The following is a 576716-nucleotide window of genomic DNA, read 5'->3' as shown; positions in this document are numbered from 1 at the left end:
AGTGGGTGTATCATATCCCCTATCATGCACCAGCCTCTGGGAAAATTGAGCGATACAATGGACTGTTAAAGACTACATTGAGAGCAATGGGGGGTGGAACCTTCAAACATTGGGATACACATTTAGCAAAAGCCACCTGGTTAGTCAACACCAGAGGATCTGCCAATCGGAGTGGCCCTGCCCAATCAGAATTTTTACATACTGTAGAAGGGGATAAAGTCCCTGTAGTGCACATGAAAAACATGTTAGGGAAAACAGTCTGGGTTACTCCTGCCTCAGGCAAAGGTAAACCCATTCGTGGGATTGCTTTTGCTCAAGGGCCTGGGTGCACTTGGTGGGTGATGCGAAAAGATGGGGAAGTCCGATGTGTGCCTCAAGGGGATTTGATTTTAGGTGAAAATAGCCAGAATTAAACTGTATGATATTAGTTGCTGTATAACCCTGCTACTGTATGTTATCATTACTATAATTGTTATATGCTATATCCATAGTACTATAGTAAGAATCACTTGGATCAAGCAAGAAAGAACTGTGATAAAACTGAGCAAAGCGCCGTAGAGGCGGAACCAGAACTGACTCCAGCATGCAACAATCCAACGGTGCACACCATCCTCCTGCTGCATCAAATGTCATCTGCTCCTCACACCGCACAGAAGCCCAATTCTGCTCTACCGACTGAGAGGACTTTGCACCATCCCTCCTGCCCAGACAGACTGGTATGACAGATGGAGCCCAGAGTCGGAAACTAAATGAACTCAAACATTTTATGAACGTAACCCATGAACTAAAGAACTGATATCTCTGTGTGTATATACTTTTATATATATATATATATATATCATTGTTCATATGTCTCAAAGGGATGGAAAGGTGGTGATGATTGATCAGAATGTAACTAAAGGTATGGGAACTGAGCATGACGTCAATGGTATAGAATAAGGGGTGGATACTGTCCTGGTTTCAGCCGGGATGGAGTTAACTGTCTTCCTAGTAGCTGGTACAGTGCTATGTTTTGAGTTCAGTATGTGAAGAATGTTGATAACACTGATGTTTTCAGTTGTTGCTCAGTAGTGTTTAGACTATAGTCAAGGATTTTCAGCTTCTCATGCCCAGCCAGGGCACCTGACCCAAACTGGCCAACGGTGTATTCCATACCATGTGACGTCCCATCTAGTTTAGGAACTGGGAAGGGGGGGGAGGCAGTTTTTTTTGGCCGCTCGGGGACTGGCTGGGTGTCGGTCGGCGGGTGGTGAGCAATTGCCCTGTGCATCATTTGTACATTTCAATCCTTTTATTACTTACTGTTGTCATTTTATTAGTGTTATCATTATCATTATTAGTTTCTTCTTTTCTGTTCTATTAAACCGTTCTTATCTCAACCCAGGAGTTTTACTTCTTTTCCTGATTTTCTCCCCCATCCCACTGGATGGGGGGGAAGTGAGTGAGTGGCTGCGTGGTGCTTAGTTGCTGGCTGGGGTTAAACCACGACACATTCCAGCATGAATGCTGTGAAAGTTGTTGTGGAGTGGTGCAGCACCGTGTGGGCTGTGTCCCAGGGGTGTGTTGGTACTCATGGGTGCTGTGAACCCATCCAGGAGAGCATGCCATATCCCCAGGCTTCCTGCAGAGAAGAAATGTGTTTTTCCTCATGTGTTATGAGACAGTCCTTTAGTTTGCAATGTCACAACACGACCAGGTCTGCTCAACTTTTGAGGCCTGAATGATCTCAGCTGAAAAAGCATCTGGGCTTTCTGATCAAAGTTTTGAAAGTCAAACCATGAATTTCCATGTATTAGAGGAGGCTGCAGCACACCACGCTATTGGTATTTATGTTTTAACAAGTGCTTCAGAGCTTCAGGCTGCTTAGTACATACTTGAAAGTATTGAGAAATAAATTCCATTCCTCAGGACCTAGAGCTGATGATGTATAAATTGCAACAGCAATGAGGTTGGTTTAACTCATGGCTCTGGCAGTGTTGGTCCAGGCTTCAGGAAACGTCATGGAAATGCAGAAAGGTGGTTTAGAACAACACTGGGTTTACTTCTGCTCTGCTGTGCCAAGCAAGGGCTGTGTACCTGAGCCTTAAATACTTTATGAGAAACCAACAAAAGCATTTGGGCCCGTAACCTGGAGCCATGATGGATCAGCTTTCACTGCCAGCTACTCTGCTCCATGTGCTCCTACTTTGAAATTATGTCGAGAGTATGAGCAGCACTATGCCAGAGCTTTTGGAGACAGTATTTTCTCAAGAAAAGTGGACTTGTTATTCAAATAACAGTTCTAACAATTATTCTGAAAAGATGCTTGAGGCTGGTTTAATATTATGATGTATCTCACCTATAGTGTTAAAGCAAGTGGAAATGCTTTCTAAAACCCTAACTTCTTCACTCTACAATTTAGACATATTGGGGAAAGGTAGGCATGTGCTATACACTTTTACCACTTCCAAGTTTAGAGCATGGAACTGTTACCAAGAAAAAGGTGGCCTAATATCAGACTCTGTCTGACTTGTGGTATCCCATAATGCCATCCTGAATTTGTGCTGCACTTATTTTCTTTTGGCATTTTAAACTTTTATATCTCATTGAATCCTTATCAGACATATAAGAATCTTTCATTTAAGGTAATTTGAGGAGTCATCCTTTAATGGAAACAATAAGCTTGAAATTGTATCCATACCCAAAATGCAGATGGATGTCTCTGGATCATTGAAATGGGAGGAAAAAAAACCCCTGCAAATAACCTCAACAGCAGTATTTGAGATGCTTGGAAGATTAGAGAAAGGGCTTTTCAGTCAGATTTGACTAAAGGATGTGTGAAAATGCAAGCAGGGCAGCTACTTCAGATGTTTTTCTGAGCTCAGAAAGCAAGACTTTGTTCATGCCAATAAAGAGGATTGCATCAAATATACTCAATTTCCTTGCAGTTTTTCTCTCTTATCTGAAATAACCTTCTAGGCCCATATTTTTTCTATTTCCTCAGATCAGAAAGGATAACAAAATGCTTCTGAAAGCATATTGTGCAATTATAAAAGCAACCATGGAAGAGCCGTTCTACATCTTAGTGCTTCTTTTCTGTGCATGAATGACATACAAAAACTCAGAACAAACAAAAAGTTTATATGAAGAGAAAGATGATTGAAAACTGGAGTCTGATATTGCTTTTGCAAATTACAAGTTCTACATATATGTATGAATTAGTATATTAGGAGAATTTCAAAAGGTTTTTTTTAAGACTGTATGTGGATAAGGTACATGTGGAAGAAAAGTCTTGGAAGCAGAATTATTATGCTCCCCCCCACCCCCCCAAGTTCTATCATCACAAAAACAAAATCTTTTAATGATACAATTTTTTGGCTTCAGAATTTTCCTTTGAGTGACTAGTTCGTGGATGACACTTCTGTATCAGTACATCTGAAAGAATTAGGACATTTGTCCTAAAAATATAATAGTGGTAAGTGGTGAAAAGAGCACCAAGTACAAAAATTGATACAGCATTGATACATTTTTACAAAAAACCCCAAATCTAAAGGAAAACTTAAAATGCAGGGAAATACAGTAACAATAATGGGTAAATAGAGGAATTGTTTGGTATATGTAAGAGAAATGGAAGTAAGATGTAGGCTTTCTTAATGAAAGACAGGCTTTGTCTAGCTCATTGGTTTAATACATAATTCAAGAATCTAATTCACAGTTGGATTAATGTTATCTTTGGGGGGACTGCTGGAAGTTAATTCTTTTAAGCCAATGTTGATAAAAGCAGCTTTAACTTGCAAGAACAGTTCTATTACATCAAAGAAATTAGAGAATTTATTCCTTGTTAAATTATTGTAAGCAATACAAAGTTCCATTAGTTTCCACAGTTAGTCCATGCTTGCAGTATTGCAATCTAGTATAGTTGCCAAGACCTATCGACAAATTGTATTATTAATCTGTGAAACTAATGTGAGATGTGACTGAGGTAAAGACTATATCAGGCTTCAGAAAAAATTAGACGTGAGGCAGGTAACACCTGCAGTTAAAACAGCTAAAAGAACAGATACTGACTTTTCAGCTGTATTAAGCTTGTGCTTTATCACTTAAGGATGCTGTGAGCAGATGTGCCAACTCTTTGCTTCCTAATTCTTGGTTCTTCCCAAGAAGAAAATCCTGGCACCAGCCAAGGTTCAAGTCTGTACCAGTTTTCTTGAATCCATTTCCACTTTATATTGGAATACTTCAGCTATGATGGGACCTAATAGAAGTACCCCAGCTTCTACTGATGCTCACTGTCTCCATGGCCTTCAGGGGATTGCTCTGAGCTATAGTAGGCTGCAGAAATGCCTAAACTGATGCTATTTGTACAAGTGGTGGAATCAATTCTCTGTTACTCTGAATTTAGCTAACATAAAATTATGTTATATTCTTTTATAACATAAATCGAGTAATTTTCCAAAATACCTAAGGTTTCTACTTAGAAGTCTGATTTCAGTTCAGTACAGTTTTATTTCTTGAAAATAAAAAGAAGGTATTTCTTTAACATTCTTATCCACTCCTTAACAAACATGTTAAGACACATGGATCACCCAAGTTTCTTTTAGCAAGGTTGATATGAAAAGGCGTGGTTCTGCCTAGCTATAGTGAGGTCCTGGTTGGCCTTTCAGCAGCCATCGCAACCTGCCTTTCTTCCTCTAGAATGAAGAGGAGAAGGAGGAAAGGTTACCTTCTGCATACAAACCTTGACTCAAATGCCTTCCTCTATCATGTCCGGATTAGATTAATGTAACACACATGCTGTGCTTTGGACTAAACCTTTTAAATAAACCTCAAGTTGATGAAAAATGACTAATACCTGTGGTGCCTGGGACCTTCCTGGATGCAGTTCAAAATGCTGGGTTTCACCTATACATCCATAAATGGTCCTGGAACTTTTTCAAATGGCAAAAGGATTTGGTTTTTCTTATCAACAATATGAAGCAGAGGCCCATAAGCTGGATCAACCTTTGTTTAACAGTGTGAGATGTTGTTAGCCCCTCTTTTGTGGGGGTAATCCTTTTTGGGTGAAGCAGGGAGAAATAGTAAGGAGAAGAGGAAGATGATACGCCATTTTGTGATGAATTATTGCTGTTTATTTCCTGGCTTTGCTGCGTGCTCTTAGCTTTTTATGTTGTAGCTTGAACGTACAGATCTGTTCCAAAGAGCAGATTAGTGCCAGACTCTACCCCTTCCATATCTCTTCTACTGCAGCACCATGTAGTGATTTGAAATAAATTGACATACCTGGAAACTGGCAGCCCACAAACACATTAAAGAAGTTCCTTTTCCTCTTTTTCTATCTTAAATTTAGGTGCTTGTTTGTAGATCTTTGCCATGTCTTAAATTCTTTAGTGGGGTTGTAAGTTACAGCAGAGGAAGAATATCTATAGTCTTGTTCCTGTTACAAGTCTAATCTGTCTATAACTTTATAGGATTATGGGTGGGATAGGAAGGAAATCCTTACAGAAACCTCGGCAACTGTGGAGGATGTAGTTAGTGCGTTTAAGCTAGTTGGGGGGAGTCAGGTGCCCTAAACAGAGTTTTTTTATGGAAGCCAGTGATCGTACTGCTCTGAACAAGTTACCAGCTGCAGGTTAATTACTGCATGTGAAGATTTGTCTGTCTTCCAAACATTTTTTAAATGGACAGAGGTGTTGCCTTGTGGTACATGAGTGGCACTGTTGCTCTGTAGATGGATGCTCCATTCTCCTCCGGAGCTCTTTCACCAGCAGTCATTTTCCTTGTTTCGTCACCCATGAAGTCTTTCATGTGGAAGAAAACACACTGAATTTAGCATTTCTAATAAAATCATTTGACAGAAGATGGTTAGTTATTAACATGGGGTTGCTGTCTTGAGCATCACGTGGTTGATGGATGGATTTAGTAGTAATATATTAGTTGGCAGAGCTGGACCACCTACTTTTGTGGATGCTGCAGAAGTTATTATTGAATGATGAACACAGTGGGTATGGAGTGCGGGGAAAGGAGAACAAAGTACTGGTGCTTCAAAATACCTTCCTCCTTCACTTTTTCCCAAAAGAAAGATGAGAGAGAAGAGTGCACGTAGAAATCCAAGGACAGGTCTCAACTAAAATTATCTGAAATGGCTAAGCATGTAATATTTGGATTTTTCCAAACACATTCCATGTTCTGTACTAAAAATGCACAGTGGTCCTACAGAAAGAAATGAACTGTATTCATGTTGCTGGTGATATTTCTTTCCTGTAAGTTTTTCCACATGTTTCTTCCTCGTATGTTGTTTCTCCAGAATATTTTTCGCATATGTGTGCACTGTAAATGTTTGCTTGAACATTTTTGTCGCAATTAATGCACTGGAACTTAAGGGATCCTTCAGCTAAGTTGAGTGCACAAACTTTTTCTGCTACAGGTTTTCTCTAAGCCTCTGCTGCCAGTCTGTTGAACATTTCAGTCACCAGTTCTAACTGAAAGGACACTTTTCTTTTTACAGAACAGATAGTAGAGCAGACACTTTGTCACTCCTGTGTTTAGGTTTACTTATCTTACTGGTTTTAAATGTGTGTTCAGGAAGCTTACTCATCCAATATCTTTCTTGCTGCCTTTGCAGAGTAAGTGACTCTCCAGCTACTCGCTCAGCATTATACCCTGAAGAATCCATCAGAGTTGTGGCAACCCTGGGTTATGCCCTGTTATACTAGCAGAAAATTAAGGTTTATAGCAGTCAAATACAAAATAAATACTTTTTCATGTATTTTCTCTTGTCTCTAGAAAACATTCACTTTCTTCAACTGTTGTCTGTATCTCTTGGTTTTGTTTTTTTTTGGTTAATTTACTCTTAAAATCATACAGCTTCCTGGGACTTATTGGGTATTTTAAAATAATGAAAAGATTTGCGTATATATCTGAATTTTTCTCCCTCAGACATGATACTGTGAGAATTGTGATTTTCATATAAACTTTGCTTGTTTCTTGTATGTCTTTTCTAGAAGTGCCTGCTGTTGCTCTGGCCTTGCAGTGGGTGCCAGATAGTTAAAGGGATGTTCTCTTTATAACTGTATGATTTTGCAGTACTCATCTAATCCATATTTAACAGGAATTTAATGCGTCCTGCAGAGGTTGACAGGACTCATCTTATATATTATTACCTTGAGATGGTGACCTTGAGGGAGGAGGAGAAGCTTAATAGGACTTTATTTGCTTCTGATTCTTGCTATGAAAATGTTAGCTCTTCCTTGTAAGTGTGAGATCCACTGCCTAATCGAGCAGCCCCTGATCGTGGCTGTGGAGGTCTCCAAAAGTACTTCAGTCATATTATCGCATACCACGAGGCTTGGTACAGGGTATGATTTAAACCTAAAGGGAAATTTGAGGCAAATCAGCAGACCTATCCTGCTTAAGGCAGAGAAGGGCAGTAGAAAGCAGATGGGGAAGGAAGGTGCTCCTCTATGGGCAGCTGCTTTTCTCTTCCCTCCTCCATCCCAAGTCTCTAAGTCTTCCTCCACAAATTAATTTTGTAACGAGCAAACATAAATTGTGGGTAATGAGGGTTTGTGTGGGAACATAAATGCACATTCATATTAGCTTTGCAAAATATACTCAAACTGTAAGTGCTCCTATGTATTCTCTATTTTTAAGAGAGATTTTGGGCAGGACACCAAAACCAATGAACATTCACTTTGAATGCTGTCCAGCAGCAGACAGTCAGAAACAGCCCATGGACTCGCTATCTTTTTTGAAGTCCAAAATGATACTAACCAGCAGAAGTGAAGATAATGAGGTGAGCAATTTGTTTTATGACAAGCAGGCAAAGAAATTTGTTTTCAATTAGCCTGCCAACATATGAGACTAAGGTTAAAGTATTTAGGGATATAACACCATTTGGGCTTTAGTGGTGTTCAAAGTGTCATTGTTTTGTACTACAAAAAAAATTAGAACTGAGTGGTTTTAGGCCGAATTTGGTAGGCAAGGTTCATTAGAACAGCTGCAGTAAAAGCACTGAGGCTAGCTGAGTTTGTCTGGGTTTATATACTGGTACATTACATGGTGTTTTTTCCATTGTCTTCTATGACTGGCAAAGTGAAGATTTCAGGTATTTTTCACATATATTGAGTATTTACTTCTAGGAAAAGATGGAATTTATTCTAAGAATTACTCCATTTCCCACTACAAAACCATATGCATGTAACTTAAACTGCATGAAAATATATGTACTTGAGTTACTGAGTTTTCATATTTTATTGCGTAGCGCATCATGAAAACTGGAAGAAATAAATTGAATAAATGTTATGCTGGCTTCTATATCTGGTGTTTCTGGAACATAACTGTCATCAGAAAATGACTATTGTTCATTGCTTTTGACTTCACCAGTATGCAGGAGAAGACATCAGTCTAAGAACTGATGAAAACATGTAAAACACAACCCTCCACCCTTTATAAGCCTGTACGCAGTAGTAAAATTTTTTGGAAATCCTCTGCACCTTTTCTTGACAGCCCATGCACACACATTCCTCTGAAACTGCCCTTTTGTTCGGTTTCCCGTTTTTTGTGGACAGTGACGCCTGTCCTACGGCACTGCACAAAGCTTGCCTGGCCTGGTAGCGTTGCATGGCCATTCTCTGGAGCAAGAGCCAAAGGTAGAGGCCTCTCTGCCCAGCTCACAGGACTGTCCTCCCCCTTGCGTACATGGTGGGGGGGGCCCTTGGTGGGCCTCCTGGGATGGACTTATAACCCTCCAACACGTTCTAGCTTGTTTGCTCTCCTTCCCCACCTCCAATCTTTCTGGCACTCCCTGCCTTTGAACTTCTCCCTCAAGCCACCTTCCCCCTTGACATTTAGGGATTGTTAAGCAGCATTGGAAAGTGCGTGTGGAGGTGTCCATGATTGTTTGATACTTGCATTTACACTTTTATTAATAAATTACTCTTATTAAGGAATGTCTGATACACTTTATACCTACACTTTTAGAAATTCAATTTATATCTTCATATCTGTGTACATATGCATAGATGACACTTTATATGTACTTATTTCGCATAAGTAGATTTATATATATATGTTTACCGATGTGTACAAATGTGTATTTATTTATAAGCACTTTCTCGTCCTAAAGAAAAAAGGACAGTATGTTTTGAGTTCACGTGGGTATGGTTTTAAAAAATGGCAACCAGACAATTGCAGAGCAGCATGAAAACACATGGTGTGGATATGTGGGGCTTCCCCTGAAAGTTAGGGCTGGGACACTGGTCACCTCCTGGCTTGGGAGGTGGTTGCCCCAGTGCTGTTGGTTGTGCCAGGGAAGCTCTGCGTGCTCCACCACTTGCTCTTGAGTGAAGTGCCTACCCTGAGGATGTGGAGAGCACATATGGTGTAGAGCTTACACACAGCCCACTCACCCCAAACAAAACTGTTGTGTTTTCCTCTTGAATTTAACTAAATAATAATAATAAAAAATTCTCGGTATTTTTGAGAAACACTAAGTAGAAGCTTCCAGTTTTGTGTACATCTCTATGCTACAGCTCTTGACCTTTTTGATGTAAGTTTCACATTGCTCAGCATGTGATATGCTGTCATGCAAAAATGCCACTGAACTGTTGACCAGTGCAGAAATCCTAAAGGCTGTGATCTTGCTACAATGACGAGTTGCTTAGTATCTTAACATGTTGGGTAAAAGTCACAAAAAATTAACTTTACCCATATGTTTAATCTAAGTATGAAGGTTTCTTTTTGACTATACTGCTATTGTGACTCCATCTTTGTTAGTCTTGAAACATTCATTTGTGGAGGGGTGCGGGAAGGCGCCAGCTGAGAAGTTACTAATTTAGCTGGGAGTGGAAATACCTCAAGTTCACTAAGAACCTGTGGAGACATGGGCAGCTCGAGAGTGTGGGAGTTTTCACCCACCATTGCCCTTTACTGTGCCAAGTGCTTTTGTAAACCTCTGGAAGAACTGGAGAGCAATACAGGTTATCTTGCTTGCCTCTTGCTTCAAGGCCAATATTATTATTTGTCACAGTCTCTCTCATGTCCTGGAGACTGCTGTTTCCAGCCTTTAACATCTCCACTTCCATTTCCATATGAAATGGTTTTCCTGCAGTGTCTTTGTAGGACTAATGAGTACCACAAACTCATTAAAGGTACCCAAAGAGTTTTCCTGCAGTTTAAATGAGTTCATGTGGAAGGAAAAAATAGCACTCCTCATGCTTGCTAAAGTTAGCTTTATCATTCTTTCATCAGAAGATCTTAAACAAATCACCTCCCTGCCACTGGTGTGTCCTGGAAAATAAGAGTCCAACTCTTTGATTGTACAAGTAGAAGCAAGATATATAAGGAGGAAAATGAAACTAAAACAGTTGTAGATGGCACTGTACAGCCAGGTTCTCCATTAGCTGAAGCAGTAGTGTGATGGGCTGTTAAGTCAGACTTCCTTCTCAGCCTGGTTTCTCACGAGGTTTCTGCTGTGCCTGCATCTGCTGAACCAAATGACTGCAACTAGCTTCTAGGTCTTCAGGAGATGTTAATAAAGCACGTAATATCTGCTCTGTCCCTCTCTGCTCCTTTTATCGTATTTTGAGCCTTCTACTGATGCAAAAATTAATGAGAATGAGATGCTCAAAACTTTGACAACACAGTTGAGAGAATGCTTTGCTATCCTTAAAGTAGGGTTGTAAATAAGCCATTTTGTGTCACTTTTTTTTTTTTTTTTTTTGCATCCTACCCTTTCCAAGGGTACATCCATCATAACTTTATAATCAGTGTTTATATTAGTAACAGAAATTGAATCCTTCTTTTATGTAAAGGTGTTTTGGACCAGTGCACTGGCTTTTCTGCTAACTTACAGGCTTAAACTGTACAAATGACTATGGTGGGGGAAGGAGTCATAGAAATAGTGTCTTCTGGAGTAGAGATAGAGGAAAATAACAGAAAATATGGTACTTTGGTCTTTTCTTTTGTATTTTATAATTGGAGAAATTTTATTCTCTGAAGCAAGTGTTACCTTGCACTGGGGTCATGGCGATCTTACAAGAGGAAAGCCATACTAAATTTCAAAAGTATATATGAAGATGTTGACCTAAGTGAATGCCACAATAGGAAAGTAATGGATTTAATAAACTTTTAAAAATAACTTGCACTGATTTTTTTTTTTTATTATGGGTGCCCTAGACTAAATCTTCTGGATGAAGTTAAATGCTTTCTTCAACAGCATTTTATCTATGTAGTGCTAAATCTTGGAAAAATAAGACATGAAACAATGAATTATGCTTGCTCTTGTCATAATTTAGTCATGCAAGATCTTGTTTTACATATATGCCTCCCAAGGTTTAGACTTGTTCCAGCATGTATCTTCTCAAAGCCATTTTAAAGAATTTTAGGTTTTTTTTATCATCTATAAAGATATGTATTTAAATAATGACACTTAGGATTTTACAATCCAATGAAGTAACATCTCTTTTCACAAATGAAAAATGTGCTGAGTGGAGGTAGCCTAATTATTCTGCCAGACAAGCACCATATGATTTCCTTCTGAGGAGCTGGGTTAATTTGTACAACTTTCAGCCCAGACTAATAAGCTACTTTTGACTGCAGGAGTCAAACTAGCCTGCTACCTGTTATGTTGTGTAGACTTGCTAATGTCTAACTCTGCCTGATGCAGCTCAGTAGGATGTAAGGTAACTGTAGTTTTGTGCCTTTTTTTTTTTTTTTTTTTTTAAGCTAGGAAGGGGTTAACTTGTAATCCTGTGTGTGTTTTCAGTATCAGTTGAATAATGAGAATGGAAGGAAAGTAATGAGAGGAAGAGTATTTTATCCTAGGTATTTTTACATATCTGAAGCACAAGCTCTCTGAATTGGGAGATGCATATGAGATGGAGGTCCCTCAGTGATAATTAGGACTCTTTCTCCAAATTAAGAATGTTTCTAGGTTAGTGATGTGTCTGCTAGCTAATGCCTAATCTCACAGTATTTTTGTCTACAGTGTTTTTGGTGTACGTTATGTAGAAACTATATTCTTCACGTCCTAGAAACACAACATTGTTTAGAGAATGTTTTTTTTTATGCACTTAAAATTCTGAGATCTCATTTATGACAGCTGATTGGAAAAGAAAGATGATGTTAGTCTGAAAACAGTCCCTAAAGACACAAAAGTAAGCTGGAAAGTCAGTAAAACTTTTAAAATAATAATAATAAATGATATATTGCTATGTAAAGAATACCACACAGTGTTGCTGTGTAATATGAGCTCAGTTACAAAATGGTTACTAGTACATCTCTTTCTTGAAATGGTGAGATTTAAGCATATAGCTGGCAAAAAGCCACTATACAGTCCATGTTCTGGATCAGAGGAAATCAACCTTTAGATTGTGTTTTCACTTGTGCATGCAAAGAAATGTTTGTGCTAGTACACAGTCACGATGGTGCAATCAGCTGCTTTTACAATGCTGGCGCTTGAGGCTGATCTTCTATTGGATTGTCCCCATTATTTTATGATAGTGTAAGCTTCTTTCAGCTTCAAAATGCTGCTCTTGTATCTTTTCTTTTCCACGTAAGCTTTGCATTCCTGAGATAATGTATATGAAACTATAGATATAAGCAAGTCCCCTGTGACTTAAGTTCTAATGCTGTGATGGGATTAGATTAACTTTGCACAGTTCTGATTCTCATTACGAACCCTGTCAGAAAGCTGGATTCATGTTGTGCCATTTTCTGTCCTCATTACCGTTTTTGTCACAAGAATGAAATTTTTCATCTGTCATCCAGGCTGGAAAAGACAGCAGCCTGCAACTGTATTACGATAACCTTTCTAGTGCTGTGCAGTTTGACAGGCTGTGCCTTTCTGCTTTGTTCTCTTTAATGGTTTCTCAACCTGTGTGAGGGAGAGAAGGGATGGATATCCATCTCAAGCTATAATATATGATTAATAGTGTTGCCTGTATTCAGAGGACTGTAACTTTCCAGACTGAGCTGGTTGCAAAAAGAATGTAAAATATTAGAAACATTGCTACTGCTAACTGGGCCTCTTTTTCATTTGCCTGTGGTCCAAGAATTGAGATGAAGCTAAAAATATTGAAGTATCTAATTCATACCTGTGTTTCCACAAATTCACAATTACTTCGCTTGCTAGTATTAGATGTCCCAAGTGATAGAGTTCCTCTGTGAAACAGATATGATCATCTGTCAGTATTTTACAATATTTAGCCTGAAATTTCCTACTCTTAATTTCTTCTCATTACCATAGTATATGCCCTGCAAATTACCCTTTTTTATCAAATTCCTATCCTTCTTTTCTGTTTATGTCAGTAGACCAAAGAAATATAGCTGTCCTTCAATTATTCCTCACACATCCTGTAATGGAAATTTTAACAAAGGGTTTTTAAATAGATATCCTTCATTTTTATATCTCATATTTGTAATATCTCCTGACCTTCTCTATTTAGAAGAGAAAATAATTCATGGTTCTGTGTCTATAACCTCCCTGTGGTGATATCCCGATCAAACTACTTGCATGATGAGTGTGTGTGGTAGTACTGCTTCTGTAAGGGCTCACTAGCAGAAAGATGCTAGGGTGCTGCACGCTGACGTTGATGAATTTTTGCCTGAGTGAGAGAGCTGCTCAAGTGCAGATGCCCAAAGGCCCTAGTTGTAACCATAAGTGTTAATACACAGCAGTGCTTTTATAAGAAGAGGGCAGGAACCACAATGTGTGCCTCTTTTGGAGACAGTATTTTGGGGAGATCTTTCGTGTGATGCATGCTTGTAAATAATAATGCCTAACTGTTTCTTGTCCATTTTTCCCTTCAGAAATGTATTGACTGACTAAATGACGCTTTCCTGAACTGCTCATCCCATCCACAGTCCACTGTAAGAATGTGCCATGTAATACAGGGCATTATGGAAAGGTTACCAGGCTTCCTAAGTTTTGTTGTTTGTCAAGCTGAATTGTGTAACTAATCTTTTGTCAACACAGAGGGTTCTTGGAAATAAACTCAGTTTTCTTGTATTTAAATGTAACAGCTGTACCTGCTTATTGAATAAATATGTCTAACAGCAATTCTACAGCAAATGTGAAAATATGGAAAAATCTCTATCGTGCTGAATTCTTTCCTGTAAGGACCTTTACAGAAACGAAGGGGTTATAAAACATGTCTCTCCCTGCTCCTAAATGTAACGGAAGTGTACCTTTACATGAAGACATCTGGAATATAAAGTTCAGCTAAATCACTAGAGATTCCATGTCATGCAATCTATTTCAATGTAACTTTACATCGGTGAGCCCTTGAACCTTGCCTGCTGGCAAGCAAGTTCCCACTCCAGCTCTCTTATCCTTTCACAGAGCTGTGTAGCTTACCCCAATACTGGTGTGTTGTGTTGGTTTTGTTGTTTGTTTTTTTTTTCTTTGGTTAATGGAATGCCATTTTCTTTTCTTAGCTACCCTGAAGGCTTGCAGCATCACTTGGTATGTCTTTGCCCTTCCTCTTCCTACACAGGAAAAATCTAGCTAACTCAAATTTTTTTCAATACTTTTCTTAATTCAGTAGATCATATTAGAGTAAATGCGGGGATACAACACCAACAAAAGGAACATCAGTTAATATTGAAATTTCACCCCAGTATTAAAACCAATTAACCTAACACCATCTACACTTAAAGAAAGCAAGCCAGACTCTACTGGTCTTGTAATATATATTATTTACTCTTTAGTGCATCCTATTTAAATCACAAAGTTGGGACAGAGCAATGTGGTTAAAATAAGTAATTATTCTGATCCATTTCATTATAAAGTATAACATCTTCTAAAAGCTTTTCTGCTTTGTTTACTTCAAAGATGCTATATGGAAAAGAGGCAGCAAAAGCTGAATGAATGAAGTCAATGAGGTTATACCAGCAATGGCTTTTGGTCCATTTTCCTTGTAGGTACTCTTGAACTTTTAAACTTTTATGTTGCTTGATTGTTCAGTAAATGAAAAGGTCTCTTGAAGGATCCTAATTCCTGCTGTGGAGTAGCTAAAATGACAAAGCAATTGTAAATGTATGCTTAAAATTAGAGAATATACAGGTGTGTAGCAGACTGGAGGCTGGGGGAAAGCAGAGAAAGGAATGGTTAGTAACAGCTTGCCCAAGTGACTTGGGGTGCTTGTACAGAGAAAACATTTTTTTAGTAACTCTCCCCCTGCAACAAAATAAAAGCTAATTGCAGTGCACAGTCTTCATGTGCATCTGAGATGCTATGTGTTTTATCTTGGACATGTCAGGACTTTAAGATTCTTTTCCTTTCCTTTTCCTGAGCTCCTTTGTCAGTCTGTAAAGTGTTGATGGAGTATTAGGAGGCACCTACAGCCTTGTTTCCCTGATAATTTCCCTTTAGGAAGGGACACATCTACTTGGAAGAGTAACAGAAATGCCATACCGAACAAAAAGGTAAAATAAAGCCAACACAGCAGAAATTAGCTAGGTGGCAAAATAAGAGGGACCTTTTATCTTCTAAGGAAGGCAAGCAGTCCCATTTTAATTTTGTTTACAGTTTATAGGGAAGATGTGTATTACTAAGAACTCAGTTACTGATCCATTGGGGAAAATGTAGAAGTACATATCATGTATGTTACTGGCCTACTATTTTTGGCCCTTGTTTCTCCAGATTTCAAAGACTGTTTCTCTCCTTTACCCTGTGGCATATTTCATGGTGGAGAGAACCCTTAGGTAAGAAGAAAATTGATCTTTGCAGCCTCAGATTTCCTGGGAGGATGAGGTTGGAGTGGGGAGTGCACCATTTTCCTCTTTTTTCCTTGTCCAACTCCTGTTTTGCTGTGAGACTGTGTAATGAAAAAGTGGTGTAGACTCGGATCTCCCTAGGTTATAAAACAAAATACAAAAAAAGCAACAAAATAGAAATCAAACCTAATTTCTAATCGGCTCTGACTAATGTGTGACTGAAGAAATACCAGCACTCTGTGCTGCTAGTCAGGCATGTTCTTGAAGTCGGCTCCTATACCTCAGGGAATCAGAATACTGTGAAAGTTCCTGCTTTTAAATCCATCCATGAAAGTCCATGGCTTGCTTTGGGAAAGCTTAGGAGCACAGTTGTGTATTCGAATATATTCTTGGTGAGTGGACATGGTACTTAACTGAAAATCAGTTTTAGAAAAGAATAATGTACGTAAATGTCTATGCATATTGAAAGTTTGTTTAAACTGTTGTATTTGGCCCTCAGAAGTAATGTTACTGCAATTAAAAAAAAAATCGCTGAACTCTTACGTTATGCAAGATTAAAAAAAGAACTGATTTTGCTTACTTGCCTCCCCTGATGAGTCATTATTTAATTGTCATGTTTCATAAATTTTGTGTCAATATTAAACCATTGCTATGTGCCCACATTACTGTTTGGTGTTGTTTGTTTTTGTTTTTTATTTGTTTGTTTGTTTTTCTGGTTTTTTTTTTTTTACTTGACTGAAATTGTAGCTACTGCATTAAGAATTGGGTTTTGCTTGTTGCATTTCTTAATTCTCAAATCCAAATATCTTTGCCTAATTCAAACTTCATGGCAAATGCTAGAGTGGAGTCAGGCCCTCTGAGCATGTACCTTCAGACTTTCTGAGATTATCCTGCATGCTATTTCACAAGTATAATGAACTCATGGTTACTTTGAGTCAGGGAATACAGAAGTCTCTTTAATTTACTAGGTATTATAAACTAGTAAAATATCTTCTAGTTTGTAAAATATGTTTAAACTGTGCAAGGCTCATGATGGTAATGATAAAAGCCTCTACTGGAACATGCATTGTCACAATTTGTGACAGTTGTTTTGGACACTACTCCCTAAAGCTCTTCAGTGATTGATACGGTGGTGGTTTCTATCTTGGTTAATTATTTGCCATCAGAGATTTCTAAGTCAGTAAAAGAAGGTGTATCCATCTAAGCCTCTTCCTATTTCTAAAAAATAGGTTTTCTAACAACCTTTTTTAGATTTTGTAGCTTTTGATTTTCTTTTTTCTTTCCTGATGAAGAGCAGAGTTTGAAAAAGTGTGTGATTTAAGTTAACAAGGACTTGTAAAAGAAATATTTTTGTAATTCCCATCCATTTAACACACAAAGGATTTGTGCTGTTTCCAACTTAGGAGAATCATTGTTTTTTCGGAGCAGGCTCCAGTTTCTCTTTCTGGTTTCACTCCATGTTCCCCAAGACATGAGCCATTTGTTTTCCCCTTTGAAATTCTTTTAGAAGAACAGAATTGGAAAATGTTTAGTTCTTTGATTTTTGGCCCTTGAAAGTGAAAATGTGATCCTGTGTTGCCAGTGTGTAGAGGACAAAACCAGCAGTGTGGAGGCAGTAAACTGCATTTAATCACATTTTTAAGTGATGCCAAACCTTGTCATGATCCCAAGTCTTTCAGAGGAAAGATGATCTATGCTTGGTGTAACATGATGGTAGTTGAGGTACTGCTAGAGAGCAATTGATGAAATCCATCATGTGAAAAAAACACTCCATAGTGTAATACTTCTGATTGTCAGAGTACATGAGCCAAGAGGTAATAATCATGGTTAAGAAATAGCCCTCATCTTCAGAGATGATGTTTTTTGAGTAGTAAAAAATAAATGATCATTTTGGACAGAGAATATTTGCAAAGGTTTTGCAAACAGTGGGTTTCACCTTTGCCAAAGGCAGGCTGGTGTGAGGTGCTGAAATGGCTGGATGGAGAGAGGAAACGCTATGAGAAGGGGGGATGGGAGGAGGTATCTGAAGAATCAGGCTGGAAGGAGGGGGCAGTTGAAGGTGAAAGCATGTTAGGCATTTGGGGGAAAAGTCTTGGTCCTGCTGCTCTTGTGGCAGTCCCTCAGTGTCAGTGGTGCCAGTTTTTCACCTTCAATATTTGAGAGATTCATACCTAAACCCTGAAGATGTGTCTTGTATTAAGTTATGCTAACATACATTGTCCCATTGGCATAAGCACTGACCAGAGTTGCAGACGTAAACCCTTAAAGATTTCAGACACTAGGAGTGACATTAAGTGTTTATTCCATCTATTTTTCTTCTCGTCTCACTGTTTTGTGACAGCTGTTACCTTGAAACAAATTTCTGATGGAACTGAGCGTTCACATGGATTCTTTTACATTGCTGGGGGTTGCAGCTGTTAATTAGCCATCTAAAAATGGCATCTGATGGTTTCCCATGAGATTTCTTTGCTATTGCTTCTTTTCAAGCAGCTACTGAGGATGTTGTGGAGCAACCCTTTAAAACATAGCTGGTATATAAACAATTGAGATATACTGAATATGTATAATTAACAGTTTAATCTTAGTATTGCTACAATGAATACAAAATGAGTAAACAATTTATTTATCCATTGTTTGCTGAATAATTTTTAAAGCTCTAATACTCCATTTAAAATATGGTCTGCTGTTTGTATTTGTGATGAGTAACTGCAGGACAGGAGAAAGGTAAAATTAGCATGGAAGTGTCAATTTTTAGAGCCCTTAACTGACTAATTCAGAGGACAATCTAAGTCAATTAAAACCAGGCCAAATCTTGTCATAACCCCAAATCTTCCGGAGGAAAGATGATCTTTGGTTGGTGTAACATGGTGGTAGTTTATATTCTGCTAGAGAGCAACTGATGAAACCCATCATGTGGAAAAAAATTCCACAGTGTAATATTTCTGATTGTCAGAGTATATGAACCAAGAGGTAATAATCACAGATAAGAAATAGCCTTTATCCTCAGAGATGATGTTGGTTTTTTTTTAAATAGTAAAAAATAAATTATCACTTTGGACAGAGAAAGCAAGTAGTTGGAGGTATTCTCTGCTGCCTCCTGGTCAACAGACATGCTGGCTTTGAATTAGATAAGTAGTGATGGTTGATTAAGACAGGTTTTTTAAAGTAGAACTCCTCTTTCAAAGTTGTTTTTAGGACCCATAGTGTTTCCAGAAATATACTGTGTATTATAGAGGATGTGACTCCAGGACAGTTTTCTTTAATTAAGCAGTGGCTTGTAATTACAAGAAGTTGATGTATATTTTGTTCATTTTTTTGTAAGAAAATGCCAAACCCCTTCATTTGACAGGTATCAAAGGGGCCTTTATGAACAATGGACAAAACAAAGTCTCATCTTTCAGTGTGTTAGAGTTGTGTTTTAAAAATGTTGGAAATGTTGGATCAATAAACATAAATCATCACCAATTCTAGTTCTTTCTCAGAGAGAAAAAGTGGGGCCAGGAATACCTAATATTGTTTTATTTCAGGTTTAAATAAAAGCCTGCAATTATGCAAGAGAATAAAACAGCTTTTTATGAATCTAGGACTATGAAATTAAGTGTAGTAACTTCTTTTTTTTTTAACTTTCTTGATATATCATGACTCCTACACTTGTACAAAGGTTTGCACACACATGCTAGAAATTAACTTGAATTAAGAAGATACAAAGTTGTTGTTGTATGATGTGGGAGAAGGATTCCTTGTCAGGAATGGGTTGGTCACGTGGCCATGGGCAAGTGCAGGATGCTCCCCGCTGCTGTATGTGCTTACTGTCAATATTCATCCACGTTGCAATTTCCATTTCAATTCCAAACCTCAAAATTGCTGTGCTCTTGTATAATACCGTCCTGGCACTAAATCATGCTACCTACTGATGTTTAGTGACCTGAATGAAATTGTTTCAATGTAATTGACTGGCATGCTTTGTGTATAGAAATAAGTCTGCTCAACAAAGGCTAAATTATGTTTTTAAGTCATAAAAAAGAGACTTGTCTATTTTAGATTTTGAAAAGCAGTGCGGGCCCATTGATTTAATCCACAACAATAGGTAAAATATATCAAAACTGTACACAACCTTAAAAGCCATTGCTCTAGAATTGCACTCTACTGGTTCACCCTATTTTCATAACATAAAGCATATATTTTCCTATCGTGATTAGACTTCTCTCATCAACACTGTGCTGCTTTTAACTGGGAATACAGCCTTAGTTCTCTTTTGGAAGTAGGTTAGGTATGGTTGCCAAAAGGAAATGCAGTATACAGCAGTAGGAACATGCAAAGTGGGCGGGCATGGGTTGAGTGGTGAGTGTGTTAAAAGCCTATACTGCATAAAAAGCTTACTGTTTAGAGGTGGAACAGTACGGTATTTAAAACTTGTTTGGTAAATTTTGTTAGATTAGATTTAAACGTGCTATGTATCTTCCTATTCTGCACCTATATTCTCAGTGCCAATGAATTCCATTGTAATTACCACAAAACGTTTTGTCTTCATGAAGAAAAATAATCAGTTGTCTGTGTTTTCTCAGCTTCAGGAGGGTATATGTATGATCCAGCCAGAGGGGAAAACACCAGAGTAAAGGAAGATGGTGAAGTTATGTCGTGATTTTTCTCAACTTACTTGGGAACTAGCTAATAGACAGTAAAGGTTGAATCCCTTTTAAATGTTTTTTCTCTAATAATAAAGAACTACTATTGCTCGCTTTCCCTCACACACTTCATCAAAGCTGGTCCTCTGATTGCTGTCATCTCATTGCTGGCTTTGAAGGATAAGGATGGAGGGAAGAGGTTGTGTGAGAGTAGGAGTCCTAGCCCCAATTCCTACTTTCATTAGATGTATTTCTGTATTTCTAATTCTGGCTATTAAAAAAACAGATTCTCTATGGCATGAGTGCTTCTTGCTGTCTGGCTTACTGAACAGGTCTCTTGTGTTACTCAGAGATACAGAAGCTTCTGGGTGATAACCAGATGTGTCTGAATGAAGGCGTAAGTCACTGTTCTTCACTAGTCACTATGATGCATTCACCTTCTGTCCTTGACAGCTGTGAAAAGTCTGGTAGCTCTCCCCTAGAGCTCTTTGGTGTAACTTATTTGCCCTCTGGAAAAGATCCCACATCTGTCCAAAATCTGCACTTTGATAATTACATCAGCTCCTGCAGAAAATCACAAAGTTTTTGCTAGGATACACTGCAGGAATTTCATTTAGCTCTTTTTGGCTACCAGTGACTCAAGAAGTCAGTCCCTACTTGCTGTGCCACCTCAGATTTTCGTCACCTCTGAGGAGCAGCTATAAACTGCTCTTGGACCTGGCTGCCCCTGCCTGGGCTCGTTGCCCATGTGGCTAAACATTAGCTCTCCCGACCTGGCCCCTTGTTCTTTATAGTATGCTGCTTAATTTCAGCAGGCAAACTTAAACAATTTGTACTATTTGACTTAGGTCAGGGACAAAATTATGTCCTCTGAAGTGACTCCCTTTCCTGACGGGACAAGTGCCGATCAGGCCTGCGTAGCTTTTGCTCACTGAATCCTCTGGACAAAGTTGCAACTTGTGTGATTTCCTTTGCCGCCTCTTTCCTTGCTACCTCTGGGTTGTTTTTATTTTGCTTTCAGGCTTTGGTTTGGCATATGGGGGGGATTTGGACAGTCAGGTGTCAAATCTGTGTCCCATAGTTGCAGGTTCAGATTTCCCCTGGTTAGCATAAGAAAGGGTAACCTTAAAGGCACTAACTTATTTTCTTTTTACCCTCCACTATCTTTGGGGCCCAACTTCAGGAAAATCTTAACAAAAGAATGCTGTGAAAAATGAGTATCAAAACCACCATGTATATGTATTTTAAAAATTCAGAAAATTATGGCTCTAAATAATTCCATTAGAGTTGTAAAGATTAATTTGTCTTGGGAGTTCCTTAGAATAGCAATGGTAACTTCATGATCCCAAACCCGTATTATTTTAAAGAAATATAAAGCTGATTAAGTATATGTTGTGTTGGGCATTTCTGCTGGCAAAGATGTGGTAAGCATCTGACTGAGGCGAATACCTGTGGATGTCCTGTGTGTGTTAAAACAAGCACAAGCATTTTGCAAAAAGCCAAGCCTTTCCCTAGATGGTGCAAGTCAAAGGCCTGACTTTCTTGTAGACTGTATGTTGTGTTTTCCTTTGAGCCGTGGCTGAGGGAAGTGACACGTTTTATCCCCTGAAGGACTCCAAAGGGAGAAATCTGGCAGGCACTCAAAGGCCCTGAGGAGTCTTTTGGGCTTCAGGTTTATAACTTCTCATGTTCACTAAACATGAATCTGCTGGAAAATACCACACATTTTGGACCTGATGCCAGCAGTGTACCATGGAGATCGCACACAGCTTTCTCCCTTATCTTGTTGGGAGAAGGGGCAGATCTGCAGCCTTGTAGATGATGTGGAGCATGTGCTATGTGGGCAGAGTTAATGGAGCAGAGCAGGAAGGAGACACAGCCCCACACTCTGCATTGCAAACCTTCCCTCGCACCTTTGTACCCCTCTCCTCTCCACCACCCTTGGTAAAGTGTTGGGGTTTTTTTGGTTTGGTTTGGGTTGGGGTTTTTTTGTGTGGTTTTTGTTGTTGTTGTTGTTTGTTTGTGTTTTTGTTTTTGTTTTTTTTGTTTTGTTTTTTTTTTTGTTGTTGTTGTTGAAGTCCTCTCCTCTGTATCCAGAATTCACTTGGAGACACCTTATGCTAAAAGAAAGCCACCAATACTGCTGGATCTGCGCGTGCTCTCCAGTGCTCTATGCTAAAGTGAGAAGTACTCCCTGCTGCAAAGAATACCGTCTCTGCTTTAGTTTATTAATGCATAGAGATATTGACTAAAATGTTGACATGTGGTATTTTAAAGCAAGCTGATTATCTGAAAGCCTTCTGAAAGATACCCTGTGTTAGATACTAATAAAACAACAATTTAAGTCGATCTGTTCACCAAGTGTTCCTTTTAATTCTCAGCGCCATCTTTCTTCTGAAGAGTGCTTACAGGTTCTACCAGTCCTTGACTGTTATTAGGTTCTTGGAAAGTAATCTCAAATATTTCTGCATGCAGTTTGTACCCATTTAAATTGTCCCCTTAACTTTTGATGTACGACTTGAATTATAGGTATATTTCTTAAAATGTAAGTAAAAGATCTGTTTTGTGTCTCCTGTCAGGTTTCTGTTTATGATTTTAATGTCACAAGTGTGCAAAAATCCAAATACAACCTTCCATAACTCAGGCAGAAAAGATTCTCCCGGCAAGATGATACGTCAGGCTATGATTAGCTGAAATGGGGCTGACTTAGAATAATTTTTTTTTCCTCCCTCCCTAAGAATAGAAGATGTGCCTGGGGCTTCCAATAACTAAATTTTTGCAGACAACGAAATAGCAAGGATATTGGGTCAATAAGCCTCTCTTTAAATATTTCATTATAGTTTACCTACTACTAAAGTTAAGGGGCTTGTTTGGTCTGTAGGTTTGTGATTGTGCAGTCTATAATTGTCTGACAGTCCCAACTGCTGCCTCTTAAATGTAACTAGAAGTCTGCATTAGTACTGTTTTCTCTGGTTACATGTTTGGCCCCTAGAATCTCTCTTCCATGACCTTTTCAGGTGATGATTTTTTGGCTTCTTTGCACATGTAAAGATGGTTTACATTCTTCAGGCACTGCATGGATTCACCTTACTATTTATACATTCCCACCCCCCAGCATTTCTGCTGCTGTGTTAATAATTGCTACTTTTTTTCTTTTCCCCCTTTAGAGACTATGCAAAAGAAAAAGGGATAAATTTTCTCCATCCCATCTTGCCTTGTCAGCTTTCACATAAGTTGTTTCGAGCTGTGTTTTTCCTAGTTTTATTAATGCTTGTTTATTAATTTAACCCTATAGTTTCTGCACCTCTTGCTCTGATTGCTTTACTGCCCCTTCACTATGGTTAAAGGTGAAAATGCAACCCTTGTATTCTTGAATGGAAAAAGCTTGTCTCCACGATTCTCTATTTCTGTCAAGTGCAAGCACACATACCACTAAGGAGTTCACATGTCCCAAGGAAAGCAGGATGCATGCCTTCTTTACCAAAGGTAGGGTTCTAGAAAAATTTAGATTCACGTGTTAGTTATTACTCAGGTAAAGCCTTTGGTCGTATGGATGTGCACAGTTCCAGTGGCTGCTTATATAAAGGTATTAACAGTTACATTTGATGTGCCCGACACCACAATAATTACATTTCTCTCACACCCCCCCCCTCCTTCTATTTCTGCCTGTCTCTCAAAGGAAAATGATTATTCTACCCTGGTAGGTCCTTTACTCTCTTTGTATTGTGTCACTTAAACACAGTAGTGGATGAACATCCTAAAACATGGTCAGTTAGCTCATGGCAAAGTCCAGCTTGCCAGAGTTAGGTACCTAACAGAATAAGTAGTTCAAAGCCTTTTTTTTCTAGCTCCCAGCTATGTTATCGTCTCTTTTGTACATCAAATCAAGTCATAAAGATGATAGATTTTGTGTATGTTATTCATGCGCATTCCACTTGTGGATGGACTTTATTGTCCAGTTGCCTGCTGACAGAAGTCAACAGGAGCCATGGAGAGGTGCCAGCTGTACAGCTTTCCTTTGTCAGAAACTTGTATTTTTCTCCTTTTGTACCTTTTACTTTTCTGGCACAAAAGCTGAGCCATAGAGACCCACTTTTGCATGCAGTTTCTAATCATATACCTGTAATAACATAAATGCTTACTTTCACCCATAAGTTGTTCTGTTAAGTTGGTTCATCAACTTCCACATGCAAGTGTGTAGGTATTGGTAAGAACCACACTGTAGACTCCCCCCCCCGCCCCCTGTTTTAGTTCACCTCTATAACTTGGATACTATTGAGAAAAATATAGAACAACTTTTGTCCTAAGAAAAATGTTTTGGAATGGAGCTTACACGTACAGGGTGTAACAGAACAGTGGAGAACCTAAAAATACGTGCTTGGGACAAACATTAAAGAGAAGTGAATAATTGTTTGAAAAGATCTTGAGGAAAGAATTTTTACAGCAAAGAACTAAATTAAACAAAGTGCCTTTATCCCTCCTTGTAAGTGGTTTTGTGTGGTGTCAAGCTCCTTTTAACGTTTAAGATGGCTTCTCTCTTTTCAAATGGAAGTGACTGAGAGGACAGAGAAAAGACTGATTATAGGCAAAATGATTTCCAAAATGTCAGACAATGAGGATCATTTCAAGGCCATAATGAATTAAAATACTTTTCCATCTCCTAACATTCTGCAGCTTAATCTGTACCTGCATTCAGTGGAAAAAAACCCCTCATAAAACGAAATACTGTGTGGTAAGAGTCATACGAAAATATGATTTATAGGAAATAGCAGCCTTCGAAGTTACTACTTAACTTCTTCCCCAAAAGCTGGGATTAAAAAGTAGGTCAACAAGCCCATTTAAATAGCTTATTCCACAGTGTGGTTTAAATTAGTGCTAGTGACGAGTGTATGAAGTGCTCTGCATTTTGTTTTTATAGCATATTGGTTAAATTTAGAATTGTTCAAAGTAGCTGTTATACACAAGCCTCCAGGCAAATCCTCAGATCTTTCAGTCAGTGGACTTTGTTGTTGTTTTTAAACACATATAACATGTTGGCATTGTATTTGTAAACCAGGTGTTTTATCTGAATGTGCAATTAGAGTAATGAGTGTTAATGTTGCTACAGTGGTGGAGCCTCTTGAATTGAGGAGCTACAACTTCAGCTCAAAGGGCAAAACATTTATGTGCTCTGAGCACGTGGCTCCTGTTCCTAGTTTTGTGCAGGAATCCCTCCAGAACAGTGATTTTAATCTAGAGATGAGCTGAAACCTTTAAGTATCACTGAACAGAACTGCCCTTGTAATGTTATTTAGTAATGATAGGTCAGGCAGCTTCGATCAGACAAATGGCCTGAGATGAAAGAGTGATTGTAGGCAAGGAAATGGCTTTTGCAGGAGCTCTGTTCTTGCTTCAAAAGCCATTCTTTGGCTTGCAGTCTCCCTCTCTGCCTCTTGGGAACTGCCAGAAACAATTCTGGCCCTGAAATTCAGAGGTACCTAGGGCCAAGGTGAGGAGAGAGGTTTCCAGCCCAGCTAGAAATCTTTCTCTGTTCCTCCTGCTTTTGTTGCTGTGCAGCAGAGGGTTCTTACCTGTGCCCTGACTGCGAACATACCAGCAGAGCTGAGTGAATAATGAGGAAACCTACTCGCTAGTGTTTTGACAATTGCTAAATAGAGTTTTGCCTAGATCATGTTTGTACTTATTTTATCTGCTGTGGAGCTTTTTGTGAAAAGCTGTGGGAGTGAAGTGTTTGCTCAAAAGAATACTTGCAGGGAACTATTTCCGGACTGTATTCATGATTAATTTAATCAAAAACCAGTTTTTCTCACTGTAAAAGTAGCTGATTAATGATTACGTCATAAGTGAGGAAACAGAAACAGAGAATAAATCAGTGTGTTAAATTCCAGCTCGTTCTTTTCCAGAGCTCTACATAATTCAGCTGCAGCAGCATGTCTTTAGTAGCTTTTTTTTGTATCCTGCTCTCCCAGTAATGATATCCTTGTCACAGCCTTCCTCCTGCTCTGCTTTCGTATGCCATTCTATTTTATGTAGGTTCTCATTTTGCTTTTGTTGTGAGGTATATGAGTACCTTGCAAGTTTATGGTACGTGAGGTGACTAGCATCTGTCATATTTGGCTCATTCCTTGCCTACATGAAGAATTAGATACTTAGTAGGAGTGCTTTGTTTTGATACGATTGTTTTCTGCTTATGGGAAGAAAGATAGACAGAAGAAGAGTGATTTGCATTTGGAGTGAGAATTGATGCCATTTGTGATAGTCCTTAATTCTGATAGGAATTTGTTTCGGAGCCTTGGCCGGCTGCTGGCAAAGCCCTGTGTTTTAAGCCCGTTAAATTATGTTACATTTTTTTACCTGCGTGCTCCAACAAAACTTTTTGTCAGGCCTCCATCCTCACCTCGCTCCTGTTTTTCCCATAATTGTTTCCTAATTGGAATAGACAACTGAGAAACTGAGGCATGAAAAGAGCTGCCAATGCAACAAAGTTCTTTTCCCCCTTGCTGCAGTTGCAGTTGTTGGAGAGGCCTCTCATTTGTGCTCTGAAAGCTGAGACACTGACAAAGATAAGTGAATAAGGAGGAAAATTACTCCTTTATTTTCAAAGTCATCTATCAAGTGTGGTTAACTATTCATTCTGAGCACTGTCCAGTCAGGACGAAATACTGAAGCTATGATAAACTTTGCTTGGTAATGACCGTGTTGCTCTTGAGTCATCCCTAAGCTTTAGCTAACAGTCTACATGTATTTGGGAAAGCACTTAAAGCACATATTTTTGTTTCTTTGCAGTGGATTGAAGCAAATGATTAAGCATACTTCTGATCAGGACTGATTTCCTGTATTGGACCTGTGTTGTAAACATATCTTGATAGAAATGTATCACATAATACTCCTTCTTCCTCCTTCTTACATGAATAGTGAGTTGAGTTAGTTACCATATGGCAGGGTTATATGATGCCACAACTAGTTACTAACATAAAAAGTCATTTCAACATATATTTTGTGGAATGAATTGATTTGGCAATTCTTCACAAATTTCTGTGAGAAACTTAAAGAACTACCTCTCTAAAGGCTAATCATAAGATATGATGCTATCTTGAAAGGTTATTTAAATTCAAAGAACCCTTTAAGTAATTAAGTTTTAGAAACTTAAGAGGTTTAAGAGCTGAAGGAATAAGCCTTTATTTGAAACAGTATCAATTCTTATTAAATTTGATGAATCTGAAGGATATTTCAGGGGTATCTCCTGTTTAGCATTGAAAGAGGAACTCTAAAGATGCTCTGAGGATTTACTGCTACAAGAATATTGACAAATTACTCTGTCTCAGCACTAACGGACTACTTATTCATGAGCTGAAGATGAATATCCTGTTTTCTTGTGCAAGGAAGCAGAAGCAGACAGGTAAGAAAGCCCAGAAAGAATAGATTCTGCAATACGGCATGAAGACTGACAACAAACCCATACCTTTTCCACACAGTGATGACCTGATCATGACTGAAATTATGAAGTTCCACCAGGAAACTGGATTAAAATTTTAAGATGGTGTGTTAAGTAAAAATTGAAACAGTAGCAAAACCTGTATAAGGTAAATCTGCTTAAAACATGGCCCTATAGAGGGTTTGTAGATCAAACTCAGATTTTGGACAAATAATAAAACTTGATTGGAGTTTAATAAGCATATTAATAGATGACTATCTCTCCCGAAAATTCAGATACACTTTTGTTTATCTGATGTCATAGCACTCAGGTACAACCACAGATACTTGCCATTTATAACTTAGTAGGTTTTCCATAGTAAATGAAGACGCCTTCCACAGATTAGTGAGATTTCATTCCCTATCTCTAAAGGTTTATTTACCTAAATTGTACCCTAAAACATGTTTCAATTTGGAGAATTAAGAACCTTGAGGCTGAGATTAACCTCATTGTTAGAGGTCCCATCTGTGACTAAAGGTTTTATCAGGAAAAAAGATGTAAATTAGGTAGCTTTTGTTTGTGTTCTATTTTTTCTTTTCTTTTCCTTAGCAGTGCCACAACAATCGCAGCTAATCACTGCTTAACTAATCATTTGGCTTCTCTTTAATTGTGAAATTTCCTGAGTTGTACAACTGAATTCCAGGATGGTCCCATCCGTGAGGTTTTTTTGAGACACAATTATTACAACTTGCCCTGCTGTGTCTTGTTTCTCTAGGTCCTTTTTGGTAATCTTCTGAATAAAATTCCTTGATGCTTAACTGTATGAAGCACCTTCTTCTGCTCCTAATATCTCATCTAGGAAACCAAATAAGTAATCTCCAGTGTAATTCCTTAGGAAAGTGTTTCTCTGTGAATGGGCTGAATGAGCAAGGCTTGAATAATCGACATTGGATTTTATAGTCCAGCTTACCTGTAATGATGTTACCATACAGGATCCATATAACTCTGAAATATTTAAATCTCTAAATTGATCTATTGTTCATTCTGCCTCTGTTACATTGCTTGATTTTTGTCTCTCACAGTGCTGTCATGGTAAAAGGAAATAAATATGCTCATGCTCTAATAAACAATTAAGCTTTTTATTATGCTGTCATTAGTCTTTCCACAAAGGTGAGGCAAACTGGGATAGGCAAACTGTTTCTTGCTACTTCCGATATGCTGAGATGGCTCTAGGTAAACTAGACATTTCTATTTTGCTTCAGGTGCTCTTGACATGTGCTGCCTTTCTTAATCTGTAGTCCTGGAAAGAGTCCAAATCACAGGGAGCTTGGCTTTGGAGAAAGGGTTATTAACAGGGTAATTTGCTAACATCTCTGCTGTTTTCAATCCTGTTACTCTGTTTTGCTAGTGGGTAGATACAACAAAATGGCACTGTGTGGTACCTGGCCAGGAAAGTCAAACAGCTAAGATTTTTGGTCATGAAGTAATTTCATTTAGATATGCATAGAGGTAGTTAATTTAAGATACATACACCTAGTACTTACATTGTCATGTTTTGTGACTCTGTAAACTTAGTACAAATAAAACTAACAGTTTTCATCTGAGCAAATGGGTTCTGTCTAACACAGTGTCGTGGTTTGCCAGCATCTAAGCACCACGCAGCCACTCACTTATTCCCCCCCACCCAGTGGGATGGGGGAACGAATTGGGGGGGGGTGAGTAAAACTTGTGGGTTGAGAGAAGAACAGTTTAATAGGACAGAAAGGAAGAAATTAATAATGATAATAACAACAATAATAATAGAAGAATTGGAATATACAAAACAGGTGCTGCATAATGCAATGGCTCACCACTCGCCAACTTATGCCCAGTCAGTTCCTGAGTGGTGATCCCTCCCAGCCCCACTGCCCACAGTTTATATACTAGACATGACATCACACTGTATGGAATACCCCTTTGGCCAGTTTGGGTCAGCTGCCCTGGCTGTGTCCCCTCCAAAGTTGTTGTGCCTCTCCAGCCTTCTCGCTGGCTGGGCATGAGAAGCTGAAAAATCCTGGACTTAGTCTAAATATTACTTAGCAACAGCTGAAGACATCAGTGTGTTATCAACATTATTCTCCTACGAAATCCAAAACATAGCACTATACCAGCTACTAGGAAGAAAATTAACTCTATCCCAGCTGAAACCAGGACACACAGAATTAACATGACATGAAATTTTGTACGAGGATTGTCCTTTTGAACTAAAACAAAAGGGTAAAATGCCAACAATTTTAGTAGCAAAGCATACAAATTAATTTCCTAGTGATTCTCCTGAGAATCTAGGTATGATTCAATTAATCTCTCATGAATTTGCATGATGATTCCCAAACTCTTATTCCCAACTGTATTTTTAAATCCTGGTGGTTTCACTCAGCATTGGCTAGAACCACCTACAGTGACCAGTCACCTATGTTTTTGTGGTGCTTTGCCAGCTGCGTTTGGAGACATTTTTTGCCTTTGCCTTTGCTCCCCTCTGTCAGAATCAAGCACAGTGCAGCTGATGTATTTAGAACTCTGGTTCCACTATAAAATTATAAGTGTTTTTCCTTGTGTAGCTAAGGCTGTGTTCCCCCAGAGGTACAGGTTTGGGCTTAATCTGACTCAACTCAGATGGCCCTGCTGTCCTAAATGGGGCTGTCCATGCACATGGGTAAGCTTATACCTAAAGACCTACAAGAGACTGGCTTGAAGTTTGACCTAAATCACCAACGATATTCTGGAGGCAACAGATTCCTTAATCATAAATTCTCTGAGGCATTAGGTTTTCCTTTATTTTTATTTATTTATTTTAAATTAAAATTGCTCTTCCTCTTAAATGTCATTGCCATGAGAAAAAAAAATTATACAAGCTGACTTGATCATAAATTCTGGGAGGCACAACTTCTGGTAAAACCTGTAAGTTGTAAAGATTACAACATTTCAAAATTCTTTTGTCAGGAACTGTCTTTATTTTAATTTCTTTTTTTCTTCCTACATTATTACTGTCCCTACAGGAATGATGGATGACAGAGAATGATGTTCCCATTAACTTAAATTGTTACCCATAACCCTCCAGAGATTTCTAATTAATATGGAAGTTTACTAGGTTGGGCTCATTGAAAGAGCCTGCTCATGGTGCTTTGTATTTTTACCAATGCAGTCCAGAAGTCCATAAATCTTCATAGCTCTGGGATTCCCAATATGTTTCATTACGATGAAAAAGTGGCATCTGATGCAGGGAGTGTAAGTACTGTATAGATGTTCAATAAAGTGTTTCATTCTTCACTGGTGAATTACAGCTTTATGGCACACAAATAAAGCAAAGCAAGGAGAACTAAAATATGAGGAACAGGTGTATATCGCCCGTGTTATCTGGAATGAAATTGTTTCTGCTGTGATGACAAATTTCTCATCTTCAATTTGCATTCACATCTTGTGTTATGCTGCTCTAAAGGCAGCTTTTTGATGTTGTTTTACATGAACTCAAACAGTTAAATAACAGATTCTGCTATCCTCCAATTTTTCATGGGAGAAATAAGTCAGACTGGGTCAGAGACCAAGGGGTTATAGTTTATCAGCCTGGTAAAGTTTGAGAAGAAACAGTATTTTTTAAGAATCAACTTTATATAGTTAAAAGAAATGAAGATTTTGGACACAGAAACTCTTTGTTGGTTGATCAGGATAAGAATCTTTCAATCACCTATGTGTTTTTATTTTGGGAGTTATTAGTTAATTTTGACCAATCTGTATTCTGGAGGATGCTCTTGCTCCTTACTGATTCATGATAAAAATACCCTCTTGAATGTAAAGATGATGGGCATAAGACTTTACCCCAGGAAGGAATTTGGCTGCCTGATAAGAAGCTGGAGATTATGGATGGTTCAGTATTCAATTCTCTGTTTAAAACAAAGCAAAAAAAACCCACAAAAGCCCTACCTGTCTGTATTAGATACAAGAAAGCTGTGGGACGTAGCACCTCTATCCAGTCATGTGGGCTTAGACTTTGGTGCGGTTTTAACTCTGAAATTGCTTTCACAGGGCCAGGTATGTTAGCTGATCAATCACGGTGATTTATTTAGCTACTTCTGAAGGTATTGTGAAATCCAAATATTCTTGGCTGCCTAGCAAGGCAGCTGGATGTCTGGGGCTTTCCGTGATTTGAGAAAGGTGTCTGTAGGAAATAATGTCTGTAAGAAGCAAGTGCCCTCAACTTTTCGTCTTGGCAAAATGATTGTCTTGGTGATGGTGGTCACAGCAACAAGGATGTTTCAAACCCCAGCACCAGTGCTCCTCTGCAGCTTAGTGACTGAAGCCCAAGCATCGCAGCTGTTGATGATGTTGGGGGGATGAAGCCAGCAGGAGTGGTAGCCATATAGCAGATGTGTGTTGCCAGGCAGCAATGATGAACGCTTTCTTCCTCATTCCATGTTGGTTCTGGGGCTGTGTGTAGTACAGCAGCTGCAAACAACTCTGGTTTCTTTCTTCTTTTCTTATCCACAACTTTCCTTTGAACCGTATGGAAAGAAACCACACTAGAAGCTATGGACTCAGGTTTGGGGATGTGGATCTTAAAAAAAACCCAACACCCCCCCCCCCCCCCCCCCAAACCAACCCCCCTGCCCCCAAACAAAACCAACCTCAAACAACAAAACAAACACCCCCAAACTCCGATGAAAAACAAACACATAAACAAAAAAGCCCCCCCTTTAAAATGGTATATAGATACTAACAAGACTTGCTTTGTTCAGTATCAGGCCATGATGGGTTTTGCTGTTGTGATATGTGAATTTTCCTAATTCAATCACTAGGGTAATCACTTAGCAAAAGAGGTGATGACAGAAGTGAAAAAGATTTCGTAGATCATCAAATCCAAGCTGCTGTGCTAAGCATATTGTCATGTCACCCTATTTATAAATGTACCAGCTCCATCAAAATAGTTTAGGATGTTTGCTTCTCTTACCTGTATGAGCAGTGTGTCTAGTCTATGCTTATTTACGGCTTGGTTATATCCATTGGGTCTTCAGTCTGCACTGCAACAGCTCTTTTCTCCCTCCAATGTTCATACCCTGGTGTGTTCATACACAGCAGTCCAAAGACTTCTCTTCGCCATTTTTCTTTTTTTCTGAATTTTGTGCCTTTTATGTAAGGTAACCTTCGTTCCTCTGATCATCTTAGCCCTTCTCTGACCTACAGTAGTCTTAATTCATCATGAAAACAGGTATCTGGATTTTGTAAGCTTAATTCTAGACGAGGTCTTACAAAGGTAACACACAGTGCTGACTTCTTATACTATGTATGATGTGTCATAAGATTGTATTTGTCTTTTTTATGTCTGTACTTATGGTTCATGGTCACTGCAATCTGAGTGACCAGGCGTTACCAGCCAGTGAACTCTGAGTTTTTAGTAGAAATTCTTGTTATGTGCTAAGACTGTGTCTGTATGATGAGACCTAATGTTGCCTTTCCTTTCGCAGCTTGAGGAAAGCGAGCCTTAATGGACAGGCAGGAAAAGATGCAGTGCACCTTGGTCATATTCTTGATTAGCAAGGGTCAAGGTTGCAGGCTGCAACCTCTGTAGGTTGCAGAGTCTGGAATGCCCATGCTTATTTTGTGAATTATTTTATCAATTTTATTGCATTTATCTTGCTTATGTTCTCTGCATTTTTTATATTGCCCTATTGTATCATCAGTACAACTTACTATATTCACAACACTAAGTGGCTTGATATGATTTAAACAGATGCTCCCATCTTCGTGGATGAGAAGTGTGTCTGAAATCTTGGGTGAGACAGTTCTCTATGTCACTGCTGGCTAAATATGAAAAAATTTCAAATTTGCCTTGGTCAGTCTGTTTTTCTTCTTTTTTTTTTTTTTCTTTGTGTTTCTGGGCTCAAATAGAGGTACAGAATACAGAAATGTTCGGGTGGCCATTTTGGCACTTTTGAGGGGGGTGTCTGTTTATGTCTGGAAAGAAGACTTAGTATTAAAATTACTTTATTTGACAAGTTGAGTTCTTCCTAGGAGAATATACTTACTCCTAGTATTTCATACATTACTGGACAGAAGAGCTCCAAATACCCAATGTGTTCGTGGTCTTGGTTAATAGGAGATACCAACTCTAGCAACTGTCTCTTCACTAAATTTACAGGTTAAATCAAGAGACACTGCATTTGGCTTACAGGCAAGATTGAGGTTCAGGGTATGTGTGCTCTGTTCTAATCCCTGCCACAGATCTGCTGGATAAGTGTGGGTCAGACTCTGCCCTTTAGTTTCTTTGTCTATAAACTTAAACATACATCATCAATTTAACAGTTCATGACACCTTACAATTTGAGTTCAGCCATGGCCTCTGCCTCAGGGGTTTCAAATCAAGTGGCATGTTAAGGTGTATTTGGCAATGTTGTAAAAATGTGGTAATGATTATATTAAGTCAGTGAAAGAAAAAAAATAGAAGAAATTAAATACATTCTGTAAGTTCCTTCAAGTTCAGCAGCTGAGAATCATTGAAAGTGGGGTTTTTAAGGTTCTTTGCAGTAAGTCATATCTTGTGGCAGATACACTGACTGTACTTGGACTCAAAGACCATAACCAGTTATCTGGGTTTTAGGAAGCAGAAGTGTTAAAAGAATGTCCATATTTAATTTTTGAGTGTCTCATTCCTTTCTTCTTTCAAGAGTTTTGTCAGCTGCTTTCTAAGACCAAGAGTTCTAATGTGCCTTCCTCCCCTCATCGCTCACTGCCAGGAGGGTAACGAGGCCTGACTTGGAAATGTTGTGTGAGTGGCAAGCATCTGAGCAGTCTGATTCAGTATATTGCCTCACACAGCACTGTAAATCTGGCAAACCTAATTATACTCGGAGGGATAATAACAACTCCATATGGAATGGAAAATTGTTTGCATGTAGATTTTGCTTCTTAACTCTTCTGGTCTTCCTGTACTTAGTAGGCAGGCACCAGCCTCCAAAGCTAACAGCAATACTACTTCTTGTCCAGCTGGCATGGAAGACTTAACTTCACATAAGCCAGCTGGCCTATCTCCTTGCCTCCTTTCACCTAAGAGACCGAAATATGTAATCCTTGAGATATGACCAGCCTCTTGGAACTTATACCTCTTTCTGGGAAACAATTAGCATTATTAGTATGCTCTATATGCTTTGCTTCAGAGATATACAGAAAATATAAATACACAACCATATGTATGTATATGCTTTATCTATCTATCTACATGCACAGAGGTTAAAACGAAAATGTATAGCAAAGAAACTTCAAGCTTACAAATAGCAATCCAGAAAAAGAACCAGGAAATGAAAAACCAAGGTACTCTATTTTCATTTTGACATGACTGTCTTACTTCCCCTACCCTGCATATGTGGTAACTTTAATTATCAGTTGGATTGTTTAAACATGCAGCTAAATTTATTCCATATACATACTCAGAGGCATTGATATTAGGAAGATCAGACTATTTTCATTTCCTGTATTTGGGGATTTAATTTATTACTCTTCAATATGGCACTAGTGGTTTTTGTACTTATTTTCCTCTCTCTAATAAATACAAATAATATGGAGAAAGATAAAAATGGCTTTTTTAATAACATTGTTTTATAAGTAGTCCTGCTAGGCTCTGAAAGTCACATCTGGAACAATGAATCGAATGGGACATTATAACATTTACTGATGCTGCAGTTTGGCTGAATCTTGATTTTGCAGAGGTGGCAATGTATCGGTCTGAGCCATGAATCTTTCCCAGGAGAATGTAGAATTTGGAGACAATTGAAAGTGATAAAGACACAGAGAATTCCACCTATTTGGGTGGAGTGCTCGGGCAATATTGGTGATGTCTTATCAAGTTACAGATGCTTCTTTTAAGGTCAATTGTTCCAGCCAATCCTGAGTAGCTCCTTTTAATAGCATGGGAATTGAATGATGTTATTTTGTATCTCCCCTTTTGGCTGCTCAAAACTTAGAAAAAGCTCAAACGAAGCAATTTTAAAATTATCCAAGCTTGCAAAAATTAAATTAAAAGCATGACATAAAAGCACTTTAAAAAGTGCTAACTGTGGATTCTTGTCTTGTATCTCATGAACAGCAGATGTGGCACAAACCTCTAGCAATAATCTGAGATGCCTGCCATGCAGAGCTTTATTAAAAGCAACGAAGAAAACCCCTTACCTCATGTAAACAACTGATGTTGTTTGTCCACTGAATGCCTACTCCTGGTGGCACCGAGTACCTTAGTTTATATTGACTAAACCAAAAAGGTCTTTATTCAAATAAACCTTTAAATAAGGCTAAATATTTGCTTTAAAAAAAAAAAAAAGTTAGAAAGTGCAACTTTCTTCCAGGGTAATGTATGATGATTGTGGCAATGAAATTGTTAGAATGCACTTACTGTTTGAAAATTAACAGTAAATGAAGGCAGGATTTAGAGTAATTACAACAGAGGGGCTACAAATTTTAGGTCATTACAGTCTAAACTAATGTAATGCTACCCATCTTGCTCCATCAGTTTCCTTAGAGCAGTGTGTACAGTGTTGTCTAATGACTGTAACTAGGTAACTAGTCTTGCCTGTTGATCAAAGCAGGGGCCTCACACAAAGGGTCTCAAAGGATATCAGATGCTGTTTGTGCCGAGGTTGCTGATCATGCACTGCTCAGTGCTCTCATCTGTTCTGAACGTTTGTCATCTGCTCTGTCATTTGAGATCTGTGATCTCCATCTTGGTGAAGAAAATAGTCCCGCAATGCTTATTGCAACTGGCATTGTGAGTAGTATATGTTTAGGATGCTGAAGATCAAGCAAAACAGATCACACGTGATATCAAGAAAAGATCTCAAAGGCCATCATATAAGACTGTTTTATAAGGTGACTTCGGAAATTTTTGTCTACATTGTCAAACTTACAGTGATAAGTTGAAATAAATAAATATGAAATAAAAATAAGGTGTTTGCTCCTGATGAAGTGGCCTACTTAAGGTCTTTGCATCTTTTGCAAGTTTTAACTGCTTCCACTGGACGCAGTTCTTACAGTTGTCTAGCACCCAAATTATTTGCAGTTGTTTTCCAGCCACAGCATCCTTCAACGGGATCTACAGAGCTATATCCAGGAATGTACCCAACCATACTGAGCACAGGAGATCTCTGATGCTAAATAAGATGTCTCATGTTTGGATTCCGTCCATAAAAAGGGATGTAGTGCAATTCCTAAGCCCTAAGACTTCTAAACCACGGATTACATTGTGAAGGTTCTTTTGAAATCTGTTGTTGGAGATGACTTCCCTGAGGATTATTAGCAAATGCATTGTATTTATGGGGGTACTCCACAATTTAGATGGCACAGATGTGGTGACTCTTTCATTCTAATTTATCCTAGTACATGGTTTATAACATCCCCCCAGATTACTTTTTGGAGTGCAATTTTTCATGCTTGTTCTTCTCTCAGAAGTGATTTTTTTTTTTTTTTTCCCCCAAGAAAATCATTTTAGCTCTGAGCAAGCAGGGTGTGAAAAGGATTGTTTTGACACACTTTTATGCTCTGGTTGCTCCAGAAACATTTAAATCTGAAAACTGCAATTGTGATGGATAAGTCTCAGCCTCTCAGATAAGGTGTCATAAGCACACAAAAAGAACATTAAAAGGACATTAATTAAGGTTGTGAAGTTAAGTACTTGCCAAAACAAGTTAGGTAATGACAGAATGAACATTGGTAGTGAATCCTTAATTCAGCCCTGCTCTGTATATATGTTATGCCAACTTTTAAGTGATAATGTACTATTTTTTTTTCATGACCTGTCTTTTTCTCACCTGGTATTGTCTTTCCTTACTGAGTTTCTTTTACAAAATTTGTCTTTCCAGATGCAGTTTTCTTGCACAGTAATTCTTTGATTTATCCATCCAGACCTCTCATTTCTACCCCATCCCTGACATTTCCTTGCCTTACATTCTTACTTTCACCTTCACTCCTGAATATCTCTGACTTTTTTTCACTCTGCTGCCTTATGTCATCTTCCTGCCGTTGGCCAAGAAGAAATGAAACTGTAAGGAACAACAACAACAAAATCCACATCATATTTCTTATGTACCTATCTTAAGGTGTAGAGAACTGATTTAGGTATGGGAATATGTCTGGGAACAAACTTTTGGAAGAGGGACGGAGGGGAACCCTTCCATACTGTGGCCACAGTCCAGCATCTCCCATACTTTTGTCCTGCAGGTCTTTTTGCTATGCTGTGTGCTTTGGGATTTCCAGTGGGGGTTCAGCTTGTTTATTTTGATTGCTGATGTACTGAGTTTTCTAAGACTGTGTTAATAGATGAAGTCAAAATGTTAGAAAGGCCTGCTGGAGGAAGCTATCTAGAAAAAAAAAAATCTGAGACAAAAAACATTGTTGATATTCTCCACATATTTGTATTTCACCAAACATATGCGAGCATGCTAATTTTCTGTGCAACTCCTCTGTGAAACCAAGCGCTCCTTTCACTCTTACCCACTTTGTGTGTTTCCCATCCTTTCCCTCTATCTTTCTATTAAACTGACTTTTTCTACGTTCTCTTAAGTTAAATTAGTTTAGGCCTATGGGGAAGGTTACTGTGTGTACGTGGCATCAACTGGAACAGCCCCCTGCAGGTTTGCGGGGCATTGCTGGTCTGTGCTCTGCACTCCTGCTATGCTTAGTGATCATTGTGCTAGGAGGTGTGAACACACTGAACAGACAAGTGAGTCCAGCTCACTGGGTGAATTTTAACCTTAATTTAATTCAGGAACTTCCAGAGCTTTCTCACTGATATGGCAAAAAGCTAACTTACATTCTTAATTTTCTACACTGTAAGTAGATCTGGCTAATTTCTTCCCCAGCTGTTTAATTTGCAAAGGGGGCTGTCATTCTGTGTTAAATAAAACTGGAAAAGAAGGAACCCAAGGAAGATCTGTGTAATGATGAAAGTTTGTTCCAGTTCAAAGCTGCTTTTGATATTTGGTGCGATCCAAAAATCTCCTGATGCCAAAGGAAACGCTTCCATTGATGTCATCAGATTTCAGATCAGGGCCAGTGTGCTCATCCCACTGCTCCTCTGGCCACTGCTCTGGTACCTGAATCTCTGGGAGGATGGGCTGTGCCAATGGCATTTAGAGAGACCCCACTCCTAATTCTCCCATACCTAGTACCACATGCAATAGATGCCCCCTCCCACTTGTATAATTATCTCTATCTGTTTCTCCCCCAAAGTATTTAATGTGAGACATTTTTGTCTTTTTTTTCAGCATAGCCTTGCTTTTCCTTCGCTTTCATGAGGCCAGATGTGCATGGCTTTGTGTAATCCACTGGTGTCATGGACTAGGTCTGGGTGGTCCTCGCTGCCTGGTGGGTAGCTGTACCCTAAATCTGAGTTTCTGGCTCATTCAGCCAGGAACTGGTTCCTGGATGATCTCTTTGGACTCATTGTCTCACCCTGGACATACTTGTTGGCCCCACCATTGACATTCTTTGTGCTTTTATGTTTAAAAAAAAAAAAGAAAAAAAAAAGAGAGAGAAAAAGTATGTTTTGAGAATTCAGGCAGTTATATAATGGATGAATTGGAGTTTCTAGCGATCTGCTCCGGTATTATTGTATGTTATATGCTCAGGCACCAAACCATGGTCTTGGCAAGCCCTACCAGAGTGTGGCAAGCCCTGGGGCTGAGAGGAGCTCCCTGGCTGAGGGTGTGAGATCGGTGGTCTCCTTTTGACTCTGCTTGTCAGGGAAATGTGCCTCATTGGACAGTATCATGGCTGAATTGATTTCTCAGTGGTCTTATGACCCATATTGCCATTTGGTGTTGCTGATCATACTGTTTTCTCTTTTGCTTCATCTGCCTGTTTTTTCCTGTCTTTTTCTGTTTTCTCTTCCAGTTTAGTGTTAGAGGGAGGGGATGGAGACCCCTGTCAGACAGTCTGTCTGCTGGTTTAAAGATGTTGTTACTGTTAGCTAGCCAATCTCTTATATAAGTTCAGTAGACAAAGACACAAGAATACTTTTCTTGCTGTCAGAGCAGAGCAAATATTTAACTCTTTCCAATACCTAAGTGTTTTCTCTGTGATTTTTAACAACTGTTGATAACAGATTAGCTGCTGTGGTAAAACTTTTTCATGGACTATGTACTATTTTGGGCTCTGTGCTGGTGGGTGAAGAGAGCTGGTATAAGTCACTTTCCTATTCTGAGTGTGTTCTCCCACATACAAAAAGAGAATAAAAATGCTGGCTGCCTTTCTGATATGCTTTGAAATCTACTGCTGAAAAAGTTACTTAAAAGTTGGACATTATCATCTATAATTATAATCAAACCCATATGAGCATTATGCATAAGAAGGCAGTCTGATAGCATATATGGCTGTAAGTGTGAAGAAATCAGGAAATTCCAACCCCTGCTGTAGATAAGTGACACTGCAGGCATTTTTAAGCACAAATATTAGCTGTTCACTCTGTCATTAAGGCAGAGAACATGGTGAGCTGCATTGCTACATGTTAAAATTCCTCCCTGTATTTAATTTCTCTGCCATGATTTTGCATTAGCATAATCCTTTGACCTAAATATGAAAGTATCAGCAAAGGACTGAAAACTGAAGTCAGGCTTAGAGTTGAATGTCCTGCTACATTTTGTGAATGACATTAGTTTGGGGGAGGAGGGGGGGGGGGAGTAGGAACTCACACCCCCAAAAATCTCGAATTGGACCACAGAACCCAACTTACTTTCTGAAGATACAGCTTCTCTTTTGATGTCTACAATTTTAACTCCTATTGTGGCACAAGACAGAATTGCACGAGCACCTTGAATGTACTTTTGGGCATGAGGTTACTTCTGGAACTTCTGTCTAAAATATCAGCTTTTTACTGGCTTACAAAAGCAAAAAAGTTTTGTTATCTCAAATAAACATCAAAAACATTATAAAAAACCCCATCAGTTACTGTTGATTTAAAAACTCTTCTTATCTTCTGAACATACCTGGAAGCATGAAGTGTCAAATGTGAATCTTGTTATTTTCTGATTTCAGATGAACTGGATAAATCAGCATGCAATTCTGTAGATGAACAAGGTTTCAGATTTACCTCCAAAACTCCAGCTGCTCCTTTTGCTAGTCTCACTTCCCTTGCTGATCTTGCCTGGACACCTCAGGACAGTCCAAAGTCATGTACAAGCTGCTATCTGATAGACCTACGTTATAAAGGTTGGTTCATCAAAACAAATGCCTTCTCCCTTATTAGATTTTTAGTTTATGATTTATTGGTTCCAGTCCCTGGCATCGGCACAGTAAACTTCATTTAATATGTATTACATAGAATATTCCTGGGATTTTTCTTTTTTTAAGAACAGAAGGAATGACTTTTTTGTAACTATACTGGCTCATGCTCTTGGTAAAGGAGCAATAAGGTTGCCGACTGCATGATTCATGAATCAGGAAATGCTTGTGCAACCCTTTTCTGTTCTCCTATTTGTCTGCATCACGATACTAGCTTATTGCATTTCCCTGCCATTTTATAAAAGCTCAGAACAAATGCTTGTTTGCAAGTGAAGCAGATTACACTCAGATGGTATAAATCAAGATAGTAAAGTGAAGTTGAGACTCTTTTTTTTTGTTGTTTTTCCTGAACTGTAAGCATTTCTTGCTGCTGTCAGTAATAATAATATAATGATGGTAGAACCAGCATCTTGAGGTCTCAAAGGGATTATGACCGTATTGCGTTACACACTTCAAATACACCTGATGAAGTGTTGTAAAGTTCTCTGAAAGGGGATTGAGTCTTGGGGGGACACAGAGCACAACCAGATTTGTTAGAACACCTTTTATAAAGTTGTTTTTTATTAATAGACTTGAGCTGTTAATAGCAGAAAACTATTGGCACTGTTTGTTCACTTACTCTTTTGCACAATTCACACACCTGCACCCAGCTGGAGCAACAGTGAGAGGCCAACCCCACTGTACATTTACTCAGAAGCGGTTGGTCATCCTGACACAACCATGGTTTCTAGACAGGTGTTCAGAAGCTCCTTTGAGGGCCCTTGTGTCAGCAGGTGTGTTATACCTCTAGTTTCTGTCTGCGTGTAGCAGCCCATTTCCTCTCTTGGCATGGTCCGAGTTAACCCACCTCTGGTTGATGGACACATTCACCAGCCTCTTGGTGTCTTCAGTTTACCAGTTTTTGGGAGACTTTCACGTGCTATCTCATGGCACATATGTTTCCACTTTTCACCCGCTGTTTTCTGGTGATAGTTACTCCATCCACATGTGTAGGTCCCTGGGGAGCCCATTCAGGCAGACTCATGCAGAAGGGTTTTCGTGGCAAAAGCAGCGTTGCTGAGACACCGAGCGTGACTGAGGGAGACTGACAACGTGCGTGGGAGAAAGGAAGAAATGACCCTGTTTTGTAGCTGGGGAACCAGGCCACAGCATTTTACTGACTTGTCTCACCCCTGGCAGGAAGCCTGTAGAAAAGCTGTGAACTGAGTCCAGGATGTCTGTGTCCTCCTCGCTCAGCTCTTTGCTCTGAAGAATAATTGTCTCTGCAGTTTTCAGCTCCTGTTGCTCTTTTTGTTCTGCTGCAAGATATGCAGTCACAGCGTACCTGCTTTCCTGGATTTACTGGCACTCTGGAAATAGGCTCCAAGATCTGAGGAAAACCTCAAAATGTCTGAGATCAGGTCTCTAGGGCTTGGTTGGCATGCTCTTACTGTGACTCAGCCTGAGCTGCTTGTTCTTCTTGATGAACTAGTGACACTTTTTCTAGTCCTGAATGCACAAAGCATGGTTAGAAAAGGAGAAGCCCAAAGAGCTGTCAGGTGTTCGAAGGGAACAATTGCTTAGAAAAGTCCATTTTCCCTATGACTTCCACCCAACACATCTAAAGTATTTAGAAGAAAAGGAAGAATAGGATACACATTTGTAAGAAATTTAATCCAAAAGGAAGACTCAAAAGGATTGAGAGAAATTATTACTGAGGCTGTGATTCAATATAATGTGTTTTGCAGGACTCACTTTGTTTTACCAACCCTTGTCCTTCCACTGTTCCCCAGCCCAAGTGCTGAAAACAACAGTTGACAAACCCTTGTTTTTATTTCACTCTAGATATTACTAATATTTCTTTAGATAACACTGACAAATGTACTTCAGGATAGTGTTTTTGACTACATTGATTTGGTGGTGATGGTGTCAGCATTAGATTCTGCTGAGGATACAAGTCATGATGAGGCCTGACATTGTAACTTCATGTTAACCTTTCCTCTAGTTCTTTTTTCCAGTCTCTGAAAGCTTATTAGGTTTTATAGAGGAAAGACTATGTGGAAATTGCTTTTATCTTTAAGTAAATTCCATTCATGTAATATGGACTGTAGTATAGAGTTTATAGCTTGACCATGAAACATATGCTGGTTTTGAAAATATCAGTGTATTTTGAATGAAAAACATCTGGACCTGGCTTCCTTTTTGAACTAGGGTCTGATGCTGAGCCATTAACACTTGCAGGATCAGGCCCTTAGTCAAAACTGTACAACTAGCAAATTGTAGAATTTGTACCAGGTCCTCAAAAGAGATGAGTAAACTCCTGCATCTTTCCTCACCCCAGTTAAAAACTAGGCATGGAATGAAATGAGATCAGTCTGTAAGATCTGTTACCTGCCCCTACAGCACCTGATGCTGCACTGCACTCTCCTGAGCCTACCCAGGCCTTGGAGAAGACCTTGGTAGTTGCAGGTGACTTCTTAGTGCACAGGTCAGGAGAGTTAGAGGCATTTGTGAAGAAAGCTGAAAAGGAAAATTTGCAAAGACTAACTTCACTCTGTGCCTTTTCTTGTATTCCACTGAGTATTGCTATTGCTTCACTGAGTCAAAAGCATAGAAATTCCTTTAAATACCTGTAACTTTAATAATTTTTAGGTATTCTTCACTGAATTTTCTTAGTTAATTAGTGTCCTATTTAAACAACATTTTGATTGAGTAAAGTGTCAGTTGTTCTTACCATTAAAATACACCTCAGTTAGAGCAGAATATTTGAAGTGGCTTGACAGTGCTGTTTTTTGAACCTAATTTATGCTGGTGGAAGGAAATTCATCTGAAGTTCCTAGTCTTAAAAGTATTTTGAGCCTCTTGCTTCCTTGTCCTGATACACACAGAAGTGATTAGAATAATAAAACAAATAAGCTTATTGTTTTAAACCATACCTGCAAGAGGACATTATGCAGAACAAGGATGGATTAGGTAATCAAACTGTATGTAATTAACTGAATTGGAACACCTCCTCGAGATATGAGGGTGGGATGACTTCTATGTTTGATAAATAAACAGCCTATTGCTGACACTGGTGGGAAGCAAATAATAAATTAGTTATAGGTATCTTTGCCTGATACTAAACTTCACATTTCACCACTGGTTGAATGTAATCTTACCGGTTTTGACTATGCCACTTGCAGCAAATTTTTCTCCTGTTTACACATGAAAAGCCACTGGACTTTCTGGGAATTTAAGGAAGGGAAAATGACACCAGAACTTTGCTTAACATAAAGTGTGCAGTAAAATTTTGGCTGTCAGATGGAACACATTTGAAAGATTTTTGAAGATGCATTTTGGGTTAGGAAAATTGGTGTCCCCTCCTAAAAAGAAAAAAGAAATATTTGAGCCTTTGCTTTTGGAGCCCAAGAATGGGAACAAACTCCAGGCTATACTGAAAGATTTAGAACAGCAAATTCATGTCAGGTCAGAAAAACAGAAAGTGATAATTACAAGAAAGCATTGTGATTATTTTTTCTCATGTAATTCAGTTGGCAGTCATCGCTCAGGAAGGGCATATGATCAATAATGTCTTGTTCTGTTTAACTATTATAGAACAACTTGACTAACATCTGAGCCAATTTCCCCACACTGCTTCAAACTTGGAATAGACAGGAGTCGAGTCTCCAGGTTGATTTAATGCATAGCTAAAGATGAGTAGCCAGAAGTGGAAGGAGAAATATGGAACAGGCAAGTATTAAACTGCTTTGAAATGTTGAGACTATTTTTAATGGTGGGACTAGGTTTGCTTAAAGGTGCATTGAAATCAGTAAGAGAAAGTGCCTTACCTCCTTAAGCATTTTTGTGAGTTGCACTGGGTTTCTGGCCAAAATGCAGGTGCTTTGCTGTCTTTGTAAATCTGTGGAAGGCTGGATTTGTGTCAGGGCCCTGAGGGCACTAACGGGCCTTAATGACCAGCCTTACCTGGGACCTCCATCAATTAGAGTCTTTAGGCCCTGCCCTGTGCTACGCTGGAGGAGCGCTGGTCTCTACTGCAGCCACAGTGATGCCCTGCCTGGCCATGGATCCCCTTGATGCAGACCTCAACCTGTGGACTGGCTTCTTGGCTTGAACTTGGACCTGCTTTATCACCATGGTATTTTCTTATGACTTGGACTCTTGGTTGGACCTGGCCACCATCTCAGGATCTGCCCTGCTCCCCAAATCAGGGTGGTGGGTGGACCCTGGCTGGTGACACCCTGCCCTGCTGGTCCCCACAGGGACCGCCTGCTGCTCCTGGCTCAACTCCCTGTAGGGAGCAGACTTGCTCTTGTTGCTTCCTGACAGGTTCTTGTGGGTTTTTTTGGTTTGGTTTGGTTTTGTCACTTTTCTTATAATAAAATAAATTGTATTCTGCGGACTTCTCTTCTAGTCCATTGGCTTCGCAAAGTTGTTTGAACTAGATCTGATACCTAACCTTTAAACAATTGGTGCTAGATGAGCAGGAGCACATCCATGGTAAAACCAGAATTTCCTCTTCATCTCTAGGATTTGACATTATTTGAGTTTTTTGACCTAATTCTCTTTCCTGAGCTTGGCTGTTTCAAAGATTTTTCTTACAGGTCTCCTCTATTATAGATCTCCATTATCCATTCCCTAAAGAGCAGATATAATCCTTTCATCTATCTTGTGTGGTTATTACTCCCTGCTGCAACAAATTAGCACAGCTTTAGCAGCTTTAGATGGGTATCTATGTAATCTCTTCATGGGCTGGCCAGCAGAATCCCACTACTCAGTGGTACAGTGATCTTTCATATTCATCATGTGAGTATTCAAGTGCTCAGATTTTACTAATGGGAGTACCCTGGAGAGAAGACAGTAAGCTTCAAGGAAGGCAAATATTAATCTTTGGTTTTGAGGTATTTGCTGAAAACATTTTAAATTGCATATCTATCTGATTTTAAAATTTACAAGTTGAACCATGTTTGGTTATTTACATTAGTTGGAGAGCATTGTCAATAAAGTAGGACTTGTGTGAGGGAACTTTCAGTGGAATTTAATTACAGGTAATCAGGGAGTAGATGAAGTATACAACAATGAATCTTAATGCCACAAAATGAGAATTTTGTCATTGATTTCACAGTGGACTAGACTTCATGAAAGATCCATCTGACATACAGAAAGGAAATTTTCCTAATGCATGCCAGTTTCATGTTAATAGCTATTTGCTGAAATAATTTCAGTAATTAAGAATGTGCAAAAAGTTAGATTTATTTGCAGATGATTCACAAATACAAAACCAAAATTGACAGAATGAATTATTTGCTTTGTTCAATTCTACTCCTTTGCCTGTAACTGCTGGCAAAAGCAGTTAGTATCACTAGCTCTCTGTGGCTGAAAATGTTAACCTGACTGAACTGATATAGTTCAGTCCAGAGCAAAATCTGCCGTCAAAAACTGATCACGAAGTTGTAGAGCGAGTCAGGGGACTGAAGAGTAAGAATACTAAGCTTGATACTTGTGAGTGGAAGAAGGATATCCAAGAGTGCCTTCTACTTAGGGAAGCAGCTGTAGATTTTGTAATGATGCTTTTCATGGTAAATGATGGTTCCAAATAAGTATACTACGAATATCAGAAGTCAATAAAATTTTAAGGTTTAATTGTTGCAAAATCGATAGAGTTGTAAAAAGAAGCACAGTCCGTTAACATTCCCAGTCTTTATTGCACAAGAGAAGTTTTTCAGGGTTTTTGAGGCTTTTGTTTTTCTGGTTTTGGTGAATTTAAGACCTTCAGATTTGTCAGAGTGCGAATCTGAGAGAACTTCATAAAGAGAAGGGATGTTACATGACCTGGGCTGCAAATGGACTTCCCCCTTTCCTTGAGTGGAAAAATCCTTGCCCTGCCTATGTCTTTGCTGAAAGAAAGAAACTAGTTCAGTTTTCATGCCTAATTTTATTGCTGTACATCATAATAAATTTAACAAAGCTTCTTGGCTCTTAACTGTGATTCTTAACCAAGGTCAGGGTTCAGAGCATGGGGTCACTGGTGGCTGTATTTAATATGGAGGTGCGCAAGGATGAACAAAGGGCTGGGCTTTGTGAGACAAATTTCCTCAGATCAGAGGAATGAGTCACCGCAGGTGGATGCAGGGCTGAAGAGGAAACATTACCCACTAGAATGGGAGAAAAGTAGTGGCTGCAAGTGGTGAGGGAGTTCCCTGGTTCTTATCACACTGGGTGGAGCTGTGAGAGGGATGGGCTCAGGAAGAAAGGCTGAGCTAAATCAAAAATACAGAGGAAAGAGAGAGAATAAAGCAAAGGTGAAAAGGATGTGAAGGAAAAGAAGGCAGACAGGCAATATGGGACAAACAGTTAATTGCTCAGGAAAATCCAATTGCTGAGGATATTTACATATATAAAGTTCAGTCTCATGGGGCTTTATTCTCATATTTCTAACACACAAGAAAAACCACTACTCCAACTGAGGAAGTTGCTCATATCCTGTGGTGGAAGAATCAGCTCCAGGCATCAGCTCTAGCAGAATTTACTTTTGCTAGACGAATAAAACCCACAGTAGCTGCTAAATAAAAATCATTATCACATGAGTTTCTATTATGTTTGCTCAGTCTCTAGTATATGGAGTAGATATTACCAACTCATTTCCCATAAACTGCCCAGCAGGTGGCTGATAATGGCTTTAGGCTGATACCAGGCAGGATCACGATGCGAAGCAGAGTCACATCTCTAGTCAGTGTATCAAGCCACTCTTGAAACCACAGCTCAAAACCACGGCTGTCATTCAGCATCCTGTCTGCAAGACATTCTTGGTACTCTGAATTCACTTACAGCAGTCTTTTCACCCTTTGAGTCTTCCTTGGGCAATTTAATTCATAAAACAGACAAACAAAACATACTGTAGGTACTGCAGGTTTTTACCAATTCTTTTCTGTGGTTTTTTGTTGTTTGGTTTTTTTTAGTTAGTCATATTTCTTTTATGTTGTATATTAGTGTCCATATAATGCCGAGCAGTACAATTGTGAGACCGGAGGGCAGTCAGAAGAAAATTTTCCCTTGTGTGCATTTGGTTTTACTTTTGCAGTTCAGATCTCTAAAAGAAAAGGTATGTTATTTGTGTTTCTCTCATCTTTAATGTTAAATGTAGTCTGCACTGCTGAGGTGGGTGCTGCTGCCTGGAGTACCCCTTCCAATTTATGTCATAACTAGTAAAAAAATGATGTAAGGATGATGATGTACTAACTACTGGAAAATGATGTAGAAAACCCCAATACTCATTCCAGAATGCGAAAAGATGCTCCTAGTACCCCTTCTCATTCATTTTAAATGGCTCCCTTATTTATCTTTGTACCAACAAGCCAAGAAATAAAGTTTAGTGCAAAGAAAGGTGTATTCTGGATACTAGCAGTGTGTCTGTGTCCCATTTCAGAGGCCGAGCAATGCTGGAGGGACCCATTTTTCTGCCTCCTTTAGCTCTCTTGTTTATTCTTTTAGCCAGATGTCAAACAGAAAACCAACAAACTTTAGATGCTCTTAAAAATGATGATAATAAGGGAAGATGATAGAACATAACTGGATTGTACTCTTTCAGCTGAATTGCTATTGATTTTAGAGAATATAGAATCTCATTGCGAGACAGCCATCTCTCTAGCCTTTGGCTACGCTCTACCACCTTGCCTGCATGGGGAAGGGTAGTACCTTGCAAATGGCTTCACTCTTTCCAAGGAGATGGCTTGTAGCATGCTGTTCTGCTTTGTACAAGCCTGGTTGCTATGATTTGTCTCTCTCATTAGTTCTTCTCCTATTGCAACCTTTAGTAGACATTATGGTGACTTCAGGTGTATAGAGCTGTGTTGTACAAGAGCAAACTGGTGATGATTTTGTATTAAATATTACACTGTAACACCTATTTTCATGGTTACAGAAGGATCTGTTGTAGAGAAAGAAGATACAGTCCCAACCCAATGAAGTGGGAACTTATTTGAGCCCAAAGTGTATTTCACAAGTAATAAGAATATAATTCAAATACTTGTATTTTAAATATGATTTTTTTTTCTTTCTTGCCTTTCACCTGCAGATTTTTTTTCAAAGGAAGTTATATTTTGCTTACCTTATTTCATTTTACACATAAGGAAAGAACATAAGACAAAATATTTGTGCCAATGTTTGCTTGTGTTTGGTATACAAAGACTTTTACAAAAAAAAAAAAAAGGAATTAATTCTTTTTCAACAAGGCACAGTATACAATCATTAATTATTGTACAGTTATTACAACTTATCTGTAATAAGTGTTCAGTCACAGCAAATAATAGTGGCAAAGCTGGATTTTGTATGGATTTATTACCATAAAGGATACAGGACAAAGGGAAATGATACTATTTCTGGTTTAACTTTTACATGTCCATGTAAAAGAAATGTATGCATTTGTAAATTGTTTCTTTATATGGGTCCCTCTTACCAGTAGATCTTTCTGCTAAAAGATAGAGTTTTGCTGGATAGCCTATAGATGTCTCACAAGCGTATTCATGTTCTTTATTCTTGAGAAAATATTTGTTCCAGGCTGTATTAACACAAATTGTTTCCTTGTGTAGTGTATATATTTGCATAATTATGGAAATATGTCACAAATAATTCTACAGGGTGTAGCTTTCATTTTCTTCTGTAGTGATATCAAACAGCAGTATAATTATGGGGAGCAATATGTAGTGAGATCTTTAACTTGCAAAGACAAGGTGTCACATCTAATATGGTACAAATCTAATAGGGTAATAAATACAGCATGACAGCAGTGAGCCCAGACTCTGCATGCTCAGGCATACATTGGGTTACATGTTGGAAGAAAGCAGGAGACAGAGTTCAGGAAGCAGAAGGCTGGTGACATTTATAACGCTAGAAGTATAGAAATTATATTCTCCTGTCCTCTGTTTTGTATGTTAGGAAAGTGCTGATGGCCCAGAATCTGGATTTTTTTCCCCAGACATCTTGCTACTTTATTATTAAACCCCATGATATTAAAAAGTAACTGGCATGCAGTTGATACTTGACTTAAACATAGATTTTTTTAATTTTTATTTTTATTGGGATTTTGTCTCCTATTTATGTAGCCAGATAGTAGATTGTGTTGACTGAACAGGTAGTAATTCACCTTACCTCTAGTTGTGTCTATTTTTGTGACATAAAGTGCAATAAACACTGAATGCATTCCAGGTTTCTTTTTCTTTTATGATTGCAAGTAGTATCACAATAAAATTATAGGAAGTATGGGTGATCTGAGTTCCAAGTATGGCTTGGACCACTCTTGGTAAGGCAGTGCATGTGATCAGCTTGAACTGCTGTCTCTGGCAGGCTCCGGGAACTCTGTTGTAGGTTCAAAAGGTTTCTGCTCCTGGGATAACCTTAATGATGCACAGCTGAAAGAATCGTTTGTATTGTTATTAACTGATATGAATGAGAGAACTTATGAATTGGGTTTTTAGGAGGACAAGAAAATCCTAAGCAACTGGATGCTTGAAGAGTTTGCTTTGCAGCGATTAAGTGCAGTGGCAGTTCACATATCTGTGTTCAATGGCCAATTTTATGCAAATAAACTTGGCAGATAAATTTGGAATAAGCTGTTTTTACACAATATATACAGCTTGTTAAGGATGAAGAAGTTTCTGATTTTTTCAGTCATGTCTCAGACAGATCTTGTCATTCAACGAAATTTTCCCTTGCTGATGATTTTTGTATCACGTTTCTAGTCAAAGCATTCAGTACTAGCAAGGCAGGGAAGGTATCCCAAACAAGGCTTGTAACAATATTTTGGGAAACCTAGCAAATGAAAGGCTGTGTGCATGAAGGCATGTTGGTAACAAGCATTGGCACAAAGGGAGCAAGGAGGCAATGTCAGCACATTAAAAGGCATATGTGCCAGTGCTTGGAAGTGGAGTTCAACTCCTCTGTAAATAAATTGTTCTTTTTTACCAGAAAAGAAGCATGGTCTCCACTGAGAGGTTTATAGGTCCTACATGCCATCTAAGGCAGGAATTCCAAGGTTTTATCAGGCAGGAGCAAATCCTAAAAGTTCATTTAGCAGAGAAGTAAAATTCCTCAATCCACTTTCATGTCCACATATCAGGTAAAGACTGCTTTTCTTTTTCTGTGAAAACTCCCTCTTTTCCAGATGACATAAGTACTCCTGGAACAGGTCAATGCAACAGCTTCTCCCCGCCAAGCAGAGTATTAGATGTAACTGGGGGAGTATACGGGATCTGGTAGTATGGCTGGGGCACAGTCCAGACTCTTGTGGGATGACTCTTCCATGGGTCACTTTGGCTGCAGACATTGCCTCCTGGAGCACTGAGATGTAAAGCTTTGTTCTAGCGTAATGGACACAGACACTGTAGTTGCTACAGCTCTGTGTCTGTCAGAAGCAGCTATGTGAAAAAGTTCCAGCATGGACTATACAGCAATGCTTTGTGGTCTGCAAACAGCCCCATAGGCTGCACTTCTGGTACCCCTGCACTGAAAAGGTTGTTTCTGCCAGAAGTTGTTGCATTCCAGAAAACTCATGTAAGTAATCCCAGTATCCGAGGCCATTTATAAACAGCAGACTGTTTCTGAAGTCCTTTTTGGTATATGCTTTCTCATTCTGTTATCTTGGCCTCTTTCCCTCCTCCTTGATTTGTCACTTGAGAATCCACATAAAATGAAGAATGTAGCACATTCAGAAGAAAGTTCCTGGAGCTGAAATGTTGCAGCTGTTCTGTCTCTGTGGTCTCTTAAATCAGAGTTGCAGTTTGTATTACTTGTGCTGAGGAGAGTTAAAAGCCTTAGAAAAAGTTGCTGTTGGCACCTGTGGCAGAGGGTACCACCACTTCACAACACAAGAGGGGATATGAGCTCTTGAGAGCTGAAAGCACTGTAGATTTTATCAGTGTGAGCAAGGATAGTGTGCGCAGCCCCGTGAAAAGGTAGCTTGAAGTCGTCAACTTAATGGCTGCTCTTAGGGCAATTAAACATGAATTTTAACATAATGAAGGCTTCTGGGCTCTGCAAGACATCAATATCCTGTCTGATTTCACTACTGGAAGCTATCTTAACTGGTAAACTCCTATCACTGATGTGTAGTTCAGAATGGTTCTTTCCTGAAACAACATTTCACATACTATGAAATATAAGTCATTAAGCATTCCTCTTGGAAATGGATGCTTTCTCCTAACTTTTACATACTGTACTTGCTACCAGGATTCTAAGAATTTTTTCTCCCATACCCACTAATTAGACACTGTAGCTGAATACAGTGTGGAGAAATGGAAAATGAAACAAATCTGGTTTAGTAGAACTGCTGTTTGTCACGAGCTCTGATGAAGATGGTTGTGGTTCTGAATATGTTTAAATATGAAAAATTGATGCACCTTTTATTCATGTTTATGTTGCTGTATGTAAGATGAAATGCATTGCCTGTGCCCTGGCCTCCTTTCCTCTGCCATCAAACCAGTTTGCAGACAGGCAGCAGTCCCAGATGTACCATCTACATCTGAGAATGTCTTTTTTTATTTTTCTTTTTTTTTTCTTTTGCCTTGTCTTTGCAGAGACAGAAGATAAAAACTGACATATCCTGGGAGCTGGACAGCCACATATCTTTAGATACTTTTGGAAGAACCTGTCTGTTTGTGGGACTGCACCTTGAAGATGGTGTTCAGCTGGCGGCAGGTTGGGTTGGAAGGTCCTCGTTAGTTGGCATCAGTTGAATTTAAAGGCCAAACCAGAAGCAAAACCCAAGTGCAGTTTGTGGTTAAGGACCCATTCAGTAAGCTAGTGTCTTTCCTTTTTTTTCTTGCACTTGTTTTTTAACTAATTACGGTTATCTTATTTGATTAATTGAACACAACTAGCTTATTTAGAACTGGAAATTTAATCTCTGCTGCATCAGACTTGACATCCACTTCAGAAACATCTCTCTATCAGGGAATGGCTTCTTAGAATCAACCTCAGGATTACATTACAGCTCCTGCCTGCACTAGAACTGCTGTGTGTCAGGAGGTCAGCATAAATAGTGAAAATCTGTAGTCTGGAATAATCCAACCTGACACAAATAACCTAAACCTACATTATAATTAGTGTGCTGAAACTTAATTCCTTGCTAAAGCATACTGCTTCTCTCACTTGGGAATGTAAAAGTGCTTATAAATCCAATTAAAATTCTTATTTGTAAAAGAGATGATCTAGGCTTGGACTCACTTGGGCATTTAACCTCTTGAATATAGAAGGATCTGTTCTTATAGGTAGGAAGATATTGATAATAGCAGATAGTATGATAACATAATCAGAAAATCAATTCATTCAATGATTTTACAAGACTATTTTTGTTTAGCTTGGCCAGCCTCAATTTTCTGACTTGAGAAATTGGTACTCTTTCAGCACTCTTTGCTGAAGGACTGTTGCTGACCCTGTCGTTTTTTATTGAACTAGCTCCCCGGCACATGGTTAGCAAAGTTATGTTTGCTTTTTACTCAGCAGAAATGTCAAAGTTTCAGCCTGTCTCTAATTCCCAAACACTTGCAAAAAAAAGCCAACCAAGGGACAACACACAGGACAAAAAACCTGTCCCAGCATGAAAAATGTTCTTGGATGCAAATACTAACAGGGCAGAAAGTGATAGTCTTCTGCAGCTCAACTTTCTTCTTCCCTTTGCATTTTTTCCTTTCCTTTTTAAGGTGTTTCCCTTTTTTTGCCTCAGCTCACTGGCATCTTACTTAAAAGGACACCTTGGAAAGGTCAGTTGATTATAGACAAAAGACAGACTTAGTCAAAGAGGAGGATTTACAATTAGCAATGGATATAAAGATATATAAAATAATGTGAAACTTTTTCTGAAGTGGTTGTAATTTATACTTGAAAGGGTCAGAATGACATTGCTTCTCTGCACTTATATTGGGTGCTTCATCTTAAGATCTCAAAGGGTTTTATGGAGTGAATTTAGTGGTAGCATAATCTCCTCCTTCACCTTTAACAGGTTGCAATGACAGAGTAGGAGAAAAGTTAGGGGTGGGTATTAACAGAATCCACAATGTCCTCTCCAATTTAGGCTGGCGTGCCGTCTCCAATAAATGACGTGCTGTCAGCTGGACCTCGCTAGACTAGCTATTGCACACAGAAGATCACAGATGCTGCCAAAACCTGATCTGGTAGAAAACATTATGCAGGACAAGGTGTAAAAGCTTCTGTCACAACCAGAGCCAGAGATGCACGACAAAGCTGGGGGCCACCGCACCTGAACTCGGATAGCTAAAACATAAGTGGCTACCTGGGATCATAATGCTGATTAGTTGTCTAGACTCCCCTGTATGTTCAAGGAATGGAACAGGCACTTCTACCACACAGTTTCTGACCTGTTTTAGATGTTCCTCTTAGCATCATTAACTAAAAAGGTCAGGTAGATGTTTAAAGTTAGGTGAAATTACCTCCCTGCCCCCTGCCAAAAGCAGGCACTTTGTGGTGTTAAGGCTGGGCTGAGAAGGGAACTTTTGCTTCAGATCTTTTGATTCCTGGGTGAAGATTTGAGTAAAAAGAGAGTACTAAAGTAATTATGATTTTAATGAAAGTTTCCCAAACTGCTGTGCTTAGTGCTGGACTGCAGGCGGTCTTTATGCAGTGGGCATGCTGTGAGTTGTCTTAAACAATTAGATCCTATGGACACCAAAGTGGAGAAATAATGTCTTTATGTCTAATGTTTGGACCACAGCAGATAAATATTCAGGTCCCTGAAGAGTCATGATGCTGAGTGCTTTATCAAAGTGTTTCCAGGACTGTGCAGTTAGGTGGTATTTTGGGTTTGTGTGGCGGGGTTTTTGGTAGTGGGAGATGGGGCCACAGGAGCGGCTCCTGTGAGAAGCTGCTGGAAGCTTCCCCGGCTCCACGTCAGACCCACCTCTGGCCCAGGCCGAGCCCATCAGTGACGGTGATAGCGCCTCTGGGAGAACAGATTTAAGAAGGGGAACCTGCAGCAGGGGAGGAGATTGGAACATGAGAGAATCCCTTGTGCAGATACTGAGGTCAGTGAGGAAGGAGGGGGAGGAGGGGATGCCCCTGCAGCCCGTGGTGAGACGGTAGGCTGTGTCCCCCAGCCCGTGGAGGGGAACAGGGGAGCAGATGCCCACCTGCAGCCTGGGAGAACCCCACGCCGGAGCAGGTGGGTGCCCCCCAAGATGGCCGTGACTCCGTGGGAAAGCCCACGCTGGAGCAGTCTGTGACTGAAGAACTGCAGCCCGTGGGAAGGAACCACGTTGGAGAAGTTCATGAGGAACCGTCTCCTGTGGGAGGGACCCCATGGTGGTGCAGGGGACGAGTGAGGAGTCCTCCCCCTGAGAAGGAAGGAGCGGCAGAGACAAGGTGTGATGAACTGACCCCAACCCCCATTCCCCGTCCCCCTGTGCCACTGGTGGGGGGAGGTAGTGAATTTGGGAGTGAAGCTGTGCCCAGGAAGGAGGGAGGGGTGAGGGGAAGGTGTTCTTAAGGTTTGGGTTTAATTCTCATTATCCTACTCTGATTTGATTGGTAACAAATTAAATTTATTTTGGTTTTCCCCCAAGTTGAGTCTGTTTTTTGCCCGTGACCATACGTGGTGAGTGATCCCTCCCTGTCCTTATCTTGACCCATGAGATTTTCTTTATATTTTCTCCTCCTCATCCCACCAGGACCAGGGTGGGAGGAGTGAGCAAGCAGCTTCGTGGTGCTTTGTTACCGTCTGGGCTTAAACTGTGACAGGTGGCCACTGGAATGGGGCTTTTTTTGGTTGCTTTGTGGACACAGAATTGCCAACAGCACTGTTTCCTGTGTCACAGAGGGAGTCTGGAGTTTTAGGTAACTTGTCCTATATGACACCAAAGGACTTTCCTGGAAATGGGGATGACAGCCTTAGCATACAGATCATGGAACGGGCTGTGTTGAGTACACTTCGTAGATCTCTCGCAGTTGGAGCAAGCATGGAACTGATCTGGTTGTCTCAGTACTTGGCATGGACCAAGTGTTAAGAGAAAATACATGGGAAACAGCCCAATCTGGTTTCCTTCAGTTAGTGAGACCTAATGAAGCCCTTTCTGGGATACTTCAGCAAGTTTGAAGCAGCTGAAGAATTACCTTATATAGAGCAGGTATTCTCTAGGAATGCCTCTTGCTTTCTCTATAGACCAGAGCTTTATGACTTTTAGAGATGGTAGAAAGTCTGCAGAACAGAAATCGAACTCAAGTTTACACTTTAGTATTCAAGTAGGCTAAAGGTGTGTTTCTTGCAACCTACTATTAAAAGCTGCTGTCCTTTCAATAACCCTTTCTGCGTTGTGTTGTGTGGGATTTTTTGTTGAGACTTCAGCCTGCACAGCTCCCTAAACTTGAAACCCTAAGCTCCTAAAACTTGAAATCTTGCAGCATTTGCAGAAGCAGCGGGTGCCGAGGAAGTGGCGGTTAGAGTGCTGCCACCAATTTCAGTGGCACAGCAGGAATGGTCTTTAAGAGTAAAGCTAGACTTACAAGCGCTCCATGTTCTTGGGGAATATTCCTTATTACAAAACAAAACTTCTTTCTTAGAAGACTTAAGGCAAAGAAATCACTCCTTGCCAAGCTAATGTCTGCTGCTCTTGATTACTGGCCTCAATAGACCTTTCAGGAAAAACCTGGTTTAGGCACAGGTGGAGTTGTGCTGTTTCAAAAGAGTATTTTATAGGGAATGACTAAGCTGTGCCACAGTCAGTTCTGATCTTGGCAACTTAAAATCTTTTGCTCAAGTGAGGCATTCAACAGCCATCTAGGTTTCTCCTCCCTTTTGTCTCCTTGTCGAAGGTCCTTTGACACATTTTGTCGTCTTAACGTCTGCAGAGAGAACTAACTTAATGTCTACCCACTATCTGCTGGGTAAATAAAAATTTATTTATTTTTTTTTATTTATATTATTTATTAAAGAAGACACTCCTTCCACCAATAAAGACCTATAGAGATTTGCCCAAAATTCAGCCAATGTTTAGAAGATTGAAGTGCTTCTGTTTAGTTCATGTTCTCCATTTTCAGTTTTCACATCTCCACAGCTTAGCCTTTTTTTCCGAAAGAAGTGTTTAAAATATTCTGGCAGAGGCTTTTTTTGTGAAGTATCTCAGATTAGAGGTAGCCAGAAGAGGTTTCTTGTGGAATTCAGGCAGCATTTACAGCCCAGTTAATGCACAAATGGCTTACTGCTTCTCAGTCTTTCTGTATTTGTATTGCAGTAACATCTAGAGATCATAGCTCTGTCAGGTTGGTATTGTACAAACGTGGGCCCTTTCCTACTGAGAAGATGCCTAGGTGCTCAAATTAGAGAGGGCTGAAATTTTATCTCTTTTCCCATTCAGAGTTTTTGTATCCCTCCCTGCCTTATTATTTTGAGAGTGGGAGAAGACTGTCTTGGTCTGGACTTGCTGTCCCTGGTCTGATGATCTTTTCCCTTTCTTCTATGGAGTGAAAGTGGAAAATTTTTCTTATTAATAACATAATCACACTAATACTTTGTGGTTTTTTTCATAGCTTCAATAACTTCATATGTTAAAAAGCAAGCGGTAAGGAGGGGTAAATGTCAGCACTGGTGGCCTGGGAGGTTGGTGAAAGCCGGTGATTGGGTTAGGGGTTTGGGGAAGTCCACATGGCTTTGACCTGGGATATCCTAAAAGTGATTAGTCCATTGAATAACAAACTCAGTCATAAAAGAAAACAAGTCAATATATATTAGAAAGTGCATTAACCACACAATATTTTTCTGGGTCATTCTGAATGACATACTTTGTGAAATCCTTCTTTGATATTTCAGAAATATTTGCTACAACCCTCTGGTTTCTTCCGGTGACTTACTGTTAATGCTTTTATCTTATGCTGTATGACTTTTTAGTAATATACTGGAATTTTTTTCTTCCATTTTATTGTTCTTCAGTTTAGACTGAACAACTCAGTGTCTGGGCTTCCCTAGAGCTTCAGCCATATTATTCTTTTGTTTTTGCTGTTCCATCTCTGCTGTAAATTGCCTTTTCTGTCTTTTTCTAGCAGTGGGATGAGCTGTTCTTGTCCCTCTTCTTCTCACCAGAAGTCTGGTTTCTTTGGTTAATTTAATACCTTTTCCACTGGAGATAGTTTATCAGTTTCTTAAGCATTCTGTTATGTTTTATTGGCCTTATTCTCTGTCTTGCTATTTAATAAGTCTGGCGCAGTGCCTTCCCAATGGATTTCCTATGCCTCCTTTCTGTACGAGTTTTTCAGCAGTTAGAATGTTTTCTTGTTGGTTTCAGTGTGTTTGGGCTGATGGGTTCTTCCCTGCTGTTTGACTGGCACATGGCGATGTCTGCTCCATCAGTTTTCTGCAGCCTGATTATCTATTTGGTTGTCATATACTTCCAGAGCTCCATTTTCTAAATTTTAGTCTTGAAGTTTTTCCACTCTCCCCATTATCTTTCTCACAGGGATGCAAAGTGATTTTTCCCAAGGGCATACTGAATTTTAAGCACTCTACCCACACTCACATATTTATTATAAAAGCCCTGTGGTGTCAAAAATGATTCAATTGGTTGTGACAGGGTGACTTCAGGAGTCTCACTGCTCTGCTGCTGTGGCTGACCAAGAAATGGGCACTGAGACAGACTGATAACTATCTTATGTATGCCTGAGAGGCTTAAATGCTGTTTTTTTTGAAGTGGCACACAGCGTGTGAGCCTCTCTAACACCTTTGTGACAGCTTACCCTAAAAGACAGTAATGGTGTATGGAAGCACAGTCTTACAGACCCACTTGGATACAGACTAGTTGTGTCCCCCACCACAAGAAAGAGCAACCAGATTCCAAGTAGTGAAAACAGAAATAATAAGCAAGAAAACAAAACCTTCCCCAGCACTGAAATATAAAGTCGTATTCCTAAAGTATTTGTATGCCTGCACTTCCCACCAGTGTGCTGTAGGGAGCAAGGTTTGGGAAGCTGAAGGACAGGCATACATGCTTGTATGTTCTTCTCTGAAATCCATAGCAGAATCGCATCTCTTGAAATGCACAGTATATGGGGTATGATTTCTATGGACCTATGGCTCAGATTTTTCTGGACTGAATCTTTCATCATTGTCATCCATGTTCTGCCACACATCATCACACTCAAATCCTTACTTTGTGAACACCTCCATGGAAGACAACAGAATAAGTCACAGGGAGCCGTGATGCTGCGTGTCTGAACTGGAGCCTGCATCAGCCTGGGCAAGTCACTAACCTTCTGCCAAGCTCATACAAGTCACCACCACTTGTGGGCTGGATGTGCTGTTTGTGCAGCGAGTTCAACTATTATAAGCTCAGCTTTGTATGTTAGGGTCAGAGCAAAGTGCTGCATGAGGAGCATCAGTCTGTAGGACAGGGAAAATCTGTAAAGGCTTCCTTCTCTGGGCTTTTTTATTAACAAGTGCATGAATGCAGCTCCTTCAATCAATTTTGGTTTTTTTTTTCCTGGGCTGGTATTTCTTCTTGAGTCTGCTGGCAACAGTCCTCCTAATGCAGCCCAGGATAGCATTAGCCTTCGTTGTGGCAAGGGCAATACATTCTTCTTACAAGACTTTGCATTTCTTGCTCTTCATTTCAGTGCCTGAACATCTCACTTTGATTTTTCCACATAAAACTCCTAGGAGGTAAGGTCGTAGCTGAAACTTGGATGGTTGAAATGACTTTAATAAGCTTCCATAAGCAGTTTGTGAGAGGACAGGGACAGAATTTAGGATTTTAGAGGCTTGGCACCAACACCATTTCCATTAGCGCTCCAGTGTTTTGGGAGGCTTTCCTTCTGGAGATTTGCCTTATCAGTCTTTCAGGAACTTGCTGTTGAGCTTGATTTAGTGCAGTCCCACAGTCCTTCTTTTAAAGATGTCTTTCAAATCAGTGTTTTTTATGAACTTGTGAGTTTAATTCCCTTATGTGATATAGGAACATCATGATTGCAGAATCACAGAAAGGTTGAGGTTTGAAGGGACCTAGGGAGGTCATCTTGCTCAATCCCCCTGCTCAGGCAGGGCCACCTAGAACCAATTCTGGTCCGTGTCCAGATGGACTTTTAGTATCTCTGCAGATAGAGACTCCACAACTTCCCCGGGCAACCAGTGCCAGTGCTCTGTCACCCTCACAGTGAAAGTGTTTCCTGATGTTCAGACAGAGCCTCCTGTGTTTCAGTTTGTGCCAGTTGCTTCACTGGGCACAACTGAAAATTTGGCTCTGTTGTCTTTGCACTCTCTCTTCAGCTATTTATACACATTGATAAGATCCTCCTGAGCTTTTTCTCCTGTAGGTTAAAAAGTCATAGCTTCTCAGCCTTTCCTCGGAGTAGAGATGCTCCAGTCCCTTCATCACGGCCCTTCACTGGACTTTCTCCAGCAGCTCTCACTTGAACTGGGGAGCCCAGACCTGGACCCAGCACTGTGGTTGTCTCACCAATGCTAAGTAGAGGGAAAGGATCACCTCCCTCAGTCTGCTGGCAACACTCCTCCTAATGCAGCCCAGGATAGCATTAGCCTTCGTTGTGGCAAGGGCAATACATTCTTCTGTTTTTAAGGAAAATTTTAGGTTTGTATCATCCCTTCTGAAATGTGAATGTTTCTAGGTCTGTGATCTTAACTAAAAGAAGAGAGCAGCTTTAGACAGAAATATTTTTCTCAAAAAATCAGTTAGTGCATTTAAAGGAGTATTAATAAAAATAATAAAACCTTTAAGGAAGTCTGACAAAAAATACTTCTGTTTCTTAATTTTTTACTTCTCTGGATTTAGTGATGCCTTAATTTCAACAGCTCTGGAGACTCCACAGTGTCTCAATTTTCAGTAGAAAAAGGGATTGGAAAAATGCTTTGAAGGCATCTGTTTAAAAATAAAAAAGACACTTTTTTTTTTTTTTTTTATTGGCTAGGCAAGCAGGAATGTTACATAGGTACAGACTGCTAATGCCACTCCCTCTATGGAGCATATGTAATAGATTTTGTCTTCTCCCTTGCTTTAGTTTATTTGGATTTCACTTTTTCCATTGCATAGTGATGTTTTTGCAAGAATAGCATGTAGCTTATCAGTGGAATTGTCCATATCTTTTGTGTGGCTGTGAAGGAGACAACAGAACAAGAAGTTTTGCTGCCAGGAACTCCCTCAACAAAGGCTGGAGCCAATATCATTCTTCAGGTTGTATGGAGTGGTATACGGAGGTCTTCAAGAAGACATCTAGATTGTATTGCTGTAGGGTGTGATAGATACATTAAAACGTGCAGGAAATGGAAGAGAGGGGATTCCTGCTAGATCACGTATCTCTAAGAATGGATCCTGCCAGCCTCGGAAATGGCATGGCTGCTTTATTTCAGTGTTCAGTCTTTATGTTTCAGTGTTCAATCTTTATGTATTGGCAGCAGGAAACACACCTATATATCTATATCAACGTAGTTAAACCTCAGTGATGTAATTCTGAGGACTGGGTCATGGTGAAGGTTCCTTATTAACCAAACACCAAGGTGAATGGCAGGCCTGAATCCCCTGTGCCTGAACTGTAAATTGAGGACATCACTGAAAATGACAAAACTGAAGGTGAAAGGCATCTTTGCAATATGCTGCAATTCTGCTTTCCGATAGTGATGCAAACAAGGATCAGAGTTGAATGTGAGGGCAGAAGAAATGAACATTTGGAGGCGAAATTTGGAAAGAAGCACTGTTCCTTAGAGACAATGGAAAATCTCTGTTGAAGGCAGGCACTGATGATCAGAAAGGGAGGACAAAGAAGCGGGATGTGACGAGAGGTAAAAGATGGTTTCTAGGTGCCACGGGGAGGTGGCACAGACAGCACTGTGCAAAGTGTTCCTGGGCAAAATCCCAGTCTGGTTTGGAAATACTCCTTGAAGTCCAATGCTACTTCAGACCTCCTTCATCTGAATAGGGAGCAGGAAACCTCTTTCTCTGCATAGGCACTTAAGCGCTTTGCAACCCAGGCCACCATGACTCCAGAAAGTCTGATAAAAGACTGAAATCAGCAGAGAATTGCTGAACTCACAGCTAAAAAGGATTTCAGTTGTGTTTTGAGTGGAAATTTCGAGATGACTTTTAGGTAGAGGCTACTTATCTGTGCATCCCTGGAGCAGCGTGTACTGTTCCACTGAGCACTGCAAGCCGAGTAGTAGAAGCAGAAGACCTGTATCCTGTTCCCAACCCAGCATCTAATTTGTTTCTAAATTTTGGGTAACTTACACAATTGCATCTCCAGAGCTTGGCTTGCTTGTCTGTATGATATATGATAGCCACTTTATAAAGCTTACTTCACAAAAGATTGTACTTGCAAAAGGATATTATTACATAGTGTGTGGTGGATGGAAATTAGGTGGCTTTAAGTAATTGACCAATTTGTATCCAAAGGATTCATATGGGAGCTATTTATACTACTAATGGTGACTAGGAGCTTCACATTGTATTGAGGTCTAGACTGATCTTTTTCTATAATTCTTTCCTTTGATTTTATTCTGTCATCAAAATCTTGACAGGCTATCAGTACAGTGTCCAGACGTCTATAACAAATGACTGTGATATACAAGCATGGAAAGCCTACTGTAAAAAGCAAACAAACACCCCCCCCCCAACAACAACAACAAAACAAACAACAAACTCTAAATCTTTTATCATGCATTATTCACTACATACATTTTAAACAAAACCACTATATATACAGCCTGTTCCTATTGCATTGGGATTTCCACCCTTGTTTTAAAATTCTACTTTGTGCTAACAGTTGCTCCTTGCCGTAATACATTTTTAATAATAATAAAAAAATTGTTATAAAGGTACAAGGAATAAAACAGCAGAGGGGTGTAGGATAATATTAACACAGTATGCTTTTCATATCGTTCGTAGGAATTGCCGCTTTTAATCATAACCATACATCTCCAAAGCCCTACTTGGTTTGAAATCATTTAGTGTTGCAAAATCAGTCATGAAAGTTCCTTGACCTGAAAGTTTGCCAGTTTAGAGAATGGAAAAACAGGCCTAGCAAACATAAGTGTATTGAAATGTTTTAGAATATAATAAATAAATTCTGTTAAACTCTCTAGGGCAGATTCAAGAATACGTAAGGTCTATTTGTACAGCTTTGACTGGATGCTTTGCACAAGACAGTTTTGAAACATAGCCTTCTGAGAGTGAATTTCAGTGATTTATTAAATTTGTTCTCATTCAGTGAGAGTGGTGAAAATTTTTATGTATCCAAATCTGGGCATTGTAAGGAGATCTTTCATGCTCTGATATTTGCAGTAGTCACAGTGTATGCCTGCAATATTAAAAAAAAGAGCTTACCTTGTACAACAAGGACTTTGCAACCTCATTTGCATAGATTTTAAAGATTCATTTTGGATTAAACATTTACTCTGCTTTAATAAAAATCATAGCCAGTAGTCACAGATATCTTCACTGCATGTTCTCCTTTTAAAAAGGAATCCCCATGTGGTACATAACATGGAACGAAACTTGAGCTGTCTAAAAGCTGACTCAGTTCAAGGCTCACAATCTGACTGCTGTGGAGAGTGAGGATTTGTATTTCTTCACAGGTGGAAGATTCTCATTTCTCAAACTTAATTTCCCGTTAAGTTTCAAATGCTGAGCAGGATTAGGGAGGGGACATGCAGTTGTCTGGATGCTTTTCAGAGGAAAAAGAATGAACTGCCCTCAGGAGCTGAAGTGTCTCACCAGTTTCCAGAATTTCCTGTTGAAGAACTGTTGAAGGTAAATTTATATCTTTAAAGCACATGAGTCAATGTCAGGCTCAAGCAGGGCAGAAGTTTGAAGGGTGATAGTTATTGACCAGTACTAGTCCTATCATCACTGTCCTATGATTACACCCTAAGGACTGACTTTGTTCTTCCCATAAATGCTCTCGGGTCTAATCTTCTCCACTGCCAGCCCAGACTGTGGAGCATTTTAGATGTGGATTTGCTTGTCTATTGGCATCACAAGAAAAAAATCCCCTGTTGCCAGATAGACTCAGGAAAAATTCAAAATGAGGATGTTCTAACACAATGAATACTTCTGGCTTCAGTTTCTAATCACGACTTGGATTTAAGTGGTGTTTGCAAGTTGCTTGCATTCACACTTGCGTGTGTGTTGCTAGAGATAGCCTGAATCATAATATGGCTTCCAGCCCCCAATTTCTCTCTCATGTCTTGTCCCTTCACTGTTTTTTGGAAACTCATTAATTTACCCTCCTTCCAGTTCTTAACTACATAAGAAGCCTTATGAAGATTTTGTATTCCAACATGGGAGCTCTGGAGCACTTATATTTTAGAACTTGTGCCATCTCTATTTTTGAATAATCTTTTTAATACTCTTGCCTTCATTTCAGCATCTGCTATCAAGGCTTGGAAGGAGACAGTGCTTGGCACTGCATTTGAAATACACAGAGTGAAAAGTGTATAAATGATCTGTCGTAGCTTGGATACTCTTGTTTAGTATTGAGGGGTAAAATATGGCTGGTTTATTGCATTTACCCATAACAAAGTTTGACAATGTACACAGGAAAAGGGCAGTTTAAAACTTGTATGCTTTAGTTACCTTTCTCCAGCCTCCTCGTTTATCATTCCACTTTAATTTTTAAATATTTCATCGCATCTTGATAATATGCTTAAAATTTAGCTTGGCATGAAATGCATAAACTGTATTATTAATATCCCGTTATTTTATGGTTATACAAGAGCAGATTTGAATTGTCACTTTAAATCAGACCATAAGTCAAAGCAAAGATCTTAATAGGCTGCTTAGATCTGTATCTTCACTGAATTAAACAGTAATTTGGCAGTCTCTTCTGCTAAATGTAGTGAGATAGTGAGTTAGTGTGATATGCCCAGGCAAATATATTGTGTTGCAATGATGGAGACAATTCCCTGTGGCAATTGCACTGGCAGTTGAGTTGATTCTTCTTGATACACTGATTCAGTGTGTTCTTAATGTTGAGGAATGAAAATGTGTTTTAGAGGCTCCTAATGTGAATTCTAGGAACTGAGCTGAATATAACTTGTCACCCAAAACAGCCTTCTCATATTCTTATGATATTCATTCTTCGTAGTCCATTAAAAGGCCTTTACTGTGGAATGTATCTAGGTGAAAATTATATCTAAATTGTACATTATTGGTGAAAATGCTTAGTATTCATAAAGAGCTGCATATACTTGATAGGGAATAGACCCTGTACTTTGTAAGGACACCTAAGCTCCATTATTTAGAACTGGTGTCTTTGACAATCAGATATTTTTCCATATGTCTTACCATCAGCACTTCAGTACATCCAGAAAACAGCTACGGTACATGTGCTGAGAAATTGAGCATACTGACTGCAGTGCATAGGGTACCTTGAGCACTCACATGAACCACATCCAAGTGGGACTTGCCTGTCTCATAATACAGAATCACTCCTGATTCTGCATCTCCAAGGCCTTTGGAGACTAAGGGACTGCAATATCTTGTAGATGCCCTTACTTTTTATTTCAAGTATTTGATTTAGATCTCTATTTTGATAGTGTCTTCCACGGAGAAAAAGTGATGCTTATAAAAATCCCTGTTATAAACAAAGTGATGGTGTTATTAATACCTTAATGTAGATACAAATGGTCAGCCCAACCCGTCTTTGTATTTTACTGAAGAGAAATGTTATTTTAGATGGTCCAATATGCTCAGACTGGAAATGGCTAAGAACTCTTTTGCCATAAGTGAGCATCATTAGGGAATGTACACATTTTTTGCAGATGAGGTAGATTTGCTTACAATAATGTTTCTTCAGATGCTACTGAATAAAGCAAAATAAACAGAAAATACAACAGATGGTCTTCTATGTTCTGCTCAAAAGAGGCTATCTTTAGTAGGACATTAGCACTTTTCCACCTCCTTTAGTTGCTGTCCATGTATGTCAAAAAACCCCACTAGGTAGTGAAAGGTGAAGACGGAAGGTGAAAAGGAAAGTGCTCTTTGTAAATATAAGCTGCATTTTTCTGACTTTTCATGTATTATTTTTTTCATTGACTTGAAGAAATATTTCTGTATTGTGTATGTTCCTGTACTGCAGTTGCTGTTTAAAATGTGTTCAATACATATTTTAAATTATATTTTATAACACAAATATAGATCTTCCAATAATATTGGAAAAAACCAAGGTGATGGTAAAAACCGAAATGACTTAAGAGTAGGCATTATAGAAGACTTGTGTCTCCTGAAAATAAAGCAGCAGCTTTTACTTTAAATTATAACTTGAATTTCACTGAAACCAAAGACTGTATTTCAAGAATTACTAATATTGGAGAGCAGATGATTAATCAATACTTAAAGCAATTATATGTGACATGAAGAAAGATCTTACAGATAAGTACACAAAAAAGAATGATTTAATGTCATGTTTCTCTTATTTCTTTACTACTTGTGCTTTCACCGAATGCTACCTCAGGTCTCCCAAACATGTTTACCATTTCAGTCTTGCTGTCAAATTAGGAGAACAGCAAGGCAGAAACAAGTATCATTAAACTTCTGCCTATTAAAAGCAGCAACAGCCACATGCTCGTACTTTAGTCTTATCTTAAGCTGTTGGCTTTGGACTTGAAAACTTTTTATACTACTTTCTTGTAGTATAAATGCATACTTTCAACCTCTTCAGACATCCTTGACTTCATTTATGGTGAAAATATTCAGCTATACAGATATGCTGTGAAACACACTCAGCAATTACGTTTCTTAATTTTTCTTTGTTAAGGATAGTAATGTCACCATTCTAACTGCCTTTGAAAGTGTGCTTAGTAGTCTCTTCTCTAGAGCAAAAGCCACATTTTGTCAGTCCTTCTGTGGGATAGCACCATTTCATAATTTTGATTTTCTACAGAAGGGACATCTCTGTGCCTTGCTTCATGGTAGCAGTCATCCAAAAAGCCACCACTTGGCTTTTTCAACAAAAAATACACTCTTTTGCCCATGGTGAAGTTGAGATGCATATCCTCGTTTCACTCTTGAGGACTTTCCCATCCTGTGCTGGTGAGCTTCTCCAGAAAGCTACATTAAAAAAGAAAGGGACAAAAGAAAAAAGGAACAATCTACCCTCATGCATTCATTGCATTCCTTTACCCTCAGTTTAAACATAGGATCTCATCCATCTCCTTAGAGGTTATGTCTCTGTTTCCTTCCACAGACTAGGCAGGATTATAGAAGAATTTATGTGTAGCTGCTTTACTGCCTGAAAACACTCCTAAAATATTCTCCCTTTGTGAAAATTTTTGTTTTCATTTCAGCTGGCAAAGCAAGTGTTTTTAAATTTGGGGATTTCCTAAGTTTTTGCCCAGGCTATCCACCCACCTACGAAATGCCACTGGTTTTGCAGTTCTGTGGCCCTGAGGGACAGAGGGAGGTGCAGCTACAGCGGCTAGCAGGAATGTCAGCTCACAGGCCTGAAGAGTATAGGGAGGGTCTTTCAGACAGCCAGTAAGAGACCCCTGCCAAGAAAACCAGAGTGTCTGTTCTTTAGCCTGATAGGATTATTTTGCACTGCTGAATAGAAACAAAGTTAATTTTAATCTGGCTAGAGCTTTCCAGTGGATGATCTCCCCTGCTCCCTCCAAAATACTGGTTCATCTGATGCTAAATGTGATCCTGATTTTCTAAAGGAAAGAACTGGGAATGTACTACAGATGAGTCAGGGCTATAGGGACCCATATAATACCTAAGTTACATTTCTATAAAAGACTGTACTGAGGGTCTATCTTTAATGTATGGGTGGACCTGGGAAATGACACTTCTCTGTAGATACCTTTCCCATCATGCAGGCATTTAATTAACAGTGTTTCTGTAACTGTAAAAATGAATGAAATCTGATTTCTTATGGGTTTGATTTTTCTGCTCGATTTTGTTGTTTAAGAAGGTGTAAACTCTGCCATGAGCTTTCCCTTGGTGGGAGCAGGTATGAGGAGTTGTCTTCTCATGTGGGCTTTTCCAGGGTTTCTCTATTTTTCATAAAGTTGCTAGGACCCAACCTATCTTTCTGATCTTGATCTTTCAAATTCAATTCAAATCAGTCAGTGGGCTAAACGTTCACTAAGGGTGACAAATATGCAGGTAGGCACAAGCAAGAAGCACTATCATAGTGGAAAAACAGACAAAAATCTAACAAGAAAGGTTTTGCAAACTGAATATTTTTTAAGTTTCAAAATGCTGAAGATTTGGACAGGGAGAGGAAGAAAGCTGCTAGCCCACTGACAAGTTGAAAATGGCATGTAGTACAATATGCCAGAGTCAGCATACTCAAGTGGATTCAGTGTCTTGTAAAGAATCTATGTGATGTGCTCCTTTCCTGCGAAACGGCACTATTTTACTTCTGGTGTTACCCTGGCTATTAGGCAAGTTCATTTAATTTATTTACACCTTATTTTACAGCATGTTAGAAGATAAGTAAATGACCTGTTGACTGCTCTGCATTTTAGCTGAGCATGTAAATCGTGCCTAATGTTGGGGTATTTTAAACATTTGAACTTTTTGTATAGGACCTGCATGTGTACTCCAACTTTGTTTTTCTGAGTTGCTTTTTAAACATTAGAGTATGTATTTTAAGTGTTTAGATATTTTTCCTAATGCAATGGAAATCAAGTGCTCATATATGTTTTTGGAATGTTGTTTCTGTTATCTTACAAATATAATCATAATTAGTAATAATTCAACAATTCTGATGACCGTCAGCCTTTTTTGAACTGCAGGTATAAGAAATATGAACAAATGTATGTTAACAGCAAAGGAGGTTTTCTTAAGCCTGTCTGTATATAATTTGTCAATGTAATAGAAAATAAAATTTAATCTACGTGTAATAAATTGAGCTGACATTCCCCAAACAAAGCTTATTACTCAAGAGTGGCAAAGCACTGGCCGTAGTAGCGACTTCAGTGCTGACTCATTACAAGAGTGGCTCGGTGCCAATTGCCAATTTTCATTTGCACCTGTTTCATTACTTGGAAGTGCCGCTGTTTTGGCCTGACTCTATTGAGTACATTTCAGGCTTGTTTCCTTCTCTTTTCTTGGCATGGTTAAAGTTTCTTCTTCATGCCCTAGGGGAACAACTTCTATGCAAAGTTAGTTTAGTTATGTTTGGAGTTTTTTTCATTTTCTCCTGTTCTCCCCCAAAACTTCCTTTAAGATCCAGAGCTGAATAACTAGTGGCTCCAGGGCCATGCTACATCGCAGCCTTGCCTTCAGATCTCCAGTGCCAAAGACTCAGTGCTGTGTCAACTTGAGTCTTGTTGGGGCAAATGTGAATTAAAGTACAAAGCTATCTCCACTATATTACGCATACAAACTGTAAAAAATCATACAAATCTGGTTTTGCCATATGTATATTAACTAAAAGGTTGCCTTGGGGCTCAGCTACAGGACTAGAAATGGCTTTTCCTCACTGTATTTTTATTACATGCTGTTTTTTTCTGCAGAAAAGTTCTTTAAGGCCAGTGTTTTAAAAACTGTTTTATTGCCTGTTATTCAGTTGTCCATCATAGGCCAGAAGTGCTCTCTAACTCTGAAAAATCAGTCCCAATTAAATGCAAATTAAAATACCAAAAATATTAGTCATAGTTGAAGTAAAGGCTTTTAACTTTTGGGGGCTCAGAGTTGAGATTCCTAACTGTTTAACATAAATAAGAATGCTTCTGTATGTCAAGTGGGTATGAGACTTCACTGATTAATTTTGTAGTAGGTTTGGAAATGCCTATGACATTGCCAGCTTGTGGGGATGCATCAAAGTCTTTTGGGAAGTCACCTCAATTCTCACAAAGTTTATGTCCTTCACCCATTGTGTTTTTTAGTCACGAGAGTCCCAGCTAATCTTGACTGACTTTTACTAAAAAAGCGTGTCAGAGGACAGAAATTTGAAAACAGCTTCTAAACCAGGAAACAAACATAATTGTACAAAAGTGGCCCACTCATGCTGCATTTTTGATCTGGTTGGGATCTGGGGGAGAATTTCTGTGTGATATTTCTGGTGGGCAATACTGACCTGGTATGATATGGGATTGCATAATGGAACTTTAAATAGCTATGGTGAATAACATGGTCAATTTTAACTTCTCTTTATAATTCTAGAATTTCTCAGGATGGTGTATAATTTTCTTAAATATACTTGTTTTTCATAGGTACTATTTGTTTTCAAGTGCTATTATTTATTCTACAGACTGAATAATAAACAAATTAAAAGTAATATTTGGAATTCTAGCCGCACTCCTCAGCCATCAGCAGAGTATGTGTTATTTTCACTCTCTGAATGAATGAGCATAACTTTTTATTACTATTTCTTTTCCACTTCCAGAGTGCTCACAGATTAAATCCACACTCACATCCTCCTTCTGATGTGTTACTTTGCTGGCCTTGAGGGGTCTGGTAAGGAATTTTGAGAATAAGGTCATCCTGTGATGAATTGTACCCTACACCATGTAAAATAATACCAAGAAAGTGAGATTTATTGGTTATAAAGCTTTCATTAGCAAAGTAAACTTTTCTGCAAGGTGCTTCAGTGCCTTGTGTGGGTGGCTCATTGTTTTCTCCTACGTGGGATTTTGGAAATGTTACCCACTTGCAGTGTGAAGCACTGTCGTATGCCAAGCCCACTGTGCTATATAATCTACTGTTATATGATTAACTGCAATTTCTTGCAAAAATACTTACCTTTACCAGTTGTACTAACATGCATAAAAAGAAAAACACGCTCTTACTTATCTCTCTGCAGGATTGAAAAACTTTACTGACAAATGCTTCTTGTCTCTGATAACATTTCCAAAATCTATCAAACAAGGTTTTAAGTTTTACGGTGCTTATATGTACATTTTAAATGAAATCAAAGCAACCTCCAAATAAAATACCAGAAAAAAAACCCCTTCTCTTTTCTTTCTTTTTCTTTTTTTCCCCTTATCACTCTTCATAATACAATGAGTTTGTCTTTAGATGGCTGTATCTTCAGGAGCACTCCTGAAATGACTTTTTGAAATATCATCCTCCATAAATACTGCACTTGTCATCACAAGCCCTTGCCTCTGAGAAAGCTCATGCAAAAAGCAGAGACTTATTGAAACACTAAGGGGAGAAAATTCAAAAAAGGTTGGGTACAATCATTGTCTCCATTGTGCAATCACTGCTAATATGAATTCAAGTTAAAATTCAAATGAACACTTGCAGAAATATTCACACATCTCACACATTTTATATAAATATGAGATACGTGTTATTTATATACATGATGTAAATAGCATCAGTTTCTTGGCTCTTTTAAAATGGCTTGAAGAAATGGAGTAATCGCTTCAGCTGATGAGGCTTTGCAACATGTAATTTACTATGGGTCCCATCACTTTTGAATGTGTTGAGATTATGTTTGATGTATTATTGAAAATGTAACTCCTTCATTTGAAATTCTTCTCAACTCTCAAACAATGAGAACAGTCACAACAAAAAAGAGAGTGGAAGAAAAAGAGAGGGAACGAACGTCTGACAAAATAGCCAGAATAGCCATCTAATAAAAACCCTGGTAAAGGAATATCTGGGTAGGCTGTTGTCCTTTCTCTTACTATAATTTTGCCTCCCTATATTTTGACCATTTTGCTTTTTGTCTTCTGCTGCATGTTCCTAGAGGTTTATAAGTATTTTTATATGTATATTACCATTAAACTACTGAAGACATTAACCTGTATGGAGAGTTATAACAGCCTTTTTTCCTCCCCATCCAGTAGCAGAGTATCCACAGTGCAGATATCCTCTAGATTTTCTCTACCACATCAATGAATGCTGGGGAAAAGGGGAGGCTTGCACAGGAGCACATGAGCTGCTTTTTTTTCCCCAAGGTGATTTAGGAGGGAAGACTAGCTTGGGTCCCTTCAAGTGATCTCCACAGGGATCGGTTTTCTTCTACTGAAAGCATGTGTTAACCTAACCATGATGAATACTTCCCTTTATCACCTTGTTGAACTGTGTCAGCGATATTAAGTTACTCCTTTGATAACAACATTAGGACAGTTGTAAGAGCTGAACTGGGATTTATATCACTGAGCAAGTTATAGTTTGTCTCATAATCTCTGTGTTAGGATTGACTGTGGATTTTGGCTGGGGAATTCCTTGCAGGATGTAAAGACGGGCACTTCTCAGCCCACTGCATCTGGCGGCAACACTGGCAAAAGCATCCCTGATCTCAGGAGCAACAGGATTTCACCCAGCAGAGTGCAAGTTACTTGCAGTTATTTTACACTTGTTTCTACTTGCCTGGTTTGTCACTATTACCCCTAACAGGTATGAAGTTCCATCTTTTCCTCTGTGCTATAATGTAATAAATAATTGTGAAAAGCTAGCAGATTTTATGCTACTGCGCTAATTTATTGCGTGCTGCTGTCATGAGCAACAGCAATGGCAAAACCTTTAAAGTAATATTTGAAAAAGAAAAGAGCACAAATGAAGGATCAGGAATAGTTTCTTAAAAGAGCGCTTGAGAAAGTGATTTCCCTACCAACATCTCCTCACTGACAGACCATTAATGGCCTAGCAATTTGTGGCAGGAGTACAGCTCTGTGAATGATTGTAGCTCTTGTTTTTTCCTTTTTATTTTGAATTTGCCTGAGGAACCAAAATAAGAATGTTAAGGGACAACCCCAAAGAAAAATTGATATTTGTTTTTCTTTTCCACAAAGCTAAACAAAACCCCAAAGCATATGTTGATTTCAGATTGAGTGGGATGTTTTGCTTTAATACACAATTAAATGCTACATTTAATTTGCAGTTGTATTTAACTGTTTTTAAGTAGGTGAAATGTCAAAGTAAAACATGTTAAGAAAATAGTGCAGCATTAAAATGCTTATCAAATCTATTTGTTGCTAGCGACAAAGAAGATAAATTCCATCCAACGTCTCAAATGCTGCTTCATGAAATTGTCTTTTCCAGCAAATGTGATCTAGTCTTAATAGACAGAGATGAAATTCTTGTCTTTTGCATTCTGCACATGCTCAGACAAAACCTTTGCTCTGCAAAGTGTATTCCCATCAGTTACCTTATTCTCTTTCCCTTCTTGGTCTCTGTTTTGTTTCACACTTCTACAGCATCTTGTCTGGAAAACCACAGTGTATATTTGTATTGCATAGAATCTAGTTAAATTGAGCCATAGTGAAGTAAATGGCTGTAATAATAAATTCCAAGTCTCTACCACTCTGGGTTTTTTTTCCTTGTATAAAATGTTGCTATTTTATACTGTACAATGTACTGGCATCCATCCCAAGTTATAATTAGCTTTAAACAAAGAGACTTTTACTGTGGGGAAAAAAAAAAAGAAACCAAGAATTAGTGCACTGTCTCACAACCAGATATTCCAGTTGCTCTTACCTATTTCTTACCTTTTGTTCTCTGGTATAAATTTAGCATACAACCATACTGTACTTCATATGTTCAAGAAGGATCTTGAGATCTTCACGTTCAGACAGTCTTGTCTGAGCTCTTGCATTTAGTCCATTTGCCTTATATTGAGTGTGGTCATTTGGGTATGACTGAAGTGTAACTGTCTGTCATCCCAACAGCAAGTTTAATTTACGTGTGTGGTTCAGAAAGTATCACATCAGAAGTTTCATTTTGTCTCATCATTCAACTGATCTGGAAATGCCGGTGGTTAGAGATAGACTCAGGGAGGCCACAGCTATATTAAAGTAATATATTGATGGTCTTTGGCATTTATGAATAGTCTTCCACCATTAAACTCTGAACTTATTCTATCTGTAGTTCACTGCTTGTATTATTTCTTTTCCACCTTCTGTCTCCCTCTGGGTTATGGTAATAAATGAAAAGGCCACATGGTTCTGCAAAATTCTCAGATCTCCCATTCTTAAGGGGCCACAAAAGATGCTTATAAAATTCCAATTTTCCTTTGTTCCTGGGAACAAACACTTTAGCTTTGTGTTCATGCTGATCGCAATCAGTAACAAGCTAAGCCTCTCTACGGAATACTTTAATTTGATCTAAATATGTCCTATATTTATTAATGTAACTGTATTTACATGGTTCTTACAGGGCAGAAGATGGAATACCTGTCGAAGTCACTGGATATAATAAGCGAGCAAGACAAAAGGGAAACCACAACTAAACAGGCTCATCTGTGCCATCACTCTGAATTCAAAGCCTACTAGGCAGCTGGATGCCCATTTTTAGAAAATCTTTTCTTCAGGCCGAAATAAACACACGCTTTCACATTGATGTTGGCAATCAATACAAAATCCATCAAAATGTGAATTTACATCAGCATCTAGAAGCTCTTTCTTTAGTCTAAGCCCATCTTGAGAAATTCATAAGAACAGACAAGTTAGTTCAGAAGGTCTTTTCTGTTTTTTCTACTCTTTAATAATTAAAATAAATATTCCTGTGGGATGGAGCAATGAGCAGCAGGAATAACTGGTAAAAAGTGAAGTGGTTGCACTACATATGGCATCCTTTCCATACCTTATTTTATTCTGCTAATCCTGCAGATGCAGTAGAGTGGATTTTTACAGGGAGAAAAGACAGTCGGGGGAATGGGCTTTCTAAAGAGGATTTGGCACCACTTTGGTACTTAGATGAAGGTTAAATGTTCAGAAGAGGCCAACATCAAGGAGCTCCAACCATGACACTTGTGTGCAGATTTTTCAAAGAAGTCAGCATCTTGTATGCAGAGCTTGTTCTGATAATCTCATTTGTTTTGGTGTCGAAGCTGAAGCTAAGCTCTTCTGAAAATCTGACTGCTGTAGCCAATTATGTTGACAGAAGCCCAGTTGATACATATTGAATTGTGATTTGGAATGGTCAGAGAAATGGAAATTTTGTGTGTGTTTCATAGATTTTGAAATGTTTAGTTTAAGAGAAAACTGAGCAGAACTAAGAGCTCATTGCAAGCCTCTCTTGTGTAGCCTTCTGGAAATCAGCTCCATAATGTTTAGTCAGTGCACTCTTTTCTTCAGATAGTGGGGAGCCAAACTGAATGGCATTTCACTGTAGGGTATAATTTTATTATTTTGAAGAATCATATATAATTAAATAAATAAATAGCCAGTATTTTAAGTCATGAGTGAAATCCAACCCCACTGATGCATTGGATATTTTACCATTAATCTCAGTAGAAACAGTCTTGACACTAATTTTACAGACACTGGCAAAATACTTGATTTAAAACAGTGGAATAAAAAGTTGGCTGCATCACCCAAACATAGTGAAGGTTGCTCCCCTGCCTTTCCAAATAAATGACGATTTCTGAAAAAAGTTAAGGATGTTATTATTTTAAAAGATACACTTGTGGTTTCTCCAACCACACTTTCATCTATATATCTTTGTGAAGAAGGCAGATATGTACTGTGACCATGGCTACTTTTTTCAATTGCGGTGTTTAAACCAAAATATTACAGAATATTGTGGTGTATGTGTATGTACTTGGCTGCAGTAATTTAAAAGGTGTGAGATAAAATTAATTCTTTCTCTGAATTCATTGAAGAACATGAGAGACATTCAATAATAACTCTCAATCCTAGGCATCTAACAAGTTTTTAAACATGACTGCCAGCCATTACTGAGATTATTTTTCACAATTATAAGGTGGTTAATATATTTTCTAATGTCAGTGTTTACAAGACCAAAGTTTCACACACACAAAAATATTTTCAGCAACTTTAAAGAAATGTTGAAATAAAAATCTATATATGGAAATATAAACACCCATGCACGCACACACACACATTCCAGAAATGTTCTTTAAAGACCTGCTGCTCATGTTACTTGCTCCATCTATTTTCTTTCCTTTGCAGCCAAGCAGAACGTTCACTGGAATGTTCGAGACTGGAATGAAGACATTGATGGGAAACTCAACAACTCCATATAGGTGATAGTATCGTCCACAACAATGACATTAAGGAGAGAAATGAATATACCTGTTATTTGTTTCATCCCTTACCCCTTATTTTTTCCTCCACGATCTTTCTGCACAAACCACAAGTTCCAGGGTATACTTCTTAACCTCACCTGGGTATGCATATGCTCATTTGCTGGAGGCAGGTTGGAGGGGATGTAACAGTATAAAAAGGTCCAACCCTTTTCTGTTGACCAGAAATAGGGCCAATACTGTCTAGGCTTTATCTGAAGTTTGTTGGGGCTTTTTGTTGTAGTGGGTTTTTTCTTTCTTTTTTTCTTTTCTTTATTACTGTTTCATTTCATAGTGTAAGATAAGTTTCTAACTACAAACTCAATTAAAGCCCTGCATATAGCACGTAAGTGGTGTGTTGGTTTCTAGATAGTATATGCTACCTCTGTGACCCATTTCCATGCAGCGAAGTCGCTGGTTTTATTTTCATTTCTAGGTGCAATGTTAAAACAGCAGCAATTTTAAACCCTGAGAAGTGTCTGTTCAGGTGAATGGATGAACTGTAGTGTGCTCCCATTTTAGCTAGTTTATCATCTGGAATGTAGCAGCAACTGGTGATGCTAAATGCACTGATATCACTTGAAGAATCCTATTAAACACAGACTGAAGGTGTAGGTGGTTCATTGCCCTAAAAACAAATGTGGGAAATTTTGCAGGCTACAGATCTTTTCTCTTACTAACTGACACCAAGCAAAGAGGCAGGAGGGATTTGGTTCTTCATGTCTGTCTTGTGTCTTTCTCAGTAGTTTCTTTTTCTCCTTGCAAATTTTGGCTCATAGCTAGCCTGCAAATATGAATTTCAACACACAGATGCTGAATATGGCTTGTATGTCCTTATGCATACCATCTGCAGCATACCGGAAAAGCTAGAAGGTGTGCTGGAAAGAGAAATTCTTAGTAAACAAACCTCTTTTTTCCTTTCCACTGCATTCACAGATTATTCCTCCTAATTTTCTCCTTTTACTGTGCAAAGTAAGCAGAAATGCTGATATCAGATGATTTGCCTGAACCTCAGCCAGTTATCTTAAGCTAATTATTATGGATTTTAGGCCTGTTTGCATCTTCACAGGCAATTAAACAGTATTAGAGAGTAGTCATTACAAAAGGGATCAGACTGAGTGTGAACTGAGGCTCCTATATTTTTCTTCATGACTAGAGCTACAGTAAAAAAGGTTCTACCTATACACACAGCACAAATATTTTGAGAACTGAGATTTTTTTTTCGCAATGCTTTCTTAATAGCAACAAAAGGAGAGAAGTTATAAACAGATAAATATGTTTGGATTGTATCTGTCCAATCAATCGTGTTCAGTGGGTTTGAAAAAAAAAAAAAAGAAATTAATCCCCTCTTCAACCACCCCCATCAACAAACAACTGGGGGCAGTCTGAAAGAACAGTCATTGGCTGTGAGTTGCATTTACATTTTCAGCAAGGACCAGAATAAATATTAAGTATGCCAATTCTTAATACGATGATAATCCTTGCTTCCCATTTACAGAAATGTATCTTTCAATTGTTTATTTTATAAGGAAACCCTTCTGGAATTGAAATATATGCTTTTTTTTTTAATTGCCCCCCCCCCCCCCTTACACTGAAATCATATTTTCCAGGTTGTCCTCATTTCCCATCTTTTTAAAAAATAATCAAATCCTGAAACTTGGGCAATATTCTGTAAACTTCAATTCCATAGTTTTCTAATAATATATAAACTCTGACTGTACATACCTTCTGACTGTTTATCATAATGCAGAAAACACTTAGCAAAGAATAAAGAGAATTTTTAGTATGAGAAGGAAAGAAGGCAGATTAAAAAGATCTTTTAGCATTTGTGTGTAAAAGATTTAACAATGGAGCTCTCCTTCAAACTCATGAAAATTATATAAAAGATTAGAGCATTTTACAAAGCCAGGGAATGAAGAATCATGAGACGCTTTTTAGATCCAGTAAGCACATTGTAAACATTCCTTGACCACTATTTATGCTGGTAGAAGGAAGAATAAACTGAAAACACTGTTTAAAATGTGAAAAGCATATATATTTAAAAACCTTTTAGAAGAACTAGCAGATGTACTATGAAGAATGATGTCTGGATCAAACTCCTTTCTTCTAAACATAACCCAGTCAAATACAGCTGGCTCTAACAAATTCTGATAAATGTTTTAATCTCAGTGAGAAAATGAATGCAGTGATGTGCAAAATGAGCATATAAGTATCAATAAGATCTTTATGTGTTAATGTTTTTTTTCTGCAGAAGATAGAGTATGGCAGACATGACAGCAAAGAGCCTGCCAGGGGTGTGTGCAGGTAAGGCATAAAAGGGCTGGTGACAAAATCAGATACTAGCGTAGATTGTGGGGAGGAAGAAGATGGGATAAATGTTGATGTAAAAACCCCAAACTTCTTTATTTGTATTTGCTTTTAGAAATGGCAGCTTGATGAGAACTAAGTGCTGAAAGGCAGTGCTGTTAAGAGGGCTGTGGAAGGACTTGAGTGGGGAGAATTGCAGCTGGACTGAAGAAGTGAAATACAGGCCTGGAGACCTTCCTGGGCTATTTTGGAAGAAATCACAAGATTTAGGTCTGACATGGATGGATGAGTCCAGAGATTATTCATAGATCCTGTTCAAAATAGGGTTGAAATGTGCAGGCTATTTTTTTTTTCTGTAACATACCACAAACTGTGAAGGCAATCTGCATTTTCAGAGCAACCAAACCAAAATCCTACTTGATTTCCCTCTCAGTTATACACATTATGTTGAATATTGAAGTGGTTTTGCATTTAATGTTATTTCACTTTGTTCACAGTGGTTAAATAAACAGGGGTTTTGTTTAGAAATATTTGCAACAGTATAATTGCAGTTTCTTTTCAATTCTTTTTAATGCTTTTGGTTTACTTACATATGAAGAACTAGATTTTTCTGCAGGTACTCCCTTTTCTACGGATTCAGCTTTTTATTTTTTAAAATGGTTTATTCAACACATTTTGACATACGTGTGAACCATTCTTTGTAATCTCTCGTATGAATATACATATTCTAAGTTACCTGAAGCCTCTCAACTTACAAATAAAATAAAAAGAAGGGATTAAGTTAGAGGACAGTCATGTAGATAAAGCAAGCTTGAATCTGAATACAAAAGAAAATCTCCAAACCCCTTCTGAAAGCTCCAGCTATAACTGAATATTTTTTGTTAAACTTTAAGTATTTTTAGACAATATTTCTATTTCTTTTCAGAATACTTATTCAATGAAACACACATATATATATATGACTGTTTAATAAATGAAAGGGTATGTAAAATATGTAAATGAGACTTTTTTTTTTTTACCATGATCTTTACTTAAACCTTTCTCTCCAAAGATAACTACTAAAATAGGTCACAGTATAAAAATAGTATAGTAAGCAACCTAAGGACTAGATTCTGTTTGCAAACTGAGTGGTATAAATCCACCCTAACTCCACTGATTTCAGTTGTTTAACTTAGATTAAATGGTGTTCATTAATGAACATGTATCTACCGCAGATTATATACTAATTCCTTCGAAGTCCTAACACCAAGGAGCAGGATTTAGCTGGCAAAAAATAAGAAAGTGGAAGGAAACGCCTACCTTCTTTCATTCCATCTGCAAATTTCTACTTGAATCCTGTATTGCAGGAGTGTCTGACCTTTCAAGCAGACGGATGCCAGGTCTCATAAGGAGGTACACAGCAGATGTGCATCTTCAGCCTTCCTCTGCCAGATAACAAAAAGTGTGCCTGTCATGGAGGTGCAGGCACCCTCTATCCCACGACTGGCACACAGCCTCCATATTCTGTTTCAATGTACGTATTCTTTTAGTTACGTGGGTGGATGAGCACTTATCACATGTTGGGGATGCCCAGATTTCTGCTGCTGTATCACATAGAAGTCTGGACAAGCTGCAGAGAGAGGGGTTCATGAGCCCTTGGGAAAGTCAATGAGTGCTAGAGCAGTTTAAATTACTTATGCCTTGCTTTTTGATTATGTCTTATGTGTCCCTGAGGACTAAGTCATGCAGTATATGAAATGATTGTACAGAAGGGATCAAATAAAAGGGCCATTTTACAAGGTAACATATTCTGACTGCGCTAGTCCAAAGGATGGTGTGCCACAGGTACTCCTTGTCCATGCTAGGCAGCTCTGCCCTGGGGCACAACCCTTCTGGAGCTCTTATTTGTTAATCAAACTCTACTCCTTCCCCAGTAGGCCAATAATGTAATAAAAAAAAAAAAATGCTTTTAATGTTTTTTTTTATTTGCAAATAATGCCTTTTTCCAGGTTCAGTGCAAGTCTGATTACTTCTTAAACCATTTATTAAATATAAGGAGCAAAAACTAAACCAAAGTTTCACTTTTAGTGATATTTGACAGCTGGAGAAACGTCAAGGCTAGCAACTTCCAAGCAGAGGCAGTTCTGAATAGAAGTTTAAAACATAAAGTTGATTTTTATCAAAAAATCTTTCATAAATCATTTGGTTTGGGGCAGCTGAAGCAAATTTTTTTTCTCCACTCAACTTTGCCAAAATATAGTCTGTTATTTAGAAATACTTTCTACTTAGAAAATTCAGATTCTTAAGAGTTTTTACATTCAGTTGACCTTGAAATTAGGAAAAGAGGTCCAGTACCTAATGAATCTAATTTCTTTAAAAACCTGCCTGGCTACAGAGCCTTATGAGCAACCTCAGAGATAACATAGGTTTTTCTCCCACCAAGAATGCATACTGCTGCAGGGTGCAGTTATTAAGCTTCATCCTCAGTGCACAGGTATTCATAATGATACAATTTTCAATCATGGTTTTACGCAATGCTACAGAATTTGACACAGCTCTGTTAATAGATAGCAGTTAAGAATCAAGCCCATCACACACCTCTTACATCCTTTAAGTATTGCCGAAGAAGCCCTCATATAGTTAGTCATTAGCAGTAGCATTAATGCAAGTGGGTAAGTTTGAATGAATAATCAAACCTTCCTGATACTAATGCCAAAGTTCATGAGGAGGTAGTCAAAGCACTAACAGGATGCATGTCAGACTAAGCAAAGCATTCAGGATATGTCTAAGCAGAAAAGAGAAATTATCATTGCACAAGAAATACCCTAATGTCTGAAAGATTTTTATGACAAGAAGGAGTACTGAAGAATGTGATAATTCATATAAGCTTTTTTGGGTTTTGGATAAAAAGAAATCTCCCTTGTATCTGCCTTCATTTATCCTTGTATTCTCCAGGTTTGTGGTTTTTTACAATCTCTTTGTTGCTGTAATGCTAGTAGATTGAAATTCTCAATTCGTGGGTCTCCTTGAACATGTTTATTCAGGGGATGGGACTTGCACAAAACGATACACTTGTATGAGGCAATGCCATCACATCAGCCTTCGTTACTGTTTTTAGATTGTCTAACTGGGATACTTGTCAGTGATTGCTGTAGTTCCCATGCTCCCAGAAAATGGCCTTGATTGTTGTGTGCCGATCTTTGATGCTCCATCAGTCTTAGCTTTACCATGATGTCTGAATTAGATGAGCATCCGATGTGCCACAACTGCAGCTTTTCTCCACTAACACAATGGGATGTTTTGAGCACAGAAGCTGAGGTCTTTCTTCATATGAGTATGTGATACAGCTGTTGTTTTTTTGTGTATTTTTTAAAAAATTAAAATACTGTCGTTACTATCTATTTCAAGCTCATAAGTTTATGCACATGACAGTTTACTGCATTGGTCTTCTTCAAAGGAGGATGCAGAGTGCCTGAGTTAGTTTCATATTTTCCACAGCTGGATGATGTGTCTCTCCATTCCCCTTTCTGCCACATCGCATGTCTTTAAATCTATCATGAGTCATTTTTCTTATGTGGAAACTAATTAACATCTTGGGAACAGATTGCTTGCATTGTCTTGATATTTTCTGAAGTAACCAGATGCTGTAATTACTGTGTATACAATCCTCTTTGCCTGTAGGTTGTCAGATAGGACCCCCCCATCACTTTAATTAACAGCATAAATTTCATTTAAATAGTAAAAGTTGAGACAAGTTTGTTCAGGAGTCTTTGAATGTTATAGGAAGAAAGATTCATCCTGAAGGTAAAAACAAAACAAACCTAATGCAAACCATTCATGCTAGAATACTTAATACCTTTCCTTTTTAGTGCTACTATTCTTTATTTGAAATTCTCCTACCTTTAATTATATTCCTTTTTTTTAATTTTTATCATGTATGTACTAGTACTCTGTGTTAGTTTACTGCAAAATAGATCTAGATCTTCAATAATTACATTCCTGGTGAAACCTCTATTTATTGGTCCTTGTTCTCTATACCACTGTCTACTTTGATGAGATCATTTCTAGTGCCTCATTTTTTTCTGATTTTTTCCCAAGAAGCTGAACAAACTGGATTGTTATTAAGAAAAAAGATAGCTCAATGTTAATTACTTTTTAGGTGACAAGAGGCAATAAGCATTCTCTGAGATCTGGTTTAAAAACACCTGTATACAGAAGCAAAGGGAAGGAGGGACAAGGCATCAAAGCATGAAGACATTTATAAGGAATAAATTAAATCAAGTGGCCTTCCTCCTAGCCATTGTTGTTTATTTTTTCATAGGCAGATTTACTTATGAATGGTGTCAGCTTGACTGTATTTTAAGTGGTCCTCTATACATTGTCTGCTATAGTGCAACACAGAACCTTTTGGATGAGAGGACCTTGTTATATCAGACTTTCATCAGAGGCTTTCTGAGATCCAAACACATTGTTTCATGTTTTAATCATCAGTCTTGGCTATAGCGTGTTCCAAACAGCTAAGACAGATTTTCTCCTGAGAGGTATTAAAGAAAGATAAGGAAGAGAGAATTCAATGGAATGTGTCATCAGGTAAAATGCCAGACACATGCACAATGAAAGTACTTGATTTGAGGATGGTACTCGCATCAAATCCAAAAATGAGAGTGGAGTCTTGCTTCATGTAAATGCAATGTTTAATTCATGACATTTGGTTACACCTTTTTTCCCTGTCATAGTCTACAACCATTCAAAATATTTTTTCCTATAACCATGTAAGTTCTTTTCAATTACATGATGTTGAATATCATAGTCTTCTGTCCTAACTTTCAGCTCAGTATGTTGTATGTTACACAGCTGTGACTGAAAGTGTAAAGTGATAGAAAACTATTATGTCTGCAAAACATATCTTGGTTTTTTTGTTGGGGTTTCTTTCTGCACTTTTAGTAGTCATGTCGGACCGTTAATAAATAAGAATAGCAATATCAGTACCTTTGAAGTCTATGTGAACTGTCTATTAGTGTCAGGGGAATGTAATAAAATGGGTATTTCCAATAGAAAATCTTGTTTTACACCTTTCTCTCCGAAATCAGGAAAAAGTGTAACATTAATGTCACACAGGAAAGAAAGAAAAAAATGGATTAGCGAGTGGAACCAACCTTGGGAGCCATTAGAAGTCCAGGTGTCATTAAGAAGACTAGGTATGTGCCAGCCAAAGAAGAGAGACCTGTGTCTTTTTTTGTGTATTTGGTTGGTTGTTTTTCTGTATTTCAGGAACCTTTTAAATAAAGAAAGTAAAAACATATTTGTTCCCCTGATATATTGTCCTTTTATGGACAGACCTGGGGTTTTGATGTACTGGCACTGTTAATGGAACAATGAGTTGTGGGGAAGCATGCGGTTCCAAAAGCACTCTCCACCTTGGGGATCAGTCAACTAAAGATGGTTAAAGGAAGCTTTTCCTTTTTTTGTGATTGCTGATGAACTTGGTTAAGTGTCAACACCAAAGGTTCCCAAACTGTGGTTGCCAGACGATGCTAGTGGTCTGTGAATTAAACAACTAGGCCACACAATGCTTAGGATGTCAGTTGCTAAGTTCGATAAGATGGTAGCATGAGGTTTGAGATAGTTTAATTGCTGACAGTGGACAAAACAAGTGTCGCCTTGTTGTATATGGGGAAAAGAAGTGGGGCAGGGCAGTCATGCAGTAGGAAATCATAGTCAAGGACAGAGCAGCCTGGGGAAGCACCTGGAACCAAGAATCAACAGGGGAATGTGAGACAGGACCAGAAACCAGGGCTTAAGGCTGGGGAGATGGGAAACAAGTCCAGGATAGGTGCAAGTTTTTCAGGCAAAAGAAGAAACCTAGTTAAGATGAATGACGAAAGGAGATGGAGGCAAAGATTGTAAACGGTTTGAGTGGGCTGCGTTGCTGAGGTGCTTGTCGTCAGGTCTCAGTACTGTTGTTCAAAGTGGGAATTACAAAGAAAAGGACCTTCATCTCAGCTTCAGGCTCATCTGTTGCTTACTCATGCTGAATCATGACCTAGCTTATTTTACCTCCTGAACTAACATAGGCTTAACAGTAATTGAAAGGCCAAATGGCTTTAATTTTAAAATATGTTGTGCTTTCAGTAACCAGAAACACCACTCTCTCCACAGAGCATTTTTATGAGGTTCAGTTTCATTAAAATTTTGATTTTTTTTCTATGAAAGAGGCAGGAGCTTTAGCTGCAGGATATGCTATCTGGAAAGCAGCCAGCTGGAGACTCTGAATTTTGCCAAATCCAAGGCATTCTGATGTGCTGCATAAGAGCTGAGCAGGGATGATGAGGGGCAAACAGGAGGTGTTTGAAATCTACCTCAGCTCTAAACAAGCTTCACAGGAATTTTTCTGTCTTTATAAAATGATTTTAACAAATTGGCAATATCCAAACAAGAATAAGCTGTCCCTCACCCCTTCAAACCACACATCAGATTTAAAAGCAGTTCTACATCCATGCAGTTTCTACTAGGCTGTAGTTGGTATCAGTCAAAATGCTACTGGGCTTAAATTCATTAGTGCCACTGCTGGCAGCCAGTACCGACTGAAGTAAAAACCCTGTAGTGCATTGCTGGAGTGTGTGTTCTAAAGATGATGAGTTTATTTATCTTCTGCTAAACTCTAACAATTTAGTTGAGTGCAGTTTGATCGATTTGGATGGTACCTCCCTCGCAACCAAAACCCAATACTTTTTATAAAACACAGCATTTGGGGTGATGACTGCCCTGTGTCTTATTCACAATATTGTATGTACTCCAGAGATTGAGACGACTGTTTTGGACAAACAGAATGAAGATGTTGTTATCTAATATTTGTGTTCTGAAAGGCAGATGGATGAATGAATGTCACTTTGGGAGCACACCTTATTTCTATGCTGGTAAAGCATAGAAATATGGAAAATCTTGTATTGCATTGCTTTTTCCAGTATTTCTTTCTTGAGTTGTAGCTTTCCCTTTTACTGTCAGATTTTCTTCAATACTGACTTCAGTTCAGTCATATTATATATATATGTGTGTATATATATATATGTATGGAAGCGTGAATTACAAAGGAATGTTTTGTAAAGTAATTAGTATTTTTGATAGTTGAGAAACTGAAAAACAAGAAGTGATTGGGAAAAGTAGAGAACATAGTTCTTTATTTGTCCATTACTGTTCTAAGAAAGCATTAGCTAGAAATACTGTTTTTCTGGGGTTTACACATTTTAAATAGAGGTAAAAGAAATGTCTCTTATTTTTTTGATTTCATGAATGGGTGGAGAAAACTGCTGTGAGCGGTAGTCAGTCACAGGAACTAACCGACCCAAATGACAACAAGAGAAGCAAGGTTAGCCATCACGCTTTTTCTCAAAACTATTCTGCTCTGTCCTGTGAGTGTGCCACAGCTAACAGTCACATTCACAGAGATTTTAAATATGTTTTGAATAGTTTTTAGAAAACAAAATGTAGCAAGGGGAACATTCACTTTGAGTTTCCTGACCCCCCATCCATTCAGTGTTATCTCTGTGATACCTGCCTGTGAATTGCCTCACCACATCTCAACTGAATGTAAGATACATTCCTCATTTTCCCAGTCTGAAGCTATCATTGTTGCTGCGCAGTCGTAAACAATTGTTTTGGTCCAGCTGAGAGGCAGCTGCTTTGAATGGTGGGTAAAAGCTTTGCTATACCAAGTTTGATTGCTCAGTGTCTAGTGGCTTCAGGACAGAAGTCTCAAAAATGACAAGAAATGCTATGTGTTGTTTAAAATAGTGCAGACTTCCCTGTGATTAACTGTACCCTGCCACTGACTCAGTGGGCTCCGATGGACTGTAGGACTGGAGTGCGGGTTACTAGGTGTCACATACAATAAAACAGTGACCTTTTAGCCTATGGACCTCTGCCACCTTCCTCTACGCTGTGCTGTGCCTTTTCTGGGTTTTAAAATGGTCTGCAGATAAGTTAATGTACCTGTCATCTTGCCCCTAGTGAGATTTGTGCCTAGTCTTTCAGCGGTCTCTCCAGTAATGCTGCTCACACTTTTATGATTTTGATTCCCTCGTATTGTAGATTTAGTTTTATTTTTCTGTAGATGTTCCCTGGAGCCAAAACAGAAGGAAGGGGAAATCTTTGCTGTAAAAGTCTTATAATTATGAGGCTTATGATGATGGGGAGGGGGAAGATCCTTAAAAAATAACTCCAGTTTTTTAAACCTTTGTTCACATTTTAAAATGATCTGTGGAACACAATCCTGTGTCTATAAAACAAACCAAAAAAACCCTTGTGTTGTTGTTATTAATAAAGCAGGCGGATCGTCGTTCAAAATCCCATTTTAGCCAGGCAGTGATTTTCAATGAAATCTGACATGTTCATTTTTGCCAGACTTAGCAGCCCCCAAGGCCTGTTGAAAGTCATCTGAAAAAAGCCTTCTTAATAGATCTGTTTTCTTTGCTGAAGCTGTAGCATCTCCTGTATTTATAGAGATTTCATTCCTTTACATTTGTATTAGTTGAGCACCAGGCTAACTCTGACAACAGATTAACAAAGTAGGCTAGTTATACAACATTGAAGAGTGATACATCCTGGAAACCATTTAGTGAGCACCTTTATATATTGGCAACTATATTTTCATTTTTCCATTTATTGTAGAGAATTAATCCTTGGGAATCTATTGATATAATTGATGTCAGCTGGGGAATTGGAGCCAGCTTTGCAAATATGTTAATTATCACTGCAAATGATAGAGAGCACTGGGACAAATCCAGATCTAGTTTGAATCCATTGACTTCTCGGAGCTCATAGAGGATTTTGCATGTTAATCACATGACTTTTGTTCAAAAATGCCTCCCAGTCTCCTGGTTCACATTTTATTAAAAAAAGATAGTCTGCTAGCTGCTCATTAAGATACTCTGCTTAACAGAGTGGATAAGCAGTCATACTTTTTGAACAAGTGTGGCTATTTACTTGTAACTATGTGAGCAGAATAATAATGAGTTAAAGAAATTTTGATGAAAGGCATTGCTTTTGCGGTCTTCCTTCCAGCATAGAATGAGAAAAGGATGTTTTTGGTTGAGCGCAGCTATGGTTTTTATCTCAATAAAATAAGCATGGATCTTTCATTGCTCTTACCTCTCCACAGTCTTGTTTCAGTGAGTGTAACTTTTTAAGAACTACACCAGCTTGCAACATCCTCATCTCCCTCTGGACTTTGAAACTTGCAGTGGCATCAAGCTTTACTCATCAAACAAGTTTTAATCATTTATCAGCCATCCTGGCTAACCAGGCAGGTCCCAGTTGACTGGAGGTTAGCAAATGTGACACCCATCTACAAGAAGGGCTGGAAGGAGGATCCAGGGAATGACAGGCCTGTCAGTCTGACCTCGGTGCCGGGGAAGGTTATGGAGCAGAAAACTACAGGCCTGTCAGTCTGACCTCGGTGCCCGGGAAGGTTATGGAGCAGATCATCATGAGTGCCATCACATGGCACATCCAGGACAACCAGGTGATCAGGCTCAGTCAGCAGGGTTTATGAAAGGCAGGTCCTGCTTGACTAACCTGATCTTCTTCTATGACAAGGTGACCTGCTCAGTGGATGAGGGAAAGGCTGTGGGTGTTGTTTACATGGACTTCAGTAAAGCCTTTGACACCATTTCCCACAGCATTCTCCTGGAGTAACTGGCTGCTCATGGCTTGGATGGGTGTACTCTTTGCTGGGTAAAAAACTGGTTGGGTGGCCAGGCCCCAAGAGCTTCATGAATGGAGTTAAAGCCAGGTGGCGGCTGGTCACCAGTGGTGTTCCCCAGGGTTCAGTACTGGGGCCAGTTCTGGTTAATATCTTTATTAATGATCTGGAGAAGGGGATCGAGGGCAGCCTCAGTAACTTTGCAGACAACACCAAGTTGGGCGGGAGTGTTGATCTGCTTGAGGGCAGAAAGGCTCTACAGAGGGATCTGGACAGGCTGGATCAATGGGACAAGGCCAGTTGTATGAGGTTCAACAAGGGCAAGTGCTGGGTCCTACAGTTGTGTCACAACAGCCCTGTGCAACACTACAGGCTGGGGGAAGAGTGGCTGGAAAGCTGTCCGATGGAAAAGGACCTGGGGGTGTTGGTCAACAGATTCCTGAATGTGAGCCAGCAGTATGCCCAGGTGGCCAAGAAGGCCAATAGCATCCTGGTTCGTATCAGAAATAGTGCAGCCAGCAGGACTAGGGAAGAGATTGTCCCCCCTGTCCTCGGCACTGGTGAGGCCGCACCTCAAATACCATGTTCAGTTTTGGCCCCCTCACTATAGGAAAGACACTGAGGTGCTGGAGTGGGTCCAAAGAAGGGCAACAAAGCCAATAAAGGATTTAGAGAGCAAGTCCTGTGAGGAGCGGCTGAGGGAACTGGGGTTGCTCAGCCTAGAGAAAAGGAGGCTCAGGGGAGACCTTATCACTCTCTACAACTACCTGAAAGGAGGCTGTAGTGAGGTGGGTGTCAGTCTCTTCTCGCAAGTAACAAGCGATAGGACAAGAGGAAATGGCCTCAAGTTGTGCCAGGGGAGGTTTAGGTTGGCTATTAGGAAAAAATTCTTCACCAAAAGTGTTATCAAGCATTGGAACGGGCTGCCCAGGGAAGTGGTTGAGTCACCATCCCTGGAGGTGTTTAAAAGACATCTAGATGTGGCACTTAGGGACATGGTTTAGTGGTGGACTTAGTGCTAGGTTAAGGGTTGGACTGGATGATCCTAAAGGTCTTTTCCTACCTAAACAATTCTATGATTCTAAGTTGGAACTCACATCTTTCCCCTACTGCTGCTGAAGCAGAAGCTGTGTGGGATGAATACAGCGCTGGTGTCAGCAGGAGCGCCTGAACTCTCCCCCTGCATCATTTCAGGTTTTGGGGACATGGGCATGGTTTGAGGGGCTAAGAGAGGTGTCACACACCTCCTTCACTCTGTAGAGCATGATAGCTCTGGCTCTCATGTTAGATGTGGCATCTGGGGTTCTTCTGAAAGCCTTGGTACTGCCAAAGTGAGCCTTTTATTTGTATCCTGGGCAGTGAGTGGGAGACAGCAATTTGCTGAAGCTCTCCTAGTCAACCTGTTACTTGTAAGAGATGCCTTCTAAGCCATAGGATGAATATTGATTGAACTTGTGAAAAGCTTCCTCAGTAGGAATCGGTCTCAATAAAAGCTGGTTAGGTGTTTGAAATGTCATGTGTTTTCCACAGAGGGCAAATAATGTTCCCTTTTCAGCTGTAAAATCAATGTCTCTGAGCTTTGCATAGTAGGAGAGGACTGAGATAAACTCCTGAGAAATCACATCTAGGACTTTCCACTTACATGACTCGTATGCTGCTTCATCAAGAATAGATCTAGAAAATTGCAGAGGCACCTATTATGTGAATTGAACATCCTAAATGGATCAAATAGCACTGATGGAGATGGCATCCTCAGGTATATGAGATAAGGAGAGAATGCAACATGAGGAACTGGAAACTAGAAAAAGTCTGGAAAGCTATATTCTGAAGGAGAAATGAGACTTGGTGTCTCTTACCACCTGCTTGAATTCACAAGTCACTTATGTATCCAATATACAGAAAAAAACCTTCAAAGTGGCACTGTTTCTGCATCTGGCTTCTGAAATTCCTCATTTTGTGTCTAAACTTGGGTACTCAGTTCAGTGAGCTTTGAGAATTTTCTCGTGTATTTGTTAGAATAATCATTATAATGAGTTTGGTAACTCTCTCTTAATGTGGCTATCATTCTTCCCTGGCTTCAACAGGAAATTATAAGTTAATTTGAGCTGATTTTTTCTATATATGTTAACATTGTATGAGGTGGTCTATCTAAGGCACACTACTTCATGCTTTGGGGAGTTTGCCCATGTTGAAGAAGGAACTACTTCATTATGGCAATATAGTGACAAAATAATTTGCTCCTGCAATTAAGATGAATTGGATTTTTATAACTTTATTTAGCTTGTGCTATGTCTGTTGGTTTCTCTGCAGATAAGTGTCGACATTTCTCTCTAATGTACAGAGGTTTTTTGGTTTGATACTTCAGGTCTGTATAAGAAACTATCTATAGAAAATATGCATTTGAACTAGCAGACATCAACACTAGGCAACTTTCTTTTTTCATATTCTGTTGTTTGTCTGTCTTGGTTTTGGTGTGGGTTTTTCTTTGGTTTGTTTGGGGTTTTTTTTATTACATGCCAGTAACTTTGTAACCTGACAGACTCTCCTCTTTCGTGTTAGTTTATATATAGTACTGAAATATTTCCCATCTACAGAGCTGTAAATTGTGAAAAAAAGCCCCTTTCTACTAGGTGTATATTTTAGGGTATCTTTAACAATAGTAGAGGTACCCTCTTCTCAGCACTAGTGAAGCCACATCTGCAGTGCTGGGTCCAGTTCTGGGCTGCCTAGTACAAGAGAGAGAGATGGAGCTGCTGGAGAAAATCCAACGAAGCATCACTAAGGTGACGAAGGGACTGGAGTTCCTCTACTATGAGGAAAAGCTTAGACAGCTGTGACTGTTCAGCCTGCAGAAGAGAAGGCTCAGGAGGATCATCTTAATGTATATAAATACCTGAAGGTAGGATGCAGGGAAGACAGAGCCAGACTCTTTTCAGTGGTGCCCAGTGACAGGACAAGAGGCAGTGGGCACAAACTGCAATACAAGAGGTTCCCTTTGAACATCAGAAAACACTTTTTCACTGTGAGGCTGACCAAGCAGTGGCACAGGTTGCCCAGGGAGGTTGTGGAGTCTTGAACCCTGGAGATACTCAAAAGCTGTCTGGACAGGGTCCTGGGCTGCCTGCTCTAGGTGGTCCTGCTTGAGCAGGGGGTTTGAGCAAGGTGACCTCCAGAGGCCCCTTCCAACCTCAGCCATTCTGTGATTCTGTGAAATGCCAGACTTCATGATTTTGGGTTGAAATCCATGTGGAATTAAAGTGCTTTGCATTTCCTTCCAAAGTCCTGAACAGATGCTGGTTTGCACTTTTTGAAGTGTAGTAGAAGCTACTGGGACCTAACACAACAGCTTTTATGCGTGTCTTTTGAAAAAAGAACTAACATCAACAGCCTGCATAACAAACTGTCAGCGTGCTTGCACTCAGGCACAGCAAAAAACCCGGTCGCTTCCACTTCATTTGAGTCTGCCTCTTCTGGAGCCGGTGCCTATCTGTTTATTTCTGAACAAAGCTGTGAATGGGTAGCCTCATCAATGATACCTGTCTTGAATAGAGGGGTTTAGTATGTCAGGCAGTTGCTATGGATTAACTTCAGGTTAAAGATGTCTTGATATAGTCTCCTAAATATAGACATCTGGTGCTGTCCTGGTTTCAGCTGGGATAGAGTTAACCGTCTTCCTAGTAGCCGGTACAGTGCTATGTTTTGGGTTCAGTATGCAAAGAATGTCGATAACACACTGATGTTTTCAGTTGTTGCCAAGTAGTGTTTAGACTAAAGTCAAGGATTTGTCAGCTTCTCATGCTCAGCCAGCGAGAAGGCTGGAGAGGCACAAGAAGTTGGCACAGGACACAGCCAGGGCAGCTGACCCAAACTGGCCAATGGGGTATTCCATACCACGGGACATCACATCTAGTATAGGAACTGGGGGGAGTGGGGGCAGGGCATCACCACTCAGGAACTAACTGGGCATCGATCAGTGGGTGGTGAGCAATTGCACCGTGTATCATTTGTATGTTCCAATCCTTTTATTATTGCTGTTGTTATTTTATTAGTGTTATCGTTATCATTATTAGTTTCTTCTGTTCTGTTCTATTAAACCGTTCTTATCTCAACCCACGAGTTTTACGTCTTTTCCCGATTTTATTCCCCATCCCACTGGGTGGTGGGGGAGTAGTGAGTGAGCGGCTGCGTGGTGCTTAGCTGCTGGCTGGGGTTAAACCACGACAGGTGCCATTTGATATGCTTTGCAGTGTCCCCTGTCCTCCAGCTTGTCCTGGGAGTGTGGACTCCCATTGGCCTTCATTCATCTCTGCCAGCACTGTGCAGATGTCTTTGATAACAGAGGTCTCAAATGGAGCTAGCTTGTGTAGGCAACTGAACTGATGCAAAAGTCTCTTCAATCTTAGAAATACAGCCATGCTGGCCATCTAATAAATTTATCATCACTGGAACATTACAGACTTTTGATGTTTCTGTTACCCTCTGGTTTCTCGGTGCATGTATGACTATCTGGTAGTAAATTCTGGATTTTTAAATAGCCTTCTTTATATTCTTGATGATCAATCCAGGAGGATACTTTCTTCCGCTGCTGCTGCTTTTCATCTAAATTAGTTTTGAGCATGATAAAGACATAGGACTCTTGGAGGTGGATGTGAATTTACTGGAAGGTCAATAGGCTACAGCCTTCCCTCTCTTGGGGTGCCACTTGATACAACACACCTTAGCCTTTATGTGGGGGCTTCTTTGCAGCTGCCAAATCCAAACTGCAGTTGAATCCTCAACTTTACTTATGTTTAACTACCTGACACCTTCTGATCCCCAAAGTGCTGTCAGACACCTAGAGCTTGCTATTTATTTATTTATTTATTTATTTAGGTTTACAGTAATTGCACAAGCAAATATAGTTCTCATGTAAGGGCTTTTGCTAATTACAAATCCTGCTTACTCACAGAAAGGTATTTTACTGCCTGCAGGGCAGGACTCAAGTATAACAGTGCTTCCTGGGTAGCTAAATGGATCATTCCATTCCAGTGCTCATTCACTTGCTGGCCTCTCTCAGACTGCTTGCAAAAGCACTTACCCTGCAAATGCTTACTCATGTAAGTAATAATACTCTAATTAGAAAGTAAGTGGAGTTTGGAGACATTAGGGTTTTTTTTAAATGAGTAAGCACTTGCAGGGCAAAACCCAAGGGCACCAGAAATGATGATAATTTTCTGCATAGTACATTGTCTATTTTTATCTTGAAGTCTGGATCTTTACATAACTTTCTATTAAACTGTTTGAGTTCTTCCCTTCCTAGACCAGTCAGGAAACCCAATGGGCAGACATTCTTATGCTTCAAAGCATTTCCTAATGACTCCCTTTTAAAATGAAATGAAACATTAGCCTGAATTATAGCTGTGATCTGCTTCTAAGTTCCTTTTTAAGCACTAAATTATATCCTTCCAGTGACTGTGTCCTTTCTTCTGTCCCTCTGAATCTCACTTCGAGCTTGCAAATAACTGCTTTAACAGAAGTTGGCATTCAGGTTCATTACTTGTCCTTTCAAAATGAGATTGTTTACAAATGTCTCCCAACACCTAACAACTTACATGAGAGTGTGCTTTTTCATCTGCAAAGGTGAAGAAGACAATGAAGATGTGTCCATGCAGGGGCAGCTTTGTCACAAAGACTGAAAGATAGTCGTCAAAGCAAAAAATTCACTAATTCGGTGAGTGGAGGACTGTGAGCTACCCAAGCAGACATTAACTGGTATGTATATGCTTGACTTGCTGCTGCTTCTATTACCACTCTTTTCAATAATACTCTGAGTGCCTTTAAAAACAAGTCCCTTGTAAGAATGCTTTCATATCTCAAACAGTTCTTGTGATTTTACTCTTCAGCTATTTTCTTCTTTCAACAGTTTATAAAGACTGTTTGACTCAAACTCCAGAAACATTAAAGCAACGGGTGATGTTTTGCCAAGCCATATGTTCTTAAATGGCGTATTTTATGCAGTTGATAATAAATACTTTAAGGCATAGTAGCTAAAAAAAAATTCCAACCTAATGTAAGCAGGCATGCTTCCAGTGATTTCAGCACTTGCATTACTTACAGGGATGAATTTAAGTGTCTGTTTTCACTCAGGACTGGGCATAGTGTTCAAACTGTGTAGGTTTCATTGACATTAGGTGTTTGGCTGGGATCTAGAATAAAATTGCTTTTTTCTAGTCTACTCAAGTTAAGAATTACTTCACTCTATTTCCAGCTTTATTGCTTTGCAGAAGTATTAAAACACTGATATAAAATGTTCACTAGGTGTAAATAACTTGCCTACTATTTGATCATTTTCCTACCTCAACAGCTTTTTAAAGACATCATTCACCTGCAAACATTTTAATCCTCTTTTACATGAATAAAAAACTTAAACCTCTAATACATGCACTATTCTACATAAAAATACCAACTGTAGGCCATAAAATGTCTGTTCAATTGAATCATAAATTGCAATGCAAGAGTTAATCTCCAAGTAAACAAAGCTTTTAGTCCTGCTTTCTTGGTATGCCAGGGAAACATAGATTACCTTACATAGCTAAAGTAGCACTGTTTCCTTTATACTTGTAGAAGTACACTGCACAGGTGTTGCTTATCTAAGGTTTGGTGAGAAGAGAACAGACATCTTAGAGTGCCAGGCTGACAGTTGGGCTCAATGCGCTGACACTCACTTTTTCTCCATCTAGAAAGGCTTTTCTGGGGGCTTCTTCTGCCTTCTCTTTTCTTAGATGTGAAACAAGAAGGGTTTTAATATTGGTGGATCCTAAGTTGTTCAAAATTTTCTTTTGTTCTTATTCCTTCATTGTATATCTCTAATTCCTCTCTCTCCTGCCCAGATTATATTCTGTCCTGTGCTCTGCTGCTTTAAATAGATATCCAAAGTGTGAGGTGATGACATGGGGGTAAAGCACACCCTTACAGATTAAATAGTCTTTTCACATTATTTGAAAATTGTTAAATTGGAATTACAATAAAAATCTCCTTATGCCAGGAAACTATAATCTCATCATAGTAGTCAGAATTGAGAGGGTATCATGGCATCTTTCTGACTTTATTTTTGGTCTTCAGATAACCAGAAATTTCTATATGAATTGTAACCTTTAAGAAAAAGTTTTAAAATCCTTGTAAAACTTAAAATTTTAATTTCTATTCTTCCTAAAGCATGTCAACATGAAACAATGAAAATGTAAGGAAATGGCTATTACGGGTATTTTGCTCTTTAAAAGAATGCTGTATTGAATGGAGTAATGTGTTAAAATGCCATAAGCAAACAAACCTAACTCATTGATCAAAGGATGCATATTAATGAGTGGAGAAGAATTTACAGCATACCTGTCATTTTAACAGCATAAAGAAAGTTTCAGGAACATGAAATCCTTAAGTGGTTTCTCTTAAAACAAACAAACAAACAATCAAACAAAAAAACCCAAACCTAATTTTTCCCCCCAGATTCTTAAAAAAGAGACAGATTCTAAACATGCCACTCACTTACTAATGAATCATCAAATGTTAAACTTTGATCATCCTCCCATGACTATATAATGCTTTGGTTTCTTGTCCCATTACTGAACGTACTTCCATGTGTTAGTCTATGCCAAGTCATTTCATGATACTATGGATTTTAATAGTGGAATTACGTTAGGTTTTTGGGAAGCAGAGATTGGCCTCAATATTACAACTGTATTTTTATTTTTCTCCAACACCTATTGAGGGATCCTTAGAAAATAGTTTTGGTCTAATTTTATCACTGGTGTAGAAATGAACAAGATATTAAGGAAATAGCCTACTGATATCTATGGACAGAAAGTACCTACAGAGGAGCTAAGAATTATAAATATTGCTTATCACAGTAGCTAACAACTACTTCCTTAAATAATCAAAAGCATTAGTGAATTCTCACATCGTTTTGACTTATTTAAATAATGTCCTAATTTCATTTTGTCTTCTGAACAGTGAAATACAGAGAGTTTTTCCTCAAAGTCATTCAGTTCTTAAATCCCCTGAACTATAAGCCTATCCATGCTCCCTGTGTGACTCCAAAATCACACTGCTAGGAGTGAGAGGGGTTGAGAAAAGAAGCTGTGTTATAAAAGAGACCAGAAAAGGTTTAGAGGGAAAAATAAATACAGAAAAATTACATTAAAATGAATTGTAGTAACACTCGCCGATAGCAAATTTTTTAAGAGTCAGAAAAGAATTCTGAAAAATGTCAGTTGCAATCAGTGCTGGCAATATCCATCCATCCAGGAAGAAAAAGAGACAGTAATTACTTGGCTTTAGTTTTGCTGATGTAAGAAATGCAACCTTGGTCCTCACTTAGTGAGTGGCAAAAGTCCTGTTGACACTGATAGGGCCGACATTTCACTCAGTGTCTTTGATGCAAGCCTGATATAAAACCCAACCAACTCACACTGCGCCCAGTAGGAGTTTTGCCACTGACTTCACTGGCAACAGCGCTGGACCTTTTGCCTTTGGGCCGTGAGGCTGAAATCAATGAGATTTCTGCTTTAAATTAGGTCATGGATTCCAAACCCAGTCCTGCAGCGGATTTTCTGTTTCATAGCCTTTTTGTTTTGTTTTGTTTTGTTATGACTACATCAGGGTCAGATCCATAATCTGGCACAGAAGTGGAACAATCAGTTTTCAGTGTACACATTAAGGTGTGCATAGATGTTGTGTTGTGTTACAGATTCGATCAATCTGAGCTCAATTCGTCTGTGATGTAATTTCCATTGGTCTCAGTGAAACAAAAGTAGAAATGAATGTGGCCCATTTTTTCTATATCAGAGCAAAAAAAGGGTTTTGCAAATTAAAAGATAAAAAAGAACATTTGCTTGATGACACTTTTCAAATTTGCTTTGAAATAGTTTAACCAATGCAGATTAGTAATCTGTAGCCAAAACTGTTAAAGTTGGACATCTTGTTTGCTGTCTTAAATATTGAAATAAAAATGCTAGAAGCTAGTGACCATCTTGTAATAATGTGTAGTTTATATGAGCGTATCAGTTTTGTTTAGAAGCGAAAACTTTGATGTAATAGAACTTCTTTTCAAAGGAAAATATAGCCTAAAGCGTATGCATCACACTTCATTTCAAAAGCCCTAGGAGAACTTCTCACTGAGATTCTTACAAATTATGCTAATTTTTTCGAATGTATCTATGGAAATGTACTAAGAGGTTGGAATGTAAGAAAAATGTCAGCATTTCTAATTGTTATTCTTCCGTGCCTGTGTATGTGTACACACAGACTCTGTGATGTCCAATAGCATATTTTTGCATAATGGAAATTCTATATATATTCATTTGTGCAGTTGCAAGTTGAGCATTCTTTATAGAAATAGGTAGCATTTTTGTATTACTGCTTTACTTTCAGTGCAATAATTGTCATTGCCATGTTATTTGAAGATACATAGTATACATTATCAAGTACTTAAGTGGTGTAATTTGGCATTGTACTCTAAGAGGATAATATTTAATCCAACTGGATAATGATGGGGGGAAAAAAAAAAAAACAGTGAACAGTAAACATCTAACTTGCAAGCAAAGACCCACTGGGAAAAGATGGACTAGATGTGGATTTTCACACAAAACTTTTAAAAAATTGCTTATTACATTTATTTAGTTTGATTAGTTTATTTATTGTGATTAAACAGACAGTGCTTGTAGATTGTTCTCCATTAGCAGGTGTAATTTTCATTTTTCTCTCTCTGCTCAACCCATTTTGCTCTAGTCCTATGTTTTGTACTGCATGTGTATGACCGCTTTCACTTTATTTTACAGGAGATTAAATTATCTCTAAGTTCTGTAAGGGTATGTCAACTCTGAGCACTGGAGCCTTGTGCAGATCTCCTTGAGTCAGTGTGGATTTGAACAGATAAAGACGTACAGTGCAGCATTTTACCAGCATACTTACTGGCACAAAAGCCGTTTGCACAGCACTGCTGTACCACTTCCAGCCGTGATCCAGCTTGCTGTGCTGCTAGGCTGGGTCCCACATTCCTTACTGCAGCTGGCTAGTGTATGTGAAGCCAGCTCAGCTCAGCTCAGCTGTAGCTCATCTACCTACACAGAATATATGTAAAAAGTAGGAAGCTACCAAAACTATATAAATTTTGTTTCTGTTGAACAAAACTATCTCTAAGATACATATTCCATATTCTACAGCAAAATTATCTTTGCAGAAGAACACCTGTACTAACTTCACTGTGCAGCTAGGGACATATAGGCCTTACATAAGCCTATGAACACTTTTAATCAGAGAGATTCCTCTAAATCTATTCATAAAAAGATTCTCTGTCTCCACCAGTGTATCACAGAGCAGGCTTCTCTTTGCTGAAAAACATGCTTTGGCTTGAAAAGAATGGCAAAGTGTGAAGTTAGCTGAGTCAAGGCTCACTAGTATTACCCATTTTAAGAATATTCCAAAAGAGCTGGGTGAGTTGTTGTTCGGATGGATGTGTCTGTACTTGCTGCTCAGCTACACAACATGGTACCCACTGAGGATTTTGGATGGACATTTCACAACCTACAGGTGAGGGTTTCTTGAATGCCTGATAAGGAAAAAACGTTCCCTGGGATCTTAGACAAAACACACTCCCAGGTGACTCAGTATTAAGTCAATGCAAAAAAAGACTGATATTTGTGAAGTAAGGGAAGTGACCCAGGCCATGCTTAGATTGTGGAAAGTGAAGAGTAGTCTGACGCAAAAGGGAATCTCAATTACTTGGCAAAAGGCACGCAGAGCTCCAGTCTGGGTCACAGAACAGTGCATTAAGCTATATACGCTGTGGAAAACTGTACAAGGTAAGATAAAAGCTAGCATAAGGGAAAGGAAAAAGGTATTGCAATGGATAATATCACTATGCAGGAATTTTAAAGATTTGCTTGACACACATCATGAACCAAAAGGATGGCAAAATCCCTAGCTCTGGGGCATAATCCCCAGAAATAATGGGGCTAATGTTGAAATTTCTGTTGGGACTAACCACCTGAAGGCAAAAGGTGCACAAGTCAGCTTTGCAACCAAAAAGTTATGTGAGAGGCACCGTGTGAAAGTAGCCTCAGTTCCACTTTGCAATGAATGTGTGTGCTTCAGTGGAATAAAACGGTACAGGATTTCTGAAAATGCGCAACAGTAGAGGGGAATTTATAAATTATTAATTTTATCTAGATTCTTTCACCAGCTCTCTGAGGATGCTGCCACAGGAATCCCAAGTGAGATTGCATGCAAATTAGAGAAAGACTTTGGGAATTGAAAGGGCTAGTAAAAGTCTGCAGTTATGAAGTACTGTGACAATGCAGAAAATGTGCACTCCTGGGTGTCTTTTGCATATTCCACATAAATGTATATATTGCAAGGACACTACTCTTATATAGGTCTTGACTGTGCATGGACATGACAAATGAAGAAGCAGAGTATATTTGTACCATACAGCTGAAAAGATGAAGCATTCATTTATTCAGCTAAGGAGGGAGTTTGTTCCCTCCATAGGGATGTCAAAGGATAATGGTTTTTTTGCAACCACATTAGGGCATGCTATCAATGGACACGAGAGGATGAGGGAAAATTTGTTTTCTTACAGGAAGCAGTAGGAATTGCTATTTCCCTGGCTGGAAAGTGCACAGTTAATGACAGGTTGGGTCTAAGACAACAAGTGCAGGAAAAAAGCCTTATGTGCCCAAGGGAAATTTATGGGGATATGTGTTAATGTAGTAATGAGATTCATCTGTAGTTGACATATCAAAGATAAATGTCAACTTATCTATTTGTTAATGGATCTATTAAAAGCTTTGTTTATACTTTCTGTCTATTTTTTTTTCTCTCAAGCACTTACACACAGATGGATTGTGCAAACAAATACTTCATTAAATGTAGGACTCGGAGCCAAGTGAACACTTTTGAGTCCAGAATCATGTCAATTAACCCAATTTAGTTGCTTTCTTGATACACCCTCCCTTTTTTAACATTCCTTTTTAGGTTTTTTGGATAAGACAAGAGGGGGACTGACTAATTCTATATGACTGAATGACTCTATACTTCCTATTTCATTAATAAAAATACAATCTGCTCTCAAAATGGCACAGTACCATGGAACAGAAAACCAACACAGACACCAAAATCCAAAAAGCTTAGTTAGAATGAGTCACTGAAGCAAAATTGGCAGGAACAGTCTAAGATTCCCAAGCTCAAGTGAGCTGGTGAGGGGAGGCAAATCCTATTTAAATATAACAACCATTTTGTTTAAAATGAGTTCTAAGACATATTTTTCCTACTGCTAAACAGCTACTTTGTCAGTATCAATAGTTCAAAGAAATTTGGCTTTAAGTTGCACTAATGATTTGTCATATGTCTAGTTGCAACATATACACCTAGGTTGGTCACTTGGACACACAAAATATTTTGATTGGTGAGAGTTCTAGAGCATATAATAAGAAATGGAGTCTTATCTGCAGCTGGCTGTATAACACAGAAGGGACTATTTTGTAATTAAATGTAACATGCAGTACAAATGAACAGCTTTGGTTTTTGGGGAAAACAAAAATTTACTTCCTTTGACCAGGAACCAATCTTCTGAAAACTGACAGCAACTGGCTCTTTTGTTATTTCTTAATGACTAAGAATAACAGTATGAATTTTCAACTTGCTCTTGTATGGTCTTTTCAATAAATGAAAAACCAGGTGGTTTAAAAAGATGCATTTCATCCTTTGAAAGCTCTATCATTAGCATATGGTCAAATGTAGGACTTCTGACTGAAATTCTGTGCAATAATTCCAAAAATTACAAGCTGGTACAACGTATAAATGTATATACATATATGTATATGTAGTATTTTCTCTTCTATTATACCTTTTCACTGGTATACATCTCATTACCTTTGGCAGGCATATGTGATATTTCTAAGTAATTAGATGAAGGACTTTTGCTATACATGGGTTTTTGGGATGCGGTAGAGGATTGATCATGTGATGCCATATTCCTTTGCAAATGGATAACTGATATTTTTTTTTCCTACTGTAAAAAAAAAAGCGGCCAAAATTTAAATAATATTTACTGAATATCAGTTACTGTATCTATGAAAATTTCATGATGACAAACATTTTTAACCATCCTTTCGGTTGTTCAAATTCTCCCAAATAACAAAGAGGATTTTTAATACTAAAAAATGAAATGTGAAGTTGTTCATATGTCAACACATAGCTTTTTCAAATTTCAACTTTCTCAGACCCTCCCCAGCTTTGTATAAATCCATGTCACTTAAGCAATTCCAATATCTGTGAAAATACAGAATTTGCAATTAAGCAAACAGAATCCTCTGCTGAAAAAAACCCATGTGATTGAGCACAATATCTTCAATGTAACTCTCCAAAGAAACATTTGATTGTTCAGTCCTTCTGAACAATGTTAAAATAATAACTTAAACTCTCATTTGGTTTTCTCATTATGCTCACTGAAGTTAATGGGACTATATGCATGCTTAAACATATACTCTAGAGATTTCTTTATAGGTTGTAGGTCAGAACGGCAGGGGGATAATATTTAATCAAGGAAGAAAGTTTTAGTTCAAACTTCCACTGCACTGTTATGTCTAATAGTGAAGGAAATAATTTAAAAACTGCTGGCACTAAGTCTGTATTCAGCATGATTTCAAAACCACAGAATGGTCTATTAAATTTTTCTGGCATGTGAAACTTGGCACCTGAAATGTTAAGGGACTGTTCCCACAAATCCCTTGCTTGCAAGAATAAGTACTTACAGGGCTGAGCTGAAAATCCTGAAGTTCTTTCTGCGTTTTCACTGGAAGCTAGGCAAAATCAGGGACTTAAGAGTGCAGGCACCCAGCTTGGCACCTGGCTCATATCTAAGCTCAGTCAGGAGCCAGATCCAGTCAGTATGTCTGCTTAAAAAACCCTGAGAAAAACAATTTAGTGGGAACTCTTAGGAGCATGCCTAATGAGTAACAGAGGTGGCTGCCCCACAAATGTAGCTTGGGCCACTATTTTAAATTTAATTTCAAATTAAAATATGGCTGAAAAAGGAAATCTTTTTAGTTGATAGCCCAGTGGCTGAAAAACTTATTTAGAAAGTGACAAATTATGGTTCAAATCCCTTTTCTGCCATTTCAGAATTAAATCTATATCTCTCTTAGGAGTGGACATTAGCCATTGGCCCTAAAGACTCTACCAAGGAAGGAGCATGTTTTCAGTGTTTCAGCTGATTGTGGCTCATAATTATTATAAGATATATAAATTCTTATATGACAAATAATTGACATATGTCATAGAAGGAACAAGAGTCAGCATCACTTTGTTAGGAAGACTTGTGGGAATTTTTTCTTCCGCTCCCTGGAGTATTTCTGTATTTTACTTTCAGCAGTCTCTAAGTAGTTTTGTGAACTGCCAGTTTTCCAATTCTCTATAGAGTTCCCTCTGAATCCACCTCTGAGGCACGTCTTCCCATAGACACATAGCACAACATTACTGATTTTCTTTTGGGAGTGAAATATTTATAATTTAGACAGTGTATTCCCTAATTTTAGGTGATTGTGCTGTGTGTTAGATATGTGCTATGTAGTAGATTGCATCCTTTGTCTTTACTGAGGCAAATTTCCCATTGACAGACCCAGGAATAGAAATTAAATAAGGTAAGCTGAGCTTTGACTGAAACTGAGTTTCTCTTCCTTTGATACTTTAATATAGAAAATATTAACCTATTCCAAAGCATGGGAACACTACTTAATATTTCATGTGCCTTGGGTTTATCAGATTTTACTAGGCTTTTTACATTTATTGTACCTATAATTTCAACCACATGTGATTTAGAAAAGGTAATTATAGTATACATTGTAGAAAAGTTCTGTTCTCTGAAACATCATTGACTTTGATTCCAGTGTTTGTAGATCAATTTGATGAACTTCCATCTTATCAGAATAAATAATACTTCTAACTATGTATTATTCAACATCTGTATATGCTTGATCCTGCAGCTCACACAGGAAGATTTACTAAAATCAGTAACATTATTTAGGATGAAATTTTTACAGAATCAGACCAGTATTTTTTGAGACTTTCATGTAATGCTGATCTAACCTCATGTCGTGGTTTAACCCTAGCCAGCAACTAAGCACCATGCAGCTGCTTGCTCACTTCCCCCCCACCCAGTGAGATGGGGGAGAAATTGGAAGGAAAAAGGTAAGACTCATGGGTTCAGATAAGAGCAGTTTAATAGAACAGAAAGGAAGAAACTAATAATGGTGATAATAACAATAATTAAATGACAATAATAATAATAATAATAAAAGAATTGGAATATACAAAACAAGTGGTGCACAATGCAATTGCTTACCACTCACCAACTGATGCCCAGTTACTTCCTGAGCCCCCCCTCGCAGGCCAACTCCCCCTCCCCCCAGTTTATATACTAGACATGACATCCCATGGTATGGAATACCCCTTTGGCCAGTTTGGGTCAGCTGCCCTGGCTGTGTCCCCTCCCAACTTCTTGTGCCCCTCCAGCCTTCTTGCTGGCTGGGCATGAGAAGCTGAAAAATCCTTGACTTTAGTCTAAACACTACTTAGCAAAAACTAAAAACTTCAATGTGTTATCAACATTCTTCTTGTACTAAATCCAAAACATAACACTATACCAGCTACCAGGAAAAAAATTAACTCTATCCCAGCTGAAACCAGGGCACCTCAGTATTATGTTGTCCAAAATATTTTTGAAAATTCTGGGTAAAGTCCCAAGCCCTTTGAAGTCAATCAACTTTATCAGGTACAGAGGTTCACGTATCTTCTTTTCTCTGTTGCAAATTAGGTAATTGTAGAGTAAATTATGATACCTTTTAGAAAAATGTTTCCTTTTGTGTAAATGAATACTTAATATTGCTGCTTAAATGTGAGTGGAAGGACTGACTGTAGTGCCAGCTGCACCTAAGTCTAAGAGGGTGTTGCATTGTTCTGTTGAACTGCTGTGGCTTTTAATGTTCAGGCTTTTTGTCTCTGGTCTCTTAGAGCAGTGCTGTGCAGAGTGCTTCTAGAAGTGAAGAGGGACTCTAGGTATGTAGACTTGAATTATCAATATTTCCTTTTTTGTGTGCAGCTGTGCTGAAATTTGTATTGAGTTTGAGTTCTGAAAACAAATGTTATAGCCTTGTATTCAGAAATAAAGCCTAGCGTATGTGCTTTACGTCTTTGGTTTTGGCAAACCTAGTTTTTTATTCCTGTGCTGTGTTTTGAAGACTGGAGTGACCTAGAATGATCTTTTGTGCCATTAAACTAAACTCCTGCCACGGTTGTCCCATGGGATAGACATACCACGTTAAGAACAACTGTCTTAGGAGTTTTAACTTTCTGATTACTGATAGGAATCATTGCTTGTTTTATATTAGTATAAGCCAATGAATGACTGAAATGGAGATGAACTACTAACTATTTAAGAAACAAGTAAGTTACACATAACGTGTATAACTATTTCTATGTAGAGAATGCCTCTGAGAGGTATAGGGTTATGAAATCCTGAAAGATCCAATGCATTCATGTTGAAAAATATGAGATGGAAATAGATACAGCAGAGGCAGATTTGAAGCAGTTTTATGTGTGTAGTGCTTTTTAGTTTTACTGTAGCCAGACAGAAAAAATAAAGACACGCATCATTATTAACAACATTATTTGTGGTTTGTCAGTTTTTAAAAGTCAGGTGGTTCCATGGTGTATATCTGATATATGTCATGTACTTCCATATCCCTTATGTCTTGCGGCTATTAAGGCTCAGCTTGAAAAAATGTATTGGAAACTCAAGAAGTGTCACATATTAAATTGCATTTTTATCTCTAGTCCATAGGAAAGGCAGTCTGGTTGTGACAGGCGGAAGCAACCCTGGAGAGGAATGCTGCTTTCCTGTGGTCAGCAACACAGCACTGGCTTCTGGGAGTGGTGTGTTATACAGCTCAGCTGTGCACTGGGTAAAATAGAAGCTGCTTCTTTTTCTCCCATCCCCGTTTCCTACATAGGACACAAATGCTGTTTTCTTTTTCCCTATTCATGCAGTACTGTGGAAATGTTTATTTTGACCAAGACTGAGAGATCACATAGGTAAGGCCAAAATGCATCTGTCAAAACTGTGCCTGGTGGTAGAGCCCTGCTGCTGCAGATGCAGCCGTGAAGAAGTGCTGACAACAACCCCCATCTTGCATTTCACGCAGTTCTGGTCTCTGCCAGCTGTGAGATGTGCCAATCAACTAGAGAGCACATGACCTGACGTGCATCATAATTGTGAGCATTACCAGCATCTGCTTCTCACTCCAGGATGAGGTTATTTTTCTGCTATGTGTATGAAGAGAAAAGTTTTCACAGAGAAAAAGGACACGTTGGTTAGGATCCTCCTGATGGTCTAAATGTCATCCTTCCATTTCTGAACCCTTTCCTCCGCAGGCCAAAAGAGCAAAATTGCAAAAATTCTATTATTCAGGGCAAACAGTTTTCAAAGAGGTTAAGTAGTGTGTGCCATTGCATTGTGATAGTTCTCTTCATAGCACATCAAAGAAAGAGGAAGCGGTGAGACAGAGGTGTCACGCAGAAATACTGCAATAACCTTGGAACCTGTCAGCATGTTCTGCTGGACGGTCAGGTCATCAGCGTCAATGCCCTGGCATTCAGCTGCTAAATGTGACAGACCTGTGGCCATACCCTCGACTCTGAATGATCCCTTAACACTGCATAGGTCCAAAATTAAAAGGAATAGAGAATAAACCCTGAACAGAAATGGTTCCATTAGGGGCCAGTGAAAGCACCAAAGAAAGTTGAGGAAGGATGAAGGCAATTGGGAATTTACAGAAATGTTGTTATAGGGTGACTAGTGGGGAACCAGCCAAAGGAAAAAGAACTAATGCTAGTAATCATGGATCTCCTGTACACCTAATTCCAAGGGAATTTCCTTATTTTGAATCCATATTCTTCATTGATGTTACATAGAAACACACAGAATTCTTTCTTAATGTTGTATCGGAGAGGTTGTTAGACACCTATTTATACTTACTTTAAATATTAATGTAGTAGTTCTTTCAATAATTAGGTGGTTATTGAAGTAGGGGGAAACACAGACCAAATTATGTAATTTTGAGATACGTGTTTGAAAGTTGCAAATCTGTCTTACTCCATGTGGCTTCACACTAGTGCATTCTCTTTACCAAAAACACCTAAAGTAACAGGTTTTGACTAAAAGCCAGGGAAAAACCATATAATGTAGTTGTAGTGTTTTTTAATGGGTGATTAGACCTCCATAACTGTATGAGTTTAGTTACATTAACATGCTACTCAGTAAGGATGTAGCCTAGTCTGTGTTTGATGTGCTTTTAGCCACTGCAGTGAGGGTCCAATCCCAGACGCTATATTCAAGCATAACTCCGGTGGAATACAGAGTGAAACCCTGAATTATAGTCACAGAAACAAAGAACAAACAAACCATTCACAGTCGCTTGTACCATAAAACCTGCATGAGGTTTTCTGCAAGTTCCTGCAACCTACCGTATGCCGGAAGGATGCTACAGATGTTGCGGCTGTTGGTGGGGAGACGCACAGTCAGGAGAGGTAATGTTTCATTCAGTACATTCCTCTTGCAGCCCCTGGCAATAGGTTTTCTGCAGTTTCCTACAGAGCTGCAAATAGAAACTAAGGCTGTGTCTGACTCACTGAACCTTTAAGAAGGTGACAGGTGAAAAAGAGCCAGCCCTTTTTTTTTTTTTTTTTTCAGGATGAGTTTCTACTGCAGGGCACTGGCTTTATTCTAGTTAGGATATGAAATGTACATTTCTGCTCACATCTGTAAGGACTAAGTTCTTAGTCCAGATTCTATTGTTAGTTATATTATGTTAAACTGAATTAAATTTATATTACTACTACTTTTTTAAAGTAAAGCATAGCAAATATGTTTCTGACACAGTGACAGGGAAACATATATATATAAAACAGGGACCAAGCTGAATGCTGAGAAAGACTGATAACCAACATAGGAAATAACGTAGGAGTTGCAGATCACACAAAATGTGTGTCAAAAAGGAAGAAATGGCAATTTTCTCTCAAACTGCTAAATTTGTTTGCTAAGGAATTCAGAAAATTCTGGGAAAATTTATTTTGTTTTAGAAAGAAGAAGAAAGAAAGATCTCTTTAAACTTTCTTACCACAGCTATTTCTTAAATTCTGTGACTGGGGTAACTATAGGCTGAATTTATCCTTTTATGACTGACCTCCTAATTCTTCTCTCAAAGATCCCTGGGTGTACTTTTGCTCTATATTTATCTAAAATCCCATTCCTCAGGGTATCCAGAGCAGAAGCGCTAGTAAATACCTGAGAGCAGTGTGCCCTCTTGGGATCCTGTCTCTTGCACATCCTAAAGATTATCTGTCTTCTGATCCAGCTCTTGAGTAGCATTTCCATTTCATTAGTTAATATGAGGGACCAAGAGGCACCCCTGCAATAATTCCATAGCTTTGAAAACAGAAATTTCTTTTACGTGAGTTTTGTTTTTCAGTCACCAAAACTTGACTGACCTGAAATAGCAGTAAACATTCAGTTTTTCTTTATACTCGCTTTTACAACTATTATTTCATTCAGAAACCTCCGTATTTATTTGTGAGCTTGGAAATACATACTTACATCTCTCTAAATGCTTGCTCGTGGGTTATTGATGTACATGCAGTTTCCTCAGCCTCCTCTAAGTTACATAGTGAAGTATTGGAATATCTCCCACATCAATACTAGGATAAATGAACCTGAGGTTACAAATCTTGTAGTTCTTCAGTATGTTGGATGAAAAGACAAAAATGTGCAGACAGCTGTGTCCCACAACAATATCTGAGAGGCAGGATTGTGATTCAAGTAGCTCCCTCTGATCAGATTTGAGTAAAAGTTTGAGTAAAATGGACTTTTGGCAGGACATTCAACATGTAATAGCATCATTTAAAATTTGAGCTTCTAGAATAGTAACTGAAGTGCTCTAAGGTCAAAGCTGTACCCTGTGGGCTTTCTAAATTTCCGTATTTATCACCTCTGGTGCATTCGCCCAGCATTCCCGACTCTTTGGGCAGACCCTCAATTGCTTTTTACAGTCAACTGGATCAAACTCTGTGTGGCATGAAAAGGGCAGGCGCAGTTTATGAATTGTGTCTTCTGTCCTACCCACTGGAAATGCATCGCTTCACTTCCACTAGCTGGAAAACAAGTTTTCTGCTGTTAGGCTAATAACTGAGGGAACAGAGGTGCATTGAAAGAAACACAGGCAAGGGCATAGAGAACAGAAATGTTGCTTTCCAGCGTGATATTGTTTCACAGTTACCTACTCTTTTCCCTAGTTTCTAGGAGTAGGAGAAACACTATTACACTTAAAAGAAAGATTCTGGGAAGTCAAGTATACCTTGAATTTTGGCAATACTTAACCTGAAAATTGAACTTTGTAGATAAAAAGATTAAGTCACTATTTTTGCTTTATTCAACATAAAATTACAGCGGCTGTCTTTTTTGTCAGACTTTCAGTACTAAGACCTGACTCCATTGCACATTCCTTTTTATGATCAATATCTAGTCCTCTAAACCTACCCCCAGGTCCGTGAAACAATTAAGAGCACAGGAAGCAAAGAATATGACTTGTTTAAGGCTGGCCTTGAAGTTTTCCTCAAACAGCCTCGGCCAGCAATTGCTCTCATGATTTTGAGCTGGTGGGGATCCCTGCTGCCCACCACGCAGGTGCAGCATCTTTGCTGGATATGGTGCCAGGGTGTGCATAGCTGCTCCTAGCACATGAAAGAATGAAGACTCGGAAAGATTATCCTGAGGATTATAAGGTTGTGGTGGGGGTGGATGCTGCTATTGCCAAGGCAAGAGCCACCACAGCCTAATTCCCGCCCTGTGCCTTGTCTTGTACCAAAGCCACCCCGTTGTTTTTTCCGATTCCTGCCAGCACAGGGAAGCATGAAAGGAGCATAGACAGGCTGACCCGAAGCAATGCATGAAGGTTGCTGTGAAAGGGCAAGCTGGGGTCCAGGTAGGTGCTAGTTTAGCTGCTTTGTCACAGCTTTGCACCTGCACAAAGCAGAGGAGGGCAGCTGCAGGCAGGTAAGTTAGCCCAGAAAGAAGATGCTTGTGGTTATTCTGCTTTTGTCTGCTTTGTACAAAATCGCTTGCGCATTTACATAATGCATTATAACCTGGAGGCACCTTCTGGAGGGGCAGAGAATCCCCTGTGGAACATGAAGTGGTGCTCTGCAAGGAATCAGTGTCATTTTGTGAACTGCTTTTCCATGCCGTCTAGGTTTCCTCTGTTTGGCCAGGTTAGGAGAAGGTGGGTATCTTCAGTACCAAAAGACACTAAGAGAAAATTCTTGTCGATGGTAAATTACAAGGATGTTGCCAGCAAGTTTTGGACTAGAAGGTGAGAAGGGGCAGAACTGCCTTGGGGCTTCTAGATTAGAGCTGGATTGCTACCATGGACTGAGCTGAAGCCTTACAAATTTGAGGTCGTGTCCTCAAATGGACTGCCTAGGCAGAAGGTACTGTGTATTCCCCCTTCCAAAGGAAGCAAGTATAATTTCAGCACTGAGAAATGGTACTATTGGAAATTCTTCCATATTATTCTTAGGTAAAACAACAGATGCCTAAGCAAAAACCAAGTATGGCAATGTTCCTATTTGTGAAGGTCTGAATAAGTCAGTTCAGTATAAGCAAAATTTAGAACACGTATTCAAATCACCAGTCTGTTTAATGTGTCTATGCAAAGAACATGTTAAACAGAGAGATATGACATCCAAATAGTCCTTCGGCAGTGGAAAACCAGCCCCAAGTTAATACACAAAAACAGTTGTACATCTTCAACATTAAATGAGCAGGAAACATAAACAAGAAGAAACAAAAATTAGCCTGCAACTTATGATGGTACAGTAAGGGAATGACAGTATGATATATAGAGGTATCGTATAACAATTCAGTATTATCTTTTTATGGTATTTGTACCTTTTCTTTTCAACAGAGGCTGCTGATATTCTCCATTACACCTTTTGTCGGCATGTGATGAATAAGTGAGATGGTCCTTTAAATCACAGGTACTACACTGTACAATAATATTTAAGAAGACCCTTGTGCCTTTCACTCCTCAAAAAAAAAAAAAAGGAAAGTTATTAAATGTTGATCATAAAAAAATCAATCTTTCAAGAAGGAGTTGCAAATATATTTTTTCAGCTGTGGAAGTTTCTGCAAAAATACCTCTTTGCACAAAGACAAATTTAAGTATGTAAGGTTGGTATAAGTCTTTTTTTGCCGTTTTCTTATTTATTAAACCTCTTCTGGAATATTAATTCTACATACAACTATGGCAGACTTTTCCTTCTCCTCACTAATTCCTTGTTTTATGTGCTATATATTTTTATGTAATTTAAAAATGTTGCTCTCTACAAAAGTTTTTTATACCCTGTTCTTAATTTGCATTCCAGCTAATTGCTGTAGGAGTTTCATATTCTTTGCAAAAAGAGGTATATCTCCAGTTGTATTTTCTTTTGTTTTTCTTTCTTCCTCCTCCCCTGTGTAAATACTACCATAGAAGTGCATTTAACAAAAGACTATTCACTATAAAAAACATCCTCATGTAGAACAGCAGTGACATGATACACCAGACACCCACTTGTGTAGTCTTTATCAATAACAACAGAAATGGGATCAAGTGACGGAAATATATGTGATTTAAATCAGTCATTTTGGGAGTGTATTTATTCAAGATCCTTCAAGCAGAGATGAATAGCAGGTTTCTAAAAGTGATATTACGAGGGTAAGCAAATGAGTCATTATTTGTATTGTAGCGCAATAGAGTTGGGCAAGAACACCACTACAAGAGGGAATAAGCAGTCATATCTAACTGTTTATTCTATTACATTCATCACCACGGGGTGTATCTGTACATGTTGGGTCAAGGTCAGTGATCCTTGTTCACATGAATCATTCTTCGTGCTAATGAAAACCACCCCTGATGCAGCATGTTCAAACACCAACAGCTTAGGCAGACGACAATGTCGGACTGACTCACTTCTGCGAGCCAGAATTCACAGGTGAGGCAGAACGGCTGGTGGGAATTCAGGGTTTAGGATGGATAATGGATTAGCAGAGGCTGGTGGAAAAGATCAGCGCTGAAAAAAAGGTGGATAATTCTTAATGCCAGGACAAAACAGTGCTGTTGCATTGTAGGCTACGGCTCCTTTACACCTTGGCTGTTTGAGTTTCAAAGCCAAACAGAGTCTCTCTAAAACAAAAATTAATTAAAAGAATGCAACTTGGTTCTGAGTTGGTTTCCAAACAATAAGTTTTATGATAACAATGAATCCTAATTATCTCTCTCCACAAGCTGCTTGAAGTCAAGGAAACAGAGATAGAATATAGTGGCACAGGAAGGAGGTTTTATTCCCCCCCCCCCCAATCACTGCAAATTCTGCATACATTTTCTTTGTATTTCAAAGTGTCCAGATAGAAAGAAGGATACGCCTGGTGGGAATGCTGATGATGTGTATATATATATATATGTGTATGAAAAATGAAAAATCAACTGTGGAATACCTTTTCAGGGCTGTTGCAGTGATTGCTATAATTTGACACACAGGTGGATTTATTATCAGGATTACAAACAAAAGTTATGCGCATTATTTGTGCCTAGGAAACATACTGCTCTGTCAAATCTTCAGGACTACAACTGCATTTCAAACTATTTTTTTTTTTGCCTGAAAACTGCTGCTATTGCATCTCTCCGTGCCCGTAACTTTTTAATCCCCGAGTCTGATTTTGAGAAGACAACAAATTTCAGAGAATATCACGTTTCTTTCGCCGCAATGATCTTTTTACAGAGATTTTGGCGGCCCCATGCCGAAGCAAGGGGAGGAAGGCGGTGGCGGGGGGGAGTCCCCGGGACTCTGGCGAGGAAGAGGGTGCTCCGCGGAGGTGAGGAGGGAGGGAGGGAGGGAGGGAGGCAGCCGTCTCACCACACATGGGCTTGTGGGAAGTGGGAATCTCAGGTTGAGTTACTCATCGTTATGGAGTCAGGAGTGTGCAGAGCCAATGATTTTGATGGCAGGAGGTAACGTACACATGTTTTTCAGTGGAGGTGCCGTAGGAGGACTTGCCGGCGGGCAGGAGGAGGTTTATGCTGAGGACTGTCATTTCCCAAGTGTGGAAGCCTTCTGGTCCCGGGAGCCCACCGCCGCCGCCTCTGACGCTCTCCCTCCCCACGGTACGAAGAGGGGGCTGCCGCCGCTCTGCCCCCCGCCCCGCAGGCGGCGGCGGCGGTGCACGGACCCGAGCGGGCACGGGGGCGGGGGGGGGGGGGCACACAAGCGCCGTCCCCCGGCGCTCCGCACGCCGCCCCGGCTGAGCGGGGCGGGGGGCGGCGCTGCCCGGGGCTCCGCGCTGATTGACACCGGGCCGGGCGGGGGCGGGCCCGCCGGGACCGCGCTGCTCCCGCCCGCCGCCGCCGCCGCCGCCGCCGGGCAGCGGGAGCCGCGCTCCATCGGCGCCCCCGCGCTCTCTCCGCCGGGCTCGGCGCGGCGGTGCGGGGCGGTGCGGGGCGGTGCGGGGCGGTGCGCGGGGCCGCCCCCGCCCGCGGCATGGCCGGCTCGCTGGGCAGGGGGGCGGCGTGCTGGCGGATGCGGAGCGCGGCGGGCGGCAGGAAGGAGAAGCCGCCGGGCGGCAAGCCCCAGCCGCGGCACGGTAAGGGGGCGGCCGCGGCGGGGCTCGGCGGGGTGGGACGGGGAGCCCCGAGGTCCGTGCGGGGCAACCCCCGAGGCCAACTTGCCTGTGACTTGTTTTACCCGCTGGGCTCCGTAGGGGCGGGGGGAGCCTCTTCTCCTCTCCCCTTCAGCGGGTGCGAAGGGAGGGAGGGAGGGAGAGGAGCTCCCCGAGCCCGAACTCCGCCGAGCCGCGCCTCGCCTCGCCTCGCCTCATGCCTTTTATTTACCGCGTACCGAGGCGAGGGCAGAGGAGTATAGGGTCCGCGCGCGGTTCGGCATCTGGCTTTGACAGCGGCTTCTCTGATTGTTGCAGGAGGCGTTTGCAACCTGGCAAACGCCAGTGAATCTGGGAAGAGTCCTCGAAATCTTTTTTGGCTTGCATCTGTCTGGTCTGAGTGCCCGGGAAGCACTGTTAAAAACACTTGCCCTGCGCTCCTGTCCCCACCTGACTTAGTTCGGGGAGATCTAGCTGCTCTCTTCCAAGGCTAAGCAGCGCGCAAACAGTTTTCCCCAAATCAGATCCCGACTTTGAAAACACAGAAGGGAATGGTGTTGCACGAACTATTGAAAACAAGCCCTCGGGTTCCTGACCCGGGGTGTGCTGAGCGGTGAGTGCGGTTACCCAGAGCCACATCTGTCATGTAGGGTTTCCTTACTGTACCACTTGGCTGTCGCCCTTGTCTGCTTTGGTGAACAAACCCAAGTGCTTGTGGATACGGTCGCAGTGTCTGGAGATCTCACTAGAATTTGTTCTAGCTGTGCATTCCCCGTAGGTTTTAAACCCGCTGTTTGGGCAAGTGGGTTTGCAGAAGCCTCTGACCTAACCCCTCAATGATAAAGTAATAGTTTAAGTTGTGTTTGAGCTCTGCTTTGATTTGTGCTTGTTTGTTGTTCGATAGGTTAGTCTCCAAGTAACTTTGTGCCTTTTCCACAGAAAATAATTTGGCTGAAGGAGTAGTTTGTACTCTTCACAAGTATACAGAGCGCTGTAGCGCACACAGTAATTTTGATGACGGAGATGTTGGGATGGAGGGGAGCCTGTTGTCTTAGGCGACGGCGTTCTGAAGAAGGTGCTTGCTATCAAAGTAATACCACCAAGTGCAGGTCTGAAATGAGAGGAAAGTAGAAGCTGCTTCTCCCGCCGACTGTCACCTGGGTATTTCTGAGCTAGAGTGCTTTTGCAGGCAGCCCTCCTTTTCTCTTTTGCTTGTTTGTGCCTCTTTCACAAAGCAAAGAGGAAACAGGCTAAAAGTCTGAGTGAAGGTCTTGTCAGTGGATATCAAAAACCCTCTAAAGTAAATGACTGTGCAGAAAAGGAAGTGTTATCCAGTTAGAGACTAAAAGTGGCTGTTTAAAAATAGTTGTAAATATTTATCCTGTTAATTCTGAGTGTAATGCTGGTAGTGGGGAATAACTCACATGAAAAAGAGAGTTGGTGGCATCCCTTTAAGTTATATACCTGTTATTCATGGGTGTTATACAGTAGCTAGGCACGTAGACCAAAATCCTAGATGCAGTGAAGTCAGTGAGAATTTTGCCACTGACCTGAGAAGCACCAGAATTGAACCCACAGACTGGTGTAAAGTGTCGGGCCAAACTGAAAACCTTTGACTGATACAGCTATGCAATTATGACAAAGTTTATAATACTGCAGTATGCTACCGTGATTAAAATATTATCAGAGTAGCTCTACTGTAAATTAACTAATTTAGGGAGATATTTTATAACTTCGTTCTAATTTAGCTTAACAAAGAAGGTGTGGTGTGCTTCAGTCTATCAGAGTTGCTTCTTATAAATGTTTTGTAAAGTATCGTATGATGCTAAATTCTCATTTAAGTAATTGCTGTAACAACATGGAACACTAAATTACACTGCAGCACATACAGTTTGCATCCCAATTAGTTTGCAACTGTACTTTAAGGATAATCACTCTTTCTGCTGTACTGTCTTTGCAAGATGCACTGGACTTATTTACCCGGTCATTTACTATCCTTTAACAGCTCCAAATGTAAAGTAAAAACAAAATTAGACCTGATTTGTATGTCCCTAATACTGATTGTGTGCTACAGAGAGACTTTTTTGGGGAGAAAAAAAGGCATGGTATTACTTTAGTATTCTTCTTCAGTTTTCAAGTTATAAAACCACTCTGTTTTCCAAGAATGGACTCTTAAGTAAATTTTGTCTTTTGTAGACAGTATTGACCACTTCATGCCGGAATGGAAAATCTACTTAAAATGTTCAAGCTAAAGCATTACAGGGGTTATAAGATAGACCTAAAAGTAAAGCTGTGGTATGTGAGCTGTCAGCAATTTTTTGACTGGCAAACAGACTTACAGGTTTGACTTATTCATACATGCATGCATGCAGTTGTCAAAGTGAAGTGAGAACTGCTCACAGGAGAACAAGGAGGTATTGAAAGTATGGTATACTTTCAATTTTGGTTAGTAATGTTGTTCTTTCCTGTTCTCTTTTTGCTGCAAAACCATTTCAAAGGGCCACCAGCCTGTGTTGGTAAACAGTGGCATAGCTCTGTGGATCTCAGTGGCACTGTTATGATTGATACCAGCTGAAGACCAAGCACAATATTTCCGTGTGTGTTTGGATTAAGATACTTTTCTTCGGGCATCACTTAAGGGTCTAAACTGTCAGGGTGCTTATTGAGTTGTGAACACCTGAGCAAACCTGCCATTTAACTGAGTCAAGTTACAAGTATTTGCCAGCTTTCATATTCTTCTCACCTTTTATATGAGCAATTATGGAGACTTTTCTATACTTTTCAAATATTTTAGAACACAAATATGAAATTTTCGCTATGATGTCATGTGCAAAAGTTCTTGTTTTACACTTTTTGCGGTTTCATACCATGTAAAGCAATGTAAAGTAGAGCTAGCATTTCCACCCATTGTGGTCTAGACAGTAAACAAAGTCTTTGTCAAGACTCCAGCAAAAAGCATGAGATCTGTTAAGATGATGAATATGAATGGTCTTGTAAAAAGCCTATTTTTAAATGATTTGATGTTGGGTTAGCATTGGCACCTTACCTGTAAAATCTTCCAAGAGCTTGAAAACCTAGATGGATGGCTACAGCCGGAATTCTATTACAGATACTCTCTAAGCAGAAGATGTTAAGGAGTAGCATAATGGAAACCACAGTGTAAATCAAATAGTATTTTACTGTATTGCTTAAGAAACCTTTGAAATACTTGTATGAAAAAATCTCCTCCCTTGAGGAGTAGATATGGAAAGTTTGTGACTAGATGTTGTGAAACAGAAAGATGTTTTAAGTTACTTGACACCACCAAAAATAACTTATGGAGAGAAAGCAATATATTATATCCCTTTTTAAAGCTATGTGAAAGTTTTGTAGTGAAAAAGTTGTTCTGCATCCTTAGTATAAAAACAATTACCAGGGGAAAATAGCACAAGTGAATAGTGCTGGATGTACGTGTAAGAGTGTGTGTGTACACATAGGTGATATTTTAGACAAAAAATTATTACGTCTTAATTTATTTTATTTATTTTTTTTTTTTAACTGCTCACAAAATGTGCCAAATGTAGGCTCGGGAGAGGAAGGCCTCTGTGCTTCAGCCAGCACAATGAAATCAGTTGGTATTGTGCCAATATGTTGGATCATGCCCAGGTAGGCTGGATAAATAAATGTGAGCTGTACCAACACAGACCTCGTTTTCACCTGGACCTGCTGACTAATTTTAGACTTCACCTGTCTAGAGCTGTCACAGAACAAGACAAAAACTGTTGTCTCCATTACTGTTTGGTGTTTATTCCATCTGAGTGTAACAGAAAGGTTGTAGTGTGGTAAGAATAGGAGTCAGCACATTATTGCTCCACAGAGATGGACTCCTCTAACTGTGGTAAACTGATGGAATAATGGGGACAGAGGGGAAAAAAACCCCTACAAACCTGTCCATTATTTTCCTCTTGTATAAGTTTAGATGCATGCACATATATATGCTAACGACTTATGGTTGCTACTGGACTGGACTAATTCCACAGCTGATGGTAGGGAAATGAAGTTGTGCTTGAGCTTTCCAGTTTCAGATGTTCTCATCTTTGCACATTTCTTCTTGAAATATTCAAGAATGTGCTTCAGTATTTTCTGTCAGCTTGTTCATTTTTTCCCTCTCTGTCTCCTGGGAAATAATGTTCTTGGTCATATTGAGGTAGTCATAACCAAATCTTCTGTTTTGCTGGAGGCATAGTTCTCTACACCTTACTTTTTACGTGTGGCTTACTGTAGTATTTGTAAAGGTAAATGTCTGAAAGTCATGTAGGCGTTTTTATATATATATATGTTTTTATATATATAAATCTGCTTAATATAACAGAATAGAAGTTCTCTTCTTGAAGCAAGTAAACTCTTTGATCTGCTGGAATAATCTGCAGGTAGACTTTAAATCTCAAAATATTTTTCTAGCCTACACATTCAGAAAGTGTGAACATTGATGTTATTTCTACTTAGGTCTACTAACACTTTGATGCCTCAGCAACTTTTTTGGTCTCACTAGTCAGTGAATGTGTGTTTGCTATGTGTAATGCAGACCTTGGTGTGAAGGCATGGCTTTCAAAACAAATGGATGGGTAAAGGGTTTGACCTGGAGAGCAAGAAGGGTTGCTTTGCCAAACAGATTTTAACTTGCTTAGCCTTTTCCTTGATGTAAGCGCCAGCTAATACCTCTTTACTTAGCTTACTCAGCCTATATACATAATCGGTACAACTTCTTAAGAACTTGTGTGATTTAGGAGTTAAGTTCCATTCTGTGTATGTTTTGTGTTATTTTTTTTGTGTGTGTGTTTGGTTTTTTTGTTTGTTTGTTTTGTTTTTCAAATTAGTTCACAATGATGTTACTTTAAAAAAGGTAACAAACCTTCATGGCCAGAAATGTGCACGATAAAACCAGTAGATACTTGTCACATGGCTGTACCTATGCCTTTTCCCCCCTAGTTCACGGAAGGGGTTATTTACGATACTGAAAAAACCTAGCATTACAACTTGCCACATTAGAAGTAAGTAATCAGAGCTGCAAATCCATGGATTATTCTAAATTAGAATTTACAATAGAATGACAAACCCACCATCTACATCTTAGAACCAGACTCCAAATACAGTTTTATGATATTCATTTAAATCTAATTTTGGCACAGAAATGTAGTTAAGAAACCAAAGGCTTCCCCTCCATTCCATAACCAGATTTATTTTTCTGACCTTTTTTTTTTTTTTTTTTTTTTGCAGAAGATTTGGAGACTTTTAATCAGATAGAGGTCACAAATCCCTTTGCTGGGAAATGGAAGGTGTCCTTTAAAAGGGGGAAAAAAATCACTTTCCTAATCATTTGGCTCTTGCTGTTTAAAATTGTGAAGCTAGGTGAAATGATTACTCTGACAGAACTATAGAAACTATCTCATTTTAGTACATTCTGAAGTACTTTATATTTTGAGTAACCCTGGCTCAGGGGCATTTTATACTCACATCTGGAAGTTTCCAGTCTTAGTATTCAGTTTAGTGTCTCTGCCTTTGTCTTTCCATTTAGCCTTGCCATGTTATAACAATGAATCATCTTGTCCATTAACTAAGGTTGGAATGTCTGTTTATGCACTGAATTTATTTCATCACGTCGCCATAATAATTGATTGGAACCGTGGCAACTCTGACTGCTTTCCCATATGTATTTGGGCTGGACTTTACCCAGTGCTGTTCTGAGCAGCAGAAGGAGAAGCCATCCCCAAACCTGGAATGTCTTTATCCTCTTAAGATTCAACCTCTCTTCCTCATGAAACTGCAGGGTAGCATTTTGCTATTCTATCTCCATGTATATGAAATAGGGTAGAGGCTGTAGTGTCTCCAATCATACGACATCATAGTGGAGTTGCAATACACATATATGTGTAACAGTTAAACAAGGAATGTTGTTATTGTGGGTTCACTTTGATATGTTCTGTTTTGTTGATGGATTTTAAATTAGTGCTGATTAAAATATTGAACCATTAAATAAAAAGTGAAACAAAACTATAGTGGCATTCTTTGATTAATTTAATAATGTTAATAGAGCAGACAAGTGACATGGTGCAAATGAATGGGCCACGTGGCAGGGAGGCTCTGCCAGCAAATGCAAATTGACATCTCTTGCTATGTGAGTGGGCTTGCAGATAGCACTCTGGTTGCTATTTAAGCAGAGTGTTTTGCAAATAAATGTCCTTTTGTTAAAAAGGTATTACACTGGCTGTACCTCAACTCATTTAATAGCATTTAGCCTTAACTTACTTTGTGTAGTATCATTGAAATAGTTTTCTTTATTTCCACGAAAAAACTAACTTTGCTGCATTTGGAAGGTAAATACTGAAGGATCTGCTGAACAAAGAAAACTGAAATGTTGTGTAAAACACATATGTAGTTTTTTTAAGATGGCTTTGTGATCTTGTCTTGTGTACTGTGAAGTCTAAGAATATTTTTGTGTCCTCTCTATGACCAATTTTCATTAAGAGTTGTTGATGCCACATTCCTGTGGAAATACTGAAAAGTGGAAATGAGGAGTAGGAATTAGTGGGTAGAACGTTCTCCTGAAGGCAGATTAAAGTAGAACTGTTCGTTTGTGATAACAAACCCAAGAGCCTGTGGAAAGAAGTGAGAAAAAAAGACTTGTTATTGTCAATGACTGCATTGAACTTTGCTGTATGAACCATTCCAGTATTTTGTTCAATACTTACCACTCTGAATCTCTGAAACTACAGAGCTGTCTAAACTGCTGGCATTTGTAGTGAGGGGGAGGAATGGGAAGTTGAGAAGAGATACTCTTTCTCCAGAAGTTGGATTGAGTAAATATGTGTAGTATAACCAGGTGTTCTCACCAGTTTGATCCTTCTGGCTGATAGTCACTGTGGTTTCATGTGGGAGGTCATGGTTGCTGCTAGACAAGAAGTGGGTGTGAGTAAAATTTTTCAGGAGGTAAGTGAGAGGAGGTTCTGTAATGAGAAGCTGTATGCAGAAAAATTAAGGGACCCTTGCAATGCATTCATATGAGCCAGGATTGCAAAACAGGTGAGATGCTGTATTCTGTGCTGGGCAGAATGTCTCTGGGCTTCTGCATCATTTTTAAATATAAGACATCCTGATAATCAAGTCTTGACATCATTAATATATGGCTTATAATGTTCAAGCTTGAATTAGAGGGATTGGGAATGCAATCTTCAATTTTTATTTAAGCTAGAGGTGTGAATTTTTGGCTGTCTAGTTATTTGGAATTCCAAGAGATATTCAGGTCTGCAAATCCCTTTAAAAACTGGAGGAAAGCAGTCTTTAGAACACAAAAAATGCTTTTAGGGAAACATGGTCTTTTCCAGCCTGGATGACGTTGGACTTCTGTAGATCCTCTACGGCAGGCTGTTCCCAGTCCAGGTATTGATTTCAGTTAACATTGAAGTAGCCTGAGGGATGGTCAGTTGTTTGTGTTAATGGTACAGCTGGGTGCAGCCTAAATTGCTTCAAGCCTTTGGCCTACCAAGGGAAGTTCTAATGAAGCAAAAAAGAACTTATCACTGGTTTTATTCATTGTGCAACAGGAGGACATCTTGTTATTTTTCACTGAGAAGTGGTAATGGTCTGATCAGAATAGGAGCGTATTTTGGATTTTTTTGTGTGTGTAGTGTTTGTTTTCTTAACGTCCAGGCTGAGAAGCTAGTCCCAGCTCGATTACTTTAATTTTTGAGAGAGGGCTGTATTACAAATATAAAGGTGGGAAAAGGATCGCCTTGCAGAAACTGCAGTGACTGGAGTGAGATTCTGATCTGGTAATGACTTGATCTTGTGGGACGTAGCCACTTGCTGTATGCACCATATCAGTCGGTGAGCTTGTTTTCTAGGCTTTGTGAATTCTTCTGTTTTACCACTTGTTCCAGGGATTGAAGCAGACAAATGATCTCACAGAAGTGATGACTGAGTGACATCTGAGAGTTTTTCAGAGTTCTTAATAGCTTTGAGCAGTTGCTCCATTGCAGGGAGGGTAAATCTGAAGATGCATCCTGGATCATGGCTAGCTTTTTTGCCGTATCTTATTCCTGTAGCACCGTGATGCCAATTTGATGGTAGCAGGATATTTTTAGCAATGGCTTTTGTATTCTGCAAACTGAAACTCTATTTTACTTCTTTCTTAGTGTAAAAAGAGGAAAGTCACAAAATTCTTTATTGCAACAATAAAGACAATGGTATATGACTTTTTTTTAAAATCAAGTTAAAATATTTAGATCCATTAAGTTCTGATCATATTCAGCATATCTAGTGGAAACCTAGGAATGCATAGGATAACTCAGGTTGGAAGGGTCCTAAGGAAGTTCTCTAGTCCAGTCTCCTGCTCTGTGTCAGCTGTGAGAGCAGATCAGGTTGCTCAGGGCTTTCTTCAGTCCAGTGTTGAAAACGTCCAAGGAAGGAGAATGCACAAAATCTGGCAACTGGTTACTTTTTCACAAGTCGAAATTAAAAATCGAGCCTGAAAACTTTGGAAAAGTGGGAGTCCTAGATAATGGCCCCATCTTCCTAGAAATCAGACCAAGAGTAAGTGGTGCTAAAATGATACCAATGATGATCTGAAGCATCACTTGCAAAACATAGTGCAAACTGCCTCATTTTAGGATGTTCTAGAACAGATATCGTGGAAAGCTAATCATTTGCTTATATGCATGGCTCTCTGAATAAAAAGAATGATAACTATTCCTAGGCTCGCAATCCCTTATCAGAGTGCACCTAGAAACATAGTAACTTTTTGAGAAATACAGAAGAATGTGCCAGGTATCTGGCCCTGCAACTATCCGTTGCATAAATCAAAAGTACAGGTAAGATTTTGTGACAAGAAGGGTCTTGGCAACCTGAGTAATTGAAATGTTCTGGTGTAATTATAGCACAGAGGTGTCTCGTCATTATGGAAAGAGTCTAAAAGATAATGCTTTGCTGTTTGTTTTATTTATTTCGTTTTTTACAGGGCTGAGGGCTTCAGTCTTCAGACCACTCTGTTTTGCTTTGCCTGTTCCTTAAATAATGCCGAGCTTGTATCCTGTATGCATTGGACTTGACTTACAAGTCCAGACTCAATATGCATTTCTACCTTTTACTCTCTTCTAGAGTAAGACCACCAGTCTCTGGTGCACCTCTCTTCAACAGTGTTTGTCCTGGTTTCAGCTGGGATACAGTTAACTGTCTTCCTAGTAGCTGGTGCAGTGCTATGTTTTGAGTTCAGTATACGAAGAATGTTGATAACACACTGATGTTTTCAGTTGTTGCTCAGTAGTGTTTAGACTGAAGTCAAGGATTTTTCAGCTTCTCATGCCCAGCCAGGGCACAAGAAGTTGGCACAGGACACAGCCAGGGCACCTGACCCAAACTGGCCAACGGTGTATTCCATACCATGGGATGTCCCATCTAGTTTAGGAACTGGAAAGGGGGGGGCAGGGATTCACCGCTCGGGGACTGGCTGGGTGTCAGTCGGCGGGTGGTGAGCAATTGCACTGCCCATCATTTGTACATTCCAATCCTTTCATTATTGCTGTTGTCATTTTATTAGTGTTATCATTATCATTATTAGTTTCTTCTTTTCTGTTCTATTAAACCGTTCTTATCTCAACCCAGGAGTTTTACTTCTTCTTTCCCGATTTTCTCCCCCAGCCCACTGGATGGGGGGGGAGTGAGTGAGCGGCTGCGTGGTGCTTAGTTGCTGGCTGGGGTTAAACCATGACAGTGTTGAAGGAAGAGAGCTAGTGTTGGATCTAGTTAAGTGTTGTCTGCCTGGATTCCTGCACCGTGCTCTGTAGCAGAGGCCATTTCACCAGGTTCCGTTAGTAGAAAGCTTGTGTGCCTCTTGGCCCTGGACTTGCTGGGCAGTTGCCCACAAATCTGTAGAATTAAATACAAGCTCAGTCTATTCCTATGTGAGTCATCCATTCCTCTAGTCCAAATAAAATTAAAAAAAAAACCAAACAAACCAAACAAAACAAAATTAAAATTGTCAATGAACCAAAGATTCTTCATTTCAGTGAATTCTAACTGCACTTCTTGAACTCTGCAGCCCAGAGCAAGGAAGCCATAACCAAATTGCAGCCGTGTAGCTACAGGCCTGATGTTCACAAATGTGTTCAGTGAACATCAGGAGCCTTTCACAGACTTTCTGGGGTCTGTCTCTGGCTTCTTTGGCAAGGAGTCTGGAACCTTGATGGTCCTGTTGGATCTGGGCTCCCAGCACTCTTTGGGTCCCAGCTTTGGGGTAGTAGCGTGGCTGCCTGCTCTGAGGCTCCACTGCCACCTTGTCAGCAGGGTGGGTGGCTTTCTCTGGCTGTCCCCTGTGTCTGGCTTGAGGAATCCGCTGAAGAAGCTGCAGCTCCATTTCATCTTTATGTCCTGGTATCTTCCTGCGTACAAGCCTATTGGTGAATTTCACTGTTTTCCAATGATGTTCCTGTGTAAGAAATTGTCACGCAACACAGCCTGCATGCAGTAGTAGATCCTTGCTGGTAATGTATTTTCCTGGTATAGAAGAGTACTGTTTTTCTTTCCAAGTAAGCACTTTAGAATTTTTGGTATTAACAGCCATTGTCTTGCATATCCTAATAGATTCAGGTATTTAATATAATTGATTTGTTAATGCTTCTGCAACCATGTAATAGGATACATTGGGCCGTGGGCACTCTCAAGGCACTCGTTAAAAGATTGTTTAGAAAATCACTTTCTTTGCTTAGTAATCTTTTACTAAGATCTTTCACTGAGTTCTGTGGCCATTAAAGTCTCAGCTTTGAAGTTTTTCTCTTGCTTGTGTTGTCCCCAACTGTTGTGTTTTTGTTTTTTTTTTTTTTTTTTTTTTTTGATCTGATAACTGATTTTATCGTTGTCCCACTGCTCTTTGCAGGTTTTGCTTTTAACAAGTAGATGGGTAAGCATTTCTGTCAGTACAGGTCTGATTGAGAAATCTTTGTTCAATGGTTTTCTTTGGGCCTTATGCTCCTAGTAATACTGCAGGTGTCAAAATTAGGGGCAACAGATGATTTAGAAACTAATTCAGTTAATTTAAGTCATTAAAGTCCCTAATGTAGGGAAAAATTAAGGACTGTCTCTGCTACCAAAGTTGTGAAAATTTGGCAGTGGCTGACTTTGTGATGCGAAGAGGCAAGACAGATTTCTCCTGTTCATAATCTTTAACGTATTTCTTGAGAATTAGCACCCGAACTTCAACAGTTGTATTTTTAAATGTGTCTATGTGTGAGAATGTGTACATGGAACCAATCCGTGTATCAGAAGGAATTATAATGAACTAATAGCTTTTTCAGGAATCTGTGTTCTCTGGTCATAACTTACTAAGTCTTGAATCTGGTGTAGAGAAATGTGCTGTACGAAGGGTGACAATGAAGTACTTTCATTGTCAGAGCAGCACTGTGTAGCACGTGTCTGTGTTACCACGTTTTGTTTGTATGTTTTTGCTACAGCAGAAGATAGCAATCACAGCAGGCACTACTGAGGAGCGTGGCTAGAACGATACTGCCATCTGAGTTAGCGCTGTCTGTTCGTGTTGTGTGCTTGTTTCCATATGTATAGTTTAGCACTTAGTCTCTACAGCCATTGGAGTAACCTATCTGAAAACAGTTGTGATAATGAAGATAATGAAAGTCGATAGCAAACAGTCATTTAAGAAGTTAATTTACTTGCTTTCAATATATATGCTCTGTGTTTTTTCTTCCCCTTTTTTTTTTTTTCTAATTCTTCTACTACTTTAGACAGATTTCATGAGATAGAGCTGCTCATTCCAAATTTGAACTCATCACTTTTGGCTTTGTACATCTTAATAACCTCCACAGCAACCACTGTGATGCCATAAACAGAGGGTTTGACTTCAGGTGAAGAATGTAGGCAGTAAAAGCTGAAAAACCCATAAAGGAAAATGTGGGAGGATGGGGAGGACAGGGAATGTGATTATTCTGGCTTTCTGTATAGCAATTATTTTTTTTTCCCCAAACTTTTTTTTATCTTTACTGATAGCTGAAGGAAAATAAATTCTTTTAAAATGTCAGAGTGGAACTTCCATTTTAGACAGTATAACTGAAAGAATGTATAAGCAGTGGGGTTTTTATTCTGCATAGGATTTCTTTTTCCTTCATTCCATTTGTTTTTAAAAAAAATAACTTTAGTAAATCCACCGTGGGAGGATAGTTTTGCTGCTGTACTTTTCCCAGGATGCAGCAAGACAAATTGCATTTGCAGTTCACAGAGAATGGAACTAAACTTGCTTTGTCCTGATGATCCACTACTCCTACACCCAGCACATTTCTGGGAGAGACTCTTGCATGCTATAGGAGGCAGTGCCCTGAATGTGCTTGCACCTGCTCTTGTGCATGAAGGAACAGGCATGGATTTGGGCCCCCATAGCTCTCAAATTAGAATTAGGTACTGTGTGGAGTGCCTCTGCATGTGTCTGCCTCCTCTTTGAGGTGTTGCTCTTGGAAGGGGAGACTTCAAATGTGTCACTTTGATTATAGAGGTTGAGACTACTTGCTGTTCTGTAATATATTTATACATGCTCAGAAAGATCATGGTTTTAGAGAGCATCAGGCAATTGAAGGATACCCATTTTCAACTTGCATTGTCTCATGTTCAAAACATAGTTGGGTGCTAAACGGTAAAATCAGTAAAAAGTAATTGGCAGATGCAAATCACATAGTGGCAACTGAAGGAGCAGACTGTCATTTATGTGTTTAGTTGTGTGGCAGCGGGAAAGGCAACTTACCCCCCCCTCCCCCCCCCCCCGTCCTTTTTCTTCTGGAGCAGTAAAATCTTGCTCTTTAATCCATTAACCATCCATCCAATAGAGATTATGTACATAAACTTTTATTTCTAGGCTTTCATACCGCTTTTACGGGTGTTCAGTTCTTTCTTTTGGGCTGTGGCTTCTCTAAAGCAGCTTCAGGTAGATAAATGCTAAAATGACCTTAGTGCTCATGTAGCACCTTAAGTACGTGCTTAACAGATCACACAGCAATAAGTACTTCCTTTTCTTACAGAATAGAAATTTAATGCATATAAAGCCTATGGAGAAAAAATTCTCCAATAAGAATAGACAAAGCCCAAGGATAAGCAAGGATCTCCATTTAATATGACGCTGATCCTGTGCTCCACAAAGCTTGTTAACGTGAGGAGACTCCCACAATATATCTAAAAAAAGTTAGCACTTTCTGTTTGACAATTCCAGCAGTTTTCATTTACATTTTAAAGCCAGAGAGAGACTGTGAGCACTCATACCTGTAATTCCAATAGTCCCCCTGTCTGGATGACTTTTTCTTTAGAACTGACACAGTATGGGCAGTTTTCATCAATTTCATTTGTTCCATCTTCTCAGATGAGCCTTTAATCTCCTGCTTGGTGATCCCTGGTTTATAATCAGATTTGACAGAGATAGGAAGGTGGTAAATATCTTGAAGTGAAGGTCTATAACAAGATAGAACGGTTGTTTCCTCACTTTTGTGGTGAAGTAAAATTTTATTTGTGAAGTGTGAATAACTTTGAAGCTTAAAGCTGCCTGGTTTCAGGCCATTTTTACATGCACCTATTTACAAGGAAACCTTCCCCCTCCCCCCTCCTCTGGAAAAGGCAAGGAAAAGGCTTATTTGTTGACTTGCTTATGAATGTTTTGGAAAGCAACTTCATGTCAACTTGATTAATTATTCTGTTCTCCCAGAGGTTGATAACATGCTGATTTCAAGTAAGACCTGAAATAATAGATATTTGACATGTGCATAATCGTTTTGATTCCTGAATAAAGCCATTCCTGAATGGCTTTAATGCTGTCAATAAAAACCTTACAGTTAAGTGAATGAAAATATGTTTAATAGCTATTTTGTATACATGCTGGGTGTACAACTTCTGCATTGATTTTTGCTTCCCATCAAATTCCCGTGGGAATTGCTTTTTAAGCCATCCTCTGCATAATCGTAAAGCTCAAGTTTTGCCATAAATTAATATAGTAAGAATATTCAAAGTATAGAAGGTTAGGGACATACACAAAGTTAAGCATATACCCAGGTTATGTTAAGTGTAACCTGTGCCTATGGAATAAAACAGTTTTGTTCGAACTGTAAGATGTTATCAGTCCTTTTCCATTTTAATAAAGTTTTTTTTTCTTGAATATTTTTACCTGTTTGTGTCTCCCCTTTACTTTTTATATTCTTATTTATAATTCTGGCATTACCCCATTGTAGCCTGTCTGCTATGAATCTTTCTGTTACCAGTCTTGGGAGGAAAAAGACTCTAAATACACTACCATATTTTCTTTCTCTCACTCTTCTTTTCATGATATACTAATTTCCATGTCTTTGCTGTTCCAAAAATTCCTCTCCGTTTTATTTAGTCCCTATAACCTCAGTTAAATCCGAGCTTCACCATCAAAGGCAAGAATTTAAATGTGGTTTCCTCTCCTGCTTAACCTCTTGCCTTTCATTTTTATGATTTGGTGTTCCTGCCACCTGCCTATTCAAATTTCCATCTGGCATACTACAGACTCTTCTATTAGATAAATATAAATTATCTGCTGCTAAGATACAGCACTTAATTTGATTTTTCTTAACAAAATTTGTGAGGCTTTTTATGTGTGTGAAATTTTTCAGGTTTTTTTCTTCACAGTTTTAACGAGAGTCAAAATTGTCAGCCCAGTGAGCCCTGAGTTCCATAGCTCCACATGCTTACCTATGTTATAGCACTGTAATTTACATTTATGTTTTCTCTGCTTCTTGTTTGTTTTATGCCAATAACTACAGGAAGATCAAACCTAGTAAACTTTCTAGGTATAACTTTACAGATAGAACAGAATTCTTCTGAGTAAAACACGGTCCTAACTATGCTTATCAAAAGCAAACTCAAATCACGAGATGTACAGACAAGTGCTAGTGATGATTGTCCTCTTTGGAAGCTGCTGTTTTCACTGATGTGGCTGTGGGAAAATGTCTCTTTGGTTGTTTTGAGTACATGTGACTTACAGGACTCTGTGGAAATTGCTGATAGAAAGGGAGGATCTGATTTGGGAGGTGCCTGTAGACTGTGCAGGGGGAGTGAAGGATTGCATTAGTGTTTGTTACTGGCAAATAGTAAAAATCCTTTTTTGTTGGGTTAGTGTTTCTGACTGTTTCATCCACCTGCCATTTGGGTTCTCAGTGGATATGTTATTACAGGACTTAGAGAAAGATACTGAAAAGTTGTAAGTAGTAAATGAGCATTACAATTTCCTTATTAATGCTACTTTTTGTTTTGGCAAGCTTTTCAACTTCAGAGAGTGTATTTCATCTCCTGCACTTTGAATTAATTTTGTATGCCTTGACAGCCAAGTTATTTGAAGTAGGTGTAAAACACTGCATATGCCAGTCATTGCTTGTGAATACTTGAACCGAGCTGGTCCTACGATAATGTCCAACTGACCAGGAGCCAGGAGGGAACCTTTGGGTAGGAGGGAACTGCAATGTGTGCAATTCTATATAATATATGATTTATTTATATTTAACATATGTTATATCAATGTATAAAATATATATTGATATGTAACAATAGAATGCCTGTTGTGGAAAACAATATGCAAAACTCCACATGAGAGGACACATCTTTGCCTGACTCTTTAAACCAGTTATAGGTGGCTTCCTGGCCATGAGTGAGGAGCTGTATTTAATTACTTGAACATATAGGGGCGTATAGGCAATGTCTGCACAGTGGCTGTTTGCATTTGAGAAACGGGAACAGGTATCCAAGAAATTTACTAAGGCAATTTAGTAGGTTTTTGAGTGTGGAGAAAGATGCATGTACTGGGAAAAGCTAGCATCTGGCCAAATCTGCATGCATAGAGCTTGAATGTTGTTGGCACTTTGCAAAATTGCTCATCAATAGCTTCTTGAGTAAACAATTTAATTTTACACAATTTAATTTTACAAGTGTGGAATATTTTTGAATGATGAAATATGAAATATTATAGCAGTGATGAGGAGGACAAAGAGCAAAGAGTATGATTAAGAAGGACACAAAATAGTTGAAGTAAGACGGCAAAGCCTCACACAGAAGGTTTTATTTCCAGATAAAGGGCATTCTACAGCTGAGCTTGCATGAAGGTGAGTATGGTGGATTTAAAGGGAGATGTGGAGAAGATGAAGTATTTAACTGGTTAAAGAAAGCAAAGAGGAGTATGATATATGGTGGTCAGCAATAAAGTTCAACAGTTGAAAAGCGTATTTGACAAATGTCCTAATCACAAACAGAATAAAACAGTAGAGATGCTGTTTTAATTTTCTCTTAACCGAAGCCAGGAAGCAAACAAGAATCCTGAACTGAAAGTCTTCTGGTATCTGTGCTCTGCCTATGGAAACCTACAGTTGTCCAAGTAGAAATACAATGATTTGTGAGGTACGTAATTCATACAGTGAAACTGTTGCAGGTTTGTATGTCTGTGGAACTTACCTGATTTCTATTTATCTGGAGGAAAACAGTGAAGGCAGCTCTCACATAAAGATCAAATCACTAGATGATGTATTAGAATAACTAGATGAGCTACTTGTTTTAGTAATGTCTAGTAAGAGGACAGAAAATCTTGGAAGACCTGCATCTTTCAATAAACCAGTTAACACAGAGCTAGTAATGAATAATAGTGACTCCCAGTTCTCATCAAAGACCGAGGATATAGCAACTGACCAGTCCAGGCTGAAAGGGCTGTGTGTGGGGGGGTGTTTTTTTTTTTTTTTTTTCTTTTCTCTTTTTCCCCTGTGAGTCCAGAAATGTGATTCTAGCACACAGATAGTTGGGCTGCACCTAGAACTTTTTGTTACCGGTCAGAAGATACCACTAAATATGAAAATGTTTTGGAGTTAGCCTGGCATTTGGGATGTTTCAGAGGAAATAGAACAAGGCACTTGGGGAATTATTAGATGTTGAAATTGTTGTTGGTCATGTTCTTGTTGCAAGGAAAGGAAAAGTCAGGGAAGAGGCAGTAGAATACTGTAATACTGGATGGTAGCAACTCTTTGGGGCATGCCAGGCAGTGCTTGTGCCTAAATTAAAGGATGAAAGGCAAGGTAGCATTTGTGGGAAGCCAAAGGAAGACCGAAGGAAATCCTAAGGGTATCAGTGGTTCTGAAACTTTGTGGAAACAGAGCAATGTCAACTACACTCTGATACGTCTGGAAATTCCCCCAAATGGGCACTGGTGTAAACACTGCACACCATGGTGTTTGCTGGCAGAGTCTTCAGAGACACAGGAAGCTACAGCACAGTAAAATTGGTAGCAGAGCTACCGAAGAGACCGATGGTCAAGGTTAAAATGGGAGATCCCTAGCTGACAGTGTGTGACTACTCGTATTACTTGAAAGCTAGATAGTAGTACAGCAGAGGGACTGGCAGTGGGTTAGAGGAACTGGATCCTTTATAGCCTGCAGTAGCCTTTTGCAGTCCATGCCACTACAATACAACTGGCAACACATGGAAGTAATTCATTTCAATCATTTATGCCTATGTCTCAGCCTCTTAGTTCTGCTTTTACTGATTCCCAGTTCCGATTTCCTTCTCCGGACAGTCCCAGGCTCCTTAACACTCTCAGTTGCCCCCTGTATTTTCTTAGCCCTCTCTGTCTTCTAAGCCATTCACATCCAGTGATCTTTTCCAAATTTAAGGGCAAAGAATGTGTTTCTCTAGCCTAATTTTCCCAAAAAGTCTTTAGCCATATCCCCCCCCAAATTCCATCTGGGACAGACATGGAGCAGTAAAAAGAAGTCCTTGCAATTAAAGTTTGGCAAAGTTCTAAGCAACTGAAAAATGAAGTCTTCCTGATAGCAAATGATGGCAGTGTTAATGTGCAGTGCTATCGGTTCTCCCTGTAATTACAAATTTTCACATATATATTGCCAAAAAAGAATTGTCAAAAGTTTGAAGGAACAAATTATGCCTAGTACTCACACCTCAGATTAATACGAGGCATTTGAAAGAAGGGGACTCATGATGATAGATGGAAATTAAAAATACAATTCTGTCTGACACTATTGCCTAATGTGCTTAGATGTAGCAGTGAAGGGTACTATGACTAAAGGAGCAAATGGATTATTTTTTGTCTTTAATGTATTGTGTGTTTGACAGTGCTTTGTGGGATTTGTGTAGATCTTGTGCAGTACTAATTTTTAAAAATTAAATTACCACATTGTGTAATTTGAAAAAAGAATGCAGATACAACACATGTACATGCATTGAATTTCTTTTTTGACCTTGAGTAAATTTAATTGCGGAGAAATTCAGCAGTGAATTGAAGAAGCCGTATTTTAGGGTTGTATTTGGACCTCTCTCTTTAACTGAATGAACTTGATTTTCTTAAGACCTTCTTTAAAAAACAGCATTTTCTCTGAATAAATTTTCATTTTAGTGTATAAGGTATTTCAATTCCATACACAATTGGACTTGAAATACATATATCTATATTTATTACATTTGCCTTTTTATTTCAAACTAATCCAGCCTGGGAGTAGAATAACTATCTTCTAGAAATAGTTCCTATTATCAGTGGAAAGTTTGTATCCACAAAAACTCTCCTACTTCAGGCAGTCTTGCTCTTCTCCCAGAATGAGATAGCTTTACACCTGAATTGGTTTGTGTGCATGCCCTTTATTTCTTCTGATGTCACTTGCCATGTCAATGCTGGTACACAGCCAGTTTTGCGCCCTTGCTGTTATAACTCATATGAAGTTAATGCAGCTGAAATCACATAGTTTTTAAATCGCCATGCTTTGTTAGTTCTGTGTTACCCAGGTTTACGTTTACAGTAGCCCAGGGGTTCTAGACTCTTTAGAGTGAGGAATGTGTCGCAGCAATGTGAATGCTGAAATGCAAAATTCCTGGCACATCTGGAAGCATGAATGGAGAAATGCAGAAAAGGAGCAGGGCTTCTTCAAAACAAGCAAGGGAGCAAGCAAAGAAAGTGTCTTGGGAGGACTGTAGAAATACAAGCTGCCTCGGTGCCTATGCTGTTTGATGAAGCGCAGGGCTGAAAGGCCGATGTGATGAATGCGCTATGCTCCCACATTGCCCTGAAACATCTGTGTGTCAGATGCAGCACATCCATTGTGTTCTAAAGGCAGATTTAGGTCAAGCATCTTCTCTTCCCATTGCCTGGTGCTAGATGTGCCCCTGGAAGGAGCTCAAACTTGCCAGTTATGCATAGTCTCTGGCACTGTTGTAAGGCATTCCCATAAAGATGGTGGCGTGAGTGGGTGTCCGTAGTCCCCAGGCGTGGAGGAGAGCAAGCTTAGAATTTGTTCCCTGTTATTTTGTTCCCTGCACTTGCATTAAAAAGTGGAGTGAAGTTTTCCAGGGATGACTGAAACAATAGCCTGGGCTGGGATAATTTACAAAGTTTGGAGCAAGTGGGAACAAAACTGAAGATGGGCACCAAGATGAGCTTGGCCAGTACTGTGACCACCCTGGCACTGGAGAACTTTCACAAAGGCTGAGTGGAGAATAGCTGAAATTGGAGATGAAGGTGCTCTCATTGGAAGTAAGGTGTCTTGTTTTTCCACTGGTCTGGCAGGATGAAATGGTTCATGCCATGGTCAGATGTGTGCCGCAGAGGGAATGGGAGTGCGTGGTTGAGAAGAAAATGCAGGACTGGCATCCAGCAGTTCAACTTGCTTGGGCTGCTTCAGGTGTACAACATTAGGTGACAAATCACTCTTCTGTAGCTGCAAACAGGGCAACAGCACTAGGCAGTGTTTATGCCATGTTTTCCTTCCCCTGCCACCATATCACTTTTTTTACTCCGTTGCAATTTTAGCCTCTTGAAGGCATGCCTCAGGGCAATATGCTGATAGTCTGTGGAGTTGTATGTTGTATTACTGACTCTATTGCTCACTCTTCTAATCCAGAATGAGTCAGTACAAGGTCTCTGTACAAAAAAGGCTTTATGATCACCTAAGTGGTAGTAAGATAAGACAAGAGTGTTGTTCTGGTACCAAAAGGGAGGAAGAATACCTGCAGAATTTATTGATGTTGTTATGGAGACTTGTACTGAAACAGTAGTTTGTGTAGAGTGTCTTTAACAGAGTTCAGGATAGCATAGCCGTTATGGAGAAAAGTCTTAAATAGCTGCTGAGGATCCAAGACATCTCTGTAAGGAGTGAACGAGGGCAGAGATGATGTGATTTTGATCTCTAGAGTAAATGCAGAGAGGAGAAGGCCAAGAAAGCAGATTAGCTGAGGGAAGCACCTGGAAAAGGCAAGGTCATGCAGGCAGGGCATCTGGACAAACACAGAAACAAACAGCTCTTCAGGAGACTGTACTGTTGGTAATGAACGTCCCTAGAAAACCAAGCACTGTGCGCTATGATGAGGACAGGCCAGCTAGAGACCACTGAACTATCACATCTGTCCTGCAGCATTTTACCACCTAGGAAGGGCAGAATTTACCTTCATGATTTATAACCTATTGACACTAATATATAAACAGTCAGAACTTCAGGCATGTTCTGCTACAGCTCTGTTGCGGTTTTACATTTTGTTGTTTATATTCAATTAATAAACAATTTTTATTGTGAAAAACATGGTAAAACCATCTCTCTGAAATGCGGCTTCCTTCTAATAACATAAATTCCTAATAACTTTTTTATGCAAAGACAGAGCATTCATTTTCTTTCTTACACTACAGAATCATTTTTCCAGCCTTCTACCCTCTAGATTTCAACTGGGAGCATATCATGCAGCTCTGACAGAGATTTACCTGCCATCTGGGCTACCTTTTAGAAACACCCTTTTTCATTGTATCATCCATAAAAGCTCTTTACCTTTGCCCCCCAATTCATTAGGGAGATCTCAGATATAACTGCACAGGTGATGAGCAAAACACAGCAGATATGTATGACAGAAACAGCTTTTGCCCACAAGCATCCAGCCTTGTCACCTCTAGTTTACTTTCAGTCTTACACATTCCATATTACTTCAGTCTTACAAGTAACTAGTTCTCTTCCATTGGAGTAAGCAGAGCTGAGTTTCCAAATAGTCTGGCCTAAATGACCTCACTGCTCTCTTCTTCCATGTTAATACATGGTATTTAGCCAGGCTGTGAAGTGCCCTGGGGAAGACCAAGACCTCATTTCTCTTGTTGGCCTCAGAAGTTCATGGAGCAGACTGATGAATGGTGTTCAAGCAAAACTGGAAATCTCAAGCAGGTGGCTGTTGCCTCTGTGAGATCGGCTATGTGAATTCACCTATCAGAACAAAACTAGTTAGCTGCATATCAGTAGGAATTGAAGTGGTGAATTTCTAGATGGCAACGACCAAACCTAGCACAAAGTTAAGAAACAGCTCTCATGTTGATAGAGTAGCACTGAAAATCGTTTCAAATGAAGACATTTTTCCCAGGAGGTTTTGTTTTAAGTTATTTTACCATGGACAGTCACAGCTTTAGAATGTTGATTTGGCCAACAAACCCTTTCTAGCTGATCAAGCCTCAAAGTATTGATGACTGATGAAGCTGGTCTAGGAAAACTTTTGGAAAATACACTTGTTGATTCTTACCTCTCATGGAGTTCCTTCTTGTTCCGATAACCATTTCCTAGTTCATAAAACACAATGCAACTGCATAACAGTGAAGAACAGGAACTGATTTACTGCCTTAATGAGGGTCAACATTGGGAGGTACGTTGGAATGGTATTGCTTTGCAAAACATTGAGAGTATTAGTTGAGTACCATGCTAAAGTCTTCAGTTTCATCCCAAGTCTCAGAACTTCAGTTGAGCACTATGCTGCTGAGTGGAAAAGGCTTTCATTTGGTATAGGCTATCTTGAAAGTTGGTGTATAGTAATCTGCTGATTTTGAAGAAATCTGTGTGGTAAGATGTTGTGGTTTAACCCCAGCCAGCAACTAAGTACCACGCAGCCGCTCACTCACTCCCCTCCATCCAGTGGGCTGGGGGAGAAAATCAGGAAAAAGAAGTAAAACTCGTGGGTTGAGATAAGAACGGTTTAATAGAACAGAAAAGAAGAATCTAATAATGATAATGATAACACTAATAAAATGACAACAGTAGTAATAAAAGGATTGGAATGTACAAATGATGCTCAGGGCAATTGCTCACCATCCGCCGACCGACACCCAGCTAGTCCCCGAGAGGCGATTCCCCGTCCCCACTTCCCAGTTCCTATACTGGATGGGATGTCCCATGGTATGGAATACCCCTGTTGGCCAGTTTGGGTCAGGTGCCCTGGTTGTGTCCTGTGCCAACTTCTTGTGCCCTGGCTGGGCATGAGAAGCTGAAAAATCCTTGACTATAGTCTAAACACTACTGAGCAACAACTGAAAACATCAGTGTTATCAACATTCTTCGTATACTGAACTCAAAACATAGCACTGTACCAGCTACTAGGAAGACAGTTAACTGTATCCCAGCTGAAACCAGGACATAAGAAAAAACAAAGTCTTTTACAGACATCTGGTGTATAACCTGTGTCACTGAATGTCTTAACACAAATTACTTATCTTATGCTCCTTTTGTATTTTGTATTTTGCCATGCACCTGAAATACATATGTATGTATGTAACTTTTAAAGTAAAATTATTCTTCTAAATTTTAAATGAACATGTGGTAACTGTCTGCTTGCTTTTTAGAAAAACTAGTGCATAGGTTTACTGTCATGAATTGTCAGAAGATTAGCACCTTTGAGTAAAAAATAGATAAAACTGAGAGGAAAATAATTTGAAAATGTATCCTTGCATATTTGCGCATTACAGCTGACTTTGCTAGTTGTAATCCTTTAGTTGTGTGTCTGATTAAGACCAGCATGGCTGGAATTATGAATTCAAGAACAAGTATTTTCCTTATAGAGTCCATAATGCAAGAATTATTTGGGGCTTTTTGTTGGTTTTGTTTGTCCGTTTGTTTCCAAAACTTCAAAATAAAAAAGCCTAATGAATGTAGTAATCTCCTTGTGGCAAAACTTGAAAATAGAAAAAAGCTAAACGACTAAACTCTTTCAGATTGTTTGACCTATTTAGGAAACTAAGAACTGCAACCTTTTGGACTTAATTCTATCAGTATTTGGTATCTACAAAGGAGTGTGCTTATTATTACCAATAAATATGAAGCATCTACGAACTAGAATGTTATTGAACAGAAACCAAAGAATTACGGATTCAGTTCACTGTCAGTTGACACATGATTTGAACCTTAAAGTAAATTTCCCACCATTGGCAGCTGCCAGGGCTTTTCAGGATCATGAGGTAGAAATCACTGTTTGCTTTCCTGTTGTAAATGACAGGATTCACACATTCATGACACAGTCTAACTGAGAGGAAAACAAAGTTAACATCTGAGACTATGTGAAATGAAATAATGTTGTGATTTGTGCCAGATGGGTGCCTGAAGTAATTACAATGTCAGTGCTTCCTAAGTAGGGTAACGATAGGGACCTAATTCTGGTCAGTCCGGAGAAATCTATTTTGATGAACTTTCTTTCAACTCTATTTAGCTCAGACATATGTTGAAAGATAACCTAACGGGATGTTACTGCAATCTGTTTGTATTTCCCCGAGCTATTGAATACGCTACTGCCATAATTATACCAATGATGGTCTGTACAAGTACTGAGGCAAAAAGGCTAAAGCCCATTATTTTTCTACTTAGTGTGAAGCCTAAAGAAATAATCTCTGAGCTTGGTATTGTGGTTTGTGATGAGCAAAGCGGTCTTGACTTGGGAATCTTTGTTGAATTTAATTTTTTACCCATTAACAGAAACTTCTGATCATGGATTTGGGTATTGAGGGGGGAACAAAAAGGAAACAACATAAACAATTAAACAAGTCAGCTCCTTTCCTTCCCCTTCCCCAGGCTCAGCTTAATCTGAATGCCTGTCCTAACCCCTTCCTAGTCTCGGCTTCCCCTATTTTCACTACAGGTTAGGTTCAGCGTGCCCCAGCTCCTTCAGTGAGGTGAAGTGCGGGAGATGGGTTCGTGGGCCGTAATGGCATATTTGTGCCCTTTCTTTTAGTGTTTTTCCTGCCATTCTCTTTCTTAAGGTCCCTGCTCTAGAGTGACACCCACAGGTGAAAGTCCCCTTGGGGGTGTCCCTCCCCTGGTGTGCGTTCCCCACAGCTGCAGTCCCCATGGGTGGGGTCTCAGTCTCTCAGGGGTGACCCTGCTCCTGGGTGGGTCCCCCCGGCCGCAGTCCCTCAGGATGCCTCCCTTTGGCATGGAGTACCTCCTGCCTGGAGCGTGTCTTCAGCTGCGGTTCCAGTGCTGTGCCTCCCACCTCTCGCGGCTGCCACTGGCTCTCTTAAACCTGCCTGAGGTTTTGGGGAGCAGTGGGCTGTTTTTGCTGGTTTCAGAGCTGGCTGGAACTGGCTATGACCGGCTCAGGGCTGCCTCCCACCTAGGGCACTGCTGCAGCCCCCTGCTACCGAAACCCTGCCGCTGGTGCCCCATATGCAGCTGTAGTGCAGATTTTTCCAATCTTGTTTTAAAATTTTATGCTGCAAAAAGCGGTGCACAGACAGACTTGAATCTGCGGTGCTGAATTTTATAAGCATTTGGAGGAAATGGTTAACTGCAAGGAAGGGCTGTTTGATGAATAGCAGATAAAGAAACAAGACTTTGTAAACAATTGTTTCTAAATCTTGGCTGTGTTCTTGTGTTTCATTGATATCGGACTCATCTTTCACCTTAAATAACAAGAGACAGCTGTATTTCCTCATGGACTCCGTCAAGATTACTTCTAGGAGGTAAACAGCATGCTCATTTACTTTAAGCTGCAGCATGCTTCATGCCCTTATTCTTCCTTTGCTGCGTTTTAATATATTATTCTCCATATTGCTGAAACAGTCATTTCGCTCACTGGGATGAAATAATTTTTCAGTGAGCAGAGGCAACAGAAAGCCTGAGCGCCTGGGAGCGGGTGCTCTCTTGCGTGTGCACTCACACCCCCAGCAGCTGACGGTCGCGTCAGCTGTAGTCTGGGATTTCAGCGAGGGTGTGTGTCCCGTTTGCTGACTCTGGATACACAGCTCTTCCTTTGTTTCCCACCCAAATCTTGACAGACGTATCACAGCCGTGTCATTTAAAGTGCTCAGGACTCAACTAGCTGATGCTGGGTTTTTTAGTGTATCTTTGTGAGCTCAGTAGTGTTGATTCAAGTTGCTATCTGAAGGCTGAGAAGTGGAATGCCCTCTTGGTTAACACTTCACGCAGGTTTAAAAAGCTTTTTGAGTTTGTTTGCTAAGCGGTCGTATTCTAAAACTTATCTTCACTTTTGTTTTGGGTTTGTGTGGTGGGGTTTTGGTGGCAGGGGAGAGGCTGCAGGAGCGGCTCCTGTGAGAAGCTGCTGGAAGCTTCCCCGGCTCCAAGTCGGACCCACCTCTGGCCTGGGCCGAGCCCGTCAGCGACGGTGGTAGCGCCTCTGGGAGAACAGGTTTAAGAAGGGGAACCTGCAGCGGGGGAGGGGATTGGAATGTGAGAGAAACCCCTGTGCAGATACCGAGGTCAGTGAGGAAGGAGGGGGAGGAGGGGATGCCCCTGCAGCCCATGGTGAGACGGCAGGCTGTGTCCCCCCAGCCCGTGGAGGGGAGTGGGGGAGCAGATGCCCACCTGCAGCCCGGGGGGGACCCCACGCCGGAGCAGGGGGTGCCCCCCAAGATGGCCGTGACTCCATGGGAGAGCCCGCACTGGAGCAGTCTGTGCCTGAAGGACTGCAGCCCTTGGGAAGGACCCACGCTGGAGAAGTTCATGAAGGTCTGCAACCCTGTGGGAGGGACCCCACGCTGGAGCAGAGGAAGAGTGAGGAGTCCTCCTCCTGAGGAGGAAGGAGCGGCAGAGACAACGTGTGATGAACTGACCCCAACCCCCATTCCCCGTCCCCCCGTGCCGCTGGGGGGAGGAGGTAGAGAAAATCGGCAGTGGAGTTGAGCTGGGAAGGAGGGGGGTTGGGGGGGAAGGTGTTTTAAGGTTTGGTTTTACTTCTCATTATCCTTGTTTTGATTTGATTGGTAGTAAATTAAATTGATTTTGTTTTTTCCCCAAGCTGAGTCTGTCTTTTTTTCGTGACAATAAGTGGTGAGTGATCCCTCCCTGTCCTTGTCTTGCCCTGTGAGCGTTTCTTTATATTTTCTCCTCCTCATCCCACAGGGGCTGGTGGGGGGAGGAGTGAACGAGTGGCTTTGTGGTGCTTTCAAGGGGAAAACTGGGATTTGCTAGGATTTGAATGTCTGTTTGGATCCCACATACTGAGTCGAATGCTTCTAGACTGCAGGTCTTCTGACCGACATATCCTATTCATCTGAAAGGAGCAACCTATTATATAAATTGTCCAAGGTCTATTTTATTCAAAATGAGCTATCATTCTGGCTTTACATAAGCTGAAGAAAATATCTTTTTGCAAGCTGACTGAAAGTCAGTAGACCAAATTGTGTAAAAAGAGTTTGGTATTTCAATTTAAAATTATATTGAGGATGGAGGAGAAAAGGAGAGACCTTTTTGTGCTGAAAGTTATGATTAGCACAAAAATAATTCTAGCACAGTGGTCTCCCTTTGGAAAATGGTGTTTCATTAAAATCAGCCTTCAGCTGAGTCTATCAGAGCTGTCAGTCACAAGAAGAGGCCATTAGGCATGAAACTCTACAGAAAGATTGTAGGTGCACAGCCTGTCTGAGTATATCTTCCATGCAATAAATACCACCAAACTTTTTGATTTGAGAAATACGAGAATAGTTTATTTAGTTGGAAATGCTGAAGCAATGAATTTCTGAGTTAAGATTCTTGCGGGGTGGAAAGTGTGCTACTTTATTCTGAATCCTGTGAAGAGCTTAGATATTATAATTTTTCTACCTTGTAACTTATCTGTAGCGTTGTTGAGTTTGGTTTTGGATGTGATGTATACGTGTGACATTGGACATTGTATAGTATTTATGTGTTTTGGAGAATCTATGACTTGGCAACACATTTGCTCTGATGAGGTTAGGAGGGTAGCTGCATGTTTTACCCCAAGAGTTTCTCAGCAATGAAACAGTGGGGTCATCTTCATGAAAATAATTAAAAAGAACTGCCAAAGCACTAGTATCTATTATTGAAGTAGTATATATCCCAAGGTGATACTTTAAAAAGAGAAATATCTTTCATATTTGTAATATTTTTGACATTAATTGAAGGACTTTATAGCACTAATTGAAAATGCCAGGAATCTAAATGATAGTATTAATGTACAATAATTATTTTTGCTGTTTTACTACTATTTCTAAATTGCTGGCTATTGTAACCATACCTTTCTGAATGAAATGCTACTGAAATTGCAAGTCCTATATAGAGGCAGAAAAAAAAATACTAGCTCAGAATATTTTTGTTTTCTGTGATGAATGCTTGACATCCAGCATTTTTTGGTATATACAAATAGGTGGCAATTGCCACTTACCCATCCGATTTTACGTGATGTGCTATCAAACTTGTTCTGGCTGCATGTAGCATAGCTTCCACAGAATGTGATGATACCTTTTGGATTTAGCTTTGAGGGCTTTTGTATCAGTTACATTTTCTGATTTATTTTAGTACACATATTCAAGCCATGAGAAAGCTAAGGCTCTCAAACTTATCTATATGTGATCTGAAGAGACATAACTCACCAGTCTAAGGATGGCCTTCAGCAAACAAAGGCTCTTTCTTCAAAAGAGTGATGTGACCAGTATATGTTCTCTGGTTACAAGAAAGAAGCAATCCAGTATGCGTAGTTGTTCTCTGTCAGTTTTTGTTTTTTTTTTTTTCTTTTCCCAGATATTGTTATATGCTGTATTGCACGCAAAATATATCATAGGCTACTTGGTCTTCTACTAAGATTGTTTCTTAAAAGAAGTTTCCCAACTTCCTTTCCTCGCTTTCCCTCACTTTTATTTCCATCAGTCTTCAGTCAGCTTCTTGTTCCCTAACATCTGCAAACTCATCCTAAGATGAAAACTGTTTTTGGACTAACAGCCATAAGACGTCTCTGCATCTGCAGTCTTGCATGGACTTCTTGGTTTTTGACAATTATATGTGTGCAAATTTCAGCATATGGTATGCTTTATCCAGTGCATTGAATGCTATTAGAGTGGGCAAAATCAAATAGTACTATATAAACCAGAATGAACTTACACAGACAATGAGTAATGGACAAAATAACTGAGAAAAGGAACACTTTCTTACAAACAACAACAAAAAAAGCCTCCCTGATTTCATAGTCTTGATCTTCAAGAGAAAATGCAAAAAAACTTTAAAAATGAATGTCAGTGCTAAGAGTAGAATCTCATTAGATACTAAGTGCAATGGAGACATTGGTTTTATGGCAGATTATCATTTTTCCTGAGTAGCTCCTAATTCCCAGCTGTTCTCTAGGTGCTAAGTATTTATTCCTCATGCTTGGGAAACATGAGCTATTGCTTCTAGCCCTGCCGAAAGTTTTTTCTGTGCTCTAGCTCCCCTTTTCTAAAGATTGTCTAATTGTTCTGGAACAAAGATATAAACCAAGTGTTTTCAAATTTTCACTTAGCTTGATGTTTGCTCTATTTTTCAAGTCTGATAAAGGCTTTGCGTGTCAAAAAGCTTTTGTTTCCTTCAGTATCTCTTTATCTGCTGATGTAAGAAAAAGATAGTATCTGCAAATGCTACTTCAGCTGTTCCTAACACACTCTTATTGCTTGTCCTTGTCTCACCTGGTCAGTAGTTGGAGGTTGTAAAGGTTTTTGAAGGTTTTAAAGACAGATGAGTTAGGGAGAGATTAATTTCATCCACACTTGTCACAGAACTTCAGTATGTGGGTCAAACTAAGCCAACTAGGCTTCTTCTGCAGTAGAGGGAAATAGGCAAGAGCAAAAGATAATTATGTTCTTTCATTACTTAGCCTATTGTAGGAAAAGAGGAACAAAATGGGGGAAGAAAAACAGCTTTAACCCTGTCAAAATCCACCTAGTTCCCATTCCCACTTTTCCCTTCAAAAATGACTGATTCTGGAGCAGTGTTTATGCCCGGATCTCCCTGTTACAGTCAGGACCTGATGGCTTAACAAAACCAAAATGGTGGGAAGGCCCATTGATTTCTGTGATAATGTTCAGGTGAGTAAATTTAAGTATTGGAAAGAGGTGACTAGAGAACTAATTACTCTCAGGGATTTAGGATTAGGATGCTGATATTTGATAATCTGTACACAGAACAAAATGCTATTAAAATAGCAATTTTACTGTCTGAATTAGTTGCACGTTCTATCTGACTCTTTAATACTCTGTTACAGTGGACTTCATATACCAATATTGTTTGCTTTATGTGGCTGATATACAATTTTGAGTGAAAAATGGTGCACTTAACCTCCCATTATTAATCTTTTGAGACTTTTGTATGCTTTCCAAAACTGAATTACGTTTGAATTTCTGTAGTGGAGTGTTTTAACTAACCTCTTCTTGGTCTGACATTTAAATGTGGCAGTTCTCTTTTTCTCTCTCTTTTTAAAAAAGACCACAACTTTTGATACTAACATTAAAATGAAGTTCAAAGAACTTTTACACAACTTGTAATATATTTTGTATTATTGTGATAGACAGATTTTTTTCAAATGCCGTACTCCAGGGTATCTCCAGTTTCTAAACTTGATTAAATGAACTAAAGCTCTGTTTTAATAGGTTTCAAAGAGAGACCTGTTCAATCCTCCCTGCATATGATGCTTTTACCTGGAACTTCAGGAAGACACTTGTGGAGATTAAAATTTGGATAAATTAATTCAAAGGCAAAGAAAGAATATACTAAAATACATGTGTTAAGATTTACTAATGGTTGCTGAACTTTATATACTGTGTATTAACATCCATTTGCAAATGCTGTGCATTTAAGCTGTGCTTTGTTGTGGAAAAAAATGTGCCTGTTGTCCTGGTTATTGTTGGAACGTACTTTCTTGTAATACAAAGGAAAAACTAAAGATGTGGTAGGTAAGTGCTATCACGGAAGGAAAGAAAGATGGGCAAGCACTAAATTGAACTAAATATTATGTTCTTTTGGAAATGTTGCAGAGATTTGAGATATTTTAGTTATAAATTATTCAATTTTTAGGCTTGCTTTCCTAATAATGCAAGTTCATCCACAGAGCAGTAGTAAGAGGCAGTACCAATTATAAGTATTTTTAGCGAATAAGTATTAGAAGTTCTAAGAGTGCCATAAAACTATTATACCTTTTCTAAACATTATATCTGAGCTACATATAATTATTAAATTGTTTTTAATACCTTTAAGTTCATACACTTTTCAAGTATAGAAATTAAATGTTTTGGCCTCCAAACTCACATCCCGTTTGTGTATGCACTGTGCAATTTGTACATAGTATGGACCTGATTAATGGTATAAGTTGATCTGCAAATTTAGTCCCAAACAGAAATCTGTATAATTTAGAGAGAAAGTTGCAAATTTTCTTGTATCCTTGGTAAGAGGTAGAAAAGATTTAACTGGTAAATTTGTGTATATGCTGTTAGCTCATAACTTTTTGGAAACTTCAGAGGTTTAATCTACCAGAGCTATTGTATTTGGAAGTTGACAGAATGCAAGATCAAAAATTCTATTTCCTGTGACTCTACGATTTAATATAGGGTTATTAACACTGTCTGTGTTCAGCATATTTTTTTCTTTGATTTACAGTAAAGTATTATTTTGTACTTGCATATTTGTCTTGGAAAACTGTTGGATTTCATTTTATATCTGATTTGGGAGATAGGAACATCTTGTCACAAAAATGCTTGTTTATCTACTTCTCTTATATGCCAGTGTAATAGGTGTTACAGTTTGAATTATTGCTATTTTATAGAAATTCTTGGGAGGGAAGGATTTAGATCTTATGGTCTCATATTCACTTTTTCACTGAAATAAAAAATAAATGGTTTAGAAAAGTAAATGGTTTAGATGGTCTATTACTAGTCATAATATTTAGATTAAATGAACTAGAAAATAATCATGCTTGAGAGGCGGTGTCCATAGACAGCATAGTGTGTGTCATTCTTTGAAACTGTCCTTCCATTTATGTTTGTCATTTATTCACCTCCTCCAGGAAGGTCAAGCAAGATGAACTATCTTTGAGTCGGTAAACACAGTGAGAAGGTAAACGCACAGTGCCTCTCTGTTCAGCATAGCTGAGTTTAATTTTATTAAAATTCCACACCGTGCATAAAAGCATTTCATCATTGCCCACGGATTTGTTTTGAAATTCAGTTAGTTCTGCAGTGACTAAGGATGCACTCAAAGATCCACAGGTAAGATTTTGCATGTGTATTCCTTGGCAGTTGGTTAGCAAAGTGAAGATAACCTAGTCCATTGGGACAACTTCAAGGCCCATGAAACTTATGGTTAAAGGCCAAGCCATTTTTTGGGCTGCACAAGTTGTTGCTTTCATTACCTCTTTGTGATCAGGGTTTTTTTTCATTACATTTGTAAATTAGTATTGTCTCCCTCCATCCTGTGAAAATAATAATTGCAAATAGCTGTATAATGATAGTATGTTAATAAATGATTAGAGAAATGATTTTCTGATTGATTGATTGCAGAAAATTAATTAAAGATGACTTGTTGGCACTGAAGTCAAGAAAAGTCAAATGATCTCTGTAGTCTTTTGATTGTGTGTGACTGAGCAGTGAAAAGTAACCAGATATAAAGATCACTGAAGTCAAAAGAAAAGTTTCCTTTGTATAATGGGCTTTGGATGAGTGCTAAATAGAGAAACCTGGAAGTAATATAGTACTTGCTCACCTCTCTTGAAATGTTTTCCAAGTCAATTAGCAGGGCAACTTGTGCTGCCCCCAATTCCAGTGTTGTGTGATGTTCTGTTGTACTCTATTTTCTACTTGCATTTTGTTAGCATTCGTGGGAAGCACAAAAATGGAAACATTTAGATAAGCACTCAAATCCATTTCACAGTTTAGATTAATTACACTCACTTACGTAATGTGGCCTTGAATTAATAAGCCAGGCTTTATTTGGGCTATTAAATCAGAGGCTTTCTTATAAAACACTTGCAAGTTTTAAAAGTTTTTTTCAAATGATGTGCAAGCTGGATGACTAATTAAAGTTGCTAATGTCCCTGTGGCAATACTATGGGCTGCAGAAGAGGAGAGAGAGATTTTCATTTCACGTTCATGCACAGAGAAAATTGCATACCTGCCGCGTTTCTACTGTAGGTAGTTGTGGACCAAATGCTTACATACAGGCTCACACACACACATGCAGAGTTTTCCCTCTCTGTGGCACATGGCCGACCATGAGTGTGTGACATGAACATCTCATGCTGCTTACTTTCTGTTGGCATAGCACTACTCTGGTCTCACCACATTCCATGTTATTTTAAAGGGATAAAGAGGTTTGCCTGGTGCCATTTCATTTATCATAACTGATAATTTAATCTCTTCATTTTCTCTTTGAACAGTGAATGTTTTTCCCAATTTTATTTTTATATACAAAGATTTCAGAGCATGTTCTCCTTTCTCTTCTGTATTTTGTCCTCATTCTGTCTCTCATCTCAGACCGGTTTAACTGGCAGCCTGCTGCAGTATAGTGATGCTGCACCATGGGTGTCCAGCTGATGCTAGCTGAGATCTTTGGAAAGTTGCAGCTCTCTGAGGCTGTCACATAGCTCTTTGTGCTACTGTGGCCCGTAGGCTTTTGCTTCTGGATGAGCTCCCTGTGTGTGTTGATGCCAGTGGGCACACGGACATCCTCTGCTACTTGGTGTCTGTTAGTGTGTGAGAGCGTACTCTACCAGAAGGTTTTGGCAGTACCATCACTCGTCAGATTGCATGAATGTATCGATGCCATTTGGGCATGACAGTTACTTTGGGAAGAAGAAAATAATAACATCTTTCCTTCTCAAATGCTTTTTTTAAATTAATAACAACTTAATAAACTTTATTTTATTCATTAGCTTGAAAACAACCAAACAAATTTCAGTAAACTTGTAGTGAAGCAGATAAACAATAAAATCTAACCATTCTCTTGGGTAATGCAAGGTGAGACCTTCACTCTCCAATTAAAACTTTAAGCTCTGTGAACAAGGCTACACTTGCAATCATGCCCAGGTGATATGGGAATCTTTAATTTACCCAAGACTTGCAGATTTCAGTGATCTTAAGAAAACATGATGAAAAATAGATTTTAAGTAAATATTAAATATTGCAGAACTTGTGGTGGAGTCAGAATTTTCGTAATTCACAGCAGTTCCGTTTCCCTTGAATGGACAGACTGATGTCTACTGTATCTTTATTTTAGAGTGTGGGGTTTTGTTTTTGTTTTGTGGTTTTGGTGTTTGTTTTGTGGTGGTTTTTTTTTGTTTGTTTGTGTTTTTTGTTTTTTTTTTAGTTTGAGTTAGTTGAATACAATAAAAAGGAATGGGGATTCTTTATGACTTATTTTTAGTCACATACACTTAATTCTATTTTGTGCCAAATTTGACGTTTTCCTTTTCTCTTAGCATAGTTGAAGCTCATTGATAAGTGGTCAGATTCAAACCTGAAATAAAGCTGGTAGATGAACAAGGGGTAGCTGCAGTTTATTCTCCCTCTGAAGTCATCTGAGCCTTTCCTCTTCCTTACTGTCTTTTCTCTCAGCCCACTGGGCTTTGGGATGAATTATTACTTCACTGTGTGACAGTCTGGGGCTAATCACACGAAGAGACTACTTGAGCTTTCTCAGTCATGAACATTGTAGTTTCAAGCTGAGTGACACTTAAGACACAATTTGAAGTTTTTTCAGTGCCAGAAAATGGTAGGTAGGCAGGTTTATTTACAATTATGCTGGTGATAAACAGGGTTATATGGACATAGAGAAGTACTACTATAACTTCTGTTGGGAGGCTTAGGAGATAAATCCTTAGGCAGATTTTGTAGTATGAGAAAATACTAATAAAACCTTAATTAGGTGTGGAGTCCGCTGTTACTCCTGTAAACACACAAATAAAGCCATATTTCTATTCTGTAGTGTATCTGTGATAATAACATATGGCCTCCAAGCTTTTAAGATTTTTTTCTGGAAACATTTATGCATCATTAATACTCAGCCCTTCTGGTAGGGAATAAAACAGCATTTAGGAGCATTCCTTTACCCATTGCCTTTTCTCTCTGTCTCAGCATGTAGGCATGTTGTTGGTCGAGGTGGGATGAAAAGCGAGCCAGAGCTATTTAGAACACCCATTTCAAATGCTGGGCATCCACCCTATTATGCATTTTTCCTAAGATAAAATGTCACTTGCAATTCAGAGGGTTTTATGATATTGTGATACAAGGTAAATGTATGAGTTTGCAAGTTACCCCAGTGCAGTGATCTTGATGTATCAATATGATTCTTTAGTATTAAACAGGGTCTGCATTTTGGAATCCTGATGCATCTAAACACATGTGTATCTGTACCTAGAGGAAAAGATACATTGTTTGAATGTGTGTAATTTTATATCTTGCACTTGCAAGTAGTATGCTTTAGAAGAAATATTTTTCAATAGAAACGCTTTGCTTGCACAGATAATTAAGGGAAAAAAAGCATAACTATTTTCTGTATCTTATTTTTTTGTCTAAAAAAGGGCTTCTTTAATCTCTGACTTTATGGCTGCAGAAACTGTGGAAGAATTTATATTTGTTCTCAGACATTCTTTTGTATTCGAGAGTCTCATTTGCTAGGCTTAATTTCACCCTGGGGAAGGGGTGTGGGTCTTGAGGGCAATTACTGCCTATGCAGGTGCATTTGGGGTCCTGGCAGTCACACCAGCAAGAGCAGACAATAGTTGACATCAGTCTGCAACATTTCATTCAGTGGAAACTCCAATTAGATCTCTCTCTTCTATCCAGGTACTAATTTTCTTGTTAAATTGTACTGAAAATAAAACAAACATTTGTTTTGATAATTCAGTTCTTGTGGTGTAGCTGAAATTTTATGAAGGGGAGCAATCTGGATCTAAGGTACATGGCAAAATTTGGTTGTGCAGTATATTGTTTGGCAGAGTGAAAATTCTGTTGCGGCAGCTTTATTTATTTATTTATTTTCAATTGTAGGCTTTTAATTAAAGAAGCAAAATGAGAATAAAGCCAGACATTAATGCTGTTACCTATTTTGATATAGAGTCCTATTTTGTGTTCCCCATTAATTTTCAGGCTTTGAGTTGTTGAAGGTTTTTCTGTTGACAATACCTGAGTGCATCCTAGATACTAACAGGAGTAAACTGGAAGCTTTTGGAAGAAAACAGTAGGGGTTTCTGCAACATAGGAAGTTTTGGAAACAGTTTGGGAGTGTTAGAATAAGCCTATTAGCTGGATATTTCTGCAGAAATAATAGGCAGTTAAAGTTAACAGTGCTGACATTTACATTGTTATCTTTAGGTGTTAGACTTTATAAGATACTGAAATGGCTGAAGCAATTTATGCCACTTTGCAGGCTGTCCCAATGTTCTGAAGACTGCATTGCCCTGTGTTGCAGTGGTTTTGCTTCCAAGCATGGGGGTTAGACACCTAGCTCTGTTTTTCTAGGAAATAAATAAATGAATGAATAAAAAGGCAGCAGAGCAGTGAGGACTGGGTAGCAAAGCAAAATCCAGCTCTGAAGGAGTGACGAGAATGATTATGGGAATGACACCTGCTTGTGTTTCTCTGAATGAAGTGAATTTCAGAGGGCAGGTCATGCAAAGAGTTAATGCTGTTTTAATCAACTTTGTTTTTGTTTTTTTTTTTTCTTTGTGTCACCTGCACCTCTTCATTAAATATTTAGGAAGATGATTTGAGGTTGTGTGGCCCATCAGAAATGTACCCTGGGGCTTGTAGGGGTATGCCCTGTAAGCTCCAGCAGGTATCCAGACTGGCTGTTTGAACTGTTGTTAAGTTTAACAACTTTTGTTTATTAGAGGAGAAAAATGAGGCCACATCTTCTCCCCACAGGTGTGTTGCTCTCTCCATTGGCAAGGAGAGAGTGGGGGAAAACAATGGTATCTTACTTAAAAAACGTGGTGTTCAAGATTACCAGGCTGAAGCTCTACAAAGTTCAAATTGCTATCAAGAGGCATGTTGATTGTCTTCTATTCTCCTATTGAAATGTTCTTGTGGTAGCATAAAATAACATAAACCAAGGCTCCTGAAAGACTTTAAAATGTGTAGTAGTAATTGTTTAAACTCTGAAAAAACAGGGGGAGGGTACAGCAAAAGCTTGCTTTTTATAGCACAGTTGGATACCAAGGCTTTACTTTTAGAAGCCTGCTCTTGTCTTTCAAGTTATTCATAGAGTTAAGGTACTTGCACAGCTGTGAAATAATTTTGAGGTGTATTTATTTAAAATCTTCTCTAAGGAGTAGCCTCCTGAGGTGGGAAACTTGTTTTCTTGAGAGCCCCAATGGGATACCAGCCATCCAGTGTTCCTTGAGCATCCTTCACCTCAACACAGTGCAGGCTATATAATACACTGAAGTCTGTTCAACAGCAAAAAAAGACACAGTTTTAAATGGGAACCACATTTGGGCTACTTTATACAGCAGGGGCAGCTGTTTTAAGGATGCTGAAGTTCACAGTTTTTAACAGGACATCTGGGAGGCACTGCATCAAAGCCAGGCCAAGTACATTAAGTGTTCGGGGAAGTATCAGTAAGTGTCTAACCTGCTGTGGACCCTCTTAGAGAGTACAACATGTTTTCTGCTCTGCGGCACTAAGTGGAGATGTCCTTGTGTTTTAGGAGTTCAGATAGATACTGAAATTCTATTTGACTGTTGTATAATAGCACAAGATGGAGAAATCTTGCATTTGCTGCTTCCTGTGAACTCTTTTAATGCCTCCAGTCAATTTGAGTTGCAATATCTCACCAACTGTTCCACTTTGCTTCAGAATTGTTATGTGCAGCACTCCCACAGCATTTTGCTTTAGGAGTGGAACAGATGCAGGCAAATTTTGGAAGCCAAAATGCAAAAGCTGCTACAGCCTGGTTATATACCATAGCAACATTTCTGATAATAACCATATTTGAAGAGTTCCAGATTTGTATCCCTGTGTAACAGTGTATTTTCTGTGACACATACATTAATTACACATACGCATTCTTGTTCTTCACTAGTGGGTGATGAGCTATTTATTCTGTCCTAGTAGTAAAGACTTCTGTATTTTGGTACAGAAAACTGGATTTTTTTTTCCTTGAGTCACTGCTCAGGCTATGTATAGCTAGCTATAGATTTTGATATCACATATGTAACATTCAAAAACTGATAGACACCATTTGGATGGCACTGTGCCCTTTTTTCTCTCCTCCCCCCCCTCCCCCCCCATCCCCCAGCAGGCTTCCAAACTTCTGTTTCTCTTTCAAAAGCAAAATGTAATAATTTGGTGTCTAGAGAAACACCCAAAGACTATATAGAGGTTTGCTTTTCTGGTAATTTGACAGTGATCTTGACTGAAATGTTTCATTTTCTTCATGTGTAAAATTGTGCATGAAACATAATTCCCAACCTTGTATATTATAGCATTTGCAAGTGTCCTGGTTTCAGCTGGGATAGAGTTAATTTTCTTCCTAGCAGCTGGTATAGTGTTATGTTTTGGGTTCAGTAGAGAAGAATGTTGATAACACACTGATGTTTTCAGTTGATGTGAAGTAGTGTTTAGATCAAGTCCAGGATTTTTCAGCTTCTCATACCCAGCCAGCAAGAAGGCTGGAGGGGCACAAGGAGTTGGGAGGGGACACAGCCAGGGCAGCTGACCCAAACTGGCCAAAGGGGTATTCCATACCATGTGATGTCATGTCCAGTATATAAACTGGGGGGAGTTGGGCTGGTGGGGGGGCTCAGGAAGTAACTGGGCATGAGTTGGTGAGTGGTAAGCAATTGCATTGTGCACCACTTGTTTTGTATATTCCAATTCTTTTATTATTATTATTATTGTCATTTTATTATTGTTATTATCACCGTTACTAGTTTCTTCCTTTCTGTTCTATTAAACTGTTCTTATCTCAACCCATGAGTTTTACCTTTTTCCTTCTGATTCTCTCCCCCATCCCACTGGGTGGGGTGGAAGTGAGTGAGCGGTTGCGTGGTGCTTAGTTGCTGGCTGGGGTTAAACCACGACAGCAAGTCAACAGATTTGAGTTCAGTTATTGATGTTATTGTCACAGTTGAATACAAATATGGTGACTTTTGTTCTGGTATTAGCTGAACACTTCCTAGTGATTTTTTTATTTTTATTTTTTTTTTTGGTCATTCAAGATGGAAAGGATTGTACCACCCCATGTAATATAGTCTAGTCAAGATATATTTTATAAAAATTTTCATGGTAATGCTTTGAGCCATTCAGAAACAAATGCACTTAACGACAGTATGGGAAAACTCATCCCATTTTAATGGTTGTGGGTTTTCCTAGCATAAAGAGAGAAGAAAGAATAGAGAGAAATTGGAAAAGGGTGTAATGGCACAGATTTTAATGTTGATGGTAACTGAAGGACAAGTTGGAGGACTAACATTTGTTTTCTTGGATAGCTCAGCTCTTTAAGTGGGACCTAAATGGATTTGTTTGGATCTCTGGCAGGAGAGATACAGCAGTTGGGCAATGGCTAATGTATTTTATCCAATACCTGATGCAGGGAATGATAAAGCTGGTTGAAATATATTTGCAGGCTGTAGGCAGAGAAGAATTAATTAAGATTTTTAATTCTCATCTGAGTGAGAATTTATACCTTGAAATTTATAGCATGGTTAAAGTTAACTATAATTTTATTTGAAAAATCATGTGACAAGCAGGAAACCATTAGAGTATGCTTACTTGGAAGCATTTAAGAAACAAAAAGCCAAAGTCTTTGTTTATAGTTTTCAGAACATTGATAGAATAAAAATACTGAAGAAATACAGAGGTTTAAGGTAGACAGATACTGACTTCTCAAGTTTAAATTAAAAAACCCCTCAAAACCAACTAGGCATACACAGTCTAGCCCTGCATTGGGATCACTCTGGATAGAATTTATTTTAAGTTTGTTATTGATAAATCTAACTTGTAAACCAGTTTGAAGTAATTCCTGGTGACTGTGATGGCTCTTTAATTATGAGGGCACAGCTAATCAACTGAAAGCTGTCCTCTTGCTGAGTTCTGCCAAGAAATTGTCTTGACACTAGCAGATGCTTTTTTTCCCCTTTTTATTTTTTTAAATATATATTTTAAGCCACTGAAAACCTTATGAACCATCTTCTGTGGAACACACTTGGTGTTGGTACGACAGCGTGACTTGTTTACACCAATACCGGTAAAACAGTCGGCAGCTGTTGGAATGGAATTTTGTAGTAGTAGGTCATCTTACAAAAGAGGGTATTAGCTAGCTGGAGGAGCAGTGAGAGAACAGTCTCTATTGAGCACAAATGTATCAGGCCTGCTTTGTTAAATACAGCATGTATTTTCAAAGATTTATTGTATAATTACCTTGATTAGATGAGAAAAAAGTGCCTGGAACTAATCAAAGAGCTACAATTCTTTGGTTTTACTAATCGTTATTTTTCCCCTTGTGAAATGCAGGTGCTTCGTTTGAGTGTGAGCATGGTGGTGCTTATCTTCCACAAGCTTTGATTAATATCTAATTCTTCGCATGATGGAAGGAGCTAATCAGATGTTCAGTTTGCTAATCAGCTTCTCAATTTGATTAGTAATATACTAATCACTTAAGAAAATCAAATGTGACATACGTTTAAGGTTTTTGACTTAAAGTTACAACAATTTTTGAGGGTGGGGAGGTAGAATGATCTGCTTACTACTACTAGTTTGATGCAGCGTTAAGTCTGAGGCAGCTGCAGCCTCTCCAAGAGTACCAGGGAGGAGAAAAAGCTCAGAAGCAGATGCTGCAGCACTTGCTGTTACAGGCTGCACTTGAACTTGTGTCCCTAGTGCCTGCTGCTTTTCCTAGTCAAGAGCTCCTTTACCTAGTCAAGAGTGAAAGTGAGAAAGCAATGTCCCCACTGCTCAGCTGATTACTTCTGTTCTCACTCTTGGGATTTCAGTGGAATTTCTCTTTTGTAGGCTTTTTTTTTTATTATTTTAAACATATCCTGACTATGGAAAATCTTATTTTTAGTATTTAGTTTTGCTTCATGATGGGTGTCACCGAGAAGGTGGCAATATGTGAAATATTGTCACCGGTGGTGCAGGGCTTTTTCTTTGCATTGTTTACAGGCACTGCTACTTGAAACAATGGGACTGTTTCTCTTGTCTTCACAGGAGAAGCCTTTACTGGCCATCTTGCGTTTCCTTTTTCTGTTGATTGTAAAATGCTGTCTCCTAATGAAGTTGTCAAAACTTGCTTCCTTTGTTGTTTTTTCTCTTCTGGTTTGTCTTTTTCCTGATGAGAAGTGGACAGTGCTTTGCCACTGCTTTTGTTATATGTAAGTTGTTTCATTTATGTTTGCTCATTTGCTAATGCTCGAGGTGCATTACTGAGCCTGGACTCTATTAAAATGGATGGCAAGAGGAGATGTACTTGGGCCCTTGTAAACATATTAAAAATTACAGTTACCTCTTATATGCAGCTTTATTCATTAGTAAGGCTTTCTGTGTGTTACAAATCTGTAGAGATATCTCTGCTAGGCCATGATGCTCTGTGTTTAAATCCAGAAAGGGAAATAAACTAGGGAGTAAGCTATGCTGTCTATATGCTTCCGATTTATAATGTATACATTAATGAAACCGAAGTCAGGTGAGATGTCTGCTGAGGACATAAGAGAGCAAGCTGCATGCCTTTGTCAGAGAATTTGTTAAAATAGGGAATTTAATGGACTTCATTACATTAATTGATTTTTGGTTCAACTTTAAAAACTTAAAATAGCATTTTAATTATTATTTAAGCAATGTTTAATTTCCACTTAAATAATTTTGTGCCTTCAGCTCTTAGATGGCTCCATCTCTTCACTTGTCCATTGCCTGGCAATATATGCAGTGGTGACTGGCTGAATATTGGTCCAAATAAGAATAAGGCATTCGTAGTTGGAGGCTGGAGGCATAATTGGGATGGCAACTATATCCAGGCCTGTGAATGTGTTCCCTTTGTATATCTTCATATAATGAGTAAGAGAATGGATGTGTCCCCATCTGCTTCAAGTAGATTTATTATCAGTAGCAGCAAAAAATGTGCTTTTAATCTGTATTTGACTAAAACTCAACACATGCTGACCACGTATTTATCAAAATAGTAAAAGCCTGGGAGCTGAATGATTGTGATTATTGGTCTTTTTATGCCACCTTCTAAAAGCCAGTATGAGTTTGGCCTGTGGATAATGGAAAAACGTCATTTTAAAGTGGAGGAACATCAATTCTGAAGGAGTGATAGTCCTCAGCTGCCTCTGCCTAAAGTAGTTCAAGTTAGATATTACAGTTTGCAGACCTTCTCTAAGGAATGGGCATGCAGAATACAACGGTACACTTTAATATTTGGCGATCATTGAACAGCCCTCAGTTTTTCCCTACCTTTTGATAGTATGTGTCTAGAAGGGTGAGTCTAAATCTTACCCTGAACTGAGATGCAAGAAGTCTGGGAGAATTTGTATTTCATTCTCTGTTTTAGTGTCAGGTGACCCTCCTAAGTTGAATAGGGCAGACGTAGAAAGGCATGACAGAGCTATTAATGAAATTTCCAGAAGGAACCTGATGTTGTTCTGCTCTGTAATTGAGGAAGACTTCGTTAAGATGGTGTTCAGATTCGTGAACTTTGATTATTTTTTGCCTCGTTGTCCATAAAGGATTACATTCTTACATTAGAGCAAAGTTTGGATGCTTTGGTTTTATGACAGTTAGGCCAAAGGGTTTTTGGGATCAGTCTATGTCAAGACAAACCTATGGAAAGAGGGGAGGGAGACTCTGGCTAAGCCAAGGCTGCATCAAGGGCTGGCTGAGTGGTGTTTTGCTTGCGGAAAAAGTATATTGCCAAGCACTGAAAGCAAACACCCCTTTGCTATGAATCTATAAGAGGATATTCTTCTGGGAGTATTTGTTTGACTTCATGAATATTTAGTCTGCAATGTGTTTTGAATGCATTGTTACAATATTTCCATCTTATATACCGCCATTAACAAAAAAAAACCCCAGAGGATGGCATCAGTTAAGACAGAGACAGGGGAGTGTGTGTCTTTATATATGCTCAATTAGCTTTAGAAACTACTAATTTATGGCCACATTGTGGCACTAATACTCACAGAAGGAGTAGGATGTTGTGGAAAGATTCTGCCCAAATGGCTGAGGCTGCAGGCATTTTCTCCTTGGAAGGAAAGATGCGGAGAGGATATTCCCAGTGTGATTTGGTAGTGCCTGCAGTGTGGCAAGTCCTGTACCTTTTAACCGCAGTATTGCTAACCATGAAAAACAAACAATCCTGTGGTTCAGTCCTGATATTTCTTCAGCCTGTTCTGCCTGTCAGTAGGAGTATAGGGTGCTGACGCTTCTGGTATCTTTCCAAAGAGCAAAACAGCTGGGATTCAGACTTGTGCAGTCTCTTGTTACTCTTTCATTGGTGTTTCTTGGGGAAAAAAAAAAAAAAAAGAATTAAAAAAACCGACAACCCTTAACACCAGATCTGGGCATGTGTCACGTGGCTCTCTGGCAAGCACTCAAAAGAGTATTCTGCTTTGTGGCGTTTCCCGCACAGTAAATATGCACAGTTGCCTACTGGTGCTTAAATAGTATGTGATAATTAATTTTCCCATAGAAATAGGAATGTCGTAGCAACCTTCTTAATAAAGGGATAGCTTTTATTAATACTAATATACTCCTGGTTATCTAGAATAAGAAAGATATTTCCTATGGTGTCATGCTCAAAGAAATGTGAGACTTTCACTAGGTTGTAAATAAATCTGCCTGCTCCTTCTAAAGAGCCAGAGACTGTGATAATGGCATTCAAAATGATGCTGACATCAGCCCAGTGGTTCTTGCCACCACTGAAAGAGCAAATAGTTGCCATTTAATTCCAATGCAGCGAGATAGCCTGGAGCTAAATAATACATTTTTGTTAGTAATTATTTAGCACAATCCCAAACTGCAAAATAAATTTACATATGACTTGTCCCTTGTTGAGTATCTTACTTAGAGGGTATATGGGAACACAGGAAGGAAAATGACTCCAAGAGGATGGTCTGTTTGCATTATTTCAACTGTTAACATTATCAGAAGCCTTTAAATAAAAATGAAATCTAAATAAGTTACCGGTTTTAAACATTAAGGACTCCTGCATGCAATATTTAACAATATTCCATCAAAGATATTACCTTTTTATGTGAAAAGGAATGTATGAATACGAAAACACTTTGCTGGGTCCTTTAGTATGGAACTCCTGTGGTTGTTTTTATTAATGCTCAAATAATTGAACATATACGGTGAAAGCTGTGTGAAATGCCTCCTCTTCTCATTCAGTAAATTGAAAAAAAATCAATTAATTACTTATAAATCTTTGTGGATTGATTTTTACATAGCTTTAAAATGCAGTGTTCCTTGTGTTGAACTGAAGGTAAGATACGGCGAAGTTTTGTTTGTAGGTGGTGACGTGAGCCCTGCTCTTTGTGCTTAGCTGTGATCTTTGAACCTGTGTGCTTCTGAATGAGCTGGACATGACCAGCAGGGCTCCTAGGGGCTCTGAGAAACCTGGCCTTATTGGGACACCCTCCCTCCTCATCTGTCCCTTTCTGGGCTGTTGAGAGCACTCCAGCCACCTTATCGTCCAGTGGAAACATGCTGGAGGGCTGTTATGCAGTGTGGCTCCAGCAAATCCTGAAAATTACTGTACTGATGAGTGAAGGACAACGTTTCTCTTTAACAAACTCCCTCAGTGGGAAGCGCTGGTCCTAATTTACACCATATTGCTCTCTTTTATTTTGTTTTTACATCTCTGTGGTTTGGTTCCTCCGAGCTGGCGCTGGTCGCACTGGAGTCACAGAGCTGCTTCTATTGTCCCAGTATCACAGTCCTGCATTGTCAAACATTGATGCCACAGTATATATTAAATGGGATAGTACGAGGTCACTTTTTTTGGGCACCCTTCTTGGACACAGGGTGTTTTACTGGCTGACAAGCATCTGTCCTATGAGGGAAGTCTGGGAGCTGGGACTGTTCAGCCTGGAGAAGAGAAGGGTCAAGGCAGGGGTCTTATCAATGTGTAAAGATACCTAAGGGGTGTAAAGAAGATGGAGCCAGGCTCTTTTCAGTGGTACCTAGTGACAGGACAAGAGGCAAAAGGCACACACTGAAACACAGGAGGTTCCCTTTGAACATCAGGAAACACTTTTTTGCTGTGAGGGTGGCCAAGCACTGGCACAGGTTGCACAGGGTGGTTGTGGAGTCTCCATCCCTGGAGGTATTCAAAAGCCGCCTGGACACGGTCCTGGGCAACTGGCTGTAGGTGGCCCTGCCTGAGCAGGGGGATTGGACCAGATGGCCTCCAGAGGCCCCTGCCAACCTCAACTATTCTGTGATTCTGTGAAATCCTCAATCTTGTGTGTTACGGCTTTTGCTTTATAATCATTTTTCATTTGTGTTTGACTTCCAGGCAAAAAAGAGAAGGAAAAAAAAAAAAGCAGCATTAAAACAAACCTAGCAGGCCTCGTATAAAGAGATGGATTGAGAAAGAAGGGAAACACAGTCCTTAGATCTACAGCTCCAGCTAACCCATAGTCCTCCGGGGGCAGGGAAGGAGTTAAAGCCAGGGCTCCCACATCAGCTCATGGCCTGGTTTGTCTGATCTAGGCGTACCCAGCAGTCACTGGGTGGTACTGGGGAGGCTGCACAGGAACCTCGGAGCGGGAATACGCCCTGCCTGATTGGGACCAAGAACTGCTGAAGCTGCTGCCCTTCCTGGGCATGTAGACTGACCGTAGATAAACCGGGGGACTAATTATGTTTTTGTAGAGAGGAGGAGCAGAACAAAAAAAAAATTCTGAGATGGTTCATCAGTGAAGAAAGATATACACGGAAAAATCTGCTAAAAATGCACCTCTCTTTCTGATACTTCAGGTTTCAGTGATTACTGGTGTTTGCAGGCTGGGATAGAAGTAGCAGGATGCTGCATGCTCAGATAAGTCCTCTCAGACTAATAGATAGGTAGCGGGGGCTCTTATTGATTTGTAAAGTGCATCTTCAACAGAGCTGCTTGAAAGTCTGGGAGTTTATTACCCAGCCCAGTCTAAAGCTGCAGCAGTTTGTGCCTGAAGCAGCTGCCAGGGATAATTTCTCTCCGGATCAAGTCCCTTCTATTTAAACAGGAATCAGACTGATAGTGGCTTTTCTGAGATTGAATTAACATGATCTTTATGGTAGTGTTATGTAGGCTACACCGTGTCCACTCAGGGTGTAGGCCCCGCCACCTCCTTCCTCACCTGCAGCCCGGCTGTCTGTTGTGGCTGAGTGGATAACTCTTGAATCTGAAGCAAGGTCTATGTGAATGTTTTGTACGCTGCTTCGTTCTAGTGCAAATGAGCTTTTTTTAAAGAGACCTTTTTTGTTCTTGCGTGCCTTAATATGCAGCATTGGTTGCTCCATTTTCCTTTGGGAGAGGTAATGAGGATGCTTTTATCTTTCTGAGGCAATCCAATGTAAAACAGATGAGAAGAATTACAGCAGTTATAAATGCTTCCTTTGATAACTATTATTTTTATTGTTGATGCTTAAAATTTACATGCGCAATAATGTTTCTGTGATTTTGTGTTAAGACTTTCAAAGTTGAGTTCCGTTCATAGGAGAATGGGGAGAAGAGCTTTTAATGTGCCTTTGCTAATTTTTAACAAACTGAACTGCAGCATTAAAATATTCTGTTTACAGTGACAAGTGAGTGCAAATCAGGTCGTAAAGGTTGCCAAGCTGAATGTTTTGGTTTTAAATATTAATTTGGAGTGGCTCATTCTGAGGCAAGTGCATATGAGGGAGATGGTAGATTCAACCACAATTTGAATCTAGCCCTGAACTGTGATTCACAGTAATCAGATTATTAACGTTTGCTATTAAAATATGTACAACTGTATTCAGCTGCATTCATCCTTAAGATGGCCCATTAGCAAGCAGGCAGACCTCAGAAGGCTCCTGGGGGTTTCTGAAAAGAGATGGCATTTTATTGTAATGCAGAGGAAAGGGGAAGCACAGCACGGTTCAGGCATCTCTATCATTGTGGCAACTGAAGCTTTCTTTTAATTGGCTAGCCTGGGATTGACTTGCTTTTCAAGAGAGTCACATTTGGGGAATAAGGGAGCTAGATCATCCGCAGACTGTGACCCTCAGCATAGAGCGAAGACCTGGAGCTGTTCTCCACTTCATGGGGACAAGGCAGCCATGTAGGGAAGAACTGGGAGAGCGTGAGGTCTGTCTCACTGTTGCTTCACCAGTCAGCCACAGTACTTGCTAGGTGTGGGGCAAGGGAATTACTTTTTTTTTTTCTTTCCCCACTAAAAACCCTAGACAACTTAATCTTCCTACAATAAAGATGAGAAACAATTCACTCTGGTTTAGTCCCCTGTAGTGAGGCTGCATATTATCACTGACTTGGAAGCGTGGACTTGCTGATGGTGTGCAATCACAGGATTGAAATATTTTGGCCTCATCAGTCTGATCTTTAGCAAAAGCCAGGAACATCTGAAAATGGTTGTTCTTTGTCATGGCTAAATTATACACTGATAAATGTTTCCTTGCACAGAATACCTGCAATTTATTGCTCTAGATATTTCAACTTCCTGAGTTGTAACCATTTAACATCCTGAATCTGTGTTTTTTCTGAGGTAGGCTTTAATTCGCGGACTAATAAACTTTTCTTTTTTAAATGGCATGTTACTGGGTTACCATCTAAGGGGTGCTTCTCAAGTCCATTATTTGTGCAGAAATATGTTGTTTCTAATCAATTACATGCCTTTCTGCATGCTAGTAATGACTTCATAATTAGAGCAAATAAAGCGCATTACATTTCAACATGTAGTGAATAGTGCTATAGCATTAATGTTGACTTACACCAAAGGTGTTAAACCCCTCTAAGGAAGTGGAATAAGGAGCTAAATTACTGAGATCTTGAGTGGCATCTAGTAACCCGAGAAACCAAATTCTGAAAATAGACCTAAGTGATAAATAGAAATATGAATTTTATCCATGATACTCTGCTAAAAGCCAAGGAGCTATCAAAAAAATTGACTTCTGTATAGTGGCCTTCTTTCAAGCTTTTCCTTTCAGTAGCTTTGGTGAGCTTTCTGTGCCTATGCTGAAGTGGAAACTAACTGTATGGAAGCCCTCAGCAGCTCACACTCACCTCTAAAGGTACAGAAAGATGGCATTATTTATCACAGGCTGTACCATGGGTAATGGCTGTATTGTATGAAGTGGTGACCAGTTGCCTTCTCTGGCTGGAGAGTATCATCTCTTCAATGTCTCTGCATGGCATACCACACAGAGCTAGGATCATCAAATTATATGCAGGTAGATTGATTTTTTAGTTACTTGACTACTAGGAAAAAACTGAAGCACTGGAATTGAGATAAATGACAGAAAGGAGATGTTACTACAAATATTAAAAGTAACTTTGCTTTTTTATACATACTGCCAAATAGTAGAAGCATGTAGAAATAGAAATGTGTTTATGCCTCTTGTAAACTTCTGCTGTTCTACATTTCTGTGCTGTCATCATTTGAAGGCTGGTGCTAAAAGATGAGGGGAATAAAATTATTTCTTAGGCTAATTTTTCTTGAACATTTTCCCCCCTCCCAAATCTACATAAAGTTTTAGCTATTGGTGCTTTGAGATAGCGCAACTGGAACCACGTCAAGACAGCATTCCTAACGTGCATGTCAAAACTCTCAACCTACCACAAGATGGACTCCTTCAAACTTCTAGGTCCAGAGCTTGGTTTCAGGTGATGTCAGAGTAATTAGGGGTATCTATATGGATTTGTATCACTGATAAATGGAGTGGATATATTTGCAACATATTTGCAAGTAATTGCATTGGAATATTCTGGCACTTCCAGGTATTTGTCTGGAAGCTCTCTTTTCTTGCCTGTGCCTGTGTGAAAACATGATCATGGTTACATGGTAGATTTACTGTTGTTTATTTAGTTCTAACTGGAAAAAATAAATGCATAGGCCTGCTACAGGACTTTCTCCCTGTGGAAGGGTGTTTTCTGGCCATGCAGCTTGCTCATGCCAAGGGATCCAGAGGTGTCCAGGGCAGCACACAAGATGATCTTGCCAATGCAGTATAATTCTTATCTTAGCTGTGTCAGACTGGGTGAGATAAGAGCTTGAAAATACAGCAACAGACCTGTCCAGTTATGTCCATGTGGGGGGACTGAATGGCTTTTCTTTCTTTCTGGGCACTGCAGTGTCCCCTTCGGAGACCCGTATCAACTTGGGGAGAGGCTGAGGGAGGTGGGTGATGCTGAAGGTTTGCATTGAGCTGCTGCCCACTTTCATGGCCATTCAGCTGTCATGTACCCTCTCCTATCCGCCTTCAGCCTATTGCCCACTGTGCCCCACTGCGGTAGGTTGTTGCAGGAGGTACATTTTAAGAAGTCAGATGAAAACTGGAGACTGAAGATGAGAAGTGACAGACGACATCTTCCGGAGTACCTTCTCTAGTTGGTGCTTGGGAATGGGAGAGTATTGCTCAAATAATGTGTTTCCTCTTGTCTGTTCAAGGGCACCCTAAAAAGGGAAAGCTGTGAGTGTTCTTGAACTATGGCTTGAAGCAGAATTATTGTGGTGAAGATGTACTCTCTTTCAATATTTCAGCTGTTGCCTGCTCCAACACCATCTCTGGGCAGCTGAGATTTCAGTCATTTTTAAATACATTTCACCAAGATGCCTTTGGGATTCCTGAGATTTCCTGGTAATTTCATTAAATAACTCTGCTGTTAGTTATCCCTAAATTTCATTTTGATTGACTTTATTAAATGGGCTTTGACTTTCTTGATATTTGAGTAGAAGCAGCTTCTTCTGGCATTTGCAAATGTTCAGGGTTTTTTTTGTTGTTTTTTTTTTTTTTTAAAGTTTGTAATCAAGTTTTACAACAAGACTTGCAGTTGTTTCTCTGCTATTTGAGTATGTGTGCCTAGAACTGTCAGTGTTTTCCTTTTTAGCTCCATTATGTTTGTTTCCATACTTAAAATTCTCTGAAAGTTTTCTCAGACATCTTGAATGCAGCTTTCTTAAGAAACTCTTTGGTTCATTTGGTAAAACTGAATTATTTTTAAAGTGCATGTATGGATTTGCATAGTCAGCTCTCTGGAAGGTGTCTAATCTTTAGTGTTGTTCCTGAACAGCACCTCATACAATTTTGCCTTCAATTCTGATTTGGGGCTTTTAGGCAAATAATTTAAATATCAGATTTACAATTATAAATTTTAAAAGTTAAGAAAATGTAAATTTTATGTGCCTGACAACAAACCTGACATTTTTGAACTCCATGTTCTCAGCAAATCCCAAATTTAGTGAGCAGCTGTGGTGAAAGTGACAAGCCATTACTAATTAAATTAAGAAAAAAATTAGCATGCTTCAGGCAAACTGATTATGTGGGCTATTTTAATGGCTATTTGATAGTAGGTATGTATTTTATTTCCCTGGCAAAATGTTGTTGTAATGGAGCCTGAAGTGTCTTTGAGTTTTACCCCCCAAAAATTATCTTATGTAGGAAAAATAAAATTAAGGAAGGTAAATATAAAGATACATAAATTTAAGAAGTCTACCTAGACAACAAGGTAGAACTTTAATTACTTTTGATGGCATATCAAATAGTAGAGAAATGTTTTTGAAATGAATCGGATGGTTACTGTTCAGACCTTTTCATCTGGAGACATTCATTTTGTTTGGGCAGCAGGCAAAATAATATATGTATGTTTTTCCCCTCTTCTCTTAGGTATTACAGTATGACCTGCTTTCCCCAGGACTGTCCCTATTCAATAAATTTTTTGTTATCTTTTTCAGTGCTACAGTCAGGAGAAATACTAGATATTAAATCAGATAAAAGGTGAGACAGTATTTTTGTCTTTGTGTTTATTTATTAAGTATAAATATCTTAATTCCATGAATAAAAGCTAGAATTGAGAATGACGCCAGAAATTTGGAGAAGGATAGCAGTGATGAGAACAGCAGTCTAGAAATAAAATTTGTTTTAGGAAGTAGGTTTGACTGTCCACAACATAGAGCTGAGCCTATATTAATTATGGGAACTTGGCACTTTTGGGTTCCTACATGGCACAGTACCACCTTGGAGTCCCTTTGTTGTCTACCCGTTGTTTTGAAGTGCTGTTGTCTTAAAACCTTGCTCTGCTGTCATCCTTACCCCATTTTTCTGTTCTTCACCCTTCTGCTGAAAACATTCCTCTGTATAGTACTAATTTAACTGTTGAGAATACGAGAAGATACAGTAAGCTACAGTGCAATATTTTTAGTATTTCAGTACTATATTATTTATATATCACTGACACAAGTAGCACATGGAACTCCCTTATTGACAGCTATGCAGCAGCATCCCTTAAGTCTTTTTACATTCATGCTTCTGGGATATTGCATGTTTAGGTAGTGTTATTGGGATGTGAATCAGAGAGATTTTATGTTGCAATGCCTTGTCCCTATGTATTTAAACTGCATGTATTTTTTGAGTCTCTGTCTGCATATTCCCCCCCCCCCCCCCCTTAAATTCTTAGAGGAAAATGTCTTCGTTATCTGTCAAATCATTAACCATTACACTTTTCAAGAAAACATCTTTGGGGTATTCTTGTATTATCTTTATACAAAACACCTCCTATAATCTGTTTGTTAGTGGTATTTACTGCATTATTCCATGAAACTCTGCCAATAAAAAGAAATTCTGCATGTCCTGATTGTGAATATCATCATAAAATTAATCAAGATTATTCATATGAATGAGAAAATGGAATATTTGACCTGTATTACTCCATAAGAAAGTGACAAACAGTCAGCTGTCAAATTTTAGTATCTTTCTCCAGAACCATGAAGGTACGTTCTTGTGGTGTTCTCTAGAGCTGCAAAGTATCATGTCCTTTTGGAGCTGAATGGCCAGTATTGTTTTTTTAAAAAAGCCGATGGAATGTTAGGCATTATTAAGAAGAAGTAGAAAATGGAATGGAACATCATTATGACACTGAGTGATTTAATGGTGTGCCTGTGTGTTCAGTATTCAGGTCAATTCTGGTCTCCATCTCTCAAAAAACATGTAGTAGAAATGGGGTAGATTCTAAAAAGGGCAGCAAGTATGAGCAATGGTATGCAATGATTTTTGTGCAAGGAGGGACTAAATTGGCTAGGACTCTTTATCCTGAAAAAAAGGGAGCTTATTTTAGAACGCTGTAAAATTGTAAGTGGCATGGAGAAAATGAATAAGGAAGAAATGTTCACTGTCTCATCTAAGAAAAGAACAAGAGGAAATAAATGAAACCAGCAAGATCTACCTTAAAGCAAACAAAAAGAACTACAGTTCAGTGCATGAACTCCTTGCTGCAGGAAGCTGTAGATAATAAAAGTTGATATGGGCTTAAGGTATGATTGGAGAGTTTCAAAGAAACGAAATCCATGAAGTACTCTTTTAAAACAAAAACAAAGCCCCCACAAAACCCCCAAACAATGAAGTGAACAAAAAAACCCCTCCAAACCACCCTCCAGCACATTGGTGTTGGAAATCCACATACTGTTGGAGACAGAGAGGTTATTCTAGGTGTACATGATAGATACTTGTGCTGTTTTGAAACTCTTCCATACCTCCAATTAACTTCTGTAGTTGTAGACGTGCTAGATGGACTTGTGTTATCTCTTATACTCCTGTGGTCTACGAGCAAATTAACAGATAGAAGAAAGTTAGTTTTCCATATGTTTTATTTTAAAATGATACTTTGTGAAGTGTTCGTGTATATACATATCTAAAGATACCTAAAAATATGTCCATCACAACCAAGTGTTATTCAGTGCAGTTCAGTTTAAAGTAGTATGCCAGGATAGGAAGCTGGTTTCCCAAATTCTGCACTTGCAGCAGTGATAAAATTCTTGCTACTCATATGAAAATATGCAGAAATCTCTTTTGGGCTTTATGGCATTTGTTTTAAGGCTTTATGGTTTAATTTTGTGTATATATATTTTGGAGTAAAACCTATAATTTTTATGGTACATAGCAAATGCATTTCAAAGAGTTTTTTGGTTTTTTTTTGAGAACACAAGTTGTTCCACCTATTCCATTTGTATAACCCCTGCTTTTAAGTAACACTTGGTGGAAGAGTTTAATAGTGTCATTTTTTTTCTTCTTTTTCTGTCATGCTCTGTCACTTTATATACTAAAGAAATCTCTTTAGTAACATTTATATTGTTACTGGGAAAAAGAAAGCCTTGTCTTTCAGTTTCTCCCAGCAAAGTCATACGGGCACGTAGCAAGGAAGCCCTAAAGATCTCATAGATGTTTTCTTAAGGGAGATGCTTAGAAAACCATTTTGGCAGTGCTGCAAATGGGCAGGTATGAGCAACACAGCTCACGGTGTTGTTGAAACTGGCCTCTTTGCAGAGCTTCAGGGCAAAGACTATTTATCTGGTAGACAGCCCAGCAGATTGTGCAAAAGACACAATCTCCCAGTCACCTTCTAGTGGTAATAAAAGGATATGAAGGCATTGTGTACTTTACCTGTGAAAAGCATTACGATACTGGATATTTATTGAAACAATTTATCTAAATCATCACTGCAAATTTTAAAAAAAGAACAGATTTTCGATTTATTTTAAGATGAAAACTTGTCAGTGGGTCCTGCTTTTCTGTTTTAGTTATTTATAGATTCCGACTGAGTGTCTTGAGCTATGCACATAGAAATCATCTTAGCTATAAAAAGGACCAACAGATTCCTTCCCAAGAGGCTTTTGCATGGTACAAAGCAAAAAAAAAAAAAAAAAAAAGTTTTCACTTATAGTGCACATCTGTGATATTGTGTAACTTAAATTTCTCCTGCTGCTTGACACTTACTTACCCAGAATGTATCTCAGAGAATGGTTTGTCATTGTGGTGACTTTTTTTTTTCCCCCAGTAAACATTAGTGTTAAATGCAAATAACTACGTTAATGTGACATTATCGCTGAAATTTACACACGTAAAGTCAGGAGATTCAGCATAATGATTCCCGCAACTACCATGACTTGTCCCTTTTATTGTGTAAGGTGTACTATCTTCTGTTACCATCCCTAAGCGCTTGTGTCTTGTTAAACACTGAATGTTGTTTCTCTGGTTGGACCACTGCCTTTCTCATATACAGCTTTGGATTTTGTTAAGGTTGTAATTGTGTTATAATTTCCTCAGCAGTAGCTTAATGTCAGTGAACTAAACATGGTGAGAAACCAATACCCTTCAGTCTGAAATCTCTCTTTCCTCAAAGATTATTTTAATCTGAATGGGGACAGTGTCAGGGACTGAAATTGTGCAGGACTGCTGGCTAAGGGAGGGCGAGTCATCAGACCTTCAGTGCAAACCAAGCAGAATGAAGCAATTGTGTTTGTTTTTCTTACCCTCAGGGCATGTTTTGACTTGACATAGTTCACCTCTATATAATTATAAAATATTTCTGCTATAGGTATTCTGTGGCTCCATAGTGTTAGGCTGTTGCAGCATATGCCAGTAATGGGTTTTCAGTTGGCACAGTGACATTATTTTCTTAGGTGAGATCAATTAACACAACATGCAAATGCTGTAGAGTTAATTTAGCTGAATCTAAATGAACATTTACGCCAGATTATCTATGTTGGCAAGAGGGTATGAATCTTGCCCTGAGAAAAGCTGTATCAGAAATCTTTTCAGCCAGCATTACTACAAAATCTTGGAAATAACAGTCTGAGTCTATACTTGGCTTGCTTGAGAGAGAACTGCAGGTGTGGGAAGGTAGGTATCAGCATATCCAAAACTTTGTTCTAAGAAAATGTGCACTCTTTGGAAATAGGATCTAATCAGCACAAAGTGAGCGAGTGCAGGAACAGCATCTTCTTTTGTTGAAGTGTAATATTTGTTTTTACTTACTTGGCTGAAGTAAAACCAAAAATGCATTAAATGCAAGAAACATGGTGTATTTGCACTCTTGGAGCTTTGTTTGCTTTATTTAATAAATAAACATCCTTCTAATTGGAAAAGGACACAGTGTGGCTCCGTAATAAGAATGTCGTTTTAAGGGCAGGCCCTACAAGACAAAAAATCCTTTAGTGCTATTATTAGCAAGTCTTTTAGCCAGTAGCAGAGGGCAGGATTGTCAGGCAGTCAGCAAATGTCTGCAGGTGAATTATTACAGTGGATACCCACAAACCTGGCATCAATTGTATAGTTTAGCCCTACACCCTGCAGTATTTAGGCTGGTCTTCCCCTTCAAGGTGGCATCTCCACGGGCTTCTCTGCAGGTCAGCTGGTGAAGAAATGTTTTTGGTTTCCTATTTGAAACTAGGCATTCCTCATTGTTCTGCTTTTTGCTCTCCCCCTCCCCCCTTTTTTTTTTAAAATATCTATAGATACTGTAGGTTTGTGTGTATGCACTTAAAGACAGTGTGCTCAATTAATCAAATGTTTTGCAAATAGGCCTGGTATTCAGTTTGGCTGAGAGCTAGCCAAAACCATTATAAAGCTTCTTGTTTCACCGTGTGTTTTTGGAGTTACCTGTGTACATAGCTTTGTAAAAAATACTCTAGTGCATGGCGAATAATGCTCTATAATGCCTTTCAGATATGTCAGAAACAAACAAAAGGAGCTTTATAAAGTGTCCTCCAAGTAAATTCAGTCTTGAGCTACGACATTTTATACTAAGAGTGATTTTCTTTTAATAATTTACCGAAGTGACTCATTTGAAAGTTCTTTTATCTTAATGACTTCTGTTGGTGGCACAAAGCTCCAGTGTCATCAGCATTCTGCACCTAAACCTGCCATCTGCTGAGGAGCTGCCAGGTACATTAACTCTTGTCAACTTAACAGAGATTTGTTGTAAGAGAAGCTGCCTTCTTCATAAGAAGTTCAGACTCAGCCTTGACACTTAATCTAAATACTGAAGCTACAGGGATTTTCCTGGAGGTAATTTTGAGTGATTATTAGTTGATTAAAGTAGTTCTCTGTGTCAGTTTCAATCATGAATTGGCCTTATATGTGTCGGAGTCAGAGTTTATCATGCTGATGGATATTGGTGTGCAACTGAGTGTTTTTCACGTAAATTGGAAAGAACAGTTTGGTAATCCCCTTTTACAAGCTGTAACAAAATCCCTCAGAGTAGCTCTGCAAACATGTCCATCTAATGCAGTTGCACTAAGCAGCTAAAAGTTAAATACCCTTTTCACCTTCTGTTTTTATAAGGTAGACTGTCATGTGTGTCAAATCTGTTGTGTGCGACACAAGCTCATTTAAATATAAATAGGCATTCTCAGATAATGAAATTTTAAATGTGTCAAAAATGTAATATGACTGAGTAGGATATTCATCCTGTTGACTATAAACAGAAGAGTTGATTGTAGCAAATACTAAGTTATTTTGAATTTACTGTACTGTTATCAGAAGCGTGTTTCATTTTTAAACCTGTAATCACAGCAATAATGAGGTCCTGTGCCATGCTGCAAGTACATTGTGCTTGGATTCGTAGCAATAGACGGGTCTGGCTATCGCTGTCTGCCAGCTTTGCCTCTTCTTGCTCTAAGCTCTTCCACTAGATCATGTGTATGGTTTACCCTGAAAGATCAGGCTTCAACCTTTCACCAAATTTGAGTGTCCTTTCTGAAAAGATAATCTATTTAACTGGGATCAAAATAAATATTTCACTATTTTAATACAGAACTAGAAAGAGGGTTTACTAGTTTGATATGAGTGCGGGAAGGTGTATTCAGTTCAGAAGTAAATAAAAATTAATTTTTTGTCCTCACTGTACTTTTGTAAAATTGGTTACATGATGAAGTAATTAATTTAAATAAAAGAAGAATCTCATTTGCAAATCATGTATGAAAATTGGTTTTAAGTTTCAGGAGTTAGCATAGAGTAGGAATTCTAATTTCCAGGTGTTTCTTTTCAGGTTTCTTTTGTGAGCCATTGCCCTTAATTTAAAATCTGGAAAAGTGACCATGTCGTTATCACACTTCCATCTGCATTAACTTTATCAACATGCTTAACTGCCAGTTCTTGTTCAGTTAGATTTATTGAGAGTTTCATATAGTTTGGTGTGGATTAGCTAACACATAATTTGGATAATTCACGAGTTTGCCTCCTTTTAATCTTGGCTGGTAATTGGAAGGGCGTGTCAGAGAAGATCTCTTTAGTATATAACTGCATGGATCTGCAACTCACAAAAACATTGAGTGAGGAGACTGCTGGGGCTGTGTGACATGACTAGGAGATCTGGCATAGGAGGGGGTCTTGTCCGTCAATCCCTGCATGAGGAAGGAGAGCCAGCAGGGCTTCCTGAGGCCAACCATCTGGCATGTTGTCCTGGTTTCAGCTGGAATAGAGGTAATTGTCTTCCTAGTAGCTGGTACAGTGCTATGGTTTGGATGCAGTATGAGAAGAATGTCGATAACACACTGATGTTTTCAGTTGTTGCCAAGTACTGTTCAGACTAAGTCCAGGATTTTTCAGCTTCTCATGCCCAGCCAGCAAGAAGGCTGGAGGGGCACAAGAAGTTGGGAGGGGACACAACCAGGGCAGCTGACCCAAACTGGCCAAAGGGGTATTCCATACCATGTGACGTCATGCCCAGTATATGAACTGGGGGGAGTTGGCCTGCAGGGGGGATGGCTGCTCGAGAACTAACTGGGCATCGGTTGGCAGGTGGTGAGCAATTGCACTGTGCATCACTTGTTTTGTATATTCCAATTCTTTTATTATTATTATTATGGTCATTTTATTATTGTTATTATTATCACTATTAGTTTCTTCCTTTCTGTTCTATTTGACTGTTCTTATCTCAACCCATGAGTTTTACCTTTTTCCTTCCGATTCTCTGCCCCATCCCACTGGGTGGGGGGGAGTGAGTGAGCGGCTGCGTGGTGCTCAGTTGCTGGCTGGGGTTAAACCATGACACATGTTGACCTGGGCCTCCAGGAAAACCATTGCTGGCTATTGCCTCCTGGAATTTCCCATTTTTTGGCTCTTTTGGGGTTGCAGTGTATGTTCTGTGTTATCAGAGTTGTGTGCAAGGTCTGATGTGTATCATATAGAATCAGGAAAGGTAGGCATCCATCCTATGCATAGTGGCCTTCATCAGGGAAGTGTTGATTTCTGTTTTTTGTTTTTTTTTTTTTTTTTTCTATTTAATACATCAACATTAATGCAGCTTTTCTATGCCCCTGTTTTTCTGTAAATTCCAGGTAATTGCAATGGTAACTCCAGACATACCTGATCAAGATTCTGCTTATCATATAAGAATAGAAAATAAAACCATTTAGTTCTTCCACTGTTCTTGTTGAGTAATGCAGAATTCTTTATTTTTATAGTGTGTTAAATGTTGTGTTAAATGTTGCATTAATTCTGTCTTTACTTTTTATTTTTTCTGTTTCTCTTCTCTGTACATTTTGTCATTTGTATTGTCTATAGCTCTTAGGATTTTTTTTTTTACCCTGAATTTCTGTAGGAGTGAGTAGCAGGAAGGTGATTCAGGTTTTTATGCTAGTGTCAGCTGAATATTGGATATTCAGTAAATTTTGATTTTCCGTTTTCATACTTTCCATTTTATTTGTTTATACATAAGTGATCTTTGCCAATTTTGATAGAAGGAAATGAAAGGTTGAAACTCTTCTGCTCAGAATTTCAGAAGTAACACTCCTGGTTTTAGATTTAAAGCTCTTCCCATGTTTCCGAGCTATTATCAAGAAGCACTAGATAGGAAGTTGGTGGGGGGGGGAGGGAGAATCTTGAGAAGGTATAAAGCCTTTTATCAGGCATTTATAACTTTTGATAGATTTTGGTACATTGCTTAGTAAAAACTGGCCAACCAGATTCATGGCATTCATGAAGGTTCTCTGTATTTTTGTGCTGTTTGTCCTCCAGCTTGTATTGTAGACCTGAATCTTCTACTGACTAAAATTGTTAATAGTTGTAACTTGTTCAGTGAATGTTGGGGAAAATTGAGATTTCTGAATGCATTGATTTATAGATATCCACACAGTGAATTTCCAAAGATTAATTTCCTTTAAAGGAGAGTTAAATATTCTGTCCTTTCTGAAATGAAGGTATTGCAATACTAGCTACCTTAGAAAATCATCTTCTTCTGTATATAATAGACAATACATGGTTTAGACAAAGGAAGGAGATGTGGGGCGCAGAGACAGGTTTACTATTTAAAATGCATAGTTGTTAAAACTGACTCACACTCTTGTTTTCTGCTTCTTCCCCTCCTCTCCCCTGCACAATCCCTGCGCTGTGAGTTTGAATACAGTGCTGTGGAGCAATACTGTTGTGTGGTTTTGGTTTCTTTTTGTTTTTCCTTTTTTTTTTTTTTGAATGAATGGTGTTTATATATAAGAAAGCAAGTAATCCTTTGCAAGTATTGGCCTTCTTTATTGGCAAATAAAGCAAGTGATGGAGACGTGTATATAGCCATATTTTAGGGGAGATGGATCTAAGGAGGTGCCTTTGAAGCAGCTGTACTTTACATCTGTGCCTGTTGAGCTTCGTGCCAGCTTTGGGGTCACTGACCACTGAAGGATGCCATAGTCATTCTGAATCTTCAAACTCATGATTATTTGAAACAGGATTAGGACGAGAAGGGTCAAATGGAAAACTGCATCAATTTCTGTAGCTTGGTTCTTAAGATAAATGAAGCATGAGAAGCATGAGATCATGTTGTGTGCAGGAGTAATATTTATCTCTTTCTGCTCTTCTGTTCTGGTGTGTTTTCCTCTCAGAGCGGTAATTTGCAGCCATTGCATGACCACACTTGGTGGTTTCTTGTGGAGAAGAGAACTGGATACAGCCCTCTGCTCAGGCATAAAGGGGATTTCAAAATTGCCTTGAAAATTCAACCAAATTGAATAAGTGATTGTATTGCTTAGACAGATAATAGTGAAGGTGCTTTAATAAACTGGCTCTTTTTTATCCCCCCCCCCCCCCCCCCCCGGATATCTTTTAGGATAAAGAGAGTAAGTGCCATTCAGTTTGTCTGGAATGGTTACTGGTGTGAGATAATATAGTTGGCTCTACAGTTTGATTGCTCAGTAAGGGAGTATTGCACTTGGAGATGTGCTTTACCTACCTGTATCCCTCAAGTGGTGTGTGAACAAAGAGGGAGGTAATTGATTTAGCAGGGATGCACTTTCAAATACAGCTATATATTTTTCGTTAACAATAAATAAATGGAAAAGGAAATTACTTTTTTTTTTGTATTGTATCATTCTCTTTAGCATTATAAGCTTAGTTTCAGGTGTTCTTTACTTCTGAATGTGCAGATTTTTCCAGCAAAACAATCTATTGGGAAGTTACTCAATTCAGATGTAACTCTAGGAAACAGGTGTTTGAGACTATTTTAAAATAAAACTTTAATGATTTTTCACCAAGATGTTAAAAGATTTGATGTGATTCAGTTTTATTTACTAGACTTATGTTTAGATGTTCTTCTCATTGTTTGCATTCTGAAACTATAGTAGTTTATCACAAAAATCTGTCTTGGTGTTCTCAATACAAGATAATCTTCCCAATTGATCTCCTGACTTGCCAGTATATGTGCAGTTCGAAAATATTTCCATACAGAATATCTGCTGCTATTGATATTTTGTAAGACAGAAAGTTTTGAGTTGTTCACCAGAGAAAGAGTAAATGCCTAACACATACTATTCTCGCAAGATTTTGCTGTGACCACTTTGCTGTACTTCCCCCCTTCCCACCCCGCAAACCCTGAAGAAATGTGCAGAAATAATTACAAAGATTAACCCTCCAAAGACTGGGCCCAATTCTTGATATACTAATGGACCTTGTTAGAATTTAATTGGTTTATTTTTGTGTGAACATAATATTAGAACAGTGTACCCTGAACATGGACAAATCTCTTGCAGAGATTATGACATTTGTCTACCAAACTGATGGGATTTGCTTCCTCTTTTTTTTTTTTTTTTTTTTGAAAAGGAAGAAAACCCTAGCCCCCCAAACCAACCCAACTCCAAATACATTGATTTTTCTTATCTCTTTATGTATACTACTTAGACTTGTAGATCTCGGGGAATTCACAAATAATTTGATCTTTTTTCTTTACTCATTGTTTCAATTTAAGATGTGTAAAACAGGATGATCCCATGCATACTAATTTGGTTTTTAGCATAAATCTGTGAAAACAGAGTAACTATTTCTTCCTAGCTCTTCTGCTATTCTAATTATGGAGATGTTTTCCAAAACCAATAGTTTATCATTCTCACTGTAGAACATCTGTCTGCCTTAAATCTACTGAACTTGCCTGTGAAAATGTCCTTGCAAATGGATTCTTGTTAATGGCTAGGATATCTGTAATTGCTGTATCTAGCTTTAATATAAATGCTTTATGTATTTCATGTGTCTTGTGCAAAGTAGTGTTATTTATTAAAATATACCGGTGTCTAAAAGCAGGTATAAAAGTACATTTTACTCCAGTTCAAAAAATATCCTATTTCCTAGTTGTCTTTAGAGTAATTTCTCTGTGGTAAGTCCTTCATAAAAACACAGTGGGAGCAGAATCAAATAGTTTTGAAACACTGCATGGGTTTCAGTTATATTGATTTAAATCTTGATAATCGAATATACTACTATTTACCTGCAAACTGTTCTGCAGTTCACAGGATGCCTGAGGCTGGAAGGCTCCCCCCACCCCACTTGGATATTTATACAAATTGTATGAGATCCCCCCTGAGCCTTCTATTCTAAGTTTACTTTGTGTTCCCCTATTTGTTCATTTGTGGCCACTTTTCTTACAGTTACATTTTGGTACTTTACAGTGGTATGTGGAGATCTCAAGGGATGTTTTTGGAAACTTTCTTATGGGTTATATCATGTAAATCTAGATCCTGAATTGACAGGTAACAACATGTTCAGTTTCCTTTAAGCATAGGTTGATGAATAGTGACAACATGGGTAAAAATGCTGAAATTGTTCTAACTGAAAAAAAAAATAAATTGAAGGAGCTGTCTAGCTGTCAGAGGTTGAGCTTTAATCCTGTAAGTCACTTCAAGAACACTAACTGTGTTTCTGGTGTATTTATATGAATGATGCTGAATGAGCCATATGATGGGGTCCCTTTAAATTACCAGATCAGTGGTAGCCCTGTCCATTTCCCATTGAGGTCCATTAAATCACTAAGTGAATTAAAAAAGGTTGAAGTGAAAAAATATGATCAATGCCTAAGAGAAAGATTTCTTACTAGTTATTTTTGAGATGATCAAATGCAATTCAGGTTTGTACTACTTCTTCATCAGAAGCCCATTCTCCCAAACTTAGGACTTGTCCATGCAGAAAGCAAAAGCAATAATAAAATGGGCATTTATTTCTTGAATGCAAAGGATGCGTATCTGCCTCCATTGCCAAGAGCACCAGGAGTAGTTTCAAGGGCCCGTCTTTAAAAATACTGGCAAATGTTGGAGAGTGAGAGGGGAAAAAGGAAAGGCATGGTACATGATGTTGTTACAAAAAGAATAGCAAACGCTAATGAGTCTGAACTCTGTAGTGTCAGAGTTGTTATTTTTGCTTCTGTTTCAGTTTCATTGGAGCTTGGTTGGAAGAGACTTCAACCTTCACCCAGTGCGCTCAAGCACGATGAGTCCTCAGCTTTTTTGCAGGCATTGTAGTTAGTCCTGCAGAAATGTATGAATATAGTTCTTGCCTTAAAGAATCTGTCAGCAACCAAAATTGTAATTATAACTGCATACTATAGCAAGTACATTATGAATGTCTAGGTAAAGCAAAATACATAACTCATATTTTAAGTTCATGCACTGCTTTAGTATTGCTTCCTTACATAAATTGATAAGACGTATATATCTGCCAACTATAATAATTTTTTCCAATAGTCTGTATTGGTTTTTTTTTTCCAAATAAATTTTCTCTCCATCAGTTGACCATTTGTCAAGGGATGCTTGTACATCACATAGCTGATCAGAATTGTTGCTGTGTAGAGAAACTCAACATGAAATACCTGTAAGAGCTGGCTTTACATGTCATCTAAGTTGAGTCCTGCTCATTGGATTCACTGCCCTGATGAGGAGTAGGTGATTTATTCGTGTGCTGTCAGATTTCCTCTGTGCTCACTGTTCTGCTGTGCAACATGTGCAAGTCCAATGCAATGTCAGCTCATAGAATTTACAGCATAGGTGCTGCAGGGCTGGTGCATTAAAGCGTCTATATAATCCAGCATGCATGTGTATTGTACGCCAGACTCTTACTAATTAATTCCTGTGAAATGTGTTTCATTTATTTTTGTATAGCTTTCCTTCTTAGATTCAGAATGTGAAATAATATTTTGAAATCTCTTTTTTTTTGTTTTTTTTTAAATGGGTTGGAAATTCCATTAGAAATATGGTCTTGGGTAAACCAAAACCCAAACTACCTTTAGTTTCCAAATTTTTTATCTTTCATGTTAACTGTATTTACAGGATTAAAACTTCTGGGCAAGTATACACATGGATATGGCCCAGAAAATCTACAAGTATGTAAAAAAAAAAAGTGTTAAATTTTAAAACAATAAACCAATAACTTAGCTATCAATTTAAACATAATCACCAGTTCTTATTTTAATGTCCTTTTGTATAGTTCAAACATGGTGCTTCTTGCACAGAGTACTGTAATGCAGAGTGGAGAAAAGGGAGTTCTCCATGGCTGATGTGCACCAGCCCACTGTACCTGTCACTCTCACATTTTGCATTGATTTTTTTCATTCATTCTTTTCTCCTCTGTTTTTCATCTCATCCTGCTGCTGGAGTTGTCATGCTGAGACTTTATGCTTTCCAATACCTTTGTCACTGCTGAATGCCTGTGTATAATTTTTGTACCCAGCTGTGGTGAAAGCATGTGCTATTAAGATACAGAAGAAAGGTGAGGCTTCCTTGCTGGGACAAACCCTTGAAAAAACAGAAACATTATACAAAAAGAAATACCTTTTTGTAGTCATTAACAACATTTAAGTGGGTGGGGGGTTTTGTGGTGTGGTTTGGTTTTTGTTTTTTTTTGTTTTGTTTTGTTTTGTTTGTTTGGTTTGGTTTGGTTTTTTTGACCTTTACTGTCAAATTTATCTTCCTACAGGAATCTGTTTCAGTGTCACAGTCCTAAGTTGGATGCAAGTGTTGGGAGAGATTTTAGTTCCATACGCTCTGTGAATGAGTTCTTGTTTTCAAAATTCTGTTTTCAGTGCAATGCTAAGCTCATTTTTCACAGAAACGGAACAAGGAAATATTAAGGATTTTCAGATAGACGATGTATATTTTTTGAGTGACTGTACGCCAAGATAAAAGGGAGGTAAATCTGTTATGCAAATCTCAAGAATGAATGCACTTTTCTAACAGTATGGCAGGAAGCATTTATAAAACCATATGTATTCAAGATACAGCCCATAATACAGCCTAGTTCTAGTGATCTCTCACAGAAGGATAGTGAAAGGACAGTTAAGTGATCCTTAGCTGGAGCAGAAATAGAAGAAAAAGGTCTTAACAGTGTGATGTGAGGAATTCCTACAAATATACTCTCTGCCTCCAGAGAAGGGCAAAAAATATTTCTTTGCAGGTGCAAAAAAACCCAAAAGTTATTTACTTGGCTATGGTTTAGCCTTTCATCTTAGAACGATAGTCTTTTAGAGAATACCATTCATTTGGCGTGCTCATTACGTGTTCGGCTTGTGATCTATTCTAATGTTAATGTTCTCTACTCTAAAACTTCAGCCTAACCAGTTTTTCCCCATCTTGTATTTGTGTGGGTGATGATTTCCATTCCTCTCTTAACAGGATCTTCTTCACAGTGCTTTTCTCCACCTTGTCAATTCAATTTTGAGTTTAATCTTTGCCTCTGATGTGCTTTCCATCTCTTCATGCTTGATGTGATCTGCCAGTTTAATAAGTATATACTGCATTCTATCATCCAGTTGTTGATGAAACTAATGAATAATATTGGACAGAGAACACATCCCAGCAGAGCCTGTTAATAAATTTATTTCTCATTTGGAGAAATCATTGACAGTTACAACTTGGTTACTGTTTTCTCATAATTTTAGCCTTAATCTCATAGAAGTTGCATTTAGAATATTTTTTTCAAAATTTACCAGGGAAAAATAATGGAAAATGGCATCAAATGACTTTAAGTCAAGAGTTAGTGTCTGCTTTTCCTCGCTTTGCAAAGCCTTTTACACTGCCAGCAGAGGAGTTCAGGTGTTTTTACATGATTGTTTTTGACACTTTCATGTTACTCAGGTTCTTGATACTTCTTACGTAAAGAGTTTGATAATTTGGTATTTTTCTGCACATTGAAATTAAACTAGATTGTCTGTAACTTAGTTTACAATCTTTTCCTCCCTCCTAGCTTTTATAGACAGACTCTGTATTTGCCTTTTTCTAGGTTTCAGATACTTTGTCTGTCCTCTTTGAATACTCAAAGAAAACTAACAACTCACTCTTTTTTGTTGTTGTTTGTTTGTTTTAACCGTTCCAGAGCTTCCTTGTCAGCAGACAATAGTCTCATGGCATTTCTACCCTAATAGTGTTGTGTATCGGTTGAATTTATCATGACTCCCAATATTTTTTTCCCCACTGTTATTGATGGACATAATAGTGAAGAATTGAAATGAAGCTGCAGACATTTATTTCCTTGTAACTGTTAAAGGAACTAGCAGTGGCAATAGAGTTAATTGAATATAGGTAAGTTTGTTTATTGGAAGAGCTCAGCCTCTGACAATTCTTTCCTAGCTTTCAGTGAGCGAAGGAGCATTTTGTTGTGCTTTCGCTAACGAGGAGTTCTCACATCAAGGAACAGACACTAGATTGTTGTAGTGTTATGAACATTACTAATTATATTTTCACTGTATTAATATTCTCTCCATCCAGACTGAGGCTGATTAAAGCTTATGTGAGCCTCCGATGTGATGGCAATGCAAATCACTATGGAGAACTCCCCACTGGCCTGTTTATTTCCTTTCAAGCCTGCCTTGGTTGTTGGTGCAGGGATGTGCTGAAGATCCTCCAGGGCAAAGTGGTGGCTTGGCTCAGCTCCACAATCCTTTCTGAGCATTGAGGGCTCAGAGCAAGTGACACGAGTGTTATGAACAGGCTAGTATCAGCATGTAAACTGATCCGAGCACCTCTGCACTGCATACCTGTAAGTTTTTGCTGTGCCTGGACTGGCTTTCTTAGCTGGAAATGAGTCCTTGCTTCAGACAGGAACCTGTTTCACAAAGCCCTGTGCCATAATAGGCTTCCTAGTCTGCTGACTGTATGCCCTGGAAACAAGCTGCTGTTTCCAAAGTCCTTGTTAGAATGTCCCACTGTAGAAAGTCCCATGTGAAATTCAGGTTGCAAAGCGTGTTAGGTTATTCCTTTCTTTCCAGTTGTTAATTTTTTTATGTGAAGTAGGTCAATTATTAAAGCAAATGAGCAGAGTGCTTTTTTAACTGGAGAGATTCGTTCAGTGTCTAGTACCATAACTCCTCGCTTCCTTTCTTGCCGTTTCTCTTTTTCAATACTGCTTAGTATTTAAATTTTTCATTGCCAAGCAAGTTCACAAGAGGCAGTTCAGTTTCTTGTGAGATACTAAGGTGATTCGAAACTCCATGATTGGTGCAATTTGTTAGGTAAACTGCACAAATTACAGGAGTGCAGGAACACACCATTGGGTAAGGCCATGGAGAAGTGTGGGCCACAGCAGCAAGCATATGAGTGTTGCTACTCCAAATATTAGCTGAATTTATGAATAGTCTGCTGAAGCAGGTGCACTACACTGCTACCTATACATAGTGACAGGTTGAATGTTGTCTATGCTGTTGAAAGTCTCCTTTGAACACCTCACTTGTCTAAAAAATACATGTATGAATGCAGTAGATCTGTAGATTACTGAAAACTCCTTTTTAATGATCAAAAAGAAACAGAATATATTAAAATCTGCCTTGTTAGAAGTTTTGTCCAAAATTATGCATTTATATGTAGTTCCTTCAAAGAAAATGATAGACATTGAAATCACCATTATGTATCCTAAATATCCACTTTCTTCTATTGGATATAATCTTTGTGATCCATTTCTTAGTAACACAAAATAACAAACCCCAGTAATAACAAAACCTTTATTATGATCATGCCTTTCATTTCCTTGTTGACAAGTGGCATGCATGAGATTGTGTATATGAATGATAACTGTTTTGTGTAAAGATGTGGATGTAACTTTTCTTTTTTTTCCTATCTTAAACCATTTATGCTGGAAAGATTAAAAAAGGATCGAGATACTGCATGAAATCTGATGTGTAAGCTGATTTGATTATAATATATTATAAGTATATAAGAAGTGTAGAAAGCTACTCCCAGACACCTGCCTGTATCTTAATACAGGCAACCACATTTTGCCTATGTAACTTCCTCTTGCAGCTTTGTTTAGAGACTGTCCACTTTCTTATTTGCATATGTAAGTTCTTGCCTTTCTATATCTCAATGGATGTGAAGACTTCTCACTGAGCTGCTTTCATTGGAATGACGACAGGGCTGCACGCTGCATGTTGAGAAATCCTTCTCCACAAATTGAAATGAAGGAAACTATGAAATTGTGGTAAATCATAATCACTTTACAATTAAGAACAGGGCTGAAAAAGAAGCTTCTTTTCCTGATGCAGGATCAGCTAACTGCCCCTTAGAGACATGAAGTTATTAACATGCTAATGATTTTTTTTTTTTTATTCTGACCAAGTTGTAGCCAGCACGAAAATTGCCAGCAGTTAACATTCAAAAATGTTTTTGAATTACTAAGTGGAAAATTGAAGAGAAATTGTTGTTTTACAGTAGAGTGAATCTTTGAATGTTACATGCAATCACTGGTTTTACCAAAAAGGTATGGAGTGTAACACACATCAGAAGGTATTGTGCTAGTACAAACATTACACGCCTTATGTGAATGTGTTTTTTGGGAACATGGCTAATATTGTACTCTCTGGGTCATTGTTGCCACTGTAATATCTCTTCAGAGTCTCTCAAAAAGAGGAAGAGCAATAAATAGTTGCCAGAAGGAGGAACAATGCAACCCAGACCTATGTCTCAAGTGACTGTATTATTTTCAGTAGAATAAGAAGGAACTTGAGGAATGAAACAACCAACCAACCAAGTTCTTGGATGCAGGAGAACTTATATCACATCTGTATCTGCAGGATTATACTGCAATGTACATTTAAATATGCCTAAAGCTTAGTAATTTTCTCTTATTTTTATAGCTTTCTTTTGTCACAGATCTGATATGGTCATCTGAATTTATGATCTGGGGGAAGAACACTTCTTAGTTTTTTGATTGTTTGGTAAATAATTAGTGGAAATGATTTCTGAAAAGGCAGAAAAGGGCCTCTTGCTCTTTGGGATGTTTTAATCTATAATGTCAAGGCAGAGGATGAAATGCCTGTCCTTGAAGCTTCCTGGTAGAATACTCTATGTGTTCAATCAGATGCATAAACCAAATGTTATGATTGCTGTTAAGTGCTGACACTGGAAAAACTGATGTTTACTGAGATATATTCGATGTCTCTAAAATTTGAATAATATTACTTAAATTTCTTTTGATCCTTTTTGTCAGCCTCTAGTGTGGATTTAATGTATTTTAAATCAAATTGCTGCATTCAGAGCAAGCTCTTTAAAGATTTTTATAATGAAATGCTAGAGCAATTGAGCTGTGTTTCAATATGAAACAAACCAAGCCCAAGTTCACCAAGGTTTGTGAACCTGGACTGAATTTAATATACTCTCCCTATATTCTTTTTTATGTTTTTGATTTGGAAAGAATTCCTAAATCAAATAAAAATTCTGAAGACATGAAACCACAGAAATTAAAGCTAAGTGTATGCTGAAGCCCAAACTCCTGAGTTTTGGTTTCTGAAGAGGGTTGGTGTTCACCAGTTCTGGGTTTTTTCCCACTGATTTGGAGACTTCCACATATTCAGTAAAATTTTATTACTGAATTCTAGGTGAAGAACCAAATAAACTTTTGGAGAGAGCGAGCTGTTACAAGAGTGCTCTTCCCCCTCAGTCCTTGTCTCTGACCTGTATTTCTGTTACAAAAAAGCAGGAGTTAGGAAGCTGGCGTGTCAGATTATTTGCTGCTGATGTCACTCCATGTTTCTCTCTTCTCACCTTTCCCCAGGAGATGTGGACTTTATGCCTGTGTTGGGAAACCTGCAGATCACCCTCTTTGTCAAGTAACCATACTTTCTTTGGTCTAGAAAGACCAAACAGTCTTTCTAGAAGCAAGCAGAGTTGCTATTTTGTAGAAGACGATGCTAAGCGCGATGGTGGTATTGATTTATGCAGAGTTCAGACAACACACACTGGAAATACTGCACACGGATACAATTAAGATGAGCCTAATTCAAATTCTTCACTAGAGTAGAAACAATAAACAATCATTTATAAAAATAACTTTATTTCTATTGAAGGCCTAATGTAATTCAGACTGGGGGAACTCCCGATTGTGGTGTTACTAGGAGGAGGGTTGTTTGCTCTACGTATGTGTGGGGGTGTGTGTTGGTCTTTGGTAGATGATATTGACAACATTGTGAGCGGAGTTTAGTGTACGATGGAAATGACTAAGAGGAGGTCAGGGAATGATTCATCTGAGGTCAGGGAATGATTCATCTGCCAACCCGTCCGCTCTTAGCTGCCTGCCCTGGGGCAGTGTGGTGCATGGCGGGTGAGGAGTGAAATGCGTGAGCACCGTAGATTGCGGCGAGTCACCTCTTTGTTCCAGCAGCAGTCCGTGCGTGCGTTGGTTTTAGTTTTCAAATGTTCTCTTCATAGGACTGCCTGAGCCTACAAAATCCTGATCTTAACTCTGGTCCATCTAAAGGCCACTTGGGTTTCCTACATTTTCTGTGCTTGCACAAGAAGGGTATAGTTGTCCCTCAGTTGGGTTGAAGCATGTTGTAAGAATTCAGAGTAGGGTCAAGTCCATTCAAAACAGCTGATACGATATTTGTCTGAATTTATCAGTGAAACAAAATCCAGCAAAACAGTGTAGAAGGAACAAATAGATTAGCTTTCTAAGTTTTCAGATTTTGGCCCATAATTCTCATGGAAAAATATTTCCTGTCAAGTACCTATACTCTCTCTACTCACCTACAACTGACTTCTGAGTCATTGGATAATCCTTAAATGTCTGAAAAGACGCATCTGCCTGTGGTCTACAAAAGTCTGCCCCACACTGTTTTGGTAACAGCACTCAGCTCTTCTGGTGAACATTACATGTTCAAAGTACTCAACAAATATTAGCTAATTAATTGATTAAATCAAAGAACAAAGTATTCTTCCAGCAATGCAGAAGAATGTGCTTAGCACACATTACAGTACCGATAAATGGATTCCAAATCTCTTTAGCAGATTTAGGAGACACTCTGTACTGTTGTCTGGTGAATACATTTGGATAAGTGTCTTAAGCCGATAACGTCACGTTTATAGTGACTCAAAACTTTATGCCACAAAATGGCTAAATACAAGATAATTTTTTTTTTAAATCTATGTGACTACAGAGAAGTATTTGCATGTTTCCCTCATGTAATGAAGTTTTTATGATTAAATAGTTTTTTAATTATTATACAGTGATTGCTTTTTAAGAAATTGGAGAAATACCCATATAAATGTCGTGGTTTAACCCCAGCCAGCAACTAAGCACCACACAGCTGCTCACTCACTCCCCCCCAGTGGGATGGGGGAGAAAATTGGGAAAAGAAGTAAAACTCGTGGGTTGAGATAAGAATGGTTTAATAGAACAGAAAAGAAGAAACTAATAACAATAATGATAACACTAATAAAATGACAGCAGTAATAATAAAAGGATTGGAATATACAAACGATGCACAGTGCAATTGCTCACCACCCGCTGATCAATGTCCAGTTAGTCCTCGAGCGGCGATTCCCCCCCACTCCCCGTCCCCTCAGTTTATATACTAGATGGGATGTCCCATGGTATGGAATACCCCTTTGGCCAGTTTGGATCAGCTGCCCTGGCTGTGTCCCCTCCCAACTTCTTGTGCCCCTCCAGCCTTCTTGCTGGCTAGGCATGAGAAGCTGAAAAATCCTTAAATTTAGACTAAACACTACTTAGCAACAACTGAAAACACCAGTGTTATCAATATTCTTCTCATACTAAACTCAAAACATAGCACTGTACCAGCTACTAGGAAGACAATTAACTCTATCCCAGCTGAAACCAGGACAATAAGTTAGACTGAAACAATCAACAGAGCATATTAATTGCAGGCTTTTTTGTTTGTTTCAGTTTTAGGTTCAGTTTGGGCATCATTTTGAAAATCTTATCCCTTAAGAAGAGACAGTACAAAAAAATACAACTATCCTGTCAAAGCTTTATTAATGGTCTAAAAAATTTCATTTCAGCAAATATAGATGCTGCGCTGAATAATATTAGTCATAGCAATTATTCAGCAGTTTCTTGGGGAAGATCACTGAAATTGAGGAATAAATAATATTTTCAGGGAGAAGAGTTTCCTCCCGTGGCGTACATTCAGTTTCTGAAATACGATATCCAAAATTCAAACATTAACCTTTAGATAAACATATGCCTTTGTGTTTGGTGCATTCCTAGGATTTGTTGTTCTTCCTAGATAGAAAGCACTAGACTACAATGATCATCAACTTACCTGCCATTTATCTGGGATATTTGTGGTATTTTTTCCTACTGAATTCCCAAGTGCCAGAAAATTAAATAGCCTTCTAATGTATTTTCTCTTTAAATAGCAAACAACAGGGAACAGGAGGCTATGAAACACACTGGTGAACTTCCCTCCATGCTAGGCATAGTATCATGCTAAAAAAAATACTCTGACATTCAAGTGAAGTTATTTGTCAGTTTTCCTTAAAAGCACAGTAATCTCTGAAAAATAAAGTTGGGTACAAAAGGAAGAGCAGCAGAGTAGAGAAGGGGGTTGGAAGGAAAGAAAAGAAATTGTCCATTAGCATTAGAAACTGCACTAAGTTAGGAGCCTAGAAAGCATGAATTCAAGTTTCACCTCCTACTGCACTTGGCAATTGCATGATTGACTGAAGTGTTTTCGTCTGGATGCAGACAGGAATTGTACAAGATTTACAGATATGGTAAAAGGCTTTCAACAAGGTTACTGCTGGCAGCACTGCGTTGTTCTGTAAGGTATTTTCTTCAAGCTCCTCCAGGTAATGAAGAAAATAGAATAGTGCATGTGTCTAATGTTCCCAACTTTGCTACTATCTCCAATGCTAAAATATTATAGTACTTCATAACATTATCTGCATCTTGGTCTTATATTATAATTACACATTTAATTTAAAGACACTTCTGCTATGTTTGTGAGTTCAGAAAGGTTTTCTCTTTGTTGTGTCTCAATAGGCACTCTCTCCAACCCATTTTCTTTTTTTAAATGGTGCATGTTTCCTTCATTATACTTTAAGAAAATAATACCTTTTGCAATGGCTATGACGGTTCTTCAGGCTTCACAATAATGCAATTCTAGATTGCGTGTTCTTTTTTCTGCTTCTAAACTGTGCCTTTCATGCTGATACTAGATTTAAAAAGTTATGAATAAGGTCCACCTTATGGTGCTCTCCTTTCTGTTTGTTCCTTGGCATAATCCTGAAGTGCAGGTCTAAGATCTGACTGTCCCACAATTTACAGAGTTACTGTAATTAAAATGGACACCAAACCTTACCAAGGTGATATCTACAATAGCAAAGTGAATTTCCTCTAGTTGCATTTCTTTATATATATATATATATATACACACACACACACACATACATCCACCCCCCTCCTTTTTTTTTCTTTGCCTTCACTGATGAACTGTTAGTAGAGTGGGTTCTTGTTCCATATGGTGAACACAGAAATTCCTTGCATGGAGGCTCAGAAATGTGACTGGTTATGGAGCTAGGTAACATTATCAAGTAGCCTCCGCTTCTTTCCTTACTCCTGCAAATCGGTGGAACCCAAAAGTTCAGATCTGAAGGATGAACTCTGCAAAGTCAGTGTGAGAGGAAGGGTCATGGATGGAATAGCTTGGTTTCTTTATGTTGTTTTATGCCAGAATTTACCATGTTTGTACATTTTGTCAAGGTTGCTGGTTTTTATCTTTAGGGTGAGCGAGACTCCTGCAGGCAGAAGTAAAAGGATCTTGGGTCATAATTTGTCAGTGCTAATCCCTTTGTTGACAAAGTGCTCTCTCAGGAGTAGAAAATCCTGTGCTATGTTCACAGGACTGCCAGAATACTGTGCCACTGTGAAACGTACTCATATTTAGGCTGTTGGCTGCTTTCTTTCATTTCGTACTTTGCCACTGGGGCACTTGTGCTTCTGGTAGGCTTGCTCTCAGAGAAAATACACTCACCTTCCGATACCACTTTTAATGCTTGAAATGGTGACAGCAGAAGAGTGGTAGCTGCTTCATCTCCTGCCTTAAACCCATAACAGTGTTGAACACCTGCTAGTAGGTGACTGTGGTACTGGCTGTACTAATCAGCTGTAGTATGAGTACATTCTTGTACAGAACAAAATTTGAAACATAGTGACTTAGCATTGCTATGGCTAGAGGACCCAGAAGCTTTTGCTCCTTTCTCATTAAAATTTAAGTTTGGGCAAGGAAAGTTGAAAAAACATTGTCACCTTGTTTGTGTGAAAAATGTTGGTTTTGGCTAAGTTCCTTGAAAGAAAATCTCCAGTGGTTTTGACCCCAAATGATTTTCTCAAATGACCCTTTCAAAAGCCTCAGATATGTATATCTGATATATATGCATTATTTATATATTTGTAAGTACATGTAATAAAGGAAACTTTCCTGTCCTTCTTGAAGTTATTTATCCCCCACAAAGGTTGAAGTTAGTTGGCAGGACAGAAAGAAGTGTGCTTTGTGGCAGAGGAAGTTTCAAAAAAAGTCCTTGTAACCTCCCGCGTGGTTGGTGGCCATTCAGAACAATTGCCTTCCTAAAGCCATGTGGCTAGTTACTTGTGTGTTATAGATCTTTGAATTCTTCAATACTGAAGAAATGAGTCTCTTATAAAATAGTAAAGATATAAATCATAGTGCACTAGAAGGGGAAAAACAGCCCCTCTTGCAGCTTACTTCTAGGTAAAGACTTCACAACTGTAATGAACAAATTATTCTTTTCTTAAATAAATGCAGATAGCTGCAAAAAGTCTTGATATAGTAAGAAGTATCCAGGGTGAGGGATCACTGCCTTGGTTTGTGTGTGAATTCTCCTTGCAATAGAAGTTTCGGAATTTGCTGAAGCAGCAGGAGAGCAGTAATGTGGAATGAGGTTCAGTCAGTGAAGAGCAGTAAGTGTAGTGATCAATAATCAAGTGATTTGTGAAAAGCAGTTGATGACCGTGTGTGTTGGTTCCAGATGTGTATGTGCTGTAGGAGCAAGGCATGCTGAAGTGGATTACACTGCTATACTGCAAGGTAAGCCATTCCCATTTGCTTCCTGGCAGTGAATGTTGATTGCAAATGACATTATTGGACTGGATTTAAATAATGCTAAGTAAAAGAATGATGATTTTGTCTAAAATAGGGAAATGAGAGGTAGGGTGAAGTAGTCTCTTGTGTGCAGTGGCTTAGGGGAAGGTCACTTGTTCAGTTGTTTGGTTTTCGGCTGTGTTTTTGATGGCTTTGCTTGCGTGCAGTGTTTACTCTTCATATGCCTCTATGACAAACAAAATGAAAATGTGACAAAGATTTCAAATGGATTGCCATCAAAATGAAACAAAAGCAAATGAATGTGTATTGAGAGGTGTATTTTTTATCTCGGTTGCCCATAGTTCAACAATTTTTCTTCTATTAAAGAAGAAATTTTTCAGGGAAGAAACAAACCTGACAATATCAAGGTTTAAAGTAGAAGTAGTAATTTGACGTCGTTTGGATTTTTATTATCTTACAGATCTTCTTAGGAAACTAAAACCAGCTGATTGGTCAGATATTCATTAAATTAATAGTGAATGTATTGCAGCCTTGTGAGTCCTACAGTCAACAAAGAAGTTTTAGCTATAGTAATCTTTATACTTTTTCATTATTAAAGGTTTCCCTTTTTTGATTAGAAAAGCTTTGCAGTCCTTCAAAGCTTTTGTCATATAAGTTCTTACTCATGCAGGTAATCCCATTAAAATTCCCTGAGACTGCTAGTGTGAATAGTCTGGTAGTCTGGGTCTAAATTAATAAAGGAGTCTCATTTCCATTCTTCTAGAGCAGAGGTATATCAAACACTGAAAGTGCTTTAAGTGTTCTTTAACCCAAGCTGTAAAAGATACCATAAATTTAAGAAGTGACAGTTTCTATAATGCATAGCAAGAACAGCAGAAATTATGGTGGCTGCTGAGATGCTGAAATCACCAGCGACTGCTGAGATGCTGAAATCACTATATGAATTTCTAGGTAGAAGGAAAATGGGGATCTGATTCTGCTTTTCTTGCACCATTTTAATGCCAGTGTAATGCCGCTGCCTTCAGTGGCTGTCATCCTGACTTGCACCTGGATAGGAATATGTTTATCTTGCCATTTCAGGAAAATGGATTCAGACAGATGTCTATTTTTTAGTGGAAGGAGCACCATATTGCAAAGGTCTGTCAGTAGCTGAAGTTCATTACTACTCTTGTATTTAACACTTCTCTAACTCCTCTGAAAAAGTTCATTTAGATTTAAGTCTTGTACATGTCCAGCAAGGTGCAATGTTTTAGATGATGAGGTTAATTAGAGAAGGTAATTCTGAGATAAAAAGCCTTGAAATATTGGGCCATTTAATATTTTGTGAAGTCTTCTAACCTTTTGTCATAAAATCATGTTTCAAAAATTCTGAAAACTTCTTATATATTTTATTCAGTAGCCTTACATGACCTTCAGTGCTAACGAATATTTTAATGCAAAGTGGAGCTGTGTTCTGAAAAACTAGGTAGTTGGGCAAGTCCCAGGGATTTTATAAACTTGTCTTGCGTTTAATAGAGTTTATAAGCTTCTTCATCTGAATCAGCATGGCTGAAGAAAGAAACTTCATAGGTCTTACAGAGCTTTAAATTCTACCGTGCATGACTTCTCAGAGGTTTTCAACAGCTTCAGCCTACCCCGACAGGTCGAGAGAGATTGCAGATGGCTGGCAGAAATATTTTACAGACTCAGCAGCAGTAGTTTTGCAGATCACAGTGGCTGAGCAAAGTGCTCAGGCTTCCCAAGAGCAGCAGTTCTGGGTCTGCACTGAAAGCATTTGCCATGAAGTGCAGTAGGAGAAGTACTGCTGTGAAGGTCTCCCAGAGAAGGCTGGAAAGCATCAGCTATTCTGCTTTCTCTGTGTGTGTGGTGTTATTCCCACACTTTACATGACTCTTTTTCAGAAACACATTTTTTTTTAAGACAAAAAATTACTTCCAATCTGTGAGGGTGTTTCAGAAATAAGCACTGCTGCCTTTTAATTATTAGCCACCCATGCTATATAAAGCCTAACAAAAAAATAAAATGGTGGTGGAATCCTGAAGGTGGTGGTCCAAGACAACTTTGCACAGAAAAAATATATAAATGTATATATATTTCTGCAAAACTGAGAAACCTTTCCTATATTAGAAGTCTATTTTGTATTTTAACAATAGTAAGGCACTGTCATTGATTAATGTGTCCAGTAAGCTCCTGGGCCTCTCTGGTAATTTTCTAGATTCTGGAATATATTACTTTAATATCTCATAAAATCAGCAATTTCAAACAGGGGCTGATTTTTACAACCAAAGTGAAGCAACAGTTCCTGTGCCAGAGGGGAGGTATGGGCTTGAAGTCTCTGGTTTGTCCATGTTTTCCTGTATTTCCATATTTTTATTATTGAGCTGTATATGTCCAAATTGTAAATAGGCAACATATTTCAGAGATCTTGGGGCAATAAAAACTTACAGAAATAATTTCAAACCCTCCCCTTGTACTTACCCTAAAAGCTATTTTCATGTGTGTAACTTATAAAAAATATAAGCAAATTCTCCCCAATGTCCCCTACCCTCATTTTCCACACGTGATTCAACAGAGGAGTGAATTACACTTGTGGGAAAGTAATGCAAGGAAAAAGTTACTGCAATAAATATCTCATTGCCCAGTAGGTCCTCTTAAGTCCTGATATTCTATGATACATTTTCCTGGATGTACACTGGGACATACACTGACCCTATGGGATTATAGCAATCATACCTTGAAAATACATTTGCATTCACTAACAGTGAATCACCTGAATTTAGCCCAAATAAAAAATAAATCATTCCAGTTTCTCTTTTCAGTAATTAGATTCCTTTTGCACATTTTTATTTTTGATGCATAAGCATTTCTATAAATGCATTACATCTGGGTACTGTGATGAAAAGGTTATTATAAATGTGACACAGACACAGAGGCTTTGTGTTAAAATAATTCCCCAGCTGCATAAGTGAAGCCCTATTTTGGCCTTGTGTGACTGTGACAGAAGACTTTAGCTGCTGCTGTAGGACACTGTGTCATCCTGGGGAAACATGAAAAGGTCCAGATCTCCCAATTTGTCTTTCAGATTTTTTACCAATACATGTCAAGGATAGCCTGGTTTGCTAGACATTTATCTCTAAATCCCTAATATTGATGAAGAGATTGAGGTAAATGTGTAGTTGTCATGAAAGAACATTATATCAGCCTTAGCTACAATAACAAAGACATTGGCTGTCAAGACATGACAGAGAATATACTTTTTAAGTTATATACAATGTGTTTATACTTCTCAACTAAAACTGCACAGTCTACCCCAAAAAACACATGCTATAAACTAGCAGAAATTATGTTCCTATTGCCATGAATGAAGTACTAAATGCATCCTCTTTGTTAAAAAGAATGCAATCCAAAGGTGCAAAAATAAGATAAATGACAATAACTTTCACATGCACTTGCAAAAACATCTGCTAACCTTTCCAAACACAACAGACTTTTACCTTGATATGTTTGCATTGCATGGAAAATGATCTGCTCTCCATTAAATTCAACGTTAAATGGCCCAGTGGGTGTAATGAAGCAATATAATAATAATAATACCCTACACTTGTAAATGCTGCCAGAGCTACCTTAATATTTTATAATGAGTAGATAATCTGAAAAAATGATTACTTCTGTGAAAGTACAAATGGTAATATTCAAATATAAGCCCTAATTCCTCAAGCTTTTTTTTAACACTGGTGTTTGTAAAAGTGCATTTACAGGGAGACAAAATGTACAATATTTCGTTTGATTTGCAGATCTCTTCCAAAGGGTAACTGAAGCACTAAAATTGCTCTTTTGCTTTTCTATGGTTCTTATTGTTTTAAAGTCCTTTTTTTTAAAAAATATCCACATAGCAACTCCCTAAAACAAAAGAGGGAGGAGACTGACTTCTAACTTTTGGATGTTTCTAGATGTGGTAAACATTGCTGTTTCTTAGGGCCTGAGAGGGTGTGAGAATTCAAATCATAGAACTTTGGCAATCTTGAGAAATTATGTTGCGAACTACAAGAAAAGAATAATTTCCAAAATTGCTTATATGAGAAAAAAGAAGTACAAAGCACAAAATTCTGACATTCCTCCTGAATTGAAAGGAAAAAAATAATTCTGAATTTTAGTAATCCCTTGCTTGTGACCTTTAATTTCCTCTTTTCTACCATGACTACATTTATTGCTGCTTTATTTTATTCAGTGTCTGATGTCTGCATTTTATATGCATAACAAATATTGTAGGGGATGAACTAGCTGTTTCAGAATTACTATTCTTTATTCAGCAGTGTTTTTGGGGGGGGTTGTGTTTTGTTTTTTTTAAGCAGAATTCCCACAGACCTCATTCATGTGACTTGTCTTTTAATTATTTTTCTGTTTCATTTTGTAGATGTATTTTCATCAGCGTATTGCCGAAATACTTAACCACAAAAGGAAGGAAAAAAAGAAAAGTGTTTCTAAAGAGATAACCTGTCAACAAACACTAACTGAAACTTAATTTTAAAAATTACCTACTTGGATACAGTGGTAGATAGTGGTTGTATTGGAGTGTTAAGAACAGAACTTACTCGTCTGCAAAAATTAGTTGCTCCTTATGCCCAAGTGATTGTTCATGCTCTCATTTTCTGCTGAAATATAGATTTGTCTGGATATTTAGGTACTAGGAAAACTAAAGATCTTTAAGGTGTAATACGGCACTTACAGGATATCTGCATGACACGTTGTAGGCTGATTTCACATCAGGGGGTTGATCCACAGAGGCTGAAAGAGGTGATTTTTATCTATGAAGTGAAAATATATAATATTCTTGTATCAGAAATAGTGTGGCCAGCAGGACTAGGGAAGTGATCATCCCCTGTAACCAGCACTGGTGAGGCCACACCTCGAATACGGTGTTCAGTTTTGGGCTCCTCACTAGAGGAAAGACATTGAGGTGCTGGAGTGTCTCCAAAGAAGAAGCAGCGAAGCCGATGAAGGATCGAGAGAACAAGTCCTGTGAGGAGCAGCTGAGGGAACTGGGGTTGTTCAGCCTGGAGAAAAGGAAGGTCAGGGGAGACCTTATCGCTCTCCTCAACTACCTGAAAGGAGGCTGTAGTGAGGTGGGTGCTGGTCTCTTCTGCCAGGTGGCTGGAGACAGGATGAGAGGAAATGGCCTCAAGTTGCAGCAGGGGAGGTTTAGATTGGATATTAGGAAAAATTTCTTCACCAAAAGCGTTATCAAGCATTGGAACAGGCTGCCCAGGGAATTGGTTGAATCACCATCCCTGGAGGTATTTAAAAGATGTGTAGGATGTGTAGATGTGGTGCTTAGGGACGTGGTTTAGTGGTGGGCTTGGTAGTGTTAGGTTAATTGTTGGACTCGATGATTTTAAAGGTCATTTCCAACGTGAATGATTCTATGATTCTAATTCCAATACCTACAAAATTTCAGTGGTTCTGTAGAAAAAGGTCAATTGTCATCTTTGCCCTTCACAAATCCTTTTTTCTTTACACCTGTCTCTGGACCCTGCTAAATGGTCTAATTTATATGTCGCTCAGAATTAATAACTTGAAAAATCTGCATTTTTTTTCCTGACCTTTAAAACCTGTACTGACTGCCTATCGTAGAAATAATGCTGAAACCAAGGTTTTGTCCAGTAGAGGCAATCTGAATTGTGATCAGACACTTCTGTCCCTTCTTTTTGAGCTCAGCCAACTCGGAGTGCTGTTGACACGAGTTTCGGGGCTGTGAGTGGAATTCCCAAATGTGGAAATCAAGACTACGGGAAAAATAATACACTTCAGGGAGCATGGCAACAACAAATTTTCTTGGTAGGCAGAGCCTTCATAGCTTTGCAGCTTTGCTAGCCATTCCTTTTGCCATTTTAACTATTGCATTCTGTACAAGGTCTGTACCACAAAACACTGGTGGTGGAGAGGGAGGTGAGGCAATGCAAACAGCTTGCTTTACCTGCATGGGAAGAGCATCCCTCAGCGCCTGGGTACCAGACACATAGCTGAACCTGTGTCTTTATTTGGCCATGGTACAGGCAGAAATCTTTGTCTTCACAGGGACCATCTCTGAAAATGGATTGAATGAAAAGCAAATGAGGGAGTTTTCATGGCTTGGGTCTGGCTGTAAGTCACCACAGTAGTGCTTCTCAGATTTTAGAAGCTGATGTTTGCAAATTAATTACTTGGCCTTTAAATAGTTCCAAACCACCCAAAGTGCTCCATTATGTTAGCACAGGCTTGAGAAATAGATATGTATTACTAGCTAATTGAATAACATATGGTGTTGATTAGTGCTTAGCTCTTTTTATAGAACTCAATTAAAAAAATGACTGCAGTATATTTTGAGACTATGAGATGTCTGTTGGTTGCTTCTGGCATGAGGGAACTGCTGAACCAAGAAACGATGAACTTTTTCTGTGTAGTTCATCTGTAAGTTCCTTTAGGAACTTGCGGTGCATGTGGCTGTCCGGGAGATAGGCTGGAGTCTGTTCATTTGCTGCAGTATTGAAATGCAGCCTTTTCCTGAAAGATTTAAGTGCTCTCCCGGCAAAACAAAACAAAAACCCAGGCTTTTATTTTCTGTGCTATTGCTCAAGGTATACGACTATACAATGAGCCTATTTCAAAGGGATAAAAATCTACTCTTACAGGGTTCAGTTTGCAGAGATGCATTTCTTGGGAGGACTCCCAGGACATAGACATTAAGTTATAAATCTCTCCAACCCCAGATAACCTCGGTCTCCTTTCACCTCATGCTTGCCTCCCACCCCAAGCAATAAACAAGTGAGGAAAACCTGCCTTTATTTCTTTCACTTGATGCAATTTTTGCTCAAGAGTTTATTTGCCTCTTAAACTTCACAAAAATCACCTGAGATGATGATGATTAAGATTTTCTTATTATTCACATGGAGGATTGAAGTCATGTAACAGCTAGCAGCAGTGGTCAGACTGGGAGGAGCTGGAAGGATTCAGAGAAACAATAAACAGGAAAAAAAATGTTTTTCTACCTGAGTTATCTTTTTTTTTTCCCTCCTAAGCTGCCTCTTCTACTGTATTTTGTGTGAATTTTTTGAAGAGAAAATTTGGTAAATAGCAGCTTCAAATGTGATGTGATGTGCGCTGTATGAGACAGACAGCAACAAGAAATACTGACTTCTATCTGCAGTTTTATCACTGACTAGTAATTTAGCTCTTGGGTGTATGACCTGACAAACTCTTCCTTGCTTTTTAGAAGTAAGTGATGGTTATTCTTGCAGTCCTAAAACTCTTAGTAGAAAAGCCGACCAACAGTGTAAAATTACTTAATGCATGTATTTTCCAGATTTTCACATCAGCTTTTGTTGTATTATATACTACTTTGTATTTAATTTTCATCTGAAAGACAGCAAAATCTGAAAGACTCAGAACAAAGGAGGTCCTGAAAAATCAATTATTTTAAAAGAAGCCTTTCCAATCCCAGTAGGTTCCCATTCCCCAGTAGCTCTTCCACTGAAATGATGTTCATTCATCCATCCAGAGAAAACAGATGAGTCCTGCAGCGTATCCTGAAGGTTACTCAGGTCATTTGGGAGGGAGCTGCATTTCAGAGATGCAGTGCTTTCACCATGAGTGCCCTTTCACCGTTTTCCCATTGTTCATCCTTCTCATTGTATGTTTGTAACTGCCACAGCAGGAATGTGTAAAATAGACCATTCATGACCTAAATCGCTCTGGGCTCAAAACCAGGAGCAGGTGCAACCCTGATCAAAACTGGAAGGCTACAGTGTTGGGACCGCATCATCCAGTGATAATGGGGGTGGAAGGAGCAAAAGCTATTTTATTTTTGTATTCCTAATTCTTCCCCCAGGCTGTCCTGCCCCCTCCATCCATGTATAAAGTAGATGGCAATATGTTCATTTTAAGCTTATCCCAGGAACAAATTTCTAGAACCAACATTTTATTCAGTGAGGCCAGTCTAGAAGTTGCAAAGGCAAGTTAGCTGTCACTGGCTTCTTGGTAAAGGCATCACAAGTACCTGATGCAGCAGGGATTTTTGTGTAAAATAATAGGTAAATAGGAAGACCTTAGCATACAGATACCGGTTTTGGAAAGGGTCCTGTCACGTATATTGGCTCACAGTGTGTAAGAGATTCTTAAAAGGCTGACACAAAGGTCACACTGCTACCATGACGGTCATCAACCAGTAATGTCCTATCACCTGAAACATATAGCATCAAGTTTATGATGTTTGAAAAGATTTGAAGGTTCCAGTTATTACCAGAGGGTTTTTTGTGTAGCATGCTGGTAACATTCCCCCAAGATGTGAAAACTGACAAGGTGATAATTAAAAAGAGGATCTTGATAAGTGGTCGATCTTTCTTTTTTTCTTTTTTCTTTTTTTCAACATTGCACTAGCAACAGTTTCTTTGAAAGCAGCTGGTATCTGTTGATATCCGTTGGTATCTGTTGATATCTGAAACCTGGGTTTTATTATTACCTGCAAATGTTCAGCCTTTTTAACATTGGAAGAGGCTATTACGGCAGGCAGAGTGAGATTCATCCCATCCCATCTAGCAAAGACATCTGCAAAAGAAGAGGAATACATGTTTCTAAAAAAAAAAAACACCTGAGTTTATAATTTTAGCCTATTTCACAGTAAGATGACTCTTTCCATAGGCACTGTTGGTGAGATTTACAGTGACTGCAGAGTCTAGGGGTGACTGAGATGCAAGCACCTGCATCTTTGATGATTGCCCCTTAAATGTCTTTCACAGTTTTGTTAGAAATGTTAGAAATCCGTGAATATTGTTATTAGTGGACTCTTTTCCTTAATGCCCTGTCTGTATTTTCTATCCTTCAGGTATTATGGGAAGGTATTTGTTGTAGCGACCTGTTGGGAAGAAGACAGGGAGATATTCTTTAAGATATTGTGTCATTCATCAGGGGCAAGTAGTCTGTATTGAATAGAACTGATTTACCTGCATAGCGGTCTCTTACTCTGGGATTCGTATACTCTGTTGGCATCTTAAATGTATGCAGCATACTTGACTATTATGTACACAGGGTCAAAGTCACAGTGACTGGGATAGTTCTATGCTGACAAGACAGTCTGGAAACAAAACAATTAGTTGTAATACAAATGAGCATAGTTTCCTTTTAGTATCCTTGAATAGAAAGCATGCTATTGTCTTGCAGTTAAGAAGGTAAGGATTGTTTCACAGGAAAGATGTAATTTCTAATCCCTTACATTGAAGCACATTTCAGACTAGAAATCCCCAGGCAGTAGCTATGTTAGCTAAGCCAGCAAACACCACAAATTGTAGTTGTGCTGGTTTTCCACATGGGACAGTTTTCTACTTCACAAAGCTGTAATGTCATGCAAAGTTCATTTTACTGGTAAGCATCATTGAGCCAAAATTGAGTTCAGAGCTCCAGGGAAAATAAATGTAAGCATTTATCCACAGTGCTATTTAAATTGGCTTGAAATTTTGAGTTCCTGGTTGCCTTGCTCATTCATTTCTTGTTCACTGAAGTCTTCATTAGGGCTCCTAAAGGTTGAGAAGCTAGCTTTCTTTTAGCGGGGGGAAAAGTTATCTGCAAAACTGATGACTTTATAAGATATGTAACCAGTACAGTCAAGATGAACCCTATAATATGATGGCAGGGAAAGAGGGTTTTCATTTAATGCCCATCCATTTCCACATAGGATCAGCAGTTCAAACCAATAAGACACTGACAGCAATTAAAAATTGCTTTTAAAATTAAGATTATATTGTTTTCTTCTAACCATATTCCATGTAATTTCCCAATAGAATAAACTAAGCATTCTTATCCTTTCCCCCACCAATCAAAATTGCTGCCTAAACGTTTCACTCTAGAAAGTAGAAGTATGCAATGATGCAGGCATGAACTGAAAGTCTGCTGCTTTGCAAGAGTTAGTCTGATCTGTGTTAGTTTAAACATTGGTGGACCTTTGTAAGATTTCACAAACTTGATTTTTTTTTTCTTTTCTTTTAAAATACTAGTTGGAGTAGTAAATTGTATTTTAAAAGTATCTCAGCAAGTTATACTCAGTTGGATATCTCCTCCTTCTTTATCCTTTGCTATCTTTATTTCCTTGTCCTTTAAGGAATATTGAGCAAGGACTCAGAATGTTTTAATCCTGAAATGCTTATGTTTTTTCAAAATTTCTTGTCTTCATGTTTGGGATTTTTTTTCTCAAAGCATTTGTGTCCAATCAACAGTACTGCTATGTAATGCTGGCTTACAGCATCAGCTCAAGTGGTTTGCACAGGTGTGTAATATTTCACCGTAGTCCTTCAGTAGTGCCATTACATATTCAGAAGTCACTGTGTATCTGTAAATGAAATGGTGGCAGACTGTAGTGTAATATGTATTCCTGAAACTTCTGGTTTCCTAATTGTCTTAAATTATCCCTTTCTTCCTCCAGATTTAAGAGAGATGTGGCAGTAGGCAAAAATGTACTGCAGCTCTAATGCCATCACAGCTTCCTAATGAAAGCACAAATCAAATGGTAGATGCTTGAATTGTTTATTTCCAAGGTGGAATTTCCCTTATTATTTTACTGTGCCTTTATCTGGTGTGCATTTTAGAATTTCTTTTTCTGGAATGAGATTAGACTGCAAGACAGAAGTATTCTATATGCCAAAAATAAGACTCATAGATTAGGCTGTGTTGACTGGAATATTAGAAGGATGTAATAACATGCTAATATACTTATTAGTGTAAATGTTTGAAAAGGAATTAGACATGTACACATAGTGCACAATGTTTGTTTAATTTACTAGATTATATTTGCTTACAAAGTTTTACATCTTGGTTAGAAGATCTGTTTTATTATAGTAATCTCATGCCTATATGACTAACACTATAGGTCTAGAGATGTATTGTAATTTTAAATTCATACTGCTCTCTAGTGGGGAGTGCTTTCAAAGCAAAAGATTATATATATTAATGCACAGCATCTGTATAAACTGGGATTTCTGAAAAGTTACTGTCATCTAGAGCAATTCAGTGAAACTAGTGCTATCACGTTAGCATTGTAATCCTTGTAACGCTTTGATTAAAGACTGACTTTTTTAATTTAAAAGTATTTTAGAAAAATATAACTCTCTTTGGAGTGAACAATAATTCCAGCAAACTCCAGAAGGCTTGAGAGGTTGATGGATTGCTGCTGCTTCCTCAGGAGAAACTTCTTCCTTCCATTAAGAGAAATATGCTATAGATCTGCTGTAGAAAAACCTCAGGTTTTCTCCTAAGCTTCCACAGTGTCATAATGTCTTATGGGATGGTTGTGATTTGTCTATAAAAAGTTCCTATCATCACTGTTGGTATAATAGGATTGATTTTAATAAATAACTAGTTTTATGCTGCTTCTTTTTCTCTTTAATTTTGCTTTGGAATGAATTGTTTAGCCTGCTTTCTCATCTCTTGCTTTAGACAGCTAAAATACTAGATAAGAGCTGACTATACACAAAAGCAGAAATAATAATACTGACTGAACTGGTTGAGTGAGGTTTTAATATGCAGCAAGTGAAGAGATCCTCTCAGAATTGGGTCTGTACTTTCTTAAATGAAATAGGGTTTAGTTAGCATAAAAGAACACAATACTAATTAGATAGCAAGCAAATCTGAAAACTGAGACTGAAACTTTTGAATATTGATAGGTTTTAGATTTGCATTTTTAGATAAATTTGTCTTTATGATTTGATTGGAAAGCGGTAAATGTGTTTAAATCCTTGGGAGGGGTGGCAAAACGTTTAGCTGATGAAATTTACAATATTTGAAGCTCTCTCAAGAATGATTTGCAGTATTTTGGTGTAATCAGACCCAAATCTGAAGGCTTGTTTAGATTTATTTTTAGATACTGAACCTTGCCTGCATCTAGGATTAAAAGCATCTGTAGCCCATTTTCTTGTGTTGCTGCAATCATCTTTTTTGTCTCTAGGTTGACTGATTTGTCATGTCAGTTAGAGATCAAATAGTACCATTGTATTTAAGGCTGCTGTAATTTTGTCACTCGAGGTACAGATTAGATTCTTTGGCTAGACCTTCATTTATTCACTAAGTCTGGGAGAACAAGCAGTTTAAAGATTTATATGCTATATAAAGATCTCATCAAGATGCTAAGTTGGTATAACATTTTGCACTCCGTGAAGAATAAATTAGGTTTGCAGTGCACAGAGCACTTCTTCACTTGTGCCATTTCTGCTCACCTTTAATCACAGAAGCTCATGTTTATATTGGTTTCACTTGAAGTTCTGCAGATGGGATTATCTTCTCATTTCTGTAGTTGTTACACATTGGTATTAGCTGAATCTAAGTTAACTATCCTTGAATTATAATCCTTGGAGGTTAAGATAAGAAACTAATAGAACATGTTTATTATTTGTCTTTGAACTATTTTGAAGCAGACAAGTTATGAAATGATTAGACTTGGGCTTGAAAGCATTCACAGGAAGTGGAGAGGGGATGACTAGAGGTTGCTAAATACCCAATTAATAAACTCAGGAGTGAGGTCTATGCATTTAAGCTTGCCTGACTAAAATATAGGGTGTTTATTTTTTCTTCTATTAATTGCAACACATCAAAATATATAAATATGGGCAACAGAGACTAACTCTCTCCCCGTCTTTTTTTTTCTCTACTTGTAAAATGCATCTTGCATTTCTAAGTGCTAAAACAGCTACATATTTGTAGTGATTAGTCAAGTGCAGTATTTGAAAGTAGGAGTGTATGTAATGGAATGTAACAATAGGTTGCCATCCATGTAGGGTTTAACTGACCTATTTATTCTACAGTTTATATGAAAAAATCAAGATGTGATATTTATGGATTTAATCATAGAGAGGATTATAAAATATTTCTGCTGTAATAACTATTTGTATTTCTGCGGTGGATTGGCCTTGGATGGCTGCCAGACCCCTACCCAGCCGCTCTCTCTCACTCCCTTTCCACACCAGGGCAGGGAGGAGGAAACAAGATGGGAAAGCTCAGGGGTTGAGGTAAAGTGAGGGAGAGCACTTACCCATTACCGTCATGGGCAAAAGAGATTCGACTTGGGGAAAATTAATTTAATTTATTGCCAATTAAAATAGAGTTGAATGGTGAGAAACAAAGACAAAACACTAAACCATTTTGCCCCTCTGCCCCCATCTTCTTCCTGGGCTTAACTTCACTCCTGACTCTTCTGCACTACTCCCCCACTCTCGAATGGTGCAGAGGGACGGGGATTCAGGGTTGTGGTCAGTCCATATCACTTCATCTCTGCTATACCTTCTTCCTCGCATTGTTCCCCTGCTCCAGCGTGGGGTCCCTCCCACAGGAGACAGTCCTTCAGGAACTGCTCCCGTGGGGGTCCTTCCCATGGGCTGCAATGCTTGAAAAACTGGTCCAGCATGGGTCATTTCTATGGGGTACAGTCCTTCAGGAAAGGACTGCTTCAGCGAGGGTCCCCCCACGGGGTCACAGGTCTTGCCAGAAAACTTGCTCCTGTGTGGGCTCCTCTCCATGGACCCCAGACCCTGCTGGGAGCCTGTTCCTGCATGGGCTCTCCATGGGCTGCAGCTTCCATCAGGGCATGTCCACCTGCTACGGCGTGGGGTCCTCCACAGGCTGCAGGTGGAGATCTGCTCCACCGTGGACCTCCCTGGGCTGCAGGGGGACAGCCTGCCTCACCAGGGTCTTCACCACAGGCTGCAGGGGAATCTCTGCTCCGGCGCCTGGAGCATCTCCTCCCCCTTCTTTTCCACTGTCTACATGGCTGTTTCTCTCACGTTTTTTCAGCTGCTGCACAGTGTCTTTACCCTTTCTTAAATAAGTTATCACAGAGGTGCCACACCTGTGGCTGATGGGCTCAGCTTTGGGCACTGGTGGGTCAGTTTTGCAGCTGCCTGGAACTGGCTGTCCCCAGCATGGGACAGCCCCTGGCCTCCTCTCAGAGAGGCCATCCTCCAGCCCCCACTGCCAACACTTGCACCCAATACAGTTTCCCACTGAAGATGACAGTTAAGGTGTCTTCGCTGAGATTTCTAACTTGGCATTTGTAAGGTTGCTTTGCATAGGATAATTCTTAAATATTTAAACTAACCAAGGAATAAGATAGAAATAATCTAAAAATAAAACAGAAAAAATCCCTGTGACAGGTTGGCTCCAGTGATAGATCTAATTGTACCCCTGAACATTTAAAGATGTTCACTTGAGTGCCTGTGAAGTTACTCAAGTTACACAGCAGAACTAAAAAACATGAAGAGAAAGCAAAATACATGAGTGGAAATGTAGTGTTAAAATATGAAAATGCAAACAATGATATTCTGCCTTTTACTGGTTTGCAGATATAGAAACCTTGTGTACGTTATTTTGTATTACTCATCAAGTTTCCCACTTATGTTTTTTCCCCCCCCCCCAGAAAATATGAAGAAGCCCTGGAGCCCTGATTTGCCAGTTGATAACCACTCATACAGTTCAGATTTCGCATCCATCCCGGACAGGGAAGGTGAGAAAGAATTAGCACCTGATGGCACTGAAGAAAAGAAGGAGAGAGAAAAGAAACACAGCAATTTCACTTTGTGTAATGTTTGTAACATTCAGCTGAACTCTGCTGCTCAGGCACAAATCCACTACAATGGTAAATCCCATCAGAAGAGGTTAAAACAGCTCAGCAATGGAAATCTCAAAAGTGATAATGGTAAGCATTAAAATATGTATACCTTTTGCCTTTGATGTGAGAATTGCAGCAATGTCCAGTAATGTCAATATACATGAGTCTAAGCATTTTTTTTTATTCAGCCAACAAATTCTTTGAAGTTAAGGCAAAGGCTCTTGGTGACTTCAGAATGCTTGGGGTCATCCCTAGCATGAACATCTGGCAAATAGCTAAAGGTATACCATCTGTGTTGTTACAAGTGTTTTCATTTTACATTTTGGGTACATGATGACGCTGATTCAGATTCTTTCTCATTCCATTTGCATTTTGATGGTTTTCAGCATAATTGGTGATATTCCATATTTCACAGTCTACTAGAGAGGTTACACTTGTTAGGGGTATGTTTGCTTTTAATATATGTAACGCAGTTGCAAAATAAATTGAAATGAATACATTACACACAACAAATACATTCCCAAACTCATTTCACTTTAGTTTGCTTATTCAGGGTTCAACCCATAGCTAGCAGAAGTCTGTTTAAAGATCATGACTGAGGTCAGAGATGGAAAAAAGGTTATTTTGATTTTAATTTATTTCATTGACAGCTTTGGGAAAGGCATTTTGTAATAGGTGGCATGTTTTCCTATCATCAGAATGAATTGTATGCCTCAAAGGAAAACATGTTTGTGGCTTTATGTACAAAAGTAGATAGATAATAGAGGCAAACGATGGTCCCCTGACAAGAAAAAACAGATTACTATGTTATAATTTTCTCAGTTTCGTAACGGGTAGTACTCAACTTTGCTGTACTATGGGTAGAGTTGTACTGCATTGTTCTATCTGCTTCTATGCACCATTTTGCAGAAGTGATGGTCTTAATATGATCTACTTAGGACTTTCAGACTTTCTTCAGACCATACACATCGCTTAATATTTTGTGCCATGAGCTGCTTCCTGCCCTGCCTGCAGAAGGGTATGCAGAACACTAATCCTTAGATAGGACTAAAGAGGTATTTTAATAATCTGTGCTTTGTCCTGTCTTTAAGAGTTGGGAATAATATGGATATGTTGCTGAAGTATGTTGGATGTGAGCGCTTTGCTATGTATGAGGTGTTGCTCATTTCCTTAAAACAAAGCAAAACAGTATAACAAAACAAAACAAAAAACCCATACACTGAACAACACAAATCATTTTGTCTTTAAGTGGCTGGACTACAGCATTTGGCACTGTTCAAAGTTCAGGCTTGGGAAGAATACCACTACCATTAGTCGGAGCTGTGAAAATGCATAAAGAAAGATTGATTTCCTAATTGACTAAGGGTCCAATATGGTTATCCACAAATGTATTCTCTCTAAAACCAAATAAACACAGTCTAATGTTATTGCTATCTTCAGTTAAGGTAAAATTGTTTTCTAGTTATTATTAGCACAACAATTTTGCTAATGATAGAAGGTGTTTTTCTGCAGTTCATTTTTCTCCTTTAATCCATGGTAATGAAAGAATTAGTAATTAAGCAATGCTGAAATTAGTGTCAAAGGGCCTCAGTCATGCTTCAACATTTATTTTCTAGAGAGGATCAACGTAGTAGTATAATGGCATGTTTCTTATTTCTTCCTTAAAAGTATCCCTATGTCATGTGTAGTTGCATCCATTTGTAGTCAGAAAATAGTCAATCAGCTATCTAGCTTTTCGTTTCAAAGTGCAGTTATTTTGGGGAGGGGGTGTGTGTGCCTGAAATTTGAGGCTTTTCAAATCTGGCAGATCTTTGAGTATCATCAAAAGTAGCAGTCCACTGAGAGAATAACATAGGGAAGAGCATAAGGAAGTGACTTTCCCATGTCACCAAACTTTGAGATGGCAAGTTTTTTAAACTGAATATTATTAATCAAATAGAGACCAATATTAAATGTTTTTTTGCTAAAAGTTATAACTGAATTAGAACTGAATGTTTGAGTAACCATCCTCCCTGCGCTTTGAACAGAGACCCTGTCTGAGATCCGTTTTCTAAGTCAAGTAGAAATAGGAACCTGACAGACCTTCCACAATAATTCAACACTAGTGTATCTGAAATATGGGCAAATGTTTTTTGAACGAATAATTGTTTTGTTGATGAGATCCCAGCAAGCTCAAGTGACATATGACCATGACTAAAAAAATTATTACTTGACCCTTTCAGTTTATCATGTGCACACAAATGACGCTTTTTGAAGGTCACTGATGTAACTGAAGTAACAGTTAAACATGCACACTACTATTTATTTCATGTATGTCAGTAGGTCGCTTTATTTATGAGAATGGTATTTCTTGTGTAGAAGTCTGATTGTCACAGAAGACAGTGGTTATGCTCAATGTCCAGGTTAATGGTCTAATCGTTCTTGAGACTAAATTCTGCTGTAAATTAAAACTAGGTAAAGGCTCTGCTTTGTAAGATTGTCTTCTAAGGCTTCGTCATCAGTAGTTATTCATTGTATCTCATGTTGAATGAGTGAAGTGCTTACACTATGGACAAGAAAACCCCATTTCCAAATACAGCGATTCATGGACTGTACTATGGGTTATATATACCTTTGTAAAGCTGTGTGCTCACTTGGAACTAGTGTATGTGGAAAGGTTGGGAAAAATAATGGAATTGTGACTTCTCCTTGTTTTGTTTCATCTCTGAATTATTCCCATGTAGCAGGACAGGTTTGTGTGTTTTATGTCACGAGAGGTAATAGAAATGGAGGATTGATTTATATGAAGCAACAGCCCATGTCTTGTTCCCAAATAATTTGCAATGGACTGCTGAACAAAGGTAGGTTCAGCTGTATTAGCGTTTGACTGTCTAATTACAGCTGTCATGCTATAGTCATCATCTTCAAACTGTGTGAAGTATTATTTATGTCCAGCAGATAAAAGCTAAAGCATGTTACTATACTTGAATATCTCTGTGTAATTTCATAAGGTAAGTTGCTTAAAAGCAGCATTTCTTTGCTGCTGTTTTGGTATCTGTACTGAATTTGGACACCTCATCAGATTTATTCTAAAAGGTTTTGCTAGTTGCTTATCTGTCAGCTTGGCAGCTTTACTGTGTGATACCCACTTGGTTACTTCCTGGGGCAGAGCAGCCTCTGAACAGCACACTGTGCAGAGTCACAAAAATGATGTGAACCCATTGTTTCTTGTGTCATTACTTGGTACAGTGATTTGTGATAACTTAACAGGACATAGTCAGACATCAAAACTTCTACTGCTGAACTGTATGTGCTTGGGAGTAACACAATTTTCTGTGTTCCTTCCTCCTAATAATTGCCTTTTATGTCACTTAAAAAGACTTCTCACACTTTCCTCATTACACTCTATAATATATTCTTCTTGCTGGTGATTTTTTTGCCTTTCTGCTCTCATACATGCAGTAGCAAGGCAACAAACAAGTCAGTGGAGATTTTGAGTAAGTTTTGGGATTAAAAGAGGGCAAAGTGCATTTCCTATCTTGTCAGCCAACATCACACCACTTCTCACAAAACCAGCCTGGATGCTGTGGGAAGAGGTGACCTCTTGTGGGAAATAGCTTATTCTGACTAGCAGTAGTAAGACTCACGTTTCTACTGACAGAATGGAAAAATAACCGTGGATGCAAATGTATAGCAGTACCAGTGAGAAAGCTGATATTTCTAGGATTTCATGTAAACTAGAATTTCCCCTGTGCTTCCTTTTGTGTAAATTGCTGAATCATCATAAGTGAATGAGGCATGGTTAGGACAAAAACTAAAACTGCTTTCCTCTGCAATACTTTCTACAATACATTAGATTACAAGGGAAAAATAATGAAGGAGATGAGAAATGCCACAAAACTCATAGAACTCCTTTAGCTTTAAAAATTGATTTCTGAAACATTATTCTTTTGAAACACAGGAGCCAGTGAGGCATTTGGCAGTAGTTTCTTTATCTAGCTCTCTGAATTCATAACCCAGACAAAAGCCTATTCAGTTTAGCAAGTTTCATTTACTTTCGTTTAAACTAAATCTGCCTACAACTTTTTTTTCCAGTGAAATTCCATGTTAGTAAAATTTTATTGTTCTCTGAACAAGGACAGTGAGTGCATGGAAGAAAAAAAGGGAGACGATCAGAATTAAATATCCTTTTTTTTTTTTTTAATCCTTTGCTAATTGCAAAAAGCAAATTTCTTAATTCAGCACTAGATATTACTTAAGAATGAATAACAGTTTGACTATTACAGTTATACTGAAATATACAGTAAAATATGAGCAAATTTTTTCACACATTTTTGTTTCAACAATGTTTTGTGATTGAATGTAGTTTCCCACAACTCCTGAGATGACAATTCCATAATATCTGTGCAGTAAACTTTTGCACACTGATCAGAGAAAATATTTAATATTTTACAACTTTTTTATTTAATCTAAATCCTGACACTTTTCAATCCTGCAAGTAGGAAATCCAGAAGCTTCACCTAAAACACTTGCAGAGTCTCCTTCCTTACACTTTTCTGTGGCCAGGTCTTTTCTAGTTCTGTGCTGCTGCTACACTTTACACCTCTGCTGTCATGTTTTTTGATCATGAAAACTGGCAGCTTTGGGGCAGACAGAATCTTACTTTAAGGCGTCAAACTACCAAGCTACAGCTTTTAGGGAAATGGTGTCACCTGCTCTTTTCATTGCATTAGTCCTTTCAGAGAAAGAGGTTTGGATAGGGCATTGAGGAATGGAAGAAATCTTCAGACAAAGTATATTCCCCTTCAGAGGAGGGATTTTCCATTAGTCTCCTGGGAAACAAGTATTGTCAGATCAGCTTGAGATGTCTCTGGAAGTCAAGTCTCTTGCAAATGTTTTCTTTTTTTAATGTCATGTTCTGATGCAGAGCCTCACGGCCAGTTAACAGTAAATCCAGTATAAGTTATCCTCTGGTTTGTGGGTCATAGATGCCAGTATTTTGTAAAGAAGCACAGCAGGTTCCTTCTGGGTATTCTGTAATACCTCCCAAATGTCAAAGCTGGAGATCTCTGGACAAGTAGGACTGGCTGAGGGCAGTGTGTTGTCACTATCACTGCTCTCAGATGTAAATCTTTCTTCTTATTCCAAAGCGCTTGTCTGTTTTCATCATGTTCCTATTCCAGTTAGTGAACTATTAACATAGTTTGTGCTTTTAAGAGGACTTTTGCAAGCAAGATATGCTTTTAAAGCACTACTTGTGTTTGCAGATTTTTTTTTTTATTATATTAGGAAATGTAATATCCACCATATATGACATCATAGTTCAGCACAAAGTTTTATCAGAAGGTAATGTGTATCACTGAGTGAATTGAGCTTAAGAAAGTGAGCTCACACCAGCCACATGCATGATATTTGTATTTCCCCTAATAAGCATAGTAGGATCCACTTGGCTTTGTGAGTATACAAAAAAATGATGGATGGATGTTAATTGTGAACAAACCCTTTACATGTGTGCAAATATCCATTGTAGACTTGCTATAGTTAGCTGACTGCTACCTATTGCAAATAAATACAAAGGAACATTACTAAATTTTAATACAGACCAATCACAGGTAAACCCCAGCATTGTAACAAGTTGTGGCGAGGCTGGGGCAAAAGTTTAGGGAGTGCACCTGGAATAACTTCAAAAATGCCAAGCAGTCACAAAGGTGACATATATTAGCAATCCTCAAAATATTCTTTTGGATTTGGGGGGGAGAGATTCATAGTAGTTAAACAATTTTTCATGTAGTATACCTGGTAATTGGTCCACTGAATAGCATGACAATGAAAAAAAAAATCATAGGAGCCTTAGAAAACTGTTTATTAATTATGATTAATTCTTCAGAAGCTGGGGAATAAGTAGAAATTTATGACTAAATACGCTTAAAGTATTTCTGAAGTTCCTTATTGCTCATCAAGTGTACTTAAGAACGTGCTTATGTCCTTTGTTGAAGTATGGTCTTGGTCTCAACTGGCAAATTCCTTCCTTTTCTACCATCTTAGGTGACAACTGAATAAAACCTGCTGTGGCAGTTTATTATGAATCAAACCGTTTAAGGTATATGAAGAGTCTCAGCCATCAAGAATATCTGCCCAGGGTCTAAACAAGCCTCTAACTGCAGGTTGAAAAAGTTACAAAGGACTTGTTTTGTTCTAGTTTTCTGCCTGAATATAAGACTGCACAGGTTCTCTTTTAATATCCCCAGCTATACAGAGTACCCTCCTTTTGGGTACCATCTCCAAAGTGAGACGCCTGAATATAGGACTGCACAGGATCTCTTCTGATACCCCCAGCTGTACAGAGTGCCCTCCTTCTGGGTACCATCTCCAAAGTGAGATGCTTAGCAAGTTGTCTCCATCCAAAGCATGTAGATGTTTGTCCATGAGAAATTCTACAGCAGTGTTGGACAGCTGAAACAAGTTCAGAAATGGGTCCTTTGCTGCCTTCTAGCAAACCTGGATAGGGTTTCTGACTGGTATGCAAAGGTAGTGGGGGCTGAGGTACTTCAAGGTGTCTTCAACAGCACACAAAGGCTGCTGTCATATGCAGGATAGAGGGTGAAAATCTTCACCCATCGTGTGCCTGCTTGCTACATTTAATCCCCTTCCATGATCACAGTTCCAAACTTTCTCACAGTTCACTTGTCCTTTTTAGACATTTATGGCGTCATGTCTTCAGGACTTTATGTTGCTCTTAGGTGTACAACACTTTTTCTTCTATGTTGAAAAATAACCGCCCTTTTAGTCCTCAATCTGGGCTTAAAATATGCTTGTGAAAAGCGGGAAAGCTAACTGTCATCCTGCTCTCTTTGCACCTCTGCTTAACATCAACATAGCCTCTTTTTAATCACTCCCCCCGTAGGGCTTCAGGCTAGAGCCTGCCGTACACCCTGTTTATCTGAACTGGTTTGTCTTTACATTTTAAAGTTAATACTGTTTTAGGTAAGCGTGGTCTTAATGTTTTATGCTGTAGCAGGAATATCAATAATCAATACTAAATTAGCTGTGTAAGGTTCAGTTACCCTGGGAGCAATCTGTGTCCATCTGTGTTGTTTCTGAACTGTGCCGAGATAGATGTTGGTCTGCCATTGTTTGCTTCTCCCTGAGTGTGGCACCAGTCTCCTTTCTGAGAACCCTGGCATTTGATCTCTACTTGCATGTACAGCTAACAAACTGTTGAAACCTGTTTTGCAGGATCTCCATTTAGTTCTGCTTATATCACTAGGTCCAATATAGATTATGATGACCATGGCTTCTTTCCAGACCTTCTCAGTAACTTGTCTTCTTTTAATATGATGGGGTTTTTTTTTGTCTGCACCAGCATCTGGTAGGGCAACAAATCTTCTATGAGTCATGACAACACACTAAGTTTATCAACATTTCCCAGTATTAATTTCCCGAGAGCTAGCTTTTCCTATATTCAGTTATTTTTCTTACTTCAAATATAGGTATGTATTCCTCAATGAGGCTGCAAAAGGATAATTTTTTACTCTCATGTGGCATTAATTTTTTTAATTTTTAGGATATCACAGATTTTAAGCAAATTTTTTGAGCTGTATCTGACTAGAAGAAAATAAAGCAGATATCATCAAATGTGATGCACATTTCAGTAATGCTGACTTTTTCTTATTTATGGCTTTTTATTCCTCTGTTCAAAATATACTGTCTTCCTGATAGTCATGTCACTGAAATCCTACTAATTTTTTTATCTTCTGACATGTTTCATAGCAGGGGGAAATAGATCTCAAGATCAGTTTTAAGACCATCTCCAATGAAATTAATTACAAACTCCTGTTGATTTCAAGAGAAGGAGGCAAGTTCCTTACTTTATTGAGGAACTTAATGTTAGCACACATTTATGCCAGTTCAGTTTACATCATCGAGGAAACACCAATTCTAATCTACAGCTCACGCTGCTACTGTGGGACTGAGTTTATCTGTATGATGTCTTCCCTTTGTTTCTCACATTAATGCTTACGGGTTAGCCTGGCTGGAGTCCCCATGCAGACAGCGTTGTAGATATATAGACATAATCAAGATTTCCCCCCTAGTTTTTTCCATATATATGAAATTAGACACCTGGAAAGAGACACTAATTGTAAGCAAAGCAGCTCACTTACTAAACTAATTCTTTGTTCTGTAATCAAAATTAAGATTCTTAAAATTCTTCTCTAGACACTTTACGTCAGGGTAATATGTCTTTAAATGCAAGCCTCCCTAGTGGGGATGGTATATAATTTATTATATACATCTGTGTGACTTTTTGAAAGTAATATTGCATGTTTCTTTTTACAGGCTTTAGCAGCATAATGACTATTAGACTAGAACCAAACCCAAGACATAGTCTCCTTCTGTGCTGGATCCTACAGTGTTGTAGAAGAAAAAAGAAAGTTAATGAAGAATAATTTTGTGATCAACATTTTGTAAGCTTTAAGCAATTTCATTCATAGCTAAGCATAGTGAAAGTAAAACTGGAAATGCCAAAATGACTCACTTTGGTATTTATGAGTGCAGTTTGTTAGCAATTTTGTCAAAGATTATTCAGAAATGGAGTATTATTAATTTTCTTCTGTTGAACCTGTTCCATTTGTAATTATTCTTGGAACGCTTAACAACTGTTCTGTCCCTTTTTTGCCAGGAGAGCCCCATCCCCTACCTTTGAGTAATTCTCATTCCATCCCGATAGAAATAGCAATATTATTAAACAGTGTATAAAAACTTCCTCCTTTCACTTCCATTCCTGTCCTCAAATTCAATAGAGGTTTGAACCTTGACAGCTTGCATTGTGAATAGATAATTTTTCCACTGGGGAGACACAGTAGGATTTTGTCTTTTTCTTGGTCCTCAGTTTAACTCTTCTGATAATATGCCCTAGTTTTTCCTAGGGTGTTGTTTCGGTGTTTCGTTGGTTTTTTTTTGTTTTTTTTTTTTTTACTATGTTTCTTTATTTGATCATCAAACTGAAGAAAACCAATGATTACATGGCCATAGTTCTGGCTGCACTTAACTCCATTTTCCTCACTTTTGATTCAGTCATGTTACTAGTCATAACACTTTTGTATAGTAAAACAGAGATGGATGCATATGCATAGCTGGTTGTTCTCAGTAAAGTTCCAATTTCAATGCTGCCTTTTTCTCCTTTTGCTGTTGAAAAAATATTATCTTTAGTGTTTCTTTTTTTCCTAGAAGAGGTAGAAAACCTCTACTAATAAAATGACAGCATTCTTCTTACCAAAGGTAGTTGAGACAAGGACCGTAGACAAAAGTAGTCGAGTTCAAACTGAAATACTACCAGGGATGTCCCTCAGCTCAGTAGTGGTATCTGATACTCTGAAGTGTCTTTGCTATGTGATGTGTTAAAAATTAGAAGTCTTTAAAAGAAGCAGTTTACCTTTTTGGAGTAGTCTCTGACCTCGCTCCCATAGGGCATTAGGGTCAAGCCTGTAGGAGTTTTTCTTGTGGAATTGTATACTGGAAAAGTCTTCAGTGGCAAGTAGGATAGTATATTTTAAAGGGATCTATGTGGGACGAATATAAAACAGTGATGCCTGGACAGAGGTAAATGTTACTCCCATCTTCAGAAAAGGCAAGAACTAGAAGCCAGGCAGTCAATTATCAGTGGCCAGGAAGTTTATAGAGCAAGTCTTTATGAAAGCCATTTGCAGGCACATGAAGTAGAGGAAGGTGATTGGGATCAGCCAGCACAGATTTATGCGCAGACTTTGTGAGGCCAACCTGATTACCTTCTGTGGTGAAATGACTGGCTCTGTGAACGTGGGGATATAATTTTCTGGCTTAAGAAAGGCTTTCATCATGGTCTCCCATAGGGTTGTTGTAGCCAAACTGGTGAGGGAAGGGACTGGATGAGTGGAGTACAAAGTAGATTAGAAGCTGCCTGAACTATCAGGTTCAAAGTGTAATGATCAACCTTTCACAGTCTAACAGGCAGGTGACTGGTTATGGCACTCCCCAAGGATTGATAGTGAAGCCAATGCTGTTTAACATCTTCATTAGTGACCCTGGTGATAGGATGGAGTACACACTTACCAAATCTGCAGATGATGCTAAACACAGTGAAATCATTAGTGTGATGGAGTACAAAGCTACCATTCATAAGAACCTCAACAAGCTGCAGGAGTGCCCCAGCAGTAACCTCATGAAGTTCAACAGATGCAGAAACATGAAGTCCTGCACCTGGAACATGCACAAGTACAGGCTGGGGACTGACTGGCTGGAGAGCAGCTTTGTGAAAAAGGACCTGGGTGTCCCTGTGTGCAACAAGTTGAACACGATTCATCACCTTTTGTAGAGATGAAGGCTTAACTGCACTCTGGGCTGCATTTGCAAAGGGATTAGTAGTAGTTCGAGGGAAGTGATTACTATCCACTCTGTGCTTTTGAGATCGTATGTGGAGTGCTGTGCCCAGTTTTGGGCCTCCAGTACAAGAGAGACATCAACAAAAGGGAGTGAATCTGGAGGAGCATCACTAAGATGGTCAGATTGCTAGAGCACGTGACTCATGAAGAGAAGTTGACAAAGATGGTTTGGTTTACTGTGAAGAAAAGAAAGGCTAATGGGGGATCCTGTTGCAGTCTTCAACTTCCTAGAGGGATTTCAGAGAGAAGATGGATGTGTACAGTGAAAGGGCAAGAGGGGATAGTCACAAGTTGCAGCGGGGGAAGGTTTGATTAGGTATATGGAAAAAAGCATTCAGAACTTCACTATAAAAACAGGTAAGCACTGGAAGAAATTGCCCAGAGAGGGTGTGGAAATTATTCTCTGGAGATTTTAAGAACTTAACCTGATCTAACCTCGAAGTTAATTCTGCTTTCAGTAGGAGGTTGGGTAAAGTGAATTCCAGAGATCCTTTTCCACCTGAATTATTCTAAGTTTCTGCAGAAAATACACTGGGAAAACTTCAGTTTCAAAGATTCAGGGGCCTACTTGCTTAATTTACATCAGGAGCAAGATATATAGAGCCAAAGGCTTGGATTTTTCTTCATAGCTCTGTGTTTAAAAAGAAAAAAACACCAAGAAAACTCCACTCTGAATGTCAAGTTGCTGATGTTATTTGACAGAAGCAAAACAAATACAATAAAATCTGTATTCTTAGAAAGACTTTGAGATGTAAAACAAAGTGTCGAAGCCTTTTTTTAGTATTTTTATTTTTTTATCAAATTGCTTGTAGCATATAGTCAGAACTGCTGTTGATGCATGTTACTGTCTATCTAGTTAAAAATTATCAAAATAAAATTCTTGTCCTCTAAAAGTGGAAATCTAGGAACAAATTTACTAGTATACATGGATCTTGTTTTTAGACCTTTCTTCTGTAGTTAGTGGTGATAGAAGAAGAGATGCTGCAAAATGCAGTAAGTAACGACAGAACCATGTAGTTCAATCATGTATTAGGATGGACTTGGTCTTCATGGCAGGCAAATATTAATAGCCATTCAAACTTATTTTTCTTAAAATACGTTAACTTTTAATGTAAACCATTGAAGATGTCAACAGTAGACCCTGCCATATAAACACTGGAGTGATCAAAGAGCTTATTTAAAAAAATATCCAATAACTGATATTGAATTTGTTTAGTTTTTGTTTTGTGTGTGTGTGGTGTTTTTTACTCACAGATCACATCTCATCATGAAATTAACATGAAATTAAATTATGATTAATTAAAAAGTAATTTTTGCATGTTGAGGGAAACCTGTATCTCTAGATTTGTCACTGCAATCTGGTATCAAAAGTACCACACATCAGTAACAGAGTGTTCCCAATGTTTTAAAATCTTGAAATGTTTAAGAAAAAAACATTGGCAATAATAATTCACTGTATTTTATTTGATTTTGTCACTGACTCTTATGATGTCACTGACCCTTGTCACAAATAGATGAAATATGCTTGAGAAAGCCAAAGAAAAGATCCTGGAACTGCCAAGCTTTGAAAAATATATATTACTCAGAATTGCAGCATTGGCATTTAAAGACTTACTACTGTGAAATAAATTGTTTCAAGAACAGTGGCAAGCCCTCTGCTCGTACGAACACTCCAAATTAAAAGATTGTGGAAACAAACAATGCTATAGCTAAAGAAAGAACAATAAGTTCATACCTGGCATAGAAGTCTCAGTACTATTCAACAAGGAAACATTTTAATTTTACCAACACCTTATTTTTTGCGGGCCAGAAGAGTTTATTTCAACAGATTGACTCTTAATTTTATCTCTGTGAGATTGGATGTATGTGTAAATAGTTATAAATTACTTTATGTCTTTTGATACAGGCTGAAAATTTGGACTGTAGGTTAGTTTAATCTGTTATATACCTGTAAATCTGCTGTAGGGAAAATAATTCGCTGCTTTTGTGATTCCTTTGATACCACACACAGCCCATCCTTCAAAATCCATTGACCACATTAATAGAGTACTGGAGGGTTGGGTTAAATTTGAATATGTGTGCTTCTGAGTACAGCGATTATATATTCATACACACTTGTACGCACACACACAAAAATCATGGCACAGTTTATTTTAAGTCTGCAGAGAGATATCTCTGGGGCTAGTTTGGAAGAAAACTCCAGTGCTGTGCTTTATAGGGAGCGTGCTTGTGCACCATGTCCCTATTTACCTAGTCAGTCCTGTATGCTAGTCAGCAGCTAGTTAGTGTTTAATCTTTGAAAATTGTAGTGGATTTTTTTTGCTGAAGAACTGCAATAATTTCTTTTTGAAAGGAATTTTCCAAACAGTATGTGTTTATTTTGCCAAATCAGAAGTCATATTGATGATGTTTTCAAATGAACATCAGTAGGAATAAAGCTTCCCAATCCTTAATGGCTCTGGAAAGCTGAGTTGCGTTTCTTCTAATTCAGTTTTATTCACTGATGCTGCAAATTTTATAGTCCAAAGAACCAGCTCTTACACAGTATTATGTAGGGTTTTTTTCCTTTCTTAAATCTTTATATTTTTCTATTCAATACACTTAAGAAAGCCTCTCATCTTGCACTTCAGTATTCATATTCCGTTATGACTGATGTAAACCAATACTTAACAAGAATAGGTGTTAATTACTTTTGACAGATCTCTGGGAGTATGTTAGTTCTTGGTAGGATTACTGAAGCATCATATCTTTATGCAAGAATTTCTTTTTCCACTGGGAATATGAAGTGGTATAGTTTCTGTTCAGTGCTATCAAGATATTCCTGGTATATTTTGGTAAAAACATGCATCCCTTCCTATATCCATTCTTTCTTAATTTCTTTGGAGAATGATCTTCATAATGTTAGTTTCTTCTTTTGCCAACTAACTGTGGATATTTTATTAAGTGTCCTCATAGAAAGCTTGAGTAATCAAGCTTAGCTGATCCCCAAAGTTACCCAGAAAGAGAGTTGTCATCATGACTTACTGTTTGTGGGTACTCAAAGGATTTCGGGTTAATATATTCGGACAGACCTTTCCATGCTCTGCAGTTCACCTGCTATAGATGTGATGCTATTAAAATGTAGTGGCTGAGGCAGCATGTGCAAACACAAAATGGCAGGACTGGTGAATTTGTAGTGCAGTTTCTGAAGACACAGCGGGGAAAAAAAATCAAATGATATCTGCTTCATCCTTTATATTCCTTTGATAATAAAGCATTGCACAACATTCCTGAGTCTAAAGCAGACAGGAATATGTACACAAAGCACAGCATGGATTTTGAAATGTGCTCAACTTGTTTATTTTGTGTGCAAAGTGAGGTGCCTAAGGCTCCTTTTCTCTTGACATTGTGTAAGGTCGAAAACCACCCACTGTGACCCAAAGAAGCCCTACGGGAAAGGCAGGATATTACCCATACTGAGGGCAGTAATCAGGCCAACAGCAGCTTCCTACTAGACCATTTTACTGTGACAATATGTGAGGTTAGACTCATACTGTTTAATCTCATGGAAAACTTTAGAAGGCCTTGGTTCCCATGGAGAAGTGCTCTCTCTGGTAGTAAAATGCCCTTTGCAGCCCCCTGTGAACAGTGGCATGAACCCATGAACAAACTTACTTTTATGCAGGATAAAAGGGGATCAATGCTGTGGCATGAGGAGACTGACTAATGAGGGGATAGTGAGATTCACATGGGGCTAGGTCAGTGCTTTTTCATGATCTGGTGGGAAAATCAGGCATAAAAATTCATTTTTTGAGGGTGGGATTAACTTAGAGGTAAATACATGTAGAAATGTAGAAATTCATTAGAATGAATAAATGAATGACTGTGGGGAGGACTATGGGATAGGGGAGGGAACTGTTTGTCTTGTATGTCAAAGTAATTGAAAACCTGACAAAACATAAAATATTTTTTGCTTCCTGATCATCTTGAAGTCATTAAGGAAATTACCATAAATTTTCAGAGAATTTATATTTCACATTCACTTGAATGCCTGGTGCATATATTTCCTACTCAGATGGTAGGCTGCTTCTGCCAGGCACCAGCAGGTTGGTGTAAATTACCCAGCAGAAGTTAGAATGTTCTTTCGTTGTAAGCTGACAAAGTGAAAGACATATGCAAAAAACCAATGCTCTCCCCAGCCCTGCCACCTTGTAATTTCTTCCTCCTCCTTCTTCAAGGAACCCTAGGAAAGGAATTCATAGTCCTTATCTGAGGAAAACTTAAGTAAAATTCTTGTCTGAGAGCTGCTTGATTTTGAGCAGGGAAAAGACTTCAGAGTTAAACTGTGGCATTTCTCAATTTTTTGAATCTACATGATACTTTGATTTTCTGCTTTGTTTTTAATCTAGACCTTAAAAATAATGTTTCCATGCTACACAAGTTAAAAACAAAAATGAAGTTCTTAGTAACTGGAATTATGTTTCAAGAAAATCCAGTTCTGCATTGTATTTTTTACCCCACATAAATACTAGCAAGAAGATACAATGCAAAAAACCCTTTCTGTCTGGCTCAGCAGAAGAAGGATTTATCGCAATTTAGGTAACATGTTATTTGAACACTGAAGTACTGAGCAATGAATCACACATTTCCTCTGAGGAATCCAGGTTTCCTTGCATGTAAAGTTGCGTGAGCCTTGGAACTTTTCTCATAGAATTATAAAACATACCTAACTCTGTACTCTTCTTGAAGAAAACTCTTTTAGAGTATGAAAAGACCCGTAGCATATTTATCATGTTGCAGTGTCATCAGTTGTTCTTCTATCACTAGTTTAATTAGATCATGATACCTGTGGAATTATTTAATACCATATGGTAATATTATATCTGCTATGTTGGCAGACTTCAGGATGGGGATTCTGTTACCCTTATCACTATGTAAGGCAGAAGGAATGTGAAGACTCTAGAGTAATACTATGAATAGCTCAAAATATTGGTAGCATTAAAATGAAGGTTTGCTGGGTTTTTTTTGGCCTAAATTCACTTTGGCAGTGTGGAAGGTGTTGTCTGGAGAAGAAAAAAAAAAGGACTGAGGAAAAGAATTATTAATTTCATTTTGTGGAAGTTAATTTAGTGCTTCATGGGAATGGCCTTGGCTTTCTCTCCCTCTTTTTCTGAAGACTGTTATGTGGAGTTCCTTGTGCTCTGGCTGTCTTTACCACGGAAGTGTCTGGGCTTTAGCAGTACTGCTGAGTATGCAGTATGGTAGTATTAAGGCTTTATTTAGGAGAATCTTTCTGTGACATTAGTAAAAAACCAGGCAGGTTCTTGGTGTTTTTTTTATTCTTCCAAAAGCACTAATTGAACTGTGAAGTGCTCATATATCTTTTGGGGATTTTAACCCATGTCTCTAAAACATCTTACTGTTTTAAACCCAAATATTAAATAGTTGCCCTGGAATGAAGAAGTGTATCAGACTTTCCTTTTTGCCTGTACAGAGCGCATGCTGCAAGTGAAAGTACACTTATATTCCGACTCTGTTCTTCCATAAACAAATAGCAATATTGTTAACTTCACTGTGTACAAAACCAATATTATGAAGGAATAAAAACCACTTATTACTTGTACTATGCAGCCATTTTTCCTCCTTGCTTTTCTTTATTGGTGGTACTTTCCATCCAGACGTTATTTTCTAAAAAATTAGATTGCAAGAAATAATTTCCTCAGAAGCACCCTTTCAGCTTCATTCCTAACTACACCTATTAATGCTGAAAGTGTTGGCAGCCACATTTTCATGATGTTTACAGGATTGCTCAGAAGTTGACAGTTTCTTTTTTGTTGTTGTTGTTGGTTTTTTTTGTTTGTTTGTGTTTTTTTTTTTCCTTTGTGAAGATCCTAACACCCTTGGCTTTTTATAATTAGAGAAAAAAAAAAAGCCTAGGTGGATATTTCATTTATCTGGCAATTTCTTGGTGTCTGAAGCCACTACTGCCAGACTCTGGAGGAGTTTGTACTGAATAAATGTTCAGGGACTTTGTGAATTTTTTTAAATGCCTTTGGGAGGTGAGATCAGATATGTAAGAACGTGACTGTGTTTGTTTTTTACATGAATCTCACTGGTAGAATCCTTAGGGTTTTGCTGTATCAAAGATATTTATGAGAGTATTGCCCTCGTCTACAGTTTGAAAGGGAGCAGTGTCGGCCAGGGACAGATGAAGGGTAGGCAAACTGGTGACTCTGGTCAGAGAATGGTGAGAGTCTCCTAGGTCTGGATACCCTTTCTGATGCATAGCACTCAAGCAAATTAGGCGAATGTGCAAAAATCTGCAGTCACGTTTCCACTTCAAAGGTTTGCTTGTGTATTACAGTTCCTGAACGTTCATAATTTCAGAAACAACAAAGCATGAGCAGGATTAGTCACGCAACGGATTAACTCGGTGTATGCTGTTGTCCGTACGTGGCGTGGGCTTATTTGGAGAGAAAGATCTTCAGGCATGTGACTACTGTATTTGGCCTTTGGTGTGAAACAGATATTTGCTGTTTGTACACGTGAATACTTATGTGTTCTTGCAATCTTCCTGGTTTAAAGGGAAGAATTGGGCAATAAGACGGTGAGTAAAATCTGACAGGTTTGTCGTAGCAGTTCCTCAGCATGTCTAGGTTTACATTTCCCATGAGTAATAGGTAGTAAAAACGATGAAGCAAGCAGAAAAAGAGGAGAGTTACCAAATCAAGTTGTATATGAAGTTTCTTTCACTGAGGCTGTATTGTTTTAGTAAGAAGGAGCTATTTGCCCTCAGTTCAGTAAGAGATCTCAAGCAATACAGAGAACTGTTGGACTTGATGATCTTAATGGTCTTTTCCAACCTAAATGATTCTGTGATTCTATGAACTAACTGAAGTGCCATTTAAAAAATTAAGATATCTAACATTCATATTAATTTTGCTGACCAGAATAGTTGCATAATCTATTAGTAATATACATCTGCTGATTTACAAAAATAAGTATATGTGTGCACATGTGCATACACAGAGAGGGCTTTTAATTAATAAGATAATGTATAAATCTCTGCCCCTTTAAATTTGCCAATTGAAAAATGAAGAATTCCTGCCCTTTAAATGTTCAGCTTTCACAGACATTACAGTAAATCTCTTAATCTCCCAAGCACTTATTCTCCTCTGGGTTTTTCACAGGCATTTATCCACAGGACATTCATTTCCAATCTGTATTTAAATCCAGCAATAACTATGTGGGCTTTGAGCTATCTGCTTTCATGCACTCCTAATGGGCTCTACCACAGGAACTCTGGATGAGCTGAAAAAAAAAATAGGTTCAAGCCCAGACATATTTGGCTTCCATTTCAGCTTAAACTGAGTCTCTATTTATTCTTGGTGAAGAAAGCATTAAAGAAAGCAATTATTTGGGGGTGAGAGGGAAGGGCAGGAAGGATCCACAATAAAGGATTTATTCTGGCTTTATAAAGAACACCAGCATATCAGATTTTCAGGCTTATAATGGGACATAGTTGAACATATCAGCAGAATGGGTGTGAGAATTTGAAACATATTCTGGATTTTTGTTAAATGCTTTCAGCACTTTTTTTTTCTTGTTCCTTACAGAAATTGTGGACCAGATTCTTAGATGTAAATGGTCATAACTTCACATTGTCCTGTAAATACACAGTAACTCACAGTATCATGCTTTCTCATTATTTAGTAGATGCTTTGCAATTAATATCCTAAATGGCCTGTTTTTGTAAGAGAAACTTAGTATTAATTTAATATTATGGTGTGAAAGAAAATGCAGAAATACAGTGTCCTTTTATGTAAATACAGTGAAGCTGCATCTTGACCTTCTGGCATTTTATGTCCTGTGCATCAAAGAATTCGTTTCAGTTTCATTAAGAGTGTACTTAGGGAAGGTAAGTGAAGGAGATTGAAAGAAACTGTACTGAGGAGACTTTTAGGTCTGAATTTCCAGCTGTAGTGGTTTAACCCCAGCCAGCAGCTAAGCACCACGCTCGCTTACTTCCCCCCACCCAGTGGGATGGGGGAGAGAATCGGGGAAAAAAAAAAGGTAAAACTCCTGGGCTGAGATAAAAACAGTTTAACAGGACAGAAAGGAAGACAATAATAATAATAATGATAATGATAATAATAATAATAGTAAAAGAATTGGAATATACAAAACAAGTGATGTACTATGCAATTGCTCACCACTTGCTGACCAATGCCCAGTTAGTTTCCGAGCAGCGATCTGCCCCCACTGTCCAACTCCCCCTAGTTTATGTACTGGACATGACATCATGTGGTATGGAATACTCCTTTGGCCAGTTTGGGTCACCTGCCCTGGCTGTGTCCCCTCCCAAGTTGTGCCCCTCCAGCCTTCTTGCTGAAAAATGCTTGACTTAGTCTGAACACTACTTAGCAACAACTGCAAACATCAGTGTGTTATCAATATTATTCTCATACTAAATCCAAAACATAACACTATACCAGCTACTAGAAAGAAAATTAACCCATCCCAGCCAAAACCAGGACACTAGGCTATGTAAAATATCCTGGATTTGAAAACAATCTTAAATTGTATCTAGAAAAATGTGTGTTATTACCAATGAACATAAATCCTTTAAACAATATATTTTTTCATTATTTTCTGTTGTTTTCTTCCCATCCTATTTTCCTCTCTGGCGTCATTCTCTTTATTATTGCTCCTCTCTGTCTCCATTCTGTGAGCCTCTCCCCAGAGTACAAATCCTTCCACTTTCTGTGCACTGTATTTTCTGACTGTTTAGTTTGCTAATTCAGCTTTACTTTCCTGTTTTGGTCTTATAATGGTACTACTTTATCAAAGACAACTAAATAGCCTTCTGTCAATAATAACAAGATGCACTACATCTTTCCTACTTATAATATTAGATGTACAATAAATACTAGTAGTATAAAGATTTGGAACAAAGTTCATTATTTTCTGGTAAATGTGCTTAACGTGAGATTTTACGTTTGAAAATAATTTTATAAGGGAGCATACAGAGTGAAGATGAATTTGTTCAGTAGAAGATAGATTTTTGTACTTCTTTCTAAATTGCATGTCTTGATCTCATGTGGAGCTATAAGTAAAAATAAATGGGCTAATTAAACTGTGATGCTTATTAAACTCTTGGCAAATTTGGTTAGACCCTCTTTCCTGGTGCTGGAAAAGTCTAACTCAAATCATTATTCATAGCATGAGTAAACTTCTGAATATATGGAAATTAGGAAGAAAATTCAGGTCAAATTTTGTGAGATGCTGCTTGCTTCTTTCAGTTTAGATTAAAGAGCTCAGGCCAAGGAGTACCTTGAGGGGAAGTGATGGACTTACGCCAGTGTCTTGGCCTCTGATGGTAGCAGAAAAAAGGGGATTGGAAAGGAGTTACTGGCTTGTACCAGCTTGAGATTTGACTTCTTAATTTACTGATAAGCATAACCTAAAGAACAGATCATAATATGATATAATTATGTGTTATCCAGCTATTTAGTAAATGTTTGCCTGAGCAAATTTACTTAAAACCCTCTGGTGCTAGGAAGAGAATAGCAATGAGCCTGAAACTTGCTTTTTATTTATGTATTTATTCTTCCTTCTTAAGGGATCAAAGCTCTGGTCAACAGTTCTAAATGTGTCTCTGACTCAGTAAATTTATATGTTGTGCGTTGTCTAACTCTGTTTTCTTACCAAGTTAAGCAAAGACTTATAAGAGAATGCACAATCTTTCTGTAACCAGGAAAGTATTACTTAAGATCAGTACACTTACTAGATGAGTTAAACAAGAAGCCGTTATATTGGCCTGTGTGCAACAACCTATCCTTGCACTGCAGATTCCTAGCTAAAATTAAAAAAAAAAAATATACAAATGTTCAAGGTGAAATAAAGAGGAAACCTGAAAAAATAATTTAAGAATTGGATAAGTTTGAAGTGGGAGTTTTCTAAATCTGGAAATCTGTTCTTTAATAAATTAGTGTTCAATGACTTCTTTTCAAAAACAATGAGTTCTTTGGTCACCCCAAGTTCTTGTTTGCTATGGATTGCTTCACATTGCTGATGAATATGCATGCTTCTTAGCAGTAACATTTCCTAGCAGAGTTGACCATAGCAATAAAGAGAAATTGTCTGCGAAAGAAACTTATTTGAAATAGCATTTAATTTGCAAGTCATAGAGGTTTATGCTGACTGATGGCACATTTAATGATCATGATCACGTGGACCAGAGTCCAGCGAATTCTCCTCAACATACTGAATTTTTCTTAGTTTCTTAGGACCCTGGATGTTACAGCCTTTCCTTTATTTTTTTATTTTTGCAAAGTAAATTTAAGCAAGTGAGGTATAGCCATGCTCTTCAGGATTTGAAACCTTCTAAAAAACGAATTCTGTCTCTCTTATTGAAAAGCTTATAGATTGAAACACAAGTTTGTCACTTAGAGATTTAAATTTTAATATTTGGCATTTGAGCTTAATTAATTTTCCCAACATTTAATAACTGCATTTAAATGAGGCCTGTCTTGATGGTTAATTACTGGGAATTTATGGCTGTCTTGACATTTCTAATACACTGATGATTACAGTGAAATAATTTACAAACTTACAGACATTTTAAGTTGTTTGCTTATGAACTGTTTATTCATCCCCTTTCATGGGAAAGCACTGTAGCAGGAGGGACTGCAGGTACTCAGTGTGCTGCTGTATGAATTAGTTTACATCAGCTTCTCATCTGGCAAATTATCTGATAGTCCAGCAGACTTTTTCACCTACTTGTAATAACGATAGGGAAATTCAGTAGCTAAATAACATTTCTCAGCCAGCCCAGATGCAGGTGTGGAATATGAGACTTGGATGTTTCCTGACTTGCTCAAACTCTTGCAGTGAGTTTCTGGCAGCCAGAACTAGAATGAAGGATATCTGATTCATGTTCCAGTTTTCATGGCTTGCCTTTCTTCTGACATTTACAGTCCAAATCTGACAGGTAATTCACTTACCAGTCTTCGTATTTCCATCAAAAACTGTGGTACATATCTTTCTTTATCTACAGCTTCCTGACCAGAATCAAATACATATTTAATTTCATATTTTTAAAAGCAAAATTGCAAAACTTATTTTGGTTCAAGGATTTTTATCCTTTAATAAGTTCCCTCTGATAATAGTTTCTGATTCTTTGGCTTGTAATACATTGTAAACTTTGCCTTCTTTGCAGACCTGCTGTCATCAAATTCTGAAGAGAACTATGCTTATATTGATATATTTCTAGGAGTGCAAATGGAATGTTCAGCTATGTTTCTTTCCCCAAACCTTGACATAGGAATGGTTTGTGAGAATACCTGCATGTCTGCTGAAGCTTACTTTTCTGTGAATTTTAGTCTGAGAATTTTCTTATCCATTTGTAATACCCCCCTCCCCCCAAAAAAAACCTCACCAAAAAAATCCAAACACAAAAAACCCAAACAAACCCCAAACTAAACTTCAGGACATTTGTTAGCTGGGAAAAATGAATCATTTCAATCCTCTTAGGACATCAGAATAACTTATGGCATAAATGGTAGTTTATGCTATGTACATTGTGTTAAGCATAATAACATAAAATAACAAGTAGCTCCACAGAGAACAAGAATGGAAATTTGCAACTACACCATTTCTCATAATGCGTAATTTATAAGATGTAAAGCTATGGTTAGGAACTGGAAGTTACACAAGTTTTCAATACCAGCCAAATTCATAAATTATTTTATTCCTCTGAAATATAGTTGAACTCATCAAACACTGAGGCGTACATGCTAAGAAATTATGGTCAAATACTCAGGCTCATGCCTGTGAGCTGCAGTTCCATTTGCTTCCATCAGCCACACAGAGCTTTTCTCTCTGAGGATCTTCTGATGTTGCACGTAGGCTTCTGTGACTGTCAGTATCTTTTTGTTTGCTCATATCATCACTTTTTCATAGCCCATTTAACTGTAATGGATGGATGGATTTAAAAACCATCTGCAGCTACTATTAATATCATTCTTCAATGTGTGTATTTCCACAAGCATTTGGTAACAGCTGTTTGAGCAAAACACTTTTTGATTTACTTCCTTTGTATCTAATTTTACAGTACCGTTTCATTTTTTGTTTGTTTTAGGTAATATTAGTTGATCAGAAAATGTCAGTGATAAAATTTTAAGAAAGTCATTTCCAAATGCCTGTGAGGTATTTGGACTTAAAAAGAAAGTATTAGTATACATTCCTTGTCAGTAATTTAAAATCAACACAGTTTATTTTAGTGGTATTTCTGGGAATAGCTTGTCAGGAGTTTGAGTGTTACTATACACTTGTTTTACTTTAATTATATGTAACTGTATTCTTCTGGCAAATCAATGAAATTATTTACTGTGAAAGTTGTACTCAGCCTATATTTATTGAAAGATTTAAAAATACTGTTGTATTTTAATGACTTCCTTCAATGGTCTTATAGTGTCCTTACTCCTTGGTTACTGCTTGATGTGCAATATTTATATCTAGGTAGTAGAAAAGCTTTCCAATTAAATAAAAGTTTATACAAACTTAAAAAATATATAGCTTTTAATGATTAGAGATTATTGCTGCAGATTATACATCCATGGAGAAGAAAAGGAAATATTTTGCCTGACATGAATTCCTCTTCTGTTTTGCAGGAAATACCTTCAGTTAAGGTTGTTAGAACTTGGGATATGAAGGAAAAATCAGTGACCTCTTTAAAAACAGTGGACTGAAAATGATGGTGCTACTTGATGCTGCTTACGTTTCAAGCAGTAAAACATATTTGCCCTTTTACATTCTAGAATGACGACTGGTAATTTTCTTTGAAATTACTGATTTTCCAGGCATTTGTGGTACAGTGGTGTCAATGAGCTTTTAGCCAGAGGTAGGAGTCCACAAGAGAAAAAACAGTTTTCATTGTAATCTTCAGAACCATAGGACACAAGGAAAGGAAACGACTCTGGAAGTTAAAATCTTTCCAGCAGCTATTTTGGTTCCACAAGTATCATTCATGTTTGACTGAAACAGGATTCCCATGCTCTAGTAGATGTAAAAGTGCTTGGTTACATTATGAGCAAGTGACAAAGATGTTTTATATTCTCTTTTACCAGGTTATATTTTTAGATAGTTTAATCAATGCATTTTCTACTTATACTGTAGTAAGGAATAATACAAAAGTTTCAGTTAAAAACCTTTCATCATTTGGTGATGATTATGCAACGTAAATTAGTCCTTGGTGTTACAAAGCAAACTGATGGTGAGCGAAGCATTTAGTAATAGGAAATAAAGTGAATCCTGTCTTTTTCTCGGCTCTGTAAGGAGGTTTGGCAGGTCTGCCAATAGGCTTATTGATCCTTCTTCCTTTGTGTCTCACCACTTGGTCAGGCTATTATTTACAGATTATCTGATGTTCATAGTATTTTTCTTTAGGCATGCAGGAATTTATAAATAGTCCACTGCTTTGAAAAGTCTTCCTCTGGAAAGGCAAGAAATGTGGCAAGATCACTTTCTCAATAGGCTTTACAAGCGTGTCTTTAGTGTAGGACTGTGCATCTTCTAGCCTGCGATCTAAGGTAAACCACGTATTTTGAGGTAAACCCTCTTTTAAGTATATGACACCTGTAATGGAGGTTCTGTTTTGAGAGCAGAATATAACACTGAGTGTGTGTTCTTTGAAAATGTATGTGATGATGGCATTGCTGGGATCATTTCCCATTATAGGCTTCTATATTATCTTGGCAGCTGGATTTTTCTTCTGCTACCTTCGGCGTGCTCACTGTGTAAGATTAATTCTATATCAATCTTAGTGATTTAGCTGTACAAATCCAAAAAACCCTCCAAACAAATAGGACATTTCTGTGACAGGTCAGGTCAGTTATTTCCAAAATTAATACTCTGGGCTGTACATTCTGGCAAGTAACTGGTTTAAATGGCAGCACTACAAACAGAGTTTGTGGAGGAAGAGAATGCTGTGTTTTACAGCCAGTTTTTGCAGGATACAGCCATGAGACTGATAGGCATTGTTACTGCTTCAGCTGAGGAAACTGCCCCTGCTGCTTCTTCCATTGCCATTGGTAATAAAGCTGTTGGATTTAGTACTTAATTTTCTTTTTTTATTACTAGTCAAAAGACAAAAGAATGCAAGTCCTTCCTCTGAAGCCATATTGTCTGTTTTCACCATGGGAGAGCTTGTTATCTCCCTGAAAACCAAACTGCTATTGTGGCAGGATACCTTGTTGAATGGACTATCAGATATTGCCACCTTTCTTGCCATAATAATCATAGCTACAGCTACTGAACACCACCACTGAAGCAAGAGTTGGTTGTTTTTCTAACTGTGACTTTATAGCATTGCTTGTATTAGAAGCTAACTTGTAGTGCTGCTTCTAGCCTGACCTGAATTTCTTGGGGATTTACAGAGGCATTATATTAAGGTACCAGCCAGACTACCTTAAAATGAAGTACAAGTCTAGCTTTTTTCTGACAGGTGAAGTGCTTAACAGTTCTATTTTCTAGTCCTATCATTTGAAAGGATCAAAAGAAGCTTGATAGTCTGAAATTTAGCACTATGTTGCTTTGAGGATAAAAAGTCATCTGTTTTCATGTCACCTAAAACCAACTAATCTATGACAAAACAAGAGAGAATAAGTCCTTTTTTTTTAATGTAGAATGTACAGAAAGGAAGAAGGATTGTCGAAATGTTATTTGAATTGAAATGTGCTTAAGTAATTGATAGCTGTTTATCAATATATATTAAACAAACAAAAAGAGAATGGAAAGTCCAATACTTGCAGCAACAGTCTAATTGTAGAAGAGGAGATGCATTTCTGGAGTAAAAGATAACAGCTTGAAAATGCTGTCTTGACTAGCTTTGACTTTAGGTAGCTAAAATGCTAAGCCCCTCCAATGACAACCTTTGATGACCCATATGCTAATACTTTCTGGCCAGCATTACTCCTGATTACAAAGGAATCTAATAACCTTCCTTGGCAGAGATTGCCATCTTCTCATGTCACCAATGGTCTCTACCAGCAGTTCTGAGTGGGTGGGTTCATGGGAGCCCCATGCATTTTTGCAGTGTTCCGCAAAGATCTGCCCCGTGTGGTTTCATTCGGAGTGTGTTTTTGTGAATACGACATTATTACTTGCCTCACCAAGTTTCAAGGATGACATAAGACTAAATATTGCAGTTGATGTGTTTTATTTTGTTCACTAGCAGTGACTTTTGTGTGACAACTGCTCTAAGTGTTGTGGAAATGGCTGCATAGACACATATGAGAATTTCTCTTTCTGTAGTCATACTTTAATCTTCTGGCAGGATTCATTCACGGTTTATAGTTTGTTGTTCCTGCTATACGCCTATAACCTCTTGTTAGCATTCATGTGTCATTGCTGTTTTAAGAAAAGGCTTTTCTGAAATGCAGGCTACATTTATGTTTTTGCTTTGCAGTGATATCCCCGCTAATACATTTGGGATCTACCTTCTCAAAAGTATGTATTCAAGAACTACTTTTTTTGTGTGTAGCTACCAGAATTGTGAATGTCAATATTCCCACAGGCAGCACTTAGTTTAAAAAACAAAAACAAAAAACCCACCCCCTGAAACCAACAAAAGCTCCTTATTTGGGGAATTTAGACTAGTTATCTGCAAACATTTCCAGAATATTTCTTCATCTACCACAGCAATCCATTTAAGACACATTACAGAAAAAGGAGCAGGCTAAAGAGTTGAACTCGGAGTTTGATTTTGAAAGGTAAGAGGAACTCCCTGCTGAACTGGCTTGCCTGGTTTGTTTTTCAGAGCATTTTCAATATAAAGAACATGTGAAGGCTAGGTCATGGTTTACAAGAAGTCACTCGATACTTTCTTTCCATGGAACACTTGAAAGCTTTTGCCAGAGTATCGCTTGCTCTGTGTACTTGAAGGTGTTTTCAAAGTTAGTCTTTATGCCACAGCATAATGTTTACCTTGAGTGCTTCCAGTAGGTGACGAAGATGTTAATTTGGGGGGAATATGTTTTTCTATGAAATTCAGTTTTGAAGGAACATCAAGGAGACATTAAGGAAATCTGTATTAAATCTGGAAAATTGTACAAATTGTTTGCAGTCTCCTGATGAGACTACTAGATATAATTTTTTGTGACCTAGAATCAAAGTCCATTTCTGTTTCTTAATTACGTTTCACACTTAAGTGCAGATTGACCAGCATTTGACGTAAATGTTACCATTCTCTTTAGCTTCATCTCCAAATTTAATTAAATGCAGGTGCAAGACTGAGTAATAACTTTAGCACTCTGTTCCCACGCAACGAACCCACATGCCACTCATAAGACATTTGATGTCTGATGATGCAGTTTCCTGTCTGTTTGTGGAAAATGTTTTCCTTAGGAATTAGCATCTTACAGAGAACCAGCTGAGCTCCAATATCTGCCGTAGGTTACAATCTGTTATCCAGCGCTAGAAATCTGATCTCTCTGTAAGTGCCACTTCTGGGTAAATACTTTAAGTGGCAGATTCTTAAAGAGCAGAATTCATACCTACTCGGGCTATAATATGTTCTTTACTCTTTCCCTTTCATAATTTTCTAGCTGTTCCCCCATAATCTGCAATCTTTCAAATCTGATAGGGTTCCTCTTGCAATTCATTGGGACTTCCTGGAATTATTTTTGAAGAGCAAATTAAAGATCCTCAGATCAAATGAATGAAGGCTCAGATAGGTACTGAGTTTTTATGTATGTGGAAATTAATTTAACCTACAGTGCTTTACATAATTTCATATGAACATTTGAAATTTTTGGTATACGAATGGGAAATCTTTGCCTAGCGTGTTTTGTCTTGGATGCATGTGTATGGCAGAGAATTGTCTTAATATTAGAAATGTGTCTACTAAACCTGGCTACCCTTAGCATACTTTTCACTAGACTAAAAAGATTTATTTGTCCTATGTGAACTTTTGCCACATTCTCTGAGGCTGTTTCCAAGAATGGTTCATTTTCATGCAAGGTAGAAAGAGAGCTTGTAATTGCAGTTGATGAGCCTGGTTTTGGCTCCTGAATATAGAATTAAATGAAAGTCTCATTTTAACTTCTTCACTACCTTTTACTTATTTTATGTTTAACTGCCTGTTGTACATTTTTTGCATCTGAATGTAGAAAACAGAAACACTGCATAGAAATACTTCAAAAAATAGTCATGCCTGAGCATTAGTTGTACTTTCCCCACCTTCACTTTGAGACAAGAAATTCTTTACTAACATTAAAATTCTTTTCTTTAGTATAGTAATACTTCAAATTGTTGCTCAGCACACTTTTTAATATGAACTCTTTACTCGAAAGTCATAGTTCTATTTCCCTGCCTCTGATGAACTTGCAGACTGTATCTTGAAAGGAAACATAACATCAAGAGCTTCTTGTCTGTGAGAAAACAGGTTTAGAGGTGAGATTTACCTCCGTGTTATTAACTGATTCTAGGAATGAAGACAATTGACCTTTTGGTCCAAACTGTGAATGTTGTATTCCTGGTTTTGACAAATTTTGCTAAATGTTGCAATATTTCACACTTCATATGCATGTACACACACACGTATATATACATACATATCTGTATAAACAGAATACATCTGTATATATGTGTTGCTATAACTGTATAATATGCCAGAACAGAACATGGAACTTAGCACATTGAATAACTGTACCTGAATTTGCATGTTTGCATGTGCAGTAGTCTAAGTTGTGATCAGAATATCCTGTACCTTTGCAGCTGTTTGTCATTTCACAGCCTGCTCAAGTGGCTTAAATTTAGTCACTCCAATCCCAGATGTTCTGTCTTTAACCAGTGGAGTAATTAGATCTATTTCTGTTATCATGTCAGAAACTTTTAATTTCCAAAAAACCCCAAAAGAGTTTAAAAAATATTTCCCATTCTGTGTATATGAGAGTTGCTTTAAAAATTTTGCATTGTAAATATGATCCAAATAGTTGACTTGTAATTGAACAGCATTCCCTTTGTTTTGCTAAATGCTTCGGTACTTTTAAGCTTTTTGTAACTAAATTTAGTTTTTTGTAGAAAGTGAGTACTTCCAAACTCCTCTGCTCCTATTCCAAACTCTTAACAAAACTGTTATTACGTCATAGCCAAAACTGCAATTAAACACTTTTAGCTGATGTTTATAAAAGGTGACCCCATTCTGTTGATATCCTGGTGGTTCGTGACAGGTACAATGTATGCAGTCCGGGGAAGAGGCCAAACCAGTGTTTGTCTGCTACTTCAAGTTTACAAGCTTTTATACAAATACAGCTTTATTGTGTTCTAGACCTACTATTAAACCTTAAATTTTATTTAAAGGCATTAGCCCTTTTACATGAATGTTTTGTCTGTGCTTGGTCATTTGTAGATTATTGCTTATTTTTCTCAAACACAGATCTAAAATATTCTACTTAATAGAATTTCTCCTCTGGATAAAATAGTATTTATGCAACTGGATCTGTTGCTTGTCCATCGTAATTGTTTGCACAGTTTTGATAAATATAATCTGTTTTCTTACTGGGTTTGTTATTCCTTTTAATACTTTGAGAAGCTGAATGTTAAAAAGAGAAACTTGTTTATTTCTCCATAGTAATTGTAGCTATATAACTTGTTGCTGGAAGAGTTACTGTAGTGTCTCCCAGCAAAGAACAGGGCCTGGATGTGCTGTGTTATGTTACACTACCTGTGAGTGTGAAATGAAGGAGACTGTGGAATAGCTGGGACTTGATTTGAAGACTCTCCTGGAAGAGGGTAGAATAGCTTGAGAAAGCTGTGCTGATGAATTTGATACTGAAATATCTGAGGGGAAGAGCTGGTCATGGATCTCTGCCCCAGAACAGTTTTCAAACCTTTACCTGAAGTCCTGTGGGTTCAGTAATGACTGTGGATGCAAAATTGAACACTCATGGTAATGAATGATCTCAGTTGGCAGTCAGCTGCTTTTATGAAATCTTCCCGTGTCGTGGCTTTTTAACTAACCTGTTAGGTCTTGGATGAAATGATGTGATCGCACAGGTTTGGTACTGTCACTCTTTCTCCTGTGAGGTGTTTAGTATCCATGAGAGGGCACTGTAGCATGCATTACAGATGTGGAGAAGAGAGGAGGGGAGAGGCTAAGAGAAGCAGCATGTCTTTAAAGACATAGGGTGAAGATAAATCTGCTAGGTATATTATGCTATTAAATTCCCAAACCAAGGCAAAACCTACTTTTATTTCTTTAGAAATATGAACAAATGTAAGTATGCAGAGACTTCACAGTAATTTAATACTAATACACACTGCACAACAATTAATAAAAGAAGATAATACAGGTTTGTAATATTGACTGTGTTGTATTGCTGGACACTGAAATTATTTAGGCACATATATTTAACTAGTTTATCTTAACATGTCAAGATAAGGAGTGGTTTACATTTGTTGGGATGAAAGTGAAATGAATGCATCAAATCCCCCCCCCCTTTTTTTTTTGCTTAGCTCACTGACAGGCAGAACAAAATAGTGATTTTCACTTTCCCTTGTTCTTTATGAATGCAGGCAAACAGTGTTAAAATGTAAGAGTTAAAAGTCTGAGACTGTAAGTTTAAATTATAGCAGCAGCTGCAGAACTAGTTTTTCTACATGGGCAAATTAAACCTAATAACATGCCCCCAACCTCTGAGGGACTGCCATAGCAGCACCAGGCACAAGCAGTTTCCATACTGTGGAGCTTGAAAGAGTTCTGCTGAGGTGCAATTGAAGCCAGTACCAGGATTTTTTCCTGGTGATTTCCTATATCAGCTCTCCAGAGAGAATGTTAAAGTGCTGAAGCTTAAAGGCATCCATGTTTTCGAGAGTTGGGAGGCTATCTAACATCAGAGTGTTACTTGTGCACCAGCTCAACTGTTTCAATTACCAATTTATCGCTGGGGAGCAGTAATGGATTTTTAAAGTTTGAAGATAGATCTGAGCTCTTACTGTCTAAAAGAAAATTCATGATTCCATTAGGAAGATAGTGTAGATGCTGAATGGTTGCAGGATTTAACCCTACTGTTTTGTGTAGCATTTATTACTGTGCTTTTATAAATCCTATTAGAGCTGCAATATTACCCATCCTGCTCTACACTGTAGTATGAAACCGAAATCTGTGTAAGAATACTGGAAATTGTGTTATTACTCCAATTAGTTTAATATAATAAAATTACCTTATCCCTACCCTCAGACTCACAGTCCTTTGGCAGACTTAGTAAACTGTCATGAAAGCCCAAGAATCACATTATCGTCTCTCAAGAGGTGAAACACAGTATCTGCATTTGCAGTGCACAGTGCCACTCTCACCCTCTTCCACAATGCGCCTAGACAGCCAGTTAATTTTCTGCATGTGCTTATATTAATTTGGGCAGAGCAGGAAGCATTTAAGGTAATTGTCTGAAAAATCTGGAATATTATGTTACTGCATATCAGTGTAATGGGATATTATTTTGGTATTTCTTTTGGTAAAATAGCTAATTTGTATTAACTGCAATTAGGAAATGTATTCTTCTAGAGCTGTTTTTCTGACCCCGAGAACTGCAAGCTCACAGCCTTTTTCGGAGGCATCTATAATATGCCGATCAGAGGAGTTTCACGCATTGTTTCGAAACTGGAATTTTATAATCCCATATGGAGTGATCGGGGCCGGATAGTTGTGTTTACACCTGGCACAGTGCGCATCTCACAGCTGGGACCCCCCTCCCCTCCAGCCCTCAGCCCAGGCTGGGGGGGTGCCCAGAAGGGTATGAGGCAGCTCCAGGTTTCCCCTGCGGGGGTGACTGGGGACCACGGCGGGAGCGGCTGGAGGAGCACGGCGCACGGAACGCCTGCCCTTCAGCCTAGGCATGCTCAGGGGTTTGTTCAGTCACCCTCTGGGGGGTTTGAACTTCTTTTTGTTTCTTCTTTCTTAATTCGAGGTGTAGTTTAGGGAGGGTTGGAGAGGTGGGTTTTCATTTATTCTGTGGGGGTTTTTTGTTTTTGTTTCCTGCAAATAGAGTCCCCATGTCAGTCTTCCTTTTGATTTCTGTGGACTGTTATTACATTGGGAATACGGAGGAACAGCTGACCGTGACTGGCTTGCTGTAAGAGCTGGATTTCTGTATAGCCTGCCATATAACTCTGTTGAGGAGGGATACCCAAGAGGTGTTTTGTTAGTGCTGCTGCAGGGCTTTTTAAATTATACGGCAGTGTTCTCAGGAATGCTGATGAATTTCAGTGGCAACTTCAGTAAATCAGACAAGACATTTTCAGCTGTTCTTTTAAGGTTGATGCCATATTCTTTGTGGGGTTTGGCCATACAAAGGACTCTTTTAAAGGGAAAGATGTGACTGCAGTTCCACAATCCACAACATTAAAAAAAATTCTGAAGGCTTTGTATCGCTGCTTAATACGTTTTAAGTACATTAGAATGGTTTATGAAGCTATTAATTCCTGCATGTCAGTAACTAAGGGAAGGGAAGTAGGATGAAATCTTCCATATGTCTCTAGTACTCATCGTGGATCACTTTGTCTAGCGTGCCATCCAGAACTTCAGCCTCAGAGCGGCCTGTTGACAGCAGTTCATGTGTAGAGCCATGTGGCTTAGCAGTACTTGCCAGAGAGGGGGGAAAAAAAAAGGTGAAGGATATTTTGTGTTTGTTTATTTTCATTTTAGGCATGAAGGGATTTAATGTCATAACTGCTTTATTCTGGTTAAAAGAAAATGGAATGAGTGGCCCTAATGGGACATTGGGAATTTATGGTATGGTGTTGAAACCAAGATCGTGACAGGCAGCACTTCACACCATGTCTGTGGAAGCAGTTATGTTTTCAAAAAGGATGTTATGCAGAAGGTCACATCTTTGCCTCCCATCAAGATTCTTGTACAATGCAGAGTGTCATTTGTATTTTTAAAATTTGTATAAACTGTTGACTGTCCGTAGAGTGTGATGGCTGCTTTAAAAATTATTACTTCAGTTCCTATTTTAGAAACAAATTTGTCCATAGTTGCAGACTCCCTGAATCATACCGCACAGATATCAAATAGTTTATGTGTATACTTCCAGCTGGTTGAGCTGGAAATACTTCATAATACTATACAACAGATTTATTTCACACAAATAATCTTGTTTACCTATTGTGGTCTGCTGTGTTTGTCCTCGTTGCAGCTGACGGTTAGGAGATATTGGTAAAATAATTTCCTGGATTCAGTATCATATCCAGTCAGTTATGCTATATAATGAATTCACTAATTTCCCCCACTTAAAGGGCTTCATAAGAATTTTGATGAAAATGAAAACAAAAAAAACCTAGGGATGAAATCGTATCTCCATTAACCAAAATTTCACTCTTGTTATTCAAGTTTGATTTCCTACACCCATGTCTAGATGGGATAAGTATGTTATTTTTACAGAGGCCAGATAAACCCCTTTGTTCTCATTGGTTTTGGGGAAGACATATGAATTCTTTGAATCTTCGAACAATAGTCCAGTTTGATTTCTATTTGTGTGAGTCTGTGGCAGAAAGGCTTTGATTCAGTGGATACGTTTCTTGCTGTCAGAAGGCTATGGAGAGCTTTCGGTTCCCGAGTCTGAATTCAGGAGACACTTTCCAACTATGACGTAATTTAGACCTACTCACTTATACCGATATGGGTTATGTAATGGACTCTGTATTACTGGAAGATTAAATGTAGCGTGGGATAGTTCTGTCCACCTTATTCACCCTTTCCTGTCCTATATGATCCTCATAATTTCTACTTTAATGTACTGCAATATATTTATGTGTGGTAGCAGTTCTCTTTCTATGTTAGATATGTAGATTCTATATTTAGAGAGGTCTTTCAGGGAGCCTACAGCACATCTGCAGTTTACATGTAGTAAACCAGCTTTTCTGAGATAACCATTTAATTAAGCTTAGGAATTTCATAGTACAACTGAGAAATATATGCACCTTTCCCTGCCTTTGTATACTAGCAAAATGATTGAGAAAATATTTTCCCACAAAAACGCTATAGAATAATTTGGTACGGGTTTCCCCATCTTTCCCTTGTCAAATTTCTTGATTTCTTAAATGTGAGGAATAATTACATGCTTATGCTAAGTATCAAAAGCCCTTTTTATTCAAGTGAAAAAAATTTCCTTTTCACTTCTGCTAGAAAGTGGAAGGAAGTTAAGTTGACAGTGATCACCATGCACTCTGACTTTATGTGTAGTTCTGTATCATGATTTGAGATTAACATGTTGATTCAGTGTGATTATAGAGTGGTGTAGGTATTTCTTGAATTTGGCTATTCCTCTGTATGCCAAGACAGTTTCATTTTTTGTTTGATCCAGTTATAGGCTATTGGATATTGTAAGATCTCTGGTTTGGTATTCTGCTAGTTGTAACTATGGTCTGCTTTTTACTTTACCACCTGATTTTATTCTGCATCCATTGCAGTGGTACTGCTGTGCTTCTGTTGTTCTGTGATGTATGTTGTGCTGGGGTGCTTATCTGAGATCACTGTTATCCCTTAGGTTTAGCACAACACCGTTATTTTCTTTAAAAAAAAAAAAAAAAAAAAAAGAAGAGAGAAAGAAGGAAAGAAAACAACCTCAGCAACTGAAGATGAGGTGAAATGGATTTTCAACGGAAATACTCCATGTCTATCAACATGTTTGAGGGCATTTTTCCTAGGTGTTCCTAGGCTCTGCATTAGTGCAGACGGTCCTGCAGGGCCCTGGGATTTAGCAGCAACAGCAAGTTGAAACTGCTGTGTATGGGCTAGCAGAAGTGAAGCCATGAGACTGCCAGTGAAGTGCGACGTGCTGTGAGTTCACAGGTCCTGCCATCGCCCAGTGGTGAGTCCAACAGCTGAAGTGATACAGAGGACAAAAGCATTACATCTCCTTGCTGTGAGAGAGTAGCTGCATTGACTTGGGTATGTTCCCAGCAGTTCACTCTTTAAAGAAAACTCCAGAGAGTGAAGATAACAAACCCAAAACCTCAAGCAAACCTTGATACAGGAGAAGACTCTGTTTACTGGCTTGTTTTTTTTTTTAAGAGAATAAACCCAAAATATTCCTTAACTGATTTTCCAGGATATAATTGCTGGTGTATTTATTTATTTATTTATTTAATACTTGGTTCTTTCTGAGTTATTTGAATCTGTTTCATGGTCTTTGCATCAACATTTGCCAAGTAGAATACAGCTGGGATGGACTGTTGAAACCAAATATCTGAGAAATAAGAATCATTTAGTGTGGAACCAAACCCTAAATTCTTACCTGTAGGCAGAAAATATTCATTCCCTTTTAATCTGGCAATGAGGGAATCTACTCTTGAGTGGGAAGGATAATACCCTGAAAAAGGGTATCTCAGTGTTTGCTTCTCTTATTGGCTTGAATGGATGAATATGAAGGATCTGTATTTTTTTTCCAGTTTGATTGCTATATGTAAGTTTCTTAGTTTGAAGCCTGCTTTTATTGCATATAATGACAAGTCAGAGTGTAACTAGCTCTCCACTTAACTGTAACACCAGAAATAATGATCAGCTTAAGTCAGACATAAATTCTGTGAGCGAAGTCTAATTTTACATTTGGTTCTAGTGTTTCTTTTTAACTCAATGTATGTCTGCCCATAAACACTAATTTCAGCTTACTAATGATGTAAAAACTTACGGAGTCAATCAATAAACATGGGGAGTTAATCGATATGAAACCATGGCAGTTGATTTGTTCTAAAAATATCTCTACAGTTATCACTTATACCTGAATTTGTGTGGGTGCTTTTTTTTTTTTGTTTTTTTTGTTTGTTTGTTTGTTTTTTTGTTTTGTTTTGTTTTGTTTTTTTCCTGGGCTAGCAGTAAAGCAGAGAAAAGGGTAGCTTACAACCAGTGCTGCAACAGTAGTAATAGCTCACTTGTACAACAAGTCTCAGCGTAGAAAAGGTACATAGATTTGGTCAAAAGAACCAAATGTGGGCGTATGCAGGATGGATAGGAAAGCCACAGGCATTCTCCAGAGTGGCTCATGCTGTTGTAGCAAGAAGTACTTGGCACTCTTTAAAGCTCTGACTGTTTCTAGGGCTTTGACGTGCTGTAAAAGAATAGATTTGTAACATGTATGCGCTCCTAGGTCAGCCTTAGAAGTTCATAAAAGCCAGCTGCTGACAACTTGTACCTTCTGCTTGTGCCTCATTGTCACGTGTTGTATGACACTAACTCTTAATTTCATGAGCCAGTGTTTTGTTTTGTTCTGTTTTTCTACAGGGCCTTTGCCTTGTTGAGTGCGTTAGGATAAATAGTGCTCAGACTTAAGAAGGAACTAAAAACTCTTACTATTTTTTGCCCTTTTTACATGAAAGTGTTTTAAAATTAACATGCTTAGCAGTATAGATCAGACTTTTTAAAGTCCAAACTTAATGACAATATCAAGATCAAAACACATCAGGTTTTTACCTTTAGCTGGTTTCAACATGTACCATAATATATTTTGTTGCATCTGGGAATTTACAGTAGAAATGAAGAAATTATCAGTTATGGGCTCAGATCATTGCATTGGCTTCTGAAAGATAAATTGCATTTCACTGTGGTCAATTTGCAGTGTAAAATCATTAAGTGGATCTTTGATGCAATGATTTTTCAGCTCTTACGACAACAAAACTATTTTAGGGTTAACTCAGACCCAGATCAGCTTAGAAATTAAAGATGTCATGAGGAGGGCATAATGGGCTTGACTGGGTCCCGGATACCCGTCTGTTGGTTTCTGTAAGCTTTGTTGCAATTTCTGCTTGCAGTTGATAAGGCAAGAGGTGATTTATGGCTGATTTTTCTTGAGGAGCAGATGGAAGGCACCAGCCGTAATCAGAACGGTTTGAGCAGAGAACATTTACACGCTGACAGTACTTCATACTGCATTTCTGTGTGGCTGTAGAGGTGGTCATAAGACCTGGAGGCTTTGACAGCTTATTCCTTCCCACATGTTTACAGCGAAGAAACCACAAGAAGCTGCTGCGAGCTGCTGCTCTTCCATGGAGAGCTGAGGACAGCTGAGGAGGTTCCAGGCATGTTTGTGTCCATTACTTGTCTCTACTGACCTCCTAGTTCAGATGCTACTTTTGGTCTACCCTCCTGCATTGATTGGCTTCAATTTCCCATGCTATTAATAGGAAACAGCCCTCTATTAGTAAACTGCAATAATCTTAAAGAAGAGGTGGCATCTTAGGGGGCATAAAGTACATTGTATTTTGGAGTTAACCTCTCCTTTGTTTCTGTTCCCTGCTGTCCTCCTCTGTCTTGTATCCCCGTGTTTTCCTTAAAGCATGACCATTCTGCTTTGTGATGCAGAAATAAGAGAAACAGACAGAAAAGAGATCAAAAATGTTAAAATCGACTGCAATATAGTTGAGGGGTTTTAAAAAATAAATCTGAAGAATTTGCAAAGAAATTAATGTTTATGTTAATTCCCATAGCTTACATTTCCACTTGGAAAGGAACGTGAAAAATAAATGTAATCTGTAGAATTAGACTGGCAGTAGTACTGTATAATAGACTGCACTTTAGGCCTGATTATTGGTGTGTCTTTAAGGTTGTTCTCATTTGGAGCTTAAGGGTTAAAATTGTAGTTTCATAACCAGCTATCTGATAACAGCTTAGCATGTGAACAACAGGAGCCAAAAATCTGGATGATTGATTTAGTACCTGATCACATTACATTTGTTACAACTTTCCTAAAAAATAAATTCCATGCTGGCAAGAGGTGCCAGATTGACAGCTCTGGAATGTTATTTATCTACCGAAAGAGAACATTTCTGACAGCAGGAGTTTGAAATCTCTCTTACTGCCCAAAAACTCAGCCTAGTAGGATTCAGTGCAGAATATAAGGATGCAATTTTGTCCTCAAACCATTTAAGACTTGGTTTCTCCGCAGAGGTTAGCGAGCTCTTGCACTGCACAGGGAAGGCACAGCTCCATGAAAGGTGCTGAAGTTGTGTGACAGGAGAGCCCCAGATTATTATTGTGCATGTGGCCACTGACCGCGGAGCAGAGTAAGAGACCGTCCAGGAGCCGTGCCTGCATCCCGGCCCATGCTGCCTTCCCCAGTCCACGCAGAAATGGACCGTTCGGCTTCTCGTTTGCAGAGGGATTCCCCAGGCGGTATTGTCGGGCTTTAGGGAGGGTGGGGGAGGACAGGTGGGGAGCAGAATAAGGGGGATGAGTCGCCTAGCCTTTTCCTGTGCTCTCTGACACTCTTGTGCTTTTATTAGTCTAGAGAAGAGGCCAAATCCTCCTGTAGATGGCTCGCTGCAACCTTTCCTGGGCTTGCCTTGGTTTTACAAATAAGCATTTGTATTCTTCCGTGTAGGTGCGAGAGAGCGTGTGTAACCTCTTTCTTAAGCTGGTGTATTTTTAACTTCATAGTTTCTTTAATGATGGAAAAGCGTTAGCAATTTTGGCCTAGAATCTTGCTTGCTTTTATGTCTTCTAGTGGCTTACTTCAGCGTTATGGTTTTTACTCAGACTCTTGAACTTCGGTTTTGTGTGATACGCTGTAAATATGAATTGTGGCGGTGCAGTCTTTGATATAGGTAGCTTCTGATCCATCAGCATTATTGTAGAAGACGACTGTTTTCAAAGAGTGCTAAGAGATTGTCTTGACTTGATGGGTGTCTGTGGAGTGCCCAGGAGTTGTGCTTTGAGCAGCCTGTGCCTCTGCATAGTCTGCTGCTGTACTTTTGGAGCTGAGGAGCGGCTTTGAGTTTTATATCCCATGCAAGCAGGATAATACAGAAAAGCCAAGAAAGGAAATAACCTTTCCACCGGTGATTTTCTCTAAGCAGCTAAAGTTTGAAAGAAGTTCAGAAGAGCCTTTAAGATTATACTTTTAACAGTGAATGACTGAGATGTGCAGATAATGTGAACTTCAGATAAAGCTCAGATGGACTGAAATGTATTTAGTTCTGTGATAATACTAGAGGAAATTGGTGGAAAATACTGTTTAGAACAGGATTAGATAAAACTCTGGAAAATATGTTAAAGCATTAGTCTTGAATTGGCAGAATGGAATAGATGGCTACTGGTGATAAGTTATTACTTATTGGATCTACATATCTAATATGTTAAGAAAGTTTTATAAAATTTAGTTTTGCATTTTCTCAGTTGGATTTTAAATGAATGCTAGTTTCTACTGGAACAGAGTCTCATCAAGCACATCCCAGCATCCTTGGCATTTCAACCTAAGCTTTAATAGCATTGCAGCAGTGCCCACGGTTGTCTGTATTAAAAACTTGGGGTTTGAGTGAATGGATAAGAACCAGCAGATTTAAATCAGAAATTAGTTTTGTAATTTGGCTCCAATCAAGAAAAAATAATCCTTTTTTTTTGTTTTTCTGAAATGCTGGCTTTTCTATAAAGACCGTCTGTTTCTCCCAGAGCTATAGCAACTTCAAAGGGTTTGTCAGCATTAGCACAGCTTGGGTAGAAACAGCCAACAGGATGTGGAATATTTGTACAGCCTTTCTAATTCCACAAGGGACTAAACACATTTGCAGTTTTATATGCAAATACAAGAGATGATGATATAAAATGAAAAGAAAGGATAACACAAATTACATTCTTCATGTGTTTTGCACTGAATATGTCAAAGCATTGCTAGTCATAATTGAATGTAAGTGCAAGACTGAATACAAGATTATTAGTTAAATTCAAAATTGAATGGAAGCCAATCAGACTGTGTTTTCAACTGTTTTTTGTAGTTATTTTTAGTTTTACGTCATAATGCAGTATGCAGTGCTGTCATAATGTAATACAGAAATTGTTAAAGATTAGTATTGCTTATATTGTATTAGAATTCTGTATATATAAATTTCAGGTTGAAATTTGTCATGTTCACTGTCTTCCTGAGGAAGAATTTCTGAGCAATTCTGGGAACAAACCAGCAGAGAAAAATAACTGTTGAGATTTTAATGGCTCTGTGGTAGCAGCATTGGGGAGTGCAAAAGTAAATTTTTCAGAGAAAGTGTCCTTGCTGAGGAGAAGCAATCTGAAGTGGTTCAATGTAGTTTTTTCATCACATTCCACTGTTAAATTGGAACAATTCTCCTTCACTGTTAACATGGTGCAACTCTCAGCACAGCACTAGCTCTTGCAGTTTCACTTTGCTATACGGAACTTTGCTTTTCCGTGAATTCTGCAAATACTTGGGAAATTCTATGAGGAAAAAAACCGGTGCAAGTATCGTGGCAGTGGAGAGTACCTCGAACTACCAACATAATCTTTAGAAAGCAAAGAAATGGCAGTTACTTTGGGGTGGTACTGGTTTGCCTAATCACTTTTCTACCCTTGTGCCAAGGGTTTATCTGTTACTTTCAATGCATTTAAAGAGGAACTCACTGTTCCAGGTAAAGGGAATTAAAACCATGAGCATCTTTAGATACTCACGCTGTTTACATTGGAGAAGGCTGTTGCATTGGAGAAGCCTGGACATTACCATTTTACTTAGAGAAGGAAATCTGAGCTCCACATGAAACTGGAACAGTAATAAGCAAAATGGAGTTCAGAAAACTCTGTAATTTTTCTCTCCCTCTTTCAGAAATAGTGGAGGAATATTTAGTTTGTATAGCATGAGGTCAAGAGTAAGATCATTCAGTGTCTGAAGAAAAAACCCCACTGTAGTCTTAACAGTTACTTAAATAGTTTTTTGAAAGGAGGAATACCAGAGCAAGAGGTTATATATATTTTTTTACTGAATTCTGCTAAAGCTCATTATAACTGGTATCCTTCTCAAATTTATGAAGAGGGAAAAAAAATGAATCACTTTTCCAAAGCAAAAAAGGGAAAGTGATTACCTCCCCCCCCCCCCGCCATTTTAAAGGGGATACCTTCACTGTGCAAAAATCTGTTGTTCGTACCAAGTAAATGGTATGAACTAAGCACTAAGTTGTTTCATTTTGGGCCAACGTTGTTAAATATTGTTTGGTTATGCTTAGGAGTGTTTTGTGTGATTTCTCCCTAGATAATGTTTTCTCTATTTGTTGAGTATGTGAAAGGAGAGAGATCTGGTTCAGCACATTAACTACTTTGTTGGGATTATCTGATGTAGTGCATCTGAGCTCCTTGCAGTCCATAAGTATTCAAACTCGCAGCATGTGAGTGAGGTAGGAAAGTGGTATCTCCTCCTTTTTACAGGTAGGGGAGTGAGGCACAAAGAAATCGAGAGCTAGCTCCTCAAAGGGATCCCATTACCCAGATCCCACTGATATCACAGGGAGATAAGCACTTAAATATCTTTCTGAAACTGGCCATCTGGCTTACAGAGGAACTCACAAGAGGTCCCTGGTAGACTACTGTTACAAACTTCAGTCTTCTGATTCTTGACCTATTTCCCTGATTGCTGCCTTGCCTTTCTTCTAGGGAAGTTTTAATGTTTTTCTTTTGTCTCATCTTTCTCAGAGACAAAGATATAAGGAAGGCTTTAGTGGTGTGTCTAGCACAAGTAGTTTAGGGGGGTATATGGGGGGAGCAGGGGGAAAGAAGCTCTTTCATATTCCCCATTTAAGTTTATTTTAATTCTGACACAGTAATCAGGCTGATAGTTTTCTGCTAAAGTGTATGCCTGAATACTGCAGATCCATCTTTGACAGAGTTCATTTGACTTAAGCAACAGGGCAATGCTTTGCCAGTGGTTAATATACTTAGTATTTCTGTGACCATGAAGCAACCTTCTATAAATATGTTACAGCAGTTGTACATGGCTGTCTGAAGAAGTCTGTCTCTAAAGATTTATTTGCAAATGTTCTTTTACACTTTTTTTAACAAGCAGCTTTCAAAGGCTGTTTATATTTTTGGCAGAGCTGTGAGCTTTCTCTCAGGGCTACTCACATTTCGAAGAACAGGTGACTTGCATACTTTTTGTTTATAAATTACAAGTCAACTACATTGTCAGTCCAATTTATATTTAGAGCAATCATAGTTGAACATATTGCTAACAATTTCCAATTCTTTTTAATGTGCTTTGAATTTCTGGTTGCTGTTCGTGGTTTTGTTTGTTTTGGTTTTTTTTGTTTTGTTTTCTTGGGATGTTTTTCTTCTCCCCACCCCCCACCCCCCTATTTGAAGACCTCAAGAGTAACCTTGGTATGTTTAAAATGTTGTTTTCAAAGAGCTTCTCTCTTTTTGCACTCGATTGTATTTCATATGTATTCCCTGAAGGGGATAGTTCTCCTATATTCACTTAAAATAATGATTGCTAATTATTCCCCGTTAGTAAAGGAGAATACTCAAAGATTTCTAACAAACGATACATGCAGGAACACACAGGAAATCACAAAGCATCTTAGCAGTCTGAGAAAATGAACTCCTCATCTCTTGACTGATTGAACACTGAAGAACTGATTATTTTTTGTTTGTTTTAAATTCTGAATTAGTTGGATAGAAACTTTTGGGAACCAGCGTAATGTTCTGCACTGTTTTGTGGCTCAGTGACAGAAAGAACTTGCCTTGTGGTGCCCATGGCTTAATTCCTTGTTGGAATCATCTGCCTGACTTTGTTGAAATTATGCCAGCGGATTGGCCCCAGGTATTCCAGGAAACAGAAAAATGGATGCTGAAACCTGCTAGTATCACTGGACTGTAACCAAATTTCCTTTACTATGGGGGTGGGGGACAACAACATTTTTTTAGGGATTGATGTGTCTAGCTCCAAGGTCGGTGTCTTTTTATATTCATGTACCAGTCAAAACTTATTTCATGAAAGAATTAAGGTTATTTGAGCACTGTGTCATTTCTATAACAGCAAGTATTAGAAATCAGAAAGCTGAATAACACAATTAAATAGAAATAAAAGAGAAGGTGCTAACACTAGAGCAAACTCAAAAAATGACACTTCATACAGTCACCTGAGAATTCAGATGCTTGCTGCAGTGTCCTCCAGCTCCAGAACTCTTGCTTTCCCCTTTCGTTGTCCAGCCGTACATTGGTTTTCTTCCTTGCTCAGCCACTGACCTCTCAGATGGTATTGGCTCCTTTCCATACTGTGATTAACTGCACTGCTTTTGATCTGATTACACACAAGTCATGTTCTACCCAGGGAATGTGGCAACGTCTGTGGGGAAAATGCCGTCTCTGTGCATGGCATGGGCGTCTAGGAGAAAGCCCTCTATAATCCCTTCCTCTTTCCAGTTATTGGGAACCCCAGGCCTGGCACGGTGGGATTCCTCATCTGCCTTACCCTTTATTGTGACAGTAACAAGAGAAGCCAAAATAGGCAGGAGCAGTCCAGGAACCTTGGCAGTTTCTTGTCTGGATGGCAGTGATCCTTCTCGGCAGATGCCTCTGCCCGAGAGGTTTCAGTCGACTCTCAAGCCTGTTTTATAGCTCTTCTCCATTTCTATGGTTTCAGAGGGTGAGAGGCAGTGAGAACACAAACTGCGTCTGAGAGTGTCACAAGGGCATAGGGTGCTCAGGCCATATAGCAGCATTCAGAAATATAATCTTAAAGCAGAAACTCACATTGGTTCTGTGTACACTAATACTAGCTGTGGTACAGTCTTGAGAGATCAGTATCGCGGAGATCCCTGGACTCTCAGTTTGTTCAGAATTGCTTTTGTTTCCTGCTCAGAGCTAGACTGCCTTATACCACGAAGATAAAAATTGTTATCCTGCTATTTACACCATAGCTGAGATACCAATGCCTAATGGAAAACAGTTAGCATGCTGGCAGCAGTAGATTTTAAGATGACTGTAAAGGAAGTTATCGATACCTTCAGAAACATGGTAGGGAAAACCCACAATTCATTCTATTAAGAAAATTTTTCATTTGTAGACTATCAAAATACGCAAAATAGCGTCAGCATTTTCAGTATTCAAGTTTAGACTACGTGTAGCAAACATATTGATGAGTGTGTTAGTAATACATAAAGAGTCCCTAAGTAGCCACTGACAATGTACATCATAATGGTTTGGGTGTTTTATAATTGTATTTTTCAATAGCACACAAATGCGTATCATAGAAAGGAATGGCCCTCAAGGGCTTTATACAGAGAAGAATGTGTTCTTAAAAGTGTGCAAATAGTGTATGGCCTGAAAATATAAACGACAGCGATGGAAAAAGTAATTTTCAAATAACTCTGGGCACAGTCTGTTTGCAATAAATAAATAAATGCGTCAAACTGGTTAATAGGTAACAAATCCCAGTGCTGGTAGACAAATCCAGGTGTCACCAAATTCTGTTTAGAACTTAGTTTTCACATGAGCAGGTCAGAGAGTTACTCATAGATACCTGCATGAACAGGTTTAGAGCAAATCAGTCAGGCTCATGTTTTGTTCTATCCCCCAAGCACATATACACCTGGTTCCTTCTATGCATTAACCTTGGAATATGCTGTCCAAGCCCCTTTGCAAGTGCTTTGCCTTTGTCTCATTGAGATTACATCCAATACTTGATTGGTGAGCAAGTGCAAAACAAGGTGTGACATGCCTTCCTGACATCATAAGCAAATCTTGCATTTCTTGCATCCATGTACCCTCATAGGATTATGGGCCTCCTCACATTATCTTGAGTCTGTAACTTATCTCCTATTTTTTCTTGCTGTCTCTCACATCTTTACAGATGTTAGATGTTGTCTCTTAGGTCAGTCATTTAGACTGTCAGTTCCTTGAAGCATACACCACCATATTTTGTTGTGTGTGTATGTATTTTTAGTGCAAAGGCACCTTGATCCAGCTGTGATCTGTAGCCTAGGTAGCTATTATGCAAATTTTAGCCTTTAATATCCTTGAAGAATTGCTTTTCAGTAATATTGATTGGCAGTAGTAATTTGTGATATAGCAGGTTTGCATCCTGAGAAAAGGAGGAGAGTAACACTTGAGAGAAATCCTTGAAAGCGACCTTTTGATTTGTGGAATACATACAAACAGCAATCCAGCATATTGCTGAAATGCAGCAACAAACATAGGCAACTTCTTTGGATGGCTTGCCATGCCTGCCCTGCTGTTTGCTTGGCCAGGGCTGGAGTTCTGAAGTGCCCTGAAGTTTGTGTGGTTATTGTTATAGGCCTTATTTTAGCCTGTAGTGTATTTATATCTTAAATGGAAGTAAAATAATATTAAAGTTTTGGTGAAGAGATCTCAAAATCTAGAGGGAAGGATCTAAGTTTAACTGGAAACTAAATATCTCTTGATTTACACAGTGCACTTCAAATCCTATAAAAGTATGTTTTCCCCTTGTACTTACTAGGGTCATCTTGCCCTGGCTGGTGCTGAGCTCTGTTACACCACTGTGCAGCTTTATATTTCAATTCTTTTTTCAAGGCTTACGTGCTGTATGACTGAGCTGTTGAAAAGAACAGAAGTGTTCTGAAACTGTTCAGGAGGTGAATCCAGACTGTGCCACTTCCCAGTGACTGCTTAGTTCAGCACAGTGTTTAACTTAGCGTCCAAGAGTTCCCCTGAGCCTCAAATCAGCATCAAACTGAAAAGCAGCATGGTCAGGATAGCACACTATGTTTCCCACAGCTTCAGAACACTTATTTTCTTTTCAACTTATCCTCCACGCAATTGAGTCTCTAAATTGGCATCACACTAGGTGACATGCTTAGGAGGCTACATCACTAATAGCACTAAATTGCTGATTTCTCTTAAAAGAAATACAAAATAAAAAGGAACTAGACAAAAATACAGAAGTTTTCTGATGTTAGTGGAGCCTACAGATGAGAATTGTGGAAGTAACTGCTTGTACCATCATTACAAGCTTTGGCTTTCTTTCAACTACCACACTTCTTTGGAAGCAGTTAAAGCTTGCGGCTTCTTGAGAAATTATTTATATTTTGTGGAAGCAAAAGGATAGAAATGGTCAGGTTGAGAGCCATTTAATGCGGTACTCCTGAACAATGCTATGAGATTCGGTTTCAGCCCCTCTCATGGCTGTAGTTTCTCATAGAGACCTCAGTCCAGCAGCAGAGGTGGACACAAGATCTTCTTTCAGAATTGTTATATGCAGAGACTGCCCTGGTCCAGATCCCAGGGACCCTATTTCATTTTCTTTTATAGAACTATCCAGTAGTTTAAGATTAGGATGTCATACTTTATTTTGGCGTATCCTCAAATCTCTCTGTTTACCTCCATTTCACCCACAGGGTCTTATTTTCCAGTTCTGTTTGCCGTTCTTGTCTTCCTGTAGGAAACAGCTTGAGGATTGGTCTCAGCTGCACTTCGGGTGTGACAAGGATAATCTAGCATTGAAAGCTGAAATGAGGAACTTTCTTTTTCTTAGAGGGTTTTTGTAGTCGAAGTGGTGGAAGAGGAATTTTAACTCACTGGAGATGGATTAAACTTGCTTGAGATAGTGTTCTTTGAAAAGAAAATTTGTCTGAAAGATAGAATACAAGAAAATTTGTTTAAATAACTTAGAAACAATGGTGACTTAATAGTGATTAAAAAATATTTCTGAAACAACTTTTTTTTTTCCCATTAGTTTTAGTGGGCTTTAGAAAAGCATCCATATGATTTAGGACCTCAGAAATTTTGGGTTCTTTACACATTTGTTCCTCATACATGTGAATCTCAACTTTTAAGAATACTCCTACTAAAACAGATATAAAATATATTTACATGTGGTCATTGTGTACTTCTGTATTATTTTTGTCAATTTTTTGTGTACTTGCCGATATCTTCTTGAGAATTACCGAACTACAAGTCTATCTGTTCAGCCTCCCATTGTGTTCCTCTATTAGATGTACACATTTTTCAGTACAGTAAAATCTTTCTGACTTTTATTTTGCTATTTTACAAATGTGATAATTTCCACTAGTTGCAACAGTTTTTGTTGAAGTCCCTTGAGTTTCAAAATGCAAGTAGCATTCATGGGGAAGTAGCAAAATACAAGTAGCAGTTTCACAGGGAAGGCCCCACAAAAAGACTAGTATAATCCCAGCTGACCTTTGCAACCTGAAAATCTATTACTTTTATACTAATGTATATGTATCTGAATCATCATTAAAATCGAACTAAAGCTGTCAAAATGAGTCATCCAAATTATGTTTTAGTATACTTTCCTTGATTTCAGGGTTGGTTTTGTTGTGGTTTTTTTCAGTGATATCTTTCATGGTTTTGGAAAACAGTTGTACAAAGGATTTTGTATTGGTATGGGTTGATAGGATTCTGCAGCTTTTTCCTGATATTCCTCTTTTTTTGTTTTTTTTCTAATACTCCTCTTTTTGTCAGTTACTTTGCTTATTTGTGTGCTGTCACAGTAAAGGTGCTCCTTGTATTTTGAGACACAACAGAAGATGCCCTGTGTGCAGACAGCTGCTTGTACTTTTGTAAACTCGATTGCAAGCATTTCACACTGTTTTTCCTGCTGTGTCCATTGCTGGCAATGAGTTCAGTGCTGAGATAAGCTAACTTCAATTGCCAAAGTGCTTAATTTTTTCTGGTATCCTAATTTTTAGTGTGTTTATTGCAGCCATGCCAGGAAATGGATGTGACAGCACTTGGATTTGTCCAAATAATAAAAAGAGTCCATAAATATTTTTATTTAGCATATAGAAATAGAACTTTAAAAGAGAAGATGCATTGTGCTGAGCAAAAAAGATTCTTAATGTATGTTAGGTATTTTGTTAATGACTTTGTACAGGAATATAGGAGTTGCTTTGGTACATGGGACTGAAGTATTCTTTGATCTGAATGAAAACAAATGCATAGGAAAACGTAGCAAGCGTATGTACTTTTCCATCCTCTAACACTTTGCAACTCAGGGACTGTTGGAGCCAGAGGTGGTTTCTGTGTGTTTAGCACCTTTCAGAGGATTATTTTTTTTCCTGTTCATCTGTTCAGTTTTTCTTTGAACCCATGTAATCCTTAAGCATCCACAACACTTCTAGGCCAGGAATTTCAACAGCTTAACTGCACGTTGTATGCGGAACCATTTTCTTTCATTCAGTCTTGCTGCTTGCTTCCTTTCAAACGTCCTAGTACTTGTTTTGGAAGAAGCAGTGAACAGTCAGACTTCTAGCACACTATTTTATGAAGCACAAGCTTTCCTCATACTGTATCATATGTTGCACCTTGGATACTTGGAATAGCAAAAGAGCTAAATATCCTAATCCTTTATAATTATAGATGTCCTTGCAATATCTCTATGATTTAGGATGCTGTTATGTAGAAGCACAGAGAGACTGTGTCTCAGCTTTTAAGATGCCTAGAGATACAGATAATAATGCAATAGGACTTCCAAAAGCACATGATTGTCTAATTCTAGCATCATCTCATTTTGGTTTTCTAAATACTGTCTGTCTTAATAGGCTCTAAAGTATCTTGCTGCAAGTTGAACAGGTATTCTGTACTGCAGCAGAAAGTGAATACCCACCTCTAGGATGTAGGAGTAGCATCCACAATAGTGGATCATCCTCTGTCCTGGATATAGAAACAGATTTTTGTTGACTTCTGTAGGAACAACACGGATCCAATTCCAGCTGGACACAGAGTCCTGCATTTGTAGCCCTCAGGACTGCTTTCTCAGGGTACCTCCAGCATACCTGAAGCAACATCTGTACCCCGCAATAGATAAGGAGCACTCACACGCAATACTTTATTGCACTTCTCTGTGCTCTTCCTCATTTGAACCATGACTTGCTCTGCACTCCCACGCAAGATGTCCTACCGGCCACTGTGAGCATGAAATAGCAAGAGGAGGAGCTGGAGATGCCCAGGCGCTCTTGACAAGGGAGGGAGGAACATGCAGTGCGTGTGCTGGGGAAAGTACCTTGGCATCACTACAGGGCCAGGGCATCACCTTGCGTCTGGGGCAACAGACTGCCTGTTCCTTGCTAGTTGTTCAGTGCAATGCCATTAGGCAGGGAGCAGTAACGGCTGGGGAACAGCAGCTGGGCCACATGCTCCTGAGATAGTTATCCTTTTCAAACTTCAAATCCCCACAAATGCACAGTGGGGAGTGGCTGTGCATATGTCATTTTCCTTCTGTCCCTGATAGGTGAGGAAGCTGCTGTTGCCGTAGTTTGATGCATCCAATTACTATAAGAATCTGTAATAAAAGGGCTATTTCCTGGTATAAGCCTGTGGCATCAAATAAAATAACACCAGGGTGAGTCAGATCTAAGCTATTGTGATCAAAAAACTTCTGTACTTAAGTTTGAATAAGATTCAATCTGGTATATGTTTTGCAGTCCCTGTGAGTTTGTTTTAAAACGACAATTCTGTCAGTCCTTTGAAGAGTTTCATTAAGAATCTGTCCAGTTCTTATAATGGTGATAATATTTTATTGCTTTAAATGAACACCAGAAAAATCTAACCCTGCGTATTACAGTGAGGCTAAAGATACCCTCTTTCTAATAGATAAAATGCTAATATATAATTGATATTCTTTTAATCTGAACCATATTCTGTGTTTAGCTCATCTTTTCCACTACTTCTATAGGGACAACTCATTTTTTTAAAATACTTTTAAAATGTCCAGGCATCTGTCCTATTTCTTAGGTAATCTGATCACTAAACGTAATTATATGCTTGTAGACCTTTTTTCCTAAGTTCACAAAGACTTAAACTCCTAAGTTACTTATGGGGCATAGAAGATATAAGCATTATACACTCAGGTCTCTTTATTGAAAATCATCGTTAAGCAGAAGCAACAGTAACTGCTGTAGTTAACATTGAATGATAGTTTTAGTTGTTTTACAGCTGCTTTTAGCTGTCTACTCCCCTTCCAGTCTGAATAGTTCTGAGTTTTGTTTCTGAAGAAAGTATTTCAAATGTTAAGTAGCTCATCTACTTTCTATTTTGATCAGAAAAGCAATAGGCTGTTTTAAAAATTCTTTCACTTTTATGGGAGTTCTAGCAGAAGCCACTGTATTTTTGACATATTAAGTTTTTATGAGGTCAGAATAGCACTTACTGAAGATACTGTCTTTGAGTGGTCTTGCCTGAATACTGGCTGTTGTATAAATGTTTTGAAAATCATGTTGTACTAAAGAAGTTTCACACGTAAGAGGCATAAAAAACTTGTTTGCGATTGCATAGGTAAATGGCTGCTCGAGGTAGAATGAATCTAGGCTTAACTTGCTCGTGCATGCAAGAATACCCTCATCATAGAAAGGAATAGGTACACTAAGAATTCACAAGGAAGGAATAATTAGGAAATGATCTACCGGGTTAGTGGGTCATATACAGAGCCTAGATTTCCTAGATTCTTAATTTTGGTACCTTAGTAAAATGCTAAATTATGTCTTCAACTTGGGTGTTTTGGTTAGGTGCTAGCTACAAATGGATTGATTCAGACCATCCTATCCAATAGAGCAGTAACTAAGAGAAATATTTCATGGGCTGAAAAATATGGAGAAAGTATGGAGAAAAGTGTTTACAAAGCACACAGAGTTCCTTGGTAGTACATGCTGGGGAAGCACACTGAAATTGTACCAAATACGCAGAAAGGAGCTTTCTTCTTCTGCTCTATTCTTCTTTCTGCAGAAGCTGTCAAATGGAAAAATGAGGGTTATGCTGGGTTAAAAGAGCAGTTCCAAGAGGGGAGGCTGGAAGATGGTGCAATGTGAGACTTAAAGAAGGAATGGTATTTGGGGCTGTTACAATTGTTAGATAGAGTAGGCTGATCTAGAAGTTTCATTAAGATGAACTTATAGTTTTCTTTTTAAAACTGCCTACCATTATATTATCAGTATCATTTTTAAATGGTACTGAAATTTCAGAAGTCTGTTCTATGTTTCTGCATCACTGCTGGTCACCGACTCCTTAAAAGAAAAACTGCAAATACATTTCCACTTCAGTCCATTGTGAAAGGACAGGCAGTATAATACACAGTGCAGTATACTGGAAGCCGAGCTCTGAAAATAAAGGAATTTCAGTATTTATCTCCCCAAAACTGACACTACAGTTTTGAGGATTGGTGAAGGATTTTGGTATGAATTTTCTAAGATTAGAAGAGACATCTCTAACTGAGAGATTAGAGGAATAATATAGTAACCAGCCCTGCAGCTACAATCCACAGCAATTTAAATTTGTAGAACAAGCACTTCCTCATGCATGTAAGGATACTCATGACATAGAAATGAAAATGTTCATGAAGAATTCCAGAGAGGGAAATAATTAGGAAATAGTCAGAGTTAATTCTTCTTAGTATATATTTTTGTGAAGAGAACAGTCACCATTTCTAATAAATGCTAAACCATTGAGAGAGACACTATTTAGCTGGATTTGAACTGTTTTAATTCTCTGTGTGTGGGGGTAGCATTAGATATTTGATCATGTCCTTGGTCTTGGGCAGTCTAAAGCCATAAAAATCAGGAGAGAGTTTTCTCTGACAACTATACCATGGACACTTTTCTTCTCTCCCTCCAAGGCATTTCAGCCTCGGTGACTGGTCTTTCAAACTCAGTTTCTGTAATTTGTCAGAGTATGCTGCTGAAAGAAAATGTCAAGCACATTCTCTACTGAGGTTCATGACTGTCATATAATATTAATTTTTCAACAGGACACTACGCTTGAATTTTAGGGATGATCATTTCAATATAACATCCTTCTGCTGTAGCCAACAAACCTTAACATGTAGAAGGTCTTTTTTACTTTCATGGCAACAAGAAATGACAATGGCTTTCTCTGGTGAACTACCACATTAAATGCAGTAGAGGTGTGGGGCAGTGTTCTAAAAGCAACTTTTGCTTTTCATAGAATCATAGAATCATTTAGGTTGGAAAAGACCTTTAAGATCATTAAGTCCAACCGTAAACCTAACACTGCCAAGTCCACCGCTAAACCATGTCCCTAAGTGTCATATTGTATTGGGTTTGTATGGCAAGGTTTTGGTAGCGGGGGATACGGGGGTGGCTTCTGTGAGAAGCTGCTAGAAGGTTCCCCTATGTGTCCAACAGTGCCAATGCCAGCCGGCTCCAAGACGGACCTGCTGCTGGCCAAGGCTGAGCTGGTAGTGCCTCTGTGATAACATATTTAAGACAGGGGAAAAAAAATGATGCTCAACAGCAGCCGGAGGGAGAGGAGTGAGAATATGTGACACGTTACTTTGAGTTTAGATGTTTCAGCCCAAACCTTTGTTCATTCCTTGAACAAAACATGAATGAGAGCTTTCAGCAGGTTTGCTAAAGTTCTGTTCATTTGAAGTTTTTTCATTTTTAAGATTCAGCAGGTTTCCAGACAGGACTACGGAACATAACACAATGTTGGCTCCTCAGGGCAAATCTTTCAACTGAAGCCTGTAACACAGTGCTTCCACTTTCAAATCCCCTAGTAAACACCTGATTAGACCTAAATCATGATTATCCTTCTCTATGGAAGGCACAAGAAAGGGTCAGGCATCTTGTGACATCCACTGAACAGCTCTTCAGCCAATCAAAGCTAGTTTTGAAGGATATCTTACCTTGCCCATGTAATACACCCCACTATGTGCTGTGTACTGTATCAAATCAGTGTGATTCTTAGTTGTACAGAGATGCTTTTGCTGACAAGCATGTTAAGTACCCATCATTTCACTGTCTTTGCTAGTATGCCTTCTGGGTGTTGGATATACACGATTCAGACAAGGTTAATTGGAGATACTTGAGCCCTGTGCTTTTTCTCATTTTCCTATGCATAGCACTAGCACAAAATGTTATACTGGCAGTCTTTAAAGTCCTTTGAAAAGCTGAAATACATATTAATGGTGAAGCCTGTTTTTTAATTTAAAACCAATTTACTAAACTTATAAGGCTTGTTTGAGCTTCATATATCCATATAAGGAGAAGAAAAAGACAGTTTGGTCTTGTAAAGTCTTAGAAGAAGATATGAAAACCAACGTTGATAGTGTTACAAATTCTAAAACTATGACTAAGGAGATAGAGAATGGTATTAGCTGTCCCATACCATTGCTCAGATGAGCTAAAATAAACTGTCGTATTATGTGACCTATAAGTGGTATTAGGCATTTTATTACCTTCTTGCTATCCACTTGAGCTCTAGACCTTTATTAAAGATTGTTCACAGAAGTTATTGAATGCCACTGGTTTTATTTTTAAAGCACTGACAGGATGGCATTAATGTCCCTAAACATAAAAGGAAGGAATGAGATAAATTTTAAGATCATGATCTAAGTGCAAGAGGAAGTAAGATAAATATAAACCAAACTTGTACATTCTTCCTTTCCAGGAGGCTCTTTATATGCCAACTCATCTGCCATTACTTTAACAGCTTCTATCAGAGTAAACTGGAAAGGAAAAACATTAACAGAGTAATTCACTGCACAAAAATGCTTCTTTAGAGTCACATTAGGCACAGCCTCTGAATACGAACTTTGCTTTCATAATGTATTTACTGTTTTGATGGATGTTAAGGTTATAAGGACGCTAAACAGGGATGGAACATTTTTGATTATGGGCATCATCAATCTTGATGAAACACTGTAGATATGACTTGGGTTTAGTGATGCAGCCCATGTTTTTGATTTCCTTGTATTGACAGCTCCTTTGTCTTCAGGGCTTCTGATTTGTCCCCTGCTCTGCTGTTAATATGAATGTGGTGACTTCCCATGAGCTACTTCACTCCCCTAAAACCTTTTTCATTACAGATTTTGAAAGGTATGTGTAAATGAGAAACAGTTTTAGTAAGCAGGAAAGGTCAGAAGCACAGAAATCTGTTTCATTTTTTTAATGGTCATTAAGAATTCATGCAGCTTTAAAGAAATACTTGCTTCCATGGCCCGTGTGTAACTTTGAAACCAACAATCTCTGTTTTCATCAGACAAATTGAAATTAAGGTGTATATCCTGGCTACTGGCCATTTGTGACCTGAATGAATTTGAGATTACCCATTTAACAATATCTAGCATTAGGTTGGTCAATTTGTAACACTATTCCTCATTAGTGAATAAAAGTAAATACTGATTTTGGTACACTTTTTGACAGGGGAGATGGGTTTGAAAGTTGTTCTTACCGATTTCAAAACAGTCCAGCTAAAAACCACATGGGATTAACAAGTGGTCCATACTCTGTCTCACCTCAAATAAATTACTGACTATATCTAGAGTCATACAAGAATAGTTTTTTAAATATAAATTCTCCTAAGATTACTGTTAACAACAGATTTTAGTCTGTTGCTAAACTGATAGGTTTTTTTGTTTTGTTTTGTTTCATAACAGCTTCAGATAAAGTGCTTCCTTGAAATTTAGTTTACTACTAGGTCATTGAATTCCTCCAAACCCCTGCAAATTAGGATATTTTCGTGTGACTTGAAGACTCTTTTAGTCTGCCTGTTGTACAGCTGCTATGAAAATACTTGCTTAATCAAAAGATTTCTGTGCCCTTGGGTACAATATGTCATGAGTTGTGTTTCATTACTAATGTACGCAGTTTCTGCTGCTGGAACATCTGCTGCTTATTTGGAAAGGTGTAGAAAAATTCACTATACAGTAATTGGATAATAAAGCTATTGAGCTTGAGATAATTGCTTGTGCTAAACTCTAAATTTCTTTTGCTGCAGGCCAAATCCTCATTCAAATCCTCGACCCATCTTTCTGATGAATTAAATCAATTTGATTTTTACCAGCACTGTTGGATGTAGTAACGGTTGCTCTTTGTTGAGAATTTTCTGATAGCTGATGGTTTGTGTTGGCCCTATTCGTTGTTATAGTTTGCTACTAAAATGTAAATCTAACTATACTTAGGTTTGTTACAAATAGCCAGTACTTACACACTTTCAGTGCATAAAGTAGTTCTGTTTGGTCTTCAGCAGTTTTCCTTCATGAATTTTGCACAGATAGATGCTAATTCTATTTATTGTTCATTAAAAAATCAGTAAATTTTCAGGAAAAAAAAAGTGAAATTAGGTTTTATTAGTAAGCTGTTTACTTTCCCTCTATACGTAAGTAAAAAATCATTTTGTTGGTCTTCTGGCAACTGAAACACTTTTGGAATAAAAAATAAAAAGTATTTAGAATCAGTGGTAAAATTTGTAGTTATTAATGCTTTGGGCTTCCTGGATATTTTCAGGAATACCAAGCAACATTATGACTGATTGTGACTGAAGAATATTGTAAACCCCTGTAGAGCAAATTCAGTTCAACAGATTGATTTTGGAGGAGGGTTTGTTAATTTTTCACTAAATGGTCTGCACTGACAATGAATATTGTAATAATAGAAGGTTTGCAAGATCAGAGTTTGTTTTAAATAGACCTCAGTGTTGATTCCTGCAGGGCTTCTGAGAAGAGGAGAAAGTGAGAGCAGAGCAATCCTGTGGGGAAGAAAAAATGTTCATTATAAAAAAGTAGGCTTTGTTAGAAAAGGACTCCTTGTAGCCCACAGCAATATTACTCATGACTTTGTTCACTGGAATATCGAATTGTTATGAGTATTTTTGTCTCTGTTTCTTCCCCAGGGTATCTAACTGACTTTTGTGCTTTCATCAGGATTGTCCATCCCTATATGCTGCAACAGTTTCACTGATGGTGACTCACTGACCCTGCTACAGATTTCCCTGCTTTATCTGCCAAGGCTGATAATTATTTTAGTAACAAGTGCTAGCTCAATAATGTTTAGTCACTCAAGCCTCCTTCCTCATTATTTTTCTTCCCTGGGGGCAACTGATCTGAAAACTATCTCTGTTCTCACCTGGGGTTTAAAGATATGAAAATTCATTCAGATCACAGTTATCTTTCCTGCTATCTTCCTTGATTAACAGTATGGTGAGCTGAACTGAAGTTTGCAAGAGCAGTTGGTATAAATGGCTTGCCCACTCGCAGCCTACTTTGAATCCAGCTTGTTATCCCAGTTGCATGAGGCAAACAGAAAAATTGAGCAGGAGTTTTAATTTCATGTACACTTCAATATCATTTTCTAACTATTGCTAGTAGCTTCATTGCTTACCTTATTCTAAGGAACATGCTGCCAGAACTGCTTGCTTCTGTCTTTTCTCAGCTCTCAGCAGGAGGCTTTCAAGCTGAGCCCAGGAGCCCTGGCGTGTAGAGGATATTCCCAGTTAGTGATTATTACTGTCGTAGCCATATGGGACCATAGCTATGGACTACCTTAGTCTTTGCCCCAAGAAACTTATGGAGAAGTGGTGAAGTTCCCTTAGAGAAGCTCATTATTAACTAAAAGCTCAAACAATAGGGAAAAGACCAGACTTCTCAAGATCTGCACTGTCACTCCTTGGGTAAACTAAATGGGCTGTTGTTCAACCATCATTCAGGGTAAAGCAGTCTGATCAGTTAGACATCGCAGAGACCCACAGTACATAACGTAGCTGATTTCAGTGGCTTATGAGGGGGACATTTTCCAATATAATTTTATAAATTAGTATTGTTATGTTTGAATGGAAAACCAGAATTTGAACAGCACTTCAACACCCCGTTCTTTGGTGTGTAGCAGATCTCTCTTGAAGTATTAGTGTCGGCAGCAGCAATATTGATACTGGATTTAGATAACTGTTGTAATGAAGTGTAGTAGATCCCACAAATAATGCATTGGACAGGAGGGAAGAATCTGTTCTGTCTGTCTCTGAAATGACAAATCCCCAGGGATAGTTTTGGTAGTACTAGCTCATGGCAGAGGGGTTGGACTCGATGACCTTTAAAGGCCCCTTCCAAACCAAATTATTCTATGATTCTAAGAAGAAAGTGTCAGAAGATGAATGGGAGTGCTATTGGTGTCAATTTGTAGTTTAACAAAGTATGCAGGTCTGACACTGCCTATTTTTTCTATAGTCATCTTAATATTTTGATAACATTTCCTAGGAGTCCTTTAGGGTGTGAAAAATGGGTGCCTTTGAAAAAATTTCTAAGAGTCTACTTCAGTGCACACCATTTAAACCTATACCTACTAAGGAGTGACTTGCTGCTGGAAACTGTTGTGTCAGGCATATGTGATGAGATTGTCCTGGCTAGATATACAGTGAAGAAATCTGTCCTTGAGCTCCATTCTCCTTTTGAAGGTGGAGCCCTGATCAGTACAGTCAGTAGAGACAAAGGTGTAATTCACCTCTTTCAAGAGACAGTGTCTAAAATGAATCAGATTAATGAGCTATGTAGATCATCCATTGGTTATGGAAGGGACCCATGGTGACAGTCATATATATACCTTTCAGATGTCTAAAGTTAATGAAACCTGCGCAAAATTAATAGTGAAAGAAAACTGTGTTCTATCCTGCTGTTTAGTAAGACAACCTTAAATCAGGGAAGAAGTAGGAAGTTAAGTAGGAAACTACAGAAATCAAACTTGCCTATTTTGCCTCAGACATCTTTTTTTTTTTTTTTGTGTCATATCATTAGCATAAACTCTTTTACTTAGCATTTGGAAGATAAAAAGGTTTCTGTTGTCAAAGGAAATGAGTGGCACAAATAATTGCTTGTCAGACCCCAGTTGGCTATGGCAGTTGAGTCATACTTGGTTTTAGCTGACCTGGGCTTCCCTATAAATAAAGATATGAGACTTCAGTGGGTTTGAAAACAAAAAAACTGCTTCCTTTATATAAGCATATTGACATGAAGTTTTTGTGGGCACCTGTTCTGTATGAAACACTGCTCCCTAGGTTTGGCAAAGATTTTGTAAGAGGTGCCAAAAGTTTCCCTGGAAATGTTGGGTTTGGGGTTTTTTTTGTTTTGTTTTTTTTGGGGGAGGGAGGGCAGTGTTAGTGCTTACTGTTATAGTATTGAAGATTGTGAACTTGAGGCTGCTTGGATATCTCTTCATAATATTGTATTAAAAATGCTTTCTTGTGAGCAAAAGAAAACTTGTGTCTGTATGCTTTTGCCATTGCAGAGAACTTTCATATTCCTGATTTTCTTTTGCTGCCATTCTCAGTCTTGCTGTAATCTACCTCTACCTTATTGTTATAATGTCTTTCTCAGGTTGAGCTCTCTCACACAGAATTCACCTCTTTATGTGTAGTTTTATCAGCATCTCTGATTCTTTTCAGAGGTCCCTAAATGTATGGCTGCACCCTTCTAATGTCTTTTCCTAGTCGAAGTATCTTTAGACCTTAAATATCTTTAGGCCTTAAACTCGTACAACCTCAGAAAAGTCTCTTGGGTTATTTTTGGCCCCAAAGTGACCATGAAAAAAATATTTTCTTCCTGTTACAGTAGAATATATAATAATGCAAGGTTTATTTTTCTAGCCGTGCAAGCCAGAAACCACGGATTACAATTTTCTAAAAAAAATGATGCATCAGCCTTCTCCCCAAAGGTGTGTGTCTTGGTAGGTGGTGAAAAATATCTGACTTTTATTATTTGGTCAGTCTTTCTACACCTCTACAGAATGAAAGGTTCTATATTTTCCCACTGTCACTGTACCTCACATATGTTGCTGCTGTTTTATGAAATCTAGAGAAATGAACATAACTTCCTATTCTTCTCTAGTTTTATATGTTGTAGGACTTGGGGCTGTCAGCTCTGTTCTCAACTAGGGACTTAATTTTGGACAAAATTGAGGCAGCACTTGTTGTGGGTTGAAAGCTGTAGAAGGAGACAGGACTCTAATTAAGACAGAAAACCCAGGTATTATAAGATTATCTCTGTGTTCTTCCTGAGATGTTTTGCTCCTTCTCTCTGATATGATATGATTTCATATGCTTTGCCTAAAAAGGGGAGACTTGCTCTCTCTGACAAGTTATGTCTTTATATTTGGTTATTTATCCAGATACTTGGTTCACCTATGCCTTTATTGGGGAAAAATTTCAATTTGCCCTTTACTACCTATAACTTTCCTTTTTTAATATTGCTGTTTACAGCATTACATTGATTCAGATATCTATGACCAAAATAAATATGAGTGCTCATTTGCTTCTAGGTTGATACCTGTCATCACAGTATTTTTCATTGTTCCTATGAAGAATTTGTTAGAGCATATGGTGGTGGTGTTGTCGTTTGTCCATAGGTTCTTAGCAGTGGATATAATTAATTTGAGTTTTTATCTCTTTTTCAAAATGTTAGGAATTGTTTTGGCTGGTCTAATTTTCCGCAGCATGAGCAACTTCGCTGAGTACCTGTCCTGTGGATCACAACTTTTAAGTTCGAGGTGACCTTTTTGCCCATCTTCCCTTTCTAGAAGTATTTTGGCCTTTATATCTGTCCTTCTCACTTCCGTATCACAGCACTGTCTACTTTCTGGCACCAGATGTTTAGTGTGGGCTATTTGACCTTCTTTGTTTGATGAGCTCTAATGACTACTTCTGGGTCTTTCGGTGATCTTTTTCTGATGTTCTATGCTTGGTATCAGTCACCATTTAGTCTATAATTAGGAACTCAGGTATGAAAAATTGCAAAATTGGATTTTCCATCATAGGTCAGGCAAAGACTAGTCTGTTTCACCTTCTTTTTTTGATTTCCACTTCAAACATATAATTTTAACACTTTTTTCATTTGTATGTGATTTTAGTGCTTCTGCATTCAAAGTACATTCTTATATTTGAGTTCACGCTTAGGTTCCTATGTCTGAGTTAGTGAAAAACTTATTTAAAACATCATTTCAAAACTAGCTGTTTGAAAGCAAGAGTACCTCTGGCTGGCTCCCACTGTTTGCCAATGTAGAGTAAATTTTGTTTCAAGTTTCTTTACTTGTCCTCCACTTCTTTGGAGCTGAGGCAATGATGGGAATTATAACAGTTTTATACATATATATGCTCTCAACTGTGTGTATGTGTATATATATATATTTAATGAAGAAAACATTCAATGTTAATTTTGGATCTTGTGTAGTACACTAGAGCATTCTGATCAAAAACATTTGACAAAAAGCAGCTGTTTTCAGCCTTCAAGTTCTGACTACTTCCATGGCCAGAGTAAGAAGGGGTCTCGGTGCACCACAGCTGGGCCCAGGGAACTCCCCCAGGACCCTCTTAACAGCATGCTACTCTACAAGCTGAGGAACAAAGGGAACATCACTAGACAATGACACAGAATCCTCCTCATAAGATAAATTTAAGGATCAGTTTGTGGCTCAGCAGGCAAGCATCCTGCCTATGATCAAGTCATTTCCAATTTTAGGTATTAAAACGAAGTTCAAGTAGGAATTTGAAAGATGAGCATATTAGGTCTGACAAAGGCGCAGGTTTCTAGTTTAAAGCAGTAGATGAAGGAAACAGGCATCACTTGGTGATGAGGAACAGGTATTTACCTTCCAGCATTGAAGGGGAAATGGACACATATGAAGAGCCATGAAGGTAAAGAAAGAAAAAGAAGTTAGCTTTTAATGTGATAGAAGAAAGGGACAAAAGAAAGGTAGATAGTGGGTCTCTGATGATCAAAAACCAGACTAAGAACTGATCTTTATGATTGTAAGAGGTAACAGCAGGGCTGCTGGAGGAAACATTGCTGCACTAATCAAGACTAGGGCTGACTACTTAATTTTTTAAACAAATAGTTTAGTTGCCAAAAGATACTGTTTCAGGTTAACTAAGTATGTTTATGAATATGGCATATACCTCTAGCTGAAAAACAGTGAACGGTTTTATTTTGTGATTTTAAATAATGTTATTGAAGCTGTAAGAGAGGACTATTTAATCAGGAAAAGAAAGCTTCCCCCCATCCCCTAAATTTAGTTACCTGAATGAAAGAGGAAAAAAAAGTTAGAATGTTTTGGTTTTGAATTGGATGAGGCATTTAATACAACCTGAAACAATTTTATGTCAACTCTTAATTTCATCCAAAAAATTGCCTATCGTACACTAACTCAGAGCAAACTTTTTTTCCTCCTGATTTTTCAGTTCAGTCTTTTGCCAACTTAACAGTAATAGATAGGTGACTTTGAAAAGCATATTTTGCTGTTAGGCTTTAAAGGATGTCTTGCAGAGAAAATCTTCAATATTTAGACATTGCTTGTTTGGGAGGGGTGTGATGGATCTTAATGTTCAAGCTGGTGGCTAGTTTTCAGCCCTGAATTATAGAAATAATCCCAACATTGGCCAGAAACTCACAAGAGCAAAACAAAAATTATTCCTGTCTCTCTGAAAAGATTTTTATTACCTTCCTGGATCTGGACCTTGAATTCTTACTCTTTCCCTGCAATAATGGTACAACGCATTTGAGTTTGATCCATCCCATGTCCCAGCAAAGCAGTTCTAGACCTGCGTTTGGTTTTTTGCGTAAATGAATACATATGCTTTTTCTTCTGTCTGCCACATAATAAGCATGTTACTTTGTGAAGTCTTTTATAATGACTTACACTATTTTTGTTACTAACAGATTGCTGCTATGTTGAAAGAGGATCCACAATAAATTAAAACTACTAATCTTATTTAACTTCTGTTTGAGATCTCAAGCATAAATTCCAGAAGTGTTTATGTTTGTTAAAAATCAGGACCCAACAGTAGAAAAATGAATTTTGGATATCAGCCAGTTAAAATGCACAAAGTCATAAATCAGATATCTCCACCTAACTCCAGAGGCTGTGCAGCCTTGTTCTGCACTGATTTCTGTCTTTCAGGAGTTGAGTACTTTTGTGGAATGGAGTGCTGAGTTCTTGTGCATTGGGTATGGGCAGACAAGCCAGATTTTTTATGGCCTGAGGAGTTTTCAATTGAGTTCTAACCAGGAACATGCTTATTTTACTCAGACTTTAGGTTGAACTTGACAGACATTACAAAGAATGAAAACGAGTGCTCTTAACTTCTGTATAGGGGTAGAAGGGTTTTTACATGTGAAAATGACTGGCCAGGATGTAAGCATTAGAATCCAAATCTAATTGATAGCTGCACTATTTTCATATATTGAAAGATGAATATATTAATTCACTTTCATATATTTAATACATTAATTCATAATCCTATAAATGAATATATGAATTCATATTCATATGCACATATGAATATATAAGTTTCTCAGGGTTCAATTCTAGAGCTGGTTCTGTTCAATGTATTTATCAACAACCTGGATGCAGGAGTTGAATGTACCATTAACAAGTTTTCTGATGATACCAAGCTGGGAGGTGCTTTTGACTCCCTCGAGGAACAAGATGTTTTGCAGAGGAATCTAGACAGATGGTAGCACTGGGCAATGATTGATGGGCTGAAATTTAACAAGTCAAAATGCCGGATTCTGCACCTGGGACAGAGTAACAGCCGGCGCAAGTACAAATTGGGAGAGGAGTGTCTGGGGAGGAGCCCTGCAGAAAGGGATCTGTGGGGCTGGTCGACAGCGGGCTCCATGGGAGTCAGCAGAGGGCAAACCGCGTCCTGGGGGGCATCGAACACAGCGAAACCAGCCGGTCAAAAGAGGGGATCATCCCGCTGTACACAGCGTTGGTGCGCCCTTACCTGGAGCGCTGCGTGCGGTCCAGGGCCCCACGATTTAAGAAGGATGTGGAGGTCCCTGAATGTGTCCAGAGGAGGGCAACAAAGCTGGTGAAGGGGCTGGAAGGACGCTGGTCCTGTGAGGAGCGGCTGAGGACACTGGGCTTGTCTAGTTTGGAGAGAGGGAGGCTGAGGGGCCACCGCATTGCTCTCTACAGCTTCCTGAGGAGGGGAAGCGGAGAGGGAGGTGCTCATCTCTTCCCCCTGGGATCCAGTGATAGAACTCGTGGGAATGGCTCAAAGCTGTGCCAGGGGAGGTTTAAACTGGACATTAGGAAGCATTTCTTTATTGAGAAGGTGGTCAAACACTGGAACAGGCTTCCTGGAGAGGTGGTTGATGGCCCAAGCCTGTCCTTCATTTTCTTTGTTTTCTTCGTTTCCTTTCCTTATATATGCTGGCTGTCATGTCTTCATATTTAATTTTTAAATGCAATAATAAGTCCAGAAGCACAGTGTTATATAGCAGGTACCTCTACAAATAAAGACCTTCAGGTTTGAAACAAATGGTTGTCAGGATTTTGGTTTCTTGGCTGAATGATGTGTTAGATGTCAAGTCATAAGTTGTTTTATTGACTTTCCCAGCAGGGAAATAAATCAGCAAGGTTTTTATAGCATTTGTAATGATTGAACTTGAGTGGCTTTCAGCAGAAGAAAATAGCAAGCAGATTGTAGAAGGATTAAGATAACCTGAAATGTTTTGATTGGACTGTTTGTAATACAGTACCACTGGGATCTCAACAATCTACTTTACAATGCAGAAAACTTGTTGGATTTACTTTGGACGTAGCTGGATCAGACATAAGCAACTAAGTAAATGTTTTCTTAGTATACAAATAATTTGTATACTGTACTATGTATATTGTGTAATTACACACACAAAAACATTTGTTTCACTGTGGATTTTATATAAGACTATATAAAAGATGCATATAACACAATGAGAACATGTTTGTCCAAGTCCAGAGCCCTGAGGAGGACACCTGCTCCGAGGTACCCTGCTTCATGGTGGTATTCAAAGATTTTTGTGATTATGACAATGCATTGGTTTATTTTATAAATCATTTGAAGCTTCATGTATTTGAAAAGATGAATCATGCCAGCAGTGTGAATAAATAAATTTTCATTTTGTTAGATCTCTGGAAATACGGTTGCTATAGTGCATTGATTTTATTTCAGTCCTTCTTGAGTATTGAATATAATGTCTTTGGAAGTGTAATCTATGTGTTGCTTTTGCATTACGGCTTGTGCCATCTTTGGCATGCAATTTATCAATGACTTGATAGAGAAATGATTGAAAATTGAGTCATAGACATGCATGTACATAATTATTTGCAATTCTGTTTCTTAACAAGTTTTTGTTAATCTTTTTACTTAAAAAGGAACTGGAATAAAAGTCGCCTATTGTCATTCTCTTCCAAGCTAGCAGCCAATGAAAAATACTGGCAAAAGGCTATACAAAGCAGTTTTCAAAGTATCTGACACAAATCTCTGACTCACTTAAAACAGTTAGGTTTTTGTTGTGGCATGAGAAAAAGCTACCTAAAATAAAAGTATGTGATCCTTTCATAGCTCTCCATTGAGGAATGGTAGAATGTGATATACAATGGTGGTCTGTTTTTCTTCTGTTGCTCCAGAGACCACACTTCCAATTGAGGCAGAACAGATTTAACTGGAGATATTGAGAGCAACCTGCCTTATATCTTTTCACAGAGGATAAGGAGATGGTTTGTCTTTCTTCTAGCAGTAATGTGAATTTATTCCTCTATTTCTTTTGCTCTTAATACAGGTGTCCAGTATGAAATGTTACATTCCAGGTCAAATAAGTAATCCGATCTGAAACACTTTTTTTCTTGCCAAAATGGAAGTAGGAAGGACTTGTGTTTTAGTTTGACATAAACTGAAGCTTTCTTATCTTTGCCAGATAACTTAAAAACCCCATACATTCTTGTCAACTCTTTATATAACAACAAACACAATTAAGGGTGCTTTTTTTCCTTATTTAGGTTAATTATTGGACTGTAATAGCACAGTGTTATCATGTTGCTGAATAAATGTATAGCAGTGCACTTGATTCTAGCTGGCCAGTGCTTACTCTGTTGTTCTGGTATGTTCTCTGTCCTGGATCACCCTATCCATTTGGAGGGTTAATGAATGAATCTTCTCCTGGGTCCTCCACTTGTTGATTTTTTTAATCTTGTTATTAGTATTGTGCTTGATTTAGTCCTTTTGTTATGCCACAGGTTTCTGTCAGAAAATAGAAAGAAAACCAAAAAAGGCTTTGATAGCAGAAATCACTCAGCTATTCAGCAATGATATTCCTCAGTCTGAGTTCAGATGTATTGCTGTAAGATTATAATGAATGTTTCTGAAGTGTTTGCTCCAAATCAGTTCTTCCAAATAAAAGGGATATGATGAATCTCACTCCCCCCCCCCCCCAAAGCAAAGACTTATTTGTTTCTAAAGTAGAAATACTGGTGTATTCTAAATAACTTTTCTGTGTAGGACTTTTGAAGATACTCCTTGTGAAATTCCTGCTAATAGGTCACTTAGAGTAAGTTCTTGGGAAAGGACAGGAGAAAGCTGACACCACGGGAAATCTTGTGTGTCTATTTGCATAATTTCTTGTTGAAAATGTGCTGTATGACAGTGCTTCAGAGGTGGTTTTATTTTCAGTGTCATAAAGTATAGCTGAACTGAAATTGTGATTAAAATCTTAAAAGCAAAGTTTAAAAAATAAATCATCAAGGAAAAATTCTTGCTTATAATAAAACAGATTATGATAATTTAAATACATGCCAATGAATTTGAAAGACCCAAGTAGGTGTGTGAGTCTATGTCTTTCCCCTGACAACATTGTCAATGATCATCTGGTACAGTATCAAAAGAAAATAAATTCTAAGAAATACAATGGAACAGGTGGAAATATAAAGCGCAACTTGTCATCTACATACGCTTTTGAAAAATACTTCTTTAGATTTTTTATGTTTTATTTATAATCAGAAGCAACATCTTTGTTTGACAAGGTACTTTCTAACGACAAAAAAGAGGCATCGGGAAAGAATGGCATATTCCATACAGCCTAACTGTTTGCTTGTGGTGGGATCTATAATCCCAGTCTTCAACATCACTAACTGATTGTACAGTGCTTGTTATAGTCTGTCAGTCTGTCTCTGGCAATGTATGTGTCAAGATGAACGGCTGAATATTAAAAACCTTTTCCTTTCTGTTCTTTTATATATGAAACATTTTAAAATATTATTTCTTTTTCAGTAAGAGAGGTACTCTGTGTGTATACAAAGTACATATCTATATTTAACGTGTGTGTATACATACTTATATATGTACAAATGAGAGCCATCCCTTATTTACAGGAGCTAGGAAAATCTTACCCATTTTTTTATGTGTTTTTCCAAATATGAACCCCATACAATGAATTTGCTGTTCTCGTGATGTTTTTCTCTTACGCAGATGGAGAGAGTTTTTATGACTCTTTTTTGCAGACTGTCAGGAAAGCTGGTTTTAAAAACCAGTCTCTCTTTCCTGAATGCCTGTTTTCCACACCAATTAGCCAAGTGAATGTTATTGTCAGAAAACTTTTTTAATTTCTTCCAGTGAAGTTGAGGAAAGAGGCAAAAGAATTGCTATCTCCTTATCTGAATTGGAGCTGACATCTATACCTGTATATCAGGTGGAGGTTCTGATCTAGCCTTTATCCTCTTGAAAATCAAAGACCACTTCTTTGCTTTAAAGTTTAAAAAAAGTGAATTTGTAGGACCGCTTTCCTTGTAGGACTTCATCTGTGAGCCATCACTGATCCACAGGATACAATGAAAAAACAGTGCTCAGACCACTGAAGACAGAGTAGGTTATCTCCCTCTGGCCTAGTGAAATCTGAGTAATTTTACAGGAGTGAAGGCAGAAAGAGGCTAGATCAATTCCAAAATGTTTCAAGCATTAAATCATGGACTTGTATCCCAGATGATTTTCCTTTTCTGACTGTCCTATTTCTCTCATCTGTCTTTCTTCTGAGATCATTGTTCCATAATGATGCAGGACACAAAGAAATGCCAAGGCTTGAACATAACCTTTCTTGATCACTTGCTTTCTGGATGGCCGATACTCAGGAAAGAAAGTATGGAGAAATGTCTTTCATCCATTAAAATTCCTTTTCCTACACTGGAGGAAGGTTTCTCTGCAGGGGACTGTCCCCTTCTTCCCCACCCCTTTGGCACTGGAACAGTAGCCAGCTGCTTTGAGCAGCTTAGTGTTGGACGTTGGGCTAACTGCAGTTTTGGATGAGGAGCTTTTGCCTTCATTGACAGATCAGCTTGTGCACTTGGATTTGTTCCTCACCTTGTGTGCAACCTCTCTGCAGCCCAGGGAGCTGGTGGAGAGGTTACATTCCCCTGCTGTTTTTCTTCCATCGTATGGTGCTGCTTTCAAGGCCTTGTACAGTTGGTTGTTCAATACCCTGGTAAGGCAGAACTGAAAGTGAACTGGCAGATGGCATTTCCTGGAGGATGTTGGAAAGAGTCTTGTATAGTAAGTAAGTAACTCTCCTGTCCTTTGGCCCTTAGCCAGGGAAAGCACTGTGCTTTTAAAGGTGTGGAACAGGCATTTGCCTAAACTCTGTGTTGATTATTAGCATTGTGTTAGCAGGTGGAATAGAGAGAGGTGGGTGTAGATGGCAACCTGTGCCGTAGTGTTCATGGCACTGTCAGGCAGTACGGGTTACAAAAGAAGGGTGAGCTGCACAGGGTGAATTGCTGTCAGACAGCTTCTCTTTCAGTCACGTGTGAAGGTGTGCTTTCACATGAAGATATGACACATGATGTTAAGGTAGAGACTTAATGCATTCATGCATTGACAGAATAAAGATGATTAATCTATATGGGGCATGAGAATGATTATACTCCTTTCATCTGAAGTTTTGTCTTGCTTTCTGTATTTCCTATCTCCCTATCCATCTTCCCGATTTAAGGAAAATACTTTAAATGGAGACATTATTTAAGATTATTCTAGTTTTCCTTTGGTAACTACTGCATTAAGGACCTCTTGTCCCACCCCATGTTGACTGACAAACTCAGTGTGTATGTGCCTTCTCCTGTGAATTGGTATTTACTCCCTTATTTGCAGCTAGTGGTTTGACTGTATTTCCCAATAAATTTTAATGTATTTCAAGATCATTTCTAAAACAGACCATGAAATTCCTCTTTTCTAAGTCTTCCTAAAGTCATTTTATACACATATATATTATAATATTCAGGAAAAGAACATTGGGGAAATACAATTGCATGTAATTTATTGAATAGATCATAGTGAAATTCTTAATTCAGACTATTACCCAGGGTGATATTGAGACTCTATAGGATACCAACCTGTAGGATACCTGACAAACTGTGATGAAAATGTGTAATTTTAATAGACATCATTCAGGAATGTATGAGTTTGCCATCTGTTTGGCTATTTACAGTATTTTTGTAGTAATTCAGGGCGTTAAACTAATAAAATGCAGATTTAAGAAGCAGCAGACTGTCTTCTCTTATTTTAGAAACTAAAATCTGTGCAACATTCTTTTGTTGAGAGACATTGACTCAAATTGTTTCCTCCCTAGGCTGCTCAATGTCAAAGCTGAGCATCACTACTGTCAAGTACTTTTTCTCTGAGCTTCCTTATTGTTACAAACATTCAGCATCAAAGCAGTCTTATTCATAGCCAAATTAAAATCTACGCAAAAAAAAGTTTTAATTAGGTCAGCTGAAGGAACAGAACTATAGGAGCCTAGACAAAGATGAACAATAGTTGTCTTTTAGAACTGAAGGATCACAGCTGTCACAAACCCTGGCTTTTCTCATTTGACTTGTGTCAGAAATGAAAAATTGAATTATGTGGGTAGTGCAGAGCTACAACAGCTCAACGAGGAACCTCCTGTTTTAAAGCTGGAGAGAGCTCAACCATGTAACTTGCAATTCCTCTGCAATGCTCACTGCAGGCTTCATTGTTTTAAAAGATTCAGTGTCTCATCTACATGAAAGCAGGCAAATCTTAAAAGTGATGGGTCCTGAAAGGATGGTATTTCTGCTGTAGTCTTTCTTGCACTGCCATTACTATTTTCTTGCTTATCTTTTACCATTGTAAACCAATTGTCAGAATTTTGGTGTTCCCACATCTGCTGTTTTTGGAAATTTCCACTACCATAAATACCAATCACCATATTTGTAGGTATGTTAGAAAAATTGATCACAAACCCTTCTCACCAAAATAATTTTTCAGTTGTTGTAATTATCCAGCTGTATTGGTTATTATGGTAACATTATTTTTATGCCACTTATTAATGTCATTTGCTGCAGCACAGCAGGATTAAAGTAGGGACCACCTTGTCATGATAAAACCATATCTCTCATTCACAGGATATAGCAGTGTGTTTTGATAATGGGTTCAAGAGAGTAAGATATTTGGGGTCTGCAAGCTCCCAGAGGATAACTAGAACAGGACACAACTCTTTTTACTGATGCCTTGTTTGAAGCAATTCAGGCTTTCAAGTTGAAGTACATTTCCACTAGCTGGTGTCACTATGACAGTAAGAAAAAAATGGAGTTGAATAGTAACTGTAATACTTACATATCTGTTTTTCTTCTTGTAATATTGTTTTATCCATACCTTCACAAAGTTTAGCCATTATAAAATAACTGCCTCTTCCAAATAGTTTTCCCACTGTGATGCTCTGTCTGGTTAGACATTTTTCTGCTTACGTGTGCTTGTTTTATAAGCATGGATAGGCAAAATGGAATCTATCATAAATTATAGCAGTTACCAATGAGAATAAATCAAATCTTGAAAAATAATTCAGTGTGCTCCTGGGAACAATTTGGATGTGATTCACTGCTGAAACCTGTGGAAAACAAAGTATCATGACTGCACTGTTGATTAAATCTTTCTTAGTATGAGCTGGGACCAGAAATATTCTATTTAACATGTTTCTGTGTCTTTTTATCTTTTATAGAGAGTTCGCCTCACCCCCCCAGATGAGTGTTTTCCTCTTTTTTAAAAAAAAAAAACCAAAAAAACAAAACCTGATTCATTGGAAATAGATGCCATATGTTAAAAAACAAGTTATTCATCTGTGGATGTCTACCTTGTTTGTATTGCATCCAGGGAACAAGTTTTTAACTTGCCCCTCCTGTGCTTGGCTGTTAATCCCACTGGGACTAGAAAGTCTTAAAGTCTTAATACAGTTTCTAACCCCCAAAGACAAAAGGTCAGATCTGGGCTGGTACATATCAATCTACCTCTCTTGGAATCAGTGGAATTAAGACAATTTGCAACTGTGCGGGATTTGGCATAAAGGATATGACACACTCATATCTATAATGAAAGAGCAGTATTGAGGTTGTGAAATGAAGCACTCAAAAGACTAGGAAATGACTGAATTAAATGGCTTTGATGCTACTGGAATGATGTTTGAATTCTTGCTTTAAGCTAAGGGATGTGTTTAAGTATGTACCTGAATAGAAAACCTTTTATCCAATTGTGAGCTTTGTATTCCTCTTCTAGAACTAGACACTAGGAAAACGTCATTAGCTGCAATTCAGAATGGTACATATGCATATTCTTAGTGCTTAGCAGCCAGTAGTACTGGAGCAGGCATTCTCAGGAAACAAAGAAAGCAAGCTAGAATATAGAGTTATGCCAGTGAGGGTACTTCTCATTCTCAAAAACTGAATAGGAAAGAGATAGAAGATACTTTTCCTCCACGCTATTAATTAATGTTCATACTGGTACTTTGGGATTCGTATTTTTACCATCATGCCTACATCAGTCAGGGCTTGTACTGAAGTATCCATAGATATTCATTTATTTCAGCTTTGTTTTTAATAAAGTTCCTGTGATTTTTCTATAAAAGTCTAAAGCAAAACCCAAACAAGTATTCCTGGGTTAAAAATTTTACTACTTTAGAACAAATACTATATTCTAGAAGTTTACTTCCCTGTTTTGCTGATACTACCTCAGAGAGGCTTTCACAGTGGTGCAGAAATAGTTGTAGATGCCCAATATAGATACACAAAGTGTCAAAAGAGTAACTCTTTCTGTAGGGCACTCTGTGTTTCTCTGGATCATATTGCTACATACATTTTAGATGTCTAACAACTAAATATATACATATAGTAACTACTAAATATCTACTTATAGTAACTACTATATGTAAATGTGTTGTGTTTGCTATAATCTTTTAATGTACTGGTGGCCCTTAAGTGTGGTGTAAATGTGGATGTCAGTACTTTATTTAAAATCTATATAATAAGATGTATGTAACATACCATATTTTTTGGCATATGCATGTGTCTTTATGTTTACACGCATGTACACATCCCATGTTTTTTGTACATATTTTGTAATGAAAATCTTGAAACTTTGTTCATGTAACATGTAATAAGGACTATTGCGATTATATTTCCAAGTTAAAAAAAAAAAAACCACAACCACCTATGTGCACTGGTTACTACGACAACCTCTTAAAAATACCTATACTGTTTTATAAAAGGACAAAGCAGTCTCCAAAAAAATGAAATTATAGTATATGATTGATGTTTTAATAAAAATGTGTTGTTTTAAATAAAGAATTGTTTGCATTATAACAACATGTCAAAATTATATGTATTTGACATGCAGGAAGCATGAGAGCCCTTGATAAACATAACATGGAGTTTTACTTGTGAGCAGTCAGGCAGGCTCATGAGAAAAAGCTCAGTGAGGTGTTTGGTGAAGTTGAATGTGCACCACAGCAGCATGGTGCTGTGGGATACAGTGCAGTCTGTGGGAGAAGGGAGGCAAAAAATACGACTGGTCCTGTGCCAGGCATCTTCCTACTCTTTAACTGAGCTTAGTTTTCTGTCCAGATCTTGTAAAGAATAGAGGATTGTCAGTAAATAAATGTGAAAACTATCAATGAGCCATGAAAGGTAGCAAGGTATTTGGTCTGAAAGCCACAAGTGATCCATGTTTAAGCAAAGCCCAAGTCTTGCTCTGGAAGTCAGTGTATTTTTGCACTGAGTTGACAGTTGGACACTTTTGGAAGTTTTTTTCATAACTTTTCACAGATGTGAAATGCTAGGGCTGTTTCCAAAAGACATGGAGCAGTGGGTGGAGTTGAATGAATGATTCAAAGACTCAGGATAACTCACATTAATCAAACTGATTTGCTGTTTGTCAAAATTGGTGTTGCTTAATAACATGATTGCAAATCGTGGGAAAAAAAATTGCTCTGTGGCTGCTGAGGTCACTGTTAGGCTTTTTATAAGTGATATTCTACCTATAAACATGATTCAGAAAAGGTTAAGAAGGCATTTTCAGGAGAAATCAATAAATTGGTATTTGAAGGTGCACCCATTGGAGCACATTAGGAAGTGATAAAAAATAAGCTCTCGCAGAAGGTAAAGACTGTAGTTTTATCCATGATGAGAAAAGATCTGAACATCCATGTTAACATGTTGCAGAAATTTTGGCCGTAGCTTTACTTTGGTTTTTCAGGTGTGTGCAATAGCATACCTTCTGATAGCTGAGCTGGATGAGCCACAAAAGCTGTACCGAGGAGCTGGATGGAGTTCTGCTTCTGGCTAGTGAATGACTTTTAAGATGAAATAATTTTGTAGGAATAACTGGGTGCTTTGTTTGCCAAAATTATTTTCTAAACTGGCTGAAATTCAGGAGTAATACTTTTTCACAGTAATTTAGAGATCATTTGTTTTCTTCCTTATACAATTTAAAATGCATAAAATAAGATTACTGTCATTATAATTCACACCAACTAAAAGATCTTTTCTTGTCATCAAATTACCACACAATTACTGTATCTCTGTACTGATTAGGAAGTGGAATACATGCCATTCGCTTTTTAAGGTGCGTAACTTAACCCCAAACCCCAGCTATGTGATGGAAAGGGAGAAATGAGTTGAGACAGTGAAGTAAATGCATTATTTATTTTTAGAAACAGTCTGAAAGAGATCCTAATTTGTCATCATGGTGTGATAAAACTCTGAAAAATGTTCAACATTTCTTTAAGCTGGTGTGCTTTTCACCTGCTTTAAGAATATCACATGCTATTTTTTTGCTCTGCCTCTTTGTTCAAGAGGTTGTGGTCTAGTCTCATTAAAATTTACAGCCTGGGTTTAGAAAATAAGGGGAAAATGTAGAAGGAAAATAGAACAAGAAGAAAACTAGAGATGAGAAATCCTTGGGAATTTCTTGTTCAGAGAGGGCTTTAGACATGAGAGAATGATTATCGGGCAAGGCCGAGAGTTTTGTTTAGCTCTGAAAAGTTACAACCTACCAAATATACAAAAGTTAAAGTAAGGCTTTCTTGTAATCATTTCCACTTTAATATACTCAGAATTGCAAATTATTTTGCATGCAATTCTTTTGAGAGGAAAATTAGTAATACAAATACATTTTTAGTAAACAAGACAGATCGGGAGTCACAATCAGCATAGTTAGGAGAATATTCCAAGAGAAAAAAGCCTCACAGAGACATGGGAAATCTGCAGATTAGATTGCATCAAACAAAAGATGTTTAAAACCATTCAGTGACATGCGTTAATGTTGTTTCACTCATGAATGCTGACAGTTTCAGATCTTATGGCAGTATAGTATTACGATGGTCATGTTGACAATTACATTGTAAAGGCAAACCTAATTATTTCCACTAAAATTATTACAGTCGTTTTTACTGTCATTTTGTGGTGGGTGAAAAATAATATTTATTGTAACTAGAATGACAGATTTAATCATGTACAAAAATCAATAGTTAATATATGCAGCAGTTTACGTCTTTCAAAGAGTGGGAAATAATTTCTTAGAAATATGGGGTTGATATATAATGTTCTTTGAAATATTTTAAAAAATTATATTGATGTTGAAGCCTTGTACAACCTCAAATCATACAGTCCATTTGAGTAATGGAAGGCAAAGGAGGTCCCCTTATGCGATCATAAAACGAAATGCACGGTGTTGTTCCTTCAAAAAAAAAAAAAAAAGAGGTACAAAGCAGCTGATAATTTAAAACCTTAAGAAGCCCATACTCAGAAATGAAATAAAATATCTGTCACTAGGAAAAAAAAGGGGGGATTTTTTTTTTTGTCAGATAAACTGCATGTTAATGCAAAAAGAAAGTAAAATTATATGATGCATTATTTCCTCAGAAGAACTTCACTATTTTTTCCTGTTTAAACTGCCTGCCTTCTTTAGTGCCTCTGGTGTAACTTACTTGCATTTTCCCCTTTCTGTTTCATATTATACTAGACATATTTTCCTGATCTCTTTTATTTTTACACTTTGTGCAGAGTAACAAATTTTGGTACTATCAAAAGTGGAAGATGCTTTGTTTTGCTATTGTAAAGAAATGAATCAGTCTTATCAAACGTGCCATATAAGTGGATCTAAATTTGGGGCATTTTTATTTTTCTTCCAATGACAATGTATTATAATTCAAGTATTACCTAAACCAAAATATTTCAGCTGCAGAACGAAGTGTTCCATGATTTTCTGTTTGTTCTGCTGTCCACCAACTACCTTGAATGAATAAGGAGGCAGTGCAAAATAGCCCATTAGTATGATACTATTTATAGCACAGTAATTGGGAATCTATGTATAAACACTCTTTCGCAAATAATTGAGTCATCCTTACAGCTGCAAGTAAGTACAAGTTTGCCAAAAAAACCCACTGAAATTCAAGAACGGCTTTTTGAAAATTTAGCCTCCTCTTTAAATAGTTTGTGCAAAGGCTGATAATTCAAACTGTAAAGGAGGCAGCTGAAATTTATGTACTGATACATGTTTCTAAAATAGTCACAGGCTAGAGACATTAATATCTTCATCCAACATAAATGACACTTGAGGATTTAATTGTAACCACAATGGTAAAAATTAAGGATGGTTAAGTCTGACTTGTGCAATGAACCACATGGAACAATTTACAGTTGTATTTACTGTCCTTTTTATACAATTATATTTATTTGCCATAGTCTTTGCCAAAACTCAGTGCTGTCATTTACAGAAGGCTGGAATCCTACATCCTACAATGTTTAATGATTTTCTTACAACTACATGAGCTCTAATAAACAGTGCACTCTCTCTCTCTAAACTTTTATTTGCCGAATAAGCTTATATGGAAAAGTCCATATCTACCCTGGACACATGTGCATAAAGCACTGAAGGACAAGAAAGTGAATCTTAGTATATTAACATATAATATAGGATGTACTTACGTTTTCATAATTACTCAGGCTTCTTTTGCACTGAATGTTTTATATTTTTAATTGAAAATTGTAATAATATAGCACTAGTGGTGTTTTAATAATTTTTGTCTGTCTTATAACTCTTGACCGTCAAATCTTTTATAGTATACCTGCTGGCCTAGACTGAGTAATTAATATACTAAACTCAGTCCAGCAAATGAAACTATTTGTTAGATGGTTTCACGTTATTGGGTATGACATACTGCTTTGAAAGGGAGGCTCAGGATTTATCTTGTATTTCTTTAAGTAAGTGGACTATTTTTCCATGGTGAAAGTTGATAAATCTCAGCTTGCTTTCTAAGCTGAGGTCACAAATATTTTAAAAATATAAACATGCACCACCCAGGAGGAGACAGATCTAAATTAATATTAAAAACAAATAGTGTTGCAGTGAGATAGAGATACTAATTGGCCTAAAAGTTACAAAGTTCTTGTTGAAAGCAAAACTTACGATAGTCAGATTAGATGCTTGGAATTTTATTATTTGCATTTGATAGTGTCCACAGTGGTCTAGCACCGCATGGTATGAAAAAGTATTCACCTTATTACAAAAACATTGCACATCCAAAAGGGGGTATAGAAGATAAAGGCTAAATCTGGTGCCCTATAGGCCCTCCGGTCCAGGGCTTTTATTGTCTCCTGAGACATTGTAGTAATGATTCATCAAGTTGGATCAGGAGAAAGGGAGCTTGGAGAGAGCTGGAAGACAAGCTCCTTTGCAGTAAGTATCCTGGGAGAAATTAGAGTCCTATGCCAAAGGCGTTGCATCCTAGGGTTGCTTAAGTAAAGATAACACTGGTACGTTTCAGGCACAAGTTAAATATGAAATTATGACATAGTTCATAAATTCATTAAAGATACATTGAATTTTTGTCCTTTTATGCTCCTTTACGCTAACTTAAGCCTAAATCGTCTGTCCAATTGAACTGCACAGTGAGAACGTACATGCTGATTGGAAGCCTCTTTTCCCCCCCAGTCATTCACTATACTACTTGCCTGTTTACCATGCGTTCTTTGAGACTATTCATCTGTATGGTTTCTGACTCTAAAGATTCTAACTCCTGGCCTTTATTTCTGTCCCTACACGTGTTCCTTATTATATTCTGATTTAGTATTGTAACCCTTTCATCGCCAGTTACAAATATTAATGCCCCTCCCTTCAACTGATGCACGTCTTCCTCTATTTTAATCATGAAACTGCTTTCCTGTTCTCATTCCTGTTCAAGCTTTTCAACTTCATTATGGAGTTTTTTAATAATTAGATATGCTTATTCTGTATCTGCTCTTGTCTGTTATTTGCCTATTCATTTGCATAAGTTCTATTTGCCTTGCATGCCTCTATCCATTTTAGACTTACATCTGCATGTTATTACATGAAGTGCTTCAGCTTGAAATCTCATCTCAGAGTTACAACATTTACTCTGTCCTCCTCCATCTCTCTCCTCAATGCCTTCTGGTGTTCTGAAAGAAGTCAACTACCAAGGCGATGTCTAAATTGAACAGCCTATTGGAGGTAGGCAGGCTTGTTTATAAGAATTTTCTTTTAAAAAGAACAGTTGAACATTCAAACAGTTTTAAGCCATCAAAATGCACATCTGTCTGTCACTATGCCATCTGAACAGAGTTAGTTTGGTTCTTACCGCTCCCGTGCTATCATACTGGTCCCCCTCCCTGTCTTGATGCTGTGTGTGAAATTATAGCATATGTTATTCAGGACAGTGACTGTCTTTATTTACACTCACTCCCAAGAGACCCGCAGCCTTGATTAAAGACATTGGATGGTACAACAATATAGATAATAATTGCAGTTAAAGTGAAGGTCCTAAAACAGCTTCTTAGAGGAAAGAATCTACAGTACAGCCAAGTCTTTTGTACTTTTCCTTTCTGCCACATTACAGATTCAATCCTGCAAGGGTATGAGCTTTCTGCAGCCTGTTAGACTCCCGACAGCACCTTGCAGAACTCTTCACCGCAACAGAGGAGAGAGGAGACTTGTTTTTATTTTCCTTTTCAGATGAACTTGCAAGTCTGAAAATCATATTCTAATAGACTTGCCATGTTGAAATAGGAGTGATTTTTGCATAAGAGGTGTTAGAATCTTTGTAGGACTGATGGAGAGGAGAATAATGCCTACCTTTAAAAAAAAAAACTCCGAGAGTAATTTTTAGATGGCATATGTGCAGAGAGAGTTACAGCACAGTGCAGAGTGGTAGATTACAGTGCATCTTGTTAACGTTTCAGTATTTAACCTCTAGGAATCATTTTAAATTAGAACTGAAAATGAAATGTAAAAATCTGAAGATACTTTCATCAGATACCTGAAAGGTCATTTGTGATGTTCTAATTAAACCATCAAACACTTTTCCTGGTATCAGTGGCAGCAAAAGGAAAAACACATTCCTGCTTAATAGTTTGACAGATTTCATCACAAGAAGTGACAAGAGCTGAGCCAGAAAAGGGAGAAACACTCATTGTTATTTAAGCAATAACAGTGAAGGCAATGTAGCATAGCTAAAACAAGGAGAGCACTTTAATTTACAATAAATTTCCAACACTAACTTCATGTCATGTTTTTGCCATCTTGGCAAAGAATATTAGACTCTCTTTTTGAAGGAAAAAATCCTCAATACTTTTGTTTCTTAAATGTTCTTTGGGATAGAATAGTTTTAAAATCTAGTAAGGCTTTGTGTTCTGACACTCAGCCACAGGATTTTCATTTTGTCTAAATAGGATTTGCATAATCATGGCAATATAAAAACATAGAAAATAGGAAATTACACCTTTTATAAATAAGCACATCTGGTGGAGCAGATAAAAATACAAGATGGCTTAATATTTCTATTAGCTTATCAAGTGCCAGAATGCTGCTAGTGTTACTGACAAAATTCATAGTTTGTTTAAAATTCAAGTCCTAGAGAGTACCTGTTCTCCAGAATACGTACACTTTTCCATTTACGTTAAAAACACAAATGTAATTTTACATGCTGTGAACTCAAGTTCACATTGAATCTGGCTGGAGGGCGCAATGAGATGAATTAGATAGACTGCCGATAACCTTATGGACCAGATGAGGTTATGAAACAGTACAGATGACCACAGATAATATAATGGGAAGGACCTCTGATGTAATTCTATGTATTGTCATTGCCATAACAGGAGGTCACCTCCTCTGCCTTGTTCCTCGTGCTTTAAAAGGAAGGAAATTGACTTTAACCATTTACTCGGGAAAAGATGAATTTTTCATACCCTATTGAGTTTTATTTGTGTTTGGCCTAAATGTTACTTGTATTCTTGTATTATGTGCTATCATATTCTGCCTTGTAAATCGGAAACTTGCCCACCTGCAGTGATTGAAAGGAAAACCATTCTATGCACTTAGATACAGAAATAAAAGTATCCCTCACCACTGGCAAAGTTGTCATGTACCATGTAGCTAGGGCATGCATTACAAAGAGCTTTACTTTTGTTTGTAAGCACCACAGAATGTAGTTTTTCATGAGTATCAGAAAAGGCCACATAAAAGTAATTGACCAGTCTAAATTTTTTTTGCTGTATGTGCAGTTTATGCACTGCAGTGTGATTCATATGCTGGTGCTGCCTTATTTTCTCTCCTTCTGTGTAGTTACAACAGCAAGTCGTAAGATTTTACCCAGAAAGATTTCAAAACTGTGAAACTTTCTCACTTCTTCCTTCTTTAAAGTGTTAATAAATATCATCTTTACAAACAGATTTTGTCTTGTTTAAGGGTTTTTAAACGTACTAGTGTGGCTCTTTAATATTTGAAACTATTTTAACTGTGATATTACTCAGTCTCTGACCCTGTATGCCAAATGGGAGTCTAATCAAACATATAAATCCTTCTTTTTCTAAGTAGTAAAGCTCAAAATTATTACATAAGGAATAATCTCTCAGTAATATGACATGTGTAGGATATCTAGTGAAAACTGGTTTGAGAGATTGGAAACATTTTCTTCTCTTTCTGCTGAACGTCAGGCAGTGATTGCTAAATCATATTTTCATGAGAAAACTAGATAAAGCTTAAGACATAAAGTCACCACCAGCAGGTTTCTTTATACTTGGAACTTAGTATGGGTTGTTGCCTTGCTGAAATTTGCTACAGTTAGAACCCTGGAGCAATTATGCTACTAACATAGGTATCTTATGCCATTTCAGAGGTGCCTTAGTTAGCTGAGATATCATCGCAGAGCTACCATATGTGGCACAGGACCTACAGGAGACCTGTGTCCCTGTGATGCAGCAAATGGTACCCTGGTGCAAAAAAATTATTCTACCTGCCTGTGTGTTCATTTAAAATAATTCCTTGTCGTTGCAAGGAGAGACTTGAAAGTGTGACATGCCTGTATTCTACAACCCCTAAAATAAAAAATTATGACCGTTACTCCAAAAGAGTTGACAGTTCATATTTTCAATTTGGAAACTTTTCTAGAAAGTTTGTAATAGAAGTATTTGGGCAGAATGTTATAGTTAAATGTAGTAGATAACTCAGGTTTGGAAAACATTTTTTTATTCGAGTCCCATCTCACATTTTTTCTCCCTGTATTTGTAAAAAGGTTTCCCTTGCTTTTTGGTTGTTTGTTTTTTTCTGGTTTTTTTGTTTGTGTTTTTTTGCCATTTGTAGTCAGTATAACTTCTATCTGCATAAACAGAAGATCTTTTTGTCTGAAATTATTTCATTTTCAGGTAGAGGGTGTTTATACCAGGACACTGGTGGTACAAGCAAAATGACACTTACTGTGCCAAAGTGTGTAAAGGCTGTGTTGTATCTTGCAGAAGCTCTGCAAAAGTGGTGTTTTAAGCATAAATAACCAGCATGGTAAATAGTTCCTTTTTTAAGAACAAGGTTGTTAGAGAAACTTAATTTATAACTGCAGCTGGTGTATAGTGAAGATGCTAAATAGATTTCCTGTAAAAAAAAAAAAAATAAATCTTTTTTTCATTTTTAATCTCAATAAGTACTTGATTATTTCAGCAAGTTAAAAATGTGAGTACTTAAATGACATGGCTGCCAGTTTAACTTGACTTTCAGACTCATCACTCTTCTGTAACGAACAGCGTTATTCTGGACAATCCCCAAGACAAGCAGAACCATGCGAGAGCTGGATGAAGAACACAAATGCTATTTCATAGAAAAAATTAGAATGTAAAGTTTTTGTTTCAAATTAGAATGAAATTAGAGTCCAAAATACATTCCATAGAAAATCAATGAGCATTACGACTCCCCTGTCATCATGAGCTTTATTAATGCTTCAGCTGGAGAAGAGATACTCACCTGTGAAATCAACACAAATAACTTTTGAATGTTCTAGCATTTCTTTTGATGGTTCTACTCTGCACATAGGTCAGAACCTTCTGCCTTCCATTTCAGTGGATGGTAGGGTATGGGATGGTTATTAAATGCTATTAATGACCTCCTTTCAAACCTGCTAAAGCTTCTTCCGAATGAAAACATCTGTAAAGTGTTGCTTTGGAATAATCAACCTATCTACATACTGATCTATCATAACATGCTGCTGGGCCTATCTCCCTCTTCTCCCGAGACAACATGTATTTTGGTTGAGATGTAATTTCTAGCTCTGCATTCATAATCAGAAAACTTTGAATTTAAGCTTAGCCCTTTCCTCTTCAACTTAGACAAGGCTGAGGGTTCTTGTTGGTATTTAACCTGGACTTAATGCTTACCATGAGTGTAAGCAGACATACTTTTTGCTGCTAGGATAGAAGTACCTGTGTATTGTGACATTAAGCTCAAAACCTCTTTCCACTTGTCAGTGTTCATGGCTCTGGGGTATAATAGATTGTGCTTGTTCTTAGTTCTGAAAGCAGAGTATCTCATAAAACTTCAGGAATATGCTTTTCATTAGTTTTGTCTTAAGAGTACTATTTTTTATATGACTCTTCAGTTTGGAAGTTCTCCCTGTGAAATAACATGGTTACCATGTGTTCGCAAACAGTTAGTACAGTACTCTAGCTTGCCACACAGTTTCAACTGTTAATGTTGTGTTCGTCATGTATATACTAGGAACTAGTTCTAAAACTCCCAGCAGGTCTGGAGTTGTTAATCCGGATGTCTTATCAGCTTATTCTCTGTCTACATCAGCACTGGTATTAATATTCAGGGTTGCCCATCTATTTCTTCCATCATTATCTCAAACAACCTGTCTAATAGTTTAAATGTATGTTTAGGATAATGCCAAATTAAACACACTATATAAATATGTGATGTTATTTGTGCTTCAATAAATTATTTGCACTCAAGATAATTTGAGATTTTAATCAAATTCATATAGTCACCCAATACCAAAATAACATTGCTTTTAACTTCCAGTTGGTATCCATGTTCATGACAATAACTGGCAGCGACTGACTGAACAGCATTAGAGATATTCTTTCTACTAGATAAAAATAACAAGTAAATTGGTACCACACAGTCTTATATATTCTGCTGAACAAGTATAGTAAGTCGACAGTTGCTTTAGGCCAGTTAGGTAGCTGATTTGCAGAGTAAAGGAAGTGAAAGAAAAGACATAATCCTCTTTCTGTGAAAGTCATTGGCAAAGCCTACACACTTTTTGGACCTGAAGGGTACCTCAGATGTTTTAAAAGTATGTTTATCTATGAACAGAGATTTTAGAATGGCATTTTCTTATTCATTAGATATGCTCCATTTGAATGTTAAGGACTCTGTTTCGGTAACAGACATGATTTAATGAATTTTTTGTTGTTGTTGCTGTTAAGAGAGTCAGCATTAGGAAGGGTTAAGCTATGTTCTGTTCACTCGTGCACTAGTGGCTGTTGTGCAGGCATCATGGTTGTTATCCTTTGTAACCCAGAGCTTGATCTTGTCCATAGATTTTTCTAATATTTTAGCATGGAAGCCCTCTTTTTATAAGTTTTGTTGTTGTTGTTGTTGTTGTTGTTGTTGTTGTTGTTGTTTTCCTGTTTATTTTCCCATTTTTCTTCTTCTAGACTTTTTACATTTTTGAGGAATAAGAAAGTTTGGATGCCACCATGGATAACAACTTTAAAATTCTGAGCAACAGGTCCAATCAGAGCCTTAGGAATATGTTTGTGAAATTTGCATAGTGGAGGAAAATTACATATTCACAGAGTAGTTACTGAAAAGTACCGCAGAGTCATTATGCAGATCCTTGCTCTTTGATTGGCTGATGATAGGTTTCAGGCAATCACAGTAAAGGGAATGACACATTATGCAGTTATTTCAAAATTAACTTGTGCAAATCAGACATCTATAGTCAATCAGAATGCAAGGAAGCAGATAAATTTTAAGGAAAGAAATAGTAGAATTATTTCAGCAAAGTAACAACCCTTGTGATCAGAAGTGATTGATGTGTCTTTTCTGAAACTTTAGAAAAAATCATCTTCCAAGAATGAGAAATCATGGAGAATATCAGTGTAAAGGTTAGGCCAAACTATACAAAGGAGTTTTAGGGATTTAGAAAAAGATATGCCATATTTGCAAGTTCTACCTATGTGGCCATTTTAACAAGAACAGGTTTTAGTTTTGCTGTTAATTCGGAGTATAAAATAGACACTTAAAGGCTTGGAGATTGCATTTTGTGGTGGGATGTTCTCATGATGAAGAAACCATTTCCCTTTGTCTCTCTGTTTCTTTGCCTGGACACCGTTTGAATTTATTTTTCCTGAAATTGTGACTGGGACAAAAAGTCCAACTAGTAACTTGAGCAGCTAGGCAATATGCAAATATTTTAAAGGTTAATTTGATATTGCTACTTTTGTTCATTAGCCTTGTGTGGATAAGATCAAGGAAATTGTGTGCCCTAACAGCTGCTTTAGAATAGTTTCAGGTTGCTAAAAACTGTGAGGACTTCATTATCTAGTCTACTGCTAGAAGGCTGTTTTTCTCAAAATCTTATAGATGAAAAAAGTTCGATTAGGAAATGGATTCCAAGAAACATATAGCAAATTTATATAATTTGAAGGTTAATACCTAGAAAGGAATTAACTAGAAACTGGTTTTATTCATATTGTGTTTGTCACATAGAAGGTGATTTAAAATTGCAAAAGGATGTAATTTGTTACTTCCTTGAAAATCTTCACTGGAGAACCAAGATTGGGTTTATCCCCAGACTTTTCTCTCTCATTTTCTTGTTTAAGACTCTTCCTTGATTTTCTTAAATAAATGCTGAAAATGAAAATACTGTTCTATGCATACAAGTGCATTTATTTAATTCATCCCCTATAAGGTTGATCTTGGAAAACAGTCTTCCAGCTCTACTTGCTGGTAAATTATTTGTATTTTTTAAGCAGGAGAGGCCTGCCTTTTAAGTCCCATCAACTTCCTATTTAGTGGTGCTGGCTATGAAGGGATTTTTTGTGTTACTTTGGATAAATGGGCTCAAAAAAGAGAATAGCAGCTTTGCTGATTTGATATTCTCCACCTATTTGAATCAATTGAACATCTGGCCCTGTTTGGCTTTCCATTTGATGATTTTGTTTAACTTTTTGTTTTTGAGATATAGGTCTACCAGAAAATTCAGCCCAAATCTGAATATATATGTAATGGGTGAATAATGGAGACCTGCTGGTATGTAGAACAAAGACATTGTTTCTCACCATGCTATTAAATGCATTATTCCAAGTATGGTTTTTGTCCTGGTTTAAGCCCCGCTGGCAACAAAGCACCATGAGGCTGCTCACTCACTCCTACCCCCTGGTGGGATGATGCAGAGAAAATATAAAGAAGTGCTTGTGGGGTGAGACAGGGACAGGGAAGGATCACTCACCACTTATGCTCATGGGCAAAAACCAGACTTGACTTGGGGAAAACCCAAAATAAATTCAATTTGTCACCAGTCAAATCAAAACAGGATAATGAGAAGTAAAACCAAGCCTTAAACACCTTCCCCAACCCCTCCCTCCTTCCTGGCTCAACTCCACTCCCAATTTTCTCTCCCTCCTCCCCCTGGCGGCACAGGAGGATGGGGAATGGGGGTTGGGGTCAGCTCGCCACACCTTGTCTCTGCCGCTCCTTCCTCCTCAGGGGCAGGATTCCTCACTCGTCCCCTGCTCCACCGTGGGGTCCCTCCCACAGGAGACAGTCCTCCATGAACTTCTCCAGTGTGAGTCCTTCCCATGGGCTGCAGTCCCTCATGGACTTCTCTGGCACGGGTCCTTTCCGCAGGCTGCAGTCCTTCAGGCACAGACTGCTCCATCACGGGCTTTCCCATGGAGTCACGGCCATTTTGGGGGGCACCCCCCTGCTCCAGCATGGGGTCCTCCCCGGCTGCAGGTGGGCATCTGCTCCCCCACTCCCCTCCACGGGCTGGGGACACAGCCTGCCGTCTCACCACGGGCTGCAGGGGCATCCCCTCCTCCCCCGCTCCTCCTCCCCTCCTTCCTCACTGACCTTGCTGTCTGCACAGGGGTTTCTCTCACTTCCCAGTCCCCCTACTCACTGCCAGTTCCCCTTCTTAAATCTGTTCTCCCAGAGGTGCTACCACTGTCGCTGATGGGCTCGGGCTTGGCCAGAGGTGGGTCCGACTTGGAGCCGGGGAAGCTTCCAGCAGCTTCTCACAGGAGCCACCCCTGCAGCCTCTCCCCTGCTACCAAAAACCCCGCCACACAAACCCAAAACAGGTTTGTACTGTGCCAAATGTAGCTGCTGGACCTGATATCCTTCCAGAGTCTTGTGTAGGACAAGACTGCTTCAATGTTTAGGCTCCAGAAATATGATTCCAATTTTAAATGTAATGCTTAAGTTGTGTTCCTCCTTAGTGTTACAGAGAGTCTATGCACTAATTATATAACTAGTCTGAAAGTTCAAAGATCTGAAAAGTAAATCTAAGCATGTGGTATCATCCTTTGGCTAGAATAATGTATTTTCCATATATGGATTTAAGGGAAATAAGTTCTGCATGTTTATACTAAAATAATGTTCATAGATGTGCAAATAAAAATTACAGGTGATGGCTAATTACCTGTAAGCCATTACCTTCAGTACACTACAGACATCTTGCAAAATGTCATGGTTTAACCCCTGCCGGCAACTAAGCACCACACAGCCATTCACTCACTCCCCCCCAGTGGGTTGGGGGAGAGAATCAGAAGGGTAAAAGTGAGAACATTCATGGGTTGAGATAAAGACAGTTTAATAGGTAAAGCAAAAGCCAAGTGCAGAAGCAAAGCAGAACAAGGAATCCATCCAGCACTTCCCACGGTCAGGCAGGTGTTCAGCCATCTCCAGGAAAGCAGGGCTCCATCACGCCTAATGGTGACTTGGGAAGACAAAGGCCATCACTCCCAACATCCCCCCCTTCCTCCTTCTTCCCCCAGCTGTATATGCTGAGCATGATGCCGTATGGTCCGGAATACCCCTGTGGTCAGTTGGGGTCAGCTGTCCCGGCTGTGTCCCCTCCCAACTCCTTGTGCCCCCCCAGCCTCCTCGCTGGTGGGGTGGGGTGAGGAGCAGAAAAGGCCTTGGCTCTGTGTGAGCCCTGCTCAGCAGCAACGAAAACATCCCTGTGTCATCAACACTCTTTTCAGCACAAATCCAAAACACGGTCCCATACTAGCTACTGTGAAGAAAATTAACCCTATCCCAGCCAAAACCAGCACAGAAAATAAGGATTCTAGATATATTGAGAATTCAGCACTGAATTTGTTGGCACAATATTTGGCACTCCAACAGAATCAGCACACGTCAAGTACGGAAGACTAGTGTCTTTTCAATACTGCTTTTCACTATTTCATCATTTTGCTGTGAGTCTCACAAAGTGTACTATGTTTGTTAAGCTCCAGGTGCTGAACTCTGTGAATGTAACCTTTGAACGACAGCTAAAATAGTACTAGAAAAGTGAATTATAGGTCTCCAGTGTGCGAAGAAAAAGTTTAAAGGATTAATACGATTTGCCAAGAAGGCAAATGGAAAACACTAACTGTTTTCTACTATTTCTTGTTCTTGGGTTTTTTTCCCTTTTTTTTTTTTTCTTCCCCCCAAGGTCCCTATGGGTCCTTTCCCAAACAGCAGAACTGTTGGAGTTTAGCACTAACGTTCACAGAAGGGTCTAAATCTTTCTGTTGCAAAGAGTTGGGGGATGTAGCATAAGTGCTAGGTACATCTTGCTCTAGATTTGGAAGAATGAGTCTTTATTGGAGTGTCACTGTACTACTTTTGGGAAGTGAGCAGCCAGAATGAATTAGCTACAGGAAGACTACACAGAAAAGCTGTATGTTAGGAAACCTGTAATTCATTGTACTTTTTTTTTTTTTTTTTTTTAAGTCCTAGTAAAAACATTCTCATTTTTCTTTCAAGCCCTGTTCCATCAGGTGGAATATTCTCAGAAGGACTCCACTGATATGTCTCATACAGCTGTTGGTTGCACTAAAAGGGAAGATTAAGATCTGAAACTTCCTTCATTTCCAAACCCAAACTGCATCCAGATTAAGTCCAGTTCAGTGGCATAAATTGGTGGCAGAACTTGTATTTTTAAATATTCTTTCTCTATATTTTAAATTGATATTTTATTCACTTAAAAACATTTGCATTACAATATGTTGTAGATTTAATTACATTTAGAATATCAGGCTAGCATGATTGACTACTTCTCTATGTTCCCCTCAACGTTTTTATTAGCACATGTCTCCAGTGAATACACGTTCTGTAGATTGTTCACCACGAGAAGAAATGTAGAAAGTAACACAAAGGGCAAATCGTGTTATTGTTGAGCCACAGAAATGACTTGCTTTGAAGGGCTTAAGTGACTGAGATAGATAGCTTAGAGTAAATTGCTATTTTAACAGTGCAAAGGTGCTGAAGTCTGCTCCCTAATATGTGATGCTGTAGTACAGCATAGTTCAACTTCCTTTGCAATGAGCTCTGCCACTCATTCTCTGCTATGAAGACAGTAAACAATGACTGAAACTTAATTACTGTTTGACAGGCATTCAAATGGCTGTGGTTTATGATGGAAGGTTTTCCTGTTTGTAGTCCATCAGTCATCATAAAATATTCTTGCACTACTTGGTATTTTGACCAATATTTGGGTAAGTATTACTGCTATTACTTGCCACAGAATTCCTGTGGGTCAGACTGGTAGTCCCCTTTTTCACCTTGGCTGGCAACTAGATAATGCCATTGCCCTTGTGTGCTGTAGAAACTCATTCCTCTCTATTTCTGAGTTTTGTCATATGTAACATAATTTACTAAAAATGAATAATTCAGGAATGACATCAAAATTTTGCAAGATACTTATTGTAAAGAACCCTACAGAGAGATCAGTGCTAAATTAGAAAACAATCCTTGCATGACCCAATTTCTGCTCCTGCTCCTTCTCTAAATATTAACCATGGTAAGACAGTGTGGCAGGTAAAGGCACAGGCTTGTTCTGTAGAAATGGCAAAGAATGAACAGAAATGGAAACTGTGAACAGTGCCATGAATATTTGCACAGACGAATTCAATTAGTATCAACAGAAAGGAATGTCAGTGTTACAGGAATAGCTGAGAGTCGTGCACAGCAGGAGAAGGGAGCATGGGTAGGAAGAGTGAGAGCCTAACACTAGGAGACTTTTTCAGTGTATTTTATGGTAAGTTGAGGGGGAAAAAATGGACTATTGTCGTCAATATCATCTATGGTTCAGATCACATCATGTTAGGCAAATTTCTGTATGCTCTGCTTACCCTGCCAGTACAAAATTGTTTGGACTAGAAAGGTTACAAATCTTTGTTGGTAAAGGATGGGTTCACAAGTTGGAATACAATCAAAATAGAAGTACTTTTAGAAAAAAAAGAAAGTGAATGAGTAAAGTGGGATTTGTTTTTAACAAGTTGAGACTTGTTAATAATACAGAGGCTGTACATTATTTCATTTTCATAGTTATTCATGCTTACTTTGTTTTTTGAGTACACAGAGCCTTTATTTCAATGAATAGTAAGTAAAGTCCTGTTATTTGTAAAGGAAGTCCTCATGTATTGAGGCTAATGTTTAAGCTTTTAAAAGAAGTTGTCATTGTGTAGTTCAAGAGAACATAAAATTCTCAATATTTCTAGGCAGTAAAATGCCAAAGATAAATGTCAATTCCTCACATCAGGGGTTTTTTTCATCAGCTATCTACAGTGAATACAAGATTATGGAAAAAAATAATAAAAGAAATACAGATTTACCACCATTTTTCTTGCTTATCTCCTAAAGTAGCCATTAAAATTGAATGTTGCCTAGTTATTGTCAGGTTCTCCCCCTACTGTTTGTGATAGCTTTAGAAGAAAATCCTCTATATTTTATCATTTAAAGTTCCTTTATATGTAAGTTTACCTGCAACAAAGGCAGGAGAGTAAATTTCATCAAGTGTGGAATATTAGATGCCAACTGCAGCTCATAATAAAGCTTGAGAAAAAACCCCACCATTTACCACATGGTTTTCTAGATGCTAAACGTGCATTTTAATGAGAAAGGGAAGAGAGCTTTCCTGTTCTTCAGTGACACTAAACCCAGGGGCTCTAGTATGCCGCAGCCGAACGCCTCATAGAATGCAACGTGAAAAGCTGCAGATTAACTGTATTTATATGCACTGGTTTGATGTAACATCAGCTTGCTTGAATTAATGTCCTGTGACAAGCCCTCCCTTGCAAACGTTTAGAAGCAAACTGTTTCTTTGTCTACAGTTTTAAGCTTGGCTACAGCCTCTGGTAGTTTCTGCATTGTTTCTCACATACTGTTTTTTGGACAAAGTCGAATCATCTTCTATGAAGAACTAACTACCCAAAGGGTATAAACCCAATTGCTAGTGGTTTATTCAGCTTTGACACTTCTCAGTGTGATCCTTACTGCCTTTTGTAAAATAAGCAGGCAAGGGAAAGGCTCCAGAGACTTTCTTCTATTCATTTCTGTAATAGTTTTCTTGCCACGGGAGGCTTAAGAAGATTTGTACTGCCTGCTTTCTTTTCATTAGCAGTGAGTGCAATGCTGTTGGGTAAGTTAATGTGTGAGACTATAAAAAGCAAAGCACAGGAATTTGAAGAAAAGGTGTATTTTCTCATTAATCCATTTTTAATGTTATTTTTCTTGATTTATTCTGTATGGGATGCAGAGAAAAATAAAGTAACATGTAACAGTTGAGATATTTTCAGTTGTTCTCAGCCAGACGGAGAATTAGAATCTAGCTGTAGTCTGTTTCTTGAATGCAATACTATGCTTCACTGTTTTTTGGCAGCAGCATGTTAAAATTCTTCTTATTAGACTGACAAAGAAACCTGATTGAATTTTCAACACAATCATACTTCCTGTCATGAAATGTAATAATATTTAAGGATTTATTTGTATTTCTGTATGCAACAAAACCTTTGAGCCTTACTTTGACCACTATATCGCACTAACCTTCTATGCTTAAATTACCATTAAATGGTTTACTCTGTATTTCATTCTGAATGTTTACTTTAATGAAAACTGAGCATGCTTGTTGAGTAAACCCCAAAGTTTGGCAAATGGATTTAAACTTTCCTTAGTACAGTAGCTATTTGCATCAGATTAAAATTTGACTCTGTACGGAAGCACTTCAACAGTCAGTTCTGTGTGTTGTGACAGTTAATGTGTAAGTCTATGCTATGTATACACAGGATAACATTTTTAAAAGTTAATACCATACCATCATCATTGTTATCATTTTCCCAAAATGATCATAAAATTTTCTCATAAAATTTGCTATGAACAATGAAGAATGGGTAATGAATATAAATTAACCTTAGAGAATAATCCTTTTAGAGGGCAAGTAATACAGTTTAGAATTGTATCTGATGGATTGATGGATGATAACTCATGCAGGACATGTATGTGTTAAGAAGAATGAACCTGATGATAAATGTTAATAGTCATTAAAGGATTACTGGATGCTACATCTCTGAACTTTTTAATCATGCTGCTCATCAGCAACAAATGTAATCTTCTTTAATATTTTTGTTGTCTGGTGTATTATGCATGCTTGTCTTTTCCTTTGTCCCTCAACACACACTTAAACTTCTCTTCTGGGATATAAGGAATACAGTAATGACTTAGGAAAAATGCTGGTAACTCAGCTGCAACAATTCTGTAGGATTTATCTTCTTTTTTTTTTTCTTTTTTCTTTTTTTTTTAAGAGGGTAAGAACAACAACTGTTTTCTGCCTGGTAGACTAGTAGTTCAAGATTTATAAAGCAATTCTTAGTGAAATGTATACAGATAGTGTGGGTTTTTTAAATGCCAAATTTTATTGGTTTTTTTTCTGGACAGTTACTAGTATAGTCTTTGACATCTTGAAATATTCAAGCAGAGGTAACTGTTGATAGATATAACTCAGCACTATTTCATATTTATAGAAATCAGATTACCTCTAGCCATACTTGTCAGCAGCTCTGCTCTTTTGATTCCCAGTTGCCCAAGAACTGTAGCTTGAAGCATTGTCAGTATGTGATATCATTAATCAAGAAACCAGTTATACTCTCTTTTATTTTTATTTGCATGCACATGACTACAAATTACCAGTCACAGTTATTCAGCCCTCAGAAGACTGTAGACAGTACCTGATGGTTTACCTGTATTCTATTTGTGTTGTTTTAATAAGACAGAGATATGATTGACTGGAAGCTAGCATAGATCATAGCCTAAAAATGGCCCTTACTCATAAGAAGTTGTATAGGGAAGTAAAGCTCATTTCTTAGAGAAGCATTTGGCTCTCAGATGGAATTTATTAAAATTTTGTAAGATGCAGTTCTTTATTTTTTTGTCCAGAAAGTATGCCTTTTCCCATAGTTACTGGTATTTTTGTTAGCTATAATAGGTCGGTAATGATTTGGAAAAGAGAGCTTCTTGCCAAATCTGAAAGTCTGCTCAGTCGTGGTCCAGGGGCAGTTACAGTTTGCTGACCAAATTCTATCAGATAACTCCAAGATCTTGTTCCCTGGCATAATAATCAGAACATCTCTGGATAGGATGTGTGAGTAGACATACATAGAAGCAACACATGAACACATTTTTTGAAATTTAATATGATTAATCTGTTGCCTTCCTTATGAAATGTGCATTAGGGCTGTCACAGCTATTGACTTTTTTTATTATTATTATTTCCTTCCATTCTGTGCATTGATTTATCTTCATTAAAAGTTTTATCCCATGGTAAGCATTCAATAAAATTATTGCATCACTGAAGTCAATATCAACATTTAGCACCTGAATAGAGTCAGTTTATCACCATATTATCTTTATGCAGTACTCCAACTGCAGTGTGGAAGGCAGAGGAAGAAGAGAGAATTGCTACAGTGATCCAAGCTTGAAGTTTTGGAGCCATACCCTGTAGAAGTGGGCAGTGACATAGAGGTGCTTATACTCGAAAAGAATTCAGCATAATTCTGACTCACTCCATCTTCCTCTACCTTTCAAATATTTTGGAAAGCATATAACTTAAAAAATGCAATGTAGTACCTTGAGAATGCCATTTGTAAACTAATAAATATGATAGGTGTATTTCTGCTGTTGCAAGCAATTATGTGGGCTTTTCTTTTTTCCTTTTAAAGGTCCTTGCTACATGCAGTTTTTTATAAGACATTTTATAATTATAGAAAAAAATCTTTTGCATAGCCTTTCAGCAGAATATAACCTGTAATAATTTTTTATAGGGACTATTTTTAACAGTCTCCAAGGACTCTGATAAGCGTTCTTTATTCACTCAAACTCCCATTGAGTTCAATAGGCCTTTTCATGATTAAAAGAACCAGTAAGGAATGGTGAATAGAGTTAGCTTATTTAAATGCAAGAAAATCTTTTAGGCTATATTTTCATAGGGGAATTAACAATCTAGTTATTACACACAGAAGAAGCCTAAGCTCTCATGCGGTATTTGGGTGCCAAAAAGATGGCATCTACTTTTTTAGAGCTATTTGTTATTTTGACAGTGTGGCTCCAGGCTACATTCCACTGGATAGACCCTTAATTTTACATAACAAATAATGAAATATTGCTGCTTCGCTGCCTCTCTTCATATGATTAAAAGAGATTAACTTTGCTTAACATCACTTTAAATTAATTCCTGATGCTATACCTGCTATTGAATCCTACTGTCGATTTTTGAAATATGTGTATGGGATTTTTCTTCTCCCTATAACATGGTCCTTGTTATAGCACAACGAACTAAGAGCTGGTCATTTTGTCATGTGGTATGACACATTTTAAGGGGAAGAATGATCAAGAAATGGGTAAGTAGCTTGAGGAAGAGTTCCTAATGTTCCTTGTGTTAATCAGGTGACTCCCAAGGGGACAGGGGGTCTGGAGAGGACAGTTAGAGGGCCACAGAAACTCCCAGAAAGGGGAATGAGGAAACCTACATTTACCACAGTATGGCTTAAGAGAGAAGGCTGAACAATTTTGAACAACATCAGAGCAGAATGGGAGACTGAAGGATACTTTGTGGGCTGGGAAGCTTGCCTGAATCCTGGCAGACATTGAAGATGGGTTGTGGAGTCCATTAATAAAAAGGAAAAGCATGTAAGATTATAGCCCAAAGGAGGAGATGGCATATGAGAAAAGCTTTCCAGAGATATGAAATGAGTGTCCCAGAGGTAAAAGGTGGCTCAAAAGAAGCTGGAGTGGAGCTAGGAATCCAAATACATTGGAGGAGAAAGAGTTTGGGTCCACTTTATAAAATCCCCAAGAAGATGTTTTGTACTGTGATTTGAAAATTCCTTGGTAAACCATAGCATCAGCTGAAGGCACGGAAGGCATCTGCGGGACCATCTATGCCATTAGGGAATATTGCAGGATACAAGGATGCAGATGGATTCCAGTTCTTTCTGCTCTCTAGGCTAACCAGAAGTGAGTTATCTTTAGTCTGAAAGTGATGTGCCTATGTTTGTGTGTGCTGTCACCAACTAACTTTTTTGTGTCGTGCCATGACAAATTGGCTACACAGGTTCCAGACTGGAGCTCTTTCGATACCAGCCAGGTTGGAGAAAAAGCAGCGGGGTAGACCTTCCTTATATTATCCAAGACATCCCCAGAGCACGCCCCTGTGCAGTGTGATGTTTCTTTGAAACAACTGCAGACAAAACTGTCTAGATTGCTGAAGTATGCAAGAGGAGCAGTCTTATTAGTGCTTTCAAAGGAGGTTCGATAAGCTTTTTTTACATAAGTGTTTAGATAAATTCTGTTTATGTAGAGAAGATATTATCATGTAAAAGTGGGCTTTTCAATTTCATATCAACACTTACCTATTGTAGGAGGAAATCGTATTTGTCTTTTATTAAAGTAAGTGGTTCACAATTAAAATAGGGACTTTACATTTTCAACTACAACATGAGCATGCTCAGATTTCAAGTCTACTTCTATCAAGAACTGTCTATCCATCTATTAGATACTCTTGCAAGAGCTGCCTTTCTTGACTTGCATGATTTAATTAGGGAATTGTCTTGTAAGGAAGAGAGGATGATAAATAGAGATCAGATTATTGCTCTGTTATAAGGAGACAATATGAGTTGCTGAAAGGTATGTAGATAGGATGCTGAGGAGGAATGCTAGTTAAGGGTACAATTTATTTGCATTGTTCAAAAACATAAAATTTGCTAGGTTAAGAAAACTTGAAAACCAGAGTTTTTAATGAATGTGATAAGATTTGTTTTTCATTGCCTTTGGAGGTGTCAAATATATGAATGGAATTTTCTATATAAAGAGAAATTTCATCGAGGAATAAATTCTCCACACCATATGAGAGTGATATAGTGGAAACCTCTATAATTAAAGGCATTACATCTGTGATGCTTGTTGAGTTGTACAGTATCAGTATTGAAGAGAAAAGAGTTCTTTCAAATGAATTAATTTACTTTGAGGCCTTTTGCCCTGTTGTGATGAGAAGAGAATTCTGCAAAAAGTGAAATTACTCTAGCTTATTATTGGGATACTAACTTCATCTTTGAGAATAAGGGAGTTTTTTGTACAACTCCTTTTTATGTAACTTCCGCTCTTCCCAATAATGGCATAATCAGCTCTTGATCTTCACTGAGACTTCTGTTTCAGAGCTCCTCCTGGCCTCCTCCTAACAGTAGTTTAAGACAAAGTATGTTTATTGCTTTTATGAACAAGCCAATGCTTTCCAGGATTTATTTTTAAGTCCAGCTGGAGACTACTCTTTCTACGCATATTCTGCTTATCTCTTTCTGTTTCTCTATCCTTCTTTCTTGATGCTTCCTCAAACATTTATTCTCCAGCCAGTTGCTCTTGTCATCTTCTGCTTCTTCTAGAGCTGCATGTAAAAGCAGTTTCTGTTGCACATTCTCCTCCTGTACTGCCATGTGCTGTGGATAGCATAAATAACTTACATAGTTTATAGACTTAACATCTGAGATTAACCTCTTCTTATATTTGCTCTGCACATGACAGAAACAGTGCAAATAAAAATGGGAATGAAAAGGATTAAAAGAGGAAATGCTAACCCGCACCAAAATCAAAGCTGAAATGCATCTGTCTCATGAACCTGAGTCCTTTACGTGCAATGAAAAGATGATATATATGTGTGTGTGTGTATATGTCATGTAAAGAATATATATATATCATAAGTTTTAGATATGTACGAAACAGGAACAATTCCTGGCTAAAAGTAACTGTTCTCACATGGATAAAGTTCCATAGAGAACTTTTCTTTGTAGAAAACCAATACAGGTAGGTCTGACAGGTCCTGATAATTGGTTTCATGAGAACTGTTGAGAACTTTAATTCAAAGCAATATTACGTTGAGCTGCATTACAGCTCTAGCTGCATTCCCAGATCAACAGACACTTCTCTCACAGGCTTACTTGAAAGATTTTAGCAAGGTGTTTATCTGTGATAAGTCTTTATTGCTCCTGATACAGGAGGCCCTTGGTGACCAGCCAGGGAATCTTTATCTAAGTCATTTGTCCTATTCACGCATCTTTCACAACTGCTCTGTTGAACTCAGCAGATTTATATTGTTCAGGCTTGATAAGTCATTCATTGATAAGTTTTCTTTCTATGAAGAGAGAATGCAATAGAATAGTATAATCTATGCTACTTTTACTTATGCTGACTGAGCGTAATGCAACGTAATGCACCTATTTTTTTGTGATGTTTCCACAGGCTAGCCCTGAAGGGGTACATTTTACAGTCCATTTGGCATGCTTTGTATATCTGTTCGTACTAGACCTGATATCCTTTTTATCAAAGTCCATCTTTCATGTCATTATGTAGAGTTTTATTTTATGGTTTTTGTAAAGCAGAGAACTGGAATGGTATCCATTAACACAAAAGTCGCTTCAGTCTCCCTGTCATTAGACTGACTTGGTTCAGCACCTCTTCGATGAAACAGCTGTATAAATCTTTAACCTCTGTAGAAGTACCCTTTAAATCAATAAGAACAAATGAAAAAGGATTAATGTGCTGGAATCACTTGAGAATGCTTCTGTTCATGAGGTTGGCAAGTGTCTGTGACCAGTCAAGCAGTTAACAAACTTCTGTGGCAATTCACATCTTTAATATACATTTACTTGGTTTTAACTAGTCTCTCTTCATTGACTTTTCAACACAAAAAGAATAAATGTTTCACTTGCTCCATGAGGTAGCACAAATTTGTTGTATTATGGTGGGTTGGCCTTTTAAAAGCCAGGTAGCTGTACCTGATCTGAAAAAGTCTATGAGGTATGGGAGATGATCGAAATTACTACCATTCTTATGTCTTAGTTATTGCTGAGCTTTAGTAAATGGTGGTGCACACGTTCTTACTTAAACTGTACACTAAATTTTAGCATCTTAAATAGCATTCGTAAATTTGGACAAGGGTGAAAGGGGTTTTTTTTCTATCTGCCACCTTAAGCACCTATCTTCCCATACGGCAGGATCTGGATTCCAGGTCAGCGTCAAGTAACTGAATCCTCTTACAGTTTACTTCTTGGCTTTGAACAGTGGCCTGTGCTAGGAAAGAATCACTTGGTTTCTGTCAAGCAATTTCACTGTGCAAGATCCTTGGGGCTACAGAGGATAAGGCTGGTAAGTTGTAGGGAAGGCTATTACCTTCTCACAGTTCTGGAATAGATAAAGCTCAGAAATATCATGCAGCTGTAACAAAGTACACCAGAAGAATTTCTTTGGATGTTCTGATATTTCTTTTAAGTTTTTCTTTGAAGAATAAAACAGTCCCCTGAAAAAATTGTATGAGAACTTTCTTGGCTGGGAGAAGAGAAGGATGACCTTTTTGTATGAGCAAGTGGTGGGCTCACTGGGGGTGGGAATGGCAGCTGGAGAATCTGCTCTGAAGAAAACTAAGACAGCAGCTAGCTTGCCATCAGGACAGGTTTCTGGCACTGTTACCACTCTTGAATGAATCTGGTTTTATTAGCTATTAGGTATATTAATTAGCATTCATATATTCTTTAATCAAGACATTTTCTTCTTGATATATCAGAATTATTTTTACTACATAGACATCTTGTTATAGTCTCCTAGCAACAGAAACTCTTCTTGAGCTGACATTTGCTGTCTCAAGAGTTCTGTGTCCAAATTACTTTGAATAGCCTTAATTGTCCACAGAGTTTCTAAAATTTAATCAATCTCATCTTTTGTTAGTTTGCTTTTCTAACAAAGGCATCTAATTAAGTTATTTCCTGAGCCTTGGTTACAGCATCATCCCAAATGTGAGTATTTTAGGCCATGGCAGAAAAAAAAAATATTTCAACCCATTCTACCTATATCTTGAATGGGATATGTTACTAAGATATATTGTTTCTCAAGCATCCTCAGAATCAGTAATCTTGAAGAGAACTTCTTCAGTTATTCTTTTAACTGACAGAGGCTCTGCAGTCACTGTTAGTCAAAGCCATTGATCATCGTTAACAAAATTTGTACCAGATGGTCTCACTGCCTGACATTTGGAAGTGGCAATGGAAACAAAGTTGAAGTGTCTGTTTGCAAACCTCTGAAAACTGTCTGTGGTCATAAGGGTGCTCTGCTTCACATCTAAATAGATAAATTCAGAGGGAAAATGTGGGAGCAGAAAAGTCACAAAGTGTTTATGCAAACCCAATGCATATCAGTGGAGAATGGCAACAGTTTACTCATCCAGATCATAAATGGGGAGACCTCTGGGTATATTGCATCAAGTGGTGCACTAAATACTCTGCAGACATATTGCCAGCTTTATTGCTCTGAGACTTGCTCCCACATACCTGCCTGGGATTACCTGAAAGTGTTGGCATCATCATTAATGTGTATGCAGCAAGTACACATACAGTATATACAGCAGAGTTCTCCAACACCCTAAGGTCCTAGTCATGTGTGCTGTGATCATGCCCAAGACTGTCATGCAGTAGCCAGATTGCAGCATCACTTTTTCAAGGACACCTGATGTTTGGAAATTATGGACAAATGTGTATTTTCAAAGTATTCTAGGGTCAGTATTTCAGGAAGAAAAGAGCTTGAGTATAGGAAAATGTAGATGCATGCTGGCCATTGGACAGCTGATCATCGGATCATGCTGATCTCTGAGTTCACCTCAATTCATTGTGATCAGTACAGCCATTGAATGACTGAACTTGTACTTACATTGCTTGTTTCTGTCTGTCCTCTAATGGTCTTTTTGCAGTTGTAAACCTTCAATTATTTCTACAAGATTTCTGGTGTGCTTACCTCTGGAACTGCCTGTGTGTTACCGAGGAGTATGCACTCCCAAAGTGCAGACTCATTAGCTCCTGTCTATCACTTTATACACATATATAAACAAGAATTTAATGTAGTACTGGATACGAAGGGGTTGCACATCTGTAAATAGGTCCATAGGTTTTCATACATTTTGTTTACCATGGTGTAGACAGGAGTGATATTATCCCCATCCCTTGTTAAATTTCTAACTCCTCAATAAACAACAAATCATTCAATTCCTGGCTCTTGAAAATTTTATCAGGAAGCAGTTGCTGGCAGTAAATTATGTATTTCCTCCTCATGGATTTTTACAAACGGTACAGGTATTTTCAGCAAGGTGTGTGGATGTAATGCATGGATTAATATGACAGTATTGGTTTTTTTCTAGTCATTCTACCTGCTTGATGTCTGGTTTGTCCTTATTTTTATCCAAGTGCCATATGGTCTACTGCTTCCCTGGGATTCTGACACCACTTTGGGACTGCCTAGTCCTGGTTATAACCCATGCAGCTCAGTTTATTTTATTTTAAGACATACTGCAATCACAGTAACAGTCTCTTAGTTATATATGTTGCATAAATACCATTTCTTTATGTATGAAAATACATGATGTTCTGCACGTAATAGGGTTGTGGTAATGTTTTGTGGCTTTCTGAATCAAAGTGTTTTGAAGTAAATTAGGAGCCAGCTATCTGTGCAGATGGGAACTTGGGAGCAACCTGGTTCTGGGAGACTCTACAGTTACTAGCTTGGGGAGACTCCTCACAAGCCTTGCACTGGGTCACTACGGAAGCATGCAAAGGAGTAAGTAATTCTATAAGAAGCCAGATGGATATCCAGTACTAATATTGTAGATGATTTTGATGCTTTTTTTTTTAGAACAATTTCATTTTAACAAATTGGAATTTATTGATCATAAGAGATTTCTATTTTGGCATCCCTTGACTTTGCCAGTATTTCTCCTGAGACTACATAAACATGCAATCTTAATTTTTATTTTTGGCTTTATGTGCTTTAAATCATGTAACATTTATTTCTGCCTTTGTAAGGGCTGATACTTTTTGCTAGTATCTCTTTGGGGTAGAGTTAGAATCACATAGGGATTAAGTGCAGTTACTGACATGTGGGAAAGCCTGCACAATTTATGTGTTCTTCTTAAGTCCTGCATTTTATAACCTTCTTGGAAGAAAAGGAGTAGAAATGGGCTGTTGTAGGCCTTATTTCTCCATGGGAGAAAGTGTCAAGAAGGAAAGGAAATGAATGAAGTTCACACTCCTGTAGAGATCAGAAGCTCCAAGTTCTTGGCACGTTCTTCTGTAGTTCAGAAGGTGTAGTTCTGTGATGCTGAAACCAGACAGCCCTGCTTAATAAATAAGTGTTTAATAAGGAGGTGGCTACTACAGATGAAAATGAAGTATTACAGCAGATTGACCCATGAACCAACTCCCTCAGGCTTGCTCCTCACTCACAGCCTTTCATTTGTCATGGTTGCCTGCAGCACCTCATCTCTCAAAAGCTTCTTTCTCTCTGACCAAATGGCTACTTCACTGCTAATTCCTTTTGAGAGAATAGCCTTAGGTTCCATCCCCATACTTACCTGGGTCCTCTTAGGACAAACTGGATCCCTGACAACTGTTTCAAATGTGTACAGGAGACTTACAGATCGTGCCTGTAGTACATAAGAGAGTAGTCCATGCTTCTGAAGCCAAATTCCTTGCCTGTCCTGACTGTGGTGCCTTTATATTGCTAAATCATGTGGCTATGACCACAATATCCTCAAGACATGCCCAGTCATCATCAGACCTCCACTTGACATATACCTCTTCAAAAATTCCTTGGCATAAGCAGGATGCTCAGTACTTATATACATGATTGCCCTGCAAAAATGCTAGACTCTTGACTTGGAAAGGGCAACATTTGCTGCCACAGCAAGATCCAGAGTCTTCCCTGTTCTGAGGGTGATGAACAGAGAGCTGCACCACTGGATGAACTAATACATTATAGTACTTGTAGTCTTGTTGTGGATGTTCAATTTTCAGAGGCCCCATGATATAGCCTCTGGAACTCTTCCTCTGGCTTTACTGGCCAAACCCACACCTGCCTAGCTGAGATTAACATTTTCCAGTCTGTGTGTCTTGTCTTTACCTGCACTGCACATCTACATAAGCCCAACTGCATTTTGCCTCTTGGTAGGTGTAAAAAAAAAATATTATGCTTGCTCCTCCCTCTAGCCAGTACAGGCAGACTTAGTGACTTGTCTTTTTTGAGAAGGCATGAGTTTAGCCCAAAGTCAGCTGTCATGAATGTCCAAGCTTCTCAGCAGAAGAAAACCAAAGTGTCCTTACGATGGCTGGAAACCTTCCTGGTTTTCTGGATAGCTTCTGTTAAAGCTCATTGGGTCAGATCTCAGGAATGATCTAACAGACCAGTGGGGACTGTATGCATTGAGAATCTCTTCAGATCCGACCCTCTCCACCTCAGAGACAGAGCTCTTCAGGTTAGAAGAATTTTTTCCCCTGAAAGTCCTGTTGTTTTTTTTCTGAAGATAGTTAATGTTATGTATGCTCTCCAACAGTATGAAAACATATTTAAATCTTTGTTTAAGGGGGGGACAAACAAGCAAACACATCCTTAGCATAAACAGTTTAGATAGCTTTCATCCTATTCTGCTTTCAGGCAAAATAGACTTCCATTCATTTCAAAATTGAAGGTTTTTCTACATCCTCAGACACCATTTGTGTGACTAGTTTGTGCCAGCATAAGTCTTGATTAAAAAAAAATCCAAAGAGGATGAAAAATAATACAAATATCACATTATACTGAGAGATCTGCCATCATTTATGGTGCTTTATGCTGTTAATGACTTTGGTGATCTTTCACCTAATGGATTAGATCTGGGAATGACAGTGTCTACTCAAGTTTAAAAAAAAATCAGAAAAACACCTCAAGCTTGTAACACAAAAAAATCTTTAGTAGTATGTCAAATAGATTCATAGGTCAACTCAATTGCAGTGGCATAATGGAACAAGTAAAACCTGTAGTATCTTTTGAATATCAAACAGCACCAAAATGGAGAATAGTAAGAACTGGTGACAGGAGACTGTAATTGAAGATGTTCTACATCATAGATACTTGCTGTATCTTGATTTTTCTAAAGTCTTTAACTCCAATTTTTGTCAACATTAATATACATACTGCATTGTATTTTGAGGACTGGTTCTTCAATGTAGAGTCATATGAAACATAACAAAGCCAATAGACTAGTGTATCAGGGCAGGTGAAAAATATTTGAGGTCCCACAAAACATTTTTAGTTACATTACTTGCAAGACACATGAATGTCCTTGGCTTCTGCTATGCACAGGGGTCAACATGTGGCTTCCCTCAGTAATTCTCCAGATGCTCCTAACATTTAGAATTTATTAAATCTCTGGGGTTGATAGGTTTCTTTTTTTGAACCCAGCAATACTAATTTGACCATTTTTCTTATGGAAAAATGATCTTTATATTATAAAACTTCAAGGTCCGTGCCTGTAGAAGTATGAGAAGAGACACAAATGGTGCTTCTATAAATTCAGGAAAAAAGTTACTGAAGTATTGACTTGTATTTAGATACTTATTTTTCCATTTTGCTGTAGAAAATAAATTAGATTGGGTTCTGATCCAGATGTGTGTTTTCTTTCTGTCTTTCTTTCTGAAGGTACACTGTATATCTTGAGTTATCCTAAGACTAGGAATTCACAAAGGGCTCTCATCATCTACGTGAGGAATAATAATGTAGTCTGAGGAGAATTCTCATTATACCCTTGCAAAGATTAGTAATTAATTTATTGAAAGATAATCTTTTTCTTGGAAATGAACCTGTGACAAACTTATCTGATGAAATCACCCATCAGTTCCTGAAATATATGGTTATCTCGTAGTGTGTGACTTCTGTTTCTGCCATGATACCTTATTTACTTTTGAAGCCACAGAAAGAAAGAAAAAAACCCAAATTTATTTCACTTTTTTTTTGAGAAGCCTAGTCTTTTTTTATTATGGATACAGCTTTAAAATATTTTTTCTGTGTCTTTTTTTCTATGCATAGCAATAATGCATCTTAGCAGTTTAAGTGTTGTTTTGGCCACAAGTATTTTCCTGTTGTTCAGTTCCAAACAGAACAGTTGGCTTTATATACCTGATCTGTTATTTACATCAGAAACTAGCTGTGAGATGGTGCTGTCAATCTGAACCTGCCTTTAGAAGTCATGGGATTCAGTCAAATATCCATGATTAGCAACTGACTCTCTTTTTAAGTACTCGCCCTAATTACTATTTGCAGTTGATATAGATTACAGATAACAATGAACTCTTAGATCATTATTTAATTATTGTTGATCTTTCTAATGATAATGGACCATAGAATAAAGTGATTTAAGGCATGGCAGTTTAATACTACTGATAATAACTAGAATCATCATTTCAGGTAATTTAAAACAGGCTTGACAATTGCAAATAGTATTTGTGATGTTGCTTTTTATATTAAAGTTGATTATAATTAATTTTACGTGATGTGTTTAGAAGCACTGCTTTAAGCTAGACTTCTAAGAACTCTAGCTTAAAGATACAAATCAGAACTCCCCCTCATCCAATATTTAAAAATTAAGGTTCTAATCCAGCAAAGGTATAAACTGAGCAGTAACTATTACTTTTGTGAGTAATCCCACTCATTTCAACAGGATGTTTCTTATAAATAAGCATATGCGTTTATAATAATCCCATATATAAGGCATGTATCCCTATATGTCATATGGGGTAAAGTAATATTTGAATCACTCTCAGTGATAAACTCTCCTAATGTTAATTGTGAGACATTATTTGGAATTCTTGAAAGCATGAACAGAATTGTGACTGTACACAAAGCATTTTAAAAAATAGTATCACGGTGTGGTTTCTGAGTGATGCAGGAGCTCACATGCCTTAAATCTTAATTTTGATAAATTGTTTTACTTAGGCTGTTAGAAGATTTTTTACTTTGGTTGGGGGGGAAGTTAATCTGTTCAGTGTGGCAGAATGTGGTATTGGTTTATACTCTTCATAGTGTGCTTGAAAGGCATATTTTTATTCCTGAAGTAAATTCTCATGCAAACACCAAAGAGTGTGACTGGTTTTGATTGATTCAGGCTTGGCACAGTCAGGGAAGCGGTAAAATGTCTTATGAAATATACCTTCTTCACAGAGTTGTTGACTGCATTCTGTGGTGCAAATTATAAAACTGTGGAAAGCAGTGACATACTTTGTTCATTTAGGACATGACATTATCAGATGCTGTTGATGAAAAGTAGCAGCCCTGATATCCTTCTTTTCACAATAGTGTAATTGATTATCAACTTGCCAAAACATGGGTAAGTCTTCTCTGAATAAATAAAATATCACTATCTTCTGAATAAAATATTTAAAAATTGAAATCCCCTTTTTGTAGCTACAGTAAAGACACTCAGACCTGGAACAGCTGTGATTTTTTTTCTTTGAAAGTGAATCACTGATTCTTATATCACTTTTTGAGTTGATCTGCTTATGTGGCCCTTTATATTAAGATCATGGCTTTCAGCTTGTAGATATTATCCTATTACTCTATTTGAGAAAAAAGGTAATAAACTGTAAATCTTAAAAATGCCAAGGAACAGTCATAAGTAAAGTTACAGAAGCTTAGGAAAATCCTCCCACAAAACAGAAGGGTGGTGTTTTTTTTGTTTTGGTTTGGTTTTTGTTTCAAATCTGTAGTTTCTTGTCTTGACTAGAAGAGCTCTGTTCAAACTTACTATGAAGAATGCCATGCCATCAAATCTTCAGTTTCCCTGGAACATGACATGAAGTGTGGACATTTCCCTGTGTCTTTTCATGAATGCATGTCGAGTCAATCACTTTGTCATTTCCTCTACTATAAAAGTATCATAGTAATTAATAATGAAGTTTATATTGGTGGAACTGTTTGTACAGTTCTTGTACCTCTGAATTTCACATCTTTAAAAAAATTATTTCACGTAAAACTTCCATGTCAACTTTATGAAACTGATCAACATTTGTGGAAGAAAAAATATTTCTAATTCAGAGGAGGTTTTGATTCAAAAAAATAGATTCTCAAAATCAAACTTCTTTACTGTGTTTTGTAAAATAGGATTTTATCGGTGCCTTAGCACTCCTAGTATTTATATCTGTAGAAACATTCTTCATGAGAGTATCACCAAAAAAGGTCAGTTTATGTACTAGAAAATTGTCTGTCTTTTAATGGAAAAAATTCATTGTGCTTCCATATTTTTATTTCATATTTGACATATGTGGTTCATATTTCTATTGTTATTAATGGTAGGTATATAGTTTGCCAATGAAATAAAAGTGTTCCTTTTACTCTTGTGATAACATAAAAAGCTTAAATAACTTTTCAAATTTGAAAGCATATGATTTGCTTTAATTTGGTGCCCTGAATTTTGTATTCTGCTGGTTAAGCAACAGACCTACAATTATTTGACAGAGGCTGCCTTCTTGACATTTTCCAGCTTATTTTTTATCCTCAAGTAGGGCTGTGTATTTTACCTAAGCTTTAGATAATCATGTAAACTAGTTGCATCACTGAAGTATTTTTATTTCAAATTCAAATACATTGAGGGTTGCATACATGAGCTTAAAATAGTTTTTGCACATCTTCTCATCTAATGTCTATCTTCATCTGATTTAAATTGTTCTTGAATCTCTTTCCCTCATCTTCCCTATCAAGGCAAAATCTATTTAAATTTAAATATACAAAATTATGTGAGCCACTTAGAATACATCTGCAGGAATTTAAGTATTGATATAGTGTATGATATTTAACCATACTTTCTTTTCTTACCTTTACCATACGTACTGCACCCTCACTCCCATGTTACGTTCAGCATTGGGTGGAAATATTGTGAACGGTTCTGCTAGGGCAAAGCAGTGGGGTTCTTCCAAACAGTTACTTATTTGTACAAGTGTTGAGAAGTTTGATGTTCTTGGTGATTAGAGCTTCTGGTACAGTTTTCTCTGAAAATGACAAGTGCGCTCTAAAATGACTTACAGTCCTTCCTAAGGGTTAATGTTAACCACTAGTGAATAACCCTTTTTCTTAAGATCCTGGTGAACAGCAAAACTGCTCTCAGTTTTCTTATAGGACTGAAATACAGATTTACTGAACTGTCAGGTACAATAAATGCTAGCTGTAGATCATACTTAATTTGTCTCAGGCCAAAGCATTTGACGTATAATATAGTGCCATAGGTTGTGCATGCACAGGACATTTTACAGACGAGTATTTGTCTCTCTCCTTCAGCTGTCAGCCCAGATACATCATCATATATCATTATCACTTCTAGCAATGGCACTGGAACGTCTTGAGCAGCAGTATACTTACTGTGCACATATAAATATAATACATGGTAGTTACCTCCCTATGGAGTGTTCCAAAGGCATAGACACCTCATTTAAGGATTAAAATAGCTTACTTCCTTCTTAAATCATAAATAATCCAAGTTTGTATTGGTGCTTAGCTTGTTCAACCCATGTACTTTCCCTGTTGTGAGAGGAGAGTACAAAGATGTCCTTACACTGCATTGAGAACTTAGGGTATCCTTTGCACGTAAATATCCTTTAGAAAAGGCTAGCTAAATTAGCAATAGGGAAAACGTACCCAGGGAATTTAAGTTCTCAGATTAGGTCAACATCATACCTTGCAAGCTGAGGAAAATAAAAAATAAACCCCACGGTTTTCTAAATTGCACACTTCTTAATTTTCTGAAAGAGTACCAGGCACTGAAACCAAGGTTTTGGAAGGTATTTGGATGCCCAAAGATCCAAACAGCTACCTTTAGGTTACAAAGGACACCTAGCTACTTTAACAGGTACAGAAGAATGAGTTGCCTTTCAGTTTCTGTTAGGCATCTAATTTAGCTCCTTTTGTTAATTATGCAAAGCATTTGTCTGCATTTTGGAGCACCTATTAAAATTAAAATGCATTTTTAAAATTTTGCTTTCAATCTCCCAATATGAAACCCCTGTCTGTCTGACCTGCTAATATGTCCGAAAATCTGGTCCCTTTTATAGTCATTGAACTATCAGGAAAATTGTATTCCATTCGCTGCAGACTCTTAAGTGTACTCCAGCATTCTCGGAGTGCGGTGTTCTCTGCATTTGAGCTGTCTTTGTGCATATGGAGGTTTGAATGAATTTTATGATTTTGAAACAATCAGTGCTAATTGTTGATACTGCAGGAGAAAGATTTTTGTAGAGCAGGTAAAGCTGTCACTAGAGGTGTGAACTATTCCGTACTCATCTCTTAATTGTTCCCAGTTACTGCTAGCTACAGGGGGTTGTGTGATTTGGTTTAGAGATAATGTGGCTGCTTGTCCAATGGATATCTAAATAAAACCCATCAAATTAATTTCCTATGAAATACTGAGCAGTGCTTAAATAGCAAAACTTTGTAATGCTAATAGTCTGTCCAACAGACTACTGTAATAGTAATTGTCATTAGTAACAAAATTACATGTAAAAATTTAGTCATACAAAATGCATGTATGTTATTTGTAGCTATTCAAATATTGATAAATGGCTGTAATCTTAATTCCTAGGTTTTTTCCATGACTGAATAAAACTTAAGTTGACAATCTGTAAACACTAGAAACCAGAAATTTTATAATTTCTAGTAAAAGATATGCTTATTTTTCCATGATATTCTTTATTATCCATACAAAAGTTCCTAGGGACTACAAGACCAGCTGAACAGGAGAGAATGAAGAGAGAAGTGCACCTTGTTGGTGTGAAAATGTAGTTCCTTAGGTCTTTGTCTCTGTTTGTTCAGTGAAAGAATAAAGAGTAGAACCAGTAAATTAGCTTTGCAAGTGTAGTTGGAAATAAAAGAAGAAAGAAGGTAAAGAAGAAATATTTGGCTTTTAAGATAGCATAGACATTACATATATTTTATATGCTTATATATAAGCATAGTAACTCTTAAAATATAATTTATTAAAAATCTAATTTCTCAGGGATTTTGTAAAAACTTTAATTGACCTTCTGAAAACTCGGATGAAATCTTTTCCCTGCTATGATGGTGGATTTTCACACCTGCATTAAATAATGCAAAATAATTGTGCAGGCTCAGGAAAAAAATGAGTCAATTCTTTCAATCATTCTCCTAAAATTATTTTTCTAATGTTGTAGTGCTCAGACTGACAAACTGATATAAATCCCGTTCTTCATCTGTTGATGTTCCTGGGGGAAGTATGCCACATCTTTGCAAACAAAAAGGGGGGAAAAAACCTTTATAGAACTAAATGGAGTGAAAAGCACCAGAACGCATGTTACGCATAATAAACTGAAGATTTAGATATTTTATTTGTTTTGACCATTGAAAATTCATCTAATTGCCTTAAAGACTTAGTAAAGCTTGGGAATTTAGGGAAACACAGTTTATTTGATGGAGCCTTGAAACAGAATCAGTAAAAATGAAGATCAAAGAAAATGCTGAGGCAATGTTTTAACAATAACATCTATTTGTTAGGTTCTCTTCCCATAGATCTATTTCAGATCCAAGGAAGACGGGAAAGGAAAATAAATATAAGTTTTGGAAAAGGAAGCTGAACAACTCCATCTTTTCATTGAAATAATTTGAAACCCCAGCTCTGCAAAGACAAAGATAAGATAGGACTGTTAACCAGGTGTCAGCTCAAGCAGGCATCAGTAACTGTTGCACTTGCAAAGGGAAAGCAGTTAATCAGCTGTTATATATGGAGATCTCTGCCCTCAGTTAGCTATTGAGTTACAAATTTGATTGATTGAAATAATTTTATTATAAATAAGTAATTATAAATCCAAATCTGAATCAGCTAACCTTTTCGTGGAAGATAGCATCCTTGGGAGAAGGATATGTTTTCTGTACTATTTAACAGATATAAAGGACAGAGATTAAAGCTCAGCTGAATGACATCTCTGTGTCCATTTTTGAAAACAAAATTCAACTTTTTGCTTTGAAATCCCTGGCTCTCTCCTAATTCAAGTTTTTAAGCAGTATAAAAGGGGGACTAAAACTAAGATTAAATGTTTTAAGTGGTTGAGATAATACTCATGTTGGCCTACTTTGAAAGGCATTTTGGTGGCTTTACTTCATTTGGTCTTTGCCTGAATAAATGCAGCAAAGTAAACTGGTAAATAACTAGTACAAACAATATCCAGCTGATCTCAGAATGGTAAGTAATGCTGCAAGGCAGCTGTACTGCAGATTGCAAGGAAATTAATCAAGAATAGGATGGAGAGCTTTATTTACTTTTCTGTGTGAGTTCTTGCTTATGGCATGTGTACCTGACCTTACTGTTATTTTGCCATGGCCACCTTGTATTTCACTGAATCCTAATGTTTAGAGACAGAAAGTGTACTCGTTTTAAGCTGTGAGAATTTCATGACAGATGGATGAATAGAGAACATCACTGCCTTGCATTCTTTGAATACATCTGGTTAGCAAATACTAGCAGGATAGAAGGAACGCGTGTTGCTTAGCTGGCCCTGTCTCTTGCCAGGAAACACATTAGACTGGCGTGGTCCAAGGACACATACATCCAGTGTTGCAGGAATGGTGAAGATCTCTATAGGTGTGAGATTCTCGCTGATCGTGAAGGCAGCTATAGGAAGATTTAACAGTCCTGCTGAAATCCTAAGCAGTTGTTGATCTCTGAAGCTGATGTATGTGGGACATGCAGAGTATGACTTCTGAATTCACCTTGCCAACACTGAGTGCATCCAGACTCTTGTTTAACTAACTTAAGGTCAATTATTTTTCTGGATTTGAAGTAGGAAGAAGGCTTTGTCTGGATTGGTAGAAGAAAAAACATGGGTTAGATGGTGTAAGTAAGCCTAAACTTTGTTCTAGGCTACTGCTGCCCTCCGCATCAGGGAGTCTTGTACCCTGACAAATTGCAACTGAAAATAAACAGAGAAAGATGTCCCTGCAGGGAGTGAAGGACGAAGCCGGCGCTCCTACTGCCCAGTTCATTCCCTGTGTTTCCCCATCCTCTTGAACCTTTTTCCAGGGGTCAAATCGGCGCAGACGCGGTGCAGCCCCCATGCAGCTGGGTGCCAGCGGCTGCCCGGCCTCACGCCGCAGCACGGACATGACCCACTGACCTACACTGATAGCACAAAGGTGGTGAAGTTGCCCTCTCTACCCATTCACCCGTAAATTCATGCCCAAAGGTGAACAAGTCTTACAAAGGGTGTACACAGAGGCTTAGTGAGAGACTAATGCCAACCTTCACTAGGTGCATTAGATTACAAAGGAAAGATGTGTCAGGTCAGCTCAAGCCAGCTATTTCATAAGAGCGTGATTTGATTAAGGCCGGGCTATGGCCTAGCTAGATGGGGCAAGAGATGGTCTGGACAGTTTTGCTGTTAATTTAAGCGGGAGCACAATCTTCTGCCAGCCTGTAATCTTTGTCATTTACTGTTTGTGGTTTCATTATTAAAGTGAGCTGCTTGCTGAAGTTCAGAGGCAGAAATTCTATCGATTATTATATAGCTAGTACTTTATCTTGGCTCCTTGTTTAAATATAAGCTTGTTTATTAGCTGTCAAGCAGCCATGCACTCAAGTGTATAAATAGCATTAGGAGAAAATGCAATTTAACTTTTAAAAATCTAAATTCACTTCCTATGTGAAAATAAATTTGCTTTGAAGGTTGTTAGTATTCAGCAGATTAAGCTGTTTCATTTTTGTCAGGCTTTCACTTTACTACCTTTTTAACAGCAAGATAAAATATCCATTGAAAGTACAATCATAATGAAATGGCACAATATAAATAGATGACTTTCATCATAATGCACTGTTTTTAGAAATGTTCATAATTTAAACAATTATGTTCCTTTACTTCTTGCCAATTAAGTTTAGTCATCTAGGGACTGTGAATTTTAATGAGAAAGCTGAATGGTCTTTTGCAGATATGATCTGTTGGCAGGAACACAATCAAACAAGGAAAGGTTTAATGTCTTCTTTTCCCCTTATTTCTTTAAGTATCATAAAAAAGATAAGAGAAAACATTTAAGTGGCAGAAGAGACAAAACTGCTGTACAGAAAATGCTTTATAGCTTTATGTAGATTGAATATATTAAAAAAATTTTTGCTTACTGCTCCTTGATATCAGTGTGATAGGCTTAAAAGATACAAGAGATGTTAAACATACCCATGAGAAAATTAAAATTAGAAGCAAACTGTAGCCAATAGCTGTTACAGTCTGATTATTCAGACAGTTCTAATGAACATTTTCACAAAAATTTTGGATCCGGAATAATAAAAAAAAAAAAGAAATAGGAGTGATATAAGATACTTCAGATGGTAAACTGTGGTCTGTGCAACTACCTTTCAATGGACAAACCAGAACCCCCCGGGGATTAGAATTAGATTAGCTAAATGCCTAACAGCTGTCTCACAGGCATGAGACTAGATAAAGCAACCAAGCTGTAAATCTGTGCAAACTGCATGAAAGGCTACATAATGCAAATTGATTAGTTTAGGACTTGCATTAATGTGGTTGTGAATAAAAATAACCCACCAACAAATCCTCTCCTAATTTTAACAGCTACGGAAGAGAAAAAAACTTAACAGATGGATCTTATAAGGTATGAGTCTACAATGAATTTACATTGTGATCAAAGAAAAAACCTGAATTACTAATTCCCATGAAGAGTTCTAATCTCTGTACAGAAAGGCAAATATTTGAGGTTTTAACTTGGAATGATAGGCAGCTTTCATGGAATACCAATGCCCTTTGCATTTTATAAAAATAAAAAATATGAACACCTGTTGATTTACATTCAAGATGGAATATGTGATGTGGGACACCTAAGTAGATAGATCATAAACTATTGAAATGTAACCTATGGTAACTATTAGGACTGATTAGTTTTCTGCAGTTTCAAGATTATAATGTTTGAAATTGAGAATGGTAGGAGCATTCACTTAATTATTTTAATTTCTTAAATGTACAGAAGCTGATGTTAAATCTGTTTCATAATATTTCTCATCTACTCAAAATTGCATGTCTTTTACGCAGTTGAATTTTATCGCAGAAAAATAAACACCATTTAGTGCGTGCTCAATTTGTAAGACATTTGTGAGCTGTAAAATTTTATGTCATAACTAGTCAAGAGATAATATGACATGATAAAAACACAGTAAGATCAGTGACCTATATTCTTTCTTTAAACTCTATCCCTTCATATCATCTTACTCTTTATTTATGGACTGCTACACTAATATTCATGTGGATTCGTTGTGTGCCATATACTGAAAGAAAGTGGTTTCATCACATTGTCAGGCTCTTAGCTCCAGTGAGACTAAAAGCAACTTCCTTGTATGAAGCGCTGAGTTCTCAAAGCTTTGGGCACCGAGTAGTATGCCTCCATGATGTTTTTGAACACAGAGAGAGAGAAAATGGTTCTGCCTGTTTTCAGAGTCAGCTGGAAGTCACATTGCCATAGTTTGCATAAAAGTAAAGCCCAAGGTAATAAGTGAGATGTACTGAATCAGGTGCTAATGCGACCACATATCTTCTAGCTGGGTAGAACACAAGCAGAATAAATTAATGTACACGTTTTCTCTACACTGTTCCCTAAGTGCCCACAGCCACAGAGCACGTAGATACTTATCTCACCTACATGCACTGAGAATTCACCATCTAAGGGTTTCTCTGCTTTTACCCCTGTGGGGCGTGGTATGATGTTTTATCTCTTTTTAATACAGGGCACTATTGTAATAGAGTGCCTGTAATCCCAGTTCTAAAGCCAGTCCACCATGTATATGATACTTAAATGCTCATTTGCCTCGAATCAGATTTCCCTCAGTGATAACAGTAATCACTGGTCTATAGAGAGTCCTGGTCTCTCTGATCCAGCAGGCATTGTATTAATACAATATTTCAGTTGTTTTAATGTGAAGAAGTACAAAATTGTATTTCAACTTTCAAAATTTTACTTGCACAACCAAAAATCAATATAGTTTGCAATACTTTGCATTTCTTTCAGTGCTTCTGTGACATAGGAATAAGTTGTTAATTTTGTATTGTAGCTCATGAATGAAAAAATCTACAACCTCCGTAATCCTTATTGAAGATGACAGTTAACATTACTGTACACCGAACCTTATTCTAACCTGTTGGTTTGAGTGTTTGTGTACTGTACTCCTGTTGAGGAGAAAATGTAGTCTGCTTCTTAGAGGAGTGCTTAAGCCATCAGTATGCTAGGTAACAGCTGGATATCTGAGTTCTTGTTCACTGTATTTTGGGGAGTAACTGAAGAAATTCAAGAATTCAATACAAATTAATGAACATACTTCATACAGGTAAAACTGAATTTTGACACAGTGTTCATCCAGGTTGGCATTCATTGCAAAAAACCCCCCCAACTCAAAGAAGAAAAAACCAAAATAATACAGGATTTGTGCAAATGAAAGAATGTATTTTGTTCTGAAGCATAGATTGTGCATTTATTACGTTATTTCAGCACATACAGCAAATAATGTTAGAAGCCATAAAGTGCTGTAGCATTTAAAATTTTACATTACTCGACTCACTGGTTTTCTGTAGCAGTGAATTACACAGGTAGATATATCTCATAGACTATTTTTTCCCCACCTTTCCTAAGAATCAGTGATTTTTTTTAATTTTTTTTTTCAGCTCACAGGAACTCACCGTTTGCTACAGCTGTATATCATCACTGTTTTCTTCCTGGTTAAGCTTTCTGATCAAGCTACAGGGAAGTAATAGAAAATTACAGGAAACATAATCCTATTGCAGCATCCCATGTCCTGAACCCATAAAGCACTAAGCATTCAGGCCATGTTACAAAGAAATTGAAAGTGGACTTACAGGAAGTTATTCCCTAAATACAACTCCCCTTTACACCAGTCCTTCTTTCAAGGGCATGTTAATGGAGTCCCAGCAGCAGACTGAGATTTAGTGATGGGTGGTATCTCACCTCTAGCAAAGGAAGCTAAGGAAACAGGGAAAACTCTGATGTTATCACCAAGTATTTCAGAACTGAATTAATGCATTTGTGCTCTTATTAAATCTTTTATTGCGCTGAAGTTTAGTGTGATTTGGTATTGGGTAATCAATCAACGTATCTTGTGGGAAGGCTGGAGCAAAATACAGACATGCGTATGCACTGCTTTTTAAAGTTCTTATTTACTTAACTCAATATTATAGCAAAAAGAGTTCTTTAATGATGACCATGGAGCTGCAGTGACAAAGTGTGGTAAATGGCAAATGAAAAAGTAGAATATGTCCTCTGCAGAAGGCGAGGGAGGACATGAACAGATAAATCAAGCATGGTGTTTTTACTGGAGGAGATAAGGTGGGAGCCATTCCTCCCTTTTTGTTCTGCTTTGTTCTTATTCTTGTACAGTCTGTGACAGTCTTATACCTTCTTGTTATTTTCACAGTGTGCGGGATATTTTACATGTCCTATACAAATTCTTTGTTCTTTCAGCGATCCATAGCAGACCATTTGTGATTTGTAGCCTAGGGGCCTCTGGTGTCATCCTGTGCCTTTATTCTCTAGGCTTCTGCCACTGTCTTGTGCTTGGTCTCTTGAGGGCCCTTCCTACACTTCAATCTCCCGTGCCTTGTCCATGATATGCAGGGGGAACATAACTGTATACCTTCTGTTAGTTCCTAGTATCAGATTTTTTCTCCCAACGCTTGCAGAAGCTTCCACCTGCTTGTTGTTCTAAGGAAAGGTGGAAAACAACCTAAGCTCCTGATAGCTTATCTCAGTCAAACTCTCAAAGTTTCTGAGGACCTTCATCATTCTACTTGATTGTGCATCACGCAGCTGGTAACTTGGAGCATTCTGTTAAAACCATTTTGAACTCTGACTTTGTATGGGAAGGGATTATTCAGCCTTTATATTTGCCACTGTTGGTGTCTGGGGTCAGCTCTGCCTTTGTGACCAAGTTTGAGAGGATGGTCCAATAAACGCCAGCTCTCGTATCTGTCTCCTTTCTTGTTAAAGTCAGTGATATTCTAGCATTGACTTCAAAGGGTGATGAGCTGGTTACTGGACATACCCTGCTGGGCAAAGACCAAGAAGAAATCCTAATGAAAGAGGGGGGCATAAAAGGGTTTCCTGCTGGTGGCTTGATACATTCATTCAATACATGTGGATAGCTTAAAACAGCTGTTTCTGTGCCTCATGCCTGTTAGCAAACTGCTAACACTCCCAAGTCACACATACCAATTTAAGGTCAATAAAACAGTGGTTACAGGGCCTTTGAGATCCCTCCCATGCATGCATGGTTTTGTGTTCTCTGTTAGGATGACCGTTAATTCGTCTCTATGACTCATCTTCTATATCTGAGTATTAAAGTAGAAAAACTTTTTGGGAGTGACGCCGAAGGTATGAAAAGTATGATCTTGTGAAAGTAACCCATAGGAATTGGGGGTTGTGAATAAATGAGCAGTTCTGTTCAACGTCAAAACATGCATCATATGCTGATAGATCAGAGAAATTAGTGTTTTAGGTTGTTTTGAAATATGACAGAATTTACATTGTTTCCTATTTATAAAATTGGGGCAACTGCACAGATAAAATGCACAATGCTTGAATTTATGATTCCTTAGATTCCAGCCAGATTAGCTCTACTTGTATCTTGCTTTACTTGCCTGTATTTAGTTTATTTTCTTCTTACTAATCTCTTCTGTAGATATTGCACGATGTCAATATGCCCTTGATTATTTTTTTTCCCCCCAAGTTGGTGGTTTGATGGGGAGAGAGAAATTGCCTTTAATTTATTTATTAATTTTTTGCAGAACAGAAGTTAAAAAAAAGTTACTGATTGTTTTTACAGGTAAAAAAACCAAACCAAAACTGTGATTAAATATAATTGCTTCTTCCACTGGGTCATTTCAGAGCTTTTTATCTTCAATGCTGATACCTGAATCAGCATTTTGCTTCATAGTAGGCATAGTATAGACTATATAAGTTGTGTGTTCAAGCTTCCCATTTCCTTGTGTAAAAAGTAAAACCTCCACATGAGGTTCTCTTGAAGGAGAGAACTACCTTGAGAGCCAACATAATTGTGACAGGCTAGCATTACTTTTTATGTCTTAATGATTTCACTTATATTGGAGTCTTACCATGAGTTTCAATGACTATCTGTTCCAGTCCTTTATTTTTATAATCATGGAATCATAGAATAGTTTGGGTAGGAAGGGACCTCTAAAGGTCATCTACTCGAACCCCTGATAATGAGGATCAAAATCTAGTATTTCTTCTGAGCAGAGGTTATCTTCAAGCAAAAAAAGTAGTTCCACAAAAGCACACTAAACAACGTGTTTAAAATTAAGTATACATATAAGTGATTTGCTAGTTTGTGGCTTAACTGCTTTGTGGTTCTAGGCAGTCAGACGTCCACCAAGATGGCTTATCTCAGTCACTCTCTTTGCTAGGTGTGCAACACGGTGTAGTATAGAGAGAACAGTAAGCAGCGTAGAATAAAATGGAAAGCAAAATGTAGGCGTGCTGCAGCGAAGCTTGTAAGCAGAAGTATTTCATAGTGAGCAAATCAGGAGGTAAAAGCAGCCATAATAAAATTAGCAGCTTTCTTGTAAGCTGCATTGTCTCTGGAATTAGACAAAGCCAAGAACACTAATGTAAATTAATCACAGTATCTTGAATTGATACGACTCTAAGAATGAAAGCATATCGTGCATTCTGGGGTGGCCAGGAACAGAGCAAATCTGTACCAAAATTGGAAGATATGTCTTCCTTTTCCCTAAATAATTAATTTTATGAATTTGTAATGCACCCTTCTGAGGTGCCAATCACACTCTGTAGGCTTTGACACTATGTAGGATTTAAAAAAAAAAAAAATGCAACTGCTGAAATATAGAGTGCATATGTTTCCCAAATAATGTGTTTTCTTCTTACAAAGGTCTAGCTTGACTTAAAAAAATAAGGTCTTTGGAGGGAATAGTTTGTTTTGAAACTTAAAATGTTCAAATGTTTCATTTGGAACCTCTAGGTTTTGTGTGGCCTTTAATAAAGTGATTAAAGATGCTGTCTATATCTGATATAATTGGAAAGATAAAACAAGTATAAATAAAAATCCCATCCCAAAAGGATTTGAACTCCCAGCATTCAATGTATGTGGCTGTTATTTTGTTTATCAGGCTATACAATTAAGCACATAAGCATGTGTGATGATTTTTGAATGTTAATTTTACCACTGGAGGGAGCCCATATTCCATAAATGCTGTAGAATAAAACGATTATAATTTTAAAAGGGGAAAAAAGTGCACTTCTAAGATATAATACATATTTCCTGTTGCTGACTTTGCACGTATGCAGAATTTCTGGTATACTTACTGTACTGTTCATTTTTATTCCTTCCACATAATGTGGAAGTTAAAGATCAGAAGTCAGAAAAGGAGAGTTGCCTGCTTGGGATATAGCTTTTTCCAAAAATAGATACTTGGTAAAAAAATAATTATTACCTTAGTTTTAACGTTGGAGTAAATAGGTATACCACTAGACAGCTAGATGAGTGTAGTTCCAGAGTTTGCAGTCTTCAACTTACTTGTTTTTTAAGTCTTTGACTATCATTAAGTTTCATTTTTCATAACAATAATAATCTTCTAATCTGGGCGGAATTCCTAGTATGATTTTTCATCTTTTGAGACCTCTGACTTTTTAAATATGATCTCAAGTTAATCTGTTCTAAAGCACAGTTCAAATGTCTAGAAAAGTTACCAGCGTAATGGTGTTTGTCATCATCTTATAATAACCAGTCGACAGGCAAGAAGCTATTAAAGCTTTCTTCTCCCTTGTGGGTTATTTGATTTGTCATCCTCCATTTTTTGCAGCTTGTGTACTCAAACCAATTTGCGATAACACAACCAGAAAGCTAAATTCAGTAAAGAGTTCATGCTGACATTGTTATTCCACACAAGAGGCCCAGCAGGGAGAGAGAATGCTATAATTCAGATAGCATGATGAAATGAGATCTTGTATCACAAAGACTTTGGTGGATGAAGAAACATAAACATCTCCTCTTTTTATATAAATTAGAAGATGTGGGGTCATACTGAAGTTGCATGTGCTATTTTTATTTAACTTTTTTACAGACAATTGAGCTGAACTGAGGCTTAGGGAAATGGTTGAATTACAAGATGTCCACTCAACACATACTTTAAGAATTTAGATTTCCTTTGGCAGGTAGTTTTTAGTTTGAATATTTGAAGCAGGTCAGAAGAAAAACGTGCAATGAGCTATATTTATCACAGCAGATACTTTAAAAACAAATTGCATAAGCCTGAAACAGTTTTAAGTTTCCATAATTAAATTAAAATATTCATCAAATCAATATCAAAGAATCATTTTTTGAGAACATGGGACAGCCCAGAATATCCTTGCTTTTAGCAGTGAGACCACAGACAGTAACAGTAGTTTATAGTGGAAAAGCTAATTTCCTACCTATTTTTTCAGCATTTTAGTTCAAAGATTTTGCATTTTCAATTAATTACATGCCATTTCTCATCTTGATATTTGAAATGGAATATTCCTACTCAGTTTGTTCTTATTCTTATATAAATGCAACGTAACCTTGCTAGAATTAGGGTTTGTGGTTTTGCATGTGTGTATTGCACACTGGTAACTGTATTTAGCTTGCATGTTATATTTTTCTGAATGTGCTTTAAGAAAACCTGTACTTACATGAAAGATAATGTAGCAAAGCAAATTCAATGAAAATGAAGGTAGAATTTAGTGTATTGAAGAGATTAAAGAGGAATTATTATCTTGTAAAGACATATTGAACTGAGGTCAGAGAGGTATGTGTTTTAGAAATTATCATTCTGAACTGTCACATCTGAGGATTTTTTTCTTGAAAAGTTTATTCTGACAAGTCATAGGAAAAATAATTTCATTTATTCTTGCTAGTTTGCTCTGAAAAACATGTAATGAGATCAATACCTGCAAATTTTGATGAAGAAAACTGGCAAAACAGCAGATAAAGAAAAATAAACTGTACCTTAACTAAAACCAAATTAACTTAGTATTGACATGGAGAGTTTCTGAATGTTCCGTTTGTTTTGAGATAAACAATGGTTTCAGAGTGTTTATTTTTTGTTTGCACAGTTAGAAGCTTTGCTGCCTGGAATGTGGTATTAAACATGAAAGAATTCCATTTTCAAACAGTTTTCCAACCTCTTCTTACTATCAGGTACATTTATCCTCAGAACAGCTATTCATTGAAATTTAAAGTGAAGTAAATAGAGTAACTGGCTTCTGTAGAGTTCTTTTGATGTAGACATTTCAAATAGTTCAACCAAAGAGTTTCTTTTCATTAGGACCAGGTAGAGAAACTAAGCTGTAAAGCTGAAGAAAGGCCAAATCAAAAGTAATATTTCCAGAATACTGGTCCAGCTTAATTCATTAGCCTGCATAGCTTGGTCACCATCTCTGCATGCTCACATAGTGTGGAAAATCACAGGTTAAACCGGCTTAATGCTGCTAGTGCTTTTTATCCCTAAAAACTGATTTCTTTTATTAAAGCAAATCTGTGTTACTTCTCCATCTCAATTATGTTGTTGGTCTTCCTTCCTTAGTGGATGTATAGAAAATCAGTATTGGCAGGTTTTTCAATATTGTTTATATCTTTGCTTTACAAGTATTTTATCAAAAAATCAGTTTCAAATAAAAAAAAATGGATAAGATCTGAAAAAGACAGTGTACCAGAAACTGTCATTTTTCAGACAGGAGATACATGAGAGGGCTCTGTGACCTTGGCCCTAAACTAGATGTTCCGGGGGGGTTCCTGATTGAGCTAATGATGGTCTCTCTCCAGAAATTTGATACAAAATTTTTTCTCTGTTTCTAGAACAACTTTTGGGGCAGAGGAAGGAAAAGAATTGCCCATGACATTTTAAAAGAAAGCTCATACCAAAAGTCTATTTCTAATGCATGGGGTATTAAAAAGACAAAACAAACCCAGCCAAACCAACCAAAAAAACCCCAAACCCCAAACCAAAATCCTTGCTCAACTCTTCATGTGATGCAAAAATGAGCTTTCATTGAGCAGAAGAAGGATAAAAGCTAAAAAAAAAAAAAAAAAAAGAGCAAGAAAATCAGATTGAATTGAAGAAAATTTCCCTAGCAGGGGAACGGGAAAGTTGTATGGGGGGACTGTATATCCCCATACCATGAAATCACAGTAGATACCTGCTAATTAATTAAGTCACTTGAACAGACTCTATCCAAATTTCTGTCCTAACCCAAAGGAACAAATTCATTTCTGTATTTGTCTTTACAGTTGATACAAACTTGAGAAATTGTGATCTCTTACATATTGCAAAAGACCAAAGAGTTTTCTTCAACGGGTTTTTATCTATCAACTATTAGTGCTTTGTTCTAGGCCCAGACATTTTTTGAAGGTAAAGGTCTAAACCGGAAAGATATCCTTCCCCTGTGCTCAAGATAGTTCTGTTTCATTTTTGTTTCTGTTGTCTCTAGTTTGCAAGTATAGTTAGAGCATTCAAAAAAACAAAGTGCTGGACACTTGTAATTAGAAACATGGGAAACTTATTTGTAGCCACAAATGTTGTTAAATAGATTAGATTAAAAAAATTACAAAGCCACCCAGATTCTCGTATTAAAACTAAGAATTTATGGATGTATCATAACAATACCTTCATTTGCACTTGGGCACAGATTAAGCAAAGTTGAGTTTGGCTGCACAAGGGAAGAGCTAAGAATGCTTTATTCAAGATTCACCCACTATTCGTGTTGCAGTGACTTTATGAACCCTAGTCATCTGCAAGTTCTAATGGTCTTCATTGCTGAGATGCAAGATGCTTCTTTTTTTTCTCATAAGATGTTGTGCCTGACACAAGATTAACAGTATACATGAAAGCTTTTGGTTCATTGTGAATTGCAACACTTTTTATGTGACATACAATTCAGACTTATACCCAGTATATTTTGGGGACTTTTTAAACATTTAGAAGAGCTAGTTACAGAAAAAATATAAATCATTTGTCCTAACTTGAACATAATGTGTATTTTAAAAAATTTGCTTAGGCCCTATACTAAGTGATGTGCTATGGCAAGCAGATCTCAAAGGGAAATTTGAAAAAGAAGAGAATGCAGTGGTTTGTTTGTGGGGACATCTAAGTGGCCTGAGATTATTAAGTAGACTATGTAAGTGGCAGGACATTTTCTTGAAATCATGATGAAAAGATTCTTTAGGTTTGTTGCTGGCTGTATCAGTGAGTCATAAACGGGCAAGTCATGGCCTCTTTGTGTCTGGGTTTTGTAAAATTATTATAAATATCTATCTAATTCACAGATTGAGCTACATTAGTGTTTGGAAATGTACTGCAGTATTTTAACTGAGCTGTTTCCAAAAATATAAACCATTAAATTATGTGAAAATGTAGCTGTTTAAAATAGTGTTGAGAATGCGTTGATTTGTTTTTTAAATTGCAAGAGGGGAAAAAAGTAAACAAATTAAAGGTTATGTAACAAAAGAACAAAATGGAAACCCAAATTATGCAGCCATCTGCAGAACATATTTTAATGACTATCACTGAACTATTTTTATGGATTTTGAATCCTTTAGAAAGCCAACTGTTATTTACAAGCTGGCTTTATTAAGTGGCAAGGAATGGCTGTGGCTTTGGTATCTAGATGATTAAACAAAACAAAACAAAGTTGATGTTGATTAGGGATTTAGGAAGTTATATGAGCTATCCTTCGTGACCATGAAGTAAGCATTGTATAAAGGAAATGAATACAGCTTTCTATTTTAAAGAAAGCAAGCAAATTAAAGAGTGAAATTAAGGTGTTAGATATCTAACTTAATGGAAATAAGCCTACTTCAAAATAGCAGTAAGATAATAAAAACTTTTAAGCACTGGGGTGCTTAAATGGGTCTTTAAAAGGACTGTGGTTTCAATGACAGCTGTAAGGCTTGCTTATTAGCAGACTAACAGAGCCTTTCCCTTCCTTCACAAATTATGTTTATTCATATCTTTGACACTGTAACTCAGATTCTTTTAAATAAAAAAAAAAATTCTGTTTCCTGAGGTCTTCATAAAAAGCACCAAAGACCACTAAAGAAACACTGAAGCTAAAGGGGGGTTTTAGTTCTCACTGAATAGCCCTGTCTCTTAGTGGTTGGGGGCACCATCTCATCCTTTCACCCACACGGGGCATTTCTGCAGCTTGCTGTAATCTGTGCCCTGTGGAAGTGATACAGAAGGATAGGGGCAGAAGTCAGTCCCAGACTTTTGTCCACAGACTCCCTCAAAATACAATTTTCATCTTAATAGTGCTTAGCTAGGTATTAGGAATATTTCATTGGAGAGTAGAAATATGTTTTGTGGCTAGAAAGTGGTGATATTGCTAATTTAGGGAGTGTGATTTAATTATGTGGCTACTATAAAGCATTTATCGTATCATACAAGGATACCAAGGATTTGGTTTTATGGCATTTTTAGAATGTCTACTCAGTTTGGAAACTTCATTTATATCACAGCATTTGCTGATCTGGGTCCCACTAGACCGTGTCCATTACACAGAGTGTGGCAAATAGTATAAGAAATAATTCTGCTATGGACATAAATGGTCCTGCCTTCCTTTTGCTTATTTATTCCCAGTAGCAGTTGTATACTAACATCAGGTTTTGTGTAGTCCTGTGGTAAGCTGAATCAGGGAACTGATTTGGTAGAAAATGAACAGATTTTTTTAAAATTTCCAGTTTTATAAATTCATTAATCCATCTTGGTGATAGATGTGATGAATGCGAGCACCAGAGCAAGGGAGGCAGTAGGAGGTTAGTACTGAGTGGGGAGGTTAAGAAATGGGGAAGTGAGAATGCCTCGTTTTACAGAAATGCGGGGTTTTGTTGGATTAAAGTGGCTGCTTTGCCTAGAACCAGAGCAGAGAGGGTAAGTACAGAAAGTTAAAGAAAGCATGCAGAGTTTCTGTGTGGAAAAACTGTTTGTTTGTTGTTTTTTTCTGAGCATTTATTTAAAAGAACTAAAGCAGTTGGTGGTAAAGTGGATTTACTTTCACTGCAATAACGGTCAATTTTTAGCAAAATTGAAAAAAGTTTTGCCAAAACTGAAACAACATTAAAACACACACATTTGAGCTTTTTTCAGTGTGAACAGTTCAAAGTGCCTTGCTTCTAAGAGTCGTGATTTATTCTGCTGGAAGGAGCAATATTGTTTTTGGTAGTTTCTCTGTATTTTTGGAATGTCCACATGGTTAAACTTTGGTGGCTTTCCTCAGAGTAAGGGTTCTTTCTCAAAATGTCCATTACTCCTTCAAACCTTCACTATTAAAAATAGATGATAGAAAGTTGGAGTGTTTTCCAGCCAGCAGTATAGTAACTCTGAGGTCCTTTGCCACCTGCTATAGGCAGGAGTTCATAGTTCCTATGCTCCTATGTGGCGTGGTGTTGGTACTGGAGTAGTTGAACCAACAGCAGCATCAATAAGAAATCTTTGAGAAAAGTCCTACTGTCTCATAGCCAGTGATTCTTGAGATATCAAGAGAATGCATTTGCTGACACATTTGGTCTCTTAGCAACACAATGAAGAAATATTACAAATGTGAGAAGAAAGAATGAAACCACAAAATATGTCATTTTTTAAAATGAAAAAAAATCTGTCTGTATTAAGAAGCATCAGAGGATTTAAAGGTAATTTAATATCTTTTCCCATAGCCCAGTCTTTGCAGTGTCATGTTGTTAAGCAATAAATAATGGAATTTTTGCAGGAAAGCCATCTTATACTTTCAAATCAGTGACATAAATCTAACCATATGGATTAGGAAGTCATCCTTATCTACTTACAGTCTAATCTGCTGAAGATGCATAGTGTGTTCTGTTGTCATTTCTTTAATATGGTAGGAGATGAAGAACCCATCAGTCATTTTCAGATTACCTTCAATAAGGTTTTCAGAATGCTCTTTTAATGATGATAATTTTTAATAGAAGATTGTGTACAACCGCCTGACACAAATGATGAAAGTCCAATGAAGAAAAAAAACCAAAGGCAACTATTGTAACAAGAGCCTACTTGCTATCTATGACTCCAGTCTTATTCCTCACGTCTAGTTCTTAGTCTTCACATGCCAGAAAAATCCATGTCTGGAATTTCTGCAGATCAAAGGAAGTGCACACATCTGAACAATAAAGAGTTATTGACAGTGGATTCAAATCTCAAATATAGGCAAATGTTCATAATAATGTATTTGAAAAATATGACTGCTTAAATGGCTTACAAGCATGACTTGTTGGCAATAAAAGCTGATAATTTGTGCATAACTTTTGGCCTTGTACAATTTCCTTTTTTATATTTTAAAGTACTTAATGCATCACATGTTGTGTGATGCCCCTTGATGTTCCTGCAGCAGTTGATTTACACTGTTTTTTACATCTTGAACGTTTTCATTGGACTACTGCCATACAGTACTTTTTTAACAGAATGAGTCAATAGTACAATATATTTGGGGAATCACTCTTTTATTACAGCTCTGAATATTATGAAAACAGACTAGAGACATGATCCGAAGAGGAAGAGGTTGTGTTCCTTTCAGTAATTCTTTTCATTTGTCACCTTTGCAGGTAAAGAATATTGGGCTTGTGAAATCCTGTTTTACCTGAGGAGTTGCATGAATAACAGTCTCTTATCAGGATTGAACACTGATCATGTCAAGGAATGGTTTATTAGGTTTGGTACTTTTTAGCAGTTGATGTGGTTGTCATGAAGTTACTTATATAAAACAAAACTTGACAAAATAGATAAGGTTTTCTTATATAAAGATGGCCTTTTTAAATTAAAGCAGTGCTGCATTACAGTCATAGCTACTGAAGTATTTTTCAACTTAAAAGGTAAAATCTGGGAGTTTTTTATATAGCCAATAAATCCTATATAATGACCACATAACATTAACTCATTAATGTAATAATGTTGTGACTAACTAGTCAAGATTCTTGAGTATTAAATAAGAATAAAAAGCAGCCCCCTCCTTTTCAACTTCGTATTATGTTGCTACATGGTTTTCAATGCGAAACAGCTATATTAACTGTGAAGACGGCAGCAGCTGCAAAGGTAGCAGAGAGCTAGCAATATAATCACAGATAGCAATAAATTGATCCCTTGTGTTTTCTCATGAGTATACATTCTGTCACTTAGATAACTCTACATTCAGTCAGGTATAATTTATGAAAATAAACTATTCAGTGTCAAGAGGACTGTATTCATTGAAGTGATAGGGCTTGGCAGACAGCAAAATGGGGTTTTTTTAATATCTCTGTGATGCTTTTTTTTTAATCTGGTAAGGAGCAAATTATCTCATCAAATGATTGATTTGTTAGTGTCACTTTTGATGAGCCAAATGTGAAGGTTTTGACATGTTTCAAAACTCTGATATATTTGTATGTAAAAGGAAAGAAAGCGGGGGGGGGGGAGAAGCATCTCCCAGACAGAATGAAAAACTGGCACCCCAAATTTCAGAGTATATTGATGACATATCTAAATGCAATTGGGAGTGATAGTAGAAATGACTGCGCAGAGGCTAACTATTTTCTTCACTTTTTATATTCAAAGGGAGACAGACAAAAGCTAGCATTTTTTGACATTGTGAGATTGGGTTTTGTGCTGTGTTTTGAAGAGTATGACGGTTACCTTGTTATACACAATATAACATGGTTTACTGTGTATTATTTTTTTTCCTAAAAAAATTAAATATAAAAATGTAGTAGGTGATTGGAAATATTCGGATCTACACATCATTAAATAGTTCTCTCTCATTTTTTATGTTGCTTTGGAAAGACAGAAAGAGGCTCACACATACTTATATCAATAAAATCTGCATCCTGGGCATATCACTTCTTTCATTTGTGTCTATTCATCTTCTGTCTGTTTACATTCATAAAAATAAATAAGTGTTGGCAAAATATAAAAAGTTTGCTAAGAGTTAGTTTCATTATTCATAATAAGCACATCTATGAATAGTGTTAGCCAGCTACAGAACCTGTATGGTCTTACTGGAAACTACTTTCTAGTGTATGTGTGTCTGATGCAATAAAAGAACCTCAGGAATTTAGCTAACCTCAAGCATGTGTCAGAAGTCTGTTTTCCAGGCTGGCCTGCAGTACTGAGAGTCCGGATTTGGAATGGACATGGGGATCGTTTAGCTTAACCCCTTGCACTCAGGCTGAAGGAAGTATAATGAGACCATCTGTCTCCGGAGCTCACTGCACTGTTCTTAAGAACCTAGGGTTGAGTAGATTCCTGTAGTTTGCCATTTTCCAGTGTTTGATTACCATAATTATTAGAAAGGTTTTCCTGATATTAACCCTAGGTCTTTTTGCCACAGACTAAAATGATGTTTCTTCTCCTGCTTCCATAGACTGACATGAGGAAACAGCTCTGACATGGGGAAAGACCTGATGACATTTCTCTTAAGATTTTATGATGTCGTGGTTTAACCTCAGCCAGCAACTAAGCACCACGCAGCCGCTCACCCACTCCCCACCCCCCACCCAGTGGGATGGGGGAGAAAATCGGGAAAAAGAAGCAAAACCCACGGGTTGAGATAAGAACGATTTAACAGAACAGAAAAGAAGAATCTAATAATGATAACACTAATAAAATGACAACAGTAGTAATAAAAGGATTGGAATGTACAAATGATGCGCAGGGCAATTGCTCACCACCCGCCGACCGACACCCAGCTAGTCCCCGAGCGGCGATTCCCTGCCCCCACTTCCCAGTTCCTAAACTAGATGGGATGTCCCATGGTATGGAATACACCGTTAGCCAGTTTGGGTCAGGTGCCCTGGCTGTGTCCTGTGCCAACTTCTTGTGCCCCTCCAGCTTTCTCGCTGGCTGGGCATGAGAAGCTGAAAAATCTTTGACTTTAGACTAAACAGTACTTAGCAACAGCTGAAAACATCAGTGTGTTATCAACATTCTTCTCATACTGAACTCAAAACATAGCACCGTACCAGCTACTAGGAAGACAGTTAACTCTATCCCAGCTGAAACCAGGACATATGAGAAGGAGAAAAATGGCCACGTCTTTCCAAAATCATTTGTTTGTTTGCAAATTATAAAAATCTTAATTCCTTGAACTTTTCCTGGGAGATCTAGATGTAGATCCCTTATTTGGATGAAGAAGCCCATCAGTAGCAAGTAATATTGACAGATTTCGTTCCAGTTGTCATGAATTGCACACCTGTTAATAAATCCAAGAATAAGGTTTGCCTTTTTTGGAGCAGAATTGCATTAATGATTTGCATGCAGATATTGCTCACAGCAAAACTGCAGTGACTAGTGAATTTTTCCCACTTGGTACTTGTGCATTTTTCTTCTCCAGAATCATTGCTCTCCTTAGCCACACTTTTTCTAAATGCTTTCTTGATTTCAGGACATGTCTTCAACTTGCCAAAATCATTTGGAATTTTGACCTTATTCTCCAGATACCTATCCTACAGGAGAGGTTGCAGTTTCTCCTGATTTGAAGCTGTCAACATTGTGAATGTACCTATTTCCTTATTCCCTTGGTGAAGTTTCCCAGTGGGAGCTGTTTTGAGACACCTTTTGTATATGACTGTCAGACACTGGTAATTAGCCTTTTGGTGCAATTTCATTTTTCAGCTTTTGCCCTTATCTCATGTAAGTAGCCTGTGAACTTAATTTCCTTAGCTTGAGTATGCTTATGGCAGAGGATACTGAAGCCTCGCTGAAGTTTCTGATCAAATGCCACAGTACACATTCAGCTGTTAGCTATTAGAGGCAGAGAAGGTGGTTTTCCCAAACTAATGCTGATCAAAGCCATTCAGTACCACTGTCTCTACCTCCCTTGTACATATCATATGTAATCTTTAGCACATCTTGCTGATGCAGTTGTCAGGCATTCTGCTGTCATGGCAGTGCTAAATGGTATTTTCACTGAATTAACATCTCACAGATCAAAGCTTTAATATTAGCAGAGGTTCTCCATAATGGGCTGCAATCACTTTATACCATCAGTAAGACATCTTGAGCTCTCTCAGGATTTGCCTTGCAGCTTTGGGTTATGAATCACATCTCACTTTCAGATGGAATTTTTTCTTTGGAGTAATGGCTAGCATGCTCGTGTCCTGCAATTTGCTTTTGGCATTGGTACGATAATTTACTGCATAAGAACTCTTTTAAGGATTCATTATAAACCTGGAGAACTAATTTTAATAGGGATCTACATGCAACTTTTATTATTTTTGTTGTCTGAGGAAGGAGCAATGACATTTAGTTAACACTTTAAGGAAAGCTGTTACTTGAACCATAGCAGTAGTTTTCATCGTGTTAGTGCCCTGAAAACATTTACTGAATTGTTGAAGTGGAACTAATGTTCCTTTTGATAGCACAATAAAGGGACCAGACTTAAAATATACATAGTTTGATATATTGGGGGTCAAGACTCAAAAGGCAGGAAAAATAATGCTGACATTTACCAAGTTGCATTCATTGGGAAGGTTTTTTAATTAAAGTGGTAGAAAGACAAAAAGTTTGAACACCATCTTGGAAGACATGTCAGAATGTTGTTGGTAATCATAAGTGAATGAGATTAGGATTTACTTACTTTATTCTCTGCAGGTTTCTTTGAGCAAGGGAGTGCAATGAAAGATGTGTTCACTCAATATTGAAAGAGGGGTATTTATTAGTTTTGCTCAGGTATTGTATATTAAGTTCTAGAATTTTTACAGTATTGAGGTATCCACAACATAGGGCAAATACTGAATCTGGATTTTTTTGTTTGTTTTGCTTTTTCTTTGCTTCTCCTTTTGGCATGTAAACATTTATTCCCCCAATATTTACCGGTTGAGGGAAAAGCTACACTGCAGTACTTTTTCATTGAAATTGCAGGAAAATGGTTTCAGCAGCTCTCTCCCTGATCCCCTGCCAGCTGGAGGCAGGCAGCTGCCAGTTCCCCACCCCTCCAGCTGCCTCTAGAGCTGTGCTGGATTTAGGAGAGGTGTGGTGCCGTGGTTGAGAGAGGCCGCGAGGATGGTTTTGCAAATGCCTTCTGCAGTTTTGGAAAGCTGCACAAGAACAGTCCTTTCCAACGCTAGCTTTTACACCTGGAAATATTCTGACTAAAAGAGAATGTTCAGCTATTATATGTTCTTTGTTATATTTATTCTTATGTTATGAATCTCATTACAAAGCTGTGTATGATATTCAGGATGCAGGAGGGAGCGTAATATTAATTAACAGTAGAGATGGCTTTGCTGCAAACAAACCTGGAGCTTTCTAAATGAGCATTTTCTGTACATAAACAACTATAAAAAGCAATCAGATCTGCAGTTGGAAGGATTGTTGGCCTTGAGTGATTATGTATTCTTTAGCAGAGAACACATATTTGGTTCTTGAGCATTTTTCTTTTCGATGGAGGTAATGACAAGCTCTATTAAAAAGGATTGCATGCCTTGTACCTTGACTGGGACTAGAAATGAGGATGTGGGATCAGTTCAAAGGTACTTGTGTGAAAGTGGTTCAGAAAATGGGAAGGTGGAAACTAAGGGTAGTTATTAGGATGTGATTTTGGTGGGGGTGGCTCTCATTTTGAAACTGGGGGTTAGCTGAGGAGCCACAGAGTTTGCTAAATGTGTCGGTGGAAGTGTTAGGCGAAGGAGAGTAAGGAAGTCAAGACTGGCACGGATTTTGCTGTTTAAGTTTGGATAATGCCTTTTTTTTTTCTTTTTTTTTCTGTAGGATGTTCTTTGTAGTTTTATTATTATAATGTCACCGTCCCTCCAATGTATCTTCTTCCTTCCGCTGCCTTCCTGGCTGTGATACAGCAGCTGCACTTCATTCCTGCATTGCTTAGACTGCCATACTGCTATTGAATTGATCTGTTCTGTGATTTTTCCAAATCTCCCTTTACCAGCAGAAAGCTCATTGTCTGGAAAAAATCCAGTCTGCTGTAGCTACCTGTGCTTCTCCTGCATGTCTCTTCCTTCATCGCCATCTTCCATTCACAGTCCCTCATTCATCTCATCTTTCCAACATCTCCTGATACAAACATTAAATGTGGAAATAAGCAAAGTCTGTAATGGGTAGAAAAGCTCTAATTAGGAAGAAAAAACTGGCAGCAGGAGATGGGTGAGAAGAAGCAGTGATTGCAGGGAATCTTCTCACAGCTCTGCTCCTTAGCAGCATTCACCCCAGCATCTTTTTAATATTCCTTTGCTGGTTCATCTGGAGAAGCACTGCTGAGATCTGGGTAAGCAGAGGACAAAAAAGTATCTAAGGTCAAAAACCCCTGGCATAAGAGGTTTGAAGCTAAGAAGGCAGCATCAAATGATGGAAATAATTGGGTAGTTTCTTCAGCTTCTCTTTAGAAGATGAAGCCTTTCTCTGTGTTTAAAATTTGCAAGAGCCCTCTGCCTGAAAATATTTGTCTGGCTGTCTGGAATTTGTAGACTGTGGTTCATTAGCTAGTGAGACAGATAAACACTGACATTTTAATGAAAATGTTTTAAAAGGTATATTTGATTTTAATGCATTTCCTAAGCATGAAAGGAAACACCTTAATAAGCAAATATTATAGAAGATCGATCTGCGTTCTGAATGTATCGTGTTAAATATTAAAACAAAATTCAGTCTCCAAAGTTTGAAAAAGAAGTATATAGGCCTGAACGTGACCTTAAATATGACACTGCCATCAGTGCCTTTATGATAAACTGCCAAAAGCAATAATCTGTATCTGTAATCAGATATGGCCACAGTATCTGTGGAGTTAGATTTCTGCTTATGCAGAGGGCTCCATTCAGTTCATCAAAAAAGTGGATTTAAAAGCAGAATGCAATCTGTTAAGATGCAAGACCTGGCAAGTTTTGTGTTTCTTCAGTAGTATAAAATCTGAACTGCTTTAGTTGATAGAATTAAACTTTTCCCTAGATGTCTGTGATATTACTGACTTTTTCAAGAGGCACTGAAAGCTGGCAAATGGATGAAAGAGGAAAATGTTTTTAAATACTTTGCTTTAAAGTACAAAGGGGGTGTGTGTGTTTGTGTTTGTGTGTGTTAAATGGATGCCTGCATATTGTTAGCTACTGGAATTGGCAAGCACTCATCTCTGTAAGTTTCATGTTTTTAACCAGGTTTTTAAGCTTATGAATTAGTTATGGAAGGAAAGAACGAGAATCTGCAGATGAAACTTCAGAGCTGTCTCTGTCTCAGTCTGGAGAGAAACCTGGGAGACATGGTTGCACCCAAGAATATTTTTGTTTGTCTAAGGAAGAAGCTGAGACAAACAGCCTGCTAAATAAATAAATACATAGTCATTGGGATGGTAAGGAGAGCAGATTTGCTATATGAATCTGGTAGAGAGTGGCATGGTTGTAAAGGTGAGTCAGGCGGGGCTGGTGAGATTTCTGGAGGTCACCCGGGCAGATCTATTATGTGGGACCAGACAAACATGAAGAAGGGTCAGCTCGAAATCTAAAAATATACATGTTTTTAATCATATGTTTCAACTTCCACTGAAGTCGGTAAAGAGGCTAATTTTCTCCTGATGTCCTTGATTGAGACAACAACTTTGCATCAGCTCCCTTAAAATGCATTAGGTCTCTCCTACACCAGATCTCTGATCTGCTTTTCTTTTACTTACTTTTTAAGAAGAAGTCATACTTTTATTGCTGCTTTGATTTGTAACAGGAACCTAATAATGGTTTGATTTTGAAGGTTTTGAACAAGTTTGTCTCAGATCACTTTTATTGCTGCTTTGATTTGTAACAGGAACCTAATAATGGTTTGATTTTGAAGGTTTTGAACAAGTTTGTCTCAGATCACACAACACTTCAGAATTTGGATTTAGTTTTTCTTAATTGCATGTTGTACAGAAAAAATATCTTTTAAAATCTTTTCAAAAAAAGGAGTGCTCTTTTCTGTTCAGCCTAGTACTTAATATTATTAATTAATTTATGAAGTACAGACTGGCACAAATCCTTATTTTCCTTTAGTTTTAACACTACCCATGATGGATAATAAAATAAACCTGTATGGCTGTTGAGCATTTTAAATGCTTCATTAAAAAAGTAGTCATCTTCCTGTTTTGAAATGGCACCATGTTTATTTTAACAATATTGATTAATTAGGTTTCTGTTTAATGATGCATATGCAAGGTGGAGGATATCTGGCTGTGTACAGTACAAAGCACTCATCGAAGTGAGGCTCGAGTTGAGTGCAGCAGATCCCTGCCTATACAGCTTGAACATGTATTTAGATCTCTGCAAGTTCAGAGCCTCATAGACAAAACACAGGTGGGAGATGGGAAATTTTTGGTGTTTTGCATGTGGAGAAATGAGAGAAAGATGGCTTTTTTAGAGGCAGGAATCATTATTTAAAAAACCAGCACCGCCAAAACCCAAAGCCAACAGAAATGAGTTAGGGTAGGTGTGTGAGATTGCTTTGAGCTTCTTGTAACTAATTCTATCTAATTCAAGAATTACTTCACGTTTTCTAAAGAAATTTGGCAAACTGTCTGAATTGGCTATCATGAACTGTAAATGATCTGCTTCTTGGGAAGGTGTGCCTACCTATTTTGTATATGTTAAAGCAATTTAGGATTTCATGGTGTGTGAAAGCATTTGTAGGAGGACCTTGCAGATAAGAAACCATGATATTCAAAAGCTATTTTGTGGTTGATATGTTTTAAATTGTTGGAACTTATTTTAGAACAGGGCTGATGAAGGCTGTCTGAAGATATCTGTGTGCATTACTATTTTTTGCACTGACCCTAGTCCCTGTAGAAATAGACTTACCCACAAACAGTGGTAGGTCTTTAAATTAAATGGGATAATCTCTTTCTGTTGCCTTAATCTTGTCCTTATGAATTTGTATAAATTTACTTCCTTCATTGTTATGCATCACACAAAAGGTACTAAAAATAACTGTTTAATTTTTTTTAGTGCATACTGAAACAGAGGTAAAAAGATAAAGTATATTTTGTTTTTATGTAACTCCTGCTGGGCTGATATTACTCCTTTTTAATGTAATTTTGTGTCAACATACCCAGCGAAAGCTGTAGGACCTTAAATACCACCCACACACATAGTCTCTGATTCCTGTAAGGAGTCATTTTCCCTAAGTGTCTATCCAACAGATGGATCACATTTTCTTTCTATGGCAGAAACAGTTAAAGTAGGTTGAAGCCACAGGAACATCATATTACAATGTAGTTTCAATTCATTTTACTTGCTATCTTCCTGTTACTTGCATAGCATCTTGAGACATTAATGATCTTCCCTTTTTAGTAGCCATAAAAATTTTCATACTGTGTTGTGTTTTCCTTTGTTTTAAAACTCTTGCCTGGCTTGGAAATTTAATATGAAGGACTTTGGTCTGACCAGCCATTCTTAAGTTCAGATAAGAATGGGAAAGAGTTCTGTTGCTGGGCTGAATCATTCTTTTGGCAAAAAGTTCATGGAAAAACAGTCATACGAGCTTCAGCTTTTAAATGCATGCAAGATGCTATGATAATAGTTCATGGAAAAATGGAGAAGAGAGTTACTGCTCTGTAACTTTGCTAGGTACATGCCTGAATAGTATTATGCCATTTTTATGGAACTTTGTTAAATAAAATTATGTTGGGTTTTTTCCCTGTCAGGATACCATATATGCAGGCTGCCTGGACTTGCTGAATTCACTTCTCTTTTCAGCCGGCAGAACTGCAAAGACCTGGTGTTGAGAATGGGTAGTGTGGTCTTAAAGACTAGATTGTGAAATAATAGTTTTTTCATGGGAGATGGGAACAAAGCTGAGGTGACAAGCATTGCATAGTAAATGTAAAGGAAGTCTTGCTTTTTAACCTGTCTCATGGCTCTGTAACTCCTCTGTTTTCTTGCCAAGATTAATTTTCTACTAATTTCACTCATCAAAAATCTTTGCAAGCTTTGGATTTTAATTTTTTTTTTCTTTTTGACAAACAAATTCCCCCCAACTTTTTGATTGCAATTATTGCCTTTGATGGATTGACAGTGTACATTCCTGCAGCTGCTTTGGGTATTTTTAATACATTTCGAGATTAGCAGCATGGAAGCAGTACACTTTAGTTTCTAATCCTCCACCATGTGTTAACTCTGTACTGTTGAAACTGGTATTAGTTAAACATAAATTAGTCTACAGCCTGCCACTGTGGGTCTTGTAAGCTAACATTTAATATACATGCTAGTTAAATAGACAGCAGTTTTCCCAAGACAGAAAGACTCTTTGTGACTAAATAATTGCCAGGACCTGATGCTTACATTATAGAATCATAGAATCATAGAACGGTTTGAGTTGGAAGGGAGCTTAAAGATCATCTAGTTCCAACCCCCTGCCACGGGCAGGGACACCTTCCACTAGCCCAGGTTGCTCAAAGCCCCATCCAGCCTGGCCTTGACCACTTCCAGGGAGGGGGCAGCCATAACTTCTCTGAGCAACCTATCCCAGTGCCTCACCACCCTCACAGTAAAGAACTTCTTCCTTACATCTAATCTAAATCTACCATCATTCCGTATACAGCCATTACCCCTTGCCCTATCGCTACACACCCTTGTAAAAAGTCCCTCCCCATCTTTCCTGTAGGCTCCCTTCAGGTACTGGAAGGCTGCTATAGGGTCTCCCCGGAGCCTTCTCTTCTCCAGGCTGAACAACCCCAACTCTCTCAGCCTGTCTTCACAGCGGAAATGTTCCAGCGCCCTGATCATCTTTGTGGCCCTCCTCTAGACCCACTCAAGCAGATCCTTGTCCTTCTCATGTTGGGGGCCCAGAGCTGGACATAGTACTCCAGGTGGGGTCTCACCAGAGTGGAGTAGAGGGGGAGAATCCCCTCCCTCAACCTGCTGGCCACACTTCTTCTGATGCAGCCCAGGATACAGTTGGCTTTCTGGGTTGCAAGCACACATTGCTGCGTCATGGTGAGCTTCTCATTAACCATATATACACTGTTGCTCCTTGAGAGATAGGCCCAAGTTCAGATCTCATTCCAGTGCGATCCAGTGATGGTACTAGTAATGTCATCTGGTGAAAATGAGAGGAGATCTGAACTCTTGATTCTTGATATGTAAAGGAGGGCAAATGACGTACTGGAGCATGCTCACCTTGTGGGGGGAAGATACAAAGGGCGGGAATGAAGTGCTTAATGACGAGTTGCATGGGATCAGAGCTGGGGCATGGCTACCTGGAGAAGAGAAAGAAAGAGGAGCGGAAAAGCAAGTGGGAAAGCTCTGAAATGCAACCATGCAGCAATAAGAATGTGGGGAAAGACTTCAGTGGAGAACAATCAAATGGCAGGTTAAATATTGTGCCATGTAACTATGTATTAATCAAAAGAGATGGAAGATCTGGAGCATGGATACCTGGGGCACACTGGGGCGTGGAATCATTGCACACTAATGAGGGATTAAGTACTGCTCCACAGTCATCTGAGGAGGGGGGGGACAACAATACTGAGAGGTGATTTTTCTATCATCTTGGTATTTCTGTCATCTTAGTATATCAGGTAAGACTAGGAGATCTGATTTTTGCTTTTTTTCCCCCAAAGCTTTTAAATCTGTGAAAACATCTGGACTTCAGTGCAATTAACAGTATCCATTTCCTATAGAAACATAGGAAAGACCATAATAACTCTGTTGCCACACTGTCTTCATTTTCAGTAATGCTTGAGGCAATATTTCCATCCGGTGAGGCTTTTTTGGAAATGTCTTTTTAATACATTTTACCTGGAAATCAGTTTGTGGAAGGAAAAAAAACATAAAGAGGAACTACTTCAGGATATGGCAAATTCATCTTCAGGAATATAATATCCTCACTTGATGTTTCCTGAAGACTAGAGAACTAGATTGAAAATCTCTTTGGTTTGTAAACATCTCCCTATCATTGGCACTGGGACACCCTAGAGCCCGTTTCTTAGTGACAAAGTACAGTCATCATGTTTTTTCTTTGCTCCTTGAAAAGCTCCTTGGGGTCTAGATCTGCTGTTGTGAGGTGTTGGCTGGCCACCACTGATGTTTATAATGTGCATTTAAACTATTTTGCGCTACCACCATCTCAGTTTCTTTTATTATTAGCTCCTCAGTTTCCCTTGGGGAAAGGCGAAAGAAGATGCAGATAAATTGAAGGTATGGATGGATTAACTGTCATTTACAAATGTCTTTCTAGAAGAATTGCATTTGCTTTTCTGTTCTGTGACACTAGATGGAATTATTCTCCCATCTTGCTAGCACATGAAGTGTGACTATGCAGTGTCCCACTGTAGTAGCCATGCATAATGCATGAGTTTTGCCTTAAAAAGTTCCCTTGCATTAGAAACAATACACAATTACACACTGCTTCAAATGGTTTAACAGGGGAATGAGGGCAAAGAAAAGAATCTATTCGGAATAACTTTGTTTCCTAAAATATTTGTTTACAGTATGAATTTCAATAATTAATGTACGGATTAAAATATTTTGCTTATCTTCTGCTTCCAGCAGTAGGGTCAGCACCTATAGTACACAGAAGGAAGCCAGAAAAGCTTCCAGACGCAAAGCTGACAAGTACAGTGCTTCAGCTGCAGCCTCAGCATATGCTGCAAAACTCCATACATTACTGTACTAATGGGAATGTGGTTGTTTTTTCTGGCCAGATCACCAGTGTGCTGTTAGGCTATCTTTTTCTCCTGAATGCCATTTTTTCCTTTTGGCATTACAGAATGTGTATGCCAAAGCCTTTATGTAGCTTTTAATGTAATAGGAATTGTTCCTGTTTCCTTTCCTGTTACAAAGCTTGTTTACCTTCAGGAGTCAGCTAAACCATTTGTGAACTAAAATCTCCTTGTTTCTCTGTAGCAAATTCCTTAGTAGCTCTGTTGTATATGTTGGTGTTGCAGTATATCAACTCGAAAACTGTGAGCTTTTAAGGCTAGAGACCTGATAGTGCTGTTGGGCTATTTTTATTGTTTACACAAATATAAGTAGAAGTTGCAGGTAGGCACAATTTTCTCTTAAAAATGTTTTTCTTAAGCCCTAGATTTTGAAAATTTTTAAATGCATGACATTTTTTCATCTTCTAGAGCAGTAAAATAGGGTAAGATTCTTAGATTAACCTCTTTTATATGTTATTGATAGGAAGAATAAAATCCAGTGCCTGTTAAAGCAAGGGAAAAACTCTTCATATGGATGAATCTTCTAAAATTTTGAATACACACAAAAAAGCAAGGAAATGCTTTGCAAGTATGGAAGTTTTAAATTTATATTACTTTGTCCTGCATTATGTACATTAATTTAAACATAAGATCATGGCAGATTTGCCATAAGTAGACTCTATCAATTTTATTTGTATGACTAAACACTGAAGTGGAATGAAAACTCCTTGGAGAAATGCAAGAAGATGATGATTAGAATAATCTATTCCCCAAGAGGAAAACATGAAAAATATTTGTGCTAAAACAGAAAGGTCTAAAGGTAATTGTGGAGATGGGGAAGAATGTGGTTATCTCGGAGGCGCCTACTCCTAAGAGAAAGATGGTTGAGAACTACCAATACTTTTAAAATTTATGAGGGCACAAAAAAAATGAGCCCCAAACTCCTGTTTCCATAAATGTATAGATAAAAACCAATTAACATGTAAGATCCACATAGTAAAGCAAAGAAATTGCACACTGCCTTGCTGTGTTGTAACTGAACCATGGTATTGGATTTATACCTGGAATTACTCAACTTCACTTGGAGCATCCCAATTTTCATTGGTACAAGGGATTAAAAAATAGGAGAGAGAGAAAAGAGAAATTCAGAAATAGATGAGGGACTCATTCATTATAAAGTATAGTTAAAACAGATAAATATAGATTTGGTGGAAATCTGATAAATTATTAAGATGAAAATATGACAAATCCAAAAGCATATAAATAATTGAGACCCAATCTACTTATTCTGTCCCAGTTGAAAGAAAATTATTTATGTTTGTGAACAGCAAGCATGTTTTTGAAAAACTACATTTAAGTGAATAGTCTTATGTCATTATTTGCGTGGACTACTGATGTGTGTATAGGCTTGTAAGATCAAGCTGTTAGTTTTGCTATGCTAATTAAATAAAGACTCATGAAACATACAGGTAAGCTGTATCTGTATCTAGCTAATAATAATAATCTGTAGTCTAGATATGGCCTTTGATATGGCTCAGTCAGTAAAGATACTTCCTAGTCAGAATTGCATTGTTACCCCCATTTTCTCTCCTAATGTAGAAGCCCTGAAATGGCACGGGGAATGAGAAAACTGTTTTCAAAAAGCACAATTTAATGCCTGCCAAATTTGTATTCTATCCTGTAGGTTTGTGCTCTTTCTGGAGGCTTAGATTTAAGTATCTCTTTAGTATGTCTGAATATTTTTATGTATTTGTACGTCTTAAGAGACAGGAAAAGGAAGGGGTTTGCAATGCTAACAATAGAATATTGCCTTTACCCAAAGAGGCATAACAGATCAAAAGATGTGTATTTCTTCCATCTGATAGACCAGCTCTTGCATCCGATTGCTTAAATGTATGCCTGTGCAAATGCAACCACTAACACAATGTACACACAACACTTCTTAACAAAAACTTTGGTGTATACAGATAGTCTAGAATTGGATAATTTATGCAAAAAATATTCTAGGCAACTGGCTTGCTTTGATTCTCTCTAGCATTTCCAAGGGATTATCTTCACTTTGGTAATGTTGTTTTCTCTTGAGGAATGCTTTTATGTCTTTCAAGCAGACATAAACTCAAATGATAATGCTTATGTTTCATTTAGGAAATTGTTTGCTGTCAGGATCTGACATGGCTTTTACTTGTGCCATAATTTCACGAATTCATTACAAGATTGTGAAATCAACAGAATTTTTGAGATTCTTAGTGTCTTGGGGCAGAGAGATGTTTGGATATATCCAGAATGAGAAATGTTCAACGAGTTTTGTATTTAGACCATACTAAACCATATTGAAATGTGGCTGGATAAAAAAATATCTATGCACATTGCACCTTCCAGAGGTCAAATATGCTACATTTCTGGTTTTAATTTTGATCTCTAAAATAAAGCTTGGGTTTTCTTTGTTTGCTAGAGGGTTTAAAGTGTGTGTGGTTATTGTTATTTTGGGGAGTTTTATCATCATTGTCTTCAGCATCAAATATATCATATAAAGATGACAATGAAATTTGTATACTAGCTACAATGTACTGTAATGTTAGAGGATTGCTTGCTTTCTTTCTTTCATTACTGTTATACATTATATTTACAGACTTCTACAGATTTATTGAAATACACTTTCTGGATGGGAAAAAACTGTCAGCCTACTGAAGCTGAGCAATTTTCAGGTGAACAGTTAAATCAGTGCATGTTTGCAGGGATAATTAGTAGTTGCAGTTGCCACTTGCACTCAGTAGAGATTTTAAGCATTGGAATAATTTAAAACACTGACTAATTAATCTCTGCCATGCTGCTATGAGGCAGATAATAAATGCCATACTGTACAACCATGGTAGAGATGATAAACTGAGGCACAAATCTGCTAAGTTTGTATTTAAGCCATGATTATCACCCAGTGGACCTGAATCCTAGTCAGTCGTGTGCTTTAACCTCTAACACTCATCTGAACTACAAGAATTAGCAAAAATTTCACATCTCAGAAAAGAAGAAAACCCCTCCTTATTATCAGAGATTTTCACATTTTTCCTGTTCAGTAACTTGATATGAGCAGGGTGTTCTGTGGCTCATGTCATTCACCTATCTTTTTAATGCATATATATGCATCAAAAGGCAGTTAGAGATAGACATAAAACTCTGATGTGGCACATGTAGTTTTGTTTATTTCATTTTATTACAATGTGATCCCAATACCGTACAAACTTACATTTGCTTAGTAAGGACCCTATCCATTAGGCAGTGGGTTTTTGAGCTGAAAGAACCGTTTTTAAAACAAAAAAGAATAAAATAATAGCCCTAGTGTTAGATACAGTGTATTTGCAGCTTTTATGTCTGAGTTCTTGACACATCAGAACAGTTACGCTTATTATTGTCCATTACACAAAGTAGTATCTTTGTGTAAAGAGACTGTCAGGCACAGCTTAAATCTCTGCACACTTATTTTTCATCACAGACAGGTAAATTCTATTTCAGCTAGAAACTTTTCCAGTCAAAGAAACCCAATACCTAGAAATTCCCCAAAGTTAACCAAACGGTAAGTGTGTAGTTGTGTTTTATTGTTCAGATCAGTGTATAGGTTGCATGTGAGTAACCTTCCTGGATTAGAGATGATTATATGCTAAGGCAAAATATTAACAAGTATAAAGAAAGATCAGAAGATATTTGATACACTTTAAGATACATTTTATTAAAAGATCATATCTTATTTAACAATTAGAGCCTTTAGGTAGATATTAGTTAAAACTTTTCAGACTTTGAACAGTCAGTTCCATGGTTATTTCAGGTTAATTATGTAATCTTTCGAAGTAAAATTACAAAAAAGAATGCAACTTTTGTTGCAAAAAGCAAATGTCTAAATGGAAGGTTTGGGATTTCTGCCTCGATATCCTCATGTATAATGTATTAAAATGAAGTTATAGAAGTCACCACAGAGTTCTGCCATGGCTTTGAAAAAAAGAAATCCTCTTTCCAACAAGGAAAATGACACTGAAGTAAGTAAGCTATTACAACTTGAAAGAGAAGACTTTATGATATTATTTTTCCTATGTACTTAATATTGGCAAAATGTACTAGCAATCAATATGCCGAACTGGTAGTGAACCTTAGTCCTGTCTAGGAGTTTGATCTTCATAGTCGAGGAAAAGAGTTTAGCTTTCAGAGCGATATAGTACTTTATTTTCCTCTGAAATTACCAACTGGGCTGGCAATTTTCATGATGCATTTTTGAGGAGTTATGTGGCCACTAATATGATATATCTCCAAGGATGAATGGACCTGAAAGTATCACTGGTCTCACATGATCTCTCTCTTCATTGTGAAAAATTATAAGGAATCCATATCTTGGAGTAAGATTCTTCTTACTTGTAGGACCTCAAATTAAATTATACTTCATAGTTATGGAATTTGTAGGGCACAACGCCTCAGATTGTACAACTGAAACATAATTTTTTGTTATTTGCTTTTCCACCCATTGTTTTTGGTATATAGATTAGAATCAATATTTAACCAATATACAGCATTCCTACCCACAGAATTTTTAGTGTAATACAAATAGTAGCGGTTGCTGACTTTCCTACATCTCATTGAAGTATTTTGAAAATATTTTGAGATTTCTGCCTCCATACCAATCTATAGTTGTACCGCTTCTATTTTTTTAAGTAGTCAGCTTGGACTTGTTTAACTGCAATAACTGGAATTTTTACTTAGGATCTTTTTTTTCAACTTATGAACAAATCTTTACCATTTTGTATGATAATATAAATCTTTGTGACTGACACAAGTGGTCAACAGCTGCTTGGTGGTACAGTAACAATCTTTTTTTGTGTGTGTGCATGCAAAATACATACAATACATACAGGCACAGCCATAGATACATATATAGAGATAATTCTTAACAGTGGTCAGGATGTCACAGAGAAATGTTTTGGTATCTAATAAAGCCTACAGGTGTTCTAGTATTAAAATACTCTAAGACATAAATCACTTAAACATGGGCGTACTGTCAAACGATTTCACGGCCATGTGAATACTTGGTCGTATCCTTCCGTTAAGCTTGCAAGGGATACTTCATTTTAGATGGGGATCAGAGTGATGTTAAGAAAAATGTGTGAGTGATGATCAGTGTTACTTCTTGGCTGGAAAAGTAATCATATTTCTCTCACATTTACATTGGAAAAGGACCCTATTCCACCTTCACCCAAAGGTGAAAGGAAAGAATTCATGCTGGGCTTGGAAAGGACTATGTTTTTTTATCCTAGCTACTTAAAACAGTAATTATATGAAAGTCTCCATGGGAAGTGCCAGCAACTGGAAAGCTTTTCCCTTAAGCATGTCCACAGTCTTGTCAAGCCAGCTATTTCCCATTCTTGTTAGCAAATTTAATCAGTCAGGTTTTGTTTCCTCTTTGAATATTAAATTTCAGATAGGGTTTCTATTCTATTGATTTTATATGTACACACACACATAAAATGTCTATATGTGTGTTTAGGGACATGTATTTAGAAAAAATTATGGGCCACAAAATATGATGTGCTGCAGTATGCAGAATAATGTAGTAATGTTTGCACTTCTCAAAATTGTTTTTAGAAAGACATAAGAAGACGCTGTGCTGAAAAGTGGAAAAGTGATTTAATGTTCCTGTTTACCTGCATCATTAAGCTCATTTGTGTATGTTTGATATATTAGTTCTTGTTACTCTTAAGTCCTTACTCCATATCCTGCCTAGTAGGACTCTCCTGGTTGGACTAAACCGGTCTTCATTTTGAAAGCTATATCTTTTGAAGATCGGTAATTTCCTTAGCAGTAAGCTTCCTTTTGTTGCATTGGGAACAGGACTGGGAGCCTCTGCTTCTCTGTCTGGAGAGCATATTTGGGAAATAAGAGGAAATAAAATCCCAGCACTAGAATAAGACCTTACCTGTAGTAATATCCAGAGCAACATACACTGAGTCCTTCCTAATGCATGTGTTTTCTTGGGAAATCTCGGTAGCAGGCCAGAAGAAAAAACTCGCAAAGCTGTGAAGAAAACCCAGCTTTACTATAGTGTGCATAAGAGATTTCCTAATGAAGCTATAGAGGAGCTGGAGAAATTATATCTTGCTGTTGTCCAGATCACTGTTCAAAGAAGAGACCAGCTTAAAATAAGTTTCTTAGCTGTTCATTTTCCTTTACTTTCTATAAAGGTCCAATTAAATTTTTTCCACACACATTTTATTTACTTCTTACTAAAGAAAGCAAACAAACAGAAGTCAGGTTCTAGCTTTTTATTTGGACAAGGAAAAAGTTCTCTTAAAATGTTTTTTTATTTAAAAAACAGTTTATGTAAATGAGCTTATATTTTTGGAAAGTGCTTTCCCTGTGTTCAGTATTGCATGCTGCAATTCAATCAAAATGGAATTGTTAAAAAGATTCAATTTTCTGCACTCTCTGCTGCTTTTTCTTTTTTTTTCTCCTGAATATGTTCTGTTAGAAAGACACAAAGACTTTGCTTTGAATATTTTCATGCATAAACATAATGGGTGATCTGGACCAGTTTTCTGCACAATAAAGAAAAAAAAGCCCCAAACCCTAGCATTAATTTCAAAAATATTAAATATTGATATAGTCAACTATTTCTGAAGAATGACATTCCTACTGTTCATTACTGTATTTTTTCAAATATGGCTTTAAAAAAAGCAGAAAACCCTCCCAATATTTCATGCCCACTTGAATTTTTTTCTTTAAAACTATACAAACTTGTTTGTATCATCAGAGTTAATCTAAGGGGACTTAACTTTGCTTAGTTATTATTTTATTAATCTGTAATACTAATCTGTAGTTAGTTAAATAAGATTTATGAGTTATTGAGGAGTTTTTTATATTAAAGGTATATTTGGTGCAGATCCTTTAAAAGTAAATGTGGATATTTTTATAACTAGCTTAGACGGAACACAGACTTTCTTTGAAGCCTGAAAGCAGAAATCCCAGAATGACAGAAGAGTCTTTAGAGGGGGGAGGAGGGTAGGGTAGGAGAGGAAATACCTTCATAAAATCTGAAAAGCACATTCCTGTTCTGTGATAATAGATGCCATACCACAATGTTTGCCAGATTTTAACTAAGCTGATAAGAACAGTGGAGTGGGGAAAAAAAGTTAGAAACTCAGGCAAATACTGACTATTAATGACTTGACTAGCACATTTATAAATGAGGAATTTTACATGTGTGAGTGAAATTCAAACAATAAAAACTAGTGAATTTTGTCTAAAAGTGGTGTAATGGCAGATCAACATAGCTGACCTGAAGGTCATTTTAACATTTGTATAGCTAATATTTTCTACTCAGGAAGGCCAGACATTTAATCCATGACAAGAACAGTGCAGATTTTGTGTGAGAAAGTGATTGCAGCACTGATTTCCAGCATTTTTCCAAGAAAATCTATTGAAAATAAATTCAGCTTTTTTACTTAGTAAAGTATACAGATTAACAGATGCAAGCTGTATTATCAGAAACAGGGAAAGAATCCTCTAGACAGTCATCACAGGCTTCTAGAGAACAAAAAAAGATATATAAATATATGCATGTCTGTACATAAATATAACATCAGTACGTACAAACACACACACAATTAGATGTGATTGCCTGTGCCTGGTACATAACTAGTAATTGGCTAATCAAAAAGATTTCTAAGTTTCCAGTTCAGTAAAGATTACCTGGATAATAATTACCATTGATTCTTTTCTTGCTTTGAACAATTTAGTTTTAAATGCAAGGGGAAAAAGGGATTATTTTTTTCATGAAAATTCCCACACTTCTTAATTTAGCTAGTATATCTTTCTCTGTCATTAACAGGTCTGGATATAGGAGAAAGGAATTAGGAAAAAAAATAGTACTTTAAAAGATAAAAACTAAAAGAACACTTAGGTACTGTGAAGATCATATTTAGGGCAGAATACCTAAAGAATTCCTAGTTTTATTTAAACCAGTTTTCTAATCCCCTGCTAGGCCAATTTGTACATAAATGGTAAAAGGACATGGGTTCTATTTTTGGGTCTGCAATCATATTTTAAATGAATCATATTATTCCCCTGTCTCATTTTCCACATTTCTAAATAGGGATAATCAGATTTATCTGCCTTGGCAGTACATTAAAGATGGTATAAAGCTCCAAATTATTAATTCTTATTAACACATGCACATGGACACCTAAGCAAAGGCGATCACATTCTGCTGATGAACCTAAAGTAGGATAAGTAGGATACTGGCCAAGTGTCACAGAAATAAAATCTTAATCTTTGTGGAGAAAATTTTAAAAGCATGGATTTGCACATATTTGCAATGTATTTGAGAGAGAGAGAAATTAATTTATTTTGAGGCAGTGTTCTGACACACTGAGGAAACAGAACACAAAGAGGGTAGTAGCATGGTCATGGAAACCCTTACATGGCAAAGCTGATGTTTTAAGCAGCCGTGTTACATGATGAGTCCAGCTGGGAAGACCTAGAAGTGCTTCCAGCTCTGTGGGCAGCAGCGGTCTCCCGACTCCTCATTTACTGTAACATGGGCACACATTAGTGTCCCCTCTATGTGCTGTGGTTCCCATGAGAAGGAAATCCAAGTATCTTACCCAGAGAGGTGCTCCAGGCATGGGCCCAATCTTGATGGTCCAGGAGCACACGCATTTACACTTGCCAGCAGTTAACAGACAGCCCAGGAAAGTACTACTTGGGTTACAATCATTTCCCATGTTTATTGTAGCGTTGAGTATAACAACTAACAGAAACAATATAATGCTGTAATATGATTATTGACAAAGAAGTGAGTATTTACAATATTAAGCAGAATAACGTCTTAGACTTATTTTATTTTATTTTTTTAATCGTAAAAGCTTACAGAAATAAGAGGGATTACTTTGAATTGCATGCATTTTTATAGTGTTTTGTAACTCAAGCATTTATATATTGTGCGAATATATGGGAGCTGGAAAATGAAAGGGAGCAAAGCCATTAATCAGCTTGCTAATGTGTTTTCCTTATCAGGCTGAAAGAAATGCTAAGAACAAGCAGGTAGCATACATTATGAAAAAGAGATGGAGTGTCAGATACAGCTTTGTGAAGTAAATCTGTGCAGTGGGAGAGATGTAACTTTTCCCTTAATATAAAATTCCCAATTCTATAAATAACATGATAGGAAAATACTTGTGTGTATAATGACCTGGTATACATTTCTGAATCTAATGCATGTTTCCCAGGTGACATTAGGCAGGTAACTGAAATCTCCTGTATCACCAGTATGTGTATACCTCAGCAGTAACCTATAATCTGTTCCCTTCTCAGCCAGTTCATTACCCATATAAAAAATACAGTATTTATCCTCCTTTGATGTGTCATGTCATCTGCTTCCAAACAATTGCAGCTGCTTGCTGTAAACTTCCAGGCAATTTTTAAAGCAATCCTGAACCTTAGCACTGTGGGATCTAGTATGAGGAACCCATTCTCTCTGTGTTTTAACCACTACCTAGTCTTGTGTGGTGTCTTCAAACGCTGCTGTAACAGAAATAACAAGAATTGTATTGGTAAAACTTGACCTTTTTATTGTAATTCCTAATGTGACCATTCTTTAGGTCAATTTAATGTTAACAGCTACTTAACTTTGATAGTTGCATAGTTTTGGGAAATGATTTTGCATCTTGTCATCTTAAGCCTTAATTTGGAGTGCAGATAAATCTCAAGGGCCAGAGGGGAATTCTGTCCCAATATAATAACATAGCTGTGATTTAACTAGTCACCTTTTATCATTTACTTTCCATGTTATGATTTGCACAGCTGTACTGTGAGAGTAGAAAAGACACCATTTGATGATGACTGGGATGCAATACATACAGTGAATGCTCAGCTGAAACTGCTTTTTTTTTGTGCCATGCATCATTAGGTATTGAATTAATTAATGATTGCACAATAGAATGACAAGTTCGCTACAGGTTTGATGTACAGCTCTCTTCAGTCTATTTGCGTAAGTTGACTTTCAGTGAATGACAGCAGCAGTGTCCCACAGGGGACTGATGAGACTCATTTCTGTTGCAACTTTGGGCCACATAGTGAGATAATCTGCTTTAGATCATATATAGGTATTATTTGCTTCATCTGCATTTTGCAGCATACTCTTTGGAAAGAAACCATCTGTGGATCTGGAGCTTTCTGTTGTGATACTGTTATTGAATTTGGTTTCACATGTAGAGTCTTCTGGTTCACCTCTGGGATATTGTTATTGACTGTGCAAACTGATCTCCTTGGGCCAGAAAATTCATCTTTATACAGCAATGCTTGAGCTGATCTCCAGAGAAGGCCTCTTGCAAAAGCAAGTGAATGAAAACAAAGTGCATACTGACAAACTCAACATACAAAATACAGGAATGGAGCCGGAGAATTTATTATAACATGTATCTTTCTTTGTCTACTTTATTTACATTTTAGACATGTTTAAAAATTGTATTTATGGTTCCTGTTATGTTAGTTTTGATCATCTTTACATAGAGGTGGTTCTACAATAGACTTCTAGATTCCATGGACTGTGAGGCCATTGTAATTGATTGTGATGGACAGACTGTCTTCTAGCATACCCATCTGACATGTAGGATATGTATGTTCTTGTATCTTATTTACCTGAAAAACATATAAATTAAAGGGATGTTCTATTAAATTTTTTTTTAAAAAGAGTTTATTAATGGGTTCCCAAGTAAGATTTAGTTCCATCAAAAGTAATAAATTAAAAGAGAGCATATAGTAAGTAAGTACCTTAAACTGGCTTGAATAAATCTGATTCACTACTTATCTTGAATTCCTAAAAGTCCATTAATTTCTTTCAAAGAAAACATATATATGAATACACAAAAGGTCTGTATAGAGAACCCAAATCACGGCCACTCTGTTGGAAACCACAGTTGTAGTAATAATTGCCTGTATAATATAAATAACCTGTATAATAATTTTAATTTTAGTGCTGTAGAAGAACTTGCTAGTCACCTTTGTTGATGCAAAAAGAGAGATACTACTTATTTTACACTGTGAGATAACCTTTGCTGGTTTGTTAGAAACAGCAAACACAATGATGATATGAAGCTCTTTGGAGATGTGAGTGTCCTTGAGCCAAATGTTTAAACTGCCCAAAGCATCAGATACGCTTGCATAAGTACCCAACTATTTCATTAAAACCCTGACGTGAGAATTTCAAATTATTTGCAATCTGCAGCTAATTTCAAGGTGATATCTTGTGAAGAGCTGGTGAAATAATAGCATTAATTACTGAATAGTATAATGGAAATCAGAATATGTAATGAATATTATTCTTACTTGTGCCCTACATCTACCAGGAACTGTTGGCAAGGATGCAGGGGAGGAACAGGTTAAAGGTATTGATTTCTTCTACCTCATATAGTTCAGAGCACACTCAGGAATGCCTTAAACTGCATTGGCTAGGTGTGGTTCCTTGGTGCTTGGCACCTGCCGTGCAGAAGAAATATGCGAGTGAATCGTAATCTGCTGGGTGCCGTTGTGGCCTGGTGGTGGGAGGAGGAACTCTGTCAGCCTTTCATGCCTGAGGAATTTCTACTTTGCTGTTGCCAAAGCTATTGATGTTATGGTTGGTGCCTTCAGCTAGAGCAAAGTAACTGTAGGCATGGCGAAAAACTTGGTCCAGTGTCCAAGCAAACAATTAGTTACAATCTCCACTCTTGAGTGCAAGCCAGGACAGGATGGTGAAGGCATGCAAGAAATGAGTCTCAGAGCTTATCCCAAGTAAGCACATGGCAGTAAGCTTCCAGGCTCCCACTGATATTAACAGTTGAGCTATAAAAATGACTTTCAGTTTAAATCCAGGCTCCCCTATTGATTTCCAGCTTGATTTTTATATGAAAGTCATATCTCTCTCTTATCAGCTTCATGCAGCTCTAGCTGGTTTGGCACTTTGTGATGTTCTTGACATTGTTCAGAGAGATGTTAAGTTAAAGATGAACAGCTTCCTTGACCTGAAATTTAAACAAGAATGTGACAGTCCTGGAATTTTACTTAAGACTCAGAAACGTGTCTTCAAAAGTACCAGAAAACTGCCTTTTAAGAAGCACTTCAGACAAGCCCATTGCTAGCAGTAACTATTTAATAATTTGGGAGCAAATATTAACTGCTCAGTATTTTGATAGACACTGTTCAACTAGAGAACAAAAATAATTTAGGAAGGAGAGTCTTATGCTAATCTGAAGTCTGTGGGAAGCTTTTCTTCCCCCACCCCACCCCAGAAGGTTTTTTCTTTTCACAGAAATACATGAGTTGATGTTGGTGCCTTTTACACATGATGGAATGAATAAACCTGTGGGTTTCACAGTCATTCTGTCTGGATTAGCATCAGCTGTGTGTTTTTGCAGTTGTTAAAAGAAACAGTGGTGATGAGGTTAGAAAAAAATACTGGATGATGAAAGTATAGTGTGGTCCCATCAAAGAAAAAGAAGGTACGTTAAGGCAAGATTATCTCCCAGAAGTTTCTGGGCAGAGATTTTGTATGGGGACTGGTAATGGTTGGGGATGTTACAAAGAACAGAAAATGAATGATAAACCTATTAGTTTTAGTCATAATTGAAGTGCTTTGCTCCAGCAAGTCACTATCCAAAGCCTGCAGTCACTATTATGAGTTTGTATCCCCATTTTGTAAAGGGTTATTGCTTGTTGTCCAACTGACAGCTAAAATCAGCCAGGAACTGAAAACTAAAAATAGGAAAATATATCAAGAAAAAGAACACATAAGCTTTTAAGACCTTTGAAATGGCAACATAAGGGAGTTTCCTGAGGAATGGGCTGGGAAAGTGACTATAGATTGGAAAGAACTGGCTTGTGTGGTAATGTCTCCTTTCTCTGTGATTATTGTTTTGAGGTGGTATTTGAATCCAGGGTTCAAAGGAATCTATAGGTGGCTTAAAGGAGTCTATAGACTCCTTTCTGGTCCTTTACTTCACAGTAACTTTGCTAGCTGGAACTTTACTGTTAGGAGAATATAAAGAGCCTTCATTGATCTACTTTCAGGTCTTGTAAATTATTGCCTTGTGATCATATTTCCTACTGAACAGGGCAGAAGGCTTTCCTATTCATGGTTGGAAGTTGTCAAATCAGATGAAGATGTATAGTAAATTTCATGGATTGTACACAATGCTTTACATATATGCAAAGACAAAACGCTCTTCTGACCTCAATGGTGATGAACAATATTTGATTTTTTTTCTTTTTTTTTTTTTCCCCAGTATTTGCCTTGGAATTTAAAAGTAGATTGCTGGGACGTGCAAAGAGGAGACAGGAATTGTACACCTGAATTAAATACATGGAGAATCTGGAAAAAAACCAACCTTATTTTGCTTTGATGAGCTAATTACTCTTAATTGGTTTGCAGAGAGCTTCTGGGGGAAGGGAGTAAGGTGTGGATAAAAATGATGTAAGGATTTCATAACTGATTACAGCAATTTCACACCTTGCTGTAATCAAATACTGACTGATACCAAGAAGTCTCATGCCCTGTTGCAATATTGCATAATTTAAAAGAAAGTCTATGAGAAAGCTACGTGCAAATGAAGTGAACTTATCACATGAAATAAATGCAAACAAATGACTGTCTGTGGAAAACAACATAATACTTCAGGGGATACAAAATGAAAGTGGTAAGATGGGGGTTTTTTTTAATTATTTGGCTTGGAATTTTTTTGTTGGTGTTGTTTGTAGTTGATAATATGGCCTCATCAACATATAGGTGTGTGTCAGTGGCTACATAGTGGCTAATACTTCATAACAAAAATGTTGTATTTTCTTTCTGTAATAGAAGCAGTTCATAGTTATACTTTGGAGATTTTTGTTTGTATCTGTTTGTCTGTTGACTTATAGATGGGCATCTTTTGTGTATATAGATAAAGTACATAATGAAGGTTAATTCAAATAATACTGGATTTAGGTGGTAGTGAGTTCTTAAGTAGCTTTTATGTCTTGTGAAAAAATTGCACGGGTCCAGCTCTTGTGGCAGTTACAGTCTCCGGGGAGTCTTTGCACAAATAAGTAGACAGAATTCTTAATTCAGTAGAGAGCAAGCACAGCAAGAGAAACACTTGGATGATCCAGTTCATTGTATCCCTGTTGCTAAGCAGACAGGCTTTTGTACCAGTTGGAACATTTTCAGGCTCTGTGGCTGCATTCCTAGATGAGCTGCAATAATTAAATGTGAAAGCAGTGATTTCCAGCATTTGCTTGCCAATTCCAGCTTTATAAAAAGGGGCAAAACCATCTGATCAGCCCTAGACAGAAACAGAAATTTGTTTGACCTATAATTATGTGCCAAACCAATAGTGGTGTGAGTTTAAAGAAACAAAAACATAAAAATCCTCCTAAGCTATGGATTGTCCTGCTATTCTGAGAGGAGATATACCTTTTTGGTAGGCAATACCCTGGAGGAGGAAATTCCCTTTAAGTGACTCTCTTTCTGCTGGTAATAGCTTTTTTTTTTTTTTTTTTTAACACCTATTTCAAGACTCCTTGAACTCCTGATTTTTCTAGGCACTGAGTAAATTCTTTTTCTGTAATGGATAAAGCTAGGTATTATCTCTAATCTGCTGGTTTTCCAGTTTGTGTTGTCTCATCAGCTTTTTCAGCCATCTCTGCTAGGGACTGAATAACAAATGAGAGAGAACTCAACTTCTTGCTGCTTCTCAGTTGACAGCTGCAGGGGCGGAGAAGTGGCAATAATAAACTTCTGGGTTTCATGTGAGTGAAAAGACCTATACAGTCGTTTTCTATCCATTTGGATGGACTTTGTGGAAGCAACATGGGGCTGTTGGTGATTCTTGTTGCTAAATGCTGTAGAAAGATCTGATAATATGAGTATTGGTGCCACTCAGAGAATGAAATAATCTCTGTTAAAAATGTGGAGGGTTTGGTTTTTTTCTTTTGCAAATTTATCAAAAAAGAATAAATATGTTTCTCCAAAATAAAAAAATTATTTAAAAAAATCAAGAATTAAAATGGACTTTTTTGGCTTACCAGGTTGGTACTGGAATTTTTATGTATTTTTAAGTTTTTGACATCTGACAGTTTCTGTATAATTTGTCCAATCTTCTGACCTGCACATAAGCTTATTTTACATGCAGTAGAAGACCAAGTGAGAAGAGAGATGGGACAGCCAGCCTCCTTATTGACTCCTGCCTCAGTTAGAGCTCTTTGCTAACTTGCCTGCAAGAGAAGACGTATTGATTTTTTTTTGCAGACTGTACAACTACTACATTGATACAAACCTCCTATCTGTGTAGGAAGTAGTTGGAATTTAAGTTTCTCCCACCATGAAATGAGACTTGTCCTTCTGAAAATGGTGGCTTTGCAGAAATGGCTTTTTTTCCACTGGAAAATAACTTTGCATTAAAACTTCCAGACAGCTTTTGTGAATATAGATACATTTTCTTCTCCTATGGATAAGACAAAAAAGATCAGAATTCAAGCTGTAATTCAGTACTGGGGCTGGAGGCTTGCCTTGAAAGATAAAAATTCTCAGTATGGAAACCATGCTTTGCTCTGTGCTTTCGGAAGAAGCTATGTAAATGTAACCTGTGAGGTCTCTAATATCCAGTAATCGTTTTCCTTTGCACAGGTCAGGCTATTTTAAGTTTTAGGGCAAATATAAAATCGTGAAGTAAGTCTAAATTTGTCCTTTTAATTTTATTTTTAGTTTTACTATTTTTACAGTTAATATCATAAGGCTCTGTCAGTTTGTCAAACTGAGTCAAGTAAAAATTGGAAGGACTTGCACCAGGCATGGTAGTCAGGGAGTAGACATTAAAACAACATGAAGTAGCTTTGATAGGCGTTATAGAAAAATGTCCTACTTATTCTTCCTTTGGTTGCAAAGAAAACTTCAGCTGCTACTTTGAATTTACCAACAGTGTTAAGTTATTTCTTCCTAATAGCTAGTTAATTTTTCACCTGATTGATTTTTTGCTGAACCATTACCCTTCACTGATAGCTGTCATTGCCACAAATTTGGCTCGTTTTAATTATGGCTTATACCAAGATTTACTTTTGTGTCTTAGTTCAAGCTGAAAGTCACATTTTGTCACGTAAACAAAACAATTAAAAATGCATGGAGAGGAATAGCTGTGAATAATGTACACATATAAATGGCTTACACAAGACAGAATGATATATAATGCTTATGGCACAAATGTGTTGTCTCCCATCTTGCTGCTATTGTATGACTTCATTGTAGATTAAATGTATAACGTGACATTAATTATTTATTTTCCTGTGCTGCTGGGTTAGCATTTCACTGTGCAATAGCTCCCCTTTTCTTCATAAAAGCTTGAATTTTTGCTCTTGGGTGAGCAGATATGAAATCCCCTTAGCATTTCAGCTGCCATATAATTATCTAACTATTAAACCAAACTCCATGAAGAATCAGAATAGATTTAACGGGTGTCAAGGAATGCAAAGTGATCAGTGCTAACAAGGAAGGATGAAAGACCAGAGTATTTCTACGAACACATCCAAAATGCTCTGTGCCTGATGGTTCCTTAAAGGAGGGTGCTTGATCATTTATCCATTGAACCTATCCCAAGACTTTTACTAGTCACGGTTATTATTTTGAGTAGAATATCACTACTTTTTATGGAGAAGACTCCAGGTAACGCACCCCCATGTGAGGATGTGGACCAAGGTCTTGCTTTGTTGAACTTCCTGAGTTGTTATATTCAGGGCTGAATTAATAAATCAACAGCCGCCCGCCTGAGCTGGAAAGAGCTGCATCTCGGCTCTGTTGGATTGCTTCAGCATCTCGTCTTTTACCTGCAGTTTAGGCCTCGGCTGTTTGACTTTGCAGTGCAAACCTACGCACAGGTGTGCGTACTCAGGTACGCCGAGAGGCTCCTTACCTGGGGGCAGGAGGGCACTGGGTGTCCCTGGGGAGGCTGCACCTCCCGGGGCGTTTTGCTCTCAGGGCCCACCGGAGGAGTGGATTGCAGCGGGAGAGAGGAGCCCTTGGGGAGCGCACAAGTTGGCACTGATGCGTAGAGAGGAGGAAGGGCCTTGTGAAACTTCAGGGATGATATGCTCTGAGGGTGCCTGCCCAGTACTGCCGCTTTAAAAGTGGGCAAACTTTAAGCTGCAGACAGGCATCCTGCATGTGGGACAGTGTTGGTGCAAAAGAGTTACTATGTGCTGAAAGGAACAACAGTATTTTGCAATAGCTCCTCTACCCAGGCTGGTCCTGCCACTGCCTTGACAAGCAGTGCGATACAAACAAGTCTTGAATCGGAGACACTGCACAACTTTAGTAGGTCGGGGGGGGGGGGGTTGAAACTCACCTTGGGAAACAAATATTTGTGAATAGTTGCTTCATAAATACATTCATGGTGAATATTCATCTGCTGTACGGAGGAGTTTCTGACTGGGATTTGGCTTGCATGCACGTACTAGGACAAATTTTCTACCACAGACAATTAGAATAATTTAAAGCAAGACATGATGAGAATAAAGAGTAGAAAGAGCAGTTGTAGCTGCTTTAATGATTCTGTTTCATCTAAAAAATGGTTCATTTAATTTCCAGGAACATCTGCCATATTTGTTTTTATTTTCTGATTTCAAGATAAATAATATAGAAGGTGATTATATTTGACTGAAAAAAAAAAATCCCAAACATTATTCATTTTTAAGGATAATTCAGGTTGGAAGGGACCTCAGGAGCTCTCTAGTCCAACCTCTGGCTGAAAGCAGGGTCAGCTGTGAAATCTGTCTGGGGTGCTCAGAGCCTTATTCCTTGAGAACCTCCAAGGATGGACACTGCGTATTTGTTTTTCTCAACTAAGGAAAACATCCAATTTTGTACTGAAACTGAATGACACATTGAAGTTATTGTGGGATGAATCTGCATGAGTTTTCAGGAGCAGGGTAGTAACTTCCAGCATGTAGTTTCACCCTGGTGTTAAGTGGGAAGCAGACTAAGTCCCAATAGAAGGGAAGTGCTCCCTTGCTGCTAATGCAGGCAAAAGTGTGAATTGTGGGCACCTGCCATCAAAAAGTAACTCATGTTGACCATAGTCTACTTTATTATGATTTGGTTGTATTTTTGTACCACTTCTCACCGGAATCTATCCTCCTACTGTCAGCAGGAGTTAAGCAGTTGAAACATACTCCAATTGTTCCTCTCAATTCAAATCTAAGTGAATTTTGATCATTCTGGAACTTCCACAAAGTGAGGTAGTGAAGGTAAAGGGTTTCTATGAAGATTTGTGGTAGTTCCTGTTGAGGCTTCCCTTTATGGCAATGTGCCTTTGACCTGATCGGTCTCACCATCGTGGTGATAAAAGGTTACTGAGGATAGATAGCTACTTAGGCCAGAATTGTGCCAAAGCTTTGCAGGAAATAGATTTGCTTAGATTAGACTTCGTGTTCTTTTTCCATCCCAGCTGCGCTTCCAGAGAAGTAATTACCCTGTTCAGCTATGACATGAACATCAGCAAAGTGAAAAGGCAATTTTTTCTGCCTTTAGCAAAACTGTAGCATAGAGTTTGCATTAACTCTCGCTTTCCTCACTTAATATTAACAGAACTAATCACCTTCCTCAAAGTCATGCCCTGTGGTGTGATTCCAGTCGTACAAAGTGGCTGTTCTGATCATCTGGTCTTACATCCACACCATAGTCACACTTAGATGCTGGGAAAGCTACAATTGTGGGAAAGGCACTTACTCTCCCTCTGCTTCCATTCCTACACAGGCATATTCTTCCCTAATTTAACTAAATGTCAGGGGAAGCTCTGGTCTGTGACATCCACAGGGATCGTTTTGAGCCTCACAAGGGTTAGAAATGTAGGAAGAAAAAGAGGCTATAGGCAAATGAATTGTTATTCCTTTTCACTTTTGAATTATGGAGCAAGAAATCTAAATTTAAATATGTGATCCTGCATGGATAACTTTTGTTGACTTAACTGAATTTGTGTATTGTCTAGAGAAAATTGGAACTTATGCCTCCTGGGCAATTAGCAAGATGTTGTGCCACCTTTTACTGCACATACATTTTTGATCTTGAATAATTCACATGCTACTTACAGTTCTAGTTTGTCACACTGTTGCTCACTGGTTACTAGTCAAGGCTTACTTCTGGGTTTATTTTTCCTTCCACATTTCAGTCACATAGATTAAAAAAGAGCAAACTGTATTGGATCTAATAGGATACACATTAATGTGACATGAATTGACCACAGGCAAAAAACCTTTGTGGTTAGATACTACTTTTTTACTCATCAATTTAAAATTATTAAACTGTGAGTAATACAAAATAAAAAGTTAGAATATTATCTACAATGGCATGAATCTCCAGCCTGTATGATATTACTTGTATTATTTCATCCTCCTATATTTGCAGATGCATTTGTCTTAGCATTATGAACAAAAGCATACAAGATTGAAGGCACAAGTGAGTTTTAAAAAGAGCTCACCTATAGTATTTGCAGGCAAGAAGATGCTAGAAGTGTGGGGTTTCCACATTGATTGTATAGCCTGCCTCTCTGTCAGGATAGCGTGTGAAGTACTAGTCAAACAGGTTTTGCTGTATTTTCTCAAAAGGGACTAAGCTTCTATTGGTAATCACTGCAATACCTGAAAGTTACAACAGCAGCTTTACTATAAAAGTGGTGTTTATACCATGTTTTGGTTCAATTTAGAGAGATCTTGAGATTTAACTAAGAGAGCAGTCTTGAGAGAGGCAGTGATATTGGCTTAACTAATCATCACCATAAGCTTAACTAATTCAACGTTAGCTTTATTTTGCCTTCATTGTTTAATGAGGTATAGAATGTAACTACCAAAGCAATACATATTTCAAAATATTATGTTTATTTCCATAAGGATAACTTTCATGAGGCATGACTGTAATTCCTTGTGTGCTTTATTTTTCTGTACTGCATATGAAGTCAAATATGTTCGCTGAGTCAAGCCAGACAGGATATATAAACAGTACGTTGTCTCTGCCAACTACACTGGTAGCTTTGAGTGCTTTGCATTATTTATTTGAAAATGTCTGTTGCTTAAACATTGCCTTTGACTGCATGCTTTTTAAGTGACAGGAAGTCTACCAGTTTGGATCCATTTAGTGAAAAGCAAAAGCTCCTTCCCATAAATTTTGAGCTGCAAGAATAGGAAACAGTGTCAGAAATGGTAGTGAATCAAGTTCTGTATGGAAGTGGTAATTGAATCTTCTAAACAAATGGTTGTGTTGCTGTCTGTGCTTCGACTTTCACTTCTCACCACTGCCATTTATACAGTGAGCGTGTAACATGATTACGCCATCCTCGGTTGTTCAGGCAATCTAAAAGACTCATAAGAAAAGGATTGACAGCTAATATTCGTAATTTAAACCACAAGATTCTCTATCCTGGATACAATAGTCTTGAACATCTAGTATAGGTTATTCTATGTGTCATTTAATCTGAGGCTCCAGCAGACCAATTGAGATCCAGATTTCAAAAGCCTTGAAGATCCTACCAGTTCATTTTAGTGGGTTTTATACTTAGTATTAAATTTCCTAAGGAACCCTGCCAGGATGCTGAGAACTGCAGAGACACAAGAAGTCTTCAGGCAGTTCCTCTCTGACTCCTGCACTGAGTTCTCCTGGTAGTAAGGGGAGTGTCTGGTGGTGGTTCCTGATTCTGCAAATCCTGCATATGGACTGCCATTCAAGCTCTACGTTAATTGGGCAATAGCTGACAGAGCCGCTACCCTAGAGTAGGAAATGTGAAATACTCCCAACAGAGGTTCACTAAAATTCCTACAGTCTGGGCTTTACTGAAATTTCATGGAGGTCGATACTTTTACAAGCATAGAGTGTAAGCATTCTTTTCCTCCCAATAAGTAAAATTTTTTACAATGGTCTCAATATTTCACTGAGGCCATCTCAGAAGAAAAGTCACGATCATACAAGATATGGACTGGAGAACCTACAAGAAAACTGGAGCACATTGTCTCTTCTAGAGGAATTTCTTAATATTAGTTTGAATCAGTAAAACAGAAAATAATGATAGGCTGAGAAAGTTAATTTAGAAGAATTGTCTTTAAAAATGCTTGGAAAGCCTTTCTAGTTGTTTCATAATGGAAAGGGTAAATATTTTGTTTTGAATGTTTCAGAATGTTTTTTAACTCAAGAGTAGTTATTTATTTTGATGTTTTTCAACCTATTTGCAGTGCTCATAAAAAGTTTGGGTTTTTTTTAATGTCATTTTGAAATGGTTTCTGTCATTCAGAAGTCATACTGTCTAGAAACTAAACTCTTAATCTTAGCAAAAGAAATATATCATTATGCTCTAGAAATAAGGTGACTTCTTCCAAAGCAGAATATTAAAAAAAGGACAAGCCTTTCAAATTGTACAAGTCTTTAGCTTTCTATATTTATTTTATGAGAGTCTATGGGATAAATATGGTTCTTCATAAAATACAACAGAATACTTCTTTACTGATACTTGTTTAAATAAAAATTAACACATGTACAAGATAAAGATAGCAATTTCAGAGTATTTCTTTATCACTTAATTGAATGGCTTTTTGATAAATAAAAATAGTAAAACAAAATTTCTAGTAATGCCAGGCTGATCACAAATGTGGGCGTGGGAGGGAAGGTGTAGGAAAAAACAATAGTATGGTAATTTAGGAGTAAATAATTTTTGAGTGCAGTATTGTTGGAAATGCTGGATTGAATGCTGTCATAGGAGTAGTAAAGCCTGAGAATGGATGAGGATGCATATCTGAGCAGGATTAAAAGTTTAGAAACTATTTTTTCTTTAAGGTTGCCCATTTGTTTTAAGTACTGTAATGTCAACCAAAGAAATCCTTATTACAGGCTTTGTACTGGAAGACTTCATTGTTATGAGAGTGCTGACCTTAGATTACTGGCAGGGTTTATAATAAGTAATGATTCAGCAATTACACTAGCTATATTTCAAATATTATTTTATCTGCAACTTTGGAAATAGGATAATGAAGACACTGTTCCAAATCCATGGTTTAGCATAATTCAAGTCAAGTAAGCTTTTCACGACGTTTTAAAACCAAGTTTCATAGTGTAAACATAATGTGCTTACAAAATGCAGGTGGAAAAAGATGTCATTGGGATGAGTCACTGTTGGGAGTGGATATTTTATTTTGGTTACATTTTGAGACATGTCCATTCACTTTTGCATTAATAACACTTTTGCTTGGTTTCTTATCTTCAATATATGTGTGTATGATATGTAATACTATTTGAAAACATACTATGTATATTTTACTACAAAAAAGGAAGACTTCACATTGATTCAATACAGAAAACACATAGAATTTAGAATCCTCCCTGGGGTCCTGTCCTATTCCCATTTAGACTGTCGGGTACCTTCCTGTCATTCTCTGTTAAAATAGGCTCAGGGTCACAGTATAAATTTGAGAGTATTAAAGTGTTTTTTCTTCTCTTTAAAATTACTTCCACAGCACCTTAAAATGTCCTTGATGTTTTAGTGGTTCTTTCCTACAGATGATGGTTGCTGCTCCTAATAGCTGATAGTTTGATAGAGAAGAGCAAGTTACAACACACCAAATAAAGGCACTTTTTTCCTATTTTTAACATTAAGAAAAATTCCATAGATGTCCAAAGGCAGGTGACAAGTTAAGGGAAGAGGAGGAATCAAATGGAAAGAAAGCTATAAACAAACTTTGGAATCTAATTAACTGTCAGGCTCCCAAACCACACACACTGATGACTATTTTATGGCCTAAATAAAAAAAAAAATAAAAAAACAACACAATTTTCCTCCCAACTGGCTAGTATAGGGAGTAATTTATGTAAGACTTGTTATTATATCTGCTTGTTGACTTTTTCTTTCTTTCTTTCTTCATTCTACTTAATGATACTTAGAGCCCTAGGGATGCTTTGAGTATTGTGTGGGAATACTGTCTCCAGCTAGTACTAAAGAAATGCACATTTAAAACTCTGCAGTTCTAGGATTAACCTAAATGAAGCTCAGACCAGGTGGTTGTCATCTTAGTTGATTCAGTGCATAAACTAAAAAACCGTCCTCATACAAACCAAATGATCAGACATTAAAATAATGAGTAGTAGCAAGATTTAAATGTCCTTTGGCCTTTTGTGAAGATGGTAATTAAAAAAAAAAAATTAAAAAATCTCATTTGACCTACTGAAAGTCAGCTTCCACCTTCTCAGTGCTGCTGTCTGGAAGTACAAATTTCTCCTCTATGAAGTGGCTAGCTGCAAACCTGAAAATGAGATGGTGTATTGGGTTTGCATGGCAAGGTTTTGGTAGCAGGGGAGCTACAGGGGTGGCTTCTGTGAGAAGCTGCTGGACACTTCCCCCATGTCTGACAAAGCCGATGCCCATCTGACTCCAGCTCCAAGATGGACCCACCGCTGGCCAAAGCCGAGCCCATCAGCGACAGTGGTAGCGCCTCTGGGACAACAGATTTAAGAAGGGGGAAGAACTGCTGTGAAAAGAGCAGCCAGAGACAGGAGTGAGATTGTGAGAGAAACAACCCTGCAGACACGGAGCTTAGTGAAGAAGGACGGCGAGGAGGTGCTGCAGGCACCGGAGCAGAGATTCCCCTGCAGCCCTTGGGGAAGACCGTGGTGAGGCAGGTTGCCCACCTGCAGCCCGTGGAGGACCCCACACAGGAGCAGGGGGGTGCCCCCCAAGATGGCCGTGACTCCGTGGGAAAGCCTGTGCTGGAGCAGTTTGTGCCTGAAGGACTGCAGCCCATGGAAGGGACCCACGCTGGAGCAGTTCATGAAGAACTGCAGCCCGTGGGAAGGACTCACGTTGGACAAGTTTGTGGAGGACTGTTTCCTGTGGGAGGGCCCCCACACTGGAGTAGAGGAAGAGTGAGGAGTCCTCCCCCTGAGGAGGAAGGAGCGGCAGAGACAAGGTGTGATGAACTGATCATAACCCCCATTCACCCCCGCAGCAGCACAGGGGGACGGGGAAGTAGTGAATTTGGGAGTGAAGCTGTGCCCAGGAAGGAGGGGAGGGGTGGGGGGAAGGTTTTTTAAGATTTGGTTTTATTTCTTGTTATCCTGCTCTGATTAGATTGGTAATTAAATTAATTTCCCCAAGTTGAGTCTTTTGCCCATGACGGTAATTGGTTGAGTGATCTCTCCCTGTCCTTATCTCGACCCACGAGCCTTTCATTATATTTTTCTCTCCCCTGTCCAGTTGAGGAGGGGGAGTGATAGAGCAACTTTGTTGGGCACCTGGCATCCAGCCAGGGTCAACCCACCAGAGAGGGTAAGTCAAGTCCCTTTCATCATGCCTTGAATCATTGTAAGTTTTTTCTGCACTCATCAAAGCTAGAGGTAGAGTCAATGCACAGCACATTCAGCGTGTTATCTCTAACGTACAGTTTAGGGAAGAGCAACAGGGGACATAAGGAGAGGTTAGCTGGGACAAGAAATACAGTATATTTATATTTGAGAAGGAACTGTAGCAAATCCTGTATCTCTTCCCTCCTGAGCAAAGAAAGTAAAGTAACAGTTACAGGTCCTCTCACTGCAAGTTTTTTTATGTGGCATGTCTGGTTCTTCTCATTTTAAAGTTATCAAAGGCACAGAGCTACACCTAGGAGGGGAGACTTTCCTCCAGGGCTTGATAAATCCATCCTCAGACTAATTCTTACAGCTTGATGGGAAGCATATTGCAGTTCCTGAGACTTTCAGACTCATTTGCAGGCTCTTGTGGGTTTGTCTGTCCACAGCACTCTGCTTCTCTGGAAAGAGTGGACCCAGTTAATGTGTTGTGTATTTATCAGCTGACCAGCATTCATTTTTCACACTAATCAAGTTTTATAGGTTAAAAAAGCATATACTGTGAATTCAGGGGAAGCAGAAGTTTATAGTCATGATTGCCAAATTTACAAAAAAGCTGTAACGTGAGGAAGTAAAATAATCTGTGTAGCCTTAGGGTTTATCGGAGGTGAAATAATTTCCTTTGCATTGCTTAGGATTGTTGAGGTAAATCTTGGCCTTAGGCCAAAGGAGGGCAATTCAGCTGGCAGACACCCCTTTGTGGGATGCTAAACCTCCCAGTGGGAGCCTGAAGCCAGTTGTGTAAGGGAGGTGCTCACCTTGTTCCAGGCTGTGCTGAGCAGCCGTCGTAGTGAGAATTTCCTGTCGGTTTATCAGGGATGGGAGTCCCCCTGCCCTCACCTTTTGGCACTTGTAACCTGTCTCATGCTGCTTATCAGAGGATGCACGGCTCTTCCCTTTCGCTGACTTCTCTCAGATTATTGCTGTGCCATTAGTCCATTTCTCAGGCTTCAGTGGCTTCCCCCTTGTCAGCTTTCCAAGACTGCTATCAGTCTTCTAAAATCAATAAGAGCATTGATTGTACAACTGTTCTCTTAATTTTACAGTTTCTACCATGTCCATAGCTTTTCATAGAAATCATGCAGGGTATGAATAATCCAGGCAGCAAACTTGGCATTAACTATAAGTTTTAACACCGTAACTTTTGTTAGTTGCATACTTGTATACATCCATATGAAACACTGATGTTTCTAACCTAAGGGGCCAGTTTCTGATGCCATTACTCACCTTGCCTTGTGTCTTTTTAATCATGAGTGCTAACACACAGTAGGTCTGTTCACGTAGTTCAAATCTGAGTAACATGGCAGAATTTAGTTTAAAAAAAAAAAAAGATAGATAGATATATATATAAGTGAGAAAATCGTCAACTTTCAGTTTTCGTAAGTGATAACATCTAAAGAAAACTCCTCCTGAATGTCTGGAATGCCGCAGTTTCAAGTGCACCTCAGGCAGTCACAACAACAACTTACCACATCTGGTGATCTGGGGATCAAAATATTCAAAATAATATTTTTCTTCAAGCTGACTCTTTCATATAGGTAGACTCCTTTAACAGTTAATTTGTTATGTATTTTCTCTCTGTTCATACGTGAAATATCTGCTCTAGTGGAGGTTGGATTGTGATCCATGTGTGCTTTATTTTCCTGTTTTATAGAGGTGTATTAAACTCATTTCTGATGTTCTTCAAGCATTGAGGTATTTTGCTGCTTTGGGCCTGTTGCTAAATGCCAGGTAGCTTGGAAAGGTAGAAGTCAAGAAAGAAATTCGTCCAAATCCTGGAGATCATAATATTTGTTATTTGAACTTAATGAACGTTTGGGTCATAACCTGTGTGTATTTGCTGAGAATAACCACTTTTTTTTTTTTCTTTAAAAAGTAATAAATGCAGAACTCAGTTAAAAGTTTTGCTTGTTGTAGATTCATGGGTAATGGTACATGGAGTTTAATTTACATTTTACAGTTGCTCTTAGCTTTAGTTTTAAAAATATAACTGAGTAAACAAAACGTCATCTGGAAAAAAGGACAAATGAGACTATTTTCTGATAATGAAAGTCAGCAAAGTATAGCCTGATTCCTTGTGATATGGATAAATGTATTTGCACTAATGTTCTTAAAATGCAACTATTAGTTTTTAATGAATGTAAGAGATTTACTTTTTTAGCAGAGCTACTAAAATAATAATCATACATAAAGGAGTACTTCACACAAACTCAGGAAATTATATTCAGAGATTTAGCTAGGGAATTTGGTTCTGGTTTGAAAGATAACGTTCATTTATATATACAAAAAATTGTTTAGTTCATTAGCATACTTTTATTCTGCAGATGCTGAAAAGCTTTAATGCCCCCAAAATTACTTGGATGTAACTTAGTTGTATGAGTTATCAAGCACTAAAGATATAAATAGCCTTATTATTCTGTTGCAGCTAGTGCAGTACTGTTCCAGCACACTGCTACTGCACAATAGGAGGCATTTTAAAGGGTGGGGTTTTTCCCCCCCACTATTGTACCAGATTAGCTTGATTCTGAGACAATATACTGACAGAGAGTGGATGTATGATTTTAAGACATGTGGTAAAGTGCAGACTTCCACATTAAAGCAGTAAAATGTGTCTAATGGGCAGACACTATGTTTTTTGAAGTGAGACTTTTGATTCATAATCTAATGCAGCACCAATGAAAGATTAATCAAGTGATTTTAATGAATAAGAAAAGTGGTCAGACCAAAATGTGCTACCTTCATGCTGGAGACAATTTTCACTTGCTCACATCTATGAATAGATGTGTATATATACGTATATGAAATTGTAGTGCTATTGGCGATGGAAACCAATGGAGTTGCATTATGAAAAACTGGAATAAAGAAGCAGACATTTGGGCTCTTACCTTAATTTGTAAGAATTCAGCTGAGTGCCACCAACAGGTATCAATAGGAGTCATCTGGCTACAAGGTGCATTGAACTTGAATTTCTCATTAATTGAAATTAATCTCTCCCTGTTCTCCAAAGAAACTCATGACGTGCTGTATGGAGATTAGTATCAGACAGCAGAGATAAATATCAATATATCAGCAGCAGCATTGATTATTAATGACTCCACAAGGAAATGCTTAAACTTGGCTGAATTACGCACTAAGAAATCGACTGTTAACTTTGTTTTAGCTCTGCCTGTCTGTTGCTTGAAACTTTATATTAATCCCTGTAAGTGTATTGGAAAAAAATGAGAAACTGGAGAAACAGTGTTGAAAATAATTGCCATTCTCTGGAAAATTGATTCAAGGGAACTTAGTGGCAACTTTATAGTTGAGGAATTTGTGCTATAAGTGATACTTTTTGTCTTTACTTAAAATAATAAAAAATCCCCCAAACCAAACTGGTACTAGAAAAATATACTCTGAAGAGCTGCTAGCTGTTAATACCCAAACTGTACTAAGTGATAAAATTCTTATGCCAGACTGATAAGCACCTGTACAAAAAATATAGATTGCCAGCTAAATTAGTCTGGTAATCCTGATAAATCCATAGTGAGGTCTATAATGTCTGCTAGGGGCAAAAATGTATTCTGTAAGACTTGCCTACAATCTATATTTTCAGTCTATGCATGTCAATCAAATTATTTCAGGAAGGGCTTTAGCTTCTCAGATAGAGAAAATGGCCTTGAAAATTTCCTTCAAATCCATGTCCCCAAATCTAACATTCAGCAGGGTGAAAGATGATGCTTCCTAGGTTAAGGCTTTAAAGCTGGCTGGGGCTTTCACGGTGGCCTTAGATTGGAAGTGAAATTTAAAAAGTGTTTGATCTAATTCTTCTTTTTCTTATTTTTCATTTCTACTGTTTCCCTCTAAAGAAAGAGCATGTTTAAAACTAATGTGGTTGTATATAAGCAGCAACAGAGAAGTTGCCAGAAATTACTGTGGCTTGTAATGCAGCAGCCACTTTGGATTATATTCTTTAATCGTTATCACATGGTTATCCTAAGGCTGCTCTAAAATGGTTTGCATAGTCTGGCTCAACAGCATCACATGCGAATTCAACGGTGAATTTTAAATTCAAGATGGGTTACAGATGGCTTAGACTTACACACAAACTGTATTTGTATTGAATTCTTGCGTGGTTTTATGAATAGAAGTAAGAGCATTACATATAAAGCTAATGAACTCTCAATGTGCAGTCATGTAGGCAGAATACAAGTGATTATATACTTACATGAGAAATTCCAGCATAGGGAAAAATTATTTCTTTTGATGGCCACATATTTTATCCTCAGTAACTTGTTCCATCTGAAGAATATGCATTAAATCTTGTTTAAGAATGTATGAGGTAGTTTATGTGTATGAGGCATCAGATGAATCTGTCAGAGAGCTGACTGTTGATAAGGTATGGCAACCAATGGCTTGGCAACTCTCTACTCGCAAACTCCTTTGCAATCAATACTGTATTAATCATTTAGTCTCTGCCAATTTAAAATGGACATTCTTTCAGGGACTGCATCCAGCACAGTGAAATGTGATGTAGCATCAGCATTACTGTTGCACTGGGAATGGGAAGTAGAACCAGGAAATTTTAAATTGGCCTCCTAGAGTGAGTGTGGCATTTGTCTATCTGAGTGCCATTTATGAACGGTAAACTAAACATACAACAGTATTTTGTGAGACACTTTTCCTGGGAGAAACCTTCCCTCAGGCAGAAAGCTAAAGGCCAGAAAAAAAAAATCATACTGATAGCAGCAAATGGCCAGTGCAGTCCTGACTGGATCCTATGAAATAGCTTGCTGTGGGAGGCAAGCATAACAGAAAGAGGCTGTTCAGTTTTCCTGTACAGTATTTACTTGCTTGTCCCCAGGCATTTGGTTTGTGGGTTTTGTTTTTATTTTGGTTTTTTTTTCACATTAACAGAAACCAAAAATTCACATAAATGAAATAGGTGAAGGAACAATGGTTACTGACCTGAAAGAGGGGAGAACGAGAATGCACTTTTCCAGTATGATTCATGTTAACAGAGCATAATTTGGGAACTGAAGTCCATTGCTTTGCAATGTATTATAAGATAAAGTATTTTATCATAGAAATGGAGGAGAGCCTTTAGGATGACAAATGTTTTCTTGTGCGTGACCTTCTCCCACATCCTTTTCTTCAAAGTTTAAAAGGCAAGAAGGTGCCAGTAGAGGTAGTAATTATTATAAAACTGGTCTCTGGAGGCTCTCTCCTATGTGCTTGTATTTAATAAATCGTTGTCTTCTCTGCCTCTTCCAAAACAATATTAAAAGTGTTTTGTGGGGGCTTTTTTTTCTTTATTTTCTTTCCTTTGATCCTATTGCGAGGCAGATCTCTGGATTGCTCTGTTGGCTCCCCAGATTCTGCATGAGAACATGAGAACAGAAGACTGTGATGGATGTTAATCCCACTCTGTGCCTACGTCAAAACAGACATGCATTGTAATTGTTGGTTTCACTGTTTGCTTTCAAGTACACTATGTTTGGATTCATATTGCACAGCTTATCACTGTAAACTTTTCCGTATCTTTTGCACAAGTAACTTGCTGGTGCTAACAGCAATTTTGTAGCTACTTGATACATGTACTACTATACCAAGCTCAAGTTAATCAACTTTGTATTTGTAGAGAATCAGTATAAAAGCCACTTATGTGAGCCTTCCTGACTTCTTTGAGCAATTACTTTTGAGAACTTTTTGACTATAGGTTATGCTCCATTCTGTTCTTTGCTACATACCTTAAGTTATTCTTTTATACCATGCTCTTGGAGAGTGCTTGTGAAGTAGACGCAGAGATCATGCAGTGGCATGGCTTCAGCTGTTCTGGAAATTTAAAAGGCCAGCAGGCCTGCCATTTCTCTCTTCACCATTGGGAGCACAATAAAAATGTATAACAATCTGCTGGTTTTTAGAGAACCTATACATCCAGTGACAGAGAAGATGAATAAACTTTGCGGTTATGGTTCCCCTTTTGATAGAGGATGGCAAAAATGTTTGTCCACAGAGAGAGATAGAGGGGGCAGACAAAAAAAAAAAATCCACTAGCAGTTGTCATAATCTGTGCATTTAAGCAAGCTTATGTGAAGGGCTTGTTTGTGTAAGTTTGGCTTGAAGGCTGATTTTCATGCACTGGTCCAATATTCACAAGGAGGGGAGAGATGATTTGTAAGGAAATTTAGGCTTCTACATTTCAGAAGTACGCCCAACCTAATTGTTTATTCTTTCTTTAACATAGGAGGGGGAACAGAATCAGACTAGACACTTCCAAGGAATGATTCATCACAGGCTGAGCTGATGGAGTTGTAGGAGTGCCTATTGTCTCTACTGGCAATAAGGGAAGTCTAGAGGGCTAGCTCAGATGCAGATGAGTACCTAAGGCTGCTCAATGGTATTCTAATGTACTCTCTGGAGTTCATGGAACCTGCAGATGCAGGCTTTCCTATGTTCACATGTAAGGTATGCTTCAGGTAGATGAAATGTTTACATTGCTTTGAAAGCAAGCTACGTGGACTCTCAACAACTCTGTCTATCCATTTTGTGGACTATTGTTTTACAGGTAACATTGAATAACAAAATAAGTATTACTGTATGAGGTGTTTGTTCCAAGTTTGGCAACTAATTTTTTTTCTTTTATTTTCCTCTGGAGAATTCCCTTTTAGTTCAAAGGAGTTTGTCAGAAGCTTTTTTTTTTTTTTTTCCCATATCCTCACTGGAGCTAATGCAGTCCACATGTCAGCCTGAGTCACCACTGTGATGGTGAGTTGTAGTACCTGACATGAGATGATTCAACAGAGGCAGCAGATGTTCTTCAGAAGGTTTTGTTTCTGATCCAGATTTATAAAGAATATTTTGCTAAAGTTATAGGAACCATACTCACATACAGAGAGTCTGGTCATGGCTGAAAATCTGTTACTCAGTGCCATGACTAGTTTCCAAATATGTGAGAAATTAAACAGAAACATGCAATTTAGATGTTACATGTCATTTTATGTTTGCCATCAGCTCTCTCTCTGTACAGATTATAAGTAAGGACTGAGGCCAACACTGCCAAAGGATTTTATGGTTATTTAGATGGCAACTATCTAGGTGCAAAGAGAGTTGCTCAGCTGATATAAGCCACCTGGGCATTTTTTTTGTGGCTGTTAACAAAAATTAAGTGGTCAAGTTCCTGAAGAAAGTGGGAGCTGGAGTCTGTCATGCCTTCATGTGCGCTTACATGTTACGTACTCTTAAAATTATATACCCCTGCTTACTGTTGGGAGCACTTTTAGACAGACAGTTGCGCAAAATCAAGCATGTAGCATATTTCTTTATAGCATATTCTGACAGCAAATGATGAAATTCTTCTGTCTTTTTTAAAGAATAGCTATTCCTGGTGCTTAGTCTATTGCATGTCTTCTGTAAGATGACCTAATACAGGAAGAAAAAAAACAACAAAAAAAACAACAAACAGAAAAAAAAACATTACAAGTACAAAACTTAAAAAAAACCAAACCAAAACAAAAAAAAACCAAAAAAAACAAAAACCAAAACCCCCCAAAAACCAAACAAACAATGCCAAGCTTATATTTATTTTTTTAAAATTGTTTTCCATGACTTTTTTTTTAATGGTGTGGATACTGAAGACAGTGGTAAGACGTCCAGTTTTCCTTTAAATTGGTTGAAACACTTCATGAAAGAACTCAAATCCCAAAAGCATATAGAATACTTGAATATCAATATTTGCAATGGGATCTGTTTATAAACATACTGATATGTTTGCTCATCTGTATACTCCACATCTGAGAAAGCTTCCAAAACTGTCTGGCCTATACTTTAACTGTTGAAAATTTAGTAGAATCCAAAATTGTGTAAAAAGTGCCCTTTTTGGCCAAACCTATATGCCTTTTTGGACACATTTGTGCCAGAGCAGATGTGGTGTGCAGCTGAACACTATTTACTGCATGGGAACATCTAGCTGATCAAAATTTCCACGCTGTGGCTGCAATAATCCTTCATTTCTGTTGTTTATCTGAGATCCACCCTACCAGTGAATCTGATTAGGGAGATTTAGCGTGGGTACTGAAGAGGAGATGTATTGTCTTTAGAAAAATAGCTGAGATATTAGCAGGATGCTATTACTTGCAATAATACACTTTTGAGCCAGACCTTTATTAGTGGTGGTGTTATTAAGGAAGACTTTTCATGGCAATGTTTTTGCTTAGATTCGCTGGAAGTTTGCAGAATGGTTGGCCATGGATATTGCATGCTGGAAACACTGTCTTACTCATTTGCTAACATCAAGCTGTGATATGAGATTTTTCACATACTGATCTGGTTTCCTAGAGTTTAAGAATTAGAAAGGATGTGAAAATCTGCACGCCTTTGTTAGATGTATATATTTTTTTCATTAGATAGATGATAAAACTCTATGTAATATTTGCTTACGATCCTCCTAATTAGAATTGGTCTTTCGTGCATTTCAAGAGCTTCATTCAGTTGCAGGTGGAAGGCAGACTTGGCTTGATTGACTGTAAAATGCTTCCACATTTAGTTGTGTTCTGTGAAATAAATATGAAGGAAAATAATATCCTTTGATTGTGTCTGAAAATGCAGTTATCACTGCCATAAGTGTGAGTGTGAGAGAGAAGGGAGAAAGATGGGAGGGGAGAAGATTTGGAAGAAGAGAGAGACATCATGAGATAAGGGACAAAAGAGAGCTCCAGAAAATCCCCTTAAAACCCCTACAAAACAAATAAAAAAAAAATCCCACAAGAACAAAATATATGCTGAATGAGTCAAATTAAGTAGTAAACAAGTCATAATATAGAAAGAAAAAAACTTCCATACACAGATAGCATGCCACATAACTATCTCTGCTGTGAAGAATTTTAACTAAGGTAATATTGTTATATTCTGGGCTGTATGCTAAAGTACTGGGTCCAGAGAAAAAAAATAACATGGGGGTGCATATCCCTATCTTATAATTGCTATGAAACAAAATATTGATGCTCTCAAAGACCTGTTCATTTATTTTTTCCTTAAATGCTGTGTAAGAATATGCTCCAGTCGAGGGTTTACGGAAAATAAATACAATGCACTATATTGAAAATGGATTCCTAAGAAAGATCAATAAATGCTGTATGCAGCAGAATGAAGTTATCAAAATGCAAATATTTTAAACAAAACAGAATTTAACAATTGCCAAGATAAGCTGTTCCCTCAAAGCACACTGAAGACATTTTCTAGTTTACATAATGTAATTAAATTCAAGCCTGAAGAATTCAAATTCATCCCAAAGACATTATTGGCAATGTGATTTAATGTGGTGATAAGGAAGAAAATGTAGCATGTTTGAAGGCCGCAAGAGTATTATAAAATTACATTTGAAAGCTGACAACAATTGTTTGCAAGCGTTTTTTTGAAAACTACTCAATAGTGACATAATGAACAGAAGACCTTTTCCATTATTAGCAGGACAGCCTCCTCCTGACACAATTTGGGTCAAGTTCACTGCAATGTAACTTCCATAGTCTCACTGAAGCTATACCAGGAGAAAATTACTCTTTTGTCTTGTGGGAAAAAAACCTCAAACCCAAAATCCCAAACGTGTAAGTGAACACAGTGTAAGCAATATGTGAGTCAGTGCTTTCTTACAACATAGTAAACCATTTTGTTTATATTCTTTCAGCAGTATGAGAAATGAGTACAGGTTTTATGTACACTGCTTTCTCACAATTGGTTTTATTGTTTACATGACGGGGGACAGTGTGAGCTGAATGCTGCCCTAGAGTCAAGAGCTCCAGGGGTTCAGCCTTTTTACTGTCTCTGACTAATCTCTCTAATTATATTTTAAAGCCACATTCCATCTGCAAAACAGGGATATACTGTTTCCCATCTTGTAAGATCAGCTAGTTGAAAATGCAACAGCTCTTGCAAAAATATTCATGTTATATAATAAATGTTGATGTCCCTTGATCCTTTTGTATTACGAGTGCCTCAAGTCCGGTAAATTAGGACTTCATCAGTCAGGGTACAGAAAGATTAATTCTGTGAAGCATATCTTGGCACTGGTGGAAGGACATCTCAAAAGGTGCCAATGTTTTGCTGTTGATGAGCGAGGTTCATTTAGCTTGCTGAGTTGAAAGGGTCTTTAACTAGAATTAAAAAGGGAGAGAACTATTTGGATAGCGATGCTTCCTACTGGAGAATCTTTACAGTCAAACTGCCCCTCTTGAAAGGATTTATTTGTTCCTTAACAACTTCATGGTATGACCCCTGACTGACAGTGAAGTGATATTTATAGTATTTAGCCAGTCATCAGAAATGACTAATCATGCCTCCCTTGGAATGTACGTGCTTTGACTCATGTAATATGCTCTCATTATCTCACAATTTGGTATCTCTGATATGTTTAAAAGTATGTACATATGTATAGTAGTGGTGTTTAACATCTGCCTTTCTTAAAGTTCCATAAATTAAATATTTTGTGATTTTCAGGTAAAAACAGTTGCACCTCCTGTTGTGTCCCCTTTCAATGTAATAGGTGTTTCTTGTTCAGTCAGTCACTCTTGCATTTGTCATTTTACAAAATCTTCTAGCAGGCTTGAATGTACGTAAGTCAAGGAAAAAGATCAAAGGCTAATCCATTAGTAGCCTCTCAGATCTGACCTTCTCTTAGAAAATATTCTATGGAAAGTTTAAAATTACTCTTTACAAAAGGCCAAGAGACTGTAGCAGAAAAACTGTGAAATACATAGTATGTGCAACAGCAGGACTAAACCAGTGGTTTATCTGCTTCTCAACTGGAAAATCAGATTACGTAGTCACATAATATGTAAAAAACAATCTGTTTCTTTAAGGCTGTTATTTGTATATTGCTAGGTATTACTTATATATAACTTTCTTCTAAAGAAACCCTGAAAGTACTCATCATAAAATACTACCTGAAAGCCTCTAAACTGTGCTCTAAGCTTTAGGCTTATCTGAATCTCTTTAATTTTGTTTAAATTAAAAATTATCTAACTCCAGTGAAAAGTCAATAAATCAATAATATTTTTTAAAAAAATGTATTTTGCCTCCCTCCATTTTTCCCAGCCTGGCACCTAACATTTTATTATTTATCAAAAAAATACCTATTAGCAGGAACCTATCCACCAATTTTTTGGTAAAGTTTCTGAGTCGGGAAAATTGTATTTTAACATGTGCTTGCATTTTTTTCAAAGGAAAAAAACCCCATAGTAGCCTAATAAGTAGCTTACCTGGATGTTGGGGACAGTTTTAATTACTTGTTTGTCCTGATTCAGACTAAGGCATTTCCCTTCAGTCTTCCCTATCCTTGGTGACCCATTGACACAAGAGCGCTATCCTGAAGGCGGTCTTTTACCATTTGTCCTAGTGGAGTCCTTATTTGTAGATCTAAACATTCATAGCATCAGACAGAAATTGATAATATCACAAGCTTATTAAAGCACTCGCCAAGTGTCTAGGAGACAGTAGTCCAAATTCTTGTAATGAATGGATGAGGATGGGTAATAGGAGGTAGAGCATTTACTGTGGAACCGTGGATATTAATCCTTGCATAAGGCAGATGAGCCTTGGGTAGCCTGAAGGACTGCTGGTTAACCTCCAGCTGGGACTAACGTGCTCATCTTTCAGGTGGCTCCAATGGACTTCTACCCAGTAGAAGACCCTCCCCGAGGACCTTGACTAAAACTGTTGTTCTTTCTTATTCTTCCCCTATGCATTGGTTGGGCTATTCAAGAAAGATAGGGAAAAAAGTTTTCTAACCTGACTAGAAGAGTTATGAGGCCCAGAAGACAGAGGTGTAACCACTTATGACAAATTTTTATGCCCTGCAGCAACGAGCAGGAACCCACTAGGACTTTACTAAGGACAATTCCTAACACTAACCATACTGTAACCTGCTAAAATTTTGACCATAAATGTCTCACAGAGAAAGCAGAGGATCTGCAGGTGAAGTGAGCATAGCAGTCCAGCATACCATCATGTATCTTCATGAAAAACTCATCTTCTGTTCTGCTATTTGCAGACCATTCCTCAGTGCTGGGCAGAGATACAGACCCCTACAACTCTACAGCCGGCTTTTCCTCCTCTAACACCCCCACACTGAGATGGCGTTGGCATAACACGGTCGTTCTGTCCAAGATGAGTTCCTCAACAGTCAGTATGCTTGGAACAGTTGTCTCGTATCTACAGGGTCCAGAGACATATGGCCGGGGCTTTCAAACCTAGCTGAAATTCTTTCAGTTGTTAATGCTTTGTAGGAGTATGAAGTTAACCTATAATGTACGCCTTCATCTGTGGTATACTGTTCGTCTATATAGTGCAGAGAAGAAAAAATTCTGTGAGGTAAGGACTTAGTCCAGTATTTTACATCCATATTTAGGCAACTGGAGTAACTAGGCTTTTTAGAGGTACTGAGTGGCAAACTGACTAAAAATCAAGTCACTGAATTATCTAAAAATAGCAACAGTACTCTATTTACGCTATCATGTTTCAAAAATATTAATTTCCTAATTATTTTGGCATAAATACAATTGCAAAGTATTTGTATTGAGACGGATTCTGAAAAGTGCATATTGGAGAGAGCTTGGCTTTGGGATACAGTGCAATTGTTCAGCTGTGGGAAACAGTCAGAATTACTTATAGGCTGCTGTTATGGCAGGGTTTTTTCAAACCAGATAATTAAATTCAGAGGTATGGCAGATCAAAAGGAAACCGTACAGGAAAAAGATGTAACAAGAAAGTCAGGAACAGATACAGACAGGAGTTTTTTGCTGTACATGTCGTTCTGAATTAGAATGGCAGGAGACTCTGTCAATAAGATCAAAAGGCGGGAACAGAGACGAAAACTCTCCTTTTGCTGTTAATTATTATAAACCAGGTAGGAATGTATTTGAACACTATTGGCAGAGTGCTAAAAAAGCAGTAACTTTCCACCACCACTCCCCGCTTCTTCTGGGAGAAGAGTACTGGAGCATTTGAAATTTAAAAGAAATCAATTGTTTCTGGGTGATTTTAACATTTTTTTTCTTTTCACTATTTACACTAAATGGCTATATCATCTACCACTCACTCTGTGACATGCTCCCATTTTTTTTTCTTAAAGGTAAGCATGATTAGCATAAATTAATCCACAGGGATTTTAGTGGAACATGGCTATTGTAGGATGCCAGCTTGGTCATTCAGGAGTGGTACTTTCCTCTGTGCCAGACATTTCTGAGACATTTTTTACTTTGGGGTTTTTTTTTGCATAGGGTGAAATATTGAGGCACTGCATGATCATTTAAGAGCCCAAGAAATTTTCTCAAGCACTGGGGAAGCTAATGTTATAGTTAATTCCTTAGGAGATAATTCAATTCTTTTTGTATAAATGTCATGCTGGTTTCACTTGCAGGTGTTCTTCATGTTCTGTTCTAAATTGCTGCACAGTGTTGCTGAGCACAGTTGGTAGTTGCTGTGATGATCCCAGATGGAGCTGAATTTCAATGGGTATGAGTGATCTGCAGGGGTCCCAGATCTTTTAAGAGGTTTGGAAGCCTTGGCTGGGATTCAGCTCGCGTTTCTCAGAGTATGTATTTTTAAGTGTGTGTGCATAGCTATCTACAAGTGAATTAGGTGTCTAAGTTCCACTTTTGATCGGTGAAATTCTAGTCAGTATAGTTAATGGAGCTTGGAGAGCTACTTGGCCAACGAAAGTTGGTGTCCACTTCCAGATGTGACAAAGAACTCTTCTGACTTTCTTGACTGTGATGGGAAATTAGACATCCAGCTCACAGGTAGGCACCCACATGTATACATAAAAACTTAGGTGTCAGTCTCCGAGTCAAATCCTACTTACAGTGAGATCTACTGTGGAAAAAATAAATATCACTGATATTTTCACTTCATGATGATTCATTTCTTACACTCTGTTGTGAAGCTTGTGTGGAACTGTAAAATGTTTACACATGGACATGCGAATCAAATTCAGCGCTAGTGTGAATAAAAACAGTATCAATTTTTTCTCATAAAAAGTTGAACACTAAGCTGTAACTTGCATCTTTTTATACATTCAAATTAGTGCCTCGTCTCCTGCCATTTTGTCCTCCTCCCCTCTTTGCATGGCCGTTTCTGATGGATTGCAGCTTACTCACCTTTGACTATCATTTCCTTTGATAGCAACGTGTTGGCCAAAATAATTTTTCCTTGGATATTAAAAAGGAATTCAAACACATCATGTATGTTTTCTATGAGATTAGTTAAACTGTTTTATAGTCATTGGAGATGAAATTTCTCCTGCCTATCTGTAACTGGCTGAAAGTTCATCATCTAACCTAAGTTAAATGTTGATAACCCTCTCCGAGTCCGTGGAATGAGAAAAGTACCTGCAGAGAGGGACTGCTCTACTTCCTCTCCGTTAACAATTTACCATGGGATGAGTTCCCCGCAGAGGCACCTGTAGCACTGGCTAGTTTAGTTGAGATGCCTCCTTTTTAGATAGTTAAAGCTGGATGTGCCCTAAGCTCCTGCCTGTTCTTAGTTCCAGATGCGGTGCTGGCACCTTGCAGACACTTTGCAGCAGCACCTGAAGCATCTCAGCTGTCCGAAGCAGGAGAGCAGTTGTAGTGCTGTGCAGCTGGCAGTGTTTGTGTCCCTGCCTGGCTGTAGGACTACGCCGCAGCCTTGCTCACTTTGACCCAGTACAAACCCCAAGCTGCTCTGCACCCACTCACGTTGGGACTGCATCTGCTGGCATTTTCCTCTTGCAGTTATTTATTGAAATCACAGCTCGGTGCCTTCATAATCACTGGGAAACCTAAAATCATACTGCATTGCTACTTTTTTTTTTCTTTTCATTTTTGAACAGCTCTGTACAGCATCAAGAAAATGAAGGAGTGTTGTTTCATGCCCGTATCTTGAAATTTTTCCATTTAGGGACATAAGAGTGTGGAAATTGATTTGATTATATTCTATAGAAGCAAACAGAATACAGATAAAATCTTTTATGTATTTTGTGTTTCAAGATGTTTTACTTCTTAAAGGAAAATTGGGAGCAAACTGTTTTGGAAGAAAACGATAGAAAGGCTTGGAAAGAAAATTGACGCTTCCTTAAATAACTAGAGCTCACCAGGTGACTAAAAAAAGTAATTTCATGTTCAGAAAATGGAAAACTTTGGCTAAAAGTCTGTTCTAATTCACCCACAAAATAAGGACAGCAACTAGAAATTAAAAAGCCGCTTGGATGAAAATGATAAAAGAGGAAGTGGATACTAATCAATATAAATGAGAAGTAAGAAGTATGGAAAAATCTATAGGGAAAGCAAAAAACAGGAAATGAAAAATCTGTGGTTGGCAAGGCAAAGGACAATAAAAAGTTTTTAGTGGATTAAGAACAAAAATCCTAATAATATAAGCCACTAGATGGAGATAGTAAGATTGTTACGAGTGATTTGAAAGAGCCACATGAGTGTTAAATAAATATTTTTATTCTGTATTTTGAAAAATGCTTGATACTGTCCTCATGTCATGAGTGTGCTGAGGCTCTTTCCAAAATGCCTGAAAGAAAGAAAGGAAGATGTCAAGCAGCAGCTACTTGGACTAAAGACTATTTAAAATCAGTAGGCCTGGATAACTTTTTCACAAGAGTTCTAAAAGATTTGTTGAGAAGATCCCCATTTCATTGATGTACCTTCTTGAAGGAAAAAAAACACAAAACCAAAACCAAATGGAAAACAAACAAAAAAAACCTCAAACAAAACACAAACAAACAACCCCCCCCTCCAAAAAAAACCCCAACCCAAACCACCCATGTGAAATCATAGGGGAGTACAGGGGTGCTAATGATTTGCTGGTATTGAAATGTAACTGATACCTATGCAATAATTGCATTGCTATCATTTCTGAGCAAAATGAAAAGGTGTCTAATTAATAATGCATTAAAATTTAGTTATTTTAGTTTAACTGAATATAAACAGGCAGTTAAAACAGGTAATATAAACAGACCATTTCACTATGTAATACCTGGTTTTGTTACTTGAGACTTGTCATTTGATTGATAAAAATGATTTTAGAAATCACAGATGTGCATAGTTTTGGCCACTGTTTTCTTTTAAACAAACGTACTATACAGCAGAAGGCATGTACACATCTGTTTAAGAAGGGGTTAATAGACAGATCCTCTACATACCAAATTTAGCCAATTCATGGTACATTTCTGACATTACAATCAGAAATGCAAAATGCAGTTTGGACTTACTAATATATTGCGTCCTGTAAATCAGAGAGGGGGGGGGGGTGTGGATCTAGAGTGCAAAAGCTGTATAGAATTTGTCAGTGCAACATCTGGATTTATAAATTTAAATTTATGTATTACAGATTTATAAATTGTGAGAATACAATGCCTAGATTTGGCGATGAATCTTAAAAGTTATGTTGCAAAATTGTAGAAAGTGTTGAAAAGATGGACAAAAAAAGTGAAATGCTGACTAGTTTTTTCACCTCACCAAGGGTAGTGATGGATTGTCTACATGTGATATACTCAAACCCCATGTTAGTTAGGCAAATTTTACTGAATGCAGTACAGAAATAAAATTACAAGGGAAAGAGAGAGAAAGGAAGGACTATGCATGTTGGAGTTGAAAACAGTTCCAGTTTTCATTCTTTGACTGAAAAAATTAATAGATTTTGTGTGTGTGTGCAAAAAATATCTTTGACATGGACTCAGACAAGCTTCTCAGTCTTGTCATCTGCTTTTAAGACCGTCTTTCACTTTAAAATTACGAATATACATAGGCCATGAAGCTTCTGCACCAGCTGTGTATTCATTCACATTCATTATCTTAAATCTTGTCACATGCTTAGGAGCAAAAGATGACAGGAGTGGGCATTTAGTAAAACAAAAAACAGCAATAGTGCTTAAAATGTCAGTTTGGTTTTATGTTGGCAGCATTCTGTTTGTTTGTTTAATAACTATCCATATCCATGGGAAGGAAATTCAGAAAAATATGACCTTTCAGTTGCCACATGTCATCTGTGTTCAAACTATCAAATACTAGAAGTACTAGCTTTAAGCTTACAAAACCACATATTGTTGCTATTTATATTTCTTAAGCCTCGTATGTAGAAAATCCCAGTTGCTTAAAAAGAACAGTGCAAGTACTGTTATTGAACTGATAAAGTCTGTATGGCAAAGATTTGTAAAGGCTCTCAGAATCAAAGGTGAGTCTTTGTTTACCTCTTGAAAACACTTTTATAGGAGGTTCTGGTTAGCCATTTCCAATGGAGAATGGAGCAGTTGATCAGATAGCAGCTAAACTAATGAAAAGCATCATGGAAGTGACAGGAAGATTAATTAAGTTCCTCCAGTTGTATTCATGTGTGGCGGTACAGAGTTCCTTTGGGTACTGCTGCAGTTAAATGGTATTCATGGTGACAAATATTGCAGATTTCCAGAAGTGACACTTCTGAGTCAAGGGTAAAAAACACATTTGGTAGTTTTAGCCAGTGGAGAACGTGCAAAACCAAAGATGAGCTTCTATGTCTAGTTAAAATATACAGACGTAACTTGCTCCTTCCTTTCTTATCCTTTAGTGTAACCTCAAGAGATTAGTAATGAATCACAAAATCTGCATTATTGTGTAGTATGTCTTAAACTACTCCAGATGGCTTAAAAACAAAAACAAACCAAATTTCTGGCCAATGTATTTAGTATATTTGACTTGAGGCACAAAAATATGTGCATTTGGAAACACTTTCAATTAATTTTGGAACCTTATGAAACTGTGGCTTGTTTGCTGTTTTTTATTTCTGCACTGTGGTTACTGTAGTACTAATAGGAATGAAATATCTGCAATACATAAATTTTCAAATTGTGTAGAAGTTCTAACCCTACTTTACCTTCAAGAGTCTTTTAGTTTTGGGGTGCTTTTGGTGAATTAGTAGGTCAAGCGTGATTTGGATTGCTTCTCTCACTTTATTTTCAGAAACGAATACAATAACAATACTTTGTTTATTCTTAATAGCTGTCTCTGTACAGTAGATAAAATTTATTTTAGGGAAATCTGGAAACTTTTCAAGTGTATGAGATCTTTTAACCTACTACACATGATGCATAAACTTAAAATGTTGTGTCACTAGTGTATTTTGTTGCCTACTATTACACTTGTGCCAGCAAAGAGTCCCTCGATATGCTTCTGTGTTTGCAAGAGAAGGTTTGTGGTCAGCCTCACTAATTGAAATTCATCAAAGCCAACTGGTAGGAGTCTGGGTATAAATCTAATATTAGTTGTCTCCTGGGAGAGTTCAAGACTGGAAGAGAGTTTTCCAGGAATCCTAGGGAATTAACTGGGTGCATTAATATTAAATATTAATTGGTCTCTGCAACAGACATGCCTGCAAGTGGTTTTAATACTTACTACGGAGGCATTGTGTAAATCGGTGTATAGATAAAAATCAGTAGAAAACGTAGATAGCGCAGCTAGTTCATGAAGTGGCCTTCTGGCTCTAGACCAAATCAGGCATGGGGGGTAACCTGTAGTTTTCCCAGCTCTGGAGAAATGTAAGGTATGTGCTCTACTTCTGGGATGTGTACTCTCAGCTTGCTTTTTGTTTATTCTAAGGAGGTAATGTCTTGTGCGGTAGTCTGCGTTTTGAAAATCTGCCCTTTTTGGCAAACCCTTTACCAAAGTGGGGTTGTCAAGGTGAGGAAAGGCAGAAGAAATCAAGGTGGAGATTCTGTTTGGAAAAAAAAGGAGGAGGTTGTTCGGAAAGAAGATTTCAGGGAGTAGAAGCTACTTCTAGTATTAGAAATAAGGGTGTAGGGTAGCTGTTTTAGCAGAAGGTGCTTTTTTCATGTTATGTTTATGCTACTGCTGAATCACGAGGGTTCTGGGGGTTTGTTTTTATAGGTGAACCATGCATGAAAATATGATAATTTTGCAGTTGACCTGCGTCTGTAGCAAAGCTAAATGCTGGTTAGCCTGTGCTGGCTTGTCGATGATTGAGAGTTTGCACCATGGGCTGACATCATGGGCTAATTTGCTCATTCATTCTGCACGATCCTGCATGCCTGGACTGGGTCTACTCAAGTCTCCAGATGCACAGAAGTGTTTGCTGCTCCTGACTGTGCTTCCCCACAGTTATGTTCAGCAGAGTCCTCAGTGCTTGAGTTAAAACACCAGCCATTTGGGATTGCAATTACTAAACTAATCCTTGCTTTCACTAACAGTGACAATATCTCACTCTGGGAATAAAAATCATTCTTTGTCCCTTGCGTCGAACTCTACTTCTTTTTGCAGTTTATTAATGTTGTATGTGTGTAAATGAAAGCAGAGTTTGGCATGGAGTACGTGAATTTGGGCTGTGAAAGCTTTCCAGGAGAGACCACCAGTGACTTTCCCTCCTACCTTGCATTTGTTCCATAGTTGAAAAGCAAAGAAATTAAAGAAAACTTCTTGTCTTAGTTCCTCTTTGGCTACTTTGATTGTATGCTTCTTGTAAGAATACAAATAAGATGCAATAAGATGGTCCTGATTGTTTTGTATCCTAAACAGCAAAACAAAATTGGAGGTAACATTCTGAACCAAGTGGTGAAGAATATGTCGGTCTATGTGGCACTTTGCTGTTTATGCTTCCTGAGGAGCTGACCTGCCACCGGGCTCCACCAGATTTGTATCATAACAGAGCAGCCAGCTCAAGAAGGGATGTTTAAAGGCAGCATGGTTGCTGCCTGACCCTTAATGGTGCTTCTACACAGACACGAGTCATCTGTACCCCGGGCTCTTGGCTGGCCAGCTGATGGCACAAATCAGCAAAGCGTATCAGCTGGGAGGAATGTCAAGAGTGGAGGTAGCCTACATCTCGCAGGGTCTGACTCCTGGCAGAATGATCCTGAGCTCTTCTGTGATAAGGTAAACACAGCCTAATAGGCAAATGCTGGGCTCGGGTGCAGACTGTCCTAAAGGACATCACGCAGCGTCTCTGCAAAAGCACTTCGGAGCTAGCAAAGGAGCTGAAGGATTTCACAGCAAATTGATTCTCTGAGCTTTTACCCTTGGTGAAGGGAGGGGAGGGAATGCTTGTGCTGCAGAAGGCTCTCATAGTAGCTTATACCTACTGCTCAGAGTGGCTCAGCTGAGGTATCTTAAACCAGCCTTTTAGGGTAGTATTTTCGGTAGTGAGGTGTCCTTCCTTGTACAGTAGAAGTGGATGAGCATTGTAATGATGAAGTAGAGGAAAGGAAGGTGCCATGAATACCCTCTGTTACTTGTTGTCCAAACCCTCTAGTTCAAATGCAGGCCATGGTTTGTAGACAGCTTCTGTTTATTCCCCAGGGGTTTTCTAGATGGTTTTTCTTCACTTTGATTTAGGATTTGTTCAACTTTAAGTTGCTGTTGGTCAGTTTGAACCACACAAGAAGTCTTGGTCTTCCTCCCTCACACACTATGGCCTCAAAGCATGCTCCTGCACTATGTGCTTTTTAGTTGTGAAGCAAAGGTTATTTGGGAGTTTATCTGTGTACTAGGTATCTCTCATTTCAGGCATGCCTCTTCCTAGGGGCAGTTGGAACAAGAAAGGGCACTGAGAAGAACGTAGAACTGTGGGACTGCCAGTGAGGGGCAGGATGGGACAGGACTTAAATTCATGCCTCAGTTCCCCCCGTCAGTGTTTAATCTCAGTGACTTGCATACAGGTAGCATGAAACCTCGTGAGAGCAATGCTGCGTAGGGCTCGTGCTGAGAGATGTGTAGCAGTGATGCACACCAAGGTTATTAACTCTTCTGCTGCAATTGGAGCGTTCCTTGGCTGCTGTGCTGGTGGGATAATTTTGCCCTAAGTGATTGGACCTCATCACTTTTTGAAGTAGAAAAGTGTGGAGCTTATACAAATAAGTGGAGCTTTAAATGAATTATACCTGTCATCCTCTTTCCTGTAGAATGAAAACATTCATCCCATTAGATCCTATTAGAAAGAAACAAACACTTCAGCATACTGCCCATTATTTTTTACCTTTATTTAGTTTATTATCAGTGATACATGCCAGACTGACAGCAAGAAACCGATACTCTCTATTGATTCATAGAACAGACCTAATACATGCACAAATACAGACTGCATAGTCTTCGCCATGCTGCCACACCAGTGTGTGTCAGATCCATGCAAAGGTACTACCTGTATGTGGTGGAGAGTATTTCAATATTTCTTTGGTCTTTCTTCCCCTGAAGTTGCTACTAGTTTGTATAGCAGCAGGGACTGTGTGGGGACCTATTTACAACAAACTTAGGGCCACTCCATTTGTCACAGAACAATAACATAGCTACCAGCTGCTAATGACTTATCAACCTGGGCCAGAAAGGAACTGGAGACCTGGAGGGTGAAAGGTTGTAAATTCCATTACAAATCCTCACTGTCATATATCTCCCATCCTAGCGATTTGTTATTCATGCGAAGAAAACGTAGTTTAAAAAATCAGTTCAGCTCTAGTGAAATTGAACTACCTATTTGCCAGTTGCTTTTTAAAAATAGAAACAGACTGAGATTTATCCAACATTTGGATTAAAAACATTTATTGAAATGGACGTATTGATTTAAAAAAAAAAAAAAAAAAGTCGTAGGGGGGACATGGTCTTGCAAAGTGCCAAGCATCTTTGTCTTCTACTGAAGTTGGGGAATCAGGGCACTCGGGGCTTCTCCTGGAGCCTGCCCTTCAAAGAAAAATACACTAACAATATACGCTTTGTCTTTCTCATTGATTATGTAATTGAGCACGTTATGTCACTGAAAGCGTTTGCTGCCAAAAAAAAAAATAGAAAAGAAAAAAAAATATGTACAATTTTAGAAGGGCTTTTTTTTTTTTTTCCAAGCCACCGTTAGGTTAACCAGCATATTAGAGCACGTCGTTGCGAGCCCGTTAAAGAAAAGATCTGTTTGTAGTACTCTTAGTCCTGATGTCACAGGCACAGCAAGGACATCAGAAGGAGGAGTCAGATTACAGTAAGAATGGGCAGTGCAGCATGCAGCCGGAGTAAACGCTAAATCAGACAGGAATTGTATCGGGGATAAGACTGCCTGCAAAGCGCTCATCCTGAGGAGGCACACTGCTCACTCACGCTTCTTGTGCTGGGAAATTTCCACATAATGTAGAATGAAAGAGCTCTGTTTTACATGTCAGCCCTGTGCGGGAGCTAATGCTGAATACACAGCGGTGGGATCCTGGCTGCATGATTAATGAGAAACATAATGTATTTTGGTAAGTGTTAACTGTGATGTAATTCTGCTTCTGCTCACATTATCAATAGGAGTGATTATTATATATTTCGGATTCAAGAACATTTCGTGCTGGCACGCACCTAAAACTGACAACTGGGGAATCCTGTCGGCTGTGCAGTTTGAAAGGATTCCATTGTCTGGGAAATTTTCTCTTTGAGTGGGCTACCGCGTAGTTTTAGCAGCTTGAAAAATAAGCTAGGTAGGATGAACTCACCCTAGGTTTGTTTTAAATGAAGTTGCATTTCATCTGCCGAGAGGGGATGAGAAATGGTTGTGAGGCATGGGAAGTTTTAGACGAACTTAATGTAATGGACGAGCTGCTACTGCACTGTCTTGTGGTGGGGAGGCACAGTAAGCCTTAGTATTTCATTCAGCTTTTAGTTTGAAGAATTCAAAGATACAAAGGCAAAACAATGCTTTATTTGCAGTGCTGTGTTTGCCAAGTACTCTGCATTATGCAGATCACCAGTGTGGGGTTGGCTCCTAGCATACCACAAAATGCATATTATTTTAAGCCTTTAGAGGTCTCGGAGCCGTTAAATATTTGTGCAGAGTTTAGTTTTGTTGCTTGATGGAAATCTTCCTTAGGCTTACAGCTGAGCTGGCTGCATACCCTAAAAACATGCTGGAGCATAGAGCTGTGTCTAAGCAATGGAGTGCTGCAGTACTGGTCTGGGATGTACAGTTGCAATATAATGCTGCAAGTTAGTGCTGCTAAATAGCAAAAAAATAAACAGAAAATTTGGTGGTGTGATGGAAAAATTCTGTTCTTGTCTACTTGAAATCTCATCTAGCCTCAGTGTTAATTTATAGCTGCATAATACTTAGAATGAACACAGAGCGGAGAGTTGGAGGATTTCTGGGACATTCAGCAGCTTTCTCAGTTTCATTAAATATTGAATCAGGAGTTCACTTCAAGCTTTAAGTGAAGAACTTTTGTAACATTCTGAGCCCTGTCACAAAAGCACTGTGCTTTATGACATGCTAAGCATTATTTTCTTATTTTCATAAAATTAAAAATATTGGGAGGGTGGTGTAGTGGTGTTGTCTTTAACAGTGAAACCCATCAATTATGAAAGCAGATTGATTTTAATGTAAACTATCCTAACAGGAAAAATATAAATTGGCTGAGTTGTCAGAACTATTCAGAGTCCCTTTCAAAGATAAATTTGCAATGTTTTCTCTTTACTACATTTTCCAAAGACTGAGGAAGAATAGGCAAGCATTATAGTTTTAGGTTTGAGTAATTTGGATTAAGACCTGTCACCATTAAAAATGTGGCATTAAGTTAAATTTTTGCTCATTTCTTTTTGGTTATTTGTCTACCTTTAATATCATTGCAAGCGCAAGATGGGTTTTCTTTTTTCACAGTCAGTTTTGCAACAATTGCCCGTGTGACTAGGATTAGAAGTTATGGCTTCCTGAAGTTATATGAGTTAGGGTTTTAGGTATATTTTAGCTGTATGGTACCTAATTTTATAATTTTTTTCTGTCTATAATTTTCAGAAACATGTAATGGCGATCAAACTTTTTTTGGTGTTACTTCTTTGAAAAAATACGAACTGCCGTTTTGCATGCTTATTTGTTTTCTGGTGCAACACAAGTTTTTAACTGGAACAAACTGGATTGTGCTTTCTCTCTGCTTTGTGGGAAATTTCACTTCTGAGAGCAGAGCTGAAAGTTTCTGCTAGGCAGGTTCTCGGTCTGTTTTGTTCAGTCTGAAACTTCCTTTAATTTTAAGTTCTAAATGAATGTTCTTGTTTCTGTTTTTTGCATAACAAAGCGTGAGCTAATGGGGATAATGTTTACCTGTTTGGGTGGGGAGTTCTGGGTGTTTTCCTCCTCTGTCTGTGAGAAGCCAGAAGGCTCCTAATCTCACCTGTCTCTGCTGTAACACTTACTGCACAAGGCAGTATTGCACAGAGCCAGATGAAAGCTTGACTGCACACATCGCGCACCTACTTTGACTTAAAATTGCTATAGCCATCACGTAGACAATATCGGAATTTCATATTTTCTGAGGAAAAAAAAATTCCTTTTAATATTAGTAAAGAATTCTGTGGTATTTTTTTCTCTGTGCATATTACTATTGGGCCACCGAAAGAATAGGAAGGAAAGAAAAAGAAAGCATTTCTGTATGTTTGTAAGCATCTTGCCTGTTTTTCTGGGCTTTCTTGTCTAATTGCTGCTGATGTAAAGTGGCATAGTGGGAACACATGTGTACAGCATTAAGGTTGAAATAAATACTGAAATAATTACCATGGAAAGTAAGACCTAACCCTTTGAAAGTATTCTTTTTATAGAGCAAGTATTAATGGGTGAAGTGAGTTTCTTAACCATCAGAGAGAAAAGTTGCTAAATTCAGGAACTGGTCATAGCGTTTCTTGCTCTCTTTAAAGCTCTAGCCTCCAAGAAGATTTTGGGCTGAGATATTCTACTATTCTACTACATTCTACTATGTAAATGCTACTATTTGAGCTGAGCCTTCAAATAATTAGACTTATTGTGACCCTTCTAATTGCATGAGCCTTTCTTTTACTTTGCACCAGAATTTTGATGGAGTGGTATCAATAACTGCTAATTTTTGCTCACCGTGCTGCGCTTTAGAGTTTGTTGTTTGGTCACCGTGGATACATTTGTTACTTACTGTATTGGTTTTGCATTCATCATTTGGAGTTGAACAGAAATATGGAATTGTAATAACAATAATAAAAATCCTACAAAATGATGTAGTGTGTTTACAGAGTAAGCCAAAAGCCAATGAAAATAATAAATCTCTGTTAAGTGTTTTAATAGGTAGGTGGATGTTTTGCACTTGAAAACATACATACCTACCTACCCCAAAGCAACTTTTGCTTGCGTTTATCATCGAGTTCATAATTTAGTGTAAGATGAAGGTCAGTTGGCAACCGTTCTCAGCAGCTTGAGAGGAGGAGGAACGGTGGGTGGCTGTCAGTGCCACAGTGCTGATGTTGCATGCTGCTAACAGGGGACCTCCTCTAGTCCTGCTCAACGCGAGGGCTCTCCCGTGGCTGGTGGTCACAGCTGGATGCCGCCGCCTTGACCTTCAAAGGTCCCGCCAGCCACTGCTGCCTTGGCTCGGCCACCTCGCCAGCGCTGCGCTTTCCTCGGCCTGGCAGCGCGGGTGGCTGGGGGGACCTGGCTCGTCCTGCGAGCTCGGTGGCCCCCGTGGCCGCCCCTCGGGCTGGGCGGACGGTCTGTTCAGGTCAGGTGGAAAGCGCTCTTCGCTGTTCGGGAGGGGAAGGGGGAAAGCTTTTGGTGTGTGCTGTGCACCGGCGGCGTACGCGACGGTCGTTGAACCAGACGAAATACTGCAGTGATATTGCAGTTATGGGACAGCGAGCACCGGTCCTGAGGGCTCGGTAAACCCTGACTGGAATTGAGAGGGAAGCCAGTAGTCCACCTCTACTGCCAAAAAATCACTCCCCTGCACACCCCCATATGTTGCCCTTACTGAACAAGCACAACCGAAAAGAGCTAGAATTAAAATTTACAAAGAAAAGGGGAAAAAAAAAAAAAAGAGAACCTTGTACCTTTCCATTTTTTTTCTTTTTTTTTTTTCTTCCCCCCCATCCCCTGTGAACCTATTACTGTTTTAAGTAACTTCTGTTCTCAATGTTTCCTTTTACATCATACAGGATATCTAATATATTGGGGTGGAAATGAATATCCTATGGGATAAAATAATAGAACTGTTAAGGGGGAAAAAACAAAGAATTTTTGCCTGAAAATGCCATCAGGTTTCTGTTTGCATGTTGGTTGTTTTCATTTTTGGTGGGTTTTTTTCAGTCCCTGTTGTAGAGTGTAGTAATTCATCTGCATACACACTACTATTCTGAGTATCACTTTTTATAACAAGAATGCTTTCTTGTAGAAGAGATTCATGCTGGATGAGTCATGGAAGAAAAAAATACCCCCCCGCCCCCCAAATCTCACCACCTCTTTAAAGAAAACACACATCGTATCAACCAACCAACCAAAAAAAACTGTTTCAGCAGTTTCAGTGAAAATATTTAGTTGTCACTGGTTTGGTTTTAGGAGGTTATATTTTCTTCTAGGTTAGACACTGCGGAGGCCTTTCATAGCATTTCTGTTCATTTAAGGCAGAATGAATTGGTGATGATTACGCTGTGCTTTTAAAATGTTTTGAGAAACACAGATACTGGATTGTTAACCGTTTTATCACCAGCCATCTGCAATAAGAAAGTGTAGTTAATATATACTGGATGCTGTACATGACAGAAGAATTCAGCTGAGCAAGCCAATGTATAGGATCTTGAAATCTGCGGGAGCCTGATGTTTATACTTGGAACATTACAGCCTCCTGGGCAGTGAAGTTCATATCTTGAAGCACTGAATAATCATTAATGCATGTATACATAATAACAATAAAAGAATCCTGTTTGAACTCACAGAAACTGCTCTGTGCTAGATTGTACCCTTTTAGATTCTGTTACAGAAACTGTTCATTTAAAATACCTTTAAATATATCCAGTATGTTGCCATAAATAAAGGGTGATTTCACCATTTCACGCACACAAGAAGTCATTCCCAGTGTTACCCTTCTTGTGGGTGGCAGAATTGCTCCAACACCAAAATCAGAATTAATGGTTTCTTGCTTCATTAGAGAAGATTAGATCACAGTTGCTTCAGCTGAAGGTCCTTTGACAGAACGTGTGTGTGTGCGCACACGCGTGCACGTGAATGTGTGTCTGTACGTATTTTAATTGGGATGACTCTGGAATCTAATCCTGCATCCCTTCTTATCAAACGCCTTGCTTCTGTTAAGAAATGAAATGTTAAGTAGAAACCAGATTTTTTAAATTTTCATTATGATGTCATGCCTCTGTGCTTTTTCATTTTTTTTTCCTAAAACACAATTCAAATAAATTATTTTTATAAATTATTTTAAAATAATGAGAGCCTTTGAGTGCAGAATTATCTCAGAGTCATATGGCTTCTACCTCTCTGAGCCTGTGTGCAAATATCCTTCTGTATTATTTTGATTTTGTTTTATAACCTGGTGGCAGTTCTAGAAATCCTTGCAATTACAAAAATGTTAATCAGGTTACAGGAATCCTTTCAAAGCTTTTGCCTCTCATTGCACTAAAGAAGATGGTGGCACTTGAAAAAGAAGAAATATATTTGGGCTTGATAAAGGAAATATTTCAATTTGGTATTAGATCATGAAAAATTCTTGAAATACAGTAGAGGTCATACAGGCTTCAGTTTTAAAAAGGGGTTATTACATGTAATATACTGCAAAGATTAGTTTTGCAGCTGAAATTGTGTAGATGATTGGTAACATTCGGAGAAAATGCAGCAAAAGAGGTTGGCTAGAAATACGAAAGCCTGAAGTGTCTGAGACTCTACTTGAATCAAATTGCTGAGGTTGAAAGTGGGAAGAAGCTTTGCTCTGTTGTAGGGCTGTCATTATATGGCAAAGCCGTGTTCTGTCAGTCAGTCTGTATTCTCAGTGATTTTTAGCAACACATTTCACCCCTAAGTAGACTTTGCAGAAAAACCTAATACATGAAGCTACATTATTGGCATGCTCATATGTTTAGACCTCCTTGCCAACTTTGTGACCACTTGTTTCAGTTCACCAGTCTGATGCTCATGAACATGTTCCCCTCAGACAAATTTTTTTGTTGTTGTTTTGTACATATGCACCATAAAGAGTTACTCCAATCATAAGCATGGTATGACAGCTTAAATAAGTTGGCAAGGGTCTGGATCAAATGTGAAACAAGAAAATGCAACTGTAATTTGAAATTGGAATTGTGAGGGAGGCTTTTATGAAAGTTCAGTTGCTATACACCCTTGTCTCTCGTTAACATCTGTGATAATACAGTTCTGTCTCTTTTGATTCTTAAAATTATATCTGTTTAAAACTTTTTTATGTTTGAAGAAAAGGTAAGACATCTTGAGTCCTTATCATCCAGAGCATTTAAGTAAAAGCACTTGTCCTTTCCCTAGGTTTTTTGTTTTGTTTTGTTTTATTTTTTTTCCCTTATTGCTGCTTTGGCAAAGGTCACAACTGTTTCAAAAGTTGGGGTTAGATCAATCTATTTCTTTTTTTTAATACCTCAGCTAGCTGGCTGAACCAGTTGTTTGGAAATCAAGGGAAATTTTTTCATCACTATGGGATCAGGTCCTGGCTCTATTACCCAGCCAACTAATTTACTCTGCTTTATAGTCCCTGCAGATTTCAAAATTTAAAACCATAATGTACCACTTGCTTTTCAAGTAAAGCTTGAAAAGCTCCTGGGGTTTGGTAATGTATAGTATCTTCATCTCCGAAGCAGTTACAGGAGATACAAAAATGAGATTGACTGGGAGTGTCTGTTAACTCTGGGTGTATGGCTGTTTGAAATTTTAGCATATACTTAGGATCTCAAAGGGCTTTGGCTCACATTGGTAATTTTTATACTGTGCATTGTTTACGTGTTCTGTTTATTACAATGCAAACTGGCAGTCTCCTCCCCAGTTCTCTCCTTCAGAAAACAAGATAGACCCTAAAAAGTGGATTTATATTAGAAAACCGTCTCTGAATATTAAAACTGCTTTCTTAAGAACAAAGGAAAAAAGCTAAGCTTAGTTTATGCTTTGATTATTACCTCACAGTGGTTCTCTTATTTATTTACTTTTATGCTTTAATTGAAAAAGCAGATGGACAGTAGAGTTCATTCAAATGAAAGCCGTGAAAATTTTCTCAGCTTCTTTTGTTCTTGTTGACCTTGTTTATTCAGTTTGTTTACTATGGAGTGTAGTAAGTTATGAAGACGGAGGGAGATAATGGCTGTGTTTTCCAATACTGTTACCCATAGTTGCGCTACGGATCAATATTGAATGCAAGAAAAAAAAAAGAAAAAAGTCAAAAAACACAGAACCTTGGCAAGATCTGCAGTTGTGAATGCACAAGGAAGGAGTAGGTGGGGAGGAAGCCAGTCTTCGCACTGCAAGCAATATCAGTGCTCTTCTTGCTAAGCCAAGTCATTTTTCAGGAGCGACCTGAGGGTCTACTGTCTCTGTAGTGCAATGTTTAGCAAATTAGTTTTTGTTTGCTGGTATTTACCTGTTATAGCAAATCCACTCACCTCCTGTCAAAATCAGCCATGTATCAGGAGCATTGAGTTTGCCAGATATGTGACAATTATACAGCAAGCACACCGCTCCTTTGTTTTTCTATTAATACTGGTAAATTGTGCTGCTGTGAGCAGCAAATTTTTCAACAGTGGAAGTTGTGTGAGTTTGTCTGCTTTTAGGTAGCACAGAAAAAACTAATATCTTTGCTTCAACCCTTCATGCAGCATTTGTTATTTTTGGTAGCCATTTTTATTTCTTCAAGAAGGAAAACCAAACAGGCATACATAAAACTTTACCTAATCTTCTATTTAACTTTGCAATTCCTGTGTTTGTAAAGGATAAATTCTAGCAAGTCAAACAGGCTATAAATGTTGTGTATGCTTATGTAAAAATACATTTAAATCCTTTCCCTTTTTGTCTCCCTCTCTGACTGAGGGCATGGCAGCCACATGAATATGGGTGCTGTAAAGCCTTTGTAGTGCCTCATTTCTAGTATCCTTACATGTTTTTAGTGCTCAAGACATGATCTAATCATTTACAAACATTTGTCTCGCCAGTCCTGACCACAGTCTGTCTACCTTGTAAAACTGGTTGTTTAGTCCTCCTCTCCACATGCAGTGCTAGGGCAGTTGCACTAACCTCCTAATAACACATTTAGTTTCTGTTGGCTTAAAGCTTAGTAGCACTGGGTACTTGGAAATTGCATTGGTCTGCATGGTATGATTTTTCTCTCCCCTTTCTTTCTTTATTAAAAAAGCTTCCGAATTAGCTCCTTTTCTTTTCAATTGGGTTGAAGTAAAAATTTTTAATAAATTTATAGATTCCCAGTGGTTTTCCCTTTCTTCTTTCTTTCTTTTTCTTTTTTCTTTTTTTAAATCCTTTGCAGTATTTTTATAGAACATAAAAGATACTTTCTTACACAGGTCCAGCTGACAAACCTACTCAATGCTAATTAGCAGCCCACCATTTGGGTTCTTATGGGTTCAGTAGCAGCTGGACATCTGACATATCTTTGGATATGCTGTATAGAAAGTACAGTGCCTTGCACAAATACATATCTATGGTCAGATCCACGTATATGAGGCGAGTGTCCTTCATATTAGCATTTAGCTCTACACACTCTTAACAGTGCATGCAATAGATTACCCTCCCAATACATGCAGGTTTTCAAGGTAAAAAGAATCAGTGGCCTTAAAGAGGGACATTGCTACACATAAATAGCCAACACAGATACACTCCTTTGCATGAATGAACTTACAGAATGTAATAAGTAAACACTGAAAGGCTGAAAACACATTAAAAAAAACCATCAAAGCAACCCTTGAAATCTCTCTAACAATATAGATACAAACAAAATGTGATTGTGGAAAGTCTTAGGATGTGTGAAATGTATATAAACTCTGTTGGCAGAGAAAGGCAGGCAGACAGCAGGTAAAGTGCTGTGGCATGCTGGTGCTGCAGCAAAATGGTACTGGCAGCACCACCCTGCACAAGCACCCCAAGATGACCGAACAAAACTGCTCTGTTTTGCCCATAGTGACTAACTGGAGGCAAATTTGTCATCACATGCTATCATCAGCACAGGGAAGAAAATTTATTTAAAGAGCCTGAAATTAACCTTGTGAAGGCAATGAACAATGATGCTACACATCACTGTGGGCACCCAGACAACTCTACAGATTTTAGGAAGATAATACAGATGTGTAGAACATTAATTTATTTTTATTGCTTATTCTTCTATGCCTTGATTTTTTTTTTTTTGTAAGTTAAATATATCCAAAAAAATCAATGCAGTGAGGAAAAGCAGCACAGAACTATCTCAGGTAGACAGTCTTTGATGATACTTAGCATCGAAAGAACTTTAGCAATTAATACCCCTAAAATATCTCTCAGTTTATTCTAGCAATGTTCATGTAATTTGTATAAGCTTTGTGTCCATTTCTAGTAAGAAGATTTCTTCACGGGAATATTCACAAAGATAACAATTGTATGATACTTTATTGTAATTTATTAAAGGAGTTTTTATGTTAAAAGCTATGCCAGCACATTTTCAGCAACTCAAAGCTCACTTCAGATTCATCTGGAAACAGTAATAGTGCCATCTGACCTCAGTATATAATCAAATGAATTGTGAATGTTTTATATCAAATATCTGTTTGAGAGACCCCAGCTGAGCTAATATCTTCCAATCACAAAGATAACAAGAAATAATGTTCATTCTGAATTCTTATCCCTTTCTAGGAAGCTCACAGTAATAGATGGCTAATGTTGTTAGAGAATGTTTAAAATAATAGATAAGAAATCTTTCCAAGGTGCCTGTGATAGGCAGATCCCCAGTTTTGCAGGTTCTTCTATCTATATAGCCAACTTCAGTTCTAGTAAATAATGTAGGGAGCTGATTTTGATTGTATGTTGGTTGAGGTAATACTGACAGTTTGTCTGAAAGACGTTGGGCGGGTTTTGAAATCTGTTGATATAATGTATGTATGGCAACTGCTAGCAGGTACAAAAAAACCCAACTCTTGCAAGTTCAAGAATCTTTCAGCAAAAATTGAGCTTTCCGCACCCATATTGTTTTTACTGAGTCAGATCTGTTCTTCATAGGGAAGGAGGAAATTTTCAGAAAGTAATTATTATTTGTAATGAACTGTGGAAAGTGTTGAACTGTGTTAATAGATTTGCTTGAACTCAATTTCATTTACTGGACCTAACATGCTGAGAAACTTCCATGGCCCCCAGTAAAGTAAGAGTTTCAACTGTGCTAGAAATATTAAATCAGACCTAGTCTAATTAAGGTAACTGTCAAATAATTTGTAACAGTTGTGTTTAATATCTCCAATAATTTCAAATGTGAATTAAATGCTCTTTAAAATCTTAAATTGATCATCAGCAGCATAATCAAACTTTGGCAGCCACTTGGGCAGCAGGTCTGGTGGTGGAGGACGCCGGCATGCCCAGCAGCATGGCCTCCATGCGTTTGCTTCTTCCTCACCCACCACCAGCCTGGAAGTACAGGAAGAAGGATTTATCTGTTTGGGTTGTAGTTCCTGCTCAAAGAGTTGTTCCCTGTCTCTTTGCCAGAAGAGGCACTGGATGTGATGGAAACATGAGCTTGGGCAGTTGGATAATTTGAATTGCATTGGCCTTGCATGTGGAGCCCCGCTTATGGGAAGATGCACCTGCCAGAGGGAACATGCTGCTAGAGTAGCTCTGCATAACCTGTGGAGACTCCACCAGTTCCCTTGTCCACCTGAGCTTTGATGGTTTCCATAGAAAGGCTCAGGAATTAACAGGCAATGAAAACTATGCTGATTTTTTGTTTTTCAGGAAGTGGTTTAAAACCACCAACCTCTTTTCTAGAAGCTAGCAAGCAGCTCTCAGCTGCAAACAAAATATAATCATTATTGCTCTTATTAATTTCCATCACCAAGTCATCAATGCCAATAATGATAATATGAAATTCTTAAGTCAGCTGAACTTTTTGGTTCTATACATCCCTAAGTTCATATCAATTCCTATTCTTATTTAAAAAAAACAACAACAAACAACAAAACCACCCCCACCCCCCCCCCAAAAAAAAAAAAAAATCAAAAAACTTCAAGCTACCATGACTGTCCTTTTTAGGTTTACATTTGCAAGTTCATCTGTGTGGATAGGATGGGGGCTTGCAAACTTCCCTGATTCTGTACAAGTTATGTAGAGTATCTCTTAATTCACAGTAGTCCTATTTAAATTCTATTCAGTTTCAAGGGGGCAACCTCTCAAGTGATTTGTTGAACTGGCATGCCTTTTTTGTCTCATTAAGGCACATTATTGGCAATATCATTAAAGAGATCAGGACAATTCAATGAATAGTTTAGTAGTCTATGGTGATTCTCCTCCAGTTAACAGACTCTACAATAGTTAAGCAGAACAGCAGTGGTAAGGAAAAGCTGAGGTTCATTCTCTACAGACACCCCCAAGCAGAGGAGGCTTAACATTTTTCTTAGAGCATCATCTCATACAGCTCTCTTGAAGTTTATGACCACAAATCATACCAAGCTATCATTTCTGTGGGTTTGTAGCTCAGCCAGAAAAAGCTGCATGTGGGAGAAGCTCATTTCTAGTCTGGAAGTTTTTAACATTTGCAGTTGTGTGCCTGGAGCTGGTGAACGGACATGTATTAAAATTGTATATGGGTAAGAATTTCTAGTGACAAGGAAACTTTAATTTGTAATTAGAATGTCAGTTTGACTTTTGAATGTGCCATTTTGGAAAGGCCAAATAACATTATACTGTTATAATAAATAGCAAATTTGAAATTTATAGTGAATTTTAGGGAGAAAGAGATAAAATCTTATACTAAATCATCTCTAGTAAGAGGTCATTGCCCATGCAGTTAAAGCAAGAGCAATAACTTAAGAAAATATTCTCAAAAATAGATTTCCATGCAGAAAATATTGAAAGGTTTCTAGTCCCCTTAGGTGTGTATGTGCATCCACTGCCTTACCTGTTTTTTTCAGTGTCCGGTAGCCCTCTGAGAAACAGCTCATGCCACCTTTTCCTAGCTTTCAATGAGGAGAAAGAATCCTGAAATCATGTGAGGTGGCAAACTTAAGACCAAGGGGCTTTCTAGGAGTAGTCTTTTAGGCTTTTTTTTTTTTTTTTTTTAAAATTGGGCTAAAACTAGCTTGCTTACATCTGCAGAGGAAGTTCGAGGAAAACACCGAAGGCTCTTATTGATGCAAGAAAGATGTTCTGGTGGGAACCAAATTCTCAGCTTATACTTGCAAAAGCAAGTGGCCTATTCTCTTCAAACTATCAGACACTGAATTAGGCTGACTTTCTCGGTCTCTTTTCACTGTTCTTGGGTCTCCACCAGCCTTGGTAGTCTGAGTCTACCAATTTAGTAGCATGACCAGACTTGGCCTTGGTAATGCTCTACAAAAATCAGTGTCAAACAGCGCACAGTGCGGCAACCTAAACATGAACTCTGCATTGCTTTCTTTCGTCTCTCTGCTGCAATGTTATTTTACATGCAACTTTAAGCACTTCATAACAGTTCTGTTAATACGATTAATGCTTGACCTCAGACACAGAGATCCATTTTACTTTTACCACTTCTGGAACTGCAAATACTCATGTAGCTGAACACCTGAGTCATTTAATGCTTTCTGTGAACTTAAATGGTAGGTTAAGTGAGAAATAAAATGTGGATTTTTTTTTCATATGTGGTAACAATAGAATCTACCTAGCAACACCAAGGAGCTGTGCGTGTTCTAGATCTTCTTAACCCATTTTAAGTATAATTTAGTTGTCTGAAGAGTGTAATAAAGAAGTCCTAACACTCCCCATTTAAATTCTATCTTTATCCGGACAAGATTACCACATATACTCCCAAATCCAAGTGAAACAGTATAGCCAGAAATACAGGTTTACAGAGTCTTTTCTCAGATGCTAAATCAAATCTTTCTGTAATGCAGAAACGAAGGCAACAGATCTATGAAGCTACAGATACCCAGCATCTGAGTTAGAAAAGCAGAAAGTGTAAGGTCCCAGCCTAATGTAAATACTTAGACACGAGAACTGTGCCAGCATTGGTGGTTTGTGGCTGAAGAAGGGTGCGCAAATCTTAACTTAAATTTTGTCATGGCTTGGCCTATACCTGCTGAAATTTTCTCAGCGTTCCAGATTAACACACCCAAAACACTTTGCTGTGAATCAGGTGATTTATGTTTAGTTGCAACTCCAGATCTGTAAAACTGGCTTGAGTGTAGGCTTTGGAATGCAACCCTTATACAGGCAAGCTGTGTTTGGTTTCAGGTTTCTTAGGGGCTTGCATGCAAAATTGTCTCATTGCTTGAATTGATACCTCTAATTAAACAGATTGAGTGTGCTGCAATAGCAGTCCTTTAGTATTACAGCTCAAACTAATACCTAGCGTAATGCTCCTTAAGTTACTGAAATTATAGAGAGATGGGAGAGATAGGCCTCTTTTTCTCAACACGCTGTCTTTTTCAGTAAGTTTATGGGGTTTTTTTAATGCTATTTCTAGATCCAAGAATTATGTTCTTGTCTCTGGGATAATCCTATTCTTTTTTAAAGATGTGATGTCAGAAAAGATGGAAATCTTAGTGAGTCTTTGGCAGTATGCTTAGAGTTTCATCTTATGTTTACAGTTTCATGATGCATTTCTCTTCTTATGTGGTGCATCTTGGTGTTTTGTGGGTTTGTTTTGTTTTTAAAGAAAGTAGTGCCAAATTCTGGATTATGCAAACAAATTCTCTCCTGTATATGGTGATGCAGGTCAAGTATTCAGGGTTTTGATTCATCCTTCAAATTGAGCACCCTTGGTAAAATTTTAATTCCTTTTTAGTAGAATAGCAATTCTCTTTGTTTAAAACTCATTGTTATGGAACATTTTGAATGTTTAGTCGGATGGAGTCATGCAAATAAGAGATAGACCTTACTTCTGCATGCATGAATTAAAACAGAATTAACTTTTCTGATGTCATTCCACTGATGGGAAGGATTGGAATAGTTAAATATATGCAGAAGTATTTGCAGGATTGAGGTTTGTCTGTGGCTTAGCAAATCCTTGCATTTCTATATCAGTCTGACAATTGGTTGGCTCACTTCACTGGTTTAATATAATTTCATTTGCTTGGAAACATATTGTAAGATTACCTCCTATGGAAAGCAAAGATGATTAAAGTATGTGAGGCTTCCTCCACTCCTTAGCAGTAGAGTGGGAGGATAGGGAGAGGGATCCAACTTGTCAACACACAGTTCCATTGAAGTCTCTTCATGCTTGCCCTGTGCTCTTAGCTTCCCAGATATTGTAAGGTTTTTCTGATCAGATTAATATACCAGATTTATTGAAATTCAAAGGTGGTAATGTTTCGAGGGGAGTGACTTGTTCATCTCCAGTAATAAAAACATATTGAGAAATCATTTGAAGTATTTGATATACAATTCAATTAAATAAATATGTTGCCTAAATTGAGTGGATTACTTTTCTATTTAATGCGAAAAAGTAATAAAAGTATTAGGAACATGTAAAATGATGTGATGCAAAGAAGTCAGATGATGATTATAACTTCACTCCAAATAGTCAAAGTAAAGCAATGCAATGACTTAAAAGGATCAGAGCAAATACCTCCTTCTTTAACATAATAACATCTGGAATTATAATAGCTAGACTTAACGTTATGAACCTGCATGACTCTGATCCTTCAGATCTACATGGATTATCAGAAAAGTCTGCACAAGAATTTTTCTCCTCTTGATACTGTATTCTATTTTATCATGGTTGTAAGGCCTGGTAGCAATGCCTTTCAAAAACCACATTTGCTTTAGTATCTCTCAAATAACTGTGTTACATAGCAGAACCAAAATTAATTCTTCTGTTTTGTTTTGTCTTTCTAGCAGAGAGACACTTAAAAATAAAATAAAACATGTCAACTGAGACTTGTTTGTTTGGGTTGTTGTTTTTTTTTCCTGTGGAGTGACAGTTTCAGTGTGTTATGCCCAAGGCTTGATTTTTTTTCAAGCACCTTAGTAACAGGGTAGATGAAAGATAGTCTTTGAATGGAATGAACTAAAATGTTTGAGGTGGGTTGTTTTTATACTAGGCCTGTTTCTAGATGTATTTACAGTTCAAGAAATGCTGAATCCTAGACCATGAATAACTGAAGGCAAAATTGTTGAATGTCTAACCTGAGTTTGTGACGCACACAAAGTGAAATTTGAATAGCTATGTAGGGCTATAAGTAAATATTCTGAGCAGGGTGATTGCATGAGCAAGAAGGGAGCTCCCTAAAAAGCTATTTAAATGTTTTATATTTCTCTCCTATGTTTAGTTCCTGGAACAGGGACTATAACATTTTAAGATGCCTTGACAGAGGACCAGAACATACCTAGGCTGACTGAAGAGCAGGCCAGGAAAGGTATTATTACTTCAGCTCTTACCATATTCCTTTTTCTTTAAAAGTTTCAGTAGCTAGCAGTGAAATCTGCACATGAGTATGCAGATCATTCCTTGCCACCTTTTATAGCACTGTTTTTCTTTTTTTTTCTTCTCTCTTTGTTCCTTCTTTGTTCCTTCTTTGTTCCTTCTTTGTTCCTTCTTTGTTCCTTCTTTGTTCCTTCTTTTATTTTTCTTTTATTTTCTTCTTTTATTTTCTTCTTTTATTTTCTTCTTTTATTTTCTTCTTTTATTTTCTTCTTTTATTTTTCTTTTATTTTTCTTTTATTTTTCTTTTATTTTTCTTTTATTTTTCTTTTATTTTCTTCTTTTATTTTTCTTTTATTTTCTTCTTTTATTTTCTTCTTTTAGAAATTCACCCATATAAAATGGTAACTAAAGATACACAACATACTGTCATGCAGCCTTTTGTTTACAGCTACAAGCCACGTGGTTGACTCGTGAAACCTTATGACAAAATCTCTGTCAGAACCTATAAAAATGTCTTCGCTTTTTGGGTGATGAAGAAGTTCTGAATGGAGTGAATAATAACATGTGATTTATCATGGAATAATTTTATGCCACATGATAGTAAAATGCTCTTAAGAAACATCTGGATAGGATACAGAAAAGCTAAAAAATAATAACTAATTTCATATAGCTTAAAGAATTATGAACATATTGTTGGATTAGGTTTGTATCTTTTGGCCAATAGTTTATGCTACTTTACTCAAAACTCTTATGTGTACATGTGTAAATGTAACTGGATTGTAATCAATAGAATTACCCACCAAAAGCACAACTTATATTAGCCAGAGGCAGGGATTCCCATTCATTAAGTCTGTGGAGGACATGCCTTTATCTATTTCCGTGGATGCAGCCTGGAGCACCCAACATGTCATGGATTAGATAAATTGGGCCTGACATGCCTATGTTTCTGGAAAATAGGACAACATTTTTTTTTGTCCTTTGTGTCTTGTCTGCAAAAGCGGTGGTACTTTCCCCCCCACCTATAGAGAATGACAGGAGATAATTTTCCTTGCTTGAAAAACTTTTTGAAAATTATAGGCATGTTTTACATACAGATATAAAAAATGGACCTGCCAGCATTTTCATAAGCATCAAGAGAAGGACAGTCAACCTACTAACTGCCACGTATTCCAGCTCTCAAAGCATTTGCCTAAATCAGCTCCATCAGGTATAGGCTTGCCAAAATTGAAGTTTCCATAGCCCTTCTTTATAAATAGCCATTTTGTTACAACTTCTCCACTGAAAAAGAATGTATTCACTTTCCCAGAAAGACACTAGTCCTGTGGTCAAGGGATTTTTGTAGGCTGCTGGAAACCCAAGCTAAATTCTTTCATGAAGTGAATACACATTTACACAAATCTAAACCACCCCCAAAAAAGATTATTGTGCAAGTATCCCCAGTTAGTCAACAGCCCAACTACTGGGACTTTTCCCTGAGGCACTGGGGACTTACAGAGCAGGCTTCAATATGGGCCTTTGATTAAAATACAGGCCTTAATTTCTTTCAGTTTTTGAATCTTTTGTAAGGGTTTGCTTCCATGAGAGTGTTACTTATGTATAGATCTATAGAGAAGACACATTCTGTCAGAACTTTACAACACAGAAAAAAGTTAAGTTTTACAGTTTTCTCTCCCTCTCCTATTCACAAGCCATGGCATCTTGGAGCAAAGCATCAGCCAGAATGCCATAGAAGAATGGTTATGATTAGCTGTCTGTAACTTTGTGATTGCAGGGCATGTGCAACACCAAAGCCTGATTCAAGGGAGGTGGGATTCTTATTTCTTACTGGCATAAAACATGGTTTCAAACTGGTTCTCTATGACAGAGAACAAAAAGACAGCTTTATAAAAATGAATTAAAGATAGTCTGATTTGTCGTGTTTTTCTCTGCTGCAGAAGGGTCATGGCTGGGTTCCGTTGGTGAGAATGAAGGTAGCCTGCTTGTGCAGTGGAGCATTTAAGTGTTCAGAGGGTTAGTCAAACTCTGTTATTTCAAGCCCTTGTGCCTTCAGAATTTGTACTTTCCCCCTCTCCCCCCACCCCCTTTTTTTTTTTTTTTTTTTTTTAGCTCAAAGTGTTACTCAAATGTGAATTTTCATGGAGTCTTACCAAGAACCAGATTTTGATGGCTCTGAGCTCTGATGCTTGAGTTTGCCACCATAGGCACTGGGAGGAACTCATTGTGGCATAAAACATTTACAGGACCACCTTTCATTGATCTTTAACAGTCTTCCCTGCTCTGATTTGTAGGTAGTTGGATTCAACTCTGACTCCACAGCATTAGTATATATGGGCTGGTGCTCTTACAGAACACTATATAAAATATGTTCATGTGATCTTTGTCATAGATGGGAAAACCAATGTTTTCTTCACTAGTCCTAATAAACTTTCTCATACATTTTATCTGTTATATTGCATCATGATGTGGTTTTTTTGCTTATGCTTTTTTAATATGGAGACTTACCGGTTTATGGAGTAGCTATTTTCTTGATTGTAACGGTGTCTATGGAAGCACAATCCCACAGTTTTTTGGAAGGAAATAAAAACATTTATTCATCAGGATATATTGTGAATTAAAACCCAGGAACTGTTTTCCAACATATCATATGACATATTTATATCTGTTTATTTTTCGCTCTCTCTTTTTTTTTCTTTTTTTCTTTTTAATTTGACTTGCTTAAGAGCAGTGTGTGATTGCAATAAATAGTTTTTGGCAAGGATGTTAGTATTTTCTAGATACAATACAGTTACACAACTATTACTTTTTAAGTATGTTATAACATGTCCTATTTAAACTTTATTAAAACTAAATCCATGACTGGATATAGAATTTCCATAAAACATCTGTTTAATTGATTCTGGCCAAGGTTCAAATTTCTCCCATTGATTTGCAACATCCCATTCTTTTATTTCCGTTCCTGTTCTGCCTGCTGCCTTCTTACTTCCCCTTTGCTTCCCTTTCTTTCCTCTCGACTTTTCCCCCTCCCAAACTTAATGCAAACTCCTTGCCGTTAACATTATCTTGAGGATTTTATGCTTTATCAGCACCTGCTGTCCTTTCATGGTTGACTCCTTGCTGAACTCAAAACTCTGTACTGCAGTCCAGAACTGCTAATCATTCACATCCCTAGTCTTTGCCAGATAAATGAAGAATGGCCGATGTGTTGATTGGTATAACAAAGCAAAGGTTCTAAGGAAGTTGGTGACAATCTGCAAATTTCTGGTGAATTAAATGACTCGTCTTCATGCTGGAAGGCTGCTATCTTGTTAGTGTGCATATCTTTTTGTCTTATGTGCGTGCCCAACTTGCTGTATTGCAGTCACTGTAGTTAACCTTCAATTTTGGGCAGTGGGGCAACAAAGCAACATCTGATTTCACATCTCCGTAAAACAGTCTGATGTAAGCTGACCTCAACTGCTTAATGCTGAACGGAATGACTCTAATCTGAACTTCAAGCATTCAGGTGGCACTTAACAGGAGATAGGAAGATTTTTTTTTTTCTCCCCAGTGTGCAAACAGCTTTTTTTTTTTTGCCTCTTTTTTTTTTCTTGTTTAATTGCCTGCTGATGAAAATCTAGAGATTAGAGAGATTAGTCATTGCTAGACACAGTGCATGTGTGCTTTGAGGTGGCATAAAATTCTGTTCTAGTAAGGCTCAAACTTAACTAAACGTTTTATCCCTCTCTTCCCCTGTCTCTGTGGGGACAGCAGACTGCCAAGAACTGCCTGTTTTTTCTTTGCTTCTCAATACAAAGCATGGGCTGCCTGCTAGAATAACTTCAATTTTTCATCAGCTCCTTTTTCCAGAAAGTCTTGGTCACAGATAGAGCCTCAGGCTCTTGGTTTTTTGCACAAACAGCTCTATCTCATGAGGGCTGAACTGGTTTAGTTTCATTAAAGTGTAGTAGAAGTTTTATGAAAAGTAATGGATTGGGGTTTAGAGGCAATCAGGCCACGTGATCTAATCGTTTTTTCTGTTTTTACACCCTGAGAAAGAATAGTATGAAAGATATTCATATTTGCTGGTTTGATTTACTTTTCTTTAAGAACTTCAGATATTTCATTTAGAGTGAGAAATCTGGTATTTCATTGGTGGAAAAATTTCCTGAGTCAAATAACTTTTAAGTACCTTTAATTTAGAAATGCATATAGGAAAAATGATGATATGACGTATAATTTATCTTAACCAGTATCTTTCAAGCCACAATGAACTGAAAAGTGCTTAATGTCTAGGAGCCTGTCCTTTAAAACTCACTTCTGTCTAATGTGTCTGTGGCTGCTCTCATTATCCATTTGTAAATCCTGTGCTTTTGGTTCCACTCTGCTTTTTTCTCCCCATTAATGTTCAGTAGGAAATGATACCACTTAGTCTTTTGCCTACCTGTGAAAGATCATAAACCTAATATTTTTAAACATATATGTGAACGGGTTTTTGTGAATCAAAATTCTGAGACTGTAATAGTTTCTGATTTATTGTGTAAGCATTTATGTCTTTATGCATGGGAAAGAAAAATGAAAAATACTGTTTTATTTCAAGTAGTATGCATTTTTGTTATGCACACATGCATAAGCTCTCCTGTGTATGCAAAAACTGAGAGGTTAATTCAGGGGGGAGTCTTGCCCCAGTCTGTGCAACACTGGCATACCTTCATGGAGGTATTTTCATGTGCATTGTTGCGTGCTACCTGTAAGACCAAGAGCCAAGTGGATCTACATAACCAGAGACTTGCCATCTCTCTTTTCGCTATGCAGCTCTCTCCATCCTTCCCTTCCTCTCTTTCTCTAGAGCCAGCTTTGACCTGGGCAGACTTTGCTCTTTTGACTTGGATTCTGCCACCCTTCTAACTCGCTCCCTTCCCAAGTCAATCTACCTGCTATTCAGTAAAGCAGCAGAGGTTTGACAGCTAGCAGAAGGGCAAAGTGGTGCTCTGGAAACATGCAAAAACTCTTGGCATTAAGTTCCACTTACTCTTGCACCATGCAGTTAAAAATGTGTAAAAAATATTTCCAGTGCATTATTAATACAACTTGGTGAAGTTGAGCTTTCCCAGTGCTAAATGGAAGAGGCATTGCTGCACAGCACTATCTTCATAGAGTTTACTACTGGAGTGTGTCCATTTCATGGTATTAGTTATATATTTGTCTCAGTTGTATGCTTGTTTCATTTAAAGTAAAGACATCAGAAGTTAATCGTTATTTCTTTCCCAAGCATGCTTTTGAAAAACGGCACTTTTAAAATTGCTAATATATTCATCATAAAAATGAAAAATTCTTTGAAAATCTGTTTGCAATACAGTGTTGTTCTGATTAATAACCCTTGGAAATCTGTGCTCATTATACCATAAACATGACCTTTATAAAAACATCAGAAAAATCCAACTGCAGAATATGCCAGGTCAAAGATTTTTTTTAAATGTCAAAAAGTATAAAGCTTTAAAATTAATGTGACTTTTATAATACTTGGCTGATGCTTGTATTTTTGCTTTATTTTATTTATTTATGGTGGGGTTTTTTAAGTCTTTGTGGTTAGGATCCTTTGGGAGACTGTGATCCCAGGTGAGCACTTTTGGGGATAATTCTTCATGCCTTCTAGCAGCTTCCTCCCTGTCATTCAATACTTAGATTCACTTAGTTTGTAACAACATTTTTGCTGGGCCTGTAGCGGGTTAGATCTGGTAAAGTCTGGTTGCTCTCTAGTAGAGGCTACTAACCACATACTTTGACCTGCTGGTTAGGACACATACATGATGCACTAGTCAATAATGGTGCAGTCTAGCACTGTCAGAAAACGTCTTTATGTGCTGAAAGGTGTAGAGAAACACTGTACATGCAGTATTGCGGAAATCTACATTTGTAACACTGTGCCCTTCCTCTGACTTCATCAGTTTGCAGTGTTCCTTTGAAAACACCCATGCTTCCCACATAGCTCACCATGCACCTTAGCTTTAGTCTGGGTGTAAACCTTTCAGATGCATGCTGGAAATCATACTGTGGGTAGCTGCTTTACTGTGGGAATAGCTAGTCAAGATGAAGACCTTCTGGTCATGCGAAGAAAAGAGAAAGCTGTTTTTCCTTTGATATCTGGACAAAATTTTCCAACCTGGCATTGCTGCTTGGTGGTAGGAATGTCAGGATACTACTACATATTTCTATCTCACTCTAGGCAAGGCAAGCTTTTCACTTCCTTGCTTCACTTTCTTACTAAAGAAAGCAGAAAGTTGTATAAAACATGAGCAGCAGGGGAAGGAACTGCAGAATAGGGCTGGGAATACATAGTTTAGCAAAGTAAAGAGAATTATTAGTGCAGATGTGGACTCATCGGTCCACTCATCTTCCCTCTAGCATTTATGGCTGGGAAGCAAGAACAGGTTTTGACATTGTCTTTGCTGTCATGAGATCACTCAAGTCTGAGTGAAAGTGCCTTCAGTTCACTACTAGACTAAAACCAGGGAAGGATGTTGCAGTGCTTAGAGTACTACGTTTAGTGACCTAGGGCTCAATTCCTTGACCTGCCACAGATTCCTGTGTGAGCTGTGAGCACGTGACTTATGCTGCCTGCCCTAGGTTCCTAGCTGGAAAATGGGGATAATCTCTTGACATGTAGAAATGTCCTGAGAATTAATACCAGAATTGCATGGAGAAAAATAAGGCTGCTGAGTATTTAACATTTGATTTTGTTTTGTAAGGCAAATGGAAATGCAAAGCTTCTCCATTCTCAAGAGAGAGGAGAGCTAAGGTTCATGGGCATTTTGCTTGTTTGTCTACTCTGAGGCCGTGACGCTGGCAGTCTTGGCCTTCTGATTCTCTGGTAGCTGGCAAGGCTCATACGGCTGATACTTGGTATGGACAGCTGGTAATAAGCAAGGTGGCCAAATCAGACAATTTCTTGTTGTTTCCTTCTACTAGAAACAGCCAGAACTTCACAGAAAGTGGAACATTCATTTTGGATCATTTAATTTTCAGTGATCCAACAGCTTCCAATAGGGAAAAAAAATCATCCAAATTTGTCTAACCAACTGGAATAAAACCTCAAAGGATTCCGAAGAGCTCAATTAGGTAGGTCATGTTGCTAAAATAAAAAGCTTAGTTGCTGCCCTTGTGCAGTGTATAATCCATAGAATATGTTGCCCATAGTGAGTTAGTGGAATTCGTTGCTAGACAGTGTTAAGTACTGAAGTTCAGATCGTGGTTTTTCAGTAGATTTTATTTAATAAAAAAAAGTATTTTAGTTGGTAAAGTGTTTCCTGTGCGCCATAGCATATTCTAGATATGGGAGGAAAAGGGTGATACTTTCAGGCTCTGACATTAGCGTCCTTGTGGCCTGAGGTGGGTAAGGTTTGCACAGTGCTGTGCACTTTGATCCTATTCAGACAAACTGGACTTTACTGTCTGTAACCTGGGCCCACCTGTCTGTTAATGCAGATGGACAAGGGCAGAGGAACAAGAGGAATGAAGGTAGGAAAAAGCGAGCAGGAACCTGAGCTTGTTTACTAAAAGTAAGGACAATAATGAGATAATGGATATCAGAGTACTCATGCAAATTTGTCTCTGCATTCTCCTAGTCCAGCATCATAACAGTAGTTTCACGGGATTCTACACAACAAAAAGAGAAATATATTCCTTTAGGTGTACAGAGGGGTACATTTTTCAATCAAAATTCTTGTATCAGGGTATATGATTTTTTGTTTTTCAAAATGATTGTAAGTGTGAAAGAAAGACTTTAAAAAAAACCAGCATGATGCATAGCTGCAGGCTTCTAAAAGTAATAATGATAATAAAAAGAATTATTTTTCTAAACTAGCTCACTTTGCAGGAATTACAGAATAAATATTGTCTCTAGACAAAATAATACTTTGAATAGCAGTAAGTGACCAGAGCTGATTCAAACCTTCCAGGTGAATAGTGTATGTGCTGAAAAATGCACTCAATGAATAAATAGTGCGTACTGATTTGTGCCAGACTGAAAGAGTCTTACCTTTTTTTTTAAAAAGGAAGGGAGGAAGAGAGGGAAAGAGATTAGAAAATATTTGAAAATATTTTTGTAATGACTAGTTTTGAATTGTTTGGGTTTGGGTGTTTGAAATTTGCCAATATTTAAATAATAGAAATGGTTAAGTATCCAAGTACAAACTATAGAATTTCATTTAGGGTTAAAGAAATGTTTCTGCTGACACAACATATTCCCCCCCCCCCCCCCCCCCCAATTGTCTTTATTTTTTGGTTTGGCCAGTGAACTGAAAAATCAATTACTTGCAGATCTCCACAGCTGAGACAGTGTTGCATTCATCCTCTTCAAAGTGACTAGCCACTGTTAACATCACTAACAGCAAAACCTATGAAAGGAAAGCTTGTATTGCCACACAGTGTACTTGGTCCTCAAGCTGTCTCAGGAGAGTCAGCGCGACAGAGGCTCCTGTGGTTGGAGTCCCATTCTGAGGGTTCTTTTCTAGTGAATGTCAAATATTTAATACACTTGGTATTTTCCTTTCTTTTCTGAAACTAAGAGGGATTATATGAAACCATATTGTGTTTAAATGTGGATATCCTCATTTTTTAAATATTTTTGAGATTATTATATAAAGAAAGCACTCTCCAAAAAAAGTCTGTTAACAATGCAGGAGTCAAAAGCACTTTGTTTTAAGGTCCTTATTTTCCCTGCTAAAAAAAAAAAAAAAGAAAGAAACAAACAAACCACACACACACACACACACCAACAAAAAAAACATTACAAGGAACTGAGTTCTAACACTATAAATGGTCAGAAAATAGATTTTCTGAGCAATAAATTCTCAACAGGCATCACATTACTTGTTCACACGTAACCTCCTTTCAGTCCATATGTAATAATATGTAGCCTGTTAAATATTTAAAATCAAAAGTGTATCCGTTTATGCATATAAAAGGTTGCATGTTAGCTAACTTTCTGTATTCTGAGTTCATATTTTAGTCACTTAAGCAGTAGAATAACTACTAATAAGTAGTCTGGTGATTAGGTGAAGCCTATTTTGTCATGTCAGGTTAGATCACTGGTACTACTTATTATGGAACTGAACTTACCTTTAAAGTGACAATACAGCAGTTTTTAAGAAAAGTATTTGTTCCAAAAATGAAGACTATCATACAGTGAGAAAAGGGAGTACCCTAGTGACTATAGGTCATGACAAATTGCTTTAAGCTAACACCTAAAAGCCAGATCTACAATTCACATCGCACTGTCTCTGTTATATCCCAGAGGTTATTCTTTTGTCTTTGGACATATTTAAATTTCCTATTTTACCAGATTCTCTGAAGACCTAAATGTGATACCTAACATTTTAGATAAAGGAAGTTCATTATTAATCATGGCTAGCCTACTGTTACTAATTGCTTATGTCTTTACTGTCTTTTTGAAGAAAATCCTTTCAAATACACCTTTTCTTTGGCCCACTGGCAAACTAAATTCATAATGAATTAAAAGTTCTAGCTGATATTGAGTTATCCAGATGTAAGTTTCTTAGCATTTGCAAGATATAATATGAGCTTCCCACATATCCCTTCATTTTTATACTTTAAAATAGCCTGAATTAGTTTTCTTGAAAATTTCCTACGAAAAAAAAATCCTCTTTTGGCTCAGGCTCTCTAGGATATATTGTAATGCTTAGTGTGTGTGAACTATCAGATATTAGGATCCTAAATGAAAAATATTAATGATAGTTTTTGAAGTTACCCTGTTAAGTTACCTAGAAGTGAACTTTTAAGTTGGAAACCATTGGCGCATTCCCAGCTACTCCACTGAGTCATACCAGCTGAAAGGTTCTCTGAGGTTCTGCCAAGGCAGAATGGGTGTATTGTTTTGACCTTAAATATGCTGTCATGGAAATATTGGGCGAGGCATGAGATGGGGTGGAAAACTTGTGAATATCCATATCTTGGAGAAACCAAACTATGATACTGAAACCAAACTCAGACTCCAGGATGGAAGGGAAATTGAACATTAGTTTAGGGCATCTCTGATGTATTGAAAATGGCTGTACACATGGCCAGAAGGAAAAAACTGCATAGTAATGAAGGAATGAAAATGGTATTCTGCAGAGATTTGCTTCTTTACTTGGTGTTTATGGTGGTAATAGCTAGTGATGGAAGAACTGCAAAAGATTTAGATTAATGGGGTATTAGTTTAGAGTTCCTGCCCAGCCTCCAAGATCCAAATGTATTGCAAAAATTTATCTACATTATTTGTGTCTGCAAAATTTGGGCTGGATATCTCCTTAAGAGAGGTTATTTGATAATAGATCTGGTGATTCTTTTTCTGGAAACTAAACCTGCAGTTCAGTTTAAAGGATTAGGAATGAAAGAGTGCATGAGGAAAGGCTATGCAGGGGAAGCTGTAGCACAGCTTTCTCTGTAGCCAAGTCACAAAATATAGCACTATGCAGTTGCCAAATTGTTGAGCTGTTTTTCAGGGGACCTGAGGGACAGGGTCTTGACCTCCTCCAGAAACGTTAAGGAAACTTGTTATTTTTCATCCTGTATATAGAAAACACCCTGCTCTATCATTTCTGTTTACTCTAAGACTATTTTCTTTTGTTTCCTTTGTGCATATTCAGTCTTTGTGCTTCTCTTAATCCAGATTTTAGGGACAGTACTTACAGCTGTTTATATTCTTTACTTAGCACTGATCTGAGGGATATTTGAGGTGAACTGGGCACAAAAACTTGCATGTGAGATGTTCTTATCAGAAAATGCTATTTCATTGAAAGCAAAAATTTCCCCCGGAAGTTGTTAAATTTTTTGTAAAGAATTGTGACAAAAACTGTCTTTAAGAAAAGGTCAAAACTTTAGTATATTTAAAGAAATCTAGTTTCTTCTTTGTGGAATGACTTCTCATTTTAAAATCTATTTTCAATTCAGTGGTGAAACATGGTCTCTAAAGTCAAAACTTTAGGGGCGGGGGGGGGAAGAACTGTATTCACATTCCAACTCAAAACAAATAAAATGTGACAGTGCCTTTTGGAATGGACAGTTTGTGGTTGAATGTGCAGGAATCATTTCCTCATCTGTTGTCTTCCCATACAGGCAAGAAAGGTGTTGTAGTGATGAAGTTCATATCACCAGTGTTTTCTGAAGGAGAACCGCTTGAGTAGGCTATGCCACAAAGAGCATGAACCTCATGTTGCACACACAGCTTTGTACCCCTTAGGGTGGCTGTGTTCAGAGCATAATGCTGTATCACAAAACAGATTACCTAGTGGTAGGGCAAAATGTCCCAACTGGAGACGTGAAAGTGCATCCCTGTATAAAAAAGCACAGTTTGATTGATACCGCGGGAGTTCTCAAAAGCCATCTCAATCAGATATAGGAAGGGGCAAAAGTTTGTGGCAAGCTTTTCTTCGAATTTGTTTGCTCACACTTACCTTGGATGTATGACTAGTGCCTCTGGCCGAGAGATTATCTTGTCTTTGTTTTAAGTTGCCTGAAAATTGAAGAAACAAATGATTACTTCAATCTTGGTTAAAATGCTGAGCTAATTAAGCTTCTAAGTTGTATAATTCCTGTGCTTCCTACAAAGAAAATTGAGGTAAAAACACTGACATGAATTTCCCAAATGCCTGGAACACTTGTCTCCCATTTAGGATCTGAATGGGCTGGAAAGACTCCTGCTCTTTAGAAAGACATTAGACCATAACATCACTAACTTGTAACACTGGAATTAATAAACACATTAGCATCCTCCTATTTTAAGAAATTGTAGCACGCTACTTATAAAATGTGACTTTAGACCTGTACTGCCTTACATGTTGGGGGGACTGTTATGTCTCTTAAGTCAGGCCATGCATGCACCTAGTTTTTGGCAAGGATGTCTATGTGAACTTCAGGTAATAATACAGACCATCAAGCACAGGCTGTGGACAAACCCTGTCAGTGGTGTGGGATGTTATCCTAGCTTTATTGGTCAAAGTGAAACTCCAAAACTTGCTGGTAGGAAGTCTGTAAAAAGGCTGACATTGAGCCTTCCTTGTGTGTTGATCAGCAGTGTTGTATCTGCACAGGGAAAGCTATGGAGGTCTTTCTGTAGAAGCTTATCATACAGAACACCAAACCAGTCATAAGCAATCTTTATGGTTCTTCACCTTGATCCAGTGTTCGGTGACACTGGATAACTAAAAAGGACCTATACCTCACTCTAATAATTTTCTAAGTGTGCTCTTGTCACACATATCATCACTTATATACAAAGTAAATTTACTTTATGAGTTTTAATGCACCTCTTTCTTTACCTTCAGTTTGGCTTACTTGGTTCTCATGCTTTTCTTCTGTCATCATTTCTACCCTTGATATTGCCTTCTTTACAGTAAGAATGTATCTACGTGTACTCTTCAAAAACTCTTCCCAGTGGTCTTCTACCCCTCTGCATCCCTCTGTTAATGGATTATATGGGAAATGGTTAACATTGACATTCCCAAATGTTGTCCAAAGGTTTTTCAGTTAAGCTGAGTCACAAAAATGATTGCCATTGTTTCAGGTTTTCTGTTGCTGATTCTAGACTACAACTCTGCGCACGTTAAATGGAAAGAGAAGCTAATGTTTGCAGCCATAAACATTACAGCATTTCTTTCAAGCCAAAGCTCAAATTTCATGATACCTATCACATGCTCCATCATTAAGGGACATGTCTGACACTATTGCAAAAACAGACAGCAGCTGTGCTCCTGAACATACTCATTTTCTGTGCCACTGTAGCCAGGACTGTGGTAGATTTTAAACTCTGTTCCAGAAGCTCTGAGTCCCAGCCAAGGTCCTGCAGAGCTGGCTGAATTTTTCCTTTTAAAGCATGTTCTTGTCCCCAGATGTCTTTATGCAGCACTGTCTGGAAGCGGCAGGTGGGTGACTGCCTAGTCATGTCACAGGGAAGGATCACAATAGAAATATTTCATCCTTCATTGCATGGTATCCTAGAAGAGTATGGGATAGCAATGCTGTTGCCCTAGGTAATCTGAACCTGCGAGGCTCTCCTCCATAGCACTGAGATAATACACTCAACGAGCTGGGTCCCCAAGCATAGGTGATATTTCTCAGTCCAGTTTGCATTTGCATCTGTGAGTTGTAGGATGTTTAATCAGCTTCAAATTCTTTGCTATTGCCAGGCAAATGCTCACCTTGGCCTTTCTGTGTGATTCTGTGCAATCTCATGTGCAATGTGGAGACTTCTTAGTTTGGTTTTTATTAGTAGGAGTGACGTCTTCCCTTCGTGGTCTGTGAAAGCTTTAAGTGAGAAAAATTAAGTATTTCCAGCATCTAAAAAAATATCTTTATGGGTCTTTCCTATTCAGAGAGGGTAAGATTGGCCTGTTCAACACTACCTTATTGTCATTCTGACCTGTTAAATTTATTTTTACACTGTTTTTTGTAATAATGCCATGAGAATGTAGCAATTGCCAAGCCAATGGCAATCATGAAATACTTGATGATTCTATGCTGATGAGCTATGGAAAGCAAAGGCTGCTTGCCTTCTGCTTTTCTGTTGCTCATATCCTTAGCTGCTGCACTCAAAGAGTGATTTGGTACACACTTACATTGAGGTAAATGTAGAAAATACTCCAGAAATGGCAGTTAATCTAGGGTAAAAACTAGCATGAGATTGGAGTGAACCCTAATCCAATACCTTTGGTTTACTAGTAGGTAATGTTTTCCTTTCAATGACTCTTAGTGAAATGCTTCACAGAGAAGCTGAAAGTTGGCAAAAAAATACTGTCTTTGAAAATTTGGCTCCAGCTGATTTTATACCTAGAAGCAGAACTGTAGATGATCACCTACAACTGGTTAATTAAATCCTATGCTGTTAGCCCTCAATTAGACACATGAAATTGCAAACTTTGTTAGCAGATTTGCTGGCCAAATATGGAGAGATTCTGTATATCATTCTGACTACTTTATATTTGGGCTCTTAAAGAATGTATGCAGCTTGTCTAATGAAGTGCCTGTATGTATGAGAGGAAAAAAAGAAACAGATTTGAGATCTCTCCCCCTGTTGGTCTGTCTGCCTATGTCTCTGTTCAATGAGTGGGGTAAAACTCCTCTTATGGGCTTATTTAATATTTTTTGGACTTTTACCAGCAAGTTTTGACAGTCTGTTGCCTGCCTCTCAGATTAGAAGAACACTGGCATATTTTAACAGTTTCCTAGGATCCAAATAGTCTTTAATTAAGAGGGAATTGACATTTTGGAGTGCAACCAAAACACGGGAGACATTGGAAGCAGTGATCGGGCTTGGATCCTTCCAGCTTTTAGCTGGCTGTGGCAAGGGGCAAACAAATAAGTAAAATAGGGTCTGCTGCAAACAGGTAGTGACTTATTGGTATGCAAGGAGATTTCTTCATTTGCATGTTTCCACAGAGCTGGTGGTTGGTAGTGTTAGCCGGGAGGAGCTTTCTGCTGCACAGAGTCTGAATCAGCTCCACCCCTTGCAGGAGCAGAAAGTTTGTCGGTACCTTCCCATGAACAGAATTTCGGTGGCTGCTGAAACTTCTTAATTTAGATTTGTATTGATCAACTGTTGAGGCAGCAAGGTACATTGTGTTTGCAAGGTTTAGGTTGTTTCTGAAGCCCTAAGCTCTACAATTGAGCATTTAATTACAAAATCAAAAGTCTGCAAATGACATAACTTTTGCTGAGCCGAACATCTAGTTGTTGTTCTTTTTCTTCTGGAGCAGTTTGCCTTTGGAGGGTTGAGCAATAGAGTTGGGGTGAAACACTGAAATTATAGCAGAATGAGACTAGTTGAAGTTCTAAAGGGAAGTCAGACATATGCTGAACTACTGTTCCAGATAATCCAGGGAGAGAAGCGGTTTATTAGCTAATTTTAAATGATACATTGATACCTGAAGCAATTACTGGCAAAGAATTATAACCAACAGTCACTGAGTCAGCTGTGCTTTTTTTCACTAATGCAGTCATTTGTGGACAAATAAAAATACATTTGTTTAATCCAGTATTTGCTTTTTATTGTTGCTTTTTTGCGTAGTACTTGCTGAATCCCTTCTGTCTTTTTTCTACACCTAGGTGGTACATGCCAGAGCCCTGCTCTTCCAGCGCTAGTGCGTCCTCCTGCTCCACCTTTGCAGCCGTCGCTGGATATTAAACCATTTCTTCCGTTTCCTCTGGACACTGCCGCAGCAGTCAATCTCTTCCCCAACTTCAATGCAGTAAGTGCACTCCTAACAGTTACTGTCCACCGCAGTGAGCCACAGTTTCCATGGAAGACTCAAGAGGGCACAAAGTAGAATTTTATGTACTCAATTAAACCTGGAATATCTTCTCCCATACTGAGGGCCAAATAGCTCTTTCAGACACACTGGTAGGCCATAAATTAAAGCCTAGCTGAGTGTTAGTCAGAAGTAATGTAGAAGGAAAAAATGATATGATCCCAAGTGACATGCAATAAAGTTGCAGGCCATATTCAGTCCCAAGGCTTGTGAGTTTCCCACTCTAATTTAAGACGTGCAGAGTTTCACTAACTTACAGCTCGCTGCAGCTCTCAGAGTGAAACTCTTAGATGGTGTTCTACATCCCATCTCCAGCAAGCTTCTTGAGAAATACTTAAAATTTACAGATTGGAGGGACTACAAAAGATAAAACTGTCAAGGCAATTAAAGTAAGAATGGGAGCAGCATTAGCTGGTATATGAGCTATTCACTGGCAAACAATGCAGTGTATTTTTTTCAGGTTATGATATGTTACTTCTCATGCCTTACGTTAAAACAAAGTTAGATTTCTCTTTAATAATTTTTTTACTTAGTCATACTATCCACGATTATAGAAAACTTATTCCTCCTTAAGTATTTTCATTATTTTACTGACATATGTCATGAATGTTTCAATTTTGCTGTTTCTGGCTGAGATATTTAATGCTCTAAAAGGAAAAAAAAGTCTAAATTGGTTTTATGTTGATTTTGACTTTATAGAATTATGCCCCTTTTTAATTTGAACATACTCTGGGAAGTTCTTTTCCTTATTTACATATACTAGATATAGAAAAAAACCCCTAAGAATGTGTGTGCTTACCTGCTTTGAGAGACACCAGGAAGGCTGGAATTTGCCATGCCAAAACAATTCTAATTAACATGCAAAAATCTTAATTACAGTAATTAAAAGTAGTAAAAGAACATGCCCATTCTAGAAGCAATTTATAGTAATCAATAGCAAATTTCCATAATTAAAGGTTCATTTATTTACCTTTTATGGATGTTCATTTTGCTTTAAAGTAATTAAAATGAACTACTTGTCAAAAATATTTATTTATGCAGTCTTAAATTCGAGCAATTCACAGCATGAATAGAGATCAGAGAACCTATAAGCTGCAAGTCTTAAAATGCTCAGAAACAATATGTCAAGGAATTATTATTACAAAGAAAGTTTTTCAAATTTTAAAATGTATATAGGTATGCAGCAAAGTTTTTAAAAAGTGCTGGTTTTAACTAAGTTACTGATAACTCATCATGAAACGGATAAACTATTAGACTTGTTTAGTATGCTTTAGTTGTGGGGTTTTTTACTAGTTTTGCTTGTGATCACTGTTTGTATTTAATACAATAGGCCAGCTGAATTTTTAGAAATTGTCTCTTAGAATTTCTGTTTTTTTCAGGATTTTCCATAGTTCAGAGTCTTCAGATTGTTTTGCTAATTGTTTAACTCTGCATAATTCAAATACAATTTTAATGATGGATTTTAATAAATAATTGTTAATCTTGTGTTGTTCCATAAATTTGCAGTTTCTTTCTTTCTTACAAAGACTGATTTTGTACTATAATTATTGGGGGCAGGGGAAGATGTGCTCACATTCCTTTGGAAGTAAGGAAGTAAAAATAGACTCCTATCAAAACCCTGTTATTCCTGAACATCATCTCAGTAGTATATCATTTGGTATAAGCACTGTAGTTGGACTTTACAGACTCCTCGTCTCTTCAGTTTTTCAGTAAACTGAGCCTAGATTTCAAGACCTTTTTAACAGCACTCTGAAGTTCATTCCCGTGCAAAGTACTGCTTCCTGTGATGTGCGGCCATCTGCCAAGTCCACCTTTGCCAAATATGTCAGTCCTGAGTGTGAGGATGCTGTCATCAGAGCTGCTGTCACCTGCCTTGCTGCTCATCATTTTTGCCTTGCAATGTGACCTTTGCCTTTTCATCCTGTGTGCTGACATGCAGCAGCATCCTCAGTGTTCACAATTTCATTCTGAACAGTACATTATTGAACGCTGCTATGTTTAGCTCATATGCCAGAGCTGGTTAACGGCATCCTCCAAACATGTAGGCTAGCTGAGAAGTTCTGCATATTTCCAGAAATTCTTTCCAAGCTGATGAATCTTTTGCGGACACATCAGCTGCTGCTGAGCATTATCAGCCTAAGGAGAAGGTAACCCCCATGTCATATTAGACTTTAAACAGGACGTCTGACAGAGGCTTTAAGCATGTGACTGTGAGACAGAAAACAAGTGTTTAACCAAAAAATGACCTTCGTAAATATGTATGCTCATGAACAATTGTAGCTATTGATAATGCTTTGTATTCATTGGCTTCATTGACAATCCTACACAGTGTCAGTGGAGAAGCATTTGTGTTCTGTGGCTAAACCAAGGTCAAGCGGGCGGTCAGTAAAAGGACACCTGAACTGGACGTTCTCTTCTCGTGTTGTCAATAATTTAGTTTTACCCTTGATTGAGATGTCAGGGTCATAGATTGTGTCTTAGGAAATGGACTTCTGAAGACCTCTTGACCCTCACACAATTCCATAGGAACTAATGAGTTCGGCAGCATGTCCGAGCTACTTCCCCAGAGGCTAGAAGGAAGTCCAGAGTTTTGGCCATTTACTGGCCACTTTTCAGCAGCCTTCACTTGAGAAGAGCATGATCAAGGAGAAACTTGAGTAAAAATTTAGTTGTGTTTCAGAGAAAAGAAGTGATCTCTGGTTGTGGCAATCCTAACTCAACTTGAGAGCTTGGTTGTGATAAGCACAGGCATCTGAGCTAATCAGCCTAAGCTTCTTCGCAAAAGATAATGGAGAAAAATGAGCAGTTTCTCCAATTTTTTAAGTGGAGAAAAATACACAAATGTAGGTTGCAATGCAAGCACCCTATATGTCTACTTTAGTATGAGGTGAAGCGAACCCTGAAAGTTCTCATTCATCTCTGCTGACTATAAAGATGGACTGGCTCAGCTGCATCTACGTTTAGTTAGATGAATCCCACATTATGGGACAGGTCATAAACTATTCACAGCTGATATGTTAAATTCCACTCAGAAATCAGATGACAGAAGTGCTGACATTGTATTGTATGTTTACAGAGGAATGCTCCCACTTATCAGTTATGCTTCTAATTTTATCTAAAGACAATCTTAAGGTAATTTGAGGATTCAGATGAACTGGACAGAAATATTAGGAGAGGTGAAAGCAAAAGTAACTTACCAATGGAGAGTCTCAGGCATGTACACAAGAACTAACAAAACCAAATACTGATCTTAAGTATCACAAATAATAATAGTAAGGTGTTGTATTTTATAATATTCTTTCACTCTATTTCAGTTTATTACAAACATAAGATTACTTTCTTTGTTACTGATGATTTTTCTCTAAAGCTAGCTCAGTTTTTGCTGACTGCCTCTGAAGAAAACATTCAGCACTGATTTCTACAAAGCCAAAAGCTTTCATTGGAGCAGAGAATAGAAGAGATAACATGAGTTATGCAAACATTTATCAGTAATATCTCTGGACACTGAGGAGAGGGAAAAGTAAAAAGTGAGCAACCTGAGAAATGCAAGGAAGATAACATGTGAAACTTTGAACCATTTGGTTTCAGGAGGAACATTTTCTATTTATACAAGAAAGCGTAAAGCAAACATACCAATTAACAATATGGTTAGCTGAACATTTGTAGGTGCTATGCTCTTAATTGTGAAGCAAATGGGTACCCTCAAGTTATATGTAAAAAGAAATTTTAAGAACACAGCTGTTTAAACTGAAAACACCCCACTAGTGCACACCCTGAAGAATCACAAGTTCATTGTAAGTTTATCTGATGTAAAAAGATGAATCAAGTGTATGGCATTTAAATCGCTAGATTTTATGAAAGAAAGAAACTACAACTATAAATAATGCTTACATAGCTTTTTAAAATTGATTTGAAGATTGTCAGAGGAATAGGAAAAAAATAATTGTCTATTCTGAAAAATGTTTGAGATCATTTAGCAAACATTTGGTATAGTTTTACATTTTCATCTGCAGAGTGAGAAGCTTTAAGTCTGTGTGCTTCTAAGAACTAGTTCTTAGACACAAAGCTTTAGCAGTTGTATTGAATATGTGCTGGTCTGTGAGGGCATGTGAATGTGCTTATGGGGTGTTTCTGATCATGAGCCAATAGCTGGTTGCAAAGAAATTTCAAAAAGCATCAAAGTCTAGAATTTAATTAACTTGTAGGAAAATATTGATATGAATCCCTGGACTAAGAAGAAATGCTACATTTTGCTAGACATCAGCATCAGCCCTAAGTAACCCTCACACAGAAAAAAACTCACATCTTTTTTATAGTCTCCAAAGCCCATCATCCTCAAAGCACAGATACATCAGAAACCAGGTTTTGCTTATATCTGAAGCTCTCAGAATTATATATTTCAGCCTCCTGAGAGACAGAATTTAAAGTTTACAAATCCAGGACATTTGCCATTACTAGGTGGAAAATCAGACAATGCATTGCACTCCTTGTTTGTTTATTCTTCGAAGGATATGTAACCATCTCTCTGAAAAATTTTCCCCAAAAATTATATCATGCTTTCCAGACTGTAGTATGAGCATAATCTGTAGTGGAAAAGGTCCGCAATGTAGAGGATCTGAGTAAATGCTTGTAAACAGAAATAGGGATGTTGCTTGAAAAGCTCCATCCTAACTCCAAATTAAAGCCTGATCTCCCCTTGTTGCAAGTGGTAAGTTTCCCAAAGAAGCATTCTTTGGAAAGAAACGTGATTACAGTTTTGACTAGAAATGTATGACTTGGAAGAGCAGTGGCAATGTCAGAACTGTACTAAACGTGGATAGAAAACGAACTATTACTCTACAAATGCCTCTTTCTCATGATCCATCTGTAGTAATCTTTGTTCAGTCCCCAGATTTCTCCTGTTTGCTTGTTCTATGCCAATAGCCCCAGGTGCAATATTAAGGGCTTCATGTTTCACCTTCCCCTGGTAGAGATTTGCTGTATGGGAAAGGAGGAGGAGGTAGCAGTGGCCATTGCCCATAGCAATGGGCTCCAGCAGCAGCTTGGGTTAACCGGGTGCCAATGTAGTGCTCCTTGCTTCCTGAAAACCAGCCTATGCCACATCCTGGCAGCTTCCAGGGCAGCACAAAGGCTGCACTCTCTATTTTATAGAGGTGAAGCCGGTGTTCATGGGTATTGGTAGTGGGTGATTATGGCTGGCTTGTTTCACTGGGAGCTGCTTTTCTCCCCACGCCGGTCTTGCTGTTGGGCTCTGCCTGGCCTGCTGATAACCACTGAGTTAGCTCGTACAGAGCGTAGCTTCGTGGTTGTTTCGGAAATGCAGTCTCCTCCTATTGTGTCCAGTCAACTGATAGAAATGGACAATGTAGAAAACCTGCGTGCTGACAAGTATTTCTGGGAAGGGTTATGCCAGGAAATGTAAAGAAAACCTGTCAGAAAGCTGCCAGAAGACATTTCAAAAAACTTTTCCTTAGGCTCTTGTCCTGGATAGTTTTTTATCTAGGAGAGAGATATGTGCTGCAGAAATGATATGCCAATTTTCTGGATGTTATGAACAAGATGTAGCTTTTGATAGTGAAGAGTGGAGGAGGAAACTGAAATACATGTTAGTTATCCTAAACATTAGCAGCCTGAAATTTACAGAATTAACCCAGGGGTTTTTGTATGTCTTTATGTAATGGTTTTGTTTTATGTTTTCTGACTTAATTGAGCAGAGGAGCATAACAAGACTATTTTTTCTCATCATATAAAACACTTTAAAGTTCAGTAGTGATGACGTGCTGTCAGAATGCTTTGTTTCCAGAATAGGATAGTCAGGGGACAACACAATGGCCCCAGTTTCATGTGAATCAAAATGGAATACCACCAATATAGAAGAACTTGGCAGTAAAAATATAGTCTGTGTTGATTTTTAATGTTATTTCCATGAGAAGAACCTTTATCAGGTGGACAACTATACTGCAGCAAATTGTTAATTTGTCAGACAAACAGAGGGGATTATTGCATCTGAGGATATTCCTTGCATGGCTGCTCATTTACGGGTGTCTAGAAACAGGGTCTGGCTTGCTCTTTTCCTTTCCGTAGCACTGCAGTTGAGCTGTAAGATAGCTATACTCTTCTTTATGGTCTGTATCTCTATTGCTGTTTAGCTAAATATTTTTCAAAATAGGGAAGATCGCAAAAATAATGTTTGGGTTCAGGAATTATTTATTATAATAACATTTTCATCACTGGCCAGGACACTTATTTAAGAAGTCTGCAGGGGAAGAAGAGGGATTAGGGAATGAGCAAACACAAGAAAATCCTGGCAATTCGGATGTTTTTATTTGGTGCTTGCAGAACAGGAATGAATCAACATCAGTATGAAATATTCAATTATTTGAATTGGCCAGATTTATTTGCTGTACATTTAAATCCTTAATCTACACCCTGGGCTCTGTTTGAAATAACAGTAAAGCTCTGATTCTCTGATGCAGAGGAAATGTTCACAGTTCAGGAGACATAGTGAAATAAAGCTCTCATCTTTTTCCAGTTTTGAGTCAATATAGTGTGGATCCAGATCTCCAGGAATACTCTGTCTGCTTGTTCTTATCTATGGTCTATGCTCTATGTCACAGCCAGGGAACAGCTCATATTCTGACTTTGTATAAATGAGTGTTTCTGCAACCCTCAAGTAACCTTCCCATGGTTGCCTGTGATTGCATGGCTGTTACTTCCTTTTGCACTGCCGAGCGGCTGGGGAGTAGTGTCTCAGCTCCCTAGCAGTTGTCTACAGAATGATTGCTATTATTTTCTTCGGACATGATGCATTGTTAAGGAGCATCCTACTAAATCTAGCCTTAATCCTCTTGCAACCTCCTTTAGAAAGTTTTGGCCTGTGGTTGCAACTTATAGCTTTTGAAAGTTTCAACCCAGGCGTCAACAAAAGTTTCCTTGTTATCTTTCTCTTTGCATTACCTTACAGTTTAGCAGCACTCCAGGCCCTGTTTTTGGAATTGCTTTCATTGGACCCATGTGAACTTCATGAAGTTCAACAAGGCCAAGTGCAAGGTCCTGCACCTGAATCGGGGCAATCCCCAATATCAGTACAGACTGGGTGATGAATGGATTAGGAGCAGCCCGGTAGAGAAGGACTTGCGGGTACTGGTGGATGAAAAATTGAACATGAACTGACACTGTGCGCTTGCAGCCCTGAAAACCAGTCATATAGAATGATAGAATCATTTAGGTTGGAAAAGACCTTCAAGGTCATCGAGTCCAACCATTAACCATGCCCACTAAACCATGTCCTGAAGTACCCTGTCCACTCGCTTTTTGAGTATCTCCAGGGATGGTGACTCAACCACTTCCCTGGGCAGCCCATTCCAATGTTTGACAACCCTCTCAGTAAAAAAATTTTTACTAATATCTAATCTAAATCTCCCTTGCCTCAACTTGAGGCCATTTCCTCTCATTGTATCTCCAGCCACCTGGCGGAAGAGACCAGCACCCACCTCACTACAACCCCTCTTCAGGTAGTTGTAGAGAGCGATAAGGTCTCCCCTCAGCCTCCTGTTCTCTAGACTAAACTGCCCCAGCTCCCTCAGCTGCTCCTCATAAGACTTGTGCTCCAGGCCCCTCACCAACTTGGTTGCCCTTCCCTGGACACGCTCCAGCACCTCAATGTCTTTCCTGTAGTGAGGGGACCAAAACTGAACACAGGACTCACCAGTGCTGAGTACAGGGGAACAACCACCTCCCTGCTCCTGCTGGCCACACTCTTTCTGATACAGGCCAGGATGCCGTTGGCCTTCTTGGCCACCTGGGCACACTGCTGGCTCCTATTCAGCCGGCTGTCAACCAGCACCCCCAGGTCTTTCTCTGCCGGGCAGCTTTCCAGCCACTCTTCCCCAAGCCTGTAGCGCTGCATGGGGTTGCCATGACCGAAGTTCAGGACCCGGCACTTGGCCTTGTTGGACTTAATAGATAAGATATCCTGGGCTGCATAAAAAGAAGCATAGCCAACAGGTTGAGGGAGGTGATTCTCCCCCTCTGCTCTCATGAGACAGCACCCAGAGTATGGCATCCAGTTCTGGGGTCCCCAATAAAAGAAAGACACGGACCTGCTGGAGCAGGTCCAGAGGAGGGCCCTGAAAATGATCAGAGGGGTGGAACACCTCTCTTATGAAGAAAGGCTGAGAGAGTTAGGGTTGGTCAGCCTGGAGAAGAGAAGGCTCTGGGAGGATCTTGTTGTGGCCATTCAATACTTAAAGGGGGCTTATAAGAAAGATAGAGATATTTTTTTTTACTGGGGCCTGCAGTGACAGGAGAAGAGGCAATGTTTTTAAAATGAAAGAGGGTAGGTTTAGATTGGAAGAAAGAAATTTTTTATTATGGGATTGGTGAGAACCTGGAATAGGTTGTCCAGAGAAGTTGTGGATGCCCCATAATGGAAAGCATTCAAGGTCAGGTTGGATGGAGCTTTGAGCAACCTGATCTGGTGGAAAGGGTCCCTGCCCATGGCAGGGTGATTGGACTTGATGATCTTTAAAGGTCCCTTCCAAACCAACCCATTCTATGATTCCTCACAACTTATTTGAACAGCTTTATGATTATGTTCCAACTAGGGAATTAGCAGTCTCCTGTGCTTATGATGAGCTGTCACCTCTTGCCACATAGAATACAGCAGTCTTGAGGACTTAGAGGATTTTGCTCATGGGTACGAATGGGTAGATACCATTAAAAAAAAATCCATTACAAAGTTTTATTTTTATTTAAATTAAGTTTGTATCAAGGGTGCTCCAACCTTCTGTGATTGCTTTCAGTAGAAATTCAGGTTTCTAGAATGTGCATTCTCCTGGGGAAGCAAATGTTAAGATTATCTTAAAATAGCCTAAGTTTGTGTCATTTCACCTTGCTGAACATTATAATACCTATCCTTGAATTCATCTCTAACTGTAATGTGGATGTGAATTGTCCAACCATACCTGTTTCCTGGTTACTGTCCACTTCTTGGAGTGTGATGTCTGCCTATGGTAAATCTGTTTTGATTTATCCGGAAGACTTATATCCAGTATGTGTGTAATACCATCACCTGTGGTTGGCCTTTTCCAGCTACCATCTCTGTTCACATTCAGCTCTGTGGCCTCATTCAAGGTTCTTACAGATGTCTCAATGTTGGTGGTCATTTGGCAATTGCTGCCTGCAGATTGTATTTACTTCATGGGTGCAGGTACGATGTTGTTCTTTGTGCAGGCTGAGCATATAGCACGTACACTTCCACCATCTGTTTGATAGCTTACAGTTTCTTCAGGATTTTTCTGGCAGTATATCACTCTCTAGTCACTCAGCACCTTTTGGCAGAAGAACAGATGTTTTGTGCTGCTCCTTTTTGCCTTGTGAGAATGACTGGATTTCTAACTAGTCTCCACCAGTTCTCATGTCCATAACTAACTGAAAGGGTCTGAGGCAGAAATGCCATTTGTATAAGCTTATGACTACACTATTAGATAAATGTACATACAATAGGTTATGGAGTATAAACTTGAAGGCATTTTCATGAGCAGTGTTGTAGGCTGGAAATGATCTCTGGACAAAGGGTTCCACGTACCTAAAAGGGGCACACAGCAAGCTTTGTTTTCTGTGTATTTTTTTATTTACTTAAGTAGTTTCTTCTTATTCTTAAAACAATCAATAGGATCTAAATATCTCACATGCTTGTTTGCTTGAATGATGATTAGTAATAGCAAAAGAATAGACTTTCTGAGTTATCTCCTCCTGCCTTACACATTTGCTGGAGGGCACTGCACAGTGTGCTGACAGATAACGTGCTGTTGGAAAGTCTTAGTATCCAAGGCAAAGGCAATAGCACAGCCTTTATTGGGGACTGAGGGTCCCTCAGGGTTTTGCTTTGCATGCAAAACATTCTTGTAAAGGAAATTAAATGAAGTACTCTTCAGATTTGTCAAGCCTTGATGAGTGGAATTACTTAAAACTAAATTTTATAAAGCATTTTGTAAAGCATTTTAAATAATATTTTAATCAGTTGATGTTTACACCCTTTGTCTTAATAGCACTCAGATTAAAAAGATCAATGATTATTTTTTCTACCAAGACTATAAAACTTTAATGGGTTGCATAATAAGTATAACTCATAAAATCTACAGTTTAAATATGGATGGTTATTAACCTGTTTTTAAAAAGCTGCAATTAAAGTGAAAAGGAATTACTTAAAGCAATGATTTGATTACTGTAGTCTGAGGAGGAAAAAGAGTGATAAAATTCTAAAATCAGTATTATTTCTGTTGATGAGACAGACATTTGGAAAGATTTAAAATAAGGCATGAATCTTTCCTAGCCTTAGGCATGTTTGTGTTGCTAATGTAGCTGAATAGCTATTTACTGATTTTTTTTGTAGAACCTGCAGTTTGTTCTTCTTAGGGAATTCAAAGATATCTGCTGAAAAAAGCATGAGTTTGCATGACAGGTAATTTTACACATAGTAAATACATTCCTAAGCACAATTACCTCGTTAATTGCTTATTCATAGCATGCAGTAACACTGCTGCTGTTATTCAAGAGCTTGTCCTAAAACACACTCACTTTTATCCTTTATGATAATGAAAAGATTTGGGGCTCGCTCTTTCCCACTCTTCTTAGTCACGGTAGTTTGGGCTGGTAAATGGCACATGCTGAAGAACTCATTTATCTGGAGTCATTGTACAATGCATTCTCTCATGGAATATTTCTGAAATGTCCATGTCCTGTCTAATTTATTTTATCATAACTTTTTTTGATAAGGGAAGAAAATCCCCAAAGGTTATATGTTGGACTTGTACAGTAGAATTGGATATAGAACTCCAGATTCTCATGCAACTACTGTTTTCCCTGGCACCTTTCCTTTGGCTCTACTGAATGCTTAAAGTAATACTTTGTAAATGTCTATACATATTAAATTAGTAATCAAAACAATTCATAAAAAATAGTACAAAACCTTGTATCTCTCTGGAAATCAGTGTTTCTTTTTAAAATACATTGGTTTATATAAAATAGATGAGTATCAAATTCTTATGATTTAAACAAATACAAATCAATGGTTTTCTGTCAAATATTATATTTTGTCCAGAATCAAATGTTTTGTGATGTCACAAGTAAAAATTTTAGATGACATATTACACTTACATATTTTTTTTTACCAGAAAGAATAAAAAAATTTAAATAAATTGTGTAGTGTCCTTACATAACAAAAGCACTCATGTTCAGAATGAAATGTAAAAGCTGTCTTAACAATTCACAACAAAAGGCTGAATAGTCTATAACTGAATAAAAATCGCAGATAAAAAAATAAAAATATTTATAGGAAAGAGACATTTTTATTTACAATTTGAGGTGGTGTAAAGCCTGCTGGAAAGCTGACCAGCCGAAGTTTCTTTCAGTAGTTTGCTACTGTGAAGTTGCCAAGATATTTGAACGGCAGAGAGTGCAATCCTAACAAATGGAGGCCATGGCAAGAGTTCCTGCAATTGAACAAAATAATCCTGTGAAGGGTATATTTGAAGAAAATTTTAGGGGACTGGTATTACTTTAAGTTATTCCTGGGACATTTGTCAAGAAGCCAGAAAAGGTGTAAACCTGCAGCCTTTACTTCCTTTATTCTGGCACAATTGTCGCTAGCCTTGTCTGTAGTCCATTGCATCCACGCTTTGTTAAAAATCCAGGGAACTATGTCCACCTTACAAAGATAGCGGTTTGTGATCCTGAAAATAGTATAGGCCAATTATCAGGGTTTTTTTATTCTTGGGCTAATCAGCCCTCCACTGTCAGAAAAGCCAAGTAGCTGATCTGATATACCTATGCATCCTTAGTTTCAAGGTAGAGCAGCTATGGTACCTGAGGGTGGTGCAGTGGGATTATAACAAGGTAACAAAAGTGAGGACTGGGCCAAAGCATCATCTGTTTCTATAGCCTTTCCCTGACAACTTAAAGAAGAGCAGAATAATAGAGAACACATATAGCAACACTTGCCAGACAATGCCTCCAGTGAGGTATGTTTTAGGAAGTTCTTGATCCAAATGTGTTGTCTTGGCATGTGATAGCCCTCCATGAAGTAACGTGCTGAACTGGATGGAATCAGCAGGAGAGTTTGTTTATTTTAACTACTAATGAGGTAATTTGAGTTTCCTCATTCCCTTCTCCAGGCAGTGCCTAATATATCCAGGCAGGGAGATACATAGGAAAATTTCCTTGGGCAACCTAAGTAGTAGGAAGAAATGTGAGTATATGAACTATGACTTGCTATAAACAGTAGAAGTCTAAGGACAATTTTTAAAGTGCTATGCCTATGTGGGCTGGAAGTGGATGAAGAAATCCTCATCGCCTTACTCATATTTTGTGTTTGAAATGTACTGATTTGCTAATGGATCCAGCCCATTACATTATTGGTGTTGATAGGACTCAGATGATGAAGATAAATCACAGGGGTGGTGCCAGAGTTAATTATATTAGTGCCCTCCCAAACAGTACTATCAGCTTTGGGAAGAAGCAAAAGCTATTGTTGGCATTAGGAAGTAACATGAGAGAGTGGTGTCTGGGAGAGGAGTGGCAGTGGAGAGACTGCCAGTGAAAGCATTGGAAAATACTGGATATATGGTGTTGGGCTTGGAAGAGAGGTGGGAGGAAGAGCAGAAGGTTCTCAAGAAGAGAGAAATATCTCAGAACAGGTATTTGAAAAATGCATATGCTTCACACACATGCACGTAAAAAAGTAATGGTGGAAACATTGCAAAGCAAGTTAAAGTATCTGGTTTCCACTTAAAGAGTCCCTATGTCTTTGTTCCTGGCAGGAACAGTTCCTTTCCTTTTTAGTTACATACTTTTCCTAGGAAATTAGTATCTCCTGAAACTTTTTGAAGCAAGTTTGTTCTCTCTAAATCAATCTTATTTATTTTTGTTTTACGGGAGCTATATCTGCTTGAAACCTAATTATGTTTTTTATACTAAATTTGAAAGAAAAGAGAGAAATTACCTCGGTACTTACTGAAAATATGTCTCAAACTGAACTAAAACAAGCACGAAATTAAAAAGAGTCTGTGCTGCTGAAGTCAGAGAAAATCCTTTTTTAAGAACAAACCCTCAGATACTATAAAATGTCATAGCTCCACAGCTGTTCACTCTCTGTTTCTCAGTAAGGATTCCCTGATGAACGGGAATTGTTCTTAAATTTCTGTGCACAAAGAGAATAGCATGTATTTTTGGTCTTAAGTACCTCTCTTTTCCATTAAGCAAACCAATAAATAAATGTAAAGTCTACCTTAGCAAATACGGTGTATGCATGTCTCCTCTGTAGCGTCATAAAAAAAACCCAAACCCTCCTATCTCTTAAAACAGGCTGAATTTCTAGAATGTGAAGAAATGTCTGTTTCAAATGACACCAAATTGCACTAGAACTATGGATCTGAAGATTAGTTTTTATTTTCTTTTATTTCCCAACAGTCAGTTGATTGTAAAAGTTGTGTTTCATTTAGAATTATTTCCTTTAGCTGTTTCTTTACAAAACACTGCAACTTTTTCAAAAGTCCTTCAATTTCTTTTTTAGAAGCTGCTGTGATACGGCAAGAGATTTGGCCCATAAATTGATGCTGACCTGGAGGGTAAATAGTTCTCTCTGTGAGATGCTAAATTTAGTGTCCCTTGAGCAGCTCAGGTGAAAGTACAAACAAGCAAAATTTTGTAGGTAGTGGAAATTGTACTAATACAAGGAAATTATTAACTTTGTAAACAAATAAGAGAAAGAAGTGTTAATTTTGGTAAGATTAAAACTTTCTTTTCTTCTAGTTTAATGAGAAAAAGGCAGAACCTTACCAACTCAAAACTCCAAAATACAGAACAGACAATGTATAAAATGTGTTAGGATTCTCATACTTACTGACTCATTTCTGTGATTTGATTAATATCTCTGCTTCATGCTAGTTGGACTCACAGTAAGACACTGCAGAATTTTATTTATGTTTCTTAAACCAGCATTTCTGTGGACCAAAACACACCAGGAGAAAGGTTGTGAAGAACAATTTCAAGTTCAGTAATTAAACATCTTAAACATTTGTTAAGCTTTTCAGTAGGACACAAGATTAAACAGTAAAACAAAAAGCCACTTAATAGTGCAATAATGTATTATTTAGTGTATACCTTCTCTTAAAGAAGAGGAGGATTAACAGTCATCTGCTTTGGTCTTTAGCTATCATTAACAATGTTTAAGTCTTCAACCTACACAGGGATTTAAGATGACTATATAATCAGCAGATTATTTTTTTTAGATGGCTACAGGTGGTGATAAGCATGCATTATTCCAGGCTTCCGAACTATGCTAAGAAATTATTGTCTTGCTAGCCTTTTGTCACATAATAGTATAAAAAAATCATTGACTTCAGTTAGTTGTTCCTGTCTGTTCATAGTACAGAATGAGAGAGAAAGCCAAAGTCTTTCACAAAATTGAGTTGAAGAAGGACATTCTAGCTGATAGAGATGACTCTAAAAGGGATTGGCAATTTTACTGGATAAAAGTCGCCTATCTTACAGATAGCACCTTTCAGGTAATTTTTGAACTTAGGGAAGTTCTGTATGGTAACAGGAGCTTGTGGGTCTCATTGCAAGCTTGGGGAATTAATTTGGATGCTGTTTGTAGCCAGCCCAAAACTCTAGATGATAAGCTAGCCGTGCATTGTTTTAGTTTTTTCTCCTCATGTTGTCTGAGTCTGAAGTAGCCTCTTTCGCATATTTCTTCCTCAAGCCAGCGATACTGAAGCACATTGAACAAAAGAAAATCTGTTCAAGTTAGTCTAATGAGTTTGAACCTCAAAGGTTCAAGTTGAAATTATAGTCTTTTGAAACACATCCTTAGGCGTTATTTTATTCCATCTCATTTATCCATCGTTAATTTTACACAAGAGATGTCAATTCTCAGTAACTTTAATTTGGCTTTACCATCCATCTGTTTTGTTGCAATGTAATCACTACCAGTCCTTCTTTCACTTCTGCTCATTCAAATGACTGCTAGCTGGAGCTTCCTTTTAAATCTCCATGAAGAATTAAATAAAATAAATACTGCTAAAATATCAGTAAGGTTAGCTTCCATTCAAATGGTTAAATGGCAACATGAGACAGTATGCTTAGACTGCAGTTGCGATGCAGTAACCTCTTAAATTGTGATTCCAAACAGATTACTGACCAGGTCTGTGGCTTTTGATTTGTTTAATTTTCAGTTGAGTCCCTTGTTTGGAGCAAGTCCAGCATTCTTCTGCACTCTTTGGCATGGACAACGTAAGCAGGTGGGCAGAGATCAGTAACTTCAGGAAAATGGGTCTTGACTAGTTCTGCAAATTGCTCATCCCCATTAGCTAATGACAATTCCAGGGCCTAGTCAAGTTTCTTCTGACTTTGGGAAAGTAATTTCTCCCTTTTAGTGCTTTGATTTACTTTCCATTTCTGTAACAGGGAGTGATAGTGCATTTTTAGTTAATTAAAAGAACTATTTTGAATATATTCAGATTTGGCCTTCTAATCAATCTTAAAGAACTGATTCAAACAAAGAATGTAAATGAGTGTATTTCATCTATGAAGACAAATGGCTTAATCCAATTGTGTATTAGACCTCAAATTCATATTCATGTAATAATTTAAAAGGGAGGTGGTAGACCTCCATGAACTTAATGGTAGAAACAACAAGCAATTAGACTGCCATAGACTTTTTTGGCTTTTACTTGGAAAAAAACAGAGTTTTGGTACAGAGTGGGGAAAATAAATGTTGAAACAAATTACCAATATTTTTTTTACTTTAAGTTAGGAATTTATAGTCATCAGATAAACTTATTTGTAGGAATGGTAATGTCAGTTAAAGGATCGGTGCTGAAGATTAATTTATTTAAATATATTAGTAAGATCTGAGATATTTAACTTGAGGCCACTGCAATATAAACAAAAAAAAAAGGTCTGGCTTTTGGTTCTCTCACCTCTCCATGCTTGACAGTTCAAGCATGTGTCCAAGTATGCCCCTAAACCTCTGGTGTAGAAGGATATAACCAAATCATATTATGACCTTTCTTGCAGAAATTTAAGTTAGAGCGGATGAGATCTATATCTGACCTAAACTGATGTCTAAAAGCAAAGTGTCCTATCAGAACCAACCGTTCAGCCCCTTCCAGAGTCAATGCAGAAAGATGGGTAGCTGCAGAAAGTAACTTATCCCATCTGAGACACTTACCTGGGATGGCATTAACCATCTGCAGGAGGTACTTATCTCCAATAAATCCTATACTGACCGTGCTGTCTTGAAATGCTATACCTGAGGTAGCCAGCTGACACGGGAAATTCCAGCCATGTATTGGGAACAATTTTTTTCACAGTGAGTGTGGTCAAACACCATACTGGTTTTCCCAGGGAAGCTGTGGACTCTCCATCCTAGGAGATACTCAAAACTTCACTGGGCAAAACCCTGTATGAGGGCCTGGACAAGGCTGCCAGTTAGTGCTGCATTCAGAACTAGGGAGCTGGAGCAGATGACATCCAGAAGCATTTTCTCAAACTAAATCATTCTGTGAATACTAAAGGCCTACAGCAAAGCAGAGAGACTAAGGCTATTGTGTTTAGAGGAGATAAGAAACCATGAAAGGGAGGTAGGTGGTGAAGAAACAAAGCAGGAGGGATTCTGTCCAGCCTAAAATGCTGCTGAATGTTGTAGTTCAAGCAATGCAAGATTGACAGGGAGAAGTAATATATAGTGTCAGATCAACAAGCTAGCCTCAAGTGCATAGCTTCTTCCACCCCGCCCCCCCTTCAGCTCTTGCTGGAATACAGGAGTCAAACAGAAAAAGTGAAGGATGAGATTAGAAGCAGAGAAGGTATATGAAAGATATTACATGATGTTATAAGACAGATCTCTGGTTAAGACATGCTTTTCCTAAGTTTGTGATCATTGCATTATTGCTATTTTACTCTGGAGAGCTAAAATAAGATTTGCAAGTGCTCACAGTCTTGGTGGATCTCTGGCTGTTTATAAATGAATGTGGGAGGTTAGGGAGCAGGGGTAAAGAAAGATATCAGACATAGGGGTTGAACTGTGACAGACTATACTACCTCCTGTCCAAAGGATGACTCTCTAAATAAAGTTGTGAATCTTAGGACTGAGATCTAGAAACAGTGACTAGATTCTGTGCACAACTGAGTGCATGTGTGGCTTAGTAGCAGAGAATATTCAAAACCTGTTGGTATCTCTGTACGGTGATAGAACAAGAGAGCAATGAAGTACGGATGGAAATTGGTGGGTTTTTATTAAACTGTGACATCATTCCCTACTGGATATTTACAGATTGTCTTTTCATCAAGAGGAGGCCACTTCTTAGTAATTGAAGTTACATTTCAGCATTAAATTAAGGAATAGTAATTTCCAGGTGTTTGGTGCCTTGAAAGCAAAAAAAGTTAATACTGCTTATATACAATATTTCAAACTTCACACAGTTGCTTGAGCAGAACATATGCTGGTTGAGTGGCTCAATTAGAGATTGAGATGTTCGGTTTGGAAAATTCACACTGTGAGGGAGAAGCTCACAATTAGAGCTTAGAGTTTGGTCTGCATTCTGCTTGCCAAAACATCTGCTGCAAAACGATGTCTTCTTTTGACATTGCATGAAATTAAAATCCTTTGATTAACTTTTTCCTGCAGTTTAATAACATTACTATTGAAATTCAGGAGGTTTAGCTTGTATGTATTTTTTGGGTTATGCGTTCTTATTTTCCTTCAGCAGTAAAATCAGGAATGTGGTGTTCTGATCAGTGATAGACTATTCCCATCTGACAATGTTACCTATCATTGTAAAGGGCTGCCGTGTTTGTAATGTGCTAACCCTAGCATTCCTCTTAGTACCCAGCACTGGATTGCTTAAAGACTAATGCACAGGGGTAGGGAGTAGAAGCCACTGCAGTGGGCACCACATAGACCCTCCTTTTTCAGATATCCATACACATAGAAAATTTAAATTTATCATGGTGTGAGTTTGGCATGGCCATACAAATTCAAGCAACAAACTGTTCACTCGTTCGATAGATTTGCAGTTGAGAAATTTACTCTTCTTTCTATTCCTAAGTATGCTGACAGCTAGAAATAGCCAAGGACTCCAGGACAATCACATTCTTGTAATACTATGTTCTGCAAAAAGATGGGAATAAAATTTTCCATGCAGGTCTTCAAAACCAACTTGTTTCAAGCAAGAGTAGATCCTCACTTATGATCATCTCAGTCTTCAATGATTTTATCCTTCAGCAACCTGTGTACCTAATTTTCTCTTTCGTGGGTTAACTGAGGTGCAAAGAAACTGGTATTTACTTCAGGTCCTACAGGAGATAAGTGGATGAACAAGAGAATCATCTGAATTCTTCTAAGCTGTGTAGTTATCTACTTACTGCAGACTTGTCTCTGCAATGGGATGAGGTAGCTGCTCTTTCCTTTCATGCACAAGACTGTGATATAAAGTGGAGATCTGAAAATAGGCCATTGTCAGACCCTCAAATGCAACACCTATTATTTTAAGATGATTTAAGCTGGTTATCTCCATTGCTCAGAGATAGCGAATTTTCTTACGTAGTTTGGAAATGACTTAATGGTTTAGATACATGAGCTATGTCTTTCCGAGTCGATTCCAAATAGTAATGTTGGCTGTAACTAATTAGATTCTGCTTGATGTATTTTTAGTTTTAAAAGATTAGGAGACTCTTTTAACAAATAATATATTTTCGAGTACTCTTGTGGGGAGGGGACTAAAGGAGGGCATGATACCATATTTCACTGCACATATTTGCTTTGATCTGTATTGGTTATAACATTATAGGATTTTACATGTGTCCATTATAGCTTCTTTGTATTGCTGCAGCCTCAAATAGAATTCGTTTGTCTTTTCTAAACCAAGGCTTTGTTAAATGCTGTTAATGGTTATGTCAAGCAAGGATAGTTTAAAAGGAAAACAGTCAAATTGCTTATCAATCCATTTTTCTCCCAGAGTTAGCAAATGAATTCTGTAAGAACTAGTTCACTTTTCCCACTCCAAAATATTACTGGATTTTTAAGTTTAGGGTATCATCACTTAGGCAGACATTCTAGCTGAGTCTTAAACTAAATTCTTTTGATAAAACACACTTATTACGAAAAAATTCTTTCATTACTAGTATAAAAAAGTAATAAAAGAGGTATTTTAACTTTGTATTGTTCTGAAGTGGGACCTTCAGCAAACTCTATTTTGCATTTGAACTACCATTATGCATCTGATGTAGCATGCTGCTCCTTGAGGCAAGTATCACATCATCTTTGTAATGTGAAATGGCTGAATACATCTACTGTTCTTGGAGAACATGAGTTGGAACATAAGCCTATCAGACCCAAAATGTTTGATCAGTTCCTGTCCTTAACTCATATTGTCCTGCAACTCATACAGAATGAATTCTGACCTAAGGTTTATGTAGCTTGATTTGTTTTATATCCATTTTACTTTTATTTTAAAAAATTTCCTCAAATCCTTCTGTATGCAAATAAATGCAGGCATTGCTGGATGACGGAACAACATGTGAATTATGTTATCAATGAAGTTTCCTCTTCCTAATCAGGTGACCTAAGTGAGAAAGGATGGAGTAATGTGTATCTCCTAAAATTTTAATTAGGAATAAACTAGACAAGGTGATTGTGATGAAAGTGTTTTGAAAAGGAGTACATTGCAAGACCTGTACAGAGAACAGCAGACAGAAGAATGAAGGAACAGACAGTTCTGAGCCTAAGGCAATTTTTCACTTCCTCCAAGAACATTAAAAGTAAAACCTTAAGTGTCTTCTGTCAACCTGTGCATTTGTTGCTGTGCATATGAGGTACCCTACCTCTGAGTTACTGGTTTCCCACATTTTTGCATAGTAGTTTATAAGCTCTAGTATTATGCCTTCCTGCTTATGAATCTCACAGCAGAATGCCCATTTTCCTTCTTACTAATTTTATGAATATGTCATCATATGCCATCATTCCGTTCCTCATCTTCAAGATGAGTCCCTCATCTTCAAGGTCTTCTTCAAGACTCCTCCTCATCAGTGCCAACGATGTGACAGTGCCACCGTCCCACTCTCCATGTAATTAAAACTCTGTATGTGCTAGGGACGAGTTCAGGATGTGTAAAGCCCCCTGAATTCTGGCTGATTTTGATTGACAAACAGGAGGAAGAGAGAAGAATCCTAAGAATGAAGTTCAAGTTATTACAGGTGGGGAGTCAGAAGGGTTAGGGAGAACTCCGCATCTCTCAAAATTGTTTTGTGTGTTTGTACTGACTTACCCTGCACCTCTCCAGTCATGTTTTTCCTGTAAATCTATGGCCTAAAGTGCTACCTGCTGGTGAAGAATAGAAGCTCTTGCTTCAATTTTTTGTAGGAATGATTGGTCTCCCATGGTAGCAGAACTGGACTTCTGTCATTCAGCAGTGTAAACACGGGATGGCAAAAAAGAGCAACTGTCAACAGGAAATGTGACTGTTTAAAACAGATTTTAAACACAGTGGACAGTATGTTGTTGCCACTTTGTTCTAAGTAACCCTTCAGTGATATAGTAGCATTGGTAAATTAAGTTTGATCTGTTGTCACTTAAACATGGTTATGAACTATTCCCTGTTTATGAAAAAATTCTTAAAAAAAAAAAAAGAAGAGGAAGAAGAAAAGGCACCACCAGAAATCAATCACAAATGCTTTGGAACAAGTATTTTTATATATGGCTGTGGAGAAGCTGTGGAGTTTTGTATGAATATTATATTTGCATAAGATTACCTGCTTGGTATTATTCTGGCTCAATAATGAAATCAAACAAGGCTTCAAGGGAGGAATAGGTATTGAAGAAAACAATGAAGGATATACACCTTATCTCTAGAAAGTATATTGAGGCTCCTTACAGAAAAAATTATGAGCTTGTCACCAGAAAATATTGATGTTCCTGTTGCCATCTCAGTTAACAAGCTTATGTTCTGCAGGCCAGAGTCTAAGAGCAAAACAATATTTAAGCCATTAAAAATTCCTGCATAGAGGGAAAAAGTGAGTGAATGGAGAGTGAATACTTAGACGCATTGACTGGGAAAGTGTAGGAGGAAAAGTGTAGAAGGAAGGCTCTTCTCTCCTGGCTCACATTTAGATATTGCTTCCAAACAGGTGACTGAGTTCTCCAAGTAGCACCTAGAAAAATCTAAAAGCCAAATCTGCAGACCTTGGGTAGGCTTAATATTACTCTTTACTTGGGTGCACCTTCTGGCAAAAGGTGTCCCTCTCTGCCTGTGAGGAACTGTTTGAGGCCCCTTATCAGCTTCTGTCATGGGCACCTGAAAGCACTTTCTAGAGCTGGTCAACTCCCATAGGTGTAGTGTAACAGCAACAGCAGCAATGAGATTCAGTTTGTTCGGTTGGGCCATTGGCACCCACCTAGAGAAAAGTACAAAACGAGACACTTGTCACCTCAGAGGTGTATTTATGAGGGGGGTAATTGTAACTGTCCCTGGGGAATGAGTGAGAACAGTGGGTGTTGTAGCAGGTCTGAGGTGGAGCGAACTGCTGGAAACAGGGGAGTCTTGTCTCCTGTGAAAATTGCTTACTAAGAGGCTGGGGGGATAGGGCAGAGACATATCCTTGTGCCACTGCATTGGCTGTTAATGCATATGTTGTAGAAATACTTTTTTAGACTGCTTTTCAGTGGCAAACTTACAGGAGAAGCTTCATAACATAAACAGCTTCCCTGGTTCTGTAACAGGAACAACTGAGGCAAAGATGGATAAATGGATAACCAGTAGGTCAGATATTAAACCTCTTTTTGTATCACCTGAGGAACTACTTCCTTTACAACACTTCGTTTGGACTTGTTGACCATAGGGAGTCCTTTCACCCATCTGTTCCACTACTTAGCTTCCACAGCCTTGAGTTACCAGCCTAACATAATAAAGTTGTTTATTCAGCAGATTCACTATTGAATTATGAAATCAGAATTAGTGGAATCTTGCAGCTTCTGCAATTACATCTATATTTTTATACCATCATACAATGAACCTTGTTCATTTATTTTGACAAATGCATGTTAGCTGTAAAACAGCACTCTATCACAGCATATTATTCAAATTGGTAATGCCTTACTTAAGATGAATAAGTTTAAAAATTAGATGTTTATGACAACATCTGTAGGACCATGAAACCTTTGAAAGTGCAGTACTGTTTCATGTTGGTTGAAAAGTGGCTTACAAACTAGGTAAAAGGAATAGCAGGTATTTTTAAGCAGAATAATATGGCAACAAACACATATTATAAGCAAGAATGATGAAGACTGCTTTTAGCATATCAACTACCTAAAAACTTGCTTTTCACACTGAACGTATTACAGAATCAACACCACCTTGTCCAGCTCTTCGTAGAGTTCTCTGTAAGAGCATTCAGATAAAGCACCGAAGGATAGGATGTTATATTGGTGTGAATCCAGTATGGACTTCAGGCCCTAACTCTTCAAAGCATTTAAGCATAAATTTGCACATCAAAGGTATGCACAATGACCTGCTACCCAGCAACTTCTGGTGAATTAACACACTGCATTATAGATGACTAAAAGGCAGAACTCCACTGTGCGGAATGGTCAGTCCAGCTCTCTTGCTAACATAATGTTCATTATTAAAAGCAAATAACCAAAGAGATCGAACCATATTATCATATTATCATTCCTTTTGCATTACAAAAATATTTGTCTTTAACATGGTGTTTGAAGATACCTTTATGTGGTGTTTCCATTTGCTTTTGATTTTAGGTCTATAAATACCCTCCCTAGAAAAGAACTTATTTTCCTTTCTGTAAAGTTCAGAGCAAAAGCATATCGTTCAAGATGTTTATAAATTCCTAAACAGAGAGGTTACGGTGGGGAAGCCTGCCAGAACGTTCAGTATAGAAGCACAACTAGGCCCTGCAATAACGTGTCTTCTGCTCTAGCATACAGAGCACCAGAGAAAAGCTCCAAAATGTGTTGTGTCTTTTTTAACTCAATATGCTTTGTAATCAGGAGCATTAAAAATAATTTTTTTAAAAAGCATTGATTTGAATAGAAATTATATGTGGTAGTTTTTAATTATATTGCAAATATGCCAGACTGTATAATGGAAATATTGGACACTTACTTCAGCATTTACTGCATTGCAGTCAGATCCATCCTGACAGTTTATCTGTTATCTCATTCAATTCCCTCAGAAAAACGAAATTATGTATTTCTCTTTGTGCTCTCGAGGCAGCAAATTCAGTAGGTCTGTTGTATTTTTTGATACTGGGTTTATAGACTTATTTTCTCTGCAAGCTTATCAACATTTGTAAATCAGTATTTATTTCTAACAAACTTCTCTCGCCCTACTGCTTAAAATTCTACAATCCAGACAGGTAATTCTGAATGTGACTGTATTTTCTTTTGGGAGGTCATGGGGAAGTGACAAAGGGAGGAGATGATATTCATAGTACAGCATGTTAGAATACTTAGTGCTTATTCCTATAGCACTAGAATAGAATTCTTACCAATGTACAACATATTTTTATAGCAGTATAATTAATTTTCTCAAGGGGTTAGGGACTTTTTTCCCTATGTGGTAAATTATGCTAAGTCTTTGTGAGTTAATTAAAAATCTTATCTGTTAATTATCTACAGTGTGTGCAAAATAGCTGTTCATGTAAGTTCTAAAGTTAGGATTTTTTTTTTTGTCACTGGCATCTTACTGGCTAAGTTAGAAAAACGTGCAAATATCCTAAATGTTGCTTTACAACTTTAATTGGAAAGCATTAAATTGTGATTAGTGTCAATCCTTATGTCTATATTATAAACTTAAAATTGTGACTGACGCGGGGAGTAAGTATGAAACATAGAAAATACCATTATTATTTAATGAATCTCACTTATATAAATACCAGTAATATTATTATTACCATTTTTGGTAGTAATATAGCATGTTGTAGTTATATACCATTTTTGGCCAGGGTCTGGGAAGATTAAAATCATCCTAATTCTGTGATGTTTACTTGGAATAATACCATTACTAGTGATTCGAACGATTAACTCTAAGCTGGATTTTTTAAGTATAAGTTCAGAATGATTAACATTTTTGTTCTCATGGTGTAAGTAAACCTAAATATCTTGATATTGGTTTAAAACCACTAACTGCTACTGCCTTTAGTGAGGGGAATATTTTTCAAATGCAACAGTCACCATTTGATAATGATTCATGCCAAAGCTCATTTGTGTGTGTGTCTGTTCCTGGGAGACATAGGTCTCAGGAGAGTGTTTTGAGGGAGTTGGGGTGGGTTTTTTTTGGTTTGTTGGGGTTTTTTGTTTTGTTTTTTTTTTTTTCTTCCAAAAAGAAGTGAGACATATAATAGCCTCTGAAGCTCTGGTGTTCATTGTAAGATTTATTCTCTGTTATTAGTTCCTGATATGTGAAGTGATGGTGCATAGGTTCACAGGCAAGAAAATAAGGAGGATTTCAAAAAGGATTCTAAACAATTATGCAGCGCTTTTTATGTCATAAAGCCAAAACCAAAAGAGCCAAATTAAGTTTGTGGTAAAGATTTGGTGGGAACACTTTTAAAACTAATGCGAGTACTGAATGCATAAAATCAGTAATCAAGTTGGGAGTCATATGTTGGGAGCAGCAAATGTGCTACATTATCTACAAAGATAACACACAGTGTTCATTTTTCTTAGTAGCGAATTTAACTATCAGGTTTTTATTGCTGCTTCTGCTCAGTCCTTCCATTATTAGCTGAAGTCGACATTTCCTACAAAAGTTCATCCTTGGTAGTAATAATTTGCTGCCATATAAAATAAATGACTTAACATAAAAGATTTTACTGATTGCAGTGCCAGTTGGCACTTTCTTGTTCTCTGTTGAAATGAGCGCAACACATTGTCTATTACAGCTGCACGACTACCCTGTGACCGCAGTGTGTTGCAAGTTTTAACATTATTGCTTCTGTATGTATTTTTCCCCCATAAATTATTCTTTGCAGAAGAATGTTAATTAGTAACTGATAGATATAAAGATTGCCAGGGACAGCCCATTAATTCCATTTACCTTAATGGCACTTAGATCTTAGCTTGCAGTACAGCTGTATTCAGACTGGATTATAAATGTAATTTTTTGCATCATTAACTACCCTGATTAATCTTAGACAGCAAAAGCATAATTATAGAAACATAGGACTTACCATGTGCCAATTTAAAGTTTTAGCTTTGCTCTTTTATATTTACATCATTGTAAACAACATAGGTTTTGAAAATTTAGTCTGGGGAAACAGTTTTTCTCCCTTTGCTAATAATTAACTGGTACCTTGTAGTAGTCATTTCTCATATCTGCTTTTACTTGTTTTGGCAGGGGGTGGGGGGGGCATAGGTTTTATTTTGTTTGTGGTTTGTTGGGGTTTTTAAGTGCCTTTTGTAACATGTTTTGCTTTTGACCAGTACAATTACTGGATATCTGCATAGTGATTGACCACCATTAGCAAAGCGTTCATTCTGCTTAAAGAGTATTACGGAAAGCACATGTAGCCTGTGTCTGATTTCTGTGGAGGCTCCACGGAGGAGAAATGCACTGTCAGAAGATGTCATTGTGATTTTCACATTACAGGCGTCGTGAATGCCCTGGTTAGAAGTCTGACAAACACTGTGTGGGGCCAAACGAGTACAAATTCAGATACCAACTGCAGACAGCAGCAGATTTGATGAGGTGCTGGTCTTCCAGAGAGCAGCCAGGAAATGGCACGTTCTACCTGAGTTCATGTTTCATGTTAACAGTTGAGAAACCTGACCTGCCTGGTATCATGAAAGTTTTTGGTGTGTGGGTTTTTTGGCTTGTTTTTCTTTGCGTTTGATCAGCAAGAGGCAGTGTAACTCTACATTGATTGTGTGCCTTTGGTGCTGTATTGTGTTATCAATATAAAACCAATGCGACAAATCCCCACCCTGGTAATTGCATAATGCTACTTAGAGTGTTCAACTTCCAGTTGGAGTTAATAATGAGAAGGACAAGAAGTGACAGAAGGAAAGAGAATTTGCACTGGTAATGCCATTTCAATAATCATAAATCTGAAAGGAAAACTAAAAGCAGTTACTTGAATGACAATGTTTCAGAAATGCCATTTGTAAACAGTTAATGGATGGTTCTCAAAAACATATTGGATTTTTTAGGATCAGTTGACCCTGCTGCATGCTGTGAATGTGCTGCGTGGCTCCTCACATAGAGCGTGAACTGAAGATCTTTTGAAGGGGCAAAGAAGAAGAAAAACTTTCCAATGATAAATTCAAATCAGTGATTGCACAGATGCCTTTTTTTTTTTTTTAGTAACATGGATTTCTCATGTATGGAAGGGTCTGAGCAGATACAAGTCCATTTCAATATAATGAACTACACTGTTGTTTTTAATTTTGTTTTTGAGTCTCCTGGCTTCCTCTTCTTTCAAGCTGTAGGCACAACCATTGCAGAGGCAATCTCCTACACGTATTACAGGAGATTACCATTAAGTACAGTTTTCTCAGTAGTGCCTGAAAAGTCAGCAGCACTTTTAAGAAGATACAGGAAAAGAAGAAGGGTAGAGGTTTGGAGCACTGAAGTTTGCAGCTGCTCCTGAAGGAAAAGTATTTTTTTAGTTATCCTGTCCCATAGCAGAACTGTTTGTGCCTGCAGCTGCTCTTGAGAGCTGCCAGGTAAAAGCTTCCCTGCCACTGGGTCAGACTGTCTTTTGAAACAAGAACCAAGAACCACGTGAAGTGTGGTGAGGGCTTGCCCAAGGGCAGTGCTCTGAGCTAGGAAGGAGGGGTTGGTGGAGGAAACGGTGGGTTCAACTCTGCATTCAGGCACAGACCTCCGTGGTAACCTTGAACTATTACTTACTCTCAGTTCCTATCTGTAAGATGAGGATAATATTTCCTGGCCTTTTAAGCGTGTCACAAAGATCCTGGTCACTAATGATTAGTGCTGGCACATGAATGTGTGCAGTTACGTAAGTATTAAGGTCTGGACATAATTGTCAAAGCTGAGATCCAAGGTCAAGTCTTGGTTTGAACTTGTTCATCAGAGTGTCAGAATAAGCAGGAATAAGTTCTGGTGGATAGGGTTCATCTCGTATAACTACAGTATAAAGCTAAAAGAGCTTTATAATAGCAGGAGGAATGTAATTTTCATTGGTGATGTTATTGTTATAATCAGAGATAATTAAATGGGTAGAAAATAAAACCAGTCTTAGGGCTGAGAGACCTACAGGCATCTAAGAAGATAGAAGCAAACCCTCTGGGGTTTGCACTGCACTTCTGGTGTCGTCTTCATTTTCTCAGAATTCTTTCATTAGTTGCTGCCATTTCATCAGGTCCCTTTTACCTATTCTGTGTTGTAGATATCTCTGGGGCAGAGCTTTTACTATAAAAGCAGAGGCAATGCATTCATACGGTATCCACAGGCATCAAATTATACATTAAAAAGTGAATCCTTCAAAATAACCAGAACTGGGGTATTTGTGGAGTTTCTTTTCTGAAAAGATATGCTAGCAGTGCAGATGTCTTTAAGTACTTTTCTTGCAGGCAACAACTAGACAGTTCACAGGCAATAAAATTGCCTGTCTTCACATCCATAGGTACTTGTGTGAGGTACTCCAGACATAGATGATTTTGAATCAATTATGCCTGTGCTGTCTAGTGCTAAGGCATAAGGCTGTGAATGAGAACAAGTGGATTTGCCAAAAGTTCTAGTACAGCTCAGTTTTCATATGTTAATTGCCTGCTTGTAAGTGGTCATCATAAAGCACTGTGAAATACTCAGATGAGACTTCCTATTGTGTTTAAGTTCATAATATACATGAAATTTTTTTTCAACCTGATTAATTCAAAATACTCAATGGCACTCTAGCTTCTCTGAATGTTAAAGTGATACTGCCCTTCTGGCTGGGGGTCAGCTGAGGAGATGGAAGAACTCTCAAGGCCACTGACCAGCAGTAGCTCAGTATCTGCCTGCTTCATCCCTTCCTTTTTGCCCAAATTCTGGTTCCCATCTGCATGTATTAGTTCATTTGGGGTTCCACCCTGGAGGAACGCACAGAGCATCCCTTCTTATGCACTGGACTATAGCCTGCACCACAGTCCTCACATGCTCAATGAACCTCTGACTACCTTGTGTGTGTCAGGATCTGTACATCACCAATTTAGTCAGAACTGAGTTGGGATAAGGGCATCCAGTCTGAGTTTACTTGACCTAAAATCAGGAAGAGACCAAAATCAACATGAAGTAACTTTAAACAATCAGAGAATTCAAGAAAAGAAGTGAACTAGGTCCAAGCCAAATCACTAATAGAAAGAAACCATGTCACAATCAGCCATGACAGTGAAGGAGTGTATGAATTCTCCCTTCTCATACTGTCCTTTCACAACAGAAAAAACAGAAGTAACTAAAGTAGTCCTGGAAACTGAAGGCCCCTACTACCTCCATGTTTGTGACTTTGTAGGTATATTAACATTTATTTATGGTAGTGGACTCCTGGAAGGAGTAGAGATTGCTGTTTTAAGACTGTTTTGAGATGTCTTGAATTTTTGGACTAGTATTTCTGTATGCACACAGGTAACAACAGGTTTTCTTTCCTTCCTTTGTTTCATTTTGTTCTGGTTTGAACTACAAAAAGCTCAGAAGTCAGGGTCAGGATGGTACTTCCCTGGCAATACTTTTTTCTAAATTTTAATTTTGACATATCATTCACATAAAACTTCAAAGGTGAAATTGCACAGAAAACATACGCTGTTAACTTTTAATCTTTTTTCCAAATGATATAAAAACATGCTGAGAGTTATTTAATGCATTACATTTCAGAGACAGGTAGGAAGGGATTAAAGCACTTCAAGTAGTGAATGAGCCATAACTATATTCTCCACAGCTGTTCAGTGCACCCAGGATTGCACTAATGATTCAGTCACTAAGACTGACAGGAGACTTGGAATGAACCTCAGTGGCAATCTGTAGAGAATTACTCAAAAAGTACAGTCACAATGTGGGTACCCAGTGCAGGTATAAGTGTGTTCTCTTCATCAAAAGGGAATATAATTTCAGTTTTGTACCATGAAGAAAATGTGAGATGTTTCAACTGGTGGGGAGTTGGGTTGGTAAAGTAATAATCTCCATTTGTTCTGAATTATTTCTTTTCTGTCTTTTTCTACTCTCTGTTTTCTTGAGGAGTCTGAAGCAGAAATTGGGTTGATCTTAATTTTGCAGTTACAAATACCTTATTAAAATGCAAGCCACCTTCTGACCACCTATTTCTCTCATCTTCCTGGAATCTTGCTCAGCTTAGTACCAAATTCTAATGTTGTTTATGCATACCTAGTTACTAAGCACAACAAGGTTTATTTTCGTTATTATGTAAGCTCTCAAACTATATCAAGAGAAGTTACTACATTTCTTTTCCATTTTCCAATTTCATATTTATCTCTCTCTTAGTGGAAGTGAGTGGCCTGAACACACAGTCTCATCCTGGTTCAAAAATTGAGGCAGTTTTTAGACCTAATAATGTTATGGAGGAAGTAAGCAGTTTAATGACTTCTCCTATGGACCATAATCTATGAGCTGAGCAAAGTTAAAATATTTTTCACATGCAAGGAGATCTAGTGCTCTTAGTTATCTCTATGAGGACTATGGATATAGATGTGCACATTATTTACCCTCATACTTAACTATTACCTATTCAAAGGGTATATTGAGCTGCATGTGCAAACCATAGCAATTCAGTTCCCATATGTGAAGAGTCTGGTGAACATTATTTTTCTGTGTTGACTGCTGGTGATGAAATCAATTTCTATAAAATTGTCTTGAATCTCAAGATATGAGGCAATATGATGACAGCTGGTCACATAATTTTGTATCCTTGAATTTTCTTAAGAAGGACAGTAGAACATTTCTTCTGAGAAAAGGGAATGGAAATGTTTTATGTGCTTTTTTTCAGTGCTGACCTAAAAAAAGAGAGAGAAAAAAGTGCCTGTGGTCAAATAATTATACCAGCAAATGACATCTGCACTTGCACCTGAAGTAAAATGCTTCTACCATATTCTGAAGACAGACAGACATCTGTTTAAGAACTGGGAGAGAAATTCAAAAATTTTCTAATTACTCTTGTGAAGGTTTGTCAGAGACCTAGTGGCTAAACAAGCAGAGCAGCTTTGGTACATGTTTCAACTGAAATGTTGAAGTGTTTTATTCTGAAACAGTTACAAAATGAGAATCTGAAAAATTCCAGGATTCAACAGTTGTATTTTAGCCTTTGGTTTATGAAAATATTTGCCCAATCACACCCTCCCCGCCAAAACCTGGGATAAAAATGTATGTCCCTATAACATTTTTTTTTCCTTTCATGATGTGAGGTATGGATTAAATGATGTCTTTGGGTCCCTTTAAGTCTCTTATTCTCTGGTTCTGTAAGTATGGCTTAAGAATTGTAACTTCTCCCAGTGTTAAAACTGAACTCACTAAGAGATTTTGAAATGTGTTGAAATGTTATAAAAGTATAGATTTGATATTTTAATAATGTTTGAAGCATCCTTTGGACTTTTTCAGGTAGGAATGTACATTTTTTAAACAGTCTATTTATATTCTACATCTTAGTTCTTAATGGTTTCTTTGGAGTCACCAGGATAAAAATGCTAAATAAGAAGAATTTTAAAAATAGACTAAAAAAAGCATATCAGCTTGATCAGGAAGGGTTGCATTGCAGATTTATTTTCCCACTCTTAAACACATATATACGCAGTCACTTCTCTGAAAAGTGTGTAGTAGTTTGCAGAGACCACTTTGGACTCTCATACCTGTGAGTAATTCACTTGTAAGAGTGAATCAAGTGCCTGTCTGCCAGTTCTCTGTCCAGCACACATCCTGCTTTTATTATTGTTGTGATTAGAAAGACCCACTATTATTAAATACCAATTATAACATTTGGTCCAGTTTTCTGAAATTCATTCACATATGAATGATGTTATTGGGAATTTGTTGTGTAACCCTCATTATGCCTGCCAACCTTTTGTTCCAAGCTCTTTTCTTAAGTACAAAACATGAAAATGCCCTTAGGTTTTTTTTTAAGGTGTTATTTTTCTCATGAGTTTATTTTTGCTTGTTCTTGGTTGAAGCTGAGAAAACAAATGGCATTTGTGAACCTTAGGTTTTTATCTTTATTGGTATCTCTAGAGAGATTTTTTAGAGAGACTATAACATTTATCTCTTTTTGTTTTAAGCAATTGTTTTGGGTTTAATCATATTTTACTGTCTGCCACTGCTCATATAAGTGACCAGCTGAAAAGAAACAATCCACGCCTTCTTTCCACACCACTTTGGTAATGCCTACTGGAAGTGGAGTGAGTAATTCTCCCACTTTCAAGGTGGTTTGTTTCATGCTAGTCTCTTCTTACGCTACAATTGTTGTATTGAGCATTGGCCACTGGATAATTGAGCAATATGACAAACATGGTACATTTGGTTGCCTTTCATCTTCTCTCCTTTGGGAGAATCTTTTAGGTCTGGTAGAATTTTGTGTGTCATTTGGATCAGCACTGGGGAGCAATCATGGTTTTGTAATTCAGAAGATTATTATCTGTGGTATTCTTGCTCTGTTTGTTGAAGAAACTGGAAAACATGTTTTGAATAAGATGGGACTGAAGAAAAAGAAAGGCCATCCCATTCCACAAAACCAGTTGATTACCACCCTGGAGAGTTTTTCCGAGAGATGTGAGGCAAGTCACTTAACCCAAAGTTTTCTCAGACAATTTAATGGATTGTGAGTCCAACTTGCAGTTGTAAGGCTGCACTGAGTCTGTGTAGCACCTTCACAGATGAATCTGAAGTCAGGAGCTGTGTGGTGAATATATGAAAGGCAATATAATAGTACTATGAGGTATCTTAAATTGGATAACGAACTAGTTTACACTTTTATTCTTCATTTCTGAGAAAATACCATCTTTTCTCTAACAAAGAAGTTTTGAAAATAAGTTAATTATACTTGTAGAGTACTCGCATCCTGTGTTGAAGACTGTAGGAGAGCCAATGAATAGACTGATAATTCCCATTGGGAGTGAGGTTTCAGCTTTATACAGTAAATGAGGTGTGGGGCTATTCATTGAACCCCTTGGGCAAAACACAACATTGAACAGTTGCTCATTAAGTGAACATTGTCCATCTTCCAAACAGAAAAAAGAATCTTTCAGGAAAAATATACAAACATACTTAAAAAATGTAAATTCATAAAGGTGTTAAATTAAGGCTTATAGGCATTTCATGTTTTTAAGGGCTTGATCTGCAACCTTAATGTTCTTTTAGCACTCTGTGTTTCTGCATTTAGCATACGTACACATACATACGCAGATTTGTTCCAGTTTGACAGTCCTTCACGTGTTTAGTGTGTTTGATTAGCATAATCACTGTGTGATTATTTCTCACTAGCCTTAGCATATGCAAATTTTTGTCTTTTGACTGACAACCATTATTAGACAATCAGAGTATAAGGATTTGCATAATCTCTGTGGTTACAGTATGTGTGTGCCATGCCACTGTGAATGCAAATCCTTTTGCTCTGACTGGTTTCTGTATATTCAAGCAGTTTGCCAGAAATACTGCTGCTGCCTCAGCATCTCATTGCCAAGTGGAAAAATCTACAAGAAAAAAAATAACAAAAAAGAAAGCCAGAGAGAAATACTAGAGTTACATCAGAAAGGTGACTAGACAAATGCTACAATTAAATATCTCCATTTAAAAAAAAAAAAAAGAAAAAAAAGACAAATCCTTACACTCTTGTAAGATTTCAACAAGAGAATAAAAAGTTTACTTTGGGAATTCATTCTGAAGTAGTATTCAAGTTACATAAACCAGTTACATTGTTTGGGAAGTGACTACAGTTTTCTTTTTGATAGATACCACTTTTTAAAAGAAAAGTAATTCTTCTGTAAATACTGCACTTTATTGTAGTTGTTGCAGGTATTTTATATGAATTATTTTATATTTAACTAGGTTAAGTAATATTTCTGTTTTATGTACATGAAAAGCATCAGGTTAGTTCTACCCTGTTTCATTGATAAGAGCAGAAATGGTAGACACTAAGAAAAGATGTGTAATGCTGAGTTCAATTCACTGTGTAATTATTCATCATAATTACTAGGGCAATACTGAATAAATTAGCTGTAAAAGGATAAACCATGCATGGTAGCACATCTAGAACATGTATTTTAACCATTTGACATCATATTGTTCTACTTGCACATGAAACCAAAATATTGTTGAACATTCTTTTTTGTGTGTTTAGTTATGCTTACTAAGCTCTTTCCCTCATTCCTTTTGAATTGTGTTCTTTGGTTAGTTTGTAAGATTCTTATTCACAGATTAATGTGATGTTGTAAAAAAAAAAAAAAAAACAACTGGACTGCTAGCCCTAACAATGGAGCATATTTCTTATGGAAATACATAATGTCAAATATACTTAGGATCAAATCACTGAGCTGCTGTTGAACTGTTCTGCTTCTGACCTGGACACCACTATATTAAGAATGTGTCAGGTAGATTGTAAATTATAGGTCTGACACTTCTGGAAAGCATCAGACCTACTACACATGCTGCACAGATTTTATTTATTTATTTTTTTAACATGCACAGTTAATAAATACTTTCAACAGGTTTAAGATGGAAGTGCACACACAGAAATGAACTGCAATGTGTGACTCCTAGTAGGTCCAATACTTCCTGGAAATTCTAGACTTGTTGCACATGTTTTGTCCAGCTTGAATGTGCAGCTGCAGTAGATGCCAAGTATCTCCTGGAGAAGAAGGAGCTACCACTCAGCTGAACAATGTCCATAATATGGGCATTCTATAGGAGCAATATAAGGCTGAATGTCCAGCAGTTCTCCAAAACATCAGAGTTTCTGCCTAAGTAAAAATATAACAACATCATAGAATAGAATAGAATATTGCTGCATCTGTACAATTGACCAACAGGATTGCAGGGGAAATGATTGTGAATTCTTGCTACTACCGAGATCAGAGAGGAACTGCTCAATTCTTAATTGGAAATAGTCAAATGATGCCCTGAGAAAATTTCTGGTTCAAAAAGTCCCCCAGCTATAAATGACAGTGTCTTTACATGATTGAGGAGCTTTCCTGTAGCTTTAGTAACCGCTCTTCTGTGTTTCTACTAGTATGTCACAATTATAATGCAGTACGCAGTTTTATGTTTGAACTGTTTGGTATTAAAACTGCATGATGGATCCATCATGCAGTTTTAAAAATGGATTAAGCCACCAGTAAGTATAAACTGTGGAGGATATGATAATATTTTGTTCTTTTTTGCTTGGTAGGGCATTGTGTATGTGGTTGGTACAGGATTTACACTGTTTCCGATGCTCTTATTAGTTTCACCATTTGTTGGAACATAAGAGAATGAATGAAAGGAGCCCCCACTGAGCTATCTTTATTTCTTATCAATTTACAGTGAAGGTGTTCAAATAAGTCTCAACTCATATGTGGAAATATTAATACCTTGCCTGCAAATACAATAAAATTACAGTGTGCTTGTCTGACTTAATTTTTGTACTTACAATTAAATATGCAGACATGTGATAAGAAACCGTACTCAAAATATCATTCCTCTGATGTTGTTTTCATTGTAACATTGCATTGTGTTAGCATCTGGATTTTAAGAAGTTCTGAGGGGTGTTGGTAGCTGTGTCGCTGAATTCACTTACCTACTCAAGTAATGGAGGTCAGTCTTTTGGTGGGTAATTTTTCTGTAAATTACCACTAAAATGGTCTACAGCAATTTTTTCCTGAGAGCTTCAATGACCTGTTGTGTTTTTCTGCTCACTTAGTATAGGACCCTAGTGATCTGAGTCAATCTTTTGCAGCTAATTTCTTTGGCTTTGAGGTAAAAATACTGTCTTACTTACGTGATTGTTTTAGGCGCACCATATGTTCTGAACAAGCTCTGGTCATCCACGTTATCTTCATCCTTTGACCTGGATGCTTTTATTTATAGACACTAGTGCAATTCCATTAGTTTACTGCCAACCTCAAGCATTTGAAATGCTTATGTCATGCCCCCTGGTTTTAATACACAATTAAAAAAAACTAAAATAAAAATAACTCCTTTGCTTTATATTCTTTTGTGATTTGAGCCTTTATGGATCAAACTTGCGTGCTTGCCTTTGCTATCAGTTAGTTGTTGTTGTTTTTAAATTGGGCATGCTCTTACGCCTCTGGGATAAGAAGTCACATAAAAAGGACTAATAAAAGTTATATATATTTAAAATTATATATATTAAAAATTTGTTGACATTCTGGAGGACCTATGTGTTTGAATTTCAGTTTCAGCATAAAAAAAAGTCTTCAAAAAAAAGCCCCCAAACCAACAACACTTAGTAATTACTTGTGGAAATTATGTAAAATTTACGTTTCCAAAGGATCAAATTTCTGTGTAGGTAAAATTTACCAGCCTGGGTTCTGCCTTCTTCAGATATTTAATGAGGTGCAGACTTGGCTACAGAAGGCCTTCAAGGGTAGCGGTTATGGTGAATCTGGAATAGTTGCCCAGGCAGGTAGGATAACATGGGATCTCCTGGGTCAAATTCTTGGTGATTTTGCAGTAGATGTTTCATCCAGAAAGTTCATGCAACAGCTACTGCTTTCATCTGCAGTCCCCAAAATAAAAAGCTCTTTCGTGCTCTATGGAAAGCACAGGAACAAAGAGCAACGTGGCTAAGGTCATTGGTCTGACAAGGTTGAATCTGAAACAAGCATGCAAAACCAAATGAGAGCGGTAAGGTCAAAGCTAAGAAAATGGAGTAAGGGGCCAACTTCTGCCATGCCCTCAGTTTAAGCCTGGATTTTGCTGAAGTATGGCAAGCCCCTGAAGATCTTGGGAAGGGAGTACAGTATTTGACTAAAGAAAGTAAATAATATCATGTTGCCACAAATTTCAGCTTGAATAATTAAAACATAGGCGATATTATTGCTGTGCATTTTATGTATTGAAAACAAAAATTAACTGAATGAAATATGAAACCTTTCATATTTATCTTCATTGCCCAAACTAACAGTTACCCTGTGGTTTGCAGTGAACCTTGAGCAACATGCTATCCCTAGACTGACCACAAGGAAAAAGTGTGACACAGCCTGCGTTACATAGTAAGAGATACCTAGTGCTGGATAGTATATAAGCAAAAGGTAGCAAACAAGTCAAACACAGGGCAGCTCACCCTCTTTGTGTTGTAGCTTACAGTGCAAATACATTGGTGAGAGAAAGTAAGGGTACATCTTACAAACCTTTGACAACTGAATCAATCTTTCATGTGAACTGCAAACCTCTCTGTCCTTCACTGTAAATGGGAGTAAATTAAATCAGTTGCATCTAGAAATAAAATAAAACCCCAGCAATTGTAATATAGGACTAGTAATGACTAAAAAGCCGATTTTATCAAAGTTTATTGTGATAACTCTTATTTTGAAAGCAAATACCACTTACATAAGTTGAAAATTATATGTGTAATTAGTAACACTCAGTGAGTCTAGAAGTGCTTGGAGATTCTGTTAAGTATCTCACTGCTTGCTGATTATCTCAGCTATGTGATATTATTTCCCTTTTTATACTTCCCTGCAATCCTTTCTCTCTATTTTTCTGGCAATCAGCTGCTGCTCTTTGTTCCTTTGACTCTCAGCAGGGCTCGTCTCTGTCTTCCAGTGTCTGTGAGATCTGAGTGCTTATCATGCTGCACCTAAGTATCCTGTTACCTCTCACAAATTTCCTGCATAAAACTTCTGGAGGCTTATCTGGTGCTTTTGGATGTTTATTTGAAATGTATGGATTGGTGGTGTTTCCCCAAATGAAACCTCATGTCAAATACACTCCAGCATTCTGCCCCAACTTTATTAGAATCTGGAGCTAAGTTTTGAAGTTTAATTCTGCTGTGCAGTATCAAAGAGCAATTGGCAGAGAAGGGATTCTTACTTTGAAGCAGCTTTTCTTAATCAACTTGGAGGCTATCCAGAACATTTCTTCATTTAGAGCCACAAACACAAATCACCCAGTTCACAATAAGGCCATGTAGCTGTATATCTAGAAGTCTGCATCTTTAGAAAGAGAAAGGCAAGTGTGCAGATGGATTTCTGTATCAGCAGATAAACAGGAGAAAAATCTGTGGAGTGATTAGGAAAGAAACTCCACAGTTTTCCGTGAGACCAAAATAAAATCAAATACAAAGTAGACCAACTATTCCACACATTCATGATTTTTCTCAATTCTGAAAAATTATTTGTCTCATTCTCAATATGTGAGCATCATAGAAATCCAACCACATTTGAAGCTAGAACTCTTACTGTGAAGATGGGTAAATCCAACTCAAAAAATCAGTTGTTCTATCTTACGAACCATGGTGGAAGCTTTCATATAACCTTTAGTGAGCTTCTTTGCTGGCTTTCTTAGCTTATGGCACTTGTGAGATAGCATGAAAGAGTTTAACATGTTAACACTGAAGGCGAAACTAATAGTATGCCACAACTATTGTTAATATGAAGGCAAACATTTACATTGGATCAAAGAATGCACAATTTCTTGTTACCTTGTGCTGACTTATTCATATATCTGAGCTTGAGGTTTCCCTGAGTATTTTAGACCTGCAGTGGCAAAAGAAACTGCCTACATTTCTTTAGAAATTTAGGCTAAATTTCTCCAAACTTCAGCAGCAGTGAAGCAGTATGCTCTACGCAGCATGCTGTAGTGTTTCAGAGCTTGATATACTCCGACCTTAGCCATCAGTGTTATTCTGGGGTTATGTTACAGTGAAATCCCTAGTTTCTAGGTGGGATTGGTGGTTTTTTTATGCTGGTGGTTGCACATATGTATGAGGCATTTCACTTTCACATCAAATTGAAGAGGATGTTCAAACTGAGCATTTCTTCCAAACCTTTATTTAAAGCTCTGCCATTTTCCTTGTTCTTTTTTTTTTTTTTTATCAATCTGAATTTCTTTTCAAGAGGAATTAGTTTAATGACCTATTTCATATCTGACACTGAACAGCTGTCAGGTGATACAAAATTTCCATAGTGATCTGTTGTGGATTGACTGCAATAGAGGCCATGACTGTCTACCATTGCAGCTTCCATGAATAATTGATTACTCTAAGGAAAAGCTCTGATTATTTATCAAATAACCCTTTGCTAACAGACTAGAAAAAAGTGAATCATGGGGGCATGAGCATAGAAGAAGGTTTTTTTCTCAAGACACATACAAATTATGCTGCTTGAATACTGGTTATCATCAGAGTTAGGCAATTAGTTATATTTGCGTCAGCAAAATCTATGAATTTTTAACAATACAATTTAATGATAAAAACTGTCAGTGGCTTTACCAAGTTGCTGTAAAGCTATTACTAGATTTTAAAAATAGCTATCAAATGTTTCTTGTGAAAAAGAAATATAAATAATTTTGACCAATGAATTTGGGGAAGTTGATTTCAATCCTCCATGTAAAAAGTCTCGAGTAGCTTTTGTAAAATTCTCTGCCAAAATAGTATATTTTTTTATGGGACCCTGACTTACAGACAATGCCAGATCAGCATTCTGGTAGAGGTTAGGTCAGAATTATGCTTTTCATGAAAGTCAAAATTCATCCTTAAAGTAGGGTTTATTCAAAATAGTTACTTCTAAATGGCTGTGAAAATAATCTTTGGAGGATTTTGATTTTTCATAGGTTGTGTAGAAGTTGTTTTATGGAAAAGATTAATTTATTGGTTCCTGGGAAATTATTACTTTTTTCATAATACTGAGCTATTGTGTGTTATCCTGGAATTATTTGTGTATAATATTCCTTCACATTTCCATTGATCCTTTTCTTAGTACTTTTATTTAAAATGTTCTTGTTTCATTTAGTGAGCTAGCTTTGCTATGATATAAAAAACATAAATTGGTGTATTGATAGGTAAACTTGTTCAGCATTTACAGCTTTTAGCTTTCTTCAGTAAAGGGAGATTGGTGCATATAGAATTGAACTGAGGATATGTACTTCAAGATAGCTAATGACTAGTGACAGTTTTCTTTGTTCATGTCTGTATTACCTCTTTGTAAAACTGCATGAAGAAGAAATATTCATTTTCAAGGAAAAGTAATAGTTTTCTGTTGTGTGGGGTATGGTATCACATGATGCAGAATCTGTTTTGAGACTATAGATAATATAGCATACAGTGGAACAGCAGAAGCTTTTATTTTCCTTTTTATTCTCTCTTTACAGATGGACCCAATTCAAAAAGCTGTAATAAATCATACATTTGGGGTTCCTCTTCCTCATCGAAGAAAGCAAATCATATCTTGCAACATTTGCCAGCTGAGATTTAATTCTGATGTAAGTCGATCATTTTGTATCAATTAGAAATATGTACTTATTTTCTAGGATGTGCCATAATTTGCATAAATTGAACCTAAATGAAGCGTTGTAATTTCAGTTTGTGGCTCAGCAGATGAAAAGGCAGTAGGATGCTTCAAACACACACCATTATTTGGCAGTGTTTATACACCCGGCCAGATTTTCCCTGCGGATGTATCCCTGCAAGCTCATCAACTTCAGTTGTGCTGCACAGAGTGTAAATAGGAAAATGGACTGATCCGCTACTGCTAATAAGGGTCCTAATTTGCAGGGTCCTAATTCTTCTACCAGTCTTGGTTATGTTTGTGTTCCTTTTCAGCCTGTAAATGTTAGAAGCTATTCAGATATACTTAGAGTCTTTGTGGATCTACCTTCTTTTTTCTACCCTTACGACAATATGTCTGTCTAGCCAGAATTGTATTTTAATGTTCCTGTCCTGTAGCGGTTTAAAAAAAAAAAAAAAAAAGCAGGTGATTTTTTTGTCTAGTGGCTCCTACCTTATGTCCTCTCACTCCTTCAGCAATGAAGTAAAAAAAGCTGAACTGGAGATGATCTTTAATATACAGAGGAAACCTGTCCCACATAACTACCCAAGGAAGCTGTGCTGTGGTGCTCCTTGCCAAGGAATACCTGTTCTGTCACAGAAAAGCCTCTTAGAATTTAACTCCTTTATATCCTTCTCCAGGATCTTTGTGTGTGCAGACAAAACCTGAAATAGTACAATATATTTTCTTCTGCTATTTTAGTCTTTCTGGGAAGTTTCTTGACATGGGCATCGCTGGTGGAAACTTATCTTTCCCTACCAAATGTCTTTCCTTTACTGCCTGTTGTACTAATTTAAATATGAAAGTTGCTTCTGTCAGAATAAAAATATTTGAATTTAGAGTGAGGTCTAACTCAAAAACATCCATGAGGTTCCTTCCTCATGTTAGTCATATGAAGAAGTGAAATAATTCTTGTGTGCTGCTGCTTCATTGTAGGCAGCTATTTATGTACAGTTTGTACCTATTTTTGGTTTATCAATTATTTATCAAAGCCATGAACTTGTCAAAAACTTAAATTAAACCTTGAAGGCTTCTTTTAAGGATTGGCCACCTAGGGATGAAAATAATGCCGCTGTCTTGGTTCCCCTCACCTTTTTATTCCTTAGAAATAACTTTAACAAAATCTCAGTCACAATTTCCAGACCAGTCAGCATCATGTACTTACTTTCACTGATGACTCCAGGTTTTCTAGTTCATGGACTGTATGGACATCTTCTTCTTCTAACACTGACATCATTCCCAAACAGCGGTGTAAGGAAGGGTAATACATTCTCTGGAGCTGTCGTGTCCCTCAGAGATAAAAACAGAAGAGTCAAATTAGGCTCTTCCAACTAGAAGCCAGATGCTGGAATTAGGACTGTGAATACTGAGCCATTCATGGGGAGGGGACGATGGAGACTTCTGGGCCACAGTGGATCCCAGTGACTGAGTAGCCCAGCTCATCATTCACAATTTTCAGCTTTCTCTTAGGAAAAACCATGTCACACTGAATCATATGTAATATGTAGCTGCAAGAGACATCAAACTCTTCAGTGTTACATACCAAAGTGAAACACCTCCTTTCAAAGAGGGTATACCGTTTGTTAGTCTGCAAAAACATCCAGACAGAAGAGAGGATGAACACATCATTAAAATGACTTAGTCATTAGCAGATACACAACTTGGATTGATGCATCGACTGGAAAATTTTTCAGTGGACAGGAGCTAGGCATTTTCCAGAACAAAATGTTTGAAATAAAAATTCTTCCACACAGAAGCAAACAAGATGTCAGTGGACACTGATACTTCCTACTCACAAGTATGTTCCCATACTGTTTCTTTTCTGCTGCTCTTAGAAAGGATTCCAAAGGAGAGAGGGGGAAAAAGCAGTGGCCATTTTCAGAGTCATCTACTGTCCAAAAAACGTGTTTTGGAAGAAAGCAATTCATTTAGACTGTTCACAGCAAACTCTTGGAAGAAAAGCTGTTAAGCTTCACACCTTCAAGTGATAGAGGCTTGAACTCTAATTTGCCAACACCGTTCAGGAGAAAGTTGTTCTAATGCTCCCCTCTCTCAAAGTAAATCAATATCATTAACTTTATGGAATGGGGAGGCCTTCTTGCTGAGTATCTTTCACTTTCCACTTTTAATATTCACCTACTTATTAAAGCAACCCCAGTGCTGCTGATTGATGGAGAGATTATGATCCAAAAGCTGCCCATTGATTAACCTGGGATGATATCTCTGCCCGTTTTCCCTACGACACAGAAGAGATTTTTGGATATCTTTATGATGGTCTCTTCTCATTCCAGTGCATATAGTTATTACTGCTGAAAATCACAAAGTGCTCTGCTGAGGCTTTTCAAGAAATAATAAGTAGTCAGAGTTCCACTGCAGTTTAGAAATACTTTTCTGCAATGTGAGGGGCATAGGTAGAGCTAAATTCCTCTGTTGCTTGGGCAATTCTGAATGTCCACCAGTTTTTGAAGCAAAAACGTGCCAAACTAAAGATTTAATGTTGAGAATTAAAGGAAAGATTGCTTTGCAGAAAAAGACCTACTAGCTATCATTTTTTAATAACTCTACTATATGAATGGCAGGCACACACATTGCAATTTTTTCTCTTATTATTATGAAAAAGTTTTCATTTACTGAATATTCTTACCTTTCACTTTCATCATATTTTGTTGAACAAGATTTAAAACCATAACAACAATAAATAGCTATTCTGTTTACAAACCTAGGGCTTTGTGGCTGTTCTACCAATATGTCTTTATTTTTACATGCTGGAGATAGGATTTATCAGAGAGTAATGAATAGAAATTCCATTTACCTACTGCACAACAGTATTATGAAAATGTTTACAATAAAACTGGTCTGTGAGATTTTTCATTTTTGCGGAGAATACAGAATTTTCTCCTCTTTGATACAGATTTCTTTCAGAGCAGAAGAGCTTTTTTTCTGGTTACATGGTATCAAAATTACATTTCAAAGACAAATGAGAAAAGGCAGTACAATAGTCTAAAATCGTTTAGCTTCTTTCTAAAGGAGTTATCTATAAATCTTCATGACAGCTGTGTGTTCAGTATTTCTTTTTAAAATAAATCTCCTCATACAAGGGAAGGGAGGAATGAGCAAGTAACCAAAGACTCTCCATGCTGAGAAAAAACATTAGAACAGCAGAGGTAGGTTCTGTGGAGTCCGTTTCAAGCAGTGATTTATTTTTTTTCTTTTGCATTGAGCGAGATCTATATATAACATTTGCATTCATGTTGTGCATCCAATACAGGGCAAAACATTTAAGTATGTGCCTAGCTGCAAGTGTGTGTGTTGCCATTTAGATTTTGGCAGCTGCTGAGAGCTATTGCACCAGTTCAGAAGAACTGTTAAATGCATGCTTTGTAGTAAACATTAAACATCTGCTAAAAGCACCCTGTAAAATGAAGTCCAGCTGACTTCAGTAGGACAACTCATGTGCTTACAGGTAATTGCAGGAGTAAATTCTCTGCTAACATGAGCAATCACTAGAAAACAAACAAACAACCCCCACCCCCCAAATGACCCCATGGCTTGGAAGAAGAGAGTGTACTAAATTTTCCTCATTTTTTGATCACCTGTCTTGACTATATGATCTTCCTTTGCCCACATTTCTAATTTCTTCATTCGATCAAGGTACTGACAGTGTCTGTTAACAAGGTCAATTCTTGCAAAGGGAGTCTCTTTTTCTCTTCCCTCTTGTTTAATGCAGATGGCTGAGTGAGAATCCAGCTTGCCTTTAGAGAAAGATTGGGCAGTGTTTCTATGTACTCACAGGACTTGAATTCCATTATGATACACTGTAAAAATATTTCCAAATATGTTAGCCAGAGATTATTGTTTGACTTAAATAGCAACAGTAGTAATATTCTCCTGAAAATCATGAGCTGAATGCTCATCATGGAGTCCTTATTTGTTAGGTTTTTACCTTGTTTTTCTTCATCTCTATAAAGCGAAGGTACCACTGAATCGATATATAGTTCAACTGTATGAAGTTGTCAGGATTCAAAAAGTGCTGTTCTGTTAAAAGAATAGTGAACGTTTTTTTGGAGGATAAGGATGCAATATAGCTCCACAGTATTTACTATGGTTTTAACTTTCATGGGGAAAAAAGCAGGACCAGAGGACTTATATGCTATTTAGTTTGTGCTTGGTATCTAGAACAAATGATGAAAGTATCAATTTGTAAGCACCTAGGGGATAATAAGGTGATAAGAAACAGCCAACATGAATTTGTCAAGAACAAATCATGTCAAACCAATCTAATTTTCTCCTTTGACAGGGCAATTGGTCTAATGGATAATAGGGAATAAATAGATGTGATATATTTTGGCTTTAATAGGGGTTGATACCATCCTATGTGACAGTCTTGTAAAGTAAGTAGGGGAATATGGTCTGGGTGAAATTGTTAAAAGTTGGTTGCTCAACGGATTGAAAAACTGTACTGAGAGTAGTTGCTGATGGTTTCCTGTCAAAACAAAAGATCACTACAAGTCATGATCTGCAGGAGTCTGTTCTGTGCTTGCTGCTACTCTAAATTTTCATTAGCAATGTGCCTGACAGAATAGAGAGTACGTATACCAGGTTTGTGGATGACACCTAGATGGAGGATGGCAGGCACTTGATGGAAGGTGGCAAGTTCAGGATTGCAGTCCAAAATTATCTTCACCAGTTGGAGAAAATAGTCTGGAGTTCTGACAAGTGCAGTAAATAAAAGCACAAACTATTGTGCTTGGACTGGAAAAATTAAATGCACAAGTAGAAAAATAAATGTCTGGCTTAATGAGCAAAAAGGAATTATAGTGAATCACAATACAAATATACCTTAACAATTGCTAGTGGGGAAAAAAAAAAACCAACCAACTAATCCTATGGTAAACTTTTTTCCCCCACGAGTGTTACATTTATCAATAGAGAGGTAAGTATTCCCCAGTATTTGAAATCGGCAATGCCTCAGGCGAAGAATCATTTACAGAAGTGGTCATCACACTTTAACAAAAGCATAATTAGTTGCAGAATTTAGAAGACATCCACTAGTTTGACAAAGATGTGAAAAAACTTTACTCAGCTAGGGAAGGTAGAAAGAACTGGATAGATGTACAGTGGAAAAGACAAGGAAAATACAGTAGGTTTTCAGTATATGAAAGAGGGGCAATAACAGAACAGTGACCAACTGATCTTTGTGTTCCTTGGTTTTAATGGAGGAATAAATTTGACTAATTCTTCAGCTTAATTTGATTCAAGAAATTTTTTGTTGGTGTATTTGGTGAAACAATTCTAGCTATAATGATAGTGAAGTTCTGGAAGGAAACACGCAGGGACAGCTGTGGGCTCCTTGTCGGCAGAAGGTCTTAACAAATTAGACACCTGTTTCTGAGGATGGACCAGAAATGCTGAATGTAGTCCCAGACCTGAACGACAGATTATATGACCTCCTGCTCAACTAACTTATAAACCTGTTTCTATGGTTTGAAAGAGGGAACAGAGATTTCATTTCTTGTCCATGCCAAGTGATGGTCACACCTGGCCTGCAGCCTCTGTTTGCAAAGACAGAGGAACTTTCAAAAGCTGTTCCATTAAGAACTAGAAAAGGCTGATACAGCTAACTGCTTGAAGTTATTTAACATTTCACCCTTCTGATTTCAAACCTGTTATTTTTTCAACTTTCAGAGATATGCTTAAATGGTATTTGAAGCCATGTGTACCGTTTGCCTCAGTCACTGTTCTGTGTGTGGCTATAACCACATGTTCTTTTTCTTTGCATGTTTTGTTGTGCCTCCAGTTACGGGTTAGATTTAGATATAGATTTCCAATTAACCTTTAGATTTAGAACCCTGCTTTGGTATAAACCCGACCATTTCTGCTTGAATTGTAATGCACAGTTTTCTTAATCGAAGTCACTTGTTGCAGGTATTGCCAGCCATCAAGCACATTTATCTATTATCTCAGGGCAATTTTACTTCTGGTCTTTCCAAAGCAATGCGTCTGTGTTCTGTGAAGTCATCAGCCTGATTATTTAAGAAGATTCTCTTGTGCAAACATTGACAGGTGCTCAGCATCCCTTTAAAGTTAGTGTTACTCTATGAGGGTATAGTATTAATTGCAGCACTTGTACCTCACCAAGAATAAAACTTTGTCCAGAATTAACTTATATATATATAAATTATTATTATGTATATAATTTCTACAGTTATATAACTCTCTATATATATAAATTTATATATATGCGCTACTTCTTTCTAATAATGCACCATCTTTCCTGTACTATGGAGTTCTGCGTAAGGAGAAACAAATGCAGATTTCACTTGTGGAATTGCACATGCCATTCATTTGAGATCAGAATGTGAGTCAGAATGGAAATACGCTCATAGGTCGCCACTTTTCCAGAGATACTGGTTTATAGTATTCACTGGAAAAAGTAGCAAGTAATCACAGAAAGTGATTAGTGCAGAGATTTCCATGGGATATCTGGCATTTGTATTAACACATTATGGAAATCCTAAAGAATTGCTAAAAAAAAAAATTAAAGATATGTGATTTTTTGGTATTCCAAAAGTCTAATCAAATAGCACAGAATATTTTGCACTTACATTGCATACATGACAAATTTGAAAACAACCTAGTATTTTTTTTTTTCCCAGTTGGATATTCAGTGGACTCTGTTTTTATAGGCCTAGCCTGCACATTTTAGAAACATTACCTCCTCTTTCCTAGACCACAGTTTTAAAGGCTGCAATATGAATTGCAGTCAGGTCTTGTGCAGGTCTGGTCTCTCCAATACTAGAGAATTACAAATTTTCTTTTTGACTGTGTGTTGTATTTTGAAAGAAAATAATTTTTTATTTCAATTCTGTCTTCTGTTAGATGTTGTTTCATTCTGAGGTAGTTGTAAGTAACCTTTTTTCATGTAGGAAATAAGTAACTTAATTTATAAATTACAAAATCCAGAATACTCTGTTGAGCAATAGTCACAAATATTCACATAACCTGTAGTTTCTTACAGCATATCTAAAATGCTTAATAGAAAGTATAAATAATTTCCTTTTGTTGTATAAAGTATTTTTCCATAATTTTCACCCTCTATACAGTACCTATGCAGCCTAGAAGCAGAAATTATTCATATGTGACACAGCACCTTGTTGTTTAGTTTCCGAGTACTTTTGGAGGTGTTGAACTGAGTCTCTTGACTGATAGCCTAAGGATGTGGATGTTTCCTTGCCTCTTAAGCATTGCCTACAAACTAAATATTTTGGATGATTCTCAGTAACTGCTGTAAGTGGTCTTTCAGTGCTCCACAAGCTATGGAGCTCTCTACATGAGCTCTTCACTAACCCTTGTACCTATCTCCTCTCTTGTAGTAAAAATAATCTATTCTGTCTAGAAAATCTGTAGTGTTGCAGAACGTGGACCAGCCCAGATGTATCAGACTCACAGAGGCATTGCCTGAGGACAAGAAAGCAGTAGGAAAGATGGAGGGGTTTAAGTTATTGATCTTTAAGAAAGCATGCTCTTAATGTCAGCTGGTTACTCAGTCTGTTGCTGGCGGGGAGAGATGGAGTGTCTTGGTGTCCACTGTATTTATACTACAAGACTTACACTTTCAAAGTTCACTCTCCACCCACATTCAGCAGTGGCAGCTGAAGAGAGAGTATCTAAATCAAGCATTGGAACAGGCTGCCCAGGGAAGTGGTTGAGTCACCATCCCCGGCGGTATTTAAAAGATGTATAGATGTGGCCCTTAGGGACATGGTTTAGTGGTGGACTTGGTAGTGTTAGGTTAACGGTTGGACTTGACGGTCTTAAGGGTCTTTTCCAACCTAAATGATTCTATTCTGTAAGTCCAGGAGAAAGCAAAGTCTAATGCTTCTAGCTACCTGGTCCGTGCAGAAGCAGAGGTTATGGAGAAATGTCCAATGTCTATGTCAACTGAATGTCGGAGTCAGTACAGGAACATGATGCTGGAGAGATTAAAACATTCAGATGATCAGCAGCTGTTGCTGTGTTAGGATTTAAAGATTATGCAAAAGTTAGACTTCTTTTATTCACCTTTGTCAACTCTTGCTTCTTATCTCTGCTCATCCTACCAGGTTATTTCATTTTAAAAGCACTCTTTTTGGTAAAACAAGTCAATTGTTCAGAAGGTTTGACGTCTCTTGAAAATTACTTTAGTTTGCTAGAAATTAGCTGTGAATAGGCAGTGGCTCTCTCTGATAGTCCTGTTCATAATTTGCAAAAGATTAATGACCAGTATTCTGACTGTGGAATATGGAGACAAGTTGGTTTAAAAGGTTTCTGCTTCTGGCACTGAAGTGAATGGTTGCAATATTTGCCCTTTTGGGGCCAACTTTTAACTTCTGCTTGGGTGTAGATGATCTCAGAACTGCAAAGAGCAGAAGAAGGAGAGAAAGGCAGAGGTGAGAGTAGTTAATAAGAGAGAAAGCCTGAAATAAAAGCAACCTGCCTCCTGTGTTTGAACACATCCGTGCTTGTTACTGTCAGGAATTTTCCTTCTCTCAGAAATTATTAAATTAGAATATAAGAATGTACCAGAAAACATGATATTGGGGGTGGGAAGCAGATCTGATTGGCCCTAGATTTTCCAAAATCTGTTTTCAGTGTCAGAAGAGTGCTTAATGTGGATTACCTGTCACTCACTAAAATGACTTCCAGGCAAATTAAATATGTATTTCCAGTGTTTTTAATGAATTGGGTCCTGTAGCTACATTCTTTGGGTTACAATAGTGTCAGAAAGATTTCATGCCTGGAGAAGGGTGGAGGAACATGAGAATGAAATTCAAATGCTAAAGTTGGGCAGGTAGTGGCTAACTGGATTTTTTTTGAAGTCTTTGGCTGGAATTGTGGGAGTGAAGACAATGCTTAGTATTTTTGAACTGTACATTGAGAAATACCGTTTTATACATGAGGGAATTGGTATAGAGAGGGAAAAATATAGACTTTATAAAAGGGATAAACAGTTTAAAAGATGGGAAAAGAAGTCTTTCTTCCAATTCTCTCATGTTCCATTCATTGAAAAGACTGCCCATTTTAACCGCAAGGAGAGAAACCTCTGCTTTATCTTTTCTTGCCATACACTTATTTGTATTTGAGGCATTTTTTCCTGTCAGCTTCCTCAGTCAGCGTGGGAAGTAAATCAGTCAACTCCAATAAACAATTGAAATTTATGAACAATTCTGATGGGGACTCTTTACAGAAACCACTTTCCATAAGCGAGTCATCACCAAAAAGGAAAGATAAATTGTAAACCCTGTTGTGCAATCTTCATCTAGCTTTGTTTGGTCTTGTCCTGGTTTCAGCTGGGATAGAGTTAATTCTCTTTCTAGTAGCCGGTACAGTGCTATGTCTTGGATTCAGGATGAGAAGAATGTTGATAACACACTGATGTTTTCAGTTGTTATTCAGTAGTGTTTAGTCTAAAGTCAAGGATTTTTCAGCTTCTCAAGCCCAGCCAGCGAGAAAGCTGGAGGGACACAAGAAGCTGGCACAGGACACAGCCAGGACAGCTGACCCAAACTGGCCAAAGGGGTATTCCGTACCATGTGATGTCAGGCCCAGTATATAAACTGGGGGGAGTTGGGCGAGGAAGGGTTGCTGCTCAGGAACTGACTGGGCATCGGTCGGCGCGTGGTGAGCAATTGCATTGTGCATCACTTGTTTTGTACATTCCAATCTTTTTATTATTATTATTGTCATTTTATTATTGTTATTATCATTATTAGTTTCTTCCTTTCTGTTCTATTAACCTGTTCTTATCTCAACCCACAAGTTTTACCTTTCTCCTTCTGATTCTCTCCCCCATCCCACTAGGTTGGGGGGAAGTGAGTGAACAGCTGTGTGGTGCTTAGTTGCTGGCTGGGGTTAAACCATGACAGGTCTGTTGTAACTTCTTCCTCACAGACTTATTTAAAAAAATAAGAATTTATACAGTACAGAATCTGAGGTTCTGGATTATTAATAGGTGCAGATAACAAATTTCACTATAAAAATGGCAAAACATTGTCTGCTTTCAGTCACCAGTCAGTAACTGCTTCTGGCTCATTTTCTTTGGCACTGATAAGGACATAAAGAAGAACTGGGAGAAGAGGAACAGGCAGGGCTATATGTCAAAGTCTGGTCCACAGAAAGGGCACATAGTGAGGAAAATGTGCAGTTATGTGTGATGTAGAAGGTTCTCCATCAAAATGAGTTAAATTATGTAAATTGTATTTTTTTCTCACAAAAATTTCCTAATTTCTAAAAATGCATTAAAAGTAAAGTTGCTCTTTTACTTGGCTTTTGTTGATGATACTTTATTCCAACAGCCATAAAATCTTTTCAAATAATCTTACACTAACTCTGGACGCTTTTTGTTTTTTTTTCTCCCCCCCTTTATGGTCAGTAAAATTGCATTCCCTGGGGTACCAGTGATATATTCTTCTTCACTGTATCTATGCAGCCACGTCTTGTAACAAACATAATGTTTCCTTTTGTGAGAATTACTATTAAATGTAACTACCCCTGATGTAAACAAATTCCACTTCAGAACCTCCAGGCCTGACTTCTTCAGCTGCTTGGTTCTTTTATCACTCCTGACGTGTCTTTTACAGTCTCTGGAGACATTGCTGCTCTGTACTTACATCGCAGCCAACAGCTGGGAGTCTGATCCTCTGAAGGAGTGGAAGTGCAACCCAATATCTGCTTTTAAAAGCTTTATATTGGAATAAAAAAAGCATGTATTTGAACTATACATTTGAGAGTGTATTGCCCCCACTCATGCATTTTTTTTAATCTCAATTGAAAATGAAGTCTTTAAAGGTTTAAAATGGCCAAAGGGGACAGACTTCTTTTCAGGAAAGAATCCAATATGGCACTTAGATCTAACTCCCCCCCGGCCTTTAAAAGCTTGATTATGAATTCAAAACATGTGTTCAAACTGAGGCAATGTTCTACTGGTAGGCCACACAGGTACTTTCATATATATAATTGTTTGATGAGTTGATCTCAAACTGTGATTTTAAAAATACAAGGGTTTATTCTGTTTGGGGTTTACATAGGTCTCATTTTATCATGGTGAAATAACTGTAGATAGAGATGCATAGTAAATGTACTGAATTCATTTATGTTGGCTCTTTTTGGATGGGCATAAATGTTTCTATTCTTTAGAAAGGAGATTTTAGAAGGTAGTCTCTGAACAGGTTTTATCCTTTCCCCAGCATAGCCTATTTTCTCTGCATCAGTGGACTTGTCATGATAATCAACTTTTTTGTCCCAACCATCAATCACTCCTGATTACAGCTGGGGAGAAGTTCTGTTCTGTTGATCAGCCCATCAGTGCACATAATGTTACACCTGGAGACAAGTGAAAATCATCCCTCGATGGGAGAATCACTTGCCTTGAAGCCTTTTGTCTGGAGTATTTTAATTTACATTTAGAGTCTTGTTGCAATTGTCAGTGCTTGCTTTGATTTTATTATTTCTTTGACAAAAATAATAAGTTCAGTTGATCTTTCCCTATATGATTAGAAGAATGCTTTTTTATTTCAAATAACATCTTATGTTGTAACTTTTTCACTTCATTGTACAAATATTGCAATAATTATCACTATATAAATTAAAAATTAAATGGTTATGTGGTACTTCACTAGGAGAAACCTAGTATATGCTAGCCTAGAATTTTTGCAAAAGCTATTTTGTTGGCTTTTAATCATATACTTGGCTAGGGTAATATTTATCTTTAGTATTCAATTTATATGAAGTGGCTGTGTAGCAAACTTCATAGCAATGAAATAATTAAAAATTGAAGACATCTTTCCTTTTTTTAAAGGAAATATGGCTTATATTGTGATCAGAGTTAACACACTTCTGAAAATAGGGGCATTCTATGTATCTAAAGCCAAGCATTTTTCCTTCCTTGTAATAAAGGTGTTTTTCAGTTGTCACAAAAATGATGAAACTTCAGCTTGAGTAAATACCTTATATTAACTTAAGTATGACTTTTAATTTGCTATCAGAATAACCAGATGTAGTTTAATTGTACCATTCTTTTTCCTCCCACAATCATTTTTTTATTTTAGGTACCTTTTTAAATTATCATTGTGACAATTCTATCCTTTCAGAATATCAAAAGCCCACAGCATATAAGACTGTAAACCTGATACTTCAAGGGCTACAGGATGAAGTGTAAATGAAGAAGAAAGTAGAATGTGAGAGTATGGGGTAATAAAGATTTGATTAGCAATCATGTTTTTACATAAAAGGTTTAATTAGCAGTAGTGCATTTTCCTATTCCTGCTGGCCATTTTCAGGACAGTGATATATTGCTTTTTTGCAGTGAGCCATGCCACCAAATAGAAGGTGTTATGTTTTCATTAGATTCAGACACTTCAGCATTATTATCTCTCACCTCAGTCTACACAGCAATACAAAACATGTCCAAACGTTGTAATTTAATAGGCCAATGATAGATACAGTAATTTAAAAACTATGGGATATTTGCTCATATGCTTTGTTTTGTTTCTTCTTAAATTGATGATAAAAGCACTAAATTGCAAATCAAATAATCACTCAAACAGGCTCACGCCTTATGTTCTGTCTGCTTGAATACTTGTTTGCCAAATACAGAATTTCATCACTTGTATAGAAGTTGTTCTTCTAAAGTGAAAAACTGTTTATTTTTATGTTTTAGTAATTAATGTGAGTATATTGCATAATTTTTATTTTACAGGGTACATTAATCTGTATTACCTTTCCAAAGACTCTTACCACTTCTTATTGTAATGACATAACAGAAATTTTCTTTTTGTTATTCAATAGAGATATTTGATGGTTCTTCACTAATACAATTCTAGTCAAATAGCCTACCACAAGGTACCTGTCATTGCTTGTCAATTTATTCTCTAACATGATTTTCATACCAGAATCTTATGTAGTGATAAACAGTTACGTTAAAGTCAATTTCTAAGGTAAATACATTCTGAGAAGCAGCAATAAGTGAGTAACAATGGCTGAAGATGTCAGAAAACATGGAGTATTTGGAAATAATTAAGACCTTGGACACTGGAGGAATGAGGATTTTTACTGCATTTAACAGTATTCTATTGTATATAATTCCCAGTGGCTAACAATTTTTTTTTCTAAAATTATTTTACATTACTAATTTGTATCTCTTTAGTGCTTGAAAAGGCTGTAAGAATGAAAATTCCTTCATGGAAGACCTAAGAAAATGTACATCATGTAGTTACAGGATATAAAAAATTTTTATAAAATGCACTAAAAATGGTGCAGCGCCATTTTGGCTATTCTTCTAGAGTCTGAGCCCCATGCCTCAATTGGTGAGACAGGCCTTACTAGCAAGGCAAGCCAATGGGGCATGAGATGCAGAGAAAAGCCTGCAATCTTTGTAGGCTTATTAGCTTGTCCGCTTCTAAATTAGTGTTGTTGGAGGTAGTGCTGCCACCAAAACAATTGGCAAGAAGTAAGGAGAGAACAGATACTCGGGAGAAGAAAGGAGGAGATGCAATGACATTCAGTAGCAGGGATCAAAAGGAGTGGGGACTGCAGCGAGAAAAAAAGGGTTCTGGTACAGACTCTTGACTGAAATAGATTGGATTGTATTAATGGTCACCACTTAGTCATTTCTCTTTTGTAGGGTTGATTGCATTTGCCCAAGCAGGGAATCAGTAGTTAAGACGTTTCAACCCAAGTCACAAGTTCTGTCATCCTTTCAAGAAGGATCTAATTTTTTATTATGCATGTTCTACACTAATAGAAGGAATTGTAAAGGAAGAGGAATTCCTATGGACTGGAAGATGTTCAACTCACACTTGAGAGAAGTTTGTTATAACATTGTCTAGGATAATCAGATGAGAAAGATGATTTCTTGGACTCACATCATGAGTGAAAACCAATGCAGAGTTTTCACTGGCATGTGTGACCATGTCTGGTGTTTAGAGGTGGAACAGAAGTGTAGTTTCTGATGGTGGGAAGATGAATTTTGTGTGAATTTTACAGGTGCTGCACAGCCTTTGAATTGCCAGCACTGGCAGCCTAATGATCAAAAGAAAAATTCCTTGTTGAAAAGAACCTTGCCTAAACTACAAAAGCAAATTCTGAATTGGTTTATTCCCTCTCCAAATCCCATGGAAAATGAGTTAAATTAATCAAGGGTAAATTGATTTTTTCAAGAAGTTAGCACAAGAAAAAGGAGGCTTTGTCTCTGATGACTCCTATTAACTGATTTTTGTATCACTTGTAACCATTTTGAAGATGAATAGTCAGTTGTGGCTGTGATGGCTGTTTAGTTGCAGACATCAGTTCACACTACTTCAGTCAGAACCAGAGGCAAGGTCCCAAGAGAAAATGAGCTCAGCATTTTTGTCCTTTTTCGTTCTGAGTGTCCATTGATATAGATAAACAACCATTAATCACAAGATATACTGGAATTTATTTCTCAGGAAACATGTTATTGGTATGGTCTGAATTATTCTGCAGTAATGATCTTAAAAATAGTAGAGGTACTATTTAATTGGTAATTTATTTAGAACCTGGAGTATACCATGGCATATTTATACAAGGAGCCTACAGCTAAATATCTGTGCGGTATACAGTACTTTACAGATGTGTAAGATGAGATCTTTTCCCTAGAGAGCTTATTTTCTAATAAGTCAGAAATGAAACAAGAATATAAGGTAGGGAGAGCAGCAGGGCATTGGCAAATGGATTAATGGAAAAATACTTTCTGAAACCCACTTTTAAGTTGTCTTGAAAGAGACAGGGTTTGACAACCAGTAGGAATACAATTCAACTTACTAGATAACATGTTAGAAGAGTTGAAGTCAAGCCTGCAAAACATGTGTGAGGGTAAATCAGAATAAATGTATTTTCAGAATTTGTAGTTTATGGAATAAATCATTGGAGTAGGTGTATTGTTCTAAGGCATGCAAGAGGAAGAAGGAGCTATGTAAGAGAGCAGACAAATAAACAGTACTGAGTAACAGGTGTGATGATGCAGACTAGGATATCAATATGTGGAAAGAAAGGAGTCTGTCATAATTCATGGTTAACATTTGGGTTATAGTGACAGAAAAGAGGTGATTTGAGAAATGGAATATTTCAGGTGGCAGAGTAAACATTAGGAGAAAAATTAGAGCCATCCAGGAGCTGTTCATGCTGAATGATCATAAAGATATTGGTTGAAAGCAAAGGAGAAGTCATCCCAAAGAGAGTCTGTCCAAGTCCAGAGAGTAGAAAGGCTTGAAGACAGAATCCTGAAATACATTAGTCTGGCCAGTGCAAGACTTGTTTTCAACTGGGAAGAGGTTTGTCATCCAGACATTCTCCAACTGGGGTTACTTAGGATTCAGATCTTCTCTAAAGTCAGCCTTAATGAATATTCCCCCCCACACACACACACACTCCTTAAGTCTATATAAAAGTTAAGATGGCTAAAGTCTATTAGTAAGCTCTTTTCTGGTATTTGCAGTAAGGAATAATGACAGACGCACTTCTAGAATAGTTTAAATGGGTAACTGCTGCAAATCTGGATTTTTAAAATTAACAGACATTACATGTTACCGCTCTCGGAAGATCTACTTATATCCCAAAGATGCTAATTTCTGTATTCCCTGAATGGGAAATGAAGGCCAAAAAAAATTTTGTACTTTTCCCCTCAATGTGCTGCCCTCCACCCCCACCAATATCCTCATGAAATCAGCTCTAGTTATTTATTATGGCTGCTCCTGACATGAAACAGGTAACAGAGTAGTAAGAGATTGATTCATAGTTAGGAGATATAGCCACTTACAGTAATTGGACTATGAATTTTAATTCAAGTCTTGAAACTGTTGTTGCAATCACAAGAATCTGTCTGTTTTGCAGGCATGAGTCCTTTTTTCTATAACAAGAGATCCCACCAATACTAAATCTGCATTTTTAATTGAGTACTTATATTCATAACGAACAGATGGGTTTGAACTGCAGCTAAGAAGCCAGGATTTTGCTTGGTTGGGGGGCTAACAGAGGCTCATTGCGTTTCAGTATGCTGTTTGCGGAAACATGAATTGCATTTAGGACAAGACGAGGGCCTTTAGTATTTCACTGCAGGCTGTTCTGGTGTGTGCAACGGTGCATTTTCAAACTGATAAGTGATGGGTTGGCCCTTGAGGTCTTTTGGCTGGGGAGAAGCGTGAGTCTCATAATTCTTTTTTATCAGCACCACAAAAGATAAATCAACAGGATGATGATCTTATACTTAACATCAACTCTTGAGTCACTTCTTGAAATCCTTGCACTGTAAATAACCACATATTGAGGCCTGCATATTAAAGTTGCCAATTTTCTGTGATAAGGTCATCCTTAATTTCTGTTTGTTTAATGAACAGTAGTGGACTCCACCTCTTTTTGGAGATGTGATTGGTTTAAATAGTTAGAAGGAGAGGGGACTGTACAGCCATGTGGAGCAAAGGTTCATGTAGACAATAAATTCTGTTGCTGGGTCCTGTGGTAATCAGCTGTGCAGCCAAAACACCACCAGGGCTATGATGTGGTCTGTCTGATCAGGTAAAGAAGGTAGCGCCTCTCTCCTATAAAATATCAGGGGGTTTTAGACCTGTATTCCTGAACGTGCAGAAGTCATAGACTTAGATTTGACTAACTGAAAGGCATGTTTGCACTCAACTGAATAAACAGTACAGCTATAGATATAATACTTCATTAGCAGACAACCGCTTGTCCTCCTACCATATTTGAACTAGTAAACCCTTTGGCTTGGCCTGAAAGCTCCCAATTATATTCCTGGCCAGTTGCCTGCCTGAGACAACCTGTTAGATTTACCATGTGTAAGCTTGAAGGTGCTAATACGTCTTAAAACTCTCAGCTGGAAGTAAATACCTGGTTTGTATTTGGAATGCATTAAAATGTATTTTTTAGGAGACTGAAGGGCAAAAACATTGACGCTGAAACTGTATCAGTAAGGTGAAACTGAAGAAGCGCTGAATTAAAGATTAAAGCCTCAGCCCTCTATAAAGAGAAAGTATTAGAAGTTACATCATGTCCAGACTTGGTAGGACTCTGGGTGCTAAAGCCAGTTGTCCTGAGCTTGGCCTAGTTGTTGTCCTATTTCTCTGTAAAGGGGATGGACTTGGATGTAATTTGGCTCCAGGATCAAAAATAGGAAATTACTCTAAAATGGAAAGATAGTCACACAGATTCAGTTGAGACTGAGAGTTCTAAGGGTTATCTGCCACCTTCTGACATTTTATTCCCTAGATATCATTATGTAGTGTTTCTGATATATGCTGTGGCTCTACATCTGTCCATAAACTGCTGCACAGATTATTTGCAACCCAGTAAAAAAAGCAGGACAATGGATTATATCTCTCTGACAAAAATGTGAGAGTCTTTCTTAGCTTTATAGCTGGATGTCTGCTGGATATTTATATCAAATGTACTCAACACTGGAAATCTTTCCATCTAATATAATATCTCTGGTGAGATGGCAGGTTGCCTGTGGTGTGTAGCCAGATATATATATATCTATATACACACACATACCTTTCGCAAACAGGTTTGCTGTAGTATAAAAAAACCATGAAAATATTCCTGTGCAGATCACTCAAATGGTATGGTTGTTTCTCGCAGTGTTCAGTAGAAACTAGTAAAGAAAGAGCACAAAACCAAACCAAGTCATTTCCATTTGCATGAAGTTGTTCTGGGTGTTCTCAATTTTCATTTTGTCAGTATTTTGTAGAGTGTATGTATGTATGACATACCAGCAGCAGCTGAGTATGAGTACATAGCCCCAACCAAGATGATGTAGGGTTACCCAAACAAATGCTATAGCAAGGATAGACAAGTAGCATATTCCAAGTTGCATCTAACACTTTTTTGTGGTGAAAGCATGGGTTTTTTTGCTTAACTGATGTGTTTCTGTGATGCTGTACATTTTGTTTTGTTGCCTCAGTCAAAGGCTGTCCATCCATCTTTAAATTGTTTCCACTGGGTCGAGGTGGAGCATTGCACTTGCTTTCAATCACCAGTCCAGGGTGAAATAAATGTCAACATTTCTGTTGACTTAAGTGGTGCCAGGATTTCACCCACACAATCTAAACTTAACATGCTTGCTATCTTTTTTTTTCCTCTCAGCAAGGAGGTCCTTGCAATTACAAAAGGGGAATGAAAAGAGCATGGTTCGTTGTTTCTAAATTTTGGTGTATATTGAATTCATAGGAGTGAATATTGAAATAGTTGTAAAGCTCCTGCCAAAATGTCATTTCTTTATGAGAAAAGTAATGAAGCATAAATAACTTCCAAATCAATATGCAAGAAGTTGATCAATAACATGTGTGTTAGGAAGGTAGCGGAACACATTCAGGATTTGAAAAGTGAACGAAAGAAAGTTCTTCTATTGCAATGGGGCTTCTAGAATAATTTGCTAACTTCCTATCATGGGTGTTTTCAACATAGATTTCAATGGAGCTTGGACTGTTGAAGCAAATAGCTCATTCTTGAAGCTCTTTTGTTGTTTTTAACACATTGAATTAGCTCATTACTGCTGAATATGTAGTGGAAAATAGCATCTGTTTACAGTGCAATAATATAAAAATTACTTACCAGTAACAGAATAAGGAGCAATTTGCAAAAGCTAATCATATTTGTGCACTTGTCTGCAAAAAGTAAATTGTTAAAACATACCCAAGGGAAAAAGCACTTACTGGTTTATGCAATTTAATAGTAGTGTTAAGCATAATATATTAAAGAAATTTTTTTTAGGATTCAGTTTTAAAAGTCATAAGGATATGAACATAAAAAGCATAGCTGTCCCATATTGTTTCTTCACCTGTACTTAGTGATCGTTGAATTCCAGAAAGCATCCCAAAAGCTCATTGTGTCCAAATCAGTGTCAAACCGTCCGTACACCCCAAACGTACAACACCAACTTAGAAACCTACTAGATTTCCTTAGTGAGAGTTCTGTCTTTATTTAGCTAGAAGTTTTCAGTAGGATGTGCTCCATCATGTAAGTTTGGGGTGCTGCAAAGCATACTGAGGCATAGTAACAGTTATCACAGCAGTGAGAGGTTGTAGGTGTAAACTGAGAGCTTTTCACAATTTCAGTTCATCATTGGAGGTGAAATTAAAGATTGTTATGTTCATTTTATTCAAAGAGGATTCAGAAATCTCTACAGCTTCTTACAGAAACCAGATTTCCAGAAGTATTTTGTAGGGACCAGAGTAGACCTGTTCGCTTTTCTTTAGCCCTGCTTGGTCTTATTGTGCCGTATTTGTATATCCCACGTGCAGACTTTTTCAGGAGATCTTCTTTACCACGAATGCTATGTGCAAACTTGCCATGTTTCTCCCCTAATATTTGCTTTTTCTTCAGAAGTCTAGAGAGGAATGCTTTGTTCTGAACTTGCATCTCAATACAAAACTTTGAAAGGGGCTTCAGTCTGTTGTTTAAGTACAGTATACTTTTACACATCTGCTTGTGGAAAAGGCAACTGTTAAATGAATTATTTTTAAAAGATAGAAGGAAGAGAATTCTTGAATATTATTCATTATTTATTGAGGTATTTTAATACCTCATTAGTTCTGATAATATAATCTCTTCTTGGTTAGTGATGTCATCAAGTGTCCATGGCTAAAATTTTATAAAAAGGAAACAAAAAGTCTTCATTTCTCATAAGCATGGTGTCAATTAAGTCAGCATTTCTTCAGGTGTTAAGGTCATGCCTGCAAGATTAAATTAACCTTCTCTTATTAAACTACAGTGCTTCTTAACCACTTCAGGAGCATTCCAAAGTTTGGTGGACATGGATGGAAAACTGTTAAATGTTACTGACTTAATTGTACTAATTTGACTTAATTGTACATGTATGTCCTGGTTTCAGCTGGGATAGAGTTAATTTTCTTTCTAGTACCTGATATAGTGCTATGTCTTGGATTCAGGATGAGAAGAATGTTGGTAACACACTGATGTTTTCAGCTGTTGCTAAGTAGTGTTTAGACTAAGTCAAGGATTTTCCAGCTTCTCATGCCCAGCCAGCAAGAAGGCTGGAGGGGCACAAGAAGTTGGCACAGGACACAGCCAGGGCACTTGACCCAAACTGGCCAACGGTGTATTCCATACCATGTGATGTCATGTCTAGTATATAAACTGGGGGGAGTTGGCCTGGGGGGGGCAGATCGCTGCTCAGGAACTGACTTGGCATTGGTTGGCGAGTGGTGAGCAATTGCATTGTGCATCATTGTTTCGTGTATTCCCATTGTTTTTTTAATTATTATTAATATGATATTCCTTTCTCTCTTATTAAACTGTCTTTATCTCAACCCATGAGTTTTAGTTCTCACCCCCGACCCTGATTCTCTTTCCCATCCCACTGGATGGGGGGAGTGAGCAAGCTGCTGCATGGTGATTAGTTGCTGGCTGGGGTTAAACCATGACAATATATCACATCTGTGATAACTGATAATGGTAACTGTGATAATGATAATGATAACTGTGGATGTTATCTTCCTTAACTTCAGCAAGGCCTTTGACACTGTCTCTCATGGCATACTCCTTGAAAAGCTGGCATCTCGTGGCTTGGACAAGTGTACTCTTCGCTGGGTGAAAAACTGGCTGGATGGATGAGCCCAGAGGGTTGTGGTGAATGGGGTGAAATCCAGCTGGCGGCGGGTCACAAGTGGTGTTTCCCAGGGCTTGGTGTTGGGCCCTGTTCTGTTTAGTATCTTTATCAATGATCTGCATGAGGGGATTGAGCGCACCCTCAGCAAGTTTGCAGACGACACCAAGTTGGGAGGCAGGGCTGATCTGCCTGAGGGTAGGGAGGCTCTACAGAGGGATCTGGACAGGCTGGATCGATGGGCCGAGGCCAATTTTATGAGGTTCAACAAGGGCAAGTGCCAGGTCATGCACCTGGGTCACAACAACCCTACGGGCTTGGGGAGGAGTGGCTGGAAAGCTGCCCTGTGGAAAAGGACCTGGGGGTGTTGGTCGACAGCCAGCTGAATACCAGTAGGCAGTGTGCCCAGGTGGCCAAGAAGGCCAATGTCATCCTGGCCTGCATCAGAAATAGCGTGGCCAGCAGGAGCAGGGAGGTGATTGTTCCCCTGTACTGGGCACTGGTGAGGCCGCACCTCGAGTCCTGTGTTCAGTTTTGGTCCCCTCACTACAGGAAAGACATTGAGTTGCTGGAGCGTGTCCAGAGGAGGGCAACCAAGTTGGTGAGGGGCCTGGAGCACAAGTCTTATGAGGAGCAGCTGAGGGAGCTGGGGCTGTTTAGTCTGGAGAAGAGGAGGCTGAGGGGAGACCTTATCGCTCTCTACAACTACCTGAAGAGGGGTTGTAGTGAGGTGGGTGCTGGCCTCTTCTGCCAGGTGGCTGGAGATACGATGAGAGAAAATGGCCTCAAGTTGAGGCAAGGGAGATTTAGGTTAGATATTAGGAAATTTTTTTTTACTGAGAGGGTTGTCAGACATTGGAATAGGCTGCCCAGGGAAGTGGTTGAGTCACCATCCCTGGAGATATTCAAAAAGTGAGTAGACGGGGTACTTCAGGACATGGTTTAGTGGGCATGGTTGATGGTTGGACTCGATGATCTTAAAGGTCTTTTCCAACCTAAATGATTCTATGATTCTATTATTCTATGATCTCTGTAATTCTTAATTCTGATGTATGAGAAGTTTGGGGGCTTTTTCTTTTCATTTCAGTTATTGTTACTGTAGATTGATGGGAATCAGCACTGAGCAATAACAAAAGGAAGAACAGCATAAAAACAATAAAGAGCAATAAATAAGTATAAATATGTTAATAAACATTGTGAATAGGTATGAAGGGATTTTCCTGCTCCAAAGATTTTGGAGTCTCAGCATTATATTTCAGCACCATTTGGAAATTTCTCTCTTTCAATAATCTCTGCCCAAACAAATCTAAAACATGAAATGGTATCTTAGGTTTTAAAATCAGAAAGGGCTCTTACACCTGTCTAGTTTGACCTTTTTCATATTACACACCATACAATTTCATATAGCTGTTCCAGGTTTGAACCTGCTAACCTGTGCTTGACTAAAGGAGATGAGAAATGTAAAAGCCAATGTGACTGAACATGAAATATAGACCATCTCTTAGGCACCTGTCCTATAACACTTCAGCATATAAAATGTGTTGATTTCAGAGGGGCTACTCTTACCCAGTAAGGTCTGCAGAATTGCAACTGGTTTCTTGTAGCTTCAGTAAGTATTTGGTTTTGGTCAATTGAAAAAAACCCCAGATTTTCAGGTTTCAGTGTAATGTGAAGTGGAGGCAATGAAGGTTTGTAGGAAGGAGGCAAAATATAACTGCAGTGTAAACAGTAAGTAATGTCAGAACATTCTCATTAGGTTTTGTGTACTGCTTTGTATCCTTAACCATGGCTTTTTACATAGAACCTAATAGATAGCTTAAAGGAGTGAAAGATGCTGACCTGTCAGCTTTGTACTGGAAGATAGTGTTGCCTGTTCTGTATTGATGATAGTACAACCACCTACTTGTGTTAGTAAATAAACCCCATTTTTCAGTTTGTACAACTTTTGGAATGACTTAATCTAGCCACGCATATTGTATTACTTTAAGAACAAACAATTGATTTTATAACTAACTTGCATTGCTAGTAGGTCTGTGTACACTATGTATATCTAAAAGAGGTTACTCAGAGTACTAAGGCTCCGACCCTGCAGTGGTGGATAGAACTTGTGTGCTGGCAGACCTTGTAGGTATACCCAGCATCTTGGCTCTGAATGTGTTCACAGAGTCACCCAAGAATGACTGAAAGCAAGGCAAAGGGAACAAAATTATGTAAAGGAATAAGTATAACTGTATTGTAGACTGATCTTCAAGTTTTCCTATGCCTCACAAACCATTGGTCCTTCTGGATTTTCTCATTGTTTTTCTCAGAATATTTTCTTCTTGGCCAATCATTTAGATAAAACTAGTTCTTAATGCAAATTTGCTTCCATGGTATGCCACTAGTTTTTATCACCACTTAGGTATTTGTTTTCTATTAATATTAATTCCTTATATAAAACATAATTATTTTTTTAAAGTAGGAAATAGTGTTTATTCATTTTATTTTGTTTCTCCCTCTGTCTTTTTCATGTAACATATATTTCCTCCCAAAAAGAGAAGTCCTGTGGGTAAACCTACAGTAGGACTTTTAAAGCAAACCACTGGCACAGGACTTGTTTAGAGATACAAAATTTGTCTAAATGAACCAGAAACTAGTGGGCTGAGGGTTCTTTTATTCCAAGAAAACACATTGCCTCTCCATGGATGTTTCTGCACCTGGAAGACTTGGATTCCTCTTGGAATATGAGGAGAATGAATGAATCTGTAACTCTTCCATCTTTGTCCTAGCCTTAAATTATCAATCTTTGTGCAGCTGTGAAAACTTTTCATAGTGCAAAAGTTCATGTAATTTTTTACATATACTTACAGCCTTCTACAGGAAGGCTGGAGATTTAACCTCGGAAGCACCCAACTACAGCCAATTCCACATAAAACAGAGCTGGAATCAGGAAATGTGAGCATTTGTGTTTCTTATTTGTGGGTTTTGAATTTCTACTTATGGCTAGGAGCTGATCTAAAGGACACAGGAAAGATTTATGTTAAAATAACTATTGAAATATAAATTAAAAATCCAAAATTAAGAATTTGAAATGTGTGTAACTGTACATTTGAGTAAGAGAATCAGAAAGCTGAATCAACATTTTTCTGAAGACAAACTTGAAATTTTGAAAACTTCTAATAAATATAGTATTAAAACCAGTAATTCCAATAAAAGTATTAAGTCTGTGATTAAGAGCACAGTGAAAATATCTCCATGGACTCTCTTTTGTGGTTTTGTACATACAAGTTGTATTAACTTGTTTGTAATTTCAAAAATAATATTCAAATAGTACTGAATTAATAGGAATTTAAATATGCACTCTTCCTGTTTTCTGTAAAATTTCTTGTAGTATCTTTTTGTCTCACTTATTGCTATTCTTCCCTGATGCTTTGATTCAGTCAAAAAAAAATCTGAAGCTAAGAATTCAATGAGATTGCTATTATGAATGTAAACAGACAGAAATGGTTTCCTTGGCAACAGAAACTAGGTGAAAACACTCAGATGAGCTACACTAAACCCACCCACTCAACTTTCTTTAGCTATCAGTTCACAAGCTGGATGCAGAGGGAATCAAGTGCTTTATGATCAGTCAGTGTAAAGTTTCTAAATGAACTGAGGCCCTGGGCAGGTAAGTGTATGCGTACACCCTTGACTCCCATTAGTTGTTGTGAACTGCAACATACTGAGATTCAAAAAGGTGTTGGCTACATATCCACCACTGTCATTCCTTTTCAGATGACACCAGAAAAGACTGAACTTTCCAACACTATTCAGGAAATTACTGTCTTTAAAGCAGTTATTTTAAATTCAACAGCATCCGTTGTTTTTAAGTAAACATTGTTTGTGTATAACCTGAACATTGAATTACATTTACTTATTAAACTCATTATTAAGGAAATTACAATCATATTGAGCTTATTTTCTTTGTTGTTTCATGGATAGATTGTACGTCAGCTTCCACTCTTAGGATTGCCATTCTTGACATATTATTCAAAAGGTGTTAATTAACACAATGAATAAAAGATGTGTGGGTGTGTCTACTGCTAGTGGAGGGAAGCTGGGATACATTTCTACAAAATGATAATGGCATATATCATTTGCTCAAGTTCACAGTTCCAAATATGTCAGTTCTAAATTCAAAACTGGAAGCATATATTTTATATCTACTAAGCTGAATTAATATATAGTTTATTTTATCACATGCATAGCACATAGCAGTGTGTATAGATTAACCTTCTTCTGTCTCATTCTAAGATTAATCTGAGATTAATCACTTGGTTAATCTGAATGAAAAAAACCAAACAAGTTTAATATTCTCTTGAAACTCTAACTGCAGTAAGATTTCCCACGGGGAAAAGAAATGATGCTGCCAATTAATACAGTAAAGATGCGATTAAATGTTAATTTCCTTGATTATACCAGTTTTCAAAAGAGCATATTTCACCTCCCCATCAAAAGAGCTCTCCCAAACCCAACCATTATTACTATGGCAGTTGGTATGGAAAAACTTCCAGAGACCAGAACTTGATAACCTTGTCAAAAGGAGTTTAAAACTGATCTACCTTAACAATAAAAAGGATAAAATAGATGGTAAAGCAAATATAGTCTGTTTATTGAATTTAAACATGCAATGAACTTTTGTTGTGCTTCATCAAGTACTGGTGTCCGTAAAAGAAAAATGCCAGGGATGGGAAGAGATTGATTACTTGAGCTATCTTCCCTTCAGTATATATATTTTGACGCTGTGTATGTCTACTTGGAAGGCAGTGTGAAGTGTGTTATATCTAGGCAGTTTTTTGTATCTTGCTTAGATAGTTTCAGGTAACACCACACTCGATGGCAGCCTACAGTGCAAACAAATGCATGGTCATGAAGATACTGTGTTATGGGACAAGCGATATTAAGTAAGAAATTTTGACCTTCTGCATCTGATCAAGATAAAATAGTTTTTCCTTTCCATAATGAAAATATTTGATTTTACTATAGGATGGATGGTTTTACCATAAGAATGGGGTCAATGCCAATCTCTCACAATGTGATACAGACTCTTGCCAGGTGAAGTCTCTCACCATTATATAAATGGCTCTGGAAGGAGCCCAGGCACAGGGATTGGGATGGAGCAGCTTTGTTAATGCAAAGGAGCTAGTGAGCTCAGAAAGCACCCATTCGCTCTGATCCTTGAGTCTCAGAGTACATTCGTGTTTATTGAATAAATGCTTTATGAAGGAGAAGAGAGAACAGAAAGTTTTTCTTTCCATGGAAAGAAAAAATTAAATAACTGGGAATTAATGTGCTGGGACGTTTATTTTATTCTGCCATAATAATGGAGAAATACTTATTTTCTACAGAAAGGTCCTTTTTGGTACTTGCTCTGTTATTGTGTATTTGGCTCTAGAGAAAGGGGCAAATTGATCAGTCATAGTTTAGGGGTCAAAAGCCTTCTCTCAGAGCATATCTGAAAGAAGTCATGTTACACGTGTCCTTGGTGTTTTATACCATAGTTACATCTGAGTGCATAATGTAATTAGATCTCTGGCTCTGTATTACAGAGTGGTGTTGATGATAAAGTGCACAAAAAATTGAAATGACGCAATTCAGAAGATAAAGGTAAGCTTAGCAGAAGGAAGAAATGACAACAGGAAACATTTATCTGCACTATAATTGACTGCAGATTGAGTTTGTATGTATCAGGCAGAAATCAGGATACTCTTCTTGTTCAATGTGAAACATGTCATCGTGTTGACATCACCTTTAAAAATTACTTCATATGTCTTCACTTAATCTCATATTCTGCAAAGGCTTGCACAGATACTTAGCTTGTTTGTCTCTTGTACTGTGAGTCTGTGAAGCTCTGCTGAAGTCCATGGAGTTCCTCTGTTTTCTAGAAAGTAAGCGTAGGACTTGTGAGTACTCCTGAATTTCCTGTGTATACTCACTGGGCAAACAAAACAGTAGGCCTTGTAAGAAATTATTTTTGAAAATTTAAAGTAGCTTCAAATAAAAACTTACCTACTAAATAGAGTAAATACATCTCAGTGCAAAAGACTGTACAATCCTCTTCTCGTTTTCTCAGGTGTGGCTCACTGTAAAAGCCCTGTCCTAGGCAGAACCAACTGTTGGGCATCTCAAGGCTGTTAGGCTTTCTCTCTGCAAACTTCTCCAGTTTACTTACTGGAGAAGTTCTGTAGAGATCAGCTCAGGTTATGTAAATAGCACATACATGGTAGTATACAGATGTCTCAGCTGCATACTGCAACCTTCCCTGAGCAGTGCTGTCATCACTGACTGGCCAGGCTTTGGAGTCATTAAAAAAAAATACGATGCTTGTTCCAAAAATAAAAAGGTCTTTTGATTTTTATCACTTTCTTCTGTGCTTAGAACATCTGTGAAATTATATTTGAAGTACTTATTGACAGCCCAGCTTTAGGAAAATATTCTGTACTCAGAGATTAAGACAATGTGTAGCATAGGCATCTTATAAACAATTTCCCTCACTTCACCAAGCACAGAAGCCCTCTTGGCTTATGCAGTTGTGTATTACTGCTTTCCATGTGTGTCCAGCTCACTGACAGTATTAGTTTGAACCAAGAAACTCATTTTTTGTTTTTAGAGCTTTTTACTCTGGAGGATCCTGACATGGGTTGCTGATGTATTAGCCAAAATGGCTACTGTTGTACTGGGAATAACAGCAGAGGCGATGGTATCATCCAGTAGCTGGTAAAAACAAAGACAGACATGAATGATCTACTGAAATCTCAGATAGGCAAAAAGGACTTTTCAGCACTCTCAGCCCTTGTTTGGGGCTTTCTAATGGTGCAGACAAACTGCAGCCTTGCTACTAATTGTCCAGATGAGAGCATGGAGCAGAGCACTGTCCACAATGGACATCTTTCAAAATGCATTGTGAAATGAGAAAGACATAATGCAGGATAGTTGGATTGTTTTCTTGTGAGGAAGAATCCGTGGAACATAGTCACTACACTTCTTTTTAAAAGTTCTTTTTTCTGAGCTGGCTTTTATTTTGAAAGTGTTGCCTAGAAGGAATGACTGAGGCAGGAAAACAATCTAAGATTGGTAACATGATGTGGAGCAGGAGGGATATGAAAAGGGTAGAAGATGCAGTGCTGCTAAGTTGAAAACTTTCTGAGAATAGGAGGAGACCCTTTTTTGTCTCAATGTACAAAATTAAGCACGATGTTTTTGTTGTACTAATGCCTGAAGAACATAAGTGAGAAAACATATGATTCACACAGGTACATTAGTCAGGCAGACAAACTTATTTTGAAGACTTCCATATAGATATGATGACTATAATTGTAAGACAATACTGTCTGGATTGTTTAAAATAATTTATCTTTCTCATTGTATTTTACACATTGCAATTTGCTTGGTAATATGATGTCCTTATGGTAATTGTGGTACAATATTGCACTTAAGCAAAGAAAATATAGCTGAGTTTTGACACTATGGCTGTTCTTTCTAACTGCTTACACCTGCATATAGAATTTTTTATTCTTTTATGGTATGTGTATGTCCGTGTGTTTATAACATATGTACACACACAATAAATATTTATATAGACAAATAATTTTTTTATATTCTAACAATTTGGGAAGATTACAAAATGTAAGGATTAGAAAGGTTCCTAATTATTCAAGACAGATAAATGAAACTAAAGGAAATTATTTGTTGTGCAAAAGAGATGCTTAAACTGACTTGTACTGCTCAAATAGGCAGGACTTCATTACAAATAAGCTTGAAAAGTGATTTACTATTCAGACATCTTGCCATTTCCTTGAAGTAATTCCCATAGACCAAAGTTTGTCTACATGTAATTTCCACCATCAGAGTCCTCAAAATTTAGTCAAGGATCCTAGAGTTTTCAACTTCAGATACGAAGTAATAGTCTACCTTTTACTTTCTTGTTAGACATCTTTTCCATGAATGGATATAGTTTCTTAAAATTCAATGTAATGTTGCACCAGCAATATTTGAGATATTTCGCATGCTTTCATCACTGACTGGGTCACTTGTTAGCTGACAGTGACCTGTCATCACAGTGCTAGGGTTAATTCTGTGTAATCAAACATGGAAACTCTGATGTGAGGAGCAAACTTGGAAACCATGATGAAAGAAGAAAGTAAGCTCTTTTTTAACATATTCTTCTAATGTGTTCTTTTATAATCCTAAAAAGAAACAGAATTTAATATTAGAGGGGTTTTAGGATAGCTGATTGACTATGATCATGAAGTGTTTTGTAGTAATAGGGAATTTTTCCTTTAGGATTGTCCTGAATCTCTTTCATTTGAGAGAACACCTGATTTGGGATCAAACAGTTGTTTCTCAAAGGGGACTGGAGTCCATCAAGATGAGCAGTTATAAATGTCAGTACCCTTTTACAAAACGTGGAAAGGGAAATCCTCCCTCGATTCCCATTGGCTTCTGTAGATGCAGGGTTTCACCTTAACCTCTGCTTGTAATTTGTCTGAGCACAACTGCTAGCACAACTTGGTAAGGTAATATATAAACATGTATATATTATCTTCTTGGGTTTTGCAACTGTTGAACTCTGAAGTGTTCCAGAAGGAGACCCCTTCTCACCTTTCTGAAGGGGTATAGTCTCTTCACTCACTTAAGCATCATGGTTGGCACCAAAAAGTAGAACTAACTTGTCTTTAACTCTTCTGCTCTCTCTCAATATTTCTTAATTCTGCATGAAAGTTGGGAATAATTACGTTTTATGATCTATCTTATTTTTGCATTTAACCTACAAGTAAATACCATTTAAGTAACCAGTTTTGTAGGCTACAAGTAAATGCCATTTAAGCAGTGAGGGTTATTTTAGTTCTCTTATGGCTGCAAGAAATGATTCAGTGAGGTACCATGTTTAAAGTTTCTGTGCTGGAAAAGATATATATATCTTTTTCCATTTCCTACATTTTATTTTTGCAAGGAAAGATAATGACAGACTTTTTTTTTTTTTAAGGGTTCCAGTTCAGTTGTAAAGGTTCAACATAAGCTAATTTGGTGCTGGTTAAATGCTTAGGAGCAATCTGTCTGCTCTCACATAGAAATACCATTAATGTGCCAGCTACAGTTATATTGAAACAAGCTCTGATGGCTTCATGTCCCCACAAAGGATGGAGATTTAAACTTGGAAATAAAAAAGGCATAAAGATCTTCTTTAAGTAGAGGCTGGGTAAACTGGCAGCGCTCTGTGGGAAGTGAGTAATGGTCAACTCTGTGTAGCAGCCATCATACTTGTAAATTTGAGCAATGTGTTTCTACTTTGGAGCAATTTCATTCATATATTTCAGAACACTGAAAAGGTCACCATTTTCTACATAGGCCCTCATTGTATATTTCTATGCATCCAACACTCTGCTTCAGTTGAGGTTTGTGGAGCTGTAGCTGTGAGACTTTGGACGGCAGAGAACTATGAATGCAGGAGACATATACCTGGGGTGCTCCACCAACAATTCTGTGAAGAAAGTTGAGCTATGTATCAAACTAGTATCAACATTCATAATTCAGTATTAAGGACCATGTTCTGACTACACTTCTGATATATATGAAGAATGACACTATTAGTTAGGGAGAACAAGTGCAGTCAGAATGTGGAGCTGACAGATAATTAAATTTTACTAGAAACTGTAAAAATATTTGACATGATAGCAACATGAGGATGTACTGTAAAATGTAATTTTTATTGCATCATCGTAACGACACTGGTCTTTCAGTTTAACAATAATTAACATCTCTTGACTGTTTGTATTTGGCTTACAGTATGTCTCAATGTTATGTGTTGGGAATTGTAAAAGGTGCATGATTGTGCTGTTTCTGTTCAAGGTGTTTCTAATTAATAACTTCACTGTCCAGTGTTCTTTCAATAAGGGTACCTAATACAATATTTACATTATTTTAGGTACAGAGAAACTGGCTTTTCAACCAAACTGAATGATGCATCTCAATATAAGACAAAAGCATATGCATGTGTGTATATCTATGCATGTATACACATACATATATATGCGTTTATTGGTTTAGACAAGGTCTCTCACTTCTTTCCTACTCACCTTGAGCTTCTCAAATCTCAGGCATCTGGAAGGAATCACGACTTTTCATGAAAGCTGAAAGTCATGTATCTCAAGATTAATTAATATATGTTCTTATTGTGATATTCACTAGAACTTCCTCTCTCCATTTACTTGTAGCTTATAAAAATTCATCTCCCCAAAATTTAGCACATTAAATAACATTAAATAAAGGTCTAATGACTACGAGATGCCAGATAATGCAGGATTCTTCTACCTGCATGAGTGGCTTAGTGAGTCAAATGACTGTGTCTTTTTATCCCTTTGATCTTTTGAGTTTGTAGCCACTAAATTACATAGCTGTTTTTTAATTCTTCTGATTCCACAATGGAAAGCCTTTACCTTTCTTTTATGTTCTAAGTATCTGTTGTTGTTTCATGCCAGAAACAAAATACTGACCTTTGTGGGTCCTTGGGCTGACCCAGCATAGTTGCTTTTTATTTGTTCAATTCTGTAGTAGCTAAATTTTGACTATTTTTCTAGACCCTTAATAATTTCTCTTTCAAGTAAGAAAGGAGCTGCTCTCAGTAAAATCTGAAATTCAGCAATAAAAATATAAAAAGTTTTTCAGGTTGTTAACTTATTAACTGGAAGACTATCTTTTCTAGGAGTTTAAATAATTAGAGAAGAAATAAACTCTGAATATTCATACTAATTCCAGTGGGGTTTGTATAACGTTTTATCTTGCACTTCAAATATTATTCTTAAAATATATTTGCAACATAAATTAAATGAAGAAAAGTTGGTGTTTACTCTTAGAATAATAAAGATACTTCCAGTGTAATACATAAGTCTTAATAGTAATGCATATACAAATCTATTTTAGCTTAATGATATCAAGTAGCCAAAATATATTTGGGACTGTGGCAAGATTTGTGTGAGCTTTCTCCTTTGAAAGGATGCTCCTGACTTTGAATTTCAAACACTACCTTTTGTAGCAGGTAGACAAAAGTAATCCTTTTTTTTTTTTTTTTTTTTTTTAAGTCAGCCAGCTAATTGCATGTCTGCCTCACATTCAGTTAAATCTTTGGTGATGGGCTTTGAAGAGGTTGTTTTATGTTTTGCTTTCTTTTGTTTGGGCTTTGGTTTTGGTTTGGGTTTTTTTGGTTTATTTTTTATTGTCAGTCTTTGCTGAGAAGTTCCTGATACCACTGTTAATACTGAACTGTTCTTTGAAGGAAGCTTTGACAAAATCTCTAGTTTGAAATAGAAACTGGAAAAGTGCAAAGCTACTGGGAGGAGAGTGCCTTCCTCCCTGTTGCCTGAGAATTATGGGGGTTTTTTAGTGCAAAAGCCAAAAAAAGTCTTGATAGAAAAACTAATGGTAGCATGGTAGACTAAATCTTATTTTGGTCTGAAAGTAATATACTGTTATACAGTAATATACTGTATTTATCAAATTGGGGTTGCTTGAGTATTTTTTCCATTGTTTTCCAAGCATCATTCTAAATGTAATTTTCTGTTTGGTCACTACTTGGATAATGTGAATGGTACCCATTATTGAAAGGTAGTCTGTATTTGTACTAATACAGAGAATGCCAGTTTAGAAATGAGCCTGATTGCATGGTTCATTTTGTTCTCCTTTGTAGAGCCAGGCTGCGGCCCACTACAAAGGCACTAAACATGCCAAGAAGCTCAAAGCACTGGAAGCCATGAAAAATAAGCAGAAATCTGTTACTACCAAGGACAGCGCAAAGACTACCTTCACTTCCATCACTACCAATACCATCAATACCAGCTCTGACAAAACAGGTTAAGCGACAATCTTTGTTGGTTTTGTTTGTTTTTTTGGTTTGGGTTTTTTTTTCTTGTTTAATTCCATGTCTGTTTGGTTATGTGCTTGCCACATTGATTCATGCTCGATCCATCTTTCTGTGTGATACTGGTTTCTTTTAGTCTGTTCAATAGGCTGGTGAGAGTATGATAGTCATGTCACCGAATTCTCTTAGTGAAAAGAGGCTTGTCATTCTTTTAGGACAGAATGCAATACTCATGACTTGATTAATTTTTTATAGTGGCTAAACTATTACATATCAACTGATCTAAAGATCCTAGTCTATTTGCAGTACCTCTCTGTAAATAATTACATACGGCACATTTCTTTTAACCACTAACAGTGTAGCAAATCGCGCTACTTGTGTCTAGAAGCCTCTTACAAAAGCTTTGTTAGTAAAAACCTAATTTTCATAAATTTCAAACATTGCATTATTTTTTTTAAAATGGCTATTGCATGGTTTTGAGCTGGAAAATAGCTGTATAACCTCTATTCCACACAATCAGGTAAGTGCTATTGATGCCAGTTATTCTGCTTAAATGAGCCTTCAGACTGAAATAATATCCTTTAAATTATTGTGTTGGTAAAAGGTACTCCTTTGCAAATAAACTCTATGTGAGTATCTGGTAAAGTCAACAGGATTTGATTAAGCTTGCATTTTAAATATGTGGCTATTGTACTGGAAGTTTCGAAGGAAGGTTGAAAGTTCACTGAAGGGTACTCTAGTATCTCACAAGGCATGCCTGCTCTTGTGTATGAAGGGATATATTTTGCATACTTAGTCATAATCAATCCCCCTTCCCCAAACAAGCCAAAAAGAGCCACAGCAAAAAAGCCAAGGCTGTGAAACAACAGAGACCTTTCTACTGATGCTGAAAACCACTCATTTGGAACACTTCCAATGCAGTAAGTTTAGAATTGTAAATGGATGTGCGCTAACCAATTATAGTATAACAAAAAAGTACCTTGCAGACATGTTTAGTACTTTCCTTAAGATACATCCTTGCTATATTTGTTATAGAGAGATACCTCTATGTCTCTCCCTCTATATATCTTTGTTATAGCCCTTTATTATAGACAGCATATGTTTTTATGGAGATTTATATTCTAATTATAATGTGATTGCTTTAAAAAACAATCCTTACATTATTTTCATGTTTGTTACCCGCCCCCCCCCCCAAAAAAAAAAGAAAGAAGGAAAATATTCTGAGTACTTTTGTTTCTATGATGAAAGAAATGAAGCATGGGAGAGAGCAGGAACAATGTCAAAAGTTATTTATGAAAATATATGTGTTTCTAAACATACAAATAACATTTAAAAGTTTTTCCTGCTGTTACCTGTTGGCATGTTCAGAACAGAAAGGGGGATATTGTATGGAAAGAGTGACTTATTGTTTACAAAATATGATCTAGTGATTGAAAAAAAAAACCTGAAGAAAAAAGAGATCTTTTTAAGCTTTAAAATGTATTATTCAAAAGTTTTTATCTTATGCTGTGTAAGTTTGAAGGATTTTCCAAGGTGCCTTAAATCCAGTCTGAGTCTTTCCATCAGGTTTTGAATTAGATGCCTGACGAGCTATATGAACTGTCTTGTATCGAAGGTCAGTAGTACAAATCAGTTTTTATATTGGCATAAGAAAACACCAGAAATCCAGTTGCACACAAAAGCATGGAGTTTCCTCAGCTTTACACATGGTTTGTGACTTCCTGGATTAATTTCACAGAATGTGTATATACATATATGTATGTATATTTATACATGTATGTATTCTATGTTAGAAGTACTGACCTTAATGGCATTCTGAAAGACACATATTGATGTTAGTTGACAAACAGCCCAAAATCTGACAACTTCACAAAAGACTGAGAGCCATATTCAACTGCTGGCAAAAGCCCTATTCAACCAGTGGCATTCAAAGAAAGGCGGCCAGTTCTATCCAAATGCAAATACAGTTATTACAGGTCAGCATTGATGTGACTGGCAGTAGAATAGCATCCTTGGTGTAAATCATCCTTTGCAGAATCAAACATGTGTATGCATAGTGGGAGAAAAAAAAGGTGAAAAAAAAGAAAATTTTGGGTAGCCAAAAGGATGAAATTTTCTGTTAAACATGACAAGTTAAAAATTTAATAAATCAAATTTTCTTTTCTTTCCTTTCCAGTTGTTCTGTGTCTTATATTTGCTTGATAAACTTTTATGGGCAAAATTATTTCTGAAAGCCAGAATAACATCAGAACATACTACACTAAATGTGTAAGTTTGCACATTTGTAAATGATGGCTGTAAAAGTAAAATATTCTGATAGTAATATGCAGTTCTGAGGGAACAGCTGTCCTTATGAACAGAATTTATTAATTAATCTTTCTTAACTAGAAATAAGGTCTGTTACTAAGTTTGTGCATTTGTGATCATTTAGATCAAAAGCTTTTTCTACAGTATTTTAAAGCTCTCTGCTGAAGATTAATACTTGATCCCAAATACACTGAGGATAGGGTCATGTTCATATCGCCTCCAATATATCATGTACAGCAGTGGTTAAATGGTGAATTACATGTTAGTCACAGCACATTGGTCAGGACTTGAGTTCAGTGGTTCTGCGTACCCTTAGCAGCTCCAGCAAACAAAATGTCATCAGGAAATCTGCAGTGCTATGCAATGAAGATTATGAAAAAGACCACACAGTATACAAACTGATTCAAGAGCTAAAGCAGCAATTTATTATGTTGCTTATTCTGGAACTATTTTGTTAGACGTGGTGCCAGCATGTGTTATTGCAATAAATAATGGAGACTGTGCAACCCACAATGTAAACGGACTCCTTAAAACCTTTCATAAATGATTACTTGTGGTTAAACTATGTGTTAAGGAGAAAACATAAAATATGGAGTCATTTTGCTCATTCTGTGAAAGTCACTACTTTTTTTTTACCCCTTTAAGCAAACTTTTAGAATTATTAGAAGGCTTGAACTTGAGAAATCATTGGGGCAATGAAATATGAAGAGTTATGTTGGCAGTCACGTAATGGACAATGCCAGTCTTAACATTTGGGAACTCTGTCACCAGTTCTATTATTTAACGTCCTTCTTTCATCTGTATTTACCATTTATTATGTGATACGTGTAGTCACTCAGGACAGAAAAACAGAAAGTGTGACCATTCCAAAGACAAGCCCACGTTATGGTAGTATACAAGCCAGATTTCAGTATTTCTTGATTCTCCAATTCAAGGGTTGACAATAAAAATTAATGTTTTCACCACATATTAACAACCATGCATACATATTCCCTGACATAAAGTTGTTAAACGTCCTCGATAGCTTTACAAATTGACCCTCCTTTCTGTCAAGGTATATTTTCCTCATAAAATTACTTCACACCTTCACTTTGGCTGTAAGGACAGATACTTTAGGAACACCTTTCAGACTATATTTAGATAGACTGTTCTATCATTCTAACTATATGTCCCATCCAGTAAAGTCATTATCCCACACTTCAGTTTTTTTAAACCTAGAGTGAGTGTCCAAGATTATATCCTTGTAAAATGATATCCCTGTCGTTGTTGCATATGTCTAAATATTGATCTTTTCCAAAGCTATTTGAAGTTTAAAAGGACTCTCCATGACCACATTATCACAAATTAGGTCTTGAATATTTGGGCTATTTTTATTTATTTAATTATTCAGCAGAGAATTCAGCATGAGTTTGATCATTTGTTATCAATGGAGAAGAAGGACCAGACCTTTCCAAGGCGGGGGGAAACCTGTCATTGAGAGCCATCACTATAGCCAAGTCTTTAATGTTGCTTTTGAATGTTATACACTATGTCTTACATCTTGTGTACTTAAATGCAGAGAACAGGTCTTGAAAACAGAGAAAAATGTGATGAACAGAAAGAGTGTGTACCTGGGCCAAGGCACAGACAAGATCATCTATCATTAGGTACAGTCTTAAGAGCTAAGAGACTCCTGTGCTGTCAGAGAACAAAATACTGGCACCTGTCCTAAAGAGCTTACAGTCTACACATAAGATGAGAGACAACTTAGGGGGATAGACACTGTTAATGTAATAGGCAGGTGTTTTAAAAAAGCGGTAGCATAAACATGTTCAAGTGATAAAGGCATCACAAGAAATGAGAACACTGAAGGATAGATTAGAAGGAAAAGGAGGAAAGTTTTTTCCAGATACTGAATGTATGTGTGGGTAACAGCATGGGGGAAAGCATAAATTCTCTTATTTTCCTTTCACTGGCACATAGGAAAATTCTTCTCTGTGGGAAAATTTTAATTGAGCTACCCCTTTGCAGTCCTTTTGTTTTTTTCTTTTTATCTAGGAAGTGATAGGATATTTCTGGTCAGCAGATGAAATTCTCTCCTGAAATAACAATTGCAGCCCAGCTGGGATAATTCTGAAATGGAAAGCAGGTGGAGTAGGCGAGAGCAGCCAGTCTGGCAAGGTCTTGGGCATAAAAAAGGAAGGAGAGAAGGAGAAAGAAACCAGAAATGATGTGGTAAGTCAGGGTAAATTTTGAAGGAGGAAGAAAGGAAGATGGCATGAAATTGAGAGATTCAGGAAAATATGCTGGAGGATGGCAGCCACAAATACCACAGAACCACAGAAATTTTGAGATTCTGTGAAGAGACCTCAAAAGGGACGTCTGGAAATCAACCAGATCACCCCTACGGGTCAGAGCAGGGTCAGCTAGAGCAGGTTGCTCAGTATCTTCTCCAGTTGGGTTTTGAGTATCTTCACAGCCTTGCTGGGCAACCTGTTCTACTGTTTGACCACCCTCAGAGTAAAGAAGTTTTTTCTTGTATTTAAGTCCAATCTCCTGTATTTCAGTTTGTGCCTGTTGTGTCTTGTCCTGTCACTGGGCACCACTGAAAACAGTTTCCGGCTCTGTCTTTTTTACTGCCCGCCCCTGGCCGCATCGGGTATTTATACACATTGATAGGACCCCCCTGAGCCTTCTCTGCTCCAGGCTGAACAGTCCCAGCTCTCTCAGCCTCTCCTCGTACAACAGATGCTCCAGTCCCTTAATCACCTTCGTGGCCCTTTTCTGGACTTGCTCCAGTATGTCCATGTCTCTCATGTACTGGGGAGCCCAGACCTGGACCCAGCACTGCAGTTGTCTCACCAGTGCTGAGTAGATGGGAAGGATCGCCTTCCTCGACCTGCTGACAACAGTCTTGCTAATGCAGCCCAGGATGCCATTGGCCGCCTTTGCTGCAAGGGCACACTACTGGCTTACACTTAAAGTGGTATCCACCAGGACCCCAGGTCCTTCTCCACAAAGCTGCTTCCAGACGGTCAGCCCCCCACCCAGGCTGGTGCGTGGGGTTATTGTTGCCCATTTGTGGGACTTTGCATTTCCCTTTATTGAACTTCAAGGGACTCCTGTTGTCCCATTTCTCCAGACAGTCCAGATCCCTCTGAATGGCAACACACCTGTCTGGTGTACCAAGCATTCCTCCCAGTTTCTTAGCATCGGCAAACTTGCTGAGGGTGCACTCTGTCCCATTGTCTAGGTCCTTAGGGATGACTTTAAACAATATTGGCACCAATATCAATTCCCGGAGGACTCCACTAGTGACTAGCCTCCAACTTTGTGCTGCTGACCACAACATTTTGAGCCTGGCAGTTCATCCAGTGTTTTTTCTATTATCCTTTATTTCTTTTTGTAAAAATGAGAACTAAGAAACTGTAAGAAAAAAATAAGAGTAAGCGCAAAGAAAAGAACTAAAATGGAAATGAGTGAGACTTATCCAAATCTCTAAATGCTACTAATGCATGCCTTTAATAGGTTTGCACGAGTTTCCCATCAGGCAAATCACACTGAATTTATGTAATATGCATTACTGTTACAAAATGTATTTTACGTGCAATTAAAATAAAGATCATTGATGGGACCTGATTGAAGTGCAAACTCTCTTGTATTTTAAATTGTTTCTTTATGTCTTTCTGTTGAAATACGTGACAAATTCAGAGTTTTTATTTTCAGAGCTGTTTTATTCTTTGTAAGTGTACTTCATGCCCTGTTACATACTGTGTTGTCTTGGTGTATTGTGCCTTTTCTAATAATCCCATAGTGCATTTTGGCACCCTTGCAACCTTGAACTGTGCTTCTGTGGAATGACTCAACAGTCTACAGATACCGAGAGTAAAAGCTAACACAGATCTGTTGCCTTAACATCAGCTTATACTGGAGCTGCAGTTGGTCTCTAGATGTGTAGGGAGTGGCGATAACGTGTGGCACAGTGTGCAGGATGTCTTATGCCATTACTGAGATGGAGAACTCAGCTTCAAATGCAAGGAGTGTTTTAACAGAACAAAATCTACTGAACTGCTTAGACTGTTCATCTGTACTTCTGGTTTTATTGAATATATGAAGGAGAGAAGGGCAGACGTTATTAAACATAATATTCATTGAGAGCCTAGGTGGAATTTCTTTGACCAGCTATAGACATACATATTGACGCTAATTGCACTGGCTTCTCCTTAGTGTGGGAGGAAATCACGTCAATGAAGTCTAGTGCAGAATTCATCTTATGCTAAAGTAAATATCTATAATAAATCAGATGAATGGGGAAGACCTGAGAAAAAGTATAAAAAACCACCTGTGCTGACTAGGTCAGACGTAAACTGCTACGCTGATACCTAAAGTTAGCTGAGACAAATTCCAGCCTCAGTGACCAAATTACCCTTTCCTTCAATGTGCCTAATTTTTCTTCCACAGATTTTGATTCTTTTTAACTGAATCATTAATTGCTCTGTAAGAATTTGATGCTCAATGATCAAAATCTGAGTTGTGTTATTTAATTCTGAATGATCATGTAATAAATGACACTGTTTCTGTTTGTCAAGTGAAAATTTTAATATCCTTTTGAATAGCTTTTAGATTTCCCACTGACAAGAATAGCGTTTCTTGATTTATTTTTGTTTGTTTGTTTGTTTTTAAAAAAACATGAATCTTTTTCTCATCTAATTTTTTAGGCATTGAAATAAAAATATTGCCTAATAAAGGTAGATTGCTGGAATATGTAAGGTTTAGTATTAAAATATTAACTTCATCTTTCCAATATTACATTCAACCATAGGTGTCCTAGTGAACATGCCCTATTAGAATGTTGTGTCTCTTTCAGGTCTCTAGTAAGGAGCCAAGGGATTCCCTGCTATTAGTATGTGCTGCTTTATTTAAGATTCAAAACTTCTGGTCTAAATTGTAGAAAAAAGTTTTCAGATGTAGTGCTCAAATGAAATCTTGGTTGTTATGAATATTTATAGAAGGACAACATATAATTCACTAGTACTACAACAGTTTCATTTAAAAATATAAAGAAATATTCTTTGGATATATGTATATGAATATATTTCTGCATGTTTGTTTGGCAATAGTTGCCTTTCTCTGTTCAAGAAAGGTAATTAACAGTTGTTTCCTCCAATATCATGGATTAGCACACCTTGCTTGCTTTCTTTCATCACTCAGATAGTCAAAACCATGTGCACCTTAGCTCTGTACGTAGATTTATTTGTGCGGTTCCTGGTTCAGCTCCAGAACCTGTAATGGAAACAAACTCCCACTTGAACAGGAAAATCATCTTATTTCTGCTTTCTTTTTATCTCCCTTACATTTGGCTTTTGAGCTTATTTTCTTTTCTTATTATAAACATATGTTTTGGTAATGGCTAGGCTTTAAGGCTTATGAGGGCTTCCAAATATTAAGAATTATTGGATTATTTCTGGTGTTGCTTCGTATAGCTACCCTATTTTATCATTTAGTCTTCGAGGTTTTTTTTTAATCCTTTGTTCTTAATGGCAAACTACCCTAACTTTTCCTTTCTTAAGGAAAGCTGAGGAAGACATACTGCTGTATTTATAACATTGACATATATTTAAAGTGCCACTGCCTATTTATTAGCATTTTTGTAGACAGCAGATTTGCTTGTAATCTTTTGTAACTAAACTAAATTCTATTTCTAATAATGGTACAAATGTCAACTGTATTTAAAATTCAAAATAATATTTAATACTATTCAAAATCTGCTGGCGGATGCAGAAACAATTTACTGTATGATCCCAGTGTGCAATTTGCTGGTACAGCTTAGGCTGTGGATACCATTGTATGTGTATTTATTATATTAAGGATGTTTAATCTAAGAAGGCAATTCAGTGCAGTCTGTTTGTATAACTTAGCTGTTGTTTTGTTCCCATATGCTTTATTATATCATAAAGTGTGCTTTTGTTTTGGCAAGTGATTTCTTCAGACCATTTCAGCATTGCTTAGGGCACAGCAGAATTAACAGGCTAACTCTGGGTTTAGGCTTGTGAGATCCTGGACATAAATTGATTTCCTTTACAAGTCAATGTTTTAGTACACATCAAAACAGAACAATGGCCTTGAAGCTTGGATTTCTAAGGATTTTTACATCATATTAACTTGTTGGAGATATTTTGGGTGGAGCATTCTAAAGCTGCAAGTGTGAAATAATAAATGAGGAGTAATTGCTTGGTGATTAGCACAACACAGATGGGTTTCAGAGCCAGCTATCGGACTTCATGGCCCACTTCCCAATGACCAAATTCTGAACGGTCAAATTTTCTTTTTAAATTTTATTTGAATGAAAAATCTTTGAAAGAAACTATAGTCTGTCTTATTTTCTGATTCTCTTGTAATTTGCTTGGAAATTAGAGATTACTGAGTCACAGCTATCATTTCTCTTAATCACATGCCTGGAAAATTCAGCCCAAAACAGTAAAATTTAACCATGCTACAACATCTTTCACTTTAAATCACCTACACTTTGACTTTTTTGTACTTCAGACAATCTGTAGCTAACTGCAGCACAAAATGTTATCAGCATTCCACAGACTGTTGTACCAATTTTGCATTAGAGCTCAATGGTAATTTGGAAGACAATAGCTTCTTTTTTGATCTCTATGTAGAACTAGGGCTTTTTCTTTCTTTCAGAGTGTAGCTAAATGGTGATATAAAAATTACAGTAATTTATGCGTGCCTCAATTGATCATGAATGTGCAATAAAATCCTTCTTTGCTTGCATCTACGTATGCTGAGAGCTTCGTCATATGAACACCATGTGTTTTCTGTGGACCCAGCTGCTTTTGATTGGGATTGCCTTGACAACAATTTTATGCTTGAATAATCCTGCAGATAGAAACTGCTGTCAGTCACAACATCTGTATCAGCCTATTGAATCAGTGTGAGAGTCCAATACTAACAATGGTATTGTTCATAGGTCTGAAAAGCATTTTCTATTGAAATATTAAATAGGGTCTTTCATAGCACATCAGGGAAGTGCCAGCTTGGTTGCTGCATGCCCATAGCTGTAACTACTAGAAATCTTGGGAGTAATCTTCTGTTTATCAGATATTCATCAGTATTGCTCTAAAAAACAGATCAAGCACTGTAGCATGTATCTGCTTAATGACTCATTATTCATGGTGTGTTTTGTTGTTATGTTGCAAATGGCATTGACACTAGCTAGTAGGATGGGTCTACACTTCTAGCCATTGGGATTTCAAAAAAAAATGGTATTGCAGTCCTAGATCCTCTTTCAAGTTTTTATTGTAAAGCATCAGATTCACAAGCCTGTTACTATTGTGTAATTGTTTATTTTGTCAGCTTACGGGCTAATTTGAATGGAGCAGAAACTTCTTGATCCAGTGTTCTCAGATACATGGTCAGTTTTTGCCAGTCTGGAATTTTTCAAATGAGAAGGGTCTGTTTTGAGGGCAACAGAAGAGTAGGCAGGTCTTCATTAAAGTGATCCATGTTTTTTCAAGCTGACATTGTATTGGCTGGGCAATGTAGAAAGAGGAAGTAGTTGCTTGTTATCTGTTTGAATACTGGTTTTATTTTGTGTGGGAAATTTCTAAGGCAAAGGCCACCTCGTCTCCAAAGATGCTTTAGAGCTTGCTTAGATTATTTTCTTTTGTTGTTCATGTCATATTCTTTCCATGCCTAAATCAAGAAGGGAGGAGAGTGAGGTTAAGAATATGAGTAAATGTACTGTGCTAAATGTTTGGAGCCATTGCTATACGATGCCCTTATAGCACCATTCAGAATAATCTAAAGACAACCAGAACTGGAACAGTTTTATTAATAAACATAGGAGAATCTGCTTTACCCAGTCCATTTCATTGGCCATTCATGTTAACAGAACTCAGCACAGCAAAAATCATTATTTCTAGAAGCAGACTATCCTATATACGTATAGTAGGCATTTTCAGAAATAGGCCAAAACTGAGTACTATTCAAAACTACTGTAAGAATGTTAAGAACAATTTTATTTTGCAACAATGATATTTATTCTGTCTTCCATTTGGTACTCCACATCTTTCAATAATGTATATAAAGTATTAGCAGATCAGTGATTTCTTTCCTCAGCTGGAGAAGTCTCACAGGTGAAATTCTTCTGTACTATGTCATTGCTTTGCTAAAATATACCTTCTACTTACTGTATGTATTGGTTTTATGTGGCAAGGTTTTGGTAGCGGGGTGGGGTTACAGGGGTGGCTTCTGTAAGAAGCTGCTGGAAGCTTCCCCTGTGTTCGAGAGAGAGCGAGCCCATACCAGCCGGCTCTAAGACGGACCCGCCGCCGGCCAAGGCCGAGCCAATCAGTGACAGTGGAAACACCTCTGTGATAACATTTTTAAGAAGGAAAAAAAAGTTGGGACAGTGAGAAACAGTCACCGGAGAGAGGAGTGAGAACATGTAAGAGAAACAAGCCTGTGGACACCAAGGTCAGTGCAGAAGGAGGGGGAGGGGATGCTCCAGGCGCCGGAGCGAAGATTCCCCTGCAGCCTGTGCTGAAGACCCTGGTGAGGCAGGCTGTCCCCCTGCAGTCCAGGGAGGTCCACGGTGGAGCAGATCTCCACCTGCAGCCCGTGGAGGACCCCACGCCGGAGCAGGTGGGTGCCCGAAGGAGGCTGCGACCCCGTGGGAACCCCGCGCTGGAGCAGAGTCCTGGCAGGACCTGCGGATCTGTGGAGAGAGGAACCTGTGGAGCAGGATTTCTGGCAGGACTTGTGACCCCGTGGGGGACCCACGCTGGAGCAGTGTGCTCCTGAAGGACTGCACACTGTGGAAAGGACCCATGCTGGAGCAGTTTGTGAAGAACTGCAGCCCGTGGGAATGGCCCACGTTGGAGAAGTTCGTGGAGGACTGTCTCCCGTGGGAGGGACCCCACGCTGGAGCGGGGGAAGAGTGTGATAAGCCCTCACCCTGAGGAGGTGAAGCAGCAGAAAATAACGTGTGATGACCGTAAACCCCATCCCTGTCCCCCTTGTGCCGCTGGGGGGGCTTGGTGGAGAAATCCGGGAGTGAAGTTGTGCCCGGGAAGAAGGGAGGGGTGGTGGGAAGGTGTTCTGAGATTTCATTTTATTTCTCATTACCTTACTGTGGTTGATTTGTAATAAATTGAGCTAATTTTCCCTAAGCTGAGTCTGTTTTGCCCGTGACGGTAATTAGTGAATGATCTCTCCTGTCCTTATCTCGACCCGCAAGTTTTTGTTATATATTTCTCTCCCCTGTCCAGCTGAGGATGGGGGAGTGATAGAACGGCTTTGGTGGGCACCTGGCGTCCAGCCAGGGTCAACCCATCACACTGTATTAATGGAGTTAGACTTTGCAAATATTCATTTTATATTTGGTCCCAGTCAAACAAAGCTAACCCAAACTAAAATATCAGACAGGACCAAATACTTTCACAGTTCCTGCCATTGTCCCCCTTCCTTACCGCTAAAAAATAAATTAAAAAAAACCCAGAAATTTATCGTGTTTTGAATTATTGAATGTACGGCAAGATAAAAATTTGAGCTAATATCTAGTTGTTTTAAGGTTTGTGTACACTGCAATTGTAAATCATGTAAGTAAACCTAAGCTAAGCTTAAGCTTAGTAAGTTATCTTCAGCACCAGCAAACATCAAGTTATCTCAAGGCAAAGCATAGCTGTGACAGCAGTATCTGTTTGAGGAGGAAAGTGAACATGCGGTTGGTCTTCATGCACCTGAACACTGTGCTTCTTAGACTTAATGTAGTTTTCCATGGAATAAATGTCTTGCTTATAGGTAATTCGGGCAGGCCACACCTATAACTTCAGAATACGTGTGTTAAGAGTCTCTTATTCTCAAAATCCATATAGTGTTTCAACAATCTTGAAGAATTATTGTGTATTTCTCATTTCATCATTGTGCATTCTGTACTCCACTGTGATACATTGTCCTGGTTTCAGTTGGGATAGAGTTAATTTTCTTTCTAATGGCTGGTATAGGGTTGTGGTTTGGGTTCAGTATGAGAAAAATGTTGATAACACACTGATGTTTTCAGTTGTTGCTAAGTACTGTTTAGACTAAGTCCAGGATTTTTCAGCTTCATGCCCAGCCAGCAAGAAAGCTGGAGGGTCACAAGAAGTTGGGAGGGGACACAGCTGGGGCAGCTGACCCAAACTGGCCAAAGGGGTATTCCATACCGTGTGACATCATGTCTAGCATATAAACTGGGGGGAGTGGAGCTGGGGGGAGCTCAGGCACTAACTGGGCATCGGTTGGCGAGTGGTGAGCAATTGCATTGTGCACCACTTGTTTTGTATATTTCAATTATTTTATTATTATTATTATTGTAATTTTATTGTTGTTATCATTATTAGTTTCTTCCTTTCTGTTCTACTAAACTATTCTTATCTCAACCCATGAGTTTTACTCTTTTTCCCGTGATTTTCTTCCCCATCCCACTGGGTGGGGGAGGATTGAGTGAGCAGTTGCATGGTGCTTAGTTACCAGCTGGGGTTAAACCATGACATACATCAAATAGCAGTCTCCCAGTATTAAAACTCTTGGTTTATGGCATGGCTGTAGTGGAGTTAGTATCAAAGGAGCTAGAACAATTTATGTAAATTAGAAATTAAGAACTACAGAATATTATTATTGGAAAAAAAGATACAATTATAAATATAGGCTCATTAAGGGAAATAAAAAGATGCTTTTAAGAGTAACAGGGACCAAGGAACTGTGTCTGATAGATTTGATTTGAGAAGGGAAAAAAACAGCTTACTTACGTAAACTTGATGATAATGTTGATGTTTAAATGCTTTCCATGCTAATGGTAAAATTAAGTGTATTTAACCACATGTACTAAATTAAATAACAGATCAGGAAAAATTGCAAATGGAAGTTTTTAAACCAGATACAAATTGCTTCCTGGATAAACTGTTGTTTTTCTGTACATTGTAGATACTGTAGAAAATCCAGGGGACTAGAAGAAAGTTAATCTTGTGTCAGTATTCACAAAAGGTAAACAGCATGAATCAAGTATTTATAGGTCTATCAGCCTGATGCCAATCTTGGGAAAAATACAGCAACAGCTGACAGAGGACTTGAGTACTGAAGTAAATGAGATTCATTATATAATGACAATGAATATGAATTGATAGAAAGTTAGACTTTCCTACCTAAAATTGTTTTTATGAGATTACATATTTGATTGATGAAGGATAAGTGTGCTGATGCTTTATGTTTGCACAGCTCTGAATGTGCAGAGGTTAAAAATTATCTAAGATACTGGAATGATATAGAATGAATATGGAATATATTAAGTGGATTTAAGCCTGCTAATTATAGGCCTTGGAATGCAATCATGAGCTACAAGTTGGTGTAGAAATTCCAGTGAAATCCTTTTGGAATAGGCTCTTAACTCCAGTCTAATCTTACATCATCAGTTACCTGAAAGGAATTATGAAGTCTTTACAAATGACACAAAACCTAGAATTCTGGGCAAGTAATAAAGATGAGCTGGAGATTCAGTGATTCAAATGCTTTTAATGCTACAAAATATATTGTTCTCAAGAAAGAACAATAAAGAATTTATTGAAAAGTTGGGGGACTTCATGTAAAGATGACAATGACTTGGGAGTAGATGGTTAAATATCAGCTACACAGAAACCACTGGTGTAGTGATGTCTCCAGAAAGCTTTGTGAAGAAGCCTTTTTTTGACGATAATGGAGGAATGTAAAATTTTTGTTTCTTTTACTACTGTAAATGAACTATATTATCTATTTTTTTCAAAGAATATCAACACTTTAGTGGTATCTTAGAGAAGATCTAACATAATTATTTAAAAATGTTTAATAGTGAAAGACCTAATTAGATAGATGCATTCAACTTCAGTATTTATCAAAGAGATTGTAAGCAATATTTTGATTACAGTCTATAAAAATCTGCATGAAAACAACAATCTAATAGTAAACCAACTCCTAGTAGTGGGGAGGTGTGGCAATATCCAAAGACTTCAAGTGGAAAAAAGTTAGCTTCATTCCACAATCAAGACAAAACTTTTTTAATGCTGAGAAGGATTATAACATATACAGAATCTCATTGGGATTCTCATAATCATTTGACCAAAGCTGTTAGGTTTGACTCAGGAATTAATAATGGAAGTCCTCTGGGCAATATTCTGTTGTATGTCGAACTACAGACATACGTATTTTTTTCTGGCTTCAAATATATAATTTGTCTTCCTGACTCCTACTAGAAAATAAAGCCTGCTGCCTGGAGACTGCAGATCTTGTGTATTTTACATTTGATGTGTTCTCTAATGAAGTCCTCTATGTGACAAGTTTAATAGTGCTTAAATTTAAACACGAGACCAATTCATTTGACTTCAGTCAAACAACACGCGTTTTCAAAGTTCAATAACTGATTCTTTAAGTATGTCCTACCTAGGTCATAATATTTTATCTTTCTGTGTTTTGTACAGGACTGGACAAGTGAATAGTGGTTGATTAAATAAAACCATAGAAAATTATAATTGCTGGCATAGATTTGTCTGGATAGACAAAGGCTTTATGGTACAAAGCTGCCTGTACCCTGTCTCAGTGTCCTTAATTGTGTCACAAAATTGACTCCAGATAACTAAAGATGTTTTATTTCTCTGGAAGACTAATTTCTTTCTATTATTATACCTGCTTAGTATTTTCTTTTTTTGTCATTACTAGAATTTGAATTAAGTGAGAATTAAAATTCATGTTTTAATTCCCGCACTGTATACTTTCAAGCATTATTCCTACCTTTTTAATTGGAATTTAGCACTGTTTACACTTCCTTGTTCCACTTCTGATTAGTTTTAAGCCCTATAATAAGCATTTTAGGAGATTCAGAAGATCTACTTATTTAATCCAGTAGATCTGCACTGATCAAAGCATAGGTAGTAGCATTACTTTTAGTAACCCATGTTTTCAGGTAAGTATTAGAGAATGCAAATTTAAAAAAATCAGACTTTTTTATCACACTTTTCAAATTATCTCATTTCTGCTTGCAAATACCCATTTTCTTACATTAGAGCACTCAAATGAGCTCTTTAGTTCATTCACCTTATCAGAGGAGTCCTGAGACAGCTGCCATGCAGTTTCAATCCCTTCCTTTGCTACATTTTACTTTTTACTATTTCTGGTTCATTTTCTGCTCTGTTGGTTTAATAGCTGCAAGTTTCTAGCATCGTCTTAGCAGATCCATCTGAAAGTTGCATCAACAGATTACCCACTTCAGCCATCTAGTTGAATTTGCTTGCAGTAGTTGCCCTTAATAAACCAACATTTCCCAGTAGTGAAAGATGCATACTTTTTTTTCTGCTTTCAAGTATAAGGAAATAACAGCAGCCATTGATGGCAATACACAGGGAGCTTGAAATACTTAGCAGATCTTGCCAACCAACCTTGTGTGGTGGTTTAACACCAGCCAGCAACCACTCGCTCACTCCCCCCACCCAGTAGGATGGGGAACAGGATCAGAAAAAAAGTCAAACTCGTGGGTTGCGGTAAGAACAGTTTAATAGGAGAGAAAGGAAGAAAATAATAATGATGATAATAACAATAATAAAAATAAAAGGATTAGAATATACAAAAAAAGTGATGCACAATGCAATTGCTCACCACTCGCCAACCGATGCCCAGTTAGTTCCCGAGCAGCAATCCCTCCCAGCTCCACTCCCCCCAGTTTATATATTGGACATGACATCACATGGTATGGAATACCCCGTTGGCCAGTTTGGGTCAGCTGCCCCGGCTGTGTCCCCTCCCAACTTCTTGTGTCCCTCCAGCCTTCTTGCTGGCTGGGCATGAGAAGCTGAAAAATCCTGGACTTAGTCTAAACAGTACTTAGCAACAACTGAAAACATCAGTGTGTTATCAACATTTTTCTCATACTGAACCCAAAACACAACCCTATACCAGCTACTAGAAAGAAAATTAACTCTATCCTCACTGAAACCAGGACACCTTGTAATGCTTCTCCTGCACGTGCTTCCTAGTTGCTAGTTCCTTGTTACACCACCAGATGCAGGACAAGGGCAGTAGTTTGGAGAAGGGTTAGTGCAGTTATCTCCCTCACAGTCTGTGACTAGTTTAAGTGAACTTCAGCAGCACAATTTAATAGACTGTTAGTGGGGACACCTCTATTGTGTGTGTGCACAGGAGTGACAGTGCTCACAGCCCCTGGGAGCATGCTACTTGGGGAAGGCTTCTGTACAAAATCAATAGCATGTATGGCAGTATCTCATAATGTGAATCAGCTCTTTTATTTCAAACTGCTAAGATTTGGGAACTTTTAACTCAATAACAATTGCATTTTTGGTAATAAGCTTATGACTGACACGCCCCTCATGAAAATCCACACATACTAATTCATCTACAAGAATTGTTTTCTGGAAGCACAAGTCAGGTAGCTGGTTTTATTTAAATGTAGATAAATTCGTGCACATTACCTGGATACCTGGATGGTCAGATACTGATTTACCAAGATGAACAGGAGAACTGAAAGGGCTTTCATATCCCCTGCTGTTTTCTCACTGTAGCTTGCCAGCCTGAGGTACGTGTTGTGTCACGGGTCCTGCAGCTCCTGCTGCAGGTATCCACAGCGAGCATGGTAACCTCACTACTAGGCGGAGAAGGTGAATTATGCCTGTGATGAACAGAAGAACAACATGGAAACTAATGGAATAGATGTAAAGTTCATAATGACAAAACTGCTGCCCTGTCAGATTTAGGGGGCCAACTTCCGCTTTCACAGGGGCTGCATCTCCTTTTCACGTTTTTAGCAAATACCTGAATGCCTTCTTGAGTCAAAGTCAGGGCACCCTTTTAAGGTCATTGAATTGTTTAAAGGCAAATAACAATCTGTCTGAATATTCAGACTACATAATGGTACTTAACTAGTGTGTTTGGGTAAATTTGAAGGAAAATTACCTAGCCTGCTACTGCAAATTTAAACCTTTAATTGTCACTTTGTTGTTGTTGAGAATTTTTCACATTTGTTTCACTGCACAAAAATTTGAGATTCTCATTTATAGTTCTGTTTTTCCTACACCAGGGGATTCTTCAAGCTGTCCACTGTGATGGCTGTTCACAAATGCTGAGTTGTTACTGGGCTGCCTTTTAATTATCCAATGGTTTGTCTAGTTCCAAGTCAAGGTCTCTGGTTGTTCTTTATCACAGCTCTGAAGCCTGCTTCATGACTATCTCCTACTGTCATTTTGTTTTAAGCTTTTAATAATTCCTAGCTAACTTTAAACAAAGGCAGAGAATTAATGAAATTTTGAATTAGCCCACTCCTACAGAATAGCATTAACAGCTTGGTTGTCAACACTGTAGCACTTTGTGCCACATTTTTGTCAATCAGTAATAGTCTAAAGAACCATCTGTGACTGGAAATTTGTCTCATTGTTTCCTTCAGGTAATAGTCTTTCTAGTACTTTAAAGAGATTTAAAAAAATGCAAAACTTTCCTGGACAAGTAAACCCCTGAACTGAGAATACTGAGGGGAAAAACAATGATGCAGAAGGGAAAAAAAAAAAAAATCCAAGTGTTGTGGATACTACTCTGGTTCATCCAGAAGAGGTCATTATATTTTGTATTACCTTGGACCTCTGCCTGTATTATTTTTATTCAGTTTGTTACCAGCTGCTGTTTATGCAAAAAAAAATCCCAACCCACAAACGAACAAACAGAAAAACCCCCAAACCAAACTCAAACAACCCCAAAACCCAAACCAGAAGGTTGGAAAAAACAGTTTCTCTCTTTTCTGTTCTCACACAGAGCCGTGCTACTTTAAACTTCGTGTTTTTCTCTTCCTCACATACTGCGGACACTGTATCTAATCAAGATGGCTGTCATTATGGAACTCATGAGATATATTGCTGACATTTCCAGCCTTACATATCTGGGAGTGCATTTGTCTTCCTTTGGTAGTGTGTCATCATGCTCTCAGCAATGGCTGTTGTGTGCACACTTGCTTTATGGTTGGCAGGGAGTGCTTTCCAGTGGCTGAGCCCACTCTACTGAGTCTTTTAGTACCAGTTTGAAGAACATGCTTATCTTTTTCAAGGTCATTACTACATACCTGGGCAGTCTCTGAATCAAGAGACAAGATTTGATGTTTTACCAAAGTAAGGAGGTTCTGTGGTACCTTCAACGTGTTTTTCAATAGTTGTTTGTTGTTGTTTTCTTTTTTAAAATACACTTTTAAAATACATCTCTGATTATGTGAACTGAGCAAAAACATATATATATATTCAGTATTCATAGTTAACCTAATATATTGCTAATTGCTTCAAGTCCTGGTTTGAAGAATTCATTATTATTTATGGTTTTTTTAATGGATTTTTTTTGCCATCTAACCTGAATATCTGAAGTACTGAAGTATAATATCTGAAGTATTGGCAATAAAGTTCATAAATTGACTAGAAGAAGCCTTAGGAAACTTAAATATTTGCCCATTTCGTAACCAGTTTAAGAGATTTCTTAATTTAATTTAACTTCAGGTGTGATCATCACCCAAGAGGCCATGCTTCCAGAAACTGAATTTGGTTTGAAGGTATACGGGGTAGATGTAGAAAGAAGATGCATCTCCCTGGTACCAAATGGTTGACTGATGTCAAAACAATGAAACTGATACCCCAAATCATTCTTTCATATATGAGAAAATGTGCTCTTGTAAAAGAGCTGTGCTTTGGCAACCTATTTTCTTTTTTATTCAGAAGGAAATTTTCACATAAGAAATAACTACTGAGGCAACAGTGCAATCTATACAAGATTCCTTTTTTGGGTCTCTAAAGAAATGAATGATTCTGATAGAGAAGCACAGGACTTTATTAGCAGTACAATCATATACAGCTTCCTTTATTGTTTTCCCACTTTAATTATGGCAAAAACTTGTCTGTTTTCCAGATCAGACATACTTACGGATGTCAGACACATAGTTTCCAGCTTTAAAAAAAGTGCTGAAACTCACTGTATGATAGTACCATTATTTATAGACTGTGAAGTTCTGTAAATGTACAGTTCATGTACCCTGAAGAAGAATCCTTAAAGACTTATTACTGAAATTTATTTCACCTGGAGCTTCTGAATGGTTAATATATGTTTAACTGCATCTCAAGATCTGGATTATCATTGGTAGAATTTTGCAACCAACCAGGGAGAGTTTTAAAGAGATTTTTCCCCAGTGCCTATTTTTATAAATTTATATTTACCATATACCACTGGTTGATATAGTATTCTGAGCTGAATAAATAGAATAGTTCCAGGCTCAAAGAAGGGGTTATCCAATTTCCATTCAAATTAATCATGTTACTATTATATTGATTGGCACTTGAATTATCAAAGGAGAAAAAAAATCCCAGAAACCTGAAACAGATTTACATACAGAAAAATGGGACTACAACCCAGTGGAATTGAGGGAGGAATTTCTGAAGCTCCAGCTATCTGTTAGAGGTCCATGCTAGATGCAGCATTGCATATTTGGTAGCTATGTTGCCCAGAGCATCAGAAGCCACCAAACAAAAAAAAAAACAACAAAAAAACCCAAAAGAAAACAAAAAAGAGCTTCAAGGTTTGGCTAGAGTACTGTAACTGCCTGTCTGTCTGGTATTTATATTTCTCTGGTTTGCATATTTCTCAACAAGTTCTAGTCCAAAATGGATCTAGGGCACTTGTTTTGTGCCATACCGTCTGCCAAGCAAGCCATGGGTGTTTCTGTCTCCATAGAGGAAGGGACTGTTGCCTCCCTGGGGAGGAGAACTTACTAGCCCTCACAGATTCTGACACTAGCAACTTTGATACAAGTCAGAAATAACTGATGTAGCACAATATAGCAAAGTGAATTATCTGCTTTAAAATGATGCTAACAAAATATGCTTGTTTCCCTCTATTTGGTCTATACGTGTAAGTTTGCATGAGGCTATGAACATGCTTTGCTATGCACTGCAAACATATTACTCCAACAATAGGAATAACTTCTGCATTTCAAACATTTTACTATAAGTAGTTAAATAGATTTATTGTTTAAATTAAATACCTGTTTGCCATTGATATCAGGAACGAGAAATCCTTTCCCTGTATATTTGTTGCGAAGATGACTTGGGGCCTGGCTTTCTAGAAAGTAGTCTAGACTATGCCTGGTTTTTATGTATGAGCATGAAAAACATTTATCTGGAGAACTTTGGCATCTCACAGACTATTAAAATATATCATATTAATGTCTTAGAAAACACAAGAGATTGAGACAGTTGATTACAGTGTGCTTGGTGTTAAATTTTTGGCAACTCTTTGCCTGAGGAAAAGATAGACTCATAGCTATTATAGCAAAAACACTGGTAGCACCTATTTTACAGCAACTTGTTTTTCAGTGTTTTGTTCTGAGTGACTTAATTAACATATTTATGAAGCTGAACTGATTATGATATAATTGTTGATAATTGCTGAGTCGTGGATTCTACCCTGTGTACATCAGGGTTCTGTAAATATTTTTTTTTTATAATAGCTCCTTGCCCATAGTTCTTTTTGCACTATTACCATACAGACTAATTTTATTGTCTCTATATTGCAAAATTTGAATGTAATTTGTGGTAGTACCTTACTTACGTATCCTCTGAAATTTCAGACCCTATTTCTCTAGGCGAGTCTTATTACAACTGTGTAGAGCTGTAGTAAACCTGGTAGCCAGGTTTATTGTGCTTTATGCTTGCAAAAGTTCTGACTGTGATCTCAGATTACATATGGATAAGGAACTTTCATGAACAAGTCATCTCCTAAGGAGGAAGAATATGTTTACTGTAACAGAAAATAGAGATCACAGCTAAGGAAAGTGACTTCTACTTAAAACATCCTTCCCCAAACCAAAGCATTATAACAATTTCTGTATCTTAAAATTTCTGAAAGGACTGAATTGGATAGTTTTTCATGTGGTTTAGCAAGCCAAGCTGAGTTTAGGAATTATTCTGACTGATGTATAGTTATCAAAACTTTTATTGGTGAAGGGCTGGAAGAAGAGAGGAAAGGGTAAATTCAAATAAAAAAGAAAATCTTTGTATTTAAGTAACAGCAATTATCAGAGGTTCTGCTTGTATTAATATTGTCTGAGCACATTATAAAGCATTTGTCATAGCTAATGCATTCCTGTCAAATCAAGCAATATTAGAAGAGGACTTTTATAATGAATATTAATATAAGAGACAGCCGTAAGTGAAGTAAATTATAGAGGCATGTAAATGTAGTATTAACTGCTACAGCAAAGTAGTCTTCCACTGTAAATCAATTTCTTCCTATAATGTTAATAAAAAATTAGGCCACTTGGTAGTCGTCTGCAAGCTGCTGAGCATTGATATGGGTTTTCAAGTACTTTACTCATGTGTCTAGCTCTAAATTAAAAGTCATATTCATGAAAACGAGTTTACAGTCTGTGGACTCAACTTATCGACTGTGCTATAGTTTCTGCACAGCTCTCAAATTCCTGTTCACACATCAGAACACCTATCTTCCATTCAGCCATCTATGACGATTTAGGCAAGTTAAGGAATAAGTACAAGAATTATCCTTCTGCAACAGAAATAAAATGCATTAATTCAAATTTTGGTTGTCCATTTTGATCCAGTTTTTGAAAATGCCAGTGAGGTTTTGTTGTTTGTCGTTTGTTTGTGTTTTTTTTAATTCGAGTTGGTTCTTTGCATTGGCCTTTCATTGTGAAAATATGCATCTGGATTTGTGTTCGGATTTTTGCATTGAACTCAATGTTGATGTGTGCTGTTTTGGATTAGGAAGTGAAAGTAGGACTTTGGCATGTTAAGGATTATGTGCATGAAGTTAGGCCTCATAGTTTTACCAATATATTGGGTTTGGTTGTTCAGGGGTTTTTTGGTTTTTGTTTTGGTTTTGGGTTTTTTGTTTGTTTGTTTTTTGTTAGCATTAGCTACTAACTTCCAAGCCATACCCTTACAGGAAAATTCTTTTGCAGGGAAATTGTGATTGTTATGTGTGGTTATTATTTGGAACTTCTTTCCCTAATGCCAAAAACTGATTCAGAATCTTAATTATCACATGATGATGACAAAGACCGTTTCAAGTAAGGTGTGATGAAGCTAAAATCTCATTCCTTATTTGTAGTGGTTTATGTTGAAAAACAAAGGTATTTTTCTTATTTACTTTTGATAGGTGATCAGAATCACACTCTCAGAGTTTTGAGATCAATTGCCACATGTTATTTTCATTGTTGTCATCATTATTGTGCTTTGATGGCTAATGATTCATCTTCTATAATAAAAAGAAAAATTCGCAAATCTCTAAGATAAATGTTATTAGTTGTTTTGAAATGGTAGTGCAAGTTTGATTCTATATAGTGCAATGTCTGAGGAGCACTGAATAAAAACAAGTCTGTAAACTGTTTTCCGAATGAGCAAGTGTGGAGCAAAGGTACCGTGGAATTTGATAATATAATGAATTTCGGGTCTTAGACATTTGAAGTGTGGAATTTCAGCATTTAAGTCTGAACTTAGCCATTCTTAAAGCTTTTGCTCATCTGTTATCACATCTCCATTTTTAGCATTTGAATTCCCCATGTTATGCTCAGAATCACTCCTCTTTCTCTTGTGTCACAGAATTAAGCAATTAAGGATTCATCAAACCTCTTATAATTAACATTGATATATTCTTTTTATATTGCATCTGATATATAGCTTATGTAATAATCAGTGTGTAACAGTCAAATAGCCTGCTTGGAAATAAGTTAACAACTGCTAAGACTGTGCAGCTGTTTCAATTTATCTGCACATTATAATCCCAATAAAGATTTTTAGGTTACTCACTTTTCAAGATTACCTTGGTCCATATACTATTACCTTTCAAATGTGAATATGCATTTGAAAGCTAAGCAAGGCTGAAAAATAGAATATTTTTACAATGAGCTGTTTGCATTTTTCAATCATTTATCAACATATAGATCTTCAACATAATCAGGGACACAAAGAGGATTTTTTTTTTTAAGGAAATAGCTACAAGTGAGGTGAAGAACCTGTAAGCACAGTTTACATTTTACATACAAGAAGTCATGCTCTATATGCAAACACCTATGACTGAAGATAATTATTTATCAGAACAATATGTTAATTTCATAATATCTATATTAAACAAGCTGAAAACATTCAGAAAAAATCTTATTTCTGTAGAAATTCTTACTGATTTTAGTGAAGTCAGGATTTCATGTTTTTTACTGTGTTTTCCTCAGATTTTTAGATTTTTCAATTTTAAAGGGAAGTTAATAGAAGGTTGAGAATTCAGACTTCTAGGTATGTAGTTATGGTTGTTGGAAATGCTGCTTTTGAATAATTTTCAAAGGTTTTTATAGACTAGAACATAAAAGAGGGAGAATAGATATGTCAAGATTTAAAAAGTGTAGGTGTGCATCTGCCATCTTTCTTATTGCTCTGAGGAATGCTAAGCAAAAAGTTTTGAAAAAGTAGTCCAGAACTTCCTGGGTAAGATTCCACTCTTTCTCAACTTTTAATTAGCTAACACTCTTTAAGAGCAAACCTAACTCTTATTAACAGCAAATCCATGAGTTTCAGTAGCAACGTAGGAAAGCATTGTCACATTTTCTAGATGGTTTTGGACTATGGTGTATTACATGGGCCATATTTGTTCTGTGAAGCAATTAATTTCTGTTAAACTGCTCTTTGCCCAGCATGTCACCAAGTACTTAGTGAATTTTCACTGGAAGTGAGTTTACTAGGCCTTTAAATCAAAAAAGTTGATAATGCTATTTGTGTCTGAACAGAGTTTACAGTTGGAGAGAGAGTTGTACTTTTATAAGATTCCTAAATAGTAACTGTATGAATTGGATTTCATGGTTGGAGGTGGGAGGACTGAAGGGCAAACATTGGTGATGACAGTGGTTGATGTGCTGATCAGCTAAGGTCCATCGAAGTTGAAACTTAAATTTTTAATGCTCTCTTCAATCTATGTAGCAATTCAATTATCTACTTTTCCAAAACAAATGAAGGAGGAAAACAAAAAATGCGCAAAAAGTCAAGTGAGTCTCATACTTGGGCTTGAATTCATCTCACCTAGCATTAGGCAATTCAAGTTTCTTTTATGGAAAGATATCTTTTTACAGTCAATGGAATGAAATCAGCTCTTCTAGAGACCATTTGATCTCACTCCCATACAGTTCTCCAAAAGAGATCATGTCAATCTTCTATCTCTTTCCAGAGCCTAGGGGGGGGATTGCTCACGTGTAGACATCTGGAGATGGACTAGATGTGTCTCCACTAAATACCCAGTTGTAGGTTTTGTTTTGTTCTGTTTTTTAACTTCAAGGAACATAAATGACATTGAAACACTCTTCTGTCTGTTAGTTTAAATCAAACCTACGCTATTACTGTGGCTTTAGTAACCAGGTTACTTTATGCTGAGGTACGAATGAGAAACAAATTTGAGCTTCTGTCTTTATGATTCCCACCTCTTCCTTATTCCTGAAATACATAATTAATTTCAGATATCTACACTCTCCACCTGTCACTAGCTTTTGTGAAGAGAACACGCTGCTCAGAATAGAAGTGCCAGTCAAGACAGCGGGTTCTGGCTTCCCTATGTCTCTCATTCTTCACAGCTGCTATAGGCCATTTCCAGCTTGCTACACAGTACGCATTGCTGTAAGATGCTTTCTAAACATGTTTTATTAACACAGGGTTTGCTAATGTTTGCCCTAAGTGAATCTCCAAACAAGGTAGTCCTTAACTGGCCTCTGTTTCCTTCAGACTAGAGATAGTAAATGTAATATAATGGCCACGTTTTAATAGCATATTCCCCATCTGCACTCTCAGTGCTTCACAGAGGCCAATTTAAAGCATCTGTTTCCCTCCCAAGTTACTCGTATACTTATGCAACATTTTCATCTATTATCTTTAGCTTGACATAAGAAGCATGGGGAACTCAGCTAAGGCAAAAGCAACAGTTTTTCTTACAGACTCTGTAGAAGAGTAATCTTTGAATAGCTGCAGGAACTTTCAGGCTCTTAATCTTACTCATACTGTTCCTGTTTACCATTTGGTGGCTTAAAATGTTAAAAGTAGAAAGCTATAATTGTTTTCGTATTTGGTAAGTACTTTGAGGAAAGTGCTCAGGGCCAAGAAGTTGTTTATGATTTTCATTATATATATATTTTTATGGGAAAAAAAGATCACAGAAGAATGAGAGAGAAACATGTAGGCAGAACATACAGCTTTGTTTTAATTCTCTGTATCTTGTGTGTGTCTTTTGAGTGTGGACATATACAAGTGGAGGTGGCTGTTTCCTGAGAACTCATTTTAACTTCATTGTCTTACTGAAAAGTTATCTGTGCATTAGTTTTACTTACTCATATGCTATGGAAATTATTACAGCTGCTGTCACTCTTCACAGCATAATTTTGTTGATTACAGGAGAAAAGAGGTTACTTTAATACGTTGTTCAACAATAGGAAGTAATTTTTTACTGTGACATATATAGATAATGACTCCTGGACTTCCTCTCCTTCCCCTCCCCCCCTCCTTTTTTTCTCTTGGAGTGGTTCCATGGGAACTATGATTGTCTTAACACTTCTATATTAAAGACATTCCCTTCAGTTCTTGGTCATTTTTATGTACACTTATTTCCTAGTTATTGTTGATATTGATTTTCATTTTCTTGCTTATGAGTATCCTTAACTTATTTTAACAATGCATTCTATGTTCTTGTGTTCCATGACTGCTTTTGATTGCATATTTCAAGAAAAATAACCATGAAAATGATCCATCTGACAAAGGGAGTTTAAGTCTTTTTTTTTTTTTTCTATCAGGAAATAAAGAATTTACTTCAGTGAAAGTGAAACTAATCTTAACAAAATGCTCTCAGGGGAATGGAAGTGAATTTCATTCAGATGAGTGTTGCTTCCTTACAAACTGCAATTAAATGAGAAACCTCTAAACATGTTGGCTTCTGTCTTCCTGTCTATGTACAATTATTTAGTCCACTCAGGTCCAAGATTTGGGGCTTTTGCTGTTACAAATGTATTCATCAGCACTGCCCTAATTACATCTTACAGGTTTGATATCTCATTACCTAAATCGGTTTACTGTTGTTTCTGAGTATTATCAGTGTATTCTTAATGAGCACATTTATTTTCCCATGTATAGGTTTTCAAGATCATAAGCTGTTCTGTGTTTTACCAAAGTAATTCCAGAAACCAGGGTGTGCCATTTAAGTATTCTTCTGTAATTCAATACAGCAAACAAAACTATTTTAGAAAATATCAAGAGAAATCGAAGAAATAGAAAATTATGCAAGTTCCTTGAAAATGAAAATTTCAATGCAGTGTTTAATCTTCACTGTATTGACATAAAACTCTGTTCCATGGTGTAGTAACTGAGATGTCATGTTTACATTTTATCCTAACAGAGTGAGACCACAGCATCTCACACAGGCCTTCATGCCAGCTCCCATCAAATATTGACTTTTCTATAGCTCATTACCAGAAATGATCAAAGTTTTATTAAAGATGTTCAACAGGCTTAAGTTGTGTGGGCTAAGAACAACAACAAACCATTGTTTGTTAACATATACGTGAAATTAACTCTGCTTTCTGTCACATTTCTATTTTGTTCCTTTTGCAGAGGAGTGTTTTGGCTGTGATTTCCTCAGCTAAGAAACCCCACCTTCTGAATATCTCTTCTTCACTTAAATTTAGAAATCATTCTGTGTTTGTGTGCTCAAATCCATGGAGGCTGCCATTAATATTCATTCAGATGTATAATTTATATACACAGTCAGTGTAAAGGAATGAAGAAAATGAAACAAAGATAGAAATATGAATTTATCCATTTCAGATCTCCTCTGTCTAAAGACATACAGAAATAGGAATGTTGACATTAGAACAGATACACTTCTTACTCCAATATTCTTGTTTTAGAGTCCTCTAAATGAAAGAAAAATACCTACCATTGACCTGTAGCTTTTTTTGGTTTGTTTCTCTCCTCAAGATGCATTAACACGATATCTTTTCCATTCTATTTGGAATTTATTTCATGTAACTATGTATATTGGCTTTAACATTCTAAAGTATTAATGCTCATTCAAAGAACAGCACAATTCAAAATGTCATCAGTAATGGGTAGTTATGACATTGATAATGATTTTTTCCTAAAATGGACAAAAATGACTTGGCAAATTGAATACATTCTCTCTGTGCATTTGCATTTGGTAAATATAGCATTTAGAATATGGTCAAATAATGATTCAGCTTTGATCTCCTAGCCAAGGGGCAAAGAGCATTCCTAGCAAGTACTAATTGATTATTCTTCTGTCTCTATGATTTTCATGCTGAAAGTTTCCTGGCAGACCATGTAAATATTGCCAAGGATAAGTTATTTAACTAATTCCACCAGGACTAAGGAGTCTGAGGGGAAATTTAGCCATGTAGATTTTAGGCCACAGGAGGAAAATCCTTCTAATATTAATTAAAGCTCTTGATATTTAAACTTGTATGGTGAAAAAAGAACAAACAAAAACTAACAGTAGTTCTTGGGAGGTCTCTAGTTATTTAGAAGATTATGCATTAAAGATCAATAGAGAGTATGAAAATACATTTTTTTTTGTATAGAGGTTATCCAGGGAAGTTCTAATGACCCACCACCTGGAGAGGAAAAAAAAACCAACAAAAAACAAGCACAAATCAAACAAACCCAAGGCAGCTGTACTAGGAATAAGATATAGCATAGTCTTTCATCAAAGGGTTATTATTGGGGCACAATAAAAGATATTTAACTTCCAATTGCAGTTTGCTGTTTCACATATTTTAAGCCTCTCACTTGTATAATCTCTGCCTAAAGTGGGAATGAGATTCCTTGACAAAAAAAAAATCCATGTCATTTTTCTCTTTAATTAACTATTCATAAAAAGAACCTGTATATTCCTGCTTTTCTCCTAAGAACCACAGAGAAATAAATCAGTGCATTCTGAAGTTGAATCTGCACATAAAAAATAAAGTCTTTGTCAGAGATGTACCCTGTAAAACTAAATTCTAGACTTTGCCTCTTTTGTTGAAGTAAATGTTTGGCTCTAGAGGCCAGAATTCTGGACCATATTTTACACTATATTTTTTCAATACTGTATTCAGTGTTGTTTCCTAAGGTAGCTGGTTTAAAAATTAATATTTATTTCACTGGTACACCAGGGACACCAGACCTTGTTAGGTTTTTTTTAGTGAAATCATGCATTGACAGCACGACATCTCTTAAACTAGCAAGGCACTGGAGGGCGAAGGTCCTAGAGAGTAAAATCTGATGTCCTTTGTAATTCTCCATCAAGTAATTTGAATAGAAGGAATTAATTCATCTTAATGTGACTACATACCACACATGGTATGGAGCCCAAAGGGCAAGTCAACAGGTCCCAGTAATTAGTTTTGAAAGAGAGCAAGCGATTAAAAAGGGGTAGTGTGGTTTCCTATAATTTATCAGCAGCTGAAGGAAGTAATCCTGCAACAAAAGAGAAACATTCATTCAGGACCATATTTTAGTCTCTTCTTTGACCAGCAGTGGGTCTGGGGTACAGAGAGAACACAAAGGGTGCTCAGATCTTCCTGCTCTTCCAGTGTCTCTTCTCCCTTTTATCTGGACATGTAGTATTGCTTATGGTCTCCTATGCATCATGGTAACTTCATTAGCTATCACTGGACTATTGAAAATCCTTTCTGGAGAAGGATATTAACGATGATAGCTGTGGATCCATTGGTATCAGCTATCACACTTAACAAAAGGGCAGTGAACATTGCTGCTGTCTCATACTTTTAAAGGTGATTTGGGGCAGAGATGTCAAAAAAAGGCTACATTTCTATCAGAGCTTTTGTTCATTGTGCTCTCATGCATCTATGTTACATCCTATCCCCCTTTTGCATTCTCTGCTGCAGCTTTTATTGCTGCCATGCCCTATTCTTGTCCTCAATCTGTCAGTCAGAGACAGATCTCTTCAGACTGTAACAAAATATTACCTCTGTATAGTTACAAATGAAATTTAAAAAAAATAAGTATAGAAAATATGAAAAATTATTTTTAAGATACAAATCAAAATCTACTACAGTATTCCATAAACCTCTAGAAACCTGTATCCAGATAGAAAATTACAGTTATATCTTTTCATAAACTGTCTTTTATTCTATATGTTATGTGTGTTACTAGTTTTGACTTCATCTGGTTTCATATTTATGTCTCTTAGAAAATCAAAATAAGAATGCAATTATCCACATTTGTAGTTATGAAGAAGGAAGTAATTGTATCCATGCAAGAGGAATGGCTTACTAAATATAATATACCTTTCCAATGAATAACTTCTATGGTTCCGTGATTTACTCTGTGCTTTCATGAAAAAATGGGTACATTTTTCAGGCTGACATGAGGCAATATTTGTCATTCATGATATTTTCAACTCTTGTGTTTAAACTAAATAATTAGAATGAAATTTTGTATCATAAAATGCATTTATTCTAATGCGCATCGCTAGTGTCTTGCACAACAGCCTTTTCAGTACCAGAATTTTAATTCCTCAAGCGAAATAGGCCTATTTATGCTTCAAATGTCATTGTCATCAAAATTAAACCCCATAGCAGCTTTGAAAACTGATCTCCAGTCATTTCTATGTCCCTTCTCTGCCTTTTTAAGTGCAAAATTACATAATTAGTTATACATTTGGAAAAAAATAACACTTTTTCTCTGAGCCTTCATTGTATCGATTGCATCTCATTGCATCTATGTTTGCCCAAATCTTAGGTCACTTACATAGCCTAAAATAATTTTTAGCTAAATAATAATAATAATAATTATTATTATTATTATTATTATTATTTCATTTTTTGAGTGAATGAATCAGTTACCTGCTCTAGGAAGATGTTAGTTTAGTTGTGCTGCAAAGTAATAACTCTTTGATTTGCACCATCACATAATGTGCAAGTAAAACAAACCAGGTAGTTATGGACAGCCCTATAACATCAAAGAAAGACTTCCTTTTATTTAAAAAGAATTTATGTATGTCAGGCATTTAATATAGAAGAATGAAATTTAATTTTGAAGAATCATTTGATTATGAAACTGTAGTGGTCAAATTTACTGTATGTCTTCAAGCAGATCATTGTGAAACAGTGGAGCAGTAGATTTAGAATAGCCAGGATATACACTAACAGTCACATCCTGTCAAACACAGATGAGGAGTAATATCTGCATGTGACAGTAGACAATCAAGGAATCAAACTCAGTATTACACTTAAGTGAAGATAAAAAAGCAAACAGAATACGGTTACTGTTAAAGAGGAGGATAGAGTGCAGGGAAAATTATTTTAATGCTCCAAGGGGCTTTTAAGATTGTGTTTGGACAGCTGTATGCAATTTTGAACACATGTATAATCTGAGACCTTAAAAAGACAGAGCGATTTAAAAGGTTCACAAAAAGCCAAACTAAAATGAGTCCTGTTCAGAGGGCTTGCATATGCAGAAAGCCTGGCAAAACTGAGACTAAACTAAGAAAGCTGTTTAGGCAAATTTATTTTTCAGGTTTCTAAGATGCTGTAGATAGTGAGGTCTAATGCACATTAAATCTTGTCATAGGGTTGTGGTAAAAGAGCTAAAGACCAGATGATGAATGTTAAAATGTAATGCCTGGTCAGCTTGTACCATCAGAATATTATAGATAGTGGTAAATATGGCTTGACTTGGTTTCCAAGTTATTGCATGCAGAATGTTTCAACTATAAACCTGTGTGAATTATTTTCCTTTTTGTTTTGGGTGAGAAAAGTGGTCTAAAAATGTAAAACACCTCAGAAATTGTACAAATTTTTGTATATGTGTGTATGCATATAAATAGTTTCTTATCTATGTTTTCCACAAGAAGCTAAAGACTGGTTGAGATGATCATCATTATTCAGTGGGTTAAGCACTGGCTAGTCACACAGTCAGACAGAGTCACCGTTGTGAAAAGGTTATAGAAAATACCAGTCTGCATTGCTAATTTATGCAGGTACAGCAGTACATTTAACAGATGCGTATGTGAGACAATGTTGAGTTGATGTAGTTACTTTCATTCAGGAAACACGTATCATGACTAGGGACCTGTGCTGATACCCCCAAAGGGACTTAGAGGTGGGAGCCTCTCATACTAGGTGGGGCACTAAAAGGAAGTGACCGTTTTCGGCTGCGCTGTTGGTGTATGTGAGGCCTGCTCTGAGCACGTGTCTCTGAACAGACTCTCAGAATGAGTATTTTGAGATGGAAATGACAAATTCAAGAATTCCAAGAGGCTGTAAGAGGAGAATGGACTCACCACAATAGCAGGCAACCCCGCTTGGCATGTGTAATACCAGAACTTCCTTCTCCTAAATAGTTTTAGCAATCAAATTTAAGTCTATCAGGAAAAGTTGTGATTTTTGTTGTTTGCTTGCTTTGATGTCCAAACTGCAGCTGAATTGTAATTTCAGTGGTCAGGCCCCATTAGAGTGTAATTTTATAGTCAGTATTTTCACCATTTCACAAGGACCATCCTCAGTGTAAAATCAGGGCATGCACACAGAGCCAGGTACTCAAGGAACTCATCTGTTCTGGGATTAGAAGAGTTGGACATCCAGTGACACTCTGTTGTTATTATTCAGTCTTTACAATCCAATGTTTTTTACTAAGTTGATGGAAAATACTCTTACATTAGGATGCAATGGAACATAACAGCAATAGCTGAAATAAGATGTAAGGGAATAAGCAGTAAATGTAGGGAAGAATTCTTTGATCATTGGTTAGTATTTGGTTACTATTTTGACGTACAAAGAGAATTTCCTGTTCCAGACAGGGTCATTCTTGTTTCTGTTTGTTTACAACACTCATCCCTCTTTGCTCCTTGCAAGTTCTCCATCCCTCCCTAGTATCCTGAAATGATAGCACTCTGCCAACTCCTCATTTCTCATTGGTGTCAGACAGGTTAAAAAATCACACTACTTCTGGAGGCTGCCCTGTTTAATGGCCCTTTGTTGTCTTGCTAGTGATGTTAGATAGGATTACTTGCTCTATTTTCTGTTTGTGGTCCTGAATGGAAACCCTGTGTTAAAGACTAAAACAATTTCTGTCCTGCTCTGACTAGTTTAGAGCTACAGTCTTGACTTTGGGTTGTTGGGTTTTTTTTCATTTGAACAACATTTTTGAGTATTTATGCAGACAAATATTTTTCTTTATAGAACTGGCTGTACTTCAGGGGACCAGGGAGGAAAGGTAATAGTGTTGCTAGATGTAAGACTTGTTTGAAAGAGCTTTAAGTAGTACAGGTTTGATGTTTTAAAAACTGTTTGTCTAAGAGTGTAGCTAGTTTCAAAGCAAAAGCTGTGTCTCCTTTTGTACAGCTTTGGACATAAGACAGCTTCTAGGCACAATATAATGATCTTCTCTAGGGATACTCCTTACTGAAATTGTGGTGGTTAGGATTTTTTTTTTTTTTCCGGGGGGGGGGGGGGGTGTTGGTGGGTGGGTGGGTTGGTTGGTTCGTTTGTTCATTTTGATTTGTTGTTTTTTTTTTTAATTTGGCTTTCCTTTCAAGCTGATAGTGTCAGCTACTGTTGGAGACAGAATATTGGCCTAGGTGAACCACTGGTTCCTTTCAAGTGGTATAAAATTCCTGTTTATACCACAGCAGTGATGCAGGGATCTTAAATGCATTATTACTTGACTGTCCTGCATTTTAGACTGGGTATTTTTCTGGAGAAATTTTGTTATTCCACATTTGAGAAAATCAAAGTAGATATCTCTGGCTGCGGTTCTTTGGGGATTTTTTTGACAAATCATTGCTCTTTGAAGATCTGAAGAGATTTGAATGGTACACAGATCTGGGTGAGAGAGATAAGCAAACAAAGAAAGGGATGAGGTGATCAAAGTGCATGATAAATGCCTGGGTTTGAAATTTATTACATGTGCCCCAGTCATGTAATGGTCTTTATCTTGTCTGGAAAACCAGCATAATGCTTAAATTACAGGACTATCCTTCCTCTGCAAACTTTATTGCAATTAGCTTAAAAGTTTTCTCATAACCCATTTCCTGTTTATTTCAGAGTCAGTATATGTGTTTCTTAATATGAGGTTCATATGAGTTGTGGGATTTTTAATTTCAATATTGATCTAATTGAGAAGGTGTAGAACAGCCCACTTCTCAATTCCTCATTCCTGAATTCCAGGAAAGGTATTTGGAAACTCAGTCATACATTTAAAATTGGTGAGGGTTTAAAAGGCTGTTGTAACACTAATGGATCTGCATTTATAGGCATCTGTAATTGGAAGCTTTACTATGTCCTTTGGTTGATTTGATTTCCTCTGCAATTCCTGTCAAGTAGGCATACCATTTTCTGACTGTAGGTTTTTGTGCAACTACTTGTGGGGAAACAGTCCCCTTTAGGATTGCTTGTAGCAAATTAAATGGTCTTGTGGTTTGTGCAGGCTGTCCCTGGTGTATTCTCTCAACTTGTTTCACTGCTCGGATTAAAGACAAAAGTCGCTTTTCCATGAGGAGTATCTCTGTTCTGTCTCTTTAAATGCAGCCACGCTGAATAATAAAGGTGTCTTCAGTCTGTCAGGGCCAGTTTGGAACAGGTTACATTAAGTGCCATGTTCAGCAAATCCCCATTCGACTATAATAGGGTCATGAGGGTGTACTGGTCCCAATAACTGGTATGTTTTTAATTCTTCAATCAGAGTTTTTATCACCTCCTGATGGTCTAATTTCCACCCCCAGGGTTTGCCCTTCCATAAAAGTGAATATAATGGACGAGCAATGATAGAAAATCCAGGTACATGCTTTCTCCAATATCTTAAAGTTCCCATTAACTGGTGTAACTCTTTCTTAGATTGGGGCATTTGCAGCTGTTTGATTTTTTCTTAAGGTATCTGGAGGAATCACTGCACTGCCCACTATCCACCAAGTACCTAAAAAACTTTACTTCTCTACTTGGGCCCTGATATTTCTCGGGTGGGATCTTCACTTCTGCTTTACATAGTGCTTACCAAACTGCTGCTGCCGCTTCCCCACCTTTTCAGGTGAAGTTCCTCTGATTAGAATATCATCTATATATTGGTACAGTTTCACATCTTGAGGGAGTGAGACCGTCTGTAAAAGTTCAGTAAGTGCAGCATGAACAATCATGCGTGAATGTTTATATCCCTGTGGGAGTCTGATAAAGGTATATTGTATCCCCTCCCAAGTAAAAGCAAACTTCTCTTTGTCATATTCCTGTAAGGGGACCATAAAGAATGTATCTTTCACATCTAGGACTTCCATCTATGGATGCGCAGCTGCTTGTAGCATGACTGTTAAAGTTGCAATATTGGGTACCGCAGCCATGAGTGGGGATGCGTTGGCATTTAAGTGCCAATAATCAATTGTTAGACACCATCTCCCATCCAGTTTTTGGACGGGCCAGACTAGTGAATTGTATGAGGAGTGGGTACCAGAAATAATATGCCATTTTTCCAAGTCTGCTATTACCTCAGAAATTCCATTTTGTGCCACAGCAGAAATCTGGTATTGCAGTACCTTAGTAATCTTTGAATCAGGGAGTACAGGGGCTGCATGGAGTACACATGCTGTAGCCTCCCGATTTCTATCAGGGTTAGGGTCGACATTTGAACCAAAGGACCACACACTGCTGTCCAGCAGGTGCCAGGTTCGGCCGTTCAAAAGAGTGAAACCCAAAATATTTTCATTGTGATCTTTAACTGAAAAGTGAGATGACATGTGCTTCTCACCCAGGAGCCGTAAATTAACTTTTGCAGTTTGGCATGTAGCACTTGCTCTGTTCATTCCGGTAATTTTAACTCTTTGCTGTCAAGGTCATACACCCAGCATCTCGGCATCCTGTTGTGTTAATATTGAAATTTGCTCTCCTCTATCTATTAGGAATTTTACCAATTGTTGAGGACCAACTGGAATAAAAAATATATGGGCTGTTTTTATTTATCCATTGATAAGATTCCACTTGCCGGACAGGCAGGCCCAGTTGCCTTCCTGGCATCAATCATTTTTTGGCCTCATGCTTTGCAATCGATCCCTAAGGGGGAGGAAAGGGTTATCAGTCTTTCTTAGAGCTGGCAATGGCACTGGATGTTTGGAATATGCTCTCTTCTTTCACCATCATCGCGTTTCTGAAACGCTTGAATTAGACTCAGGATAATGCCAGTAGGGTGTCCCTGAATCACAGCTCTGGGAATGCCTAGTGCCAATGCTTTCCTCCCACAGTTCATTTCTCCACTCCCGAGACTCTGCTCATGGGTCTTCAGGCGTATTTTCCCTTGGTCTATTTCCTGTTCCCTGTGGGGGTGTTTGCTTTACTGGTCGCACTTGATGATCTGCTCGGGGTCTTGGGTCCGATCTTTCAGCTAACTGATCATCCTACCCCATTTCACAGGCACGGTTTACAATGTCGTGTATTAATTCTTTCCAGGTAGGGAGCTGGTTGCAGGGATCATTATCACCTAATCCCTCATTGTGTTCTGTGTCTCTTTTAATTTCATCTCAGTTTGCAATTAAGTAGCGTTTAAGAACTGCTGGGGCTTCTCTAAGTAGTGGTTTTAGCATCGCATAATCACTCGTAGCAGATATTGGGATATCATAGGATTCATGTTTATGCACGGCTTGTGTGCAGGCAGCTTTTGTGATGGCTGTAGAGAGCTCATTAAGAGATCTTATGGGGATTGTGGAGGGCTCACCTCACTCTGTGGCATCTATTCTCCCAGCCCAATAAGCTACCCTGCTGGTGATAGAATAGGATCCATTTGCTGGGTCAGGTCCTAATGTTAAGAGAACTCCTGGACCCAAAAGCTGTTTGTTTCATCTTCACTCAGCCTTATTCGGTCACTGCCACTTACTCAGACTTGACACAAATACTCTGTTTCAGCTTCACCCGGCTTTCTGCCGTATTTTTCTTGTAAATTTGCCAGTTGTAATGGATCCCAGGGAGTGATTCGCACAGTGTATCATGGAGGACCACCCTAAGGTCCTTCAGACTGTTCTGTTTTAAAGATGGGTCTGGCTTCATATGCAGGGGGATCTGAGGGAAACAAAGAATCATATTCCCCTGGTTCGCTATTGTCAGGGTCACCCCATATGTTCCTATCTCATTCTTCAGGGAATACTATTAATTTCCTAATCTGTACAATGTCAGGGACGGGGGGGCCCTGCATAAACATCACCTCGACCTTTTCTTCCAACTTTTGGTTTTCCTCCTTTTCTTCCTATACCTGTTTCTGCAGCTGCTCAGTTATCAAATACAGTATTAATTCAGCTTCCTTTCTGCCTTCTATTTCTTCTTTTAGGTTCTGTTCACTTTTGTTGTTATTCTTCCTATCTTGATAAGCAGCTTCTAAACAGGTACTTAGCCTTTTGCAAATAATTCCTTTCCCTTTTCCATCCTTTATATGCCCCCTGGCCACCTTTAGCTGTTTTCCCACAGCTTCCCAATCATACCAATTATCATGAGCCCATTCTTCTGAGAAGTTGGAACTCTGGTTTATTCCATGCCTCCATAAATAATTGATGATATTACTTGCCATCCTGCCGACTATGTCAATTTGTTTTGGATGAGTGGCACATCACTCAGGAGAGAGAGGCAGCAATGTTTTATTGAGGCAAAAAAATAATTTGACAGAGTTCAATAAATTTGATGGAATTTAACAAAGTTTAACAGTGGTTTACCAAGGTTCAATAAGTTTGATGGCAAGGTTCACCTTATGAATTACTGCATGGGAGAAACATACAAAGGAAAATTGAGTTAGAATGATTCGCACAGAGACCGGAGATGCAAAGGGTAAAGAAGACCCTCCCATTGAGTCACAAGGTTCAGAGTGGACCCCATTGCTTCTAAACTCTTTATGGAACCTAGGTGCAGCTAGGTCCAATCTTAGTCTCAGACTTGGACAATGGTTTATGTCTAATGGAATTATCTATACAAAGTTTATAATAATTAATATTGAGTAGCTACATGGATTAGCAATGTTTCATTAGTATTAATTCAGCATGCTATCAGTTCACTTACCGAGGATCTGTCGCGAGTAAGGGATCTCTCCACCTTGGGCAAGGAAGGATCTCAGTCTCAGGTAAGGGATCTCAAACCTTGAGAGGCATCCCTACTCAAGGGGAGATCACCTGCCATGCAGTCCAGCTGCAGTTGAGGGAGAGCTGAAACTGGGCTCATCCTGATGCTAATATTTATAGAGTGATGTAGTTGGCTGCCAGTCAATAGTATAGACAAGATAGGTGTCATCGTTTTAGCTGTGGTATCTCGTTCTGTCCTTTGGTTATCTTATGTTTTTGGGCTTCAAAATCACCTTTCAAAATATTTTTCTGAGGCACCTTCACTCCCTTGTACGTGACCCAGGAGCTTTCCAGCTCACAGGTTCACCACAGTGCATGAAGCCTCTTGCTCCTTAGTCAGCCTGAACCAAAGAATGGCTGGGAGTCAAGTGTATCCATCACAACTGCAATTCAAAGTGTTAGAAAGTCTATTGTTAGTTCTCTTCTCTAGGACATGACTTTTTTCATCTACTTCATACTCTTGCGCACTTACATACTTGAATTTACATCTTTTAATATCTATTGGGCAAATGTAACTTGCTGTTTCCTCTTATTTTATAGAGACCTTTTCTGAGTGTTTTCTGGACATTTCAAATAAATGCCTACATTTAAAAAAAAAACATTACCTATCTGTGATGCATCTGATGTTCCTCAGTGTACACTTTTCCTAAGGACATCATTTTATTCCAGTTTTAATCAGAAACTAAAAATCTGTGAAAAAAACAGACACAAGGAATGACATAATTATCCAGCAAAAGGTGACTCCACTATAGTTGTTCAATGCTTTCAAAACAATTAAATTATACTAAGATTAGGGAGAGGGGTGGTGTAAATATGTTTCAGGTATACAGTAATTTTTAACCACAGTGCACCAAAAAGCATATCAATAAGAAGTTGCCAGTAGTGAAGTAACTGTATTAGTGTCTCCAAAAATCCAATGATTTAGCAGTCCGATATGCTTAAAACACCATTCTTACAGTACCAACATCATGCTTAGAAAATAAGGGGTGGCTCTGAAGAGTTATGAATGGCAAGCTGTGGGTATAAAAACCAAAAAGGAAATGAATGAGTATTTAAGAGATGTTCATTAAGCCTCTCCTCTGTCAAAATGGACATGTTGGGGAGTGCTGTTTCTCTCAGTTGAAAACACTTACGGTGAAATTCTCACTTGCACACTTCAGCGGAATAGCGACGCTGGGCTGCGTGGCGTTAGCAGAGGGCTGGTGTTGAGCAGCACTGGCTGCTCTGCAGTGCAGCGGTTGCACTGCGCGTGTCCCTTCCTTCCGAAGGGCTCTGCTGTCTGAACCCTTAATCTTTAGGGGGGCTCTTCTGGCATGTAACAAAATGGCACTGCGAAATTCCTGCTGCGTGGCAGACCTGCTACCTGCTGTAAGCATTTGTATGTTGCTTATGGACAACACTCCAAGAAAGGATTAACTTTTATGTTCGTTACCAAATTGTTTAAATGGCCAAAGGACTCGTTTGTCACAGCAAGCTGTCTGCTAAATATTTCAGTCAGTCAAACACCATACAAAAGGAAATTTTGGAAGAGTTTGTCAAGAAAAGGTTTACGTGCTGACCACTTTGCCCCCCCTCACTCTTTTCTCTCTATCAATATTGACATTATCTTTCAACTGCACAGTTCAGGTGGAGAGCAAATTTCACATACAGCATTCAGTAGATCTTTAGCAATGTGTAAAGTGAAGGAAGAGCATATATCTCAGTTGTTTTAATTTTGTAGGCAATAGGGCTGTTTGCTAGCATAACTGTGGAGTGTGTATCCAGCAAATTAGAATGAATAAAAATATGTCATCCCCAGAGATGTCTGAAGGCTATCTGAACTTAGAGCAGGTTTTTTGATTGTGGGAGAGAAAGAATATGATAGATGTGATTTTGACAAAATGATAGCTGACTCCACAGCAAAAAGTTCATGGGAATTAATGTGAATTCCATAAAATCATCTAGTTAGAAAAATGAGGTAAAACATTCTGTTCATTGTGCTCCTTTTATTATTTCGGACTCTGGAACTGCTGATACAGGATTTAATTATCTGTATACACATATACAGAGAATCATTTTTATTATATTTCAAAATTGGTCTCATTTTCATTTAAATATGTACTTGTAATATGCTCAGTGCAATCCTTCTTTGCAGCAAAATAAAATAAATATTTAAATAATTTTATTTTCATTAAAAATGTGTATTCTTTAACCTTCTTTTTACTTATTTGTATTAGGGCCTATTTCTCACCTCAGACCCCAAACACTTAAGGACCTCATGAAAAAAAGCCACGTAGCCTAAATTCCAGGCTGATACTCCAGCTGTGACACGCGTCCCACTGGGAATATGAGATAACCAGTATCAGGACTGTGTAAATCTTTGGTTGCTGATGAGATATGCTTATTGAGACAGTCTTATTTTAGTCTAGGACAGATATTATAGTCTCTTTACACTGAAGAGATGGTGCTTTGTTTTAAAATTACAGGAACTGTTCGGCAATACAGTATGTATTATTATAGCAACAAGTATAGTATGGACAGGTAATAAAAACAAATACTTCATTCCACAGACTTCTGTAGGAAAGTGCCAGATTTTTCAGAAATGTATTTTTAATAGGAAATTCTCTTGACTCATGGACATCTTTATATCTGTTTATATTGTTTTATATCACTTGTATTAACATACTAGAAGAATACATTAACTGTCTTATCTTCTGAGTTTCGGCCTCCTTGGCCATGATTGTCCAATTGCAATCCCTGAAAAAAAATGCAGCCTTGTGAAGGAAAGCAAGTTGTGGACAGTTCTCTCCCAGTCAGTAATCTGTGATTGCTGGAAAGTGCAACGTTCAAACACTTCCAGGCTAAGAATATGGCCACATTATGTGTGACAGATTAACATTTTAATTCCTACATCCACCATCAAAAGCCTGTGCCCAGCAAGCCATTTTTTAACACACATGCAGGATTTAAATGCATTTTTTATTTTAAATAAATTTTATTTTAAATTTGATTTTAGACCCACTGGCAGTTAATGTGGTTCAGTGTAATATCCGACCACTCTTTGTCTCTCAAAAGTGCACAGACTTAATTAATGTCTTTTCCTCTCTGTGAGTGATTGAAATACCCATGTGTGGGTAATGTAGGCCAAGTAACATCACATGCAATGCTGAGATTAGACAAGAGTGAGTTTTTAATGTTAGGGTTAGCTTGGTCACTTCAGTCAATCAGTAATGCAGATAGGTTGAAACTGTAATGAAATGTTGTAGTTGCTTCTGAAGTTAAAATCATTTTGCCAGGAGATGAAAGTAACTGGCAAATCCTTCTAGTATAGAAGAAGAGTTGCTACCCTTGTCAACCCCTATTGCCTCCAGTAAAAGCATGTTCTCCAAGTATGTATTAGGCATGTTCTTTATTATTAGCATGCTCTAAATCTCCTTGAACGCTGATTAGTTTATGTTCTCTTGTTCAGACGTTTGTAAGACTGTAATGAATCTCAAAGTATGATTTATGTAAATGGATTGGATTGAAAAGGCTACTGTTCATAGGCCTTTTGAATATATTCAATAAGAAGCAAGTCAGCATGTGTGAGTCGTTATTTATAGTGTTCTCAAATGATCCATGAAATCCCTTCACTGGGTCTGGAGGAGAAGCACACTCACTGTCTTGAGAGTCGCACTTGTAGAGAAGAGCTTGACATCTGTTATCTATTAAGCTGGAAGTGGAGAGGGCATCTGGGGCTGCATGCATGATAAGAGGTAAAGATTTCAGTTGGACAGCACTCTTACCAAAAGATATTGGAATACCTGCCTCAAAGGGGCTGGAGTTTGGGGGAAGTGATTAATGCTGTATTATTAGGCTATCCTTCTGGGAAAAAAAACCAAAACAAAACCCGAACAAAAAAGCAACCATGAAATTTTTAAGCCATCTAGGTAAAAAAGGAACCAAGTTATTAATTTTCCTGTTGTGAAAGACAGTAATCTTTTGGCAGATTAAAGCAGAGAAAACTGAAAAAAAACCCAAACCCCAAACCAGCTTTGCATTAATAAAGAGATTTGTTTAAAAACTTCTTGTGCATTTTTTCTTGCTTTCTACTTCCTTTTTAAAGGTCTAGTGACACCTACATGTCACACGAGTGTGACAAAAGTCATGCTCTGAGGCAAGAAAAAAATAAGTTATGAAAGATCATATGTAATGTAAATATACAGTTCTATATTTGTTGATTTTAATTGGAATTTTATTTTGGGGGATTCTAATCACCCTAGAATAACCCTTAATCTTTCCCTTCCCAAGATAAACATAACTTATTTGCTAAATTAAAAGACCTGCTGAATTGCCTTGTCAGAAAGATACTTTGAGTCTTACTCAAACATATGTCTTTTCCATTTACTGAAATACTATTGCAGTATTTTGATAATCCTTGCTTAGGTAAATTCCCTGTACTCCTTGTACTTGAGTAGATTTGATTTTCACCTAATTTCAAAATTGAATAGCTTAAATAAAAGGACAGCCCATTTCACTGGATTGCCAAATTCTATTTGTGTGATTAAATTAACAAAATTTGTCAGCAGTTTTCACTTGTTAAAATATCTATGAATTGCAATTATGTGAATAATTTAATCTTTGCAGTTTTCTGCAATTAAGATACTATTTAAATATTTTGGATCTCATTCCAAAAGGTTTTAAATGTTCTTTTTGGCTAATCAAGGAGTAAAATTTTCTGTTTCAGTGCATTAAATCTGTGTCAACAAGTCCACTAGGTTGCTTCTTGGGTAACAAAGGAGTAAGTTTTCCCCTGTTCTAAACAGGGGAAAATCAGTGCTTGAGATGAGAGCTGGTAATTAAGCCAAATTTGCTGTCTAGATAGAGTAATTGATGTATTCAGTGAGGAAGAAGTGTAATCTTGAGGAAAATTGTTTCAGGCGGTTGCTACCATCAAAGAACTTCTGTTTTTTTAATGATCCATTAATGACTGGTTTTTATTCTACCTTCAGACACCTGAGAAATATATTTATAGACCATTAATCCACTTCTGGCTTTTGTTTTTTTCAGTACTGATGCAGGACAGAAGTTTCTAAAACTGTGATAGACTAATTCCAAATTCACTTTACAGCATTTGTTATCTCACAGAAAATGTTTTGCTCAGTTACTGCTTGAAACACCTGTTATTTTGTCTTTATAAGCCATTTAAATTATCATCTGAGAGCTTAATTTAAAAAGAAAAAAAAAAAGGTGTGAATTTGCAAATAAATGTGCCTGATCTTTGGATTGTGAAAGCAAATTATCATGCTGTACCTGATATTCAATATCAAATACCTACTAACTTCTTTATAATATCCATGAAAATTTTTTATAGAAAAATGTCTGTATATTCATACGTGAAGATTGTTAGTGGTATTGATATCTTCTCGGTCAGACAAATCATTCTGGCACTACATGAAATACATGTCAATATAGAATCATGTAAGAATATAGTCAGTATTGTGTCTGCGTACTGCTCAAAAAGGAAGTGAAAAAGTGACTTATGATACCTTCTATGTTTGAAAGTCATGAACATAGAGGAAAAGATTGGAGAGGGTTTTTATTTTTTAAGTTAAAGGCAGTGTTAATGTTTTTTCAAAATGAAGTTCTTGTATTTTACAATTGTCAGTGGACACAATAGTGAGCAGCATTTTCTGCTCTGCCACTGTGCGATATTCCTTCCCTGAAGAGTGAAGATAAACATGTGACGCAAACATCTTGTCATAAAAATGTATGTATTTTTTAAGTCTGTGATCAAAAGCTTTCCATCAAAAATAGAAAATTGTTCTTTAGTCTTTGTTTCCTTGCCTTGCAGCGCTGGGCTTCTGTGCAGATTGCTTTCTAGGAGATTCCTTTGTCTTGTTCCATGCTGTTTTGGTGTCTGCTTTTTTTATTTAACTTCTATTCTTGGAACAGCTGTCTCTTCACATGTGCTAGATAACCCCCAAATCCTTTGCTTCTTAAAATCTCTCTATAAAGCCTCCTTCTCTGTAAAAGCCTTCAGATTTTTTCTGCTATACTCCCACAGCACACCTACTTCCACATTTTCTTTATATTCTCAGGTGACAGCATAAGTTCTACAAAGACTGGTACACAAGCTCAGTAGTATAAACTAGGTTGTGTGAATTAAGGTCTAAACCTGTTAAAACAATGGTTTCTTTTCTTTTTCTTATGATGCTGCAGACATACAGGTATGTGGAGTATTAGTATTTTAATCATTCTGATTGTATCATGTATACATGCTAAGAAAGTCTATTAGTAAAAAAGTTGTCTTTTCTTAGCCTTAGAAGTGTTTATTCAGGCTTCATACTATTTAGGTGTAGGTACAGCAGCAGAACCCAGACTTTGTACTTCACCCATGAGAAACCCTCACTGCCCACCAACTCTCAACAACAAAACCGAAAAAAGAAAACCTTACAGAAAGTAGGCTTGACACATTTCTGTCAAGAAGCTCAGAGTTCAGTGAGTATGTCCCTTAAAATGAGCAAGGACATCCCTCTGTCACCGAGTGCTGAAGTGGCTCACCACCTCTGGAGCACTGGGAAAAAAAAAACAACAAACCACTTTCTTCAATGCGTGGTATAGAAGGAGGCTGATGTTCCAAACTGCACCATACCCGTGTGCTGGTTTTTTTGAAACAGTGGTTTACAATATCACAGTCAATACTTCAGTCTGAAAAGTCAGGAAATAAATACTGTAGGTATTACTACTATGGCTATTCAGGCAGTTTGAAATTTTGTCTTAAACTTGGTTAAAAGGTCAGAGGTATTCAAATATAGAAGGGTTAACTCTTGCTGTCATGTATGTGGACAGGAGTGCTTGAAGTAAAACAGAGAGGAAAACAGGCAAGCTGATCCATTAATATAAAACCAGACAAAAATGTAGTTATTTAAAACAACAAATGTTTTTTCTTCATACAGGTAAACAATTTAATATTTCACACAGTAGGCAGTGAGGTGTGTCCTTGACATATGGATTCACAAATGGAGCTGCTGTATACTACTTACTATCACATTTTATTACAAAGGTTTTAGCATCAACATGGTACATGTTCAAAATGCTAAAAGTGTACCTTAACAGGAGGTGAAAATCACTGTCACTGGCTGAAAACTGTCTTTCTTGCACAGCAAACTGCACTGGGGAGGCAGTAAAGATTCTTTTGCAATATTAAAGCATCATGGTTTGTGTGCATGCGTGTGTGTATGTTTAACTGTGTATAAAATAATGCAGCATCCTAGACTGTGCAGCTGGAGTGGGCATTCTTAAAACAAATGACTCCATGCTAAGGACCTATAGAGCTCTTGGTGATAAGGATTTACTAAAGTGAAATTGTGGCTAATCAATTTTTCTGTGAACTTCTCTGTAAGATTTATGTTTGGAACTCATAGTAGTAATTGTAGACCAAACCTGGGGCTTTTCACCTTGAATTTCTTTGAATTTATTTGGTCTGGCAGATCTGGATTTCAATCCAGTCACATTTGCAGGGAGGGGGAGAAAGAACTGAGGAAACGCTGAAGGGGTTCCAGTCCCCTGTTAGTGCCATGGCATCCAGGAAGAACATTCTTGGTTATGTGATATAGGAGTGATTATGCAGTTCTTCTCATCATCTGGATGAAAAATCCTCTGACCCAAAACATCCCTTATGTCTCTATACCTCTAGTTTTGTACAGGTCTGTCATGGTTTAACCCCAGCCAGCAACTAAGCACCACACAGCTGCTCACTCACTCCGCCCCCACCCAGTGGGATGGGGGAGAAAATCAGGAAAAGAATTAAAACTCGTGAGTTGAGATAAGAACGGTTTAATAGAACAGAAAAGAAGAAACTAATAATGATAACACCAATAAAATGACAACAGCAATAATAAAAGGATTGGAATGTACAAATGATGCGCAGGGCAATCGCTCACCACCTGCTGATCAACACTCCGCTAGTCCCCGAGCGGCGATTCCCCACTCCCACTTCCCAGTTCCTATATTAGATGTGACGTCCCATGGTATGGAATACACGGTTGGCCAGTTTGGGTCAGGTGCCCTGGCTGTGTCCTGTGCCAACTTCTTGTGCCCCTCCAGCTTTCTCACTGGCTGGGCATGAGAAGTGAAAAATCCTTGACTTTAGTCTAAACACTACTTAGCAACAGCTGAAAATATCAGTGGGATATCAACATTCTTCGCATACTGAACTCAAAACATAGCACTGTACCAGCTACTAGGAAGACAATTAACTCTATCCCAGCTGAAACCAGGACAAGGTCTGTTCCAAAATTGTAAGAGACCTCATTTAACTGCCATAACTGATGAGAATAGTTTTCATAAGATCTCATTGACTCTTTAGACATATTGCTCTGGAGTAGATGTTGCATTAAAGACCATCATTTTGGGCTGAAATTTTGTAAGCATAGTTCGCAAGATATTATTCTTATTATCTGATCTACACTGATGAAAGAGTTTTCATAGAAATTGGCATATTGCACATGCAAATCAATTTATGTTCCACATATGGAAAGTGGTAAAATTGTTTCCAAACCAGAGAAGTGTATTGCACAGTAATTAATGAATTTGTAAGATATCTGCACAATAGGTTGGACTGTTGGCTTTCCAGTTAGATATTCCAGATGCAAAGCTGTCTACTTCATACACGAATCAATGGTTCATGCAACCTAGTACATAAAACATCAGCCTACATTTGAATTTTGCTCTGTTCTCCATTTCCTAGTGGAGAGGCAGTTGGTATTAAAGCATCATCTGTGCATGAAGCTCAAGCTAGTCATCCATTGGTCCCAGCAGAACCCTTGTGTAAACAACATGAACAGAAACATGGACAAAAAAGTGCAAGTCTGACATTCAGGGTAAATTGAGTGAGAATTTTGCAAATTTGACAGGTGATTTAACAGCAGCTGCTGATACTGGTGATACAAGCCAGTGCAGTGCAAGACTTCGGTCATAAGGCAGAAGCCTATGAATTACTGAGCTGTTAGGCTGGGGAAAAAGAAGAGAAACTGAAAGGAAAAAGCATTAAAAGCCTTAAAGTTCAAAGGGAAAAAAAGCAATATATATATAGAAAAGATAAAGGGAAATTTTTTAAAGGCTGAGTAGATAAACTTTTGAGCTAAATATATGTTTCCAGTTTATAAGAACATTGCTGAGATATTTTTCATAATTTCCGAACTCATTTGATTTACTGTTGCTGATGCAAACATTACCTCTTAGAAGCTTGAAAGATCAAAAAAATATGTACCATTTGTTCCCCTCCATCGTGCATGCAGATTGGTTTTTTTATTGTATGGATGCTGGCATTATTTATTTTCTTTTTTTAGAAAAAACATCATTGAAGCATTTGTTTTGGAAAAAACACATATAAAGAACTACATGGACTTTGCTAACAGGTACGAGAAATTATATTTAAGAAAAGGTAGGTCACAATTTAGGCCTAAAGGTATTGTCATCCTCCCTTAAATTCAACTGGTTAATTCCAGTAATTATAATCCGATGTACAAGAATATGTGGAAAGACAAAAACACACAATTTTTGTGGAAGGGATCTATTGCAAAATCCAATTTTTGAGACTTTTTCATAGACTTTGCTGTTGCAAGAACAATTTATCTTGTTCCATTCTTGGTGCTACATATAGAAGAATTCTGATTTGTGGTCTCAACCTGCATTTGAACAAACAAGCAGAGTAACCAGGGCTCTGGTACTGTAAATTCAGCCCATAGTGATAGGGGAGTGCAATCACTCCTAGTGATTGCTTTGGGGAGGACTTGATTGTGTCATGTCTTAAACCAGTATTACCAGTGGCAAACTTAGCAGAATTACTGCAGTAAACTATCATACTAAATCAGCAAAAGTGAGATCATACAAAGTATTTCTCTAGTTTTAGTGATTACTGTTGATAAGAATTAAGGAATGTTTTAGGTCATGAAATGCATTCAGAGAATAACTTGGCAGTCAGAGATATGATGTAATCGGCTCGCAAGAGACTTTCACCTATGTGGAATGGAATGAGAAGCCTGTTTTTTTATTTATAAACTATATCTTTGAGGGAAATATGCTAGATGGGTGTGCTCTATAAAACCTAGCAGGATTGATTTTGAAGATACTTTTTAAAAAACACTGATTATCCTAATATTTTGCTAAAACCTGCTTTTCCTGGGATGTCAATTGTTGTGTGGCAATTTTTCCAGTAGCCCTGTAGAGCGAAAAAGAGATCTTTGTCGGACTCATCTCATTTGGCACTGTGGCAGCTGCACATTTGGACTGATTAAAAGTTTTAATAAATTTAGATAAAAGAATTGATAATCAGCTATCCATCTGCAGATTTCTTGGCATTAGGCACAGATAGGTTAGATCTGCAATTCCCCTGTCCACATTGTCTATCCTTTTTAATTCTGACCTATCTGCTGACATTTGAAACAGCTGTTACAGCCTGAAGTCACAAGAAAAAAGATGTTACCAAGCATGGATGCTTTCCAGTCCGATCATATTTGTTTTTGTAGAATTAGCGAAAGACTTAAGTCTGCAGAGAGATACATTGATCAGTTGACTAAGTCGTGATTAACGCATTAGAAAAACCTGCTTGCTAAGTTCTCAAGTTCATGTGCTGAATGATTTAAAGCTATGACTGAGGGGAAAGAGGGAAAAGATCCATTCACAAACTTGCTTATGTGTTTGCAACGAACCTAGTGATGCAAACTATGCCATAGAAGAAATTGGAAGGTTGAAATCAGTATATACAGTTTTTCCATAGCTGGGCAAGTTCTCTGAGATTCTGCCTAAGACAACATGTTAGAAGAAATCCCATGTGCTGTCACAATCTTGCCTAAAATGGGGCTGGAATGTCAGTTATTGTGGACTATGTCTTTAGATCCTGAAAGAGCAAAGACTAGAAGGCATTTTAATCCAGATCATCTTTTCTGGAATCACTAAACCCTGTTGTCAATGAAGTGTAAGAGGTTACAGCCTGATGAAGACAATGATGATGATTACATATTGAAATGGACAGTAAGTGGATTTTCAGTGGTTTCTTGCTAGCTTATTATATGAGGGTTTTTATTGGCTTTTCCCATAAGTACAAAAGTAAACAGACAAGACATAAAAGGTCACACAAAAATATATAATAAATGTTATGGGAAAGAAACCCCAACCACTAGAATTTATTTCCCTTAAAAAAAAAAAAAAAAAAATCCAGTTGGAAGGAAAAGTAAATAGGAAGCCTTGCCAGTTGCTTGCTTTCAAGATTTCCATTTTGACTTTTCTACCCTTACTTGGTTTCAAGCTGCCTTTGTAAGTGCTATGGATGGTTAGCAACTTAATATTTAAAATATAGCCCTAAAAGGTGAAGAGCTTAAGAGGCAGTTATATCTTTGAGGTCTGCTTATATTAAAAAAGCACTCAATGCTTTTCTTTTGTAACTAATGGTGGCTTCACTCTACCTCAATGAATTTTTAGCCTCACCATGTAAAATTGGGAAGTCTATTCTTCTTTGTACTATATTTCTAAGAGTTCTTTTATCATCTCAAAGCTGCATCATCTGCTGCATGTTGTAGCATTTGAAGTGTTGGAATATCACCTCAACTATACTTTACTAACAAGTATAGACTAAGGTTAGAAGGAGTGAAGGTTTTTGTTTTGATGTGGATTGTGTTTAGATTATTACACTGCTTACCTGCTGGAACTTGACCTTAATTTCTTACAAAAATGTCTGAAAGCTTTAAGAACAAGTTTATAAAAACATAGTTTTGGAGCACTGCTTGTCATCTGAGTTGTGATATTTATGACTGACTTACGGACTCTCCATTCTGATGGAGATTACTGCTGATGCAAAATATGCTTTGCTGATGCATTACTGATGATGCAAAGTACATTTTCCAGACTGAATGAGTTCAGTCATGTCTACCCTGATTTTCAGCTACCTTTTGTCACCACAATTCTTTTGAGGAGAAGTAGATATTCAAGTGTTTATCCAGTGTGATTTCCTGTTATGGAAATGAAAGATGGAACTGTCTTCTGTTCTATGTATGTGTGAACAATGCACAGCCATTACAAATCTTGCTTTTACTTTTACCTGGACATGCAAGAGATCAGGTTTCTGTGTGCTATACAGTAAATAGACTTGGGAAGCACAGTACAGTAGCTTTCTGGAAAAACTGGTGGAAGGCTTATTTTGAAGCCAAATTACTTGTAAAATATTTGTTTTAATGTTCTATATTGTAAATATGATATATTTGCATTGGACTAGTATAATTATTTTCATACTAATTTCACATTTTTTAATTTGTGAAGGAGGGGAGACAATGTGTAGCCCTTTGAAGAGGAGGGAGGCAGCAAGGTTTTTGCAAATGGTTTCATGGTAGCAGAAGCCTGGATTTGTTGCTTTGGGCATTTTTCCCACTTTCTTGTTTTCCATTTTACCAAAAAATCTTACAGTTGTACAAGTGTATGCATTTTTCTCATGGTCATGGTTCAAGACATCTGATGATCTATAGATGCACTTAATCTACAGTTCAGAGGCTTAGAGAGGGGGGAACTAGTATTCTCTTTTCTGGTCAATTTACAGTTTTTTGCTCCCACTCACCAAAAAAAAAATTTAAAAATCTATATAGATATATCTCCTAAGACTGTAGCTAAAGTACCACTATAATCAATTGGCTTACAAGGTCACAACTGATGCAGGTTTTCTGAAGGAGTGCTAAGCAAGCTCTCTACCTGCCTGCCAAAAGGCTAATGCATAAATGTTACGTAAGGAAACTCTTTGTGCAAGTGTTGGCCAAATTCTTTACATTGTGAATTAATCATTTCTAGTTTTCATAAATGAAAACACTGAAATTATCTAAAAAGGCCGAAACCTGCATTTCATAGTGTATATTGCCATTTCAGGGACTGGCATATTTGAAGTTTTGTTTCAGAATGTTCTTGTCCTGGATGCTGCAGAAGATGAAGGGTGTTCACATATTTGTTGTTGCAGCTGCTGTTATTCTGCTAATGCAGTCATACTACAACTGCTTTCCAAGATTTCTGAAAGCTAACACAAACAATTAGGCTCTTAATTCCATATTTTTCATCTAATAACTTTTTTTTAAAAAAGTGCAGCAGTTTTCCCCTGAAAAATTTTAAAAACTTAATGTTATTATTTGCTAGATATTAAGGAGGTGTAAGCAAGAGGAGATAAAATACGCTTTACATCATAGAAACCCCCAGCCCTCCAGCAATCCCCCAGACTTTACACAGAATTATTCTGGATTATTGGTTTTAATTGTGTGCTGTAGCTGCTACTGTTTTTCCCTGTTCTCTGTGTATTCTGCTTCTCAATAGGTCTTTGAACAGGAATTGAGATAAGATCTGATGGCATTACAGAAGTGCTAAAAATATTACTTTTTATGAGGCAAAAGTGGATTTTAAAGAAAAGTCACTGATGCTAAGCTGAGTAAAGGTGTGGCTGTGGAATGGTGATCTGATTGTTGCAGATGTGTGATACTTCAAACCTGCATGTTCATGAACAAATAATTATATGGCTGAAAGGCTCTTGAGGCAGGCAAATTGCACCTATTCACCTAGACACTGTGTAAACATGAATATGAAAAATACATTCAGTTATTCATAAAATAGCTGCAAATAAGGGCAACTTTCAAATATCTGGGCTTATATTGTTGCTTTCATGGACTCTTATTCATATATTTTTCTCTGTTACAGTGTACATGGGAGAGAGATATGACACAATGAAAACTAAGGAACCAGCAGTATAGTATATGACACTCCTAAAGAGAACTTTTATTTTCTCCCTTTCTCTTTTCTAAGAGCTAATGCCAGGTCCAAATGATGTCAGATCTACTGATGTCCGAATAACTGTCATGTACAAGAAAGGAAAAAAATTTAACAGAGGGAGCTAGGGTATGATCTTGTAAGTGGTGTAGTATTTGCAGCCGCATTTAGAAGGGAAGCTGAAACCACGTTTGTTGCTACTGTGTTATGTTGTTAGGGAAAGAACTGCATACAAAGGAAAATGTGGCACATGTAGAGAATGACAATTTGGATTTACGAAAGAAATTAATAAAAAACTGTAATTATGCTCATTAATATCGTCCCCTGTGGGAAAAAAAAAAGTGAAAAGACTGACCATTACAAAAATAACACAAACAGTTTGCAATTATTAGCAGCCCTGCTTCTGTTGCATAGGGCTGTTTTCTTCAAATGTCCCTCCATGACATTTCTTCTGAACAGATTGTAGCTCTCACTTTGCCTATGACTAATTGCCTAAGAATCACACCACTTACAACCTAGCTACCTTCACTCAACATGACAGAACTTTTGACTTTGCAAGTATTGGACAAAAGCTTCCAACAAATTAACTATGTCACTATGAGTATTAATGTATGTCACTTTTAGTTTTCCAGATAACATACGCCTTTAGTATCAGCCTTAGAAGAGAATGTATAAGAAAAGGCCAAAGCATAGCAAGAATTAAATGCCTCATCTGAGATCCTGCAAATGTTTGCTAAAGCTAGTCTTGTGCTGCCGTTTTGATGCTAATTTTCATTAATATGCAGCTGCTCTCTTCTTCTGTCACTGCAAACTAAGAGCAGTCATTTCCGTATTAAGGTCTATTCTGCTAGCTTTGTGTCCTAAAATACAAACCCATAATTGTTTTATGTGTATATTATGTGTATCAAATAATATATTTGATTCTATAAGCTTTGAAACTAGGAGTGATATCTATGAATGGTGCCATTATGAAATGCATTTGTGACTTTCACTGTTCCCTTGTGTGCAGAAGACTTTATATAATTTACCAGAACAGCTTTGGGCTAGGAAAGCATCACTTCCATTTTGCTTCTGTAGAGAGCTTGCCTGATAAAATTATGATATTGACTAGATAAACATCCCAAACAGCAAAGCACTGATAACCTCTCTGCTAGGTATGTGTGGATGGTGCCACAAAGTGCCACTGGAAGAGATGAAGAGTTGTTTCAGACTCTCCTGACAAAGAGAAAATTTGATGAGAGGGAACTCACTAAATTACAGAAGTAGACAGGTTTCTCTTGCTCTTTGCTTAGTTCCAGGACCATCCAGCCAACCTCACTGTAGTTTACTTAACATGTTTCTTCTGCCAGCTACTGTAATTAGACTAATAGTTCAGTTGGTAGCAGGCTGCCTGAAGGTGAAGACTGACATGTGATAGTCAATGCAGACTGCTGGTGTTGCACAAAATAATTGTTGTATTTAAAAAAGTAAGAAAAATCAAAACAAAACCTGTAAATCATTCCAAAAACTATGATGACAGCAAGCTATTTAAAAATTGTTGGTCTGGATTATCTGTGCAACTCTCTGTAAACCTCATTCAATGTCTTTAAGTGTAATGATGACACAGGGTGTTTCATAAGCCCGTTGTTCCAGTCCTAGCCCAGAAGTGACCCACAGTGGGTTGGAGAGGGGAAGGAGTAGAAGGGATGCAGGCAATAGTAGGAAGATTTAGATGATGGAACCTGCTGGAGATGTAAGAGCAAGTTAAATAGCTGGTCATAGTAACTGCAGCTGTGCGTAGTAAAAGATCCTTTCACAGACTCTCTGGAAATTGCAAGAGATTTCCTTTCCCTGGCATCAATTGGATGCTACTCTTGGGATGCACCTGTCAACTTATGAAACGTTACCAACAGTACGTGATCAGCCAAAGGAAAAATTCCTTGTAAAAGTATTGGACTGAAAAGGACTGCTAACAATCTAAATGGGATAGCAGAAAAGTCAAAACACTTCTTTAGTCTAAAGATTAAGAATAATAACACTATCATCTCCCATTCTGTTCTCTCATCAATTCCTTGTGAAATTTGTTCCTCCAAAATTTGGGTGTTTGGTATCTCCACTACTTAGGGAAGAGCAGGTGGTTGTAAGAAAGCCATTGCTGATCAGTCCACAGAACACATCTGCTACAGGCTCTACTTACGGGACACTCCAAGACAGATGTCTGAAAGAATACATGTCTTCTCACTGCTTTCCCTGACTTCACTCCACTGAATGAAAGTTATACAGTTACAACAGATACTTGTACATCTTCTGACAATTCCTATATTAGACACAACATTAGTTTATTGCCAAAACCAGATTTACTAGCTCAGTGCTCTCCAGTAAAGGAAGTAAGCTGCTGTAAAGGGAATAGCTTTAATTATTCCTGGATTCAAGACAGGAGAATGCCATGAAGTATTACACGTATGAGGGCAGTCAGAAGCCAGAGTTCTCAGAAATTCTGAGTTGGATTCCAGTTATTTTAATTTACTTCTAGGTTCTAGGACTATAAATCTGATTTGAAACCTACAGTTTAGGTGGAGGTTTTAAAGAGGACATTCAACTTGCTTAAGATGCAAAAACAATTGACTCCCTGCTTAAAATGGAGAGCGATCCTGTTCAATCTGCACTGCAGTGCACTCATTCTTTCCTTGTTCCATTTGATTAATGAAAGCAATGCATTTTCTCTCCTTCTGCCAGTGATTAATACTTCTCCACGCTTCTTTGTGTTTGGTGGCAGATTGCTGGGGGGAGAAATTCCACAGTAAATTGTTTTTAATATCAAGTTTTAAATAGGCTTTGCCAGCCTGCTTGTTTTGTGAAAAATACTTCTCGGCCTCCAGTAGCGTATAGCCTGGACTGTGTCTGCTCTACGTTTCTGTTAAAGAGAAGGGGAGTTTAGGAGACCCCCTTTCAAAGCTCACTTCCATCACTGCAGCTGATAGTATAAGGTGAAAGAGAACAGCTTGGCTGCTGCTTCCTTCCCCATGTCTGCAGGGCAGGCATGTGGGGGCAGCAGGAGTAGCAGGCAGGGACTGAATCATAGTTATGTACTGGCCTCGGTAACAGCAATTTGTTCTTCTAGGTACATGAAGACTTGAGTCGAGTCTTTAACTTGAGTTAAAGCCCTAATGGGTGTTTGGGTAGGGGAGGGTAGTATTTTGAAGCCATTGCTGTTAGTGACACAGACAAAAGTTGCTCCCTGAATTCACTTTGGGGAAGTACTGCCTCCAGTACTGGCTAGGTATAATTCATATCACCTAGACCTTGGTGGTGAGGCAGGGCCTATTTTTAAATAGTATTTTGGACTACTGTCTACAGTAGTGATTCACACGGTGCCAAGGGTGTTCCTGGACATGGGAATGCAACCATCCATTCATTTCCACTGCTATAGCTGTCTCTGGATGACTTCTGGCCAAAGCTGAATCTCCCAGATATCCCTGGGCAGAGTCTCTAGTTCAATACGAGCCAAGGAGCAACAGGCGGTTCGTGTGCAGCTGACCTGTTTCAGAGGATAAGAGGGTTTAATAATATGGATGGGGACTGCTGTGCACATGTTGGCCTCCATGCTGCAGAAAGGTACATTCAAGGCAAATTCATTTTACTGTAGTATATCTTACAGAACCTTTTTCTTTAGTGGGCTTTTAGCTTTTGCGGAATTGTTTTCAATTCCTTGTTTTTTACTAGTGGTAAACTCAACTGATGCTCAATTTTTGCTCATGCATTAAAATTAACTACAAATATATTTTTGATTGTGTTTGCTTTTAGTTAGAAGTTGGGAAATGCATACTGAAGCATGTGCAGATGTAAAACTAGTGGCAGTTTGCCAGCGTAGCCTTTGATGTTGCCAAGCATGAGAGACCTATGTATAGGATAATACAGCTTTCCTGCTATATATGTGATCAAACCACCGTGTGCACATTTTATTCCTTATCTTAAAAGCAATGTTTTACAGTGCAGCCTCCAAAATAAAAATGTAACTATCGAACTGAAATCTAGGACCCTGCCTTATGTATAACCTTCAAGTTAGAGCCGAAATAGAAAATGTGTTACTTTAGCAGGGCCCCTGAGACCACAACCTGCAAAAATCCTCTTCGCGCTTGACTGTGAGTTCCACCCTTTAAACAAACACTTTGTCCTGGTTTCAAATTGAATTTTTCACTACACAAATCTCATTAATTAAATGGCAAGAGCAGCTTCAGCCAGCGACCTGTTCTTCCCCCTGCAGCTCTATGTGCAGGGACCCTTTCACTCGTAGCTGGTGAAAGCTTTTTGTCTTCTGCCTGGCTGAGGAGAAATCTATAGCATAGAACGGACGGCTCAGCGCCCAAACCCTGTCGTCACCGAGAGTTGCTTAAAATAACTTGAAAAATAAATGGTTTCTCCTCATCGTCTCCTTTCCTTCAGTCACGTTTTTGTCAGCTACATTTGCCCGAGAACCCAAAACTCGGACGCAGTGTGACATTCCCCTACCTTCCTCCTTCCTTTTCCACAGGCCTTTTACCCCCAGCTGTTGCTGTTGCTGCCAGCTCTGTTCAATTAACCTCAACAGGAATGCAGTCATCCCTCTGCAGTTAATCCTGTTCAAGATTAATGAACTGTGCTTTAAACCAAGGGAACTGCTAGTAAAAATGAGGTATAATTTCATTAGAAAAATTGTGTACTGCTAATTAATGAAGAAGGTCATTTTAGGACTTAGCAGAATTGAGTTTAACTGGAGGAAAAATATCCACAGAGCAAATATGTGAAGTTTCCGACTTTCTCTTCAATCTCGCTTTCTCTGTGGACACCTTGTGTCACCAAACGTCCTGGTTTCTGTCTCCCTCCCATCAGGTCACCACCAAGGCATGTCACCGGGAAGCATGGAGTAGAGGCAGCAGTAAAATGAGGCCACTTTTTGTGGAGCCATTTGTTTCTTCATCTTTTGCTTCTGAGTGATGAACGCTGTGTATAATGTAATTTATTTAAGTGTTAAAAAACAGGGAGCCGTCAAAATACTGAGGTCATAGCTTCTCCAGTTACAAACCAAGAAAATTCCTGGTATTTGGCTTTCATGCTGGTCCTGGGAAAGTTTGCAGTCCTTCACTTTCTCAGTAGTGCTTGTTCTGTACATTGGAGCAAAGGCTCGGGTGATACCTTAGATACGTTTAGCCTTTCACTTTCTGGATATCAAAAGCAATCACAGTGGACATCTAGACAAAACAAAGTAACAAGGAACTTTAGCAAAAAAGTGACTGACAAGCCAGGGCAGTGACAGGGGAAGGGAGACGAAACAGGTGAATAGCTGGTGTTTAAAAAACAAGATCAGAAAAGGCAGCTCATCAAAAATTTTCAAATTCTGTTCCTGTTTGGTCATACACAGCTTTGTTTATTACTTCAGAGCTCCTGACTCTTCCATTATGGCATATTAATTAGTATCCATGCTGTAAAAGATCAGGTAAATATCATGATTTCCAATATTTCATGTTGCTTCACTGAAGGAGGTCTTATCATACCGTAATGATTTACACAACTGTCAATTCAGATGTTTTGATCTTTTATACCAAAAACCCCTGTGATGTACGGCACTTAACTCTCTAAACCATGCTGTTGTAATTAGTTTTTTCTTACAAAAAAATTACATGGGTTCTTCTAAGTTCAAAAATATACTTCTGACTCTCCAAGAAAAAGATACCCATTCTGGGAAGGATATATCTATAAAAAATAGATTGAATCCAGGGTTTGAATGTAAAACTAAGTCTAATGACTGGAATTTTTATAATATGATACCAAAAGAATTTTCTGTACAATATATAGTAATAGGCCAAATATCCACCAACCACAAAATATGCAAGTTTGTATTCTGCACATATAAAGGAGGAGAAGTCAATACATTTGAGTCAAAGTTCCTCAAAGTGTTTTGTTTAAGTGCCAGAGCCAGCCAATGTGCTAGCACACATGCTTATGTTTTAGCATATGAGTACAGAAAGTCCGCCAAGCATGAAAAAAAGTCAGTCACAGTTATTTTGGGGGTGGTGATTTGTTTTTGATATACTCCACCGTTACATTTATAGATTCAAAAGAAATTACATCTTTTCTTCAAATGTAATTACCACAGAGGACATGGAACATGGGATTTTCAAAGCAGCCCAAGGAAACTGAGGACCCTGTTCTTAGTAGGCAGGAAAATAATATGCCGAGACTCTTTTGAACATGCCAGTATCAAGCACCCGTACGGGAGCATTCTGTTACTTGATGTGGGCTTGCTATAAGTGAGCCAGCTGAAATGTTTTTGCAATACTAAGAGGTCTTATAGTATAGGGAAATATTTCATATCAAGTTCTGTTGGTCATGAGAAAGAATGTGCTTTCTAGTTTTGGGGGTGGGGCGGGGGTGGGGGGCGGGCATTGTTTGGGTTGGTTTTGTTTTTCCTGGACAGCATTATGGGCCAAATGCTCAATCCTTTTTTGTCAAAGGCAAAGGTTGATTTAAATGAGACCAGAATGCATGGGTATGTGCTAAATCAGATATTTTTAAATGCATGCCACTTGAAATTGCGGAAGAAAAAACACGCTTATAAATAGTTGTGATTTGTTTGAAGTCAGAGCACTTTTCTCTCTGTGGGTCTATTTATAGTTTCAGGATAAGAGATTCTTATGCTTAGTAGCAGGAACTGATGAGTGAGACTTTCACATACTCAGAAGAAAAACACGAGTTGTAATTTTCTGTTTCTTCAGCCTGAAGAAAATTCATGAGTCTTGTAGCTGGGATATAAAATTAATCCTGCTTAGTTAGGAGGACCTTAATCATACACCTGCAGTTTTCCACTTGAACTATGGTATCTGTAGTACCCAAAGGAGCCAGTTCTCACAGAATGTTTTTCATCTGGCTTTGTCTTCTTGTTAAAATAAATCTTTGATTTTGCCGGTGACCGAGATTAGATTTTAACGTAAGTTTTCTGTATTTTTAATTTTTATCCTGTTGCTATATTAAGACCAGGAACACAAATGGATTATTGCGAATCCTGAAGTGTTCCTTTTTTTTGCTGCTGGAGTCCAGTTCCATACAATATTAGCAATCAGCTTCTATGCCAAAGCCAAGCAGTGACAGTTGCAATAATGAATATTTGCTGCAGGCCACTGGTATGAAAATAGCACAGTACTGCAAGCCTGCGTCACCAGAAACAAATCTTCCATTTGACTGTGACTGAATTTACAGCTCGATTTTAGATCATTTGTTATTGAAATAGTTCTTAAAGCACTGTCATAATATAATGTTAAGAAATGCTGATTCAGTCTTCAAGGCATCAGTTCAAATGCCTTCCTACTCCTCTCTGATTGTTTGGGTTTTTTAATCCCTTATACCTTTAATGCTGTGGCCTGTATTTAGGGCACTGAACCGTCTACAGGCAGCAACACTGTAATGTATTCAAAGAGACACGTGCTCGTTAGGTTAGAAGTTCTGGTGAGAAGGGGATTTGAATTCCTTCTTTGTAAGCTTACTTGACAGCTTTTAGAATGTTTTCCCCTTAATTTCTGCAGATAATTTTAAAGTTTATCTGAGGAGGAGCAGCTTTGCATTTTTAAATGTGTTACAGCTTTTATGTGGTGAACTTGGATGGTTTTCTTGTATATGTTTTGATGTCATTAATGCATTTGCATTAGTGGAATATATAACGTATTAATATAGGGCAACTTTTGAAAGGTATATGAGCAGAATATATGCTCTGAACTTTGATATTTTTGTTAGTTGAAGAATATGCTGGTGACATTTACTGGTTTTAGTTTAATTTTTGTATACAATGCTGCTTTCACACATGCATCTCAAAATACCCTCAAAAGGACTAGGGTTTTCTTTTCACTTTAAAATGATTACGTGGTGAAATATTAGATCAGCATAGATATAGGAGGTCAGATATTTGAAGCAGAATAAAATCTGCAGTTATTTAAGTGGGGTTTTTTGTTCATTGCCTCAGGTTTTCCTATGGAAAATAAAGAAATTGTGATCTATATTTTGCTTATGGCAAAATACTGACCCTTGCACTGCAAAGCTGATAATGGTGATTGATGTACATATCTAATTTCCTGCAAGATTAGAATGAGTGCCAACCTTGCCATCAATCCTTAGAGAATGTTAATGTCTTCTTTCTCTTTTCCTTCCCTCTCGCTGGTGCTCTCTGCCCTCTGCCTTCCTTTTCACCAGGAAAGTACATTGGTTAGACCTACTACTCTACAGTAGTCCCAGAGCGGAGAAACTGAAGTTTTAAAAGCAGTGTTGTGTACTGCTGGGAGTGGGCTTTTGATGAAAATAATTTCACTGCAGCAACTTTCAATTTAAGGAAAGCCAACAGCAACACAGATTTTCTGGGATGGGAAAGGAGTGACTAGTTAAATGTATAATTTTGTGGACAGATCTACAAAGGCTTCATTTGCTCATCAGTTTCCCAACAAAAGGCTTAATATTTCAAAACAGTATTTTTCTTTTGAAACATTATTGTTGGTCTGTAAAAAATAATAAATAAGAACAGAATGTTCAGCAAGGTAACACCATTCCTTCTGCACCAGTATTTGACATCCCCAGTACCTCAGCACCCTCCAGACTCACTCTCGGGGAAAAAAAACCTTTGAGTAGACCTGGAGTGGGACCTTATTTTTGCTATATGCCACTTTAATGTCTGGCAGTATGTAGAATATTCACATCACAAACTCTGCTTTCTTGGTTTTATGAATAATAATTTTTAAAAACCCTTTGAGAGAATATATAGAAACATTAAAAAATACACAATGTATAGAAATTGATAAGACTTCAAATGTTCTATTCCACTGGCTGAAAGGGGATCATACCTGGGTTGCTCCTGCAGATATTTGTTCAGCCAGTTCCAAGTCCTCCAGCAGGCAACATTTCCAGATCTCTGCAGGTAGGCTATTCTCAGGCTTTACAAGCTTTAATATTAGAAAGAATTTCCTGTTATCTAATCTAAGTCTCTCTTGATGTAATCCAGTAGTCCTTGTCCTATTAGGAGGGATCAGGGAGGAGAGTTTATTTTCTTCTTTTTAGCTCCCTTCTACAGGTACGGAAAATGTTGTTGGTGTTTACCCTTCATCTTCCATATTCACAGTCCATGTTTTCAAAACCTCTAATTTGTTTTGGCTTCCTCCCTTGCAACCCCTCTCTCGTTGGTTTGTATTTGTATTGCTGCTGGATTAACAGCAAAGCAAGTAATTGTTAATTTTTGACGTTGCAGTCTCCAGACTGGACATTGGGCCTCTAGTGCTAATTAGAGGAGAAAAAGATACTTCATAAATCTTTCACTTTGCATTTTCAATATGGCGGGGACTTTTTTCATAACACGATGATATGAGATCTGTGTTCATCTTGTTATCTGCTACTGAAAGCTTTTTCTGAAAAACAAGCAAACAAACAAACAAACAAAGACAACAACACAAAATCAATCAAACAAAAAAGCCCTCCCCCAAAAGCAGTACTGGGGCTGTTGTTCTTCATCCTGTTTTAATAGATCAGATTAATCCTCCTGAGTGTGGATTCATGCAATTGCCTTCATTGAAAAGCATCTAATTTTCTAGACTGTTTCTCCAATGCATTAAAACTGTTTTGAATCATGTCTCTCAGTGTGTTTGTGCTTGCTCCCAGTTTGCTGTTGACTGCAAAGTTAATAGGTGTGTTCTTCATTAATGAAGTTGTTGAACGGTATTAGTCTGAAACACACCTCTGCGGCATCAGTTAGTTGTGTCCCTCCTGCACCACAGCACATACTGAGGTCTGTAAGCCGAAGAATTGTTATTTTGCCTATTCTAATAGATGGCAATGAATAAAGCATAGTACAGGTAGAGCACCACTAACACAAAGGGATGTATGAAACCAAAATGAGCTGTCTGTGTTGGAAAATATCCAGTTCCAGGAGTATCCCAGTAAAGTAACTAAGATGTCTTACAGGGGAAGCTGCTATTCAGTAGGCTTAATGGGACAATATACAACACTGCAAAGGCAGAACAGGTCCTGTCCCTTCTCTCCATTTCCTGTCCCTTACTTGCCAGCTTCTCCACTGGCTCCTTGCTGGATCTTACTGTCTTCTACCCTGCTAAGTACTTAACTACCAAATGATACTGCCATATCCGAATGTCATGTATATATTATTCAAACCATAATATCCTTGCGTATTTTCTCTCTCTTGGATTTGAAATCTACAGAAAACGCACAAGTTCTTTGATGCAAGCACTAGGTTTCCAAATAGATTTAGGTATATAACATGTTTGCAATTTTTCCAAACATACCACTGATACACAGATCAGAAATCTTATTGTTTGTGTAGGTCTCAGATATAGAATGTTGTATATTTAATTACTATTATTAGTATTAATAATTACTCTCATTCATTTAGTATTAGTTTTGGTTAGTATCAAGTGAAGTATCAATTTAACATTTTATTTTATCAGATATCAAGAATATACAATTATTTTCATTTTAGTTTTTTTAGTACAGAATGTTAAAACTTCAGCTTGGCTACTCAGCGTAATATTATGCAGTACTATGGCAGTTTATGCATCTGAAGTGCTGCATATAATTTTTAACTGCCTATTGTACTGGTAATTTACACAACCTCTTTTAGTGGATTATCTTTCAGTTGTACAGTACAGTCTCAATGACCTGTCTTTTCAGTTTATGAATTCTGTACTTACTGGGTGTTGTTAGCAGACTGCAGGAGACAGAATACATGGCATTTCAATACATGGGAGTACTGTATTTTGTAACCACACAAAATACAAAGAATAAGGTCAGGTTTGGTTCATTACCATTAGTCAAACCATCATCAGCATGATCTGGCTCTCTGTGTGGTTAAGGCATTAGGATGCAAACAAGCAAATGCCAAAGGTCACAACCTTTTTTTTTGTTGTTTCCTTCCATCTCCTCTCTTTGCCTACAGACATTACCACAGGGACACCAGCAATATCAACGATGACAACCGTGGAAATCCGGAAGAGCAGTGTTATGACAACTGAGATCACCTCTAAAGTGGAGAAAATCCCCACGACAGCCACTAGCAGCACCACATGCCCTTCCGTTGAGACTGAGGAAGAAAAAGCAAAAAGACTGCTGTACTGTTCACTATGCAAAGTTGCTGTCAACTCTGCCTCGCAGCTGGAGGCGCACAACAGTGGTGAGATGGAGCAGTGCTTGCTTTCTTCCTTTTTTTCCTTCTGTCTCAAGAGCTCTGCAATTATCTTCCCCTGAATAGATTAGATCTCTTGCAGCAGGGGACAAGGAGGTGGCAGAAAACTGGCAATTACATGGAATTCATTAACTATTAAAGAATAAAAATGACAGGCAAAGAGGCTTTCATAAAGGGGGAAGAAAGGAATTTTATTGCATGCAAGTTACCCATTTTCTTACATTTTAGCTTTTGCAGCTTCCAAACCTTATAGAGCTAAATGACAGCTCATGCTTCATTACCTTTGGTGTTCAGAGTTTGCATAGTTTTGTTTGTGCCAGCTAGCAAACTAAGTATGAATGCCATTAGTTTTGTTTGAAATCTAACAAATTAAGACTGAAAGAGGGAGCATCAGTCAGAGTTCAATGATGAGAGTTAGAATTCTTAGCTCCTTATTGTCTGTTAATAACTTGTTAAAATCATGTATATTTTTCCTTTGTTTTCATCAACTTATAGCAACTGCTGCATGAGAGTTGAATGGGTAATGGCTTACCTCCATCTTTCTTAATTTTTAAACCTTTTCTTTTTATTAGAGCTAGTAGCATCGATAAGTTCCAGTAGTAGAGAGCCATCATTCACAGTCACTATATTAAGCATCTTATTGATTGGCTTTGTGGTGAGCAGGGTTGAAAGATCTTGGAATTTAATATGGTGGCAATGAACACCTATAACTGTCCTACAGAAAAACTGCTGATTTTGGATGTCAGGGGTTACCTGCCAGCAGGGTAAACAGAGTTAAGAGACAGACAGAGAACCTTAGGTTTGAAACATAGAGTCGGTGATGATATACCTGCAGCAAAATGATCAGTGGTTTTATGATGTAATAAAAAAAGGAATAACTTTGGAATGTCTATAGAATCCACTTAAATTAAAAAGGAAATTATAATTTTTTGGTATTCAGAAGAAACAAAGCCTAATCAGTTTTGAATGCTGTGTTTGCTGCATGCCAGATCTTCTACTGGTGAAAATTCAAGTTCATAAAGCTGTACCCATTTAACCTATTTAACTTCATATAAGGATTAGTCTCTAAACATTTTTCTGATCAAGATGAGAGCCAAAACATTATTCTGAATATTTAAACACAACCCTCCAAGTTTTTGCTGCCTATGCTGATAAACTCTGTGTGTGCTCACACACGTGCATGCTTGTAAAAGTGTGTATGTGGATCTATACAACAATTATCAGTGGAACACTAATTCTATACATGGTAGTAGTCCATTATCATCACACACTACCTGCATGGAAGTCAACAGTGTAAGAAATTTTTTGGTCTGAATAAAGGTAAAGCAACAGGGCACTATTGTTTTCTATCCAATCTTTATTTTAATGAAAAACACGAGTGCATTTTTCTCACATGTATATTTCTCACAGATTTTGGTTTCTGTCTAGGCCGTTAAGGATGCATAGGTTGCTGCCAGGAAACTCTGCCCCTTTTTGATTTGGAGACTAATTAGTTAATTGCACATTTAAGTGTAAGCTACCTAATACATACTGTTTATCAATCCATTCAGGAGGACTACAAATCAAAGCCAACTACATCTTTAATAGCTAAATTACTCTTCCTTTGCAACTACAATTCAGGTCTTATTAGCAGCAGGAGTTAATGAGAAAAGTCACACCCATTTAACTTCACATCAGGATACCTGATTGTGCCACTACTTACTGGTGTGCGTGCTTTGTTCTAGTGCATTACCTACAGATATGTAATTTAATAATTAAATATCAGATGTGAAATACTGTTACATTGGTATGAATCTGATACAGACAAACACAGGCATATTCCAAGGATAGCACGTGGCACCAAGCTGAGGCTCATATGATTTACTTTTTAAAAGAAAATAAAACAATGAATGCAACCAAATTGCCAAAGTTGTTTCTGTTTCCCATTTCTAATGTCTCCAGGGACTAAGCACAAAACTATGCTGGAAGCTCGGAATGGAAGTGGAACCATAAAAGCCTTTCCCCGGGCAGGCGTAAAAGGCAAAGGACCTGTGAATAAAGGAAACACAGGCCTTCAGAACAAAACATTTCACTGTGAAATATGTGATGTGCACGTAAACTCTGAGACACAACTGAAACAGGTACTCAGCTAGCTTGCAGTGTGAATCCTTGGCTGTTCTTTGTTTCATGGTGATAAAGTACCAACACAATCAGCATGTGTCAGTCTAACATTTCGCATCCAAATGGAGCTTACAGATTTTGCCTGTTGTACTTGGCTGCCACACTGTATGTTTTGTTTTGGATATGATTTTCCTTTGCATGGAATATGTTGTCTCAAAAGCTCTTGATTATATATATTTCTTAAAGAGTTATAGAAGCTGTGAGCTGCAACATATTACAACTGTCTTTAGACTACTATAATTGTCACGAGCTAATAAACCCTGCCATTTAGTGTACTGCATGATATTTGCCTCGACAAAGATGTGGAGGTGGGTGCAGCCAGTACTTTCACAGAACGCTGAATAACCTGCTTAGAAATGCGGGATGGAGAAGATTTGTAATATATTTTATCAGTGTTACTCTGTAACTGAGAAGCATGACCTCTAAATTGCAATTACACTAAGTTATGTTCAGTCATTCTTCAGATGAACAAAGCCTTTGTTCTGAAAAACACTTACTTTAATTCCATATGCCTTTTGGAATTAAATACTTGTTAAGGAACTTTACAAGAATGAAGATAAATTCACTAATGGACAATAGCAATACTTGTCTTGCTGCTTTCAGGAAAAAAAATGTCCAGTTCTTTGTCTTTTTTTTTGTAAGAACTTGCTTGAGAATGCAAATCAAAGTAAAAATGTAGTTCTGAAAAATGTCCCTTACGTCTAATACTGCAATAAAGTCTGTATGGAAGGGTTCTTGTAAAATCTCATAGATTGTATGAAGAAGATAATGGATTTTGTGGGTTTTTTTCACTGTCACTTAGTTTGATATGTAACCATCTTTCAGCTGAAATCTTAAAAGGATCTCCAGGCTTCTTAGGGATTTAAACAATTTTGTGACCTTTGTCCCTCTCCCCCCAGAATAGGGGATGCTCTACTATCTAATATTCTTCCAAAACTTTTTATCAGCAGTGGATTGAATTTGATGGGTGCTTTATAGAGATAGGGAGGAATTTTTCAAAGGCTTCTGTCTTTGACATGATTCAAGTCTTGTTGAAGTTAACAAAGGTGAGAAAATCATTGACTACAGTGGAAGCAGAGTTGAACTGAGCACCGTGGAAAATCACAGTCCCAATATGTGATGCACAAAGGATCGTTCAAATTGGAACAGACCCTATTCCCATTTGTTATTGAATTAGTCAAAGTAATGCTGTTGTGGAGAGCAGGAGCCTTAAGTATTGGAGCACCCTTGTGTAAAACAGAACCTGAAATGATCTATTAAGGAACTATCACTCTTCTTTTTTTTTTTCTTTTTTTTTTTTCCCCCAAATGTATTTTAACAGCACATAAGCAGTAGAAGGCACAAAGACAGAGCTGCTGGGAAGCCGCCTAAACCTAAATACAGCCCATACAACAAACTCCAAAAAGGAACACATCCTCTAGGGGTAAGCCAATCAGCTTTTTATTTTGCTTTTATTTTAACCCTGATGAATAGGGGTTTTAGAAAATATAAGTGGAAAAATGCTTAAAATGAGAGGAATAGTGTAAGCAATGGGAGTATACAAGTGTCAGAATAAGCCCATGGAAGTCCACAAGGGACTTTTTATATACTTTGGTGGGTGCTGACTACAACCTGTGGGTCTTTGTTTTTGTAGCTACTCTGAACAACCTCAGAAAAGAAGTTTGTTTCAAAGGTCATTAGAGAGCAAGAGATGAAAGAAACATCCAGCTGTCAAACAGGATTTTTCCAGTTTTCACCAAGTACAATAGTGATGAAATGACTAAATAAAACTCTATAAAACATAAAACCTTTATTCTGTCCTTTTTTAGAAAATCATTCAGATAACAGTTGAAACAATTAAAAAAATCCATCTCTCATTTCATTCCACTCAGTTTCAGGCTGGTTCTGGTCACATTTTCAACTGCCAGGATAAACTATCAGAAACACAGTTCTTAGTAGCTTCAAAAGCTGAGAAAAAAGGTTTACTTTTTAATACAAAACTCTCTGGGATCCTGCCATTACTTAAGAGACAGCTTATATTGTGTGTGGGATAGTGAAACTTCTGACATTTTTCCCCATCAGATAAACTGCATGATTGTTTTATGTGCCATGGTGTTTTGTAAGGGTTTATAGATGGTTTTGGCAGAGGGAGGGTGTTGATTCACTGGCCTCATAGAGTTTAGTCCCTTATGCCTTGACCATTTTCTCTAATGCAGGCTGAATATGGAGCTTTTTTCTGTGAAAACACAATTCTCTTTAAGTTGAGTTAAAGCTCTTTTCTTGGCAACAGAAAGCGTGTCCTTGTTGGGGCACCTCTCATGAGTGGTATATTCATGCATGATTCCGTTGTGTAGCAGCTTTCCTAGATGTTGTAGCATAATGCAGTGCACCATTCTTGTAGATCCACTAGTAAGGAAATAACCCCATAGGGTTTTTTAGTAATCCACCAGGAAGACCAAGGTCTCCAATACATATAAGCTATACTGAAAGGAATAGAAAATATGTAATGAAGTAAGTAGGATATGGAATTGCTAAAACCACCCTGACAGCATTATTATTCCTTTAGGAAATTCATTGTTTCCCAGGGGATGAAAATAACTATTACATTAGTGTTGCTGTTGTGTACAGTTCTCTATCTACCAATTTATGTAATGGTGATTTCTGAGACTCCAGCCAAGGATCAAGGCCATTTAGTTGCTGCATAGACAAATAAAGGCAACATGTCCTTTTCCTGCTCCCTCACTCCCAATTGCTCACAATATACAAGTCAGGCCAGAGGTGAGCAAAGAGGCAAAGGGAATTTAAGAAGGAGAGAATGAGTTAGCAACAATTGAACAGATATGTGTAGTAGAATGGAGGCTGCACTGAGAAAGGATGAGAGCAGTTCTCCATTCGGTCTTTTTGGTTTTGAACAGAAAAATACCAAAACTGCTCTCACTTGAAATGCAGAACAGCACAGCAACAAGCCAAAGACATGCTAATTTTACTTTGAATGTACAACTTTTTGATGAGCTCTAGACTTTTTGTTTATTCCCCATTAATTTTTCAAGTAATTTACTGTCCCTTAGTTTACTTCATTGGAAATGAAACGAATAATGGCCACTTTACTCTTAGCGTTGACCTATGTGTTAATTAGTACTTGCAGAGAGGTTTGAAATGAAGGTGCAAGGTACTGTATATGCTAAATATTACTAGTTTTGCAGCTATCTTGAAATCAGAACCATGTTGATAAATTAACTGAAAAGCTATCTAACTTCATTAAAAGTTCCTGATTCCTCCAAGAATGGCAAGATAGTCCTAGCCTTTTAATATAAACAGTCACATAAGGTCTCTGTTCTTTGTGACAAAAAATGTATGAGCATCACCAAATTTGTTTTATACAGAAGTTAGAAAAAGGACATACTACATTTTCATAGCTTTTCTAGACCAAAAACTTTCCAATGCCATGTTTATAATATAATTTGTACTGCTTTGTCTAGTCTAGTTTTGCCTGCTTCAGAGAAAGAAGCTTTATGAGTTCCCACAGTACTATCTCAGAGCTTAAGAAATCTTGTAGTGTTGGGACTTACTTGATATTTCTTCAAGCCACAAATGTCCAGCATGTATAAAATACTATAGTGGAGAGAAAGAGGTTTTCAGGCATTTGATAGTCCAAACTTCCTGCAAGAAAATAGCTCTTATGAAAAACATCCTTCACTGGGAATTCTAGACCACAATCAGATCCCTGTTGTTTTGGGTTGGGGTTTTTTTGTACTTGGTACTCAGGAATTAGGGTTTTTATTATTATTATTATTATTATTATTATTATTATTATTATTGGCGGGGGGGTGTTCTTGTCTGTTCTAAATAAGGCTGGAAAAAAGTATTTACTAAATGTAAAGAAGGAGGAGAAAGTCAAATGCTCAGCAAGGGAAGAAGACAGCTTGGATCAGTGGGTGTAACACTGATCAAGGAAAAGATCAGATCATTGCTTTTCGTAGGCAACATGAGGAATTTCATATCTAGCATCCATTATGTCCTCTGTTAAGGAATTACAGAATCTGGTCCCCTCTGAGTATCTCTCCTAGAGCTTTAAAGGACCTTGAGGCCAGCAGAGTTGCCAATGAGCATTAGGAAAAGTAAAAATCCTGTATCCATCCAGCTGGTAAAGAACCAACAGATTTTTTGGAATATGGTGATAGCGTAATGATGAAACTCACTGGTGGTTCATGCCAGAGCACTCCTGCCCTTACTTTCTGACTATTCACTCACCAAGGTGCAGTGGAGTTGAAAATGTCAGACTGATATAGTGCAAGTTAATTATTTGAACCCTTTCAATTCAAGCATGAGAAATTGTGTTTCCCTGTGAGTGAGAAGAGTCCATACTTACTCTGAGATGTACCACGGCATGGTACATGTATTCATATTCTGTATATTCAATACCACATATTCAGGTTTATGTTCTTTGCAAAGGGCCTCAGGTCATGCCAGGACACAGACCCACCGACAGTCCATTGGAGCCAACGGGAACTTTTCTTTGTCCGTGGATGAGCTTTCTATTCTTATCTCAGACTTATAAAACCAGAACAACAAAGGTATTCAGGCTCCTAGCATCTCATTAGAGACTTGAAATCCCACTGAAATCTACAGAAATCTATATAGACTACTCCGACATTCATTTTATGCATACCAGATGTAAATTCTCTTAAATCATAATGGACCTCTGTGAGTATTTTCAATTAGCCTCGTAAAAGCTTCAGGTGTTTTTTTTTTTTCTTTTTGGAAATTCTAAATGAGGAGTTTTCTAAATTGTATTTGGTAGTGCACAAGACATTTTTAAAGCAGAAGCCTCAGTGACAGTAACAAGAATACCATGGTTTGGCACCATACTAAGTGATATAGGCAAGATTTTTTTCATGACAACGTTTTAAAATATCTGCCACTTTTTCACAGTCCTTATAAGAATGAACAGTAGCGTAGTGAAAAACACTGGAAGACACAGCAAGATGACATAGGGCAGCTCCCATAGAATTTATCACCTATTTGAACGTGTGAAACATAGGAGATTTTCTTAACTGGTGCAAGATAAACTTTATTTGCTTGTTATTAGAGGCAGGAGCTAGCAAAGAGGAGCTAGCTGGAGCTCTTAAGTAGAACTTGCATCCTAATGATAAACACAAAAGTACCTTCTTAGTCAGACCAGTGAATAGGATATGTTTTCATTTTGCTCTGGTCTCTATCATAAAGCTGTCCAGACGGAGGTCTTTTAATTGATGGCTAATTCTTCCTTATTTAATTCTTGCAGGGTACATGCAGCTTTACTTTGGTGCAGATTGCTCAGCCCCTTTTTAGGCTTGCTTTGGTTTCTAATCTTATGTTAAATATAAGTCTCGGTGCTAAGGCGTGAACATTGAAACTCTTTGTCCCCTACCAAATTCTGCTCACCCTTGTCCGATGCAGGAGATCGTATCTCCTGTCACAAGCCTGCAGCTCACAGAGTCAGTAGCCACTACGAGGCCTCTCTTGCTTGATTTTGCACTTATGATCTTAAGTCAAGCTGCCTGTCGTGTAGCTAATACGAACAAATTATGTCTCTCTGTTTGTTTGTTTTCTCTCTTCCCCACAGGTAAAATTAGTATTTTCAAAGGAACCTTCAAAGCCGATGGCTCCACGAATCTTACCAAATCCGCTAGCAGCTGCAGCAGCAGCTGCTGCCGTGGCTGTGAATTCCCCCTTCAGTCTTCGCACAGCCCCAGCAGCCACCCTTTTCCAGACTTCAGCACTTCCTCCAGCACTCCTACGACCAGCTCCAGGGCCTATAAGGACCACCCATACTCCTGTGCTGTTTGCTCCTTACTGAACTCCAAACAGGAATTAATTGTACTGCAATAATTTTTCAAATCAAATCAAAACAAAAAAAAAAGAAAATCAAGAACATTGAACTATGCAGTGTTTATTTATAGTTTAAAGTATATATGAAGAGCCAGGACTTTTGATAGAGAACTGAACAAATTCTAAAAGGGGGAATGGGCAGTATTTTCTCCAGATGAGAACATTCCTCTTGAGTATTGATCGTTTTAGAACTGATCTCCAGCATTGACTTGTAGTGACATATAAAACTTATGAAGCCTTTTGACTGTGCTTTTTGGCACATATTTCCCTGCAATGTCTTTCCTGCTTTATGAAACAACTTACAAATTTGTCTAAAGGGCATTAACTGGTTCCAATGTACATAAAATACTTTATTCTGTAGATTAAAGAAGAAGGAAAAAAAAGAAACACTGTGAATAGTAGTACCCTTACCAATCCTCCTGCCAAATCAGCAGTTACTGGGTATTTATCTGAGCAAAAGTAGATACAATAGATGTCTTGTAAAACAGTAGTATTGTGTCTCTATCTATGCCACTAGGTTTCTAACTGAGTTGCAAAAGATAAAATGAACAAATTATGTCAGTTTGGTAAGTAGTCAAAAATGATGACAATAATGTGGAGCTGTTCCTGGTGAGCAAAAATTGTTTTCCTCACCTGTAGAAGAATGGGCGTGAAGATAATCTATGGCTAGGGCAAAGTAAATGATGCAGAAGATTGTAGCGAGGGACAAGAAATCCAGATGCTGTACACAGAATAGGTCAAACTTTTATTTAACTGAGAACGTATGTGTACAGTGTGTGTATATTCAAAAGGTGTAATACATACAGGATAGATCAATGTCTAAGGCATGCCAGTGGACAGCAAAAAAATACACTCTTGTCATGAAAAAGGCCTGACACTTTAGTGTTGAGCAGAAGGAAGACACAAAAGGGTTACGCATAGTCATAAGTAGCAAATGAAAGGCAGGAGAGAAATCCTGGCCTCATTTAAGTCAGTATAAACTTCCTCCTGACTGCAATGTAGCTAGAATTTCATCCCAAGAATGGCACATATTCATTTTATATCACACCAGTGGGAGTGTCTGTAGATACAGGTAACATTTTTTTGCAGTAGGCTTAGTCTTAGAAACAGATTTATTCTCTTGTTTTATTTCCTACTGATGTGATATAAAATGTCTTAATATACCTATAAAATGTAAACAGCAACACATGAGATACATATTACGAGATAACTGCACATCGTGGGTTTGGAACAAATACAACCTTTAGGATCTGAAGGGACCCTTGAATTCTGTAGCTGACCTTTCTGTATGGACAGCTTAAAGCCTTATGTATTTACTGTGAGGCTTAAAGGGGTTGACTGTGTCCCTTTAAAGTAAGATTTATCAGGGGTATATATAGATATATTGTATATATGTTAGAGTAAGAAAATAACTTATAAACAGAAAATCTACTATATAAAATAATTATATAACCATTGAGTTTCACATGTGGGTCATTAAGTGGTAAGTAACAAACAGCAGAGAAAAAAAAAATAGACTTCTTGAATCTGATTCTTGCTGCCTGCTTTTCCCCATAGGGAGCTGAAAAGTATCTATTAATATTATGGAGTGCGCTGCTGAGTCACATGCGACCACTCTGATGTGTAGCTAAGTGAAATGCCTACCATACATTTAGGAGGAATAAAATTTAAAAACATAATGTAAGTTTAGATGGAGAAATGATTTGAAAGATTTTATTAAAAGGTAGTAACGCAAAATATTGACCATGTGGTTGCTATATAATACTGCCTGTGGTTAATATGGACAGTTGGGAGATATAGAGGATGGGAATATACAGCACTTTTGACTTGCAGTTCATCAGTGAGCCTTCCATATACATTGGTATTTGCCATTTTTTAAACCTCTCTGCATTTAGATTTTATAAAAAAATATATATAAAAAGAGAGAAAGAAGAGGTTCCATGGATGTCTGTGTCCAAAGAATTCCAAAGAGATGCATTTATTTATCTAGAAGTATTGAAATAAGTTCTATATTATGTATTTGTATTTCATCCAGTTTATTTGCAAACGTTTGTGCCTTGAAATGAAATGGGCTTTTGTTTCTATTTAATTCACTCCTATGTAGCCATGAAAAAGATACAGTGGTGATTTCAGGGCTGTTACTAGCTGGATTGCTTTGGCCCAATTTCCAAACAAGAAGAGTATGAGTAAGTTCCTGAAGCCAAGTTTAGGCACCTAAATAACTAGGGGCTGACATTTAAAAGGGCTCCCTACTCTACAGCTCCCAGTAAAGAGGCAGTAAACAGGCCAGCCTTCAAAACCTGTGCCTACCACTCAATTTAGAAAATGTTTCCTTTTATTTGGGCACATAAATATAGTGTAGTAAGGTTCAACTCCTCCTTGCAAAATCTTGGCCTCGGTCTTTTAAGCCTGCTTTCAACCTCCCATCTTTTTGCAGAAGTTGTAGTGCCATTGCCAACTGTGTTCAGCTTCCTCCTTGAAAGGGGCACCACTTTTCAAGCTGTGCTCCATGAACCACCGTTTATCTCCAGAGCCTTTTGTAACAGCCTGTGTAAGTAAGAGCTGGCTAAAAGAGCAGAGGAGGACTGGCGTTTTTGGAAGGGAGAAGGTCTGGGCAGGTGATCTTTTCCCCATGAAAAAACATGCAGATGGGAAAAGGGAAGACCCACAAATATCCTGGAGGCTCTTATGCACGGCCTTCTGGTGCATGGACACCTGCTATATATCCTGCCATGTTGTTGTGATGCCATCAAAATCAACAGGCTGATCCTTGCCAAAATGTGGCCTGTGGCATGTATGGAGGCACAGTACTAAGGGCAGAGTTAATACATGTTTTGCTAGAAATAAAGAGAGTGTCATTCCAACTATTTACATCAGCTAATTTGCAATGACACCTTCAGTTTTCTTGGACCTCTTTTGTCACAGTGCTCTATGGAACAAGTTTTTGTTCACACAAGTCTCTTTTAAATTTCAGCTGTAAACAACAAACTCAATTCTTTTTATGTCTCTTACTCACTACCTAATAAAGGATAAAGCCTAAATGTTAGAATGTATAGTGGATTTTCTGTGCCTTGCTGTTCCACCCCGCCTTGGTCAGTAACAAGTCAACGTACCCGGGATGTCAGCGCAACAGTTTTGTATTATATATATGTCAAGGAAAATACTGGCACAGCAATCTGATTGGGCAAGGGGAGCTTCCAGTCAAGGGCATGTCCACAGCAGCTGACAAAGGAGCTAGCAGACAGAAGACACTTTACACCTACTTGTCTATACATCCAACATGGAGAGCCCTATAAAAGAAAAATGTGTCATCATATTTCATATTACAGTAACAGTCCAGGGCCAAGAGGAAGCCTAAAGCACAAGGAAACAGATCATTTCATCGAAGACACAGTCACTCATTGGAATAACAGTGTGAAATCAGCCTGCAGGGAAATGGCTGGGTATGAACTTGGAAAAACTAATAGGTTCAGGGATGTTTTCTGAAATTCTATACAAAGTGTTAAAGAATGACTATTCTGTTCTGAACCGAAGAGGTGGTATTTTTGTGGGAGGGATATATATTTATATTTTTATGCTATCTGCATTTTTCCAACTATCTCTGGTTTCAAACCTTTGTTCTGAAGGATCATCATTGCTCTGAACCATGAAATCAGTTACCTTCTTGAAAGCTGCTGTAAAAGCTGATGTGAGAGGTCAGTAAACAAATGATACAAATATGATGATCTAAAATGAACTGGAAGAAAAAAAAAATGAACTGGCCATGTCAAGGAATATTGTATTTGAAAAGTATACATCTTTATTTTAAGATAAATTAAAGTTATATAAAACTAAGAATAGCTAAATAAAGTTAATATAACTAGAAGAATTACATCTGTCATTTTAGTACTGGAATGTTACAATTGGCTCTGTATTTTAAAAGATGAAAAGGCTTTTTAGATGCTAAATCAATGCACGGATGCTATGGGTGAATTTAATGTCTCACACTCATTATCTTCCAGTTATACCAGGAATACCATAACTGAATGGACCTGCCCTTAGTCACTTCCATTCTAATCCCCAAAGATACAGTAGAGTATTGGCCTAATATTCCCTAAAAGCTGAAATCATGCTTCCTAGGACCCCCTGCTTCTGCCTTCCGCTCCCAGTAAACACATAGGTTTTAGACTCTCTTCAAAACATCTTAGAGAATTTCTATCTTAGTATCTCTAATTTTTTGCAAAAATAAATGTCATTTTATGAACATAAGACCAACACTGAGGAGCAAGACCTGAAAAGGTTTCTTCATGATAACAACATTCTAGTGGCTAAATATGAAGCACAGATTACGCAAATTGTTTGGCTGCACAAATCTCTTTGAAAACATGTGAAGTTGGAAGCATAAACCGCTTTATAAGGAATCTGTTCTTTTTATTAGCATAGGTGTCTGAATTTCCATTTTTAAAATTGACTTCAGCATAGTTCAGGCTTCAGGGCTCTAAGCACCAAAAGCTCACAAGAAAATAACCATGGGGTTCCTATTTACCTAGATGCACGTGAAAGTGTGAGCCTATGCTATGTAAAATATTATGGATTTTTTTTTTAGATCACATCTTCCCCTGTTCTCATTGTTTATCCGTAAGTGCCATTATTACTTCAGTGCCAGTGAACCATACAGAAGCTTCTGTGCTGGGATTCGGTGCATGAATAAAGAAATAGTAATACTGATAAATCCTATCTTAAACTAGTTGAAATCTCAAACACACAGTTAAGGGTTTAGCCAAGGACAGGAGCTTTATGGCCTCTCACACCTACAGGTTTATTAAAATTCAGGACCATTTAGGAGTAAATGTAACTATCTGGAGGATGGTTATTACATAGCCTGATCTGAAATGTCAGGGGCTGAAAGACTCTGTGCTTCAGACTGAAATTAAGAATACTATGAAAACCACAATGCTCTTAACCCTGGGACTTCTGAAAGCAGTTGCAAAGATCTTTGACTTCAGTAGAGGCAATTTTTTGCCCTGAGTGCCTGAGGCTTTTTGCAGTCATGCTGTGTACTGCAATTAGGTGTCATTCAACTCTGATTCAGTATTGATATATTGATAAAGAAACTTGGCTGAGCCTGAAGCATGATTAGTGGCTGCCTAGTTCCTGTGATCAGCTTCATGCTGGGATGCTGCTTGGGTGGTGAAGTAAGAAGAGTCAAAAGAGTCAATGTAAAGAAACCGGTAAACTAATTTGATCCCTTTTCCCTGTTTAATGTTCTTATATGGAACTTGAGAGGCATTAACAAGCTGGAACATTTGAGAGTTCCTCAATAAAAGACAGGGACCTTGAAGGTCATGAGATCTTAACCTTAAGAATAATTTTGATGAGAAAGAACCCAGAAGACTTTCTTTGGCTTAGGTACTTCAGTGACTTTGTAGCAATGGTCTTCACACCAGCCACACTGTCAGCACACTGACATTTGTGCTGTTCACAACAGAAATTGAATATTTGACACCCATAATTAGATACAAGTATAGTTATTAATATTCATTGCATAGTTATTGGGCACTCAATTACAGGATACAAGAATTTTTCCTTGGAAATCCATGCATTCATGTCTGTTCATACCAGCCAAGATACCACTGCATCTCATCAACACCTGAGTCTCCAGAAAGGATGTCCATATTTTTTATTTGTTTTCATTACTGTTTGATTTTTCTTCTGTGTTTCTTTATGCATAGTTTCATCTCTCATATGAACAAACAGAATCCATAAGTTTAAATATGCACTTAAGAAGTTGGTATTCATCAGGCCCCCACTTGGATCATTTGATCAGAGTCAATAAATGGAATAAAAAATTTACAGCAGCAGTGCCATAGTAATAGTAATATATTATGAATAGAGAGCATATGTATACTACAGTGCTCTTTACCTAATCTAGTCAGAGTTTTATGACACAGATAGCTTTTTAGACTTTCAGAGTTTCCTGAAATGTTCATCTTTTGGGATTCTTCAAAGGTTTAATTAAATGTAATTGTTATTTCTTATGTTCAGTAACAATAGCTATGTTTTTCTGAGTCCAAAGGCAATAGAAAAAAGGATAAAAACCGTAAACTATTTTCTCACTACAAATGCCTGCAGCATTTGTTAACAACTTCAGCCCTTTTTCAGCTTGTGGCTGATGGCTGGCATTTGCCATGGGAACAGTTCTCATTGACACGTGTATCAGGTGAAAATTGTCTGCTCAAAACACAGACTGCCAAGTGCAGACATTCTTTGAGGCATAGCAGTGGGAGATGATAGCATATGGGCAAAGCTCTGCCTTTATAACAGCCTGTTATAACTGCCTCAAAACTGCCTTGTGGCTTGATGGGGAGAAGCAGCACTCCTACAGGTTCCTAATGTGGTCATTCTGTCACATTTATAACATAGAGGATGTCAATCTGAAAAAAATCCTGATTTGAGGGTTTTTTACAAGTGTTTCAGTTTGGTGGATGATGTCCCCCACCCCAAAGTGTAATCTTTCTTTCAGACATATTTTCAATGTAGTCTTGTCCATGACTTTATTGCCAGTCAAACTGCTCCCTGAATCTGTTTTGTCCATCAGAATAAAATGACGAAGGTAAGTTTTGGTACCCAGAAGGAACACCTGAGAACAAAAAATAAAAATGTAATGAGCCTCATGTTGGGTCACATTGTTTTTTACTTCCTGCAGTTGCCCAAGTCCTACCAGCTTGCTGAAATGTAGGTGTTAATCAGAGAGGTCTATTTCTTTCTTCTATTGTTTTTATAGTTTTAGAAAGGAGATGGAAACAGCTGTAGGTCTTTTTCCAATGTTTCACACACTAAAACCACCATGTAGTTGATCAGACAAACGTCTGCACACGTATTGCCTCCCTGCACACATACAGCAATCATTTCCCTCCCATCCCTCCCCTGAATCACATGTTTTGTGACTCCCTCAGCAGGATGGGACACTGCAAGAAGCATTTAAAAGGAAAAAACCCCACCCCACTCACTTATGGGGTGTATAATATGGTACATCAGCATATGGATGTATAATATGGGTATATAATATAGTAACCCTTTATTCCCTTCAGTGGTGTAATCTAACCAAGCTTGTGGCTGGAGTTTTGCACTGAGCGCCTCATTACGGTATTGGCTGCTTTAAACAGTGACCACTGAAACCAATCTTGTTGGCTGTGCTACAGTTAAGCCTTCCTCCTGTCTGTGTAAGATTCTCTGTTCTTGTCTGGGGTATTTTGCATGGCAAGTGAATCCTTGGAAGAAAAGCTAGAGCTATTTTCACCTCCTTCACAAAGCTATGAAAAGCAGTGGGAAAAAAAAGAAACTGGCCTTTCATATTTTATTGATATCGACATTCCAGCTAACTGTCAGAAACTTTGCAGCTGCAGTAAATACTTTAGAAGCTCTTCAGTTCTGCTCCATGAGGCAGGATGCAATGGATCACTATTCCATACAACAGATGTTTAATCCAGAGCAGTGTGCAAATCATCTACACTATGCCACCAACTCACTAAAAACCTTAAACTTCAGTAAAAAAGCCTCAAAACCTACCAGGGCCCACTGAAAGCACTGGAGATGAAGAGCACAGGTTACATGATGTGGAATCAAAGAACTGCCAGGAGAACATCCAGGTGAGTCCAACAGCTGCATTACATTAAAGCAAGAGAGGGTAATGGTTCAGGCAATTTAATGTAGGGAAGTTCCTTCTGAACCCAAATGTGAGAACAATTTTAATTCTGATGAGTGCATTGCAACAATCTGGACCTGGAGAAGTTTGTAGGTATCATTGAACAATATATTTCCAGCTATGGACAAATCTCCAGCATTGCAGTAGAAGACCTCAAACCTGAGACCAAGTTATTTATCAGGATAATGAAATATTCTTCCTAGACCTGACAGATAACCACTATAAGCCCTTCATTTAGTGATACAATGCACATTTAAATTAGTGGGTACTAGGAGTACTGAAGGCTTCACAAAAACTGGCCCTGATCCATTCCCACTTCAGAAACATTGTAAATTTAGATGACATTTTTATAAGTCCAAGAGTAAAATTTCATGGTCTGGTAGTTTGTAATAGTAGTTTTGACTGATAAGTAGTCAATATAATGTCTATAATAAAAAAAGGGTGGAGGGGGGGTGACTGGGGCAATTATACCTTGCTATTTAAAACCCTGATACCTGCCTGAGGGCTTTTTAAAAGTCAGCATTATCAACCACATGGAAAAGGCAGTGGGCTAGAAAACAACTGTGTCTTCTCATATGTAAGTTAGGTGAGACAAAATTATCAATATTTTGGTAATTTATTAGATAAGGGTACATTAATTTTTCCAGATTAATTAATTATTTGAGACAGTGACCCATAAAAAATTATTAAATTGATACTATGAGGATTCAGACAACAATTTTGAAAGAAACTAACTGAAGTGAAGGCTGCATGGATTATAGTGTAAGGAGAATTATTAAGGTGGGGAGAGAAGGTAGAAGGCTGTTTCTCAGGATAAATTTTAGGTTGTATCTGGTTTCACTGGTGATTTGTCATACAGAAAAAAGCATGTGCTCTTGAAATTCCTTGATAACATGTTAGGAGCTATCATCAATATAGAAAGGAACATGATATTTTCTAGAAAGAACAGAATGACCTTGAGGACTGGTATAATAGAAAGGAGCTGAAACTCGATAGAAAAGAAAGGGATAATCATGTATTTAGAATCTCATAACGAGTAGCTCTAAGAACTCAGCAGTTGGAAATAGCTGAAGAAGAGCATAACCCACAGGTATTGCTATTGGTGACAATGAGTTACAAATTTGATACAGCTGTTTAAAAAAAAAAAGCAAAAAAGTTCATTGAGGTATATTCTACATTATTCCACCACAGAATAAAAACTTTATATTTTGATAACTTCAGTGAGTCATGATCAAGAACAATTAAGACTTTTTAGAAAAGAGTTGAGGGTAAGTGGAGAACCTAGTAGATGAGAAAATAATATAATAACACCTATATGCTTAGAATAAGGAGTGGAAGGTTGAGGAACAGAGGGATCCAATAGCTCCCTACACATCCTGGGATGGAAACAGTGGTAGCCATCAGGAAAAGAAGAAAGCTATTCAAGCTAAGATGGTGTTCAAGCATAAGCACATGAATAAATGTCTATAAACTCACCAGTGAAAATTGGCTGGAAATTAGAAGATGTTTCTAAGTGTTAGAACACAAAAAAGGTGTCAAAAAGGTGCTAAGCAGGCAAAAACTGAGCTGCTCCTCAGGTGGCCTCTGTCCTGCTTACAAATGGGGTTATGTGCTGCATTTGCTGTGGCAATAGCTAACTGGACACAATGAGCCAGTCAGCAAGTCTGTGCTGTTTTCTCTCCGTGTGCATACTTAAGTGTGTCACTCCAAAAGATGTTAGTGACTTGACTTCATTACTTGACGAGTCAGGGAAGGAAATGTAAGAAATACAGGGGTTGGTATTTCATAGGAAAAAGACTTCTGAATCTCCCAGGATCTATCTCACCTATCTATTCACAAAACGATAGCCAGTCAGAAAATTAAGCGTTCCAAACCTGAGTGTAGGTAGGTATGTTTGGTGGTGGCTTTCTGGACACTGTATGTCAGTTGGAACAGTCTGTCACGTTCTTGCTGAAATAGGATTCAGTACAGTTTTCTTAGACAATCTCATGTCAAAATATATCTATCATGATCAGTTGCTAAGCATAGTTCATGCTTTTAAAAATTCAGACAGATGAGTGAAAATATTTAACAGTACTGAAAGCAAAGAAAGATCTCTAGTTCACTGAATTCATGAAAATATGCAGAGTTCAGCAACCACACTTTAATACAGTTAAACCTCTTAAGAGTTGCTTGTCTTTTATCTTGGTCAAGGATTTACTAGGGACTTTACAGCTGAGTATCCCAAAGGGAGACAGAGACCTGTGGCAGAGTAAGAGGCTGAAGTTCAAGTGGAAGGCCTCTTAGCTCCTCTCTCATTTCAGACTCCTCACTGAGGTTGCTGAATCCTGTGAACTGTGTTCTTCAGTGTAGAAATGCCTATATCTTGTATGACTATGCCATTTGGTTAAGGAGCCATTCAGCTAATCTGTGGAGTTCCTAAAGTTCAGCAATAAAATACAGGCCTTTTTGCAGTTACTGGACTGGTTATTGGGTGTCTGAGTCACAGCACTTAGCATTCAGTTCAGGCTTTAGGGAATAATTAGGTAAATAAATTCCCACTTGACATCTGCCTGTCTTCAATTTTTTAAAATATTCTTCTTCCAGAAGTCACAGATTTACCTCATTCAGGGGGGACTGGATATATGGTTTGGCACACTACATCTACATTCCTGTTCTCCATTCAATGCCATATTTTGCTACCAACCAAAAGGGGAAAAAAACCCCAACATGCCAACCAAACAACCTCTGGCCCAAAAAGCAAACCCCAATATCCAAAACCTATGAGTCAAATCTCAGCGATACGTTCAGTATGTTATTAGTTGATTTGGAATAGTCTTCCATATGAAGTGTGTTCCAAAACATTTTACGGAATTAAAAGCTTTGTGTCACTACAGCACAAAAACATAATCCAAAATGTTTTGGCTAAAAAAGGAAGCCTTCTGTTTTCCTTACAACTGAGGCCAAAACAATTTTAATTTCTGGCTTCTTAATTAATGTTAAATACAGTTTAGACTGAGTTTCTCATCAAACAAATATTGCAACATTTGTAGATTTGCAGTTTAGTCCATTGTTTTATCTTCAATCTGAGCATCCTGAGTATGAGAGCAGTTAAATTCAAAGTCTTCATAGATTATGCCATCTGTTAATGGAAATCTGTATTTTGGAGCTATGCAGAACGTGGTTGATAATTTTGTCATTTCACTACAGCTTGGCCATTTATTATTTATTTTTGCTGTATTGGTGCCTAAAGACTCTGATTGTGATCATAAAATGAGAATTTCATTTTATGACAAAATAGAGGTCTTAAAAGTTGTTTTTGTTACACCCCAGCATAGACTAAAAAGCTTTTCAATTTTTCATGAGAAAAAAAAGACTGGCAGTCTGGGATATGACATTCAAGTTCATCTGTTTGTTCTGATTCTGGAGACCTGAACTTGTGTTAGCACCTAGGAGCCTTACCTAGGTCCTAAAGGAGTTCCCCCACCACCCACTTATCAGTTGAGTTGTACGATTCCTTCATGACTACCCACAGTAGTGTAGATGTCCACACCTCCACAGCTACCTTTTGCTAAATGCAGATTTAGGGACTTGATACAGCTGTCCTCTATTAAAAGTCCACTGTAGGATGAGATGACTTGTGCCCTGGAAGTGCTTATTTTCTCCACAGATTGCAAAGGAAGCATTGGATGATAGATGAGAAGTAGACATCTGTGCTGTATGTGTCTGAAATTGATGGAAAAGTTAGGCAAATATTAGATGTCAAAAATTAATCCAATCCAAGCAAGTTGCACTTTAATTCAGGATGTGGAACAGCCAAGGTGAAATCCTGCATGTGGTAGAGCATGCTCACAAAACTGAGTCTCCCATATGCAAGATGAGTCTTTAAAAAAAAAATAAAAATCCTTGTTGGTAATTTTGGTTTCAATCTTAGAAGTGAAGAATTTTTTTTGAGGAAAGTTTTTACTGCCTCAAGCATATTAATTGTAACAGTTTTGAATTAGGGTTTTTTTTGGTGGGGTTTTGTGTTGGGGTTTTTTTAAGCAAAAATTAACACGTTGGAAGCTCTCCAGGAAACCACTATGGTTTTCAGAGAGCACCAGTTCTCAGCTGTTCCACAGGACCAGGGGAGCTGCAAGGCAAGGGTGGAAGCAAGGTGAGCAGAGCAGGTCCAGTGACAGTGACCAGGTAAGTTAAGGGTCCAGGTCTATCCAGACCAGTCTGTAGCGACGAGGCAGGTACTATGTCAGGGTTAGCACGACTGAGTCAGGATGAGCAAGGTGCAGTGCCAGGCACAGGCAGACCTACAGAGTAGCTCAGGCATCCTCCAAGGGAAGAGCCTGAGTTTAAATGCAACTCCCAAGCCAAGGGGGAGAGGTCCTGGACAAGGTGTCTCTCAGCTCCTTCTCTCACCAGCAGTCTGATCCCAGGTTACGTGGCCATGCCCTGTCAGAGCTGGCCTTCAGCCCAGGCAGCTGGACCCCTGGGAGGAGGAGGAGGCTGCAGAGCCTGTGGGTGTGCACAGGACTCTGGCAATATTACCGCATACTTTGTAAAGAGTAGAAGAGATGATTTTGCCTCTGGAAATTGCAGTCAAAGAGCAGGAAAGGGAATGGAAACAATGAGCTTTACATTTGACCACAAAGGACAGACCAAAGGCAGTTGAGACCTCCTCCTCCTGACCAGCATTTCAGTGAAACACCAGTATTCACAGTATGGGATCATCATGCTAAATCAAAGAAGCTGAATTCTGCAGCAAATGCAGAAGTTCATTGAGGACAGCAGGAATAAATCTCCTTAAGTGTAAATAATATTGGGCATATAAAAGTTTTCTGAGACCAGTGATATGCCTTGCTTATTTCCAGCATAACTCAATCCACTCTAAGAAATGTAGTTCACCCTATTTGTTAGCCGCTTAAAAAAATTCCCCAGCTGAGAAACCAGAATAGTTTTAGCACTTGATCAGAAATCAGGTATTTGCTTTCACTGCACGGAGCTGTTTGTTGGATGGAAATATGAAGTTTTAATTTTATACAGGGGTGTTCCTTCTATAAAGGCTGAGGCTGTTTGATTTGAAAGTTCAGAGCTAGCTGCTTAGCTGGTCTAAATCAGCATAGCCTCATTGTTTTTCTAGGCCTATAGCAATTTTTGGTGGCTGAGATCTGGCACATAGTTTGGAAAACAAGTGTTATTGTCAAACCATAATCAGGGAGATGACCCCTGTTAAAAATGGTTATATTCCACCGTAAATATCTGCTGTCTTACCAAAAGACCACGGCTGTGAAAATTTTCCATGAGAACTGCTATATCCACTTGTTCTCTTCTTTAATGTTAAGCTACTATAGATTAAATACTTCAGTCATGCAAAACCCCTCTTATTTCCTAAGCAATTTGACTGTTGACAGTTGCATGTTATCCTGACAGAAGCTGTAAATAGCTTACTGCTATTTTATAGGAACAAAATGTACCGATTGTCTCAGGGTTTTTCTCGGCTGAGGTGTGGTTGACAGAAGCTTCCCCATCCAGAGCCACCTGGACAGTAACTGCCTAAATATTTTCATGTGGCCAAAGCACAAATTTACATGTCCCAGGACTGCTGAGCAAGAAACTATTCTGGTAGCATAAACATCCTCTTGTAGCCATCGAAGGGCTGAAGTGCTATGTCTGTGTGCTCTTCACCTTGCTCCAATCTCTGTTACACCTCATGGTATGTTATGGGTTAACACAGACAATAAGGTTTGGTGGAGAAATCAGTGGTAAAGAAACAGAGCAGAAATTGAAGAAATGGACCTCTTGCAAAAGGATTGGTTTTTGGTTGGGGGGGTTTGGGGTTTTTTTTTCCAGTCTAGTAAAGGCAGCTGGGAGATCGCTTTGTATGATGGCCATTCCTGGTGTTGGGCAATTATTCAAGAGAGACATCTGCTACTGAATGTGGAATCTGAGGAAGTGCTGTGTTTGGTTACAGGAGAATGAGGTCTGGTCTAAGATTCTATCTAGTGTTTGAACTGTCATGAAACTGGTGAGTAACCACCAGTTACTGGGCTTAAATATTACACTGAGCAGTATGCTCAGCCCAATATAAATGGTAGTATTGCTGAAATACTATTCCCCATAAAATTACATGGGAAGAAAATATTTACATTCATAATCACCCATCTCCCTGTCCACTGAAGAATTTATCCCAATCTTTTGACTGCTCTTACAACTCCCCACCAGCTTCCTAAGACAGATTTCCTAGTCTTGTTTCCCTGGGTTGCTCTATCCTCTCCCAAAATCACAGAGCTAAAGAATCTGTGCTGGTGACAACACTGCTTGGGATAAACTTCTTTGCTGGTATTGTCCTTGGTCTGGGGAAAGATGCAAGACAGTAGGAGGGAAAGATTTCTTTGTGGGACAGACAATGTTTAATTAAGAGCCTGCCTAGAGAAAAGTGGCTAAAAATGCATTCTCTCTGCTCCCAGCAAGAAGATGTCATTTGGGATACACTTGCGGATTCCCAAGACAGACGCTAGGCTTTAAAATTTAGATGTTGTAACACCCATGTTGTAGACATGTGGCTTGCATCAGAGGTCAATTCCCAGTGCAAAACACCCTTCTTGTCATCCAGTAGACAGGCAGGTCAGCAGCTGACCAGGCTGCTGAGCAAGAAGCCCCTAGCATGTATGTGAAGTATTAGGAGGTGTCATGAGTGTTAGTTAACAGGGTGTACGGATACAGTTTCTTCCTGCTCTGACTTAGGTATTTTATACTATATTGAGCCTATATTCCTTTAAATTGGCATTCTGAAATCTGGAAAAGCATTAGGCATAGATTAGCATTAGGATTATGTGTCAACGTTGTCAATACCTGTGTTATGGGGCATGACACTTTACAGGAGGGAAATGCAGGCACTTGTATGATTCAAGTATTTCCTGAGCTAGAGAGAAGGAATTTTGTGGATCAAAATGTTCAATTAAGGGTTGCCAAAATTCTGCTCAAATCTCATGTTAAATTTTTAGCTCCTTTTTTGGTTCGCACTGTTAGGGCCTAGCTGCTAAAATCTCCAGAGGCTTCAACAGTGGTACACATTGTGCTCTTCATGTACTATTAGAGAGCAGAGGGGGTGACCACAGTGTAAGAAATCACAGACCTTCTTCCCAGGGGTGTTCAAAAATGTGCCTAGAGGGGCTGGCATGTGTGGATGCGTAATTCATCTCTGCCACCGCAAGTGTGCGCAGGGGCAGAGGAAAGATCGGAGAACTCTTGCTTTTATCCCACTTGGCTCACAAATTACTTAACTGTTAGCAACATGCAGATTTAAAACAAAGATAAGCAAGACAGCAAATGATTTAATGCAGGTGAAACAAACTCAAGGAAGTATATGTATAGTAGCTGAGGAACGTTAGCCTTGTTGTTTCCCCATTTATTTAAAAGAATGTGTTTCTGCCCAGTACTGACCTGTCCTACCCACATCAAACATTGGTGGTGGTCTCCCTGGAATTAATGTATTTCCTTAGTTTCCTTTCCTCATTATTTATTTTTCGCTTTTCATTCTATATTCCCTGGTTTAGCTGCACTGCCAGAAGCTTGTCTAGTTCCACTTGTTTTAGCAGAATAGAGTTGGTCCACCGCTAAGAACAGGTCATTGCTGCCCTGCCTTAGTGAAATCCCACAGTAGAGAAAGCTATTTGGATCTTTGGTCAGGTATTTGGTCTGTAGACCAGTCACGTTTTTCTGATTTCAAATGGTGGTGTGTGATTTGTAAGTTGTAAGGGTACTTTACAGATAAATATGTAGTAACTACTTAGAGAGATTAGAGCCTGCTATGGTCCTTGTCATAGTTACAGGTACCTCAGGCTACTGCAGTTGTTTTCACAGCAGACTTAAAAGGCAACGCAACTGCTGTTATCCCATAAGGATTCGGAAACTGAAACATAGCTCCAAACTGGGACTTCAGGCAGAACATAATTATACTTTTTCCCCATAAACATAACCACTGCAATCTTAAATCCCTATTCAGTTGCCAGTTAACTCTAAAGATGCCAAAAGCCTTTCTATGCTGCAGTTGCTAATATTCAATCATCAAATCATAGAATAATTTAGGTTGGATCATTGGAGGTCATTAAGCCCAAACTCAAAGCAGGGCTACCCTCAAAGTTAGTTCAGGTTGTTCAGGGCTTTGTCCAGCAAGTTTTAAAAATCTCTGAAGTTGGAAAGTCCACAGCATCTCTAGGCAGCCTGGTTCAGAGCTTAACCATTGTGAGATTTTTTTTTTTCCCCTTATGTCTAATCAAAATCTCTTACTGAAAGAATATATTGCCTCTTGACCTTATACTGTGCACCTCTGGGAAGAGTCCTGCCCTACCTTGTCTCATAGTTGGACAGCAGTTAGATTCCCCCTTATCCTTTTCTCCAGGCAAACACACTCCCTTGTATGTTGTGTGCTCTATACGTCTAACCAGATGGCCCTACACTGAACTTGTTCTGGTGTGTCCATATTTCTCTCATAGTGGGGACCCAAACTGGATGCAGTATTCTAGGTATGGTCACACAAGTGCCAAATAAAGGAGAAAAATCACTTCCCTTGATCTATTGGCTATTCTCTTGTCAGTGGCTGGCCCTTGTTGTTGCAATGGTGCGCTGCTGACTCATTTAATTTGACATCCACTGGGACCCCAAGTACTTACACAAAGCTCTTTTCTAGCCAATTTCATTCCAACCTGTACTGGTGGAGGGTATATCTTCATATATGCATGACTTTGCATTTGGTTTTGCTGAACTTCTCAAGGTACCTGTCAGCCAATTTCTCTCATCTCTCAAAATCCTTCTATGGGACAGCCTTGCCCTCCAGCTTATCAGTCGTTGCCCCTTCCACTGCTCAATGTTCAGGACATTGCTTTAAGTGCAGTTTTCCATGTCACTGATAAAGGTAAACTGTATTGGTGTCAGTATCAACCCCTAAGGAACAACACTTCTAACAAGCTGTTGGTTAGATTTTTGGAACAGTGACTTAGGGCATGGCTGTCCAGACAGTTTTTCACCTACCTTGTAGTCCACCTCCAAACTCTACTACTGGGCTAGGAGATCTGCAAGGCATGAAGGCAGATTGTATAAAGCAGTCATAAAGTACCTCAAGCTTTTCCATGTCTTCTGTCACTTTCTTATGTCCCTTGTCACTTTCAGCAGTGGACCAACATTTTCCCTAGGTTTTTTTTGTGTTTGTTTTTTTGTGTTTTGTTTTGTTTTGTTTTGTTTTCTGGTTGATATACTTACAGAAACATCTCATGTTGTCCTTCACATCTCTTTCCAGTCTCAGCTCAAACTTTGGCCTTCCTGATTTCATACCCTCACGCTTAGGCAATGCCTTTGTAATCCCAGGAAATCCACCCTTGCTTCCATCTCCTTCACAGCTCTTTTTTTCTTTTTAACCTTCCCCTCCACACACAAAACCCTGCTGAACTTTATTTACTGTACATCATGCAGACAGCTCCTGGAAATCTGTTTTCAAACTCTGGAAATCACTGGCCAGTATCTCCTCCCAAACTGAGATGACACTCCTTTTGTTCTCTTTATTCCTGGTTTGGAAACTCTGGTGGTTCTTTGGTTGGTTTGGGTTGTTTTTTTAATATTACTCCCTTGAAAAGAAACCATGTCAGAAATGTGTAGAGACATTGGTGAACTTGATGCCAGACTTTGGGAATACATCTAATGTCAGCATGTAAAGATTTCATCTTTGTTGACACAATGTATACAACTAAAATGAATCAGAATAAGATTTCTCTAATTAGTAGCATCACTCTAGGAAGAGCTGCCATCTTTTAATTGTGTGATTTTATTAGTATATAAAATGACTGCTTTTAAATGTTTAGTCTGGAGTTAATTTCAGAGTGGGTGCTGGAAGGTGCTTCACATACTACTGCAAGTCACAGCCATGCTATGAAATAAAACAATGCAATGGTGAGCAGCATGAATCTGAGACTATAGTTAGTATGTCACTAATGTGGCCATTAAGTTTTCATGTTAAGATTTATTATGCTGTCATTACAGCACTTTTCTTTTTGATGTATCAAACCACTACTACAGTACATATTTCTTGACATCTCATCTGTTTTAGGAAGGCAAATGATTACAAGTTACCAAGGAAACTAATAAGCAGTATGCAAGGAATGGGCTGCACAATTCGTTTTGCTAGATAGCAAGTCACTGCTGTTCTAATTTCAATTAAATTACACCTACTACTCACGTTGATAACATAAAAACAAACCATGTACCATTTCAAAAAGAATTCGCATAGCTATATTCATTTAGTAAATGGAAATGATCATTGTTTAGTAGCTTATACAGATGGAACATATAGAGGGATGTAATTTGTTGAAGGTTTTGTGTACTTTATATATGAAGTGCTGTATTTTATGAGTTTGTAGAAAACCTTCTGTTCCACTAAGTCCACAAGACTACACAACCACGGACCTTAGCATCTGAAGGAGTTTTCAAAACTGGGATATTTAAATTTGTTTTCTTACTTTGAATTCCCTGTGCAGTTTGATACAAAAACTCTCATTCAGAGCTGCTGCTGTTGTGCTGTTCTGTAGAAAGAGAAGTTTTGGGTAAAGCACATCAGTGGGGCTGAAATTGATTTAGACTATAGACTTAGATAAAACAGGTCACCCACCCCACCTCCTGAGCAGATTACACTGATGAGCTGCACAATGCCATGAGTGAAAATCAAAGTTTAATTTTTCTTGAAAGCAAGAGGAGATCCTCAGGGGACTGTACCTTTTGAAGCCATAATAGCTGCTGTTAGGAATTGTTGTGGGTATTTACTGTTGAGGAAAAAAATAGGGACCATCTGTAGCCCTAGAGAGTATTTGTTCAGGGGACTGACCTTTGGGCAAAGGACCATTAATTTTTAAAGTAATGTTGAATATTCTTTGTTATTCTTTTCCGCCCTGTTCTCCTGAGCCTGACGTATTCTGGATGGTTTGGTTTATTGAGTTGTGCCACATTCCCTGACCTTTGCCATGTTCATAAGTTTCCACTCTCCATTAGTCCACCAAAATATCTGCAAGGCAGCTGGAGAAAAAAGCAAATGCTGCTGCTGCCTATTCACTGCTTATATTGACATGGTGGGCTGGGAAGGCATGCTTAGGTGAGCCCCGGGGGAGACAGGGAGCTGAGCAGGACATGCCTACAGTTGATGGAATGGAAGGTGGGAAAAAACCCCAGGGATCTGAAGAGATGATATTGTGGGGCATTGTTACCACGATGATTTGTTAGGTGGAATTTTTTTTCTCACTTGTTGGATTTGCTCTCAATGGTAGTAGGACAGCCTTCACTGTAACATTTGCTCATTACAGCTTAGGCAGAACAGATACATATGTGCTATAACTAAGACCAGACCATACCACATTGTTTTCTTTGTGTATGCCATAAAAGGCCTATTCTTAACTCCTCATATCAGTAAGGCTGAAATGAAAGTAAACATGAGTGTTACTTGATACTGATAACCTTCAAAAACTTCATATTAGCTGGGTAGTGTATCTTAACGCCCGTTATTGATAGGAAGGTCAGACAAGATGGTCTGACTGTCCCTTTAGCTTTAAAATCCCTGAAACCATGGGAGATGTGAGGGGATCTGCTGAAAGCCTTTTTAGCTTCTTTCTCTGTTTGGATAACATTTCTGCAAAAGTATTTTTGGCAGTGGGGTTGGGGGGGTTGACCAGTTCTGTAATGAAATCCAATAATTGCCTGTGGCAAAATTAGATCAACAAACTGTATAAACTGCTGGTGGAAATGATGAGTTATCCACCCCTTATCAGAAGCTATTGAATTTTCAGTGTACTAATTGTTGATAGAAATACACCATGATAATTCAGAGTACTGCTTTCAGTTAATGGTGTGGTTCCCTGCCCCCCCTTCCATCTTTCTAGTGGTATGCTGATATGAACTCCTGGTGATCATACTGCAAGCAGCACAATAACAATTGCACAAGCAAGTGCATCCTCTGAGCCCCCATCTGGGCAAGGGACCCAAGCTGTGAGCCAGAACATGAATGTAGGGAGCCATGGAGCCAGTGTAAATGTAGTTTTGTAAGCCAAAGCAGTAACTGAAAGGCAGGGTAACATTGAAACGTTACCTTTGGAACAAGGATGTTGGAAAAAATGCTTTCACAGGTTCCAAAATTTATTTTACATATAAATATGTAAATGTATATGTAAACAGGTTCATATATGTTTGTGGAACATTTGCTCTGATACTGCAAATCTCTTGTGCTGGTATGAGTGAGGCAGTGTGCATGAATAGCAGGGGATACCTGGCTAAGCAGTGGATGAAGTGGGTAGGAATGGATAGGTGGAAAGAAAAAGGTAGGAATGACATACAGAAAACCAGACTAATCCAATTCTTTCTTGGTTTTCTGAACCCGGTTCTTCCTTGCCAAACCATATGATGACAGTAATGTTTTCATTGATCCTGTCTGTAGTCCTTATTTCCCACAGGCTTGACTTGAATACCTGGGGCTGGTTTTGCAAAAGTCCTCAAAGCTTCATGGGAAATAGTGAGGAGAAAGCTTCATGGGTATTTTTTCTAACATACTTCCACAAAAAGGTGTAAACCTGCTGAAGATTGGCTGCACAGAAAAATTAGAAAATCGCTTTGTGAAGTATCAGATACAACAATAAATATTTTACTGGTGGTGTATATAACCACAAAACCTTCTCTTTTTTTTTTTTGCCACATTTGCAAAGACTGAAAATTCAAATATATGATGAGATTATTTATCAAATATTCTATAAATCTGGAAGGTAGATTACAGCCACACTTACCAGTTTTGTGTGCTAGTTAATAAAGTATGCAAATGGACTAGTAATGTGAAAGTACACGCTGCATGATTTACAAAGATGGAATAAATGTTAAATTCAGCAAAGTATTTCCTGCAGAGGAAAATGCGTCATCAGAAATGAGAACTTTTTGCAACAAATACAACTGTTGAGTGTTTAAGGAATTAGAAATGAAGTTGAAGTGAATGAGACTGTGAACAAAAAAATCATTCTGTAGCATCTTGTAAAAAGTAACCAGAATTAAAATTATCACAGATAGTGTATTCAGAAAACAATTATGAAAAGACAAAATGGAAAAACATTCTCTAAAAGTATTAATCAAAGACAATAGTTACAGGATGATTTTATGCCAATCAATCAAACTTCAGACAAAGGAAGAAAGCGGTGTTAAGTTTAGATTCAAATTAAGGAATTAAATTATATATTAACTCAGACAACTATTTCTGGATTTGTATAAGTAGAAGCCAGTCCATAATTTTCCCCTGTGGAGTAAAGATGAGACTTTCAAAGGATTTCCTCTGGCTAAATGCATTTTACATAAGTGCATAATGCAAAAATATAAGCTGCAGGGAGAAACATTCCAGTTATATACAAAGTTAAAATTATGTGGTATTTAAAGTACAGCTCATAATATGCATATATGGAACACAGTGTGTTAATTTCTTGGACTGAGATCAACAACAAATTGTTTTCATGGCAGCTGCTTTCACAGAAATGCCTTAAGGGTCAAGGGGTTTGGGTTAGGGAGGGGGTCTGCCCTGGTGGAAATGAACTGTTCTCTAGCTGTCAAAAACACAAGCCAGTCAATTAAAGAGTGGAGGGGGGGGAAAAACCAAAAACAAAAAAACCAAAGCAAAACATACAGGGACAACTGAATGAAAATGGAAATTGTGATTGAAGGCAGGAAACCCTTCAGTATGCAAAGAGAAAGGGAATGATAATCATTAAGATCTTATATTAAGTGGCTGGATTGGACAGTACTTGGAGCAGAACTGGTGTGAGCTTTCACATGAGTTTCTACTGCACTTTCAGAAAAGTGATAAGGGCATGCTGAGGAAAATAAATGAAATATTAATCTTTCCTAATGAGCATCAAGGGTCCCTCTATTTTCTGTTTGATATTATTCTGTCCAGGCTACTTGAAATTAAATCACAGGTGGGAAAGCCACAGGGAATAACACAATGGTGATGATAAGGTGATATCAGAGTCTGGCAGGAGCCTGTGGGAAACAGCAGGGAAGCTATGGACTGGCAGACTAGCTACTAGCAGCATACCATATTTACTCATGGATGGATGTTTACTTGTTCCAGACTGGAGCATAGGATCAAAAGGGATTCTAAAATTTGAAAATTTCTTGTCTAGGGGAAGGCCTGAGGGGATTTTAGCAATTGCTGGTGTGGTGCTGGGAGATGACACAATTGGAGATGCTAAAGGATGAAGAAGAAGAAATGGCAAAAAGGCAGTCTGCATCTCATTCATGAAGTAGGGGTAACTTCATCTCATAGAAAACACTAACACGCAGGAAAATAAATATTACTTTAGACACTTAGTGCTGAACCTTTAAAAGGTGCAGCTACACTGAACTGTAAAATTCCCTGGTGGCCTCGCAAACCCACCTTTGAGTCAATGGAGT

The 576716-nt window shown here is 37.9% G+C and overlaps 1 protein-coding gene across 3 annotated transcripts; it reads left to right on the top strand.

The window, feature by feature from the left end:
* The first annotated feature begins 112463 nt into the window (after nt 1-112463).
* Nucleotides 112464-558459, top strand: ZNF385D (zinc finger protein 385D). Of its 3 annotated transcripts, XM_075052162.1 has the most exons (9): nt 112464-112682; nt 200691-200969; nt 411986-412128; nt 451509-451619; nt 484024-484186; nt 546347-546580; nt 548534-548712; nt 550074-550175; nt 554337-558459. In XM_075052162.1, the coding sequence occupies exons 1-9, from the start codon at nt 112580-112582 to the stop codon at nt 554568-554570; spliced, it is 1548 nt and encodes a 515-aa protein (XP_074908263.1). In that variant the 5' UTR covers nt 112464-112579; the 3' UTR covers nt 554571-558459. The 3 variants fall into 3 exon arrangements, with proteins under 3 accessions (XP_074908263.1, XP_074908271.1, XP_074908278.1); XM_075052170.1 differs by lacking the exons at nt 112464-112682; nt 200691-200969 and adding an exon at nt 238060-238427; XM_075052177.1 differs by lacking the exons at nt 112464-112682; nt 200691-200969 and adding an exon at nt 381582-381841.
* The last annotated feature ends 18257 nt before the right edge of the window (nt 558460-576716 follow it).

The sequence above is a fragment of the Buteo buteo genome, chromosome 2, assembly GCF_964188355.1.
Source record: "Buteo buteo chromosome 2, bButBut1.hap1.1, whole genome shotgun sequence".
Taxonomy (NCBI): domain Eukaryota; kingdom Metazoa; phylum Chordata; class Aves; order Accipitriformes; family Accipitridae; genus Buteo; species Buteo buteo.
The sequence above is the reverse complement of the archived record's forward strand: the minus strand, read 5'-3'. Positions and strand labels throughout refer to the sequence as shown.

Coding starts and splice junctions, on each gene's coding strand:
- ZNF385D (XM_075052162.1), top strand. CDS start 112,580: ATGGCCGGCTCGCTGGGCAGGGGGGCGGCGTGCTGGCGGATGCGGAGC. Junction 112,683..200,690: donor CAAGCCCCAGCCGCGGCACG/GTAAGGGGGCGG, acceptor CCCCCCCCCCAG/AAAATATGAAGAAGCCCTGG. Junction 412,129..451,508: donor TCTTCCCCAACTTCAATGCA/GTAAGTGCACTC, acceptor CTCTCTTTACAG/ATGGACCCAATTCAAAAAGC.